The sequence below is a fragment of the Orcinus orca genome, chromosome 6 (assembly GCF_937001465.1).
Source record: "Orcinus orca chromosome 6, mOrcOrc1.1, whole genome shotgun sequence".
Classification (NCBI taxonomy): Eukaryota; Metazoa; Chordata; class Mammalia; order Artiodactyla; family Delphinidae; genus Orcinus; species Orcinus orca.
In genome coordinates this window covers 37,627,998-38,188,366 of record NC_064564.1, presented here as the reverse complement: position 1 = coordinate 38,188,366, position 560,369 = coordinate 37,627,998, and the positions used below count along the sequence as shown (strand labels likewise).

At 41.6% G+C, this 560,369-nt stretch overlaps 3 protein-coding genes and 1 long non-coding RNA gene across 15 annotated transcripts; 1 reads left to right on the top strand and 3 right to left on the bottom strand.

Moving 5' to 3' along the window:
* Positions 1-10,351: 10,351 nt before the first annotated feature.
* Positions 10,352-12,580, bottom strand: LOC101286777 (speedy protein C-like). The gene has a single exon (XM_049711817.1). The coding sequence runs from the start codon at positions 12,563-12,565 to the stop codon at positions 11,729-11,731; it is 837 nt and encodes a 278-aa protein (XP_049567774.1). The 5' UTR covers positions 12,566-12,580; the 3' UTR covers positions 10,352-11,728.
* A 4,436-nt stretch (positions 12,581-17,016) lies between these two features.
* On the bottom strand, positions 17,017-30,601 carry LOC125964899 (uncharacterized). Its single transcript, XR_007478234.1, has 2 exons — positions 29,212-30,601; positions 17,017-17,470 (listed from the first exon to the last, which is right to left on the bottom strand). It is a non-coding gene; the product is annotated as an uncharacterized LOC125964899 (long non-coding RNA).
* A 93,342-nt stretch (positions 30,602-123,943) lies between these two features.
* On the top strand, positions 123,944-507,985 carry NTRK2 (neurotrophic receptor tyrosine kinase 2). Of its 12 annotated transcripts, none has more exons than XM_049711806.1 (20): positions 123,944-124,288; positions 125,179-125,384; positions 125,890-126,463; positions 155,610-155,684; positions 155,799-155,870; positions 160,281-160,349; positions 162,930-163,084; positions 179,579-179,715; positions 180,217-180,349; positions 182,801-183,106; positions 208,625-208,660; positions 211,684-211,784; positions 222,199-222,298; positions 331,076-331,123; positions 337,367-337,555; positions 411,559-411,689; positions 426,924-427,096; positions 433,551-433,785; positions 501,237-501,395; positions 502,273-507,985. In XM_049711806.1, the coding sequence occupies exons 3-20, from the start codon at positions 126,252-126,254 to the stop codon at positions 502,456-502,458; spliced, it is 2,517 nt and encodes an 838-aa protein (XP_049567763.1). In that variant the 5' UTR covers positions 123,944-124,288; positions 125,179-125,384; positions 125,890-126,251; the 3' UTR covers positions 502,459-507,985. The 12 variants fall into 12 exon arrangements, with proteins under 12 accessions (XP_049567763.1, XP_012394359.2, XP_049567765.1 ...); XM_012538905.3 differs by having other exon boundaries at positions 125,179-125,402; XM_049711807.1 differs by lacking the exon at positions 123,944-124,288 and adding an exon at positions 124,724-124,934.
* On the bottom strand, positions 420,369-421,449 carry LOC125964897 (aldo-keto reductase family 1 member A1-like). The gene has a single exon (XM_049711816.1). The coding sequence runs from the start codon at positions 421,440-421,442 to the stop codon at positions 420,468-420,470; it is 975 nt and encodes a 324-aa protein (XP_049567773.1). The 5' UTR covers positions 421,443-421,449; the 3' UTR covers positions 420,369-420,467.
* Positions 507,986-560,369: the final 52,384 nt, after the last annotated feature.

Below are 560,369 nucleotides of genomic sequence, written 5' to 3'. Positions count from 1 at the left end.
TACAGTTGATCTCAAGATCTTTTCCACATTAGGATTATAAAAGCATTCACCTATATTAATTTTACCTTAAATTTTTGAATCTACCTGGAACTTATTTTGGTATATGACATAAAAAACTGACCTAGCTAGTCAAATTATTTGTTCACTAATTAATCCATATTTGCTTTGGAAATGTTTAGTATTTTTAGTGGGGGGAGAAAAACCAAGACATTATACTTGTTGGGTGAAACTGAAGTCCAGCTCCATAAGAACCACAAGCTGTCTTCCTGGTAGCAGTGCTTAATTCTTGGACTGTCCATCAGTGGCCTTATCAGCTTTCTCATGAATGCCACCTTTATCTAAGATCTGAATAAGTTTTCTTCTTTGATCAAAGCCTTGGGAAGGGCTTCCCTGGTGGCGCAGTGGTTGAGAGTCCACCTGCCGATGCAGGGGACACGGGTTCGTGCCCCGGTCCGGGAAGATCCCACATGCTGCGGAGCGGCTGGGTCCGTGAGCCATGGCCTCTGAGCCTGCGCGTCCGGAGCCTGTGCTCCGCAACGGGAGAGGCCACAACAGTGAGAGGCCCGCGTACCGCAAAAAAACAAACAAACAAACAAAAAAAACCTTGGGAATATCATGCTCCATCTAACAAGTAAATCGACAAGTTCTTGGCACCAGTGAAAAAATGAAGGGAGCAGAAAAGCTTTCTTCTGAAAGAAAGCAGCAACCAAACAAATAACTGGCCCAACACAAGTTGAAAAGCCTTCTAGGAGCGACAGCCAATGTGAGGATTAGAGTGATGGGAGCGTCTCTGTGTCACATCACTGCACCCACCTCATTAACTGACGTGGCCGCTAGGTGGGTGGATCTCAGCTTGCCTCACAGCCTGTACTAAGTTCAGGACATCTGGAAACATCAAACATGGAAGGAGATCACACAAACCCCTGCCTGATGTGATGGAGTGGTAGCCCTTTTTGTCAGGAAACTCTCTCTTATATCTAGCTGACTTAGGCTCTTTGAATTTAGTTGGGTTCCCTCTGAAAACTGGTGCCCACGGCTTGCTTTTCTCTGCATCGTGAGCTGTAAGCTATCAGACGTTGTCCTCCAAGCTTCTCTTCTTTCACAAGCAAAGCCGTTTTTTATTTGGATGAAGTGACCTCATGATCTGAACCAATTAGAAAAATGAACATGAGAGGGAAAAACAGGATACAGCATCAGATTTTCCAGAGGTCCTGACAAAAATCTTTTCTTTCTTTGCAAATCGGAGGATAATTAAAAACATAGAATGTGCCATAGTTTTTCTTGTCTCTGTTTAAAAGAGGACCTTGTTGATTAATTAAGTTTTATTCTAAATTCCACTTGCAAAAGAATGTGTATTTATCTCTACTTGGTACTTATTTATGCAGCTATTAATTCAATCCATTTTTATTGAACACATACTATGTGAAAGGACTAAAACTAGTATTTGAGTTTCTGCCAGGTACTGTGCTAGGTGATTTTAAGATACTTCCTCATTTAAGCTGCACAAGAATTTTGTGAGAGAGGCATTATTATACCCATATGACATGTGCAGAAACCAAGGCCCAGAGAGGTTGTGCCTTATTTCAAGGACAGTCAGCAGGCACGTGTTGAACCTGGGATTAAATGCACATCTCTCTGGGTTCTTGGTCCATTTGTTCTTCCTATTCTAGAAGTGTTTCTTCTCCTTTTGAAAAGGATCTTTTTATTTCTCTCTAATTTATTTGCTTTACTGTTGGAGAACATGGCCTACGTGATACTTATTCTTTGGATTTGTTGAGGCCTCCTTTGTGGCCTAGCACATGGTCTGTTTCTATAAATATTCCATGTTTACTTGAAGAGATTGTATATTCTCTGCTGGTGCTGGGTTACATATATCCATTAGATCAGGCTTGTTAACTTGGCCGTTTAAATCTTCTATATCTTTACTAAACTTTGGTCTGCTTGGTCTATCAGTTTCTGTTAGAAGATGTTCAAATCACCCACAGTGATGATATATTTGCCAAATTCTTTTTGCCATTCTCTTAGTTTTGGCTCTGCTGTTAGTTGTATAGAAACTCATGACTTTTGTATTTTCCTGATAGATTGTTCTAGTCACTATTATATGGGATTCCAAATGATCTCTCTTAATGATTTTTCCTTTAGCTTCTATTTATCTAATCCAAATACTGATATACCAGCTTTGTTTTGGCTAGATATTTGCCTGATTATCTATCACTTAAATATCATTATAGATAGATATAAAAAGAGGTGATAGAAAGAAAAAACATATACCTATATTATAAAATATATGTTTAGCTATTACATTTATATTATACGATATATATTTTTTTCTATCACCTCATTTTATGCCTTTCTGTGTAATTTAGTTTCAGGTATGCTTTTCGTAACCAGCACAGAAGTTTTGTTTTTAATGCATTCAGACAAATGTTGTCTTTTAATAGTGAGTTGCATTGTGAGCACTGCTGAACTGGAGTTACTTTTTGCTGCCTTATTTCACGTCCTTTCACATTCTTTTACTTTGTTCCTTCCCTGTGTCTGACAGACTGATAAACTTTCCTGTATTCCCTTTTCATTCATCTGCTGGTTTGGAAGCTGAAGATTGTACTTCCCTCCTTTCAGTGGTTACCCTTAACATTTTAACATACATATTTAACAATATAGCTTCTCACATTATGGCAAGTCTTGTGATGTTTCTACCCTCTGCCAGAGATCATAGAACCTCCATGTGCTGGACCAACTCGGTGACTGTTGGCCCATCTTGTTATTTTCTCTAGAGTTTTGGTTTTACCTTTTGCACCATCTCCATCCCCATATCCATCCAGATGTCCGACCCTCGGTTCACCTCTCTCTCCGTTAATCTTTTGACTTCTCTCTCCCCATCTTGCCTACTGCTTTGCCAAGGCTCCATCTCTGCTCATCAGTTTGTACTTGTCTTCTGTTTCTTGTCCACAGACATGTTTGTCTTGTGTTGGAGTCTGGCGGTGACTTCTTTGTCCTACTTAAAAAACAAATCTATCACTGTTATATACTTGGAGTAGCAGGGGTGGGTCAGAACTTGAAGTTGCAGAGTTGTCCTGGCTGGAATACTCTAGCATAATTTTTAAAGTCTCCTAAATAGGCCCTGGTCTTAGGAGGAGCCTTCTGATTGAAAAGTGCAAATCTCGTTGTTTGTTTTTCTTGTCTTTGAAAGACTCCCAATTCTCCAGTTCTTTATTTTTACCTATGACCAAGGGTTATTTACTGTCAGTGTAGTCCTTAGCACATACTACACCTTTGTAAAAATTACAAGGTGCCCAGGTGGCTGCAGCCCCGCAGCAGCCTGAGGGTGGAGGGCAGACTGCACTTCAGACCCTGCTCAACCCTACAAAGATTCCTTTGTGCAGTGTAGAACCCAAAACTCCCCATACAATGGCTCTGTTTACAGTAAACTTGCTAAGTGAATTATTAAGGGTTACTAATAGCTGGTGCTTATAAACTACAATTAGCACGTTGAAAGAACTTACTGATGGTACTTTCAGAATTCTTACCAAAAAGCCTGGTTGCTATACCTTAATGCAGAGTTTTTCCTGTTCCTGTGTGAGTACTGATAGAATTCCCCTGGCATTTGGGCTCTGGTCAGATTAGTTTGATATTTCTTGCAGTAGATTATACTCTGTGTTTTAGGCAAGACTCTGGAGGGAGCCCAGATTTTTTTTTTTTTAAATTTTATTTTATTTTATTTATTTATTTTTATACAGCAGATTCTTATTAGTTATCTATTTTATACATATTAGTGTATATATTGCCAATCCCAATCTCCCAGTTCATACCGCCTCCCCACGCTTTCCTCCTTGGTGTTCATATGTTTATTCTCTATCTCAGTGTCTCTATTTCTGCCTTGCAAACCGGTTGGGGGGGAGCCCAGATCTTTTATCATAACTTTTTCCCCACTTTTTATACTCTAAATGTGAATCTAGGTAAAAGCATCAGAACAGCTTCATCTTTTAATGAAGGCTAATAGTAACAATCAATAATCAAGAGAATTGCAGAACACTAATAGGCATTAACAGAGGTGTACTGGCAAGTGTCAAACAATTGGCTTTCTGAAAAGAAAAAGCCATGATATGTAGTATTTGCGAATGTCTATAGTGTCGATACTTCCACTACAGCAGGTTTCAAGCTATCACTGTATTGATATCACTGAACATGAAGTTGGGAAGAAAGACATATAAAATTGTCTCCAGCACACCACTGGGTCACAAAGTATGCATAACACATAAAATAGGACATCAGTATTCGTATTCCAATTATTAGTGACAATTTTGAAACTGGATTTTCAAAGTTCAAAGAATAATCAGTCCAAAAAAGTTTCCAGCAGGCAACGGCCACAAACTTGGAAGTCCTGTGCTGAGCATTGCCTTGTCCCAGACAGCCAACAGCTGCAGCAGAGGGCAGATCTGAGGGGCAGATGAGAAAGCCTGACTGCAAATTCTTTTATCTGCAGCCTAAAACCATAAGTGGTTCCTACTCTAGGGATATTATCTTGAAGAGGATATCTAACTTGAATTTAGAAAATTGTAAGTGGTTTTCAAAGATCTTATTGTGGGTATTTGCGTATTTTCCATCTTTCCTATGTGCGGCACCCCTTTTCCATGGGAATTTTGCTTATCTTACCTTCACCTGGTATTCATCTACCTTTCCAGAACTGCTCTGTCAACCACGTATGTGCCATTCTTATGGTTCATGTATTTGGTGTCACAGTCAGTCTTGTAATTTGGTGTAATGCTTTGTTGTCAACAGTATTTTGTGTTACTTAAAGTGGCAGACTTGGAATACATCATTTACTTCATTGAATTTTACATTTCTAGCAAAAACTTGGAGAAAGGTAAATGTGAAATCCTTTTTCCCACCCGTGCTTTCCTTTAGAATGTTTCACTTTTACTTGAAAGAGGTGGGTAACTGGTAGACACGCATTTAACTGAATACATTTGTGAACTCACGTTTTACAATTTTATCTTGGATATTTTAATAATTCTTTTGCACAATCTCTCTCCTTCTCCCTCCTCCCACTTTTTAAAAAAACAGGTTTCCATAGTGACTATACTGGGGCTGGGTGATTGCAATGTTCCAGATTGAATTATGCTAAAATATAGCATATTTCCCTATGTTGCAATGTTCCAGATTGAATTATGCTAAAAATACAAATATGGAATTTGCCTTCAAGCAAAGGTAAACCACTTCCCCAGTAGCAGTGTTTTTGTTTAGTTTTCAATGTTGACAGATGACTCTCATTTTCATTGATTCCATATATCACACTTCATAGGACACACATATTGGAACAAACATTAGAACCCAAGTCAACATTTTCCCAAATAATCGGTCTCAAAATGTTCATCTAGTGACTTCAATAGCTCAAGAAAGAAAAATGTGCTCCATGATCAAAAAAGTTTTGGAAAATGCAGCATATTCTATTTTCTCTTGACAATTTATAATACTTATTACCCATTAAGGTCAGTAGGATGGTAGTTAAAAGCAACAACTAACAAAGTCACACACACACACACACACACACACACACACACACACACAAACAGCATTTGCTTAACCCAATGTTACCAAATATTTTGAGAAGAGTCATTTTTCATCCCATATCTTTAAATACCCTTTGAAAGGATATTCTGTGGAATTCCAGTTTGGAAAATTTGCCCTAAATTCATCAACAAATTGTGACCATATACAGACCCTTCTAGGTTTTTTATTGTACTCATGATGGGAATGTGCAGCATTTTTACACTGTTTAAGCAACAGGCCTTCCTTAAATGGAAAACACACAAGGAAATTCATTCTAAGATTGAATAAAATTATTCTTGGATTTATCCATGAACACTTCGGCAAATGTAGTTTAACATGAATATGACTATGTTTCACTAAGTAAAAATTGAGAGCACTTTTGCCTCTTATAAAATGTTTTGCTTATATGCCAGAGGAGAAAGTTTTGCCTACATGTTTGTTTCATAATCTGTAAGAATTATGGCTATCTGCCAGCTAAGTCTTTCCTTTGTTATCAATGAAGTTGTTAGCATTGCAACTTTATATATGCATCTACATAGTGTTTTAAAGAAGATTTGGTTGAGAAGTTATAACTTGTGAATAAACAATTCACAAGCCTAGAAACATCAAAGGGCTGGATAGAAAGTTAATCAAAAGATTGAAGCCTGTAGAACAGTTAAAGCCAGAGGAAATATCACTTAAACTAATATAATGCTAAAGCAAAAGAAGGTTATTTAAAGAAAATTTTGATAGTACAGAAAAATAGATAGAAAAAAATAAAATCTACCCGTAGTTATGACACCTAAACACATTGTCAATATTTTCAGGGTATTTCCTTTCAGTCTTTTTCTATGCATTAGTTTCTTTTTGTTTTGTTTTTAAACAGAATACAGAGGTATATTTACCATGAAGGTAATAAAGCTTTAAGTTCAGAGTCCCTCATTTGAAAAAAAAACGAATAAAAAACCTTCCAAGACCTGAAGGGCACTAGACCATTGATGTTTAAAGTGATTATTGATATATATACGGATTGATATCTTCAAGTTTTATAACTTTTGATTTATTGTATATGTTCTTTCTTTCTAAATATTTTACTCTTTTTCTGCCTTCCCTGATATTAATTGAACATTTTATATGATTCCAGTTTCTCTCCTCTCTAGCATATGAATTATACTTAAAAAATTTTTTATTGGTTTTTCAAGAATTTTAATATACATTTTCAACTAATCTTAGTCTACTTTCAAAGAGCACTATATCACTTTATGGGTGGTATAGATATAACAGAGTATTTCCAATTATCCTCTTTCATCCCTTATAACATTTCTGTCATTCATTTCACTTACCCATAAGCTATAATCAACCAATACACTATTGCTATTATTATTTTGAACAAATTGTCATCTATTAGATCAATTAAGAGTATGAAAAATAAATGTTTTATTATTTTCATTTATTTATTTTTTCTCCTTTCTTTATGTAGAACTGAGTTTCTGACCTATATAATTTTCCTTTTCCCTTAAGAACTTTGAACTTTTCTTGTAGACCAGGTTTGCTGGTGATGGAGTCCCTGTTTTTGTTTGACTGAAAAACTCTTTATTTTCTTTTACTTTTGAAGGATACTTTCACTGTATATAGAATTCCTGTTGGTGGGGTTTTTTTCAACACTAAATATTTTATTCCATTATTTTCTTGCTTGCATGGTTTTTGAAGAGAAGTCTGATATAATTTTTATTCTTGTTCCTCTATAGGTACAGTGTGTTTTTTTCTGGTTTGCTTTCAAGATTTTCTCTTTGATTTTCTGAAGTTCGAATATAATATACCCAGGAGTAGATTTTTTTTTTTGGTATTTATCTTGTTTGGTGTTTTTTGAGTTTCTCTTATCTATGGTTTTGTGTCTCATTAATTTTGGAAAATTCTCAGCCATTATTATTTCAAATATTTTTTTCTGTTCTGTCACCTCTTTTTTCTCCTTCTGATATTTCACCATCACATATGTTTCTCCTTTTGAAATTGTCCCACAGTTCTTGGATAGTTTGTTCTATTTTTTTGCTCTCCTTTTTCTTTGCATTTCAGTTTGGGAATTTTCTATTGACATGTCTTCAGACTCACTGATTCTGTCCTTGGGCTGTGTCCTGTCTACAAATGAGCCCATCGAAGACTTCCTTCATTTCTGTTTCAGTGATTTGATTTCTAGCATTTCTTTAAAATTATTTCTTAGAGTTTTCATCTCTCTGCTTACATTACCTGTTTTTGCATATTGTCAGCTTTTTCCATTAGAGCCCTTAACATATTAAACATAGTTTAAAAAAATTCCTAGTTTGATAATTCCAAAATCTCTGCCATATCTAAATCTCGTTCTGATGTTTTATTTGCTTCTTCAGGCTGTGTTTTTTCTTGCCTTTTAGCATGCCTTGTAAATTTTGGTTGAAAGCTGGATATCATGAACTGAGTAATAGAAACAGAGGTAAATAGGCCTTTAGTGTGAGGTTTTATGTAAATCTGGCTAGGAGTTGTCCTGGATTTAATATTTGCTGTAGCTGTAGGTTTTAGGAGGCTTCAATTTCCCTTGGTGTCTTTGTTTTTATCTCCTCTGTTGGCTTTGGGTTTCCCTGAAAGTTCCTTCTTAAATAGAGCTTGTATCTTGCTGCTCTTTCAGCTGTAACCCACTGTTATTATACTGGAGCCCTGTTGATGTGGTGGTCAGATGTGGGATGAAGGGAAGGGTTCTACAGTCTTATGACTATATCTCAGTGTTTTAGTGGGCCTGTGTCCCTGTGTTAAGACCTTCACAAGTGTTTCTCAACATTGTTTTTTTTTTCCTTTTTAGGAGAGACAGGAAGACTAGAAGAGGTAGAGTTGAATAATTTCCCTTCTGTCACATCTGACAAGGCTCTTTTTATTTATTGAATAAGCCTTTGTAATGGAGAATGCTTTGAGCATATTTCAAAATGCTGTCCTCTGTCCTCTCCCCCTGCCAGAAAGGAGGGTTTTTCTTGTCTGTTCACTATGAAACCCTGGTAGGGTTTCTGGAGGTAAAACCCATGCGGGTGTGGTACCCTCTCTGGCTGCAGCCCCTGGGAGTTTCTCATTCTCACGCTATTCTGTACTGTGCCTCCAGCAATTTGTCAAAGTTACTGTTTCAGTGTCCCTATCAATTTAGGGCTCTAGCTGCTTCTGCTTCGGGTAAACTAATCTCAGTTGTGATGTTCTGTGTTCATCAGCCGCTCCTGATTTCAGGTGGTGGTTTTACCTGTGGCTCCAAGAAAAGTTGTTGATTTTCACTTTGTTCAGCTTTTTTCTTGTTGTAAGGATACGAGTGGTGGCTTTTAAGCTCTTGACACATCAGAGCTGAAACCAAAGTCCTTTACTAACTTTTAAAAGTTTGAAAATTTTGCTTTTCACATTTACTCATCGGGGATTGATAGTTGGAAATTATGTGAGGTAGGCCTCCATTTTTAACTTTTTTCATATGAGTATAAAGTTGTCCCCAAACCATTTATTGAATAGTCTCTGCTTTCCCATTGATATGGCTTACCAGTTTGTCATATATCGAGTTTCTATATATACTTGATTTGTTTATGGCTTCTTTTTTCTGCTTCATTAGCTATTTTTCTATCTCAGTGTCAATAATATACTTAAAAAAATTACTATATGTAGCAAGGCCAACACCCCAGATTAATTTTTCTTTAATAGTGTCTTGGCTATTCTTGCCCTTTTGCTGTAAGGACTACTTTATGTTTATTTATCCTCTTTGAGGTTCAGAGGGCCTTTCAATTTTGGGAGAATGTTTTTCTTTAATCCTGGAAAATTTTCTACCATTATTTCTTTGAATACTTCCTTTTGCCATTTTTCTAACTTTTCTCCCTGTTTTGTTAATTAGATTATTATTTCTACATTGTCATTCTTGTTAATTTATTATGTTAAATATTGTGAAATGTAACAATAATTTTCAAGTATATTTAGACTTACTTTTATATTTAAATTGATTCAGTAGTCCCCACCATTCCTAATGATATTCTTTGTTCTTTTTTTTTTTTTTTTTGCGGTACGTGGGCCTCTCACTGTTGTGGCCTCTCCCGTTGCGGAGCAACAGGCTCCGGATGCGCAGGCTCAGCGGCCACGGCTCACGGGCGCAGCCGCCCCGCGGCATGTGGGATCTTCCCGGACCGGGGCACGAACCCGTGTCCCCTGCATCGGTAGGCGGACTCTCAATCACTGCGCCACCACGGAAGCCCTCTTTGTTCTTTTTTTAGAAGGTTGAAGTTATATACTTTTTTTCTAGACAGGTTTATCAGAACTGATTTGTATCAAATCATTTTCCTGGGACTTAGTATGGTCCTTCATTCTGTTTAATTAATTTAAATTATAGGAGTCTTCTATTTTATGTTTGAATTTTTTTCTGCTAGTTTTTGGTTATCTTCTTCAAGATACAGAGGCTGCTCTCCTTTAACTGTCTTACATAATTAACGTTTACCCTTAAGTCATTTTTTAAAAAAAGATTTATTTTCCTTTTCAATATGCTCAAATTTTCTAAAGCATTTCCTATATGTTTCTAACTTCTTTCCAGTAATTTCTATTTCTAATAGGACTTTCACTATGTTTATATTTTCTTTCATTTCATGTCCTTTAAAAAGCAAATAATTTTCTCTTATGTTTTTCTCTTATGAGCCCTGATTTTTTTTCCTTTGTTTTTTTCTCCCTCTGAAGTCATATCACATTTGCTTTCTTTAATTTTCATGAAGATGTTTGATCATAATCTCAAACTGATTTGTGTATAATTTTCTGATGTGTATTCTTTTTTTTTTTTTTTTTAATATGTATATTTTTATTATACCACGTTTGGTTATAGACATTCAGATTCTTTCTCTGGCAGGACATGAATTATTACTTTCATTGCTTCCAGGAAGGGGAACCAGATGGCTGGGAGTCAGGGGTAGACGGTGACACTTGGTGCAAAATTCAAAACATACATGTGAACATATTACCTATTTGGAAAACTCTTACAAATACTTCACAGCCCTTGTCATGGCTTCTAACGGTCGCAGTCTCCAGGCTTTACCTCCTTACTTCTTGGGAGCCACTCATAGAGAGGCAGGGGAATCACGTCCAGATTCCTCTGCCACCTGACCCTTTAGACTTCTCTGTCTTGTGTTCTGGCCGCTCCCCAAACGTACGTTCCCCTCTAGCCTTTCTCTGGGCAGCAGTTCCCTCTACTAGTAACACCCACATTTGAGCTCTACTCTTGAAACCTAGTTCTAAACCCTTCTAGGACTAACTCATTCAAATCTCAACCGACACCCTTTTTAGTGTAATACCCATTTTACAGATGAGGCAGTAGAGGAGATTAAATAACAGGCTAAAGTCACACATAAACCTGGACTTTGAACTTAAGCTGTCTGGCACCAGAGACCAAGTCTTACTCACTACTCTGGACTGTCTTTCCAAGAACACTGTTCCTCACCACCAGCACCCCAACACCACCACCTGAGCACGGGCAAACCTGACATTGTTCAAGGCCCTGTTCAAATGCCAGCTCCTCGGGTGAGTCTTCCCTGCTCCCCAATTAACAAACTTACTTTGGGGAAGGGAGAGGGGGTCTTGTATTATAATAATTACATTATATCCGATTGCCGCCCAGAGCAAGGACCAAGGCTCATTCCTAAATAGACCTGACCCTACAGGCATTTCTAGACTGACAATGGAGCCGTTTTCCTTCTGAGCATTTTTTTGTCCAGGAGGTTCCAGACCCTCTTCTAAGGACTGCAGATACCTCATCTCATTTAGTCCCATCTGCACTGTGTGGATCTCACCATCCACATGGATGTTAAAAAGGGGAAACAGGCTCAGGATGACTGGTCACGAATGGGAGGAGAGGAGCTATTACAGGACCTGTGCTCATGGGTCTCCAACCACTGGTACCTAAACGTGGCAGATGCCCCTCTCCCGGTAGCTCCCTCCCTGCCCCCACCCTGGGTCAGGGACCCAGACTAGGGCCTAAGCACAGTTGGTGTCCTGTGGACATGAATTTATTTGAGGAGTCAGGTCAGAGTGCGTACAAGTTGCAGGTTGGGAGGAAGGGGCAGGGGGCATGGGCAGCCCTGCCAGCCTGAGGCCAAGTAGACAGGAGGCCGGAGGGGCCCCAGCCAGTAGAGCACTGGGTCAGCAGGGAGCAGACGGGCTGTTCTTCACCCTGCGAGTGTCAGCGCCGAGGGCACGGCAGCAGCTTTGAGAAGATGTGGAGGGTGTAGGTGCCTGGCTCCAGTTGCAGCTGGGTGGGCAGGACAATGAGGAAGGCCCCACTCCAGGAGTCTCCAGCCACTGAGAGACAAGCTTGGGAGGGAGGGCGGTGCCGCTCAGGGTTTTGGGAAGGGCACTTGGATATGACAGGCAAGGGGCAGGGCTGGTGGCAGCGGTGGCTGTGGCAAGGGGGCAAGCCACACAGGGGACAGTGGGGTGGCGAGAGGCCGGGGCCCCGGGGGAGGGGGATCTGGGCCTTTGGGTAGCTCCTCTGAGCCCTGCCGTGGTGGGGATGCCTCTCCCGAGTCCAGGCCCAGTGGGTCGGCTCCTTGGCCATGACCTCCTCGCAGCTCTGGCGTCTCACCACAGCCCTGAAGCCCATCCGTGCCCACAGCTTGTCCCTCTGACACAGGAAGTCTGACACTCGATGATGCCAATCTTGGCCCAGGGCCCACAGAAAAATCACGCTTTTGGGGTCCTCCAGCTCTTCCTCCATGTCATTTGCAAGGTACAGTGCCAGGAACAGATTGCTGTGGGTGTACTCGCTGAGCTGCAGGTTGGCGCGCCGGAAGTAGACCAGCACCATGGCCAGGAGATACTTATCTGAAATCTGGAAACAGGGATCTTTGGAGAGGAAATCCTGGAGGAAACTGTGCTCCAGAAGGCTGAGGAAGGCCTGGAGCTCCTCGTGCCGGCGGAAATGGAAAGACTCACCCCCCTCCCCTTGACGGCTCCAGCCCCTCAGCTTCACCTGGGTGCCAACCGCAGGGATTGTGGCAGGATCTTGGGCATCACTCATCTCTTGGGGGGTGGGGGTGGGTGAGGGGGGGTGGGACGGGGCGACCTGAGCTCAGGAGTTAACCTACAGCGTCCTGATGTGTATTCTTCACTTGTTTTGTTTCTTTCTTCCTTGTTTCTTGCAGTATGTGTATAAATTCCATGTTGGTGTCCATCATTGAATGGTGGAAGTTTTCCTGGACTAGCTGTTTGGAGAACAAAAGTGTAGGGATAATCAGAGATAAACTGGGATAACAGAAACAATTGCTATGTTGCCTCTGACTACTTTGTCACAGCACTCTGCCTGGTTGGTATGATTCTGCCTTCAGATGGGGGAAATCACTCTGGCTCCTTGGACACAGGTCCTTCTTTGGCAATTTAAATTTTACTTATCTTCATGTAACCAAAGCTGTACCCAGGTTTATTCGAGCTCCAGTCTCACTGACAGACTATTTCTTGCAAAAGTAAGTCCTCTGCCTCTCTGTGGGAAGCTCGCCTGGCTAGCCCACACACCCTGACCTTGCTGCTCCAGTCAAAGCAGCTGGGTTGACCCCTCTGGTGGGCCATATGGTCTGGAGAACATGTTATCTCAAGGTCTGCAGAGCTCAGACTTTTTCTTTTGGAGTCTTCCTTTCCTTGGGCACAGTTTCCAGTACATTCAGTAACCCTTCGTCATAAATTTTGGTTCAGGGTTATGGTGTTTCCTATTTCTCCTTGTTTTTTGTTTTTGTTTTTTGGTTTTTTTTGTTAGTAGGGGTCAAGGGGAATAGGGACTTCTTTTCTGTAATATCTCAGATAAGAAATTGACATAATACTATTGATACTATTGTTGATGAAAATAGATAGTCAAGTTTGCCAACCATCATGTCAACATTACTACAGAGGTTAACTGATCGTAGTACTTAGGTAACTAGATGCACCTTTCTCTCTCTTTTTTAAAAACATTTTAGAGCTTAGATTCTTTTTCTCTTCTAATTAATCTAGCAAGCCAAAAACTAATATTAAAGGTGATTGGCAAAGCTAATGCTTTAAGGCATGTCTAATGCCTAAATCAGAGCCCCCAGACAGTAGATGTAAATGTTTCTTTGCCATCTTATCCATTCCCTTGCTTTTTTTTTCCTTTTTTTCAGGATTTTTTTTTTTTACTCCAAAAATTAACTGTAAATATTTAAAAATATTTTTTTCTTGGATTTACCCATATAGAAATAAATTGTTAGACTAAGACCTGAGTTTTGTTTAAACCATAAAAGCTAATTGATATGGAGCAGTTGCCTTTGATACTACCTACCAGTCTATTTAAACCATTGACATGAAAATAAGTGACTCTAAATGTATATCTCTTTACCAATCATCTGAACCATCCAGGCTCTAGGGAATTAAATAATCTAAAAGCGGCACATTATGTAATAGTTACAGGGATTTTTATTGATGATCTAACATGATCAATTCATAGTTGTCACCTTGCATAAGTTGATCAACCTACTATGCACGTGTAATATTGTAATTACATTTCTTTTTGACAAGGATGCATTAAGTGTGGCTGTAATATGGGAACCCCTTTCAGCTTTCATTAATTCAATATAAATCCAAAGCTTGCAGATTCAGCAGGATTGTCTATAGTGGTCTAATTGGAATTGCTGGTCAAGTGCATTGATTCTGCTTCACTTAGGTAAAGATGAAAGTTACTGCAACAATAGATATTGCATTTGAAGGTCATTGAGTTGTAGTCAGGCAAGGGGAGCAAGACAGTAAGACACACATGCAAAGCAATGGAATTTTTATTTGGTATCTGGGAAGCCTTGAGTGACACAGTATCAACTGTCCTTGAAATTGCATACTTTTGTGACTCATAGCATGTTGCTTTTGTGTTCCAGAGAAATATAATGATGCTTTAAAGAAAGATTAATACAGTCAATTTTAATCTCTGGGAAGCTTAAACCTGACATAATCTATTTATAGACTTTATGATAATATGTAAAATTAAGAGCCTAGTTAATTTTGGTTGATTCTGACATAGAGAGTAAAATCGTTCTTTCATTAGCTTTCTCTTGATCTCAGGGTTATACCTAAAGGACTGTTAACTGCAAATTCTTCATTTCCAAGCACTGCCCTGAGTTGTCCTCCCCTGCACAGCCTCAGGAAATGGTTCATCTTACACCCAATCCTGCTGTTCCCCGCCGCCCACCCAACCATTCAATTCCTACCCCTTTGCACAGTTCAAGTATGCCCATTTGAGCACACTCTTGGTAGAACACCAAGGTAAACTACCAAATCTGTGTTTTAGTTATTTAAGGAAGAGAATATCAGCTGTTTCAAATTTTAGATTCCAGCCCGGGCAAAAAAAGAATTGTCATTTCATGTCTACCGTGTATTTATTCTTCTGCAAAAATAGCATTGGTCTGGGAGGAACATAGTGAGTGTTCAGCAATGTAAAATCAGTCTATAAATGAGAAGATTAAGACCAAAAGCATCGGATTACAAACATTTCACCAAAACCCTTAGCTGGCAGAGAGCTCTCTATGGAATGAATCTTTTCTCTCCTTTCTGCCGCATACATTAATGCAGATCTCAGAAACTCATTGTTGCGGCAGACAACTGTGTAACCAGAGGGTTCCTATTGCTACAGCATTGGAAAAGACCAGAAGAAATTAGCTTTAGCATATTGAACTAATCTCTGCCCCTCTTCTGACCTCAAGGGCAACATGAGCATTCCATGATTCTTCCTCTAGGGGTTGGCTCATGCTTGCTCCCTTCTCTTTGACAGTGACTTTAAATAACCAAGTTCTTATTACAATCTTTAGATTTAAAATTAAGTTCTGATCGTTTCTTCTCAGGGCACACTTAGGAGGCACTGTTTATCCCCAGCCAAATCAACTGCTTCCCCAAGTGACCCATTCCTGGAAATGTTATTGTTCCTAATAACCAGCTCAAATATGTATTTTCATTTAATTTTTCCTTTTACCTCCATTTCACATGCGTTGCTGTGTGTCACACAGTTTCCACAAGGATCTGCCATTACATCATTGTGTGAAATATGAAATTGGGTTTGTTTAATTAAAAAATGACTCTTACTCAGATGGTGGTTGGGCTTGGAAACGTACTCTATTGCCCTGGGAGTTTTAGGGCAAGGCTAGAGTGTGTGTGTGTGTGTGTGCGTGTGTGTGTGTGTGTGTGTGTGTGTGTGTGTGTGTGTGTGTGCTGGAAGGGTCTCCTATTTTGTTTGAGAATTCATTGCCTGTTTCTCTTCATGGAACACAAACTGGTTTAGGCAAGTAGAGTCAGAGTGGGAAGAAGAAATTTCCAAAGATGTTTTCTGTGTGCAAAGGTAAACACAGGCTATCCATCTGGGTTGAAAGGGAAAGATGCTGCAAAATGACCTCTCCTTGTCCCTCTGACTAACATGCAGGAGTTTAGGAGCTGCAGCTGGAGTCAAAAAAACACAAAGGGCAAAACTACAGCTTCCACTGGGGAGCTTCTATAAACTCTAAGAACCAACAGGGGTATTTTGTAGTATTTTATAACAATGGGTCCTTTGGTGCTGAACACAGCTTTTATTACTCCTGTTTTATGTCCTACAAATAGTAACAGACATTTTCCTTTTCTGTCTGACAAAGTAAGCCACTGACCAGACAAGAAGCAACTCTGCCCTGCTTTTCAGACATCATCTGTCTCTCAACTACAGGAACTCTTTGGTTTCTATTATATTTCTGGCCTTTCATATTCCTGATGGTGTATCTGATGAAACCCAGTAGCCAGGTGTGTGAACGTGGTTGAAAAGTCCCACGTAGGACTAGCGACACCTCCCCACAGCATGGGATGGTTCCCTCCCGAGATGCCCTGCTGTCAGTGGGACTGTTACTGAATTGTTTTCCCAACCAAGAAAATGGGTCATATGACCCTTTAGTACTTTTTGTCCTGGTCCCTTTTGAACTCACCACACACATTTCATGCTCTCTGGCCAGGGTCCATGACTGAGGACAGAGTTCTCCTGTGTAGACTTTTCCACAGTCGACATTTGCACTCAGCTGTAGAAATAGACCAAGCATGGCCACCATTTTTCCTATTACAGTGGGATTATCCAGGGATGAACTTCAGAAAACATGTGTGGGATTCTTGAGTAGGCTGAGCAGCCTCATAACACATTCTCTGTCCTGTACCAGATGCCAAACACTACATCCTGTCTGCTCCCATAACAGCCTTTTCACTGTTTTTTTTTTTTTAACATCTTTATTGGAGTATAATTGCTTTACAATGGTGTGTCAGTTTCTGCTTTACAACAAAATGACTCAGTTATATATATACGTATGTTCCCATATCTCTTCCCTCTTACGTCTCCCTCCCTCCCACCCTCCCTATCCCACCCCACAGGCGATCACAAAGCACCTAGCTGATCTCCCTGTGCTATGCGGCTGCTTCCCACTAGCTATCTACCTTACGTTTGGTAGTGTATATATGTCCATGCCTCTCTCTCTCTTTGTCACAGCTTACGCTTCCCCCTCCCCATATCCTCAAGTCCATTCTCTAGTAGGTCTGTGTCTTTATTCCTGTCTTACCCCTAGGTTCTTCATGACATTTTTTTCCTTAAATTCCATATATATGTGTTAGCATATGGTATTTGTCTCTCTCTTTCTGACTTACTTCACTCTGTATGACAGACTCTAGGTCTATCCACCTCATTAAAAATAGCTCAATTTCATTTCTTTTTATGGCTGAGTAATATTCCATTGTATATATGTGCCACATCTTCTTTATCCATTCATCCGATGATGGACACTTAGGGTGTTTCCATCTCTGGGCTATTGTAAATAGAACTGCAATGAACATTTTGGTACGTGACTCTTTTTGAATTATGGTTTTCTCAGGGTATATGCCCAGTAGTGGGATTGCTGGGTCATATGGTAGTTCTATTTGTAGTTTTTTAAGGAACCTCCATACTGTTCTCCACAGTGGCTGTATCAATTTACATTCCCACCAACAGTGCAAGAGGGTTCCCTTTTCTCCACACCCTCTCCAGCATTTATGGTTTTTAGAGTTTTTGATGATGGCTATTCTGACTGGTGTGAGATGATATCTCATTGTAGTTTCGATTTGTATTTCTCTAATGATTAGTGTTGTTGAGCATTCTTTCATGTGTTTGTTGGCAGTCTGTATATCTTTGGAGAAATGTCTATTTAGGTCTTCTGCCCATTTTTGGATTGGGTTGTTGGTTTTGTTGTTATTGAGCTGCATGAACTGCTTGTAAATTTTGGAGATTAATCCTTTGTCAGTTGCTTCATTTGCAAATATTTTCTCCCATTCTGAGGGTTGTGTTTTGGTCTTGTTTATGGTTTCCTTTGCTGTGCAAAAGCTTTGAAGTTTCATTAGGTCCCATTTGTTTATTTTTGTTTCTATTTCCATTTCTCTAGGAGGTGGGTCAAAAAGGATCTTGCTGTGATTTATGTCATAGAGTGTCCTGCCTATGTTTTCCTCTAAGAGTTTGATAGTTTCTGGCCTTACATTTAGGTCTTTAATCCATTTTGAGATTATTTTTGTGTATGGTGTTAGGGAGTGATCTAATTTCATACTTTTACATGTACCTGTCCAGTTTTCCCAGCACCACTTATTGAAGAGGCTGTCCCTTCTCCACCATACATTCCTGCCTCCTTTATCAAAGATAAGGTGACCATATGTGTGTGGGTTTATCTCTGGGCTTTCTATCCTGTTCCATTGATCTATCTTTCTGTTTTTGTGCCAGTACCATACTGTCTTGATTACTGTAGCTTTGTAGTATAGTCTGAAGTCAGGGAGCCTGATTCCTCCAGCTCCGTTTTTCATTCTCAAGATTGCTTTGGCTATTCGGGGGTCCTTTGTGTTTCCATACAAATTGTGAGATTTTTTTGTTCTAGTTCTGTGAAAATTGCCAGTGGTAGTTTGATAGGGATTGCACTGAATCTGTAGATTGCTTTGGGTAGTAGAGTCATTTTCACAATGTTGATTCTTCCAATCCAAGAACATGGTATATGTCTCCATCTATCTGTATCATCTTTAATTTCTTTCATCAGTGTCTTATAATTTTCTGCATACAGGTCTTTTGTCTCCTTAGGTAGGTTTATTCCTAGATATCTTATTCTTTTAGTTGCAATGGTAATTGGGAGTGTTTTCTTGATTTCACTTTCAGATGTTTTTTCATTACTGTATAGGAATGCCAGAGATTTCTGTGCATTAATTTTGTATCCTGCTACTTTACCAAATTCACTGATTAGCTCTAGCAGTTTCCTGGTAGCACCTTTAGGATTCTCTATGTATAGTATCATGTCATCTGCAAACAGTGACAGCTTTACTTCTTCTTTTCCGATTTGGATTCCTTTTATTTCCTTTTCTTCTCTGATTGCTGTGGCTAAAACTTCCAAAACTATGTTGAATAAGAGTGGTGAGAGTGGGCAACCTTGTCTTGTTCCTGATCTTAGTGGAAATGCTTTCAGTTTTTCACCATTGAGGACGATATTGGCTGTGAGTTTGTCATATATGGCCTTTATTATGTTGAGGGAAGTTCCCTCTATGCTTACTTTCTGCAGGGTTTTATCATAAATGCATGTTGAATTTTGTCGAAAGCTTTCTCTGCATCTATTGAAATGATCGTATGGTTTTTCTCCTTCAATTTGTAAATATGGTGTATCACGATGATTGATTTGTGTATACTGAAGAATCCTCGCATTCCTGGAATAAACCCCACTTGATCATGGTGTATGATCCGTATAATGTGCTGTTGGATTCTGTTTGCTAGTATTTGTTGAGGATTTTTGCATCTATGTTCATCAGTGATATAAGCCTATAGTTTTCTTTCTTTGTGACATCCTTGTCTGGTTTTGGTATCAGGGTGATGGTGGCCTCGTAGAATGAGTTTGGGAGTGTTCCTCCTTCTGCTATATTTTGGAAGAGTTTGAGAAGGATAGGTGTTAGCTCTTCTCTAAATGTTTGATAGAATTCGCCTGTGAAGCCATCTGGTCCTGGGCTTTTGTTTGTTGGAAGATTTTAAATCACAGTTTCAATTTCAGTGCTTGAGATTGATCTGTTCATATTTTCTATTTCTTCCTGATTCAGTCTTGGCAGGTGGTGCATTTCTAAGAATTTGTCCATTTCTTCCAGGTTGTCCATTTTATTGGCATAGAGTTGCTTGTAGTAATCTCTCATGATCTTTGGTATTTCTGCAGTGTCAGTTGTTATTTCTCCTTTTTCATTTCTAATTCTATTGATTTGAGTCTTCTCCCTTTTTTTCTTGATGAGTCTGGCTAATGGTTTATCAATTTTGTTTATCTTCTCAAAGAACCAGCTTTTAGTTTTATTGATCTTTGCTATCGTTTCCTTCATTTCTTTTTCATTTATTTCTGATCTGGTTTTTATGATTTCTTTCCTTCTGCTAACTTTGGGTTTTTTTTTTGTTCTTCTTTCTCTAATTGCTTTAGGTGCAAGTATAGGTTGCTTATTCGAGATGTTTCCTGTTTCTTAAGGTAGGATTGTATTGCTATAAACTTCCCTCTTAGAACTGCTTTTGCTGCATCCCATAGATTTTGGGTCGTCGTGTCTCCATTGTCATTTGTTTCTAAGTATTTTTTAATTTCCTCTTTGATTTCTTCAGTGATCACTTCATTATTAAGTAGTATATTGTTTAGTCCCCATGTGTTTGTATTTTTTACAGATCTTTTCCTGTAATTGATATCTAGTCTCATAGCATTGTGGTCGGAAAAGATACTTGATACAATTTTGATTTTCTTAAATTTGCCAAGGCTTGATTTGTGACCCAAGATATGACCTATCCTGGAGAATGTTCCTTGAGCACTGGAGGAAAATGTGTATTCTGTTGTTTTTGGATGGAATGTCCTATAAATATCAATTAAGTCCATCTGGTTTAATGTATCCTTTAAAGCTTGTGTTTCCTTATTTATTTTCATTTTGGATGATGTGTCTATTGGTGAAAGTTGAATGTTAAAGTCCCCTACTATGAATGTGTTACTGTTGATTTCCCCTTTTATGGCTGTTAATATTTGCCTTATGTATTGAGGTGCTTCTGTGTTAGGTGCATAAATATTTCCAATTGTTATATCTTCTTCTTGGATCGATCCCTTGATCATTATGTAGTGTCCTTCTTTGACTCTTCTAATAGTCTTTATTTTAAAGTCTATTTTGTCTGATATGAGAATTGCTACTCCAGCTTTCTTTTGGTTTCCATTTGCATGAAATATCTTTCTCCATCCCCTTACTTTAGTCTGTATGTGTCTCTAGGTCTGAAGTGGGTCTCTTGTAGACAGCAAATATATGGGTCTTGTTTTTGTATCCATTCAGCCAATCTGTGTCTTTTGGTGGGAGCATTTAGTCCATTTACATTTAAGGTAATTATCGATATGTATGTTCCTATTCCCATTTTCTTAATTGTTCTGGGTTCGTTATTGTAGGTCTTTTCCTTCTCTTGTGTTTCTTCCCTAGAGAAGTTCCTTTAGCAGTTGTTGTAGAGCTGGTTTGGTAGTGCTGGACTCTCTCAGCTTTTGCTTGTCTGTAAATGTTTTAATTTCTCCATCAAATCTGAATGAGTTCCTTGCTGGGTAGAGTAATCTTGGTTGCAGGTTTTTCTCCTTCATCACTTTAAATATGTCCTGCCAGTCCCTTCTGGCTTGCAGAGTTTCTGCTGAAAGATCAGCTGTTAACCTTATGGGCATTCCCTTGTGTGTTATTTGTTGTTTTTCCCTTGCTGCTTTTAATATGTTTTCTTTGTATTTAATTTTTGACAGTTTGATTAATATGTGTCTTGATGTATTTCTCCTTGGATTTATCCTGTATGGGACTCTCTGTGCTTCCTGGAATTGATTAACTATTTCCTTTCCCGTATTAGGGATGTTTTCAACTATAATCTCTTTAAATATTTTCTCAGTCCCTTTCTTTTTCTCTTCTTCTTCTGGAACCCCTATAATTCGAATGTTGATGCGTTTAATGTTGTCCCAGAGGTCTCTGAGACTGTCCTCAGTTCTTTTCATTCTTTTTTCTTTATTCTGCTCTGCAGTAGTTATTTCCACTATTTTATCTTCCAGGTCACTTATCCGTTCTTCTGCCTCAGTTATTCTGCTATTGATCCCATCTAGAGTATTTTTCATTTCATTTATTGTGTTGTTCATCAGTGTTTGTTTCATCTTTATTTCTTCTAGGTCCTTGTTAAATGTTTCTTGCATTTTGTCTATTCTATTTCCAAGATTTTGGATCATCTTTACTATCATTATTCTGAATTCTTTTTCAAGTAGACTTCATATTTTCTCTTCATTTGTTAGGTCTGGTGGGTTTTTATCTTGCTCCTTCATCTGCTGTGTGTTTTTCAGTCTTCTCATTTTGCTTATCTTACTGTGTTTGGGGTCTCCTTTTTTCAGGCTGCAGGTTCATAGTTCCCGTTGATTTTGGTGACTGTCCCCAGTGGCTAAGGTTGGTTCAGTGGGTTGTTTAGGCTTCCTGGTGGAGGGGACTAGTGCCTGTGTTCTGGTGGATGAGGCTGGATCTTATCTTTCTGGTGGGCAGGTCCACGTGTGGTGGTGTGTTTTGGAGTGTCTGTGGACTTATTATGATTTTAAGCAGCCTCTCTGCTAATGGGTGGGGTTGTGTTCCTGTCTTGCTAGTTGTTTGGCGTAGGATGTCTAGCACTGTAGCTTGTAGGTCGTTGAGTGAAGCTGGGTGCTGGTGTTGAGATGGAGATCTCTGGGAGATTTTCGCCGTTTGATATTATGTGGAGCTGGGAGGTCTCTTGTGGACCAGTGTTCTGAAGTTGGGTCTCCCACCTCAGAGGCACAGCACTGACTCCTGGCTGCAGCACCAAGAGCCTTTCATCCACACGGCTGCTAGTGTTGGAGGATCTCCTGCAATGGTTGGGGGTGGCTGTGGTCACCGCGGGGACAAGGACACTTGCAGCACAAGTTCTGAGAAGTACTCCTTGGTGTGAGCCGTCCTGGAGACCCTTTTCACTGTTTTCTCAGCTCTCCCACTGTACCTGTGGATTGCCTTGTTTGAGAAGCAGCCCTGAGAAGCTGAGGATGGTTGCATCCTCAGAGAAACATGTAAGTCAGTGTTAGAGGCAGATGACTGTGAGACCTTTTAGTTTGCTTAAAAAGCAAAGAAACATCAAACTGCAATGATTGGGATTCAGCTGTAAAAAAGAAACCCAAACTTCTTACAAGTTCAAAGTACTGTATAAACTATAGCCATGTATCTGTTCTTTTAGGGGCAGTAGAGTTTTAACTGAATCTGCTTGGAAAAACGTATATTTGGTGAAGAAAAAGATAATCTGAGTTTTAGGAGCAGTGGTATTCATTCACATAAGACATGGAAAGTCAAGAATATTGATCTGGACGTGTATCATGCTCTTGGTCGAGACCAGAGACATGTTATCTCAAGGTCTTCACAGCTCTCTGATCTGTGCAAAAATGAATATGATTTCTAGATCAAGTGAGGCACCAGATCAAGATGAACACGTTCAAAGCAGGGAGCTGAGAACCATTTCAAATGCCCCCTCTCCCACCTGGAGTGGTGATGAAGGAGGAAAATTTTTGGGGAGTGCTACAAGTCCCAGTCCCAACCCACCCAAGACAAGGGGTAAAGATGGCTCTTCTTCACTCTAAAGCAAGTGGAGGGCCTTTGAGTCCACTCAGTGAGCTTGACGTCAGTCCCAGCAGCTGGGTGGACAAGGGGATAATCCACACCTGAAGAAACATAAAGCTTGCTTTCTGATTTGGTGGTGGGAGTGAAGGAGGGGCTGCTATGGCCGTGGGCACGTCCTCCCGGAATTTGTGGAGGCAAAGGGTGCATGAGCATCCCCAGGACCTGATGCGGCCACACGACAGAAAGGGTTGACCTTGTCTACAGGAGCCATTAGAAAAGTGAAGACTGTCGATTCAGGTGATGGTCACAACGTTTGCTCACCAAGAGACATTTCACATGGTCCACTTATACATACATTGTACTCGATAAAAACTAAAAGAAAAGAGTAAAGAAGCCTCATCAGAGAGAATTGCAAAGCATTGCTGGAGTCCTCCAGGCTGTGGAAACAGTAAGCAAAATGTTGGAGAACACATCCACCACACCAAGGGAATTCGAGTGAGTGGTCCTCAGCAACGAGGGAGGTTTCAAAAGACCTCATGGAATCTGAGAGGAAGAGCCAGTTTGGAACAGCAGCAGGGCCTGGAAAGCCCACAGCCTGCTCTCAGCAGAACCACACCTCCCTGCCTGCCTGCTCTCCACCGCTGGAGGAATCGGAAGCCTGGGTTAGCAAGCTGGGGGAGAGTGACTGGGAGAGAAAGAGGAATATGACAGCCCTGCCTCTTTCACTGACTGCAGCTTTTTTTTTCCCCACAGCAGATCTAGCTAAGGAAGGGTGAGTCCTCCAAACTTTAAATGAAGCTGGATGCTAGTAGTGAGTTTAGAATTCTAAGTACGAATTGAATGTGTTTCGTGACTCAAATGACTCTGAGATTTTCTAATACTTAAGAGTGATCAGAAGTCAGATTTTCATGGAGAGGCAGGGGAAAACCAGCCTAGCCCTCCTGAGAGAGTTAAAAGACAATGGAAGAAGAAAATAAGCCACTTTATTCTTACACCCAAAATGTCCATTTGTTCCATTTACTGATTGCAGTCCAGTAGTTTACAAGGAAGGCTCTGGGCTATTACTGCAGAGTAGTAAGCAGTAGAAGCTGATCATTGTAAATGCAGCACTAACTAGCCAATAGAAATATAACGCAAATCGTGCATGTGATTTAAAATCTTCTGGTAGCCGTATTAAAGAAGTCAAATAAACAGGTGAAATTAATTTTCTTAATATATTTTTACCTAACCTAATATATCTAAAATGTTATCAGTTCAATGTGTAATCAATATAAAAAAGTTTTTAATTCCTTTTTTATTTTTGCACTCACTCTTCAAAATCTGGGGATATTTTAAACTTTCAGCACATCTTAATTTGGAGTAGCCACACTTAAAATGCTCAGTAGTCATGTGTGCAGTTATAGGGTCTCTGATGAGGTGAAAAACGATCTCAGACAATGACAGGACTCCAAGCTTGAGGGAGGAAGAAGTTGAGATAGTGTCTCCAAAGTGAGCAAGAGGATGATTTAAGATTCTGTTTTCTCTTATGTTGGATCTGATGAGAAAACATCTGGATGGATATTGGACAGAGAAATAATGGGAGATGGAGGAGAGTTGAAAAGAGTCGTGCATGGGCTATGATTCCACTATCCACGTTGCTGCTGGAAACTGATCTGAACCAGCCAGGAAGAGAGGAAATTGAGAGGAGGCCCGATCCAAGGAAGTAAAAATAAATTCAGCACACTTTTCTGAAGTAATAACTACCGAGTGTAAGTATACACTAAAATGAGCATAATACGCTCCCCAACGGGCTGTTACCGGTCTTTGCACAAACAAGCATGCTCGTCTGAAATAATAAGTATCCAGCACTGTGCTTCACAGAGGAGGAATCTGTGCTGCCAGGAGGAGAAGCAGGTTGCTCAGAGGCACAAGCATAACCAGAGAGAGGCCTTTGGGTTCTAAATCCAGTGCTTCTTCAGTATATCACATCATGACATCATGGCATCAGGATCACCACGATGGATGCCCTGTCTCTTCAAAGAACCTGCTGTAGAGCAGAAATAATGATGAGGTGTTTTGTTTTAAAATGTAAAGCCTAAAAAAAGGCTTGGGAACATATGTATATGTATAACTGATTCACTTTGTTATAAAGCAGAAACTAACACACCATTGTAAAGCAATTATACGCCAATAAAGATGTTAAAAAAAAAAGGTGGGGGTGGGTAAAATGGGTGAAGTGGGTTAAAAGTACAAACTTCAGCTGTAAGAGCCCTGGGGATGTATCTACAGTTAATAATACTGTATTGTACATTTGCAAGTTGCTAAGAGAGTATATCTTCAAAGCTTTCATCACAAGAAAAAAATGTGGTGATGGATGTTAACTCGACTTATAGTAGTGATCATTTCACAACATATATAAATATCGAATTGTTGCATCATACACCTGAAATGAATATAATGTTATATGTCAATTATATACATAAAAAGAGATGTAAAGCCTTTTAGTTTTAGGAGATAGGAAGGTCTTCTTGCAATGGTGATGTGGCTGTGATGATCAGTCACATGTAAGCCAAAGCTAAGGGATGTCTTGGATGAGAGGATGGGGTGAGGGTGGGGAGGGAGGACCCAAGTGTAGGAATGAAGGGCCGGTGTGGGTAGGAGAAAGAAGGGGAGATTAAAGGAACTGGAGGATGACAGCACTGACTGACCACTTGTCGGGGCATGGAGAAATTGGCACAATGCTCATTTTGGTTGGTGGGTGGAAGAGCTTCAGGAGAGAAAGGCAAGGGGTGCGGGAGGAGCTTTGTACTGTAAGGAGTTAGACTAAGAAGAAGTCAAAAAGAAAACAAAGCAACAACAACAACAACAAAATGAGTGGCTTGGGATAGATGTCCAGTAGGCACCAAAAACTGTTTAGAACTGTTGTTTTGTGGGAATTTTGAATGTCAGGAATTCAGAGAGCTTGTAGACCAGTGCCATCCAATAGAAATCTAATGCAAGTCACTTGTGTAATTTAAAGTTTTCTGGTAGCTACATTTAAAAAATAAAAAGAAACAAGTAAACTTAATTTTGATAATATATTTTATTTAAAACAAGATGTTGAAAATACTAACATTTCAATAAGTAATCAATATAAAAGTATTAATGAGATATTTCACATTCCTTTTCTCATACTAAAGTATGTCTTCAAAATCTGGTGTGCATTTGTCACTTGCTCTTCATATCAATTTGGACTGGTCTCATTTCAAGTACTCAACAGTCACATGTGGTTGGTAGCTATTATATTGGATAGTATAGTTCTAGACAGCTTCCTTCTGCATCATCACATTTTTGTCCTTTATTGGATAAACTCTTACAAATGTAAAAAATGTATGATTCTTTTTATATGAAATTTCAGAACAATTGAAACTAAAAGATTTATTACTTAAAGATGTTTGCAGGGGGATGATTATCACAGAAGTAAAGATACTATTCCTTTATTCCATGGGACATACAGGAAAAAATAGGCAAAGGAGAAGAAAATTCAAATCTCCCCAAATCCTACCAATTAGACATGACCACTGCTAATATTTTTGCACCTTTTTAAGAAGGGAAGAATCTGGAATTGAACGATGAACCTTGATGCATCCAGAGCAGAGCAGGGTAGAACCTGCTGCACTGTGGGCCTTGGTCATTGCTCCTGAATGAAATTTTCAAGGTCAGGCTGGAGACTACAGAAAGGAAGAGGGAAAGCTTGGAACATTAGAGGAAGGCAGACCATGTTGGACCCTCAGCCAAGTCTGAAGAAGCCCATTCCCATGGGAAGACACCCTAAGAGAAGAGAGAACAATTAAGGACATTGACCTTTTTTTCTTCTTTAAGACATGAAGTTAACCAATTTACTGGAAGTTTTTTAAAGAATTTACTTGAAAAAAACCAAAACAAACCAATAACCTCACAAACCATTAGGTGCTCAGGCTTTCTGGAAGGGCGGGTCTAAGTGCACACTCTGTGTCCAATTTGCATTGTCATCTTGGAATGGGAAGGACATTGGAATGACAAGTTAGATTGAAAAGCTGTTAAAAGGCAGAAAGAATGAGTATCTAATCCATAAATGGAAAACTGTCAGTCCCTTATATCTTTATAAGATTTGGTTTGATGGTAAATCAAGCAAAACTTCTGAGTTTTCAACCAGACCTTAATGGTAAAGAAAATAAACCATTCAGAGAAAAGGTTTGGTTCTGCAGAGAGTGCATTTGGATAATATAGTCTATTTAGAAGGAGAGGAAATCTGAACAAAGAGTTGATATGTAGCTGCAGATGTGAAACCTGGCCAGTGATTTTGGAGGTGAAAACACCTTGGTTAATGACAATGATCTTCAGTGACCTTGCTCTGGCCATTGGGCTGGAACGTGTATGGCAGATAACAAAAACTCCGGGGCAGTAGGGACCCGGTCTGCCACCCTGATTCCTCTATCCAGCCCGCCCTGCTCAGTCATCAAGGATTTGTCTCTGGGTCATTGGTCTCCAAAGCTAAGCGAGCTGTCTCAAAGCTGGGGTTTCCAGGGCTATCCTTTCTCCCTGCTGAGAACTGGGAACCCCCATGAAGTCTAAACGGCAGCTGGAGGTTGTTGGCTATATCAGGGAAAGACTCAGAAAAACAGATCATGTGTAAAAGCCACTGCAGCATGGAAACCCGCGGGTCCTCTCTAATTCCGGGCTCCAGCGCTGCAGCAGACCCGCTGTTATGCCATAAAAACAACTGCGGAACAGCAAGCCTGGGACTGCAGATGCGCATCTCCAGCTCACAGCAGTCCCAGCAGTTCGGGCTTTTGATATCTTGGGAAACGCTTCTTCCTGAGCGGTTTCGAGTGCCCCCCACAAGTACATCAAAGAGCTGTTTTCTTCTCCATTTGGCTCAGTACAGCCTTGACCGTGTAGCCGGGGATGGTTAGAGCCTCAGAAATTAGCCCTGCTCTGAGGCTTTGCTCGTTTATCCTCCCCCTGCTGGCCGTTCCGGCTTCTATTATTGCTGCCCACGTGGATGAGCTCAAAAGTCACAGACACATTTGCCTGCTGCAAAGATACTCACGGTTCCCAGAAAGCAAGACAAAAGAGCATATAGTGGTGAAGTTGAAAAGAGCATTGGTGAGGGACTCAGAGCCTGGGCTCTGATCTTGACTGTGCTAGGACTGCCCCAGATAATTTTGGGGAAGTCCCCTCACTACTCAGGGGTTTAGAGAGACCGGGGTGAACTGGACCTGATTGGTTTAGAAATGGGCTCCGAGGAGTCTGCTCAGGGGCTGTGGAAAATGGAGACAGAGGCAAGGAGAGGAAACTTCTAGCATCTTCCACCCATCCCGACTGGGGCAGGTCCACTTTTACGGGGTTAATTGTTTTTGTTTTTTTTTTAACATCTTTATTGGAGTATAATTGCTTTACAATGGTGTGTTAGTTTCTGCTTTACAACAAAATGAATCAGTTATATATATACATATGTTCCCATATCTCTTCCCCTTGCGTCTCCCACCCTCCCACCCTACCTATCCCACCCCGCCAGGCTGTCACACAGCATCGAGCTGATCTCTCTGTGCTATGCGGCTGCTTCCCACTAGCTATCTACCTTACGTTTGGTAGTGTATATATGTCCATGCCTCTCTCTCGCTTTGTCACAGCTCACCCTTCCCCCTCCCCATATCCTCAAGTCCGTTCTCCAGTAGGTCTGTGTCTTTATTCCTGTCTTACCCCTAGGTTCTTCATGACATTTTCTTTTTTCTTAAATTCCATATATATGTGTTAGCATATGGTATTTGTCTTTCTCTTTCTGACTTACTTCACTCTGTATGACAGTCTCTAGGTCTATCCACCTCATTAAAAATAGCTCAATTTCGTTTCTTTTTATGGCTGAGTAATATTCCATTCTTTATCCATTCATCTGATGATGGGCACTTAGGTTGTTTCCATCTCTGGGCTATTGTAAATAGAGCTGCAGTGAACATTTTGGTACATGACTCTTTCTGAATTATGGTTTTCTCAGGGTATATGCCCAGTAGTGGGATTGCTGGGTCATATGGTAGTTCTATTTGTAGTTTTTTAAGGCACCTCCATACTGTTCTCCATAGTGGCTGTACCAATTCACATTCCCACCAGCAGTGCAAGAGTGTTCTCTTTTCTCCACACCCTCTCCAGCATTTATTGTTTCTAGAGTTTTTGATGATGGCCATTCAGACTGGTGTGAGATGATATCTCATTGTAGTTTTGATTTGTATTTCTCTAATGATTAATGATGTTGAGCATTCTTTCATGTGTTTCTTGGCAGTCTGTATATCTTCTTTGGAAAAATGTCTATTTAGGTCTTCTGCCCATTTTTGGATTGGGTTGTTTGTATTTTTGTTATTGAGCTGCATGAGCTGCTTATAAATTTTGGAGATTAATACTTTGTCAGTTGCTTCATTTGCAAATATTTTCTCCCATTCTGAGGGTTGTCTTTTGGTCTTGTTTATGGTTTCCTTTGCTGTGCAAAAGCTTTGAAGTTTCATTAGGTCCCGTTTGTTTATTTTTGTTTCTATTTCCATTTCTCTAGGAGGTGGGTCAAAAAGGATCTTGCTGTGATTTATGTCATAGAGTGTCCTGCCTATGTTTTCCTCTAAGAGTTTGATAGTTTCTGGCCTTACATTTAGGTCTTTAATCCATTTTGAGATTATTTTTGTGTATGGTGTTAGGGAGTGATCTAATCTCATACTTTTACATGTACCTGTCCAGTTTTCCCAGCACCACTTACTGAAGAGGCTGTCCTTTCTCCACCATACATTCCTGCCTCCTTTATCAAAGATAAGGTGACCATATGTGCGTGGGTTTATCTCTGGGCTTTCTATCCTGTTCCATTGATCTATCTTTCTGTTTTTGTGCCAGTACCATACTGTCTGGATTACTGTAGCTTTGTAGTATAGTCTGAAGTCAGGTAGCCTGATTCCTCCAGCTCCATTTTTCATTCTCAAGATTGCTTTGGCTATTCGGGGGTCTTTTGTGTTTCCATACAAATTGTGAGATTTTTTGTTCTAGTTCTGTGAAAAATGCCAGTGGTAGTTTGATAGGGATTGCATTGAATCTGTAGATTGCTTTGGGTAGTAGAGTCATTTTCACAATGTTGATTCTTCCAATCCAAGAACATGGTATATGTCTCCATCTATTTGTATCATCTTTAATTTCTTTCATCAGTGTCTTATAATTTTCTGCATACAGGTCTTTTGTCTCCTTAGGTAGGTTTATTCCTAGATATCTTATTCTTTTTGTTGCAATGGTAAATGGGAGTGTTTTCTCAATTTCACTTTCAGATTTTTCCACATTAGTGTATAGGTATGCCAGAGATTTCTGTGCATTAATTTTGTATCCTGCTACTTTACCAAATTCATTAATTAGCTCTAGCGGTTTTCTGGTAGCATCTTTAGGATTCTCTATGTATAGTATCATGTCATCTGCAAACAGTGACAGCTTTACTTCTTCTTTTCCGATTTGGATTCCTTTTATTTCCTTTTCTTCTCTGATTGCTGTGGCTAAAACTTCCAAAACTATGTTGAATAAGAGTGGTGAGAGTGGGCAACCTTGTCTTGTTCCTGATCTTAGTGGAAATGCTTTCAGTTTTTCACCATTAAGGACGATGTTGTCTGTGGATTTGTCATATATGGCCTTTATTATGTTGAGGAAAGTTCCCTCTATGCCTACTTTCTGCAGGGTTTTTATCATAAATGGGTGTTGAATTTTGTCGAAAGCTTTCTCTGCATCTGTTGAGATGATCGTATGGTTTTTCTCCTTCAATTTGTTAATATGGTGTATCACGTTGATTGATTTGCATATATTGAAGAATTCTTGCATTCCTGGAATAAACCCCACTTGATCATGGTGTATGATCCGTTTAATGTGCTGTTGGATTCTGTTTGCTAGTATTTTGTTGAGGATTTTTGCATCTATGTTCATCAGTGATACTGGCCTGTAGTTTTCTTTCTTTGTGACATCCTTGTCTGGTTTTGGTATCAGGGTGATGGTGGCCTCGTAGAATGAGTTTGGGAGTGTTCCTCCCTCTGCTGTATTTTGGAAGAGTTTGAGAAGGATAGGTGTTAGTTCTTCTCTAAATGTTTGATAGAATTCGCCTGTGAAGCCATCTGGTCCTGAGCTTTTGTTTGTTGGACGATTTTTAATCACAGTTTCAATTTCAGTGCTTGTGATTGGTCTGTTCACATTTTCTATTTCTTCCAGGTTGTCCATTTTATTGGCATAGAGTTGCTAGTAGTAATCTCTCATGATCTTTTATATTTCTGCAGTGTCAGTTGTTACTTCTCCTTTTTCATTTCTAATTCTATTGATTTGAGTCTTCTCCCTTTTTTTCTTGATGAGTCTGCCTAATGGTTTATCAATTTTGTTTATCTTCTCAAAGAACCAGCTTTTCGTTTTATTGATCTTTGCTATCGTTTCCTTCATTTCTTTTTCATTTATTTCTGATCTGATTTTTATGATTTCTTTCCTTCTGCTAACTTCGGGGTTTTTTTGTTCTTCTTTCTCTAATTGTTTTAGGTGCAAGGTTAGGTTGTTTATTCGAGATGTTTCCTGTTTCTTAAGGTAGGATTGTATTGCTATAAACTTCCCTCTTAGAACTGCTTTTGCTGCTTCCCATAGATTTTGGGTCATCATGTCTCCAATTGTCATTGTTTCAAGGTATTTTTTAATTTCCTCTTTGATTTCTTCAGTGATCACTTCGTTATTAAGTAGTGTATTTTTTAGCCTCCATGTGTTTGTAGTTTTTACAGATCTTTTCCTGTAATTGATATCTAGTCTCATAGCATTGTGGTCAGAAAAGATACTTGATACAATTTCGATTTTCTTAAATTTAGCAAGGCTTGATTTGTGACACAAGATATGATCTATCCTGAAGAATGTTCCATGAGCCCTAGAGAAAAATGTGTATTCTGTTGTTTTTGTATGGAATGTCCTATAAATATCAATTAAGTCCATCTGGTTTAATGTATCCTTTAAAGCTTGTGTTTCCTTATTTATTTTCATTTTGGATGATGTGTCCATTGCTGAAAGTGGGGTGTTAAAGTCCCCTACCATGAATGTGTTACTGTTGATTTCCCCATTTATGGCTGTTAGTATTTGCCTTATGTATTGAGGTGCTACTATGTTGGGTGCATAAATATTTCCAATTGTTATATCTTCTTCTTGGATCGATCCCTTGATCATTATGTAGTGTCCTTCTTTGACTCTTCTAATAGTCTTTATTTTAAAGTCTATTTTGTCTGATATGAGAATTGCTACTCCAGCTTTCTTTTGGTTTCCATTTGCATGAAATATCTTTTTCCATCCCCTTACTTTCAGTCTGTGTGTGTCTCTAGGTCTGAAGTGGGTCTCTTGTAGACAGCAAATATATGGGTCTTGTTTTTGTATCCATTCAGCCAATCTGTGTCTTTTGGTGGGAGCATTTAGTCCATTTACATTTAAGGTAATTATCGATATGTATGTTCCTATTCCCATTTTCTTAATTGTTTTGGGCTCGTTATTGTAGGTCTTTTCCTTCTCTTGTGTTTCTTGCCTAGAGAAGTTCCTTTAGCAGTTGTTGTAGAGCTGGTTTGGTAGTGCTGGACTCTCTCAGCTTTTGCTTGTCTGTAAAGGTTTTAATTTCTCCATCAAATCTGAATGAGATCCTTGCTGGGTAGAGTAATCTTGGTTGCAGGTTTTTCTCCTTCATCACTTTAAATATGTCCTGCCAGTCCCTTCTGGCTTGCAGAGTTTCTGCTGAAAGATCAGCTGTTAACCTTATGGGCATTCCCTTGTGTGTTATTTGTTGTTTTTCCCTTGCTGCTTTTAATATGTTTTCTTTGTATTTAATTTTTGACTGTTTAATATGTGTCTTGACATATTTCTCCTTGGATTTATCCTGTATGGGACTCTCTGTGCTTCCTGGACTTGATTAACTATTTCCTTTCCCATATTAGGGAAGTTTTCAACTATAATCTCTTTAAATATTTTCTCAGTCCCTTTCTTTTTCTCTTCTTCTTCTGGAACCCCTATAATTCATATGTTGGTGTGTTTAATATTGTCCCAGAGGTCTCTGAGACTGTCCTCAGTTGTTTTCATTCTTTTTTCTTTATTCTGCTCTGCAGTAGTTATTTCCACTATTTTATCTTCCAGGTCACTTATCCGTTCTTCTGCCTCAGTTATTCTGCTATTGATCCCATCTAGAGTATTTTTCATTTCATTTATTGTGTTGTTCATCAGTGTTTGTTTCATCTTTAGTTCTTCTAGGTCCTTGTTAAATGTTCCTTGCATTTTGTCTATTCTATTTCCAAGATTTTGGATCATGTTTACTATCATTATTCTGAATTCTTTTTCAGGTGGACTGCCAATTCCTCTTCATTTGTTAGGTCTGGTGGGTTTTTATCTTGCTCCTTCATCTGCTGTGTGTTTTTCAGTCTTCTCATTTTGCTTATCTTACTGTGTTTGGGGTCTCCTTTTTTCAGGCTGCAGGTTCGTAGTTCCTGTTGTTTTTGGTGTCTGTGCCCAGTGGCTAAGGTTGGTTCAGTGGGTTGTGTAGGCTTCCTGGTGGAGGGGACTAGTGCCTGTGTTCTCGTGGATGGGGCTGGACCTTGTCTTTCTGGTGGGCAGGTGCATGTGTGGTGGTGTGTTTTGGGGTGTCTGTGGACTTATTATGATCTTAGGCAGCCTCTCTGCTAATGTGTGGGGTTGTGTTCCTGTGTTGCTAGTTGTTTGGCATAGGATGTTCAGCACTGTATCTTGCTGGTCATTGAGTGAAGCTGGGTGCTGGTGTTGAGATGGAGATTTTCGCCATTTGATATTATGTGGAGCTGGGAGGTCTCTTGTGGACCAGTGTCCTGAAGTTGCCTCTCCCACCTCAGAGGCACAGCACTAACTCCTGGCTGCAGCACCAAGAGCCTTTCATCCGCACGGCTGGTACTCCCCAGCCCATCCTCAGCCGCGCTGCCAACGTTCCCAGGTCGGACCCTCTTCCCTGCTCCACCAAACCCGGGTTAATTGTTTTACATATTGGAATCCCCTAGAAGCTTTGACTTAAAGAAAGGCTTACAAGGTTTAAACAGTTTCAAAACCACCTAACTAGATGATCTCTTACATACAAATTTCTGATTTCATGATTTTTCCAATGTTTGTTAGATTTTGGATGTTTTGTAAAGTGCTTATTGATGGCCGGTGCAGCAGATTCCTTATGGACCTCTGTATTCTTTTACAGAGTATATTAAAGACTATAAAGAGACATACAGTGATTTTTTGTTATTTCTTCTAGAGGGATGGCTGTTGCCTTAATGATTGCAGCAGTGGCTGCCAATTCATTAATGGTTGGAATATATACTTAGAAATTAAGTACCTGGTTCTAGTCTGACTACGCCACTAACCATGGCCTTGAACACATCCTTCACTCTCTTGGGAGGGAGGCAGTCTACTATATGATTAGGAGCTTGAGATGTGCAGCCAGACTGCCTGGGTTCAAACACCAGCTCCATCACTTGCTAGCTAAGTGCTTTTGGATAAATTATTTTACCTCTCTGTGCATTGCTAAAAGGGGAATAACAATACTGCCTAAGTCACTGGGCTGTCATGAGTGTTAAGTAAGTTAATTCAGGCAAAGTGCTTAGATGAAAGCCTTCCACAAATTACATTCCCAATACACATTAGCTGTGATTATTTTGGGGGTCTTTTTTTCCTTGTGTGCAATATGAAGTAGTTGGATTGAGTGACAGATAAAGTCATCAACTAGTTTATTAGGCTGTATACCCTTGGGTTCACTGTTATATTTCCAGGGCCTAGAACCATGCCTGCCACACAGTTGCTTGTTGATTGAATGACAAAAATTCTGTTTCTCCTTATAGGAACTATGTAAGAATCTATTTACAGAAATTTATTCTGCAGAAATGTTGCCTCGTGAAATTAAAAATATCCAAGTATTAAGATGAATAAATTAAGAACATCAACTATTTGTGGAGAACTAGCTCTTTTAGTCAGAGTCCAGTCAGGAAAACGAATGAGTTCAAGCCAGATAGTTCAGGAGAGGTCACTGAACTAATTACAAGAAGATCAGGAGAGCTAGAAAGCCAGCAGGGGATGGTGAGGCAGCCCAGAGATCAGCTATGACCATGCCAAGGTGGGTGGAAGAGAAATCCAGGAGATGGCACTGCTGCCCAGATGCTGAGGAACTGGAAGCCAGGGCTGTGGTGGGACGAGCTGTCTAGTGGGACAGATGCTGCCGGACTCACAGGCCAAACAGAGAGTAACCCGTCTCCAAACTCCCACCCACTCCTCCCATTGGCCAAATCCATCCAGGAGCTAGCTGGCAAAGGAGGATAAGAATTATAGTTTGCAGAGGTCACTCCCCAGAGTGGTCCAAAGAGGTGCACACAAGGATGGCGAATGGATTTGAGAGCAAATCCATTTTGCTCTCAAATCCAGGAACAGCACCCCAACCAGGCTGTGCACCAGGCACATTCTAGATGAGAGGCTGGCACACTATGGTCCACAGGTCAAATCCAGCCCACTTCCCATTTTTATAAATAAAGTTTTACTGGAACACAGTCACAACCTACATTATGTATTGTCTATGCTTGTTTTCACGCTACTTGGGCACAGTTGATTTGCTGGGACAGAGACCATATGGCCTGCAAAGCTTAAAACATTCACTATGTGGCCTTTTCAGGTTATGTCTGACTTTCACAACCAACTGCCAGGTAAGTATTACTATCCTTTTACAAATGGGGAAACAGGTTCAGAAATTGTACCTGACTTGCCTGAGGATGAGCACGCCAGGCCTGAATGAAAGCTACACTTGACCTCTATCCAGTCTGTTACCAGAGTCCAAGAGCTTTCATTGTACCCCCTCTGTCTTCCTAACCTAACCAGGTCACCTCCACGGCTGCCCTTGCTGCCCCACTGAGCCACCCCCAGCTCCTGCACCTCTGCTGAAGCAAAAATGTGCCTTGATTTGGCATCTCTCTGTGATATGTCTCTGCCCCCTTTTGCCTCTCCATCAAATTCATGGTAGCTGAGGAACTGGAGGTTGTGGGAGTTGGAACGGGCTTTGGGTCATTCCACCGGAGAGATTCAGGAATATTCTGCAGCTTGAGGCTCCCTGTTTGTTAGACCATCCTTTCCAGGTAGACAGCTGGCCCTTAAGAAGCTCACTCCTCCCCTCCCTCCTTGTCTGCACAGTCATCAAACTAAGCAGTAAGAGCAAAAGATTTGGGAGAACGTCTCTGACATAATGGAAATCAATGTTAAAATGAGATTTGTTTTACAAAATTTACAGTATAGCCAGTTCTTTAGGAATGCTAAAGTACACCTGCCTGATGAAAAAAAAAAAATCCCTCAGAGTGGAATCTTACTGCCAACATTTCTCTGATTGGCTGGGAGAGTCATCTTAGGTGATGGCATTCATGAGTCCAGCTGTGTTGCTTTTGTGCACAACCACCACAGCAGGGAGAAGCTGCTGAAATACACGTAAATTTATCTTTGCTGAGAGCTGATTGTGAGGGAGATGTCACTTGCATTTGCTTTGTTCACACAGATGGTGAGAGATTGCATCTCTGGGAAGAACTTAAAGGGGTAAATGGAATGCATGTGAGATTAATGAAATTAGGATTTACATGTGATGACATACAAAAGGGGCATAGCCATGGCTACGGTGTTATTTGGTATTATTTGACTTAGCATTTAGCCAACACAGGTATTTTTATAATATAATGAGTACGCTCTCTTGCCTCCATAAAAACTATACTCTTGACCAACTCCTCGTAGGATAACTGACACCAGTGGTGTTTTTTAAAACCATGAGAAAACTCTGCTGGCCATGCAAACCCTCCTTCCGCCCTACTTCACTCCCTGACCGTCTGAGGTTTGGAAGGACTTGGCTTGCTTCACAGGAGCTGGCAGAGGGCTGCGGCCACAGGAAGGATTGCAGTGGCACTGTCCCCTTAGTTCAGGCCGCAGACACTTGCTTCTAAGTGGCTCGGGAGCTCAGGGATCTATTTCTGTCTGGGGGATCCAGGGTAAATTTGTAAACTCCTAGATCCAGAAGTTCACAGGTATTCCATGAGAGCAATATGATGGCATGGGGAAAGTTGGGCTTCAGAGGCTAAAAGATCCCGATTTAAATCCTTTTCTTTACTAGCCAGTCCTCTCATGAGTCTGATTCTTTCCAGGCCTGAGGAGGAGGTTGGGATGTCCCTGTGGTAGGCTGAGTAAAGCCCCCAAAGATATCCAGATCCTAAGCCTTGGAATCCTGGGGATGTTACCTTATGTGGAAAAAGGGTCTGTGCAGATACGATTAAGTTAAGGGTCCTGAGGTGGGGAGCTGATCCTGGATTATCTGGGTGGGCTTCATATAAGAAGGAGGCAGAGGGCTATCTGACACAGAAGAGGAAGTGGGCAGTGTGATAAGGACAGAAGCAGAGGAAGATTTGAGGATGTTACATACCAGCTTTGAAGATGGAGGAAGGGACCAACAAGCCAAGGAACACAAGGACTGCCGGCAGCCACCAGAAGTTAGAAAAGGCAGAAAAATGGGTTCTCCCCTAGAGCCTCTGGGGGGAGCATGACCCTGCTGACACCTTGACTCTTGCCCAGCGAAACTGGCTTTGGACTTTTGTCCTCCAGAGCTATGAGAATAAACGTGCTATTTTTTTTTTTTTTTTTTGCAGTACTCGGGCCTCTCACTGTTGTGGCCTCTCCCGTTGCGGAGCGCAGGCTCCGGACGCACAGGCTCAGCGGCCATGGCTCACGGGCCCAGCTGCTCCGCGGCATGTGGGATCTTCGCTGACTGGGGCACGAACCCGTGTCCCCTGCATTGGCAGGCGGACTCTCAACCACTGTGCCACCAGGGAAGCCCCAAAACATGTGCTGTTTTAAGCCACCAAGTTCGTGGTATTTTTTATAGCAGCCACAGGAAACCGATATAGTCTTCCGCTGTGGCAGTGGTGTATAAGAATCGTGACGAGGACAGATGCCAAATAAAGCCAGAAAATCATGTCCAAAGCTAGGGCGCAGGATCTGAGGTGACATTGGGGGCCGAGTCCAGTAACTGTGAGAATAAACCCACTCACTCTCCCAAGCTTAGGCTGGAGTGTAAGAAGTTGCTCCTGGTATTGGCACTTAGTGTCTGGCATAGCTTCTGACCACCATCCCCTGTTATTCTACCACCATCCTGGTCTCCATCCTGCCCACCTGATTCACAGCCATGGTACTCATGTCAACTGGAACTCAGGTTCTGGGATGGTGGTGAGGGGCACACCTTTCTGGATCCCATGTCCCTGATCAGGAACTGACTTTCACCCAGTTTGACCCTTCCCTGCTGGGGAGTACAGATCAGAGTGAGTGGGAGATGGTTGGGTAATTTTCAGGGAGGAAACCCTTCAGGAGAGCCTGAGGACCCAGGGAGAGGAAGAAGCTATGGTGGAGGAAAAGGCTATGTAGTCAACTCATGTGGCCTCAAGCTCAGGCTATTGCCTGTAAGCTAAAGAGATCTACTGCCCACCTCCTCACCCTGAGAGCTCTGAAGTTGTTTCCACAGAACTTGAGGGAGCCTTGTCTAGGACAACAGCTTCTCTGTCTGCAGGAGCAAGCTTGGCAGGTGAGAGGCCTGAAGGGGCTTCAGATCCCCATTTGGGCAGTCTAGACGAACGGTCAATGTTAAGACTGATTCACAGAGTTCTTGGGGCTTTGGAGGAAGGTCACACACAAACATACACTCACACCCCTCAGGGCTGCTTAGTGTATGAACTTCAGTCTCCCCGGGGAACAAAGCCCCAAAGAACCATCAGCACAGTTAAACACAGCAGCCACCAAAGCAGCAATAATCATAACAAAAGGTCCATTTTTCTACCTTCCAAGAAGTGTCAAAGACCTTTGCAAGAAACTTTGGATACTTACTCATATGCTCAAGGCTTCTGGTCATCTCTTTGCATAAGGAGATAAGGAGCATCCCTAGAGAGAAGGCAGCCCGAAGACAAGGTAGGCCCAGAACTTTGGGCCTAAGAGCGGCATGGCATCTGCAGCCCAATTGTCTCCTGGCCCAGCCTGGAAGTGGAAGCTGGAGGATGGAAGAGTTAGGATGAATGGTAAAACCTCCTTCCTGCAGCCCACCTGCCCGTTTCGTATAGAATCAAAGCCAGTGTTGCTTCACCAGGCTGTCCAAGGGAGATCCAGGACAGCTGGGCTGGGACATCCAGGACAGCTGGGCTGGTGGTTCTAAGTCTGACCTGAGACAGTGAGATGGTCCTCAGCCAAGGAGAAAAGGGTCATTCACAAGTAGTCACAGCCCTGTTGTTAGGACAAGGAGCTCTCCTCATACCGGGCTAGATGGTGTTGAATCTGAGAACAATTCTGCTCCCCTTGTTGAGCTGAGTGAGGATATCAGGTACAGCCTTTACTGGTGGGGAGACTGCACTGAAAGTCAGCATCCACTACTTTTGTCCTCACGCCATAGCCTGAGGTCACAGATGTCCTCTCCAGATTGAGCGACAGAGCAGAGAAACACCCCATCAACACGCAGTTTGCAAGATGATAGCAAGAAGAAAGGAGGAGGGGCAGAGAATCCCAAGGAAGTGGGACCCTAGACTTGGGGGTACTTGGAAAAGGGGACTTCACAGAAGAATGTGGGGCTGGCACAAGTCAGGAAAGAAGGTGCCAGCATTGGGCATGTTCCTTTAGAAGGTCTCAGGCTACCAGACCTTCCCCTGAGGGATCCAAAATAATGGCAAATTCCATAAAGCTTCAGTGTTTGTTTTCCTACACTGAGATCCATTAGACTCCTTAGTAAAGACCCCCACATACTTGCACATGATTGGTCAAGATCAGGCGGGTGAGGCTAAGGCCAGGGACAGCAGTGGCAGCCCAGTTTTCTTTAGAGGGTTCTGGCTGGACAGGTTTAGAAACGGAACATTCTTAGGCCAGGAGGAGCAGAGAAAGACTGAATTCCCCAATTATTACCCTGTCTTGGTAAGGCATATCCTTTGAGACTGCAAAGGAGTGGCCCTGTCATTCTCTAGCTACTACCATTTCACTGAAAATGCTGCAAAACACTGAGCACAATGCCATGCATGGCCAGGAGGCCATGCTGCAAGTTGGTTAAGTGCACTGACTCTGAATTAAGATGGCCTTGGTGTGGAGCCTGGTTCTGCTACTCAGTCGCTGTGAGACTGTGGGCAATTAACCCAACTACCCATGACTCAGTTTCCTCACTTACTGAGTGGTACTAATCGTGCTATTTCCTCATCGAGTTCTTGGGAGGATTGAGACAATGCATGCAAAGTACTTGGCCCAGAACTTGGCGGTATTAGATTCCTATGGCTGCTGTAACAAACACCCGCAAACTTAATGGCTTAAAACAACACAAAGTTAGTGTCTTACAATTCTGGAGATTCTGGAGGTCAGAAGTCTGAACTGGCTCTCACTGATCTAAAATCAAGGTATCAGCAGGGCTGCATTCCTTCTGGAGACAGAGGGAGAATCCATTCCCCTGCCTTTTCCAGCTTCTTAAAGCAGGCTTCATTCCTTGGTTTGTGGTCCCTCCCTCTATCCTCAGAGCTAGTAATGCAGTATCTTCAGATCTATCTATGATTCTGATGCTCCTGCCTCCATCTTTCACTCTTTTGATTACATTGGGCCCACCCACAGAATCCTGGAGAATCTCTCCATCTCAAGATCTTAATTTAATCAAATCTGCAAAGTCTCTTTTGCTACGTAAGGTAATATGGTCACAGGTTCTGGAGATCATGACTTTTGAGGGACCATTATTGTGTGGCCAGCACATGGGCTTAAGTTGAAAGCGTCATATATATTGGCCACTCCTGTTTTTCTTATACCTCAACTGAATGTAAAAATAATAAATGGAGGTAGGAGTGCTTTCTCCTTTGATCTGAACACCGCTGGGCTCTGGTGCCTTGAGGATGACAACCCCCCACAGGGGCTGTGGAAATGGCAGCAGTGCTGTGTTGTAGGGGCTTGTCTCTAGCAGAGGTGTCCCTGGTGTTCCCAAGGGTTGTGTTACTACCCACGGAGGAGGCAGAAGTAGTGTCTGGTAGAAACTGTGATACCTAGCAGGCATGCGAGAGATGGCAACGCTAGACAGAAGCACTGATTCCCAGCAGGACCAGCCACGGTGTCTGGTGAGAGGCAGCCTGATGACAGACTCCAGAAGCAATGGCCAAGTGTGGTACCCTTGCTTTCCTGTAGCTTTACAGACTTTTATTGTCTCAGAGTAAGAGAAGAAGGAAATAATTGCTATGTAGTGAATGCCCAGACTTCTTGCCAAGCACAGGATTATCCTCACTGGTCGTGCCAAAAATAATGGGAAAGGCTTTGTAGAGGCTGGAACTCCTGCAGTAGCAGGTAGGGGCAAGAGCAGATTAGAAATGCAGATTCTTACTCTTAATATGTGTATTGAGCATATCATTTTATTTTGATGCTTTGACATCTTGGGGCTTGCTGACACTGGAAGAGACTGTCCCTCCTGGGATTATCTAATTCCCAGAGACAGCAAACAACTCACTGGAAAAGTGCCTTTCATATGCAAAGTAGCCAATTTGAAGCCCATCCCCCAAGCACCTCCTTCATCAGGTTCTCACAGGGCTGTCACACTCAGGCAGCTAGCTCCCTGCCCCAATCATTCCTAATCATACCAGACAACTTGGGATGGACTCTCCATACCAGAGCTCACTGAAACTTTTCAGATTAGCTAACCTAAATCTGCTTACCCTGCCTCTCCCTTTCCTTTCCATGGAAAGCGCAATAAGGTCTCTTGCCCACCATCTCCTCTCCCTCCTTCTCCCTCCTGACTGATCCTGGTGCTTCTCCATGTGGCCCTGCATGGCATGGCCTGCTCCCTCCTCTTGGGAACTGTGAGTAGCAAGCTCTCTTTTCAGTGGCAGTTGTCTCCTAATATTTTGGCCTCCTCATACCTGAATAATGATAAAACCTACATTTTGAAACAATATATGCCCATATCTAATTCTGGACTGGTGTGGCCAAGGAAACCCCAGTTATATAAGTCTAGCTCTTAGCCCGGTGCCGAGCACCTTAGAGGAGCGCTGGAAATGCCTGACCTCATTGCTCCTTTCTCTCCCTTTCCTTGACTGTGACCTCATTGACTTGCTCTAGATGCTCTAATCTTTCCCAGCAGCCTCATTCTTTATACCTTTCGGGTTATGCTGGCTTCGTTCCTCTTCCCAGAGAGCTGTCTAAGCACTCCTCTCCCCTTGCTGTCCCACTTTGAGAGGCTGAGGATGAGGTCACAGTGTGGCTGGTGCATCAGCATTTGCATTGCTTAAGCAGTCAGAGCCTGAGCTAGCGCTCTTTCCATCCACCTATGAGCAGCGACCTGTCAATACCCCGATCCTGGAAACAGCATGCTCCTCCTCTTGAACTCGGTCCAAACCTTGCACACATGAAACTTTGGAGGCCAGTTTCAGCTCCTTCATTTGGGGCAGCTCTGTAGGTGATCATCCAATTTTCTTATTTTGTTCATCTATTCCTACCCCACCTCCCCATTCTGCTCAGTCTAGAATTTACCTCTTGGGTTTATTACTCCTCATTAGAACCTTCTCCAGAAAAGGTGCAGTGGGTTGTCTGAGTTTTCCCTGAAAGCTGAGCCTGAGAATGGTAGTTAATTTGGGAGTGATTTCTAGAAGCCAAAGTGTGGGAGTGAGGAGTGAGATGGAGAAGGAGGAAAAGCCAACAGAGAATGTGAAATCAACTTGGTCACCACTGTGGGCAACGAGGCTCAGTCCCCTGTGGGCCTCTGGGGAACTGTGTACAATGCACCTTGGAATTGTCCTTCTGAATGTCAGGAGCCTGGGACACTTATCCACCAACTCCTGTGACCCATTGGCAGAGGGTTTCCGAGGGGGGTGTTAACTCCTCCCTACTTCTGGGGTGAGCCTGAGCCTAGGCTTAGTGGTCCTCCAGGGCTTAGGAGAAAGGCTGGAGGCAGAAAAGCAGGGAGGCCCTTGAGATGAGACTCAAGATGCAAAGCTGGCAGCACGCATAGAGCTGTCCACCTTAGGTGTTCTAAAATCAAGAGGGCTTATAAAAGGTGTCCCACAGAGGGTGGAAGTTAAACCAGTCAGCATTAGCTTTAGAAAAGGAAAAAGAAAAAAAAGAAACTGTAGACAGAGACAATGAATATCTTAGCAGCAACCAGGGTGGACAGATGATGGAGACTCCTACCCATAATACTTTGGCACAGGGTAAGATCTTGGATTTTTAGACGACTTTCAGGAAGGGGGAAGGAAAACTAAAGAAGGACTAAGGGTAAGTTTCCTGCCAGCCTGGTGAAGAGGGGGCTTGAGGCTGACAATTTCGCTGACATACAAAACAAGGAGTTTTTGGACTTACATGCATACCCACTACACAAACATTTATTGAGTGTTTACTATGTGGCAGGCATCATGCTTGACAGTGAGAATATAAAAATGATGAAGACATGCCCCTTTGCTTCAAAGGTGCACACATCCAGTCAAAGGGGCAGATGTATAAGATGAGGAAGCTTCAAATATACATGTAATATAAATGTGTAATCATAGGTATCTGTGGGTATTACGGAGCCTAAGAACAGGGGTGGAGGGGTGAGTGAAGAGAAGGGTTCTTGAAAGAGAGGATGTTCAAATTGAGCCTGAAAAGATGAGTAGGAATTATCTGTCTGGAGGATGGATGGGAGAGGTGGGAAGCTGTATAGGCAGTGAGAAGAGCATGAGGAGAGAGTCAGAGGGGTGTGTATTAATTTTCTATTGCTGCATAACAAATTGCCACAAATTTAGTAGCTTAAACTGACCCATATATTTATTATCTCACAGTTTCTGTGGGTCAGGACTCCAGGCACCACTTAGCTGGATTCTCTGCTTCAGGTTGTCAGCCATCCTGCTGCGAAAAACAATCATGCAACTTTCATGGTTCAATGGTGAGACTATAGGTAAAAAAAACAAAACAAAACAAAAAACCCCTGTAATATATAATATATAATCTCTGCAGCCCATTTTGATAAAATACTGGTTAATTTACTCCTTTCCTGGCCTCTGCCTCCCACCAGAAACTGTGGTTCAATATCACTTTTTGTGTTTTGGAAGGAGGTAAACTTTAACTGAAATGCATGACTCTGACCTTGGAGACTGCATTCTCATTAATTTCTCCTTTTCATAAGTTTTAAAATGTTTCCATCTGAGAAGTAATCATATGAACATGATGTTGACACTTTCCCAAGAAATGGCCAATACCAACAATAGCTCAGGAATGCAGATTTTGACACAGCTGAATTTGACGATTTGCATGTCTTGAGAAATTGTTGGAATTTTCTGCTGAGGCATTGGAACCAAGAGGGCACAGCTTCATGGATTTACCTGAAATTTATTTATAGCCTGTCCAACATACTGATTCCAAAGGGACTCAACATCCTCATAGGTTGTTATCTTCTCAGCATCTTTCATTGAACCTGTCCGCAAGCTAGCTCTGGAATCCAGGGCTCCCAATAAGATTCAATGATGTTGTAATCTTAGGCCCGATTATCCTAATATTGGATTTACACAGTGTTTAGGGGGAGAGTGTTGGGGTCACGACTTTTCTGGAGCTGGCTACTTTGGAATTGCCCAGAAGACTCTGTGCATTCTTCAGCCCTAGAAGTTGCTGTGCTTTCCTGTGTTGAAAGTTGCATTCTGAAAGAAGACCTTTAATCACATGCTCCAGCTCCTCTATTGTAATTGCTCTAAGCAAGTTTTTTATTGGAATTTTGCTAGGAAATTATCCATTTTATCTAACTTTTCAAACTCATTGCCATCAATTTTCACAGAATATTCTCTTATGATTATTTTGGTCTTTTCTGTATCTGTGATTATGTCTCATTTCTCAACCCTAATTTTAAATAATTTTTCTCTTTTTCCCTAATCGGGCTGAGAAAGGTTTACCGTTTTTATTGGTCTTTTCAGAAAATGAGATTTTGTTTTTATTTCTCTTTTCTCTTTACTTTCGTATTTTCTATCTCTTTTTCTTTCTACATCCAGTTAATTGTATTGCTTTTTAAAAAAAATTTATTAAGATGAATGCTAAGTATCTTTAATTTTAGTCTCTGAAACTATTTAAGGCTATAATCTTTTTCTAAGAACAGCTTTTGCTGCATCCCCAAAATCTTTGTTCTAAGGTAGTCTCATTTTAATGGCTTCCTAGATAGCTTTAAATATCAGTTTTAATTCATCTTTGATACAAGGATTGGATACAAGTGTTTCTCAATTTACAATAGTTGAAATTATTATTATCAAGCTTACAGTTGTGCATGTGACCTCAACAACTCTTACCTTTTAAAATTTATGAAGATTTTCTTTATGGCCAAGTATTTGATTTATTTTGGGCATACAAATAAGCACATTTTTTCTATTCAGGGATGTGAGTTCTTATATATGTGCTAATTACTCTATATACTCACTTATTTTTTGCTTTCAAGGTGTGCCCTGAAAAGGTACATTAAAGTACCCTACTATTTGCATTTCTGATAGTTTTTGACATATAATTAGCAAGAATTTTGTATTCAGTCTGAAAAACTTCAAACAAATAAATTATATAAGCAAGGCCATGAATTTATTGTAATCCAAGATGCCTGGCAGAAGCAAATATAAATCTCTGGGCTACCATAGCTTCAAAGCAGGTCTCAAAGAATTCACATATATAAATTCAAGGAACTTGAGTTCAAGGAAACAAAACATCATAAATAAAAGCAGGAACCAAGATTATTAGATACAACAGAAAGAGTAAGTGTATTTAATATTTATTCACAAATACTTATTGTGTCCACTAAGTGTCAGGTACTATTTTAGGTACTGGAGATATAATAATGAAAAAACCAAAATATATCTCTGCTTTTAATCATATACATTCAAGTTAAATGTCTCAACTATATAGTCTTTGAAGGTAAGAGGTGCTGTAGAGGAAGATAAAGCAGGGAGTGGGTATAAGGAAGATGACATTTAAATAAAAACTCGAAGGAAGTGAAGAGGTAAGGCACGCATATTTCTTGTAGTCAAGTGAAAACATTCTACAGAGAGATCAGTCAGAGCAAAAATTTGGATATGGGGGTATACTTGGAATACAAGGGAGTCAGGATGGCTGAGGTAGAGTCAAGTGGGAGAAGTAAAATATAAGGTCAGAGCGAATGAAAAGAAATTTAAAAAAGAGAAAGAAATATTATGGAAAAAGAGACTATTAAGATCAGTAAAGAGATATAAAATGAGCCAATTGAAACTTCTAAGACTGGAAAAAAAAATCACAGTTAATATGTAAGAGGCATTGGCTGGTTTAAACATCAGATAAGACACAGCTGAAGAGAAAATAAGTGAACAGAAATAGAGCTGAAGGAATTCTATAGAATGCAGCAAAAAAAAAGACAAAGGAATGGAAAACATGAAACAGGTCTAAGCTATGTTTAAAGAGAATTCAAGAAGGAGAGAAGAGAGGGAATAAGATAGATTTAACATTCAAAAGCAAAAAGCCATACTCAGTACTTTGAGAATTGAAAGCACCAATTGTCAGTTTCAGGAAGCCCAATAAATCTGAATTCAGTTAAATAAAGAAAAATCCATATCTAGAACCAACAGAAAGGACACCAGAAACAAGTAAAAAAATCAAAAGAAGACAATGAAAAGAAAAGAAAAATCAGCTACAAAAGAATGACAATTCAACTTACAGCTGAATTCCATAAACAGAAGTCATAGACTATAAAATAATATTCGTGAGTGCTGAATCTATATCTAGTGATATTCTATTCTCTATATTCTATATCTAATGATATATATATATACTATATCTAATCTATATAATATATATATTATATATATATATAATCTATATCTAATATATATAGAATATATAGAATAATATCTAATCTAATGTTTTTCAAAGTTAAGGAAAGCTAGTTTCAGATAAACAAAAATTGTGTTTCTACCCACAGATGTCTGTCTGTAAAGAAAATCTGGAAATGTCTATTTTAGGGAAAATAAAAATGATCCCAGGTAGAAGATCTGAGATGCAGGAAGGAAGGAAAAACATATAAACTGGTAAATATAAAAGTCAATATAAACACATATTGATTGGGTAACACTCATGATGATTTGTGGATTAAAATAATAGAACATAAACACTGATTGAGAGTGGCATATAAGTCAATTGTAAAGGTGATTAAAGTTAAGATATTCTGGAGTTCTTGGATTCTTTGTGACAAAGGTGAACGTAGTGATCAGTTTTGGATTTTTTAGGTTAAATTTTCATGTTAAAATTTTAGGGAAATCACCTCCCCTCAACAAAGAAAGAAAAAAAATCTTTTATAATTTTCAAATTACTAGAGGGAAAAATTGAAATGAGATACAAATGGAGTCAATATAAAAAGGGTCAAGACAGAAAACAGAAAAAAAGAGAAAAATTAGAATAGGCAGTACAAAACCAAATGATAGAAATAAATCCAAATACTAGTAATCCAGTTAATGTCAATGGAAAATCAATCTGATAAAAGACAAAGATTATCAGATTGAATTAAATATCTTTATGCTATTAATAAAAACATAAAATTAGGGACAAAAAATGTTGAAAATAAAAAGATGGAAGAAACATGTACCAATAAAAAGATGGAAAAAACATGTACCAATAAAAAGATGGAAAAAACAAGTAGCAATGAGAAAAGCTGGCATAATTATATTAATAAAACAATATTTAGCAGAATAAAATGAGTCACTACATAAATATAAAAGATTCAATGCACAGGAGATTTAAAATTCAAAACTTGTATACTTTTAGTAAAATAGCCACAAATCTAAAGCGAAAGCTGTTAAAAGTACAAGGAGTAAAACACAAATTCATCATCATGGTGGGTGATTTTCACTCACCAATGTTAGTAATAAAATGGATCTTTTAAAAGTCAATAAACACATAGAATGTTTGAATATTACAATTAAACTTGATCAGATTTTATAATTAACTCCAAAACACACATTTTTAAATGCACATAAGAATAATCTGTGAAAAACAATCACCTAATAGACCACAAAACACATCTTAACAAATTTCAAAAGACTGACAACATATAGAGCATGCTATCTGACCACAAAATAAATGTTTTTGTTATCTGTTTATACACAAAAAAGATGGGTAGGAAAACTCATAAGTGTGGAATTTAAAAAAAATTACTAATTAACCCATGAGTGAAAAAGGAATCATAATATAAGTAAGAATGTATATGGAACAAAACATTAGTAAAAACACTGAAGCTTATAAGATGAAACTAAACTAGGATATGGAGGTAAATTTAAAGCCATATATTTGCATTTAAGAAAAAATGGCTAAAAATTAATGAGGTAAGCATTCAGCTTAAGAAATTAGGACAAGAATAATAGAATAAACCCAAAGACAGTAGAAATATAAATTGAAAACACAGACAGACAGGCAGAATCAAGAAGGCCAAAACAGGATTTTTTGTAAATGCTAATAAGATTGACAAAACTTCAGCAAGAGGAACAAGAAAGAAAGGAATAAGCTAAATAAACAAAATATGAAAAAAAAGATATTACAGATGTGTCAGAGATTAAAAAAATAATGAGAAACTATTACGAGCCAATTTTATGACAAAAGAAGTTAAAAAGTTAGGTGAAGTGAACAAATTCTTAAAAATATATATGTAACATTGCAAAAGATTCAAGAAGGAATGGAAAATGGGCATAGTCCTATAACTATTAACTGATAGTTTTAAAGTCTTCACTTTAAAGAAAGCAGCATGCCTAGATGATTATACTGGGAAGTTCTCCCTAACACTCAAGGAATGGAAAATTTCAATCTTACGTGAACTTTTCCAAAGAATGTAGAAATGAGAGCGCTCCTCGACTCATTTAAAGAGTCTAGCATAATTTTGATCCCACATCAGAAAAGGAATTAAAAGAAAGGAAAAGCACAGGCTGTTCTCACTCCTGAATAAAGATTCTGAAATTCTTTTGCAAAATACTAGCAAACTGAATTCAACATACATAAAAACACAATATCTCATGACCAAGTGTAGTCTATGATAGGCATGAAAGTTTGATTTAATGTTAAAAATTTATTAATGTAATTCACTACATTAATAGCAGAAAGGGCAAAACTATTTGATCATCTCTGTGGATGTAGAAAAAAACACTTGATAAAATTTAACATCCATTCATGATAGAAACCTTTAGCAAGCTAAAGAATGAAACTTTTCTACCTCATAATAGGTAACTACAAAAAGCTTTCAACAGATCTCACACTCAACAGTGAAGAAGGGAAGAAGAAAGGGTGTAAGCAATTGTTACTTTTTTCTCTAATGTGCTCTGTAACCTAGCCAGAGTATTATGACAATATAAAGAAATTAATGTATAATAAATAGAAAGGAAGGAAAAAATTGTAGGATTGCCTATACCTTGCGACCAAAAATAAGCCAAAATTAAGCGTACTCCAAAATCTATTGGAATGAGCAATGTAATCTGATTGGTTTTTCTTCTGTGTTTACTTATGGCTTTAAACCGTAGAGCAGGGTTTCTTAACCTTGACACCATGGACATTGTAAGCTGGATAATTCTTTGTTGTGCATAATTCTCTGTCTTGTGCGTTGTAGGATGTTTAGTGGTATTCCTGGCTTTTACGCACTAGATGTCTGTAATACCCCCAGCCGCAGTTGTGAGAACCATAAATGTATCCAGACATTGCCAAATGTCCCCCAACAAATTGCCCCCCAATTGGGAACCACTTCCCTAGAGAAACATCCACTATGACATCCAATTAGACCCTGTCTCTAGACATTTTATTCACGTGATGTCATCGGTTATCACCTGCCTATATCTCTCACACTCAATGAAACACAGTGTCGTTTAAGCCATCTATCCAAATAAAATTTTCTTGCAGCTATTTTCTGTTTATTTCTCAAGTTTATGCTCTTGAAGGCTGCCACTGAGCCCTCTACCTATGATTGTGAAAATCGAGGCAAACGAGTTTCTGTTATGGGAAAGCTTCTGCCTACAACTTCCGGCTGTGGCTAATTTATTCTTGGCACCCTTCAGCGTGCCTGACTCATAGGAAGGATGCCACAAGAGGAGATTCATGGGTGAGCCTAATCTTTTTAACCCAGAAAGGCTGTGATTTACGACTTCTCCCTTGTCACCAGGAGAAACAGTTAACAATTAGACGCTCAGAACCCTTTGAACAAAGAAGGTGAGTGGAGGCTTCAGATCCTTCAGGTGGCAGGGAGGGGGCATGGTGTGGCAATCTGGGGCCGTTGGAAGCTAGGGAATGCACCTGCAGTGGAGAGGACTGGTGGGATGTGGGCCCTGTGTTGGAGACAGGTTTAGTGCAGGTCATAAATATTGGGAATCCCATGTAAGACGATGTCATGCAGGGAGAGCCAGACCACCGTCACCCCAGTTCCCAGGGAGCTTGGTGTATGATCCTCAATAGCTATATAAGAAAACAACAGCAAGCACCGGTTTATTCACATCTACCATGTGCCAAACCTTTGAAGAAGCGACTGTTTCCCTATCTCAGTTAGGACTCTTGTTATAAGCAACAGAAGACTCAAATGGTTTAAACCGTAAGAGAATTTGTTGTCTCTCGTCGCTGTAAAGTTCTGAGGCGGGGTAGCTGCCTCGTCCTCAGGCTGGTAGCCAAGTGTCCGACATCGGTTGGTTCCTGGGGCCACATGCGTCCTCATCCATAGCTTTTCTTTCCTCCATTTGCAAAATAAATGTCCACTTAGGACACCAGTTTGTTCTGAATCAGTCCCTGTGATGAGGGTGATGCCTTGCTCTGACCTGCTTGGGCCCATCTCTGAACCAGTCGCTGTGATGGAGCTGGGGGTGGAGATTACCCCTCTCAACCCTCACGTCTTCTCCACAGAGTGTGGGCTAGTTGCTGGCGAGTGAACTGGGATGCCCACCACCCCACAGACTGGGTTGAAGGGACTGTTGCCCATGGAGGTCTGGTCATTTAAGGTTGATTAAAACAACTACGACACTGCAGGGCAAAGCCCTCCTCAGACTTCTGTAGCTCTCAGCAGGGGTCTGTGGTGGGGTTTGAGGCAGGGGTTGGAAGAGCCCAGCCTGGGGAGGCAGACCTCAAAAACTAATATAGTTGTAACCTCTGCCAGCTCTGGGCCTGTTTGTCCTCCCACTCTTTCCTCACCCTTCTATTGCTCTGCATCGCAAGAGGACAGATGTCCAGAGGCTGCCTTTCCCAGGCTCCGAGGTCACTTGTCTTCTAGCTGGGTTTGCCGATGGGAGGTACCAGCAGGAGATGGGAGGGTAGGAAAAAGGGAGAAGCCAACGTATCTCCCCCCACTGTGTGCCTCAGGCAGCATCCAGCAGCAGTGATGTCTCCTCTGAGTCCGTGGCTCTAAATCCCACTGTGTCGTTCTAGGCCTGCTGTGGGTCCAGAATCCTCTCAGCATCCCTGCCCCATGGGTCCTGGCACCACTTCAGCTGGTCCCTCCAGCCAGGGTGTGGCAACATCTCCCTGTGGTTCCCAGTCTCTGGGTCGCACCACCATCTCCCTTTGGCTTCTCAGCTCTTCCATTCTCTTCTATCCCGTGTCACCAATACACTTTGCTTTGAAAACTTAAGAGAGTTTCCTCTTTTCCTGGTTGTTCCTAACCCAAGCCTTGAATTTTTTGCCAGCCTAGTGTGGTCTGGGGAAGCAAGGATTACCAAATTCAGCTGAGACATCCAGGATGTTACTGACCCAACTTCTACACTTCAGTAAGCAGCTTCCTGTTCGAAATTAAAATACATCTCCTTTATTCTTTCCCTACCCCATCTTTGGAGTCAGGGGTTGAGGGGATGGTGTCCTTGGGGATGAAGTATTGAGATTGTCAGTAGCAATAATGACAACTGATGAAACGTTTAGGTCTGATTTACAGGTAATGCTGGATTTGCATTAGTGTAGTAGGTTTAAAATAACATGCATGCATTAGATGATATTCAGATTTAATGGAAAAATAATGACTGCATTAAATCAGGTTTTATTGTTATGGAGGGTTTTAATTTGGCAGGACCATTTTCCTTTTGTGATCTAGAAAGTGCTCAGTTGAGGAAGCTGGGGCTTTCATTCTGCTTCTTGACCTATATCCATCCTGCGCTCACCCAGAAATGATTGTACCTTTTAAACAAGTTAAACTTTTTCTTTCCTTTAAATTTTTTTTTCCTCAGAAGGTGGTTTTCACTTATTAAACCCTTACAGATTCATTTAAAAGTAATAAAAATTAAACAAGTTCATTGTTCTTCCTTGCTTTATGAAATGGAGTTTCCATTGTGGGTTCTCTTCTTTTTAAAGAGGAAATGCATCATTAAAGTCACTGCATTATTTATCAGAGAAGCTAATGAAATCATAACTGCAGCAACTGTAGGCATGCTGCCCAGCGCTGGTTTGAAACACTGCCTATAAAACCCCAGTTAATCACCGTGGGACCAATGCCTTTTATACTTCAGCTCGTGAAACCAAAATCATTGCAGTGTTTGTGTAAAGGCCTCAAAATTCTTAACTCTTATCAAGGTAAGAAAGTCACAGTTATGGGATGATGGTGAGATTGGGTCAGAATTTGCTAGCCAGAGGCAGGAGCAGAGTAGATTTTAATGGGACTTCACAAGATGTTGAAAAGATTTCCTGCCAGCTTGCTTGTCTCTTGTTGCAATGTTACCTGTTAATTTATTGATCTTTCCCCCTGCCTAGGTCGGCTGTCATCACAGGGATAAAAACACTGGCTGCAGAGAGAGAAGATACCACGGCAAACACACGGACCAGTCCACAATTTTACAAAGCGGGCAGCTGATGCTAAGGATGGAAGTGACTTGCTGAGAGCCAGGTGAAAAGCCAGGTCCTTCCTGCTTATCTCACTGCCTCCCTCCTGGCGGGGTGGCCTGCCTTGGGACCAGGGCTTCAACATTCCGAGAAGGTCTGAGAGCCACAGGGCTAAAAGGAACCCAAAGAGGTGATCTTTCCTGGGCCCGCAGCAAGTTGACCTGAACCTCTCTGTCTTCCATGCCAACACTCCCCCTCCCCGCTGTCCTCCCATCCATGTCCCTGTGTCTGTCCTTTCTTCTCTCCTTCACTCCTCATCTCACACTGAGAAGCATGAGGCCTGGCAGATGGATTTTCCAGGCATGAGCACAAACCCAAGCATCTGGGAAGGCCCTTAGGCGAGCACTGGAGGTCCTCCAGCATCCCACACAGGCTGCTGGTGGCTGTGGCTGGGGAGTGGGCTGGGGTCTCAGTACTCCCCATCTAGCATTAGGGCTGGCTTTCTAGAGGGGACAGAGACAAGGTCAGACCGTTGACATTTCTTTATTCCATCTTACATGACCGGATATTTCGTCTAGAATGCACGCAATTCTACACAGTCTTATAGCCTCTGTTTAGTCCATTATTAGCTCTTTGCTTGACCTTTGGAGTTGCACACCCCGGAGCACCCCTGGCCTATTTCCCCACTTCATACTCTCCTGATGATGACCTCCTAGGGTCCTGGGGTGGACACCTGACCCTAGCCAGGCCAAGGAGGGCCTTCCTAGGTCATTTGGACTTGGGACTCATTTTAGGATCTGTCTCTCTCCAGGCCGTGAGTGAACTGTAGGTATAACATCTGGGAGCTCTTAGAGACCTTGTTTAGAGAGTCAACAAAAGAAAAAAAAAAAGTTCTGTGGAGGCAAATAGAGTTGAAAGATGGCCCGAGTGTGCTTGGTTCCCTTGGCTCCCGAGGCCCAGCTGCAAGCACCTGCCCTGAGTGCAGCCTGGGGGTATGACTTTCCCTGGATTCTGAACTGAGACCCAACGCATTTTCTCCTATGCTCTTGATCTAACTGAGTATCTGTCACTGCAACAACAAAGGGCCCTAAGTTTAAACTTCAATGGATTGATTGATTGCTTCATTCATTCATGGGTGCAAATGCCCATTCAGGAATGTTTATAAGTACCTACTAAGTGGCACCTTTTATGAGCTCTCCCATCCATATCTTGCTCACCTTACCCACCTTTCCATATTTGCCTCTTTACCATATAGGTTTTTTTCATGTCAGATAGGCAGGGAAAATGATTTTTAACAGCTATTTTAGTTTAGATGAGTTGTAAAGCAGACTTGGTGAGGGGGGTTCTGGAGTGTGAGTTTCTGACAGGCCTTAAGAGGACGCGGCTGCAGCTTTGTGATCGAGTGATTAAGTAATCTGTCACCAAGCTCCGTGGTATATTTATAATTTTCCGGAAGCTGCCAAAGAATGAGAAGACCTATGCCTTTTTCTCAAGATGCTTATAGTTAAGGAAGTGGGAAAGGGTCAAGATAAATGTGAGGGACTTGCAAATAAGGAGGAGAGATATATGTAAGGGGAAATGAATTGGACTGCTTGAGGAATGCTGGCCTGCTCTGGCTAAAGAAGATCAGTTTGCACTTTTACAGCACTTCTCATTCAGAGATCTCAAGGTATATGACAAATACTTCTTACCATGGCTCACCATCCCCTGGGTACCAGAGATTTGGAATAAGGAATAACCAGGGGCCAGAAAGGATGGGAAACATACTTAATAGATGTTCCAGGAGGAGTTAGGTAAGAGAGTATAATTACCTGTACTGGAATTGGGCTACAATACCAGAAGTGAATGAGCTATCAGACTTCTGATGCAAGGAGGTGATACGAACACTCCGTCAGCTCAAATATAAAGGAGTATGGAGGTTGGTTTCATTGCCCATTTCACCGCATATATTTCTTATACTATTATGCATGAAAGTTTTATTTTTGAATTTCTCAAAAATCACTATTTCCAAGCTAGATGTCTCCTGCCAAGCCTGCATCCGATCCATCTTTTCAACATCATCTGCAGACATCTTCCCACTTGCCCCAAACTCCTGACCTTTCCCTCTTGCGCTGCCCCGAGCCTGCATAAGTGATGAGTAAGGGAATCTGTCCCCGCCGGGACTTCAGAGAAGACAGACGATGAAGTATTCTTCTTTGCGTCCTTCCCCTTTCCCTCCTTCCCTCATTTCCAACTTGGACTTCTCATAACCTTTCCAGGTGCTGCCTCCTTCCACATCTTTCCCCATCTCCCTTCTCTTCCCAGTTCAACCATCTCTGAAGACTTGGAGAAATTCAGGTTGATCAGAAAGGCCAGTTCCTATTGGATTGCACTCAGACCTGAGTTCTTTAAGCAAATCTAAGTGGACACAAACTTCACAATTCTCAAGTTCAGCAGTATATAATGGAGTCTTTTCTTGGTAATACAATTTTAATTTCTGTTCTTGAGCTTCCATTTTTTCTGATACAGAAAAATGGATTCTCATTACTTGAAGGTAAACTGTCAACTTTTGTAATTTCTCAATCACTTCAGGTTAAAAAAAATTAGCTACTTTGGGGATTCTCTCCCCCCCTTTTTAAAAATAAACTTTATTGCTCCTCAGGTTGGTGTCAAGGTTTAGGAAGGGGACTGTTTACTCAAATGTCATTAGGTCACTCCCTGGCCTCTATCTGGTAAAGTTCTCTGCTGCCAGCCCCTGACGTGTACCTTGTGTTACCTGGTCTTTAGAACTGGCCACTTCTGCCCAGTGGCCTGCTGAGCTGTTGCCTTGGGCTTTTCACACCCTTGGTGGTTAGTTGCAAGGGAGAAGACTCCAGTTCTCACTCATACCACATTTTTAGTTCTCTTCTTTTATACCTGAACCCCTAGATTTTGAGCTTTATACTTAAGAATTAGATGCCTCTGATCTGTTTTCTTTCTGACCCTCTAAACTCTCCTCCCACGCTCCCTGGGAAAAGGATAGGTATAGGTTTGTAGCCCAAGGGATGGATGATGGGAAAAGGGAAAAACCATCCTAGTTAATGTGTCAATGTATCATCTCTCCAAATAAGCCAAATTCTTTGACTGGATATATTTTGAGTGCAAGGTAAAAAATGAAGAACTTATTAGAAATCATTTGCATTAGTCAAAGCTTTTAAAAAGGCATAGTATAGAACTTCTTATTTTCTTATAAGAACCAGTAGGCTGTGTGTGTAGGGGTATAAGTAGAATCAGCTGAAGTTACCAGTGTGTTCCGACGAGAGAGGCTACACTCGGAAATCAACGTTTTCCCTAGTTACATGCAGAAAATCCCGTTTCATCAATTATCAGCCCATTATCACAGGTGAAATGCTAGACCAAGGTGACAAAATTGACAATAACGTAACATCAGATTTGATGATGGTGTATTTCAAGCAGAGGTCCCGAGGTCACCCACACTAAGAAGAACTATGTCATATCCACCCTCATGATATGACATTATTAGGTAGAAGCATATGAGATTGTTTTTGCCAACCAGGAAAGGAGAAAAAATACCCCTCCGGTGCTAACACTTGTAGCTGTCTGCATGCTTATAACCCTCAGCCCCTTGCCAGAGACACTGGAGATGCCAACTCCTCTTGCTACTCAGGTGGCCCATTTGCACTTGATTCTTGCTCCTAGAAAACTTTGACATATTTTCTTTTGAATTTCAGCATTTTTAAGATTTAACAGCTTAAAATCTTATGTTGGCTGAAACATCTCTGTCTTGCACAATTATCATTTTTTTCAGCTTTGCAACCCACATAATCAGAACAAAACTTACACTGCTTACCACCAAGATAGAGGGGGTAGACTATGTTTAAGGACAAAGGGAATGTCAATACCAGATAACTGAGTTGTGGAGGAGGGTCAGGGAGGAGGGGTCATGGTCAAATCAGAGGAAGTTAGGTGGTGCCTACTAAAGACCTCTTAAATTATCTGGGAGTGAGCTCAGACATGAACTCATTTCTGAGACCTTTTTTTTTTTTCATAAACTGCATACCTAGTAGTAAATTGCTTTTGGAAGCTGTATTAGTGTGTCTGGTCACCAAAGCAGTAAAGGCCCACTGATTAACTATACTTTCATCTTAGCATCCAACTCACGTATGAATGCAGCATGTTCTAAAGTAGTTCTGCTAAATACTTGCTCTGCCAGATGTTAAAAGACTAGTAATAACAAAATCCTCATTTACAGGTCACAGAAGCTAACCCTGGACGACTTAAATAAGAAAAGAAGGGTGAATTGAAGGACTGCATGAATTCACAGTCATGATGGGAACACTGACGAGCAGGTAGAGAAAACGATCAGGAGCTAAGGGAGGGGTAGGTGGCCAGAATCACAATCAAAATCATGCCACCGGTTCAGCCTGGTGGGGACAACACTGCCGCCACCTGCAGGCGCAACACTTTCCTTGCCTCACCAATGGCTCTGAACTTTGAACCTTGTGCCTCTCAGAGCCACCAGAATGAGTCATTACTGCTCCTGCTTCTCTGTCGCTTACTCCGAGTCAGAGTCCCAGGGGAAGCAGCCAGCTGGCCCTGGTTTCCTCGAAGTAAGGCAGGGTGAGAGTGTTTGCCTTTTCACCTTCTGTAGTGAGAGACGGGCCTTGCCTCCCAGTAAGATTCACACAGTTGGGAATTCCCGAAACACAGGAAGGTGCTTCAGATGCCTGGCAGCCAAAAAAAAGATAAATGATAACAGGATGTTACACAGGAAAAGGCTCCATATCCAATTAATTTTGAGAAATGCCAGGTTTAACAGATTTCTTTACTACAGGGCCTTTAATGTGATTGCATGCATGGTGAATCTCCAAGAGAGATTATAGGACACCCTTCCTCTTTATCATCCTATGTGAGTGTTCCATGGAATACGTTTCATGAATCACTACTTTAAAGCAACAGGCAACAAGACTTTTTTTTTTTTTTTTCACACTTAACTTTAGCAAACCGGTCTCTTTATCAACACATGTTGTATTGCTACGCATGCAAATTAGAACTGCAGTTTTGGAAACTTTCAGTCTGTACTGCTGCCTCACAGTTGGTTTGTTTCACAAGGAAAGTAGCATTACTACGTTAGCAGCACCCACCAGAGCTTTCCCCCCTTGAGGGGTGCAGGCTTGAGTTTAGTCTTGGAGGTTTATCACCGCCACAGGCTGTTCCTTAGCGACGCATCTCCATTTGTTCTTGGCGCATTTTCTGACTCGCCTGAAGCAGTTAATGCGGCTTTAGAAAATGTCTAAGAGAGTAGCTTATGTCTGAGAGACCCTGGTCCTGCATACGGCAGAGGTGGAAGCTGCCAAGATTCGAATTCTCTGATAACTCAAAACAAATGTCCTGCTTGTTTTTATAAACGCAACAATGTAAGAACACACAATTCAACAACCAAACAATGAATGACCTTTAAGCCATGCTCAGCATGGGAAATTGCTCCTATCTGTATTCATAGATGATGTCTAAACTTTAGGTCAGAGTCATATTTTATTTGAAGATTGGTAAATTGGAGATCATAGCTTCGCATGCAAATCCAGGCCTTAGCTCCCTAGGTAGTATATGTAAATATGCGTTATGTGCTTGACCTAAATCAGCACTGAAAGTCAATTTTTTAAAAAATTCCATCATTTAAGTTTCTTTTTTCAAACCTCTGTACTTACCACTTTCTCCGTATCGTTCAACTTTTGTAAAATACAAAGCTAACACTATGAGTTAGAGCCACTTATTCAAAAAATATGTATTTGGGGTCTGTGATGTGAAAGACCTTATGCTAGGTGTAGGGGATAAAATAGTAAATAAGACATGTTTCATGCCTGTTAGAGCTTACACTTAAACTGTGGATTTGTTTGTTCATTTAGAAGAATTTCTTAAGTTTTACTGTAATCCAGGCACTGAGCTAGGAGCTCAGGATAAAAGAGTGAACAAGAAAATAAAAGTTTCTATTCTTGGGAACATAGATGTAGTCAGGGAGACTGACATGAAGTCACACATTGCATAATTATTTATAGACTCATGCTTGCAGTCAGAGGCACAAAGGATAAGACCACAAGCGATGAGGTTATGATGGAACACATTCTCTGAGGAAGGACTTGTGAGCTGTGCTCTGAGCAGGAATAAACGTGATGGAGACATGGATGGGGCATGTGCAGGTCAAAATTAGTGTTTTGCAGCAGAAGAGACTTTTGCTGGTATCAGGAGAAGAGTGGCCCAAAGTGAGAGAAGCGGGCAGGGCCTTGGAGACCAGGAGATAATTTTGGTCTTCATGCTAAGTGCAATGGACGGGCACAGAGGAGGTTTCATCAGGGAAGTGACACAATCAAATATGCAGTTTCGAAAGACCACTTTGGCCCTACATGTTGAGTGGTGTGTAGGGGCAATAATGGAGGCCGAAATACCAGTTGGGATTTTATTCCACTAATCGAAGTGGGAAATACTGGTCGGTTGGACTAAAGTAGGGGTGGAAGAGATGATGGTAAGAGATGTATAGATAAAAGAGATATAAAGAAATCTGACACAGTAGGACTTCATGCTTAATTGGATGCAAGAGGTATTTAGGAGAAAGTCAAGTAGATTGCCAAAGGCAATGTGGTGGACCAAATGTTGTAAGAGACTATGGAGGCCCCTGGCTAGTCACTGGGTGTCAGCAAAGGCATATACAAAGAAGCTCATGACCTCAAGTTGTACATGGCTTATTTGAATAGATATAAATACTGAGAAGTTAGCTCACAGTCAAGGCCATATACACCAGGCATCAAGTGAGTGATGCATGCACTGTGGGTTGCAGGTGTTCACAGGTCACTTGTAGATAGAGCTAGCCAGGGAAAATGTCATCAACAGATGACACCAGCTGGACTTGGGCAAAGAAAGGGAGAAGAGCAATCCCGGTGGAGAGAACACATGGGAGAAGGCGAGGAGGAAGTAAGGATAGATGTCACATGCATAGGGAGTACCAACTAGACCAGTTGTATCAAAATAGGAGATTTGGAGGAAAAGTGATAAGTTTTGAAGAGTAGGTGGGAGACAGTGATGGGGCTTCAGAATTTCTATAAAAAATTCACAAACATTGTTTTACCTGGATTATCATGAGTAGGCTCTAAATCTGGTGCAATAGGAAAAGCTCAAGTTCTAGGTCTTCTCTGACTTTCTCTACAATGGAATCCTTTTTCTCTCAGCTTTATTGAGATGTAACTGACATATAGCACTGCGTAAGTTTAAGGTGTAAAATGTGTCGATTTGATGCACTTACTTATTGAGAAACGACTACCACCATAGTGTTAGCCGATACCCCCATCTCTTCACATACCGTTTCTTTCTTGTGGTGAGAACATTTAAGATCTATTTTCTTAGCAACTTTCAAATACATAATACAGTATTATTAACTATAGTCACGATACTGTACATTAGATCTCAGAACTTATTCGTTTTATAACTGTCAGTTTGTACCCTTTGACCAATGTCTCCTCATTTACCCCACCTCCCAACCCTGGCAACCACCGTTCTACTTTCCGTTTCTATATGTTTGGTTTTGTTTTAGATTCCACACGTAAGTGATATCATGCAGCATTTGTCTTTCTCTGACTCATTGCACTTAGCATTATGCCTTCAAGGCCCATCCATGTCACAAATGGCAGGATTTCTTTCTTTCTCAAGGCTGAATAGTATTTCACTGATGTGTACCACATCTTCTTTATCCATTCATCTGCTGACAGACACTTGGGTTGTTTCCGTATCTTGGCTATTATGAATAATGCTGCAATGAACGTGGTGATGCAGATATCTCTTCAAGATCTTGTTTTCATTTCCTTTGGATACATACCAAGAAGTGGGATTGCTGGATCCTCTGGTAGTTCTATTTTTAATTTTTTGAGGAACTTTTATGCTGTTTTCCATAATGGCTGTACAAATTTACATGCACAAGGGTTCCCTTTTCTTCACATCCTCACCAACACTTGTTATTTCTTGTCTTTTTGATCCTAGCCAGCCTAACAAGTGTGAGATGATATCTCAATATGGTTTTGATTTTCATTTCCCTGATGTCCCTGATAATTAGTGATGTTGAATACATTTTCATGTGCCTGTTGGCCATTTGTATATCATCTTCGGAAAAATATCTATTTAGGTTCTTTGCCCATTTTTAAATTAGATTATTTAATGTTTTGCTATTGAGTTGTGATTCCTTATATGTTTTAAAAATTAATCCCTTACCAGGTATATGATTTGCAAATATTTTCTCCCATTCTGTAGGTTGCCTTTTCATTTTGTTGATCATTTCTTTTGCTGTGCAGAAGGTTTTTAGTTTGATGTAGTCCTATGTGTTGATTTTTGCTTTTGTGGCTTGTGCTTTTGGTGTCAAATCCAAAAAAATCATTGCCAAAGTCTATGTCAAGGAGCTTTTTCCCTATGTTTTCTTCTAGGAGTTTTATGGTTTCAGTTCTTATGTTTAAGTTTTTAATCAATTTCCAGGTAACTTTTTGAGTATTGTAAGATAGGGGTCCAGTTTTATTCTTCTGCATGTGAATCCAGTTTTTCCAACACCATTTATTGAGGAGACTATGATTTTCCCATTGAGTACTCTTGGCTCCCTTGTCAAATATTAGTTGACCACATATGCAAGGGCTTATTTCTGGGCTCTCAGTTCTGTTCCATGGGTCTATGTGTCTTATTATTATGCCAGTGCCATACTCTTTTGATTACTATAGCTGTGCTGTTGAATTCAATTTGCATATCTTTTGTTGAGAATTTTTGCATCTATATTCATCAGCGATATTAGTCAGTAGTTTTTTTAACCTTGTAGTGTCCTTATCTGGTTTTGGTATTGGGGTTATGCTGGCCTTGTAAAATGAATTTGGGAGTGCTCCCCTTTTCAATTTTTTGGAAGAGTTTGAGAAGGATTGCTGTTAATTATTCTTTAAATGTTTGGTAGTATTCACCAGTAAAACAACTGTCTGGTCCTGAGCTTTTTTGTTGTGAGAGGTTTTTGATTACTGATCTAGTTTCCTTACTTGTTATTGGTCTGTTCAGATTTTCTGTTTCTTCCTGATTCAGTCTTGGTTGGTTGTATATTTCTAGGGCTTTATATATTTCTCCTATGTTATCCAATTTAGCATATAACTGGTTCATATTAGTTTCTTATGATCCTTTGTATTTCTGTGGTATCAGTTGTAATGCTTCCTCTTTCATTTCTGATTTTATTTATTTAAGTACTCTTTTTTCTTGGTTAGTCTAGCTAAAGTTTTGTCAATTTTGATTATCTTAAAAAAAACCAGGTCTTAGTTTTGTTTGAAATATCACACCCTCAGAGAAGTTGTCCTTGTCATCCATCCTCAAGCAGGCTTTCCTTGTTATTGTTCATCATATGCTCCTGTGTATTTCCCTCACACTGTTAAGCACAACCTGCAAATGTTCCAAATGTTCACTTGTTTAATATCCGCCTTGTCCACTAGAATGCAAACTCCAGGACTGGAGGGTTTTGTGTGATGCCCTTTGTATCCTTGATGCTTAAAGCAGTGCCCACTTGGGGCTCAGTACACACTGGGATGAAAAGGAGGTAATGAGTATGATAAAAAAGCAGGAGTAGGGAATTTCCAGAAATGAGGGCAGATCCTGATACATTTACTGAGGGAAAATATGGCTCATTTTGGGTTTGCCAGGCAATTCCTGAGCTCTGCTCAAAAACAAGCACATGGAAAACAATATCCAAGTCTTTTCATAGCCTCTGAAAATTTGAAAACCCTTGTTAAGGCTCCTCTTGGAATAAAGTTATGCAAATATTTGGGATGTTCAAAGTGTAAATATTCACAGTGTTTAAAATACTTTTCTTTTTTTTGGATAAATTTATTTATTAACTTACTTATTTTTGGCTGTGTTGGGTCTTCATTGTTGCACACAGGCTTTCTCTAGTTGTGGTGAGCGGGGCTTACTCTTCGTTGCGGTGCAGGCGCTTCTCATTCTGCTGGCTTCTCTTGTTGTGGAGCATGGGCTCTAGGCACGCAGGCTTCAGTAGTTGCAGCATGCGGGCTCAGTAGTTGTAGCTTGCGGGCTCTGGAGCACCGAGCTCAGTAGTTGCGACTCATGGGCTTAGTTACTCCGCAAGCATGTGGGATCTTCCCGGACCAGGGCTCGAACCCCTGTCCCCTGCATTGGCAGGCAGATTCTTAACCACTGAACCATCAGGGAAGCCCCTAAAATACTTTTCTAATTAACCATTTTATGAGATGTCTTTACTTTCATGCTCAACTTTTCCACTTATCTTTTAATGCGTTAAGTAACTCTTCCATTCAACTTTCCTCTGAAAGCATTGCTAGTTAATACTGACTCTAAAATTGGGTTTTACTAAACATTGTGAGTATGAGGAGATTACATCCTGGTCCACAGGGCCCAAGGGGGTTCCTTCCACCCATGGTTGCAGCTTCCTATTCTTCCAGGATAAAAACTTCCTGGTGACTCTCTTCCTGGGCACGGCTTGTCTCTTGGGCTCTGGGGTCTACTGTGCTGGAGAGAGGGTGAGTTCTGCTCTCAAGATTGAATGTTACCCCACCTCTAAAGTAATCCTGCTGTGCATGGGAGTATTGTCTGAGCCTCAGAATATCTAGTGAGTTCTGGATACAGACCCTTGCTGGGGAGTAGACCCTAAAGACCCCACCAGCTTGTTTATTACAGCTCACAGACAGTGAAGCCAAACTGTCTGGGTTTGAATCTCAGTTTTTCTACTTGCTTGCAGGGTGACTTAGCAAATTACTCAACCCCTCTGTGCCTTGATTTCCTCACTAAAAAAGGAGGATGATGATTATTGTACCTACTTCAGGGAGATATGCTGTGAGGATGAAATGAGATAATATACATCAATCCCTTAGAAAAGTGTCTGGCACACAGTAAATGCTTAATTAATGTTACCAATTATAGTTGTAGGCTGAGTATATGGGCATCTTTGTTCCTACACAGCTCTTTTAACTAAGCCCGTTTCATCCATTAATACCCATGTTTTTATAAACAGCATTCAGATTATAACCTGTCCCTGTTGGTCTGCCCACTTGTCTCTCATCTGAACAGGTTGTTTACCCTACTTTCATTTGGGTTCCACACCCTGCTATACACTGACAACTTTGCTTGACTCGCTTTCCTGCCCATGACCTTGAAAGGTCTTCCTGGGATACGACTGTTTATATCACAGCTTACCTGCCCTCCACACTCACTGCCCTTCCACACACTCCCTCATCCTCTGGGGCCACCAGGACACGAGACCTTCCCTGATTAGTGAGGAGTGATGATGTAGGACCCTGGTCCTTTGCCCTACGAGCGAGCTTTTCATCAATTCCTAAATCTTTAGTACTGAGCTGAAATGAAATGAGTGGCACTACGTGTCATGGTGGGAAATGACATGGCCTTACCCTGAAGAGGACGCCTAGCCATCCAGGTGGTTATCCAGAGGAGGAAAGGGGACTAGGTTTGTTTTTCAACATGGCCCCTTATGGTCTTAGCTTCCTTCTCTCTCTCCGTATCTCCATCTGCCTCACCTTTGACAGTGTTTTGGGGGGTGGCCTTGTCTGAGGCTGACCCATTGGATTCTACACCAAATTGGAATCAGACACTGGTGTGGATTCTTTGCCCTTGGTTGAGCATGTCGCAAATGGCCTCATATTCATGGGAGCGATGTTGCCATAAGCCAGAAAATAATCAGGAATTTCCTGGTGCACTGTCAAGGAAATTGTCTGGTCTTCTCCCCGAAAGTTATTCAGTCCTTTGCTGTTGAGATGGTTTTCACTGTTTTTCAATTTTCTGTCAGCATACTCATTCTGTTCTGTGTTTCCATTTAAAACTTCACATTTTTCCAGGAGAATAATGCTCGACCCATCATTTTGGTTGTCAGTGACTGGGAAGCACTGCTGGTGATTAACACAGCTGAAGCTCCCGCAAAATTTTTCATGTGGCATTTACTGCACGTTGGGGTTTACAGGACAGTGGGCTGCTCTTTAACAAACGTGATACACTGTGCTGTGGACTCACCATGAATCAAGGATTGCTGAGTCTTCTGAGTTTTCTCCGAAATGTCACTGCTTGATCTATGCTGGTGGTAAGAATGTATGAGGATAAGGAGAGGAGTTTCATCCACCTCAGGCTGCACACAACATATTGAGATGATAAATTCCTGGTTAATTTTCTTACCCTGGCTCTGTGAAAACTCTTAGCTCGAACCTGCTGCAGTTCTTTTAAAAATTCCCTGGCAGTCCTGGAAGCCAGGAAAGATTTATTTTCAAGCAAGAATTTTGGTATCTGAATTGTTGAGTCCCTTATTTAATTATAATAACACATTGTTTAAATTAAATTTCCTTTGAAAATAAAATAAGCGTTTAAATGAAGGGGAAAATACTATGTCATAGTAGACAAAGTTTGAGAGACTGAAAACCCTATTTAAGAAAAAATTCTAAAGCCTTTGTGAAACCCTCCTCCCACTGGTCAACCTGCTCACACCATGGCTTTCATCTGAGAGCATTTCTCTACTCTCCACCAGAGCTAAGGCTAGGAGAGATGTATTTTTATAAAGCCAAGCCAGGCCTCATATAAGGGTCCTACAGGACTGTAATGAGGCCATTTAGACATGTTAGAGTTCAGTGTTTAACTTGATAACCAGAGGGTGTAAGTTTCCCTACTTAAAAAATGCCATATTTGGGGGGAAGAAGACCTGTATAGACATTTCTCCAAAGAAGACATACGGATGACCAACAGGCACATGAAAAGATGCTCAACATCACTAATTATCAGAGAAATGCAAATCAAAACTACAATGAGGTACCACCTCACATGACTCTGAATGGCCACCATCAAAAAAAATGTTTACAAATAATAAATGCTGGAGAGGGTGTGGAGAAAATGGAACCCTCCTACACTGTTGGTGGGAATGTAAATTGGTGCAGCCACTATGGAAAACAGTATGGAGGTTCCTCAAAAAACCAAAAATGGAGTTGCCATACGATCCTGCAATCCCACTCCTGGGCATATATCTGGAGAGAACCGTAATTCGAAAAGATACATGTACCCTAATGTTCATTGCAGCAATATTTATAATATCCAAGACATGGAAACAACCTAAGTGTCCATTGACAAATGAATGGATAAAGAAGACGTCATATATGTATATATACATATATATATGTTATATAACATATACACTTACACACAGTGGAATACCACTGAGTCATAAAAAAGAATAAAATAATGCCATTGCAGCAACATGGATGGACCTAGAGATTATCATACTAAGTGAAGTAAGAAAGAGAAAGGCAAATACCTTATGATATCATTTATCCGTGGAATCTAAAATATGACACAAATGAACCTATCTACAAAACAGAAACAGATTTGCAGACATAAAGAACAGACCTGTGGTTGCTGGAGGGTGGGGTGGTAGGGGACGAGTGAATTGGGAGTTTGGGATTAGCAGATGCAAACTAGTATATATATAGGATGGATAAACAATAAAATCCTACTGTATAGCACAGGGAACTATATTCAATATACTGTGATAAACCATAATGGAAAAGAATATGAAAAAGAACGTATATATGTGTAGAACTGAATCACAGTAGAAATTAACACAACATTGTAAATCAACTATACTTCAGTAAAATAAATGTTAAAAAATGCCATTTTTGGCTGCATACATTAAGCATATTACAGTCCGGGTGAGAATCTGTAGCAGTTAGCTGTAGCCCGTCAAATGGTGGACAGAACACATTGCAATTCAAGCAGCGGTGGTTGTAAGTACACACTGTTAGCTAAATTCCTTCCTCCCTATTCCCTCTTTTGTTTTTCCCTCCCTGTTACTCTCCCTCCCTCCCTTCCTTTCATCCTTCCATGTTAGACATTTTCCTCAGGATGGGAGGGGTCGGTAACCTTGCAAGTAGATTTGGGAGGTAAAAGAAAAAAAAAAACACTTTCTATTACTCTCTGAATACTCCTGACACCAAATGTGTGGGTTTTTCTACACCAAGTAACTCTCTAGTTCTCTGTGGATTCTGACTGGGTGTCCTACAGTTTAACTCAATTCTGACACTAACTGCCCAGAGTTAGTGCAGACCCTACAAGACTGCCCCCACTCCAGATGCCAATGGCAAGTCCCAAGTTGTCACTTGTACTTTTGACCAACCAGTTCGAAGGCGGGGGTTCCCACGACCCTCCCCTCAGGTACAATAATTTGCTAGAACTGCTCACAAAACTCAGGGGAACCTTTATTTAACTGTATCATAGTGGACGTTTTGAAGGGTACAGGAGAACATCCAGATGAAACAGTACATAGGGCAATTTATGGGGAAGGGACACAGAGCTTCCATACCCTCTCAGCACCTCCATGTGTTCGCCAACCCGGAAGCTCTCTGAACCCTATAGTTTAGAGATTTTTTAATGGAGGCATCATCACATAAGCACGATTGATTATTAACTCAATCTCCAGCCCTTCTCCCCTCCCAAAAGGATGTGAAGGGTGTGGCCAAAAGTTCCAAGCTTCTGATCATTCCCGGTCTCTCTGGTGATCAGCCCCTATCCAGGAGCCACCAAGAGTCACCTCACTAGTACAAAAGATGGTCCTATCACCCAGGAAATTACACGGGCTCTGTGTCAAAAACCAGGGTCAAAGACTAACTATTAGAACAAAAGATGCTCCTAGTACCCTTGTCACTCAGGAAGTTACAAGAGATTTGGGAGCTCTGTTTCTGGAACTGGGGGCAGAGACCAAGTATATATATTTCTTATTATGTCACAGGGAGTCTGAGGGCTAAACTTTATTTTGATGATTCTCTTTGCCCCAAGTAGTCCAAGGCAGGGCAATAGACATGTGTCACAGTCACCCTTGAAGTTTGGGTCAGTCCAAGGCTTGACTGATTCATGCCCTGCAGTGGCCACTTGAGCCTGTGGCTCATACCAAGCCCAGGAGCTCTGAGACTAGCTTCAGAGAGAGAGGTGAAACTCCCCGATTGAGTCCTCCAGCTGTGTGACTCCCCATGGCTCAGCCTTGTTTCTGTTAGTGAGGCCCTGCTGCCAGGAAGCCTGCACAGCTGAACGGAAGAGTTGCCACAAAATTCGTCTTTATCATCGCTTTCCCTGTAGTGTAGATATTTGGAGTTTACTGAGTGATCACATCAGATTTTACAGTTTACATGCGTGCCAGCTGTCCTGGATGATCTTTCTAGTATAAAACATTTAACAAAATGCCTGTGTGGGAAATGCTGCCCTGGAGCTTTGGATGGCAAAGAGATGAGGTTGGAAATGAAGTGTACCCACAAGAAGCTTCTAATGTAGTGCAGGGGTAAAATACACCTCTAAGACCAAGGGGAAAATGGTGTGTACTTTAAGAGAAGCAAAGAGAAAAGGGAGTAAGATATAAAAGTAGAGAGCAAGGAAAAATTGATTTCATTTGGAAGAGCCAGGGGAAACTTCCTTTAAAATGTGGTGATATAGGGAGGGTGGGAAAGAGACGCAAGAGGGAGGAGATACGGGGATATATATATATATATATATATATATATATATATATATATATATATATATGTATAGCTGATTCACTTTGTTATAAAGCAGAAAATAACACACAATTGTAAAGCAATTATACTCCAATAAAGATGTTAACACCCCCCCCCCCCAAAAATGTGGTGATTAAATCTGGTCTAGCAGACTAGGTAGAATTTGAACACGTATAAGTGGGCGGTACATGGGATTATAAGTTAAGGGGGGCATTCCCAGGCACACAGAGGAAACAGGGGAGTGAGAGGATGGGAGCAACTGTCTGGCTTGACTGCAGTGGTGGTGCAGAGATGAAAACTTGGTTGGAGAGGTCATTTGGGGAGAGATTGTTACCTAGTAAGTGCTCACTGCCCAATGCGCATAGGAGCTAACACTATGGCACTGACTTTTGAGAAAAGAAAGAGCTTTATTGCAAGGTCAACTGGTCAACTGGAGAGAGGAAGCAAGGCTCTCAAATCTGTCCCCCTGATCCAGGGTTTCAGGCAAAATTTAAGAGGTTAGGGGAATTTTAAACTTGGAAGATGATTGGCTAGTCTTGAATCAGTCCACAGAAGCTACTTGTGCTGCTGGAAACCGGATTCTCCTTATTGAAGGACATCTCGCCTCATAAAGGGCTCTGGTGGCAAAATTTCTGTTCTTTGAATTCCATAGACTGAAGATTCTTGGTTCTGGGGTCATGCTAGAGATGTGGGTTCCCGTCTTGCACATGCACAGCTCAGTCTCTGTAAAATAACTCCAGGTTAAATTAATCAACTACCTGTTTCAGGAAAGCAAAACCAGGTTAGGCTGGTCAATGTTTTGCACACTGTTTTAAGATGCTGCTGGACTTTGGCTGTAAGTGAAGGAGTTGAAGCAACATGAGTGCCAGGATAATAACTTGGGTAAATTTCAGGCAGGCTGGAAAAGTGGATTTGGCTTGAGTTGGCTGGGTTTGTGTTCTTCAACAAACTTTTCGTGTCCATCTTGTGAGGAACCTAAAATGCCCCTTCAGGTAGTGTCTTGCTGTAGCCATCTTCTTCTTATATTCAGCCAGACTCCTTTCCTTGCCCAGGACAAACACTTTGCATCTTGTTCTGTAACTGCCGTGTTCACCATTGTATTTCTGTCACCTGCCAGGCACTTTGAGGAGTAAGAGGTATAAACTATTAGGTATAAAATAAACTATTGTACCAGGATATATTGAACAACATGGGGAATGTAGCCAGAATTTTATAATAAGTCTAAATGGAATATAACCTTTAAAAATTGTGAATCACTATATTGTACACCTATAACTTATATAATATTGTACATCAACTATACTTCAATTTAAAAAAACTACTTTACTTTGGGGTTTTAACATTTTCTCCATATCTGTTAAACATGAAATGATTACAAATTTCAGGAAAGCCAGCGGTCTTGGATAAACAAAAAGCACTAAGGCAATTTCAAAATGGCAACAATCGTTATTGCTCTTTGGGACGGTACATGGAGCAAATTTGTTCTGGAGTTTGTCTCACTGAATTTTATTTTGTTTATTTTATTTATTTCTTATTTTGGGTGTGTGTCTGTCTGTACTTTTAGGCAACAGCTCTCCTGTAAGACAAGATAGCAGCAGACTGTTTATTGTAGATCTCAGCTTAAGGTGCAGATGTTTTGGCTCAGTTAATAATAAACCATAACCTATTTTTAATTTTAGTTCACCAAGTAATAGGAAAATATAGCAATTTTTTGAATGTGCTCTTGGGGAGAGAGAGAGACTGAGAGACAGAGAGAGAGAGACTCACTAGATAATGGATGGTTCTGGTTAGGTCCTAGGCCAGCTTTAAGACATTGCCAGGAAAATGTCCTTGTTTCCTTTTCCATCATCACGCCCTGTCGGGACTTTCACCATTTCCTCTCTCATTCCCTTGATTCCTTTCCCTGGTGTGGACCCTGCCTGAGTCTGGGATGTGTTTTTCTGTTGGAGTCAACATCTTTGCCTTGAATGTCAGGCCTCAGGGTGAGCGGTGCCCCACACCTCCTCCTGCCTGGCTAGCCTGCTGGAGCCCTGAGAACTTTGAGTGCAGCATTAGTCCAACCTTCAGGTCAAGAGATTTCTACCTTCCAAAGTGAAAATCACTTGCTCTGATTCCTAGAAATGCACAGTAACAGACACCCTGTGCTAGGAATGGGCCTGTGAGTAGGTGACATGCCACCCGGACCCCGGGCCCAACAAGAGCAGCGCCTCTGCTGGCACATGTGTCTGAGTGGGTAGGAGGGGGGACAGCCCAGGGCAGGGGCTTGGGGGCAGCAGCGTGTTTCTGCCCCCAGTGGGCTAGTGTACCCTTACCTACTGCTGGTGGGCCACGTAAAGCCCTTTGAACAAGGTAGCCACATGCACTGCCTCAAGTCTGGCTCCTGATTATTATATATGCTTGCCTAGATGTGATTCAGAGAATCATGATGATGATGATAAAAAACCCCAAATATTCAGTACTTAAGTGACGGGGATTGTGCTGAACATTTATAAACATCGTCTCTCTTAATTCCTACAACAATTCTATCAGAGAGGGACTTCTGTTATTCTCATTTTATGTTAGAGAACTAAGGTGCAGAGAAGTTAAGTAACTCATCCAACATCATACAGTTAGAAAGAGTTGGGGCTAGGTTTCAAACCAGTTTGGTCTCAGTTTTGAGCCACTCCTAATCAACTCTGCTAAGTTAAGTTAAACCAAAGAAATCTAATGTCCAGGTGCTGAGGGTTGGTAGTATGGGCACGTATTTGTGTTGTGTGTGTACGTGTGCATGCCTGTGTCTTTGTGTTCATGTCTATGTATAGATCTATATGTGTATTGCTTGTATATGCAAGTGTGTCTTTGCCTATGTGTGCATGTTTATGTGTGCTCTGTGCCTGCATACATACATGCATTTGTGTGCAGTCTGTACACGTGTTTATTTGTCAACATACGGGTTTTTGTGTGTACATATGTATGAATGTGTACGCATGAGCGCATATGTGTGTGATTTTATAGCCCAGCAAAAATGCAGCTGAGAAAGAACCTTGCTAAAAACGAAAGCTTGTTGTTTAAGTCATGTGCACCCATTTTCTATAGAAAATGGCTGTAGGACATGCTAAATCATAGTCCGTCTTGATTAAATGGTTTGGGGTCCCAGAGCAGAGCCAGAGGGCGTGAGGTGTGCTGTGTAGGGGCCGTGTCCTCTCCAGCAGTCCATGCATCCCCACTTCTGATAGTTCTGAATCTGGGGTGCTTTGGCTATATTTTTTCTAGGTTGGGCTAATTTTCTTATTTGGGGACATTGAGCATTTCTTGAGTAAATTCAAGCAAGTTATTTGGATTCTTCCCTTTTATCCTTCAATCAAATGCACCCTTTTCCAGGACAGTCCTTATAAACACAGACAGGCCTTGAGAGGTGATTATAAAGCTATGTGAGGCCATCATAGGATGGGGGCCTCATAATTCCACTGTGGGTTTAAGAAATGTCAAGTGGCAGAAACCTGGGAATACTCTTCTTTTCTTAAACCAGTAGAATGCAATTATAACATGACTCACATATGAACGCATGGGTTTATATGTGTCCTCACGTGCACGTGTACGGATCATGTGTTCTTCAACATTTTGGCAGAATGTTTAAAGTCAAGACACTGTGCTGGGTGCTGGGGCCTGCACACCAGTTAGGAAACACTTGGTGGCAGGTTACAAAATATCAGTTGGGTACCAAGATTGGGGAGCCATGGGAGCAGTGGGCCTGCACAAGGGTGAGTATTTTATCACTGGCGTGGTTTAGAATTGCTGGTGCATAGTGATGATAAAAAGCAGATGGACTTTTAGTTGGTTTTATTACCGTTTTTAAATTTTCTGTGGACTACACACTCCCCTACAGCCTGAATCTGGGACAGATTGGCCCTACTGCTCCCTCTACTTGGTACACCACTGCAAAACACCACCTAAACAATGAGGGAATTTCATCTTCTCATGAAATAAAGTCTGGTGTCACATGGTTTCAGGGTTGCTTTGGCAATTAAATAATATCAACAAAAATTCGGGATCTTTCATTCCTCTCAACATCCTGGCAACATCATCAGGCTTGCTTCTCAGGACGCAAGAGGCCATTAGGTAGAGATAAGACAATGTCTGGCCCGAGAAGAGGTGTGCTTCCTCCCAATTTCTCTTAAAACAAGGAGGACAATTTTCCAGGGGGCCACTCCCTGAGGTCCCATTGGCCAGGGTTGGGTCACACAAACATGAACTAGTTCATGGGTTGACAAACTACTATAGACCATAGGTCGAATCTAGCCAGCCACCTGTTTTGGTTCAGGGTCCATAAATAAAGTGTTATTGGAATACAGCCATGCTCAATTAATTATGCATTGACTAAGGCTGCTTTCACTGTACAGTGGCTGATGCCACTCTGTAGAGAATACTTACTATTTACTGAAAATATTTACTATCTGGCCCTTTATAGAAAGAGTTTGCTGACCTCTGAACTAGCTGAATAGATGGCTGGGGGCACCTGGCACTTTCAGCCTCTCTGATGGGCTGCTTAGAGAGGTTTAGGTGACTTGGCTAAGGCCACTCAACAAGTGTCATCGACTCTGAGGGAAGATCTATTTGTTTTGTCAATTTAATAACATGATAGCCAGGTATTTTACCAGCAAAAGTGAGTTTATTTGGGAATAGCAGAGGAATTGCAATTTGAGATGTGCAAACTATGGTGGATCAGAGGCAAATCCAGAGAACCAGGAAGGAGAACTTGCTTTTATAGGGAAAAGGGGGGAGTTGGGAGGGGCTGTGATAACCAAAGGATCCATTGGAGGAAGCCTGGCCTACAAAGTATAAAGACTTCTCATTGGTTGGACTGCTACAGTCTCTGATTGGCTGGGCTGTCCTGAGGCAGAGAGTTTTCTTCTTCCTGTTGGTTAGTAAAGTAAGGGCACCTTATTGTCAGAGATGTAGGCGTTTGTCTCTTCCTGTTTGGAGTAATTGACAGATGCATAGTAGGGTGTGAGAGCCGCCCCTACAGGCCTGTCCTGACTGATTTTAGCTGAAGTTTCTTTAATTTCACAACTTTCTTACTCCTTCCTGTGTTGCCCAGTAGCTGAACCTTTGAGCAATGAGGTGGAATTGTTCTATGGAACAGCATGAGCAAACCACAGAGTTCGGAAGTTACAGGTGAAGGCAAAGAGTATGAAAGTGGTGCAGCTGGAAAAAGATACTGCAGGAGATTAGGCTAGAGCCAGATTGTGGAGGGCCTTGAATGCTGAACTAAAAAAAACTTTATTCTGTTGAAATGGAAGGCTTTTTTGGAGAAGAGATGAGCTGTTCTGAGATTGTAACTCTGATGAAGATGTGACATATCAGCTAAATGTCTGATGACACGGTTTCAATAGAGGTTAGCCCATTCATCTAATACCAACATTATAAAGGGATCCCACCAATCTTGGTATAAAGCTCAGAGAGGTACAATGTCATGAAATGGGCTTCAAGGTGTGTTTTGCTTGGCTTCACTGAGTTTTTTTTTAAAGGAAGTAGACCATTAAAAATTAGAATATTACATGTAAATAATATGCCTTCTAGCTTCCCTCAGATAGGAATATCTGGCAACAGATTTCACATTTCCACATGACAGAAATTGGCTGGGGTTGAGTTGGGGCTGATGTTTGCAGATTCAGTAGTTATTACCACTGCTTATCAGTCTCTTGACATGCAGGTCACGAATGAGTTGTGGTAAAAGTTTACAAGTAACTTCTGGGAAGATGGTGGAAGAGTAAGACGCGGAGATCACCTTCCTCCCCACAGATACACCAGAAATACATCTACACGTGGAACAGCTCCTACAGAACACCTACAGAACGCTGGCAGAAGACCTCAGACCTCCCAAAAGGCAAGAAACCCCCCCACGTACCTGGGTAGGGCAAAAGAAAATAGAATAAACACAGACAAAAGGATAGGGACGGGACCTGCACCAGTGGGAGGGAGCTGTGAAGGAGGAAAGTTTTCCACACACTAGGGAGCCCCTTCGCGGGCGGAGACTGCGGGTGGCGGAGGGGGAAGCTTCGGAGCCGCGGAGGAGAGCGCAGCCACAGGGTGCGGGGGGCAAAGCGGGGACATTCCCGCACAGAGGATCAGGGCCGACCGGCACTCACCAGGCCGAGAGGCTTGTCTGCTCCCCCGCCGGGGCGGGCGGGGCTGGGAGCTGAGGCTCGGGCTTTGGTCAGAGCGCAGGGAGAGGACTGGGGTTGGCGGCGTGAACACAGCCTGCAGGGGGTTAGTGCGCCACGACTGGCTGGAAGGGAGTCCGCGGGAAAAGTCTGGACCTGCCGAAGAGGCAAGAGACTTTTTCTTCCCTCTTTGTTTCATGGTGCGCGAGGAGAGGGGATTAAGAGCGCTGCTTATAGGAGCTCCAGAGACGGGCGCCAGCCGCGGCTAAAATCGCGGACCCTAGAGACGGGCATGAGACGCTAAGGCTGCTGCTGCCGCCACCAAGAAGCCTGTGTGCGAACACAGGTCACTCTCCACACCCCCCTTCCGGGGAGCCTGTGCAGCCCGCCACTGCCAGGGTCCTGTGATCCAGGGACAACTGCCCCGGGAGAACGCACGGCGCGCCTCAGGCTGGTGCAACATCATGCTGGCGTCTACTGCCGCAGGCTTGCCCCGCATTCCGTGCCCCTCCTTCCCCCTGGCCTGAGTGAGCCACAGCCCCCGAATCAGTGGCTCCTTTAACCCTGTCCTGTCTGAGCGAAGAACAGAGGACCTCCAGCGACCTACACGCAGAGGCGGGGCCAAATCCAAAGCTGAGTCCCTGGGAGCTGTGAGAACAAAGAAGAGAAAGGGAAATCTCTCCCAGCAGCCTCAGGAGCAGCGGATTAAAGCTCCACAATCAACTTGATGTACCCTGCAACTGTGGAATACATGAATAGACGACGAATCATCCCAAATTAAGGAGGTGGACTTTGAGAGCAAGATTTATGATTTTTTCCCCTTTTCCTCTTTTTGTAGGTGTGTGTGTGTATGCTTCTGTGTGAGATTTTGTCTGTATAGCTTTGCTTCCACCATTTGTCCTAGGGTTCTATCCGTCCGTTTTTGTTTTTCTCATTATATTTTTTTATTTTAATAACTTTATTATATTTTATCTTATTTTATTTTTACTTTATATTCTTTCTTTCTGTTTTTCCTTCCTTCCCTCCTCCCTTTGTTCCTTCCTCCCTCCCACCCTCCTTTCTTTCTTTCTTTCTTTCTACTTCTACTACTTCTTTCTTTCTACTTTTTCTCCCTTTTATTCTGAGCCGTGTGGATGAAAGGCTCTTGGCGCTACAGCCAGGAGTCAGTGCTATGCCTCTGAGGTGGGAGAGCCAACTTCAGGACACTAGTCCACAAGAGACCGCCCAGCTCCACATAATATCAAACGGCGAAAATCTCCCAGAGATCTCCATCTCAACACCAGCACCCAGCTTCACTCAACGACCAGCAAGCTACAGTGCTGGACATCCTATGCCAAACAACTAGCAACACAGGAACACAACCCCACACATTAGCAGAGAGGCTGCCTAAGATCATAATAAGTCCACAGACACCCCAAAACACACCACCACACATGCACCTGCCCACCAGAAAGACAAGATCCAGCCTCATCCACCAGAACACAGACACTAGTCCCCTCCACCAGGAAGCCTACACAACCCACTGAACCAACCTTAGCTACTGGGGACAGACACCAAAAACAATGGGAACTACAAACCTGCAGCCTGCAAAAAGGAGACCCCAAACACAGTAAGATAAGCAAAATGAGAAGACAGAAAAACAAACAGCAGATGAAGGAGCAAGATAAAAGCCCACCAGACCTAACAAATGAAGAGAAAATAGGAAGTCTACCTGAAAAAGAATTCAGAATAATGATAGTAAAGATGATCCAAAATCTTGGAAATACAATAGACAAAATGCAAGAAACATTTAACAAGGACCTAGAAGAACTAAAGATGAAACAAACACTGATGAACAACACAATAAATGAAATGAAAAATACTCTAGATGGGATCAATAGCAGAATAACTGAGGCAGAAGAACGGATAAGTGACCTGGAGACAAAATAGTGGAAATAACTACTGCAGAGCAGAATAAAGAAAAAAGAATGAAAAGAACTGAGGACAGTCTCAGAGACCTCTGGGACAACATTAAATGCACCAACATTCAAATTATAGGGTTTCCAGAATAAGAAAAGAAAAAGAAAGGGACTGAGAAAATATTTGAAGAGATTATAGTTGAAAACTTCCCTAATATGGGAAAGGAAATAGTTAATCAAGTCCAGGAAGCACAGAGAGTCCCATACAGGAAAAATCCAAGGAGTAACACGCCAAGACACGTATTAATCAAACTGTCAAAAATTAAATACAAAGAAAACATATTAAAAGCAGCAAGGGAAAAACAACAAATAACACACAAGGGGATCCCCATAAGGTTAACAGCTGATCTTTCGGCAGAATCTCTGCAAGCCAGAAGGGACTGACAGGACATATTTAAGGTGGTGAAGGAGAAAAACCTGCAACCAAGATTACTCTACCCAGCAAGGATCTCATTCAGATTTGATGGAGAAATTAAAACCTTTACAGACAAGCAAAAGCTGAGAGAGTTCAGCACCACTACACCAGCTCTACAACAACTGCTAAAGGAACTTCTCTAGGGAAGAAACACAAGAGAAGGAAAAGACCTACAATAATGAACCCAAAACAATTAAGAAAAAGGGAATAGGAACGTACATACTGATAATTACCTTAAATGTAAATGGACTAAATGCTTCCACCAAAAGACACAGATTGGCTGATTGGATACAAAAAGAAGACCCATATATTTTCTGTCTACAAGAGACCCACTTCAGACCTAGAGACACACACAGACTGAAAGTAAGGGGATGGAAAAAGATATTTCATGTAAATGGAAACCAAAAGAAAGCTGGAGTAGCAATTCTCATATCAGACAAAATAGACTTAAAATAAGGACTATTAGAAGAGACAGAGAAGGACAATACATAATGATAAGGGGATCGTTCCAAGAAGAAGATATAACAATTGTAAATATTTATGCACCCAACATAGGAGCACCTCAATACATAAGGCAATTACTAACAGCCATAAAAGGGGAAATCGACAGTAACACATTCATAGTAGGGGACTTTAACACCCCACTTTCACCAATGGACAGATCATCCAAAATGAAAATGAATAAGGAAACACAAGCTTTAAAGGATACATTAAACCAGATGGACTTAATTGATATTTATAGGACATTCCATCCAAAAACAACAGAATACACATTTTTCTCTAGTGCTCATGGAACATTCTTCAGGATAGATCATATCTTGGGTCACAAGTCAAGCCTTGCTAAATTTAAGAAAATGGAAATTGTATCAAGTATCTTTTCCAACCACAACGCTATGAGACTAGATATCAGTTACAGGAAAAGATCTGTAAAAAATACAAACACATGGAGGCTAAACAATACACTACTTAATAACGAAGTGATCACTGAAGAAATCCAAGAGAAAATTAAAACATACCTAGAAACAAATGACAATGGAGACACGACGACCCAAAATCTATGGGATGCAACAAAAGCAGTTCTAAGAGAGAAGTTTATAGCAATACAATCCTACCTTAAGAAACAGGAAATATCTCAAATAAACAACCTAACCTTGCACCTCAAGCAATTAGAGAAAGAAGAATAAAAAAACCCCAAAGTTAGCAGAAGGAAAGAAATCATAAAAATCAGATCAGAAATAAATGAAAAAGAAATGAAGGAAACGATAGCAAAGATCAATAAAACTAAAAGCTGGTTCTTTGAGAAGATAAACAAAATTGATAAACCATTAGCCAGACTCATCAAGAAAAAAAGGGAGAAGACTCAAATCAATAGAATTAGAAATGAAAAAGGGGAAGTAACAACTGACACTGCAGAAATAAAAATATGTAGAGATAACTACAAGCAACTCTATGCCAATAAAATGGACAGCCTGGAAGAGATGGACAAATTCTTAGAAATGCACCACCTGCCAAGACAATCAGGAAGAAATAGAAAATATGAACAGACTAATCACAAGCACTGAAATTGAAACTGTGATTAAAAATCTTCCAACAAACAAAAGCCCAGGACCAGATGGCTTCACAGGCGAATTCTATCAAACATTTAGAGAAGGAACTAACACCTATCCTTCTCAAACTCTTCCGAAATAAATCAGAGGGAGGAACACTCCCAAACTCATTTTACAAGGCCAGCATCACCCTGATACCAAAACCAGACAAGGATGTCACAAAGAAAGAAAAGTATAGGCCAATATCACTGATGAACATAGATACAAAAATCCTCAACAAAATACTAGCAAACAGAATCCAACGGCATATTAAAAGGATCATACACCATGATCAAGTGGGGTTTATTCCAGGAATGCAAGGTTTCTTCAATATATGCAAATCAATCAACGTGATACACCATATTAACAAATTGAAGGAGGAAAACCATATGATCACCTCAATAGATGCAGAGAAAGCTTTCGACAAAATTCAACACCGATTTATGATTAAAAACCCTGCAGAAAGTAGGCATAGAGGGAACTTTCCTCAGCATAATAAAGGCCATATATGACAAACCCACAGCCAACATCATCCTCAATGATGAAAAACTGAAACCATTTCCACTAAGATCAGGAACAAGACAAGGTTGCCCTCTCTCACCACTCTTATTCAACGTAGTTTTGGAAGTTTTAGCCACAGCAATCAGAGAAGAAAAGGAAATAAAAGGAATCCAAATCGGAAAAGAAGAAGTAAAGCTGTCACTGTTTGCAGATGACATGATACTATACGTAGAGAAACCTAAAGATGCTACCAGAAAACTACTAGAGCTAATCAATGAATTTGGTAAAGTAGCAGGATACAAAATTAATGACCAAAAATCTCTGGCATTCCTATACACTAATGATGAAAAATCTGAAAGTGAAATCAAGAAAACACTCCCATTTACCATTGCAACAAAAAGAGTAAAATATCTAGGAATAAACCTACCTAAGGAGACCAAAGACATGTATGCAGAAAATTATAAGACACTGATGAAAGAAATTAAAGATGATACAAATAGATGGAAAGATATACCATGTTCTTGGATTGGAAGAATCAACATTGTGAAAATGACTCTACTACCCAAAGCAATCTACAGATTCAATGCAATTTCTTTCAAACTACCACTGGCATTTTTTACAGAACTAGAACAAAAAATTTCACAATTTGTATGGAAACACAAAAGACCCCAAATAGCCAAAGCAATCTTGAGAACGAAAAACGGAGCTGGAGGAATCAGGCTCCCTGACTTCAGACTGTACTACAAAACTACAGTAATCAAGACAGTATGGTACTGGCACAAAAACAGAAAGATAGATCAATGGAACAGGATAGAAAGCCCAGAGATAAACCCACGCACATATGGTCACCTTATCTTTGATAAAGGAGGCAGGAATGTACGGTGGAGAAGGGACAGCCTCTTCAGTAAGTGGTGCTGGGAAAACTGGACAGGTACATGTAAAAGTATGAGATTAGATCACTCCCTAACACCATACACAAAAATAATCTCAAAATGGATTAAAGACCTAAATGTAAGGGCAGAAACTATCAAACTCTTAGAGGAAAACATAGGCAGGACACTCTATGACATGAATCACAGCAAGATCCTTTTTGACCCACCTCCTAGAGAAATGGAAATAAAAACAAAAATAAACAAATGGGACCTAATGAAACTTCAAAGCTTTTGCACAGCAAAGGAAACCATAAACAAGACCAAAAGAAAACCCTCAGAATGGGAGAAAGTATTTGCAAATGAAGCAACTGACAAAGGATTAATCTCTAATATTTACAAGCAGCTCATGCAGCTTAATAACAAAAATACAAACAACCCAATCCAAAAACGGGCAGAAGACCTAAATAGACATTTCTCCAAAGAAGATATACAGACTGCCAACAAACACATGAAAGAATGCTCAACATCACTAATCATTAGAGAAACGCAAATCAAATCTACAATGAGATATCATCTCACACCAGTCAGAATGGCCATCATCAAAAAATCTAGAAACAATAAATGTTGGAGAGGGTGTGGAGAAAAGGGAACACTCTTGCACTGTTGGTTGGAATGTAAATTGGTACAGCCACTGTGGAGAACAGTATGGAGGTTCCTTAAAAAACTACAAATAGAACTACCATATGACCAAGCAATCCCACTACTGGGCATATACCCTGAGAAAACCATAATTCAAAAATAGTCATGTACCAAAATGTTCATTGCAGCTCTATTTACAGTAGCCCAGAGATGGAAACAACCTAAGTGTCCATCATCAGATGAATGGTTACAGAAGATGTGGCACATATATACAATGGAATATTACTTAGCTATAAAAAGAAACAAAATTGAGCTATTTGTAATGAGGTGGATAGACCTAGAGTCTGTCATACAGAGTAAAGTAAGTCAGAAAGAGAGAGACAAATACCGTATGCTAACACATATGTATGGAATTTAAGCAAAAATAATGTCATGAAGAACCTAGGGGTAAGGCAGGAATAAAGACACAGACCTACTAGAGAATGGACTTGAGGATATGGGGAGGGGGAAGGGTAAGCTGTGACAAAGCGAGAGAGAGGCATGGACATATATACACTACCAAACGTAAAGTAGATAGCTAGTGGGAAGCAGCCGCATAGCACAGGGAGATCAGCTCGGTGCTATGTGACCGCCTGGAGGGGTGGGATAGGGAGGGTGGGAGGGAGGGAGACGCAAGAGGGAAGAGATATGGGAACATATGTATATATATAACTGATTCATTTTGTTGTAAAGCAGAAACTGACACACCATTGTAAAGCAATTATACTCCAATAAAGATGTTAAAAAAAAATGAGTTGCTATTTATCATTACTGTATCAGTTAGGGAAATGCTAGATGCTGTAACAAATGAACCCTGACATTCCGGTGCTGCAATGATATATAGAAATATATCAGTTTACCCATGTAACAATCCAATGTGGGTGTCTCTGGGAGTGGATAGCCTTCCACCACACAATCATTCAGGGATTCAGACTCCACCCATCTCATGGCTCAGCTATCTAAGCCTTGGAATCCTATGTGTGCAACTGGTGGGTGAAGAAAAAAAAAGGTGGAGAAGGGTCAGCTTTTTCACTGCCTTAGCTCAGAAGTAACATACGATAATAAGTGCTTGTGCCAATTGGTTTTTTTACCCTTGGCCTGTGGCTAATGCATTGCTTTAGAACAACAATTTAATGAATATAAAGGGCTGGTTTGGGGAGACTCTTTTGAATTTCTATTTGTATCTGGTCACTCTATCTGTATATTGACCACTTAAGCTTTTCCACCAGCTTCCTCTTGGTTAGATACTGGACTTTATTTTTTGTTGTCTTTGATTGTGCAACAGAATTCTTCGAAGCCTCATGACATAAAAACACCTAATTATTTTATCGATATTATGCTCATGGGTTCTATGGGTCAGGAATTTAGGCAAGCGAAGTAGGGATGACTTGGTTCTGCTACTCTGTGACTGGGGACTCAGCTGGGAAGGCTTGAACACCTGGGGACCTACTCAGATAGCTGGGAGATGGAATCATCTCATGGTTCCTTCACTCACATATGTGAAGCCTAGGCTATTTGGGACTGTCAACTGAGGTGCTACACAGAGCCTCCTTATGTGGTTTTTTTCTTTTTAAGATTTTTTTGATGGGGACCAATTTTTAAAGTCTTTATTGAATTTGTTACAATACTGCTTCTGTTTTAGGTTTTGTGTTTTTGGCCACGAGGCATGTGGGATCTTAGCTCCCTGATCAGGGATCGAGCCCACACCCCCTGCACTGGAAGGCGAAGTCCTAACCACTGGACCACCAGGAAAGTCTCCTCCTTATGTGGTTTGAGCTTCCACACAGCATGGCAGCCTCAGGATATTCAGTCTTCTTACGTGGTGGGTCAAGACTCCAAGAGTGAGTATTTTTAGCAAACAAGGCAGAAGCTCCATAACTTTTTATGATTTAGCCTTGAAAGCCACATGACATGACTTCTATAGTACACTATTGGTCAAAACAGTCACAAGCCAATCTCGATTCAAGGGAAGGGGACATAGAACCCCACTTGATGGTGTTCTTGATGGAAAGAATGTCAAAAAGTATAAGGCCGTGTTTTAAAACTGATATACACTGGCACATTAATTGACATTCCTGTGCACATAACATAAAGCAGGCCATTCAGCTAAAGGAGTAAAGTTTCATTAAAAGCACAAAATATCTCTAACTTGTGATTTCTGTAATTATCTCTTACCAGCCTGCGTAAGTAAAGTGAATGAGGACAATTATATTTGCCCCAAACTGTGAGATATGCTACACATCCCCGGTAATCCATTTAAAAGTCTAGGTTTCTTCTATTGGATTTTAACATATTTGACTGTGAGTCAATATGGAATTCTCTCTAGACCAACATGTGGATTCTGTTTGCTCTCAAAATGTGTCTAAATCTTCAAGCCTTACTGCAGACCAACCAGTCCATCTTAAACAGGATTCATAATTCTGAGTATGCATGGGTCTAGATCAGGGTCTTCATCTCAGGTCCACAGATGAAATTCAAGGTGATCTTAGATGGGACCAATTACATATTTACTTTCACTAACCTCTAACTGAAGCACAGCATTTTTTCAATTATGAATGTAAACAACCAACCCCATTAATATTAGCAGAACCTATGACTCTGGGACTTTGCCATCAAAAAAATAAACCAATGATACTTCCAAATATTATTATATTTGTTACAGTTATCTTGAAATACTATTTATGCTCATTATTACTTGGTAATTATCGTTGTCATTAATCGTGCTAGATTGCATGTGACTGCAGTCTTCCTGTCTACAGACACATGTTCGACAAAGCTGGAGAGTTATCCATGCAACTCTGGCCCCAGACATGGTTCAGCCCCCACCCCACAAAATCCTGCTTTCTCACCTTGTCACCAGTCACATACATTGCTTTGCATTATTCTCTACCATCCACAGTTGTTGAATGGCCAAAACATGGTAGGAGGTGAGTTATTTTTTGTGACTTTTTGCAAAACTAGACAGTCTAAAGGTGAATTCACAGCCCTCCATAGGGTGGTACACCTTTTCTTCCTGGAATTCTGGAGGTGGCTGTGAGTGAGGATTCAGGTGAGGCTGATGGAGAAGGAGCAGTGAGTATGAGCACAGGAACTTGGGAGAGTGGTACAAGCCTTGGTAATACTTTTATGTGGAAGTTTAGGGTTGGACAGGGCCATGCTGTGGAAGGGCAGAGGCTTTACAATATTATTGTTTTGGGGGTAGGTGATACATGCACATGGCACAAAATTTAAAAGCTACAAAAGGAATTCAGTGAAAGGTGCTCATCTTACTCCTGTCCCTCAGCCATCACTTTCCTTCCCTAGTGACAACAACTGCCATCAGATTTTTGGGTATCGCTCTCATCTATTAAATCTCTATGCAATCAACACACATACCATGCCTTCATTATGGAAGAGCCTCCAATTGTTTGAATATCATGAAAACAATGCATTACATTATAAAATTCTAATTGTATGAGAAGACATCAATTTCAAAATAAAAAGCCCTCTGATGCTTCTCCTTGAAGAAAATTCTTAGAACCATTTATTTTTTTTAGTGCTTCTGATATCTAGCTTCGTACTTTGAATAAAATGCATATACCTCTATTTCTTCACTTACCAACTTTAGATAGGATCTAGTATTCTCTATTTTGAAATACTTTAACTAAATCAACCGAAACTAACAAATGTTAAGTCCTCCCTTTCCAGTTTTTAAAATAAGCTATTCTTACCTTTTTTTTTTTTTTTTCCTTTGCGGTACGCGGGCCTCTCACTGTTGTGGCCTCTCCCGCTACGGAGCACAGGCTCCGGACGCAAAGGCTTAGCAGCCATGGCTCACGAGCCAAGCCGCTCCGCGGCATGTGGGATCTTCCCGAACCGGGGCACGAATCCGTGTCCCCTGCATGGGCAGGCGGACTCTGAACTACTGCACCACCAGGGAAGCCCTATTCTTACCTTTTAATTCTTTTTGTTATTTATACAACTTTAAGAGCTATTACTTTCACAGTGTTAATGTTAAAAACATTTGTTTTCTGCTCCACAAATGTGATTCATTGTTCTATGCATTGTCCACATGTTCATTCTTAACATTAAAAATAATCAAAATTTATGATATTTTATTATGTAAATGTTATTTATTGCCTGATTATTGTGATTGGACACTGAAAGAACAAAATATAACCTAACCTGCTGTCACTAGAAGCAATATTAATAATAACACTAGTACATATGGAACACTACCAATCTCACTTTTTAAATTTAATAAATATTATTTTAAATAAATTATTATTTTAAATAAATTTAAAGATAAATTTTAAAATTTATTTAAATTGAGATAGTGACATATAACCCTGTGCAAGTTTAAGATGTATGATGTGTTGATTTGATACATTTATATATTGCAATATGATTTCCATTGTAGCTTTAGCTAACATCTCTATCACATCACACAATTATCATTTCTTTTTTGCAGTGGGAACAATTAAGATCTAGTCTTTTAGCAACTGTGAACTTTATAATACAGTATTGTTGACTATAATCACTGTGCTGTGCATTAGATCTCCAGGACTTATTTATCTACTAGTTGCAAGTTTGTACCTTTAAACAACATCTCCTCAATTCCCCACCCCTACCTAGCCTCTGGTAACCACCATTCTACTCTGTTTTTACAAGTTCAGCTTTTTAGATTCCACATAGAAGTGATATCCTACAGTATTTGTGAGATGTCAGACAGAGAAGGACAAATACTGTATGGTATCACTTCTGTGTGAAATCTAAATAAAGTGAAATCTACCAATTTCACTTTAAAGATGAGGATGCAGAGGTCCAGGGGATTAAGAACCATGCCCAAAGTTTACATAGTATTAAGTAGAGCAGGGTGGACAGGATTTGAAACTGGGCAGTAAGATTCTAGAGCCCATGATCTTAACTACTGTACTGTTCTGCCTAAGCAACAAAATCAAATGGATTATCTTGCCTTATACTCCATCAATTTCCTGTCTCCTAAAATTCCTTTGTGATAAAGAATACATGAAAATGGTTGAAGTAAAATGTAAAAGTAACCCCTCCACCTTTCCCATAACCATCACCCGCCCCAAAGGAAACGAACATGAACAGTGTGGTGGATATATTTCCAGTCCTCTTTCCATGTAATTTAATGGACTCATGTGTTCTATACTTTACCAATTGACTTGCTTTTTGATTTGGAGATCTTCCCATATCAGCATATAAAAATCTACTACCTTCTTTTTAAAACAGCAGTATGAAATTTCTTTAAATGGGTATATCATAATATATGCAATTACTCCACTGCTGATGGATGTTTGGATTGTTTCCAGTTTTCAATATTGTAAACAAAGCAGCAAAGAACATCTTAGTTCATGCTCTTTGGCACATGTGCATTTTCTCTAGGATAGGTTGATAGCAATGAATTTGCTAAAAGTGTAGACATATTTAAAATTGTGGTAACACTTGCCAAATTGCTTCCCACTGCACACAAAAGACTTTAAAATGTATACTTCTACATTGAATGAGAAGCTTGTTTCTTTATAGCATCTTCAACACTTGAAATCATCGATGTTTTCTTTCTTTTTTTTTTTTTCTGCCAAACTGGCAAAAATTGAAATCTCGTTGTTCATATGCATTTGTTTTTTAATTAATGCAGTTCACTATCTTTTTATTGACATTTCACCATCTGTTTATTGACATTTGTAATTCTGCAAATTGCCTGTTCATAGCCTTCACTCACTTAACTATTGAGATATGGGCCTTTTGTAGATTTTTTTAGGAAATACATATATTTTGGATAGTATCTTTCATTTAGTACGTGTACATACTTTCCTCCAATGTGTTGCTTGTCTTCCAATTTTATTTGTGGTGGCCTTTGTCATACAGAATTTAAAACTTTTAAGTAGTCAAATCTGTCAGTCTAGCATACATATTTCAATTAGCATCCTAAACCCAACATGTCTAAAACTGCATTTCCCACTGTTCCCACAGTTACCTTCTCCTCTTGACCATTCATCCACTCATTTATTCAACAAATGTTGCAATGCCTAGGGGACAACTGAGTTTTATTTTGTTTTGTTTTTATCACAAGGGTGACTGGCAAAAGTCATAACCCATGGTTTTGTAATTTTTTTAAAAGCAAGAGAGAAGTTCAAAGACATTTTAAAAAATGCAATTATTATGTACTCTGCTTAGAAGTGGAAAACAACAGATTGTTAAGATTGTGTCTTTGCAAGTTCCTGCACTGAAATATCATTGCAAATTACTAAGTGTGTTGCCTCAGGATAGCTTTCTCAACCCTGATGTTGTCAAAGTTTATTTGGTTCTCTTTGGTTCACTAATCTCCAAACCAGACCTCTTTGCAGCCCATAGAGACCATGTTTTTTATTCTAAGCATAACAAGAGTAGGATGAGTGTGGAGAGAATGGTGCAAACTTCTGCACGAACCCTGGGCAGGTGTTCCCTCACTGTGGTGGAGATGGTTCCTTAATCCTTCTCATGCTGGAGTAGGAGTTGGGAAGCAAACTTGGGGGAAGGTATCCGTTTGAAAAATGGGGTTTCTTTCCTTTCTTCTTGGGATTTCCTCTCCATGCTTCCTCCTCCTGCTATCCCTCCCACTGGTCCTGTCAAGGAAGGGAGCAGGTTGCTTTATGTTCATTCTTGCCCTCCCCCAGCATCCTTGGCTGTCCTTTGGGAAACTCACAGCAACTTCCCATCACAGAGCCCTTGACAACATTGGAACCTGGATTGACTCACACCCGTGAATTTCCCTTCCTGAAACCTTAGGATGCCATGGGGTCCCCCAGCTGATCTCATAAATGTGGTGTCACATTGTAAATCAAGCAGCTGCAGAGTGGCCAGAACATCTGCTTGGTTCTGCTATTCTCTTTACACTAAAAGGAAACTAGCTCTAAAGAGGTCAGTAAAGTGTGAGCATTGCCAGTTATTACTCTTCCCAGGCATGGACCAGAAATATCAGTATCTTTTGTTTCCTAAAAACAATACCTTAACACATACACACACACACACACACACACACACACAGCATAGCTCCATGGAACTCTGCCTAAAGGATTAGATAGTAGGAAAAGAAAATGAACAAGCAGTTTCCTGGAGTTTATTCGGATCTTTATTCATCTTAACAATTTAAAGATGTTGGGAGCAGTGATAGAAAGTAAATAGAAAAACAGAGTGCAAGACAAGAACTGTATCTATGACTACTAGGTTGGGCATTTCTCATTAGGCTAGACTTTGCTGTGGTAACAAGCACACCCTCCCTTCAATTTCAGCAAACTGAACACCAAAAGGTTTATTTATGGCTCACACAAGCTTGATTGGGTTCAGGCAACCCTCCCTGGGCCGTCGACCTCTACGCTTGTGGGAGAGGAACGGAGCGGCAGAGAGCCGCACACAGCTCTTAAGGATTTATTCTGCACGTGACATACGCCGCTGTTGCTCACTGCCACAAATAGCCACATGGTCACACCCCCTGCAGGGAGGTTTGGAAATGTGGAAGAGCACAGGGATATCTGGCAAGTAGTAAATGTCTCTGACACCCCAGGCTATATTTGAGGCAGACATAATAGAGATAATTCCTCCTTGTTATTACTTAAATCTTAGCTTTGGACTTAGCAGCTCTCCCTTCCTCTCTTCTTCCTTCTTCTTCACTTCTACTACCAATATCCATGACCATATGCTAAAACCCAATCTTAAAAGAAAGGTATAAAGTCAATATGACTTAAAAGATGTGTATGTAGAAGAATATCTATGGACTATATATTGCTCTGTATACATAAAGTTATTCTAATTCAAAATATAGATTTCTTAACTAGAAGTTCTCAACCAAGCTGATTCCCAGCCCCTAAACAGTTTTTACAGTAGACCACTTGGTCAGGAGTTCAAAGCCATCCTCACCGTACCCTGGCAATCACTTGGGACACTAGTTAAATATCCAGATTCCTGGGTCCCATGCTAAGTTCACTTAAACCAGAATTTCACTGGGTAGGGCTCATTTTGGAAGAACTCCACAGATGATTCCAATAAACACTGAAATTTGAGAAAGCTAACTTGTATTAATTTTCCCAGGAGTATTTGCATCTTTTAAAAGGAAGGCTGAAAGAAGAAAATATTTCATATGAAGGAATGATTTACTAAAAGTTGAAATTCAGACTCTAAAGGGGGAGTGGTCCTTGGGTGAGGGGCTTTCTAGATTTGGTCATATTAAATACGTTTGCTTATTCAGCCATGTAAACTTAGCGTGTACAGTTTTGTTTGTATTGTTTTGTTGGTTTTTAAAATCTCTTTCAGATATTTTATTGTATTCTTGTGTTGTGCCTATGGGGTCTCTCTCATGGGAGATAGTTTCCTATTATAAGCTTTTCATTTCTGGTTGTGAGCGCATCTTCAGTGGGGGCTATTTTCTTTCCTACAGGGGTCTCTGGTTTCTGGAATGTGGAAGCATCCCTACAGAGTGGATTTTGTTTGTTTCTACCAGGTGTCCAATGGGTTTTACCTGCTTAGGACCATTTATGTGCAGCTGGCATCATGGCACCATGAAGGTGCCCATACAGGAAAGGGTATATACATGGGATCCCTAACTCACACATGGCACAGGCATGTAATTTTTAGTTCCATTCATCCAAAGCCATGGGTGGAGATAACACTTCCCTGCTACAATTGTAATGGTTTTTTCTAGACCCTTCCTCTCAAAGAAAGTAGCCCTTCCAGGGCTCAAGGCCATATATCTTATCCCCTCAGAATTCCTGGATTTTCCCTAGTACCTGCAACTCCCTTCTTTGGGTATCCATGGCATCAACTGTAGGATCTAGCTCTGTAGCTTTTGATTTCTCCTTTATTTCCTGGTTCCTGATTTGAAATCAGAATAGAATTTTTTAATGGTTCTATTTTATCCACTATGTGTTTGGAGCCAGACCAAGGAAAGGGAATATACTCTATAGAGCCTCACTCTGCCATTTTCCTGAAGTTTTACAAGACTTTTTAGGAAGCACATTCCTTTGTGGTTAGTTGTATTCATTTGTTTTGTATCATCATTGCTGTTTTGTTTGGTGAACTTCCTTTGCTCTTGAACAATATTCGATGGTAAAAGGTCCCATTTTAGGCAGAAAACAGACCATTAATCACATTCTCTCATGGGGCTTAGTTCATTTTCCTCATATACCTGTCATCACGTTACATTGTGGTTGGTTCCAGACAGCGTTGCCTTCCATTCTATAGGCTTCTGGGTCCAGAGAGCAGCTCTTTCATCTTTTAATCTCCAGTGCTGGACAGGAAATGTTTGTGTTGGTAATAAGACAGGAAAACTTGATGATGATGATGTTGATGGTTGTGGTGATGATGGTGATGATGATGGTGATGATGGTGATGATGAGGGTGATGTTGATGGTGGTGATGATGGTGATGATGGTGATGGTGATGGTGATGGTGATGTGTGCTACCACACAAGAAGAGCCTCACTCAGAATTCTGGTTCTGGTATGAATGGTTAGAACATCCTTCTTGGATTTTTGGATTTTAAAGTGCTATTAATGGCTATTAATTAGTCTGTGTAAATTAACACCTTCTCCCTGCCTGGATGCTCACACAGCCTTTAGTTTCAGAGAATAACCTACCTGAGGGAGTGGGAATACATAGAAATTCGGGAAGAGACTTGTCTCCTTGTTCTCAGTGATGGTCTCGGTCCCCAAGTACATGCTCAGAGGACTTCTGTTAGATGTTCTGCTTGCCCAACTCCCTCCCTTCTTCTTGCTTCCTCTTTCCCTTCCTCCCTTTCTCTATTCTTCTCTCTCCTTTTTACCACTATAGGTGAAAGTGCTTAACCGAGATAAACTACAGTGTTTTATCAATAATTATTTGATGAGTGAATTCTTTTAATTATCCTTAAAAGGGAAAAGTATTGTCTACCTTACTTTTTAATACAGAGGCAGCCTCTAAGGTGTAAACTGATCATTTACTAAGAGCGTCATTATCCATTTGGTACTTGTTGCTAAGCATTTGACACCTATGGAATCATCTCAGAAACCACCTGTGAGGTGGGGGATATGAAACACATGTTGAATCCTACTCACCTGAGGCAGACAGTAATTTATCCTAGATCACACACCCCATAAATTGTAGAGCTGAGCTTGGAGTCCAGGCTGTCTGGCTAGAAAGCCTGTTCTCCTAGTCATTGCACCACACTGCAAACAGTACTCATCTGCTGAAGAGCCACTTCACACTGGAGTGCCCACCAGGCCCAACCACATAGTTGGGATCCTTATATTTTTATTCAAGAGTGATATAGAGAGATAGAAAGTGCTGGACCCCTCATCACCTTCCAGGTTGGCAAATTTAGGAAGGAGACAGGGAACCAAAGCAGTTAGGTTATCTATGGTAAGTCTGAGTCTGAAAGCTTAGGTCTGTGTCATGGATTTATGGTCTAAATATCTTGGACTCTGCTCCTGGTTTCTTGATGATAGTGTTATATTTTAGGAACGTAATGACAGCAATGTTAAAATATTAATATTAGAAAGATAAGGTAACAGTCTCAAAAGAATACTCAAAGTAAGTTTTTTCAATGATCCAAAATCAATTTTGAGGTGAAAGCAAGTCTATTTTACAGTAAAAAGAGATAGAAATAGAGAGAGAGATGGAGATAGAGAGGGAGGGAGGGAGGGAGAGAGGGGAGGGGGGAGAGAGAGAGAGAAACAGAAAATACTGACCTTAATACAGGCTCTAGAGAAACTGGTGGTCTGTGTGTGAGACGTCTGGCACTGCAGACAGGAAGTCTGGCTAAGGCAGCACTCTCAGTAAGAGATGATGCTCACCGGTTCTACCTGCTCTGGGGACCAGGATGTAGACTGTAATAATGTGTGCGTTTGTGTGTAGGGTCCACTGGACCTGATATCTATTCATTACAGTATCTGGTAACTCTACGTTATTAAGGAAGATTAGGTAGAGGATATGCACAGGCTCCAGGAAATTGGTTTGTGAAAATGCTAGCATGCAATCTTTGTCCCTTCTTCTGGCTTATCTCCTTTCAGGTCACTGAAATTTAAATAATGATTAGAAATCCAGGAGCCATCTTGGACCATGAGGTGGACCATGATGGAGCAAAGAAAGTGAGCCTGGATCCTTGACCTCATGGAGAGCAGTACTGGCTCTGGACGGCTTTGGTTTAGACAAGAAAAATGTACTTTTAGCTAATTCAAACTATTGTCAATGTGGGTTTTATATCACTTGCAGCTAACCCTAATTGTAGTTGATCCGTCCCATACCAAATAACTCTCAATGGACTTTACACAGTGTGAGTGGAGAAAAGCAAAGCCTACTTCATGATTCGATCATTTGGGGGCTAGCAGACCAAACCAGAGAAATCCTGTCTGGACAATGGTGGAAGCACTCACCCTGCTCGGATACTTTCCCCAGTGTTCTTTGCCTGGTTGACTCCTTCCCATTGTGATAGATGCAGAGGGGAAGACTTTGCACTTTTCTAAGGTACTTCCACTTCTCACTCTCTGCCTTTTACCAGGTGCCTTTGCTGTTTCCATCAGAGAATAGTAGGTTCCTGCTTATTCCATCCCATGTAGTGTAAATTAAGAGTTTGGCGGGGCCTATCCCTTGCATAACAGCAGAATACTAGAAGAGTCTAGGTGATGCTGGCAAGCCTGATTCCATTTCTTTTTCTCTGGAGGGAGAGTGAGTGAAGGTAACGAGATGGTAGGGGCAAGATAGATGCTCTGGGACAAAGCCCACTTTGCTTTTTGAAAACACACAGGTCTCCTCTCTGGACCAGCCAGCTCTGCTAAGTGTATCTAGGATAGAAACTAAGGGGGCTTCTAAGAGTTAATGGAATTGAAGTCCATGAACATGTCCAACAGGAAAACTGCAAAATACAATGAGATGGCAATTACACTGAAGGTTTTGCAATTACTTGTGCTGTTAGTGAGGGATCTTAACTGCTGCTTAACCCCTCTGGGCCAGGAAGTGGCTACTTCCTCCTCATGAATGAAATGGTATCTCTTGTGACTTGGCTCTGAAACAACTCCTGCTTAGAAGCTGATATTGCACTTGTAAAAATGTTACTAATTTTTGAATAATGACAATACACTCTGCCAGTCTTTCCTAACTTGGGCAACTTTCTGCTGCTCTGGCCTTGCTGTATTTGCTGTATGAGGGTTTTATTGAAAGACTGTGCTTGGGAAGATATGATTGTCTTTAATATATTTTTTTAGGGAAGCATAAACAGCATAAACAAACAGGAAATAAAAGTAATTTATATTTTTATAATTTGGGATATATGGGTAACCTCACATATAATTATACCCATAGTAATAGCAGCACTGACTATATGCTGGATACTTTGGGCTCAGGACAGGCCACCCCAAAATATGCCAAAGTGGCATATTGATTACTTTGAATTAAAGTTACTTGAGAAACGGCCAGTGGAATAAAAATTATATTTAAAAAAACTCATTCTGGCACCCTCTTCTTTCCCCTGAAAGCAGGAAATAAATCTCCCATGTGAAGGTATCCTCCTTATATCAGGAAGACAGAAAGAATCTTTTTCACCAGAGTTAGGGAATTCAAGGCTAAGAAAGCTGAAGAGACAAATCTAGTTACTTCTTCCTTAGTTTGCTACCCCAAGCACTAACCCTTTTGTTTTGTTAAATATTCATGAAAAATTGTTTCTTTGTCTAAAAATGATATATAAACAGCCTGCTTTGGTCACTTTGGGGGTTCCACTTCTATGAGACCTCTGTATGTGTGAATTAATTTTTTTTCTCCTGTTAATTTCTCTGTGTCAGTTTAATGATTAATTACATCAGCCAAAGGAACCCAGAAGGGTGGGGGAAATTTCCTCCTTCCTGACACTTTCTAAGCACTTCTTATATGTTAACTCACCTCATACAACAATCCCATAAGGCAATTGCTATCATTATCCTCATTCCAATTTTCAAATGAGGAAACTGAGGCACAGAGAGATTAATCTGTCCAAGGTCACACAGTTAGTATAGGAAGAGCTGAAATTTGAACTGGGGAGTTTTATCTCCAGAATCCAAGCTCTTAACTGTTGTGCAGACCATCTCTTGACATTGAATAAAAACACACGCTTGCTCGCTAGTGTGCGTGTGCACGCACATGATGTTGAAGAAACCTAAAAGGCAAATTATCTATCCTCAGATTCTCAACAGATTATTCTTTTTAATAGTTCTTTTTTTCTTTTTTTTTTTAACATCTTTATTGGAGTATAATTACTTTACAATGGTGTGTTAGTTTCCGCTGTATAACAAAGTGAATCAGCTATACATATATATATATCCCCATATCTCTTCCCTCTTGCGTCTCCCTCCTTCCCACCCTCCCTATCCCACACCTCTAGGTAGTCACAAAGCACCGAGCTGATCTCCCTGTGCTACGCAGCTGCTTCCCACTGGCTATCTGTTTTACATTTGGTAGTATATATAAGTCCATGCCACTCTCTCACTTTGTCCCAGCTTACCCTTCCCCCTCCCTGTGTACCCAAGTCCATTCTCTACGTCTGCGTCTTTATTCCTGTCCTGCCCCTAGGTTCTTCAGAACCTTTTTTTTTTTTAGATTCCATATATATGTGTTAGCATATAGTATTTGTTCTTTTCTGACTTACTTCACTATGTATGACAGACTCTAGGTTATGAGTCTGACTTACTTCACTTTCTGACTTACTTTCTGACTTACTTCACTGTGTATGACAGACTCTAGGTTATGACAGCAACTTGTGCATGTTTTTAAATAGTCACAGAGATTAAAAATGATCCTCATTCTCCAAAATTACAGTTGACACTCTCTGTGTGTCTTTGGACAAGTAATTCATCTTTCTAAGCCTTTTTTTTTCTTATTTTGAATTCAGGATAATAATTCCTTCTTTACTGAGTGGTTAGGGACATCAAGTAAGAAGAGTATATAAAATGCCTGTACCAGTTGGGACTTTTTCAGTTGTCAGTGACTGCAAACCCAACTTAAATTGGGTTTAAGCAAGAGAGCTTTTGTAACTGAAAAGCCACAGGATAAACCACAGGCTGAATTCATAGCTAAAAGGAGTGATCAATATTGTTTGTTTTGTTGTTGCTTCCGCACTTTTCAGTTCCGTTTTGCTCTCTTCTTTTCATTCTCACTTTCATGTGCGGTCAAGATGGTTCCTACCCCAGAACTTTTCAAATTCAAACCCAACTGGAAAGCAATGGCTTTGGGCTTAACGGGAATTAGTTATGATTAGCTCTGATTGGCTTGGGCTGAGTCACATGCCCCTGCTCCAACCAATCACCATGGCTGGAGAAATGCTTGCTCTTTGGCCAGGCATAAGTCGTGTGCTGGAGTCAGGGGTGGAGTCTCCCTGGAAGCAAAATCAGGTTGCTTACCCTTCCAGAGATAATAGTAAGTGGATGAAGAGTGCAAGAAACTACTCTCCACTATAGTGCCTGGCCCACGTGAGGAACTCAACAAATGCTAGGTTCAGGCCTGTTCTTTTGTTTGTTTGTTTGGTTTTGTCTTTTAGCTTTTTGAAGACAGTTTTATTGAGGGATAGTTGACATACAGTAAACTGCACACATTTAGAGTGTATAATATCAAAAGTTTTCACATATGTGTATAGCCAAGGAACCATCACCATGATTAAGATAATAAACATATCCACCACCCGCAAGAGTTTCTCCTGCCTTTTATAATCTTTCTCACTCAACTTTCCCCACACAACACACCCCCAGCCCCTGCCAGTCCCATCCCCAGGTAATCACTGATCTGCTGTTATGGATTAGACACATTTTCTGTAATATTATATAAATGGAATCATACACTATGTACTCTTCTTTTTTGGTCTGGCTTTCTCTTACTCAGAATGATTATTTTGAGATCCATCCTTGTTGTAGTGTATTTTAATAGGTCATTTCATGTATTGCTAAGTAATGTTTCAGTTTATGGATATACCACAACTAGTGTATTCATTCACCTGTTTAGTAGATATTTGGATTACTTCTACTTTTATTGCTATCTTTCTATACATTACTGATATTTCATATAAAGCTGCTATGGGCCTTGTGCTGGAATCCTGGGGAAGAGAAGCTCTATTTCTGTTGGGCCCGGAGGGGACGTGAAGTCAGCCTGTGGCAGTTGGTGGCCATCTTGCTGTCATAAAGCAGGCCTGTTCTTGTATTCGAACGCGCACGATGCCATTCTGAAGCATCTTTTTCAGGGTTATATAAACTTGAATAGCATTCGAGAACTTTCTTTTAACAGGGTATAGATGACATCATTAGAATTGCAAGAAAGTACATTCTTAACTTGATTTTTTTTTTTTTTTTTTTCCGGTACGTGGGCCTCTCACTGTTGTGCCCTCTCCCGTTGCGGAGCACAGGCTCCGGACGCGCAGGCTCAGCAGCCATGGCTCACGGGCCCAGCCGCTCCGCGGCACGTGGGATCTTCCCGGACCGGAGCCTGTGCTCCGCAACGGGAGAGGCCACAACAGTGAGAGGCTCACGTACCGCAAAAAAAAAAAAAGAAAAAAAAAAAAAAAGATGGGGAAGACATGGTTCCATAGGTAAAGCTAGGGGCTGGCACCACAAGAAGGAGTCAAACTAGGCAAAAACAACGGTCATTTACTCTAGGCTTGGTACCTTTATGCCTTTTCTTATAAAATACTAAGACTTTACAAAGAAAGGCCATGTTACAACCTAGAAAATAGGTACAAGATCTTTTTAGGCCCAGGAAAAATCTAATGATTAGCCTATTTGCCCTATCAAGCTACAGAGTAATAAAAAGAATTAATTGAAGGCAAGTTTTTTACTTCATCAGTGCAATTATTAAGTTCTAGGGATAGAACTTATTTCCATCCCAATAAATTCCTTAACTGGCAATCATTGAAAAATACCATGAAGCTGTGTGTGTTGGCTAGTTTTATGTGTCAGCTTGGCTAGACTGTAGCACCTAATTATATTCAATCAAACTCCAATGTATGTGTAAATAAACATATGTATCTGTATATACATATGCTGTATATACATATACAAATACATATTACACATATAGGTATATACGAATATGTATACATGTATTTGTATATATAGATATGGATGCATCTTCTACTGGTTCTGTTTCTCTGGTAGAACCGTGACTGATACACCATGCAATGTCAAATTATGGTTTGTAGTTGAAAAATGACATTGACCATGATGTTAGTGAGTTTTTAAGTCAAAGTTGAGGCAGAAACCCATTCCCCTTCAGTGTACAAGTTATGTAATTTGACTGAACCTGTAGTGTAGTAGTCTTATTAACATATTTTAACAGGAATGGTACCACTTTTTGTAGGTCCCTAAAAAATAAAGTGTCACTGTAATACTAGAAATAAATACTTGATAATACGTGAAATATAGCGCCTTTCTACTGAGGAATTTAAATGACTTCACAGGCATCATCTCATGAATTTACATGTGATGGTAATGAGGTAGGTGGCAAATATGACTAGCCCCACTTTATAGACTGAAATTGGGACCCGATGAATGTGACTTGGTCCAAAGCTATGTTGAAACTCACTAACAGACTATGAATAGAAAAAAAAGTCTTGCAGGCTTTGGGCCAGTGTTCAGCCAGTTCAAAGAGTCGTGTCCCTGTCGCCTGTATGGGAATCACCTGGAGTTATTAAAATGCAGATTCCTGGGCCTCGCTTTCAATATACTGAATCAGAATTCTGGCAAGTGGATCAAAGAGTTTGCCATTTTGGTGAGCTCCTTAGACAGCCCTTAGCACATTAAAGGCTGAGAGCTAATCCTTAGGTGTAGTTTTTCACCTCATCTATACCTTCACTGTTTGGCTTCATGGGTGTATAAATTGAAAAATTTAGGAACTCAATCCTTGTTTTCCTGGTTCAAGTAGGAAAAAGAAACGAAAAGAAAAAAATTCTGGTTTATTTTATTTTTTAAAAGCAGACATTTAAATAATTCTCATTATTTTCAAGGAAATTTAGGCTATCTATGAGTCGCTGACGCGTATGTTCTGTCAACATCCTGATCTCCATTTATTGGCATTTGTATGATGTGTTTTGCCTTTTTAGCCCTTCTTGCTCACCGGGGAGACCTCTTCTGCTGCCTCCAAGAGGTTATATGGGTCCTTTAACCAAACAAATGCACAGACATTTGTAAGCCAAGGACATTTTTGCTAGGGTAGCACTGGCAGAAATTGCAGAGCAGCTCGTAAGCTGTCTCAAAGACGGGGGAATGTCTGATGGGGTGAATTCACTTTGGCACAATCATTTGATCCACCTGCCAAACAGACTCAGCTGGCAGTGGTGCAAACATTGATTGGGCTGATAGCTTTAATGTCCTTATCTTTTGTCATTGTTTTCTTTTTTAAAAGTTTGACAAAAAGAGGTTTCTATACAACAGAAGTTCTTAAAGGCAAGAAAAGGGTACTTTTCTAGAAAAAGAGTATAGGCTATGTTTGGACCTATTGTACATTTTAGAATGTTACAATAGACACTGTATAGAATGTTACAGTATCTGGAACCTAGATTAGAATCTAGAATGTTACTGCACACTGGTATTTGTAGGATCTCTTTGTAAGCACAAAGCTCTCAAGATCTAAAAGGGTGGAGCCATGGACATGGCTAACGGCTGGGTCTGTTCTACTAGTTACCACCCCTTGCCCTCCCACCAGCTCTCGTTTTCCTGCTCTTAAGGTCACAAGGCAAGTGAGAGAAATATGACAGTTAGGAGTGAGAACCTCTCATCACTATGGGCAAAATCCCACTTAGTGGAAAATGATTCACAAATCTTTACTGCGTAAAGGTCCAAAATTATAAATGTGCATTCAGTCCCTCAAATCCCATTTTATACTACCCCCCACCCAAGATTCCAAAATAGATGATAAAAATAAATGAAGATGAAACTCATATATATGCTTTCACAGACATTTCAATATGTAAACTCAAATTAAACAGTGCAAAAGCTCTGTTGCAATCATGAAAAACTGGACACAACACAAATGCCTATTTGTGTTGAAATGCTTAAAAATATAGAATATTCATATAGTGGAATTTCATGTAGATGGTAATCAAGTGAGGTATCTCTATATGAATAGACATAGATGTATCTAGCATGTATTTTTCAGGCAAACTACAAAAGAGTAGAGTCTGATTCTATTTGCAATATAATAACAACCAGACATATTAGCATGTGCATATGAAGAAAGCCTGGAGGTAAAAATACAGGGTGGTTAAGCGATTTGGGGCTACAGGAGATATTTGCTTTGTACATTATAAATTTCTGTCATATTCAAGTTTCTTATAAAGAACACAATTACTTTCTTAGAGCACATTTTATTTTATTTTTTAATACAGCAGTTATTATTAGTTAGCTAATAGTTAGCTATTTAGTTAGTTAATTAGCTAGCTATTAGCTATTTAGTTAGCTATTTCATACAAATTAGGGTATATATGTCAATCTTAGAGCACATTTTAAATGTCTAAAAAGTGAAACACTAAAAAATTCCTTTGGGGAGATTTTTCTGCATGGCACTAGCTTGGTTGAGGTTCCTATACCATTGGTCTAATGAAGTTTAGAAAAAATACTGTGGGAGTTTGGGTCTCAGGGAAGCAGATGCCAGGACAGAGTTGGGACTGCAGCCGGTCTGTGGGGTGTAACATCTGTGAAAGGAAAAGAGGGGAAGCAGGGTTGGGTGGAAGAAGCCATCAGACCCCGATGAAAACACCCTGGGAAGAACTGGATGCCCTTTAGACAAGTCCCTCACTGGGGCCTTGTACTGAGCCCTTGTACCACTGTTCAGCATGGTCATTATCGGAGGTTGCCCTGGAGGAGGCTGACCTGGGCAGGAAAGCTGAGATGAGCCCTGCGAGAGTTATCACTTGGAGGCTTGGGCTCCTGGAAGCCTCAGGGCCAGTCCTTTCTTGAATGGGGGTCTGAGCTCTGCATTCCTGCACTTACACAGAGCCTCCTTCACTTCGTCATGTGCAAGCTTAGGCATTTATGGTAAAAGTGGTTTGGATGAAATCTTCAACTTTCTCTGGACTACAATACTTTTCCATCTACAATACTTACCTTTTCCATCTAACCATCTTGTCTCTGGTTCAGCTACATTTTGAAAATTTAGTTTAAGAAGCGGCTTATTGTATGTGAAAGTCATAAAGAATAAAGTTTTTTATATTAGAATATATAGATATTGTTAAAAAGCAAAATTCAGCTGAGTAAATTTTTTTTTTTTTTTTTCTTGAGGTACGCGGGCCTCTGACTGTTGTGGCCTCTCCCGTTGCGGAGCACAGGCTCCAGACGCGCAGGCTCAGCGGCCATGGCTCACGGGCCCAGCCGCTCCGCGGCATGTGGGATCTTCGCGGACCGGGGCACGAACCCGTGTCTCCTGCATCGGCAGGCGGACTCTCAACCACTGTGCCAGCAGGGAAGCCCGATTTTAAAGATCTTATTGTCTCTATACAATGATTCATGAATCAGGCAGCATCTGATCTAGCATATGGAATGAGCTCTGAAGGGCTGTACAAGGCAAGAAATTTCATAAGCAGGGGGAGAAGAAGCAAGGAAGTTGTACTAGGCAAAAAAATCGGATCAGTTACTGCAAGATTACTTCCCTTTTAGGGGATGGCAGGGGTTTATCAGGCATATTTCAACAAACTAATGCTTATCAGGTGATTCCCAATTGACTGGTTTAAGATTCTGTTTCTGGGGGAACTGAAACTGTAGTCAAGTCTTCGTTTGGTGATGTGGGGCTTAGCCTAAGCGACTCCATTTTGGGCCTGCTGACTTATTTTTAACAATATATACACGTTTACTTTTGCGCACTTCTCCAAATGACTTCAGAGAAGGTATTGGGAAATATCAATCGCAAACACTTAAATACATAAACACTTTACATTCATTCACTTTGCATCCTTACAACAGTCCTCTGAGGATGTTATTATTATTATCCTTGTTTCATAGATAAGAAAACTAAGGCACAGAGTGGCTAAGCCACCTTCCCCATGTCACTCAGTAAGAAGTAGAGTCAGAATTTGAACCCAGGGAGTCTGGTTTCAGAGTCCATATTTGTAAATACAACAATAAACTGCCTCTTCAGTGAACTAGGTTTGTTTACTGCTGGTTGGAGATATAACACGTGCACAGGAAAAGAAGTATCAGTGGTATTAGGTAAGAACTACCCACCAAGACAGGGGTCCCAGAGGCTATGCAAGGAAGCCTCAACTGCTGATGAGGACAGGACAGATCCAGTGTAGGCGAGGCTGTCACTGGGACCAATGCTTTAGCCTCTATTAGCCTTTGGTGTGTTAGTATGAAGAGAAGCTTGAATTGGCCACCTCCAAATGGAGCAGCCTCACCTTGGACTATAAATGGATGGCATTCACCTTGGAATGTAGTGAGAAACACCTCTTTCTGACTGCTCATGTGTCCTGAGAAGTCCCTTGGACCTACCATGAAATCTGTGAGATCCTATACAGTTTCTACCCCTCTCCCCATTTCCCTTTGCTGTTCTTCCCTGGGCAAATGAGAATTAGGCTGATAAACAAGCTTTTTCAAAGACTTGCCTTTTGTTTCTATCCCTAAGTAGTCTTGGGGCAAAACTTCTATTTCAAAGAAAAAAATTATTGAGAGTAGTAATTACAGGTATTGAAATTCAGACTCCACACAGCACTCTTTGTTGCTCCAATTATGAACAGTGTTAAAGTAGGGTCACTTATCTGGGAAATTATTAAAAAGAATTCAGTGTACATGAAAGCCTCAAAAGTCCTTAAAGGCAGATGTTAGGTAAGGGCTGGTTCCACGATGCTATCTCTTCTTCCTCACTGACCCCTTGCTCCCTGTCTTCTAGCAGATAAATACCTGTTTTGAACAGCAACCTTCTTCTTTAATAATTTCAGCAAAATGTTCAGGAAAATATGTTGCTCATTCTTGACCAGTGATTGGAATTTTCCCCTGAATCCTGATGCTATGCTAACCAGTCTTTTCCTGAGCCAATCAACTACTTTGCCGGAGTAGAAAACATTTTCCTGACTCTACCTTTTCTAGAAGATTTAAAGAGTGAGGGTGTCTTTGCAGCAATGCTTACTTGGTTCAGAGACAAGTAGATTTGCAGTGTCTGACTATGCCCCAATAAAATATTTTTCCTTCTCGTAGTTTAGTCTATTGACTTACAACCAAGACCATCAATTAAAAGTTAATTCTTGTGGATTTCATTGACTTAGTGAACCTGTTTGTCAACACGATCTGTTGGTTCGCTGGTCAAATCATTAGGGAGTTATAAATTCATGTTTGGAGTTTTATTTTATTTTTTTTATTTTTATTTTTTTTGTGGTACGTGGGCCTCTCACTGCTGTGGCCCCTCCCATTGTGGAGCACAGGCTCCGGACGCCAGAGGCCATGGCTCACGGGCCCAGCTGCTCCTCCGGCATGTGGGATCTTCCCGGACCGGAGCACTAACCCGTGTCCCCTGCATCGGCAGGCGGACTGTCAACCACTGCGCCATCAGGGAAGCCCTGGAGTTTTATTTTTAATAAGAAAGAGACGACAGGGAAGAAAGCATGTCATAAGCACAAGTCTGAAAGATTGACTCTGTTAGAAAAGTAATTTCAGCAGTAAGTCTGTATCATCTTTGTGCTTGAATAGCAGCATGTGATTTAACCCCAAACAATTAACACGTGTGGTAATAATAATAGTAATAAAAACATGGAAAGGCAGAAACAAAGATATTCATTTCCCTAAGAAAAATAATTTTATAATCACAGAATTCAAGTTCTATAGTATGAACTCCAGGGAGGAGAATGCCTTGAGGATTGGTTTGATATGCTCTCCAACAGGTATCTCAAATAGGAAGATGTACCCAAAAGAAAAATTTGGAACTCGAACAGTGAAGACTTTCTCTTTAGTCTGGAAAAACCGAAAAACGGCCATTTATACCTTGTGCTGAACTCGGAAAAAACTCTAGGTGCTTCGAGGTTTATTTTTGAAAGAGAGTAAGAAAAAGGAGGGACAGAATAACAGAGAGAAAGAAAGAGGAAGAATCTGGGATTTTTTTTTTTTTGGCCAAAAAATGTTAAAAAACAACGAATGTTGCTTTAAGATAGGTGGTGATAGTAAGGTAGTTCTTTTGGTAATCTTAGGTTTGAGGTAATAATTCTTGGCTCGTCCTATGGAAGCGGCAGGATACTAACAGCAGAGATTGCTGGCTCCTTCCACACCCTTTGACAAACAAACATCCTTTCTCTGACAGAACAGCTATGAATCATTTCAAATAAGGCTGACTCAGCTCGCTACGTTCAGACATCTTTGATATGATCCTGAGGGGAGAGGTGGAGGGAATAATTTAGGGAAAATTTTTTTTTCGGTACGCGGGCCTCTCACTGTTGTGGCCTCTCCCGTTGCGGAGCACAGGCTCCGGACGCGCAGGCTCAGCGGCCATGGCTCACGGGCCCAGCCGCTCCGCGGTACGTGGGATCTTCCCGGACCGGGGCACGAACCCGTGTCCCCTGCATCGGCAGGCGGACTCTCAACCACTGGCCACCAGGGAAGCCCCTAGGGAAAACTTTTATACCAAAACCTGAAATATAAAAATTTAACCTGAAGTACAAAAATTTAAACTAAAAACTATGAAGTATTAGAAATGATAGTTTATAAAGGCTTTAAGAATATACTGTCTTTTTAGATTAAAAAGAAATATGTATTCATTACAGAAGACAAGGAAAAAAGGAAGAGTAGAAGGAGGGGAAAACACTATGTGTTACTTATACACAGTTATTTGTATTTTGAGATATTTTATGTTTTTCCTTGAGAATAGCTCATGTGTTTGTTTGACGTAATTTTTTGGCATAATATATGTATTTGTATTCTACATTTTAAACTTTGGGTTAACAGTAAAGATTTGCTGACCGACCAACACAACACTAGAATTTTCTGTGTTATTTCAGACTTTCATAAATGTAATTTTAAAAGGCTGTATTCGATGTATCATGTAGTTATGGCATAGTCTGTTTACCCATCCTCAGATTTGGACCTTTCCATTGTTGCCAGTTTTTTACTATGATTCCAGGTGGACCCTATCTGACTATTAGACTACTCGCAGTCAAACCAGGTTAATAGGCCAGCTTGCAGCAATCTGTCCTAATACAGCTAAACCTACTGCAGCTTCTGGGTATTACATGTCACGCAAGCCCTGCGGTAAGCTTGAAACACATAAAGATCAAAAAGAATGAATAAGACATGGTTGTCCTTACATTCCTGTAGGATAAAACCTATGTAAGCAAAAAATGATAATGTAGGGAATCAGAGTCACAAGTGAGACATGAAAATTGTGCGGGAAGTAACTCTTTGGGGAGTCAAGAAAGGCATCTAGGAGAAGGTGACATTTGAGGTAGGACTTGAAGGCTAAGTGGGCATTTGCTCATCAAGGAAGCGAGTTCCTCCATACTGGGGGAAGGGTTGCGGAGGATCAGAAGACGAATAGGAATTGGAGATTTAAAACTGAGTAGGTTAAAACCTGCAGTGGTTCCTAATGCAGAAACATCACTGAGTTGAATCTTTAAGGAGCAAAGTTTCATAACTGATAGAAGAGGGAGGAGAGGAGATGAAGGAGAAGAAAGGGTACTCCAAATGGTCAGGATTGGCATGAGCAAAGCTGAGGAGGAAGGACCTTGGAGGCTCTTTTTGGGAAATAAGAAAGGTACTTTGGCTGGAGGTACGTGAGGGTGTTCGAAGAGGAAGGGTGGAAACAGCTGTAGAAGGATGCTAGCATCAGATCATGGAGAATCTTGAGGCTAGGTTGAGTTTGGGAATGAGAAGCCAAGAAACGTTTTTAAATAGGTGAGTGACAGATGAGAACAGAGTCAGTAGACGGGTGAGAAGGTGATGATAGTAAGGTAGTTCTTTTGGTAATCTTAGGTTTGAGGTAATAAATACTTGAACTGGAGTAATGACAGTGACCCCAAAGAAAGAGGCAGATCTCAAGGGCTACTTCAAAGAAAGAATCAGTAGGAATTGGCAACTATTTAGATGTGGTGGGAGAAGAGAAAAAAGTGTCAAAAATGACTTAAAAGTTTTGAGCTTGGGTGGCTTGAGTGATACAATTGGGCAGAGTGAGTTTTGTGGAGAAGATGAGTTCAGGTTTTTTTTTTTTTGCGGTACGCGGGCCTCTCACTGTTGTGGCCTCTCCCGTTGCGGAGCACAGGCTCCGGACGCGCAGGCTCAACGGCCATGGCTCACGGGCCCAGCCGCTCTGTGGCATGTGGGATCTTCCCAGACCGGGGCACGAACCCGTGTCCCCTGCATCGGCAGGCGGACTCTCAACCACTGCGCCACCAGGGAAGCCCAGGCTGCTTGATTTAAAGAAGTGACTGGCATCTTCTTCCAAGTAGCTTGTTGATCTTCTCATTATGCTAGTGAGAGAGAAAGAGGGATGTAAGAATGACTCAGATTTCTACCTCAGACAGTCAGATTCATGGTGACACCATTAGCAGAAGAGACCACTCCAGAAGCCTGTGCCAGGAGCAGGTGGGAGCAGTATTTGCACTGTGGGTGCGTGCAAAGATTTTGTGGGGCATTCAGAACCAGAGGGGCATTTCCATGGGGTATTTAGTGGGGATGTTGGGTAGAAATAAACCATGTTGGGCTAGAAATGGGTCTTTCATAAATATTTAGAGGGTTTGCTTCCCATTCAGAGCATTGTATGATAACTAAGTCTTTTTATAACCCACCTGTACCATTGAGAGGCCAAATTTAGTCCCGTTGAGGGATGTGGCCAAGGAAGAGATGTGTTACTGGGTCTACTCTCCTCATGATGCAACTGAATTTCTTATTTGTAAGTTCTGGCAGTTTCCTGTACAGCAAAGAAAGATGTCTAGAAAATTGCATTTTCTTGAAGCTATGGGCATTCCGTGCTCTAACTCAGCTTTAGCTTCTTATAAGGGAGGAGTTTAGTGGGAGAGTTTTCCTCTTTTTGTGACTCTATTTGGTGAATTATTTCACCTTTAAGAAATGGGAGGGGAGAATTGAGGTCTGAATAATTTATAATGCATAACTATTACATGCAGTGAATAATTTTTAGCACACTATCAGTGTAAGTAACAAGAAAAATAACTGGCAAAACATATGGGATCACACCACCGCAGCTGTGAGAGCAATTTTCAATCGTGTAGAAATTTCAGGATCCCTCCGAATGCTGACAAGTTATAGTTTTCTGGTAGTTTCTGCAAATAGATCCTCCATATAGAACCTTCTGTGTCCCACACTCCAGCTACTTCAGTCCCATGTTGCCTCCTATATGTCATCTCCTCTTTAGTCCTTCAACAGCTAACTTTCACTTTCAGGAAAAGGACCTCTACAAAGGTTTGTGTAGCAGAGACTTGCTATGTGCTCACCAAACCCATTTCCTCTTCCTGGGCACCCAGCTGAACTGCATCCCGCAGCCCACCTGCTTGTAGATGGAGTCATGTGAGTAGCACTGGAGAAAGTGATGCCTGCTGCTCCAGGGTGACACAGAAAGCATCCTGGTCCATTTAGTATATTCCCTCTGCCCTGCTCTCTGCAGTTGGGTGATGCCGGAGCAAGTGGGTATTGAAGATGGTGTAGATGAGCATGAAGGAGCCTGGATCCCCTGAGTCACTGTGGGAGGAGACTTGTCCAATCAGGAATATCTGCTTTGGACTTGGCATAGTGAGAAATAAACTTCCATTGTGTTAGACCACTTGGAATTGGGGGTTGTTTCTTAAAGCATTTAGCTTGTCCTGGCTAATACACTGAGCCACTCACTCCACTGTCTTTGTGAACATTCATTATTCATCAGCTAATCTCTAAGGCAGGTGACTCACAGTTCACTTAACATGAAGGAAAGTCCTGAATCGATGGGATTTTGGGGAATGACAAAGACACTTTTGTTCCTGGGATGTTTGATTTAGTTTCTTCTGAGGCCATTGGATTAGTCAGTAATTGTGAAAGCCACCGTATGAGGTCATTTAAGTGCAATCCATTTTGGAGGGAAGGAGAAGGGCCTGCGTTTTCAGTTCAGGTGCAGTGATGCACAGTGTGCTATGTTCTGTTGCAGAGTGTAGCATAAATGATATATTATTATTTATAGTTGAAGTGCTAGAATTTGTGAATTTTAAAAACTTTTTATTTTGAAATAATTACAGACTCAGAGGAAATTGAAAAGAAATGTACAAGGAGGTTCCATGAGCCTCCTTACCTCCTCTCGGCCCAGTGTTTATATCTTGTATAACTATAGAACTATATCAAAACCAGGACACTGACATTGGCACAATCTACAGAGCTGATCCAGGTTTCACCAGTTATACCTGTACTCAGTTGTGTGTGTGTGTGTTGTTGCATGCATTATATCACACACGTAGCTCTGTGTAACTGCCATTCAAAATCAAGATGCAGAACTGTACCATTACCACATGGACCCTTCATGCTCACTCCTATAGTTACACCCACCCTGCAGTCCTTAGCATTCCCCCCTCTGCCAATCTTTAACACTTGGCAACCACTAATCTGTTCTCCATCTCTACAATTTTGTTATTTTGAGAATATTATACAAATGGAATCATATAGTATTTGACTTTTTGTCACTCAGCGAAATTCCCTTGAGGTTCTTCCAAGCTGTCGTGTGTATCCATAGTTTATTCTTTTTTATTGCTGAGTAGTATTCCATGGTGTACACATACCACAGTTTGTTCAACAATTAACCCACTGAAGGGATTTTCGACTATTATGAATAAAGCTGCTATTATTGTTCATGTAAAAGTTTTTGTGTGAACATAGGTTTTAATTTCTCTAGGATAAATGCCCAAAAGTGCAATTGCTGGGTCATATGGTAAGTACATTTTTAGTTTTAGAGGAAGCTGCCAAACTATATTACAGAATGGTTGTACCATTTTATATTCCCACTAAAAATTAATGAGTGAACCTTGTCAGTATTTAATGTTATTGCTATTTTTTATTTTAGCAATTCAGATAGGTGTGTAATGATATTTCCATTGTGGTTTTAATTTGCATTTTCCTAATAGTTAATGATTTTGAACTTTTTCTGAATATTTATTTACTATCTGTATTTCCTCTTTGGTGAAATATCTGTTCATGTCTTGACCCATTTTCTGATTGGATTCTATACTTTTTTCATGCTGAGCTTTGAGAGTTCTTTGTGTAATCTAGATATAAGTCCTTTTGTTAGCTATGTGGTTTGCAAATATATATTCCACTCTGTAATCTGTCTTTTCACCCTGTTAACAGGATCTTTGACAGAACAGATAATTTTAATTTTGATGAGGTCCAATTTATCAATTTTTTCTTATGGATTACATTTTTCATGTCAAATCTAAGAACTCTTCACCTAGGCCTAGATCCCAACCATTTTCTCCTATGCTTTTTAAAATAACAGTTTCACAATTTTATGTTTTACATTTAAGTCCATGATCCATTTTGAATAAACTTTTGTATAAGGAATGACGTTAAGGTCAAGGTACTTTTTTTTTTTTTTACAGATGTCTAATTGTGTGAGTGTTTTTTGAAAAGAAATGAGGTAAGTCATATCATCAATGATATTACCTTACTTCTGTTTTCACAAACTTTCTTGAATGAGAGACAGGGGGACAGGATGGAGGTACAGCTATCGTGTCTATTTATGCACCCATGTTTCAATAAAAATTTTGTGTCAGGCATAGAGGAGGGTCTTAAACTAGCAGCCACAGGTCGATTCTGGCCTCCATACGTATTTGTCCCACACAGTGTTTTTTAAAAAAATTTGAGCCAACTTTAAAAAATTGTGAAGATTTCACGTGCAAATGTAGATTTATGGATTCTCCTTAAACATCAGAAGATTCAGTATTGTAGAGCCATATTACTCCCTGACAGCTGTGTCCTTGAGTTGAGTTCTTTGGTTGGGACATGGCCTTTCCAGTGTATGACAATCCCTGTGGACTCCCTGGCACTGTGAGCTCTTGTCAGTGTCACCTCCCCTAGTTATTTTTTTCTTGGCATTATTGTTTTAACTGTCCAGTGCTTGTTCCTGTAGGGAGCTCTCTTCGCTTACTTTAGCCCATTGTATGTGTGACCACTTTAGGTTTCTCTTCTTGGCCTGCGGTTCTTTCCTTTCACTCTATTTCCCCTACCTTTCTCCTTTTCTCTGTCTTTCCCAGTTTATTGATTTAAGCCCACTTTCTACTGTGATTGGCACTAAAATGTCACCTGAGAGTGGCCTATCTGGGTGTTCCTAGATCCTGTGGGATCTTGGCCCCGCAGGACCTCCCGCCAGGGTCAAGACATGTAGTACACCATCTGTGTGTGGTCAGTTTCCAAAGTGGAGATGGTGGTAGGGTATGGAGAATACCCACTAGGCCTTTGGTTTTAAACTACCTGTCATGCCATAGTTATTTAATGCCCCCTGAGCATTTAGTGGCCCATAACTTGAGCCACTGAGCTCAGTCATAAAAGCATAGGTCATGGCATATCAACTATAATTATTCTAAGGCACACTTGGTGTCATTTGGAAAAAAAAGGCTTTCAACCAAGGGATGACTCATGGCATCCTGGAGAGAGAAGGCCAAGAAAGAGTAATGCCAAAGGATAGGAAATTTCAAAAGCTTCTGGGAAAACTTAGGTCAGAGAACGTCAGACCTGGACTCCAAAGCTTTCTCTCAAATCCCACAAATCACTTTTGATTTCAAAAGAAACAATGATAACTGTCTTGAGCACAAGATGGCAGTCTTAGGTCTGCTTCACTCCTTGCAGCTGTCTGGAGAAAAGTGATAGGAAACAGAGCAGAAACAAAACTGCTCGTGTTGCTGAGAAATACTGAAAAATAAATAGTAATCAAGAAGGATGATGAGGGAAGGAAAGACACGAAAATAAATGCAAGGTTTTTTGTGCTGTGTTTTGCTTTGTTTTAAAATTTGGCTCCATTGCTTGTCTTGGGTCTCTGCTAAATACGTGTGGGCGTGGGTCCCACGTGCATGTTTTGGCCGTTCTAGAGCAAAGGTCTTAAGAAAGTCAAGGGATGTAGGGGAAGCAGAGACCATATGTGCTGGGGAGGTGGCAGGCAAAGAGCCCTAGTTCTGGGATGGAGGGGGCCTTGGGCTAGACTATGATGACCTCTTTTCAGTGTTCTTGTGAAAATAAGAAAATGAGAAATATCTTCTTTATACAAAGAGCTATGCCAAACTCTAGCAAGCAAACATTTAGCAAACTCATAGGCAAATAATAAAAAGAAGAGTAAAAGACCCTCTTTTTCTCCTGTAGCCACTGAAATCCAAAATGAAGGAGGAAACTAACTACTCTGGGGCACCCTCTTTTCTGCAAAGAAAATCATATCCCAGGATGAAAAGATGAACAAGGAAGAAAGGCTAACTTAGCAAGAAGCTCTTTGACATTCTCTAATGAGACACCCAAGATAGCCCAGGTGGTATGGTAGCCCAGTCCTTACAGCCAACCCAGAACCGTGTCAAAACCCCCAAAGCAAAGGAAGCTGACAGGCTGCTGCTGCTGGGATGAGGCGAGATCATTCTGTGCCTTGCCACTTCTCATGATGGCCATCTGCAGGGCAGTCCCTCTTAGAGGCACAGAGGTAACTTCTCTGATGACTGTTGTTTCTTCCATCCTGCAAAGGGTGGGCTACCTCGACACTTTCAATCCCTCAGTAACTTTCAGTGAAGTAATGTGATGCCTCCATTGTATGACTTTCTTCACTTACAAAATGAGATTAATAAAAGCAATACCATCACTTTTGGAGGTGATATCCATCACATAAAGAAAGTTTCAGAGTTAAAGTTTCAGACACTCAAATACAATATCTAATTACTCATCCAAGAGTCCTGTGAGATAGGAGATGTGCGAAAACATTATCCTTGTTTGTTAAATGTGGAGTTACAGGCGCAGAAAGGCAAGTTGAGAATTTAAAACTGCACATCCTTTTGCTTCATAAATAATCTTGTGATCTTTCTTTGAATATTCTTTTTCAGTTATTTAGAGAACAAAGAATTCAAAGGACACTGTAGAAACAACAAAAGGCAGTGGTCGATAACATCTTTGGGGTCGTAAGATTACTGGGGATGGCTCTCAGGATGTCCCCTCTTAATCTAAAAGTACCAAGTGACAGAATGTTTCAAGTTGAAGTTAAAAAATATTGCTTTTTTGGGTTGTGTTTTATGGATCTGATAACACTATGTGAAGATCATTAGAAATACCCTGGAGTACGGAAAACCCAGAAGTAGCTTTATCTACCCTGAAAAATTGAAATAGCCTTTGGGGACAGAATCTTCTCTTCTGCTCAGCTCACTTGTGAGGGTAAGAAGAGCTGGTGGTAGGAGAGCATCTCCCATCTCCAGGACCCTCTCTCTTAATCCACAAGAAATCTTACCCTGTGCACAGGAGAAGTCTTCCAACAGTAGAGAAGGTATACTGAAACTTTAAAAGGGCAATAGAGGAAAGGCAAAAGCTGCAGTTTCTATAAAGGGCCTTGCAGAATCTCCAAGACTTCTGACAGAAAAGAGGTAATTATAAGGCATGAGGTCAGTCAATATGAAAGTCCTTTTACCACATAGGTGAAAAACAGACTCTCAAGAAGAGGTAGATTTTGTTCTACAGATTTTTTTTTTCTGGGATGACTTCAGAAGTGCAATTATGATACGGACTTTGTGTCTGTAAGGGTGTCTATTCATCAGACTCAGCATTGAATAGTTCTAAGGTCATATAAAGCCAAGGGCTAGGGTCTTTCCGTAGAAGGAAAGAAGAAGAACAAAAGTTTCAGGGTCTGTCCGATGCAGGTCTTGGCAGGAACTGCCAGTCACCCTTCAGAGATGCTGCTGCTTTGCTGAAGGTAGACCGGTCATAGGGCAGACTCTGATTAGAGCAAAAGGAAGTGGTAAGAAAGCAGTCACCAAGTTTTCTTAGAGTTTAGTTTTGGGGCGAGAGGCCAGCATAGACAGTTGGTGCTAATTTTGTGAGTAGAGTAGAGGAAAGGTGTAGGCAGTGACCACCACTCAAGCAGCACGTAGTTCCACACACAGGCCATGCTGCTTCTGGCCTCCTTGCACTTATTCACATCATCCTCCTGGTCATTTCTGCTGGAGAATTCAAGTGCATCCTTTAAGACTCAGTTCAAGGGTCATTTTTTCATTGCCTCCTTGAAACCTTAGCTGCATCTCTGATGGAGATCTCTGTTCCTCTTTTGTTTCCTATAGCTCCCAGCACATGCCTTCAGTCTTACATCTTGTAAATTGAAAAGATCTACTTTGTACATCTTCCTATAGGGCTAAAAGTGCTTAGAAGACAGAGATTATGTCTTATTTCTCTTTATATTTCCAGTGCTAAGCAGTGTCTGTCAATTAAGAGAATCGAAGTTCTGATGGCTAAGGAACCACCATTCCCAAATATCTCCCTCGAAGTCAGGGTATGAGAACTGATGTGGGTAGCTCTCCACTGGCTTGTAGATGTTGCTGGTTGTAAGGAAGTCTCAGAGTGCCTTCAAAAGTTCCAGGTTATAGGAAATATCACTTTCACAAGCAAAAACCAAATATTATTGTTTGTATCATTACAGAAATTATCTGTTTGCTGGAGACCAGTTACTTTACAGATGGACGGCTAATTAATTAATTATGTAATAGTGGTAAGGATCTGCAAAGAGAAGTATAAGAGACATGGAGAAGATTTAGTGCCCAGTGAAAATAAGGTAGCTATACCTCCATTTCTTTCTCATAAAATCCTAGAGTATCAGTGCAGAAAGGGACCATTGAGGGTATCTACTTCCTTATGATTTCGGCTATCCATTGCTGTGTAGCAAAACTACGCAAAACTTAGTAGTTTAAAACAACAACATTTTACTCTGCTTCACAGTTCTGTGGGGCAGGAATTCAGGCAGGGTCAGCTAATTCTTCTGTTCCTAGTGGCACCAACATAATTCACTCAGTGGTATTCAGTTGGTGGACAGATTGGTCTGGAGGGTCCAAGAGGGTTCATTTTATGATTTTATGAATGGGGTCTGGATGGGGTCTAGGTACGTCTGGAAGGCTGAGTGTAGCTGGGACTGTCGACAGAGATGTTTTCCATCACGGTAGCCTCGGGGTAGTTGGGCTTCTTACATGGTGATTCGGAATTCCAAGAACACGTCTTATATAGCAAGAAGCAGAAGTTGCATCTCCTTTGGTTACCTAGCCTCAGAAATCACATAGGGATTCCTTTCCTACTTTATATTAGTTGAGGCAGTCACAAGCCTGCCCAGATTCAGGGGAGGGGCTATGGAGTCTACTTCTCAGCAGGAGTGGTGTCAAAGAATCCACAGTCCAGCTTCCAAACTGCCATACTCATTTTACAGACAGGTAAACTTGAGGCTTAGGATAGGTAAATTATTTTCCCAAGAGCACCACGCAAACTACTAAGTGGCGTAGTTGAGAAACAAAACTCAAGCCTAATGATTTCTATAGCAAAGATGAGAATATTGTGAGACGCTGTGGATAGACTTCTTCTATGTCAGCTCACTCTTTTTTGTTTTTTTGATAAGGAGAAAAACCTTTAGTTAAAGCTACTGGAAAGAACAGACACAAACAAGTTATTTTCCCTATAGATTTTTTTTTTTTTTAGAATAATGGTCAATATTTAGAGCTATCCTCAGAAATGAAAATTAAGACAGTAGTGCTTGCCACTCACAGTATTATGCTTATATTTATTAAGAAGTCCTGTGTAAAATGCTGACTTTTAGAGCTGACTTGAGGGAGCAATGTGGTAGAAAGATGGTTTTTCTTCAGGGACTGAAAGGGAATGTGTCAAGGTGTCACCTGAAGTTCAAGTTATCCATTTAATTCTGCTTTAAGTTAAAGATTATGTAGTCAGGAAAAATCTAGACAATATCTTACTGAAGTTCTGTTTAGGAAATGAAGGTAAATGCTGTTAATTGGTCTCCAGTGTCCATTCTGCTTTTCTTCTCCTGAGTAATAGAACCCTCTGCTTCAAATTTCTCAGAACATTTGGTCAGATGCAGTTAAATGGCTATATTTCCCAACCTCTTTTGCAGTAAAAGAATGGCCACTGGGCTAAGTTCTTACCAGAGAAATGTAAGTGGAAGTGATGTACAACTTCCACATCATTTCCTCAGAAGGAAGTTATTTGCCCTCCATTTCTTGTCCTCTTTCCTTCTTACAGGCTGGTGAATCAGTATGTGAGGACACGCCCTGGGAAAATGACCGAGGAACAAGATAGAAGGAGTCTGAGTCCGTGGATAAGCCCATGGAACAGGTACATGAATCCTTCTTGGAATGTGCATTCTTTCTGAACTGTGACATGAGAAAGAAAGAAATTTCCTACTTGTTTGAGCTACTGTATTCAGGGGTCTCTTTATCAAAGCAGGTTAACTTCCACCCTACCTATTACAGAAATGGAAAACCTTAGGGATATAAGCTTCCAACACAGGTGTTTCCCATCTCTGTTAGTTGAAATTACAACTTTGGAAGAGAAGACATGGGCACGGGAATGAGGGGCCTCTCATTAAGACAAAGCACAGCACAAAGTTTGAGCCTCTCAAAGAGCATCTCTAATTGGAAAGGAGTGTCAGACAACCCTGCTTCAGCCTGATTCTGCCCCGTTGTTCCTCTTTTCTGTTAGGATGCTTCCACTTCAGTCATGGATAATACCATTGTCCTGGTCCTGAGGAAATGTTGCTTGGTTATTATAGGGGTTCCTAGGACTCAGTGGATGGGGAGGGAAGGTCACTCATGACAAGCCCATGGAAACCCACAAGATTGCCCTGGTTGCAGCACTAGAGATCATACTGGCTAAGTATGGGCTGTTGAGAAGACTGTTATGTATCCTAGACTTCAGAGAATACTTTTTTCTTTTCTTTTCTTTTTCTGAGGAAAAAGAGATAAAATTCTTCGACTAGCTGACTCCATAAGAGAATATTAATTTGAGAGAGAAGGGAAGCTCTAAAATATAAAATTCTGACCACATAGGCATGAATGATCCCCATGAGGAAGAAATGAGACCTTAGGTAACTAGGCTGTGGGTTTTGGTGTGAAACAAGTTGGAAGGTGAGGTGTACAGCCAATTTTTGAACACAGTAGAGCTTCACAAACCTGTGAGAACAGTAGCAGAAGGACTTGAAGCCCAGAATGCGTTAAGGTTGTAAAAAAATACAGAGAGCAACAAAATAGAGCTATTGGAACCAGGCTTAGAGTACGAAGAGGAAGAATGAAGAGACAAGCTCAGAGCTGGGGTGGATGGTGAGACAGATCATAGAAACAACACAGTATTATTCACCTCTTATTCTGTGTTCTCTGGTGAGAAAAAGGATCTGTACATTGGAAATGGTAGAGGTAATATGGTTAACAAGAATTTGACATCTTAGCTAAGTGAGACCTGAAAGAGATATAACATTTTTTAATGTAACATTTTAAACAGCTGCAAAGATGATAAAGGTCATTACTGGGCTTATTTATGTCATCAAGGAACAACAGATGGTAATACTTGGGGAGAGATGGTACATTGAAGAAAAGAATAGAAAACACCTCAGTTATCCAAAAAGGACCAAAAGTGGGTTCCAGAATGTACCTAAATTACTGTTCATTCTGTTTCTCAGACCAATCCTCCCTTGTCTACTTTACTCTTCTTCTCTTGAAGAAATGTGTCTTTCCACATCAGGGGAAGGGGAATGATTGTAAAACTGGCCAGGTGCCGTAGCTGGGTTTCACAAGCCTAAGCTATGAAGGAGGAATTACTATCCAAGACAACCCAGTGCCACAAGGACTGAAAGGGCAGTCAAGACAAATTCATTTGAAGAAGCTGATATTTTAATATTGGAGAAACAGGGTATAAGGATGAAAAGGGACCAAAGGAAGAAATGGGGGTATAGGTCACAAAGCCATATGAGTACTTGTTTGACATCAGGTTAGAATGAGGACAGATCTGGAGTTGGCATGAGAGATGAGTTCAAGGGGATTGAAAAAAAAGAAAAAGAAAAAACCCCCATACCACAAACAAAACAACAACACCCTCTTCCCCCAAACAAAGAACTAGTAGTAGACTAGTGGGCAATACTAGCTTGGTCTTTATGCAGTTGAGTGTGTGGCACATAGGTGGCTCAGGCCAAGGGTCAAGGGAGACATCAGATGGAATTCAGTTTGGTGAATTCTTAGCTGGTTAAATAGACACACTCAATGTAAAGATGAATTAACTAGTTAAGGAATGAATGTCAGCCTACATAATGTCTCTACTTGAATGTCTGGACCTGTCATGTTGAATAATTTTTATCAGTGATTTAAATGGATGCATGAAAAGCATATATATTAAAACTGCAGGTGAAAAAATATAGAAAGAACAATGGGGTTGTTGGATGGAAGATTCGAGATTTTGTAAGCCTCAAAAAAACTCAATGATCTGGGTCATTGATTCAAAGATAACAGCAATGGGGTTTTTAGAAAGGATAAATGTTGAGTTGATAACTTAAAAACAAAAGTAAATAAAATTTTCCACACCAAAAGAGTAAAAAGAAACAGATAAAAGATGTATTGATATATTTTATGTAACCTAATAAATTCAAAATATTATTTCAATATAAAATCAATCAATATAAAATTTTTTGAGATATTTTTCCTTCTTTTCTTTCTTTCTTTGTTTTTTTTTCTTTTTCTTTTTTTTTTAACTAAATCTTTACTCTTAAGTGTGTATTTTACACTTACAGCACATTTCATTTTGGACTGGCCGCATTTCAAGTACTCAGCCACTCAGGCTACTGGCTACCATATTGGACAGCATGGGTCTAGAAGGATATTGGTCATAAACTATGGACGTTGAAGATCACAACCATGATGTTGAAACCTTTGGAAACAGGTAATAAGAAATGGATAAAGAACCTGGAGATGTTTAAAAAGGACATGAACACTACATTTGAATACTGAAAGGGGTGTGACATGGAGAAAGGGTTTCATCGTTTTTTCTTTTGCAGCTAAGAGGTTAAAACTAAGGAGCAATGGATGAGAATTATTAGGGATGCAGATACAGACTTCCATAAAAATGGAACTTTCTAGTAATCAGAGGTGTGCAAAATGGGATTAACTTTAATTCGACCAACATATATTGAGCTCCATTCAAGGTATTCTGTTAGATGTCAAGGTTACCATGACAAATAAGAGAATTACTTCCCTCAAAGAGATGGTGACAATTTAATGACTAACTTTAATATAATCTGTAAAGTTCTTATTACTAACGTGCTGATAAGGGAGGGTTGCTGGAAGTGTTCAGGCCGACTTAGAATTGTATCCCCTTGTAGAGAGGATTTCTGCAAATGACTGAGACATTGTACTTTGCCAGTGGATCTCAAACTTGTTTGTGAATCACAGTAAGAAATGCCTTCATAACACAATCCAGTGCACCGCATAATGAAAGAGAGCTTGTGTGATATACCTGTGTGATATACCTTGATGTTTTGTATTCTAGTATAGCCTAGTCTATTTCATTAGAAATGTCCTCGTCACAACCCACTAAGTTGACTTATTAATGGGTTGCTACTTCAGTTAGAGGAACTTTTAGTTAAGTATCTGTAGAGGTCTGTTATAATTGAATGCTTGTACCTTTTTACCTTTAAGGGTTTTATGGCTCTAAACACTGTTCTTTGCATGGATTGTAATTGCCAGTTGAATTGGAGCCAGGAACTTGACTGCCCTAATAAATCTAGGCTGGGTGGCACAGAAAAGACATACCATAACTGTTTATTGAGGAATAAGTAAACTCCTTTGTAAAAAACAGAGTTCTTTGATGGTGTGATAAGATAGCTCTTGATCAAATAGGACAACACAGGGGCAGGTATGGGTATTGATACAGGACTATTGACATAGACTAGGAAAACAACTTAGAGTTTACCATGAGACCTAGTCAGACTGATGGTTCAAACTTATATTTCAGGGTCACCCAGTTATCCGTGACTTCAATTTCCTGGAGCTCTGTCAAATATTCTCCATATGCTCTTACCTTTAGGTGTTCATAAAATCTCCATAAGTCTGTTGACTTAGCATGTGTTAAGTGTATGACTAAGAGTTAAAAGTGGAAGGTTTGGACACAGGGAAGGAAGGAAGTGGGATGAGATCATGGGTGTGGCTATGGTTCAGGGTGACAGGGCAGCGTGGAGTTCACCAACTATGTGGGGAGAGATGGGAAAATGTGAGACCCTAACTCAGAGCTGGAGGGTGTGAGGTTGAAAACAGTTTGGAAACTTTCTGAACAGCAAAAGAGGGGATTGGGGTGAGAGGGAGAGTGGAGCTAGTCATGAATATCAGCCTCTGGCTCCAGTGTTGAAGGTGCTACATCCCCAAACACTTCCCATTTATGGATGCTGTGGTACCTGAAATTCCTTTGGATTATGTCTTCTCCCCAGTGTCCTCTACTAACATACAGATATTCCCGGGAAAGTGAAACATCCAGTGGTGAACATTATTTAGGTTGTAAACATGCTTTAGATTCAGTTCTTTCCACCAAAGGGAGGGACTCTAGAAATAGGATAACACTGGATCTGAGGGGAAAAGAGGCAGCAAAAAGAGGAAAAGGTGAAAAAAACAAAAGGCATGTGATGGGTAAGGAGGTTACTAATGCCAAAGAAACGTTTCACAGGTTTTCTGATCTGTCCTCCTCTTCCTTCAAACAGCCTCTCTGATCTTTCTAGGTTACCAATGTTACATTTGGTGTCAGTAATTCTCTGCCTTTCTCCATATGCACACACCCACAAAACACATCATCGGCTTTCTTTGTAGGGTCAGACTATATATTACCATGTGACTTGCCTTATTCACTTAATATACTATGGACAAGCCTCCAGGTCAATGCATATAGTTTTAACTCATTTTAATTAGGTGTGTAATGTTAAAAAAATGGAAGCATTGTAATTTACTGAGTTTCTCTACTGTTAATGGCCATTTGGGCTCTTCTAGGTGTGAGCCACTATCTTTTGAGTGATGGTTTCTGCAAACATTTTTCAAAATGTGAAAACTATTACATTGTAGGTCCCTCTAAAATTAGAACATCACTGAATCTGAGTTTATTAAAAAGTTTCCAGACTTTGTAATTGCTTCCTTAAATTGGAGGTGCTAATAGCATTTCAATGGGAACAAGAAGCTGATGATAGAGGATCTAGGACAGTGTTTCTTTCTTGCTTTTTTTTTTTCCCAAATTTTTATTAAATATTTTTATGCAGTTTTAAGATCATAGTTAAAGTACTTTAGCATGTTATAGCTTTACAGAGGTATAATTGAAGTATAATAAACTAAACATATTTAAACATACAATTTGATAATATTGAAACCATCACCACAATAAAGATAATGAATACATTCATCATCCTCTAAACTTCCTTGTGTCCTTATTTCATTTCTCCTTCGGGCTCTTCCCTGCCCACTCCTTGCACCTCGCTAGCAATCTCTGATTTGTTTTATGTCATGATAGTTTACATTTTCTATAGATTTATAAAAATGGGATCATACTGGGTATACTCATTTTGTCTGGTTTCTTTCACTTAGCATAATTATTCTGAGATTCATCCATATGGTTGCAGGTATCAATAGTTGATTGCTTTTCATTGTTGAGTGGCATTTCATTGTATGGATATGCCACAATTTGTTTATCCATTTACCTATTGATGAATATTTGAATTGTTTCAGTTTTTGGCTATACAAAAAAAGCTGCATGAATACTCATGTTAAATTGCTGTGTGGACATATCTCCTCGGTAAATTCATAAAAGTGGAATGGCTGGGTCACATGGTAGGTGTATGCTTCAATTTTTAAGAAACTGTTCTACTTTTCCAAAGTGGTTGTGTCATTTTACTCTCCTACCAGCAGTGTATGAGAGTTCCAGTTGCTCCATATTCTCGCCAACACTTGATGTGGTGAGTCTTTTTAATTTTAGCCATTCTAAAATTACAATGAGATGTAGGTATCTCATTGTAATTTTAATTTGCATTTCCCCAATGACTAATGATGTTGAGCATCTTCTCATGTGCTTATTTGCCACCTGTATACCTTCTTTGGTAAAGTGTAGGTTGAAATTATTTGCACACTTTTAAAATTGTTTATTACTATTAAGTTTTGAGAGTTCTTTATAAACTCTCCACAAGCCCTTTATTAGATATATGATTTGCAAATATGTCTCCCAGTTTTGGGCTTTTATTTTCATTCTCTTAAAAGCATGTTTTGAAGAGCAGAAATTATTAATTTTTATAAAATCCAATTTATCCATTTTTCCTTTTATATATTGTGCTTTATTTCTAAGTATTTTATATTTTATACTGTTGTAATTAGTATTATTTAAAAAAATTAATTCCTTATTTTTTTGTTGCTAGTATGTGATACAATTAATTTGTAAACATTTAACTTGTATCCTGCCAACTTGATAATTCACTTATTAACATGAATAGCTTTTTTTGTAGATTCTATTGGATTTTCTATGTAGGAGATCATGTCGTTTGTTTATAAAGGTAGTTCTATTCTTCTTTTCCAATATGGATGTTTTTTATTTATATTTCTTGACTTATTGCACCCACTAGAATCTCTAGCAGAATGTTGAATAGAAATGGTGAAAGTGGATATCCTTGTCTCCTTCTTGATATTTGGGAAAGAGCATTCTGTCTTCCACTTTAAGCATTATGTTAGCTGTAGAGTTCTTTTGTAGATTCTATTTATCAATTGAGGATATTACCTTTTATTTCTAGTTTGCCAAGAGTTTTCAGGAATAGATGTTGGACTTGGTCAAATACTTTTTCTGTGTCTTTTGAAATGGTGATATAATTTTAGCTTTTTAGTCTGCAAATATGGTAAATTTCATTGATTGATTTTTAAATATTAAACTAAAATTCATTTGCTTGATCATGATGTTTTTGGATGTATGGTGTTTTGCTGGATTCAATTTGATGAAATTTTGTTTAGAATTTTAGCAGTTATATTCATGAGGGATATTGCTTTGTTGTTTTCTTTTCCTGTAATGTCTTTGTCTGATTTTGGTATCAAGGCAATTCTGGGCTCACGGAATGAGTTGGAAAGTGTTCCTTCCTCTTCATTTTCCTGGTATATTTTGGTACTATTCATTTTCTGGTCTTATTTTTCCTTAATTATTTTGTGGAATTCACCAGTGAAGCCATCTGGGCCTGGAGTTTTCTTATAGGAAGATTTTAAATTATAAATTTAACTTCTGAAATAGATACAGGACTATTCAGGTAACCTATTGCTTCTATAGTGAGCTTTGTTAGCTTTTATCTCTCATTCCATTTAAATTGCCAGCTTTATCTGCATAGCGTTATTCACAATATTTTCTTATTATTCCTTTAATATCCATAGACTCTCCAGTGTTGTCATTTCTTTCATTCCTGTTATTGATAATTTGTGTCTTCTCTCTTTCATTTCTGGTCAGTCTGGCTAGAGGTTTATCAATTTTACTCATCTTCTCAAAGAATCAGCTTTTGGTTTCATAGCTTTTCTCTCTTGTTTTTCTGTTTTTTGTTTTATTGCATTGTTTTCCATTCCTCTCTCCTGTTTACTTTGTGTTTAATTTGTTCTCCTTTTTGTGGTTTCTTAAGGTGGAAATTGAGGTCATTTGTTAGAAACCTTTCTTCTTTTTGGGTATTTAGTGCTATAGAATTCCTCCTAAATACCTGAAGATGCTTTAGTGGCATCCCACAAATTCTTTTTCTAAAAATTTGTTTAACTTCTGCCTTTTTTTCCAGCTTTATTGAGCACAAATTCTGATATGTGGTATTTTCAGTTTCCCTTCTGAATGTTTCTTTGACCCTGTTCCCTTTTATCTTTTCTTCCCCTGCCCTCAGGTAGTTTCATTACCTGCATGTGCTAATCAGTACTTTGCTGAATATTTAAGAGGGACCCTCTGCAGACCTCTGGGGTGCTCTCTCACTACATCACTCTCTTCCATGCTACTCTGTCCTTGTGAACTCTGCCCTCCTTGATTTCCCTGGACTCTCAGCTATATCTCGTTAACTCAGGGAGTTGGACTCTGCCTGGGTTCCCTCACCCTGAGCCACAGCCTTCATTGTCTTGTGTCCACTGTCCTGAAAATTGTTGTTTCAGGTGTTTTGTTCAGTGTGTTGTTGGTTTGACTGGGAGGTTAAATGTTCCCTATTACTCCATCTTAGTCAGAAGCAGAAACTGGCAGTATTTCTGTTTCTGTTTTAATAACCCAGTATTGAATGTTAAAATCAATTTATTGTGTTATTACAAGCATTAGAAAATGAAATCGTATAAAATAGAAAACAAAATATCATTGTATTCTATGCATTAAGAGAAAATAAGTTTTGTTTAGTGCATATGTGTATGTGTGCCTTGGATTGTGATATAAAAGGCATTTCTTTCTGTAGGCCATGGTGAAAATAGTTTGAGAAACATTGTTCTAGGTACATCATGGTCCAGTACAGGCAAGAGTCTGCAATACTTAGTCTCCATCTCTGCCTTGAAGAGTTCATATGATCTAGGGAAAATTATCTCTGTTTTATTTTGTCCACCTGAAAAATGTTCACTATCACCTACAAAGCCATGGTCTGAGAATCCGTGATATCTCTGTGAAATACCTTGTAGGTCTTAAACTGAGATAGATTCATAATTCTATGGGTTGAGAAACAGTTACCGATTGCCCAGTGTGTTTCAGGCACTGTGCATGAAAATGTTGAGGTACCAGCCTTAACCAGAGGGAAGCCTTCCCTGACCTAGTGCCAGAACATACCTGGCCACTAGAGAAGGCAGAAAGTCAGGCTTCAAGAAATGCTGTGAGTTTTCACAGCGCAGGGAAGATTGTGGAGACAGGAAGGAAGGTGTCCAGGGATAATCATTCAGGTAGACTTGCAGGGTTAGAGGTTAAGAAAGTGAGAATGTGGGGACTTCCCTAGTGGTCCAGGGGTTAAGAATCTGCCTTCTTAGTTCCCCGACGCGGGCTCCATCCCTGGTCAGGGAACTAAGATCCCACATGTCCTGGGGCAACTAAGCCCACGTGCCACAACCAGAGAGCAGCCCAGCGAGCTGCAAGGAAGAGCTTGCTTCATTGCATGCAGCAATGAAGATCTGGCAGGTGCCAACTAAGACCCGACGCAGACAAATAAACAAATAAATATTTTTTAAAAAAGAAAAGAAAAGAAAAACAAAGAAAGTGAGAATGTGGATGGCCTATTTGAGGAATCTCAACTTCAGTTTATTTCATTAAACACACACATATATTTTAATACCCACTACATCCTTGAGATGTGTTAATGAAAAAATAAAGATCCTTGCTTTCATGCAGTTTACATTCTACTGGGAGAGATACAATAACTAGTAAATATAATAAGTAAATGATCTGTTAAAAGATGGTAAGTACTATAGAAGAAACAGGGCAGGAAGGGAAGGGTGATTAGAAGTGAGGCCGCCAGTTTTAATTTTAAGTGAGAGAAATTCAGTGGGGGCATATTTAGAATCTAAATATAATAGTATTATATATCTATTATAATACACATTCTAAAGCTATCCCAGCATAATTGGAGTCTTCCGGTCTGCGCACCACTCTAAAACTGTCCTTTGGATGTTGCACTGACAGTTTGCAGCCACTAGGGTGCAAATGGGCCATTTCTGGGAAAAATGGGATGAGAGTGGAGGTGTGAGAGAGATGTGGCTATTTCTGTATACACTCTTCCCCCAGGTGTTCCGCAGGGGCAGCTCCATTAAGGACATCGGCAAGGCAGGAGGAGGAGTGTTATTGTATGACCTGGACCAAGACATTTTTGCCCTTGGCTTCCCTACTTTGGCACATCCTCACCCAGCACGGGCCGAGCTAGAAATGAACTTCAGTCTGGCCATTCAGCATCCAATGCGTGTCACAGCCGAGTGATGATGGAGAGAGGAAGGCCTACTGGCCTTGTCCTCCCGCCCTGCAACGAGATTTTTGGATGCTGCGCAAGGATTCCCGCTTACACTCAGCGCCCAGGGTCTGTACGAAAAGCCCCACTAAATGCTCTCAGTTCCCTTGTAATATTTAAGGCGTTGCCGAGATCTGAGCATTCACTTTGACGTTCGGGGTTCTCGATCCTTCCCACCCCAAGCATCTTCGGACAGATTGGTGACCGTTCTTATCTTTTGGATGAGATCCCATCCCGTCGCCCTTTTTCGCGCGGAGGGCAGCCCGCCTTTTCCCGGGGCGGAAGCTAGGCGAGGACTGGATAGCCGAGCTCGAGTCGGGCAGGGGCGCGCACGCGTCGGGCGCCGCCGGTTGCGCATCAGGAGCCAGAGCGCGCCTCCCGCGCAGTGCCCGGCGCGGCCGCGGCAGTGGGTTGGTGCTCCCAAGCGTGCCGGGAGCTCTCTTCCCGCGCGGGGGCACCAGAGCCCTCGGAAGTGTGAGGCACTGCGGTGCATTTTCCCAGTTCCCTTTTAAATGACTGCGGAAAAACAGACTCTCCGAGCCGCAAATGGGAAGACGGATTCTCAGACAAGGCTTGCGAATGCCCCGCAGCCATCATTTAACTGCACCCGCAGAGCAGTTACGGTTTGTCACCCGACCCTCCCGGATCGCCTCATTTGTCCCTAGTGAGATCCCGAGGCTCTGCCCGCGCCGGGCTTCTCAGTAGCTGGATGTATGACGTGCTCCGGGCAGCGCGGGCGCAGGGCACGCGTTCGCGCACACCCGCGCACACACGAAAAGGCGCAAGGTACGGCAGGGGAGCAAGGGCTCTGGGTGCCCCGCGTGGGGGTGGGCATCGCGGGGAATGAAGCTAAGATCTGGGAATGGCTTCATCCTGACAGGTTGAAGGATGAGAAAAAATGACGCGGCGCCACACATCGGACAGGCCAGGGTTGCTGCCGCGCATTTAGGGAACCCAATACGCGTCAGGCGCGCTCCCTTTCCCTCACATGTCTCTGTTTCCCGGGCGTGTGATGCCAGAAAACAGCAGGAAAAAGACCCACTTAGAGAGCTAGAGTTGCGTTTGGAGACTCCCCTTCCTCTGCCAAAGCACAAACAGGAAGACCCTCCAAAAACACCGATCCCCAAATAGATGGCCCGGAATGGGGGCGGTTATCCTTGGTTACCAATGCTGGACACGTTTTGGTGTTTACAATATTTATTTATTTTTAGGATAGCTCGTCCTCCCTTTTAGGCAGGATGGGAAAGGAGAATGCAGCCTGGAGGGAGAAGGGAGGGAGGATTCCTATAATAAGAATCAGCGCATTTTTCAGAGCTGAACCGAGACCGGTTTCCATTTCAAAAAAGGAGACGGCCTCTTCTGCGTTATTAGAAGAGACCGTGGTGTGTAGGGACTGGGAGGCGTCAGAGCGGAGCAACGGTTCATCTCAGAGGTACCTGGATCTAAATGCACGCACACACAAGCACACACAGGCGCGCGCGTCTATACGGCCGGGCTGTGTGCGGGTGTGCGCGTGTGTGAACTCCCACATGCTGCTGCTGTCTGCTTCTGGCCAGTGGCACCGATGCTTCCCTCCTCTCTGCTCGCCCCCAGATTCCCCTCCTCTCCCTGTTGCTTTTGTCTGGAGGGTGTTATGGGTTTGTGTGTGTATGAGCGTGTGTGTTTTTGGATTTCAGACTAATTTTCTGGAGTTTCTGCCCCTGCTCTGCGTCAGCCCTCACGTCACTTCACCAGCAGTAGCAGAGGCGGCGGCGGCGGCGGCGGCGGCGGCGGTTCCCGGAATTGGGTTGGAGCAGGAGCCTCGCTCGCTCCTTCGCTCGCGCTCTCCGAGCTCCGTGCCCAGCGGCAGGAGGAGCCTGGACCCAGGCGCCGCCGGCGGGCGGTAGGTGCCAGAGCCCGGGTGAGCAGCGCGGACAGTGCCCTCCGTCGTCTCGGCCCTCACTGTCCCCCGCTGGGGCGGCCGCGGCGGCTCCCCAGGTGGGACGCGCCGCGCCACCTGCCCGCGCCCCCTGCGCCCAGGGGCCGTGGCGGATTCTGCAGCATCATTCGGGAGCCCCGTCGCGGAACCATCGTCCCTGGCAGTCTCCGCGTCTCCCTTTAAAGGGTCCTCCCCCTGGTCCGTGTCATGGAATCCTGTCGCGGGGACCCTTGCCCTATTTCCCCTCCCTCAACCTCAGGCTCAGGGAAAGAGTGAGCACACCGGAGGCCCCGCGGCGTCAGTGCCATCGAGGAGCCAGTTTATTCCTGGGGCCGGAGCTGGGCACTCATGCATCCACAGTCCCCGGCGGGGCTCGGGGTGGGGGTGACGCGAGCGCGGAGGGAGAGTACCCCAATTCGTGGTGTATGGGGTCTTCAGCTCAGTCTTACGCGTGTCTGTTTGTCCTCAGCCCCGAGGTGCGTCCCGGATCTCAGCGCGAGTCTAGCCAGGAGCCTGCGCCCCAGAGCGTCCCGGGAGCGCCGCGGGCCGGTGCTCGGCTCGCTGGGCCATGCAGCGGCGGCCGCGGCGGAGCCCCGAGCGGCGGTAGCGCCCCCTGTGAGGAGGCCCGGGATGCCCCTGCCACTGTGAACGGTGCCGTCCGCCAGGACACGCTCAGCCCCGGACACGCTCGGCTCTGCACCCCTGAGACGAGCACCAAGAGGAGACAGCGGCGAGCGGGGCAAAGGCCACCCAGCACCGGCAGGGGAGACCGACCGGTGCCGCGCAGGGACACGTACTCAGTCTGACTCGGGCTGGCACTGGTGGCTAGGAATGTCGTCCTGGACGAGGTGGCATGGGCCCGCCATGGCGCAGCTCTGGGGCTTCTGCTGGCTGATCGTGGGCTTCTGGAGGGCCGCTCTTGCCTGTCCCACATCCTGCAAATGCAGCACCTCTCGGATCTGGTGCAGCGACCCTTTTCCTGGCATCGTGGCATTTCCGAGGCTGGAGTCTACCAGTGCAGACCCCGAGAACATCACCGAAATGTGAGTTGCTGGTGCTTTCCCTCCTTCCTCCTCTCCTGGCCTCTAGGGCCGGGGCTGGCCAGGCGGGTCCGTCCTGGGCATGAGTGTTGTTTCAAGTCTGGGGAGAAGTCAGAGGTGAGAGGTGCAGGGCTGGACCATCTGTCAGTTACCTGTTTCACTGCCTTGGGGCTGCTGACACGAGAAGTGTGACAATTTAAAATGTTCCAAATGTCTACTATATTATATTCCTATGCACTTTATATTTCAAAGCCCTGCTGGGTGTACTTTAGGCTTTCCATATGCAATAACTTAGTTTTGGATATTTTTGTTTCATAAGGTGCTCTGTGTATATTGTGTTAGGAGAAGTTCCAGTCATATTTATGAGAAAGGAGGTTAAAATAATTAACTTTAGAAAAATCTGTTGAAGGAAGTTAGAGTCCCCCCACTTAGCTTCGTTCTTTGAGGTTTGGAGTTCACCAATTTCCCTTTTCATTTTATATATCAGATTTTGCTTAGGAGATTGCATCCAGAGATGGCCTTGAAAATGATCTGTAAGAGGAGAAGTTCTGAGAGTTGAAATGCACTGGCTCAAAAGAGAAAATGTGATCGTTGGAAGCCTAAAAGCCTGGTCTGATTTAATTTGGACTTGACTTCCCAGAGATATAATTTTGAGACCATTTGGATTATAAATCTTAATCGCCCATTGAATAGTTCCCCAGGACGAAGTTGGATGATAAAGCAGTGTGTAATAATCTGATGAATGCTACTTTTAGCCTGGGACCCCTAGGTCCCTGGAAATGCTTGAGCTTGTCCTGGTCGAATGGAGAAGCAGAATTATGTATTTCTGTCCTCCTATTCTGATGCCTTGTGACAAATCCATTACCAAGTAGGAATTCACCAGTCCTTTCTCCAGCATGCCCCTGTCCCCTCTATTAGAGATTCCCTGCCCCCCCCCCACCTCCCAGGGACTTTGCCATTTTATGTGTTTCATTGACATGAGATTTTATTCATCCATATAGAGGCTTATAAGGCCAAGTTTCTCCTGGTTTTCTTGAGGCTGTTTGACACCACGATAGGCAGCCCTGAAAGTAGGGCTTGGGCTGTGGCCTTCCGGTTGGCGAGTGCGCATGCATTTCCTCCCCCCCACGGATAACTCCCACCCTGGTTGTGCCAACGTAGTTGACCGAGACAACCTGTTTTTTAATGTAAGTAAGAGACCTTCCCACTCTCTGTTGTTTGTTCTGCTGGTGATGCTCCTGTTAGAAGCCTCAGGCAGAAGGCAATGACAACAGAACAGAGCAGAAACGTGCCGGCGCAGCAGTGCTGAGATGTGCCGGGAGCAGCCAACTGTCAGGCTGGCTCTGGGATGCTCAGATGGCAATCGTTTTGGCAAGGAGGGCAGAGGCAGGGCTGGAGAGGAAGGGTGGGTAGGGCCCCGACTGTGCTGGCCCTGGCTTGGGCTGGTGGAAGCGTGCCAGGCTGGTCAAAGTGTCCGTGGCCCTCTGTCAGGATCTGTGTCTTTTTCATGAGATGGGGTGTCAGTAGTCAGATGGAGGAAGCCATATGGAATTCAGAGCTCTTTAGACTATTCTGAGGCCATGGGGAGTGTCTGTATACAGTTCGATGTTGTTTTCTTTTGTGATTGTTTATAAATTCTGTATTAGGTGATAGATACGTAATGAAGGAGGAAAACTAGGGCTTATTTTTTTTCATTTTAGTACTTTTTAAGGCCATAATTGGAGGAAAAATAAAACTCTCTTTAAATTTCAAAAATATTACTTTACGACGCCTTAGTGGTCTTAGCTGCCTGATATATATGAAATTAACAGACTTGAGTAGAGCTTTCATGTATTAGTTCTCACAATTCTTGTTGCTTTTTTATCTGATGGCAGGTTCCTATTTTCAGGCTTAATTTTTTTTTTTTTACATTTACCAAAGCATTTGTCACAGTTATTCATTTAATAATGGCTAATCATAACTCCTAATTTCTACTCATTTTCTTCTTTTGATTTGAAAATCCACTGAGACTGATAGAACGGAGAGGTGTGTAGGCTAAGTGTTCATGATGGAGAATTAGGTTAGAAACATGAGTCAGGCTGATAGGGGTGAACTCTGAGAAAAAGTACTTTTGTCTGCTCATCCCCTCAGCTTTATTTGAGCCTGGGCAGTTTGTGTCCCAGTGTCTTTGTCTGTAGAATGTATTGAAATCTTTGTTTGGAAAGCACTTTGTATAATTATTTTGAATTTTGCTGCTTTGATATCAAAGTGACATCAGTGGTAGGGCTTGTTTCACTCTCATCCTTATATGACACCATCTGTGCTGTCTTTCTTACATATTAATATTTGCTTAAACAGCTTTTAAATTCTCGGCCAGTGGATACCAGCTGCAGTTGAAACCAAATTACACTTTTTTTTTTTAACTTTGTTATTAGACCCAATGGTATTCCTAAAATAACCTGTTTTAAAGTTCTAGTTTAATGGAGTTTAGCTGAAATTATATGTTTCTATCTTTTAAAACTAGGACCAATGTAACTAAATAAACCATGATTAGAACTTGCTGAAACAACAGTTTACCCTATCATTTAAAAATAGTAAATCTTTTAATATCTATATCTTGGGGGGAAAGCACAACCATTGTGCCTTTTAAGGTGCAGAGAGAGCCCCTGGTAGAACATTTTACAAATATACGTATAGACTAATTAAGGGAGAGGATTTTGTTTTTTGATTCTATATGCATATTTTAAGCCACATTGACGTTTCATTTTCAGTCACTGTTTGAACCTATTTTATTAAAAATCTCCCCTTCACAGTATCTGTCTCATACTCTTTACCCACTAACGTGACCCCTGTCTAGATCTACTTCTGTCTATAGATACACATCACAGCTGCCTAACATCACACTGCCAGTATGTGCCAGCTTCTGTTATTTGGAGATGGTTACACCAAAACAGTGCTAAGTTAAATTTACGAACAATACTATTGTCACATATAAATGGGATTCAAGAGTAAAGTCTGTGGTTGGAGTTATGTAACCAGACCTTTAAGTCTCAGAATGTGGCAAAATGCTTTGCAAAGGACAAGTTCTGTCTCACCTAGTGGTAAAAGGTATGGTTGAAATATAAAATAGGTCATGGATTTGTAAAAATCGTGGTCAGAAACACATGACATAAAGTCTGCCGTATCAGAAGTGTTAAGTATATTCACATGGTTGTGAAAGGGCATTTTTATATTGCCCATATTTTATGAAGACCAGCACTGACCTTTTATTTCTAATTTTCCTTGGTGACATTTGCTGATTTTGGATTAATATTTGGAGACCAGTCTAATATTTTTCCTCTTAGGACAACATAAATAGAATTTGTAGCTTCTGCTGCCAGAGCCTCTGTATGCAATTTATTGTTGGCTTGGTTAAGCAGCTGTAATGTTATGTCATTAACCCATTGATTTTGGCTCTCTCACCTTAGTAAGCTTTTTCATGGCAATTAATTGTACTAAAAAAAATTCTGGATCCATTATAAGGATTCAGTGAAAGGCATCAGATTTTATTACTCTGATATTACTTCTCAGCCCCTCCATTGGGGCTTCTAGAACCTTGAATTGTGCTTTACATGCATTTAAGAACCACAGACTAAGTTTTGAGTGTGGTTGCATAAGCCACACTGGACTTATTAATAAATAAGGTGGTCTTATTTACATCATTCATTATTCAATACAACTTGCAAGCTGGAGTTGAAAGCATGTTGTCTTCCTGGTGAAGGTATTTACAGAATTCAGCTCAGCACAACCATTTGAAATCTTCTTAGTTTCATATCTTCTATCTCTACATCGAGGAGGTTTTTATTACATTGGGTAAAACAACTGAGAGATCCCCTGACCTTCTGACCCTACTTTCTTCCACCTCCCCCTTTCCATCACCTCTCATCGACTATAAGGGAAAATGTGTTTGATTTTTTTTTCTTCTCCGAAAAGTGATATTTCCTTATGGGAATTCGGAGCACTAGAGTTAAGAGAAGAGCCTGGGTTATATGCTATTAGAAGCAAGTAATGGGAAGTTGAGATGATGTGGTCATAGCTCTCCAGCACTGTGTTTAGTTCTGTTTAAGATCTTTCAGTGTTTCTATCCCATAAACCTCTGTTTGTGTTTTTTCAATATTCCCTTGTAAAGACATTTTCTAAGCCGAAAAGTTGGCTGAGCAGCTGAGAGTTGAGGTCTCTTTCTCCTCAGGAACATTCTGTATGATTTCTTTGACTATCTCTAGGTCATAGGGCTATAAAACCTAGAGTTTTTATTTAGCTGGGGAAAGGGAATTGAATTTCTTTTCTTTTTCTGTTTTAGGTTTCTTTTTCTTCTTTTCTTTCTTTCTCTTTCTTTCTCTCTCTTTCTCTCTCTCTCTCTCGTTCTTTCTTTCTTTCTTTCTTTTTTCTCCCTTGCTTCCTTCTTTCCTTTCCCTTTTTTTTTTTATTTTAACCTTTGGTACCAAGCAAGTGCCTCCTGTTTTAACTCATTGCTCATCTTGCCTGTTAGGAAGAGAAACATTATCAAGCCATTACTGAATATCATACCCTGACATTATCCCTCCAACTAACTTTACCACTTTTCTAGAGACCTTCTTATAGGTTCAAAAGCTGTGGGATAGAATGTGGCATTGAACCTGCTGCTCCTTAGAGCTATACCAAGTTTTGGTTCTTCTTAGTGTTTACAAATCAATTGGGTGATTTGGGGGAGTGGTTATTTAGACAGGGTGATGTTTTTCTTGTTTGATGTGTGTGAGAGAAAGAAAGAGATAGAAAAAAACCTGAGCCTTGCGTTATTAATAGTTGATTGATCATTGTCATAATCTATTTGGTCTAAGTCTTTAAAACACAAATCTCACTACCCAGGTGGCAGAGATCTGAGCTCTGCCGTGGCCTGATAATTTTAGCTCCATATTTGATTTCTTTATTTTTATTTTTTAACATCTTTATTGGAGTATAATTGCTTTACCACAGTGTGTTAGTTTCTGCTGTATAACAAAGTGAATCAGCTATACATATACGTATATCCCCATATCTCCTCCCTCTTGCATCTCCCTCCCACCCTCCCTATCCCACCCCTCTAGGTGGTCACAAAGCACCGAGCTGACCTCCCTGTGCTATGTGGCTGCTTCCCACTAGCTACCTATTTTACATTTGGTAGTGTATATATGTCCATGCCACTCTCTCACTTCATCCCAGCTTACCCTTCCCCCTCCCCGTGTCCAGATCCCACATAATCAGGATGCCTTCTCACCACTCACTTTGCTCTCTGGGCTGTCCAAAGGACTGGGAAGTCATAAATATTCATCTCAGAGATGAAGGAGTGAATGAATGCATGTGTTTGTTCTAAAACTGGGAAGAAAAATAATGCATAGGTACTAAGCTTACATATTTCCAAAGAACCCCATATGTTACAGAAAGCTGGAGTCAGGAGTTACCTGATCTTGAAACAGCTCCTTAATGTCTCTGGGCCTGAGCTTGTCAGATGTAAACCTAGGGCTTTGGATTCCATGCTCTGATTCTGAAGCTCCGCAAAGCTTTCGTTCAGGAGAAAGTGCAGTTTATACATCAGCTATCAAGTAATAGTGGTGCTGTGTGCTCAGAGCCCAGCAGTGAGAGAATCTGAGGACTTTTAGTGTCATCATGTCCTATGTGCGTGTTTTCAGTGTCTGCTCTGAATTCTCCAAGCCATCCATGTCTTTTTAAAAATTTTTATTTTTAAAGACGCAGACGTAAAGAATGGACTTGAGGACACGGGGAGGGGGAAGTTGTAAGCTGGGGTGAAGTGAGAGAGTAGCACGGACATATATATACTACCAAATGTTAAATAGATAGCTAGTGGGAAGCAGCCACATAGCACAGGGAGATCAGCTCGGTGCTTTGTGACCACCTAGAGGGGTGGTATAGGGAGGGTGGGAGGGAGACGCAAGAGGGAGGGGATATGGGCATATATGTATACATATAGCTGATTCAGTTTGTTATAAAGCAGAAACTGACACAACATGATAAAGCAATTATACTCCAATAAATATGTTAAAAATTTTATTTTTGATTATTTTTATTAGAATATAGTTGATTTACAATGTTGTGTTAATTTCAGGTGTACAGAAAAGTGAATCTGTTATACATATATCCACTTTTTTTTTAAGATTCTTTCCCCATGTAGGTTATTTCAGAGTACATCCATGTCTTTTTAAATGTGAGCTGCTCAGAAGACTCGTGGCATGTTAGTGCTGGGCTGATGAGACCAAGGCCACAGGGTCACTTAAAATCAGGATCACGGGAAAAAGGGGGCCTTAGAAATGCTTTGCTCCAACCTCCTCTGCATGAACAAGGGGCAGTGAAGAGAGTCGCTTTTAAGGACACGGTGCATTAAAGACATCGTGGGGCCTGGAAGCTTCCTCCTGGCATCCCGAAGTGCCAAGGTCCTCACTTTAGGATGCCTCCCCTCCGTTCTGTGTCCTTGGACTGGTCCTGACTCCAGCTCACCATCTGAGAAGCATCAGAGATGTGCAGACAAGCTTGGTCTGGCTAAGTCCACGTGAACCCGTCTCCACTGGAGACAAAGCAGTTAAAAAGTTCATGAGCTCCTGATCCCAAAGCAATGACTTGATCTTTACATGGGAAGAAATACAGTTTTTTTGTTTACTTTACTGTGAGTGTGTTTGTTTGTTTTAATTTTAAGTCTTCCTCTTCTGTAAGTAATGCATACACAAAAGTCAGACTACAGAGAAAAGCCTTCATGAGTTGGCTGCAGTGAGGGACGCTGACCTTGCACCTGCTGGACCATCTTGGTAGGTTGGGATAGGAGGGAGGGCAGAGCAGACAGAGCAGAATGGAGGCTGCTGCCCTGGAGTCCTTGCCACAGTCAGGGGTGGTTATGTACGTGGAGGAACCCACAGCCCTGTGTACAAAGTCTGTCTTAGCTCCCATGAAAGCCCTGTGGCCAGAGAGTACTATTCTTTCCAGCCTTCTCTTTTCCCCTGACTTCTCACTGCCCCAAGATTGATGGCTGAGCCAGTGAACAAGCTTAAGGGGTATGGACTCACGTTCAGAATTCACTCTGCTACCATTTTGTATGCTGTACGCAGCCTGCACTAAGGCTTTTCCAGTTATGAGCACACTTCTGAGACATACACAATACCTCTGGTTTCATGCAGGGCTTCTCCCCAAGGGGCCTGGAAAGCACTTTACAGACATCTGCTTATTTAGTTCTGAAGTAGGTGGGAAGGTCCTGACAGCCTCGGAGGGACTGTCAGGTTGATTGGCTTGCCCAGGGCTCTCTGGTCAAGCAGAGAATAATTCAGGAGAGAATTTTATCCAGCGTCTGGCTTAGGGCTTTGTCTGCTCAGCCCCACCTGCCCAGATTTCGCCTTGAGAGTACAAGCAATTTTAGGAGGAGTAGATATTCAAATGTTCACAAGTTAAACAGCAGGGCAGTGGGAAGGAGGTGGACTGAGGCTTCATCCATGTCTTTTCCCTTCTACCATCATCTCCTCCTTTGTAACCTGTTATACTATTAAAAGATAAATGATTTGTATGTCCTTGGGAATATGGCATCTTCTAGTATAGGGTAAAAATTTTAATAATCACACATCATTTACAGTTCCCTTTTTTACTGCAAAGAATGACCTATTGCTATCTAGTACCCCACCCTTTCCTGTAATCTTCATATCCCAATAATTTCTTGGGCAGACAGACACCCCCCCCACCAGAATTCTATTTATGTGTGTACCATGTGTCTGTGAATATATACATATACGTATAAAACTCTACTAGATGTGGTCCTTTCAGACTTAATTATCTTGAATTGTACAATTTTTCTAACAATTTAGGATTTACTTCCTTAAACCATCCAGACTTAAAAAAAATTGAGATATAATAGACTTACAACACTACATTAGTTTCAGGCATGCAACATAATGATTCAATATTTGCATATTTTGCAAAATGATCACCACAGCAAATCTAGTTAACATCCATCAGCACACATAGTTAGCACATTGTTTTCGTGTGATGAGAATTTTGAAGATCTACTCTCTTAGCAAGTTTCAAATATATAATACGGTCTTGTTGATTATAGTCACCATGCTGTACATTACATCCCCACCCAGACTTTTAAAAAATTTGTTTTAATCATTCTGCATTTCTCTTGATGAGGACCTGACAGGAGGTCTTCTCTGGGTGAAATATGTGAGCTTTATAGCAGCGAGTCCGTTAGCCGACCTGGCTACTCAGAAACCCATGTGTCTGTGCTCTTTGATCAGTCCTCAACAGAAACAAAAATTTTATTTCAGTGAAGTATTTTTGAACAGTTCTACAATAGCGTCATTTAAACCAAAAGACATTAAAATTTTGGTTTTTGACCTCTGAAATATGGTGCACTTTAAAAGGTGGGTTCTTCTAAACTCTAATCTTTGTCATAAGAGTTGTTTCTGCTTCATGTGCCCTGGAGTTCCCTGCTGGGAGGTGGTAGAGGGGTCTGGGCCCAAATTCTCTGACTGTGGCGCGCAGTGGGGGCAGCTCGCTTCCCTTCTTGAGCCTGGGCTTACTTACCATTCACTCTCGGGGCCGGGGAGTGGTGGGCCAGAGAGCTTGACACGGTGGCCGCTAAGTTCTCTGGCAAGGCATGGTAGAAAAACAAGCACCTCTCTCCAAACAACCCAACCAGCCAACCAACCAACCACATACCCTTTTTGGTCTGCTTTCAGCTTTACTTCACAGCCCCTCTGCTGTCACCCTGAACTCAGAGTGTCACGGGGGATTTTGCTTCTGGCGTGTTGTCCTTGCACTCTAGGTTTGGCCTTCTCCCTCTGTGACCCTTCAGTCTCCTTCCTCTGTTTCTGGTGATGTTTCTTATCCCCCTCCCCGCTGCCCCCAACGCGCACACACAGACACAGACACACACACACACACACGCTCAGGCAGGTGCTTGGCTGCAAAGCCCCTTTCGTGGATTGTGAAGAAATCTTGGGTTACAGGACCTGTGGGTCATCACCATGGTTCCACCTGAACCTGGCCTGCTAAGGTTAATGTAGTCAGAGAGGCAGCAGCCTAAAGGAACCTGGTGTAACTGAAGGGGACCTGGATGGGGAGATGGGAGTGGGGGTTCATATCCACACTCTCACAGCATCAGAACCTGCGATCCTGGGTGGGCCGTTTAATCTCACCAGCCAGTCCCCCAATCCTGAAACAGAAGGTTGGGATTCAGATGGACTCTAATTTCTGAAAGGTTCTGTGGTTCTGAATCAGTCAGCCATGGGCACCAGTGTTTCCTTTTCTGTCCTGGAATTCGCCCTGGCCTCCTCCCCTGGGCTAGCCCAGAGCTTGCTCTGGTCCTCCTGGTGGCTTAAACAACAGAGTCCTCTCAGTGAGTTTCTCTAAGTCCACCTCTGTAGCTCAGGTCAGATGGCTTTGCAGGTTACCTGCTCCCTGCCAACCTGGGTGGCAGTGCTCCTAAGGTTTCCCACTCATTGAAACAAACATTTTTTCGATCGTTTTCTTAACGTCTACTCTCTACCTGCACTTTTAGGTAATTGCATCAGCTAATCCATATGTTCACATGTGATCGGAACACCCGCCACTCTGGTGTGTCCTGACCTTTTCAGCCCACTCTCGGTGCATTCCTGTGGGTGGTGCTCCGGAGGGATCTCTTACTGGCTTGCCCCTTTGCCAGTCTCCATCTTCTATGACCCCCAAAGCAGGAATGTGCACTGAAATCAAATCTCATCTTCCTGCCCCCATCAACTTTTCCTTTCCTTCTGGCTGGAATATGTTTCCCGATTGTCATTTGGGCTGCCTGCCATCTAATTCAAACTTCATGCAAACATTAGTTCAGTTCAACTAGTGTTTATTGAGGACATTAGTGATGCTACAGACAAATAAAGTACTTTACGGAAGCAAGAAGCCCCTGAGTAGTTTATATCTAGTGGGAGAGACAGATCTAATTTTAATATAATGTGATAAGGACAGTCAGTGCACATGAGGCTAAAACCCACATTTATATGGTGATTGTTTCAGCTTCAGCCAGACGTGGGGCCCATCACAAAGGGTGCTCCCTTTCAAATGTGCATACATTACACTGTTAATAGTGGGAGCCGTAGACATGTAGACTGGATGTGAGCAATCCCCATTTCTACTTCCTATGATGGCAGTAACCCAGCTGAGTTTGGTTATTTTTTCTCTGTCAATATTTGTGATGTTCTTGTGGCCTCATCCACTTATATTCCATTTGAACAAACTGCCTGTATCTGAAACGAACCTTTTTCTTCCAGTAGACGGGAAGGGCTGGAACGCCTTTGGCTGAAACTAGTCACTCCACCTCTATTACAGATCCCATCCCCTCAGACTTTTCACTGTTGATGACTATCCTTCTCTCATCTGTATTTTCAGTCTCTTTCTCTTGTCAACATCAGAATTTAAGCAGGACCAGGTCCCTTCCGTCTTAGAAAAGTTTTCCTTTAGCTCTGTCCCCTCTCCTTCCATTTCCCTTTAGTCTCGGCCCTTTCCTCTCTCCCTTCCAATCCCGATCTTACAAGACTGGGCTGTATTCGTTGTGTCTGTTTCCTCCCCTCCCAAACCAGTCTCAGCCCACTGCTTCATCAAACTTGCTCTGCCTTCCCCAAAGACCTTCACAGGACTAAATCCAAGGCGTATTTCTTCGTCCTTCTCTTATTTGCTTCTTAGCAGAACTTGGCCTCATTTCTCACTCTCCCTGAAGCATCCTTTTTCTTTGGCCTTGGTGTCAATGAACTTTCCTTGTTTTCTTCCTATCCCTCTGGCCAGGGAGAGTCTTCTTACTTAAGGGCTTCCTTTTCCCTGCTTCTCTCCTAAAAGTTGATGCCTCTTTGGCTTCGTTCCTAGGGCTGCTTCTTTTCCTGGGATATGTCATCCTCACCTATGACTTCCGTTGCCTTCTGCATGCTGTTTATGTCCTAATAATCGTCCCCATCAACTATCAGGGATGACCTTTGGGTCGTCTGCCTACTGAACAGCGCTCCTGGATATGTCATAGTGCATCACGCTCGACATTTCCAAATTAAATCATCATGGTCACCCCAAACCATCTCCAGTGTTCCCTATGTTAATGGATGGCGCCACTGCCCACTTGGTCAAAAGGTTTTGCATGTCCAGAACCTTGGCTTCTTCCTCTCTTTAACCCCTGTATTCACTCAATTATCAAGTCTTGCCAATTCACTTCTCTAAATATTTCTTAAATTTGTCCAATTCTTTTTATCTCTACTGCCCACATTCATTCTCTCGTTTATTCTTCCTTCCAACAGATATTAACGCATCTGCTCTGTGTCATGCTAAGTACTTGGGATCTGGTCGAAAGAAAGACTGACCTGGTTTCTTCTCCTTACCAAGCTTGCAGTCTGGGAGGGGAAATGAACATCAAACAAGTACTTACATAACCAAAAAGTTAATTCATTCCGCCGTCATTTTTGCCTACAATGCTGCAACGGCTTCCTACATGGCATCCTGGCCTCCAGTCTTGCCCCCTCTCTACCCATATACCACACTGCGCTAGAGTGTTCTTTCCAAAATGCTATCTTATGTCACTGCTTCTAAGTGCCCCATGGCTCCCCATGTCTCTTAAAATAAAGTCCAAAGGTATTTTTTTTTTCAGGTTAAAACAAAACCAAATCAAACCAGATTGTCAGTATATCGCTATATAGCAAAGCATGTAACTATCACATAGACCCGAATAAACAGATCAACGTAACAGTTGCTTTCTACACTAGCAGATCTATAATGGAGAACAAATTATAACTGGAAGCTTGCGTGGTGATCTTGGAATTAGAGCAAGGGCACTTAATTCTGCATTTAAAATGTTAAATGGCATTAAGCTAAGCTTGCCTGAGGCATCTATCTCCATAATGGGAGAGCCTTCACAAAAGGGAATGCAGAACTTGAAGTACTTTGGCCCAGACCTGTGTCCCCTGGATCGACACTCCTTTCTCTCTCCTTCATTCACTGCCAGGCACCAATTCTGATTGACACATTCTTTCTTTAGAAAGGTTAGTGCCTTTAGCCAAGACTTCCTCAAGCCTGGGAGCCTTTCTGAGTCTTTAAAGTGATTTTGCACATTTTTTCTTTGAAATGCATTAACTTTATTGTATGGAATGTTATTAGTAATTAGTTTTTTTTAAAAAGTAATATTTGAATGTGATAAGACATATGATCAGTATAAAGAAGTGTATCATGAGAAGTTAGTCTCCAACCTGCTAATCCCTCAGCCTCTCTCTCCAGTAGAAACTTTGATTTTAGTTTGTGTGTCTGCTTCTAGAAATAGTCTACTCATGAGTATGTGAGTATGTGTATATATATATATATACATATATATATATATATATACACACACAATTTTTATGCAAATGAGGGGCATGCTATAGTGTTCTACATCTTGGTGTTTTTTTTACTTAACAGCATATCTTAAAAATGTTTCTGTATCCGCATATGTACTCAGACCTTTTTTTTTTTTCCACAGCCACACATTACCCATTGAATGAATAGTTTTTATTTAACTCACCTCCAGTTGAACAACCTTGTGCTCAAGTTCTTGCACACGTGCATGATTTTCCTAGAATTTGAATTGCAGGGACATTTGCAATTTGATAGATATTGCCAAGTTGTCTGGCAAAAAGATCACACCATTTCATTCTCCCACCCAAACTGGAAGCACCTCTTTTTCTACAGCCAAGCCAATACTGTTTGTCATCAAACCTCTTGACCTTTGTCAATCATATTCTTGGGAAATAGCATCTCATCATTGTTTTATTTCACAGTTCTGTAATTATGATCTAGGTTAAAAATCTTTTTATATACATGTAAGCCATTTGTATTTCTTTTCCTGTGAACTATGTATCCCTTAACCATTTTCTTTTTTTTTTTTTTTTTTGGCGTTACGCGGGCCCCTCACTGCTGTGGCCCCTCCCGTTGCGGAGCACAGGCTCCGGACACACAGGCTCAGCGGCCATGGCTCACGGGCCCAGTCGCTGCGCGGCATATGGGATCTTCCCGTACCGGGGCACGAACCCGTGTCCCCTGCATCGGCAGGCGGACTCTCAACCACTGCGCCACCAGGGAAGCCCCCATTTTCTTTTTCTATCGGTTTGGTGACCTTTTCAAAAAATGGATTCCTAAAATCTATTTAACAATAAGAAAAATTTATGCTTTGTCTAATGTTTTGCTTGTCTTCTGATGTTGATTATAGTTCTTTTTTTGGTAACGCAGAATTAAATGTTTTTGTAGTAAAATTTATTATTTCCTTATGGCTTCTGTATTGTAAATGTAGCTAAAAGGAGTCTTCCCTTCTATAAGAGATTAAAATAAGTCTCCTATATTTTCTTCTGTTACCTTTACTATTTCATGCTTCTGTATTTAAAGCTTTGCTCTATCTGGAGTTCTAAAATATAAGAAGTGAAGTAGCAAAAAAAATTGTTTTATATTTTTTCAAGAGCTAATCAGCCCATCAGGTCTCTTGACACCATTGATTATATAATTTGAACTTTCCCTCACTAATTTAAAATAACAATTTGATTAAGTATGAAGATCATCTTTGTATTTTGGCCTATTTTGACATCTGTCCTCCTCTGTTAATCAGTTTGTCTGTTTACATGCTAGCACTAAACTTTTTATCTCCTAAAGTTTCGTATACATATATATAAATTTTTCTACCTGAAGTATTAGTCTTACTCATCAATTACCTTCAGAATTTTCAAGAGTATTCTTGCATGATAATTTTTTCCATATGAATTTTAGGAACTGCTTGCCTAGCTCCCCCCGCATGATATTGATGTTCTAAATTAGGGTAACATTATATTTATATATTAAAAACTCACAATTTCTTAACAAGTCTTAAAAGCCTTGCATCTCAAATTCAAACCCATTTCTCTAGCCTCATTTTTTGCCTCTCCCTTTCTTTAATACGATGATGCAGCCTCCTTGAGCTTTAAATTCCCCTATGGAGCTCTAGTCTCCCAGGCTTCACACTGGCTGTTCTCTCTGCCAGGAACACCATTTTCATGGCTTCTGCCTCCGGCTAACTTCCTCTGCCTCTCCACCTCTGGGCTATGTGTCTCTTCTGTGTGTTCTTATAGCCTCCCACCCAGTGTTTCCCAATCCCACCATAGGTCACTTAGTATTGTACATGCGCACCTGAGTACCTGTCTCTACACCCCCTTAGAATATAAACTGCATGAATTTAGGCAGGGACCATGTGGATCTTGTTTATTGATGTTCCCCAGCACAATGTTCTAGATCTCCATGTTATACACAGACACAAGGATATATGCATGTGTATTCCCCTCCCCTACAAATCTATCATTTAGAATTCCAAATTAGAGTATTTATAGGTTGTTCTTTGGGCTGTCAAAGTGTAAATTTCTAGACATGACTTTTATAAAGTCATCAGGTTAAGATGTTTGTTTAAATAAATAACCTTTATGGAATTAAGTAGCGCTATGTTGGTTCATGCACAATAAGAAATCAATTCATCGTAGAGACAGTATATCTGGAAAGGAAGAAAGGCAAAGCTTTGATGAGGCAGGCTGATTGTGTATCCAACAGGAAGGAGAGACAGGGAAGAGATGGAGGGTGAATGTAAGCAGACGAAGAGAGATGCAGAACAGGCCAGCTCAAAAACAAGGTAAATCCAGGGAAGAAGAATCATTGCAGGAACATCCGATCTCCAACAAACAAATGGGTCTAATGGGGAAGATTTGTGCCTTTTCTGTTGTGTAATAGCTAATAATGCATATCCCAGTGGATCAATTCCAGTTTTCCCTGTGACTGCATTTATGGTGCTTCACTTAAAAAGCGATTCTGGAGGGAGGAGATATGGGGATATATGTTTATGTATAGCTGATTCATTTTGTTATACAGCAGAAACTAACACATCATTGTAAAGCAATAATACTCCGATAAAGATGTTAAAAAAAATAAAAAAATAAAGTGCAGGCGAGCAGGACAGGGTAAAAAAAAAAGCAATTCTGGTGGTGAGATTTCAGATGTGATTTATCCTTCTTGTAGTATGGATGGTAGAGGCTGTTCATTTTTCTTAAAGAACTGCAGACATCAGGAGTATAAACAATGTGTCAAGTCCAATTTAATGAAGCATCTGATGCACATACTGTTGCACCTTTACAATCAAGCTGCGTTGGACTGATCCTATAATGTTTCATGGGACTTCCTTTATATTTATAATAATTGACATTATCAGGCGTCTTAGAAGTTTCAATAGTTGTTTGTGAAACTGATCATTAAACAACTGATAGACATATGAGATTGGAAGGCTTTTAAAAATAGAGTGGGGAAGTATATAGGTGAACAGATTGTGTTGAATAATCCAAAAAGATAATTTTCCTTTGAGATAAATAACATCCATTTATTTATGTTTACACGATGCAGTATGTTCATAATATGCATACAAATGAAAATAGTTTAGACTCCATGTGTATTTTGAAATTTAAACTTAAAAAGGAACGGGTATTATGGAACCAGCATATAATGTTTAATTCTTATGAGAAAAGTCTTATTTTTGGTTGAGTTGTTGGCTCTCATGGTAAGCCTAGGTGGCCCTCTGGGGTTTAACTTCTTTGCCATCTCATTTATTTTTTCAGGGAATTGCTCTCTCACCAAAATAAAAAAGTGTTTTCTGGAGCTTAATTGCCTGGAGCCTTGAAGGCACTACTGAGCCTTTTATTTACCCCAGCCTACCCTAGAGTCCACTCTGTCATGACTCTCCTTTCATTGTAGTTTATATCTATACATGTACAGTTCAGAGTGCCATAGACATTCTCTTGACGAAGTCATCTTTTCCCTCAGATAGCTGAAACGGAGGACAGGAATTGACTGTTTATACATGCATGGATTGATTGCTTGATTGATCTATTCATTCATTCATCTAGTCAATTAGTTAACCAACAAATATACTGTGAATATGTCCTCCCACCAGGTGGTTTTCTGGGTCCTGGGTAATAAGACTTAGGCCAGCTTCTCTCATCTATATGGTCTGTTGTAGGGTCTCCAGTCAGATCATTGTCCTACACATTTGAACTCCATCAACAGCCCTACAGACAGCAGCCTTGGACCCCCCGACCCCAAACACACCCACACATACACACACACACACACACACACGCAAAGTTGTGCCTAGGAGCACGTATATCTATAACAGGAGGACATACCCACAGAAAAGGCCTGTATGGGCCCTGGGAATGGGCTTAGGGTCTTTGGGTAGGAAATTCTGAGATCCTACTAGGTCAAGAAGGGAAGGAGTGATTTCCAGGTGGGGGCATCCCATTGCCTCATGTGGAGGAACTTGGCTGGAGGAATACCAGAGTGAGGGCCTCTGACATGCCTGGGTCCATTGTCCAGAGTTAAGGGCACCAGGGACAAGGCTGTCTGGGCCTCTGCCTTGTGGATCTGACCTCTGCATCGTGGTGGTTTTGAGCCATGATGATGCTCTGGAATAGAGGAAGTGCAGGGCTTCTGCATAGGAGCATGCCGGGGGGTGGCCAGGCTACCCAGACTGCTCCTCCCATTGCAGCACCCTCACCTTCTTCAGGGGAATTCTCAAGCATGGGGGTCCGTGTTTCCAAGAACAGCTGTGCAGGATTCCTTCCCTGACTTGTGTTACAGCGAGCTTTGTGATATCACAGACACAGACCAGCAAAGCATAGATCCGTCCCCAGAAGTTAATGGGGCTTGTTAAACATCAGTAGCTACCTGTTTCTACCTTTCTCTCTTCCCTGTACAGATTCTATCATTGACCCTGAAAGCTCTAGATTTGAATGTACTATTTTAAGAATTATTCAGCTCATTATGGCTGAATAATTTTTACTGGCACCCTAGGAGGATCCTAGGATTGTGGAAACTGTGCCTAAAAAGTTCCTTTTCTCATTATATACTTTTATCCAAATTGAAAAATCACTGAATATGTCCATTGCCACGCATAGGTGGATCAACAAATTAAGTTTTCATTTTCTTTGGGAGTTCGTGTCTGGGAATCACACAGGTTATGAGGCTGGGTGGCTTGGAGGTTTAAGAGCCCTACTCTGAAGCTGGTCTGCCCCTGCTACTCTGGACTAGTTTATAAAGCCCTCCGTGTCTCCATCTGTAAAAGTGGACAATAATAGAACCTTTCTCATGGGGTTTCTGTGAGGTTAAAATGAGCCGATGCATGTAAAATAATTGTACCAGTGCATAACGCATAGTTAGAGTTCGACTGTTCATTTTTATTTTTATTGTCTGGTTATCCTCAACTATGTTTTGAAGGAGAGTAGACTCTCTAGGTCTTGGGGAGGACAGAAAAGCAAAAGAATCAGTCTTGAGTGTGGCACTGGACAGGCGCTGGGGTTAAAGAGGATAGATGTAAGAGGGTGTTGGTTCTCCTTAGGTGCCTTTTCCCTGGTTTGCATGTTACTTTCATCTTGGCATGCTCAGCTGATTGGGATATTGACCGGAGCAGTGATGGGTCAGATTTAGCCATGGGGACTCAGGTCATGATCTTTGTTCTGCAACTGTTTTCTTCAACAGTCCTGGTCCATTTCATTTATTAGGTTGTTTACAACAGCTCCCCTGCACTCTGGAGGTTATCAATTTGTACTCCGTTTTCTCTTTTCATGGTCTTTCTCTCTTTTTAATTGCAAGGCTTTTACAAAATATATATCTTCCTTTTTTCTTTGTCTTAAAACTCTGGTAAAATGTACATAACAGAATTTACCATCTTAACCATTAAAAATGTACAGTTTGTGTCATTAAGTACGTTCACATTATTGTGCAACCAGCACAGCTATCCAAATAATCCACAACTCTTTTCATCTGCAAAACTGAAACTCTGTACCCATTAAATGACAACTCCCCACTCCCCTCCCCCTAGCTGCTAGCAACCACCATTCTACTTTCCATCTCCATGAATTTGACTCCTCTAGGTACCTCCAAAATATACGTCTTTTCTAGCAATGATATATCCCTTGAATTAAAAGTTTTTATGAGAGATTTGTTTAGGACTTTTTGATGCACTCACACTTCCTTTCTGTTAAATAGCTTCCCTTTATTGTGGCCTTACATGACTACTTATGACTGGGATCCCTTTCCACCAATATCTTTGTAGTTTAACTCCAAAGAAAATAATCTCTAACCTTCTATAAAAGCGACTAAAGGTTAACACGTGAAGGGAAACCAGTGAAGATGAACTTGGAATTGTTCCTCACATGCTATCACTCTCCTTAGTCCCACAGCCTATACATGTGGGCCGAGAAATTGTGTCAAAATCAAAACAGACCTTCGAAGAGATCCTAACATTTTACTGCTTGAATCATTCTCTTTTCTTGACATTATGCCTGATGCTCATTTTTCCCTGTGCCATGCTTGATCTATCCTGAAGTTGGAGCAGAAATATTAGTTCCAAAAATTCTCTTGCTATGGAATGATTTGGCCCGATTGGAGGCCAAGAGCTTTCCAAAGTGTGTTCTGCTGTGATTTGTGCTGACTTGAATGCTTCTTAGAATTCTTAAGTCCTGGGCTAATCATTGGAAGTTTTTCTTCGCTTTTCATCAACGAAACGTTGACTGACCTGAAATAATGGGAAAAGAGGAAAAAACTTTTTTGGAAAAAAGATAATTTTGTGTTCAATTGGAGTTGCAAGATTTCACTTTTTATAAACACTCACTTTGAAACACACAAAAATAGTGGATAATATGGTTTTCCAACTCATTTCTTGAAAACAACTGTAAGATGATGCTATCATACTAGTATATTGATCGTAATGGCCATATAATTTGTATTGGACGAGTATAGAAATGTCGCAGTTAATCAATTTATCATTAGTATTTGAATAACTGCTGATAATTATTTTACACAATAAGGTTAATAAGGTAAAAATGAGAGGGAGGAGTGAGAAAAAAAAAAGAGACAAGAACTCCAACTAACTCTAACGGTTGACATAGTTGCTGTAATTGAGCACACCATTTGTCCTTAACTTCCTGGCAGTGAAAAGAGAAGCTCATTATTAAGGAGGAGAATGCCTACTAATTCCACAGGAACATAGCTTTGTTTGGCACTCTGTTCTGAAAAGAGTTTCTTTTGCAGAGAATATGAGTGATGTAATTCACAGCTTTTATGAAAAATGCAGAAAGTAGATTTCATTTTCTTCTTACTGAGAAAGTCAGTGAAAGTTGGGGGAAGTGACAAGGATGACAATTCTGCAAGGACGCTAACGTGGTCCAAGAATTTCATCTCCCGATGCTGTAATTATAAAACTCATACAATGCAGGATCTTAGTTGCCCATCCCCTCATACCCTTTGCTGAGCCAGGCTTTGCTAGAAGCTGGACTGCAGATGATATGAAGTTGTCCCCTCTGACCAGAGCTGGAATATGTTAATTTCTGTTCCTGGTTAAAGCCAGATCCATTCTCTTTGGAAGCCAGACAAGCAGATGGTGGGGCTGACATCCTTTTACAAAGACCAAGCAGCCTGGCTTGTGTGCCCATCCAGGTGGAAGCCACCCTGTCTGCGGACGAGATGAGATGTGGGGGTACCAGCAGGCTGCAGATCCAGGCTTGCCTGGGGAAGTAGCGCTATGACTGCCTCGGAATGTGGACAGATGCTTGATTGAGACGGCAGAGATCCACCCACAGAGCACAGCAGAGATGGTTTTAGCCTAGAAGCTGTTAGGAGCAGGTGTGACCAGACGGCTTCCCAGCCAGAGGAAAAGCCCTCTCAGGCTCCCGGGGTGCCCCCAGCCTTGAGAGGGATGGCCCCTTGTGGGCCTGCCAGGATAAATTAGCTGCAGAGTGTACCCCGAGGGACCCAGTGAGCTGACTCATATTTCTGGTGGTTTCATATTGACTGACGTTAGAGTACACCTGTCCAAAATAAAATTTTGGCTCAAACATCACTTAAGCCTCTTTCTTGATGGCAGTGCTGTATCAGGACCATTTCTGTCCTGGGTTCTTCATCTGATATGGCGAAACCATGCCATGGTACACGTTTAGTTAATTGTCTTTCCATTTGCTATGGCAAGTTACTATGATCTATCGAAAGATCTGAAACCTAATGTAAAATATTAAATAGATTAGTGGGAAGGAAAACAATTTTTTGTCAGGAAAAACACATCCCTTGCTCCTCTTGGGGATTCTGTACCATTGTACCAAGTATAAAATTATACTTGGCTATGTCTGTGTCAGTTTTACTTTGTTTCTAAACAGAGGAAGCTTCTAAAGGTTCTGGAACAGGTAGAAGTAACTGCTTTAAGAAAAGGAGGTATTTTTATTGTGGTCTTTGTGTCATTTTATCTGAGCAAACTCATTTAGGGATCTCTGTTAGGGATCTCTGTGCATGGAGATGACATACCAATGTAGGAGAAGGGTCGGAGCATTGAAGTCTCAGAGGAAATTACAAGCAAGAATTAGATCAGGTGTCATAAAAATCTTTCTGTGAGCCAGTGAAATAGCTGAGGTCAGAATGTGACCAACTGGAAATGTGCTGCAGACCCCCAGGAGCAATGTTACTCAGCTCACCCTGACTGTTGCCAGGAAGAAATGCTAGTCCAGTTTGGAGGACCTTCTGGCTTCTTAAGAGAATGTGGAAATTCAGATTTTTAAAACGGGAAATCTTCCCATTTTGAAAAGTTAGCAGCTAAAAAGAAAATTTATTTATTTTAAATATATTGACACCCTGCTCACCCTCCAGTATAAGGTTTACACGTCACATTATTTGTAGGCTGGGGTCAAATCCTAAATTTTCATGGAGGCTATTATTTAGTTAAGTCAAATTAAACTTACATTTTTTCTGCTGGAGACTGATACGTTTTAGGTAGAAAGCCAACTCTAAGGGTTTTTTCATAGTTAATCTTTCTGGTCACAAATTGCAGTGTTTCTTTTTGGGCACCCCCTCATTGAGAGAGGTGGATGAGAAAGATGCTATATAAATACTCAGAGAGAAACTCAGTGTGTAATTTTTTCTTCATAATATGTTGCAGAAATTTTCTTATAATTTGAGTGCTGATGGGAACTGAGACATTCTCCAGGCCAGGTTTCCTGTTCCATGCCCGTGGGCCCTGGAGGCAAGCTGAGATTCAGTTCACCAGCTAGTTAGTGACCAAGCCAGTCCCTGAACCCCAGTCTGCTGCTTGCTGTTAATAATCAACAGTGACTGTGGTCCTCATATGGGCTAGGGCAGTTCTCTTATTGTTCCAGCAACTCCCTGAGGCAGGTACTGTTACTACCCCATTTTAAGACGAGGAAACCGAGGTGTAGGGACTTGCCCAAGGTCACATAACTGGGAAGAGGTGAAGCTAGTGGAGTGTGTTTATCCCTCACTTTACACCACTTATTATTTTCCAGGCACTTGAATTCTTTTTTTTTTTAATTGAAGTATAGTTGATTTACAATATTTTGTTAGTTTCAGATGTACAGCAAAGTGATTTGGTTATATATATATATATATATGTATATATGTATATTCTTTTTTTCCAATTCTTTTCCATTATAGTTTCTTACAAGATATTGAGTATAGTTCCCTGTGCTATACAGCAAATTCCTGTTGTTTATCTATTTTATATATGGTAGTGTGCATCTGTTAATCCCCTACTCCCAATTTATACCTCCCCCCATTCCCTCTTGGTAACCATAAGTTTGTCTTCTATGTCTATGAGTCTGTTTCTGTTTTGTATGTACAATACATCATTTGTATTATAAAACATCTTCTTCATCCATTCATCTGTCGATGGACACTTAGGTTGTTTCCATGTCTTGGCTGTTGTAAATAGTGCCACTATGAACATTGGGGTGCATGTATCTTTCGGAATTAGATCTTTTGTCTTTTCTGGATGTATGCCCAGAAGTGGGATTGCAGGATCATATGGGAGCTGTATTTTTAGTTTTTTAAGGAACCTCCATACTCTTTTCCATAGTGGCTGCACCAATTTACATTTTCCCCAACAGTGTAGGAGGGTTCCGTTTTGTCCACACCCTCTCCACAGGCACTTGAATTCTTAAGTTCCCAAGGAATTTAGGCTATTCTAGGAAGCTGCGGTTCTCAGAGCTTGGCATTGTGGGGAGCTGCAGTTCTCAGAGCTTGGCATTGTGTAAGGATCTGAGAAGATATTTTATTTATTTCCTGTTACCTCTGTAGGTATAACACATGAGAGCAGCCTGTAAAATGTCCTCATTCCTTTTCATTGACTATTGTTTTCAGGCTGTGATTATTTGTCAAGATGCATTTTGCAGAAATGTTAGAAAGTATTCTTCATTGTAGGTGCAGGACTCCTAAGTCCATGGTCCTGGTGGGGCGGTAGAGTGGGTATGAGCTCAGAATTCAGAGGCAGGTAGATTTGGGTTCAAATCCTGTTTTGGCAGTTATGTAATCCTGGGGATATGACCTAGCAAGGTTGGGCCTCAGTTACCTCTTCCAAAAAGTGGAAGCAATCATAGTGCTCTCCTGGTAGCTTTGTCAGGTTAAGGGAGACACCCCCTGGTTACCTCAGTGCCTGGCACACAGCACTCTCTAAAAGGAAATTACTGGGGCTGCTTCTATTCCCGTGGCCAAAAAGAAGATGGAGGTGCTGCAGCTAATCAGCCTGTGCTCGTAGGCTGGTGCTGGAATTCAGGTTCTGAGTCCACTTATTTGGTGTTCTCTGCGTTCACGTCGTCACAGGTGGGGTGGTGGACCCTCTCTTAGGAATGGAGGGATAGATTGAGAGATTCTTCTTTTGAATCCTGCTTCGGCCCATCAGGGACTGCTTTTCAAAACTCTTCCTTAGCATTTTGCTGAGCAACTGAAGCTACCTGGTTACGGACTCAGGGAACAAGGACACATTTTAAAAAATGGATTATTCTCTTCCCCGTGATGGAAATCTTATGGCAGAGAGGATCCTGTCGGAGCCGAAATGCCTCACTCCATGGCTGTAAGCCTGAGCACGTATCACAATCTCTTGTGACATTTGAGTTCTATCTACTTTTATTAGCTTAATTATTTATTTATGTGGTGGGGGTGAGGTGAGGGTAGCCAGGGTAGTGGGAAGCAATTCCATTTTGAAGAGCAACCATTAGAAATACTCACGACTCTTTCCATTTCTTTTTGATATATCGTCAACCTACAGGTCAGGTAATAAAGCCTAAGGTAAAGGGAAATTTTACTTTGGAGCAAGCCTGCTGTTAAGCTAATACACAGGAAGAAAAGATGCATTAGAAACCACTCTTTGTTACTTGGAAAGATTGCCCGGAGGAATTATTTGATAGGTTGTTCAAGCCAATGTGAAATCTTTTCAAATGAGATGAGTATCCTTTCTAGGAACCTGTAATTCAAAAATGTTTCCGTGAATTTTTCCTAAAATTATCTGTTCTTTTTTTTCCCCCAAAAAGCCACCTACGGGCTTTTTGGTAAGCCTAAGGAAAGGAAATTCTTTACCCTCAAGAGAATGTCATAATGAAGGCCCTGGATGTCATGTTGAGAATGGAAAAGCTTTGGTGACAACACAAAATAAAATGGCAAATAGTGTGGACTTTGCTTATGTTCACATTTTTTATCTGTTGACTTTCTGGGCACCCTTCAAAGCCTGACCTCATGGAAGCCTTCACTGCCCAGTGATATCTTGTAATTCCTTCCACTGTACCCTTGCAGTGCACGTACTTGACCTCTGCTTGGAAACTTCTCCCTTTTGCTCATCAAATACCGTGGCAGTGAGCACAGACCTTCAGGAGCATCAACCCCTCAAGGTCAAGAAGAGCTGGATCTGAAGATTCTTTCTAGCCTTAACATTTCTGAAACTGAGATGGCAAATGAATGCTCATATTCCGAGGGCAATTAGTTTTCATCATTTACGAAAAATAAATGAGTGTTTGGTTTGACTGTGTTGTATGCTTGTGATCTAAGCTTGCTTTCTAGATTGGACAAATTTTGCTTTCAGAATTGGCTGTCTTCCTCTGTTATGGTCGTTACTTTTTTTCCTTGTTTTCTATGTGACAAATGAAGTTATGTTCTATTACCACAATCTTCATTTAGTGTCTATAGTGTGTATATGTGTGGTCTTTCCAGTGAGACAACAAAAACTCCAGTGGAGGATCTGTGGGTCAGATTGATTGCTTTAAGTCAGCCAGTGTTCTATGAGCATCAGCTCTGTGTTCGGAAATGGACGTGCAGTTTGATGAATAACACTCTTCCATCTGAGGAGTTAACAGTTCAGCAGGAGAGTTAGGTATATTAGTACAAAAATACAATGATGGGTACAAAGAGTACCTCCATCCCCTCTGATTCTTAATTATAAAGTTAAGAAGGAGAATAAATGCTAAAGAAATGCTTGCCAACTGATGGAATAAAAATGTTTTGATTGGAAAAAGGCTTTTTGATGTTGCCTGTGAATCAAGTAGCATCTCAGATATTGTAGGGACCCAGAAGAGTTTTAGGTGAATTCATTGAGAAGTTCCAACTTTAAGGGCAGAAGACAGTAGTCTTGGGATGTAGTGAAAGTAAATAACAACAATAAAAAACAACCCTCATAATGTGAGGCCCAAGAAAGAGTGCTATAGATGGCTTTTAGAAAGGAAGAAGGCATATTTGGGCAAAACAGGATGGTCGAAGGCCGAGAATGATTCCACACAGATTGCGGATGGAGGGGTGGGCCTGAGGGACCTGGAGGCCAAGGAGGTAAGGGAGAGAAACTCTTAAGGTTGGAAGGGCAGAAGCTCGAAAGTTTGGCTGAACTCATGTGAGCGCTGGGGCATGGGCTCTAGGGGGAGGGCTTGTGCCTTAAAGCCCCTGGGGCCTAAGCTTTCCAGATCGGTGGGCTTGGGTCGGAGGAGTTAGGGGCTGTCATGGAGAGAAAGGTCTGTACCAAAATGCTTGTCCTTTCCACTGCTTCAGTGGGAGTGGGACCCTTCTTGGGGATTCTATTAAGCAAAGCTTGACTTAGTAAAGAGCCCTCAGAGCTGGCCAGCACTTTGACTGGAGTGACAGGGAACAGTTTTCTGGGGGAGAGCCTACCGCATTGCCTGTCCACACATCTTTCAGCTGTCTGTCCTGGCCTGGCCTTTCCTCTCTCCTTCCTAACCCTGGGTTGGTCTCTGCAGCTGCTGCTTTTCTGATCACTGGCAGTGATGAGATGGCAGAGCTCGAAAGACCTGGTGTTGCCAAGGTCCTTCTGGAGGCACGTGGAAGTCACCAGTAGGGGGCAGCCCAGCATGCTCCTTAGTCTTCTTGGTCCCGTCCAGGGGCTCTGGGGCAGGGATCAGAAGGCTTTTAGACTGTTTGCTTTTGGGTGGTCCAAGGAACCAAGGACTTGGGCCCTGGTGTATTTGGTCACCTAGTAACTGAGAAGCCCTGGGGTCCAGCTTCCCTGCGGTCTTTTCCTTTGCGGCTTTTTTTGGCTCTCCCTCTTTCTTTCCCCCCTTCCTCCCTCCCCTCCCTCCTTCCTTCCCTTCCTTCCTTCCTTCTCTCTTTTTTCTTCATACATTTAAAAAATTCATAAAAATGTAATGATATAACAATAACTTCAGATGCATATATTCAGAACTGACACTTTAACATTTTTGTCTTTTTTGTTACAAAGGCTTTTCTCTTTTAAGAAAAGAAATAGTTTAGTAGTTTAATAAAACAGTTTAACAGTTTCAGTTTCTTTATCCCTGATGCAGATCCGTCTCCTTTCCCAAGGTGACTTTCCTTGCAATCTTCCTTTTGTACTTTACAACTATCCTTGACTATGAACACTATGTGGTATTGTTTTCTGTCTCTTTAAAAGTTCACATCAGTTGTTTTATATGATATGTACATATCAGTTTGAAATTTTGCTTATTTTTCTTTCTCACTTAGCATGAGTATTTCTTTCTGCTCAGATATAAAGATCTGGTTCAATCTACCGTAGTTATTTAACACGCCTCATTTTATTCTCTTTCTTAACTGATGGACACTCTCCATGCACCAGATTTTTATTCTGACTGTGTTACCATGAATGTTCTTGTATATGTCTCCTCGTGTGCAGGAGTGAGCATTTCTCTCAGGTGAAAACCTAGAAATGGAATTGCTGGACTCTGTAAAGCGTGTGATGTATAATTTTCCAAGATGCTGGCAAATTACTCTCCAAAGTGCTTGTGCCAATTTAGACTCCCTCCAACAATATAAGAGAAATACCCCACATCCTTAGCAATGCTTTAATATTGTCAGATTTTAAACATTTTGTCCAGCTAGTGGCAGAGAAATGGTAAGTCCATGTGACTTTGGTTTGCATTTCATATTCCTTGAGGGGTGAGCAGATTTTCATATGTCCCTGGGTCGTTGAGGTTTCTCCTTTGTGAATTGTTTGTTATTAACTTTACCGGCTCCCATTCTAACCCTATGATTCCTCACTTAATGGTGTCTAAGGAGCGTTTCTTAAGGGGTAGATTTCATGAGCAATTTATAGCCCACGGCTATGTTGTGGGCCTTTCTGCAGATGGTAACTTATGAAAGGGAATTCTTGGCATCTAGAGGGGCAATTGCTGACCTTTTAACCCAGCTCTTCTGTTGCTTTTTTCCATTTTGACCAGGAGAAAAATTCATTCTTTATCCAGGGCATCCCTGCCTTCACAGTGGAAGAACATTCTTTAATGACCATTTTTAATACTTTCACATGGTTCTTTTGATGGTTTTCAACAAAATCTTTTGTCTGGTCTTAGATTCAAGAACAGGTACGCTTTGCTTAATATCTGACTTATTTTCACCTCATGAACACTGTGAAGTTACCACTGGCTAAATGTATCCCCCTTTCCTTCTTTTCAGGGGCAGTGGTCACTGGAAAGCTTACAATTATGCTTGTGGCCCTTTCCCAGCATTTTAAACCCAATTCCTAGCTCCACTGATGTCTCTGCCCTGGCTCTTCTTTCTATTATGCCTTTCATTTTTACTTATGTTAGCTTGCTGTATTTTATTGAATACAATAGGAGAGTTTATAAATTAAAAATCTGACAAAAATGAAATACCAATAAAATAAAGGGCATAAATAACTAAATAAAAAGTTAAAAATAAATGCCTTGTGCCACAGACATTGACTAAATACCTCCTGAGTGTCAGGCCCCTGTCATAAGCATGGAGGATGCAGTGATGAGCCAGCAAAGAGAGCTGGAGAATCTCTCAGACAGTTTCAGAACAGTGACAGCCACCATGCTAGCGCAGCTGTAAGCAGTGAACAAGCTTCTCGGGAATTCTGGTTGTGACCCCAGAGGAAACCTTGCCCATGTTATTTGTCCTTTTTTCTGCCAGTTGCATGAAAAAAAGCATTAAAATGTAGGGCCCTCTTGAATGCAGCTCTTATTGGGAGACAATTTAGAAGAGGGAGATCACTGTGGTTTCTACTGAAAATGTTAGTGGATTGAAAATCTTGGAAAAATGTGTGATAATTTTGAAACATTTCGTAAAAACTCTTAATGTTGAAAATTGTTGTTTGAGAACCAAGATCTTTGAGCAGAAGATGCCCTTCGATCTTGGACGTTTTTTTTTATGTAACAGGGGCAATGTTTATGTGGGTCCTTTTAAAATTATTTATCTTTGGTGTAATTTTGTTCCCTCAGAGCATTTACTTATTTTGCTTTATTTCTAAAATATATTTTCTAAAAATGGGTGCCCCAATACTTACCATGTATTTTGACATCTATTTTTTTTCCTTCTTTTGGATTGGGTAGAAGGAATCTGTAGATGCTGTATCTCCTCCCTCATTGGTTACTATTGTTTTCATTTTAATTCATGTTGTTAACAGTAGAGCTACATATTTGTTTTCAGTGTCTTAATTGGAATGTTATGTATCTTAAATTTTTTGAAGAAGAAAGGGGAAAATCCATCCTAATACAACTTCCTCGAGTGCCTTTGGAACTCCAGGTGTTGCCCATCCATCCATCCATCCATCCATCCATCCATCCATCCATCATCCTTGAAGACCTACATTGTGCAAGGTTCTTTGCTAGATGCTGTGGTGCATGTTAAGAATTATAAAGCAGGATCCAGCTGTCTTCAAAAAGAGATCGTGATCAAGAAAAGTGAATAGACAGATACGCAGATAACTGTAGCACAGGGAAATTCCACGGTAGTAGGTCTGATAGCTTTGTGTTTGTGTTACCAGGGATTTTATTGGTTGCAAGTGACAGAAATTCAGATCAAACTTCTGTTAGTGACAGCTAACCTCAGAGATGATTGGATCCAAAAGCTCAAGTAACATTTTCAGGGTTCTGTCTCTCTTTATATCTCTTAGCTCTCTTTCCTCCTGTGTGCTGACTGCATACTTGGACATTCTCTTTCCTTGTGCCGGAAATATTTCTCATAGAAGCCCCAGGCCTATGTAATCTTTCAGCTATAATCCCAGAGAAAGAGAGACTCTGTCATGGCATTCATGTTTTAATTTAAGGGAAGCTTCTCATTAATCTAGTTGAGGTCACAGGCACAGTTCTAAGCCAGTCCTCATGATCCAGGGGATAGAACTCTCCACGCAGCCAGAGTTACCAGTTTACTCCTGTATTTGAGGGTTTGGTGAACGGGGAAGAGATTTCTGTAGAGAGCGCACTAGGGCAATGTGGGGTTTGTGAGATGTGGTTCCTGAAAGGAAAAATTGGTTTTATTACTGACAAAAGCAGAACGAGGGGATCCTGGGCCAGGAAAAGAGAGAGTTGGAAGGAAGGGAGGGAGGGAGAGAGAGAAAGGGGGAGGGGAATCTTCTTCAGTGTTTCAGGAGGTAAAAGGAGGGAGTGACTGCTTCTCTTGGAATGTGAGGAAAGATGTGTTTTGTCCTCTGTGTGGTGATGCCAGCTTCCCTGTGGCTGTCACCATAAGGGTGAAATGCTTTTGAGAGGTAGTAGATGCATTTCCAAGTTATTTTCACCTCTATACACAGGGGATACCTTGAGTGGAGGGGCAAACTGAACTTGTTAGTTGAAAGAGTAATAAAAGTTTAAGAAAAGAAAATGAAACCTGGTGATCCTGTCATTGACAATGCAACCTGCTCAACCATGGTTTCTCCTCAGTCTCATTTGGTTTTGCTGCCCTTGCTGTATTTAAAATAAATGGTGGGGCTAGGTGGGTGGGGAGGGATTGCCTTGAGCAGCCTGGTGAGGTTGGATGGAAATTACCCATTTTTTTATGGACTGCCTGAATTCTGAGTTACTAGTTTGCACTCTGCTTTTTTTTGCAGTTACATTGCAAATCAGAAAAGATTAGAAATCATCAACGAAGATGATATTGAAGCTTATGTGGGACTGAAAAACCTGTGAGTACTCAGGGCTTGCATACCTTATCTCAGAACTTTTTCTTATGCTCTGTTACCGTCAGAGGGACAGTTGTCTGTTAGCTCTAACATACATGCAATTATGTGTTTTCTTAGGACCATTGTGGATTCCGGATTGAAATTTGTAGCTCATAAAGCATTTCTGAAAAACAGCAACTTACAGCACATGTAAGTAAAGGTTGATTCTTTTGCTTCCCAGGACCCAACTTATTCAATATTTTCCCCCTCTGTTTATTTTTCCTTCTTCTCCAGCTCTAAACCTCCTTTTAAAAAGTTAGTGTAGCTTTGACAATAGCTTAGAAGCATTAGCTTTGATTTCTGAATAGCTTTAGAGGGGTACTTAGAACAGCCTGCTTATTCCCTTTCATGAATTTCTGGGCCATTTCCATCTTGGACAGAGCAATAGGCCAACAGCAAGGAGTCTGATGTGAAAACTATGTCCTGGTACAGCGTCCTCGATTCTTTTCCTTGGAATCATGACATGTTCCCTGGAAGACATCAAACTAGTGGAATTGAAAGAAACTGACTTGGCCTTGGCCTTTTTAGGGAACTAAAAATTGCTAATGCTCTTCCTCCCCCAACAGATCCTCTTTTGAACCTTCTTTTCCCAAAAGCTATGTGTCATGATTGATGGAAGCGGAGAAAACTCAATCATGGAACATGCCAGAGGTTCAGGCAACTGTAACAATAGCAAATGCTTCCACCGAAGTCAGGGTGATATCAACTGAAGTCAAATGGAAATACGGACAGTGGGAGCTCTTAGGTTGTTTGCTGCTAAATCTTCTTAGATGATGGCAGTTGGTCAGTAAGGTGTGGCCTTCCTGAGACGTTTCTTCATGAAACAGAGGATCACCCTTAAGCTCTGATGGGCGCCTTCCACCCCGAGTTTTCAGTAGGAACTTCTGTGGCAGGAAGGTTGCCTGCATTCATTGGCCCTTTTGTGCTTTGCAGATGCTCTGCAGCAATACCTTATGTGTTTCATAGACTACGATCTACATACAGAACTCTCACGTGGTTGATCTCACTTGATTTTTCTGACAGTTGGTAGGGAGGATCTTCTTGATTCCCATTTCATAAGGGCAAAATCAGACTCAGGTCCACAGATGGAAAGCGGCAGACTCAGGGCTCACTCCTGGCTATGTTCTTTTAGTAAGAGGACAGAAAATAAAGTGTGTTTTCCATATAATGAGAGAATCAGCCCTTCTCGTAACATTTGTCCTCTTTCTTTTTCTTGGGGAGAACTGTTCCCTGACTGATTTCCAGGCCAGTTTGTAAAAGAAATCGTTCTCTTTGAGCAGATTGCCTGGACACTCTATGGAGATCTGTGGATCTTATGAAAAACCTTAATTTCATCAAGCCAGTACAATGACTTCATATTTCATAGGTGGCATTAATGAGGAAGTCAATTTAAAAATAAAGTCAGTAGAATTAAGATATAAAACTTTTGGCAAAAAGGTGACAAAACTCCAAGGAACTTTATTAACACATTTCATGTAGAGGCTTTTTGGCAACATCTCCATAGTTGGTTTGTCTGCACAAATTCTGATGTCTCGCGTAGGCCTCGCTAGCATAAACAAGAGAGAAGTTGGACACAAGAAAAAGGCAAAATGCTCTAATGCAATCACTTAAGTGTAATTAATGACCTCAGTGGTTACATTCTGGTATTTTCATTACTGCTGACTGCAGCCCTGAATTACTCAACGACCACGTTTTACTGGTTGTTTTACTACATCACTTCCCCTAACGTAGTGGTCTATATAGTGGGCTATGGTTAATTGTTTTAGAAATAGACCTTTTTATGACTTTGCTATGCCTCTTATATTTTCCCTACTTTCCTTGTTCCAAGTTATTTATATGAAAACCAAAGCCACCTTTTGTATTTTTTTCAGGCTGATTTACGGTAGAATAATTTTAATGGTATTCTGTGTGCTGTACATACTTACATAAAGCCAAATATTAGTCCCAGTCTCCCAAAGAGGTGTCATTTGAAAATAGGAAACCAAGGAGATGGACGTATCTTATACAGCTTCTTTAAAAGCCAATAGTTGGGAAGCCCAGTTACTGATCAGACCGCAAAAATTACTGGTATTTGTAACCATTGTCAAATGGTAAGCCAGTAGGAAGTCAGCCTAATATTCAGACGGTTAGAAAGAAGTTACAATGTCAGTAAGCTTCAGATATTCACGTGATGAAAGAGGCTTCTAATCGCCAAAATAGAAATTAAATTAAGCAGCTGGCTCTAGGGAATGGCAAGGAGGAGGAAATTAAGTCAGTTGTCTGCCTTTCCAGACCTGGGTCTCAACTTCTGCTTATGACTGAAGGTGCTGGCATGTTCTCCCTGATTTCCGCACTTAGTAAACGGCATCTTTAGTTGAACATCAGCACCATGGCTGCAAGGGAGCTGATAAAGAAATGTGTATGAGAGGCTGTTTCTCTGTACCCTTGGGATATAATGATTATCTCTCTGAGTTTCTCCAATAAAATAAAAATGTACACAAGAGCATCTGTTTCACTTTGGGTTTTAGCGGAATTCAGACTGGACCCTGTCTGTCACTTTCATCATTCTTCCCCTAACCTGTGCATATTGAGCTTCCCATGCTGACTGTCCAGAACCCCTAGGACTGGTCCCTGAGTTTATTTCTTGGTGCCTTTAATTCCTGCCCGGCCCCTGAGAACCCAGAAACTGTGAGAAAAGCCAGTATTTGTGTTTTCCAGGGACTTTGCAGAGGTGCTAATTAGCTCCTTTGCAAAAGTTCTATAATCAAACAGTAAGAGGACTGTTGATTTTTTTTTCCTTCCCTCCTCCTCCCATTTGGCTTTTGGACCCAATAGTAAGTATGGTTCATAAAACTCATCTTGTTCTTTGGCGTGTAACCCTGCTCTGGGCTGTGCTGCTAGCAGCCTGACAGGGCAGCTGCCCCGGTGCCGGCCTTGCTAGCCGACCCGGAACCTTGACAATGAGAGTGTCCTCTTTCTTTGCCTCCTCGCTCCTATTTCTTCTTGGGAGGAAGAATAGGGTTTTTGTTTCTGTTTTTGTTTTTTTTCCCTTCAGAAGGATGGGGATTTCTGATGGAGATGAAAACATTTGTGCCTCACAGGCTCTGGTGAAGACAGGCAGAGTGACTTGTCAGTGTATTATACTGCAGTGAAACCCATTCTTAATTCACGTTCCAAAAGAAAAGATTTATGTGGGCACATTTTACAACTTCCTGCTGGATTATTTTTTCACGTGGGTGAGCACTTTACACTCAGCGTGAGGAGAGAAGATGCCAGCGTAGAAGGAAGAGGGCACCCTCTTGTAGATGGGGGTTTGGATGAGAGGAAATCTCAATATAGAATTAAGCTGGGAGTGGCCGTGTGCCTTCTTCATTGATGAGATGCTAAAGTGGCATTTTCTTTATCCATCAGCTGACTAGTCTTAGTTCACGTATTAGCTCCCCCTGGTCTTTAGCCCTTCTGTGAAAGAGACTGGCCAGACAGACCAGCAGACTTCAGCCCACGATTTGGTGAGACAGACGCAATAGACTAGCCTCAGTGAGGCTAGGATTGCTGTCGCCGCAGATTTCCCGTATTTACCTGACTCTCAGACCGGTGCTCACCTTCCTGAACGGGAATCAGATACTGAAAGGCTCATGGCAAACTGTTGAGGGCTCAGCTGTTTTGTAAAATTTGATGTTTGTTTTACATTCATGTGACTCATGAAACACACGTCTAGAGGACCAAGCACTGCACACGCTTTAAATAAATTTGACCGGTAAACAAATTCACAGAGCGAGTCAGCTGCCAGGATTAAGGGTCTGAATTTCCCAGCTCAAGGTCTCATGGCACTGATCATTGGAAACCGAAACTCCCATTCCCTTGAATAAAACTACATATTTGGAACACATCAGTAAATTCATTATTATTTTTCAGTCACAAATAGGACATCTTTTCATTGTCTGGTTGGTCCACATCTTAAAATGATATGTTGCTAGAATATTTCCAGATAAAATTTGACATAGTTTTATCTGATATTTTGTTGTTATTCTCATCACGAATTTATCTAGTTATTTGGAAGTCATATATAAACAATCTCAGCAGAGTTTATCAATCAATAGGTGTTATCTTTCCTATTAGGATGTGTTAAATTCAGTTAATATTCAGAGTTTCGTGTGTCGTGTAATTTCAAAATATTCATGATGCTTTTTAGTTTTAAAGTATCTTTTCCCCTAGTGAGTTTATGGTTTAAATTTAACTTAGTTTAATTTAATTTCCCTATTAATTGTTCAGTAGATCAGATATCTCTAGGAGGTATATAAGTTGGCTCTGAATATGAAAAAGAAAATTTTGGGTAAAAAAGAGATTCAAAATAACCATTACGAAAATTAGGCCCCCTCAACCCCACTCTCAAGCAAGAATTATAGGAGACGCAGGGAAAACTAAGGTATTACTCTAGGTGAAAGGAAGAGATTACTGGATCTAAAGTACGGCATGAACCATGATCACATAAAATTACATTTTGAAAAAAACTCTATTTGAATACTTTATTCCTGAAATGTACACTTGTAATTCACATTTAATGTTTTTGATTCCTTTCAGCAATTTTACCAGAAATAAACTGACGGTATTGTCTAGGAAACATTTTCGTCACCTTGACTTGTCTGAGCTGTAAGTAATGATTTTGTATGGCATTTGGGGAAAAAATTTCCAAAGGAAAGTGTAATCACGTATTTTTTAAAATAAGTGATGCTGCAGGTCTATTTTTATATCAAAACTCATGAAAAATGACTTCTTAAATTTTGGTCATTTGTTCTTTTATTCCTCCATGAAAACATGATTCAGCAGTAAAAAAAAAAAAAGAAAGAAAAGAAATCTCAGTAGTAATATATCATTTATAATGAGTTTAAATGTTGTTTTTACATAAAAGACTTGTTTTCTAAAGGAGGGAAAATGAGAAAAAGATGAGGGTTTTGCGTGAAAAAGGCGGCAACATGTCTCATAGCATCTGTTTGGTCCTTGTTCTGTCCAGGCACTAATGGAAAGCAAACTCATTCAAGGAGAAACAGCAATGGGCAAAACTCATCAGTTTATACCCCGACGACAGTGCCTGCGCTCCCTTAGTGAACATTTGGGGAGAGGCAGTCCTCTCCCTACCCGACCATCCTTGTGAGATTTCCTTCTAGGTCTGCCACTGCATTCAGGATTTATCCTTATCCCCAAATCCCCTTTGCTGAAAAATGATAGGGAAGATATTGAAATGTATCGATTACTAATAGCCAGCATTTCCAAGTGTGCTTAATTCTTGTGTTATCACCGTGAAGCAAATATAAACTGTTGACATTCCTATGGGTCAGGTACCCAAAGAACCTTAAAGCACAGGCTCTGTGTGTCAGAGGTGGGCCCAGATGGACAAGGCCTTTGAATACCAGGCAATAGCTTTTGCTAAAACTATCTGTTGCCTGAGTTGTAGGGTCCACCCCTATTCACAAGGAAATCGTGCAGATTAGAAGATGCCACTAGTAGTGCGATAACAAGTTAATAGGTAGTCATGAGAGTTACATGGTGGCAATTCTTTCGGGAGAGACTTAATTCAGGGAGTTGAAGCACTGGCTTTCTAACCCAGGGATACGCATAAAAAACTTAAGGAAGTTATGTGCAATAAAGTAGGCTACTCAGTGTAAAAATTTTGAGCATCATTGCAGAGAATTTTCTTGATGGGTTAAAAATTAGAGTTCTGATTTCAAATTCACGTGTCTCAATACCACCCCTGCAGCATATTTAATTCATTCAACAAATGTTAATTGTGTACCTGTTGCAAATCAAACTAACATGGCACTAGGCCATAGGGATATAAGGAGAACGGTATCTGTACTCCAGGACTCTGCTATCCAGGGGGAGCGGTAGAAGCCTGAACAAATTAAGTACAACACGCTCTAACAGTCGCTGCAAAAGGAGTTTGTACAGTGTGTGAGAGGAAGAAGCCAGCTGTCTGCCCGTGCCGTGTGGTCAGACGAACGTTGCTGTCTTTGTAGCTCAAGATCCCTTTGCTTCTTTATCTCTTCTGTGGATTCAGTCGTACCTGCTTTCAAAAAAGATTTCGTAGTTTTTCATGGACTCAGAACACCAGGAAACCTCTTGGATTAGTTGGGGTTTAAACATTGTGGATATCATCTGCATTATATTCCATACCTAGTAGTCTCAACTCTTATTTTGGTGTTGGAGGGATATTTGGAGGCAATCAAGCAGACACAAATTAAACGAGTCTGCCAGGACCACATTTTCTCCAAGGAAACTCCTGGAAAAGTCTCCAGGGATTCCCTGAGATTGTTAGAACCCAACCAGAAAACCACAGGAGTAAATGATGTTGCAAAGCCCAGGTCCTGTCCTCATGGAAATCTTAAGTATTGTGGTTAATGCCAGGCAGAGCCTATGTAATGATTTTAAATGGCCTCATTTAAAGGCTCATTGCCATAAATGGAAGTCATTTTAAACAGGCCACTGAGTGTTATAAATAAGCATTTAAAGATTTTTTTTTTCTTGTGGTTTTTATTTTCCTCTTGACTACTTCCTCCTTGACCAATCACAGGCCACAGGAGTCCAGGCAGCATGGCTGAATAGTGACTTTCTCTTTGCAGACCCTCCCACAATGGGCTAAGTAGCTCAGTCTGGACCTCGGTTGCACTTGCTCTCGGAAACCCTCCTGGCTCTCACACTTTAGTCTTAGCCTTGTATTCACAGTCTCGTTTTCAATTCAGATGAAATTGCTCTGCACTCTACTGAAGTTCGAACTTATTAAGCGATAACACTTGAATCTCTAGCCTGGTTAGACATAAGTATGTTAGTGTTCCCGAAAACTTAACGTTGGCTTCTTCACTTAAGATCTTCATAACTGTATAATATCTGTGATAAATTTGTTACGGTATCTTATTTTCCCCCATCTTTTGAGACATCTTTTTCTATCCTATATTATAGTTATTTCTGTTCCTACCTTGTTTCCCTATGGGTCCGAAAGGTCTCACATCACTTTGCATCCTTTAGCCTCTACAGGGGTGTTTGCACATAGCAGAAGATCAGTAAGTATCAGATAAATGAATGAATAATAAGTACCGTTATGCTATAAAGATGAGTATGACTTCCAAAGATAGCCGGCTAGAAGAAATTCATAATGCTGTTAGTGCTTCATAAACACTTCTGTAGCTAAAACTGAAAAAGAGAAGGCTGACTGGATTTCATTTTTGTTCCATGTAGGATCCTGGTGGGCAACCCATTTACATGCTCCTGCGACATTATGTGGATTAAGACTCTTCAGGAGACTAAACCCAGTCCAGAAACTCAGGACTTGTACTGCCTCGATGAAAACAGCAAGAATATTTCCCTGGCAAACCTGCAGATATCCCATTGTGGTAATTTACTTTTAAATCAATAAGTTCTACTTGCTATTAATTATTCTAATTCCCTGGGTGTGGTAGAGAGTCTGGGAAGGTTACCACTACCTGGATTTTATATGTATGCTGTTGATATCTCCACTGAGTTGGGCCACTTTCGTGTGCAGTGTAGAGAAATCAGCTGGGAGAAACTTTGCTGAGTGTTCTTTGCCAGTAGAATATTAATTCTGAATGGTTGACTTTAAAGTGCACAGAGAAAAAAATACACTGTTTATTCCTTTGTTTCTTTGTTCGTTTGTTCATCCATCCAACTATTCATCCAAAAAGTATTGGCTGAGAGTGTGGTACTTCACTGGCCACAGATATAGTTGGTTGGCACCTAGGCCATGCAGAGGAAGGATCTCAGGGGGATCAAGTGTCCTGGCAGCACAAGAACATGCAGCTCAATCCAGAACATTCCCTCACACTTGCCCTGTTGCCGGATGTCAGTGTATCTTGATGGGGCACCACAAATCCGCCCTTTGACTTGCTTTCCCCCATTTCTGGGTTTACAATCTCCAGAATTTAAAAGGGCATCATATGATAAAATTAACAGCTCTGTGAATGCCAGTGTGTTTACAAGAAGGGAAAATCCAAGTGTTCTGGTTAGGATTTTACTGCTAAGGGCTCTTGGGACATGCCTCTGCAGTACCCACATATGCATATTATTCCTGAGTTGAAATTTTAATCAGTCAAGCAGTCAATCAGTTAACAATTAAATGTGATCTTCTCGCCTAGTGGCTGGTGACACAGCAGAGAGCCACATAGCACCTGGTTCTTGCTCGAGAGGAATCTGTATATTAATCATGAACTTCCAGGTCTTTGTTTTCAGAGGATCCTGTTGTTTGGAGTCAATTTTTATTTAAGGAAAATATAGCTGATGCTCTTTTTTTTTTTTTTTTTTTTGCGATACGTAGGTCTCTCACTGTTGTGGCCTCTCCTGTTGCGGAGCACAGGCTCCGGATGCGCAGGCTCAGCGGCCATGGCTCACGGGCCCAGCCACTCCGTGGCATGTGGGATCCTCCCGGACCGGGGCACGAACCCGTGTCCCCTGCATCGGCAGGCAGACTCTCAACCACTGCGCCACCAGGGAAGCCCCCCTAGCTGCTGCTCATTTTTAATGAGAGTGTAATAAAGGAGTGATAAGTGTTTGTTTCTTCCCCTGCAGGGTCTTAGAAGACAGCAGTTACTCTTCCCACAGATTTTTGTTGTAACGAGAGCCCTTTGGTTTCATAATGGGGGAATTAAGCTTTGTTCCCTTGTCAGCTTCCCTTGACTTTCATTATTAGCCAGTATTAAAAAAATTTTTTTAATATCTATCTTTTCCTGATTGATAAGAGGATAACTGTTCTCTGTTCTGGTATAAATTTGTACCGCTGAGAGAAATTGCCCAGAGGGACAAGAAATTCAATGTTGAGTCACCTGGCTGCTTGGCCAGCTCCCAGATCCCCATGGCTGTGTGGCCACATTGTTTCAGCAACCACTGAGAGGAAAAAAGAGAAAGCATCTGACTCCTGCTCTGATTTCACAAAAGGCCTCTTAATAGACGTCTGCTTTGCCCTTGCCTGAAACCAATTCTCTTTTTTTTTTAATTTTAATTTTTGGCCATATTGTCTTGACAGCATTCCTGTAATGTACCCACCTAATGTGCTGTTGATAGACCGCTGTGACTGGAGCAGGGGAGGGGTAGGAGTGAGCTGGTTCTAATTTTTCCTGACCACTTTGTCAATTTTCAGTGTTTTAAAATTTGTTTCCTACGAATTTGTCAATGAACTGTGTGTATGAGAGTGAGGCTTTGAATCCACTGTCAGAGGGCATGTGTTTGATTGATTAGGATTGAATGATTACATTTATGGTAATTTCAGGGTCAGCAATGCTTTTCAGAAAGCAACATTAGAAAAGGTGAACTGATAGACTTACTTTTTTTTTTTTTTTTTTTTTTTTTGCGTTAGGCGGGCCTCTCACTGTTGTGGCCTCTCCCGTTGCGGAGCACAGGCTCCGGACGCGCAGGCTCAGCGGCCATGGCTCACGGGCCCAGCCGCTCCGCGGCATGTGGGATCTTCCCAGACCGGGGCACGAACCCGTGTCCCCTGCATCGGCAGGCGGACTCTCAACCACTGCGCCACCAGGGAAGCCCTAGACTTACTTTTTTGTGTTCTTAAACTGTCTTGTTCTTTCTCTGCTAATTTTTATTTTCTTTCCCAGTGTTTTTTACTTATTTATAAATGCACACACACTATTGATACATTTTGTTGCAAAAATAATTTCTACATTTACACATAAAGCTTATCTTTACTTGTTTGTGACCATTTCAGGTCAGAAGGCATCGATCTATCCTATCTTTTTAATCATTGTGTGTTATTCACAGTAGAATATACCTTGATTATGTTAAATCTTCCATATTGATGGGCATTTCCCATTTTACTACAAAAGTGTTTCAACCAGCCTCCTTATACATGATCTTTGTACATACATACAGATGCAAAGATTTTTCTAGAGTACATAGCGGGAAGCAGAATTTTTGGTTAATATGGTTTGCACATTAAAAAGTGGTTGTACCAATTTATAGCCACCCCAGCAAAGTATACCTCGATATTAGCAAACTTCTTATTTTTTGTATCTCTAAAACACAGTATGTCATTGCTTTTTAGTTTGCACTTTCCTGGTTGCTATTGAGTATCTTCTATGTTTATTAGACATTGTGATTATTCTTCCTTGAATGGCCTATTTATACCTTTTGTCTATTTTTCTACAAGGTTATTCCTTTTCCTTCCTTTTCTTCCACTGACAGTGTTCTTTGTTTTATTTTTTCTTAATTGTTCGAAAGTTATAAATTATGTTTCTCTGTTTGTAAATATACAGTGCCAAAATTTTTTTTTTAAGAAGATGTTGGGGGTAGGATTTTATTAATTTTATTTTTATTTTTGCTGTGTTGGGTCTTCGTTTCTGTGCGAGGGCTATCTCTAGTTGTGGCAAGCAGGGGCCACTCTTCATCGCAGTGCACGGGCCTCTCACTATCGCGGCCTCTCGTTGCGGAGCACAGGCTCCAGACACGCAGGCTCAGTAGTTGTGGCTCACGGAACTAGTTGCTCCGCAGCATGTGGGATCCTCCCAGACCAGGGCTCGAACCCGTGTCCCCTGCATTAGCAGGCAGATTCTCAACCACTGTGCCACCAGGGAAGCCCAGTGCCAAAATATTTACCACACATATTTAAACATATTTTCTGTAAGTATCTAGAAAGAACCCCCAACAAGATTAGAAAAGATACTTTTACGTCCCTTTACTTTCTCCTCCCTTCTCTGATTGTTATCATCTGAGATTTTATTTTTTATTTATTTACTTTTTAAAATTAATTAATTAAATTTATTTAACACACATAGAGCTAATTCAAGTAATGAGATTTTATTTTTAGACTGTTACTTGATGTTTTTGAGGATTTACTGTTTCTTTTTATATCGTTGATTTTTGTATTCCACTACTTCCTCTTGGAGTGGTTTTTCTTTTTGCTGGAGTATATCTTCTAATATTTCTTTCAGAGAAATTAAAAAAATAAAATTCACGTTCTTGCCCAGTGCAAAAGCAGCCTGTATTTTTTCTTCTCATTGGAATTGGCTGAGTGTAAAATTCTAGACTCCAGATGACTTCCTCTTAGAATTTTGCAGATATTATACCACGTTCTCTGTGTGTTCATTGTTGCTGATGAGAAGCCCGAGGCCAGTCTGATGCTTATTTCTTGATAGGTAACCTATGCTTTTCTTTTTCTCTAGAAGCTTTTAGGATTTTCTTCTTATCCGTGTTATTCTTAAATTTTACTACACTGTAACTAGGCATGTGTACATGCTTAAAATTTTATTTTGTTTGACATGCAGTGAACCTTTTCAATATGAGTGTTCACATCTTCAGTTCTGGAAGAATTTTCTAATTTATTTAGATGGTTATTTACACTTCAGGCTCCTCTCTCCATACCTCTCACCCTTCCTGTAATACTTTCCATCTGCTTGTCCTTTTGTGCTGCATAATGGGAGAATTGTTTACTCACTACTTTGCCCTTCAGCTATTTCTCCAGCTACTGAATTTTCCCTTCTGCCAGTTGATTTTTAATTTCTGAAATCTCTAGTGACTTTTTTTTTTTTAGTGACTGAAATACGCTTTTCCATACTGGGGTTCACCATATCTCTAGGGTACCTAGCATGACTGACTTTCTCCTGTAAACTTCCCACACTCATTGCTTCTACTTGGGGGCAGCTGCAGCAGTTGTTGGATGCTGTGCCTGAGGTGGGAGGGCAAAGGTAGGATGTGGAAAGTTTATTCCTCTGTGCTTCTACTTGTTTTCTTAACCAGTGACCCGGTGGCTTAGTGGAGGGGAGGCCCCACTCTGCCCTGCCGTCCACCCCTAGTCTCAGGTCAGCCCAGCAGCTTCCCTGTTTTGTGTGGCACATACTCATGTGTCTGTTGGGAACTGTGCTGTTTTTCTTTCATTTAATTTCCCCACTTTCTCTTGTTCAGGAGTTTCTCATTGTTCTTATCCACCAACAGTTATACCTTCTGATTTTCCAACGTGGTTCTGGATTTTTTAAAAAATGAACCTAATTTCTAGAGATTTGAGATGAGAGGGGGAGCCTTCAGTTTGGGTCTTAGTCATGTATTAATTTTCCTCTTGATGGTTTCCCAACTTTGGTTCTTTAAGAGAAGTTAGGCAGATTGAGCAGTAAATTATGCTACATTGTTGAATTTAAATTCTGTCTCTCAAATTCCATGTTGGAGAAGTTGGATAATATCCCCAAGTCTTCAAGTTAGATGTCTTGTTTAAAACATGGATTCACGGTCAGTTGGCTTTTCTTTTAGGTCTCACCCTCAGCAAACTTTTAAAATATACCTGTTGTGTTTAAGTCACAGATTCACGGAGTTCATTGTACTTCCACTTTTTTTTTTTTTTCTTTATAAAGCTTGTTAGCTAACTCAAAAAGTAACTCATAAGAGTATGGTCTTGTGTATTTCATCACTGTAAACCCAACAATTTGCCAGTAACTACGGCCATTGTATTTGGTTTGCAACTGGTAATATTTTAATTTCCATAAAAAAGAGCTATTGGGATTTCATTCCTTTATGAGGTGGACTTTCTTTAAAAAATTCCTCTTTTAGTATTTCATCATGTAAGCATTATATGATGAACAAATTCTCTACATTTTATAAGCAAAAATATCTCCTCCATGGTGCCTGATGTATCCCCTGAACATAACAGTCATTTGATTAATGTTTGCTGAATTGATCAATTAATAAATGCATGATCCACATTATATTAATGATCAGATTGAAACAGATTTTTGATATAATGGTGCAGATATTTCAGTTAAGTAAAAATAACTGAAACATTTATATTATTCTAGCCAAATTATTCCGTATTTTAGCACTTCGTAGTTCCCTTTGAAATGTCTGTCATCATTGCATTTTGAAAGAATCTCCTTGCTTCTTTTTCCTCTGCCGTTAGCGATTGAGCGAGCATGGTAGGCAGGGCTGGGAAGTTTAACTGTGCCATTCCCGATCCCATTAACAGCACAGTCAAAATGTCTCACAATATTTTTCTAACAGCCCCTCCTGCTGTGAATTACTGTAAATTTATTCATGCTGTGAAACATGTTGTGGTCTGTTTCTCCACCAGGTCCTTTTTAACCTTAGAAAAACTTTGTTAATTACCAGGCAACAAAACATATTCATGTAAAATTTCCACATTAATCAGAAAAAAAGGGGTGCTATGAGCAGTGGTTCTGAAGACAGAAACTGAATTACACAAGTGTTAGTGAAGAATAGTTATTTTTCCAGATTGTGCTGATTTATCACTCCAGATAAAAGTGTTCCTGCTACTTCTTTTAGTGTTTTTCAATGACATTATTTATAACATTGTATATTCTAAATTCTTGTACTTAATTCCTGTACATTTGGTTGATCTTCAGTAGTTAGGTTTGCAATACAAACCTTTCAATCTTTTCCCCTGGCTGGATGGCATTATTAAAGAACAGTGTACTTTATACTTTAATTTTTTTGTACTATAATTATGATTTAAATCTCTGGAAGAGAGTTTCTTCAGGAAGTGTTAATAGTGGATGATATGCTCTGTTCTAAGCAGACAACAAATATATTTAAAAGGCAGTATTCTTTTGGGTCAAATCAAAACAATCCCTCAACCCATTTTACTGGTAACTAGCTACCGTAGAACATGCTAGCCCCACAGTGAAGATGGTAATTCAGTTGAGGGTTGAGTGTAGTTACTATATAAAACACTCTTAATGGTCCCATGGATTGAAATCAGCTTTGCCCTTGGTTTCTTTATTGATAATGGCAATTTCAATTTTCCATTTTTCCAACCTTCAAACTTTTAGTGTAGAGCCTCCTTACAACACATTGACAAAATATTATTTATGTTGGGAAAGGTCGGTTCACAGGTGCCCAGGAGGAGAGGCCTGTTTCCTTGAGATAAACTGATTTGAATGATTTATTTTTAAGATTTACTTTTGGTTTCCACTATAATTTGTAGTATGCATGTCTGTTTAGCATATTTGTACATACTGCTTCTTTTGTTTTAAACTAGGAAAATAGGATAGTAATTCTATTTTGTTAGCATTCACAGAAGATTAAAATGAAATGCTGTATTAATACTCCATGTATAAATTAGATTGGTAAAAAACATTGTTTTCCTAGCATCTTAGCTGGCTTGATTTTTTTTTTTTTCTGAAAAGCAAATACAAAGTCTAGTTTACTGCTTTGCTTCCTTTTATTAGAGATCAGGTTTTACCCACTAAAACACAGCAAGCCACACAGTGGACCAGTGCTTTTCTTTGTCTTTTTAGAAAGGCAAATAAAGCAGGTTTTCTAACCTGTCAGCGGCTATTCAGATTTTTGTGTTTAGAAGTTTTGTGGTTGCTGTCACTGTCATGACATGGCTCACACAAGCCTAGAAGCACAGTTTCCCATTTGAGCTGGGAAAGTCACTTTGCTAATTTTCTGTCATTTTTGCAACCAGGTGTAAGGCAGCCACTTCTAAATAGGTCAGGCTCATTCTGGCTTCATTCCTGGTTGTGAAATATGTATGTTTAGGGGACACAAAAATGGGAAGATATTTCTTCCCAAGAAGAGAGAAAGTGAGTGGAGAGAAGACAGAGAGCTGACAAAAATCATAATTTACTTGAATATTTTTATACCCATGGAGTGATGATCCAATAAGAAATGAACAGAGCTTAGGCTTACTAAAATGAGGTGAAAAAGAACACAACTCAGGCCTACAGGTGGATATTGAAAAATAAAACCCAAACTTGACCCATCTCATTTATTGCAAAGCCAAGTTAATATTTCAAAAAGTTTAGAGGTTAGTTTTCCTCAATTATTAGGAAGTGAGAACGTGCATACTTTGAATTAGTGATCAAAGGGCCTAGTCAATATGGTCAACTTTCAAGAAGTGTGCATCAGTGGATGGAGCAGTGTCAGTGGCTGTTCACCTGAGTATGGTTGGAAAGGACATACCAGCCAGTAGACCTCAGCAGAAAATCATCAATCATTCAGTGAAAAGGCTGACTGTCTTTAGACCAGGGCTTCCCAAACTTTAACGTGCATATGAATCACCAGCAGATCTTGTTAAAAATATTGATTCTTTTCCAGCAGGTCTGGGTTGGGGCCTGAGAGTCCACATTCTAACAACCCCCTTGTTCCATAGATCACACTTTGAGTAGCAAGGGTTTAGACAATGGGTGTTGGACTATTCGTTGGGTTTTTGCTTTTACAACTATTATTCTTACACCTGACAGGAGCCTGAGCAATCATCTAGTCCACCAAACTTTCCCCACTCTATGTTCTGTGCAACTCTAATTCCTTGAGATGCTCTGTGTAGGAAAAAGAAAAACCCAAGGTTAAAGAAAAAAATATAGAAAATTCTGTAACTCTGGACGTTCACTGTGCACATTACTATGTTAAAAGCTCTAAGAATTCCTGCTCGAAAAGAACCATTTAACTTCCATTGATCTTATGGTCCTCAAGGTTGTTTGAGTACATACCATTTCTTTGTGATATCATGTTATGGCTTTGCTATTTTTACTTGAAGTCATTTGACAGAATATCAGATATACACATGTATAAATTCAGATGTAAAATATATTTAAAGCTAAATATCCATATTGATATTGATAATAACATTAATAGCTAACGTTTATTAAGGACTTAATATGCACTAGACCTCATCTGAAATATTTTCCATATTATCTTATTAGGCATCCTAAAAGCTCTAGAAAGTAGATGTCATTAGTATCCTTATTTCCAGTTGAAGAAATGAAAGCTTACCAAGCATCATGAGTAAACATCTAATGAGTAGGGGTTGGCTTTAACCCACATCTGTCTGTCTAGGGCCTTAACCAATACACTGATCAGCTGCATCCTTTACTGGGCTCTTCCATGCCTCAGAGGTGTCTGTCTGTCCGGGCAGCTGGTCTTCTCTGATCTCCAGCGAGGTTTCCCGGCGTGTAAAGGAGGACAGCCCTGACACTTAAGTCAGGATCCCATTACCATAGTGCTAGAAGCTCTTGGAGACATTGCTGAGCTTTGCTCTGTACTTGTGCTGATTTCAAATCTTATTAAGCCAGGAAGTAGTGCCTGGCACATGGTTTATCCTGCCTTGGCTATTCATGCTTCCCAATTCATTTTTATTGTGCTAATTAAACCTCAAGTGGTATTTCAAGTACAGATTGTTTTTTCCATTATTGAATCTTTGGCCAGCCTATTAATGCTGTAGAATTAACGTGAGTCAGATGCTTACTCATTTGTGGAAGACTTTACATTTAAAAGATCTAGACTTGGCCAATTTTGCACAGATTCCTTTGGAAACCGCTATGACAGGGTGATACAATTTCTCTATAAATAAAGGAGACTTACTCTTCTCTCACAGATAGACACGTAATTTTTTTTTTAATGAACCAAATTCCTAGATTATGGATATGTATTGGTATTTATAGTCTGTGCTAAAATGGATATTACAGTCTGGGAAAGGTAGTCTATTGTAGTGGTGAACATCTTGATCTTTGAGTTCAGTTCCTAGGTAGTTGGGCAACTTTGGAAGATGTACTGGACTTTTCCAAAACTCACATTCTTTATTAATTAAATGAAGATAAATACTTAACTTCAAGCTTGGTTGTAAGGATTAAATTAAATGAAACAAAAATGTAAAGTACTAGACAGGAGTTTCTGGTTCAGTGAATGCCCCATAGATGTTATTGCTAGTACTATAATTAAGCAGACGTTTTTAGAGATATTAATCATGTAAATTTAGGCTTGCAGGAAAAAATAAACGACATTAGATTTTACAGGGGAGATTAAGATTACAGCATAGCATTCTCTGCTGAGACTCTGTTTATTTTAACTTCTTTTCTGCTTAGAATTTCCACACTTTTAGATACATTTATAAAAGGTGGACGTTTACACCATCGGTTTATATTCGAGGTGCCAGGAAGGGTGTCACCAAGATCCATTGGTGGAGTCTGCTGGTGGGGGAGCTCATACCTCAAGAGCAAGCACCATGGCAAGCCCTGGCTCCATGGTTTCTCCAGATTCAGCCAGATAAATCTATAAATACAAGAGAACGGGAGAGGAGTCAACACAGCTTTGTGTTTCTGCAGTTGCCATTGGAAAGTAGATGGATGAGTAGTGACTGACTTAAAGGCTGAGAATGCTGGTTACCAAGGGGGCAATGGGGAAAGCCAAGAGGAAAGCTTGGTGTATATTGCAGAACTACTGCAAGGCTCAGGAAGTGAGAGAACAGGTAACACCAAACACAGGAGAGTGGTTGAAAGATTTTTGTTCCATACATCTCAGGTGTAAAAACTGGAAGTTTGTTCTCTAAAGAGGATAAAACAAAGGCCCAGAGGAATTCCAGGTAGAGCTGAGGCTGTGAGAGCCGTAGAGAGGATGATGGATTTACAGACAACTGAGTTTTGACACAGGTATCCTCCAATTTTTGGAAGTTTTCTTTACACCACTTTGCTTTTCTGAAAGCAATCGGAAGAGGATTTTTGCTTCTCCTAAAAAAGGTGAAAAGCAAAAATAGCGTTCAGCATTTGTTTTACTTGGAGCTCTTTAGAGGCAGCGCACATCCCAAGCAGGGAGGGGGCACCACTAAGCTCCTTCCTGGGAGCTACACTCAGCATCTCATCGTCACGCCACCATAGCTTTGACTGTGTCTGTGAGAATCTGTGCTTTATTTTGATTTATTCTGTGCATCTGTTAGAAGGAGGTGTCCTGAGGTAATTACTTCTTTACTTTATGTCATTTCGTCAAAAAGTTTCATAGGAGCGTTCTGCGTTCTGATAGCCAGGAAAACCTGTGTTTCCAGCCTCTTCCTCTTCCAAACAGTACACTGGAAGAGAATTATCTGAATAATTTGATCAATCCCATCCCCAGAAGGATTTAATGATACTGACACCAGGTGGTACCCATTACAGAGGCCAGTAATACTGCCCTAGTGATGCTGACAGTTAATAAATGTGCAATGCTTCTATTACCCATTCTTAAAGATGAAAGAACAGGGACTTCCCTGGTGGCGGAGTGGTTAACACTCTGCGCTCCCAATGCAGGGAGCCTGGGTTCGATCCCTGGTCAGGGAACTAGATCCCACAGGCATGCCGCAACTAAGAGTTTGCATGCCACAACTAAGGATCCAGCGACCCCCAAATAAGGAGCCCACCTGCTGCAACGAAGACCCAGAGCAACCACATAAATAAATAAATAAAATAAAATCTACATTAAAAAAAAATTAACGAACAGTCAAGGATCACCAACTGTTTGAGAAAAGTTTATAATATGAAAGAAATAATATGAAACAGAGAGAAAGAAAAAAAATGCAGATACAAAGTTGATATAGACAGAAGAAAAATTCACAAGAAATTATAATTAATATTTCATAGATATTAGAGATCAGCAGAGATATTGCATCCATGAAACAAACACATGGTGTTAAAAAAATAGAAGACCATTCAGGAACAACAACAAAAAGCCTTGGAAAAACTAAAAGTATGACAGAAATAGAGCAAATAGACAAAAAGATGGAAAATAGGAGAGAAAAGATTGAAAAAGATAGGCCACCCAGAAGGTCCAGCCTCCAAATAATAGGAGAGCTAAGTGGTGAGAGAAAGCATTACAGCGTAGTTGAATTGGCATCATTTTTTTTTCCCCTTTCATAGTGGTACATATCACAGTGTTGTGTCCTATAATTAAAGCTGTCTTAAATTTGATAAAATATGATAACTATTACACACAATGGTTCAGCTGTCTGTAGAGTTTATGTATTTATAGTAAACTTTATTGTACATTTAGACAACAAAACTTCATAGCGGGCTTCCCTGGTGGCGCAGTGGTTGAGAGTCTGCCTGCCGATGCAGGCGACACGGGTCCGTGCCCCGGTCCGGAAAGATCACACATGCTGCGGAGCGGCTGGGCCCGTGAGCCATGGCCGCTGAGCCTGCGCGTCCGGAGCCTGTGCTCCGCAACGGGAGAGGCCACAACAGTGAGAGGCCCGCGTACCATAAAAAAAAACAAAAAAACAAAAAACTTCTTAGCAGATGGTAAGATATGAAGACAGAATAGTGTGAGTGTGGTATGGGCATGTGGGGAGAGCTGGCTTTCTGTGTGAACATGAGACTAGTTCTCACCTTCCAGGGTGAGAGGTCAGTAGATAATGTTAAAACAGAAAAAACAAGAAGTAGCAATATAAACATGATATTTAGTGATATAGAGATCAATACCCAAAGAAGTTAAAAGAGGTGAAATGAGTGCTTCTGGGAATAGGAAATAGTGCCACATGGGTACTATTTCTCACATAGTAGTTTGAATATTTTTGTTTCTTTTTTTCCCCTGGGTTTGTAGTTGTTTTTATATTTTCTCAGTTTTATTGATATATAACTGACATACAGTACTGTATAAGTTTAAGGTGTATAGCATAATGATTTGACTTACATACATCATGAAATTATCACAATAGGTTTAGTGAATATCCATCATCTCATATTGATACAAAATTAAAGAAACGGAAAAAAGTTTTCCCTGTGTCCTACATTATATCTCTAATATTTACTTATAACTGGAAGTCTGAACCTTTTGACTACCTTCATCTAACTTCCTCTCCTTCCACCCACCCCCCAACCTCTGGTAGCAACAAATCTGATCTCTTTTTCTATGAGTTTGCTTGTTTGTTTGTTTGTTTTTGAAGTATAACTGACCTACAACACTCAGTTTCAGGTACACAACATAGTGATTCAGTATTCTGTACATTTCAAAATAATTACCATGCTAAGCCTAGTTATGATATGTCACTGTACAAAGATATTACATAGTTATTGACTGTATTCCTCACTGTACATTTCATACCTGTGTGTATTTTGCAACTGGAAGTTTGTATCTCTTAATCTCCCTCACTCATTTCTTTCCTCCCTCCACCCCTCTCCCCTCTGGCAACTACCTGATTGATCTCTGTACCTGTAACTCTGTTTCTGTTTTGTTATGTTTGTTAATTTGTTTTGGTTTTTAGATTCCACCTATAAGTGAAATATGGTATTTGTCTTTCTCTGTCTGCTTATTTCATTTAGCATAATACTCTCTAGGTCCATCCATGTTGTTGCAAATGGCAAGATTTCATTCTTTTTTATGGCTAATATTCCACTGAATATATACACCACATCTTCTTTATCCATTCATCCACTGATGGGAACTTAGGTTGCTTCCATATCTTGGCTATTGTAAATAAGGCTGAAATGAACATGGGAGTGCAGGTATTTTTTCTGATTAGTGTTTTTGTTTTCTTTGGATAAATACCCAGGAGTGGAGTTGCTGGATAATATGTAGTTCTATTTTTAATTTTTTGAGGAATCTCCATACTGTTTTCCATAATGACTGCACCAATTTACATTCCCACCACCAGTGCATGAGGGTTCCCTTTTCTCCACATCCTTGCCAGCACTTGTCATTTGTTGTCTTTTTGATAATAGCCATTTTGAAAGGTGTGAGGTGATATCTCAGGGTGTTTTGGTTTGTACCCTGATGATTAGTGATGTTGAGCCACTTTTCACATGCCTGCTGGCTATCTGTATGTCTTCTTTGGAAAAATGTTTATTTAGATCCTCTGCCCATTTTTTAATTGATTTTTTTTAATGTGGAGTTGAATGAGTTCTTTGTATACTTTGCATACTAACTCCTTATCAGATATATAGTTTGCAAGTATTTATCCTGTTCAGTAGGCAGCCTTTTCATTTTGTTGATAGTTTCCTTTGCTGTGCAAAAGTTTTTTAAGTTGGTTGCAGTTACATTTGTTTATTTTTGCTTTTTCCCCACTTTTCTGAGGAGACGTATCCAAAAAACCATTACTAAGACCAATGTCAAAGAGTATACTGCCTTTGCTTCCTTCTGGAATTTTTATGGTTTCAGGTCCTACATTTAAATATTTAATCCATTTTGAACTTATTTTTGTTCGTGGTATGAGAAAGTAGTCCAGCTTTGATTCTTTTGCATGTAGCTGTCCAGTTCTCTGAATACCATTTTTTGAAGTGGCTGTCTTTACTGCATTATATATTCTTGCCTCCTTTGTAGTAGATTAACTGCTCATATAAGTGTGGCTTCATTCCTGGGCTCTCTATTCAGTTCCATTGATCTATGTTTCTATTTTGGTGCCAGTACCATACTCTTTTGATTACTGTAACCTTGTAGTATAGTTTGAAATCAGGCGGCCTGATACCTCCAGCTTTGTTCTTCTTTCTCAAGATTATTTTGGCTATTTGGAGTCCCTTGTATTTCCATACAGATTTTAAAATTATATGTTCTAGTTCTGTGAAAAAAACATTTGTAATTTGATAGGGATTGCACTGAATCTGTAGATTACCTTGGGTAGTATGGTCATTTTAGCAATATTAATTCTTCAAATTCATGAGCACAATATATCTTTCCATCTTTGCTGATGCCTTCAATTTCTTTCACCAGTGTCTTATGGTTTTCCAAGTACAGGTTTTTTACCTCCTTAGTTAGATTTATTTTTAGGTATTTTATTATTTTGATGCAATTGTAAATGGAATCTTATCTTAATTTCTTTTTCTGATAGTTCATTGATAATGTATAGAAATGCAACAGATTTCTGTATAGTAATTTTGTATCCTGCAACTTTATCAGATTCATTGATGAGCTCTAGTAGTTTTTTGGTGGTATCTTTAGGATTTTCTACATATAGTATCATGCATCTTCAAACAGTGACAGTTCTACTTCTTCTTTTTCAATTTGGATATATTTTATTTATCTTCCTTGACGGATTGCTGTGGCTAGGACTTCCAATACTATGTTGAATAAAAGTGGTGAGAGTGGGCATCATTCTCTTGTTCCTGAACTTAGAGGTAGTTTGAGTGTTTTATATAATACTTTTTGTAGAATTATAGACTTTTTAAACTATGCGACTATGTATTTTGATTAAAAAAATGCATATTTTGAAAAAGTCACCTAGATCATACCACTGGCTTCAAGGAGATTAAAAAAAAAAATAAACCCATTTCTTATATCTTGCCATGGCATGCTTCTTACATTGGGAAGCTTAATTGTCATGGAAGTTGTCATCAGATATTAGAGCTAAAAAATTTTCGAGCTAGATCTTCTAATTGAACAGTGTAATTTTACAGAGAAGAAAACACATTGAGAGAGGAGAAATGACTCACCCAAAGTCACACAGTACGTTCCAGATTTAGGGTCTAGGGTTCCTGACTCCTGACCCAGTGTTCATTCCGGTTAACTGCAGTGCCTCTTGATCATTTGTATACACTTCATTGCCCTGTTCAACTCAGAGTATTAGGGGGCTGTTTGAAACCCCGTGAAATATATAACAGTGCTCTCTATTGGATGCTGGCAGGAAGGAAGGGCTCTGAAGAAGTCACACCAGCCACTGAAAGCCAGATCTTATTGGGAAGTCCTCTATCAATGGTGGGAATACCATGAGACATATACTGTATAAGTCTTGCTATAGTGTAGTTTCAGTAATAAATAATAATGGCTTTGTCAGTAAGGACTGCATTGTAAGAGAAGGATTTGTGCATAGTATGGTGAAGATGACGGGTCAGCTACCACTAGGTGGGCAGATTAATTGCAGTTTAATGGCCGTTGAAGATCAATTGCCTTTTCTGACCTCTGGGTTCCTCCTGAGGGTCATAGTTCCATGGAACACAGCTGTTGGGGTGAATATAGTCCTAAGCAGAGTTTCTGATACCAAGGGAGGGGCTTGCTTGACTGGCAGGACGTGATGTATTCTGAGACCCACCTTCATGTTAAAAATACTATGATTAAAAGCAGTATAGGGCTTCCCTGGTGGTGCAGTGGCTGGGAGTCCGCCTGCTGATGCAGGGGACACGGGTTTGTGCCCCGGTCCAGGAGGATCCCATGTGCCGCGGAGCGACTGGGCCCGTGAGCCATGGCCACTGAGCCTGCGCGTCCGGAGCCTTGCTCCGCAACGGGAGAGGCCGCAGCAGTGAGAGGCCCGCGTACCGCAAAAACAAACAAACAAAACAGTATAAACCTCCAAATGGTGTAATAGTTTAATGAAGTGATAACATTAATAAAGAAGAGCCAGCTTTTGAAATATCAAAGTATAAAAATGATGCTGTCCTGAAATATTAAATGTTTATAAGCATCAGAATTTCATCCTATAACAAATACTTTCTCAAGGTTTTTCCAAAAAAGAACTTTTCATTGGAATAACGATCCATAAAACTTTTTTCATCATATCATAGATAGGGTGACCAATTTTACCTATAATATTTAACTATGATTTATATAGCTTTGAAACATTCTAATGCTGTTATGGTTCAAGCTTCATGTCTTTGAAAAATGCTTTGAAACTGACTTCCACAGTTGGACTCTTTCAAAATGTAGGTCTGATTTTTAAACTTATATTTCAAAATCATAGTTTGTCTCTTTCAAAATCTAGTTCTGGTAGTAAGTTAGATTTATGAGTTATTTAATGCAAAAAGTGGATTTATGCAAAAATTGTAGATGCCTCCCACACTTTTGTCCTTGACTATAAAGAATGGAAGAGAGGAAAACTGAGGGAAAAGTAAGATGATCTACAGATCAAATGACTATTTATGTGCAACAACTGGATTGATAACAGTAAAACAGAACAAGAGCTAGAAGACATAGCTCTATAAACTAGTGGGGTTTTTAAAAATAAAGGGTTACTCTGCAATGATATTTTTAAGAAATGTGCAAAATTTATTTTCAGATCTCATCACATATCTTTTAGTTCACATCAAATCTGTAAAGCTCATCAATCTGGCAACTTTTCAGATCAACATAAATCAGTCTCAGAAAGTAAATAATTATTGAGTTTAAAGCAGAAAGAGTTTTCAGCTTGTTGCTGTTACTTTGATAATGCATCTAACTATCTGTATATGTCTTCCTTTACTTTCCTTGCTGCACAGGTTTGCCATCAGCAAATTTGGCTGCACCTAACCTCACTGTGGAGGAGGGAAAGTCTATCACATTAACTTGTAGTGTTGCAGGCGATCCAGTTCCGAATTTGTACTGGGATGTTGGTAATCTGGTTTCCAAGCATATGGTAAGGCTTGTGTTTGACTGTGCGTTCATAGAGATGAGAGTGTCTCAGAACTTGAGATTGTATTAACCTAGTGAAAATCACTTAAAGAGAGATTTACAATGAGTTTTTGCTGTGCATTTACTTTCTATCTATTCTTATTTAACAAAGACTAATGCAGGTTGCATTTTAGTTATTTATACCCCGTAGATTGGAAAGTCTGTAGGTCTCTAGTAAGCTTTTCATGTCACTGTGAGCAAGGTGAGTGACTCTCCTTGTGGTCTTTTCCCTCGGAGGAAAGTAGGTAGGAATTCAAGGATTAAATCAACTTTCACACATTAAATAATTGAAATCTAGAGAAATAGAAGAGCTTCTGATTAACTCCTTTGCCTAAGCCCGATTAGGCTAGAAACTTTTTTCTAATGTTATAGATGATTTTCTGCAGTTAGGGGAAGAAACCCCAAATCTTGTTACTTTGGGTTCAGTCCTAACCAAGATTATGTTTGTCTGTTAATTCATTTGTAGAATGAAACAAGCCACACACAGGGCTCCTTAAGGATAACTAACATTTCATCTGATGACAGTGGAAAGCAAATCTCTTGTGTGGCAGAAAATCTTGTAGGAGAAGATCAAGATTCTGTCAACCTCACTGTACATTGTACGTAATCAGATCGGCATGTGTTTTTAATAGCAGATGATTGTGGCTACACCTACATTTGTGGTTGGGGCACTCTGGGTGCTGCTTTAGTGCATTAAAAAAGTATATGCAGTGTTTTGTGTATCCTTAATTAAGAAATATTATCAGCCCCTTTCACTTGTCCTATTTCTTCTAATCTCTCTTGTTCACGCGTTATCTTTAAGCTTCTTTTCCGATTTTAAGCATGTCCTCTTGTGCCTTCCCCGTCTTGTCTTGATAGAACGTATTTTGAGCTGGTTATCCTCTTTTTGTTAATAAGTTATAGTTTAAATTCTGATAAACCAGTTTCTAAATTTTTTTCTCTGTAAAAACAATATGAACCTTTAAAGTTGTGATACCTAAAGTACTGAGCTGGCTGTTCACAAACACCTAATTATACTGTTGATACAAAAAAAAAAAATTACCCCATTTATTTGACATCAAGCTTCTGTGGGGAATTGGAGGAGTCCTACTTAAATGACTGAAAATTATTATCACCTGCAAAAAAACTTTTATAACTGTTTTAAATTTCTCTCTACTGAAGACATACGATATTAAAGTTTCTTAAGCATATGTGCATTATTTTCCAGTATCATAAGCAACACAACATATAACTTAACATTCCAGATGTTGCATTCAGTGTGAACGGTGTATGTATTCAGTAAAAAATACATAATCTTCACATGAGTGGAAATTCTGAGCTGCCATGGTATAAAGTAACGAGGTTTTACTCTGTTTGGATTAGGATTTGGATGAGAAAAACACGAGTGTGCATGTGTGTAAGTATGAATATGCATTACACACATGTAGGCACAAGGTTTGATACACTGGTTGACATTCACTTATAACACACATTCCGTATGTGATTGTTGGAGTGAATGATTGAAATCACCAACCTTTTGTCACTGTCAATACTACCCCGACGCCCAGAAGGTCCTGGACTCATAATTTCTCATCATTTTGACCCACATGGAAGCTTGAAGTCAATGTCATCCCCAAACACATGCAACCAGTTTCCAACTTTATGTCCTTAAGTCAACACCTCACGTAAAGCTAATTTGAGCGTGGTGACAGGAAAAAGTGAGGCCTAGGCATGGGCACCTGGGCTGGTAGGAGGAAGGTAAGTATTGTCCCTGCCCCATCATGGTCCTTGTGTTTGTGACACAGACCTATAAGTAAGGGCACTCCAATTCAAATTTTTCTCAGTTTAGGTTAATATCTATGTAGTCTCCATGGTCTTGAGAATTGGCCTTGTCTATCAAAGTTTAGATAACAAGTAGAAGGAATAAGTGATAAAGAATATTAGCAACTGAGACATCCTTTGCAGTGATCCCACTCAGAGTGTATTTGTTAGCAGGCTATGATTTCCCCCGCTTTGTGTGATGAACATATACAACCAGGAAGCAGTGCATGAGGGGAAGGGCTACTGGATTAGGTATTAGGAGATCTGGATTCCTGTTCCAGATTTTCCTCACTCAGTAACCTTGACCAAGTCACTTAACCTTATTGCACTTGGGTTTCTTCATCTGAAAAATGATGCTATTAGGTCTCAAAGATCTCTTCCAGTCCTTGATTTTATAATTATCAAAGTCAGATCACATAAAAATAAACAATTATGAGGGATTTTAAATAGCTTCACTCAGGATAAGTACTCTGTTTAAAGATGCTACTTGATAATGTTTGTTTCCCCTAAGAATAAAGTGCTTTATACTTCAGGTTAAAATAATCTCTAGTTTGTTTGTTCAGGTTTAGATAGGACCTCAGACATTTAAAGGATCAAAACTTTGATATCTCCAATTCCAGCAAAAATGGGTGTACTGTAATGAAAAGTAGTGCTTTTAAAGAGAGTTTCCTATTGACCATTGGTGAAAAATATTATCAATTTATCAGACTTTATAATAGTCAATCAACATCGATAGCAACATTCATTGCATTGACCAGTTTTACTTGTTTTAGAAAAGTTATGCAAGATCAGGGCTTCAGGCAAGATTTGCAAAGTCAGTTTTGTCGTTATTTGTATTATTTAGTGAAGTCCTGTAAAAATAGTAGTCCTCAATGTTTTGGTGATTAATCTCCCTAGTATCAAAGGCATATATATTAGAAACCAAAGTCAACTTCAAATGAATGCTTTCCACTGTCAGAAATCTCAGGGATCTGTTTGGAGTTGGTTCTCACACTGAATAGATGTGAAAATGACTACAATGCATGGGCTTTAAGCAGAGCAGGGAAAGGAGTCTCTCTGAAGCACTCTGTAGAAGTTAAATCAACCTTGATGATGATACAAAATATTGATGGATTCCAGAGTTGTGGGTCATGTGTTTTCTTAAACCAAACAATGGTTGAATAAAAATCCCCTGTTGATGACACAGAGATCTGGAGATGGGGAGAATTCTGAGCTTTCTGATGCTATTAACTCTCTCTTTTTCAATTTAGTTGCTCCAACTATCACATTTCTCGAATCTCCAACCTCAGACCACCACTGGTGCATTCCATTCACTGTGAAAGGCAACCCCAAACCAGCGCTTCAGTGGTTCTATAATGGGGCAATTTTGAATGAATCCAAATACATCTGTACTAAAATCCATGTTACCAATCACACGGAGTACCACGGCTGCCTCCAGCTGGATAATCCCACTCACATGAATAATGGGGACTACAAGTTAGTAGCCAAGAATGAGTATGGGAAGGATGAGAAACAGATTTCTGCTCACTTCATGGGCTGGCCTGGAATCGATGATGGTGAGTACCTGTTTTTGCATCTGGGGAGAAGATAGGGTATATCACTCAATTACTGACAACATCATGCCAAAGCCAAGTCCAGGGGCAAGGATTCATACTCTTTTCCATGGAGGTGATGGGGATGAATAACTTTGAACAATATTCTGATAAACACACATTATTTTTCTCTCGAGTGTTACATGAGATTTTGTATCCACAATGGCAAAACCCAAACAAATCTGTGAGTGGGTGAACTGTATTTGGTTGGCTCATGAACTATTTAAGATATATTTTCTAGTCCCTTATCCATTTGGGACTCAGAATCCTGCTCTCTCATCCATGGATGAGAAACTAGTGTCGTGGAATGTTTTGCTTACCTGGGCTGACTGAGTTGTGGCATCCTTTGATGGGATCCTGAATTGTTTTTCTAGGAGTGGTAAAAGTTCCAATCTGACCAATGGTTTGGGTTGGGAAAAGGATGGCTGGCATCAGGAGTCCGGTACATGGTCAGCAGAAGAATTTCAGTGGGAGCCTCAGTAAAAGCAGGGATGATGTCACGCATTTACCTGCTCCAGTTACTCTTGCTCAGTGAAGTATTCTTACTTGATTGATTGTGTTGCCCAAATACCTGGTACTATTGTAGAGACTGAGCCCTCTGGATACTGGGACCTGTACATGATTAGAATTCCTCATCATAATAGTCCCGAGTTAATCAAAGCCACACAAAAACAGCCTTGCAGAGGGGAAGGGAAAACAGAAACTTGGAGGCCCATGGGGTAGGGGCTGCTTGGGCAGCATGTACTAGTGTGGCTCGCAGGGCAGCCACATGGACAAAGGTGATGGCTGCAAGCCACCTTCACCAAACGAGAATGCAATAATTCTCATTACACAATACATCTTCCTGTTATCCTGGTATTTATTTAACAGCATTTTAATTAATTAATTATTTATTTATTTTGATTTTAAACTCTTTATTTATTTTTTTGCATCTCTATTGGAGTATAATTGCTTTACAATGGTGTGTTAGTTTCTGCTTCATAACAAAGTGAATCAGTTATACATATACATATGTTCCCATATCTCTTCCCTCTTGCGTCTCCCTCCCTCCCACCCTCCCTATCCCACCCCACTAGGTGGTCACAAAGCACCAAGCTGATCTCCCTGTGCTATGCGGCAGCTTCCCACTAGCTATCTATTTTATATTTGGTAGTGTATATATGTCCATGCCACTCTCTCACTTTGTCACAGCTTACCCTTCCCCCTCCCCATATCCTCAAGTCCATTCTCTAGTAGGTCTGTGTCTTTATTCCTGTCTTACCCCTAGGTTCTTCATGACATTTTTTTTCTTAGATTCCATATATGTGTTAGCATACGATATTTGTCTTTCTCTTTCTGACTTACTTCACTCTGTATGACAGACTCTAGTTCCTTCCACCTCACTAGAAATAACTCAATTTCATTTGTTTTTATGGCTGAGTAATATTCCATTGTATATATGTGCCACATCTTCTTTATCCATTCATCCAATGATGGACACTTAGGTTGTTTCCATCTCCTGGCTATTGTAAATAAAGGTGCGATGAACATTTTGGTACATGACTCTTTCTGAATTATGGTTTTCTCAGGGTATATGCCCAGTAGTGGGATTGCTTGGTCATATGGTAGTTCTATTTGTAGTTTTTTAAGGAACCTCCGTACTGTTCTCCATAGTGGCTGTACCAATTCACATTCCCACCAGCAGTGCAAGAGTGTTCCCTTTTCTCCACACCCTCTCCAGCATTTATTGTTTCTAGATTTTTTGATGATGGCCATTCTGACTGGTGTGAGATGATATCTCATTGTAGTTTTGATTTTCATTTCTCTAATGATTAATGATGTTGAGCATTCTTTCATGTGTTTGTTGGCACTCTGTATATCTTCTTTGGAGAAATGTCTATATAGGTCTTCTGCCCATTTTTGGATTGGGTTGTTTGTTTTTATGTTATTGAGCTGCATGAGCTGCTTGTAAATTTTGGAGATTAATCCTTTGTCAGTTGCTTCATTTGCAAATATTTTCTCCCATTCTGAGGGTTGTCTTTTGGTCTTGTTTATGGTTTCCTTTGCTGTGCAAAAGCTTTGAAGTTTCATTAGGTCCCATTTGTTTATTTTTGTTTTTATTTCCATTTCTCTAGAAGGTGGGTCAAAAAGGATCTTGCTGTGATTTATGTCATAGAGTGTTCTGCCTATGTTTTCCTCTAAGAGTTTGATAGTTTCTGGCCTTACATTTAGGTCTTTAATCCATTTTGAGCTTATTTTTCTGTATGGTATTAGGGAGTGTTCTAATCTCATACTTTTACATGTACCTGTCCAGTTTTCCCAGCACCACTTATTGAAGAGGCTGTCCTTTCTCCACTGTACATTCCTGCCTCCTTTATCAAAGATAAGGTGACCATATGTATGTGGGTTTATCTCTCGGCTTTCTATCCTGTTCCATTGATCTATCTTTCTGTTTTTGTGCCAGTACAATACTGTCTTGATTACTGTAGCTTTGTAGTATAGTCTGAAGTCAGGGAGCCTGATTCCTCCAGCTCTGTTTTTCTTTCTCTAGATTGCTTTGGCTATTCGGGGCCTTTTGTGTTTCCATACAAATTGTGAAATATTTTGTTCTAGTTCTGTGAAAAATGCCAGTGGTAGTTTGATAGGGTTTGCATTGAATCTGTAGATTGCTTTGGGTAGTATAGTCATTTTCACAACGTTGATACTTCCAATCCAAGAACATGGTATATCTCTCCATCTATTTGTATCATCTTTAATTTCTTTCATCAATGTCTCATAATTTTCTGCATACAGATCTTTTGTCTTCTTAGGTAGGTTTATTCCTAGATATTTTATTCTTTTTGTTGCAATGGTAAATTGGGAGTATTTTCTTGATTTCACTTTCAGATTTTTCATCATTAGTGTATACGAATGCCAGATTTTCTGTTCATTAATTTTGTATCCTGCTACTTTACCAAATTCATTGATTAGCTCTAGTAGTTTTCTGGTAGCATCTTTAGGATTCTCTATGTATAGTATCATGTCATCTGCAAACAGTGACAGCTTTACTTCTTCTTTTCCGATTTGTATTCCTTTTATTTCCTTTTCTTCTCTGATTGCTGTGGCTAAAACTCCCAAAACTATGTTGAATAAGAGTGGTGAGAGAGGGTAACCTGGTATTGTTCCTGATCTAAGTGGAAATGCTTTCCGTTTTTCACCATTGAGGACGATGCTGGCTGTGGGTTTGTCATACATGGCCTTTTTATGTTGAGGAAAGTTCCCTCTATGCCTACATTCTGGAGGGTTTTTATCATAAATTGGTGTTGAATTTTGGTGAAAGCTTTCTCTGCATCTATTGACATGACCATATGGATTTTCTCCTTCAATTTGTTAATATGGTTTATCACATTGATTGATTTGCATATATTGAAGAATCCTTGCATTCCTGGAACAAACCCCACTTGATCATGGTATATGATCCTCTTAATGTGCTGTTGGATTCTCTTTGCTAGTATTTTGTTGAGGAGTTTTGCATCTATGTTCATCAGTGATATTGGCCTGTAGTTTTCTTTCTGACATCCTTGTCTTGTTTTGGTATCAGGGTGATGGTGGCCTCGTAGAATGAGTTTGGAAGTGTTCCTCCCTCTGCTATATTTTGGAAGAGTTTGAGAAGGATAGGTGTTAACTCTTCTCTAAATGTTTGATAGAATTCGCCTGTGAAGCCATCTGGTCCTGGGCTTTTGTTTGTTGGAAGATTTTAAATCACAGTTTCAATTTCAGTGCTTGTGATTGGTCTGTTCATATTTTCAATTTCTTCCTGATTCAGTCTTGGCAGGTTGTGCATTTCTAAGATTTGTCCATTTCTTCCAGGTTGTCCATTTTATTGGCATGGAGTTGCTTGTAGTAATCGCTCATGATTTTTTTTTCTTTTTTTCTTTTTTTTTTTGGTACGCGGGCTTCTCACTGCTGTGGCCTCTCCCGTTTTGGAGCACAGGCTCTGTACGTGCAGGCTCAGCGGCCATGGTTTATGGACCCAGCTGCTCCACAGCACTTGGGATCTTCCCGGAACAGGGCATGAACCCGTGTCCCCTCCATCGGCAGGCGGACTCTCAACCAATGCACCACCAGGGAAGCCCTCTCATGATCTTTTGTATTTCTACAGTGTCAGTTGTTACTTATCCTTTTTCATTTCTAATCTATTGATTTGAGTCTTCTCCCTTTTTTTCCTGATAAGTCTGGCTAATGGTTTATCAATTTTGTTTATCTTCTCAAAGAACCAGCTTTTAGTTTTATTGATCTTTGCTATTGTTTCCTTCATTTCTTTTTCATTTATTTCTGATCTGATCTTTATGATTTCTTTCCTTCTGCTAACTTTGAGATTTTTTGTTCTTCTTTCTCTAATTGCTCTAAGTGCAAGCTTAGCTTGTTTATTTGAGATGTTTCCTGTTTCTTAAGGTAGGATTGTATTACTATAAACTTCCCTCTTAGAACTGCTTTTGCTGCATCCCATAGATTTTGGGTCATCGTGTCTCCATTGTCATTTGTTTCTAGGTATTTTTTAATTTCCTCTTTGATTTCTTCAGTGATCACTTCGTTATTAAGTAGTGTATTGTTTAGCCTCCATGTGTTTGTATATTTTACAGAACTTTTCCTGTAATTGATATCTAGTCTCATAGTGTTATGGTCGGAAATGATACTTGATACAATTTCAATTTTCTTAAATTTACCAAGGCTTGATTTGTGACCCAAGATATGATCTATCCTGGAGAATGTTCCGTGAGCACTTGAGAAAAATGTGTATTCTGTTGGTTTTGGATGGAATGTCCAATAAATATCAATTAAGTCCATCTTGTTTAATGTATCTTTTAAAGCTTGTGTTTCTTTATTTATTTTCATTTTAGATTATCTGTCCATTGGTGAAAGTGGGTGTTAAAGTCTCCTACTATGAATGTGTTACTGTCGATTTCTCCTTTTATGGCTGTTAGTATTTGCCTTATGTATTGTTGGGTGAATAAATATTTACAATTGTTATATCTTCTTCTTGGATTGATCCCTTGATCATTATGTAGTATCCTTCTTTGTCTCTTGTAATAGTCTTTATTTTAAAGTCTATTTTTTCTAATATGAGAATTGCTACTCCAGCTTTTTTTTGATTTCCATTTGCATGGAATATCTTTTTCCATTCCCTCACTTTCAGTGTGTGTGTCTCTGGGTGTGAAGTGGTCTGTTGTAGACAGCATATATATGGGTCTTGTTTTTGTATCCATTCAGCCAGTCTGTGTCTTTTGGTGGGAGCATTTCATCCATTTATATAAGGTAATTATCGATATGTATGTTCCTATTCCCGTTTTCTTAATTGTTTTGGGTTATTGTAGGTCTTTTCCTTCTCTTGTGTTTCTTGCCTAGAGAAGATCCATTAGCATTTGTTGTAAAGCTGGTTTGGTGACGCTGAACTGTCTCAGCTTTTGCTTGTCTGTAAAGGTTTTAATTTCTCCATCAAATCTGAATGAGATCCTTGCTGGGTAGAGCAATCTTGGTTGCAGGTTTTTCTCCTTCGCCACTTTAAATATGTCCTGCCAGTCCCTTCTGGCTTGCAGAGTTTCTGCTGAAAGATCAGCTGTTAACCTTATGGGGATTCCCTTGTGTGTTATTTGTTGTTTTTCCCTTGCTGCTTTTAATATGTTTTCTTTGTATTTAATTTTTGACAGTTTGAGTAATATGTGTCTTGGAGTATTTCTCCTTGGATTTATCCTGTATGGGACTCTCTGTGATTCCTGGACTTGATTAACTATTTCCTTTCCCATATTAGGGAAGTTTTCAACTATAATCTCTTCAAATGTCTTCTCAGTCCCTTTTTTTTTTTCTCTTCTTCTTCTGGAACCCCTATAATTCGAATGTTGGTGCGTTTAATGTTGTCCCAGAGGTCTCTGAGACTGTCCTCAGTTGTTTTCATTCTTTTTTCTTTATTCTGCTCTGCAGTAGTTATTTCCACTATTTTGTCTTCCAGGTCACTTATCCGTTCTTCTGCCTCAGTTATTCTGCTATTGAACCAGTCTAGAGTATTTTTCATTTCATTTATTGTGTTGTTCATCGTTGCTTGTTTCATCTTTCGTTCTTCTAGGTCCTTGTTAAATGTTTCTTGCATTTTCTCTATTCTGTTTCCAAGATTTTGGATCATCGTTACTATCATTATTCTGAATTCTTTTTCAGGTAGACTGCTTATTTCCTCTCATTTGTTAGGTTTGGTGGGTTTTTACCTTGCTCCTTCATCTGCTTTGTGTTTTTCTGTCTTCTCATTTTGCTTAACTTACTGTGTTTGGGGTCTCCTTTTTGCAGGCTGCAGGATCGTCGTTTCCATTGTTTTTGGTGTCTGTGCCCAGTGGCTAAGGTTGGTTCAGTGGGTTGTGTAGGCTTCCTGGTGGAGGGGACTAATGTCTGTGTTCTGGTGGATGAGGCTGGATCTTGTCTTTCTGGTGGTTAGGTCCACGTGTGGTGGTGTGTTTTGGGGTGCCTGTGGACTTATCATTTTAGGCAGCCTCTCTGCTAATGGATGGGGTTGTGTTCCTGTCTTGCTAGTTGTTTGGCGTAGGGTGTCTAGCAGTGTAGCTTGCTGGTCGTTGAGACAAGCTGGGTGTTGGTGTAGAGATGGAGATATCTGGGAGATTTTCGCCATTTGATATTGCATGGAGCTGGGAGGTCTGTTGTGGACCACTGTCCTGAAGTTACCTCTCCCAGCTCAGAGGCACAGCACTGACTCCTGGCTGGAGCACCAAGAGCCTTTCATCCACACGGCTCAGAATAAAAGGGAGAAAAAGTAGAAAGGAAGAAAGAAAGGGGCTAAAATAAAATAAAGTAAGATAAAATAAATTTATTAAAATAAAAAATAATTTTTAAGAAAAAAAATTTTTAAGTAAAAGAAAAAAACAACACAAAAAACGGACGGATATAACCCTAGGACAAATGGTGAAAGCAAAGCTGTACAGACAAAATTTCACACAGGAGCATACACATACACACTCACAAAAAGAGGAAAGGGGGAAAAATCATAAATCTTGCTCTCAAAGTCCATCTCCTCAATTTGGGAAGATTCGTTGTCTATTCAGGTATTCCACAGGTGCAGGGTACATCAAGTTGATTGTGGAGATTAAATCCGCTGCTCCTGAGGCTGCTGGGAGACATTTCCCTTTCTCTTCTTTGTTCGCACAGTTCCCGGGGCTCAGCTTTGGATATGGCCCCGCCTCTAAGTGTAGGTCGCCGGAGGGCATCTGTTCTTCGCTCAGACAGGACGGGGTTAAAGGAGCCGCTGATTCGGGGGCTCTGGCTCACTCAGGCCGGCGGGAGGGAGGGGCTCGGAGTGCGGGTGGAGCCTGCGGCGCAGAGGCTGGCGTGACGTTGCACCGGCGCGACGTCGCACCAGACTGAGGCACGCCGTGCGTTCTCCCGGGGAAGTTGTCCCTGGATCACGGGATCCTGGCAGTGGCGGGCTGCACAGCCTCCCCGGAAGGGAGGTTTGGATAGTGACCTGTGCTCGCACACAGGCTTCTTGGTGTCGGCAGCAGTAGCCTTAGCGTCTCATGCCCGTCTCTGGGGTCCGCGCTGTTAGCCGCGGCTCGCTCCCGTCTCTGGAGCTCCTTTAAGCAGCGATTTTAATCCCCTCTCCTCGCGCACCAGGAAACCAAGAGGGAAGAAAAAGTCTCTTGCCTCTTCGGCAGGTCCAGACTTTTCCCCAGACTCCCTCCTGGCTAGCCGTGGTGCACTAACCCCTTCAAGCTGTGTTCATGCTGCCAGTCCTCTCCCTGCGCTCCGACCGAAGCCCGAGCTTCAGCTCCCAGCCCCGCCTGCCCCGGCGGGTGAGCAGACAAGCCTCTCGGGCTGGTGAGTGCCGGTCGGCCCTGATCCTCTGTGAGGGAATCTCTGCACTTTGCCCTCTGCACCCCTGTTCCTGTGCTCTCCTCCGCAGCTCCGAAGCTTTCCCCCTCCGCCACCCGCAGTCTCCACGCGCGAAGGGGCTCCTAGTGTGTGGAAACCTGTCCTCCTTCACAGCTCCCTCCCACTGGTGCAGGTCCTGTCCCTATTCTTTTGTCTCTGTTTATTCTTTTTTCTTTTGCCCTACCCAGGTACGTGGGGAGTTTCTTGCCTTTTGGGAGGTCTGAGGTCTTCTGCCAGTGTTGAGTAGGTGTTCTGTAGGAGTTGTTCCACGTGTAGATGTATTTCTGATGTATCTGTGGGGAGGAAGGTGATCTCCACGTCTTACTCTTCTGCCATCTTCCAAAAAGCCCCTCAACAGCTTTTTAAATGCACAGGCTTCCTTAGTGTGCTCAAAATGTGATTTGAATTATATAAGTTTGATTTACAAACAACGTTTCAGGAGCACATAAAAGAAGCTATGTTTGGATGACTTACCCAGACACCTTGGCAGTTGTTGTCTGTTTCATTAAATCTTCCTCTTAATTGCGAGTTTAGTTGCTTGGCTACATTTGCTGTAGTAAATAGCTAGATTGCTATGTTTCTTTTCCTGCATGTTTGGAGGGATAACAGCTTTATAGTTAAATTCAGAGACTGCTTTTGGGACAAGTGCTTTTTGTCTGTTTTTAAATAAACTTTTGATTTGTGAATAATTTTAAATATACCGAAAAGTTGCAAAGATGGTATCCAGAGTTCCCAGATACGCCTCACCTTGTTTCCCTGATGCTAACATCTTGCATTACTTACATTTGTCAAAACTAAGAAACTGACATTGGTATGTTACTCTTAACTAAACTTCAGACTTTATGTGAATTTGGCCAACTGACTTTTGAAACAGTTGGAGGTGAACTTGATTCCAGGGTGAAGGTCTAGTGTTTAAAAGTTTTAGAAGTGGTCTGTGTGCTTTGATATGAGCACTGTTCTGTCAGTGTAAAGCCAGTAGCTTCTATTTTAGATAAGATTTTGATGTATTTTCTTTTGAACATTTCTGTATGGTACCAATATTTGGTAGAACTTATCTCCTCTTATCTCTGTGGCCTCATTTTTATCGATCACTTTGTTAGTTTTAACTTAGCTAGTGATAGGAAAGAATGGTTTTCTGGCATAAGAATATTTTGGAGTCTCTCAAATATTCCCTTAAAAGGAAATATGTATTTATCTAAAACAAAAATTAAGCCACATTTTATAAAGATGTTTTCTTCTCTCCTTTTTTTTTCCATTTTCTTGTTCATTTATTCCTTTTTATCAGATCTTCAATGTAAATACGGCTTTTAGAAAAGTCTGATTTTTTTTTCTTTTTAAGTATTTACTGAAGGACCAGCTATCGAGGAGTAATAAATGAAAGTGGAAATGAAAGAGACTTGGCCCGGGTTGATAGTGGATATAAATGGCCCTTATGGGCCATAAACCACTTTGACCAATTAGAGTGTGATCTTACTTGGCTTTGTGTGATAGAATCTTTGTGGGTATTTATGAGATTTGTAGCCGTAGCCCACAGATAATGGCTTTTCTTAGAATTGCTTTCTTTCCCTCTTAACCCCCTTTAAAACTAAAGAAAAATAGACAAATAGCATATATATATGTAATTTCCCTTCTGGTCTAAATGTACATTCCAAGTTAAGGACATCAGGTCACATTTGGATTTATAGCCCTTCAGTATTTCTGCTGTCATCTTATAGTAATTGCTCAAGAAGTTTAGCTCCCACAAATCGTTATGATAAGAAGTTTCAGCTACTTTTTTTCCTAGTTGTTTTGATGAGATCCCCTTTTTTCACACTGGGAGTTTCTGGACTTACCAGGAAGCAAGCAGCTTGGGATCCCTGTGAAGCTGGTTGCATCACCGTATGAAGCCAGAGAATTAAAATGGCAGCTCTTTCGTCCTTGCATGTGTATTCCTCATTCAGCTCAGAACCGAGATTTCTGTGAAATGGTCCCTTTGCTTAGGAATTCACCCGCTATTTGGAGATAGAGAATGAAGCGTGTTGAAAGAAATTAAAACAGAAATAAAAACAAATAAACAAAAAGTCCCTGATAAAAGAAAAATGGGTGAGCATGGAAGATGATGGCTGACTGAACCTAGTGACAGTCCCGATTGCCTCTCGCACAGCATGGTGTGGAAACACGGGATGTGGTGGCAGACACTCTGCTTTCCACTTGGAGCGAGGATGGGGCAGAGAGACCCCGAGCCAGCATCAGCCAGGCCAGGAGGGTGCCATCGATGGCGTGTGAGGTTGGGAGGAAGGTAGTAAAGATCCCCATATAACGTCTCTCCGGGGTGCTGGGACCTTGCAGAGTCCGACACCAGACACCAGCCCTAGCCAGGGTGCTGTGAGGAGGGACAGGTGTTATCAGGTCTTTGGATGTCAGCAGGGCCCGGGTACCAGGCCAGTGCTTTTTCTATCTGATCATCATTAGCAGCCTGGCTAGCAACTGAGAAAGGGAGGAAAGACTTCCCCAAACTTCAAACACTAGATCGATTGTTTTGGATCCCATGCTTAGAACTGGACTCTGCTCTGGTCAGAGCACGACATGCAGTGCAATCTAGAGAACGGTGGTGTTTATCTTTCTAACACATGGAAGAGGACAACTGGTGACAGTCAAATTAATTTCATTTTGTTTTGGTTTTCCATCGGCCCTTTACAATTTAGTCAGTAAGAGTAATCTTCTCGGGTTCCTAGAACAGTAGCATCGCACTCTATATTGCACGTTAGAATCAACCGGTGAGTTTTAATTGTTGTTTTATCTTATTTCATTGTTTAAGACACATTCCTGGGGCCCATCTCTGGCAATTCTGATTCAGTGGCTCCGGCTTTGGCATTTTTCACTTTTGAGATTCCCAGTGACTCCAATGTACAGCCAAGTGTGAGAGTCACTGGTCTAGATGGGAGCTCTGGCCCAGGTAAGATTTTTCTGCTCATTGTTGAGTAACAGACAATCCTTTGGTCACTTGAGGTTGCAGACAAAATCTCAACTGAGAAACAGGATGTCTCTTCTGAGTTAGAAACCAACTCTGGACTTGCTTTGAGGGTCAGTGTCCTCTCCCCTCCCAGTTCGGGCTGGCAGCATGGGGGCGGGGGCTGGAGCTCACTAATGAGGCGGAGGGGTTGGGCTTGGGGTACAGAGGGTGGGGAAGTGTGCTGGCTGGTGGCTCTGTGCTCTTGGGACCTGGCGGTGTTCAATGCCGATTCACCGATCTTGTTTCCTGGAGCCCTTTGTGGAGGTTCCTCTCTCTGCAGCACCCTCTCCTGCAGTTCCCATGACATAAATGCATTTCTGTTCTGGCTGCTGGAAGCACCTCCTTCCTCAGCACCCAGGAATGCAGCTTTGTGCTTTTGGGGTCCCTCTGGCCCTCTGGACTCCCCGTGCAGACTTCCTCCATCTGGTCCACGGGGAACCCTAGTGATCCCTTGTCCTGCCTGACATTTCTGGGTGTACAGGTGGAACCCAAACGTTCCACCACAGGTGGCCTGAGCCTTCTCTGGCAGAGCCAGACACTTGTCCTCTGAGCCTTTCGCCTGCAGAGAATACAGGACACGTCCTCAAGCGCAGCCGGTGGAAGCCCCATGGTGGGGTGGTGACGTTGGCAACACTTCTCCCCAAAGAAACTTCTTTATAAGTCCTTCCTTTTTCTCTTCTCTCTGGGACCTTTTGAAGTCTCAGCGTGAATCAGATGTTTCAAAGGACAGTGGATTCAGTTCTCAGCCATTTCCTTTGTGAATTCCGCCTGTGAGTGTCTCATGTTCACTTTGGTGTCGGTTACTAAGGCAGGAGAGTCTTGCTTAACATCCTGTTGTACTAGAATCCTAGGATTTTGAACAATTTGTCAGATCTGTCTGGAGGTTTAACAAACAGAGGGCGCTGGGCTACCCACCAACAGGCAATAAAACAAAGCCCTTTCTCCCAATAATAGAAAGCACTGCAACCACCCATAAAATGATGAAAGATGAAGAAACACTTGGGCTTTCATTTCTGTCCCCTGCTTCTGTTTGTGGTGGTCTTTACCCTGGCTTCTAATTCCCAGGGATGTCCCCGTCCCGCTATTAGGCAGGATCTACTCATGGAAGGCAGGAAGGAAAGCTGTTCAGCTGAAGGTGTGCAGAAATTGCAGGCAATAAAGAATTAAGCACCCCTTCTTTTTGTGGAAGCCGTTGAACAGAAAAACTAAGTGGAATAGGTAGAACCTCAAAAATTTTACTTTTCATGAGATAACTCCTGTCTTTTGCTGTGGATCCAAATGACTCATTCATATCTGGTGTTTGAGCTTGGAATTTAAACATAGTTTTCCCCCTCTCCTCATTATTCCAAAGGAAGCTTGGCACAGGGGGAAGGGTTTGGGTTTGGAACTCAGATCTGATGCACATAAGAGTTCTGTCTTTCACGACCTGTGTGGCTTTGAGTGATTTTCTTACCACCTCTAAACCTAGCTTTGCTTCTCTGTAAAATGTAGGGTTCTAGCACCTCCTTAGAAGGTGGTTGTGAAGATGAGCATCTGGGAGTGCCCTCAGGGTACCTGACCCAGAATAGGGAGGAGCTCAGTGTGGTCCTCTCCTGAGGGAGGTGTGAGAGCATAATGACACGGTACCCATCCTCACGTCCCTTTGTGCTTATGCTCTGTAGCCTTTAGGAAGAAACTTGCTGACCAGAAACGCTTTTCTCTCAGCTTTGTCCTCCCTCATCTAGAGGCTTGGGCTTGCCCAGAGAAGAGGACCTCCAGACTCTGCCCCCTGACTACCTGAGCTTTCTAGACTAGGCCCTTTCAGGAGAAAACTAAGTCAGCGTTGGGCTCCTAGAGAGGGTGGGTGAATGTGAGCTCTCTCAGGTGTCTAAGCTGTCTCCTCCCCCTCTCCATTTGGAGTGGGGTCCAGACATGTGCCACTGGGGACAAAACACACCTCTTGCCATTACCCCTAATATTTTCTGCAGTCGCTGCCCTCCCCCCTCAATATTTAGGTATGCTATTTTCAGGTTTGCTCTACGCTTCACTTGGGGCCTTTTGACTTTGGTCAAACTTGCCATGGAGTTGTAAACCAGGGTTTCTCAAACTTTGATGAGCAATTAGATCTCCTGGAAATCCTGTTAAATGCAGATTCTGATGCTATGAGTCTGGAGAAGGGCTTAGAGTTTGCATTTCTAACAAGCTCCCAGATGGTGCTCAAAATCCATGGACCACACTTTGAGTAGTAAGGATAGTTCGCTTCTGCCCTGCAGAACCTAGCCAGGGTCAGTGGTGGTGGTGGTGGGGGGTGTGAGCACTGAAAGAACTGGTCAGGCATCCATCGAGGTTACCTCACTGACTCTCCAAGGGTATTAACCAGCAATAATGATAAAAATATGGAATAGTTGGTGCACAGAGATGCACTCTAATTGGGCTTGGCAAAAGGTAGGATGGCTTAAGGAGGCTTGGGAGAGTGAATAAGTAGAGACAGCAGTGCAGGCACAAACACAGAAAACATGGGGTTATCTGAGGATTCTCTAAAGATTCTGCTGTATCCTATTTAGCTTACAGGTCAAAAATAAGACTTGTCTAAGATGAAATTGATCCATTATGTGGATGTCACTGGAATTCAATCCCACCTATAGAGAAGTCCCTTCATGAGCACGAATGTGTGGGTGGAGACTGAGTGGAGATTAGGAGTGGTGAGGGTACCTTTTAAGCACAATTCTAAGCAGAAATTCATGGCAGAGAGATTGCTTGTGAGTGCCATGAGGAAGAAACCTGGAGCCTTTGTTAGCATCTTTTGATTAGATAGCACAAGTTCTAAGAATTTTCAAGGTCAGATATTACTGTAAACGTGAACACGTTGATTGCTTAAGAGTGGATTCTCCTGTTGAAATCATTAATCAAATGATTAATACTTCAGGCTTGGAACAAGCCTAGCCAGAGCACTAGATGGTAAAATACCCGGGTTTTAAAGCTTTCCATTCTTTAGGCTGTACATAAAGAGTGCCTTTAAGGCCCACTCATTCAGGAAGAATGTCACAGCTCAAGAATGCTCATTCACATAAGCAGTGGGAGTCAGTGACTTATGCTGCCTAATTTGGGAGCAGTTGCCTCCTATGCAAAATGCGCGTCAGGAGCAAACTATAAATATTGGAAGAGTTTTCCCCACAGCTTTTCATTTGTGCCGTTTTATCCAAAGACTCATGACGTCTGGATGAGCTAGAGCTCTCTACAGCACTTAGAATTGCCCTCGAACTGGCCTGTTTAGGTTTGGTGTACTTAGGCCAAAGAATGTACGGTGGGGAAATTTCTCCAAATGTTACACATTAAGAAAATATAAAGCCCCCCACTACTTGTTCTTAAGGCCATTTGTCAGGACCCATGTCTTGTCCTGGGAGTGAAAGGACAGAAAGTTTTACTTGCTTTTCTGCCTTAAAAACGGAGAAGGGTATGGTTCAGCTATAGACTCATAATAATCATGATAATTAAGATTTATACTTAAATAGCTCTTTTTGTCTCAAGAGTACTAATGTTAATTAATTATGCCTCCTGAAGCTCCTGAGGAGTTGCCAAGCCAATGCTATTATCCTCTTCTGTCGGATGAAGACTCCTTTGTTACAGAAAATGGGAAGAGGCTCCCAGTGCTTCATGGCACAGTAATGGTTCATCCAGAAAGAAAACCCAGACGTCCGAACCCCCGACGTTTTCAGGCCCCGAGTTCAGCCTACCATTTAGACAGGGAAGAGGAGAAGGATCTGGAAATCAAAAGGCAGACTGCCATGAGTTAGAAAACACTGTTGACAAAGCAAGGGCAGTTTATTTGAAAAGAACAAATCTTTTGCTATGCCTTTATCATATGGAATTCTTTGAAATATTTTTTAAGATCACACTAAAAAGAGTCTGCAAAAAGAATTGCAAGAAAAGTCTTAAAAAATTTTTTTTTGAGCATTAGAGAGAGACTAAAAGCTTAAAGGAAAGAAACAGATGTGTCTCTTGGCCTCCACTATTATTTTTATCTTTAGAGCAGAATGGAAAGTGAACCCTCTGGTCAGGCTACCTATCTTCCCACAGTTTTTTTTTTTAATCCTACAAATGTGCTTTTCCTTTTACTGTAGAGTTTTACAGTTAAAAAGTCATAAAGATTTTCTCATGAAGATTTATATAAAGTCATAAGATTTACTCACCAGCTATAAATGAGATTAGAAAATGGAAGTAAACAGGTCCTTGCATGAAGTCATTTAGCATGGAATTAAGAGGATGGCGGAGTGCTTTGGTTTGATATTGTTGAGGGGAGAAAAATGATTTTATCATCCATGTTTAGAAGCCTAAATGCCCAAAGGGTCTGTGTCTTGGAGGTGCAGACGTGACACGTTGAATACAAAGCTTTGTCAGGAGTGTGTGGTTATAATACAGTTTCCATTGCTCTTTTCACTTGGGGCGTTTCAGATTTCAGGCTGCACTCTGGACCTTAGTCCTCTTCCCATAATTCCTGACAACATGCCTTGGGTCAAGAATGAGGTACTGACAGAAATGGAAGAATTTGTTGCACCCATCTTCTCAGACCATAAAGAGATGCAGTCCTTTTTCCCTCTCCTTGAGTTTTGATTGACCTTTTGACTTTTTTTTGGCCAATAGCAAATGGGAGAAATAACACTGTGTCAGTTCTGAGTCTAGACTTTAGGTTGGCTGGAGATAAACACCAACCTTGGGAAAGAGGTTGTGGAGGATTACGAAGATATGGAGAGAAGCCCAGCCAGTCCCAAGCTGTCCCGGTCATACCAGCCGAGGGGCATGGAGGGAAGGGAAGCCAACTTGGATCTTGCAGTCCCAGCTGGACTGCCCCAGTCAACATCACGTGGAGCCCACTAAGCACTGCCCAAATTGAAGAAGTAGGGCAAATAAATGGTTGTTATTCTTATAGTTTTAATAAAAAAAAAAAAAGCACGAGATACTAGTGAGTGTAGCACCTGGAGATGCTCAGCAGACTCTTGGGAAGATAGTACTTGAACATCAGACAAGCAGACATTGGCACTCGTCTGGTTTTGGTTGGTGTAGCTTCTGCTCCTGGGTGAGCTGTGGAGGTAGAGATGGTCTGCTGCTTGTTCAGAATGCCAGTGGGTTAAGGGAGTTCCAGGATGTCCATATTTTATTCTGGAGATTCCCAACATGAAGCGTTAGGTCTTGAGGCCACCTCTGCTACCTCTGTCTAAGATTCCTTACTTAAACAGAGCTACTCGGGTAGTCTTCAAGGAAACATAACCCTTCTCAAATCTCCACGACAAGTGCATTACTCAAGTGCATTTATCTTTCATTCATTCTCTTTTCACTGGCTTTTTCCCTTCTAGCTCATGTTTGTCTTTTCTCACTCACCTTTTAATCCTGATTATCTCCCAACAGCGGTTCCTACCTTTAGCATATAATGGTACATAATGAATGAATTTAAACTAAGTAAATTAGACTTTAAAATGGCAGGGTATCTTCAAAATTTGACCATTGCCAAAAGTCTAAAAAGGAAATGGTGATTTTTTTTCCTGTGTCTGCATTTAAAATGATGTTAATAACTACTGTGCTACTGGTGTGTAAACCTCACTGGAGGTTAGCTTGACTGAGAAGTTGCTAGAAGCAAAATAATCTGCTTGATAAGCTGGGGTCAGCTGGAGTAATGTGACCCTGGCTTTTCATAAAGTCCAGGTCTGTGCATCCGTCCACACGGCAGGCCTCCTAAACCTTCGTACAGAAAGAGGCATTTCTTTCTTTCGATGAGTAGGTCCTCGTCAGAAATAGTACAGTATGGTAGGGAAGGAAAAAAAAAACCCATTATTGTTCCTCCTACGTTGTCTTTCTGTGAGTTTCATAATCTTGCACTAAATTTGGCTAATCCTGACAATGAAAGTGAAATGACAATATTTCTCATGCATCTGGGACAATGAAACTAGGAAAATATAGTGCTTCTCAGAAAGTGTAGACATGACCTAATGGTTTTGATGGTGAATTTGGTAGAAAAGGCATGCACTGATATGAATCGGAAGTCTGGAAAAGGACCTGTTTTCCAGATTCTGAGCTAACCTATTTCCTTTTGATCCCACCCCAAACCCCAGTTTTCTGTACCTGACATTTGCTAAATTGAATTGATTCGACATTTTGGATCTTCCTGGGGCTTTGTGTGAGTAACGTGTTTGGGTGTTCCCTGTCTGCGATGAACCTGAATCCACCTGTATGTCAGTCATATTCACTGAAGCCCTTTCACGTGTGTGGTGTAGATACATCTGGCTCTGAATCCTGAGTCTTTTTACTTTCTTATGGAATCAGGTGGTGGCTACATGTGGAGTTGCTGAGAGCATGAGAGTAAATCAGGGTGACTGACTGGTCCCAATTTTAGCACTACAAGTCCTATGTCCAGGGAAAGCGCTCATCCTGGACAAATTGCAAGGATTTGTTCGGAACTATCCCAGTTTTAAAACTTAAACTCCTTGGCCTCAGGCAATCTTGGTTGGTTGGTTGGTTAATCTAGTACAAATGAGAATCCACATACTTATATCCAAATACTTAAAAAATATACATCCAGTTAAGGAATTGTTAAATAGGTTCTATCCTCCTACCTTGGCAAATGTATGTTCATAATGACCTGAAAACCTGGGTCTGAAAATCAAATTCTCAGACTCTTGGAGTTCCAAGCCAGAACATAGTGGTTTTGGTAGAGCTGGTCCCGGCCATGTCCCCTGCCCTGTGCCTCCGGCTACATGGCGAGAGGTATAATGAGAGGGGATGGGTGTGCATGTGGACACCTCAGCCCACCCATTCTCGCTCAGTCGTCACCCCACCCTTGGGGTCTTGAGTCAGAGGGAGGGAGTTCACACTGATGGTGAGGCCGCCTGGAGCTGACCAATGTAGGGGAGAGGCTGCCTAGTCCCAGCAAGTGTGTGGGGGGCCTGTGTTGAGGGAACTCTGGGTCCTGGGGACCTGGAGTCAGGTCTAGAAGTGAAGAGTAGACTCTAGTGGGCGGATGCCTTGCAAATTCAGATGGTAGGTTGAGGGCACAGTGAGAAGGGGATCTGAGTGGGTTCTTCTAAAGTAACAGATTACTGAGCAGTTCAAAGAATGACTTGCTCTCTTGGGATTATAGAATCTTTCCTTCAGCAGGGGTGGAAAATCCTCACGTTGAGGGGACACCATTAGGTCCAGGGACTTTGCAAAGAGAAAGGACTTCAGGGGATGAGTGGGTGTCCTGCAAATGATATTCCCAGGGCTGCTCCTGGGATATTCTCCTGCTTTATTCACTGAATTACCCCTCAACCTGCAGGGCAACTTTCAAGATCCTTCTCAGGAATGTCATATCAGCTACAAATAATTCTGACAATGCATATTAGCATTTTGTAACGCAAAGCTACTTTGAAGTGGTGTTTGAGATTATAAAACTCAAAATACAATTGAAAATGACTGGAATCGATAACTTAGCATGAATTCATCAGAAGTGGCTGCACAGGTTGTGCACTGCACAATTCCAGATGGTTCCATTAACATAGATGATAGTCTTAATGGTGCCCCCAGGAGTTGTACAAAGCATGGACTGCATGGCAGTATGTAGCATTCCTGAATCGAAGAGCCCAACAATCTACTTAATTTTTCCCCTGCTAAAATAGATATTCTTCTAGTTGAACTGGGTTGAAATTCTAATTTAGCATTAGGACTACTTTTATTTGGTTCTTCATTTAGACTAACCGTGATTCTTCACTGGGGAACACATGAACAGAAACTTGGCTCAAGTTTCAGTTATTTTAAGTATTTTTCTGCTAAGAGTTCAGAAATGAAATGAGAACCAAGTAAACTTTATGGTTTACAAATTTTACCTTTTCACATGGTAAGGAAAGACTAAAAGCATAGAAAGTGGCTTTGGAAATTCATTGTGTAATCACTTAAATATTACATCAAAATTTAATTTTAATTCCAAGCAGGCTTTTATATAGACACCCAGTTACTTCTCAGTGAAGAGTAAGTAGCAAATGTTTTTTGGCACCGTTTTTTTTTTTACATCTTTTTTGGAGTATAATTGCTTTACAATGGTGTGTTAGTTTCTGCTGTATAACAAAGTGAATCAGTTATACATATACATATGTTCCCATACCTCTTCCCTCTTGCGTCTCCCTCCCTCCCACCCTCCCTATCCCACCCCTCCAGGCTGTCACATAGCACTGTGGCACCATTGATCTATCTTTCTGTTTTTGTGCCAGTACAATACTGTCTTGATTACTGTAGCTTTGTAGTATAGTCTGAAGTCAGGGAGCCTGATTCCACCAGCTCCGTTTTTCGTTCTCAAGATTGCTCTGGCTATTCGGGGTCTTTTGTGGTTACATACAAATTGTGAATTTTTTGTTCTAGTTCTGTGAAAAATGCCAGTGGTAGTTTGATAGGGATTGCATTGAATCTGTAGATTGCTTTGGGTAGTATAGTCATTTTCACAACATTGATTCTTCCAATCCAAGAACATGGTATATCTCTCCATCTATTTGTATCATCTTTAATTTCTTTCATCAATGTCTCATAATTTTCTGCATACAGGTCTTTTGTCTCCATAGGTAGGTTTATTCCTAGATATTTTATTCTTTTTGTTGCAATGGCAAATGGGAGTATTTTCTTGATTTCACTTTCAGATGTTTCATCCTTAGTGTATAGGAATGCCAGAGATTTCTGTGCATTAATTTTGTATCCTGCTACTTTACCAAATTCATTGATTAGCTCTAGTAGTTTTCTGGTAGCATCTTTAGGATTCTCTATGTATAGTATCATGTCATCTGCAAACAGTGACAGCTTTACTTCTTCTTTTCCGATTTGTATTCCTTTTATTTCCTTTTCTTCTCTGATTGCTGCGGCTAAATCTTCCAAAACTATGTTGAATAAGAATGGTAGAGTGGGCAACCTTGTCTTGTTCCTGATCTTAGTGGAAATGCTTTCAGTTTTTCACCATTGAGGATGATGTTGGCTGTGGGTTTGTCATATATGGCCTTTATTATGTTGAGGAAAGTTCCCTCTATGCCTACCTTCTGCAGGGTTTTTATCATAAATAGGTGTTGAATTTTGTCAAAAGCTTTCTCTGCATCTATTGAGATGATTATATGGTTTTTCTCCTTCCATTTGTTAATATGGTTTATCACATTGATTGATTTGCATATATTGAAGAATCCTTGCATTCCTGGGATAAACCCCACTTGATCATGGTGTACGATCCTTTTAATGTGCTGTTGGATTCTGTTTGCTAGTATTTTGTTGAGGATTTTTGCATCTATGTTCATCAGTGATATTGGCCTATAGTTTTCTTTCTTTGTGACATCCTTGTCTGGTTTTGGTATCATGGTGATGGTGGCCTCGTAGAATGAGTTTGGGAGTGTTCCTCCCTCTGCTATATTTTTGAAGAGTTTGAGAAGGATAGGTGTTAGCTCTTCTCTAAATGTTTGATAGAATTTGCCTGTGAAGCCATCTGGTCCTGGGCTTTTGTTTGTTGGAAGATTTTAAATCACAGTTTCAATTTCAGTGCTTGTGATTGGTCTGTTCATATTTTCAATTTCTTCCTGATTCAGTCTTGGCAGGTTGTGCATTTCTAAGAATTTGTCCATTTCTTCCAAGTTGTCCATGTTATTGGCATAGAGTTGCTTGTAGTAATCTCTCATGATCTTTTGTATTTCTGCAGTGTCAGTTGTTACTTCTCCTTTTTCATTTCTAATTCTATTGATTTGAGTCTTCTCCCTTTTTTTCTTGATGAGTCTGCCTAATGGTTTATCAATTTTGTCTATCTTTTCAAAGAACCAGCTTTTCGTTTTATTGATCTTTGCTATCGTTTCCTTCATTTCTTTTTCATTTATTTCTGATCTGATTTTTATGATTTCTTTCCTCCTGCTAACTTTGGGTTTTATTTGTTCTTCTTTCTCTAATTGCTTTAGGTGCAAGGTTAGGTTGTTTATTCGAGATGTTTCCTGTTTCTTAAGGTAAGATTGTATTGCTATAAACTTCCCTCTTAGAACTACTTTTGCTGCATCCCATAGGTTTTGGGTCGTCGTGTCTCCATTGTAATTTGTTTCTAGGTATTTTTTAATTTCCTCTTTGATTTCTTCAGTGATCACTTCGTTATTAAGTGGTGTATTGTTTAGCCTCCATGTGTTTGTATTTTTTACAGAACTTTTCCTGTAATTGATATGTAGTCTCATAGCATTGTGGTCGGAAAAGATATTTGAAACAATTTCAATTTTCTTAAATTTACCAAGGCTTGACTTGTGACCCAAGATATGATCTATCCTGGAGAATGTTCCATCTCACTTGAGAAAAATGTGTATTCTGTTGTTTTTGGATGGAATGTCCTATAAATATTAATTAAGTCCATCTTGTTTAATGTATCATTTAAAGCTTGTGTTTCCTTATTTATTTTCATTTTGGATGATCTGTCCATTGGTGAAAGTGGGGTGTTAAAGTCCCCTACTATGAATGTGTTACTGTCGATTTCCCCTTTTATGGCTGTTAGTATTTGCCTTATGTATTGAGGTGCTCCTATGGTGGGTGCATAAATATTTCCAATTGTTATATCTTCTTCTTGGATCGATCCCTTGATAATTATGTAGTGTCCTTCTTTGTCTCTTCTAACGGTCTTTATGTTAAAGTCTATTTTATCTGATATGAGAATTGCTACTCCAGCTTTCTTTTGGTTTCCATTTACATGAAATACCTTTTCCCATCCCCTTACTTTCAGTCTGTATGTGTCTCTAGGTCTGAAGTGGGTCTCTTGTAGACAGCATATATATGGGTCTTCTTTTTGTATCCATTCAGCCAATCTGTGTCTTTTGGTGGAGCGTTTAGTCCATTTACATTTAAGGTAATTATCGATATGTATGTTCCTATTCCCATTTTCTTAATTGTTTTGGGTTCGTTATTGTAGGTCTTTTCCTTCTCTTGTGTTTCTTGCCTAGAGAAGTTCCTTTAGTATTTGCTGTAGAGCTGGTTTGGTGGTGCTGAACTCTCTCAGCTTTTGCTTGTCTGTAAAGGTTTTAATTTCTCCATCAAAACTGAATGAGATCCTTGCTGGGTAGAGTAATCTTGGTTGCAGTTTTTTCTCCTTCGCCACTTTAAATATGTCCTGCCAGTCCCTTCTGGCTTGTAGAGTTTCTCCTGAAAGATCAGTTGTTAACCTTATGGGGATCCCCTTGTGTGTTATTTGTTGTTTTTCCCTTGCTGCTTTTAATATGTTTTCTTTGTATTTAATTTTTGACCGTTTAATATGTGTCTTGACATATTTCTCCTTGGATTTATCCTGTATGGGACTCTCTGTGATTCCTGGACTTGATTAACTATTTCCTTTCCCATATTAGGGAAGTTTTCAACTATAATCTCTTCAAATATCTTCTCAGTCCCTTTTTTTTTTCTCTTCTTCTTCTGGAACCCCTATAATTCGAATGTTGGTGCGTTTAATGTTGTCCCAGAGGTCTCTGAGACTGTCCTCAGTTGTTTTCATTCTTTTTTCTTTATTCTGCTCTGCAGTAGTTATTTCCACTATTTTATCTTCCAGGTCACTTATCTGTTCTTCTACCTCAGTTATTCTGCTATTGATCACATCTAGAGTATTTTTAATTTCATTTATTGTGTTGTTCATCAGTGTTTGTTTCATCTTTTCTCTTCTAGTTACTTGTTAAATGTTTATTACATTTTGTCCATTCTATTTCCAAGATTTTGAATCAACTGTACTATCATTATTCTGAATTGTTTTTCAGGTAGACTGCCTATTTCCTCTTCATTAATGTCTGGTGGGCTTTTATCTTGCTCCTTCATCTGCTGTGTGTTTTTCTGTCTCCTCATTTTGCTTATCTTACTGTGTTTGGGGTCTCCTTTTTGCAGGCTGCAGGTTCGTAGTTCCTGTTATTTTTGGTGTCTGTCCCCAGTGGCTAAGATTGGTTCAGTGGGTTGTGTAGGCTTCCTGGTGGAGGGGACTAGTGTCTGTGTTCTGGTGGATGAGGGTGGATCTTGTCTTTCTGGTGGGCAGGTGCACGTGTGGTGGTGTGTTTTGGGGTGTCTGTGGACTTATTATTATTTTAGGCAGCCTCTCTGCTAATGGGTGGGGTTGTGTTTCTGTCTTGCTAGTTGTTTGGCATAGGATGTCCAGCACGGTAGCTTGCTGGTCGTTGAGTGAAGCTGGGAGCTGTCGTTGAGATGGAGATCTCTGGGAGATTTTCTCTGTTTGATATTATGTGGAGCTGGGAGGTCTCTTGTGGACCAGTGTCCTGAAGTTGGCTCTCCCACCTGAGAGGCAGAGCACTGACTCCTGGCTGCAGCACCAAGAGCCTTTCATCCACAAGGCTCAGAATGAAAGGGAGAAAAAGTAGAAAGAATTAGTAGAAGGAGAAAGAAAGAAAGAAGGAAAGAAAGAAAGGAGGGAGGGAGGGAGGGAGGAAGAAGGGAAGGAAGGAGGGAAGGAAAGAAAGAAAGATGAAGTAAAATAAAATAAGATAAAATATAATAAATTTATTAAATAAAAAATAATTATTAAGAAAAAAATAAAAAAGAAACAAAACGGACGGATAGAACCCTAGGACAAATGGTGGAAGCAAAGCTGTACAGCATAAATATTGCTCTCAAAGTCCACCTCCTCAATTTGGGATGATTCGTTGTCTATTCATGTATTCCACAGACATCAAGTTGATTGTGGAGCTTTAATCCGCTGCTTCTGAGGCTGCTGGGAGAGATTTCCCTTTCTCTTCTTTGTTCTCATAGCTCCCAGGGGCTCAGCTTTTGATTTGACCCCGCCTCTTCGTGTAGGTCGCCGTAGGGCGTCTGTTCTTCGCTCAGACAGGACGGTGTTAAAGGAGCCGCTGATTCGGGGGCTCTGGCTCACTCAGGCCGGGGAGAGGGCGGGGCTCGGAGGGCGGGTCGAGCCTGCGGCGGCAGAGGCCGGCATGACGTTGCGGCAGAGGCCGGCATGACGTTGCACCAGCCTGAGGCGTGCCGTGAGTTCTCCTGGGGAAGTTGTCCCTGGATCCTGGGACCCTGGCAGTGGCGGGCTGGACAGGCTCCCCGGACGAGGTGTGTGGATAGTAAACTGTGCTCGCACACAGGCTTCTTGGTGGCGGCAGTAGCCGCCTTAGCGTCTCATGCCCGTCTCTGGGGTCCACGCTTTTAGCCGTGGCTCGCGCCCGTCTCTGGAGCTCCTTTAAGCAGCGCTCTTCATCCCCTCTCCTCGCGCACCAGGAAACAAAGAGGCAAGAAAAAGTCTCTTGCCTCTTCGGCAGGTCCAGACTTTTTCCCGGACTCCCTCCCGGCTATCCGTGGCACACTAACCCCCTGCAGGCTGTGTTCACACCGCCAACCCCAGTCCTCTTCAGGTGCTCCGACCGAAGCCCGAGCCTCAGCTCCCAGCCCCGCCCGCCCCGGCGGGGGAGCAGACAAGCCTCTCGGCCTGGTGAGTGCCGGTCGGCCCTGAACCTCTGTGCGGGAATCTCTCCGCTTTGCCCTCCGCAGCGCTGTTGCTGTGCTCTCCTCCGCGGCTCCGAAGCTTTTCCCCTCCACCACCCGCAGTCTCCGCCCGCGAAGGGGCTTCCTAGTGTGTGGAAAACTTTCCTCCTTCACAGCTCCCTCCCACTGGTGCAGGTCCCGTCCCTATCCTTTTGTTTGTGTTTATTCTTTTTTCTTTTGCCCTACCCAGGTACGTGGGGGGTTTCTTGCCTTTTGGGAGGTCTGAGGTCTTCAGCCAGCATTCAGTAGGTGTTCTGTAGGAGTTGTTCCACGTGTAGATGTATTTCTGGTGTATCTGTGGGGAGGAAGGTGATCTCCGCGTCTTACTCTTCCACCACCTTCCCGGAAGCCTTCACCGGCTCTTTTTGACAGTGATTTTAAAAAGTTAAAAAATTTTTCGTTTTTTGCAAATTCTCTTAGGAATATTTTTAAATGAATATTCTGACCATCTTGGAGACTAAAGACACATCCAAAATAATTAAATGATATACTCTTGAATTTCTCTGTGATATAACATTTATTTATAATCTCAGTAGAGAAAGTATATTTGTTTTTCTATGTTGTATTAGGGTAAAAAAAAAAAAAAGGTTTATTCTGTCATAGAAATGTCCCTGAAGACCAAGTGGAGAGCAAAATTGTGCTTTAGATATTATTATCTAGGCTGGTTAATAACGTGTTTGTGAATACAAATGGACCTGCCACAACATAGTTTGAAAGTAACCCCCAAATCATCAGAGAATAACAAAAGTGGTATAGAAATGATCTGTTTCTGGAGTAGAAATACCAAAGTTACAATTAAAATGACCAAGTGTTTAATAGAAACAGTTTTAAAAAAAGGAAATGGTCATAATTCATTGATTGTTGAATATTTTCTTGCTAAAGTGATTTGTAAATTCTGTTTATCCTTTTCTTTCCTTTTTTGGAAGAGGGATGGAGGTTGTGGGCTTGGAGAGAGCAACAAGGTTAACATGAAGCAAACCTAGAATTTCAGATTTTATTCCCCTGTCCTATAAAATAGTCTATTCAATTAGAAAACTTTCAATGTATATCTAGCTGATTTTAGTGAGTATAAGTTAGTAATTTTTTAACTTCAAATGCATACTTAACAAGATATCTTTGTTTTGTTTTCTTTTTAGGTGCAAACCCAAATTATCCTGATGTAATTTATGAAGGTAGCTATCCTGTGGTCTGTATTTTGTATTTTTTTCAAAATGTTTGTCTAAAATGAAATAAAACAATTAAAAGAAGAACTAACTTTAAGCTCAGTTAAATATATACTTCAAGCATGACATAGGCCAAAATAATATTTCAAAAATCATTCAGTATTGATGGCTGTTTTCCCTTGATATTTACAATGCCTGTAAATAACGTTTTCTCTCTCCTGCTTGTTCTTGGAAGTAGTAAATCCATTGTGCTGCAACAGACATTTTGTTTCCATAATTGGGAACTAATTACCTGTTTAAAAGCCATGACTACCAAGAAAAGGGAGGTGTATCAGTTTCTGGCCGTGACAGTAAAGCCAATTCAAAATTATGTTTCTTACAAAATGAGGAAGGCTGGCTCACACACAGGATCCTCAGAGGCAGGGCATGCTTTTTTGTTGTTTTTTGTTTTTAAATTAAATTTATTTATTTATGGCTGTGTTGGGTCTTCGTTTCTGTGCGAGGGCTTTCTCTAGTTGCGGCGAGCGGGGGCCACTCTTCATCGCGGTGCGCAGGCCTCTCACTATCACGGCCTCTCTTGCTGCGGAGCACAGGCTCCAGACGCGCAGGCCCAGTAGCTGCGGCTCACGGGCCTAGTTGCCCCGCGGCGTGTGGGATCTTCCCAGACCAGGGCTCGAACCCGTGTCCCCTACATTGGCAGGCGGATTCTCAACCACTGCGCCACCAGGGAAGCCCCAGGGCATGTTTTAAGGTTGGTGAAACCAGCAGCTCAACCATGTCATCAGGGATCCAAGTTTTTTTTTTATCTCTGCACTCTCCTGCCCATTGTACTGGCTTCACTGAAGGCTGGTTTCTCTTACGGTTTTAAGATGAATCATTCACATTGATGAGAGAAAGGGAAGAGCTTTTGAAAGTGTTCCAGAAGAAAGAGAACTTTCCCAGAGACCTCCACCAAGCCCTCCTGTATCTGATTCAAGACTCAGTTGGGTCATGGTCCATTTTTGCCTCCAGTACTGAGAAGAGGGCTGGATTACCCTTGACTAGCTAGACCCATGCCTAGAGTTTCGATCAGCTTCCCCAGAGGATGTGCTTGATCCCCTTGAATAAAATGGGATTCTTCTAGGAATGTGGAAAGGGAGAAACCCAAAGATTCACTATATTAGCTTACCAAATATATTATATTTACTTTGTTATTTTAATTGAATCCCAGGGCTGTTTTACTAGGTATGAAAATCCATCTTTAACAGTTTTCAAACCACCTTCATGACCAGGAGGCTTCCGTTTGGGGAAGTGGCAGGCTAAATTTCAAGACTTGGCTTGAAATTTAAGATTGATTAAAACTTACATTGATTAAAAAGATACATTTATATATTCTATAAAATCTATTCTTTAATTTTATATACACGCCTTGACAAATGTGTATATTTATATTTTTAATATAAATATAGTTTATAATTTTAATATAAAACAATTCTCTGTATGTTTATTGTACATGTGTATATTTAACTTGAGCTAATTTTAACTAGGGAATTACATTGTCTTTACCTGCTTTATGCATGTTAAGCCATCTTTCCTCCAAGCTGTGGTTTGGATAATTTTGTGCATGTGATTTGTGTATTTTTATTTTTATTTGTTCTGATATGGCTTAAAGAAAGTATGTCAAATTGTGTCACAGAGAAATATGTTTGAATTGTGATTTTCAGTTTTAAAATTATGTTTTGGACTCCTTTCCAATAACTTTTAAGACTCTAAAAATGTCATCTTTCCATTGGTCTCAGGTCACACTTTGGATCTTTGGGCTACAATGTCATGATATTAAACTATAGATACTTTAGTGGTTTAATTTTGCATGAGTAGCTGGATATAATATGAAAAGGGAAAATAAGCAGATAAATGATATCTCCTACTGTTTGGTTGAAATATTAATAAGTTCTAATATATTCAAAATGAAAATGGTGAGAATGTAGTTTTGCAGTTAAAAATAAAACAGCTACAGATAGAAAATATATGCTTTTTCTGTTAATTTTCATTCACATTCAAAGGAACACTCTGCTAGTAAAATTATAATTTAAATTGGTGGCCCTAAGGCCAGCTTGATAATTCTACCAAGGGAAGATTAGCTAGGGCTGCCTTAATGAGTTTGTTTGTTCAGGATGGAAATTGAAGGCACCATACCTATTTAGAATAAAAATACAAAAATTTATAAACAACATGGTCTGCAATAAGCTTACCAAAAACTTTTTATGACTTTTATATGTAATATGTTAATAAAAACTTTGTCTACAAAAAAATCATTTACTTATATCCTGATCCCTGTAGACTAAAATTGATTCAGAAGAGCAACTGCATTTGAGAACTGAGAACATACCCTCACAATTCTAAATGTTGTATTGGTGAAGTTCCCTACACATTAATTCTGAAACTGATATATTGGCAATTCAGAGCTCTTCAAAAAAGTTCAGATGTGGACCCAAGTTCCCTATTGGTGCCGATTCCACATTCTACCTTGAGTGCTTCTGCCTCGGAAATCAGAGCTGCTGATTTCAAGCCTGGTTCATGTCTAGGCTCTGTTGCCTTCTTGCCAGTTGACTTTAGACTAGTCATTTAACATCCCTTAGCTCTCATTCTGCAGCTGTAAAACTTGTGGTTAGACTCGATTTCCAAAGACCCTTCCAGGTCTGTAAATCTGACTCTTACATGATCGATTCTTTTTTGTATTTTCATTAAATACTTTATCAAAAAAGGAATATATTCTTATGTGCAAAGAAAAATCCTAGACCTGGCTTGGAATTTGACCAAACAAAACAATGATGTAAAGATCTGGGCTGAATATAATTTTCGCATCGCACAGTCCTAACGCTGCAATGGATTTAACCCAACGGCAGGTCACGCTTCTCCCCAGCCACGCTGTCAGTGGTTTGGAATCTTGTAATTTGTCTTGCTTCATTCTGGGTTGTACTGTGGCCTCATGTTTGTTGGCAGCCTAATGACAACTTCATACTTCCTTCTTTTTCCCCTTTCTCCAATTTAAGATTATGGGACTGCGGCAAATGACATTGGGGACACCACGAACAGAAGTAATGAAATCCCTTCCACAGATGTTGCTGACAAAACCGGTCGGGAACATCTCTCGGTGAGTGGGATACTTAAGTGTTTCGTGGAATGGTTCTGAGCATTTTGGATGCTTGAATGTTGAAGGAATGGAGCTGCTTCAGTGCGAGTCTTTCAACAAAACATTTTTATTGTGCAGCTATAAATAGAGTGTTGAAGTGTGGAGAAACTAATGGAAGGGTTTAAGAGAGTGATAAAGGTACCATATAGCCTGTGACCTACTGCTGGTGATTCCTGTTTTAAATATCTGTCCTTTAAAAGATTATTGCTAGAAGAGCAAGAAACCAGCTTTCTCATTCAGGGACATGTAGAGTTCTTTCTGTCTCCACATCTGTCTCCTTAAATATTTTAATAAAAATTTCAGTGCCCACCAAATGTAAGGAATCCAGTAGGTTCTGGAAGGGACAGGCCGTGGGGGGATATAAACATACGAATGAAACACGTATCTGTCCCTTTGGAGCTTACACTTAAATTAAGTCAGAGACCTGAGACGTGAATATTAGCACCTAAATTACAAACAGAGGCTGAGCAAGGCAATGCGAGAGAGCGAAGGAGAGGGGCAGGCGCCCTGTTCCTTCCTGCTGGGAGAGCCAGAGGAGTCTTTGCGGGACAGGTGGCCTTTTCCATGGCCTGTGCGGAATGCCTGGGGTTTGGACATAGCGGAAACGAAGGGCAGGGCGTTTTGGGTGTGTGAGCCTGAGCCTGCAGTCTGGAAGCATTCTTGCTTGGAAGGTAAGGCGTATGAGGGAGGGCGGTCCGAGGCAGGGCCATGAGGTCTTGAACCACAGAGCCAGGTAGTTAGCTTTATGGTGCAGGGAGGAGCATTGAAGGGAGCGTGAGTGAGCAGCAGGGCTGCATCTCCCTAGGACTGTGTGGCAGGGCTGGTCTGTCAGCTGCTCAGGTCAAAACCCAGCAGATTCCTCCATTCTTTTCTTTTTCTCCCTGTCTTGTGCGCCCAGTCTAACATCCTGTGAGTTCTGCCTCCTTGTAAACCACCAACCCATCCATATCTCCCCACCTCCCCAGCCTCAGCCACAGGCTAACCCAGGGGCTGGCAAACTATGGCCCTCGGGCCAAGTCTGGCTTATGCCTGTTTGGGGGCAGTCTACAGGCTAAGAATAGTTTTTACATTTTTAAGTGGTTTGAAAAAAAATCAAAAGAAGCGTGACATTTTGTGACAAATGAAAATTTTATGAAATTCACATGTCAGTGTCCATAAATAAAGTTTTATTGGAACACAGTCATGCCTATTTACATATCATCTGTGGCTACTTTTGCGCTACAGGGGCATGTGGAGTAGTTGCAGCAAAGTCTGTATGGCCTGCAGTGCTGGAAATATTTATCATCTGGCCCTTTGCCGAGAAAGTTTGCCACAATTGCTTGTTCCTGGATGACTGCCACAGCCTCCTACCCTGTCCCCCCTCCCACTCTTGTGATCTTCTGGCCATTCTCCATATAGCAGCCTGAGTGACTTTTTTAAATAAGTTTTTTATTTTATAAGTTTCATCTGTACTACCTTGTGATCCAACATCTGAATACACTAAAAAGTGATCAGCCCCAGAAGTCTAGTTGGTATCCGTCTCCATACAGTTGACCTCATTTACCCATTTTGCCCACCCCCAGCTCCCTTCCTTTCTGGTAACCACTAATCTGATCTCTGTATCTATGAGTCTGTTTCTATTTTGTTTTCTTTGTTTGCTTGTTTTTTTTTTTTTTTGATTCTACAAATGAGTGAAATCATATGGTATTTGTCTTTCTCTGTATGACTTATTTCAGTTAACATAATACCTTTAAGGTCCATCCATGTTGTCACAAATGGCAGGATTTCATTGCTTTTAATGGCTGAGTAATATTCCATTGTGTATATATACCACATCTTCTTTATCCATTTGTCTATTGATGAACACTTAGGTTGTTACCACATCTTGGCTATTGTAAATAGTGCTGCATTGAACATACAGGTGCATATATCCTTTTGAATTAGTGTTTTCGTGTTCTTGTATAAATTGCCAGAAGTGGAATAGCTGGGTCATGTGGTAGTTCTATTTTGAAGTTTTTCAGGAATCTCCATACTGTTTTACATAGTGACTGCACTAATTTACAGCCGCACCAACAGTGTATGAGGATTCCCTTTTCTCAGCATCCTTGACAACATTTGTTATTTCTTGCTTTTCAATAATAGCCATACAAACAGGTGTGAGGTGATATCTCACTGCAGTTCTGATTTGCATTTCCCTAATAATTAGTGATGTTGAACATCTTTTCATGTGCTTTTTGGCTATCTGTATGTCTTTGGAAAAATGTCTATTCAGATCTCCTGTACATTTTTACAAACAAATTGGTTGTTTGTTTTTCTGTTGTTGAGTTGTATGAGTTCTTTATATATTTTGGATCTTAACCCCTTATCAGATATGTGATTTGCAAATATCTTCTTCCACTCAGGAGGTTGAATTTTTATTTTGATAATGGTTTCCTTCACTGTGCAGAGCTTTTTAGTTTGATGTAGTACCATTTGTTTATTTTTGCTTTTGTTTCCCTTGCCTTTGGATTCAGATCCACAAAAACATTAAAACTAATGTCAGTGAGGTTACTGCCTATGTTTTCCTGTAAGAATTTTATGGTTTCAGGTCTTACATTCAAATCTTTAATCCATTTTGAGTTAATTTTTGTGTGTGGCATGAGATAGTGGTCTAGTTTCATTCTTTTGCTTGTGGCTGTCCAGTTTTCCCTGCACCATTTATTGAAGAGACTATCCTTTTTCCATTGTATGTTCTTTGCTCCTTTGTTGTAAATTAATTGTCCATATACGTATGGGTTTATTTCTGGGTTCTCACTGCTGTTCTCTTGATCTGTGTGTCTGTTTTTGTGCCAGTACTATATTGTTTTGATTACTATAGTTTTGTAGTACAGTTTGAAATCAGGGAGTGAGATACCTCCAGCTTTGTTCTTGTTTCTCATGATAGTTTTGGCTATTCGGGTTCTTTAGTGGTACTATTCAAATTTTAGGATTATTTGTCCTAGGTCTATGAGATATGCCATTGGAATTTTGATAGGGATTACACTGAATCTGTAGGTTACTTTGGGTACTATGGACATTTTACAATATTAATTCTTCCAGTTCTTGAATATGGAATATCTTTCCACTTATTTGTGTCTTTTTCAATTTCTTTCGTCAGGGTCTTATAGTTTTCCGTGTGTTGGTCTTTCACTTTTGGTTAAATTTATTCCTAGTTATTTTATTCTTTTGGTGCAATTGTAAATGGGATTATTTTCTTAATTTCTCTTTCTGATAGATCATTATTAGTGTATAGAAATGCCATACATTTTATCATGTCATCTGAAAATCATGACAGTTTTTACTTCCTCCTTTCTGATTTGGATGCCTTGTATTTCTTTTTCTTGCCTAATTTCTATGACTAGGACTTCCAACCCTGTGTTGAATGAAAGTGGCAAGAGTGGGCATCCTTGTCTTGATCCTGATCTTAGATGAAAAGCTTTCTGCTTTTCACTACTGAGTATGATGTTAGCTGTGGGTTTGTCATATATGGCCTTTATTATGTTGAAGTATGTTCCCTCTGTACAAGTGGATGTTGAATTTTGTCAGGTGCTTTTTTCTTCATTTATTGAGATGATCATGTGATTGTTTACCCTTCATTTTGTTAATGTTCTGTATCGCATTGATTGATTTGCAGATATTGAACCATCCTTGAATCCCTGGAATAAATTATATTTCATTGTGGTGTATGATCCTTTTAATGCATTATTGGATATGTTTTGCTAATATTCGTTGAGGATTTTTGCATCTGTGTTCATCAGGAATATTGGCCGGTAATTCTCTCTTTTTTTGTGGTGTCCTTGTCTGGTTTTGGTATCAGGAAAATGCTAGCTTTGTAGAATGTGTTTGGAAGGCTTCCTTCCTCTTCAATTTTCTGGAAGAATTTGAGAAGGACAGGTCTTAAATATTCTTGGAATGTTTTGTAGAATTTGCCATTGAAGCCCTTTTGTCCTGGGCTTTTGTTTGTTGAGAGAATTTTGATTGCTGTTTCAATTCCCTTACTAGTAATTTGTCTATTCAGATTTTCTTTTTCTTCATAATTCATTCTTGGAAAATTGTGTTTCTAGGAGTTTATCCATTTGTTCTAGGTTGTCCAATTTTTTGGCAAATAATTGTTTATGATAATCTCTTATGATCCTTTGTTTTTCTATGGTGTCATTGTTATTTCTCCTCTTTCATTTCTGATTTTATATATGAGTCCTCTCTTTTTTTATTAGTCTAGCTAAAGTTCTATTGATTTTGTTTATTTTTTTAAAGAACCAGCTCTTAGTTTTATTGATCTTTTCTACTTTTCAGTCTTTATTTATTTCTGCTCTGATTTTTATTATTTCCTTCCTTGTACTAATAATGGGCTTCATTTGTTATTCTTTTTCTAGTTCCTTTAGGTGTAAAGTTAGACTGCTTATTTGGGATTTTTCTAGTGTCTTGAAGTTGGCCTGTATTGCTATGAACTTCCCTCTTGTAACCACTTTTGCTTCATTCCAAAGATTTTGGTATGTTGTATTTCTGTTTTTATTCGTTGCTATGTATTTTTTTTTAATTTCTCCTTTTATTTCTTCAAAGACCCATTGGTTGTTTAGTAGCATGTTGCTTAATCTTCACGTTTTTGTAGTCTTTCCCATTTTTTCCTTGTGATTGATTTCCAGTTTCATACAATTGTCAGTGGAGAAGATGCTTGATATGATTTTAATCCTCTTGTATTTATTAAGACTTGTTTAGTGACCTAACATGTGATCTATCTTGGAGAATCTTCCATGTGCACTTGAGAAGAATGTATATCTACTGCTTTTGGGTGGAATGTTCTTTGTATGTCCAGTAAGGTCATCTGGTATGTGTCAAAGTCTGATGTTTCCTTATTAATTTTCTGTTTGGATAATCTATCCATTGGTGTAAGTGGGGTGTTAAAGTCCCCTACTATTACTGCATTACTCTCAATTTCTCCCTTTAAGTACATTAATATTTGCTCTATGTATCTTGGTGCTCCTGTGTTGGGTGCATATACATTTGTAAATGTTACATCTTCTTGCTGGATTGACCCCTTTATCATTATGTAATGCCCTTTGTCTTTTATTACTGTGTTTGTTTTGTCTGTTATTCCAGCTTTCTTTTTTTTCCATTTGCCTGGAATATCTTTTTCAATCTCTTCATTTTCAGTCTTTGTGTATTCTTTCTTCTGAAGTGAGTATCTTAGAGGCAACATATAGATAGACTATGCTTTTTTATCTGTTCAGTTGCTCTTTTAATTGGTGAATTTAGTCCTTTTACATTTAAAGTAATTATTGACCAGTATGTATTGCTGTCATTTTGGTAGTTGTTTTATGGCTGTCTTTGTAGTTCCTTTCTGTTCCTTTCTTATTCTCTTTCTCTCTTACCTTGTGTTTTGGTGGTTTTCTTTAGTGTTATGTTTAGATTCCCTTATCATTTTTTTCCTGGATTTACTATAAGTTTTTCCCTTGTGGTTACTATGAGGTTCACATATAACATCCTATGTAAGTAGTAGCCTATTTTAAGTTGGTAGCAACTTAAATTTGAACACATTCCAAAGCTTTATCTTTCTTACTCCCCATTCCTCCATTTTATACTTGTGATGGCACAAGTGGAGGCTTTGTTCATCTAGTTTTCAGGTCCCTTTCTGAGGGAATTATTTCATATTTAGTTGAAAGATTTGCTGTGTCCATGGTAGGAGATGAGTTTAGGATCTTCTTACACCACACTTGAGCCTTCTCCCTTGAGTGATCACTCTTTTATTATCATTCTCAGAGTCTTCCCAATGCATTGTAATAAAACTTTTGTTATAGAAACCAACTCCTCATGGTGGTTAACAGGGCCCTACATATCTTGACCTTGTCTGTCTCTCTGACTTCATCTCCATACTCTCTTCACTGTTTACCAACTATCTTTTTAAAATACTCTCTTGCATGTTCCAGGCTTACTCTTGTCTCACAGCCTTCACATTTGCCGTTCCCTTTAGAAGGTATGCACTTCCCAATGGTCATCACATAGCTTTAGCTAGAGTGACCAGCAGCAGCCATTACCCTGTTTCATTTTCTTCTGAGCAGTTATTATTGTGTGTAATTACCTTGATTATTTATTTGTTTACATGTTCAATATCTTTTTCCCTTCCCTGATTCTTTAGTAAGATTCTTAGTATAGGCAACTCAGTGTTTTTCATGGCTGTATCCCTAGTCCTTAGAATAGTGCCTGGCACCTAGGAGGTGATTAGACTAATGATGAACGCTATAGAATGGGTTTCAGAAGAGAGGGATTAGAAGTGGGGTGATGATGATTTAGGTGTCTGGTGCAATGATAAAGAGATGTGATGGGTATTTAAACCAGGGCCATGCAGTGGGACCAGGAGGCTCATAAATAGATACAACTTAACTGCAACTCAAAATATGCACATCCAGTATTTGGAGACACACACCACACACACATTTCCACAGATGACTATATGCATTGCATTGAAATAACAAGGAAAACTGTTGTGTTAAATCAACTGAAGAATGTTTTCTAATTCCTGCCTTATGCATTTATTTCAGTTTTTACTCTCATACCAAACCACTTAATGTTTCTTGGTTTGAGAACGTTGTTTGCATATGTAAGGAATCCAAGGAACATGTGTTAAGCCCACAAATGTGTATGTATTCCAATTACTAAAAATTATATACCAACTTCAGTTTTCTCTTTTGAACCCAAATGATAAATTTAAGCCCCCAATTGGCGTATCTTGATGTTTGAACTATCTATAGTAGTGTCATTGGAAGGCAAGATGAGTGAAAATAATCTTCATTGAAAGTCTGTATGTTTCGACTTCACCTGTGGCTCTTAGAGATCTGCATGAGAGATACAAGGCAATGTTTTGTAGAATTTAAAGAAAACTTTTAAATTATGTGTGGATCAAATATTTGATACATAACAGTCCCTGATCACAGGAAAGATCATTAGATTAGAAAAAGAGTTTCAGTGTCAGGGAGCTGATACAAAATTCAAAGGTGTTTTCAGAGCATTTGCAAGACAGCCTTAAGCAGTCACCTTTCTGGTCTAGCAGATGCTCCTCATGAACCCTGCTGGATTTTCAGAGGAGAGCAGCTCTTTGTTCTGTGCTGAGAGGTAGCCTCAGATAAAAACCAACTAACCAACCAACCAACCAAACAAACAAACTCACTCCTGCTTTTCTCCCATGTGAAGACCACCCCCACCCCAGCACACATGCACAGAGTACATGAAATTCTGTATTTATCAAATAACTTGTTTTTGAGGAAATGATTCTTCTCATTGTCACAGGAGTTTTTGTTTATTAAAGGATTCTTTACATTTAGAACTGCTTCAATAGGTTTAAATATTTGTTAGCAGATCATCAGCTGCTTTTCTGGAGAAGAACACGTTTCCATTTTCTAAGATGACTTAAATATTCTTTAATGAAGTAGATAATGCAGGGCAGGTATTATTATCCCCACGTACAAGTGAGGAAACAGAGGCTGGGAGAAGTGAAGCACCTGTGAGGTCTCACAGCTGGTAAAGGCAAGGTATCCTGGGTTCATTAGGACATAGGTCTCTTGAATGCCAGCTGAGTACTTTCCAAAGTGGGTAAGACTGTGGTTCTGCAGAGTGATCCTGGGACTCAGGGCAAGTCCTCCAAATGTCTCTCTGTCCCAGGTTCCTTATCTATAAAATAGTGTTTGAACTCATTTATTAATGAATTCTTCTTTCATCTGTAGAATTTTGGAATTTAATAATAGGGTAGAGAAACTTATAGCTAAAATATTATGATCTCTTTCCCTTGCAAATGTTAGTTAGAAATAAAGATTGAGAAAGAAACATCCGAAATCATTAGGTAAGTTTGAGGGAAATGATCTTGGTTAGAACAAGTTGATTTATAACTAGCCTTTTAGGAATCACTACCACTCTATTTATATATAGGCCACAGAGACAGAGCTAAGTTTGTACTCAGACATCTGCAGAAGCATTCTGTGGGACAGCCACTCACAGCTGAAGCACCAGAGGAGAGAATGATTACACCTTTGCTCCATCCTAGCCAACTGTTTGGCATGTGCTCTTTTCTGTGCTTTGTAGCTTATTTAATGCTGTCCCCATCTGACCCCATCTGAAGGTGCTGTGGAGGGATTAGCCATATGTTTTTATTATCCTGCCTTCGCTCTCAGCCACATGCTTTGGAGAGGCAATGTAGTGGGTAAATCACACATAAATCACAGGTTTTATACTTGAGCAGACTTTGATTCCAATCCCAAGTTTGAGAGGTATGATCTTGGGCTGCTTATTTATTTATTTATTTTATAAATCTCAGTTTTATCATCATCATCATAGCCAACATAATTAATTACTTATTATAGTAAGCACTATGTCAAGCCCATTATCTGCATTGACTAATTGAGGATTTATAACAACCTGCAAGGTAGTGTTATCATATTTTCTATTTTATACATGAGGTTTATGAGATGCTGAGAGGTTAAGTAATTTGGAAACCATGTAGTTAGTAAGTGGTAAATCTAAATTTCAAACTCAGGAACAATCCATATTCTTAATCTCCACTTGATACTGCCTCTCACTGTGGGCTGGGTATATCAGTCAGGATAAGCTATGCTGCAGTAACAAAACCCCCCAAATGTCAGTGGCTTAAAACAACAGACGTTTATTTATTGCTTCATTACACGTATCGGCTGGGAGCTCTATCAGCATCATCCTCATTCCAAGATGAGGCTGACAAGGCAGCCGCCTTTTGAAAAGTTAGCATTTATTATGGCACAGAGAAAGAGAGCACTACCCTTGCACTGTTAACGCTGCTATTATTGATGAATAATTTTTTTTGTGGGGGGCTCTCCTGGGCACTGCAGGATCTTTAGCAGCATCCCTGGCCTTGACCCACTAGATGCTAGTAGCACCTTTCTCCCAGTTGTGACAACTCCAAATTGCCAAATGTCCCCTGGGTGCAACATTATCCTCGGTTGAGAACCACTGCTTTAGTCTAAGATCTTGCAGTAAGCAGTGAAATCCTCCTCCTGGCAGTGATACAAGTCTCAACTCATTGGCCAGAACTAGTCACCTGAACCCATCTCACCACAAGGAAGCCAGGAAGTGAATCCTACAAAGGGAAACACAGGGGAAAACAGAAATGTTTGGGAAACAGCACTAATGATTACCACAGATGGGGACAATAATAATATGTCATATGGACTGTTATGTGGATTAAATGAAACTTAGACATTTAAGTCAGTATGGACATCTAGGACAGTTTAGGCAAACTATATCCAAATCCAGCTGTCCATCTGTTGTGGTAAATAAAGTTTTATTGGAACACAGACATGCCCATTTGTTTGCATATTGTCTGTGGCTGTTTTCACACTACAGCAGGGGAGTTGTCTAGTTGCAACACAGACTGTAGGTCCCCAGAGCCTAAAATATTTAATATATGACCCTTTACAGGAAAAGTTTGCCAACTCCTGGTTTATAGAAACAAATTTATTTTGGAAGCAGGACTTTGGGGTAAACAGCCAAAATGGAAGATGATGCATAGTCCTGTGTCGATCTTTGTTTCTAAATTGTTAGTGTGTACTTAGCATTATGCACTTGTGCCCTGTGATCCCCAGCTTGGGGCTGTGACAGGATTCACAAAGATCTACATCTACTCTCTCTCCTTGTATGATTCACAACTTGCAGCTACACCTTTAAGTTAAAAAAACAACTTTGTATTGATCTTTCTCATACATACAGAAAAGTTCACATGTCATAAGTCTACAGCCTCATGAGCTTTCACAGGCTGTGCTCACCCACAAGTGCCTTCCTGCTCCCTTGCAGACCTACTCACTGCTCTAGGGCACCCTGACTTCTAAGAGCAACAGTAGTCAACTTAAAAAAAAAAAAAATTTATCATGGACAGTTTTCAAACATGTACAGTGGTAGAGAAAATCATGAATGAACCCCATTATATCTTTCGGCAGCTTCAAAAATTATTAGTATTTTGTCATTCATGTTTTATATACTCTCTCTCTCACTTCTCTCTCCAGATAGGTAGGTAGGTAGGTACATAGGTAGATAGATGGATGGGGAGAGATAAAATATCTATTATCTATACATTATATAATAATATAGGATGTATTAGTATATGTTAATCTGTATAATATCAATTGGGTCCCCATTTTTATAAGCTTTAACTTCTCTTTTCTCATTTGTAGAGATAGGGATAATAATAGGACCTGCATAAATCTTCCTAGGGTTGTTAAAGATTAATTGATATCCATAAAGCTCTTAGAAAAGCAGGTAGTAAGTATTCAATAAATATTGACCATCTCCATCAAAATCAGCATCACCTGGATTTAAGAAACTAATTATCAAGACCATAACTGCCCTCCCTTCCTTTCTCTAGGTCTATGCTGTGGTGGTAATTGCATCTGTAGTAGGATTTTGTCTGCTGGTAATGCTGTTTCTGCTGAAGTTGGCAAGACACTCCAAGTTTGGCATGAAAGGTAAGAAGGGTTGTGTTTATTTTACTTCTTATGTGGAATCATTTTTGGCTTGTGACTAATGCTAATTACCACTAAAGAAGGAAGCAGCTAGATTTACGATGACTAGGGGTGAAGGCTGAAAAAATGGGAACAAGGCTATGATACTACAAATCAAGACAGAGCAAAATCATGTTGATTATTCAGCACTACTCATTTTCCAATGAGGACAGTTATCCCAGAAGACACAGAACTGGTTTCTTGAGTTTCAAGTGCCTAATAATGATATAAAAAAATAGTACCCGAGTTTTACTTTTGTTTCAGAAAGGCAGGCCAGGCTGGGTGGCAGTAGGCTAGTTATGGACACATGTATTTTGTGTAGAAAGGTCCTTTCTGTTGTACATTTGACTTCTAGAATTTCCATGGTGTGCTTTTTGTGTTGCTGCTGCTTTTTCAGAGTCTCATTTTGAAATTTAAAGTGTTGGGAAGCAAAATAACAGCCTTTGGAGGTACATTGATGCTTTGTGAATGAGTGGCTTTTTATTTTAGTGGAAAAGTTCCTAGTGCTCGATTAAAAATTAGGGTCTCTGTTGCCTCTCAGTAGAACATTGGTCTCTTTTAGAGGATTGAAAATTCATTTTGGGGGACAGGGGAAACGTATTTAAATGTTCTTGTGATATAAGTAGCCAAGAGTTTCAGTGATTAAAAAGCATTTGCTCTGAAATTTAAGCGTATGTATTGACTCATATGTTATCGTTAAATTCTGCGTGGTCTCTTATGAATAGCCACTCACTTGGGAAATCTGTGAGGAAGGTTTAGTGGTGTCTTTCTTAATTGTGTTGGGGAGACAGTCAGGTGGGCTTTCTTGATCTGTACGGTTCATTATAATTACCATTAATGTCACTTGCTTACTTGAAAGTGATCTTTAAGTAGCAGTAAATTGTCCAATGTACACTGGGCTCTGGGGTGAATCAGATCCATTTCTGATGCTTTTTCCTCTGCCTTTGTTGGTGCCCATGACCAAGATTCCCAAACCTGAAATGAATGAGGAGGAGCCGTGGTAAATTAAGCCTTAAAAAAACACCTAAACCTTCTCCTGACTCCCTGTTTGGCCTGTTGATCCTTGACATTTCTTTTGAAGGAGGGAAGACCTCTCATTCTCCAATTATGAATAAGGCTTGGGAGAGGGACTGTACTGCAGTGATTTTAATTAATCCTATGGTGGTGGTTTGCAAACTTGACTTTGCCTCAGAAACTCATGGAGAGCTTGTGAAAACACAGATTTCTGGGCTACCCTGAGAGTTTCTGATTTAATAGGTCTGCGGTCGGCCTGGAAATGGGCATTTCTGATGGTTTCCAAGGGATGCTGCTTTTTCCCAAGCATTCTCAGAGAATCACCTTTCTGTGGGATAAACATGGGTTCCCAGGTCTCTTTCCAAGCATGACAAGATGTGGGAGAGGCATTTCAAACCAAACCCACCCATGGCTTCAAAGACCTTTCTGGGTCCCCGTGTTTGGCTGGTGCCCAGGTCTGGCCTAGGCTTCTCCTCTCTATATGTTAGCCTCCTCCCATGGGATTTTGTTCTCTTCATCCTGATCAGATGCTTTCTTTCCTTAGAGGCACTTGGGGTGGATGTCCCCGAGCAGAGTGTTTACTGGACAGAGCCAGATTCTAGCTCTGTCACTTTCCTGTCTTGAGGGTTGACTTGGAAACTTTCATCTTGTGGGCTCTTCAGAGAAAGGGTATGTTCAGGTCCTACTGGGAGCTCAGAAAGGCTTTGGGAACCCTAGGAGCAATATTTGGGAGTCACTCCCCACCCCCACTTTGTGTTAAGAAAACAACAGAAGAATGATCTGTAAATGTGAACTCACTCTCTGTAGTGCAGTGCTGGAGGAGAATAAAAGGCAGACGTTTTGTTTCAGAGAAGATTGTATTTCATATAGTGACTCTGTCACTAAGGCTGACAAAGTCTTTTATTTAGATAATTTGGGGTGACCACTGCTGAAGCACCTACATTTTCCGGGTATAACCTAAGGGTATCATTAATGATTGGTAAGAAAGATTTTACTTAACCTTGTCACAGATCCAGTAAATGACTTTCTTCAGGCAGAAACTACTAGAGCATATGTTTTACTCCCTTATTTTTAGACATAAATAAAATTATTTTTAAAATTTTGTCTCAGAGACTCAGGTTCTTGTTTAGAATAGCTTTTTTCTCTATTTTTAGCTACACGTCTAACTGTGCCATGGTTTGGACAAAATGGGCCTGAGTTGAGGTTCTTGTTTTATTGGTCAAATGCTGAGCTGTAATTTAGGGGACCTAGAAGAGAAGACGAGGCTCATGTAATGAAACTACCTAAAAAGTGGTGTTTAACAATTAATGTAAGTTAAAAGGACCTCTTGTATAGCATAGGGGACTATATTCAGTATCCTGTAATAACCTATAATGGAAAAGAATCTGAAAAAGATATATATATATATATCACACACATATATACATATATAGATGTAAAACTGAATCACTTTGCTGTACACTTGAAACATCAACTATTCTTCAATCAACTATACTTCAATCAGCAAATTAATGTAACTTAATGTACTTTAAATGCTATTAGCTGTTGAAAAAACATACATTTTTAAAAGGGGAGAATGTGTAAAAACACTATTATACTTCCTGAAATAACCAGAAAACATGTCACTTGTGATTTCTGAGTAACAACGGTATGAAATGTGCATATCCTTGGCCAGAACCAGTGCCTTGGTTCTGTGTAAGAGGCCAATGGCTGACGTGCAAATGAGCTATTCCAAATGTAATTCTTGCCCTCCTAAGCACCTTTGGGGAGATTCTACCGCCATGCGTATTCCCTTGTCCTGGGGACAGATTGAGACTGAAGGACGGCAGCCAGCCCACTCATAGGTGTTTCCAGCTTTTTGCATCCCCAGCATTGCGCACTTCAGCCTCCACTGTTTCAATCCATGGTAGCAGCGTTGGGATTATAGATTACGGTTTAATACTATTGATTCAACTGATTCCCAGGGTAACACAAACCAGAAATCTCTTAAAATCACACTGCAGCTGCATGCAGGGCAACTCAAGATTTATGGATCAACCCTAGAATCCAAACATCATTGGTGGCATTGCTTTCCATGGGAAGGTGATCCCTAAATTCCAAATCAGGGAGTTAAACCTAGATCTTAGAATACAGCAGTGAGCTGTGCTGTGTTCTTTGGAGATGGGTCTATGTGACTGTAAGCTTCATAGGATTTTTTTTCATCTGTTCTGTCAGTTCACTATAACCAAATCCTGATGGTGCAATCTAGAACATAGAGGCCAGACTGTGAACTCCAGAGTTCATATTGGTCTTGTTCATCATTACTAACCCAGTGCCAAGGCCAAAGTTGGCAGTTGATAAATATTAATTGATGGAATGAATGATCACAGAGAGTTTTCAACTCCATCCACTTTAGGTTGTTAATTGGAAAACAGTTAATGTTTGGAGGGCAGCTTGTATATGAATGGTTAAAGAGAGATATTGGAGCTTTTCTAAGCTTCTAAACTTAAAAGAAATTATTCCAGATAAGTAATGGTCATAGACAGGAGGTCATTTTGTCCAGGTTTTGTCTTAGGATGTGTGGGTTTTCACACACTGTTTTAAACTGTTATTGTTGTTGAAGTTTGGAGGATTCATTTTGACTTTCCATTTTGCACGTGAGCCTCTTCAATTTCTGCCTCTCCCTCCAAATGTGTGGCCTCGTAATATGTGTCTTTGTCCAGCTTTGAGGCTGGCAGAAGTGCCAGATGGTGGCTCTCATCTTGGTGTTAACCTAGAAATTATGTTTCATTATCATTTGATATGTTTTAAGCCTCTTGTTGCGAGTGTCCAATAGACTACCAGCCCTGTTTCAATAAAGATGTCAAGAGGTAGAATTTATCCTATTCCATTTCTCCATGCTCGTTTCTGTGCCTTAACACCATCCTTTTGGCTTTTGGTTGAATATCTAGTTATCATAATTGCAGAGTCCTGAATAAAGCTCCTCTGTTAGCGTTTGGCCATCTGTATAGGGATTATTCATATGCGTGTTTAGTATGGGTGCATGAACTATATAACACATCTATCTAAATCTATGCCTGTATCGATACCCTGTAGGTAAATGTATAATTTTATCCCTTTTCTTTGAAGAATGCCTGTGATTTATTTTAATTTTCACTGAAGTAGGGCTCAAGGACCTTTCCAGAGCAGCTCTATTGCCAAAGGAACAGGCAATCAAGCCTTTGAATGCTCTCATTTTTGTTGTAACCAAGTCTTATGTTTAGTTCTCACATTGCTTCCTGGCTCCCTTTCTTCGTTGAAAATGTAGAAGTGCACATAAAGAGGAAATGGAAGCATCTAGGGGCACAGGGGCTGCCAAGTCTTCTGAAAGTGATCCACATTGGGAGCCCCGCCTGATGGCATTGATAATGAACAGGGTTGGAAAAAAAAAATAAGGGAATCAAAAGGGCGGAGGGGGATTGGCAGTCATCACACTGGTGAAGAATAGCTGTGACCATCAGCTTTCTGTTACTTGCATTTCCTGATGGAAGTCCACATACGATATTTATTCTGTAAGTACCGATGCATCCTTTGTCCTTCTGGAGTAAATATAAAAGTGACCTGAAGAGGTCCCGCAGGAGGAACTGGAATAGGAAGCCTTTTCCCTTATTCAGGTTTGATGGCCTGCAGATTTCCTCTGCAGCCTCCTGTCCTTGACATAAACCGCTCATATGTCTTCATTCCTGCTAATTGAGCAGTAGGCATCTCCAACTCATAATTGACCAAAAAACTACACTGCCTGAGAACACAGAGCCAGGTTTTAACTCCAGATTCAATGTCCCCAGTTTAAGTTTCTCCTCTTATATAAATGATCTTCTAAATGTCTTTCAACAGCAACCAAAAATTTGGTTCTTTAAAAATAGTCATAAACATAGTGGGACCAAAGCTAAAGAGGTTGAAGGTTAAAGCCTTTTATGTGAGCTGAAAATAATTCTGGAAAATTTAGGAGGTTGACTTTAGCAGATATTTGGATCAACTTTTAAAAGAGGGAAAAATGTGACTGAAAGCCAGAAACACAGTTATAGAAACTTCTGTAAGGACAGACTGTTTTCCGTATGATCCTTCCCCCCCAACCGTTTTTTTAAAAAGACAAATAACATTTAAGTATTATAACAGTAACACAGGAATGCGTTCTCATTTTTCAAAATTTCAAGCACTTTAGAAATACATAGAGCTAAAAGGGAAAGTTCCTCTTCATCTTCCTTTCCCACTACCATTTCCACTCCTAGGGGTAACCTTCTTTAACCATCCCCAGTGCATATATTATGTCAATAATAAGATATATAGCTCCATTCATTATGTAGATAATCAAATATATTCATTTTTGTTTGCATAAAGACATTATAATACCAATCTTGTTCTGCATCTTTTTAAAGGTAACTGTTTGCCTTGTAGATCTTTCTGAATCAATTCTTTTCTGAATTCTATTCCATAGTATTTCTGAGTACTCTGGTGTCAGGCTACCTCGGTCTGAATCCTGGCTCCGCCCATTACAAGTATGTGACTTTGAGCAAATTTCTCATCCTCTCTTGCCCCAGTATTTCCATCTGTAATGGGGCAGTAACTGTACCCACCTCAGAAGCTTGTTATAAGATAAACAGAGTTCATGTATGTGAAGCACTTTGGAAAGTTACTGGCATTTAGTAAATAAAAATAATACCTTACTTATAAAGACAGACATTTGGAAATGAATTGCTGAGAGAAAAGGTTTGTATATTTTAAATGTTGATTTTAAATGTTGGTAGATTACCTTGCAGGAATGCTTTATCAATTTACACTCCCACCAACAGTAGATGAGGGCATCGTTTTATGCTTTCACCCATATCAGATATTATCAAACTTTTTTAGTTTTGCCAATTCACTTACAGTGTTATTCTGATTACTAATAAGGTTAAGCATTTTTGTCATGTGAAGAATAGAAAGAAATGTTTATTTTTATTTGTTGACTTACCTTATAAATTATATGTACTAATCTTTTATTGGTTATATACATTGCTCATATTTTCTTCTAATCTTTTGACTTTTTAAAATAGTGTCTTTCGGCAAACAGGAAGATTTACTTTTTTTATAGAAGGAAACCTGTCCATCTTTTCTAAGTTTTGCATTTTGCTGAGGAAGTCTTTCCATCCCTGAGGTTGTAAACATACATTTTAATATTTTTTTCACTAGTTTTACTTTGTTTGTGTTTTTTTTTACATGCTCTTTAATCTCTTTGAAATTCTTTTTTATTTTTAACTTGATGTGAAATACTCTCTCTTTCAGATATATATGTAATAAAGATATTTGCGTGACATTTTCAGAGAGACCAACAGTACTATTTTAACTTTCTGGAATCAGAAAGTCATTAATAAAAAGAAATTTTGAAGAGTTTAGTGATTAACTTTTTTTAAAAGTAAGTAATAGGCTTTGTTTGTTCTCTTATTTTATTCTTACAAAAGAGTATCAGAGAATATAGGGTTTTTGTTTTGTTTTTTTAACTGCCCTCCCCGGCTTCAGTATATTTTAGCATTCTCTTAATAGAGAACAAAATTTGTCAATAACAATCAAGTCCTTGGAAATTTCATAAAAGACATTCAGTTGAAAGAGTTATTGAGTAATTTGACAAAGTGGAAATTAATCAAAAGAAGAGTTAACCCAAGTGTGCTTTTCTTGTCCTTTGGAGATATTATATAAACCTTTACCCTTATATTCGTGAGGTGAAGATCTACTTTCTGAAGTCTCTTCTTGTAGGGTCACCATTTGGGTTATGCCTCTGTGAGGGCAGAACGTGCATATTCTTTGCAGCATATTGAAAATGGGCCCAGAACTTTCAGGAACTGGCTCGATCAGGCAAAACAGGAAGCAGAAGTAGCAGCGTTTTTCCCATTAGCTTTCGGAGTACACTGACCTTGAACTTTTAAAATTCCCTCTCTTACGTGGGTATCCCATAAGCCCAGTGTGATTCATGGAAGAACCCAGGTTTGCCTGTAATGTAGAAAGTGCAGCTGTATTGTTTAGGGACTTCCCACGCTACTAGTTTCACAAAAAGGTAAAGGGTCCCTTAAGAAATTAGATTTTGTATTTAAAAGTCAGAACTTGCTACCCTCTCTTTGGTCCTCCATAAATCCTGTGGTGAACTCACTTTGACTTCCTTACACAGATCATCACGCACTTTAAAAAAGACTTCCCAAACTGTAAAGTCTGCTACTTTTCTTCTTCTTTTCACCCTTCATTTCTCTTTTTTTACCTTTCACTTTTTTCCCTGCCATTTTGTCTTTCCGCATCTCTGTGCATCCTAATTTTACATTCTTCCCTCCCTATTTTGGTTTTCTTCCTCCTCATTCCTAGCATCTGATTTTGGTGGACCAGCTTTTCAGAATTTGTGAAGACGACAGATAATAACTTGGCTTAAATTGTAACATATGCTCTGACTTTATCCTACTTTATTTTGAGCAAGAATACTGAATGACTCGGGGAATAAATTTAGCTCTAAATCAGTGGAACTGTCACGTGGTAATTCAGAAGACAGCCTGTTTGAACACTGCACATCCTTCATGTTTGTAAGTTGTTAACTCTTAAGTCTTCAAACCTACGAGTGTATAGAAATGTAATATTGGAGACTTATGAATCAGACAAGTTTGGGTTCAAATCTCATGTCTCCCACCTGCTAACTATAATTTTAGGCAAAATTTTAAACTCTGTAAACCGTAGGTTCCTCTCTGGTAGATGCAATAATACCCATCTCTTAAGTGATTATAAGAATTAAATCAGTGCTTAGTTTCATGCCTGGCTCGTTGAACTAATTCTCTGAGGCAGTTATTGTTCAGATTTATGTTTTAGTAATATATCACTAAGGAAAAGAGTATGGGGAGAGTCCTGTCTGAATTTATACTGATTCAGAATTGCAGAAAAATGTCCCAAATGCATACAGTGTATATTTAAGGTTTATTAGTTGAATTTATAGAAAAAAATTGTAATTTTAATGTGTTATATTTTATGGGTATGTATTATGAATATAAAGTTGCTGAATCATATGCTTATTTTAAGCCTTTGAGTCCTTAAAGATACTATGTGCGAATAATTGCAAATTCTTAACTTTACTGTCCTTTGAACAATTCATCTGTTTGAATTGTTTTGGGGTTTATGAAGACTCTGTTTTATCTGTTGATTGATTTGGTATGTAGACTTTTGTAGGGAAGGGGCAGAAAGAGCAGGCAGGGGTGGGATGGGGAAGAGAGCCCCTCCCTCTTCCCTCAATAACATCAGCTTAAGTCTAGAAATATGAGCTCATGGAGCCTTCTGTTCTGATGTGCTTCCTTTTTTCAAGGGGGGATTGCAAATGCTAAAATAATTTAACAAAAATAGGCTTTAATTTTTGATATACAGTAAGTCCCCTGCATACTAATGAGTTCCTTTCCAAGAGCACGTTCGTAAGTCCATTTTGTTCGTAAGTCCAACAAAGTTAACCTAGGTACCCAACAAACACAATCAGCTATATAGTACCGTACTGTAATAGGTTTATAATACTTTTCACACAAATAATACATACAAAACAAACAAACAATAAAGAAAACATTTTTAATCGTACAGTAACTGAAAAGTACAGTACAACAGCTGGCATACAGGGACTGGAATCGAGTGAACAGGCAAGAAGGGTTACTGATTGGAGGAGGGAGAGGAGGTGGGAGATGGTAGAGCTGAAGGATCATCAGCAATAAGAGACGGAGGGCAAGCTGCAGTTTCACTCACGCCTGACGTTGATGGAATGCATGTTCGCATCTTTGAGAGTTTGCAACTTGAAGGTTTGTGTGTAGGGGACTTATTGTATTTACAGCTTCCTTGAATGGGTCATCCAGGACATCCACCTTACACAGAAACAATGTTAGCTCTTTGTATATAAAATAAAAAGTTAAAAACTTCCAAAAGAAAAAGATGAAAAGAGCATTCTGGAGAAAATAAATTCTTCCTTATGCAATTGATTGTCACTTGTGTTATTATAATCACAGACCAAGATGCTGCATTTCCAGAGAAGCCAAGGCTTTTGGCAGGCAAGTGGTGGTGGAAGATCTTTGTTTTTATCAAGACATCAACACAAATAGAATTACATTGGCTTGTTCTGTGATCACCTAGGAGCTTTAGTGGTCTGAGGACAGACAGAGTGAGAGAGAGAGAGAGAGAATGAGAGAGAGAGTGTGTGGTCCATTCTAACTCACCAAGTCTTCAGTAAGAGATTAATATCCTGAGTTGAAGGCAGAGATGTCACCTCAGCCCTAACTGTATCAGTGGAAGGAAGGAAGGGGACTCAAGTTCAGGGCGGGAGTGGAGTGGGAGGGGAGAATGTTGGGAATGAGGTGGTATTCCTATTTACAATCATGGTTGTCATCTTCAGTAGTTCCGGCAAGACTTCAGTAGAGTAAGCCGTGATTTTCCCGCACTTAATTCCTGGATCATCTGTAAAAGAAAATTGTGTAAAGACCAGAATTAGCAGTAAGGGACCAAAAGACATCTGAGGGTCTCCTCGAGCTTTAATATCTACCATCCTGTAACATAGCCATTTTTCAAAACAATGACACACTCACTAAAAGAGTCTGCCATGCATTTCTGATGATGTCCTTTATTATTATGGCATGTAATGATAGTCTTTTTTTCTTCACTGTGAAACCACAATCTATTATTAACATATGAAATATTGTGTCTATATGGTCAATGCTAAATAATCCTGGATATGTTTTCAAATTTATGGTCATCTTAAGAAAATATTGCCTCTCAGTTATAAACAGAAGATATTTCTTATTTAGTTACATTCCCAATAATTCTGTTTACTATTAATTTGCATGTAGCATATACCCTGGCAGGGCTACCTTTGACATCCCAGCTCCAGAAAAGAGAGGCAGCCCTGCCTAGCTCTCTTTTCCTGGAATGGTGTGGGTTTTTCAAGAAGCAGATCAACAGCTGATCTGCTTCCCAACTCTTTTGAGTCAGACTTCACAGCATGGCTTTTTAATTTTATTTGAATAAATTTTTATTTATTCATATTTAAAAGCCACACACATTCCATAGGCTGTAAACAATTTCTGTGTTACATTCCATGTAGTTATGAGTGTGGACAACTGCAAGGTCATTTCAGATGTATATTTATATGCATAATGTATCCCTCACCCTATATCTTGGTTCTCCTGTGATGCTATGGCAGTGGGTGAAGGAATATTAAAATGTCTAGGATAGGATGGAGAGTGGGGCAGGCACTTATCTCAGACACAGACTGTAAGATATGTGACTTTATTTTTCTATATATGAATTAAATGTCTATTTTTTGCCCTTTTTGCACGATGTAGTGGAAATCTAACCTCCTACCATTCTGTGTAATCTTAAAAACTATGGGCAATCACAGAACGTTTCATGTTTGTCCCATCAGGTCCGGTTCTCTCACTCTCATCTTCATTTCCTCAGGTGGAGTGTGGGCTTAGGGATGCTGAAGTGCCACTGCACGGAAGGGGACATTCTGTGGCCACTGGTGGTCATTTCTCCATGTTGGTAGCTGCTGTGTTGTCCCACTTGTCCTCGGCTATCAGGTGGTGTAGTTCTCAGCTGTACATCCTGTGTTCCTAGCCAGGGTCCGCCACTTTCACACACCTCTCTGTAAGGGTATCAGTGAAGCTTTGGGGACACAGGAAATGCTGGAATACTGGCCCGGGCTCTCTCTGGAGAGAGAGACCAGAAATGGTCTCTCATTTCTTCCATTATAGGCTTGAGATTGTCTTCTTGGCCGCCTTTTCAGGTCCACCCCCACCAAAAGGGGTTCCTCTTTTCTTGAATCTCCAAACTTGACTAGAGGTTCTCCGGTTCCCCAGCCCCCATATTTCACTAGGGGACAGGTTACACACTTCCTCCTTCCTGTCTCTAACTTATTTATCTCCCCTCTGCCTCTTGCTGCTTCCCATGGGGACAGAGGAATATGACAAGCAGTTTTTCTTGATTTCTTCTTCCAAATAATTTTTTCATACATGTGAATCTTGTGTTTTTTGTCCAAATTTTTATTACGAGATTTTCAACATGGAGGAAAATTGAAAGACTATTCCATCTGTATACTCAATACCTGCATTCAACCTCTGATTAACATTTTGCTGTCTGATTATGAGTTGCCCATATCATGTCACTTCACTCCTAAACTCTCTGGCACATTTCTCCTAAAAGCACAACGCCAACACCATTATCACTGTACTCGAGAAAGTTAAAACAACTCTGTAATAGCAGATAATACTTAGTCCAGCTTCAAATTTCCCCAGTTGTTCAACTTGCCTTTAATAGCTATTTATATTTCAAACCGAGATCTACTCAAAGTTCACCACACTGTATTTGCTCATGTCTTTCCTTGGCCTTTTTCAGTCTGGATTGCTACCTCCATTTTCTCCCCCTCTGGACATTGACTTTTTGAAGAGACCTGTCAGTTGTTCTGTAGAATGTCCTTCATTCTGGTGGTGTTCGATAGTTTCCTTGTGGGATTCTTGAACTTGTCATTTATTCCCATATTTCCTGTGAACTGGAACTTACTTCTAAAGGCTTGATTAGATGCCAGTGAAATGTTTTTGGGAAGAAGACTATAGCAGAGGTGCTGAGCGCTTCACAGTGTACCACAGTTAGAAACACATGTCACCTTGATACACTGTTACTGTAAGTTTGACCACTTTTAAAAAATGGTGGCCACCAAAAATGTCAATAGTGACCTTTCTTTGAAAATACAAGTTTCCCTTTGCAGTTGGTAGATAATTTGTAGAATGATAATTTGACATCTAGCAGATATCTTCGTTCCCCAAAACTTGAATATAATGGGCTTAGTACCCAGTTCTGATCCTTTCCTGAAAAAATTATTTTATTTCTGAGGATTGCAGAGGGTTGTTTTTCTAATTCAATCATTCCTTCTACATACTAGCTTCTGCTTAAGAAAAAAGGAAAAAACAAAAAAAGAGCATCCTGGTCTTGACCAAGAATTTCCACTTCTTAATTTTAGTTCTGCCTGGATCCTGGATAACCCTTTCTTGAGGCCATGGAGGTTTGGTATCCAGCTGCCTACACTAGGAGGGTCATGGGGTTACAGAAAAGATTTATGGCCACAGTATTACTGTATCCAAAATATTATTTTATTTTATAAAATATTTACTTTGTGCTTCTCAAAGTCATCGAGCTTTGTGGAAATTATTCTATTTTTCCTTTTCATGATGATTAAACATTAAGTAGGTATAATAAACCTAATTGCTTTAGGATTCTTTCCTGCAACTTTGTGGTTGTTGGTAGAGTCAAAGACAGTGAGAGCTGCCAGTGAGTTTAGGAATCATCCCAAGTCCTTATTACAGAGATGAGGACATTGGGGCCCAGAGAGCTTAAGTGTCTTGCCTAAGGTTACACAGCTGGTTTGTGGCAGATATAGGGCTGGGAGCCAGGCCTCATGACTCCGGTTTTACTGTTTTATGCTGTGAGACTAAGAAACATTATAAGAATAAACAAATTTTATTTCCATGTCAAATTCACTGCTTTTTATGTACTGCCATTGATGTCACTAGTACATGTTGCCACTGGTATGTGTTGCTGTTGGATGATACTGTATTTCTCAAAGCTGGGGATGTATATCCTCAGTGGTAGCAAGATGGTTTGAAGGGATATTTGGGGCTAACACCTTTAATATTGATAGTTCTATATTTAGTATTTATTAGAAAAAATATACCTGGCACATCATACCCTTGGTTTCACGATATTATTGTTTAGGATAAAGCTTAAGCTTAAAAAATATGAAATAAAGAAAAATATTAAATAAATAATTCTGATTTCAATTTTAAAATGATTATTTGAGTAGGACTGTTCTAAGGCACTGGAAATTTAATACTGAACAGAACAAAGTTTCTGCCTCATGGAGCTTAAACTCTAGTTGAGGGGAGAGACAGAAAAACGGAGAAAGATATCTAGATGTAATCTATAGGTAATCTCAAATGCTATGAATAAAGTGAAACAAGGTAAGAGGAGGATAGTGAGAGTTTTGTTATTTGTAAATAGTTAAAAATGGCCTTTGGTAGTTTGATAGGGATTGCATTGAATCTGTAGATTGCTTTGGGTAGTAGAGTCATTTTCACAATGTTGATTCTTCCAATCCAAGAACATGGTATATCTCTCCATCTGTTTGTATCATCTTTAATTTCTTTCATCAGTGTCTTATAGTTTTCTGCATACAGGTCTTTTGTTTCCTTAGGTAGGTTTATTCCTCGGTATTTTATTCTTTTTGTTGCAATGGTAAATGGGAGTGTTTCCTTAATTTCTCTTTCAGATTTTTCATCATTAGTGTATAGGAATGCCAGAGATTTCTGTGCCTTAATTTTGTATCCTGCTACTTTACCACATTCATTGATTAGCTCTAGTAGTTTTATGGTAGCATCTTTAGGATTCTCTGTGTATAGTATCATGTCATCTGCAAACAGTGACAGTTTTACTTCTTCTTTTCCGATTTGGATTCCTTTTATTTCTTTTTCTTCTCTGATTGCCGTGGCTAAAACTTTCAAAACTATATTGAATAATAGTGGTGAGAGTGGGCAGCCTTGTCTTGTTCCTGATCTTAGTGGAAATGGTTCCAGTTTTTCACCCTTGAGAATAATGTTGGCTGTATAAAATAGATAGCTAGTGGGAAGCAGCTGCATAGCATAGGGAGATCAGCTCGGTGCTTTGTGACCACCTAGAGGGGTGGGATAGGGAGGGTGGGAGGGAGACGCAAGAGGGAGGAGATATGGGGATATATGTATACGTATAGCTGATTCACTTTGTTATACAGCAGAAACTAACACAACTTTATAAAGCAATTATACTCCAATAAACATGTTAAAAAAAAAAAAAAGACCTGTCTGATCAGATGACATTTGAGCCAAGAGTCCAAGGCAGCGAGGGAGTGAGCACGCTGATACCTGAGGGAACAGCATTCTAGGCAGAGGAAACAGCACAAGCAAGGGGTGGAGGCTGGGGGGAGCTCTGTGTGTTGAAAGAACTGCACAGGCCAGTGTGGCTGGAGCAGAGTGGGGTTGGGGTGGGGGGAGCAGTAATTGGGACCAGAGAGGAGACGGAAATGCACAGGGACTTGCAGGCCTTCAAGAAGGCTTTTCCCTGAGTGAGAGCTAATGTACAGAAGGTACTTGGATGAGGCCTAAGTTGTGAAAGTGTTTGTGAAGAATTTAAACGTGGATGACACTGAGGTATTAATGTACTGAGTTAGAGTCTAATAACAAAAGATGACTGGGGGAAAGGGTATTTCTTGGAGGTAAGAGTGAGAAGTTCATGATACAAGGGTGTGGAGAAAATTCCTTGTCAGGCTCAAGATCACGACCATGATTCCCACCTGTTCCCAATCCCCAACATTCATACACATATGCCCACACATACACACATTCAGCACACACTCTGAAATGATGGTTTGTAGAGTTTTTTGTCATCAGCATTACCCAGCATTATATACGCATAGGATACTGTGATTGTTAGTTTTCACAAGACCATGGCCACTTGAGAGCAGAAAGGGGTAGGACCCAGGCTTTGAGTTATCTTATAATTTTTCTTATCTTCACTCTGATTCCTTTTATGCAGCCCAGTTCACTCCAAGGGCTGGGTCATTATACTGTAGTTAATTTCATGGCTGATATAATTTGAGTAAATTCTCTCTTTTTGAGATCTCAATTGCCATTGGGAGAAAAGCACCAACTGTTTGAAAACTCAAATGATGCATTTTCACAGTGAGCAAAGACATTGTGGAGATTCTTCTGTTTTTTCTTATCATGATGATTAAACGTTAAGTAGAACCCATGTTCTCTGCATGGTGTTTCTTATTTTTGGCTTGAAACCCAGGGCTAGAACTTAAGGTCGGGCTGCACTTTTTGAAGCTGTGCATTTCCAGAAGAAGGAAGCATTTGATTTTCCTGCTTCTTATCCTCCCAGCAAGTTACTGATAACACTTTGCCATCTTGTGGTGTCGATAAGTCTTCTTTCTTGAATCACCAAGGGAGGTGGGCTTGGTACAGTGTAATTATTCTATGGCCAGTTCTCCAGATCTCCTTAAATGTATTTTTCTGTCTCTATGCTTCACCCTCTTCTTATTCTCTTTCTTTGGGAAGTATCTGACCATCACCTTTGGGGACATTCTTTCCTCTTCTTTTCTCCATACCACTGTCCCTCTTCTCTGGCTGGGGTGGTCTAGAGCAGAATCCTCTGCATCCTTCCCCCATAAGATCTGTGCATTGGGTTCTTCCCAAGTCTTCATAATTATCATGTAGATCTTCCTCCTTATCAAGTGCCTAGTGATATGTATTTATTCTAGTCTATTTTCTCACCCATCACCTAATATGCTAATGGATTAGCAAATTCAAAGAAACAAACTCAGATATTACCAGCAAAAAAGCATATTTGAAAAGACACATCTGCCATGTACAGACTTGCATAATGAGAACCTAAAATGGAAAACAATGGCCATGGTTTTGGATAATCCCATTCTTTGGTACAGATTCTTGGACAGCATTAATTTTGGTTGGACTTCTGAGTTTTCCCTCTGTTCAGCATCTTATACTACACGTCATATTCTTATCAATTCCAAACCTTTTCCATTACAAAGCAATACATGGGAAAGCAGAGAGCTATAATCAGACTCTGAATTCTCAGAATTCAAATATGCCGAGAGTGGGGGACACCAAGTCTTAGTAGATTCATCCTATTGTTTTAGCACCAACTTTAGCAAATGTTTCACCTTGAAAGGATAGCTCATTGCAGATATTTTGTAACAGTAGTAAAGGTTGACAGTTTTGTTTGAAGAAGACAGTCATTTTTAGGCTCTATCCTTTCGCCTCCTCCCACCCTCCCCACACCCATAGGTGTGTCTGCTGAGCTCCTGAGGTGTTCTGAGAGTCCAGAAGTAGAACACAGCCCCTGCCCTTTGGTGGAAGCCATTGTGGTTACTGGCTATTTATATATAATTGGAACTTATTAGGTGCAAAAACTTGAAGTGCCCATTAATCATCAGCGTTATCTGTCTGTTGGGCTCCTCAGAAATTCTCCATGAATTTTAGTTTAATGTATCTGTTGACATAATTGCCTTAAGTTATGAATTGCTAAATTATAAAGCCTATTGGAAATTTTTGAAAAGGGGGTGTATGGAACCATTTATGACCCTAAAAAATTAATTACATGTGTTATTTTAAAAATATTGTAATATTTCATGTTTTTGTAGTCATTTATAATAAGATATTAGTTAATCCTCAGGTGACCTTGTGATCCAGTCTACCTATCCAATTGGCTGTCTCCATTGAGTCCTTATTACCTGAAGTCTTAAAGTCCCCTTACCCTTTCTACAGATAAGGACGTGAAGGTATAAGAAATTATATTTTTACATTATAAGAACTTATTTGAATAAAGCAGTCTTGAATCTGTGTAATATAGATCTTTCTTAACCAGATGCGTAGATTACACAGCTCAATTTAAATAGCATCCCAGGATCTCTAGCTACATGAATGGTTCAATGAGTATGCATGTGTGAAAGAGCCCAGGAGTTGCTGCTGCCAGTTTTTTCTTGGTAGTTGAGGAGTTGCCCACTGCCCTTTCTCAATCGTTTCTGTCTGAACAGCGTCTGTGCCCTCTATTAGTGACTGGCACAACTTTCTTCAGTAGGAATCCATAACCGTGTAGGTTGAAGAGCTCATTTTTTGATGCCTCAGGGCAAACCTTCAAAATTGAATTTCATACTCCTAGGAAATATTTACTTCAAACTTAGCTTTGTACATTACCAAAGAAAAATGAATGTATTTGCAGTGAACTGCACATTATTTGGTGATCACCCAACTCCAATGAGCAGAAGGCAGAGTCAGCACAGATGTGGGTCCATGAAATTCTCTTGATTAATGTTGCACACATTGTCTATGCTCTGTCCAGCTGCCCTCAAACTCCTCTCACCGGTTCTGTGCACTTTCCCTGGTTTCTGTGTACAATTGTTCCTATGGGCTAGCACCTGAGACCTTCTTCAAAGGGCTAGCCTTGAACTAGTGGGCCCCTACCCCAGCCCAGGGCACACACATGCACACACACACACACACACACACACACACGCACAGCTGGAAGTGGCTAGGAGTTCAGTACCCTCCTCTCTCTTCCTTCAACCCCTCCTTTGCTGATGACTGACTGGTTTAGGAGCAGAAAGCTCACTCCCTTGCCTTTAGGCTGGGCCAGCTCCACTGGGTAATTTACAAGTTCTCTGTAGGATCTGTGGTGTAATTTACACTCCAGAGCTTCCAGCAGGATCCACCTGGAGGCTGAGACTTCACCTGAAATTGCAGCCTTGCTTGGATTCCCTTCGTCTGTCTCCTGCTTCCCCCTCTCTTGGGAACCCTCCTTTAATAAATCACTTGCCATGAACACTGCTCTCTGGGCATACTTCTGAGCAACTGACCTAAGACAGCATTTTTTGTAGGAGCTCTAAGAAATTGAATATGTTATGTGATGCTTTTTATCAACATATTTAAATCTATTTAAAATCTCTTGTTTGCTAATTTGGGCTACAGTCTGCAAGTGGGTGATCTTAAAATTTAATTAAAATTTTAAGTGAGGTATAGATTATAGTTACCATTTATTGAGGGGAACCACTGTGTGCCACTTTACTGACACATTTTCTTTGATTTTCATAGTAATCTTGCATTTTAAGGATGAGTTAATTGAAGTCCAGAGACGTTTATTTACATGCCCAAGCCACAGAGCTAATAATTGGCAGAACCACAATTCAAACCCAAATCTTTCTGCTTTTAATGATTTAGCTTTTTCAACTGCTGCCCTGCTGACTCTATTGCCTTGTTGGAGTATTAAAATGTCTATTTCTATATGCTATCAAAGAGGCATTCCAACATCAAAGTTCATGACTTACTAAAATTGGAGGAGACTGTCTCTTTATTAAGTGATAACAAAATGCATTACCAAACCCCAAACTTAATTTCCCAGAATGAGAGTGATTGAAAATTATATCTAATAAGTGTTTGAATCAATTCACATCAATTTGTTGTGTACAGAAAGTTCTCTGTCCAGTTTATGACAGAATCTGGGGTGGTTCATAGAAAAATAAAATTACAGAGAAGGTGGAAAACAGGACAGGGCACCAGGAATGCACTTCGGGGGCAGAGGATGGAGGTTTCTCTTTTGGCTCTCCTTCTGGGGTGGCTATGCTCAGTCCTGTGACTGTATTGTACCAGGATGCTGTTTAGAAAATGACTTCCCCAGGCCTCTAAGTGGAGCATAGTGTTCTGAAAGCCCTAACTCATCTCACAGGAGTTATCAGTCTGTTCCACTGATAAGGAAAGGATCTTTAAGAAAGGATCTTTAAGAAAGATCCTTAAAGAAAACAATGAAGAGATAATGGCAATGATGTCATGGTCATCGAGATGGACATCCATCAGGCATCTGTGTTGGGTTCTGTTTGAATTATTCATTGCTGACACAAACCCTACACATGTAAAAATTTCAGCAAGAATACACAAAAACCATATCAGAAACTTTTAAATTTTCTGTAAGGTGATGTCAGCACTTGTTACAAACTGTAGCTGCTCTCTCTTTCTCAAGGGCCCTCCTCTACCCCTTTGCCTGATTATTTCTTACTTATCTTTTAAAGATGAAGCTTAGGCATGACCTCCTCCAGGAAGCTTTCTCTGATACCTCACGATGGACAAAATCCTTTTTTTGTGGATTTGTATTTGTACCATGAGCAATCATCCAGAAGAATGCTTATCCCATCATATTGAAAGAATATGCTTACTTGTTAGTCCTCCCATTAACCTAAAAGCTCTCAAGGTCACCAATTTTGTTTTATTATCCCTCTGTCCCTAGCACTTGGTATGGTGCAAGTCAGAGTTAACAGTCAGTAAATGTGTTTTGAATTGAACTATAAGGAACACAGAAAGCTCCATGTCTTTTTGGTATACATGATATGTTCTTGCAAATTGTTTTAAAGCCATCCGAGTGACTTGGGCAGAGAGATATTGAAGAATTAGAAGGCAGTGGAAACACTAGGTCAGGCTTTTAGGGCAAGAGGATCCGGGAGAGAGAGGAATGTGGGTTGTGTCCAGTAGGCTGGGAGAAGTTTGGTAGGCAGATGCCATCTGAGGGCTACTTGGGGTCTTGATTTAAGAGGTGAGAATTATGATAGAGGACAATGAGGAAGAGAACATCCTTTGAAATGGTAAAGGATGAAATGAAATTTGCATTTGAGGCCAGATAGGGTAGCAGAAGGAGCATGGACTCAGGTTTGACGCTAAGTCCTGCTGGGTTCTTTTCTGGTGGCTTAACCTCTCTGAATTTCTTTTTCTTTCTTTTTAATCTGTAAAATGAACATACCAGCACCAATTTCATGGAGGAATCTTGATTTATTCATAAGATAGTGCTCAGCAGATATTAAGTGTTCCCTGAAGTTCCATAAAGTTCACCTCAGATCCTTCCCAGTGGTTTCCTGTCAACGGTTGAAAGGCGATTAGTTGGGAGGGATAGTGATGGGAGAATAGAAAGTGTGTAGCAGTGGACATGCATCCATTTATTTGTTCTTCCATTAAACATCTTACTGAGGGTGTGCAATGTACCAGGCACAGGGAATAAATATATGTACATCACTGTTTGTCTTCAAGAAGTTTGTAGTCTAGAGGAAGAGTGACATCTAAGAAGGTGACATGGCAGTAGGTACCCTAAATAGCCCCCCACAGGAGGGGACTGATTTATTCTGTTTAGAGAAATCAGAGAGCACTTCACAAGGTTGTCAGCTCTCAAGTGGAGTCCGAAAGGATGAGTAGGAGGTCACACGTGGATGAATTGGAGCAGGCATCTGTCAGGCATGGAGGTCTGTATCGGGGTAGTTTGGCTGTTGCTGGAGTGGAAGATACAAGAGGGCAATGGCAGGAGATGAGGATGGAAAGATGGACAAGGACCAAAATGCAAAAGGCCTCCCTGCATGCCGTGGAGTTTAGATTTAGTCCTGAGGTCACAGCGGAGCCACTGAATTTAGGGATTGATGAGGAAGTCGTTGACAGGCAGGGTTAGAAAATCTCAATGTGAAGAATGATCTTGTTTATGTTGATTTCTTGGCTCCTGCCACGACTTTTTACTTTTTTCCTTGATTTGCTATTAAATTTAGAAGTGATTAATAAAGCTGTTCATTTGAGTTATAACAACATTACTAATTTAAAAAAATTTCTGTTTTCATGGTCTTCATATTGTTTTGATGGACTAAAGTGGTCATGCTTATTAAATAAATAATGTGGGATTTGTTCATTTCTTCAGCAAGTACTTAAGGAGAGCCTGCTCTGGGCCAGCCTGTGATAGACCCTGAGGACATAGAGGGAGATGACATTAGATTGATAAATGTATAGGGCGTGGGAAAAACATAGTTGTGAGTGGAGGAGGTGAGGAGAGTCCTGTCTTAAGGAAGTGATCTCTCTACCTGACTGCTGTGGGATGGGGGAGTCAGGGGGTCCTTATTCAGAAAATTTGAAATGTTGTTTTTCCATTGCTGACCTTAAGTTTTTTGGAATCCAGTAGATAATAGAGACTGTCTCTCACTCACTCACTCACTCAAAATGGCAGCATTAAAACTACATCTACCACCACTCATTGGGTGTATCTGAAGTCAGTTGTAGGGAATGATGCCCTGTGTGTATTCGTTTTTCTGGCATTTCCTCAGAAGGATTATGATATTCAGTTTCCAATCTAGAAATCAGAGAATTGGATTTGAGAATAACTGCATCTGTTTTTTCCCCTTAGCCCCCCAAAGAACATTTAGCTTTGTTTTTATTTTTCTTATTGAGTTCCTACTCTGTGCTAAGTGGTTAACAGATCCGATCTCTCTTAATTCTTCCGTGGAAGCTCTGTGAGATAAGGCATCATTATCTTTATCTTTTAAATGGAGACCCTGAGACCCAGGGAGGTTGTTTCACTTGCCTGAGGCCACGTTCCACCTAAGAGGTAAAGTTGAGGCTGCCTCAGGACAATCATGCCTGGTGCTCTCTGACCTGGCCTCATTTCTGCCTCTCTTTATTTTCTGTGACCTTTTCTGTCTCAATATTTTCTTTCTCTCCCTCATTCATTTGGTAAATGTCCTCTGTTGGGACTGACCACAAACAAACACAGCCGGGTGGGCAGCCCTTAGAAGGGAATATTCAGGTTTGAGTAGATGGGACTAGACAATGCCAAGTCAGGAGAGGCCAGTGGCCTCATCTCGAAGAGTAATTTTGAGTAGCATGGATGCTTTTCCTGCCAAGCCCTCGAGGGACATGGGTTAGCCTCACCTGTGAATCTGAAAGCCCTGGCTGGTGAGGGGGCTCTATGTCTGGCACTTTTTGTACTTTGTCTCATCAATGGCACCATCTGTTAGATGTCACTGACCCCCTTCTACACGTGAAGAAACCAGAGGCTTAGAGAGGTTATGTGACTTGCCCAAGGCCACGAGGTTTATTCAAGGTAAAACTAATTAAAACATGATAGCTTGACTCTGGTATCCAAAATCGTCACGCCAGAACTCTCTCAGTGCGAATTCCTTAAGACACTAGCAGGGGGAGGGCTAGTTTCTGTGGTCCTGTGGTCAAAGATAGCAGACCCAGCACCCCCCACCCCCTTCTCGGAGAGTCAGGTCATACATTGCCTATTAAAGACCATCTCTATTGAGACTGTCCTCAGTAAAGAAACCTTTGAACTCTGTTTAACCCAGGATTTCCTAAGCATATTCAACCACAAAAATCTCTTCAAAAGTAAGTCACTAAGCTCGTGAGAAATTAGTGTGTGGAATACTGAAATCCACCTTGCTGCCTCCCCAGCTGTCTTTTTGTAGAGAGACAGTGAAGAGGGAGAGGGTAGAAAGGAGAAGACCAAAGAAAGGAAAGAAGGAGACAGTGGAAGAAGGAAAAGGAATAAAGTAAAAGTGTGACCAAGTATTTCCCGATAAAATTGTAAAATAAATTTTCACCTTTCTTTTATTTCTAGTCCCTCTCCCGTGCTTTTCAAATTGGCTCACTAACTTTTCCCCAAGTGAATAAGATGAGACAGAAAGATTGATTTCTTCGGGCTGTTGACAGTATTAAAAAATGGTCCGTGAGGCTGAGAGGCGGCCTGTGCAGGTGAAACCTATGGCCAAGACGCAAGAGTTAGGAAGTGGCCCAGTGGGGACCAACTCTGCTTCCCTGAGCTCCCATAGCAAGGGAGTAACAGGGTGGGGACCACAACCCAGGCCCCTGACTCTCTGCCCGCTAGGCTTTCTCTCACAGCACGTTTGCTTTCTCAGAGTCAGTCTTATGTCCACATATTATTTTCTCTTTCCCTGTTATGCTTAACCCATCAGCATTAACTTCGCCAGAGATATACTTATCAGCGACATAAACTGTAAGATCGTAATTGGCCCTGTTTCTTTTATTCTTGCTACAGTTAAAAGACTGTATTGCCTAGGAAGGTCTTTTCCTGCATGTTCCCTTTGCTCCTGGTTCTTTGAATAGAATGTGTTTATAATTTCCAATGAAGGATAATTCATAACCAATATTGATATTTCCCACATATAAGTATACAGGCACCCATAATTGTGTACTCAGGAATGTTTTCATTATTCTTTCCTAAACCAGTGTAATAGTTCTATGATTCACATGGACTTCCTGGGTTGGTGGAGATATTTGTATGAAAAATGTTAGAGTTTATGCAAATATCAGTGTTAATATGTATAGAATTTATATTAGTTGCTGTTAGAGCCTTGCTGTCAAAGTGTGGTCCTTGGACCAGCATCATCTGCATCACTTGGGAAATTGTTAAAAACATGGAATCTTGGGCTTCTTCCCCGACCTACTGAATTCAAATCTGCATTTTAATGAAATTCCCAGGTGTTTTATATGTTCATTAAAGTTTGAGAAGCCCTGCCTTAGAGTACACACAGGGCATTAAGGTCAGTCATCGTTTTGTTTATGCCCACTTTACCTAGTTTCACATGGCTACCTTTAATAGAGGGCAATGGCTCTGCAAGTTCCATCCCAGTAACTTCATTGTGGGCTGTCTTATACATGATTGCCCAAGAGAGCTATAAAGAATCTCTGAGGCACACAATTCATCCTCATTAGATAGGTAGGCGGGTAGACAGATAGATAGAGATATAAATATAGGTGTAAATTGCTTCTTAAAAGCTTTATAGGTAGCAGGTATTGAAAACTGTGAAGGGGCTGAGATTTTATTCTGCTCGCAAGCCAACAAGCTGGTGTGCCACAGTTTCACAGATGACAGCAGAAGACATGAGACTCATGGGTCAGAGTCCGGGGGCTGTATTACTCTTTCCATAGGAAGCAGCATGAACAGTGTATTTACGTCAGTTTTCTCTGCCCCATGTCTCACGGTGGTGATACAGATGGGCCCTGATGGAAGCCTGCACATATTCTGATGGCGTTAGAGAAAAGGACCCCTGAATTTAGGGAATCTGAATCTCTTTAAGTGGGCAGTAAACACAATTTCCCTTTGCTCCAGAGATTACTATCTCTGTCTCCTAAGACTGTTCACCATACAAACATCCTTAAAACGCTAATCCAGAGCAAGTGGCAGTGAGTGCCTCTCTTTGTAAGATGTATGGAAATGCAAGGAACCCATGGAGTACCATCTCCCAACACTAGACAGTAGAACATCTTTATTATTAGGTTTTAGGGCCAATAAATATTTTTTTGGAGGCCATGGAAGAAACGTTTCCAAATCCCTGGATTGTGCTGAGGGTTGGTTCTATCAGAAAGACTCTAGGAGGTAAATAACTTCCAGTCTGGGCATTCAGCTAAGCGCCTTACAGGAGGGGAGAAGTTCTATTAAGAAAACAGAGGGTTTGTGCATTATAAACAGTGGGGTCGCCTGTGGCTCTTTACGGTGTCACTTGCACCATTTAAATGCTGAACCTATTCTTATCTTCAAGTTTGAGAGATAGGACATAATTCAGAGAGCTCTGAAGAGACTCTGAGGGATGTTTACAAGATTGGCAAATAGTAGTAGGGAGAACAGCAGACATAAATTTGGGCTAATGGTAACTTTCTGATACAGCAGTTTTCTTGCCTGTAAGTGGATTGTCTTGCAAAGTAGATTTCCTTTTGCTTTGAATGTTTAAGTGGAGGCTAAACCTTCCAGAAAATTGTAGAAGAGATTTCTTCTTTGACTTCTGGAGTTTTTCACTGCTCTCAAAGAATTTAAGAGCTGGAGAAGAGAAAACTGGAGAAGTTTTACAAAGCATATGACAATGATATATTGATAAATGTTTAACAGATGAAAGGGGCGGTGTGGGATTGGGGCCACTTTGTAGCGTTTGCTGTTTTCCATGGTGTGAATATTCCCACTGTGGCTGATTTCAAGCTGTCAGCATGAAGTCAGTGGCTCACAAAATTCCTAAAAAGTTAACAAAGCAGTGTGAGCTGGTTCCAACAATCCACTGCAAAACAGTCATAATTAGTAATTTTTTGACAGTGAAGGCAGTCTGACCATGCAAGTTTGCTGATAGAAGCTTCTTAAGATCTTTCACAATAATGTATGTCCTGTTTGCCCCTGGAGATTCATAGATGGACTTACCTTAAGGCAGGATGACAGCCTAAATGATTTTTTGAAGTTCATTTCAACAGTACGATTTCATTTTTTGTAAAAAGTCTTCCTTGACGTTGTGGGTATCACCAGCCTGGCTATTCGCTTCCTTTAAATAAACCAACTGCCAACTCAGCATATTTCTCTTCTATGGAAAGGCCCGTAGGTGTAGTTTGATTGCCACTGATATTTCTGGAAGATCAGGAGGCTATTCGGGCGCCAACCAGTGTTGAGTCCTTATAACTGGGTGGTCTGTAGAATCATAAAGACTCATAAATTCGGGAACCAGGCACCTGCATCTGTGGTTGGACCGGGAGCAGGATGAATCCTCTTTGCACTAATGAGGCTTTGTGCCTCTTTAAGAGACTTACCGTGGAATTCCCCTTGGGCTCAGTTTGGCTGCAGAGTTTTGAGAAGTCCCTCTCTGGAGTGCTTTACTGTTGTGTTGACAGAAACATTTTCCCAGGGAGTTTAAGTGTGAGCCCAGACACTGCAGTTCCAGTGAAGCCCATGATGTGCAAGTCGCCCTCCTGAGTGAACTGCCCAGCTCACGCTGGGGGACTGGGTTTCATGGGCACCCTTGTGATGTTTCCACCTTCTGGCCTATCTGTGCCCATCGTGTGGAGCCTGACATGATGGACTGACTGCTCTCCACTGCGCCCTCTCCCCCAAGCCATGGAGGGACAAGTAGAAGTAGCCAGCTCTTTGCACTCAGCTCACCCCAGTGAGCTGAGCTTTTCCTGGCCTCTGGCTTTCCCCAGGCCTGTCTCTTCTTCCCCCAGCATTTACCAGAAGGGAGGACCTTGACTTTAATGCAGACTTGAGTGCCTCCTTCCCTCTCCCTTGGGTGGTATTGATTGGGAGGCTTCAATTATTTATCAGATTTATAAAATGTTCATCTTGCCAAGGTCTCCGGGCACATGGACAAGAGTAAAAATCTTAATGAGTAATAATAATAAAAAGGCCCACCAAACATAGATGCACATTCTGAAGGGTCTACATCAACTCCGTTGGAAACCTGGTAACATTGATTCAGAGCTTGCATTACAACTTGATTCTTTTCTAATAATATGATGCACCCATTTCCAAGGGGGCTTGCTTTCCAGCGTAAAACAAATGCATTAACAAGCAAAGAGGTGGAACACGTAGATTTGCTGTTTAGGCTAAGGCCAAATTGAAATGACATCTCATCTGCCATGTTCGAGATGTCAATTTCTCCCCATCCCCCACACTCCCATCTTCCCTTTCTTGGGGAAGGCAAAAATAGAAGTACATTTTTAAAAAGAGGGTTTTGCATTATCTGTCCCAGATTTTTGTCTAGACACACTGAGACAAATTATCTTCAGGAGTTTTCTTGCTCTGCAAGAGGGGAAGATTCTCTGAGAAGGGTGTGTGCTATGCCAACCCATATGTCTGCTGCACATTCTTTTGCCCCTGTCTGGGGAATGGCACAGTAGTGATGAGTTGTTTTGAGCTAGGTGCCCATGACTTACTTGCTCCTCAAATTTTCAGGAATAAGAAGGTGAGGCATTTAGTTAGATAGGAGAAGAGTGTATAAGTTTGAGGAACTTTTCTCAGTGTGTTGGATCTGAAATTCCAGTGCCACAGTGGACTTTTTCTTTGGAGAAGCCTCCCGCTCTATTTCTATCCACTGCTGAGAAAAGCAAACAGCAGAGGTACCAAGAAGAAATCAGGACACTTCTGATCACGGCCACCAGCATTAACAACCTACACCACTAGTGGGTCAGAGAAGCATCCTTAGCAGCTAGATTTTGCAAATAGAAAATAAGTCACTGTAGTTGGGACTGTACATTATTTTTTTCCCTTAAAAATCTAGTTATGGTTAATATGTTTGCCCTTAAGGACCCTTTGGGCTGTGGTACATGTCAGAGTTCCACCAGTACAGGAGAAGGGAAAATACTTGAGCTACCCCCTTAAGACAGAAATTGTTGAACTAAGGCCCACAGGTCAATTCTGGCCCATTGTTTGTTTTTGTAAATAAAGTTTCATTGGCACACAGCCCCACCCATTCCTGTAGAAATTGTCAATGGCTGCTTTCATGCTACAGAGTCAGGGTCGAGTAGTTGTGACTAAGACTGTGTAGCCCAAAAAGCCTAAAATATTTGCTATCTGGTCCTTTACAGAAAAAGTTTGCTGACCCCTGCCTTACAAGAGCAAACAGAATAGCTAATAAAATAACAGCCCACCATTTAGCACTCTACAAATCTTGTAACAGGTCGCTGCTTTGACTTCTTTTAGGCAGGTGCATAAGCAGTGAGATGGGGGCGGAAGGCAGTTCTAGCTGAAAGGAATACCAAGGCCCGACTCCCTGTTGCAACTTTACCTTAAGTGTCTGTGATCCCCACTGCGGATGCTTTTGCTTTATATACAAAATTGGAGACAGTTGAGAAAGAGAATGAGATTTGTTCATAGCTACCGTCAGGGTCAGGACTGGTGCTAGACCTCACTGATTAATAGTCTTTATTGATCAATTGATTTATAGTTAAGAGTTAACATATCAGATGATTATAGGTAGAAATATAAACTATTATACTTGGGTTTTTTTATTTTCTATCTGTTTTGTAAAGAAAAAAATGAGAAGTTTTCTGCCTTGGATGGGTTGTGGTAATTTCAGGGTTATGGCTGACGTTGTGTGCTATGTTCTTGGGAGGTAAACAAAAAAAAAAGGAATGATGTTGATACGGATTCTCTTAGGAATTCAGTATTTGAGTCCTTTTGGACAGTTTGTTATAGCGTTACACTGATTTTATTTTTTATAAAAGACTGTTGGATTCACAGTATAAAATGGTAGATGTGTGATATTTGTATATGCCATTGTTTTTTTTCTTCCTCTTTTCATAGCTTTTCCAAAGAAGGACAGCCCTGTTTCTTCCGTCTTCTAGTGTCCAAACCTACATGTGCAAAGTAACTGTGTAGTCCGGTCAGAAGAAAGATGATACAATGTTTGAGAAGCAGGCATTTTTTTTAAAAAAAAGGATAATCCTTGCTTTTGCGGAGTCTTTTAATACTTTTAGGATATGGAAGAATTTTAAGAGAGTACCAGTTATAGCTCCTCAGATTAATCTAAAATTAATGATATCCCCTAAAATTAAGAGCTGGGTACTCTTGACATATACGTTTTGTTGACACTTGACACTTGTTTGTTGAGTTCATAACATTCTCCAGCATATATTACCTCTTAGAACATAAGAATAAATTTCCCATAGTCATATAACATCTTTCCGTATATACAGAGCATCTGATTCAAGAACAACCCACTAAAAGAATTAGTCTTTATGCTTCCTGTTGAAAGTGTCAATGTCCAGATTCATATACAAATTATGTGCTTTAGTCATTCCAGTATAACTAGCACTCTTTCTCTTGTACCCTGAATTTAGCCCAACAGTTTAAAAATATTTATTTTCAATGAGATGAATGCCCTCTGGTGGCAACATTACCAAATATTTGCACTTGGCTATATTTTGGGGGCCCATGTAGGACTAGTACAAATATATCAAGTATAGTCATGGGGCAGTCTAGGGATATAATTGACATAGCTCAGAGTTATTTATTTTTTTAAGCATATGCCCCATTTAAGTGTAGTAAATAGAAGATATAACATCAAGTTGTAGGGGTCTTTTTTATATTGACTGAAATCAAAAGATTCAACAAGGAGCTAAACTAATCCCTTATTATGATAATTCCTTTAATGCCATTTACTTTAACTTGGGAATCTCTTAGCTGGTAAAGTCATTTATAGCAGGGTCATTTGTAATGATTTTTTAATGGAGGACTTTTAGATAATACCTTGGAGGGTGTTTTAAAACTAAATAGTTGTATAAGAGAGAATTGCTTAAAGGAGGTAAGATACCCTGCTAGGAAAAAAGCCAGTGGGAGGGAGGAGTACGGTTTGACACTGAAGTTTCACCAAATGGCAACTTTATGTCATTTGTTTCATTAACTGCTAGACAATTCATCTTCAGTTCAACAGCGAATGCTTACTGAGCCAGGGACGCAGGCCTGCCAAGACTCAAGTTTTTATAGAAAGCTTTATTTTGGAAATTTCTAATCTGAACACACTTGAAATCTAGCTCTCAGAAGACTTTGTAAAATCATTTATAAGAAAGTAGGGAAAAGAGAAAGCAAGAGTTAAGTATGAGGTGTGGCCCCTCTTTAGGGGACAGAATTGTGAAGAAAGAAGAGGTTGTTTACTTATGCTGTTGAGTACCCCTCTGCCCAATAATACCTAGTTTTAATGTGACCGTAGCTCCAGCAGAAAAGCTGTAGCTTGTTCCGCTTCTCCATTTTTCCCATTTGGATTGGATGGAAACCTTTGGATATGAAAAAGAAAATCATCAAGGACCATCTTGTGTTGAAAGATGATGTTCTGCATACTTAATAAGCTGAATCACCCTTTCCCTTTTCAGATATGGCTCATGTCCATTAAGCCGTGGATGCGGATGATAAATACTATTGTACTTTTCATATCACCAAGTGCCACATTTTCCGAGGCAGTGACGTCTCTTTGCCTCAGCATTTGTAAGGGACTGCACTCTGGAGTCTTAACAGCCTAGCCTGACGCTGTCTGTTAACTTGCAAGTACTTACAGATATGTTAATGGCTTGGTGAGAATTGACTTCTGTAGAAATTATGTTTCTTAAACCAGTGCCTTTGATCAAGCTTTGATGCTTAATCTTATGTTATCCACTGGCTTGTATCCTGCAGTGGGTGGGAATTTGGGATTTGACTTCCCTAGTGTGAAAAGGCAGATCGTATATGAGAGTCCAAGAGAGGCTTGCTGAAGCTTCTTCTGGGGGACCTGCAAGAATTTCTCAGATAAGAAATGCATGGCTGTTGTCATCCTATGGACACCCTCTCACTGCCCTCTACATCCCAGTATCAGAGACCAACAAAGTGTAATGTAACAAGCACTCCTGATGACATTTCCACTCGTAGGTATATATTTAGGAAATGCTGAGCAGCCTGTGAAGGGACATTTTGTCTGAACAGGGATTGACTTTCTTTTCTTGACAATAATAGTCTTTCCCTTAATGTATTTTGCTGAAATGGTTTTGAACCCTAAACAGTGTTACCCAACTTGATCAATCCCATTATTTACACAATTTGGCTCTGAATAACTCTCAGCTATTTCTGTGAGTCAGATTCACCCCCAAAGGTTGAGTGTTTACTGTCATCTCTTCTTACTTACCTTTATTCATTTACAAACATGTGTCCGTACTAAGCATTGGATCAGATGGTCCCATCTCCAAGGAGCATACACTTTACTGGGAAAGTAGAGAGTCAGTGGATACTTTAAATATATCAATAATTTGAAAGGTGCTTTGAGAGAAGGTAAGTGCAGGTTGCTGTGGGAGCCCTGAAGAGGAATATCTAAACTGGCCTAGAAATTAGTCCTAGAGAGGAACACTGGAGGGGCCTTTGGAGCTGGCAGCGTGAGAGTTGGGAGAGGGGCAGAGAGAAGGAGTATGGGAGGATGCTGGGTAGGAGCTTCCTGTCTTAAGACATGAACGTATCAGAAAGCTTGTGGCATTCATACATTTGCAAGGACTTTGGTTTGGCTGAGCGGAGTGGGTGTAGAGAATTGGGCGGAGAGACTGGAGGAAAGTTGGGGAGACTACCTTGGAGGCCTTTGGGTACCCCATGGATAGGATTTGTCCCAGAGGATTTTGCGTGAGGGAAGCATCTTAATGATGTACGTGTGGTAGGAAGATGTTGGGGGCAGTGAGAAGAGTGGGTGGGAGGGCTGGGGACCGGGACTGGAGGTGGGGCTCTCAGCAGGGTTTACCGAGTTCAAGGGATTCAAACTAATATTAGCGGGTTTTCAGGGTAAGATTTTAAAAATGAGTTCCAAAAATGCTGTGGCAAAGGCAGCATTGTTGAAGGAAGCAGCGTGGCCCGATGGAAAGGCATGGGCAGAGTATGGCAGATCTGGGTTCAAATTCCCGTGTGGCCGTTGCTAGCTGTGTGGCTTTGGGTGGTCTTCTCATCTCTCTTAGCTGCTTTCTTCCTCTTCTGGACAATCGGGGTGGTGCTTCTTCTTCAGAGTGTGTTGTGAGATGAAACGAGTTTGTATCTGTTTGTTACAAACAAATGTGCAGAGTTTGATAGCTGCTCTTGAAGGTGTGTGAGTGTGTGTGTTGGGGCATGCGCAGGAAGAGAGAAGGAGAGGGCCTTCACCCAGATACGTATTTTCTGGGTGCTGATTTCCAAACAGTGTCACACACTCAACCAGTCCTCCTTCAGTGGTTGCCACGTGCAAGGTCCCAGGCCAGGACTCTGTTCCTCTCAGTGACATCTCCTGAGGGGTGGGGGCAGAGTGTGTTTGAGAATTAATGTTCGTCAACTAATTGTTTGTCAACAAGTGTCCAATGTCCAGTATGAATCAAAATACTAGAACACCACTCATCTGAGTCATTACCATTTTAATTCAGATCAGTTGGGAAAAATAACCCTTTGGGGGTTTTATTCATATCTTATTATTTTTTCCTTCTCACATTTTAGTTACCTTGGGGACTGAACACTTACAAAATGTTTTAGGTGAACCCAGTAAGAATCCATTTTCTCTAGGAGGTTGGATAAATGGAGAGAGGAACCAGAGAGTCATAAATCCTTTTTAATGCGAGTTCATGCATTTCATGAGAGAAGGCCCCTTCTTTATCTTCTCATTGTATTCCTCCTCAGGTCTATAAACAAGATGGTGTTAGCAGCGATTTAAAAATGCAAATAGCGCCAAAGAAGTTTTAGAAAGGAATATCTCCACTTCTTTTCCCCCATTTAAACAACAGGAATGGTAAACCCCAACCAAAACCATGCTCCACAGGTCAAAACCATTTATTTCCTGGAATAGCTTGGCTGCCCTAGTCCAGCTGTCTTTATCATCCACACTGGTTAAAAAACAGGAACTGTTCTGAATCTAAAGAAACTGTTCTGAATCTAAAGAGTGTATTCACTGACTCATTGAATGTTTGTGAAGGGCCTGCTATGTGTATACATGGAGAACGGAGTGTGATTATGAGGCTAAATAAGCAGTAGCCCTTGTAGTCAAGTGGCTTCTGTATGACTCAAGGCCAAGCTAACTAATTTTTAAGAAGAGGGACAGAGGTATTGCCTTGGACCTTCAGAGAGAAAGATTACTTCTTGCTCATGCTAACAAAATGCTTTCATAGAAAAATTGGCTTCTAACTGTGCCTCCAAAATACTGGCCTAAAGAACCTTTGAGTTTGAGAAATTCCTAATTACACAGTGTTAATGGTACATGCTTTTTAATTGTGTACTGTGCCTTATTTTTTCCTATGAGATTTTTGCTTGTTCTTTAGTAACTTAAATTACGTGAGAAAAATGTCCTTGGAAGGCATCCATTGTTGGACTAACTGTTCTTAGAACATCAATTTGGAGAGCCAGGGAAAGCTCATCATTGCAGACAAAGGATGAACTGAAGTTACTTTCATTCCCAGCCAAGTCGGTGACTTACACCACAAGCACCATGCTCTTGGAGCCTCTCCCCTGGCAGCGTGCACCAGAATTTAGTGCAACTTTGGTCTGAAAGGAACTGAGAAATCTCTTAGAAACATGACCTGAGAATTCCAAAAGTCATGCATGCTTCTGTACAAAACCAGAGAAACCAGAGCATGTTGTGTCCCAGTGTGAACCCTTAGTCTTTACATTGTTCGCTGCCAACCCCAATCCTCTAAGGGTCTCACATTCCCATAGTGCCCTGGGAATGATCAAGATGGTGAAATTTATGTCTTCCTTAAAATAATCACCACCACAAATAGTTATCAATTTTTGAGCATGTGCTTTGTTCCAGACACGACTCCATACTTTACATGTGTTATCTCATTTGATACCATCAACAACCTCATGAGTTAGATGCGGAAGGTACAGGTCAGGAAACTGAGATACAGGAGATGAAGTAACTTGCCTGATGAGTGGTGATACTGGGATCCAGATCTGGGCAGATATCAGTTACAAATTGTCCGTGATGTTCAGTATTAGTATTAATTCTTTTAGTTATTCTTTTCTGTTTTTTTCCCCCCTTTTGGTTTTTTGATCCATCTGTCTCTACTTTTGGTTCCTTTTTCTGTTTTTCTCCAAAATAGGATGTGTTGTTTTCTTTATCTTTATAGGCTAACCTTTTAATCTTTTTAGCCAAATAATATCTAACCAGAAAAATGTAAACTTTGTGAAAAGAAAGGTGCTACCTCAAAACTAAAAAAAGGGACAATGGGAGAGAAGGTTATTTTTAAGAAAGATTTTATGTTGCATATGTTTGAATTACAGGCTTCCAGGTCCCAGAGATCATCACACATCTGTGATTGCAAATGCCTTGTCTGCTCTAAGGAGCTGTGGATTTGCTGGGGGTGGGGGTAGGGATTCTCTAACAAGGAATCATAGCCTTCTTGAAAAACATGTTTAAAATCCACTCTCAATTTGAATCCCTTTTTTGGAAACGTCATTGTTCCTGAACTGAGGGAGAAGCAATTCTATTTCCACACTAGTCAGATTTCCGGAAGCTCGAAATGATGCTACCGAAAACAACGCATATTCAAATGACCAGGTGCAAAATGATCTCATATATAATGACAGAGACAACTGAAAAGGGCCAACTCGGGAGTCTCAGGACCCCGGGGACATGGTTCCTAGACTGAGCTAGGCACTGGCTCCTTACCCATCTGTGAAATTAGGGTGATGTGAACAGATCTCTCAGGTATTTGGGGTGCTGGGGCATGGTGAAATGCGGCTGCCTAAACAGTAATGACTGTACGGATGGGACTTAATGAACTCTGTGTGTTCTTTCCTCACCTTATCTTTTCAAATGTGAAAAGTTAGGCAAAACACTGAGTTTTCAATTCCAATGTCCACCCCTTCTTAGCCGTGTGACTTTTGGGGAATTCCTTAACCTCTCAAAAACCTCTGTTTTCTTCATTGCAAAACATGGTGATGATTATTACCCTACTTTACAGAGTTGCTGTCAAGACTGAATAGGAGAATTTCTATAAAAGCCTTTTATGGTGGGTGGGATAGTGTGCAGAGAGGTGGTTGGTCTAGCTCACTAGTCAGTTTCTTGGGTTTGAACTTGGGCTCCAGCACTGACTAACTTTGTGAGTTTGGCCATGTTACTCAACCTTTCTGTGCCTCAATTTTCTCACCTCTAAAAGGCAATAATGATAATACTACATATAGGGCTGTTATGAAGATTGAATGAATTGATGCATGTGAAGCACTCAGAAGAAAGTGTAGCATATGGTTAATGTCACTTATTAGCTATATGACTATACATAGTAAGTGTAAAACTAACATGCAGTAAGTTTATTATTACTAATTTTAATGATTAGAATCACAATTGTAATATTTTATTATAATATATATAATTTCCTAATATAATATTACCTTTGGGAATTAAAATATTTTATAGAGACCAGGAGTAGTATACTCGATAAGAAAATGAAAGTGAAATTTTTAAAGAAATGGGAAAATGGGAGGAAAATAAAAATGAACAAGAATGTACATTTGGCTGATACTGATCAGATTTATTGAGTCCATCTGCCATTTTTCAGGCATTTGGTTGAGTGTCTGTCTGTTCTATATGCTGGGCTATAGAGAGGAGAAGTTCACCCTGGAGAAGTATTTGCTGAATGAATTTGCTGAAGAGCCAGTCAGAGAGAGCCATGTGATATACTCTGTCATCCGTGTCTGTTCTGGGGGCTTGGATGGGGGCTCTTCCACCCCAGCCTCAGAGACCCAGGGCTGGTTTTATGTAGAAGAGGGCACTTGAGCTTGGCTGTTGAAGGTAAGAGTCCCCCAGGCAGGGAATTAGCAAAGGGAAATCTGTGCAGAGGTTTGAACTTGAGGGATGAGGGCAGGGTGGGGTGCTCTGGGGGAATGGTGTCAAGTGTGACTGAGACAGATGCATGAGGACAGAAAAGTGTCAAGTACTATCCAGGTAGACTGACCAAGGGCAGCTGACAGAGCGGGAGAGGGTGCTTGGGTGGCCTGGGATGGACTTGTACCTATAGGGAGCCTGGAGATGACTTAGGTAGGAGAGGGGCTTCATCAGCCTTGGGAGCTACCATGAGTTGAGGGTAGGGCTGAGGTCCTTCCAGAACAGGTGTCTGTTTCTCAGCAGGGAGAAACAGACCAGAGAACACAGACCAGACACCTGGATTGGGAAGGCATAGCTGTAGGAGAGCTGCCAGAGAATGAGGAACAGGGAGCCTTGGGGACCATAAAACTGTGGAGGGGGTGGGGAAGAGATGGCCAGATGGAGGCTAGAGAGGCCTGAAAATGGTATTAGAGGAATCAAGGGAGTAGAGGCATTTAGAAGTAGGCTGTGCTCACCAACACCAAAGGCCTCAGCTTGGTCAACTGGAAGAGGCTGGAGAAAAGGCCATTGAGAAATTGTTGCCAAGGCCTTTGTGGTGGCTGTGAGGGGATGGCCAGGAGCGGCAGGGCCCAGAGGCCCAGCTCCAAGCGAGTTGAAGAACGTTTCGGTTCTGACATGGCCGGAGCTGAGGTGTCTGCCTCTCCTTTGCGACGAGAAGGGGAGAGAAGAAGCAGAGAGGCTCTCGGGGACCTGCCCAAAAGAAGCTGCTGCCTGTCCTCAGGTGTGGCCTGAAGAAGTGACCACTAGGCGAACGAGCTTCGACCGAGCAGATTGTGAAATTGCTGAGCTCTTGGGGAGTAGCCAGAGGCCCCGGTGAGGTGAACTGAATTAACTGTATCCATGCCAGACCTTGAGAGCCCAGAGCTGACACTCAGGGTTTGGTCTAGGGATACCAAAGAAAGACAAGTTTGCATCATAGAACCTCTGGGTGTTTGACCTGGAAATGTGGGTCCGAGGCCGCTAGTTCAGCTTCCTTGGGGAAACTGAGGCCCTCAGTGACCCTTGAACTTGCCAAGGTCAGCTTGGCGTTAGTGGCAGTCTTAAATCCAGGAGGGCTTTCTTGCACCTGCAGACATTCCACTACACACCCCTCCAAAGCCTCTGTCTTCTCTCTTCACCCCCTGCTCTGTGCCCTTTCTTGCCCTCTGGCTACAGAGATTATCAGTCAAGCTCATCTTAACCCTAAACTTTCTGACCCCTATTCTATCTTCCTACCCATAACAGCTCTTGCTACTCTCTTCCCAGGGTCTTGATAGGTGGTTGGTTAACAAAATAGCTTGTATATTAGGGATACATAATAAATAGCTTGTGTACTAGGGTGGCAGTGGATGTAGTGGATGTGACATTCTATTTTTTCCAGGTAATACAGTTGCATTGCATTTTAAATATGGGTTTCTCCCCAGTGCATAGACATACTCTCAGTCTGTAATCTAAATGGTCTATATGCCGATCTCAATATTCTATCAGAGAAAACTTTTAGCTAGAAAAATGAAGTCAAGCAAACTTTTACTTAAAAATCATTCTCTTCTTTGCTGTTACCTTCTTAATAAATTTCTAAGGGAGGCTTAACCATCAGTCCCACAAAAGGAGCAAAAAATAATACATCTTTCCAAGGCAGTTGATTGTGGATCAATTTTTCCTTGGCTGTTTTAAGTAGTGGTGAGAGAAAATTGAACTTTCTTCTCGAACATGTTGACAAGAGAAATTTTACTGTTTCCCACCAAGATGTAAGGATGAAGATTCCTGGCTTGGGTGAGGGACAGGGGACTTGAATAGAAGAACAGAAAAGGAATCCATTAATGATTTAGAAGACTGTTTCACTTCCCTACCTTGTAACAGAGAAACAGGGCTTGATCAATATTCTCAAGGTCACTCAAGGATGGTATTTGCTATGTCAGCTAGTCTTTTTTAGAGTTTTGAAAACCATCCCATGCATCCATCCTGAAAGGTTGGGGTGGATATGGTGCAGGGAGATGGGGTTTTGAGTGTGGAGCCAGTGCGGGTGTTGGAGGCAGTGTGGGTATGTGTGGTGGATATATGAAGGGGAATCTACAGTACAGTTTCAGGGGGTTGAAAGACTAATTTAGTTCAAGATAGAAACTAGGGAATTCAGAGAGAAACCCCTCTTATGATTGCCGATCTGCACCGATGAGGCAATTACTATTACTAAAATGAACCCTGGCTGTAATGTGGTTTTATCAATCGATGTGTCTCCTCTTCAGTTATTTCTGTGTCATATTTTCATTGGCTCTTTCCTTTCAAATGTAACATTGTCCCCTAGGGATTTGCCTAGTAGAGTCATATATTCTGTTTATTTACTTTAGCATTCATTGGCTTAGTTGAGCTTTTTAGAACAGAGGCTCTGTGACTGACTACTGTTAGAGAAATGTGAGCACCTTACCTCTTCTGCTGAATGGAGCAAGTGTGATGCTCTCTTGGTACTTACGAAGGGGACGTTGATGGTTGCACAACCCAACATCAAAATGGTGACCGGGAGATGAAAGGGGGCCTGGCCTATGACCCCTCTCCCTCCAGGAGATGTGTTCCCTTTGATCATCTCATTATTTGAGGACTCTGACCAGAATATCTAGATTAATACTTAGAGTTAACTGCTTTTGCCCTAATATTTACTTATAGTTGCTTATGTCTCCATCAGCCAAAAACCAAACAAACGAAAAGAGCCAAATAACTGACCATTCTCTCTGCAACATTCCAAAGCAATCCTTGGTTCCATGCAGACTCAAAGGTGCGCAGAACCAACAGTGATAACAGTTATTTTTAAACGTTTCTCTCCAGAGAGTTTTTCTGACTGTGGACACCTCAGGGGTAGACACCCTGAAAACTTCTGGAGAACACATGTGGTTTCCAGTCAAAATACTATGCAAATACTTTCAAATGTTTTCTTGACTGTGGTATTTCCTCTCTATTCATTACCCGAAGAATGATGTTTTGTCATTTATTTAGAAAAAAAGCAAGTGGAGAAATTCCTCTTTCTGATTGGATTTTACAGTCTTATGAGGCAACACCCTGGAGATTAGAATCTCATATTTTAGGGAAAAAGGTTTTTTATAGTTATCTCTGGGTTTGAAAGATGTTGTCTAAAAAAGCAGCTCAAGCTTGAAAAATGTCTGGACTCTTTCAACATATGTAGCCACTGGGAACATGGTAAAACAACAAGAAATGGTTTAGTTTCAGATGGGACGTTATTTCTTTGAAGCCTGTCCATGAGCAGACAGGCATTTGAGGGGAAGTCTCTTTACCCTAAGATTCCGCATCCTGGGAAGAGAAAGTTTTTTTTTTTTTTTTTTTTGCGGTACGCGGGCCTCTCACTGTTGTGGCCTCTCCCGTTGCAGAGCACAGGCTCCGGATGCGCAGGCTCAGCGGCCATGGCTCACGGGCCCAGCCGCTCCGCAGCATGTGGGATCTTCCCGGACCGGGGCACAAACCCGTGTCCCCTGCATAGGCAGGTGGACTCTCAACCACTGCGCCACCAGGGAAGCCCGAGAAAGTTATTTTTAATCCTAGTTGCCATCATGGAATATGAAAGAGAAAACCTGATTGTTCTTTCATCGAATGCTGCTGAATTATCCTCCTAGTTTTAATCAACTACAGCAGCAATTCCACTGTGGAATATTATGAGCAGAGTTAATTATAACTGTTTAATGAGGCAAATCCCAATTTTCAGTAGATCATGACCCTTCATACATTAAAGGAGAGAGATAGTTCACATTTTTATTCAACTGACATTTGGTTAATATACTTCAAACAAGTTTTGGATATACCAAGCTGATTATGAAATGGACTTTGTCCTGTTCATAAAATGCTGTTAGTAAAATAAAAAAATACTCATGTTGTTCTTGTCATTTACCAGCTCCCTGATGTCAGTTTCCATTTATCAAGAGAATCCTCCATAAGAAATATCATTGTATTTCTGTAAAGGTCACTAAGTTAGCAAAAAAGGACTGGCCTTTACCATCAGTCACATTCAGATTAAAATCCCTTCTTGGCTACCTGCTATCATTCTGGAACAATAATAACAATACTACCCTTTGCTGAGCCATCATCAGTTTGAGCCATATGAAATTATCACTTTCCTAGGCTAAGACAGTGGTTAAACAGAGGCCTTTTCATCTGGTTCAGGCTAATGCATGTGCTAAGGCATCCATCTAGGAGCTTATAGATATCATCTCATCTGGTTCTTTCAACACAGTCTTAAGGAAGATGTAATTATCACCATTTACAAATGAGAACACCTAGCCTTGCCCAAGGTTAAGAAAGTTGCTCAACGTCACACATTAGTAAGGTGGAGATTTAAACTCTGAGCTATCTTTTGACCTCAGTGTTTCATAGCCTTCCTGTAGAATAGACGTTATATAAGTCCCCTAAGCCTCGATTTCCTCTTCTGTAAACAGGGAGAGCAGAGCTGTCATGAGGATTTGAGATGACACGTGGGAAGTGGTTCCCACTGTGTCTATTATGTAGCGATGCTTAATAAAGTACATCTGTCATCACCGTCAGCACCACCATCAGGGTCTACACTCACTCAAGGGTGTGTACAGAACACACACAATGAGACAGTAAAGGAAGGCAACTGTGTGTGTGTGTGTGTGTGTGTGTGTGTGTGTGTGTGAGATTACTGAGGTCTCTTCTCTATTTTCAGTCACTCCTTGCACACATTGTAGTGGTTTGAGCCTAACACTGGCACATGCATTTCACCCACTTTGCTATTTTCAAAACAAAAGAGAAATTTGGGTTGAAAATGCCCTATCGAGAACAGAGGTGTCTGTGACAAATTGGCTTAATTGAAAACAACTAAAAAAAAAAAAAAATCTCCTGGTTTAGGGCGGGTGGAGGGGGGATCAAATTAGCCGTGGAGAATCTAAGTGGAGGGTTTTATTGATTGCCGTAGGCATGACCTAAATTGCAAAGCGTGAGTCATAATGAAAGTACTACTATTTCTGCGCTACTAATTGAGAGGCAGCATTTTTCATATGGTGAAGTTGGGGATGGTGAGTGCGGCCAGGAATCTTCTCCCAGCTGTGTCCCACTGACGCCGCACTGCTTCAGGACCATTTGCCTGCCCTGAGGCATTCGTTTCTCCAGTCACAAACACAGATGATAATTTTATGAAACGAGATTTTGAATTTTTCCAGAAGACACTTGGGGTACAGCATATAGGTAAGCTTATATTACACAGGTTGAGATATTTTAACGTGAAAGAATTTCCATGCTCTTCTATTTCAGAGGGAGGGAGGACAGCTAACCCTCCTACTGTGTGGATTACAGAAACAACTACAGAACACTTGTGGGCCAAATCTGTTTCTGTGAATAAAGTTTTACTGGAGTATGGCCACATCCGTGTGTCATTGTCAATGGCTACTTTTGCACTAAAACAGCAGAGTGGAGTGGTTGCCTCAGAGGGAGACCATGTAGACAGTGCAGCTGGGAATCTTTGCTACCTGGCCCTTTTCAGAAAATCCATGCCAGTCCCTGATGTGGAACACAGAGGGGGTGGTTTCAGATAACCTGTTTGACTCCACACAAGCTCAACCTGCCTTCTTTTCATGTCCAGAGATGCAAGTTTGGCAAGGAGGGAGGCTTGGTGGTCTCAGGTGTTAATGTTTGCATCTGCCTGGGGCTACATCCAGGAATATTTTAACCCTCACCTTCAGCATTTGACAGTATTACCAGAGGACATTGTATCTATGAAAACACCCAACTACAAGAAAGAAGATTTGGGAGAAATTGACTAGTAATGAGAATGAGGCATCACCTCAAAATGGGGGCTTCCGTGTCCTTTGCCATTGGTACATTTATTTATGGGACGAGGGCAAAGGCTCTTTAGGACTCTTTACTTTCCTGTTTGGGAGAGAGAGTTAACAGGTTACAAAGGCAATTCAGATGGGCTAACAAAACGGCACAGTGAAAACGAAAACCAAACCGAAACAGTACAATGCAGTATGCGTTGAGGTTGGATATAGCTGTGTTTTATTGTTTGTTGGAGATTGGGAAAATTACTTATCTTCTGTTTCCTGGACCCCCCTCCCCTGCCCCACATTTCTTTTGTCTCCTTGATCATGTAACTGAGGGCAGCATTCTTCTCTCGGGGTCTCTTCTGTGACCCTTTCAGAGGCATGGGGGAGGTTTTGCTCCCCCACTCCCTGGCTCTCTGGGGCCCCAGGGTGGCTGTCCCTAGGGCATTTCTGTCCTGTCTCCCCACTCAGCCCCGCATTATTGTAACATGGGTCATTGAGGAGAGTTCCAGGTGTCACACAGATGCCACAGTGTCACTTGAAAGCTGATTACTTCTCTCTGGTTGTAGGTAGCGCTCTTTAGTTTAGAGTCATTCTTTCCCTCCACCTTTCCCTCTTTCCCTCTCCCTACCCCTGAGAATAACGAAAAAAGCCCAAAGCTTCCTTGAATTGTGTCATTTAGAATTGCAAGCAAAAACAAGCAACCACTTAGACAGAAGTTTATTTGTTTCACACAGCCAGAATTCCTGGATCCAAAGCTTGTATGGTGGCTTAATGGTGTCTTCAGGGACCCTGGCTCTTTCTGCCTTTCCTTTCTCCTATCCTTAGCAGGTAGACCTTTTCCTCATGTTCATGACCTTGTGGTCTCAAGATGGCTGTGTTGCCTCCAGGTTTCAAATCTACACCCCAAGTAGAAAGAAGGAAGAGGGCAGTGAGATTTGGCCTTTTAATTCCAGAAGAGAGGACCCCCGCCCCTGGACTTCTAGCTGTACCTCAATGACCAGGATCGTGGCCCATGCCCACCCTTAGCTTCAAGGGAGACTGAGAAATCAATTATATTGGCTTTTCTCCCTCAAAAAGTAGAGGGAGACAAGGGAAAAGGGGTTTGTGGATGGATTTTGCATAGCCAACCCATGATATCTGCCAAAGGTCAGATAGAAGCACTCGGAGAAAGAGCAGTAAAGCTGTTTCAAAAGACGGTACGAGTCTATGCTGTCATAGGATTACAATTTGTGCAGTTTTTCTGATAGTTCAAAAACTCTGGCTGACTCAGATCATGAATTTAGTGAGAAATTGGCTTGGTGGAGTATTTGGGCATCTTCTGTGAACAGAGGAATCACCAAATCAATTAATAGTTTAATAGTGGAAATAAGATGGGGTGGTAGGAATCAAATTCCACTGTCTTAGGGAACAAACCTTTAAAGCCCTTTAGAAGAAATCTCATGAAAACAGTTGATGAATTATGTAATTTTAAGTTCTTCGTTACTTTTGGGTAAGGCTGAATTACCCCCTACTTGCCAAAACATGCTGGAAATGCTTTATTGGCTTAATTTCGATTCCTATATGTATACGAAAGTAATAAAGCTGCATTTCTTTAAACATATTTCATAATTTAGAGCTTTCATAAATTCATGCTGGCTTTTCTTTCTAGTATGCCATAAATTAGATTCTACTGCATATCGATCATATCGTGGTAAGAATATTGAAACAGTATGAACATTCATTTAAGGAGGAAGCTTAAGGTAGCAAAGAGTAGAGGAAATAAGGTAAAAACACTATCAGGCAGGTGGTTGCATTAATCAAAGATCGGCAGACTATGGCCTATGGGCTAAATGCAACCTGCCCTCTGTTTTTATAAATAAAGTTTTATTGGAACAAAGCCAACTCATTCCCTCACATATTGTGTGTCTGCCTTTATGCTACAGTGGTAGAATGACACACTAACTGTGACAGAGACTATATATCCCACAGAGTTGAAAATATTTACTATTTGGCTCTTCCCAGAAAACATTTGATAACCCCTGTATAACCAGTCATGGGTGATTCTGTGATAGCTGAACACAGTGACTGGGTTCCACTTCCCCTCCACGTGGAAATCAATTTAATGTTTCAGTAAAAATAAAATAAAGTAAATAGGTAATTTAGCAGAAACGCATTCAGAACTCCCAGACCAGATCCACTGGGACATTTATTTTCAAATAAAAATCAACTGGTTCCATTTCTGTCTTTGGCTTCCACCAAAAGAGAGAGGCTCTCACCATGTTGACATTTTGTTCCAGCTCTGAGTCTGTAGCCAGCACCACAGGGCCCTGAGTTTGCCCTTTGTCAGCTCTGTGTCCTTGAGATGAAAGGGGTAGACTGTCTGGGGTGCGTGGGCTGCAGGGTCTCTTAGTTTCCATTCTTCACTAAGTTCTCTGATTCTGTGACAACATAGATCATTTCTTATCTAAAACACGAGGATTCTTTTTATTCACGATATCAACCCTGAATTGTCTTCTCCGTTTGGTGCATGTATTGACCAGAATGTCCAACAAATTAGGTCTGTATTAGTAAACATTCGCAACTCTTTTTGAACATACAACATTAGCTGTTTCGAAGGGACAAAAGCTAAGAGCTACAGTGCAGAAATAGGTAATACTTACTGAACGTGTATTAGATGCCAGACCCTGTTTTAAGCACTTGCTATGTATGTATTAGCTTATTTAATCTGCAGGAGCCCCAAATTAAATACTATCATTAGCTCCATTTCACAGATGACACTGAGACAGCCTTCCCAAGGTCGCACCATCATTGTGTGTTCTAGCTTCAGACCCTTACTCTCAACCACTCTTTCTCCTACCTTCCCGTGGGTCAGATTTTGCATAGCAGCTATTCTCCATCTTCACTGCAATCAAGGGGGAAAACAAGTATGAGAGATGCAGGCTGGAGTTCCTAGAAATTACGGCCACTTTTGAAAATTAGAACAAGACTTTTTTCACTTACCAGAAACTTACTCTGCACCATCAAGATCATCCTCAAGGGTCCTCTTCTCAGCCTCTTCCTCTCCTAAGTCAGATAAAAAAAAAATTTAGGACAATAGTTCAGGCAATACAGGTTGGAAACTGGGTCATTTTTGTGAAATCATCTTTCTTTGCCAAAACGATTTTTGAATTCTTTCTCGGAATTAAAAAACAAACAAGCAAACAAACCATGTGGAACAATCTGTGGCAGATGGTTATTTTGGCTCTAGGTGAGTTTTTGTCATTGTACTTTGGGACAGAGAACTCTTGCTTTGTATAATCATCTGTTATTTCAGCAAACTGCCAGCTAGGAATTATTGGAGCTATGATGGTTTAGGATGGGAATTCTTCTTTTTCCTAGAGATTAGCACAGAAACTCTCTCCATGTGAAATCTGTAGGATTTTAGATGCTGCGCTACTGAGTATAAACCAGAAATCTAAACAGTTCAGTTGAGGCTGGGAGAGGTGAGATGGAATTAGTTAAAGCACAAGTTAGCCCTCTTCTCCAGGTTTAGCTTCCCCTGGAAAATACAGCACTAAGCAGCTAAACCTCAGTGCTTTGTGACCACCTAGAGAGGTGGGATAGGGAGGGTGGGAGGGAGATGCAAGAGGGAGGAGATACGGGAATATATGTATTCGTATAGCTAATTCGCTTTGTTATACAGCGGAAACTAACACAACATTGTAAAGCAATTATACTCCAATAAAGATGTTTAAAAAAAAAAGAAAAAACAAAACAAAAAAATAAACAGCTAAACTGTGGTGTTCATTATGAGCACACGTCCCTAATTAATTTATTTTATGTTAATTAAGTTTATAATTATATAGTAAAACATTTACTTTCTCCCTCAAGAAATTGACTGAATCTTCTGAAGGGACTTTGTGACTGTAATTTAGGTGCAATTAGCCAGTTAAATTTAGTTAGGGTTTGGTTCATTTAGCTACTGCTGGAAGGTGTTAGATGGGAGGAAACGAGCGACGTCTCAGAGGCAAACCTGGATCTAGAGGACGTGTGTCTGGAGGCTGTCTCCTGGCCTTGGAGCAGCTGGTGCAGGTGTCTAGGACAAGGGCAAGCTGAAAATCTATCAAGGTGAGGTTTCATATTTTTTATCTATGTGTATTCCTCCGTTGTGGAACTGTAGACTCCTAGAACTGTGGATGAAGGCAAAATCCTTTTGCAAATTTGTTTTGTGGTTCTGGAAGTGAACTGAAGCCATGGAATGGTTCTCAGATGTCTTCCACCATGGGTGTGAAATCCCTGAATCCCTGGCACTGGCCAGTCTTCAGACTCAGTGATATCACCAACCAGTGGCCACCATTTTGGCATCAAAAAGCATCTTACCTCCTGAGACTGGTGGGAGAGGACCCTTGGCCAGCCCATTGGCTCTGGTAGCTATGGTTCGGCACAGCCCTCCTCCAGCAATCCCAGGGCTTCTAACTGAGAGGACCACCCTTTTGCAGGAGTGTGAAGATGGAAGTTTTGGGCAAAGTTCCCTTCTGGGAGTTTTTACTTTATAGCTCATAACAAAGAATTTATCTGGACCTGTGACTGAAAATGCAGTTGAAAGCAGTTGTTTGCAGTGGCTGTTGAATTGACTGTATGCAGGGTTAGAGTGTCCTGCTCGTGACTGTGACTGGAAATCTGGAAAGCACTGAGGCAGGATTATTCTAGTGAGTAGCACAAGGGCATCCCAGCAACACCCCAGTGGTGGGTGGAGCAAGGGTTCATCTACTTTAAAGTCCCCTTGGTTCCTGAGGCATTTGTTTCTTGGTGGATGACAGAGGTCCTTACTTTGGATAGGAAGCTGGAGAATTTTTTGTCCTAAAGCGCTAGGCTGAATTACACAAGATAATTTAAAAAAACATTTTGGTATCCTGTTATCACGATGGAAGGTGGCTTATTACTGTGTGACTAGTGAATGAAACATATACTTACAATAAGGATTTACTGTATAGCACGGGGAACCATATTTAATACCTTATAATAACCTATAATGGAAAAGAATTTAAAAAGAATATATATATATGTATACACACATATGTATAACTGAATCACTTTGCTGTACACCTGAAACTAATACAATATTGTAAATCAACTGTAATTCATTAAAAATCATATACTTAAACGAAATATGATCACTTAGCCCCCTTCTGCCTTTGTTTTCATCCGTAAAATGGAAGTGCTAACCTTCCTTTTCATTTCACAGTAAGCAAATGATAGCCCCCTTCCCAAAAGAAGTGTGTTAACTGTGACTCATATATACTTGAAAAGGTGTAGGGAAACCAGATTTTTATAAATTGCCATATTTATCTTGCTTACATTATTTAGTACTATTTTCAGAAATGGTGTATCTTCATTTCTGATTGGTACTTAGCTTTAATGTTCTTTGCCCCCAGTGTTTTATCAGAGTAAAACAAAACAAAACAACCACAGCAGCACAATGGCAAGATAACTTCCAATAAAGTAGAATCTATATGAGGATTTTTAAAGAGGAAACCATATCATATTGGAATTTAGAACATAAGTTCCACTCGAGAAACAAATATAGTGATGTCAACATATGCCACAGTTCTTCCCAGTCCACAGGAGAAAATGAGAGAAGGACCCAGAGATGCAGAGACAATAAGACATGAGAGAAGGAGAGAGAAAAAGAGAGAGAGAATATATATCCCCAAAAAGTCATTTTGACAGCCCAGAAAAACAAATCAGGAAGATGGAAAATTGGGAGATGAAAGTGAAAGACACTTGGTTACACAGCCTGGAACCAGGCAAGCATTTGTGAAGGTATCTTCCAATCTTGAGAGCTTTAAGGATATAGTCATTAATTGGTTCAAAGTCATAGTGAGCATTTACTACAAAGTCCTAAATGGGCTCAATGAAGGTGGACCAAGGTCAGGAGAGAGGTTATTCCAACTGTGTTTTGTTAATCAGTGGGACAGTTTGGAATTTCTAAGGCTTGGCACTTTGTCTAAATGTCATAATTCTAGCAACTGTCTTGAGCTGAGGAAACTGTAAATGGCATGGGGAGTATTAGGTACTCATATCAACTCTAGTCATCACAATATATTAGATTTATTTCATCTCTGTTCTAGAATGGGCAGTTGAGGCAATTAATATTCTAATTCCAGTGGTAGCTTGTGAGTAAAGTTCTAGGGTCTTGAATAGTTAAACGATGGATGGTAAAGGGCCATAATTATGAAGAATGAAAGAAAAAACTTATACTCCAATCATTCCTACTATGCCCATGTAATTATACTCTGTCCTTTCGTCTATGTGACATTTTAAAATTGTTACAGCTTTCGCATAAGGCGATGTGTTTGTCCCTCACATGTCTTTCTTTGAATGCCTCTTGTGCTTACGTAGACGGTGATTTCTGTTTTGAACTAAGAATATGTGTAGAGTTACAAGGTAAATAGCCTTTCCCTTTTAATCACTTTGACTCAGCAAAGAACTTCCTTAAGGTATGGAAAACATTCCTTAAAATAATGTCAGATGTTTGGCTATACTAAATTTTCATTAAAAGAAAAAAAACCAAGAATACATTGTTTTTTCCAGTGTCTTGGTTCTAGTTGCTTCTTGGCATGGTTGCTATAATTCTTAACCAAGCTATTATATTTGGTATGCCATGTATGCCATGCATACTTTATTTAAAAAGGAAAATAAACTGAAATCTGGTGTGTGTAAAAATGCATTCTCTTTAAAATTCAGAGTTTTCTCCATGTGTGAGTTGTACCTGAACCAAAGAAATATGAAGGGACTTTCTGTGTTACCACATGAAATAATCAAGGCATCGAGAGGATCTCTCCATCTCTCAGATAGGGGTGTTGCCATGCCAACTCTGAGGTTGGCATATGTCCAGCTGCCGTAAGGCATTGCTGCAGGGTTAGTCAGGGTAGTGAGGTGGGATGGACTTCTTCCAAAATGAACTCTTTGAGCAAATAAAAATGTCACAACAGTGGAGACTTCCAGAACTTCGGGGTTAATTTAAGTCATGTCAGGGCTTCTGCTGGCTGCCTAAGTCTGAATGCATATAAGGCTGTGACTCTGGGATTGACTTTGCACTTTTCAAGTTTCCTATCGAGAATAGAGTGTGACCTTCATTTTATTGAGGCTTTTTGAAATGAGTCACCTACTATTCATAAGGAGCGTGCAGACCATTGGCTGTGGCACCAGAATCCTGTGGGTTCTACCTGATGGAAAAACACTTTTGGAGCATAGATCCTGTTCTTGGTGGCGGGAATGGGCTGGTACTCTTTTAGACTGATGAGCAGTTCTGGGATATTACCTTATAAACCTTGCTAGGGTAAGAGATGACCACTGGAATTTGAGTTGGATTCACTTCTGAAGGGTCTGATCTGGGACTTTTAACTTTTACCTACAAGAGAAGTGTCAGGTAATGTCCCACATAGGCTCACCAAGGGCAGGTGAACCACCTTCCAGACCCAAAATTCCCCATCACATCTCAGATGCTGTGGAGCAGAGGCACATTTTATTTCTCAATCTAGTGAGATAACATCTGAGATGATGGAAGTCCTTCTGCTAATGGTGTCCTGGAGAAAAGGTACCAGAGAAAAAGGGCACGTTTGGGTGGAGGACCTCCTTCCCGCCCCGTGATCATCTCCTGTTTCTGAATTTGGGCACATCCACTTCTCTGGATAAAAGGCGGAGGCCAGAGAAGGATCTTTGAAGGCAGGCAGCTTGCTGTGTGTGCCTCCAGCAGCCATGGAGGCAGAGCTGTGGTCTGGGGGCAGGAACCAGGGCAGCTGGAGGTAATGTCATTGCCTGCGGGGTTGGGCAGTGAGGAGGGAGTGATGCAGCAGCAACACATGAGAGAGGGAACCGTTGCAGAGTGGGGGAGCAGCCGCATAAACTAGACTCCTTGAAGAGCCACAGGTAAGTCCTCAGGACGTGGCCTCTGGCAGTTTCACCTTGTCTGCACCAGATCATCGGATGGCACCCCACCTCCCAAGATGTCCACTGCCAGACAGCACAAAGGCCTTTGTTTCTGAGCCGGTTCTCAGGCAAATTTGGATAATTCATGTTTATTGTTGTTAGTTCATGGGGATTATCAACTCCACTTCTCTTTGTTTTGCCTCCTGGAATACTTGGTGCTTAGCTGAGGTTTCATTATCTTGTGCACTTTGCTAATTTAAATGGAGATGAGATTTATGAGGTACCTCTATTCAGGTGAAGGTAATTTGTTAGACCTTCCTTTGCTTTACTGGAACCGTTAGTGGGTCTGACTTTTCAACTTTGCAATAATAAGCAGAGACACTGGGCACTCCAAAGACACCCCAATAGTTGCTTCCTTAGCAAGCATCCTAAGTATTAATAATCTTCAAACTCTGTTTCTGAAGTGTGGCTTGGAGTGCCTAATGAAAAAGCGGTGCTCCGGGACAAATTTTATTTTTACCTACTCTCTTCTTTGAAGGATCAGCTTAAACTTGGACATGGATTTGTGGTACTGCTCTGAGACCTTATTATCTCCATGTTCACTTTCCAATAACTGGGGTTACCCTCTTTACATGCTCCCAAGTGTATCAATAGCAATGCTTTTCCTTAAGTCCTCCTCCTCCTCCTCCTGCTCTTCCTTCTTCCATCTCCTACTTTCATCTTCATTATTGTCACTATCTTCATCACCACCCTCATCATCATTACCACTGTCATCATCATCACCACCACCATCACCACCTCCATTATCATCATCACCACCATCATCACCACCACCATCACTACCATCACCACCACCACCTCCATCATCATTACCACCATCTTTATCACCACCTCCATCATCATTACCACCATCATCACCACCACCATCACCACCACCACCTCCATCATCATTACCACCATCATTATCACCACCTCCATCATCATTACCACCATCATTATCACCACCTCCCTCATCACCACCATCATTATTACCACCTCCATCATCATTACCACCACCATCATCATCATCACCACCACCACCATCATCACCATCAGACAGGCTCTGGCTGACCCATGTCCACTTCTTTTCTCTTGCTTCTGTTATGCATTATTTACTTTTCTAGAAATTTATTTCCAGATCCATTTTGGTCTGTGGGCAGTGGTTTCACCCACAACTGAGCAGAGCTGAGCAACTTCCTTTGTCTGTATTTGAGGTTCTTGCTGGTTTCTATAGTTATAGGTTAATTGAGCAATAGGTTTTATGTCATTTGTTTCCTGTTTGGACACTAGACTGTAGTACTCTGGCTTCAGGTACTAAGAAGAATCACTGTCTGGAGTATTTTGGCAAAAACAAATCTAGACACAAATTTATATTTGTGACAGCAGCAAGTACATGGTCTTCTATAATGAAATTGATAATGCCATGCTTATGCACTGAATGTTTGAGTCATTGGTGAGTGTCTGGTCTGAGAATCATGAAGCAGTGTCTTTAAGAAGATATCATTTCACCTTACAAAGAGCTACCCTATATATTTTGCAATATATGTTTATTGTCATAAGCCAGAAAGCAAGACACACCCCACAGGAGAACAATAGATTGATTTGGGTTTCTCACTGTGGTTGTAGTGAAAGCCTTCTGAGTATTTTAATGCCCCTGAAACCACAAGCTCTATCTTTTTTTTCCCTATTCTGCCTACAGCACTTTTAGGTGATTCCCCAGATAACGGCAATGGCCTGGGTCTTTGGATAAACTCCCCATCCTATGTGAAGTCCCTCTCATGGTAGTGCTTGTGGCCTTGGACACTTTTCACCAGGCCACTTTTCATAAGGCCCTGCTGATCAGATCACATCCTCCTTAGAATCATTGAATTTTAATTGTGCAGTGGCTTTTGCTTTCCTTACATATTCGAGCTTTGCCAAGAACTTTGTGTTTCCTGCTTTAATTTTCAGCTCATAACTAAACTTCATTTTGCAAAGTCAAACCAGAGCTTTAAAAGCTATGCTGACTACCCTCAGCCATTTGCTTTAGTTTTTTGCCTCCAGCTAACAAATGGACAACAGCTTCCTTTTCTCCATTCCCACACCCCATAATTTTGATCGTTGTGAGAATTAGAATGAACTAAGTCTAGCCCTTTTTCCCCAGGAGCTTAAAATGCTTCAGGAGGAACTCACTGGGTGTTCTTGTGTCTAACTCTGCAAGCTTCAGTACACTTCTGACCAAATGTGTGATTTGGAAGTTTGAAGTGATTTGATTAACCCAGTTACCAATGAGAAGCAGTGGACCCTACATTGTATTGTCTCCTCTCCTCTCTTCCATTTTGGTTCTGTTATCAAGTCCATCAAAGTTCTCCAATAAAACTCAGAGTTTAGATATTACTATACTAAAACTTAAAATGCATTCTGTCCTTGGTAGCATGCGAGGCAGCGTAAGGCATAGAAGATGTGGAGACGTGCTCTCTCTGCCCTCCTGTGCTTAAAGTCTGGGATGCAGGAAAGTAAACAGAAAAGAAATATGAGTTTAGCAAAAGTACAAAAGAAGAACATGTGAATGAATGGCAGAGAATGCCAGAGAAGTTAAGAGGGGGTGAACTAAATTCTCGTAGGAGACGGCTTTTACAATGGATCCTCAAGAATGGTGAAGGCTTGCTTGGTGGAAGGAGATCTTAGGAGGCGTGATGGTGTGTAGACAAAAGGAACATCCTTAGGAAGCAAAAGGGGTGTTTGAAGAATGGTCAAGCAACTTTTGGAATGAGTGCAGAGAAGAAAGTACCAGGACCTAAACTTACCTATTGGGAAATTTCCGCCACAGGTGTTGGTGATACCATTTTAAAAGATGGACTGACCATCCAGAGGTTTAGATATCAGCTCTCACTGTGTTCCTGGGTGACCTTGGACATATCACAACAGCCATTCGGGCTGAGTCACCTATAAAATAAAATTGAAAAAGCATGACAGCAAGGGCTAGTTGATGCAACAACCAACAGATATTAAATGTTCCACAGATGTCAAGTTAGGACAATCGGGGTTTAAGCCCAGGTGCTGAAATAAAACGGAATTGCACCTGGCTCAAGTCTAACATCGTGAAGGAAACCTTTTGCCCCCACCATTTCCTAGGTACCTAATACTATGAGAACACAGGAGTATATTCTCTGATTTTTACCTGGTAAACATTTTCCAGAAGGCTCTGGGGACATTTGCTTTGCTTTGCTTTCCAATGAAGGTGAGCTGCTATCCTGGCACCCTAGCCGCCATCCTGTCTCCAAAGTGGCACCGTGCCTTGCAGACACCAAGCTGGCCGTTTTCTACTTCTCCAAAGACAAATGTGATAAAATTTGCTTTTTTAGATTGCAGCTGCATCTTTCTTCCGCTCCCTTTGCATCCTTTCGACTCAGCAGTTTTCCTTTTTGCTCCAGATAAATTGCTGTTAATTTAAATGTACTGCAGATCCTTGCCATTTTATGGCTGATTGCTTCTGAGTAATAGGAGGAAAATGTGTGCACGTTTGAATGTAAAGAAATCTAAATGAGCCGGAAGCCAATGGCAAAGAAAGCACAGTGCTTCACTGACCTTCAGCCCCCCCAGTCCTTCCCTTTGGAGAGGTCAATGAGCAGATCCGGAATCAGCAAATAGCAGAGACACATCCGGGTTTTTCTTCTCTGCTTTCAACTTTACATCACATTTCTCATTCAGCACCTGCTTTATCCTTGTTCTTATTTAGCTCAACTAAGTGTAAGCAGTGGTGGCAGAGTTTCTCTAGAGTTGTTTTTGATAAAGGAGCTGTTGTCACGATAACTACCGTACACCATCGGAATTCTGCAAACGCTTCATAATGTCACATTGTCAAAATATCTATATTTCAGGCTCAGAAGCTAGACAGCTCATTTGGCTGCTAAACCCACAAGATGTTCAGCCATTTGTTGTGGTCTAAAAACTTTCCCCCTCACTAGGAGAAAATAATTATCTATTGTTTTATATCATTTTGTGGCCCCTTTTGTGAGTTTCTTATAACATGAGAGGGCATAAGTCATAAGATCCCGGTAGGTAAATTGGGGCCCTAATTGAATTTTACTGTCAACTCCTTGGAAACATGAAGCATTGGATGCATTTCCTTATAAATAGTCAAGTCTTTAAATCAAACTAATTTTTCATGAGATGGTGGCGTATCTTAAGTGTATCAACAGTATGTGAAAATCAAGGGTATGGAGAGGAGGCTGACGTGCCTTCCTTGAGGTGAGGGGTGGTATAAGTGATGCTTTGAACAGAGACACTGCATGTTGCTTATCATTGTAACAAGTTGGCTTTTCAAGAAAGTCATCGAGTGTGTTTTTAGGGTGGCTTCACTTGCTTTTCTTGCATGGGTGTGTGGAGCTGAGATGTGTGTCTCTGAGAAGGGTACAAAGGCAAAGCAGAAGAAGGTTAAAGAGCGACACGACATCAGCCTAGATGGGGAAGATGCTGTTGCAGCCTGAGTGGATGGCAGTCCGAGAGAGCTTGCATTTAGCCAAGCAAATTGTGTCTCCCAGCTGGAATAATTAAAAGAGCCTGTAGTGGAGGTTGGGGAAGTTCATGACAGAAGAAAGTGTCAAATAGAAGCAAAGGAAGAGCGGCCTGGCTCCGATTAAACACTCTGACATCAGTACACTTTTCAAGTTCCTGTACCATAACCCCAGTGGAAATAAGATTTTCATTAGCAGTTTAATCTGTTCTGTTATTTTCATCAAATAAACCCTTCAGAATTGCATGTGCAGAGAAACTGGTATATTGAATCAACAAATCATTTCGTTTGGGGGTGATGTCTTCTATTTGTATCACCAAGTGTTTCCTGTTTTGGCAAACTTGGCATCCTCAAATTAATCCACTTGTTTCAGTGGGAAGGAATTTGAGATCCACCCTCTTAAAACCTGAAAGGATAGCTCAGGTGTTTGGTTAGTTCATTTAGTATGCTCGAGCTATGTGCCCACTGTGTACTTCCTAAATTCTCAGTGCTTTGTGGGAGATTAAATCCATAAACGATGTTTGGCCTCTGTCCCCAGTTATTTTCCTGAGACTTGGAGGGGCGGGAGAGAGAAATGCCATGGGAATTAAGCTCCGTGGACTCTTTTAGTGTTGTAGTAAATGATGATACAGATTAGTGATGGTAATGACAGCTCTGGAGGCAGATGACACCAGCACTTGGCAGACCAAACACCAGGTTGAGGAAGATCGAGAGTCTGGAGGGTAGGGTTTAGAAGTGTCTTCCAAAGCTGAACTTTAAAACGTCTTGGAAATATCTTGGGGGTCTCTACTATGATGTCATCTATTTTGTCACTTAGGAATCTGATGAAGCTTCATGCACATTACCCACAGAATTCTATGTGATAGACCCTTCCCTGTTCCTGCTGGGTTTTCATAGGCAAGCTCACAGAGAGTTTGTCCCTCCACATAAGGTCATGGCAGGGTAGCTATAGCATCCGAGCGCCTGGGTCAGAACCTGGGCTCCATCACACACTAGCTGTCTAACCTTGAGCAAGCTGCTTCACTCTCTGGGCCTCAGTTTTCTCACCAGTAAAGAGAGTGCAATAATAGAACCTATCTCCTAGGGTTATAGTGACATTAAAAGGGCTGATTTGGCAAAGAGCTTAGAAGACAGCCCCACAGAAAGTAGATTAGCTTTTACCTGTTGTGTAAGTTATTCCCTCATCTTTCTCCATCTGTGGCCAATGAAGTATTTGAAGTCAAGGAATCCATTTTCTTTATTTTTGTACCATGCATTACAGTGTCTACTATTTGGTCAGTTCTCAGTAAATGTTTGTAGAATGAATTGATGTTAAGTATTATATATGTTTTATATATTATATGTACTAGACACTATATGTCTTATATTGTGTAAGTAACGTATATACATACAATATACTTCATGTTGTATACCATATGCTATGTAATAGATTATATATATGTGCCATAGGTATGGTATGGTACTTAAATATAGGCGGTTAATTATTTAATAGTAGGATTTCTGAAAAAGAATCTAAATCTTCATGTGGGCTCAATATTGTACTGGTTAAAGCCAGCCAGTTCTCTGATATGGCTGAGTAATTAATCAGTTATTTTAGAAATAACTTGGTTTTATAGGCGGGAAAAGAAAATGAGAATTTGGGTAGATATTTGTTGTTGAATTTTATTTTTTTCCCTATATATAAAAATTATTCAGGAGTCATCTTATGTTGTGCACAGATTTCTCCTCCTTAAATTAAGATGTTAACATCTGATACAGTTGTGGGTGGAACCATGTGCAGAAATCCTCTGCATTTCTTTCCTGTGTTTCATGTGCCACGTAAAATCGGTCTTAAGTTTAAAACTAAGTTGCTCGGTAACGAGACTCCCATTTTCTCCTGATTTCTGTTTTGTAATTATATTGTATTTATGTTTTCAAGCATATTCCATGTTGTGTCTTAATTTTGATTTTTATTTATTATGTTCTTTTAATAGTGACTGTACTTGCATGTTAATTTCCATTGATTTTTCTTTTGAGCATGACTTATGTTTTATTTTGTGTTTCTTTTAGGTTTTGTTTTGTTTCATAAGATCCCACTGGATGGGTAGCTGAAATAAAGGAAAAGACAGAGAAGGGGGCTGTGGTGCTTGTTGGTTGATGCTGCCTTGTAAGCTGGACTCTTGGGGCTGGCATTGGCTTCTCCCGGGAAGTGCCACTGATCTGGGGTTTTCTGGTAGATGTGGGTGGTGTTTGCAGGAGATACTGCACGAAGCCTGCAGGTGCTGTGAGCTGTGAATGGGGGACACCAATGCAGAGACAGCTCACAGGCAGCTAAGAAAGTCAAGATAACATCTTAAATTAATGCTTCTCTTTTGTTCTCACAATCGTTCAAATACAAAATGGAAATGAAATGCCATTGGATTGTGCTTCTCTTTGGAAAGGTGTGCTGTTTGACCATACTGGAAATGTATTGATTTTCAATGTTTCTGTTTATTAAAGGTGAACTGTAAAGTTTAAAAAAAATCTAAATTTAGGGACAGGTGTAAGTACACACTAAACAGTCTAATCTCCATTTAACATGAATTTTAGCATTGTTTTCTGCTGTTGTTTAATCAGTACTGAATTCAAAAAGTTTCACTTTCCCACCTAGAATGCAGTGACTAAAAGAGTTAAGGGCATATCCACCATCGCTGTGGGGACTCGGGGGTATCCCTGAGAGGTTCTTTCCTTCACTGGTCATGAGGTCCAGAGCCACGCAGTCAACAGTAACGATTTCCTTAAAGTTTATCACCAGGAAAAAAAAAAAAAAAAAAGAAAAGAAAAAGCTATTTGGTCAGGGGCTGTGGATTTCAGTTAGTCATAGTCAGTTCCAGAAAAAGAGTGAAATATATGCATATGGTGCATATGTCCTTTTATTTGACCTCTGTGATCCACCTGCTTTTTAGAAGTTTGCCGAGTAAGAAGGCCGCAGCATCTCATGCTGTTCCCATGACAGAAGTGCAGCTTTTCTACTCTGAAAAGGCCTGTGAGCAGAATGGCTGGCCTGCTGTGAGCAGGAGACTATATTCTAAGAAGCCTAGTCCCCCTACAACGTACTACACTCTGCTGGGTTTTCCTGGGCTGGACGGTTCTTCCTGACCCCAGCAGCACAGAGGTGGCAGGTCGCTAATGAATATGTGCTTTATAATGTCCAGCTTCAATGCTGCAAGGGCAGCCTTAGAGCTACAGAATCCTGCATCTCTTAGTCTTATGTGGACAACTGTCTCACGCACTTGGCCTTCACGGTGGCCTTTGTACGCTTTGCTTAGTGTGCAGCAGGCAGGATCCCTGTCCTGAAGTGAGGTTTGGCTGCCCCTGACCCGCTTCACACCTTTCTTGTTAGGGGAACTTCAGAGCCAGGCCTGGAGCATTTTGTTTGAAAACACAATTGGCTCTGACTGTGAGCGTCTGCATATAGATGCCACAGCTGAACTGGAAACTTACTGACGTTTTCAAAAAGCCTTTTTTGGAGGGGAGATGGTTACTAAAGTTTTGCAGTTCAGCTTTAAGGTTTTATAGTTTTTTTAACTAGTCCAGCGTGTTTGGAAACATTGTTTTGAATCCTGTGTAACCAAGGCATTAATCTCAATAAACCAGGATCCATTTAGGCACTGCTTGATATAAAAAGGTTATGCGTGATGAATATTTTATACTCTATCTTTTACATTAGCCACTAAGTATGTTATTGCTTGATGCAGACATTTCACGGAGTCCTATGGATTACAGCATTTGACTTGGCTATTCTATACCCACTCCTGAAAGAAGGGCGGTTTCTCCAAAGCATAAACAGGCTGCTGTTCTCAGAAGTTGTCTTTCCAAAACGATATTTGAGTGTGAGGGCAGCTGACCCTGCGTATGGGGAGGTCTCAATATTCTCTGAATTCCCATTTTCTTGCTCACTGTTGAATGACTGTTCCTGTCACTACTTAGATTTTGATCTTTCCCCAAAGTGTTGATTTACAAAAAGGCCAGCTAATTGTAGAAATCCTGCCCCCTGAAAGAAAAATGAAATTCAAACTGAGAGCCAAGCAGAGGCTGTCGGGACGGCAAGGGTTCTTAAATATCGGCCATTTGGTACAATTTTTTTTAAAGCTTTTATGTTATTCCGTGGAGCTATAAAAAGGCAGTGAACAGTTTAAGGACTATTTTAGAAGTATCCCAGACCCTAAAAAAAAAAAAAAAAAAAAAAAGAGTATTTGCCCTCAGCAGCTAAAAGAATTGCAGGGTAGATTTTTGTTTTAAAATGGAGAAAAGTGGACAGATAAGGCAATTGAATCTATCAACAAGCAGTTGACATCTCCTAGGGAACGATGAAACCATCAGGCTATTGGAAAATGGTTTCGTATGGTCTTGTGTTCTTTTCATTTTTTTTTTAATCCCTGAAGACCTCAATCAGCAACCCAGCTTCTCATTTCTATACTCCAGACCACCTCTGTCATCCTTTGCTTTTGATGTCCCCTATAAGGAATCTTTTTCGAGCTTCCTAAAGGCACGTATTGTGCATTTTTTCAGCATTACAGAAGGAAAGGCGGCAGTTTTGCTGAATCAAGTCTGTCACCCTCCAACAAGGCTGTGGCATTTCAGTTCGAGGCAGGTACCCTAAATGAACAACGTGAGCCGGATAAGTGAACACCCTCCGCTCCAGTGGGGCAGCTGTCACCTAGACCCAGCCAACTCGTGCCTCCCAAGGATAGGCCCAAATTTCCAAACCTTCTGACTCTTTAAGAGAAACTTGAAACCTGGACATTTTATCTGAAATGTCCCTATTTTTAAAAAGTTGGCTTAGTTATTTTTAAAACATTATGTAGGCCAACAAAACATGTCTGTGGGCTGCCAGTTTGTTACTTTGGTCTTAAAGCAAGATCATTGTTCTCTTAACGTATCCCACTATCTTACCTTCGCTAACACACTTCCTGGCACCGCCGTCGAGCGCTTTAGTACCCTTGAGTTTAGCAACCCAGGGATCTGCAGCATGTCACTTAATTTGGGGCTGTCTTATAGCTTCGCTAGCTGGGACCTTGGCTCTCTCACCCTGCCTGGAACTCTCTTGTAGCAATGCTTTCCCCCAATCCCCCAGTGGGCCCCACTTCCACGTGGCCAGAAGCACCTAGTGAGTCCTACTTCCTGTTTTGTCTGACACGACTTTCTTTTCACCGGTGTTCATGTCGCTTGGCCCTCTCAGGGGCAGCCAGGTTCAGGTGGGAAAGCACATGGCCCCATTTCATGGATGTCCTTAACATACCGATAGGGCCATTGGTAAAAGAAAAACAGGTGTGTCATCTTCAAGAGGCGTGGTTCAGGTCCTGTATCTTGAATCGGGTCCCACTGAGACCCTCCGAGGCAACTGAGAAAGATGAAGAAACTCCCACTGTCATCATGTGATACATCAGTCTGAGGCCAAAGGAGGTCCATCTCTCAACAGGCGAAGTGAATCCCCACGTACTTTAGAGACAGTCGGATTCAAGGATTTTCCCTCCTGGTCTCCAGCAGGGACTGGTTTCATTTTGACCCACGGAGTCTTCTTTCCAAGAGTAAGGAGCAGAGATGAGACGTGAACAATCCCAGCTCCAAGCCCGCAATGCAGAACCCAGAGCTTTGCTTTTAGCTCCAAGTCCTTCAGGTAATCCTGAATCACACCCAGAGTGGTTGAGGCTTGCAGCTCCCCCTCAGACAGAGCAGAGGCCATCAGGATTCAGCAGCTGTAGGAGTAAACAGCTCAAGGAGTACAGGCAGGAATTCAGGTCACTGCCAGGAGTGAGGGCCAGCATGATGGAGGCGCTCCTGCTTTTCCTCTCCTCTTTATTTTTTTCTTGATTGTCTTAAAAACCTTGGCTCTTTTCTCTCTCTCTAACACTCCAAATTGACTCCATGACAAACTGAGAGTTTATTTTTATTTGCTTTATTGGTTGCTTTGCACACACCAATTTTTTTTTTTTTCCCCATTGCAAAATGGAATCAAAGCAGTAACCGGGACTGATACTAACTCTTCTCTCCCTCCACCCGAGAGTGGATGATTTCCGCTTTCACCTGCTCTATTGTTTTCTGTCTAGAACTCCTCCCTTTGTTTTCATCTAATTTCCTCCCACTACAATAGAAGCTCATTTCATCTTCTTTTGTCCAGACTCTAGGTAACAGACAGATTCCATAAAATCCAGGGTCTTCACAGGGTGGCTGCATGCAGCCACGTGTGCTGTGCCGTTCCTGTGTGGTCAAGGTCGGCGGACCCCTTGGGGTTCTGCCACTCAGCAGACTGGACTCCCAGGAAACTAGGACAGAGGTAGCCGTTCTATTAAGTGTGTTCTGTTGTGTTCATACACCTACAGCACCTGCAAACCATGTCAGGTTTATTCAAGGGCACCTGGGAAGGTTAAGGACCCTGCTGGACAGGGCAAGGATGTAATTTTCTGCAGGGTGCTGCCAGGCTGAGTTAAGTTAACAGTTCCCAATCCAGAAAGTGACATGAAAACGGTTGTTACAGAAGGCAGTTTTCGTCTCAAGTTAGCCCATTTCCTTGTTTTGGTCTTCAGGAACAAAGGGACCTTCCAGCCATCTGATTTTGACAGAGAAATCACCCTGAGTTTAATTCAGGCTAATGTGGCTTGGAGCCTTGGGCTGGGCATTAGTGAGCACCCAAGATGGGTTGACATTGGCTTTGTCAGGAGTCTTAGTTTTCACAGAAAAATAAGTGTGTGAAAGGCAAAGAAAAGAACAGAGATTTTCACCACCTTTATTTTAAGACAGTCTATTTATGAATGGAGCTTCTGTAAACAAATATAAAATAGCAAGAGATTCTATTCACAGTGTATACATATGTCAAATCATCACACTGTACACTTTCAATATCTTACAGTTTTCTTTGTTGATTATACCTCAGTGAAGCTGAAAAGACAAAAAGGAAAAAAATAGCAAGAGACTCCAGAGAACGACAAATCCTCATGTCGTGTTCCGATCCATTTGCTGTAATCCATATAGGCAGCTTGTGAATCATTCTCATGCCCTGTTTTTTTCCCCATAATGTTCCAGGTCTTAAAGTCATTTTTTTCATGTTTCCTGTAAATAATGGATAATCATTTTTATTTTATTTTTAAGTGCTGTTTTAACAATGTGGATAGACCATAAATGTACTTGCTGAATTCATTCATTTTTTTTTAACAAACCAATAAAATTTTATAATTTATCTCCATGTGTCTTGCATTCTCTGTAGGGACTCGTATGTTTCCCCCCTTCTTCAAGTACATACCATCACCCCGTGTGTCGGTGGTGGTGTCCAAGACTAAAGGTGTTAGAAGAAAGTGTGAGAAATGTCACTGGGAGTTTGGGGGGAGTCCCAAATCCACTGTAGATTCTGAAATAAATCTCTTCTAAAAATACGACTTTTAAGATTTTCATCAATGTGAGTAATACATTTATGGTTTACTGATTCCTGCATCAGATCTATTTTCATTGGCTAAAAGGCAATCCTGAAAAACAACAGAAAAGTTTAAGGGAATTAAAAAAATAAAACTTATATCCAGTGAGAAATTCTTTGGTATTTTCAAAACTTGGAATGACTCGGCTTCCTGAAGGAGGTATACTTGGTGCTCTGCCCCTCCATTCTAAGTAACTTTGTGGTCAAATGGACATGATGACCTGTGCTTCATGGGAGGGGGAGAGAGAGGAAGACAAGTGGGCATGGAGATAAGGTACCATCTTGAACCTTGACTGTTAACCTGGTGCCCGTACTTCACACTCCTTTGGTCTCCATTTCCTGCCTGGCCACACTGTCTCTTCCTCGTTTTCCCCTTTTCGGATAGGAGCTAAAAGCAAGGTTCCCAGCTCTGATTCATTTGAGACTGCTTTCACCTTCTCGTAACCTTGCAAAGGTTTTTGCTCCAAATCGAAGACTTAGGGATTAGAAAAACGTGACCTGATGTTCTACTGAGCCAAGTATGCTGACTCTCTTCAAAGAGCCTGGTTAGTGCTGGTGACTTGTGCTTTCTCTAAAGGCCCTTTTAAATTTGCTGAGCTGAGAACAGGTTTTTTTGGCCATTGGAAAGTTGTATGGTAATTTGAGGTGGTAGGCATTGGATCCCAGCTTTGCTCACAAACTGAATGACCTTGGGAAAGCTATTTCATGACTCCATTCCTCAGATGAGGATGATAGTAGTAGTGCCTCCGCACTGGGCTCCTATGAGGGTTGAATGAGGTGGTGCACGTGGGGGGGCACTTGGCATCACTAATAAAAATACTTGGAAGGACATGGGTTTGCACTGCGCTTGGGTGTGCCTCCGTAAATGCCCTGGAATCACAGACTCATTTGCCTGTATTGGTCATACGGCGATTGCGTGGGTACAAATAACAAAGTCTAAGTGAAGGGGAACTTCCCTCCCTGGGTCATTCTGGATGTGATCCAAGCAGTGAAGACCACTTTGGAACTTTCTCAGGAGATATCCTAATTCTGTTCCTAGATTCCCTCCAGGTGATTCTTGCACATTGATCATAACCAGATTTGGTTTTGATAAAATAGGAGGACATGGTCTGTTCGGGCCTATATTATGATTATTCAGTGAGTTCGAATGATGCTCTGTAGTTGGAGGATTCTGGAAGAAAAGCATTGAAGGTCATATCCCAAATATGGTCTTCCTCTTTTGTTCTCATTTCATTAATTCAGAATTTTTCATCATTTGGATGGGGGTCTCCATTAACTGACTTTTGAATTATCCATTTGAAAATCTTTGCCTAAGAATAAAAATAACAAACCAATTGGCTGAGAGATTGTTTGAAAGGAAAGACTTGCTTCAAGTTCCCTTAGAAACAAGTATTTACAGGCAGTGGGTTACAAATAACTTTTCTGCTTCCTGAGGTAGTTTTTCGTGATAGCTCTAGCAGGTAACACGTGATTGGTCACGTTTGAAATAATAAAATTTCATTTATTTAGGAAACATTTGGTAATTTGGGCTTTTTTCTTGTTAAATCATTTTAAGTAAGTGGCACTGAAGTTTTTACCAGCACTTAATTTAAGGTACTTTTACTGTTGTTACCACCTTTTCTAGCACATTTTAAAGCAATATTTACCATAGGATCTAAAAGGTAGCCATAGTTAATAGGTGTTGATTTCCAACTGTGTGCCAAGCCCTGTTTTAAGTGCTTCACGGTTCTCCCAACAACCCTATGAGGCAGAAGCTAATATTGCTCCTATTTGAAAGGTTAGGAAACTGAGGAACCGAATGACTGAGGGGCTTGCCCCAGGTTACCTAGCTAACAAGTGGTAACACCAGGATTTGAATTCAGGTAGGCTGGCTCTGAGAGCCGGTGCTTGAAACACCTAGCAGGCATGGGGGGGACCCTTGAGCAGGGCCAGGACTGGGGTGAGGCCAGAGAGGTGGCTACGGCACCCTCAGGACGATGCAAATGCCCAGTGGTCACTCCTACCAGCACTAGCAGTTGAGCAGAGATTATTGTTGTCAAGATGCAGGATTGGGGCTTCCCTGGTGGCACAGTGGTTAAGAATCCGCCTGCCAATGCAGGGGACACGGGTTTGAGCCCTGGTCTGGGAAGATCCCACAGGCCGTGGAGCAACTAAGCCCATGCGCCACAACTGCTGAGCCTGCGCTCTAGAGCCCTTGAGCCACAACTACTGAGACCGCCCACCACAACTACTGAAGCCTGCGCGCCTAGAGCCCGTGCTCCGCAACAAGAGAAGCCACTGCAATGAGAAGCCCGCGCACTGCCACGAAGAGTAGCCCTCGCTCGCTGCAACTAGACAAAGCCCACGCACAGCAAGGAAGACCCAACACAGCCAAAAATAAATAAATTAATACATAAATTTATATTAAAAAAAGATGCAGGATTGTAAGGCTAATTGAAGTCACTGGAGAGGCTCTTCTATCCCAGTAAACACCTCCCCATTACCCCCAGTAATTCGTGCCTCTCACAAAGCCCTTGCCAATCTTGACTCGCCAGTATGTGGCACCACAGTGAACTTGGCACGTGCTTTCTAAATTTTACCTTATGAAACAGAGAAGTTGCATCCAGTATGTGTTTGTTGCTAATTAGCTAATGAAAACCCAGAGCATGTTTGCTTTGTCCGTTGTACCTGAAGAAGGATTTGTTGGTTTTCACGGTTGTAAAGTGAATTTTCTCTTCTCTCTTGAGCTGGAGTACTTCTCATTCAAAAGGAGCAATCACTGCTCTTCAGTGAGTGTATGTGATGGCAGGGAAACCACCTTGGGGAGGGTGTGGGTCTGGGACGTGGTGGGAAGCTTCGCTTGAGGACACATCCTGCCACCTCCTTGGAGAGGATCTGCACTTTGGAACAAGGTGTTGGGAGATGCCTGAGCGGCTCCTTGCCTCGGAAACACAACGAGACAGGCCAGCATCTGAGCAGTGTGGTCACATCGTCGCTCCTGTCCCCTAATGTCTTGTCTGCAGCCAGTGACTGAGAGAGACTGCCAAGGGCACATGCTAATTTTCCAGTCATTTGGTCAAGTCACATCTCACATACCGCAAGACCCCGGTGCCTGTGTTTACTGAATTAAAATTTCTGCTCAGCCATAAACTAATGAACAGACAGTTCTCTCTCTCTCTCTTCTTTTAAAAATTTTATTGTATTCTCAAGGAGGAAAGGCAAAGCCTCTTTTGTGTTGATTTGCCACCCTTCCATCACTTTCTACTAATTCTCATCGTACAGTAATTAGTCATGCTGAATCGCTAAATGAAACTGTAGATTAGATTGCTTTAAGAACTGGCATTCAGCTTCAGATAAGTTCATGCAATTTCACTAAAGACCCTTGAGCCGGGTGGGAAGTATAGAGGCGCCAGCACTGTTTGGCCTTTTGGGGGAGTTCTAGGTTTTTAACATGAACTAAGACAGTCTATTAGGGTGCTTCAGGCTTTTCAGAGATTACTCCCTGGACAAAGTTTTCTCTCTGCATTTACCCAGGCACCTGGATTTAGGGGAGACCAGCTACCTCTCCATGGCCCTCCTGCTCTAAATACTGTTGAGTTGAATGCCGATGGGCTCCCCTGTCCCTTCAACCCTAGAGGTGGGAAAAGCTTCCCACTATGGTCCGTCTCCATGCCTCACTGCCTCTTGTGTGTCCCTTTAACCTGCCCGTATGTCTCTACATCATCCCATGAATTCTTTCTCCTTGACACGACTCCAACTGAGACATAAGTATACTAAATTCTTTAATACATTATCTTGTTTTATCTTAGATCAAGTCTATTCAAAATTCAATAAGTATTAATTGTTAATTATAGGTCAGACATGAGCCAGGCATTGGGGGGATTACCACAGTTATCAAAACAGACACCATCTTTGACCTCCTGGGCTACGGTTATACAGTTACAGTGTCTGTAATGTTGACACTGTTATCATGCATACTTTACACACGAGGAAATAAAGGCTTGGAAAGTTAAGTAACTTGTGCAAGGTCACACAAATAAGATCTCTCTGCCTAGGAAATCCATGCTTTTGGCCCTGACTCTCTAAGGACAGTGCTTTTTTTGTCTCTTGTGGGAGCCTCGGCTGCCTGCTCCGAGATAGTCATCAGACCTCTGCGCTTCACCTTGGTGGCTCTAATTCTTTTTGACCCAGTGTAAACTGATGAAAGCTATCCCAGGCCTTGGTACCTTGGTACCTATTTTCTCTTTTCCTTTTATTATTTTTCCCCTCTACTTTTCCTCTGGTTCCCTTTCCACCCAACACAAACACACACAAATATGCTTTATCCTTTCTTTAATTTTCACAATTAAACTTTAAATTTACAATTGGTTGGGTGGAATATGTTCATTGAAGTGGGATGGTGTGTGTGTCTGAATGAGAGAGAGAGAGAGAGAGAGAGAGAAAGCAAGAGAGAGACACCATCAAGGAAAGACTCAATTCACACACACACACACACACACACACACACACGCATATATACACATATACTTGTGGAATAGGAATATTGCATATGTTAAGCCTTGTTTGAATAAATGGGAAGTTAATCCCAGTACATATACCATTTTTACCATTATCCCCTCCCCATTAATGCTCACTTGGCGTTAATGCTCCTTTAAAGAAAGACTTTCCATATTGTATTTTTTTGCTTTTTGTTTTTACTCCCTTATAAATAGCAAAAAGTTTTGCTGAGAAAAAGTTATTACAAATCCCAAAAGGTTGGTGTTCCATTCTGAGCTCCAAGATAGAAGGATTGAGTGGATTTCAAACTTGGCAAAATTTCTGACTTGGCAAATGCTTCCATCCTTATTTATGACAGCTTGGAGACTTCCATTTTCCAGGGCTTATAAACGATGCTGCTGATTTTGTCTCCCTTTTCTGTTTTGCTGTGAATTATGAAGTAACCAGCCTGAAGCCTTCCTTTTAACATTAACCCTCTTAGCATCATAAGTGTGTGTGTGTGTGTGTGTGTGTGTGTGTGTCTTAGTGTGTTCTTTCTTTTCTTGGTTGTAAGGCACATTTTGCATTTTCACACAGGCAGTGAACTTCCCTTTTTCTGCCTTTCCACAAAACGACAGTCGGAAAGGTTGAGGTCTGGGGTGTGGACAGCAATTTTCTAAAGGACTGTACATCTCGTCCCCAAATGGCAATTTAACAGCTGGGACTCTAGAGCAAGACAGGTAATCTGGAAAGTCTCAGGAAGTTTTTCCCAGAGGTGTGAACTCATCTTTTGGGGATCTCCCTGCCCATTTTCTCAGTAGAAAAGTGTCAAAACGGAGGAACTACTGAGAAGCTGTCTCCTCCTTTTTCTTTTTCTCTCGACTCCATACCCAGTTCCTTGAAGCCCACTCATCTTAAGCTCATTGTGTAAGTACTTCCTTCTTTGGATTCCTGTTACCTCACAGAACTCGGGAGCCTCTTATTATTAGGTAGAGCTGACAGATTTTTCGGAATACAGGCAGGAGGAATTTTCAAATGCAGAATGTGTCCTTAGAGAAGCGGGCGCCAAGAGGGGATTAAAGCTGCAAGGATTTTTAATCAGGAGAAACTCTTGCATGAGAAAATGGAGAAGGAACTGGAGAAGACAGCGGAGCATCAGAGTGCAGTGCAAGCATGGCCACGGGGGACGGGGGGAGAGAAGAAAGGCTGGGTCAAGCATCCCAGACTGCCATTCAATCTGAGGAAGTGTGGGCAGAGCTATTAGGGGTAGATCTGGGTGATTTGGGGCTTCTGGGAGTCTGTGAGCCAGAGTGGGCCATCAGAGGTGTCCCTGGTCTCCTGGGATGCGTCTGCCTTAGAATTTCTGACCACACTCAGTCATTGGTGCTGGAGCAGCCCATGGGGGCACGGACTCTGTGCAAACGAGGGGGTGGATTTCAGAGCACAGATGGATTTCAGGGTGTGGCTTGATCAATCATGCTCCCTGAAGTTGAGGGTCCACAGAGTGCTCTCATACAATAGGACCAGTATTATCTGACCTCCATTTAAGCAATGTACTGGATAATTTCTGCTCCCCCCCTCTCTGTAAATCATACTGCCCATCTGACAGTGCCCTGAACACTCCTGCTTGGACCATTGGGTTCCAGTATTCAAGGGAACCGTTACTTCCTTAAATGACCTCCTACCAGTTACACTGGTTTAAAGTGCTTCAGCTATAATCAGTTTTTTGTTTTTGTTTTTTTTTAAAGAAGTACACAGACTGGGCAAGTCAACATTTTGAAATTTTTGAAAAGTTTAAAATGCAGCCATCCTTTTATTTATGGCAACATGAAGCAACATCTGAAACTAAGACCTGCTTTTGTTTTTCTCGTCTATCTCCCCAAACCACCAGTGATTCGATTTCATTTCAATTTGTGTTCCCTGTCAAACAAATGTTCTGTTGTGGCAGCTCTCCTCATTGATTCAGCTTCTTTCGGAAGAGTGTTTATGGAAGTGTACATCAGTACCTTGCCAGGCATGAGGAAAGAGCTGGAGAGGAAAAGACAGAGGCGTCCTCTTATACAATTCTTCACCCCTGCTCTCCGGCAGCCTGGAGTTGAATCATTTTCAAGAAAAATCCTTATTCGGATTCAGCAGACTTCACTGAGTGCTTTCTATGGGGCTACACCATAGGTTGCCAACTCCACTGACTCCGGAGACCAGAAGGGTCATGGGAATGAGTAGGTGGGCCAGCGGGGATTGGCCCCATGCATGGGCACAGCTGCCCTCCGCCCCAGCCAATGTTGCTGTGCAGCAATGCAGGCTCAGGGTAGCCAGATCTTCTGATTTTTCAAGGCAAGGGGAGATCTGGGGTTTTGTGTGAAATCTCCCAGTTTTTAAATGTTGGCAAGGCCCTTCACATTTTTTACAGTCTCCGCGAGCCAAACAAAACACGTCTTTTTGCCAGATTTTGCCTCTTGTGACCCTTGTACTGGATGTTCAGCGTGCTGCCTTTAGGGTACGTTCCTCCATAATGGCCTAGAGCAGACACTGGTCTTTTGGTCGAGCTTCCTGGAGGCTGACTCTGCCCTGAGGATGCCCTTGGGAGTGACGGGTGAAGGGGGTGTCCCAGGGATGCGTGGGGGAGGAGTGGGGAAGGCAGGACAGGGCAGGGGCCTCACAGGAGAATGGTTTCAGACAAAGCCCGGTGGAGGGGGAAACCCTGAGTGTAAGTTGCCCCCCAGAGATTTGGTACTTGGGTTTTCGTATTCGTGTACCCACAGATCATTGGCTGAGGGTCCCAACAGGCAAAAGTGGGCTCCAGTAGCTCAAGGGCAGTCCTCCAGCAAAGAGATGCAGGCGCTGGCTGCTGCCCGGGCTGGGCGCACAAGAGCAGGGGCCCCAGGGGCCCCAGCACATCCCACCACCGAGAGCTGTGACCTTGCCAAGCCCATAGGTAATAAGAATCACAGGTCAAGTCAGAATTTGAACCTCGATCTTCTGACACCAGTCCAGTCCCCTGCTTATGGACACTTTTTCCAGAAAGAGATCAGGGTGCAGAGTTTGGATTATCTTAGATCCTGACTACTTGGTGTGTTGACTCCAGACTCCTAGCTGGTCTCATCCTCTTGGGTTGCCTGGAGGGAGGACAGCGTGGCTCTTTGGAGAAGGCGGGGGGCAGGTCGATAGAAACTAGGAAGGTGCTGTAAACCAGCAACTTCCTAGTCAGAATTGAGAGGGCGCCTGCGAGCCGGAAGCTTGGAGCTCCCAGCTCCAAGTTTTCCTCACTGAGTTTGGTGGTTCATATCTGAGATGCGGACAGTGTTTGGGGTGCTCTGTACCCCAGTGCTGAGCTCTGGGCTTACAAGACACATCTTGCCTGATTCAAACCTAGAGTGTCCTATTTCCTTTGGAGAGCTGAAAATTCTTCATGTGTTTAATTTAAAGATATACCCTCTAAACTCCAACCAGTTCGCCTTGCAGGGAATCCATTGGAGGCAGGCAAAAAGGTAGAAGCTACAGCACCATCTGCTAACCAGACATCTCTGGAGTGTGAGGGACCCAGAGGCAAAAAAATCAGATTTTTTTCTTTTTTTGCAGTACGCGGGTCTCTCACTGTAGTGGCCTCTCCCATTGCGGAGCACAGGCTCCGGACGCGCAGGCTCAGCGGCCATGGCTCACAGGCCCAGCTGCTCCGCGGCATGTGGGATCTTCCCGGACCGGGGCACGAACCCGTGTCCCCTGCATCGGCAGGCGGACTCTCAACAACTGCGCAACCAGGGAAGCCCCAGATTTTTTTTCTTTTTAACTGAATTCACCATGTTGGCCCCTACAGCCCTTGCCCTGTGTCCTCTGCTGTGGTTAACGGCTCACTCCTCCCTCCAAACCTCCGGGTGAGCCAGGACGGCTTCCTCGCCCTCACCTCTTGAAGGCCGTCCTGAAGTCCAGTCAGGTCTTGCTCCGCAATCTTTCACACCTGCTCTGTGTTTCCCACTCCCATCCCCCCTGCCTTCCCTCAGGCCCTTCATATTTGAGAGGAGCAAACGGGTGTTCTAGTCCCCTTGCTTCTATCCCCAAGTCCGAAATTTTCCTCCCAAGATACAGACTTGCGTTGGTTGGGCCTGTACTTATATACCTCTGGCAACTGACACAGCTAAGCGGATCATGCCCAAGCTCCTCAAAAGGGCATTTTCCGTCCAGCCTGTCTTTGTAGCCACGTCATCCCCATCTATCACCTCTATTCCTCTTTCCCAAGGCACTCACGCCACCTGGTTTGACCCTCCTCCTCTCACCACCTGTACATTCAGCTGTCAGAGTCCTACCACTTACTGACTGGGTGACCTTGAACTTGGCACGCCCTTCGCAGTCTCAGATTTCCCCTCAAGAAAATGATGGGGGCAGAGGTTGAGCTTGTGGGGTAACTTGGATAATTACATGGGAAACTTATGGCAGGTCAGTAAGACAGCATGTGACATGTTGTAGGTGCTCAGTAGATAATAGCATTGTCACGATGATTATCCTTACTTTTGTCCTTTTTTCAAGACCCAGCTCAATCCTCGCCTTTCTCCCAGAAGCTTCCCCAGAATGGCTCACACAGAATTCACACCTTCTTTCCTATCCCCCCGTAGTAGAATTGCTCCATATTTGATCCTCTGGTGAGGAGAGCCTGGGTCCTCTCTTGCTGCTTTATATTGAATTTCTCCAGAGCCATGGACCACATGAGATTCTTGACAGAGGTACTCACTGTACTTGCAAAGAAGCAAAGGAAGTATATGTAATTCTCAGTTGAGTTCACTTTTGTTGAGATTCGAGCTGGTTTTTGGGTACAGCTGCGTAAGGCCTCAGGCTGAAAGGCTTGTTCAGAAATAGGGAGATTCTGAAGTAAAGAAGATCAGTAAATTTTTAGGATCTGGAATGCAGCCTAATCCTCACCATGAACAGTACAGACACAGTTTTCTGGGGAGCTTCTCCATTCCGTGGACCAGGAATATTTTAATGTATTAGTTTCCTAGGGCTGCTATAACAAATGACCACATGCTCGGTGGCTTCCAACAACAGTATTCTGTCATCATTGTGGAGGCCAGAAGTCTGAAGCTGAGGTGTTGGCAGGGTTGGTTCGTCCTAGCAGATCTGACAGAAGGTTGGTCCCATGCCTCTTTGCCAGCTTCTGGTGGCTGCTGATACTTCCGGGAGCTCCTTGGCTTGTAGATGCATCCCTCCAGTCTCTGCCTCTGTCTTTCCATCGCCGTCTTCTCCCTGCGTCTCTGTCTTCTCTTCCTCTTAAAGGATAATGGTCGCTGGATTTCGAGCCCACCCTCAATCCAGGATGATGGCATCTTGAGCTCCTTAATTACATCTGCAAAGACTTTTTTCCACATAAGATCACCTTCCCGGGTTCTAGGGATTAGAATTGAAAATATCTTTTTGGAGGCCACTATTGAACCCACTCCCCTTGAGAACAGAGTTTAGCTCAGAGGTTGGTAGCATAATGGATTGCACACAGTGGGGCTGCCAAGCAGATCTAAGCTCAAATCCCTGTTCTGCCCGTGCTGTGGACCCAAGTCTCAGCTTCCTTTTCTACAAAATAGGGACAATAATTTCTAACACACGGGTCGAGGTTTAGTTAAGTATGTATATACCTGGCACATAACAGATTCACAATGTATTTCTTGTCTATAGTGGTTCCCACTACTCATTCATTCATTTAATAAAAATTTAAATCTCTGCCTATCAAGGGGAAAGAGACATATCACATGGCCACTAGCACTTAGAAATGGTTCAGTGTTTGTTGAATGAATAAGTGAATGCTCAGATCTGAAGCCTATCAGTGATGCTTGCTCTGTTCCAACACTGGAAGAGGTTCTGGCAAGTCTCTTAGGCCTGCTTTCTGCCTGCAGGATGAACGTTGATGCCAACTCTCTAAGGGAAGCTTGTTTTTGGATGATTTAAGTCCTTAAAGAATATTATTTGCATTGTCATTTTGCTTCAGTGGCCTGCACATGAGGCCATGAGAATGGGTTCCATGGGGAATTCATGTCATGAGGCAACATGGAGTGTCCCAACTAAACAAAATCTTACAGTGCAAAGTGGAAAACTCAAATGCCTTTAGGGGCCAGGCAGGTAACAGTGTGGGTGGGGAATCACCCGGAGAGTACATGTCTTATACAAAGAGGGCAGCTGCTGCTCTTATCCATGCAAACATAGTTGTGTACCTTCTACATCTACTACATGCCCTGCACTGTTCTTGGTGCTCAGGCCACAGGACTGGACAAGGCAAAGCCCTGTCCTCATGGAGTTTATGCTCTCTGAACCCATCTCCTCTCACCAGCCACACAGGAATCCAGGCCTGTTGCTGCCAAATAATCTGCTTTTTAAAGAGAAGAAGCCAGAATGTTATGTCAAATCTCCTGATTTTTAAATGTTGGCAAACACTGCAAATTTTTAAAAGAACACTGTGCAGGCCAGAAAGAACTTCTCTCTGCACTCAATTTGGCCTCAGGCTGCCAATTTGTGACCCTTGGAGTGGAATCTCCTGACCTTTAAGTTAAGAAGCATTTTTCTAGTGTCTGATTTTAAGCTAACTCTCATTTTTCCTGACCTCAGTGGAAGTTGCTAATGCTTTATTGCTCGTTGTCTGTGTCCTCCTGGATTGAATGATTCTTCGGTGCTTCATCCCTGTATTTCCAGGTGAGCTAACCTCCGTCTATCAGCTTTTCCTTTCTAACGACATCTCCAAATCTTTCCTTTTTTGAGTTCTCTCAAGCTTGTCGAAAGCTCTGAGCACTGTCATCTGCCCTGAGCATTTCTTCTCTGGAGGGTCAGAATCTACCCCAGACTCTTCACTAAAATGCTTATGGATTAGTCTGCGTCTAAGCCTCTCTTTCTGACTCTGCCATCCCAATTTTCACAGCCTCTGAGTTGCACTGACTCCCAACCTTAGGTGTGATATTAATTTCTCTCAGAGGGACATGGGTTTAATAGATTTTTTAAATTAACATTTTGTAAAATTGGAGCTGTCATGCTTTATGGCAGACTGATACAAATGTCTGTAATTACATTTTTGGCACTACATCTTGGGAATAGTCTAGAAATGTTTGTTTTAACCCCTTCCTAAAGTGTTCTGATTTATGGGCAGGCCTCTCTATGTACACCTCTAACAGGCCCAGTTGTCATGACAACCCAGAACATCATTTGTCAAAAAGCTATAACTTCAGTCTATGTTGAAGCTAAAAATTTATCTTTTAGGATTTATTCTCATGACAGGGAAATTTTGCATTTCCATAGATCTGCTTCTTCTCCCTAATTCTGCTTGTCGTTAGAGACATTCAGGCTGCAGAAGACTTTCTAGAGAATAAGACAAATTTCTCACCTTCCATCCTCCCCTCCAAACAGATGAATTCTCTTATCCATTCCAAAGAGGACTCAAATGGACTCATTAGTAACCCCAACAATAAAAGGAGAATTATCCCTCTTTTATCTCTCACTCAATATGTTTCTGTTTCTTTAAAAAAAATGAAATTTTTTTATTGTTGACTTTTGTTTTTGCCTAGTAAAGTTCAAAGAAAGGGGAGGAAGAAAATGTCAGTCTCTTCTACAAGCTGCAGTAGGGTGAGATGTTGTTACATTTACTTGTATCACCTGTGATTCAGGGAGTGTGGACTCATTGCCCATTATAGGGTCCCGGCAAATACATAAATCAGTGCAGTGGGCTCCTGGCCACATTGCATGCCCTGTCTACAGGGTGTCACTTCTTCATTTCTGCTGACAGAATATAGATCATTCTGCAGTGTTGTCCATTTCATTTTTTTTTAAAAGAGAAGCCAGGAATCAGTATTTTTGCATGAAATCTCCTGATTTTAAAACGTTGGCAGATCATGTATAGATTTTTCTGAACAATGTAATAGTCAAACAAAGCACATCTGAGGGCAAGTTTACTCCACAGGCTCCTGGATGCCATTTCTACCGTACACCATGCTCCTCAATAGTTTAGGATGGCTTTGCTTCTTCCAAACTGAACAATTAAAATAATTTTGCTCTCTTATTCTTGGGATCTGATTTCTTAAATCATCTTCTTGTTGGCCTCACTGGATTGGGTCGCTGTCAGGCTCCAGATCAAGTGTGAGAGGAGGCTGTGATGGGGGCGCGTCTCAAAGACCCACACTCGCTCCTCTCTGACGTTCCAAGGTGGATGGTGGGGTCCATCCGAAGCCTTCTGGGACTGTTCATGGATTTTTGACTCTGTTTTTGCCTCTGATGGATGAGGCAGTTTAATCCTCTTCACTAAGCTCCATGTTTTTCTTTTGTACTGGGAACTCCTGGATGGCCATTACCGTTCCACAAGAGATAGCAAGGATTTTTTTCCCCCTCACTGAATTTGAAGGTGTATTGTTTCCCATCTATCAGTGCATGAGAACACTAGTCATTCTTGGGAATGTGCCATCAAAAACATCTCGGGGCAGAGCTGCTCTGGGCTACTCCAGAATAGGAGTGGTTTCGATCCCTCCACCACCCCAACTGTAGACACTCCTCACCAAGCCTGCTTGCAGTTGGATTTAAGGCATTATGAGATTCATGTAAGTTATGCTGAATATGGAAACACTCAGTGGCTCTGGGAGTAGGAGCGGGTTAGGAGATGTTTTTTCATTCAGACCCCACGGTTGTCTGTTTTTCCCACCTTTCCCAGCCCCCTCCTGGGGTCACACTCTCTTGGATCAAGCCTTCCTGAGAGAGAGCCCCTGCCAGTTCTGGTGACCTTCGCGTCTGTGTAGTGTCCTACACCTGGAAGGCTCTCCACCACGTCATCTCATCTAAACCAGACAGGGGTTATGAGTCTTCATGAATGTTTCCACTTTGGCAATGTTGGTTAGAAAGGTGATGGAGACGATCCGCAAATAAGTAGCTCTTAGAAGCTGGAACAAGCTACGCTCCTTATTACTCCCTTTTCTCCCTCTCATGCTTTACTGAGTGGCCTGAGGGTGTGTGTGTGTGTTGGGGTGTGTATGTGTGTTGTTTTGTTTTCATCTTTCTTTGAACTGTTCTTAGCCTATGAGAGAGAAAGATCATATGATAAATAAGGTAGGTTATTGTGCAAATATGCTTTACCCCATTTCAGGTAGGAGCAATTTAATCTCTAAAGCTTTTCTCAACATCACATAAAATGTTTTGAAATTTCTATACAATGAATGAACTAATTCTGGTGTCCATATTCTATGTTATGTCCTTTCCCAAGTGATTTTTAAAATTATACTGGTAGTGTGTTTTTATTTATTTTTTGGAAAATTTATTTTATTTATTTATTTATTGGCTGTGTTGGGTCTTCGTTGCTGCACGTGGGCTTTCTCTAGTTGCAGTGAGCGGGGGCTGCACTTCATTGTGGTGCACAGGCTTCCCATTGCGGTGGTTTCTCTTGTGGCAGAGCATGGGCTCTAGGCGCACGGGCTTCAGTAGTTGTGGCACACGGGCTCACTGGTTGTGGCGCACGGGCTTAGTTGCTTTGGGGCATGTGGGATCTTCCTGGACCAGGCCTCGAACCCATGTCCCCTGCATTGGCAGGCGGATTCTTAACCACTGTGCTACCAGGGAAGCCCACGGTACTGTGTTTTTTTTTAAATTTACAAATTACAAAGAAAGAAGTTAAAGTAGAACCCTGCCATCCAGAAATATTCTACTTTTTTCCTCAGTACTTTTCTCTATATATAATTGTTACAGTATTGAAATAATGCTGTACAGCTGACCTTTGAACAATGTGGGGATCAGGGGCACTGACCCTCTGTGCCAATGAAAATTACACTCCATATAGTCAGCCTTCCATATTCATGATTCCACATCCCCGGATTCAGCCAACCGCGAATGTGTAGTACTGTAGTATTTACTATCGTAAAAACTTCGAGTATAAGTGGACTCACGCAGCTCAACTGCATGTTGTTCAAAGGTCAAGCGTATGTAAATATTTTTTAATTTCCTATTATATATACTGAACAGTGTATTATAAAGATTTCTTCTTGAAATTAACATTTCTCATAAATAACACTTTTCATGGATGCATAATATTTCATCCTGTGGGTAAACCATAGTGTATTAATCATTTCCTAGTATTGGGCATTTAAATAATTTCCAATTTCTTTATTAAAAATAACACTTTCATGGGCTTCGTTGTGCCTAAACCATGTCTTTGGGGTTTTTTCCCCTTTCAGATTGATTTCCAGACATAATGTTTCTAAGTCATGACGTTTTAATATTTTTAAGATCCTCATAATATTTTCTTTCTGGAAATATTGGCTAGTTTGTAGTCACACCAAAAGTGTACAGGATGCTCACTTCTTACACTATTGTTAGCAATGAGTTTTTTTTTTTTAATCTTTTCTTTTTTTGAACATCCTTATTGGAGTATAATTGCTTTACAGTGGTGTGTTAGTTTCTGCTTTATAACAAAGTGAATCGGCTATACATATACATATATCCCCATATCTCCTCCGTCTTGCGTCTCCCTCCCACCCTCCCTATCCCACCCCTCTAGGGGGGGACACAAAGCACCGAGTGGATCTCCCTGTGCTATGCGCCTGCGTCCCACTAGCTATCTATTTTACATTTGGTAGTGTATATATGTCCATGCCACTCTCTCACTTCGTCCCAGCTTACCCTTCCCTCTCCCCGTGTCCTCAAGTCCATTCTCTACCTCTGTGTCTTTATTCCTGTTCTGCCCCTAGGTTCCTCAGAATCTATTTTTTTTAGATGCTATATATATGAGTTAGCATACGGTATTCATTTTTCTCTTTCTGACTTACATCACTCTGTATGACAGTCTGTATGTCGATCCACCTCACTACAAATAACTCAATTATTTCTTTTTATGGCTGAGTAATATTCCATTGTAGATATGTACCACATCTTCTTTATCCATTCATCTGTCGATAGACACTTAGGTTGCTTCCATGGCCTGGTTATTGTAAATGGTGTTGCAATGAACGTTGTGGTACATGAGTCTTTTTGAATTATGGTTTCTCAGGGAATATGCCCAGTAGTGGGATTGCTGGGTCGTATGGTAGTTCTATTTTTAGTTTTTTAAGGAACCACCATACTGTCCTCCATAGTGGTTGTATCAATTTACATTCCCACCAACAGTGCAGGAGGGTTCCCTTTTCTCCACACCCTCTCCAGAATTTATTGTTTGTAGATTTTTTGATGATGGCCATTCTGACTGGTGTGAGGTGATACCTCATTGTAGCTTTGATTTGCATTTCTCTAATAATTAGTGATGTTGAGCATCTGTTCATGTGCCGCTTGGCCATCTGTATGTCTTCATTGGTGAAATGTCTATTTAGGTCTTCCACCCATTTTTTAATTGAATTGTTTGTTTTTTTGATATTGAGCTCCATGAGCTGTTTGTATATTTTGGAGATTAATCCTTTGTCAGTTGCTTCGTTTGCAAATATTTTCTCCCATTCTGAAGGTTGTCTTTTCATCTTGCTCATGGTTTCATTTGCTGTGCAAAATCTTTTAAGTTTCATTAGGTCCCATTTGTTTATTTTAGTTTTTATTTCCATTTCTCTAGGAGGTGGGTCAAAAAGGATCTTGCTGTGATTTATGTCATAGAGTGTTCTGCCTATGTTTTCCTCTAAGAATTTTATAGTGTCTGGCCTCACATTTAGGTCTTTAATCCATTTTGAGTTTATTTTTGTGTATGGTGTTAGGGAGTGTTCTAATTTCATTCTTTTACTTGTAGCTGTCCAGTTTTCCCAGCACCACTTAATGAAGAGGCAGTATTTTCTCCATTGTATATTCCTGCTTCCTTTATCAAAGATAAGGTAACCATATGTGCGTGGGTTTATCTCTGGGCTTTCTATCCTGTTCCATTGATCTATATTTCTGTTTTTATGCCAGTACCATACTGTCTTGATTACTATAGCTTTGTAGTATAGTCTGAAGTCAGGGAGCCTAATTCCTCTAGCTCATTTTCTTTCTCAAGATTGCTTTGGCTATTTGGGGTCTTTTGTGTTTCCATACAAATTGTGAATTTTTTTGTTCTAGTTCTGTGAAAAATGCCATTGGTAGTTTGATAGGGATTGCACTGAATCTGTAGATTGCTTTCAGTAATATAGTCATTTTCACAATGTTGATTCTTCCAATCCAAGAACATGGTATATCTCTCCATCTGTTTGTATCATCTTTAATTTCTTTCATCTGTGTCTTATCGTTTTGTGCATACAGGTTTTTTGTCTCTTTAGGTAGGTTTATTCCTAGGTATTTTATTCTTTTTGTTGCAGTGGTAAATGGGAATGTTTCCTTAATTTCTCTTTCAGATTTTTCATCATTAATGTATAGGAATGCAAGAGATTTCTGTGCATTAATTTTGTATCTTGCTACCTTACCAAATTCATTGATTAGCTCTAGTAGTTTTCTGGTAGCATCTTTAGGATTCTCTATGTATAGTATTATGTCATCGGCAAACATTGAGTTTTACTTCTTCTTTTCTGATTTGGATTCCTTTTATTTCTTTTTCTTCTCTGATTGCCGTGGCTAAAACTTCCAAAACTATGTTGAATAATAGTGGTGAGAGTGGGCAACCTTGTCTTGTTCCTGATCTTTGTGGAAATGGTTTCAGTTTTTCCCCATTGAAGATGATGTTGGCTGTGGGTTTGTCATATATGGCCTTTATTATGTTGAGGTAAGTTCACTCTATGCCTACTTTCTGGAGGGTTTTTATCATAAATGGGTGTTGATTTTGTCAAAAGCTTGTTCTGCATCTATTGAGATGATCATATGATTTTTCTCCTTCAATTTGTTAATAAGGTGTATCACATTGATTGATTTACGTATATTGAAGAATCCTTGCATTCCTGGAATAAACCCCACTTGATCATGGTGTATGATCCTTTTAATATGCTGTTGGATTCTGTTTGCTAGTATTTTGTTGAGGATTTTTGTGTCTGTGTTTATCAGTGATATTGGCATGTAGTTTCCTTTTTTTGTGACATCTTTGTGTGGTTTTGGTATCAGGTTGATGGTGGCCTCATAGAATGATTTTGGGAGTGTTCCTCCTTCTGCTATATTTTGGAAGAGCTTGAGAAGGATAGGTGTTAGCTCTTCTCTAGATGTTTGATAGAATTCGCCTGTGAAGCCATGTGGTCCTGGGCTTTTGTTTGTTGGAAGATTTTTAATCACAGTTTCAATTTCAGTGCTTGCAATTGGGCTGTTTATATTTTCTGTTTCTTCCTGGTTCAGTCTCGGAAGGTTGTGCTTTTCTAAGAATTTGTCTGTTTCTTCCAGATTGTCCATTTTATTGGCATATAGTTGCTTGTAGTAATCTCTCATGATCCTTTGTATTTCTGCAGTGTCAGTTGCTACTTCTCCCTTTTCATTTCTAATTCTGTTGATTTGAGTCTTCTCCCTTTTTTTCCTGATAAGTCTGGCTAATGGTTTATCAATTTTGGTTATCTTCTCAAAGAACCAGCTGTTAGTTTTATTGATCTTTGCTATTGTTTCCTTCATTTCTTTTTCATTTATTTCTGATCTGATCTTTATGATTTCTTTCCTTCTGGTAACTTGGGGTCTTTTTGTCCTTCTTTCTCTAATTGCTTTAGGTGTAAGTTTAGGTTGTTTATTTGAGATGTTTCTTGTTTCTTGAGGTAGGATTGTATTGCTATAAACTTCCCTCTTAGAACTGCTTTTGCTGCATCCCATAGGTTTTGGGTCGTCGTGTTTTCATTGTCATTTGTTTCTAGACATTTTTGATTTCCTCTTTGGTTTCTTCATTGATCTCTTGGTTATTTAGTAGTGTATTGTTTAGTCTCCATGTCTTTGTGCTTTTTACAGTTTTTTCCTGTAATTCATTTCTAATCTCATAGCATTGTGGTCGGAAAAGATGCTTGATATGATTTTAATTTTCTTAAATTTACTGAGGCTTTATTTGTGACCCAAGAAGTGATGTATCCTGGAGAATGTTCCATGTGCACTTGAGAAAAGAGTGTATTCTGACACTTTCACATGGAATGTCCTATAAATATCAATTAAATCTATCTGGTCTGTTGTGTCATTTAAAGCTTGTGTTTCCTTATTAGTTTTCTGTCTGGATGATCTAGCCACTGGTGTAAGTGGAGTGTTAAAGTCCCCCACTATTATTGTATTACTGTTGATTTCCCCTTTTATGGCTGTTTGGCTGTTAGCATTTGCCTTATGTATTGAGGTGGTCCTATGTTGGGTGCATAAATATTTACAATTGTTATATCTTCTTCTTGGATTGATCCCTTGACCATTATGTAGTGTCCTTTTTTGTCTCTTGTAATAGTCTTTATTTTAAAGACTATTTTGTCTGTTATGAGAATTGCTACTCCAGCTTTCTTTTGATTTCCATTTGCATGGAATATCTTTTTGCATCCCCTCACTTTCAGTCTGTATGTGTCCCTAGGTCTGAAGTGGGTCTCTTGTAGACAGCATATATACGGGTCTTGTTTTTGTATCCATTCAGCCAGTCTGTGTCCTTTGGTTGGAGCATTTAATCCATTTACATTTAAGGTAGTTATCAATATGTATGTTTCTATTACCATTTTCTTAATCGTTTTGGGTTTGTTATTGTAGGTCTTTTCCTTCTCTTGTGTTTCCTGCCTAGAGAAGTTCCTTTAGCATTTGTTTTTTTTTGTTTGTTTTTTTGGGGGGGTTAGCGGGCCTCTCACTGTTGTGGCCTCTCCCGTTGTGGAGCACAGGTTCCGGACGCACAGGCTCAGCGGCCATGGCTCACGGGTCCAGCTGCTCCGTAGCATGTGGGATCCTCCCGGACCGGGGCACGAACCCATGTCCCCTGCATCGGCAGGCGGACTCTCAACCACTTCGCCACCAGGGAATCTCTAGCATTTGTTTTAAAGCTGATTTGGTGGTACTGAATTCTCTTAGCTTTTGCTTGTCTGAAAAGCTTTTGATTTCTCCATCGAATCTGAATGAGATCCTTGCTGGGTAGAGTAATCTTGGTTGTAGGTTTTTCCCTTTCATCACTTTAAATATGTCCTGCCACTTTCTTCTGCCTTGCAGAGTTTCTGCTGAACTCTGAACTGTTAACCTTATGGGGATTCCCTTGTATGTTTTTTGTTGCTTTTCCCTTGCTGCTTTTAATATTTTTCTTTGTATTTAACTTTTGATAGTTTGATTAATATGTGTTGGCATGTTTCTCCTTGGATTTATCCTGTATGGGACTCTCTGTGCTGCCTGGACTTGTTTGACTATTTCCTTTCCCATATTAGGGAAGTTTTCAACTATAATCTCTTCAAATATTTTCTCAGTCCCTTTCTTTCTCTCTTCTTCTTCTGGGACCCCTATAATTCGAATGTTGGTGCATTTAATGTTTTCCCAGAGGTCTCTGAGACTGTCCTCAATTCTTTTCATTCTTTTTTCTTTATTATGCTATGCAGTAGTTATTTCCACTCTCTTATCTTCCAGGTCACTTATCCGTTCTTCTGCCTCAATTATTCTGCTATTGATTCCTTCTAGAGAATTTTTAATTTCATTTATTGTGTTGTTTATCATAGTTTGTTTGATGTTTAGTTCTTCTAGGTCCTTGTTAAACGTTTCTTGTATTTTCTCTATTCTATTTCCAAGATTTTGGATCATCTTTACTATCATTACTCTGAATTCTTTTTCAGGTAGACTGCCTATTTCCTCATCATTTGTTTGGTTTGGTGGGTTTTTATGTTCTTCATCTGCTGTGTATTTCTCTGTCTTCTCATTTTGCTTAACTTACTGTGTTTGGGATCTCCTTTGTGCAGGCTGCAGGTTCGTAGTTCATGTTGTTTTTGGTGTCTGCCCCCAGTAGGTAAGGTTGGTTCAGTGGGTTGTGTAGACTTCCTGATGGAGGGGACTGGTGCCTGTGTTCTGGTGGATGATGCTGGATCTTTTCTTTGTGGTGGGCAGGACCGCATCTGGTGGTGTGATTTGGGGTGTCTGTGAAGTTATTATGATTTTAGGCAGCCTCTCTGCTAATGGGTGGGGTTGTGTTCCTGTCTTGCTAGTTGTTTGGCATAGAGCATCCAGCACTGTAACTTGCTGGTCTTTGAGTGGAGCTGCATCTTAGCATTGAGATGGAGATCTCTGGGAGAGCTTTTGCCATTTGATATTACGTGGGGCCAGGAGGTCTCTGGTGGACCAATGTCCTGAACTCAGCTCTTCCACCTCAGAGGCTCAGACCTGACAACTGGCCAGAGCACCAAGATCCTGTCAGCCACATGGCTGCACAGGCACAGGGATTTAGGTCATCAAGGCCTTGCTTCTTGACCCCAGAAATGAGGACACTGTCTGATCAGGAAGCTCACTGCTCTGCTAGTGTTGGAGGGTCTCCTGAAGAGGCGGGGCGTGGCTATGGCTCACCACAAGACAAGGACACTGGCAGCAGTAGTTCTGGGAAGTACTTCTTCTGCCTTGAGTTTTGGTAGTTTTTTTCCCCTTATCTTTGCTTTAATGTTTATATGCTGTTTTGTATACATGTCTACCTGTGGTTGAGTGTGTGTGTGTGTGTGTGTGTGTGTGTGTGTGTGTGTGTACTCACTGCCAGTAAGAAAGAACAATGTGTCTAGTCTCCCAGAGCCAAGAGAGGTAAACTACCAAGTGCTAGGTAATTTAAGTGTTCTGTGTATGCCAATGCCTGTAATCCTCATAATACTCCTATTAGATAGGATGCTAGTGGTTGATACTATTCATAGTAGATGCTACTACTATCCCCATTTTTCAGAGGTGGAAGCTGAGGCCCAAGGCGGCTGCATTGAGTTACCTGAGGTCATAGAGCTATTAAGGGTCACAGCCAGAATTCAGTCAGGCTCTCCTGTCTCCAGTCTCCATGCAAACATTCCTGGAGAGCTTTCAACAACTGTAAGGGGAAAAAGGAGGCTTCGGGGCTTAGGCCAGGTGACAGAATGTGTGGTAAGCACAGGCACTCACAGGATGGAAGTAAACTTAGATTCTCACAGGTCTCTGTGAATGGGAGAGTAGGTGTAGGTTCCAGGCTTAAAGGAAGATAAATCTGTAAGAAAGAAAAATATTTGAGTTCAAACAGGAAGGTCTTTTATAGTCTCAGAAAACAAAATTTGTAAATTATTCTTCATGGTAAGATCCAAATCAACTCCAAAATATTCAGAAGTTACATTTGTGGTTGTGTCCAGAAAACATAATTGTTTTAAAAACAGAAAGAGGAGTAAGCATTTTCCTTTCATGCTGATCTTGAGAACATGAATTCAGTGAACCTGATCCTCCTGTATTCTCTTGTCACCTCTGCTGCTCTCCCTTTAACTTGAAACGCAGTGGGTTTCCTGGATTCTTAGCTATAGGCTTGAAATGCTGTATCAACAATCATGATTTAATTCAGTACACAGTTCATGTGGTGATGCTGGGCGTTTTAAAAGGGACACAGAGATATGAGGCGTAGCTTCAAGAGGTTTATAATCTCACAGGGAATTTTAAGTTTGCAAAACACATAGAGCAAGGTAGAATAAGATAGATACCATTCAAGAGGTTTAAAGAATGATGGGGATACAGTGAACAGACAGACACAATTTCTTGCTTCATGGAGATCAAGAGAAGGATTCACAGGGAAGCTGGCATTTCTGCCGGGTCTGGAAAGATGGGTAAGATGTGTAAGAGATGGAGGTGAGGGGGACCTGGGGACACATATCAGGATGGGGGAGATGTGGAAGCCCAGCTGTGTCATGTGATGAGACACTGTTCTTCAATGTGTTAAAAATATCACATTGTTGTCCACGGCTCCGGCTTCATGGAAGGATGCAGGTGAATTGGCCCCAATCCTTGCTTTTCTTGTTGGGACCATAAAGTGATATGAGTGACTGTTCAGCCCCCAACAGAGTGCATGCAGACCCCTCACCTCTCTTGGGTCCTGTGAAGGCGAGGCTGGGTGGAGGAGGATTCCTGCATCTGAGGAGCCCACCACCCGCCCGAGATGCAACGAATCAGCTTGTTAAAGTGCCTACACATCGTGGGATGTTGGTTTGGGGCAGGGAGGAATCTTCATGTTTATAACGTTCCCCGAGGGGTTCTGATACACACTGAAGCTTGAGACCCCTTGTGAGGATCCCTGGAGGGCCTCTAAAAATACTTCTGACCCCCACCAGATTAAGTAAACGCAACTATCTGGGGATGTGGTCCAGGTACTGGCTGGTCCTAATATGAAGCTTGTGCGTTTAGTGCTTTACGTGAAAAAATGAAAGAGAGAAATTATCACTTCTGTAGATATTAAAGTGAATGTCCAATCCATTTCTTACCCTTGGATTTGGGGGATATATATACTTGTGGTTTTAATAGTGACTTCCATTGATAAACCAAACCCGGTAACCCACTGGGGTTTTAGTGCAATAATTCTCACCTGAGGAACTTTTAAAACTCCATCTGCCCTGGCTACCTCCCAGACCAATTAAATAAGGATTTCTGGGGTACAGAACCTTGGTGTCAATGTCTTTAATACTCCCCAGGTGATCCCAGGGTGCAGGGAGTGTTGAGAACCGCACGCAGGTGAAGATGGGCACAGAGGCGTCTCCACTGCTTAGTTCATTTGAGTTTCCCTTCCACTCAGGCAGCTTGGCTACAGTCTGCAGGGCCACTTCTGCCTGTATTATACTGTCATCTCCCTCAAATTCTAGCTTAGCTGTGAGAAGTTGACATTTTCTTATAGAACCTTACAAAATATGGAGGCAGAACCCATCAAGAACCTATCAATAAGGTTGCCAGATTTAGTAAGGAAACACAAGATGCCCAGTTAAATCTGAATTTCAGGTAAATGACAGATGACTTGTTAATTATAATTATATCCCATGCAATATTTGGGAAATGCTTACACAAGATATTATTTCCTGATTGTCCGAAATGCAAATTTAGCTGGGCATCCTGTATTTATCCAACCTATAGAGGAAATGAAATCAAGTCAAAATAAAATTTTAAATGGCAGGTTTCTGACTTTCCAGTTGATAACAGAACTCCAGGCTAGCAGGCCCTATGGTGCCCTAGTGCTTGCCTCCAGGATAATTAGACTTGAGCCCCAAAGTGTTAGCACTTCTTCACTGAGTGCTAACTTCTGAGCCTCTGTTCACTGAGCATCTTTTCACAGGGTGGGAATGACTTTATATCCCACCTCATGAAGTTAACTCCTAATCACATTTTCCCTTGATTATCAAGGTCAGCCCTTAGCCTGGAGCTTCTAGGAACCCTCGGGTGGCCTATTCATTTTCCGTTTCTTATTTGAGGGAAGTGTTTCATGTGGAGCCAAGATAACACTTGACCTAATCATTCCCGACTCAGGTTACTGGGTCTGTCCACCTGTCAAGCCATCTGGGACTCCAAAAGCCCACCGATTCCAGGTAATAAGAAGGATAACTGTAACATTACGTACAAACCGTTACTCACGCTCAGCACCAGCTTCACGGGTGTCGGTCTGTGCCTTCACACAAGGCCCCCCGTAGAAGCACTGCATTCTTGGTTCAATACTCTGCTGCCAACATGTTTGAAATTCTTAATAACTTATGAGCAAGGGGTCCCCGTTTCATTTACTATTGGTCACTGCAAATTATGTCACAGGTCCAGCTCATACTACAAAACATAGGCAAAATAGACTAAAGTTAGTGGCCTTCTTGCCCAGGCACTAATTTATATTCCTTGTAGCAGATGTGGACTTAGTCTTCTCTCTTGGGTGAGCACTATTCCTTTGGCAGGGGAAACCTATAACAACTACTTACGCATTTCTTCCCACTGCTCCAGGCATGCCTGTGTTAAGAAAGACTTACACAATTCAATCCCAGACATTTTATCTGGGAGCTTGAATTAACCTACATATCTTTTCAAGAGTAGATATCTTTTAGGATGGCATTTAGTAGCTGTCACCATTCATCAATCAGCGATTATTGAGTACCTTGCCCTGTGCAAGGCACCTTTCCTCGCTTGCCCCATCATCATTATCAATCATCACAGCACACGTATTCAATGTTCATCTGTGCATGACCTGGCACTGCCAGATGGAGTGTGCTAAGCTATTTTCTGTCAGTGAAACTATCCTGGCTTTGAAAGACAGCCATTGTTGCCTTTGGAACAGTGAGTTTCTCCACATCAAAAAAGAGTGTGTCTTTCAGGTGCCAGAACCATGGGATAACTTTGCTGGCATTTGCCACTGTGAGATTCAGATAGAGATAACAATTAACCTACAAAAATCCAAAGATGATGCATTAGGTTGGCTACACATCAAAGCTGTCCTCCCCCAACATCCGTTGTGATCATCCTGTTGTAAAATCCTACAAAATCATTCCTCTTTCCATCAGTGCTGAAGATAGCCGTGTGGGAATGGCACATAAGGTTGACCTGGGGAAGCCAGCTGGTGGGAAGCGATTCAGAAATCATGTATGTGAAAGTACTTTGAAAAATATAATGTGCGAAAGTAATGTAAGTCATTGTTCTTCCTATTCATGGCTTATAGAACCTGTTTGGGGCAGTTTCGGAATCTCCCCTGCAGTGCTAGCAAATCCTAATCTAACATACAACTCAAAACAATTGACAAGATGAAACAGCTCCAGAAACATAAGAGGCCCTTGTGGTTGAAGTGTAAGACAAGATTTAATGTCTCATGCCGTGTGCCAAGGCAGAACGCTGGATCCCATCACATCTTGGGGCCATCCTTGAGCAGAAACCTCAGAGAAACAGAGCTCCTTACCAACTGAGCAAACACCATAGTTCTGTTCTTTGCCAGAACGTTTTGAGTTAGCCTTACGGTGGAAGTAAATTTATTAAAATGTGCCGACAGCTTTTGAGCATTTTATTAATAAAACAGCTACTTTGCAGATATGTAAGGCCAAACATGTTGATATGAGGCAGAAAAGCATCTCTAGGTATACAGAAATGTACAAGTCAAGGGCAGCCCTTGCTATGGTCTGTCCTGCCCATTTTTCCCACAGTTGGTTAGAAAACGATGGCTCTGTTGATATTTTTATCCAAGGGAAGGAGCCCTTCAGGGAACTGAAATATCTTGGATCAAGGAACATGCTCTTGGATTGAATTAATTTGAGCAGAATGATTATCAGGAACCCACCAGGGACTTGGAAGCATGTGAATTACTGTGGGAAACAGTGTGATGGGCAAGACAAGTCAGTGCCTTCAAGGGACCTGCGTTCTTTTTTTTTTTTTTTTCTGAGAAAGCCATTATTTTATTTTTTAAATTTTTATTGAAATAGAGTTGATTTATAATGTTGTGTTAGTTTCCGGTGTACAGCAAACTGATTCAGTTATACGCATATATATAAAAATATGTATATTCTTTTTCAGATTCTTTTCCATTATAGATTATTACAAGGTATCGAGACTAGTTCCCTGTGTTATACAGTAGGCCCTTGTTGGTTATCTATTTTATGTATAGTAGTGTGTATATGTTAATCCCAACAAACTCCTAATGTATCCCTCCCCTCACTTCCCGGGATTTGCATTATAATTGAGAGAAGAAATTGATCACACTGTTGTATTCTCCTCGAATGTAATGTGATTCTTTTCTGGCATAATGTAATATTATCTCAGGTTGTACAGGACCACACTTTTTTACCCTTGGAACCAGGTGCTTTGGATTCGGGGATTTATTAAATTTTAGAAACACAGTATGGTTCCTCCAGTGAATATCACTACCACCTCCAGTGCGACCTGGGGGAGCTCTTTGTAGTCACAATCTGTGATATTTCTTCAGTGAAACTGAGGACTCGTCACACCTACAGGAATAAGTCAAGTCTACAAATAGCCTCATAGCCGTTCAGGTCCGGTTTTAGCACCAAATGAGTTTAACTTTGGGTTTTGGGAACATTTCAGGTTTCAGAAGTGCAGATAATAAATTGGGATCTGTGGTAGAGTGTCCTATAGAATAATGTAATCTCAAATAATTTTGGAATATACAATGACAGAAGTTCCATGAGGGCAGTGTTATTTCCCAAATACCCTGAATAATGTCTGGCACTGAGTAGGCATTCAGTCAATATTTGTTAAGAACATATAATAAGAAATGTTAACTGTTATTTCATTGAATGTCTATTCCATGGCAGACATAGAGAGCTTCACATCAATGCTGCTAGGTACTCCTACTATTATCCTTACTTTAGAGATGAGGAAACTGTTTCTAGGAGAAGTCAAGTGACCCGCCGAAGGCAACCTGGTGGCAGGTGATACAGCTGTGATCCCAACTAGGGGGTATGGCCGTGGCAGCTGTGAGCACACATTGGTGTCAGGCTGTCTGGGGTCCAAGTCCTCATTCTATCACTCACTGTCTGTGTGAACTCAAAGGAAAGATTTGAAGTCTCTGTGCCTACATTTCCTCAATCGTAAAATGGGAATAACAATAATATCTACCTCATAGGGTCATTTAGAGATGTATGTAAAGTGCTCAGAAACTGCCTGGAACTAATAGATTCTCAATGAATGTTAGTGAAATCTGAGACATTGGAGGGAGATTTTGTCACCTGGCATTTTGTCCAATGGAATAAAGAGGGCTTTTAGCTATAAATAGATAAAACTTCAGATAGCTTTTCATACAAGCTAATAGTAAAAGAATAACCCTAATGCTACTATAATAAGCTAGGAATCCAGTGACTAAGTCACAAAAGAAAATCTGGTGATCCCCATTTGGTTTCGGTGTTGACAAAATTAAATAACTTGTAAAAATTACGAGACTGAGAAGGAATACCCTCTTTGTGTGATAAAGGGGCTACATCTGATACGATCACCATCAGACTTAATGGTGAAATTTCAGTAGCTTTTCCCATTAAAATCTGAAGCAACACAAGAATCTGTACATCATCTCTATGATTTTATCATGTTTGGGAAGTGCTAGCTAACGGATCGAGACAGCAAATATAAGAGATTTATTTAAGGAAAAGGGAAAGGTATGATATTTATAGATATTGTGAGTGCTTAGAAAATGGTGGAGAACCAATTTATAAACCTAGTACTGGATCTAAAGTTTCCATAATCTGGCAGGATACCAAACAGATTATTTAGTAGCTCATCCATAAGTTAGCAATAACGTGAGACAATAGAATGGTAAAAAAAATGTCCCTCAGAGTAGGAAAACAACAACAGCAATCACGACAGCACATCCAGAACAAAACAGGGACAGAGATGGGGAGGAAGCTGTGTGTATAAAGTTGATACTCTCCATAGAATTTATAATAGAAAAGAAAAAGGAAAAGAAAAGAAAAACTCTAAATGTTCCATAATATGAGAATGATTAATTAAATGATGGTGAAATTCCAAAGATAGTAAGATAAATTATGTGCTCCCAATGTAAAGTCAAAAGTTTAGAATATTAAACTGTATTCTATATGGATCCTGATTTCAAACTTTTTTTTTTGCGGTACACGGGCCTCTCACTGTTCTGGCCTCTCCCGTTGCGGAGCACGGGCTCCGGACGCACAGGCTCAGCGGCCATGGCTCGCGGGCCCAGCCGCTCCGCGGCATGTGGGATCTTCCGGGACCGGGGCACGAACTCACGTCTCCTGCATCGGCAGGCAGACTCTCAACCACTGCGCCACCAGGGAAGCCCTCAAACTTATTTTTTACACGGAAAAAAATGAGATAAAAGCATCAGAATGTTAATCATTATGAGATGTGGGATTATAGGTGATTTCTATTCTCTTTTTTATACTTTCTGCACTTTTCAATGTTTCAACAAAAGGCAAGCACATGTTTTATAATGCAAAAAGTTATTCAAAAGCTTTTAAGGAAAAAACTAATCCCACAGGAGTGAGTTCACCTACCTAGTGTTACTTTTCTTCCCATAACATGTACTATTTTGTGAACTTTTATTGCTGATATATAATTTAAAGGAAAATAAATAATGGCTTATTTACTGAAAATAGCCAGATCTTGTGTTTAAAATATAGAACAATACTATTTACCTTGTGCTTCATTGTAAAAATAATTGAAATTCTGCACAGAAGCTTTAATGATTTTTTTTTTCATAATGTCTTCCTAAAAGACTTGGATTCAATTTCTGGAACAAAGAAAACACCAAGATGTACAAGATGGCCCTGGAAGGTGAAACATCTATTTCATTAACTCTTAGAAAAAATAAATTACCTCACTTCCTTTATTACTGTAGTAATTAACCCACATTTGTACTGATTCTGACGAATGCTATGTATTATTTATTACTCTCCATTTGTGGTTTGGTGGTCAACTTAATGGGTATTTTTTATTTTTGTGTGTGAAATATTGAGGTAGTTCTCATCTTCTCTTCTGACAACTTCTCACCAGAAGTGTCAAAATATACTTTTAAAAAAAACCTGAAACAATATAGACCACAGGTGAGCACAGATTTTAATTTAACTTCCTTTGGCCTCTATTTTCTCTTATCCGCTTTAGTAAATATGTAATATGGACGGATTACATGAGACCCCCAGTTCTTTGCACAGAGGTTAGTACGTAATAGTTGTTCACTATAGGTTTGTGGGTTGGAGGGAAATGAGAATAAAATCTGGGACTTCAAACTACTGTCCCCACAATCTCCTTTCACTGGGACACGTCCCTCCCCCAGCAGGGTCTCGGCAGAGTTTGGCCCTCATCTGAAGGGCCAAAAAGAAAGATCCGGAGCAGAGGTGGTCTCCTTCATCTGGACAACACCAAACATTTTTGGAGTGCTCGCGCCATGCCTGGCTCTGTGCTGAACTTGGCCAAGCGTGAGATTTTCTGATGTGGAGCTGATTTCTTTCGGAACCCAGAGCCAGCACAGGATAGGCTGCTCCCTCTCCAGGCCAGGCCCCAGCGTGCCTGTGGCTTTTCTCAGTTTTGCTGCCCGGGAGTCCTGCCGCCGCCTTCCCCCTAATCCCTACAAACCGGCAGTGTGTGAGGAGGCTGCCAGCACGTCAAGCGGGTCTGCAAGATGCAGACAAATTGCTGCCCTTTATTAGAGGTCCGGACGAAGGATTCGGGGAAGCTCTGAACTACATACAGGGTGTTGGATTTCTCGGTTCCTTTTTCTCAAGCTCAACTTTCATAAATTCCGTGTTTTGAGTGCTGTGTTTTGCCACCAATGTCCCTCCTTCTCTCCCTCCCTTCTCCCCTCCCTTCCTGAAGACTTTAGAAATAAAATCAGAACTCTTTATGGATTATTCTCACTGATTAGGAAAAATACACAGCCTGTTTGGTCCTTTGTGAGAAACGTGCCGTCTGTCCTGCTCTCCTGGGGACATTTTCTTGACCTTGTCATTACCAGCCTCTCCGTAATCTCAAGAACCCCCATCCCCGATCCCGTTTCCAGCTCACTCTCTGCCATGGGCCAACAGTCCTTCAATCTCCCCAGACCACAAACACTGATGCCCACTCTGTCTCTGTCTCCGTCTCTCTCTTCCCTGATCTCCCTCCTATACTACCTGGCCTCCCAAATCTTCTTGCTCTTCAGAGCCCGCCCTGGGCACACTCTTTCCCCACGACCTTGTATCTGTGGTTTCCTCTTTCTGGAATGCTCTCCTTATCTCCTTCAGATCTTTGCTCAGGTATCACCCCTGGGAGGCCTTCCCTAACCATTTATCAAATTGCAGTACTTATTCCTGCTCGATGGTCGCCGGCTCTCTTCCCTCCCTTGTCTCTGGGGCACTAATCACTAGCAGACATGCTACACTTTCAGATATGTTGCATCTTATAGATAAAACATTAAAGCAACAGGCAGAATTATTAATCCTTTTCCCCCAAATTTGATGACCCAGCCAATGTGGGTGACTTTGGAATCCCACCTCTCCTCCTGTTTCCATTTCCATCCACCCTTGCATGCCACTGCAGCTCTTAAGCACAGTAAGGGACTAAGTAATCTTAGTCTGGGTGTTGACATACTTGGGGATGGAGTTGTGTTCCATGTGAAGAGGTCCTGGGCTTCTTTGATTAACAGCAGTGACCTCGTAGCCCATCACCCTCCTGATTCAAGTCTTGCCCTCTTGTAAATCGCTTTTCCCATGACTGCCAGGGTTATCTTCATAAACATGTGTTTACATTCTCTGAGGGTAAGCACTATTTTTCAGGCACTGTGTGTGAATGCCATCCTCATCCTGGATGAATTAATAAAATCAGCTCTGAGCTCAAAGGAAGACCCTTGGCCAAAGTTGTCGATTTGCGTCTGGACTTACCCTCCACTCCAGGACTGCTGGTATCTGACTGAGCTCCCAGGGCTAGGTCTCCAACTCGTCCTCTCCTTGTCATCCACTCAGTGCTGCTTCGCTTGTCACACTGTGTGTCAGGAAGTGACCTGCATGCCTGTGGGAACCTGCCCTCTCCCTGGGCCCCTGATTTCAGCAAAGGATTGGGGTTTTCCTCTGTATGAGAATTGGAACCTCACTTTGTCCACAGTCTGGCAGCACTGATGAGAATCCTCCATTCTTTAGGTTAAATTTGGGGAGAGATAGACTTTGTTGAACATCTGGGAAAACAGCTGGACAGACAAGTTCGAGACCCACTACTAGAGCCAACTTGAAGGCCTTAGGAGACCTTAGACTGTGAACACCCAGTTTTCCAGAAGTTTACGAAAGACCATGAGTGTTTATGTGCAGAGAAGTATGAGAAAGGGTACATACTTAGATGACCCCACAAATTATCACTGTGACCCAGCCTTTCTGACTAATTATTTTTTTTAATGTTTATTTATTTATTTATTTATTTATGGCTGCATTGGGTCTTCATTGCTGTGCGCAGGCTCTCTCTAGTTGTGGCGAGGGGGGCTACTCTTCCTTATGTTGCGCTGTCTTCTCATCGCGGTAGCTTCTCTTGTTGCGGAGCACGGGCTCTAGGCACACAGGCTTCCGTAGTTGTGGCTTGAGGGCTCTAGAGCGCAGGCTCAGTAGTTGTGGCACACGGGCTTAGTTGCTCCATGGCATGTGGGATCTTCCTGGACCAGGGCTCGGACCCATGTCCCCTGCATTGGCAGGCGGATTCTTAACCACTGTGCCACCAGGGAAGCCCCTGACTAATTCTTGACTGTACATTTCCTCTGCTCCATTTCCCATCTGTATGATCCAAAGATTACTGAATTCCTCTACATCTTAGGAATGGGGATAATAATACCTACTTGATGGTGTAATGGTGAGGATCCAACAATAAGAGGCCTAGTACCTAGGAAGAACTCAGTAAATGCTAGTCCTTCCCATAATCACACTTTCAGTTGATGGGTTGATTCCCTGGGTCTACAATAACTGAGCAGTTCTTATACCTGAAGATGTTCAGAAAGGCTTGTAAAGCAGATAAACCTTGATTCCTGTAGCCCTCACCCCCTCCTCAGAGCCTCCTTTCCCAGTACAGGACTCTACCAGCCCCCAGGAAGTCTCCAAAGCTCCAGGATTTTCTTATTTATATTGAAGTATAGTTGATTTAAATATTGTGCTAGTGTCAGGTGTACAGCAAAGTGATTCAGTTATACATATATATATATTTTTTCAGATTATTTTCCATTATAGGTTATTACAAGATATCGAATATTGTTTCCCTGTGTTATACAGTAAATCCTTGTTGCTTCTCTATTTTATGTATAGTAGTTTGTTAATGCCATGCTCCTAATTTATCCCTCTCCCCTTTCCCCTTTGGTAAACATGTTTGTTTTCTGTGTCTGCAGGTCTGTTTCTGTTTTGTATATAGATTCATTTGTCTTATTTTTTAGATTTCACATATAAGTGATATCATATAATATTTGTCTTTCTCTGTCTGACTTACTTCACTTAGTACGATAATCTCTAGGTCTATCCATGTTGCTGCAAATGGTATTATTTCATTCTTTTTTATGGCTGAGTAATATTCCATTGTATATATACATCTTCTTAAGCCAGTCATCTGTTGATGGGCATTTGGGATGTTTCCTTGTCTTGGCTATCGTACATAGTTGTTTTTCACTTTCCTTCATGTAAGGTGGCTGCCCACTGTCCTTCATTCCTCAGGGCCCTACTGACAGGTTGGCTAGCACCTCAGTCAAACAGTGCTTGGTCTTCATGGCTATGCTGGTTTGATGTGTTCTCATTGCCAGGGATGGTTGCATTTTCCACAGTGGTTTTTGAAGGCTGAGAGCTAGAGCTCAAAGGTGTGGACCTCTACTGAGGACCACATGCAGCCTGGCCCTGCCCTGAGTTGAACAACTCCAGGGGCACCAGTGAGGGGGTGTGCAATGCATCAGCCCTGTGTGTGCCTGTTGTGGGGCAGGGGGAGCTGTACGCCATGCACTGTGTATCAATAAACCCTTGAAAGACTAGAGGCTTCTCAAAGCTGTATAATCTAGTTGAGGACTTGGTTAGATATGTGAAAAGATTGTTATAATGCATGGTTTTAATCAAGATCTGCAAAGGGTATCATGTGAGCAGAGAAGAGACACGTTTAGCCCAGTCTGAAGTGGTCAGGAAGGCATCCTGAAGGAGGTGAACCTCGAGTAGTAAAGGATGCATAGGAAAAAACTAGGGAAAGGACTGGAGTTAGCAAAGACATAGAGCAAAGACACAGACAAGACACAGCACAATTTAAGCATAGAGCTACCAATCGCTACCTCAGTTGCTAGGCCTTAAGATGAGAGAAAGGGACTGGAAGAGAGAAGCCTGTAAAGGAACTTGAAGCCAAGACCCAGATTAGGACTTTGGGTTGTAAGGCAGTGACGTGGAGCCCTCAATTATGTTGACGAAAAGAAGAGGATCTGCACATTTTAGCAAGTTCTGTCCAGCTGTAGCATGGAGGATGTACCTAAGGAGGGCAAAAGAAAGGCAGGAGGCTGCAATAGGCCAAGGTAGCAGCTGTCATGAAAGCTGGAGAGGCCTGGACCAGAGCAGCAGCCATTGCCTTTTCAGCTAGCATTAGTCTGGCCATAGATGGTCCACTATTTGGAAGAAAAGCAACAGGCTTTATGTTTATATGTGTAGCCTGTCATAGAATGTCAGAGAACTTTCATAAAGGAGGTAAAATGAAGAAGCAGACAGTGGACCCCCTGATATTCTTCTCTTATTACATTTCCTGATGGTTCTGGGTAACATGTACATGTCCTAGGTCTTTGGTCTTTGCCTGTTTGCTAGAAACACCTGACATTTCTGAAGGGGAACTAAGACAGAGTTACTGTTAGAAGCTATAAAGTGTTACAGAATGCTGAGGGATGTGCTGTTATTTGTTTCTGCCCATGACAGAAAGGAGAACCTTCCTGAAAAAGGTTTTTACAATTTCCTGGGTTGAAAAAACCCAAGGAAGACTTCCATATAATTTTCACCCTAGCTGCTAGACTCTCCTCTTGCTAACTTCCATATTTGAGAATGCTTAATTGTGTAGAACCAAGCTTCCAAGCTCAAGGATTCAATGTTAATGGCAATTTAATCAGCTGGCTTAACAGTTAAGCCTACCGTGGACACTTACTCTTGGAAAGTACATTGTCTCATATTTTAATAATTTTAAAAACGATCTGAGAAATGGACCCTCGCAGACAGACCTCTCATCTTCCTCTCCATCTGATCAATAGAATGCAGTTTTTCCAAGCAAAAGCTGTATCTATAAATCATTTTAAAAGAAAAGAGTGTAAATTTAATTTTAAGCCAAACAGTTTTTTCTTTTATAGGCAGTTCACTCTTCGTGCTTCTTTATTTTCCTCACCAGCATGTTTCACTTCAGTGCTTTAGAAAAGGAGTATTTTATTGCACAAGTCTTCACCAACATGGAGGCCTACAAGCAGTGATAAAGAGTGGGTTTAGATCCTATATATTAAAAATGATAAATCATTTTCCAGCCTTCCATGACATTTTATTTTCTCTGCATCTTTACCTCTTTCTGACTCATGTACCTGGGCTGATTAATGCCCCATCTCCCCTGTTACACTTTAATCCAGGGCCTGTGTTTCATTCACCTGCCAATAGTGATCGCCAATAAATTCATCATGCAGGCTGCTGCCAGCATAAAAATGCCCATCAAAAAGCAGGCAATTCTGAGTCTCCATTTATCTGGTACCCTCAGGACTCACATGGTTCCACAATCGGAGCTGCAGTTGCTCATTTCTTCCTAAGCATGGGCTGGGAAAATGAGAGAAGGCTAATGAATGCATTCAAGGGATCCCACTGAATCAGCAAGCCCCTTAAAGGCACAACAGACACAAATAGGCAGCTGCAGCTCGCTGGAATTCAAAACAGCAACAAAAGAGCTAGTTAAATATTTGAATAGCTGAAGTATATGTCTATTCATTCCCATGGAAATTGCTAAAATAGGCTGTCCCCCCATCTCCTGAGGAGTCAAAGTCATTGAAATCCCAAAGCGTTTCATCCTGTCAAACATGCCTTTGAAGAGCAGGACATTTACATCTCCATAACAGGCCAGCTCAACATTAGTGGTAATAAAACTTGGGGGCATGGAAGGACTCTAGAATATGGTACCCATTTACTCCAGCCTCTGGGGACACAGGAGTGACTTACTGACAATTAGACTCCTCTTTTGCCCATCCCTGTATTAGTTTGGCATCTTAGAATTGCAAATGTCTCGAACAATAAATATACCATCCAGGAGTAAATACCAAGCTCTGGATATGGCTTGATCCAAGGCCCAAACACTTTGGCTCTCTTCTGTTGGATTGCCTTGACTTGGAGACAAACTTTTCTCTCATGGTTGCAGCAAGGATGAGTTCCATTCGGTCCTGGTGCTAATCCTCCCAGATGTCCATCCAGCAGGAAAGAAAACATAACTTACGTCAACCTTTGTACACACATCCCAGGCTTGGTTTTGATCAGACTAACTTTAGTCACATGACGATTCTTAAGCCACGCTGTGGGCAGGGAATGGAATTATGCTGAATTTTTATGCCTAAGCCATTGGTTCCATCTTGAATCACATTGGCTGTCTGGGGGCAGGTGGATAACCAAATGAAAATCATGATCAGTGAGCAGGAGGAAGTGGTTACAGGGTGGCAATCCAAACAGTGATGACAACAACAAATAAACTAAATAAACAAATAAACAAACTAGAATATTCTGCTCAGGATACCGTAACACAATATCACTGATTGGGTGGCTTAACAACAACTTTCTCACAATTCTGGAGCCTAGAAGTCTAAGATCAGGTGCAGCTGGTAAGGTTCCTGGTGAGGGCCCTCTTCCTGGCTTGCAGACAGCCACCTTCTCACTGTGTCCTCACATGGTCTTTTCTCTGTGGCTCGTGGAGAAAGAAAGAGAGGACACCAGTCCTGTGAGATTAAACCCCCAGCCTTATGGCCTCATTTAACCTTAATTACCTCCTTAAAGACCCAAATACAGCTATATTGGGAACTAGGTCTTCAGCATATGAATTTTGGGGATATAAAATTCAGTGTGGAACACAAGCAACAATGATAACCCCCAGCCGTGCATCTCTAATTAATCCTGTTTTAGGTGGGCTTTTATCCACCAGGAGTCAATTGTTTTTATGATTTTATAGTCTGAGAGTAAATGTGCTTAGGTAGCTTCTAATGGATGCTGTGAGGAACACCCAGCCATGCATTCAATCGGGTTGCATCTACTTAACGGCCATGAATTAAGGGACCGAGGAAGTTCCTGGAGACTGACATTTAGTTATGATTCTAGGACTATGAAAAAGTTTGAGCATCACCAGAAAAGAGACCTTGTGCCTTTTTGGAACTCATCTTTCAGAAGTGCCTTTAGTGAAAAGTTATGAGCTCCACAGTAAAGGTGGAGACTTGAGACTACAGAATCAGACCCCCTGACATTTTGAATAATAATGACGTTGTCCAGCTTAATCGCCCACACGTTCTATCAGATCTGGCTGCAAATGATCTTTGGATGTTAAAATTTCCTCTCAAATTTCCTCTCAAATAATGAAGATTTCCATAGTTTGAAGACTCTGCTACATTAATTAAAGATAATTCCCCAAGACGAGCTCTGAAAACGTGATAAACAGGAACAGTATCTTTGCAAAGAAGGCATGGCCTTGCAGGAAGGCCAATGAAGGAATTGCTTGCAGGGTTACAACTCTGATTTCTTAATGTGAGTTACAACGAGCTTTTAAAAACTTCTTGTATTACTTTATCATGAATATTTATACATTATGTATTTATACACACACCTGCATATGCTTTAGAGAGTACATATGTGAGCATATATTCTCTTAACCGTACATGTCAGTCTTTTTATAAAATAAAAGCCTAGTATTTTTATAGATAAGATTACCTTTTAGTAAGGTTCACTTGGAACTTCACTATTGTATCAGTCAGAATAGGCTAGGTTACGTTGCAGAAACAAATAACCCTTAAGACAGAGAAGATTATTTCTCCTCCTGCTCCATGTACAACACAGTTTGTCCAAACATGAGACTTCATGGTTCACGATGATAGGATGAAGAGGAAGTGGAAAACCTACTACTAACTATTAAGTCTTCTGCCCAGGAGTAACACATGTCATTTCTGCTCCTTTTTCACTGGCAAATGCAAGCAATGTGGATTGGTGATGGTAGTGGTGGAGGCTGGTTTCCAATCCTCTGCTGGGCCAGGAAGGAGAGGGGGCAGTGTGGTGTCTAACACAATCGGGATCCCATGTCACACCAAGTTGGGCTCGTGATCGAAAAATTCAAAGGTGAAAAGTTGGAATTTATGGGGCTTCCCTGGTGGCACAGTGGTTGAGAGTCCGCCTGCTGATGCAGGGGACACGGGTTCGTGCCCCGGTCCAGGAGGATCCCACATGCTGCGGAGCGGCTGGGCCCGTGAGCCATGGCCGCTGAGCCTGTACCTCCGGAGCCTGTGCTCCGCAGCGGGAGAGGCCACAACAGTGAGAGGCCCGCGTACCGCAAAAAAAAAAAAAAGTTGGAATTTGTTCACCTATTCATTCAATACATCTTTACTGAGCACCTAAAATGTACCAGGCACTGTGCTCAATGCTAGAAGTACAATGGGGAGACAAGATAGAAATATTTTTGTTACTCGTAGAGACCTTCCAGTGGGGAGAGGTTACAACAAGTAAGTAGATAATTAAAATTCAGAGTGAGATGAGCTAGGGCGGGCAAAAGAACAGTGTGCCTTGGAAATACAGAAAACAATAGTCGGCATAATGAAGGCTCCTACTGTTGTCTATCTCTTGCTTTCCAACTCAGTCCCTACTATTTTTGTGGGCATCTCGTGCCCTGTTTTCAAATCATTCTACTTGGACCCAATCAGCAATTGAAGTATTTGCTAAGTAGCTACCACATGCAAAGTATCCTGCTTGACACTGTTGTAACTGTTAGGAAGCTTATGGAAGAGGGTGAATGAGAAGATTTCTGTTTAACTCAGAGTGCTTAAAATCTAATAGGAGCAGTAAGACTATATAAATATTAATACAGAAGAGAATGTGGTATTTATCGTGAGACAGACCACCTAAATGTCAATGGGGGTATTTCTGATTTGGGGAATGGAGAAATGCTCATGATGAAGTGAATTTTAAGGTGGATTTTGTTGAATAAAGGGGATTTAATGATTAAAAAAATTGAGATTGAAGGTTATATTTCAGTAGGAAAAATCAGCTGGTGCAAAGAAACAACATTTGGAAGCTCCACATGTGCATGGACTGTGATTACTTTATTCTTTATTACATTCCCAGCACTGTCTTGTGTCTTGTATCTATCAGGTGGTCAAAGAATAGTTTTTCAGTGAATTAATGAAGAAATAGGAAAATAAGGCATGCTCATTTAAGGAATGCAAACTAACAGTTTAACTGAAAGCTGGGGTTTTTGGTTTTTTTTTTGCGGTACATGGGCCTTCCACCGTTGTGGCCTCTCTCGTCGCGGAGCACAGGCTCTGGACGCGCAGGCCCAGCGGCCATGGCCCATGGGCCCAGCCACTCCACGGCATGCGGGATCTTCCTGGACTGGGGCACGAACCCATGTCCCCTGCATCAGCAGGCGGACTTCCAACCACTGCGCCACCAGGGAAGCCCAAAGCTGGGGTATTTTAAGGCAAGTCATAAGTGATAAAGCTGGGGCCGAGTCAAGGTTTTGAATGCCATTGAAAATTTTCCTTACTCTTATGTTTATATAATACCAGAGTTTATGGAGGTGTCACAGACACATCGGTCCGTTGATCCTAAAACAGCCCCTTCAGGTGGGCAGGGTGGTAATTATTGCTCTGAGGAAGGACTCTTAGAGAGACCAAGTCACTGTGGGGTGTCTGTCAGGAAGTGGAGGACCCAAGACTCGAACCCAAGACTTGGGGTCCACATGCAATTCCCATCCCTTCATACTGCATTGCCTATCTGTTCTGGATCAGAGCAGCACTTTTTGGTGTTTGGAAGCAGCAGAAATGACAATATCATAGATGTTTCTTGCAAAATATGGGCAACTGAGAGAGAGGGACCAGTGATAAGAACATTGGAATAACAGGAGAGAAGACTAAACTCCTGTAGTAGCAGTGAGCTTAGACAGGCTAGGATTTCTTTTTGACAGAGCTACAAGATTTGGGGATACATTCCACCTCTGCTGGGCTACGGCTTAGGCCAGTGTTTCTTAGTGTCGGCACGATTAATGTTTCGGGACTTAAGTTCTTCGTTGTGTGGGGACTGGCCTGTGTATTGGTGGCTGTTTATCAGCATCTCTGGCCTTTACCCATCACACGCTGGGAGCACAGCCTCTCCACCTCACCCCTCCCATGGTGACAACCCCAAATATCTCCAGACGTTGCCAAACTTCCCCTGGGAGGCAAAAGTCATCCCCATTCAAGACCACTGACCTAGCCAGTCAATTCTGATTTGTTTCCAGAAAGGCAGTGGATCTTAAAGAGCACATTGGGCATTTAGTGGGAAAACATGAAGGGAAGAAATGCGGTTTCATCTTATGGATTTGGGTTTCCTCCACTGACAGTGTGTAAACCACCTCCAGTGATATTAAGTAGGAAGTGGGTGGCCGATAGTTAATTCATATGACTGGTGCTGCATTTTCGACAATGAGTTTTCATTTTGTTCTGTTTATGGTCATTTTATTCAACTATTTGTGTTCAGCACCCAGCTTTATAAGTGTATATAATCCTATTATGTTCTATTCCATTATGGGAGCTTCCTAATAGAAGCGCATGAAGTAATAAAATTAAATGAACATCTTAGCTATGTGTCAGCCTCACACATTTCCTGACCTTGGCTGGATTTAAGAGCGTTGGTCGGGGGTGGTGGGGAGGGGAAGGTTGACAATGGGTCACTGGAAAGAAAGAGAAAGGTGCGGGCTTCCCTGGTGGCACAGTGGTTGAGAGTCTGCCTGCCGATGCAGGGGACACGGGTTCGTGCCCCGGTCCGGGAAGATCCCACATGCCGCGGAGCGGCTAGGCCCGTGAGCCATGGCCACTGAGCCTGCGCGTCCAGAGCCTGTGCTCCGCAACGGGAGAGGCCACAACAGTGAGAGGCCCTGTACCGCAAAAAAAAAAAAAAAGACAGACAAAGGTGCATGAAGCAGGTCTTTCCAAGATTGGAGAGAAGAATTTGGATACAACTGAAAATATTTTAAAGTGAGATGGCTAGAAATGCTGCCATCCTCCTACTCTTTCCAAAATTCCGTAATAGAACCACAGAAAAAAATTCCTACATGGTGCTTTGCATTAGCTGCAGCACATGTTGGTTTAGAGGAACTGAAAAAAGAATTTGCATGTTATATATATATATGCATAAATATGAATATAACTATGACTTTATAGCAGCAATTACAAAAGCATTTTCAAATGCATGTCATGTGGCGACAGTCCTTGTGCAAGGAAGAGCAGAGAGCACATTTTGACCTCACTCGGTGACTGGGCACGAGAGACAGGTCTGAGCAAGTCAGTTCAGGTCTCTGAGTCATTGTTTAGGTTTTCCATGGAAATGAAAGCTCAGGGGAATTTGACATAAAGTGTTTGCCAGCCTCTCTGGGTTTGTTACTCTCTTTGAGGGCCACTAATATCACTTCTCAGATGATGAGAATCAGCCAGTTTCCCTCCCAAAAGACTTGCTCTGAGTGCTTACCAGTGTTGCTTTGCAGAGAGATGGGGGTTTGGGGATGAGTCTCAGGCAGTCATTCCCTCAATGTGAAGACAGTATTAGGGAAATTTTGTGTGTGTACAACCAGCCATCGCCTGTCTTCCCTGCAGGGAGCTTGTGACAGCTGAAAAAAATTGTTTATAGAGTGTTTTGAGCTCTCACTGGGGTGGTACCACAGAGACAAAGCTTTGATATGCCTCTTGCATCTCTTTCAACTATTACTAGTAAACAGAGGCAGCCTCTACCTTTCTCAAAGTCCCAAGTTTAAAACGAACCATTAGGGGTCCCAGGTTCCATTTTTTACCCACTCAGAGAAGATCGTGTGACCTCCTTTGTTAAAGAAAAAACCTTCAGAATTTACAATAGATTTAAAAAAATCCAACACTTTGTAATGTTTAACTGTGAATGACTAAGATGTAGACCAAATGAATTTTCTTTGAAATATTCCACACGTTCAAATGAAAGAGGGAAGTAGTTGGCAACATTTTGTGCTCAAAATTAAATGTTTGAAATATGGGAAGGGGACAGTTTTCCACATTCCGAGCAAGTCTATTTCATCTACTCCCACTTGAGGCTTCTGAACTTTGTAGCATTTAAAAATCATTTGAGTCTGATTTTATTTTTTTTAATGCTGCAATAGAAGCTGACCAATTTTCCCTGATTAAAGTAATATCTAATCTCTAGTAAGTGTCCTAGCATCTAGCAAGTAATCAATAAGTACTGTTTTTCAAAAATTGCTTTTGCAGAGCACAGGCCCTTCTCGCAAGATGAGGAAATAGTGACCCCAAAGCATCTGAGTAGGAGGAAATCTAGGCCAGTTGACTGAGTGCTTTTCTTTAAATTGCACATGATCTCACATTCCCAAAATACCCATGCTCAGGAAAGCTATATAAGGCCATGTGGCAATTTACTCCCAGTCATATGTGCCTGATGGTTAGTACTATAGACTGCTAGGGCTCAAACGGGCCTTTGATGCCACTTCTCAACCTCTGTCTTCATGGAGTAGGAAGCAGAACCTATGAGGGAGGGAAGTGACTCACCCAAGGTCATGCAGTTCATTTCTTACAGCATCTAGAGAGACCCCGCGCCTGACATCTGATCCAGCATCTTTATTCCACATTCCTGCCCAGAATGCTGGGTTCTGGGTATTGCTCACTTTTAAATACTGTCTACCATGAGATTCCATGGGAGGGCCATAAATGATTCAAGAGGGCAGCAAATATGCTTGCAAAATATTGTGGTTTTTACGTTGAGTGTATAATTTGCATGTTGGTATTTTCATTACACTTGCTGTACTTCATATTGTTATGCTTTTAAAAATGGTTGTTCTCATGCATTCATTCAGCAAGTATTTATTGAGGGTCTGTACTAGGCACTGAAGGTGGTGGTGAGCTACCTAGACAAGATCCCTGTAGCAAATCCTGTTGATGCCCCACCAGGTCCTCCCAAGTCCCACCATCCCCATGCTGGCCTCCGTGCTGGCCCCCAGTGTCCTACTGCAAACACCCGGGAATCTACCCCAGTGCTCTCTCTTAGCAGAATGACAGATGGTAGTTGGAAGGTAAATGACCCAACTTCCTCATGTTTTGGATGGGAAAACTCTGAGATGCATTCTACACCCTCTCCCCAAGCACCCCAGGGATTTGAACTCTAGTTGTCCACAGTGTAACCCGCTGGATAACGCATCCACTGCAGGCTTCCCTCACTCCCTGTGTCACCGGCTCACTCTCCCTCTAGTTTTCCTGGATCCCTTCCTACTAAACTGCCTTCACTTGAATCCTTGTGTCAGAGTCTGTTGCCAGTGGGGGTGCGGGGGCTGAGCCTCTTCTAAGACAGTCACGGACTTTGTGAAGCTCCAGTCCTAGTAAAGGATACAGACAAGAAATAATACCTGAAGTGAGTCAGGTCCTTTCTTGGTACATACCGAGAAGGAGGAGATGATAGTTAGTGAGAGGGGCTGAGAGAGGCTTGGGTTAGTGGTGAGGTCGGGGCTCCTCTGGGGTGTGATAGTTGCCCTGAAACCCGAAGGATGAGAGGTGGTGGTTAGGCATGAGAAGAGCCCAAACAGAGGATTCTGGAAGGAGGCAAGGAAACGTGCAGAGTGAGCAGGAACAGGAAAGAGACTGCTGTGGTCGTTTCACAGGAGATGGTGGGGGGGGGGCGGGGGAGGCTGGGGGAGGCCACGTCGTACGGGACTCTAGTCATCATCAGGAGTTTATTCTAGATGCAAGGAGAAACCTTTAAATGATGTTAAGCAGGGGAATGCAATAATCTGACTGATACCTGAAAATAATTATCCCAGCAGCTCTGCAGAGGAGAGATTCCGGGGAGGCAAGAACAGAGCAGGAGATGAATGAGAAGGTTGCTATAGAAGTTTAGGTGAGAGATGATAGATGGTTATCAGCACCCAGGTTCAAGTGTTGATAGGGAATATAATCAAATAGAATTGAAATGCAGAGTACCTATGCATTGATATCTTTGTCTCTGAAACCATTTGTATGTATTTCAGGGGTTCTTAGCATTTTGCAATGAAGTAGCTTTGGAAAATCTAATGAAATCTGTGGATTTTCACACTGTGGATTTAAAAATGTAGATATACATGGAACACAATTATGAATTTGTGATGGGGGGTTTAGAGGTTATGGAGTCAGTTAATTTCTATGTGTACATGTGTGTATATCTTTCCCTTTGTACTGGTTAGGATAGGCTCTCTACCATAGTAAAAAAAGTCCTGAAGTGGAAAATGGTTCAAACACAATAGTTTATTTCTTGCATATGGATGAAAGTTGGAGGATACATAGCTCAGCTTCATTGGACCTCAGGTAGAAGAACTCGGTTTCTACACTGTCTGCATTCACCAAACAATACTGGGAGAATGAGCAGAGAATTTCTTTGCTATCTTCAAGTCATAACTTCCAAGTTTACCGTAATCATTGTCTTCAGTCTTCCTTCTGGATAAGTAGAAGGGGAAAGAGCATGGGGTAGCATACATTTATAAGTCATCCAGCCCAGAAGTGGTGCTCAATGCTCTGCACACCTTCCATTGGCTGGAATTTAATAGTATGGCCACGACTAACTGCAGGAAGGGCTGGAAAATGTAGTCTAGCTGTGGGCCCAGGGAAAAAGAGGGAAATACAGACTTCAGAGAGCAGCTAGCAGTTTCAGCCACAAAACACATATTTTTCTTTAAATTTGTCACATTGGAGGTCTTCAGTGTTCCTTTTCTTAAGAACAGTGGACATAACTCACATTGGAAGTTTGAGGGAAGGGAAAGGATGGAGCCAATGAAGGCTGGTCAGGAGAAATCCAGGGACCCTTTTTTTTTTTTTTTTGTGGTACGCGGGCCTCTCACTGTTGTGGCCTCTCCCATTGCGGAGCACAGGCTCCGGACGCGCAGTCTCAGCGGCCATGGCTCACGCGCCCAGCCGCTCCGCGGTATGTGGGATCTTCCCGGACCGGGGCATGAACCCGTGTCCCCTGCATCGGCAGGCGGACCCTCAACCACTGCGCCACCAGGGAAGCCCTCCAGGACCCTTTTGAACTGTGATTTCGGGAACTAGTTTAACTCAAAGTGAGCCCTCTTCTTGGTCTGTGGAGATGGGACTTATATATAAAGGTTGTGTCCTTAAGTAAAAGATTAAGTTTAAATTGAAGTGGAAACTTGGCCCCAAACGACACTATTCTGTGCCCTGAGGAACTGGAATTAATTTGAAGCAAACTATTACTCACTCCGATTATGTGTCAGTTGGAAAGAGAGATGATTGTATTGTCCACAAAGCGGTCTTTGCATTCATTTCCTTTCCACTGCAATGACCAGTCATCCTACTTTGTGTGAGGTAACAGGCAGTCGGCTGCTCACCCAAGCACTTATGGAGTCTACTCTGGGCTCAAAACTTTCCCTGCAGCAAGGAGCCCATAGCTCCTCTCTTATGTGTCCTTCGGGGAGTGGGTGTGGCCCACTCTCCGAAGGAGAAGAAGAAGAAGTTGGAAGTGAAGTGCATTTCTGTCAGTGAATCATATTCTCCCATTAGCTTCCATCATTAGAGATGCTTTTCTTGGGGGCAGAGGGTGATGAGTTTTGCCTTAAAATATAAAGAAATTTCAATAATTAAAAAAATATATATATATATATATATAAAGAAATTTCAATTGAGAACACAGCAAATTTTAATTCCTCCAGAGTTAGAAGAGCTGCTTTTCCTTCTAATATACAAAATCAATTTTTTCTGAAACTTACAAAAAAAATCCAGAAATGGCATTCTCTTGAGATCAGAGCCCTTCTAAAAATCACATTTAGTGTTTGTACCATTCAGCACCACAGGGAAGATTAAATTTCTTCCATGTTGCCTGTTTCTCGCTCTTTCCTCTGATTCTCCCCTTTACATCATAAATATTCCTTTTCAACCCCCTAAATTTTAGTGATTGCCTCTGAGAGACATTTGAAAAGGAATCTTTATTGCTATTTATTTTATTTAGAGTTCCATTTTAGAGCTGTTAATGTGTTAATACGCTATTTTCTTTTCTACATTCCTCTTCTCTGGATAGGGAAGATTGAACTTTCTTCAAGAAGAGATGGATTTAATTGGTTAATTTCATAATTTAGACTCTTTGTTGGTCTAGATTCCAAAAGAAGGAGTTCCTTTAAGCTCGCTGCAACTACATTTGCTTTTGAAGGAGCCCTTTATGTTGCAGTGAATAAAGTGTCTCTTATTAAGTAGAAAATAAATGAATCTTGGCAGGACTCTGCTCCCAATGGGTGAAACATCACAGGAAATTGAGAAATTGTTTCTTTTTGGCCTTATGGGAAATTTTTGCGGGTGAAATTTAGTACCACGGTTTTAAGACTACTGCTTAAATTCATCAAGAAAAAGTCGAACAAAGGACAGTTCTTGGAAGGGAGACGTATCAACGTGATGATGCTCTGCCTAATTTGTTAAATTTTCCAAGAACTCTGGCGTATGGTCAAGAAGATTATAGTCTCTCTTATGTAATAATTGTGTGACTGTTAAAAAGAACTTAGAAGTATTTTAGCAATTTAGGAATAAGTTTGTCAAAAGTTAGCCTCGTTGGATATCCTTTTATTTGTACCTACAAAAAAGGGTGTTTTTCTATGTGTCCAAGAAGAAATGTGTCCCAGCTGCAGCCTCCAGCTTCCGTTCTCAGTTGGACTCTGGGCTCCGCTTAAACTTGAGCAGATCCACTTGGGACACTAGACCTGGGTTCTGAGCTCCAGACCTGAGCCCCAGACACTGGATGCTTCCCTCTGAGGCTTTCCACACATAGTCACCTTATTTGGGAATTATGCCCCACACGCATGCTGTGAGTTGAACCCCTTGCCTATTTTCCTGCCAGGTTCCTTGGAGACACTGGGCAGCATCACCATGTGTCTTGTAGTCTAAACCCAAGAACGTCCCTGTTCATTTCCGATATTCCCCTCAACTTGCAATCGATCGCCAAGTCCTCTTGATTCCCCTAAAGAGGCCGGACAGCCATCCCCTCCTCATCCCTGCCCCACCTCCCCACTACCTGGCTCAAGTAACAATTCTCTCAGGCCCTGATTTCTCCAGCAGCCTCATCAACCAGTCTCTTGCCCTCAGTCTTTCCATTACATCATCCTGTTTCCATCCTGCAACCACTTTCTAAAATTAACTGTGATTATGTTCCTTCCTGGCCTGAAGTTGGTTGGTTGGTTTGTTTCTAGGGCCTACCTGCAATTTTCACCATAGATTCCAAACTCTTAACCTGGCCCTTGCTTATGTGTTTCAGCTTCTTTCCGCTTTCCAGCTTCATCAGCCCCTTGACAAATGAATGCTTCCCTCTCTAACCAGAACTGGACTATTTACAGTGAGAATGTCCTCCTCTGCTTTTTCCCATTCTTGGCAAATTTTAATCTATTGTCCAGAAGCCAGAGAACTCTCCCCCCTTACCTGCTCCCCCAGCAACCTGCTTCCCAGATTCAGCTAGATACTCCTTGTTTTGAGTTCCCATACACCCCAGTTGTACTCCCACGCGAGTTGATCCTTGATTGTAAACTCCTTGAGGGCAGGCCATACAGCTCTTTGTATTTGAATCTTCTGCTATGCCTGCTGAATAAATAAATGAGGAATGAATAACTACTTCTAGTGCTTTTCTATATATAAGATTGAATCCTAATTGTAGTGTTGTAAACGCTACAACATTTACATCAGCTTGGCTAATTTTGGCTAAGTATTTTGGAGGATTGGAAAGGCAACTAAGAAAGAATGGAAAAACTGGATTTGGCGTCGAAAGGCTGTGGCCTTTGCTAAGTCTGTCGGCCTCTCTGAGTCTCAACCCCTTGTTAAGGAGCTGGGATATATTACAGGGTTTGACTGAGGACTAAGGGAGAAATGTCTGAGGTGGGGGAGGCATTTTATGAATTATGATGATTGCACAAGTGTTACCTGCTTTATTCTTATGCTTTTCGTACCTGTAGTTCTCCCTACTGCACCTGTGTCAAACACCAGCCTAGGACACGTGGGGGGTGAGTGGTGTCATGCGGCACAGATGGGAGGGGAGTACTTACCAGGTCTCTGTTCAGTTAGGTGGAGACCTACTAATGGCAGGATAGACGTCGGAAATGGTTCACCCTTAGCTTTCCCATTGGAAATACACTCCACCCTCTTGTACGCTGTTGGTGAAAGTAATACTTCATGTAGTGGGAAAACAATTAGATAACGTGCATCGAGAACCTTAACAATATTTCCCCCTTTTGACACAGTAATTCCATTTCTGGGATTTATCTTGAGGGAATGATTTCTGCAAATGGGGATGGGAGCACCTAAGACATGCAAAGATGTTCATTGCAGTTGTGGTTATGATAGTGGATGGTGGACAATAATCTGAATCAGGTAACCAGTGAGGAGTGCTATGGCCTTGCCCTTCAGTGGGCTCTCTGTAAGACAGAAACATGATTTTGAAAAAGTACTCAAGTGAAAAAAGGAGTCCAGATATTCAATCCACGATTTAATTAAAACTATGTAAATCAAACAAGTATAGAAAAACAAAAAGTGACCAGTAGGAAAATACACTCCATTTTGAAAGAGATAAGTCGTAACTAAGAAATCCACAGGCACAGCCTGGCCTCGCTACACTGAGGACCCAGTGAATGAGGTCACTTTCTTCTGTGCAAACGAATCTTTCTTTGGCATTGGATGGAGGCCAGAGGCCTGCCTTTTAAAATCTGGAAGAAAGCATTCAGAGGAATAACAATCAGAAGTAAAAATTGGCTTAGAGCTGAAGTTGTAGAATACTAAGAAAGGAAAGGCTAAATGTACTTGAGAAAGATAGTATTCATGACAACTTTGTAAGGCATTTTTGAGTGTGCAGAGTGTTTTCGTATGTATTTTTCATTTCGATGGGCTCTTCTCTTATGTAGCTTTTTATCCTGCCTGTAAAAATCACTACAGATGTAAGGAGCTGAGAAACACAGTTACTACTTATTTGGGCTCCATTCCCTTTATTGGCCTCTTATCCAGGGATTTCCCCACTGTGCAGAGTTTACTTTGAACCCAGCGGAAATTACCTAGAAGGGAACAGTCGGGCCCAGGAAATAAATAGGCATTTCATTGTGGCATTATTCACTGGAGGACCTCCAAACATTTGGCACACTTTTTCCCACACGTGCCTCATGGAACCTTGTGTTATAAAGAGGCGCAGAGCTGCTGGGAGCTGCCCACCGCCACACAGCAAGTCAGTTGTAGAACTGTGGACCCCTTTTTTCCTCTTGAATTCCCATCTAGCCCAAGTGTCAGTTCTCCCAGAGGATTTCACGTTCCTTTTTTGTACTGTCTGTCTTAGCTCCAGAAAAGATCTGTTTTCTTTGATTATTTTCCCATATGTCTGTGGTTGAGAGCCATGGTGCATTTGTTGAATGCACTGTGTTGTTTTCATCCCTGCAGTTCCCTGTTTGATGATTCGATACTTAAGGGAGAAGAGAGACAGTGAGAAGGAAAATCTGCTCAGTGCCTTTAACCCTAGGTTTGGGCCATTTTTCTCAAAGACAAGCTCTTGCTGTCTCTTATCTTATTCCAACCTCCATGTTCTCAGGATGAGAAATAAATCTTTACACAATAATCCAAGGGTTAGTTTCCAGGTGTTTGAGGGGAAGCTTTGGTCCCCAGTGGAGCTTTTTGGGGCAGTTTGTTATTTCTCTAGGGACAGTGCTGAATGCTTCTAGTTTACGCTTCTGTTTCGAAGTTTATTTTATGTTTTGTTGTGGTTTTCAGATTTCTCATGGTTTGGATTTGGGAAAGTAAAATCAAGACAAGGTGTTGGTAAGTAGTTCCTCATTCTTTGGATAAGTAATGAGTTTGTGTTGTTTAATTAGGATGAAACTGCTTTGACTCTCTTTATACTTGTTGGTCCTTGATTCTTTTTCTGTGTTCCCGGTTTCTGATTTGATGAAGAAAGATGCCTAGAATTTTCCAGAAAAGGAACATTGACTTTAGTAAATGGTTTCGTATTTTTGACATCACCTTGTTTTTATCCTATGGGGGAGTGTTAACCGTCATCCAGATCTAGCTTGTTGCTGCATTTTTAAGAAGGTTAAGGAAATAAAATGCAACTACACTCCAACTCCATGTACAGCAAACATTTGGTTGAATATTCAAGTCTGGGCAAGTTCGGATCTTAACTTTCTTCCATTGGCCAACATGTAATAAATTTCTGAATTGGGAAATCAGCTGTTCGTTTCTGACCACTTCTCTTTCAAAGCAAGACTCTAACGTCCAGACGCTACGATTTGTGCTTGATTGCATTCTGTTCCTTGCATTCAGACTATGTGCTGGAAATTGAAAAGCAGAGTTTGTAGCTATGAAATGAATGCAGATAATGTAACTCATCACTGGGACTGGAATCAGGTGTGATCTCCCGGGACCTCCAATTTGTTCAGTATTTTCTATGGGTACAGAGACAATGAACAGGAATTGCTTAGAAGGCATGAAAACACAAACTGTCTTTACATCTTGCCTGTGTGTTTCCAAGATCTGGCCCCATCTTTAGTATCTGTTGGTTAGTATTTATTTCGGTAGCAAGGTTGGCTATAGGGAAACTTGTAAAATAGGGGAAGTGTACCAGGGTCATGGAGGCTTCCAGTTCTGAGCCATCCGCCCCATACGTGTTCATCCCATCCACACAAGGAAGCCTGTTTCCTTTCTCTTTTTGAGCCCGATAGCAGACCTTTCCTGTTGGACAGCCTTTCTCAGTGTCGGTCCAGTGATCCAAAATCACTGAACCCAGAGGTGGCAGACACTGAGCCAGAGAGGGCCTGAAGGGGGAAAGTCACCCTCACCCTTAGCTAGCCCCAGGAATTCCAAGACTAAAGCTCTTAACCAGCAAAGAGAAAGCGGAGTGTGGCACAGTTGGAACATTAAGCTCCACCAGCTCAGGACTTGTCTGTGACTCCCCAGGGACAAATTTCAGATCCAGCTGATCATAGGCACTTTGCCAAGATAGCAGAGAGATTGTCCATACAGTCTTGAAGGTACCCTGTTCCAAGGCTTTGTGCTCACTCTGTGTGTGGAGGTGAAGAGGGGAGTTGAGTGACAAACTCTCTCACAACAGCGCCGTGAAATGGGGTCTTCCTTCCACTAAACAGCAGATCGGTGCAACCATGTAAATGTTTTGCTTTGGTTTTGTTGTAAATTTTTTTGAAGTAATATTTATTTTTTTAAAACAGAAAAGGATAAAGAATAAAACAAACAAACGAAAACACCATTTATCCCTGTACCCAGAGAGTGTTTGTTAACATAGAGAAAAATTATACATCCATAAGATTTTTCAAAAATTAACAGTACAGAAATGTAAATATTAAACAATGTCTCTCTTACCCACCTCCATGGTTTCCCCCCACCAGCTCTCTCCCAAGAGATGTACCTATCACATATTTCTTACGTCCTTACAAAGAAAATAAATTGTATGGCATATATACATCCTTTGAAAATGTATACACCATACTCTTTATCTCCCCTTTAAAAATAAAATTAATAGTTAACTATGCTTATTGGCATTTTACATGGTGCAACCACGTACACGTTTTCCAGGCCGGTTTGCTCTGCAGAGAGGCACTTGTTCCTGGAAAGCTTCAAAAACTGGGCTTCACCCTTTTAGGCTACAGCAGAGGGAATTCTTCTCCAGAATTGTTATTTCAGCTACAGTTCATCAGAAGTGCCGCTGCTTTAAAATGTAGGTTTTATGATTTTTCAGCTGTGGGGAGGCCACAGGTCTGGAGACGACTGCCACTGAAAATATCGTTTGTTACTCACAGATCCCAAGAGAAGAGGGCAGGCCATGACACAGTGGGGACCGTGGTGCTGAAGGGGCCCAGGGTCCATCAGGAGGCAGAGGGAGTAAGGGGAAAACATAGACAAGAGCCTCTATTGTGGTTTCTGCAGAAAGGAATGGGCGAGGCAGGGTAAGCAGGTTTAGGACTGGCTGGGTTGAGTAAGGTCAGTGGGCTCTGGGATGTAGGGACAGTCCCCAGTTGTCTTATACCTGGCTCTGGGATGATGGGGCAGGTGGATAGTGGACTGGAGTGTGGGAGCCTGGTAAGTGATGCGGTTGGGGGCGTAGACTGTGGATTGGTCAGTTTGTATATGAAACGTACTCTCGTAGGCAGGTACTTTATTATCTCTAGGAATTGGCAGTCCCTCCTCTGTCACCAAAGCCTCAGATGTTGAAGCATCAGAAAATAAAAGACATGGTTAATACAGCTATTTAAGAATAATCTGTCTCTCTCCTTGAAGACATGTTGGTCTTGAGAGAAGGAATCTCTTTCTCCAGATGACTTACATCAATTCTTATCAGGGAAAAAAGTCTCAGTCAGGTTTAAAAATGTCTGTAAAGTCATTTATGCAGGATACGTTACCGAGCAGCTCTGGTAAAAGAAAAATGCCTCTTTGCATGTGAGACATATTAAAATAAAAATGGGCTAAAAATGTTTCCAGGCATAGCTCCTACTTGTCAGCTCAGTAATTAGAACTATGTACCCCAAGCTCAGCAAGCCGCACATACCCAGCAATTTAAAACTTTGTTAACATTGTAAGACATTTTTTCAAGTCCTCCTATGAATTTCTCACCCGCTGTGATGTGCCCCTGACTCTTCTTCTGTCTGTCTTTTTGGGGTGTTTTCCCCACGTGCACAGACACATAACGAGACATCCATGATATGCGCAGACAGGCTGCTGTCAAATTATATAGACATTCATCTTCCCCCCTGAGAGCTTTCCCCCTTTGCAGCTTTGCTGTGCTCCATTCGATCAAAATGTTCATAGAAAAATGGCTGAATCTCTGCAACCTTGCCAGCCGTATCAATCTTCCAGGATTTGGAACATCAATAATGAAGAAAACAGCACTTGAATTAACATTCCACTTGATAAACTGTTGAGGTTTATATGTCGCTCAGATTTGTCAACAGTGACCTTCTGGCAAAGTGAAAAAGCTTTTGAAAGATTACCTCTGGTGCTTTATACCGCTTCTGTGCTTAAAAAATTTCCCCCCAAACAGAGAACCTCTCCCCTTGGAATCTGTTACCTCAGAGGTGGGGGTTTTACTCAGCGAGGCCACAGGAAGGAAAGGGTGTCCTCTGATGATGGAGAAGCAAAGAGCAAGTCCCTTGGTTGAACTCTTTAAGTAAGACTCCACTGTGTGCATGGCAGATGCTTCAGAGCCCGAATTCCTGGAGGAATTTCAACATTGTCTTCTAAGTATCATCCTCCTCCAAAATGATTGAATGCTATGGGAATGTGGATAGCCTGTCCTGGGCCAAAAGGGAATCAGAGGAAAAGCAACTGGGATCAGTGCGTTTCTAATTGTTGCAGGGAGTCCAGAAGCAGATATCGCTGGCCTTCTGACAGCATGTGGAGTGTTTGAACCTGACAACTCTTGCATTTCTGGGGGTAAATGTGAAGCCTGGAATCTGTTGAGAAATGTGTGGCCTCTACTGCACCCTTCCCGGGGAGCTCGGACAGTAGCGTGCTTTGGTAACGTCGAAGGAGGGGACAGCTGCACCGGGACTGGAGCAAGGGAGCCCATGATGGGAAGGTTTTCTTGACAAGATGCAGAAAGCTTAGCATAACACATTTCCATTTTCCACCTCTGGGTTTAAGCTCTGGGTGATCGGGGCCTGTCAAGAATCATAAAACAGGGATGGTTAAGGATATTAGAAAGGACTTGTCTGTGTAGCTATTCTTGGCAGAATTTCCACTGTTTACTAACACTGGTGAGCTAGGCTCAAGATGAATACAACTGGTAAGCTTGCCTTTGCTTTGAGTGTTCTGTGGCTTCTAAATTGGCTGTGTGAGGACTTGCTTGCAGAATTAAGCCGGAGTGTATCATTAAAAGCAACTTAAATACACATCCCCTTGAGAGAGTGTTTTTAAAAATTACCTATAGGGCTTCCCTGGTGGCGCAGTGGTTGAGAGTCCGCCTGCCGATGCAGGGGACATGGGTTCGTGTCCCGGTCCATGGCCGCTGAGCCTGCGCGTCCGGAGCCTGTGCTCCGCAACGGGAAAGGCCGCAGTAGTGAGAGGCCCGCGTACCGAAAAAAAAAAAAAAAAAATTACCTATAATAGCAGTTGGCTGCCTCCTGCCTAGTTTAAGATTCAGCTAGATGGGGAATGTCGTTATCCCTACAAACTGTGATAATCCCCATATAAGAGGGAAAATGGATCTTGGAGGTTGGGGGATGGATTACCGTGATATTTCGTAGGGAATTCAAAAAAGTATGATACAACAACTTTTGTTTCTATTGCTGTGCTTCTTACAGAAAAAGTAAAATGTGAGGAAGAGGTAGAGATTTGCTGGAGGTGCTGAAACATCCTGGGGGGCTGGGCAAACGCACGTGGTCTTGCTCAGGAAATAGCGATTAAGGCTTTCATTTAACCAGTACACATTTGTCTTCTCTGCACATTGGATTTTGCCTTCTCATTGCCCTCTCTTTGTCTTTCCTCCATATCCTTTTCTTCCTGTCTTCCTCTTAGCTTATTATAGTAACCCTGGCCAGTGGGAGCCTTCTGGAAGACCCTGCACCTATTCAGGATACTGTAGAATCCTGTGTACTATACTAGGGGGCTTTGTCTACTTTCCCTGTAGGGCGTGTCTGTCAAAAGCCACTGAGATCTTAATTGTTTGCAAGTTTTCAATGAATGTAGACCTTTATCTTTGTGAATGTATTTTTGGTTGCAAACATTATAGGTCAATGGTTGAATTGTTTAGACAAGATACAGTAGACTGTATTTATGGGTATATACGTTCTGAGACTCTGGACTGGAAAGTTTAAATCTGGTATGAAAAATGTTACGGTTATTGCTTTAGTATAAAGACATCCATGTAATGACACTACAAATAATGTTATGGCTAAAGGCAAAAAGGGAACTTTGCCATGGGATTGGTCCATTATTGCTGTGAAAGTATTTTGCGTGCAAAAGTGGTGCCGCTGCTGAGAGAATATACAGAAAGTGGAGCATAGTAATAGGACAGGCCGATGCAATTCTAGTCGACCAGTTATTCGTAAGTTTATTTAGTAATACTTAGTAGTAATTCATATTCATGAAGCACATTTTCATATCAGTAGTTTCATTCCAGTCTCAGAAAGTAACAAGCAGATACTATTTTGCATATTTTACACGTGTAAGCAGATGTAGAGGTACAAAAAAGTTAAGTGATTTGTCCAGAGAGTGGTGAAAGGATCAGATCTTTGAACTTCTAGGACGTCTTTCAGTACACTGTACAACAGGAATCCTAGATTCATGCTGGGAGTTTCAATGAGAGAGTGCTCTAAAGATGTTCAGAGAACAGAGAGGAAAGCTGCATATTGAATTACAGGAGAAGGAAGTAAAGAAATTGGAACCCTCACACATTGCTGTTGCGGATATAAGATATGTAGTGCAGCCACTTTGGAAAACAGTTTGGCAGCTCCTGAGAAGGTTAACCGTAAAGCTACTATATGACCCAGCACTTCCACCCAAGAGAAATGAAAACATATATCCACACAAAAACTTGTACACGAGTGCACATAGCTATATTATTCATAATAGCCAAAAATTTTAAACAACCCAGATTTCTATCAATTGATGAATGGATCAACAAAATGGGGTGTATCCATGCCATGGAATATCACTTGGCAATAAAAAGGAATAAAGTAATGATGCATGCTACCACGTGAATCAACGTTAAAAACGTTAGGCTAAGTGAAAGAAGCCCCAAAGATCACGTATTATATGATCCCATTGATATGAAATGTCCAAAGTAGGTAAATCCATAGAATAAAAAGTAAATTTGTGGATGCCCAGGGCTGGAAGCGGGGAGAATGGGCTGGAAGTGGGGAGAAAGGGAAGCGACTGCTAATTGAGATGATAAAAATCTCCTAAAATTAGATTGTAGTGATGGTTTCACAACTCTTTGAATATGCTAAAACCCACTGAATTGTACAGTTTAAATGGGTGAATTTTAGGTATGTGAATTATAGCTCAAGAAAGCCATGAAAAATTACAGGAGCATATGTATTTTTCCAACTCCAGGCCCAGCCTCAGTTATCAGCAATGATGATGACTCTGCCAGCCCACTCCATCACATCTCCAATGGGAGTAACACTCCGTCGTCTTCAGAGGGTGGCCCTGATGCTGTCATTATTGGAATGACCAAGATTCCTGTCATTGAAAATCCCCAGTACTTTGGCATCACCAATAGTCAGCTCAAGCCAGACACATGTAAGTACAGCTGTTTATACTTACTGGCCCATTTGCTGCCTCGCTGTATCAAGCAGCATGCTTATCAGAGTCCCTGACGAGGATGACTGAGGGGAGGGTACAGTGTGAAATGTCTGAGTATCCTTGGGGCTTTGAGCCCAAGGAATAGATCATTTAGTTTGTTGATTATGGAGTTCTCAGGGTGTGTCTCCTGCTGGGATTGGAACTGTGGGCAGATACTGACTTCTCTTGAGGTCCATTTTCCAAAACCATTTGTCAACATGAAGTTGGAATCAAGGCATGCTTATCTTGAAAAAGATAGACAGAAACCAGAAGTGTCATTAGAATGCACATACATCAGTTACAGAAGACAAGCAATTGGTGGGATTTAAATTTGGTTTATTGAAAGTCCTTAAAATATACACTAATGGTAGTCAGGAATGCTCTGTGTTGCACACAGGTGGTATGAATTTAGGTAGTTCTGTTTTCTTTGTTCAGTCCTAGTTCCCAGTATGAGGCTTGTTGTGATGTCACAATAGCAAAGGGACATCACAACAGATGGTCTGCCTGTTAAGTACACTGAGTTATATTTCTTAGAACCAAATTAACCCACTAGCCTCTGTTGGGAAACTTGGAATCTTTATCTTATCCTATCTTCTGAGCCAGTGCTCAAATATAGAGGCTGGAACACAGCCTGAAGGACAAGAAATAAAGTCACAGTAGACAAACAGGCTTATGCCAGTGGAACTCCAGGCCTTCCCTTACACATGAATAAGGGGCCATGAGGGCTAGAATATCAGGTGGCTAAGGTCCCAGGGGTTCTCTGGCACTGACAAGTGGGTACCTTTTGTCTATCTGCATGTTCTTGCCCCATCTTAAATACTGTTCTCCTGCCCTGTCTCAGGTAAGGTAGGACTATTTCAAGGTTAGATATTGGGGACTGACTTTCCATTGAGAATGCTCATGGTTAAGGGGACTTAGCAGTGAGTATCTTTTCAAATATAAAGAAACATCTGTAATTTCCTCCTATTCATTCAAATTTATCCTGAGGTATGTTTAACAATGGATTTGAATTTAATCATTAGGGTGAACAGTATTACAGTCTTGTAATGTGTGAGACTGAACCTCAACATAGCTTTCAGTTGAATATGTAATATGATAAGATAAATAGAATAGCATATGTGAAGAATATTGAGCTCCTTGAAATAAAAGGTATTCTTTGCAATCAAAGTATTATTAATTCTAATATTATTATTATGGTGTGAACATGATGTGTGGAGGTTTGCTTAAAATGTGCATTCTTTGTTGAGATAAGCATCCTCCAATGGTTCCTGAAATGCCCTGCATGTGTTCAGTTCAAATACTGAACAAAGCAAAGCAAGATAGTGTAATGAGAGATTCTGTCATCATTTTGATTGTTCTCCCTAGGAACAGAATACTTTGACACCCCTGTCACCACCACCAGCACCAGTCTGTATGATGTACTTTAGTTAACCTGAGACTGCTTTAAAATTGAAGTTGACTAAAATCAACCTGTACTCAAAAATTTGCTTTTCTTTGTCAATGGAGGAAAGATAAAGCTGAATAATCAAGTAGATAGCATTAGCCTAGCAAGTCCAATAAGAGAAAATGAACCAATGAGCAAGAAAGCAAACAAATGAGAGCCTATAGAATCAAGTGAGCTAGATGGCTTCTGAGTCTGTGGTTCTTTCTAGAAGTGCTTTCTTCCCTTAGAAGTTCCACAAGAAAATTTCCAAAGGTCATTTCCTTAATCTAGAGTTCATAGAAGTTTTTACAAAGGTTTTGGATTAGACATTTTGGTAATTTTGGAGGAGTCTTGGTTTTGTGGCTCAGCCACTCCCACTTAGAAAGAGTTGGAAGAGTTGAGGAGACCTGCAGCTTCCCCTCAGCTTCTGCCCTCTACCAGAGGGCATCAGACCATTGATTGTTTAGTTGTTCCTTATAAAGTCTTGTTGGGTCCTTCACTCAGCAGTCCTTACTGGCTCAGTGTTCTCAATCACTTAGTATCTTATATCAGAAGAAATTTTATTTCTTCCAAGCATCAAGCCATATGCTCTTTCATGATTTTAAGAACACTTAAAATAACACATCTTCCATAAATCCTTTTTCAAAGAAATGGGAATGAAGAAGCAATTTACTTCTCTCATTCCCTCTACCCTTTCTTAAATGCCATCCTTTACCCCATACTTTTTATCTTTATCTTCAATGTATCTGTTGCCTTTTGTGAAGTCCTGAGTATGACCACTCTGGTGTATGTTTCTCTAGTCTTGATTAGGTTAGATTGTAAGCTCCTAGAGAGCAGAAACTATACTTGTTGAACTACATCTTCATAGCATGGGACATGATGTGCCTTTGATGTTGGCCAGATGTTGACCAGATATGGCTATATATTGCTGAAATATTAATTACTAACAGACTTGTAACAAGTATAGAGGACCTTTTACATTGAGCCTTTTACATTGGGTCCTTTCCTATTAAATTTGCCTGTGTAGACTTTGTTAGATGTATTTTTAACAACATGTTAGCCAGTTTAAATAGATTTAGATAGCAAATTTAGCAGAAATAAGCCTTTAACAAAAAATCCTTTCTTTGAAGATCCTAATTGTAGTCGTTCAGAAATTTAAATATTTCAAAATGCATAGATCTGATGTACAGAGGGATCTGTTGCTATAGACCCATGATATTTTGGGAGCTTAGCTTTCAGTTAAGTTATTCCCATCAAGTATTTTTACAACCAATCTCTAAAGAAGGGCTCTTCCAAGAAGTTGGATAGGTTACATCTGAAAAACAAATTTAAGAAGCTCTCAGAAAAAGTATGGAATTTTTCCCATGTGCTTAAAGCAAAATATCACATAGACAGTATGCCACCAAGCTCTGGATCCATCAGAGGCTTGGGTCACAAACCAGCACTTTTACTTCTCTTTCCTACAGCTGCCTGCTATTCAAAGATGTTGGCTTTATATGTGTGCTCTTACAAACAGTGATCCCAGCTTATTTCACTGAACTGTAAGAATCTAATGCAGAAGGTGAAGTTCAATTCATTACATATTTATTGGCTACCCACAATATTCCTCCAATACTAAGAATTGGAAATTCGGTCGTAATGATGGCATGTTCCTTGCCCTCAGGGAGTCTCCTTGGGGAGGCCAGTGGTGAAAGACTTCATCGTATAATCACAATGCACTATGATAGCATAGCTTAGAGCAAGGATCCTAAACCCTGACAAGGATCGGGCAGGTCAATATGAGAGAAACAGGCTAGATCAGAAAGATGATATGGTATAGTGAAGGTCATGATGGCATGTGGGCTTGGTATTACCAGATACTCCAAGTTTTGCGGAGAGAGCAGGCATTTTATATTTTATGTGAATTCTCCAAGATTTAAAACGCTGGGTGGAACCAACAAAATACATCAGCAGAGTCAGATTTGGTCCACAATCCACCAACTGTTTGTGACCTTAAAGATCAATGAATACATACACCTTATTTTACAGACAATGCTCAGAAATGGCTTGTCCAAAAGTAATACAGCCTCCCTGCTCGTGTAGCTTTGCTCTAAAAACAGAACAACAAACAAACAAAAAATCATGATTAAACCATATTTCTTTAAATGATGTGTAAGATCATTTGAGTGAAGGATGATGATAAATTTTATCCCCCTAAGTAATTTTTCACTCTCAGGAGCTATGTGAGGTTTTCATTTACAAAGTCCAGAGGTTGTTTGCAGGATTTTAGAACAATCTGAACAGGGCTGAATTGCTCCTGAGCACTTTCCAATAGCAAGTCTGTCTACTTTATTGCAGGGCCCAGAGGTTCCCCCAAGACCGCCTGATAATAATTTGGTATTTGGAGGCTCCTGTGTCACTGCAGGAACTAAAGGAGGCTAAATCCATGCCTGATGGAGGAGAAGAGTTCTATGGTTATCTGCAAATTCTGGCCAGAGAACAACTTGACGTCACTCCTTAGCTTCCAAAACCTAGCCAAGCAAGAAGTTGCCTTCCCAAGAGAAAGCAGTGTGCTCTAATGACTAAACCCTCAAAGTGCTATGCCACTCTAACTATAGACCCATCTCCTCGATCAATCAGGATGGCAAGATGGAGCTGAGGAGCTCAGCAACATCAAGGCTGGAGTTGGTCTTTAATTCAACTAGTCTGTGTAGACGTGTCTGAAAACCACATCATCTGTCCGCACGGGGTGTTTTCCCAGTAGGACTGACCAACCCGGCTCAAGGGCAGCTGTGCTGCTATCCTCTCCTTGACTGCTAAGAACATTTTTGACAGGGTACAATGGAAACACACCTTCTGAGCTGGAAAAAAAAGAAAGAAAGAAAGAAAGAAAAAGAAAGAAAGAAAAAGAAAGAAAGAAAGAAAGAGAAAAAAAACCACTCTAACCAGCAAAACCCCCGAATCATCAATCTTGGGTTCTCTTGAAGGGTGGGAATGCGTTATAGCTTCCCCTGCAGGAAAAGCAAATGCCATAGACTCATTGTCATCCCTAGAATTGTGTCTTTCCTAGAGCAGCCTTGTAAATTAGCTAGGGTCCTAGGCGAAGGGCCTAAATTAAATGAGAATTGTCCTGAAATACATACTGTATGTGTTTGTTCTTACAGCGCATGCCCTCTGTGTATATCTAGGGCTAGTAACTCTGTGGCAGATGCAGATAAGGAATTCTGACTCTTTTCCACTTTAATTCCATTTCCAATGAAATGGATGTTTATTGACTTCCTGCAGCGTGTGCCATACTTCAAGTATTATCGTTCACATGTGTATATATGTTCGTGTGTGTGTTTTCCCATTGGTTACATGCTTATTAGGCAACTATGTAGATAAGCACAGATTCATAGACCAGCTAAGACTAAGGAGATTAAATATAATAAAGGGAGGGAGTGTTTTAACAGTAGTTGAAAAGATCACACAGGACACCCCTCTTGCGCCCCTTAACTGCCATACCCACCCTGTCATTGTGTTACCAACCAGGGGAGGGAATGGAAGTGGTATTTTTCACAGAACTGCAGAGGTTTTGAAAATGTTTGTAACATTACTTTGGGTACACATGAGCAAAAATTCTGAATCATATCCAAGACCTCAGGAGCTCGTTATATCAAGGGATGAGAGTTATCAGAGGTTATCTTTGAACTTCAGTGCAATCTGTGCCCATGGTCCATTTTGATGGTCCATTTGATGGAAGTAAAAACAGGCAGAAACAATTGCTATAGCACTTTCCTAGGTCCTTTGCCTACTAATTTTGTCTTTCAAAAGTATGTTTTCTTCTAAGTATTTAATTGGCCAAACAATAACTGCTTTGGGAACTGTTTATATCCCTTTGAAGGCCATGGCCTGCACTTTAAAAATAACCTAAGTCTGTTTTGCCCAGCATGAGTGTTAGGGGCGAGAGAACGCAGTTATTTTAGGATCCTTAGAAATTGCTTCGTTTATGGCACGGTGGGCTGACGACTCGTTTCATGGGGGTCTTCATGGCACGTTGCTCAGCCTCTGTAGGTCCCAGTGCAATTCTGTCTCTTGATGCCATAGTCCCCCATTGCCAGCTATAACAGCTTGATACTATATTCTCCTTTCAAATCCAGAGGACATGGTAAGAAGCTATCAAATAATGCTGAAAAAAAAGCAACTTGAGTTCCCTCGAAGAAAGGAAACGAATACATGCTGCACAATTACATGTAAAACGTAAGCCAAGTTACAAACTCTATTGAGAAGGAGATTTGTTAGGAAACCAGTTTCAAGCACATTTACAACTAAGTAAAATAAGAGACATCATTCTATTAGCATTTGACCGCTGGGTGACATTATTTGTTATCAAAAAAGAAATACCACCCAGTTACAGGGTACCTAGACCTCTTAGAGAAAACAGTCCACCTTACATTTAATGACTAAAAGGGGAAAACAATTATAGATTTAGATCAGGGAGACACTCACAATGGTATTCTGATTTTACTTCCACATTATCGGCCAACCAAGAGGGAATTATGCACCCCTCACACATCAGACAGTTCAGTCCACTTTCACCAAATCATCAGTGATGTGCTGGAAGCATGCAGGCAGATGCAGGATGCTACTGCATTTCTTCTGGGTATTTCCCAACGCCCAGCCCAACTGGAGAGCGGATACCAGCATGATGAATTTATCAAATGCACCCCCATTTTGGTATCTGGTTGGTCACTCTTGCACGTGTCAGCAGACTGGGGACCAGGACCAGCTCAGCAAACACATATGCAGAGGAACCTCTTATGTTGCTAAGCAGCTCCTGCTACCCAGATGCTTTGAACACTGAATGCTCCCTGTCGTTAAGGAGAAATGAAAGAACGGGAGTTTTTCTTGGATGCGATGCTCGCTCACAGTTCAATTCTTCATGGCAGCTAATGTAACAGAGTGCAGGTTTTCTCCTTGTGAAGTTTTCTCTGCCTTTGCTAATTCTGCCAGCCAGAGAGGGTAAGCCACCATGGTTGGGATCTTCTCAGATTAGTCATTATGCCAGCTCTCCTTATGAAGTGCAGCCATGCTGCCTTTCATTCACGATGTTGTACTTGTTTATTTGTTTGCTGTTTTTCTTGGTAGTTGTTACTTCTCTTGAAAGGCATGTAAGATGAATTTGCTTCATACCACGGACAGGAAAGAATTGGAGAGAGATCTGCTTAGTTCAACCTGATAACTAAGCACAAAGGCAGTCTCACTCCTTGAGCTCAGCCTCTAGGAGGAAAGCTGCTTCCTGAGATGGAGACAGCAGCCCAAAGGGTTCCTGAGTCCTCGCTGCCCTCTGTCTGAGCCGGCTCCCTCTGGCTGAGAAGATGCTGTGTGTTTCTGAATGCTTGGGCTCCCTCAGGGAGGGAAAAATTAAAAGGCGGCATTTGTGGCTCAAAGGAGAAGGACATGTCAGTATCACAGTGACCTCCCCTCCACCCGCAGGGCTGAGGAGGTTCTTAGGCTGCAAAACTTTCAGTTTTAAAACTGGGACAGTCCTGGGCAAATGATAATGGATTGGTCACCCTAGTTGGTATAGCTCTGATGATTTCTGCTACTAAGACAGAATTAAGTCCTCCTTACCCAAAATGCCTGCAGATACCCTAAAATGTGATTCTTTAAAATAAATAATATAGGTTGTAGTTGGAAATTTAGAAAACATAAGAAACAAAGATGAAATAAAAACTCATCTATAATTCCAACAGAGATAATTGTTGATAATATCCTTTGGATATCCAACTTCCTCATCTTATGAGTGTCCTTTTAACCTCCTGTGATATAAAGTCTAACCACTTGTACCCTGGCCTTTATTTGTACTGGGCTTTGTTCATATTTCTATAGTAAAGGCTTGTCTTGGGTGAATTGTGTTGGAAGGTCCATAGGAGGCTCGCTGGGTATATTATTGTCAGTGTCAGATTTTCTCTTTGCTTGGTGATGCATAGGGATTAAGACAGAGCTGGGCTGGACTGACCATGGCAGGTCGGGTTTCGAGGGACCGTGAATCCAGAGGAGCTTAGCTTTTCCAGGGTGAGTGTCACAGAGGAGACGAGCCTTGTGTTATGGGCCTGGAGGACTCAGGGAGCAAAAGGGTCCCGGATCTGCCAAGGCAGGCTGAGCACTCCAGTTTAGGGTCAGCTCTCTGGATGACTCCAAATGTAGTCGTCTGCTCCGCTGGAGCAGATGATCAGTTTTTGCCCCCAGTTCTTCACCCCAGCTGGGTAGCTCCTTTCAGAGAGCCAAGCGTGCTGGATCTGAAAGGGCCAGTCTGGTTACCTCTGATATGATTCTCACTATTTAGAGATGCCTTTTCTTCCACCCAGGATTCCTCGGCTGTGCAAGGACCTCTGATGAATTGGAATCTCCCCTTAATCATTCAGCCTCACCTAAACTTGATGGAGTCAGTAGCCTAATATTCTCCAGTCCTCCCCTCATGAAATGCTTCCTCTTCTCATGTCTCAGGCATCAAGGCCCAAGCTGGGGTTCTGGCCAGGGGACTTCTATCAATAGTATGACATACAGGAGTATTTCAGAGTTGGCATTTTGCACAGTAATATTAAAGTTGATAGGTTCTAAAAATGAGTTCAGAACACATATTTTCCTATGATTTGTAAGAGATTAGATTTGTGCGACTTTGAACCAAAGGGGTTGGGAAGAATTCTAGAAAGGAAACAATAATCTAATGCCTAGTTTCTCTATTATGCTTATCAGTTACTATATACGTTATAAGTATGGGTAGACATCAACATGCTTTTTACCCTGTTGCTATTATTTAGCACATTTATTTAACCATGCCATTGACCTTCTGGGTGCATTAAAGTAGAACCCAGGTCATTATGAGATAATGATGGCATTTAGACCAAGTGCAATATTCCTAATGTTCCAATAGGTGGTTGATATAGAGGGGACAGGATACCATCCCACACTATCTAATTATATCAAAAGAGCTAGTCTCCATATTATGGAATGCTTTCCTTAGAGGAGATTACATGATATATCTGCTTATAAAATAAGCAGAGGTGACACCACTGAGTAGCCATCTCACATGTTTTCCTGAAAGAATGATGGATTTTCAGATCTGTTTATACTCTCATACCCACTACCGATCCCCACCCTTGCTCCTGAAAGGAGTTTGCTTTTACGAGTGAGTTGCTAATGAACAGAGAGAAGCTAACTGCTTACCCAGGGACCTAGTCTTACTTTCTATTAATAGAGTACTCCGGCTAGCTGGACTAATTGGCCTCACATTGTCTCTATCCTGGCTTTACTTCCTCTGACCCATAAACATCAAGTCCTTTTTTGCCCATCTCATTCTGTCATCTTCCCTCCTTTTCTCTATATATTAGGGTTCAGGAACCATGATGCTAATGATGACATTTCATCCAAGTTCCTAGTTCCATTAATGCCATTTCCTGATATCCAGAGAAGCAGTTATGATTCTGTCTCACTGCTTAAGCCTTATTTTGAGAGGACCATTTTCTTCTTTTCCAAGTGCTGTTCACTTTTAGGATATTTCTCTCCCTCTTCAGAGCCTTAGTTTTGACTAACATACCTTTGTGTACATATAAGGTTTTAGTTTTCCTTGAGCCCTACCTAGACCTTTATCAACATTGGTTTTGGAAGAGGAAAACTCTCATTTTCTTAGTAACATTTTGATGATGGGGAGCTCTGCCTTAGATTCCTGAACTCCTGAGCTTTGAGGAAGAAGACAACGGCCAAGTAGCAAAGGGATGACCTTATCACTCACTTCCTGAGTCATGCGTCTCCTCTGGGCTTGTGTATACTCTCTGCTGTTTCCTGCACATTGCATCCCAAGTTTTAAATTAAAGTGGATCTTAGCCGGAATGGGGTCTAATGACTGATGCATGGGTACAGTCCTTGGTGTTAACAACCCAGGGCCTTCTTTTGTTCTTGTAGAAGAGATCTGTGTTTTCGAGGGCCAAGCTTCTGCATGGGGGCCAAGCTATGGGAGGGGGTTGTGAGGTTGGGGGTGAATCCATATGGTCTTCACACCTTCTGCCCACTTTTGGAAAGAGGGGGCTAGTGTGGATTGGTATGGATGACATTCCCCAAGCAGATCCTTCTGCTAACGGGCACCCAGTGTGGGTGTTAGCGTGGTCCTCTCTCGGAGGTCTCCCTGCTTCCCCATGACAAGCAATGAACCCCTTACCACTTGCTGGGCACCTGCCTGCTGCTTTGCCGTGCTGGTCTCAGCACGGCATCTCCCTCTGATGCTGCACCACGATCTGCAGAGGTGGGAGACGGAGGGGTCTCTGTTGACTGCTACGTGTTGCTTAACTTTATTTCCCTCTCTTATGTTTGAAGAGAGTGGACCTGAAACATGACCTGCATTCTTTTACTATGTTCAGAACCTCCAGGGCTTGTCCACACATATGTATAAATGATAATAGAGCTTGGAAATCTTTATTATACAGACACGCTGATGGAAATGAGATCTGTTGTATTGGAATTTGTGATGTAGTTGATCAGTCAGAACCAAACTCGTACACCAATAAAGACAAGAGTGTCAGATTAATGGTCTCCATTGCCTACTTTTTATCACCTACTAATAATTATTTTTACATAAACTTGAGAATATAATTCAGTGTTGGGATTCCTAAAGGCACTACAGACAGCCTCCTAGAAGTTGTCCCGCTGATTCCCATTTAGCTCCCAAGCAGCCCCCTCTGCACCCAGCAGGGCCAGGATTAGGGTAATGTGGGGAGGCCCTCAATTAAAGTGCAGAATTTAAAGGGGCACCAACAAACTCAGCCATCAAGGTAAATCATATTTCAATGCAATATTTTAAAAGCCAAAAATTAATGAAAGAAATCTATGAAGAAAATTTAAAAATTTTTAATTAAGACAGGATTGAGAGGGTGGGGATTAGGGTGAGGTGAGTGCTACAAATTCAAGGTCAAATACTGTCGTTATTTGAAATTTCAAGTTTTTTTCTTCATAGATGTTTTTGTTAAATTTTATTTTTTTTAATATTACATTAAAACATTATTCATAATGTTTTGATATTTTATATTAACTATAAATGTAATATAATCTTTAAAAATTGTGAGTCAAAAAAAAAATTGTGAGTCACTATATTGTACACCTGAAACATATGATATTGTACGTCAACTATACCTCAATAAAAAAATAATTTAAATAAAGGGAAAAAATAAAACATTATTCATGTCGATTACTGAATTTGTGGTGCTCCCTTAAATTTTGTGCACAAGGCAAGAATCTCACTCCCCTCACCCTAGCTTGGCCCTGGACTCAGGCTCCTTTTGGCCAGGATCTTGTGTAAACCTCTGGCCTTTGCAAAGCTCTGTTTTGTATACATTAGCTGCTGGGTTGATTAGCTTTCGGTCTTCTCTCCTTTCCTGCATTCCTGGCCTAATTGTCCTTCCTCCCTCCATCCCATCTGCCCCTGGAGATACATTTCTCTGACTCCCTTTTGCTCAGCCAGCCTCAGCATCCTTGGCACTAACCATCCTGTGCTATCTGCTGAAATATCTGCATAGATGGGCACTCTCATCTTCTGATGGCCTTTTTTCTGTATGTGACTCTCCAGAGTGAGGAAATGAATCAAGACTGCCACAAAAAAAAGAAAAGAAAGAAGAAAAGAAAGAAAGACAAGAAAAAAGAGAGCAAGAGAGATTCTTTTAAAAAGGCAGAAAGGATAGGAGGGTCCAGGGATCTTCTTAGCAAATTTGAGAATTAATCTAGGGAAAAATTGGATAAAATTTTTAAATATAAGTGAAATTAAAAAATATATTAGATATTGCTTCATTTCCCCACATTTGGAGTTGTAGTGTTAGATTTGCTAAGTTAGAGATATATACTCTTTGGGATTTAAAATACTCCATTTTCACTTAGCCTATTCCTTAATGTCACGAGCCCCTTTTGTAATGTGTGCATTTTTGATTATTTTAAACAACCAATATCAAATGCCTTTTATGTGCCAGGCCTTATGAGTTGCATTTTCACATTAAAAAAAAAAAAAAAAAAAGAGGAAGCCCTGTCAGCACTGCAGGATAGATATTATTACTCTGTTTTATAGATGAGAAAATTAAGGCTCGGAGAGCTTGAGAGGAAAACTAATGAACCCAAATTACAGCCCCAATGTGGGGGAGTTTCTGTTCAGTCCCCAGTCGGCCTCCCTGAAGTCTGGGGCTCTTTCCAGCTGAGTGCGCTGCTGATCTTTTCCAAAAATAGCATGGAGCAATTTTGAAACTCTGCAAGAGGAATTGTAATGTTGGTGTTGTACCTTTCATGTGGGCTTATCAAGGTAGGCTGAGGGTATTAACCTTCAAACATGCAGCCAGGGTCGTGCCAGACAGCGGGGAGTGGGTTTATTGCTGGGGAGAAAGGAGCCAGTAGTAGGCTGACCCCGGGCCCAGTCTCTAATGTAAGGGTTGACACAGGGGTCACTAGGGAGGTCTTCTCAATGGAGTCGTTACCAGAAGTACTAAATAATCATGAATAATAAACTCTTATTTTTATTTTTTCTGGTTAAAATCATGTAAAATCCCTCTTCCCCCACCCCAACCCACTCTAAAATGTTGGCCTTTTTTGTTTTATTTCAGAAAACCCTAGGAAAAGAATCCTATATCATAGATCTCTGACTCTTTCTTGGACACCTTCACTCCTCTGAGATAAGCACATCACTTTTCCTAGGTGAACTTGATGTCTCTCTCTCCAAAGACAGAGTTCAAAGAGTACCAAGAGTTTTAGGAGCCAGATGAAGTGCACACATTTACTGAGGTTTGTAAACCAGTGTTGCGAGGGTTAAAGCACCCACAGCATCTGCCTGGGTCACCCTGTTCCAGGGAGACCAAGAGGACACAGGCTAATACTGCCTTCTCGATAACCATTCTACAGACAACCAATTTCAGTGCCAGCCATGTGTGAACATCTTGTAGGACAGACAAGTCACTTTTCTGGCTTACCCTCTATGACTCATTGTTTTCATTTTCCATGCAAAGGTCCATGTTTCCAAATTGCCTACGCGAAAGGGGTCAAGATTCTTATAGATATTTAGCCTTTAAGGAGTCTTTTTAAAAAACAAGAATCACCTTTGGTAAGTGGCATTTCTTCCACGGGAAGAGCATGCATCAGGAGCTTCATAAGGTCAGGGAGCTGATATTCTAAGGTATCTACTTTGTTACAGGGGCACGTACACCCACAGATTTGTAAGTGTGACTTCATGGTAATCTTGTAGTAAGTAGAGTAACACGTGCTCCCCCCAAACATCACATAGCAATGCCTCACTGCGCATGACGAGTGCAGATGAATTAGAAATGGGGAGGTTAGCCAAAATGAATAAATTCTTTTCTGACCCAATGTTTTACTCTCTTAATTATCTTAATAACTTAGAAAAGACCAGAGTTCGGGGTATGAATTATTCAGTTGCCGTTCAAAGGCCATCATAACAAATAAGGTTACAATCAAACTATTGTTTGTTGGAGACTTCTAGGCCCCCTAGACACCCATGCCTGTAACAGTACAAAGCTGTAAAGCTTGGGCAGCCCTTTAGTGTTTGTTAAGATGCAGCCCGAGAGCGGCTTGGAGAGACTACAGAGGATCAGACTTCACACAAGCAGAGTTGAAATATTTCCAAAGAGAATTTGATGAGTCTTTTGCTTACCCTGGAATAAGTATTGTGTGTGTTTTGCTTGTACCTACCATTTGCCAATATGGAAAAGTTTCCTAATGAAATGAAATCAAACAAATCTCTGACTAATGATACTGTGTGAAATCTTTAACAAAGAAACTCCCGGATAGGGCGGCATAGAGGGGATGAGGATGAAAGTTCAGATTTGGTTCAGCCTGTATAATCATATGTCTTTGTCGGATGATGAATGTGTATAATCAGGAAGTCACGTCTTACCCGGGAATTGAGTGGCAGTAGTCATCGAATGATATTGAAAATCGCAGATGGAAAGACTTATTGACAATTGTGTAAGTTTCTAACCACAGACTGTTCAATGGACAAACAAGTGCTTTGGCATCTCCAGCTCTTAGAACGGTACCCAGGACATTGCATAATTAACATGTGGTGAATAACTGAAGGAACACATGAATGGATAAGTGTATTTGCTGTGCTTGTAACTGTACTGTAGCTTTGGGAGAAAAATACGTCTCTACTTCACCAGGCGTCTGACATGGCTAATAAGTTAAATTCTCCTCTGATTCTGTTAGGAGCAGAAGTTAGGCAACCTTTCCATTTGAATTGCTGAATTTGGTTACCCTCTCTGGTCTGCAAAGAGCTCTTAGAGGTCTCTAAACATGGAAATATTTAACTCATGATGGGTTAAGGCATATGAATTGTGATTTGGAAGGTATGGTAGCACAGGGGTTTAAAAGGCATTTAGGGGATAATCTTGTCATTCTAAGTATAACTGCAATGTCTCCATGAGAAAATGACTCCCATTTCTAAATAATCAACGTGGAAATGGACTTTGGTAACTAGATTCATTTATGACTTGAGGAGTCCCTACGTATGAACAATATACCTGACACAATGAAATAGGTAAATAAATATTTTTTCACAAACACTTTTTATAAAGTTACCAAAATTTGAGAATTCCTAAACTCCACAATTTGAAGAGGAAAGTCAGTAGGAATTTGGCAAATTTTGCAATCCATTTAATAAACAAAATGTCAAGGTGCCCAAATGGGGTCAGATTAGACTCAGCGCTTCTGATGATTCTGTATCAAGACAATTAGAAACTACGATTACTTCAAAAGTTTACTTAAGAAAGTCAAGTTCGCTAACTCAGTTAATTTTCTTCAGAGAAAATATGCTACTAGAATGCAAAGTGATAAGAATGCTAACTGTGGTATAACTTAGTATTCATAGTATAAGAAATTATTCGGATATTATTTCATTCCCGCCCGCAAGTTCTTAAGTTTCTTTCGGAATTTCATCTTATGTGATTTGATCTGTACCAAATAATGTGAGAAGAGATAATGGGATTTAAGGAGAGGAATGATTGAATCACCATGTCCCAATAAAAAGTGTTCAAATTGGATTTCACTACATAATGAATTCTGCTTCAACTTACTTTGACATAAATAAGATTGGGTAAGGGAAACCAGAGTAAATCAAATAAATTAATAAAAGCTATCAGAGCTGCTTCACATTTGTCCCCCAGACAGTGTCTGCTTATTTGTATAATAAAACCTGCTCTCATAAATTAAAACCTAGGCATGCCACTTGGTTGAAAGCAAAAATTTAAGGAAAAGTTAGCACATTTTTGGGGCCTGATTAAGGTGCCTTCTGGTTTCATCAATATCAATAGTCCCTTTGAAAACTGAAACCTGAAACCCAGAAGAACAAGGTTCAACTTTCAACTAGAATTTTTTTACAAAATAAGATTGGAGATACAGGCATGCATGCAATATTGATGATTAGCTGTCCTTCATATTTTCTTAATTACACACATTTACTGAACACGAAGAAATTTTTTCATTTTGTCTAGATGGAGGCCGTGTCTCTATCAGCATAATATATCACGGTATTTGTGAGTCTCGTGCAAAATTGAATTTGCATCTCTCCTGCCACTCACGGGGAGTTCATTATCTTACAGTACAACCACTGGGAAAAATGCAATTTCCAGTGTTTAATAAAACTGTGGTCTCTTCACAAGGCTTATGATGCTTGAGCAATTTGTTAGTCACAATTGATCACAGATGCTTAACCCTAATTATATGGTGGATAGTGCCAGTAAGGGCGATTTTAAATATTTATTTACTATATTTCAATGCAAACAGGGTATTTTGCAACTGCACTGTTATTTGTATTTCTCAGAGTTGAAGTGTCTTCTCAAAATGTTAAATATAAAAGATATGTCACAAAGCTAAACATACAATATATAAAATATGTGCTGGATGTGGTTAAGAGGCAAGGAAACTGATGGGAAAAGCCTCTACTCTTGCTTCCTAGTTTAGCCATGGACAGTGGAAAGAAATAGGGCATTGACGGTCCTGAAATGTGTCCCTCGGACTAACTAGTACTTTTTAACTCTCTGGGGTAGAGATGATCACTGCGGCCACTTTAAGCTAGTCAGTTTGGAAATCTGTGATCTAATTAAGCCTCACTGATCAAAAATTATTAAGCATTTAAAATATGACCTCACTAATTGGAAAACTGAAAGGCCAGAAGCCTGTTTTCTGATGATCCCTTAAAAATGAGGTTCAAGTGACAAATCACTGAAAAAGAACTGAGTTGTAAATAGTGGGGTCGAGCCCTCAAAACGGGATCTTCAGCTAATTAAACAGCTTTTTAAAGGATGGCTATCATATGTGCATGATTTCAGTGGCCCTAGATCTTTATATTAAAGATGCAATTTAAATTTGAACCACATCTGGTGTTCTTTGTGCTGTAATAAACCAAGTGTGTGAAATTAACTTGTAGTAGAAGTTATCCTTTATTTTTTTTGCTTTGAATAATCTAGAGAAGCATTATGTCATGCACTTATGAAAGCCCTAAGCTGAAAGCATAAACAAGAGTTAGTTTGGGCAACTTCAGAAGAAAAAGATGTCAGGAGGACCTATTTCCCATGAGGTTTTTTAAACCCAGTATTCAAAATGGTTTTCCAACAGCAATTTTGAAGATGCTGTGCTTTCTTACCTTGTTTCTACCAACAGATTACTTAGCCAGAAAGATGAGATCTTCAAAGAACTCATAACCCACAGATGGGAAATGGGATTTATACTCATCAGGGCAGCCCTGTATGATTTTGTAGATGTTCCTGACTACTATGAAGAATCTGATGTGGACTCAGCTAACGCAGTTCACGGGCAAAGAACTTTCCACAGAGAGAAAGTTAAGGTTACCATACTTTATGAGGTTGAAGATTGTATCCCCATATTTTCTTTTAAAGGTAAAATTTCAGTTTGGACCGTGGATCCATGGGAAGTTGCTTCCCAAGCTTGTGGAGCTGTTGGGCCCCTGATCTCCAAATTGTCCCACATTTGATGGTTTGGAGAAAGGTAATTGCTACCTGAACACTATCTAGGCTTGGCGTTCAAGTTCAGCCTTAGTTACTATCACCCAAACCTCGTGCTACTGCCACCCCTGGAGCACCCACTCCAGCTTGGTGCCTCAGTGTTTCAGACCAACTTTGCCTCAGTAACGTGCACACATTTCTGTTTGTTCTGTCACCATGCAGAGGTATCTGAGACTGGTCACTGGAGTCTGGAGGCCAAATGCCTTTCCCTGAATGAGTTGATTGAGAAGATTCCATCCTGTCTTTTCATCTCACTATCTCCCATGACCTTTATCTCAACACCTTCTCCTTGACCTGACCCTTTACCAGCTTGAAACCAGTTCTAGCTTCCAGGTTTTGCTTAACAGGCATTTTCTGGGCCACTGAGTATTTTTCACTGGGTAATATAAAAAGGAGACAGAGTGAGCCAGGAAGCAGATGTCTCTTGGGTGGTGCGAGTCTTTGAGAGTTGGAATTTGAAATCTCTGTCTGAAAGAAACAGTGAATGGGTGTAATTAGTCAGGCTGATGAAGGAGTAAAACCTGGTAAGCAATTTTTTTTGACTGGCTTAATGAAAAGCATTAGCTATCAGTTTCTGCCTAAACTCGCTGCGGGTAAAACAAGTGTGGGGTTTGAACAAAAGATAAAGATTCCACGTGGGTTTGGACTCTGTTCCTGAGAATAAGTTTTGCTTGGGCGGTGGTTCATCCAAAACAAAAAAAACAAAAAAAATCAATGACTTGTGTCACTTCTTCACACATTTTATTTTAAGAGAATGGATCATATTTCAGGAAATGGAAGAGGTTCTTGCAAAGGCCACAACTGGTATTTTGTAACCCAGTGTGTGTTGCTCATTTTCTTCTCATCCCCTTAAGCCAGGCGTTTTCCCTACGTTAGTTTTCGAGGCAAAGGAATTTTTAAGGATTGACTTGAGGTTATCTCCCATCGCCGTGCATCCTCCCCTGATGGCGTGAATCTGGCCAACAGCTGCCAGAGGCCTTGAGACCTATTCATCATCAAGTGACTAGCAAAAAATTAAGTGCCCCATGGAGGGGATGTTTTACTGCTGTCAAAGGAATTAAAAAATGATCCTCTAGCATCATTAATGACAGCTGGTAAAGCCGTGGAGCCAAAAGATGTGACATTCAAGAAGAAAATGGTTTGATATCCAAAAACAAAAATGGCAGCCTCTCTGAATCTTGACTGTAAGCTGTACTGAGCATCCTTCACAAGGCCAGACCAAATATATCAGCGATGTGTAAGCTCGAGTCCAAGAGTGTGGTCCCAGATGCTGTTTCTCTTTCTGGCCATCAACAGTCACTGCCTCTTGAGATGTTAGGTAACCATCTCCAGCAAGATGGCAGTATCCATTCTCAGATTCGCTTTGTTATATAAATTTCAGCTTTCTGGCTTGGATCCCAGTAGAAAAATCTCTTAACTTGGGATTGGACAGAAGGGCTGAATATACACTTTTTTTTTTCCTTAGGGGAAAGATTATTTATTAGTGTTACTTGAGGTCACAAATTATTTTCTTGATAAAGTGGGGGAAAAGAGGGACACATGATCTTGTTTCATGTTCTATTTGCTTAAGATTCAGATTAATTTTACAAGAAGTGACAAAACCCATTTTTTAAGGTACATGGCTTATTGACAAACCACAGAGTAGAACAGAAAACAAAATAAATTCTGCCTCATTACTTTCCAAGTAGTTAATAAGGCAAACAAAAGTCAGCCAGGACAAAGAAAGCAGAAGAAAATGTTATTCTTGGGTTCAGATGTTAGAGAGGAACTTAACCAGTTCTAGAAAGGGATGAGGAAAGGAAACTTTTTTGAGACTTACCATGAGCTGTTTCCATGTACATTATCTCAGCTAAAGTTCAGGCAATTTCTTATGAATGAGGAGAGTGAGACTTGGAGAGTCTAAGTAAGACTCATGGTCTAGGTAGAAAGTGGAAGAGAAAAGACAAAAACCCAGCTTCTCCCACCTCAAAGCTACCTGAACACTTCTGTCTCCGCCATTCATCTCCAAGCACCTGGCCGCCAACCCTACGGAAATCCCTAAGGGATGGGGCCCCATCCTTAGAGAGCCACACACTATGAAACTGACCTGACCCCAGACACTCCAGCCATAGTAGTGGAAGGTTGAGTCCATTATCAGGACAAATCATGGGTTACAAAATTTGCTTTGGTTGAAATCCTTGAGAAGCTCAGCCTTTATCTGCAGGCCGATTGCCTCATGGATGAACTTTCTCCATTTGTTACCACTGATAGCAGTTAATTTTTCTTTTTTTTATTTTTGCGGTATGCGGGCCTCTCACTGTTGTGGCCTCTCCTGTTGCGGAGCACAGGCTTCGGACGCGCATGCTCAGCGGCCGTGGCTCATGGGCCCAGCCGCTCCGCGGCATGTAGGATCTTCCCGGACCGGGGCACGAACCCGTGTCCCCTGCATCGGCAGGCGGACTCTCAACCACTGCGCCACCAGGGAAGCCCAGCAATTACTTTTTTAAATGGCTCTTTTAAAACATTTTTCCCTTCCTTTAATTCCAAAACACCCCTGATGCTTTAAGCAGGACCCAAAATATTTTTGTATTTTGAATTTGTATATAACATTATCATTGGGGCATAGTCTAAGGGTATAACTTTTTCAGCCCATTGCCAGGAGGAAACAGCTGTCCTTATAACACCATCATTATTGCTCGTATGGAGACAGTGGCATCAGGAAGATTTGGACTTTAATCCTGGCCTCCCACTGTTGCTCTTGTGTGACCTCGGGCAAGTCACGTAACCTCAATCAGCCTCAGTTTCCACTCTGTAAAATGATATTAACATGATAAAAAATACTCATGGCTACTCTCTTAGGGTACTCATTAAGAGCCAGCTGCTGTGCTAAGTAGTGTGCCAACATCCTCGCAGTATGCACAAAGTGAGGATAATAATGCCCAGCAGGTCTGCTTCTCGTGCATCTTCACGGATTTGGAATGCATATAACGCATCTAGTATATTATGCACAGCTCACTGTGGTCAATACATGTCAATCGTGGTCAATAGACGTTCTCCTGTGTCTCCCTTTCCTTCTCTACCTCAGCTTTGGGTCACATTAGGTCCCCATCGCTCAGGCTCCCGTGCTGGGCAATAATGGGTCCATGGATGTGACTCATTCGTACTAATGATTGCGACCCTTGTTGTCCTCATGTGACAGGTCCTGACCCAGGCCAGGGCTTCTTCATTATGTTAATTCAGAGATTTAACCCTGCTGGGAAGAGCTAAGGGTCTTGCTATGCAGGGGCCATTTGATGAACTGCTGGAGTGAGGGTCCAGTCCTTAGCCTTAGCTTTAGGTTCTTCGTGCTGGGTAGAACAGACGTAGACCAGACTTTCCTGATGTTTTCTCACCGTCTAGGATTAGTTGCAACTGGCCATATGGCTAGAGGCTCTTAGTAACAAGAGCAGTAATTTGAGAGAAGAAAATACACTTGATATAAATGAGGTTCCTACTTCCATAATGTCTTGAAATGATCCCTTGGTACGAACAGGCATGATTAAAAAGTGCTTATGTCTGATCATCTACCAAAGGCTTAGGATATGAGGCTCCTCTTGATCATGTAACAACTAGAAAATACACTTGAATCTGGGGGATTATCTTCTCGTGAATTATATTCTAAGGAAATGCCTCTTGATCATCTTCACTGAAGTACCTTGACTGGTAGATAGAGGTCTCAGGGAGTAACTCTAAGTAAGATGCCTTTTTCGATTATAAAATTTCTTTGAGGGACTTCACTGGTGGCGCAGTGGTTAAGAACCCGCCTGCCAATGCAGGGGATACAGGTTTGAGCCCTGGTCCAGTAAGATTCCACATGCCACAGAGAAACTAAGCCCGTGCGCCACAACTACTGAGCCTGCGCTCTAGAGCCCGTGAGCCACAACTACTGAGCCCGTGTGCCTAGAGCCCATGCTCTGCAACAAGAGAAGCCACCGCGATGGACGCCCGCCGCACCACAACGAAGAGTAGCCCCCACTCGCTGCCACTAGAGAAAGCCCTCACAGCAACGAAGACCCAAAGCAGCCAAAAATAAATAAATTTAATAAATTAAAAACAAATTTTTTTAACTTAAAAACTAAAATAAAATTTCTTTGAAATCACAAATTTTATTTTAAACATAAGTTTTGGTTATCTAATTCTGTGTAGCAAACTGCCCCCAAATTTAGCAGCTTAAAACAAGAACAATTGATTATTTCTCAGAGTTCTGTGGGTTGACCAGAAGGTTTTCTACTTCATACGGTGTTGGCTTAGACTTTTGGAGGGTCCAAAATTGTCCCTTGCACGTGGCAGGAAGTTGGTGATTGCTGGCTGGGAATTCAGCGGGATTATGTCAAGGCACTCAGTTCTCCTCTACATGGACTTCTGCACATGGACACTTGTACTTTCTCACAGCGTGAAAGACTCAAGGTAGTCAAACATTTTAAAAAGCGTAACAGTGAAAGCTGAAAGGCCTTCTTAAGTCTTAAGGTCTAGAACCAGCACAGTTTCACTTTCAGTTATTGGTTAAAGCAGACTGTAGGGCCAGCCTGGATTCAAAGCCAGAAGCTCACACAAGAACATGAAAATAGGGAGTCATAGTTTATTGAGACCACCAACGTAGCAGTCTACTACAACATGGGAGTTTTGCACACTGTCCCAGAATATATGTGTTATATTTTAGTATGAAAATATATTCCCCCAGATAGTCAAGTAAAATGAACTCTTATGGAAGTTCCACGGTCTTACTTAACCTTGGCATACTACCATGGACATGCCACTTGGGAAAGCAAGTTCCAGGTTTTTCTTCTTTTCTCAGCTGTCTGGTTGGGTCTTGGGACTTAGCAGGAGGGATGATCTGGGAGGAAAGTGGGATACACCCTAGATAGTTAGTTCATGTATTTACCTCACTTAGTAAGCATCTAAGACTGAATCCCAAAGCAAAGACCAGTAATTTTTATTGATATTCATGTCTTTGTTCTCATCCTTTAGCCCTTAGACTTGAGAGTTATAAATTAGAACCTAAAGAAATTTAGAAAGGACCCTGTGTTGTTAAGGTGTCCAGGGATGTAACTTAACTTGTTTGGTCAGCCAATATATTCTGCTTTTTTTAAAAAAAGAATTCTTTACCAGCATGTATCACACTAAAAGAATTTTTTTAAAGAGGTGAACTTAGGTCAATATGATAGTAAGATGGATATAGGCAGGAGAGCTGTAGGGTAAGGTTTTAGTAACTCAGTCTGATTCATTTCCCTGATGGTGGAGGAGTTTTCCATCACAAGCAGTAACAAAGATACTTTGAAATAGCACAGCAGCCAGAAAACAAATCATATATCTAAATGTATCTGCCCTTATTTGAGGTCAAAGTCTGCAAATTATCCAAAGGAAATTTTTCTTGCTTAAGTTATCTGAGCTCTGCTGCCAAGCAGAATTGTGTATTACAGTCCAGCAGAGCTGAGAGAGAGAGAGAGAGAGGCCCCAAGCAGTAGAATCCATGCAGAGCACAGGAAGAACTGTGTGTACTGCTGTTGTTTGCGACAGCCCTGGGTCTTACATCTTAGACTGCTCTCTGGGTGAGAGATTCCATCTGGCACATCCCCCAAATCACCAACTCTGAAACCTGACTTCTGAAACATAGAATTGAATTTCTTCCTTCCATTCCCTGTATTTTATTAACAAAAAGTTTCAAACATACAGAAAAGTTGAAAGAACGGTTCAGTGAACATCCATACACCCATCTGGATTCTCCAGTGAGGACCTCTTTATCATCATCCATCCCTTCATTTTCAGAAGCATTGCAAAGTAAGCTGCAAACAATAGGACACTTCAACCCTAAACACTTCAACAAGCACAAGCTAGAGTTCAGTATTTGTTTATGGTCTCTCTCTCCCTCCCTCCCTTCCTCCCTCCGTTCCTTCCTTCCCTTTCTTCCTTCCCTTTCTCTCTCTCCTTTTTTTCTCTCTTTATTTCTTTGAGATGAAACTTACATGCAATGAGATACACTAGTCCTAAATGTCTTATTCCCTGAGCTTTGACAAATACATACTCCCGTGTAATCAAACCCCCATCAAGACCCAGAGCATTACTGTCACCCCATAAAGTTTCCTCCTGTGCCTTGCCAGTCAATCCCTTCCACCCACCTTCCATCAACAACAATCACTGTTGTGATTTTTTTAAGGCTTAGATTCATTTTGCCTATACTAGAGCTTTATATTAATTATACAGTATGTATTCTGGGTTAGAACTGGGCTTCTTTATCCAATACTGAAAAAAAATCTTAAACCTGGAAAGTGTACCTCTCCTTTGTGCTCTCAGAGCCATGGCTCCTTTCGCTGCCTCATGGAGAAGCAAGAATTTTTCCGCAGGGAGTCATCCTTGACTGCTCAGCAATTTGGGGGCAGTTGACCCTGAGTCTTGATTTCGGTCCCTGCAAGCCTGCAGCAACAACAGCTTCTCAATGACAAGGAGGATGAGAATGTTGAGGTGGGCACATGGCAGTGATCAGAGAGCCAGGGACACCCACGCAGACCCCATACATCCCCTGGCGTGGCTGTGTTTATTAGCGGGTCTGCCTTTGTGTCTGTGAACTGGACTCTGTATTATTGGTTTGATTCTGGTTGTTCCATGGGACAAAGGAGGAAATAGCTTGCCTCAAAGCATGCAGCGCAATCCAGGGACAGAACTGTGTTCATCTCCTGAGCAGGGTGAAGATTCTCAGCTAACCAAGCAGATGCTGCCCTCTCTGCCTCCAGTGTAGAAAAAGGAGCTGCATGGGGAGCTGACGTTATATTTGAGGCTTTTCCAAACCCACAGGGCTCTTTCGAGGACAAGAAACAGGTCACCCTACTTTCCGAGATAGATGTGGTACATTCAGTAACAAAGAGAGGGCAACCCAGATGAAATGCACCCCAGGAGGCCTCTCCAACCAAGTGCTGCAAGGAGCTATCATTAGGCTGTGAAATCCAGAGGGCCAGGCTGTGCAGCAAGTGTGTTCCCAAATGAGTATATTCAGTGTTATTTGGATAAATGAAAAGTCTTACAGGTACCCGGCGATCTCACGCACGCTCGGAGGGGTTTTAATAGTCTGCATCGTACACCCACATTAATCTAAGAGAGCTGCTGCTCCAGCGCCTTGAACACATGCCAACTGTGAGCTCGTTCTCTTTGTTTTGCATCTCACGTGCTTAATTTAATGGGACACAGTTTGTATAACCAGACCAGCAGCAATCACGCTTATCTCCACTGGCAGATGACTTGATTTAGCTTTGTGCTTTAATGGGTCATGGGCTACTGAGCTAAGGCAAAGGTGAGCAGTTTTGGGGGGATTATTGCAGTTTAGTCGTCCCGACTTTCCGTTCTATCTCATTACATGGATCCGTCAGCAAATAACAGGAAGATTCCCTGTCTTCCCCCACCTCCACCAAAATATCCTATCTGAACTTCAGCATACCTCGCTTAAGGCTGGCCGAGAGCGAGAAGCTTCCTTGAGTTTCCCAGTATGGAAATATTGTGTTCATGTAAAATTATCATCCAAGCAATAGTTGCTCTACAAAAATCTTACCCTGAAGTGTAATTTACAAATACATGGAACCATGAGTGATGACAGACATCAAATTAATGAAGCGCCGTATGCATCTCAAGACAACAGATACTATCAATCACCTCTAATATTATCTACGATGACTTCAAAAAACAATACAGGATTGGGTGCACAATTCATAAACCTTTCCTCTAATTAGCTGCAGACAAAGCTTAATAGGTAGAGGGGAATTGGACAGGCATCGGAGAAGATAAGGCACTTGCTACTTGGCTCGACTGGAATAAAATTGCAGGAAGATATAGAGATCTATGATTTAAGCTTATCCAAGAATAATGGGGAAAATATAATGCTTAGATAATAAGGCAACCTGAGACAATAGCGTGCACAACTTACGAAACTCGGGACAGAGGAGGAAGTGAAGGGTGAGGAGACAGCAGGATATTGGCTGTTAGACAAACAGACAAGAGGCTCAGTGGACTTTATACTCTTTTTGTTAATGTCTTTTAAATTTTAAAGACATGCTTTGTAACTTTCCAGCTCTAACATTTAAGCAGTGATTTTGGCACAGAGACTTCCACTTTCTCTGAATCCAGGGATGCTGCCTGGATGCGAGTTTAGAAGTGGATAGGTTGGGAAGTTCCTGGCACCGTCTGATCCATTACCTGTCTCGTTCACTGCAGCAGTTTTTGATGAAAGGCTTTTTTAATTGCTTTTCCCTGGAAATGATTCTCCCCAAGCAGTTCTCCTTCCCTTTTCCTGCCTGTCATCCTGTCCTGGCAGCCAGTTCATCAAATCCTAGAGGAGGGACGGGGAATTTTCTCCATGTGTCTCTGGAGCTGGTGGCCAGGCATCCGTGGCCACAGTTAAGAAAGCAGAGGTCAGGAAGGTAGGGGCTGTCTGTGGTGCTGCCTTGGCTTCTTGGTAAGGTTTATGGCTTTTAAACTGATGCTTATTGCCTCTTTAAATGTTAAAGAGGGAAGTCCCCATGAACCCCTGCTGGCATTCAATTATGGTCGCGGTTATAAAATGTCTCAGATCTTTGGGGAGTGTGAGCCAGTCAATTGAGTATTGCAGAGAAGGAGCATAGAGCTGCAGAGACTGGTCTTTGCCAGGTTTCCTTTTGCTCCCTTCTTCTATTTCGCTGCTGGAGAAGCTTGTTTATAAGGGGCTTGTTTACTGGCTGGAGGGCATTTGGGGAATTATTATCTAACAATAAAGGATGAATGGTGCCGGAATGATACGTTGTTCTCTTTCAGAGCCTATGTTAATTTCTTTTAAAAAAATTTTTTTAAATGAAGTATAGTTGATTTACAATGTTGTGTTAGTTTCAGGTGTAAAGCAAAGTGATTGAGTTATACATACCTATGTATCTATGTTTTCCAGATTCTTTTCCTTTATAGGTTATTATAAAATATTGAGTGCTATACTCAAAATATTGAGTGCTGTACTCAATATACTCAGTACTTCCTTCTCACAGCTAGATACCTGTGCTATACAGTACGTCCTTATTGGTTGCCTATTTTATATATACTAGTGTGTATCTGTTAGTCCCAACCTCCTAATTTATCCCTCCCCCCCTTCCCCTTTCATAATCATAAATTTGTTTTCTATGTCAATGTTAATTTCTAAACAGCATTTTCCTAAGATTCTTAGGCTGCTCACATTTGAGTAAGCCTCTCTATCTGTCTTTTGTTTTGTTGTTGTTCTGTTGAAATAGGGTCTCTGTGAAATGAATCAAAGTTTGTTGGTTTGTTTAAAAATTTTTTTCTGAACATGGCAACTTTGGTTATGCACGTGGCTATGCTTGTTGAAGAACTTACAGAGCTACTTTAGATCTAGCGGCATGGTCTGGTCATTAGGGTGAAAGTGCACGCACGTGTCCATGCAGCAGGCACTGTACAAGAACGTAAGCCCCACGAGGGTAGGGATTTTGTCTCCTTTACCCACTGCTGTATCCTCAGTGCCTGAAACGCTGCCTGGCACCATGGAAGTGCTCAGTAACACGTTGCATGGATGGAGCCTGCGGTGATGGGAATTGAAAGCACATATTTTCCTCCGCAAAACTAACCTAATTCTAATGACTTGTGTAATCCCCCAAAATTGGAAAGAAAGAAGTAATTTCATGTTAGGCCTCTGTGGTGTGTCTCTAACGTGATTTAGCATCCTGCAGGATTCTGGGCCATCTCGCTCTTTTAACACATCTCTGAAGGGAAACTGGCAAAGTATAAGTGCATTTGAAGGGTCTGCTTGTTTAAAAGAAACTGATTTTTTTAAAACACCTTTTTTTAAAATCCCGTTACTTTTGACTATACTTTTACATAAATGACCTCATACCATACATTTTAAAATTTAATAATGAGATATTTCAAAGCCCCAACTTCAGGATGGCTCAGGTAGCAAAATTCTTATTCTGCCTTCCTCTAGGAGCGGCTTCTGGTAAGGATGGGGAGAATGACGACTAGGAAAGGGGAGAGGAAATGGGTTGGTGAAGAGTCAGATAGCCCTTGGGAAGTCCATGACAGTAGCTGGAAATTAAGAGCAGGAGAGATGGATGTCATGTGCGGGGTCAGTGGGCCACCGTCTTTCCCAGAGCTGCTCATCTGACTCTTCCCGGAATCATAGTCACAGACCTAAGAGAGAGATGCTAGTATTATTAATGCTGTTATCTGCATTCCACACACGAGGCAAGCAAGCCCCGGTGGGGTGTTGTGCATTCCTTCTCACAGCTAGGTACCTGGCCAATGGAAGAGCTAGACTAGCCCTCTGGAGGTCCCCTTCTGAGCCCAAGCTCTTAACCACTATGCTCTACATCCCTCGGGACCCCGTGCTCTGGGTATTGCTGTGGTTCTGACTTATGCTCCGGGACCTCTAACACCAGCCACCATGGTCACTTGCCTGTTCCGGCACAAGGGTCCCTTGGGTGCTGGCACCTCTTGTCCTGTCCTTGGACAAAAACAGCGGGAGGCTGAGAATGATGCCTGCACCCATGTGTGATCAGTGCCTTAGGACCCAGAAGGATGGGGCGCAGAAGCAAGCCCTCTGTCCACACCCTCCCAAACCACTTCCTCAGGACGCTTCTGTTCCATCACTCGCTTCTGTTCCATCACTCGTAGGTTGGTCATCACCCTCGTTAGGTGGGGGCAGTCGTGAATTCCATCTGATTCCTGACACACGGGGATCTGAAGAAGATACACGAAATGCCAACTGGAAAGGCTCCTGAGGGGAAGCCCAAGGGATGTTCTTGCCTTTGTAGCCATGGCAACTACAGCCTAGACCCGGGGTGGGTAGAAGGCGAGACCCACTGTCTTGTGTGAGGTGATCCCTTTGACTTGCAAAGAAACCCAGAGGCAGAAAAGCCTACAGATCAGACAAAGGTGAGGGGTTCTATCTGCTACCATTTGTTCTTTCCGTGACATCTATAACTGGTTTTGAAAACCCCTTTTATGAGGCAGATTCAACTCTGATGGAAATGCTACAACCTCTGATGCCTTAGTGGGAAATGACTTTAGCTGATGAGATTTGCTAAAGTCCCATAAGAGTGGCTTGGAAATCTTACTCCTGGGCTTGAGGAGCCTGCTTCTCTCACAGCTGGCATCCGTGGTGCCGTCGTTTTCTCAGAAGAATATCTATATTTCACAAGAGACACACCTCATTTTGTTGCACTTCACTTTATTGTGCTTCGAAGATACTGTGGGTTTTTTTTACAAATTGAAGGTCTGGGGCAATGCTGCATATTACATGTGTTATGGTGATCTGTGATCAGTCATCTTTGATGTTACTACTATGAGTCGCTGAAAGTTCAGAGGATGATTTTTCAGCAATAAAGTATTTTTAATGAAGGCATGTACATTGTTTTTTAGACATAATGCTATTGCACACTTAATAGACTTCAGTAGATTATAAGCATAACTTTGATTTGCACTGGGAAACCAAAAAGTTTTGTGTGACTCACTTTATTGTGATATTTGCTTTGTTACGATGGTCTGGACCTGAACCCACAATATCCCTGAGGTGTGCCTGTAGTTGTTTGTGGTTTTCCAAGTAATGCTGTGATATAAAAAATTGGGTTTGCCTGTGGCCGGGAACAATCTGTTTAGGTGAAGTAGATTTTTCTGATTGGACAAATGGAGCTGGTTCTTACTATAGACACACTCAGACTTGAAGAATTACACGGTGGTTACTGAGGAAAGAGCTTTTTTAGTGTTTTCAGTTTATTTCTGAACGAAGGCTCGCTTTACTGAGATACTTGTCTTCAGTGCCGGCAAAGGCTACTGTAGCACAAATGTGCCCTGTTTTGAGTGATCTGAGCACTGAAATCTGGGGGCAGGAGGATGATGATTCTCCAAACTGATGCATTACTACTTCCTTTGGAAGGATGCCATCATGGATGTTTAGCTCACTGCATTGAGAAACACTAAATACGTTTCTAGTAAAGACAATCAGAGTATTGATTTTTCAGAAAATTCTAATGACCTAGAGATTTTATTCTTTCTCTTATCTAATTCTACAGTAACTCTCCATCAAAAGCTGAATATGTATTTCAAGATATAACAGGAGAGTGTGCCTAAGATATCCAAAGGGATGTGCAGAAGACTCTAGGCATGGTAGCAATGTTTTTGTTTTGGTTTGTTTTATCGTAGGTCCTTGATGGTTGTCTCTTTTATATATACAGCAGTGTGTATATGTTAACCCCGTCCTCCTAATTTATCCCTTCCCCCACCACCTTCCCCTTTGGTAACCATAAGTTTGTTTTCTATGAGGGTTTTAAATATGTACCTTCAATCCAAAAAGAATGTTTAACAGTTCTATCAGTCATTATCATCTGATTATTTTTTCTGTCTCTGGAAAGTTGGGAGGTCACGTGCCCTTCCAACTGTCAGGCCTCACTCCTGTGTCTGGTGTTCCCATCCCTGGGACTATATCTTTGAGAACGAAAAGGGCATTGTTTTCTTTTTATTGAAGTATAGTTGATTTACCATACTGTGTTAGTTTCAGGTGTACAGCAAAGTGATTCAGTTATATACGTATATATTTTTCAGATAATTTTCCATTATAGGTTATTACACGATAGTGAATATAGTTCCCTGTGCTATACAGTAGGAACTTGTTGCTTATCTATTTTATATAATAGTAGTTTGTATCTGTTAATACTATATTCCCAAATTATTATCCCTCCCCTCCTCTCTTTCCCCTTTGGTAACTGTAAGTTTGCTTTCTATGTTTGTCAGCCTGTTTCTGTTTTGTATATAGATTCATTTGTATTATTTTTTAATTCCACATATAAGTGATATCATATAATATTTGTCTTTCTCTATGTGACTTACTCCACTTAGTATGATATTCTCTAGGTCCATCTGTGTTGTTGTAAATGACATTATTTCATTCGTTCTTAGGGCTGAATAATATTCCACTGTATATATATATACCACATCTTCTTAAACCAACCACGTCTGTTGATGGCCACTTGAGTTGTTTTCATGTCTTGGCTATTGTAAATAGCCTTTCCTTGAACATTGGGGTGTATATATCTTTTCAAATTAGAGCGCTCATCTTTTCAGAATGTATGCCCAGGAGTGGGATTGCTGGGTCATATGGTAATCCAATTTTTAATTTTTTAAGGAGCCTCCACACTGTTCTCCATAGTAGCTGTATCAATTTACATTCCCACCAACAGTGCAAGAGGGTTCCCGATCTCCACACCCTCTCCAGCATTTATTGTCTGTAGACTTTTTAATGACCAGTGTGAGGTGTTACCTCATTGTGGTTTTGATTTGCATTTCTCTAATGATTAACAGTGTTAAACGTCTTTTCATGTTCTTGTTAGCCATCTATAGGTCTTCTCTGGAGAGATGTCTATCTAGGTCTTCCAAAAGGGCATTGCTTGAGTAACATATGTGAATGTGGGTCAGAAATTTGAACCAGCTCTTAAGGTAACATGCCACACTACCCTATACTATTTATGTGGGTATTTCTATTTCTATTTCTACTGCTTATATTTGAGTCATAGAGAAAGAGAGAGAATCAGGGACAGAGAGGACTATGAAGACTGAGAATGTGTCTGGACAAAGAACAGAGCAACATAATAGCGTGTGCAAGCTAGGAACCCCCCAGAACAGGAGTCTAGTCCCCTATCGTGTGGACAGTCAGCTCCTCAAATTCTTAGTTCCTTGGTCTATGGAAAGAAACTTTCCTGCACTGCCTATATTTTAGGGCCAGGCAGAAAATCTAAGGAAAGAGTAGATTTAACAATACCCATCAGTGTGGATATAAAGGAAGGAGGCCATGTTAAGGAAACAACTTACTTTTGGGACATCTCAAGCAAAACAAATATTTCATAACTCCATGTTTTCCCATGAGACACAGCGCCAAATGCTTCTCTTGTTGGAAATCAGATGTTTCATTCATATCAAGGAAAGGAAGTGATGGCATCTCTACAGCCATAATCACATTCAGAATGTTAGTGTTGGCTGGGGCATTAGAGGTCCTCTAGTTCTACCTCTTTAGTTAAAAGATAAGAAAACTATCCGAAGGGTAAGGGACTGATCCAACGTCTCATAGCTAATGAGTAGCAGAGATGGGATGAGAAGTCTATTAACCTGTTTCTGTCTGGGGCTCTGTTACTGCCCTTCTCTCCCCTGCCCTCCTGGGGTTCAGGGTGTGTGAAAGATTCTGTGTGTTTCTGGGTGTGTTCATCGGGTTGAGGACTGTGAAGAGAGGATATTCTTGAAGTTTTCACCCTTAAATCTGGAACCTCCACACAGTCCTAAGAATACCATGGGCACAGTGAGGGCTTGGCTTCCATGGTTTCCTTTTTACTTGGTACATCATCTGTGTCTCTGAGCCTCGACAATTCTAGATGGAGCAATTCGAAAGTCAACCGCAGCAGCTGCATTTCAGAGGCATGCTTTGGGGAGATCAAACAGTGCTATTTAAAAAAAAAAATTGCACTTGTGAGGCTAAATGTAAATTGTCAACTTTTCCAGTGACTGAATCATTAATATCATCTTCTCCAATCATTGAATTGGAAAGGAAGCCTCCCCAGCTCTTCTGAGATGACAGAGGGCAGCCTTGATAAAACCGTAATGAAAAGGCCTCATTTTATTGATTCATTTAAAATGTGTTTCCCCAAATCTTCCGTTAAAAAGTTTTTTTAACAGCCAAAAACGTCTATCAATTTAAGTACAAAAACTTTTTTTTCAAGTATAAGGAAGCAGCACATTGATCAAAAGATGAGTGAGTAGGTAACAGGAGGGCGGAGCCACCTGTGCCAGTGAACTGCATACAGTTGGTTCACATTTTAACTTAGAAATAAAATCACTAAGGGAAACATTGTAAATAGAATGATATTTTCTAAAAGAAAATGTGCAATTACAGGTTACGTGTTTGCTTAAGCAATTAACTTGCAGATAGGACCCCCCAAATGAAAAGATAAATATAAATTACTCTAAGCTCTTTTATAATTTTAAAAATTGAAACAATTCTGAGTCCTGTAAAATAAGCATGAATGCACCATATTAATAATTATATAAGAAAGCCCAAATTATTATGAAGAGCATATGTATTTTCATCTGTCTCTTTATTTATAACCCTGCTTTATCCAAAATATTATGGTTGTGCCCAAAATGCAATAATGATGGTGGTTGCAGAGAAGGTGACTCACCCCTGGGTCTTGGCTCCGCTTTCCCTCTGCTACCTCTCCCGCGTCCACCTTTGGGTGCTTTCTTCTCAAAAGCCCCAGCTCCACCCATATCTAAACCATAACTCCACAGCTCACAATGCCCAGAAATTCACCTTTCCTTTGAAGTATATATGCATGTTACTTCATACCATTGCCTAGTAAGAGTTTACTCTAAAGAGTACCATCAATCTTATCAGTGCTTTAGACTTTAAGGAACGTTGTCTTTTTCCTACCAGTGAGAAGGCAAGAAACGTAAAAAAATTCTTTTGTGTTCTTTGAACAGCTTGAAGGATCCATGTGCATCCTTTAGAGACGTGGGGATTAGGGTGAATCTGTGAATCTGTATTCTATTTCACAGCAGTTCAAGACAAAGAGAGGTGAGGTGAAAAGCTTTAGGACTGGGGTGGGATTTGGGGTACTTTTTTGTTTTCTGTTTTTAGCACTTTTAGAAGAAATCTGAATTTTTGCAAACAGTGAGTGTACATTGGCTTAAATTTCTTAAACATTTTAAAATTTCAGATTATTGTAGGGAGAAGGGAAGTAGGCAGACTAATACACAGGGCTAGTAGTAGAAAGGTAAGGATGGCAGAAGGGCACTCCAGTTAAAAAGCACCTGCTACCTCTCCCGCCTCCACCTTTGGGTGCCTTGTCTAAGAATCCTGCTTCCTCCTTGCTGGTCCCTGTGACTTCTCTGTGGTGGTGAAAACAACATGGGCTCTGCTGTCAGAGAGCCCCAGGTTCAAAACTGAACACCACTGCTATTAACTCTACGGTTTCAGCCAAGTTATTCAAACTGAGCCTTAGTTCTTTCTTCTGTAAAATGGGTACAGCAAAGCCTGCATTAGCTTTTGTAGCTCTAACTGCAAAAATAATTATCAAGTCCCTAGCATGGTTTCACATGTTTACAAACAAGCTATCTCAATGATTCTTCATCCCTTTCCTCACCCCAGCTCATCTCATCGCAGTCACCATGTAACTTGGAGATTAGGGAATTTTCTGATTCTATTGGACTTCCTAGCTGAAAATCTACACATATAGTTATTTAAAGTTGAGTTAATTAAAAGGAAATAAAATTAGAATTTCAGTTCCTTATTTCAAATGGCTATGACATAGAACAGCACAGATAGAATGTTTCCATTATTGCTAAAAGGTTTAGTGTTCGGCTCTCTTGACTGTCTTGCAGCTATAGGTTTGATGCAGTTCTGGCCAATAAATATAAGCAAAAGCCCCTGGGTAGAGCTTTCTTGGAGAGCAGCTATAGCTGCAGGGTCAATGTTGTGATCAGAGGTGACTTTGAGGATGGAAGCTATGGGGATGGGCTGGAGGCAGAGCTGATCATTTAGAGATAGACTATAACTAATCATATTCCTACAACTTCATCTTCTTTCCCAATTCCCATGTTACAATCATTCCAGCACTAAAACACTTACTAACTCTGTCTTAAATTGGACAAAGTCTTTGATCTCAATGTATCATGTTTTGTTTTTGTTTTTGATGGGAAAAGAGGCCAGTTAGAAAAAGCAATGTACTCTTAGTAGGCAGGAAAATCTTTCCTTCTCTGTCCTGACCTCCATTTGTTCATTCATCCTTTTCTTCTCCTTCTTCCCTCCCTCCCTCCCTCCCTCCCTCCCTTCCTTCCTTCCTTCCTTCCTTCCTCCCTCCCTCCCTTCCTCCCTCCCTCCCTCCCTCCCTCCCTCCCTCCCTCCCTCCTTCCCTCCCTTCCTTCCTTCCTTCCTTCCTTCCTTCCTTCTGGCTTTACCTCCTTCCAGAATAGAGTAAAGACATGACGTGACCTGGGAGCTGTGATCTTTTTATTGAATCAGGTGGATGCTTCATCAAGTGAATCTGCAGAGCTCCCTGCCTAGAGTATTACTAAGCAGATGCTTCAACTATTACCAAGAAGCTGCCTCAGGCTGTTCAAAAATTAGTGAATCTAAGCAAACGGTGCCTACAATTTCAAAGAGAAGGAATGAGACCAAAATCTGATAGGTGCTGCAAAACAGCTTACCTATGGAAATGCCCTTACTTCGAACTACCTTCTTCTCTGGCCTCCCTTTCTTAATCAGAAGTTATTATAGGTTATTTTCTTCTACTGTGTATGCTAGGCACATGGTGTTCTGAACTGAGAATTCATGAATTCTTATCCTCATCATTGAATTGGCTTCTTGCCTAACCTTGGGCAGAGGACACACCGTGTCTTTAATGCATTCCTCTAGGAATCACATGGAATGCTATAAAAGTTTTAATTATTAATGGAATTTGCAGAGAACTTGCCTAGCTGCGTAACTGCAGCCAACCTTAATTTTTAATCTTTATAAATACCTTTGAATTTTAATAAGCTCTCAGCAAGGCAGCCATTTATTCTTTAAGCATGATTTCTACCTTATGGCTTGTTCACGTGCGTTGCTTTATCTCCTCTTCATACCTCCACTATGGATGGCATTTTCTGCTATCATCCACTGCCCTCATATTTTATCTTCTCCTAACAACCCTAGTTTAAGAAAATGTAGTTAAGAAAGTGCAAGCTAATTGCTAAAAAGGGCATCTGAATTTTCTGTGAATGTTTGCATTCAAACTCTGTTTCCCTTTTGATATCAGAGATGAAAATTCAGGGATATCACTTTAAATAACAAGATATTCTGTGAAGAGAGAGGAGAGATTTTTCTCATATTACATATGCTTGCTGAATATAAAGCCAGGTTTTTGAATGCAGTACTCTCACAGGAACAATTTCATACACGGTGGTTAGACTGTGAGGCTAGCTCACACAAGTCTGTTTCACTCACAGTCAAATCTCTAGTTTTGCCATGAAAAATAGTGGAAAGTAATGCTGTTTTAATCCAAGTATTTAAGTGAAATAGAAAACATCTCCATTTTAGTTTATAAATTGCTGTCTTTTCTTCTCCTTTATACCAGTATTTTCCTAGCCTTACTTAGGCTTGTCAACCTTAAAGAGCATTAGAGATTTATTTTTTTTTCCTTTAATAAAAAGGAGAAAAGAAAGGTGGATAGAGAGATGGTGCTGTTGTGACTGTGTAGGCTTAGGTGAAAGGAGGCACACAGGGCTTGAGGTGTGCCCTCAAGGTGTACACGTTCATGAGAAAGGATTTGCTAGCGTAGTTATCTTTATTGTGGAAGGTACCATCCAAGTAGAGACTAGAGGAGGATAGCATGTCAGACAGTCCCTCTGAAGGGGAAGAGGGAAGATGTTGGAGATGTGGAGGGAAGGGAAGTTTCCTCAAGTGAAACACCAGGTGGTACTATTGTCTCCATATGTACTCCGTGGTGGAGGTTTGGAAGGTGTGTGTGTTTGTGGACGCGTGTGTGTGTGTGTGTGTGTGTGTAATAGAAACTAGGAATGTGCAGGGAAATGATATGGACACAGAAGCAGGGCTTTAAAAGTACAAGGTAAAGTGTCCATCGATGGATGAATGGACAAACAAAATGTGGTGTGTACATACAATGTACACAGTAGTCAGCCTTAAAAAAGAAGGGAAATCTGACATATGCTACAACATGGATAAATTTTAAAGACATTATGCTGAGTGGAATAAGCCAGCCACAAAAGGACAAATGCGGTATGATTCCACTTATATGAGGTACAGTAGTCAAATTCGTAGAGACAAGATGTAGAATAGTTGTCAAGGGCCAGGGGTGAGGGGAATGGGAAGTTTTTGCTTAATGGCTACACAGTTTCAGTTTTTCAAGAAATGAGATTGGAGATGGATGGTGGTGACGGTTGTACAACAGCGTGAATGTACTTAAGGCCACTGAACTGTATGCTTAGAAATGGTTAAGATGCTAAACTTTATGTTATGTGAAATCTATCACAGTAAAAAATGTGCTGGGCATAATTAAAGAATGATGAAATTTTCTGCTTCCCCTGAATGGTAGAAGATAGAATATGAGAGGGGATAAGAGGACAATGTTTCTACTAAGTTGTCTTATAAACCTATGCTTTTTAAACTGCGTGTTTCAGTGCATTAGTAAGTCATACTGTAACCGTAAGTGGGGTCTGGCTGCTCACCACTCAAAAGCCACTAAAGAGGCAAGGCTGGTGGAAAGGAAAGCTTGCTTTATTTCGGATGCTGGCAACCGGGGTTGGGGGCTTGGGGAGGTAGGACTCCTGTCCAAAGGCCGACTGCCCCCCACTGACTATCAGTGGAGAAGCGCATTTAGAGATGGAGAAAGGGGGTTACATGCAGAAGCAGCACGGTCAGCTCTGACAGTCATCCTTGAAATTGGTCATGCGGTGGTCTGACCAGCATCATCTTGATTGTTTTAAGTACAGTTAATCTTCAGTGCCAGGGTCAGTTTGTTCCCATTTCCTTGAGGCCAGTTGGAATTGTGGCAGCTTATGTCATGGCTGCAGTCTGGTCATCATGTAGTTAACTTCTTCCACCTGGTGGCGGTTTCAGCATCTATAAGACAGCGCACAGGGTATGGCTCTGAATATTATCTATAGCCCTTGAGGAGGAACCTAAAGGTCCTTGACTTTGTTTCATGACTAAACTATTATTATTTGGTCTCCTTTGACTGTTTTCCTTTGTTTCTGCATTTTTTCACTTCTCTGATTAAAGTTATTCTTTGGCTGAAGTTGTGCCACAGACAAAAGGCAGGCTGAGGACATGGGGGGAAGGACTATAGGGTCCTGCTCTGTTTCAATACCAGTCATTCTTTTAAAGAAATTAAAATGAAGTCAAATTGAATTAAATTGACTTTCAAAAAGTGACCTTATTGAAAGTAGATATATATGCTTTATGAAATTTTAGGTAAACAGTGGCTTATGTGTACTAGGTTACGATGTAAAAATATTTCTTCATTTGAATTGCAGTCAAAATCAGGGAAGGATCCTGTCTGTCTCGTGCCTTAAGGTAGTTAACTGGGAGTGTCAGGTAGGTGGGTTCTACATAGGTGACTATTATATTAACACAGATTAAAGGACGAAGGGCCTTTCTTGTGATGGCAGTGAATGGAATGAAGACAGGCAGACGTGGGAGAAATGATAGAGGCTGGATAGACGAGATTTGGCTACTGATTGGATGTATATTGTGAAGACGGGGAGAAACTTAAAGTTGATTTGTTTCCATCTGGGTGTGTGCGAGAAAAGGTATCAGGGACATACAGGGAGGATCAGACTGGGGAAGCCAAAGATGCATTCAGTTTTTAATGCTTGCATTCAAAGAGCAGGAAAGACATCCAGGGGAAAGTGTCCTAAAGGAAGCAAGAAATGGAAAACGAGCTCAGAAGACTATGGGACTAGAGATGTTGATGAAAAGAGATCAGTACAGAAAGAAGATTTGAGGCTTGGAAAAAAATGGGTAGTGGTAGTTGGAGAGAATGTGTAAAGAGGAAGAAAAAGAGGATATCAATTCCAGAATTCAAGGCGTGGGAATGCCTAGAATTCAGGAGCAGAAAAAAAGAAAATAAAAAAAAAGAGGGAAAAGAAGAAACAAGAGAACTAGTGTCATGGAAGAGAAAACACAAGAGAGGACAAAGAAGATAAAGGCGGAGAGTAAAACTGGGTCCAAGAGATGGAGCCAATCAGTGGCCTTGGAGGGCAGTTTCACCAGACCACCAGTGGGTGGAGGGACTACCATGGGTGCGGATAGTGGCTCTGTGATCTGGTGGTGAGGCCCCAAGGCAATGAGAGTGGCAGAGACAGGGAGAGTGAATGACATTTGATTTGGCGCTTCCAGTAGACTGGTTTTTCACACTTCTGCCACCCCTACATCAATGACCTTTGCTGAACTTAGTGTATTTTCCGTCAGAATGGACCCATCAGAGCCCTAGGATTGGTGGATGGTAATGAGCCCTCTCCAGTCACATAACATCCAGTCTGTGAAGACTGTAGCTCACTCTGGGACTGACAGAGCTGCTGAGGGCTAGTTAAAGAGGTTTTCAGGCAGAAGGGTCCTTGGTGTTCTTGATCGCATGTGGGCAGTTGCCCATTGCGCCTGTGGACAGACTGCTTTGTTTTCACTGCTTCTGTTTATTCCTTTGTAAACTGTACTTATCAGTATACAACAGCACCCCACCGTTTCTGACCTGCAGCCTGGAATTATTCCTTACTTTTTCCCTTTTGTAAAAGTAATGTGTAAATGGGTGCTCTTTTTTTAAAAAAAGGAAAACTTTAATAAATTGTGTGGCTCAGAAATTTCCAGTATGCTTTTGGGGAAATTCAAAGCATTTCTATAAACACAGTGGGTGTTGGGGCACTTGCAACAATTCTGGAGCAAGTGTGGAATCAATCTTTGTTGAAGTGAAACATGCGAATCTCCTTCAAACCACACAAAAAATATATTTAGCATCACCTACCACCAATAATAAGTGGTGGTGGATGTGAACTCGACACCCACCACTCTGTTCATAGCTGGCAGGACTGCTTCTAATGCAGGTTTTGACTAGATCATTACATATGAGAGGTGAGGAAATACGGTGAACCCAGTTAGAAGGTCCTCACCTGGGAAGAATGGTTTTCATTTGGATAAGTTCAAAGCCATTTCCATAGCAACAGAACTTTTTCAGGAAATGAACTGAAAAGCATGTTGCTTTTGGCATCCCACTTAGTATTTTGGTAAAAGTCTGGGTTCTTTGGTTCCCCACTATCGTTAACGGGCAATAAACAAACAGAAACACACTCTGAATTAGTTTACTTCTCTTTCAAAATGTGGAACAAAACAAGAGCACACATAATTTTTGTACCTGCCTGGCAAAAATTCCCAAAGCTTTGCTTAATTCTTCTCAGGCTGGTAGATAAAATCTATACCAGCAACAAATATCAGGGGAGGAAAATAATGCATTTCTCTTAATAAAGTAACAGATTTTGCCTGGTTGTCTTTGGAGGTATTACTTTTTTCCCTTTAAAGGTTAATGCTTGTTTTGCTTTTCCTAGTTTTTCCAAGAATATGGATTTGATGTAAATGTAATGTGGTTACGGACCCTAGCATCTTGTCCTGTGTTGCTTTTTGCTATCTTCTGTTTCTGATGCATTTGAATACATTCAGAATTTTGCCCAAGTTTACAGTTTCTGAACTCCCAACCTCTTATTTAAGACTAGTTGATAACCTTTCGCTATTTCTTGCCTTCTTTGTTGATTGTGGTGCCTGGCCGGGACATGTGCCCTGGAGATGTCCTCTGGAAACCTTTACTTCTGGGGAAATACTCAGCTGTGTTTATCATTAACCAGGGAGGACTATCCTTCTAAGATATCAAAATACAGGAAACAGGTTATTCTGATAACAGAAAAGAGAAACAGGCTTCCTCTGGCTGAACCCTTCAAACAAGTGTGTTCATTTTATTTGTAGGAGAATGCAGGGGGCCACGTTTACTTCTGGGTCTGCATGACTGCCTTTGGTAGGTCCTCAGCGTAAGTCTGATGAATGGATGACTCAATGAACAAGAAAATGGAGGTCAAGCACTTTGGAAACATACCATGTCAAATTAGAAGTGACTCATCTGGTCATTAAAATAGTACAATGAAAGCCCTTTTCACCTTTCTAGACTTTAAAACTTTCCTACAATGAACATTGATTACATCTGCAATCTGACAAAAACAAAGAAAAGTAAATAAATAGAACACTAGTGAAAAAGCAAAGAAAGAGATCTAATTGCTTTTTTAAGGATGGCATTCATTTACTCCATGACACATTTATTTAATGTCTTCTTCATTTGCAGCAAGCAATGTTTTAACTGTGCAGCATACATGTACTCACATACTCAAGGCATTACTGATAAAAACATTAAGTCAACAAACATTTATTGAGCACTTATTACATAGCAGGGTGCTTTCTATGCACTACGGGATATTTATGGATAAATAATACATGAGTCAGGCCCTCAAGGAGCTCACTTATGATGCAGGTGGGCCCAAAGCCAGAATTGTTCATAATGAATGGTAGCTTTTAGTGGCAAACTGTTCCTTACAAGCAAGTAATGTGCTTTGTCCATATTATAAACTTAACCGATGGCACAAGGCATGTCTCTGACATTTTCAAACTTTTTACTTTGAGATAATTGTAGATTCACAGGCAGTTGTAAGAAATAATACAGAGTGAGCCCATGTATTTTTTACTCAGTTTCCCCCACTGGTAATATCTTGTAAAACTATAGGACAATATTACAACAGGGATATGGACATGGGTACAGTCAAAATGCAGAGCATTTCCATCACTACTGGGATCCCTCATGTTGCCCTTTTATAGCTACACTCTCTTCCCTCCCTAGACTCCTCTCTCCTATCCGTAACACCTTGGCAACCACTAATCTTCTATTTCTATAAATTTTTCATTTCAAAAATGCTATGCATATAGAGTCATAAAGGATATAACCTTTCGAGGGTTTTTTTCTTTCTCAATCAGCCTAATTCTCCAGAAGTTCATCCAGGTTTTTGTGTGTATCTATAAATTGCTGAGTTGTATTCCGTGGTATAGATGTATCACAGTTTGTTTAGCCATTCACCTATTGAAAGACACCTGGGTTGTTTCCATTTGGAGGCTATGATGGATAAAGCTGTTATAAATATTTGTGTATACTGTGTACACATAAGTTTTCATTCCTCTAAGATGAATGCCCAGAAGGGCAATCGCTGGGTGGTATGGTAGTTGCATATTTAGTTTTTTTTTTAAGAAACTGACAAAATGTTTTCCAGAATAGCTGTACCATTTTACATGACCATTAGCAATTTATGAGTGACCCACTTTTTCACCCTCATCAGCATTTGGCATGGGGTCACGATTTTTATTTTAGCTATTCTGATAGGTGTGTAGTGATATCTCATTGTGGTTTTTCTTTGCATTTCCCTAATGACTAATTATTTTGAACATCTTTTCATGTCCTTTTCTGCCATGCCATCTGTATATACTTTTCAATGAAATGTCTCTTCATGTCCATCTCATAACTGGACTTTTTTGTTGTTTTTTAACAATTGAGTTTTGAGAATTATTTATGTATTCTAGATACTTTGTCACATATGCGGTTGCAAATATTTTCTTCCAGTGTTTTGCATGTCTTCTCATCCCCTTAACAGAATATTTAGTAAAAATTTTTGCTTTTGATTAAGTCCAGTTTATTAATTTTTCCTTTTATGTATCATGCTTTTGGAGTCAAATCTAGGAGTGCTTTGCCTAGCCCTAAATCCTGAAGATTGTTTTCTGTTTGTTTTTCTAAAATGTTCTATAATTTTATGTTTTACATTTAAGCTTAATTTATTTTTTAGTTAGTTTGTGTATAAGGTGTGAGACTTAGGTCACAGGTCAGTTTTTTGCCCAAGGATGTGTAATTGTGGGAGCACCATTTGTTGAAAGGCTATTGTATTAGTTTCCTACAGCTGCCATGAAAAATTACCACAAATGTGGTGGTTTAAAACAACAGAAGTAGGGCTTCCCTGGTGGTACAGTGGTTGAGAGTCCGCCTGCTGATGCAGGGGACATGGGTTCGTGCCCCGGTCTGGGAAGATCCCACATGCCGCGGAGCGGCTGGGCCTGTGAGCCATGGCCGCTGAGCCTGCGCGTCCTGAGCCTGTGCTCCGCAACGGGAGAGGCCACAACAGTGAGAGGCCCGCGTACCGAAGAAAAAAAAACAAAAACAAATATATTCTCTCACATTTCTGGAGGCCAGAAACCTGAAATCAGTGTCTATAGGGCCTTGCTGCCTCCAGAGGCCCTTGAGCATGATATGTTTCTCTATTTATTTAGACGTTTGATTTCTTTCATCAGCATTGTAGTTTTCAACATGTAAGTCCTGAACACATTGTTAGATTTCATCTAAGTATTTCATATTTTTTTGGAGCAATTTTAAATGGTATTGCATTTTTAATTTTGGTGTCTACATGTTCATTGTTAGCTTATAGAAACAAAATTGATTTCATGTTTATTTTGTATCCTGCAACCTTGCTGAACTCATTTATTTTAGAAAGAATTTTTTAAATAGATTTTTTGGAATGGTCTGTATAGACTGTCATGGCCTTTCACTTCTTCCTTTTCCACCTGTATGCTTGTTATTTCCTTTACTGCTTTATTGCACTGACTAGAACTTCCACTACTATGTTGAATAAGAAGGGTGAGAGCTGACAACCTCGCCCTGTTCTAATCTTGAAGGGAATGCGTTGTCTTTTACCCGTTAAGCATAATGTTATCTGTAGGTTTTTCGTGTATACTTGTATCAAGTTGAGGAAGTTTCCCTCTATTCTAAATGTTTTGAGAGTATTTGCCAAAAACAGGTATTGAAGATTATCAGATGCATTTTCTTCATCAGTTGATAAGATCATGTGATTTTTCTTCTTGAGCCTGTTTATATGGTGGATTGCATTGATTGGCTTTTGAGTATTGAACCAACTTTCCATCTCAGAAATAAATCCCACTTGGTCATGGTGTATAATTCTTTTTATATATTGCAGAATTCTATTTGCTAATACATTGTTAAGAATTTTAATATCTATATTTAAGAGGGATATTTGTAGTTTTGTTTTTTGTGCTGTCTTCATCTGGTATTGATATCAAGGTAACACTAGCTTTAAAATGAATTTAGAAATACTCCCTCCTCATTTATTTTTTGGAAGAAATTGTATGGAATTGGCATTAAATCTTTAAATGTTTGGTAGAATTCTCCAGTGAAACCATTGGGAATTAGAAATTTCCTTTTGGGGAGTTTTCAAATTTCCTTAAAAGTTATAGAACTATTCAAATTATCTCATTTTAGGTGAGTTGTGGTAGTTTCTACTTTTCAAAGAATTGTTTCATTTCATCCAATTTGTTGATCTTATGTGTGCAGAGTTGCTCATAGTAGTCCCTTATTATCCTTTCAATGTCTGTAACATCGATAAGGTTTCATTCCTGATTTTGTTAATGTGAGTCTTCTCTTTTATTTTCTTCGTCAGTCTTGCCAGCGACTTGCCAATTTTATTGATCTTTTCGAAGAACCAACTTTTTGGTGCAGTGTTTTTCTCTATTGTTTATGTTTTCTTCATTGATTTCTGTTCTTATCTTTTTAAATTTCTTTACTTGTTTTGTGTTTATTTCGTGCTTCTGGTTTCTTGTGGCAGGAGCTTAGATTATTGGTTTGAGGTTCTTTTTCTTCCTAATGTAAGAATTTCGTGCTACAAATTTTCCTCTCGGCATTGCTTTATCTGTGCTCTACAAATTTTAATATGTTGTGTTTTCATTTTCATTCAGTTCAAAGTATCTTAAAAAATTTCCCTTGAAACTTCCTTTTTGATCCATGGATTATTTAGACATGTTTTGTTTAAGTTGCAAGTGTTTAGTATTTTCCTGTTATCATTCTGTGATGATTTCTATTTTGACTCTATGGTGGTCAGAGAACACACACTACATGATTTCAATTCATTTACGTTTGTTGTTGTTTGTTTGATATGGTCTACCTTGGTACGTGTTCTATAGGTACTTGGACAGTTGAGTTGAATGTCTTATCAATGTCATTCAGATTCTGTTGGTTAATGGTGTTTTCAGGTCTTGTTCATCCTAGCTAACTGTTCTGTCTAGTAGTTTTATCAATTATTGAAAGAAAGATATTGAAGTCTCCAATTACAATTGTGGATTTGTCTATTTCTCCTTTCAGTTATCTCACTTTTTTCTTACATATTTTTCATCTTTCTTGGTGCATTTACATTTAGGACTGCTATGCCTTTTTGGTGGATTGACTGTTTTATCAATTATGTAATGTCTCCTTCTGTCCCTGGTAATTCTCATTGCTCTGAAGTTTACTTTATCTTATATTAATATAGTCATTTCTGCTTTCTTTTGACTAATGTTTTCATGATCATCTTCCATTCATCCTTTTATTTTCAACTTACCTATATTGTTATATTTGAAGTGACTTTCTTGTAGATGTCATGCAGTTGAGTCATGCATATATCATCATATATCAATTTCTCTCTTTTAATTGACCTAATTAGATCCTTCCATTTAATGTAATTATTGACATCTTAGGGCTTAAGTCTTTCATTTTTTGTTTTCTGTTTGCTCTATTTTGTTGCTGCTTTTGTTTCTCTTTTTTCTTCTTCCTGATTTCCTCTGGGTTACTTGAACATTTTTTATAATTGCATTTTGATGTATCTATACTTTTTTTGAGTGTGTCCCTTTGTATACCCTTTTTAGTGCTTGCTCTTGGTATTATATTAACATAGCTTATCATAGTCTACTGGTTTTGCCATTTTACCAGTTCAAATGAAATGCAGAAAAGTTACCCCCCTTATTACTTTCTCTTTTCAATTATAATTATATATAATTATAATCTTCAATATTTTTTCTACATATATCTACAATGAAACAATGTTATAATTTTTGCTTCATCCCCCAAACACAAGTTAGAAAACTCAAAAAGAGAAGGAAAAAATATTCTATTTGCCAAAGATTTTTTTTCTTTCCTTGTTCTTTTTTTTTTTTTCATTTTTTTTATTGGAGTATAATTGCTTTACAATGTTGTGTTAGTTTCTGCTGTACAATGAAGTGAATCAGCTATATGTATACATATATCCCCTCCCTCTTGGACCTCCCTCCCACCCCCACCCCCATCCCACCCATCTAGGTCGTCACAGAGCACAGAGCTGAGCTTCCTGTGCTTTATAGCATGTTCGCACTAGTTATCTATTTTACACATGGTAGTATATATATGCCAATCCTAATCTCCCAATTCGTCCCATCACCCCTTCCCCCTCATGTCCACGTATTCATCCTCTATGCCTGCGTCTCTATTGCAGCCCTGGAAATAGGTTCATCTGTACCATTTTTCTAGATTCCACCTACATGCATTAATATACGATATTTGTTTTTCTCTTTCTGACGTACTTCACTCTGAATGACAGACTCTAGGTCCATCCATATCTCTACAAACAACCCAATTTCGTTCCTTTTTATAGCTGAGTAATATTCCATTGTATATATGTGCCACATCTTCTTTATCCATTCATCTGTCGTTGGACATTTAGTGGTTTCCATGTCCTGGCTATTGTAAATAGTGCTGTAGTGAACATTGGGGTACATGTGTCCTTTTGAATTATGGTTTTGTCAGTGTATATGCCCAGTAGTGGGATTGCTGGGTCATACGGTACTTCTATTTTTAGTTTTTTAAGTAACCTCCATACTGTTCTCCACAGTGGCTGTATCAATTTACATTCCCACCAAGAGTGCAAGAGGGTTCCCTTTTCTCCACACCCTTTCCAGAATTTATTGTTTGTAGATTTTTTGATGATGGCCATTCTGACTGGTGAGGTGATACCTCAATGTAGTTTTGATTTGCATTTCTCTAATAATTAGTGATGTTGAGCATCCTTTCATGGGCCCCTTGGCCATCCGTATGTCCTCCTTGGAGAGATGTCTATTTAGGTCTTCCATCCATTTTTTGATTGGGTTGTTTGTTTTCTTGATATTGAGCTCCATAAGCTGTTTGTATATTTTGGAAATTAATCCTTTGTCTGTTGCTTCATTTGCCAATATTTTCTCCCATTCTGAGCGTTGTCTTTTTGTCTTGTTTGTGGTTTCCTTTGCTGGGCAAAAGCTTTTAAGTTTCGTTAGGACCCATCTGTTTATTTTTGTTTTTATTTTCATTACTCTGGGAGGTGGGTCAAAAAAGATCTTGCTGTGATATATGTCAAAGAATGTTTTTCCTATGTTTTCCTCTAAGAGTTTTATACTGTCCCGTCTTACATTTAGGTCTTTACGCCATTTGGAGTTTATTTTTGTGTGTGGTGTTAGGCAGTGTTCTAATTTGATTCTTTCACATGTAGCTGTCCAGTTTTCCCAGCACCACTTATGGAAGAGGCTGTCTTTTCTCCATTGTATGTTCTTGCCTCCTGTGTCATAAATTAGGTAACCATATGTGCATGGGTTTATCTCTGGGCTTTCTATTCTGTTCCACTGATCTATGTTTCTGTTTTTGTGCCAGTACCATACTGTCTTGATTACTGTGGCTTTGTAGTATAGTTTGAAGTCAGGGAAGCCTGATTCCTCCAGCTCTGTTTTTCTTTCTTAAGATTGCTTTGGCTATTTGGGGTCTTTTTTGTTTCCATACAATTGTAAATTTTTTGTTCTAATTCTGTGAAGAATGTCGTTGGTAATTTAATAGGGTTTGTATTGAATCTGTAGATTGCTTTGGGTAGTAGAGTCATTTTCACAGTATTGATTCTTCCCAATCCAAGAACATGGTATATTTCTCCATCTGTTTGTGTCATCTTTGATTTCTTTCATCAGTGTTTTATAGTTTTCTGCATACAGGTCTTTTGCCTCCTTAGGTAGGTTTATTCCTAGGTATTTTATTCTTTTTTTGCTATGGTAAATGGGATTGTTTCCTTAATTTCTCTTTCTGATCTTTCATTGTTAGTGTATAGGAATGCAAGATGTTTCTGTGCATTAATTTTGTATCCTGCAACTTTACCAAATTCATTGATTAGCTCTACTAGTTTTCTTGTGTCATCTTTAGGATTTTCTATGTATAGTAACATGTCATCTGCAAACAGTGAGAGTTTTACTTCTTCTTTTCCAATTTGGATTCCTTCTATTTCTTTTTCTTCTCTGATTGCCGTGCCTAGGTCTTCCAAAACTATGTTGAATAAGAGTGGCAAGAGTGGGCATCCTTGTCTTGTTCCTGATCTTAAAGGAAATGCTTTCAGTTTTTCACCACAGAGAATGAGGTTTGCTGTGGGTGTTTCATATATATGGCCTTTATTATGTTGAGGTAGTTTCCCTCTATGCCCATTTTCTGGAGAGTTTTTAGCATAAATGGGTGTTGAATTTCATCAACAGATTTTTCTGCATCTATTGAGATGATCATATGTTTTTTTATTCGTTAATTTGTTAATATGGTGTATCACATTGATCTGCATATATCGAAGAATGCTTGCATTCCTGGGACAAATCCCACTTGATCATGGTGGATGATCCTTTTAATATGTTGTTGGAATCTGTTTGCTAGTATTTTGTTGAGGATTTTTTTGTCTGTGTTCATCCGTGATATTGGTCTGTAATTTTCTTTGTTTTGTGATATCTTTGGTTTTGGTATCAGCGTGATGGTGGCCTTGTAGAATGAATTTGGGAATGTTCCTCCCTCTGCAATTTTTTGGAAGAGTTTGAGCAAGATAGGTGTTAGCTCTTCTCTAAATGTTTTGATAGAATTCACCTGTGAAACCATCTGGTCCTGGACATTTGTTGGAAGATTTTTAATTACAGTTTCAATTTCATTACTTGTGATAGGAAAGAGAGAAAAAAAAAAGGCCAGAAAAGCCATGGCTGTGGGGGCAGAGCTTAGGCGGGCACAGGCTTAGGTGGTGATGGGGTTTAGGTGGGGGCGGGTCTAGGCTTAGGACCCACACAGCCAGAAAAGGCCCTGGGGGGTAGGGGTGGGGCTGCGGGGCTTAGGCTTAGGGTGGCCAGAAGGCCCCTGGAGTGCCTCCAGCCTCAGAGTGTGGATGATCAGGCCTGGGGCCTCAGTAGGCTCACTGGGGCCTGAGTGGGAGGGGGAAACTCTAGTCACATTCCTCCCCATCCTCTGATCCCGGAGGGTCACTCCCCATTGGCCTCTACTCTTCTTCCTCCCACCCTCCCTCCCATGCCTCTAGGACCCATGTGGCTGGAGGGGGCCCTGGAGGGCAGAGGACCAGGACCAGGACCCCAGCAGGCTTCCTGGGGCCTGAGTGATTGGGGGAAATGCTAGCCATGTTCCCCTGAATCCTCCAGATGTGGGAACCCCTCCTATCCCCCAGCCACTCCTCAGGGTCACCAGTCCCATCTGGCTTCCACTTCTCCTCCCCCCTCGCTCCCCACCATGTCCTACCCAGTCCCTCTGGGGTTCCTCCTGTCCCCTTGGGTGTCGAGGTCCCCCACCAGCGTCTGGTAGGTGCCCTAGTACTCTTTCCTTGTTCTTAATGGATATTTTCACTGGACATAGGATTCTGAGTTGACAGTACTTAACTTTTTTTGATCACTTGAATAAGGTCAGGCTACTTTTCTTCTGGTCTCCATGGTTTCATATGAGAAATCCACTGCCATTAAAATAGTTTTTCCCTTACAGATAAGGTGTCATTTCTCTCTCACTACACTTAAGAATTTTTTCTTTGTCTTTAGTTTTCAGAAGTTTGACTAAAATCTTCATAGTGTATATTTCTTTGGGCTTATCCTGTTTGGGGTTAACTTCTTGAATCTTTAAGTTTATGTCTTTTGCTAGATTTGGGAAATTTCAATCATCATTCCTTCTTTTCTCCACCTTTTAGAGTATTCTTATGTTTGCTTAATATACATTGTTAAGGGTCCTTAATGGTACTTAGTGGGAAACATTGAGAAAATGTTTCTCAATGGTACTCAGTGGGAAACATTGAGAAATATTTCACTGAGAAAAGTATACCTACTTTGTCTTCCTAGAAGTAGAGGTCACATCTCTCACATTTTAATTTACCACTCTATATCCCACATTTTCTGTTTAGCTTTCTGAAAAATTAATAAAACTGCTCCAATATAGATTCAGGACTGGGGGAATTCACCTGGCTAAAGTCTGGCATTTGAAATCTATCAGTCTTGAGAAAGCAATGTACAGTGCCCTGAAGAATGGGTCAGGTCTGCCTCCATTCCAAGGGAGTCCAGTCTGGTTGCTGGATCATGGCATCAAGAGCCATGTAACAAACAACAGAGTCCCAGTTTCAGTTACTTTGCCCTCTCAGAATAGAGTTCCACCAGGGGCCCGGGAGGATGAAAAATAAAGTGCAAGCATTTGACAAAGAGTCCTAGAAAGACTTGGCTGGGGTTCAACGTGGGTTCATGACTCAGATGAGAACTGAGATGCTGTTTAGGAAACTGAAGAAGAGTACTCACCAAAGACAGGACTTTGGTGATCAAAGGTCAAGGTGATCAAAACAAGAGTGCTGATACCTACGACAACACGAACCTTGAAAACATTAAGTGCAAAGATGCCAGACACAAAGGACACATATTGTATGATTCTATCCATATGAAATTTCCAGAATAAGCAAATCCATAGAGACAGAAAACAGATTAGTGGTTTCCAGGGGCTGAGGGGAGGGGGAAATGGGAAGTGAGTGCTTAATAGTTTCAGGGTTTCCACTTGGGGTGATGGGAAAATTCTGGAACTAGATAATAATGATGCTACTATGTATAAAATAGATAACTAATGAGAACCTACTGTATAGCACAGGGAACTCTACTCAGTGCTCTGTGGTGACCTAAATGGGAAGGAAATCTAAAAAAGAGTGGATATAGGTATATGTATGACTGATTCACTTTGCTGTACAGCAGGAAACTAGCACAACATTGTAAAGCAACTATACTCCAATAAAATTTTTAAAAAATGATAGTAGTGATGGTTGCACAGAATTATGAATGCAGTTAATGCCACTAAATTGTACACTTTAAAATGATACATTTTATCTTATACGTATTTTACCACAATTTTTAAAAATGGTGGAAAATTAAAACAAAACAGAACAAACAAAACCACAGTGCTTCTAATCCTAGTGCCTAGCAGACATTACTAATTGCTCCTGGCACTCTTTCCCACTAAGCCCCAATCCTTTCAACATAATGTTCCACGCAGGTACTTCCAATCGATAGGAGACATAAATGAAGAAATCTGTTCTCTGTCTCAGGCAGGAAGCTCCTTTTGGGAACACTGGACATCCAACTAGGGTAGCACTATGGATCCCAGATCCTACCAGGAACTCGGGCTGATCATTTCTTGCCTTCCTTAATCAGAATTGGTTCAGGGCTGGGGTACAGTGGAGCCTACTGATGCCAACCTCAGTTACAACAGCTGAGATTTGTCAAGGGCCAAGTAGCAGAGCAAAAGCTGTCTTGCTTTCATATTAAGATCCAAGAGATAGAAGGTAGCTCTATATTGTTCATTCCTGAAGATTTCAAGGCAGCCTACTTGCAAGTTCAGTTTCAGGGGAGAGATGAGAGTGATTTATGGTGACATCTATTAAGCTTTTATAGAACATAATACATGTGTTCTTGCTCCTACTGTAAAATTAATTGTTGCTAATTAGTTAGGGTTGCCAGCTCACTTGTGTGTCAGACTCTGTCACACTCCCTTCCCTGGTCCTGTTAATTAGCCATCCAGGGTCTCATCCTATCCCAGTGTCCTGGAGATTTCTCCCACTGTACACTTCTTATTTGAACAATGAAGCCTGCTTGTTGGCTTTGGTTGGTTTTAGATAGAGGTTTAATTCTGGGGGCAGGGAAGTCCTTGTAGGTAGTCTAACAATGTCGGGTGAGACAAACCATTATTTGCACACCATCAAGCATTATGTAAGTGTGTTTGACCCAAAATAAACATCTGTCTTTCATAAGTTCTTGCCATGGAGTACAAAATCCCTATGGAATAATAGAATTAAGCTCTCAGGTACTTGGTTTAAGTCATCCATGTCTGGGTTGCTGGAGTCTGGGATGGAGGTTCTTCTGCTGGAATGAGCCATGAATATGCGTGCAGCCAGGGGAGCGCCGGGGCTGACAGATCCTTGGCAGCAGTGACAACTGCCTGGCGTGGAGCACTGTGATCCTCAGCACTAAGGGAGATGCTTTGAGGTGCTGAAGCTACCATGGCAGTGATGGAGCTTGTCCACAGCCTTGGGGCCATTGGAGGGGCTCTGGTATGCCTGCCTAGGGAGTGAGGGTTGTATATTGCTGTCGACATTTTCATGGGAAAAAGAGGTCAATTCTGTTGGATTTTTCTGAAAGCAGGGAGCCTGTTTCATCCAACCAGTGTGAATCTAAAGGTGACAGTCTCCTGAAGTCATTATCACATATAATGGCAATAAAAAGAAAAGGTTTTTCCTAAATACAGTTCTGCACCCAGTGAAGCTTGTTCACTTCTCTGCTCAATGAGCCAACAAAACAGGCACAGGAGACAGAAAAATCCTGTTTACATTGATTGCATCGTGCATGCCTCTGCCCACCTCCCGGGAGGCGGCTGATTTCACACGTCCTCATGACAGAGTAACGTGACTTCATTGACTGGCAAGCAGCTGTCGGTGCAGCGTGCGAGGTGTCTGTGTGTGTGTGCGTGCGTGTGTGTGTGTGTGTGTGTGTGTGTGTGTGTGTGTGTGTGATGCCCACACGCTGAAATGAAGAGGGAATGGAAAACACAGCAGAGCTGTTGAAATTTAAAGGGAAAGTATGTCTTTATTAAAATTCACTTAGGAAAATGGAGGCTGTTCAAATCAGACCATGTTTATGAACCCACCTGCCAACCAAAGAAAGGGGACCAATTTCAATCCTTAACCTCTTTGCTTTGGGGCAGGGCTCAGGTAAGTGTTGAAAAGGCAGACTCAGGCACTGAGTTCAGGCTGGACCAAGCAGCCAAGTTACTAGGATCCAGGCTCTCCATCCACGATACCATACTGGTCCACATCTTCCTGCCCTTCTCCTCCTCCTTCTCTGCTCCACACTTGGCACTTGGGGCTTCTTTGCCTCTGTTTCTTCTCCCCATCTTCACGTCACCTCTTCGGAGATGGTATGGATCCAATGAAAGGTGACACGACAACATCTTCTGACATTAGATGCAGGGATTCATATGATATGAGTACATAGTTAAGAGCATTGGGAAGGTCTGAAGATGACTCTAGTGGTGTTTATGTGCGTATATAATCGTTTCACTTCTGAGAAGTCTTCTTGGAAAGAAGACCAAGGGGTGAATTAAAGAACATTTTAGACAAATTCCAGAGATTTTTAATGAACTCTTTGCTTTGGCGACTCTGGGTCACTTAATTTGGCAGCATGGTTAAGGGAAAATATGATTAAGAAAACTATTGATGTTTCTGAGAGTCATTTGGAGTGTGGTAGCTGAGCGAGTAATTCTCTTGCTCTGATTATCCAATGACTTGGCTCTTAGGATTTGTAGCTTTCCTTTTCTTTTCATTGCCACCACTGTGACACAGGGACTCCATGACTATGCTGTTATTAATGCAACAATCTTCTAGTTACTCTCTGTGCTTCTGGGTGCATTTAATACACTGTGTGTATTCCTACCAGACAGTATACTAGATATGTAATGCCACTCCCTTGTTCAGGAACCTACAATAACTCCATTCTGCTTATAGGGTCAAAGCTAGACCCCTTCATCTAACCTTCAGGCTCTCTATGATCTTGTCCCATTTAACTTATCAAAACTTCTCTTAAAACTTCTATCCCACCACCTCTTACTATACCCCTGGTTAAACAGAGCAATCTTATTCCCACCATCCTGACTTCATGCTTTCGCTTCTTCTCCTTTAACTCCAACTATTCAAAGAAATCCATTTTTCACATGAAAACCCAGACCTTTTTTAATATGTGAAGCCTTTCCTGTGATTACCCATCCGCATTAATTTCTCCTTTCTTGAGTTCATATCTGTCTAGTAGACAAATGCCTGGCACTATTTTTGCACTAGTATCTTGCATTGATCTTAGCATCATATCTACAAGTCTTATCCAGAATGAATTTTTTTACTTCTGTCATTCTTAGTCTCCAGAATCCCTGCTATGCCACTTTGGTGTAAAGAATATTGAACTTGGAATCAAAAGGCCAAGCTTGGTGTCTAGTTCTATAACTGTCCAGCTGTGCAAACTTGGATGAGCCCCTCAGCCTCTCTGAGCCTCTGCTTCCTCAACTGTGAAATGGAACTTGGGAAATGTTCATAGCCCATTTCACAGAGCTATTTTCATGCTCAAATAAAGTAATATGTGAGAGTACTTTATAAACTTTAAAGTGTTCCGAGAGCAGAAGGCCCCATTAGTATTGTAGTTTGTCTATAATATTTAATGTTAAATTGGACCAATAAAATGTATCTGTAAGGCACTGTATAATCTTGAGCACCAAATTGCTCTATAGCAGTGGTCACACCATGTAACATTTATAGTACATTTTACTTTTCAGAGTGCTTTTTATTTAGAATACCATGTTGTTCTCTCTAGGATGCAGGGGTCAGGTATTTCTATTCCCATTTTACAGTGAGAGGAGAGGAATCAACAGATACATTAAGTGAATTGCTGTGACTTATGTAGTTAGTTATTAGCAACAATTGGACTGAGACTTCCTTTCTGCCTCTTAATCCCTGCCTGCAAATTGTGGTCATTTTCACTCACTGCTTCCCCCATCATCACCCTGAGCCCTGCCCACGGGACACTTTCCTCCTCGTTTTTCACTTTTCTTCCTCAATGGACATTTTCCTCCTGGGCCTTCATTGGTTCTTGCATGGTTATAGTGTTTTCATCTGGGCTTGTACTGATCTCACTCCTGTTCAGTTCATTATAATCATGTGCAAATTCATAAGGGGTGGGGGACAAAATTTAAGAACATTTTATGGTTCCTTCCAAATACTTTTGGTTCACTCAGGTATTTTACGGTGGAGGAGCCTGGATCAGATAAGTGACCTGAGTCCCATGTTGGATCCTAACTATCAGTTCAACCCCATGCAGATATCAACCCTCCTGAGGAATCAGGTTCTCCCTGGAGGCTTGTCCACTCAGGCCCCAGGTGGAGTTACAAGGCAGGGCTGGACATTGTTTAGCCATACCCATAGAGACAAATTGTCATCAGCTGATTATTGCCTCAACTTCAGCATACCATATGATTTAACACTGGCTTATTCTTTTTATTGTATTGGGTTGGCCCAAAAGTTCGTTTGGGTTTTTCCCTAAGATGGAATGGAAAAACCCGAACCAACTTTTTGGCCAATCCAATATTTTTCTTATTTATTTTTTTAATTGAAATATAGCTGATTTACAATGTTGTGTTAGTTTCAGGTGTACAGCAAAGTGATTCAGTTATATACATATATATATTCTTTTCCAGATTCTTTTCCATTATAGGTATTATTGTAAGATATTGAGTATAGTTCCCTCTGCTGTACAGTAGGCCCTTATTGTTTATCTATTTTATATATTGTAGCATGTATCTGTTAATCCCAAACTCCCAATTTATCTCCCACCCCTTTCCCCCTTGGTAACCATAAGTTTGTTCTCTGTGAGTCTGTTTCTGTTTTGTAAATATGTTCATTTGTATCATTTTCTTTTAGATTCCACATGTAAGCGGTATCATATGATACTTTTCTTTCTCAGTCTGACTGACTTCACTTAACATGATAATCTCTAGGTCCATCCAGATTGCTTCAAATGGCATTATTTCATTCTTTTTTTTTACGGCTGAGTACTATTCCGTTGTGTCTATATACCACATCTTTACCCATTCATCTTCCATGTCTTGGCTCTTGTAAGTAGTGCTGCTATGAACAATGGGCCGTGTGTACCTTTTTGAGTTAGAGTTTTCCTCTTTTCCAGATATATGCCCAGGAGTGGTATTGCTGGATCATGTGGTAACTCTGTTTTTAGTTTTTTAAGGAAACTTCATGCTGTTTTCCATAGTGGCTCCACCAATTTACATTCCCATCAACAGTGTGGGAGGGTTCCCTTTTCTCCACATCCTCACCAGAATTTAATATTTGTAGATTTTTTGATGATGGCCATTCTCACTGGTGTGAGGTGATACCTCATTGTGGTTTTGATATGCATTTCTCTAATAATTAACATTGTTGAGCATCTTTTCATGTGCCTGTTGGCCGTCTGTATGTCTCCTTTGGAGAAATATTTTAGGTCTTCTGCCCATTTTTGATGAGGTTTTGTTTTTTTTGACATTGAACTGTATGAGCTGTTCGTGTATTTTAGAAATTAATCCCTTGTTGGTCCCATTGTTTTCTCGAATGAATTTGATATAATCTACTCTGAATATTTGATGCCATTTTAATAATTTAGACTAAACTAATCCCAGCTATAAATGGTTCATATTAACATATAACAACATAATTTTTAATCACCCAGCATAAGTAGTTCCCTTTGTAATAGTTGCATTGAAACTCTCTCAGGAGAAGGCAATTTCTAGAAAGGACTTCATTATAAAATTTGGGGAACCGTAGCAGGAGCCAGATTTGTGTGACCCTCTACAGCAGTACCCCAAGCCCGATGGATAGGAATGGCTCTTTCCTCTCTAAAGCAGTGTGGTTAGGTACCGTAGCATAACTGTGCACTTTTTATAACTATTCTCCAAAAACCGAGTTTGTAGCATCGACTGTAAAGTTTGGAAGTGTTCCAGTTGACAGAATCACAAAAAACACATCCTTATCCCAAGACAGAAAGGAAGGAAACCCAAGCACCATGAGTCTCACGTTATAAATCTGCCCTCAGCTCATAAACTGCCTTCAACACCATGCTTCTTGACGTGAGTTCACACCCAAGGTTTTGCAGCTCATCGAAGATGGAGCGTGTGAATAGGCAGAGGACAAGAGAGATAAATCTGGTAGCTGCAGAGGAAGGGTGATGTGACTTCTGAGGACAGGCTATAGCAATATTCTGCTGACTTCATACAGCCTTTATCTTCCCTGCCTTCCCCTCTTCTTACACGTTTGAACTATGTGTTGTGTTTGGTTGATAAATATCTATAATGAGAAATATCATGGTATAATGAAAATGGCACTGGGTTTGAGGGCAAGCAAATGGTGGGTCCTGGCTCAGCTCTGGGAAATTAGCACTTTTACTGTGCCTTGTTGTTCTCATTTGTGAAATGAATAGGTTATTCAAAGTCCTCAGGCACCCTGGTTGAGCTCTTGGAGAACATTCCATCTGTGTGGAGACTCCAAGGAACACCTCCCTGGTAAGGTATTGAAGACATTCCATCCAGATTGCTGAGCAGAACATATCTGTTGCCTCTTATTCATAACAGTGAAGCAGAGGCTGAGGCTTTAATGGCTAAGATTTTTCAGTAGATTTCTGGAAAAGAGATGGTGCCTGGTTGCCATGTTGATGCATGAAACATAGTGGAAGAATCTTCAGCTCGGAATATGCTATGGGCGTCTGCAGTGGAGGCAGGAGTGCCCTGTTTGGTGGAACCTGGAATGGTTGCAGGCTTGGGGCCATCATGTGCATGCAACAGTTTCAACAGAAGGAAGCAGTGGGAAAGGGCTTAAAACAAGGGAGGCACTGCATGAGTGGTATGCACTCCCACCTCCAACTGAGCAGAGAAGCAGATAGCCCATTATTTATCCTCATACCCCCCCAAAAAAAAAAAATCTAAAACACTTCTGTGCAGAAATTGCCAGATTGTCCTAGAGGATGAGGGCTAATATTAGTATGGGTATGGGAGAACAGAGTACTGTTCTCTTTACTCTGGCATGTTTATACTCCAGCTGAATGGTCCATTCTCTGCCTATTCACCCTAAAGCAAGCCCTTCCAATCTATGTGTTCTACCAATGACCCAATTCCTAACCAAACCTCCCATCTGAAATCAGAAATACTGACATAAGAGCCCAGGAAACCCTTATTAGCGATCCAGTCTTTCTTTCTTCAATACAAATAGAATTCAAGATCCACTCTACATGTAAGGACAATAAGCACCTGAAAGAGAAGATACAAAGAGAATAAATGACTTGGAGGGAAAAGAAATTTTTTCGGAGTGTAAGAAAATTTAAAAGAAAAAAGTGTTCTCTGATCTGAGATTTTATGCACATAAATCAAAGTTAAGTAGCTAGGAAAAAGGAATTATAAGATAAGGAACTCATAAAAATTAAATATATGGTGGTGGAAGTAAAAGTTTCAATCACAGGTCTGAAAGATAGGCAAGAACGTTTTCCAAAATAAAGAGCAAAAAGGCAGAAATAGTGCTGGAGAAGAAGAGAAATAGATAACCAATTCATGAGAGAGAATTCATACAATTCAGTTGTATCATGAGAGGCGACATATGATTATTAAGATTTCCAGATAATGATGAGAACTGAGAAAAATGGCAGGGAGAAAATTATCAAAGAAAAAAACAAAGATGACTCCTCAGTGTTGAAGAAGCACCGTGGACCTCAAATTGAGAGGTCCACTGAGTGCCAGCAGGAGAAATGAAAAATCTGTCTGCCTGAATTTGATGCTGTAACAATCTTGATGCTTAAGAGAGAGAAGTCTTTTGATCTTGATGCTATGAACATCCTCCTTCAAGTGGCTCAGAAGTTCTCTGCATGACCATTAGGCATGAAAAGCAAATGCAGTCCTGGCACCCACTTAGCCTTGTAGTATACAGTATTAAGCTGGTCATATTAACATAAATTCTGTTTATTGCTGTTCAATTTTTAGAAGCATAAGACACTTAATTGTATCATATTGGGAATGGAATGTATATAACAATAATATTGACACAGTTGTAGGTCAAGCTCAAAGAATATACCTCAATATGTGAGTGGGGTAGAGGGAAGATAGGGGTGCTAATATGCTCATCATATACAGAAGAGTGTCAGGATACTGGCTGAAATAGAGGTATAGCATAATAGATAATCAATGGAAGAACTAAAAACTAATACAGCACCCAGTTATTGGGTGGAGGTGGGAGACAGTGCAAGCAAAATCCTCCTCTTATATAGTGGAGAATCAATAAGTGTCTTAAATTGAGAAAACAGGAACAAGAGGTATACCATATTAATTAGAGTTATGGAGCTCACCACTTGAAAACCAAAATCTAAATTGTATTGTATTGGTTGCCCAGGAGAGTAGGACCAAGGACAGGGATGAGTATGGAAGGGTACAACTTCTTTCTGTCTTAAGGCTCGTGGTTTGTTACCATGTGCATGTATTGCTTTCCTTTATGTTTTTTTGTACATTAAAAGATATGTATTTTCTAACATTCAGAGTTTCTGTTTGTAAAGATACAACCTAATGTTAAGTCACGTGAAATAGCTGATATTTGTCTCATTTGGGCCTGCACAAATGGAAATTTCATTTGGTTCAACCTAAATAGGGTTCAGATTTTGGACTTTAATGCAGGTATGTCTTAACATGAAGGTCCAGTACATGATCAAGTCAGTGACATCTTGACAATTTGAAAATGTCATAATTCATTACATTCAACAATGCCCTTCTTTTCCAACCAACATTCAAGCCCTGCTCAACTTACTAGGGAAAATTCAAATGGCACACCTCCAACCCCAAACCCTGTATTCAAAGAATGTTTTTCTTCTGAACACCCTCAACCCTGTATTTCTAACATCTGTCATGGTGGGTTTTACATTCTTCTTTTTACAACTGTTATTTGTGTACTTTGTGTCGCATCTCCCTGTTAGACTACAGTTCCCTTAGGGGAAAGATTTGTGTTCTACTGTGAGAGACTGCTTGGTTTTGAAGCCATTTCTAGCTTGCCTTGGCCACTTTCCAGCTGTGTGGCTTTGGGCAAATTACTTAACATCTCCAAGACTTACTTATTCCATTCCCCAAATGGAGTCAGTGATGTCTCTTCTTAGGTGCAGAAGGATGTCTGAATAAAAGATTGTATGTACAATGCTTGACATGATACCTCTCGCGCAGCAGATGTGCAGTTAATGAACACTGGCTTCCTGTGGCCCTTATTCACCCTTGAACCTTCCACAGCATCAAACACAATTCTTTACACATAGGTGCTTAAATGGTGAAATGAAGAGGAAAAAAAAAAGGTATGTTGGGTTGAAAGATGCTGAAAATATTGCAAAATCCTTTAAGGAAAACAAACATTAGTCCTACCTTTGAAAATATGAGTTCTCAAATAATCATATTGAAGAGGAAATAGCATAGTACTCTGCTTGACATATCAATTGGACAGAAATCCATCCAGAGATGGAAAACTCTTGGGATGCAACCAAAAATCTTGTCTGTGATCCTGTCTCTTTCATTCACCACATATCATTGGTTGTGAGCTCTACTGAGCATTGCCTTTCTGTGGAATTGGGGCAGAGTCTACAGCCATGTGAGGCAGCCTGGGAAGCTGGCACAGAACTCCGGACCTCATGAAGTGCCCACTGGCTCCCCACTGCTTCTTAGGCTAAGCACTTGCCCCATTCTCTTGTGTTCAGAGCTTTCTTCATAAAGACTCTAACTTGCTTTTCTAGAATTGGCTCAATGACTCCACAGAGCCTTTCCTGAATGGCCTCACTTACAGAGCACTTGGCTGGCCCCTCTCATTACCGTTTGTAGCATTCTGATCCCGTTTTCATTATATCTGCATTTCTCTAACCCTCACTAGAGTGTGTGCACAGAAAAGAGACTCGATATATTTATGCTGGGGTAAACTATTCACAATTAAGACACAGGCTAGGAAAGCCCCTGAATGCACACTGTGTGTGTGTGTGTGTGTGTGTGTGTGTGTGTGTGTGTGTGTGTGTGTGTGTGTGTGTGTGTGTGTGTTATGTGAATTATCTCCACCAAAGACAAAACATGTCTTTCACGATGGAGCATTCATTCAGATGTACGTTGGTTAAGGCCAGCTGACTTGAAGAAGTCAATTAGGAAGACATAGTGGCTATCAGCTGAAATTATTGAAGGAAGAAAGGTTTCTGTTTGGAGGGCATGGGAGTGGAGGATCCCAAATGATAAAACAGACATCAGCATAGAACTCTCAAATGGAGGTTGATGCACACAGCTTGGGAGGGGGGAAGCAGTTTTCCATCCTCGGGCTCAGGGACACAGCGTCGGAGAGGTAGACAGCTAAGCCTGTCTGGCCCACCTGCCAGGATCTTGTACAATCACTCTGCATAATTATTCTTGAAAATACAAACATTGCCGGGGCTGACTGACAAGTATTGTTCCAGCAGGGAGGGCTGTCAGGGCAAATCAATCCAATTCTACCACATGCCAGTGTGTAGAACAGATATAATTTTGTCTGTTAGGGGCTGTCAAAGCGAAGGATGTGCCGTATGTGTATTTTGAAGTGTGGTGTTCCCTTCAGTCTAACAGCTTGAAAGATTTCTGGGGCTTTCCCCCTCCCTGGCTGTTTTCTACAAGAACTTTTGGGAATTTTAACTTCAAATAACTCAAGTCTTTTATCTGATGTGATGTTCAGGTTAGATTAAGCCCAATCCTGCCTTTCTCTCCATAGCTGCTCTGTTCTCATTCAACATAGGGTATTAAAATTTGGTTTAAGAGGAAAGGGTCCTTTGCTGCTGTTGGATGTTGTATGGGGCATCCAAGTAAGTACCTGGTGCCCTTCCTTCAATGCCAAGTCACCTTGCAAGAGTCTTATCTTGTCCATCACTGGACCCAATGCAAGGTTTAGTCCAAAGGTTCCGACTGGGCCCCTTGGGAATCCCTGAAAGTCCACTTCCTCTTTCTGTGGCCCAGTGCTGTGTCCTCTGCCCCCAGAAGTCTGCCTTCTGCTCTCCTCATGCTCATCCCTGGCCCTTTCTCCTGCCTCTCTCATTTGTCCATTTGGGTCTTGTTCTATTGGACCTTGTTCTCTGTCTTTCGCTGAAAACATCAGGATTAGTCCTTGGTGACATCCTCTGTTCCCTTCAGGGTCACGGACTTGACCTCAGCTTCCCTGGAGTCTGTCACCTTGAGCTGTGTGCATTCGATGGGCAAGGGGCTGGAGAGGAAAGATGGATGAGTGACTGCTGGAGCCCGCTCTCTGCTCAGCACAGGCCTCTGTGAGAGCGAGGTCTAAGTTATATCAGAACTGGCTTCTCTGCCTCCAGTTTGATCACTGCCAGAATAATCTAATTTGTCCTCGTCACTTTCCTTCCATGCTCAAAAGTCTTCTACATAAGACTTACATACAGAACCAAGCTACGGGCTCACCTATTATGGAACTGCGTGTGTGCTAGAGCAGATCTGAAACGCTGTTTAGTCTAAACTCCTTCATTTAAAGATGATGAAATGAAGGCAAAATAGCAGTGAAGCATTTGTCTGAGTCCGTACTTACTAGTGCCCGAGATTGTTTAAACTACTTAGTGAGGTGTTCAGGGCCCTCTATGGTCCAACCTTGTCCTCCTTTTACTGAGTATTGCCTGCTTTTTCTCTTTAGGAAAAAACAATATAAATCAAAGTTTCTTTTTTTTAAATTTTTATTGAAGTATAGTTGATTTACAATGTTGTGTGAGTTTCAGGTGTACAGCAAAGTGATTCAGTTATATACATATACATATTCTTTTTCAGATTATTTTCCATTATAGGTTATTACAGGATATTGAATATGGTTCCCTGTGCTGTACAGTAGGTCCTTGCTGTTTATTGTTTATCTATTTTATATATAGTAATGTGTATATGTTAATCCCAAACTCCTAATTTATCCCTCTCCTCACCCCCCTATTCCCCTTTGGTAACCATAAGTTTGTTTTCTGTGCCTGTGAGTCTGTTTCTGTTTTGTAAATAAGTTCATTTGTACCATATTTTTTTGGATTCCACATATAAGTGATATCATATGATACTTGTCTTTCTCTAACTAAACTTGGTGTGATAATCTGGACTTTTCCTCCTCTTCATCCTTGCTTTTTCTCTTCCCCCACTTTAAATGCCCTCCTTCCCACCATTCTCATCTCTTGTTCAACCACTCATCTATTTTTTCATGTTTATGTTATTATTTATTCATAAAATACTATTGATTGCCTAATATGTTCTATACCCAGTAGTGGGTGTGGGAAATTACATCTATTCTTTAACCCCATCTGTAAAGCATTCTTTTTTTTCTTTTTAATTTTTGCATTTTATTTTATTTACTTTTTTATACAGCAGGTTCTTATTAGTTATCCATTTTATATATATTAGTGTATATATGTCAATACCAATCTCCCAATTCATCACACACCCCCGCCACTTTCCCCCCTTGATGTCCATACGTTTGTTCTCTACATGTGTCTCTATTTCTGCCTTGCAAACCAGTTCATCTGTACCATTTTTCTAGGTTTCACATATATGCATTAATACATGATATTTGTTTTTTTTTCTGACTTAACTTCACTCTGTATGACAGTCTCTAGATCCATCCACGTCTCTACAAATGACCCAATTACATTCCTTTTATGGCTGAATAATATTCCATTGTATATATGTACCACATCTTTATCCATTCATCTGTCGATGAGGATTTAGGTTGCTTCCATGACCTGACTATTGTAAATAGTGCTGCAATGAACATTGGGGTGCATGTGTCTTTTTGAATTATGGTTTTCTCTGGGTATGTGCCCAGTAGTGGGATTGCTGGGTCATATGGTAGTTCTGTTTTTAGGTTTTTAAGGAACCTCCATACTGTTCTCCATAGTGGCTGTACCAATTTACATTCCCACCAACAGTACAAGAGGGTTCCCTTTTCTCCACACCCTCTCCAGCATTTGTTGTTTGTAGGTTTTCTGATGATGCCCATTCTAACTGGTGTGAGGTGATACCTCACTGTAGTTTTGATTTGCATTTCTCTAATAATTAGTGATGTTGAGCAGCTTTTCATGTGCTTCTTGGCCATCATATGTCTTCTTTGGAGAAATGTCTATTTAGGTCTTCTGCCCATTTTTGGATTGGGTTGTTTGTTTTTTTAATATTGAGCTGCATGAGCTGTTTATATATTTTGGAGATTAATCCTTTGTTTGCTGGTTCATTTGCAAATATATTCTCCCATTATGAGGGTTGTCTTTTCGTCTTGTTTATGGTTTCCTTTGCTGTGCAAAAGTTTTGAAGTTTCATTAGGTCCCATTTGTTTATTTTTGTTTTTATTTCCATTACTCTAGGAGGTGGATCAAAAAAGATCTTGCTGTGATTTATGTCAAAGAGTGTTCTTCCTTTGTTTTCCTCTAAGAGTTTTATAGTGTCCAGTCTTACATTTAGGTCTCTAATCCATTTTGAGTTTATTTTTGTGTATGGTGTTAAAGAGTGTTCTAATTTCATTCTTTTATATATAGCCGTCCAGTTTTCCCAGCACCACTATTGAAGAGACTGTCTTTTCTCCATTTTATATCCTTGCCTCCTTTGTCATAGATTAGTTGACTATAGGTGTGTGGGTTTATCTCTGGGCTTTCTATCCTGTTCCATTGGTCTATATTTCTGTTTTGGTGCCAGTACCATATTGTCTTGATTACAGTAGCTTTGTAGTATAGTCTGAAATCAGGGGGTCTGATTCCTCCAGCACCTTTTTCTTCCCTCAAGACCGCTTTGGCTCTTCAGGGTCTTTGGTGTCTCCATAGAAATTTTAAGATTTTTTGTTCTAGTTCTGTAAAAAATGCCATTGGTAATTTGATAGAGGTTGCATTGAATCTGTAGATTGCTTTGGGTAGTAGAGTCATTTTCACAATATTAAGTCTCCCAATCCGAAAACATGGTATATCTCTCCATCTGTTTGTACCATCTTTAATTTCTTTCATCAGTGTCTTATAGTTTTCTGCATACAAGTCGTTTGTCTCCATAGGTAGGTTTATTCCTAGGTATTTTATTCTTTTTGTTGCAAGGGTAAATGGGAATGTTTCCTTAATTTCTCTTTCAGATTTTCATCATTAGTGTATGGGAATGCAAGAGATTTCTGTGCATTAATTTTGTATCCCACAACTTTACCAAATTCATTGATTAGCTTTTGTAGTTTTTCTGGTGGCATCTTTAGGATTCTCTATGTATAGTATCATGTCATCTGCAAACAGTGACAGCTTTACTTCTCTTTTCCAATTTGAATTCTTTTTATTTCTTTTTCTGCTCTGATTGCTGTGGCTAGGACTTCCAAAACTATGTTGAATGATAGTGGCGAGAGTGGACATACTTATTTTGTTCCTGATGTTAGAGGAAATGCTTTCAGTTTTTCACAATTGAGAATGATGTTTGCTGTGGCTTTTTCGTATATGGCCTTTATTATGTTGAGGTAGGTTCCCTCTATGCCCACTTTCTGGAGAGTTTTTATCATAAATTGGTGCTGAATTTTGTCAAAAGATTTCTCTGCGTCTATTGAGATGACCATATGGTTTTTCTCCTTCAGTTTGTTAATATGGTATATCACATTGATTGATTTGCGTATATTGAAGAATCCTTGCATCCCTGGGATAAATATTGATCATGGTGTATGATCCTTTTAATGTGTTGTTGGATTCTGATTGCTAGTATTTTGTTGAGGATTTTTGCATCTATATTCAACAGGGATATTGGCCTGTAATTTTCTTTTTTTGTAGTATCTTTGTCTGGTTTTGGTATCAGGGTGATGGTGGCCTCGTAGAATGAGTTTAGGAGTGTTCCTTCCTCTGCAATTTCTTGGAAGAGTTTGAGAAGGATGGGTGTTGGCTCTTCTCTAAATGTTTGATAGAATTCCCCTTGAAGCCATCTGGTCCTGGACTTTTGTTTGTTGGAGGATTTTAAATCACAGTTTCAATTTCATTACTTGTGATTGGTCTGTTCATATTTTCTATTTCCTCTCGGTTCAGTCTTGGAAGGTTATAGCTTTCTAAGAATTTGTCCATTTCTACCAGGTTGTCTATTTTATTGGCATAGAATTGCTTGTAGTAGTCTCTTAGGATGGTTTGTATTTCTGTGGTGTCTCTTGTAACTTCTACTTTTTCATTTCTAATTTTATTGATTTGAGTCGTCTCCCTCTTTTTCTTGATGAGTCTGGCTAAAGCTTTATTAATTTTGTTTATCTTCTGAAAGAACTTTTAGTTTTATTGATCTTTGCTATTGTTTTCTTTGTTTCTTTTTCATTTATTTCTGCTGTGATCTTTATGATTTCTTTCCTTCTACTAACTTTGGGTTTTGCTTGTTCTTCTTTCTCTAGTTCCTTTGGGTGTAAGTTTAGATTGTTTATTTGAGATGTTTCTTGTTTCTTGAGGTAGGCTTGTATTGCTATAAACTTCCCTCTTAGAACTGCTTTTGCTGCATCCCATAGGTTTTGGATCATCGTGTTTTCATTGTCATTTGTCTCTAGGTAATTTTTGATTTCCTCTTTGATTTCTCCAGTGATCTCTTGGTTATTTAGTAATGTATTGTTTAACCTCCATGTGTTTGTGTTTTTTACGGTTTTTTCCCTGTAATTTATTTCTAATCTCATAGCGCTGTGGTCAGAAAAGATGCTTGATGTGATTTCAATTTTCTTAAATTACTGAGGCTTGATTTGTGATCCAAGATGTGATCTATCCTGGAGAATGTTCCATGTGCACTTGAGAAGAAAGTGTAATCTGCTGTTTGGGGATGGAATGTCCTATAAATATCAATTAAATCTATCTGGTCTATTGTGTTGTTCAAAGCTTGTGTTTCCTTATTAATTTTCTGTTTGGATGATCTTTCCTTTGGTATAAGTGAGGTGTTAAAGTCCTCCACTATTATTTTGTTACTATTGATTTCCTCTTTTATAGCTGTTAGCAGTTGCCTTATGTATTGAGTTGTTCCTATGTTTGGTGCATATATATTTATAATTTTTTTATCTTCTTCTTGGATTGATCCCTTGATCGTTATGTAGTGTCCTTCCTTGTCTCCTGTAACATTCTTTATTTTAAATTCTATTTTATCTGATATGAGTATTGCTACTCCAGCTTTCTTTTGATTTCCATTTGCATGGAATATCTTTCTCCATCCTCTCACTTTCAGTCTGTATGTGTCCCTAGGTCTGAAGTGGGTCTCTTGTAGACAGCATATATATGGGTCTTGTTTTTGTATCCATTCAGTGAGCCTGTGTCTTTTTGTTGGAGCATTTAATCCATTCACATTTAAGGTAATTATCGATATATATGTTCCTATTACCATTCTCTTAATTGTTATGGGTTTGGTTTTTGTAGGTCCTTTTCTTCTTTTGTGTTTCCCACTTAGAGAAGTTCCTTTAGCATTTGTTGTAGAGCTGGTTTGGTGGTGCTGAATTCTCTTAGCTTTTGCTTGTCTGTAAAGCTTTTCATTTCTTCGTCGAATCTGAATGAGATCCTTGCCGGGTAGAGTAATCTTGGTTGTATGTTCTTCCCTTTCATCACTTTAAATATGTCATGCTACTCCCTTCTGGCTTGTAGAGTTTCTGCTGAGAAATCAGCTGTTAACCTTATCAGAGTTCCCTTGTATGTTATTTGTCATTTTTCCCTTGCTGCTTTCAATAACTTTTCTTTGTCTTTAATTTTTGTCAGTTTGATTACTATGTGTCTCAGCATGTTTCTCCTTGGGTTTATCCAGCCTGGGACTCTCTGTGCTCCCTGGACATGGGTGGCTATTTCCTTTCCCATGTTAGGGAAGTTTTTGACTATAATCTCTTCAAATATTTTCTTGGGTCCTTTCTCTCTCTCTTCTCCTTCTGGGACTCCTATAATGCAAATGTTGTTGCATTTAATGTTGTCCCAGAGGTCTCTTAGGCTGTCTTCATTTCTTTTCATTCTTTTTTCTCTATTCTGTTCTGTGGCAGTGAATTCCACCAGTCTGTCTTCCAGGTCACTTATCCATTCTTCTGCCTCAGTTATTCTGCTATTGATTCCTTCTAGTGTATTTTTAATTTCAGTTTTTGTACGTTCATCTCTGTTTGTTTGTTCTTTAATTCTTCTAGATGTTTATTCTTTAATTCTTCTAGGTCTTTGTTAAACATTTCTTGCATCTTCTCGATCTTTGCCTCCATTCTTTTTCTGAGGTCTTGGATCATCCTCACTATCATTATTCTGAATTCTTTTCCTGGAAGGTTGCCTATCTCCTCTCATTTAGTTGTTTTTCTGGGGTTTTACCTTGGTCCTTCATCTGGTACATAGTCCTCTGCCTTTTCATCTTGTCTATCTTTCTGTGAATGTGGTTTTTGTTCCACAGGCTGCAAGATTGTAGTTCTTCTTGCTTTTGCTGTCTGCCCTCTGGTGGATGAGGTTATCTAAGAGGCTTGTGCAAGTTTCCTGATGGGAGGGACTGGTGGTGGGTAGAGCTGGCTGTTGCTCTGGAGGGCAGAGCTCAGTAAAACTTTAATCTGTTTGTCTGTTGATGGGTGGGACTGGGTTTTCTCCCTGTTCATTGTTTGGCCTGAGGCGACCCAGCACTGGAACATACCCGGCTCTTTGGTGGGGCTAATGGCAGACTCTGGGAAGGCTCACGCCAAGCAGTACTTCCCAGAACTTCTGCTGCCAGTGTCCTTGTCCTCACAGTGAGACACAGCCACCCCACACCTCTGCAGGAGAGCCTCCAACACTAGCAGGTAGGTCTGGTTCAGTCTCCTATGGGGTCACTGCTCCTTCCCCTGGGTCCTGATGTGCACACTACTTTGTGTGTGCCATCCAAGAGTGCAGTCTCTGTTTCCCCCAGTCCTGTCGAAGTCCTGCAATCAAATCCCGCTAGCCTTCAAAGTCTGATTCTCTAGGAATTCCTCCTCCCATTGCCGGAGCCCCAGTTTGGGAAGCCTGACGTGGGGCTCAGAACCTTCACTCCAGTGGGTAGACTTCTGTGGTATAAGTGTTCTCCACTTTGTGAGTCACCCACCCAGTAGTTATGGGATTTGATTTTATTGTGATTGTGCCCCTCCTACTGCCTCACTGTGGCTTCTCCTTTGTCTTTGGATGTGGGGTATCTTTTTTGGTGAGTTCCAGTGTCTTCCTGTCCATGATTGTTCAGCAGTTAGTTGTGATTCCAGTGCTCTCACAAGAGAGAGTGCCCAAAGCATTATTGAATAAGCCCATAGACATTGCTTTTTATGCCATTACGATGATAAGCGCTGTGCATATTTGACTGAGGGTGGCTTTTGTGTCATACGTTTATTTCTCATTGAGCTCTGCCATGAGAAATAGTCTTAGGAAACTCACTATTTACTTTACAGACATTGTTAAGGACATTGATCTCCTGTGTAAAATCCTTTCCATAAATTCCTTTCAAAACTAAATGCTGTGAAGAATCTTACTTACCATAAGACATACCTGTGTTCTTACTTATGGATAGTCAAAATTTTATAAATTATTTCGTTTCCTCCTGCCTTCATCTGCCAGGAAACTCAGAATCAATTTATGACTTAATTTTAATAAGCATGAGGAACCTTAGAATCTGCATGTTTGCATTTCTACTTAACATCTTGTTTTAGCCTTCTTTTCCATTTTCTCTGACTTCAGTTCTTGTTTAAGTTTTTGCTTTCTCTTGCATGATCACATAAAGTACCTGAAATCTTTTGTGAATGAAGCAGAGGTACAAGTAAAAGTTACGATAGGTATAAGCATGTGTTTTTCTGCCCTTTTATGTTGTGAGTTCCTTGAGAAAAGGGATTATTTTGTGCATCCTTTATACTAGGCCACAGAAAAATGCCCAGGCTATAGTAGGTGCTTAATAAAGGTTTGTTGAACTAAGTTGATAAAAGTCGACCCATGACTCCCTAGGTGGGCAAAGTCAAGCTCACTTTCTCTTACACTTTGTCTGTTGTAAGAAGGCCAAGGAAAGGTGGAGTGTTGTAGTGGAAAGAACTTAAACTCTGCCTGTTACCAATTGTACAAACTGGGGTGACTTATTTAGCTCATATGATCCTCTTCTTTTTACTTTAATCTGAAAATGGAAATAAGGATACCCTACTGGATAGCTATGAAGATTGATATTGCTTGTAAACCTCTCAGCACATTTTCAGGCCCATAATAGCAATCAGCACATGTTAGGGCTCCTCTCTTCCCTCCGTATTTCCTCATTTCATTGGAAATTGCACTTGGAAAAGGATAAGTGGCTTGCTCACAAGGTAGTCAATTAATTGAGGTGTCATATGTAAAATAAATGTGACTATTGACCTCATGCAGAGGGATATAAAAATTAATCGATGGTAATGCACATTGAGATTTTTTGCTGAAAAGTGCTTAAGAATGGCTCAGTATTATTACATTTTATTTCATCATTAATATTATTTATGAATATTTGGCTTTGTCTTGTCCTGGTGTGGTTATATCTCTGGTCTTAATTGCATTTATTTTCAATTTAGTCCCAATTTATATCTTAATAAAAATATAGATGAAATCAAAAAGCATAGTTCCTGTCTTTCATACAAATTTATTTTTACAAGGTGGATGATTTAACCTGTTTCAATATGCTCCCTATGAAATAGACATTAAGATATTTAGTAAATAATTTTTGTTAATTGCATTTAATATCAAGCTCAAGCATTTTTCATAGTTTTGGCATCACGCTTTTTGCACTCATATTTTATGTTTATTGGCCATTTTCTAATGAAATTCTTCATTATGAGATACTTGATCCATTTCAGATGATAAACGTCAATGTTTCAAGTATTTCTAGTTGAAGAGATAATTAACTAAATGAAATACCTGTTATCACTTTATTGTCAGGGAATGCTCACTGCCTGCAGTCTCAAATGGGGTTTGTGTTACAGAGTGCAAGGTCATTCTTCTGAGAGTCAGAGGATCTGAGTTCTAGCTTGGTCTCCTTCTAGCTGTGTGGTCCTGGGGAAGTTACTTCATCTCTCTGAGACTCACTGGCTTACTGTCAAACACGAGGGAGTCAGCCTCAATGATCTTTAGCTTCTGTTCCCATCATAACATCTGGTCCTTTGCATTGGAACTATTGAGGCAGGCCCTACATTTAGGTCTGTAGGGCAACAGAAAGATTGATCCTAATACACAACATTATCTTCTGGGGTATATTACTTTTTACCATCCTACTCACAACTTTAAAATATCTTTCCTTTTAACTGCAGGTCACTTAGTACTTGACATATATTAGAGACTCAATAAATGTCTCAAATGTCCAGGTTCTGAGCAGGATGCGTCCAGGAGGCCAAGGATCTCTATGAAACCCCATTACTGAGGAAGTGGGAGGATATATTTCCGATTTCAACCTTAAGTGGGTAGAGTTGTATTTATTTATTTGTTTTGTTAGTTTTAGATTTAGTAATAATGAATATAGAGATGGGTTGATACTATAGCCTATGTGTAAATATGGAATATTTACTTCTGGGAGATATTGATACCAGGAATTTGATTTAAACCATCTGAAACTGCAAGCATCTCTATAAACTACTGAAGCTACTTTGTGACAAAATACATTTTTCAGTGGCTGTAATGTGAAACTAATACAAAACCAGAAATCTACTCAGTTCTGGTGCTTAGGAAGCAAATGACTAAGGGCACCAAATTTTCACTCTGGAAAATTCCATCAGTGATAAAGACATCCAGACAGTTTTTAGCCCCTCATCACGATTATTATTGCTGGTCATCAATTTCTCCCCAATTCCACAGAGCAGATTTCTTTGCACAATAATCTAATCACACCCTTTGTTTTGACTATGTGAACGTACATAGATCAGTCTGCAGACCACATGAGTTTGTTGGTATAGCTCCTACACCACCTACACCTCTTCAAGATACTCCTTTTTTTTTTTTGGCAAGGTGAATTTCAAAGAGATACTTTTTTTTATAAAACTTTTTTTAAAAAAATCAATTATTGTTTTGAGTTTTCCTCCAAAACTAAGGAGCCATTTATGGTAGAGTCTGGGCTTTCATTTATTTTTTTATTAGTTATTCATGTTGGGTTTGAGGTTTTTTTACTGGGGTCTCCAAAGTTAAAAGCAGAGAATTGACTGACCTCAGAGAAATGAAGCGTGTAAAAATTTTAACATGCTTACCTGATAGCTTATTTATCATGGAATCTTTAGACTCACTTCACTGAGGATATTTTGTGTACAATGAACCCAGGGTTCCTAGGACCCTTTAAAGCAGTGTTATGCAAAGTGCTTGTCCACAGTGAGACCGTCTAGAATAGGAACCAGTGCATTGCTTCCTTCATTAAGAAAGTCTTGGGACTTCCCTAGTGGTCCAGTGGTTAGGACTCCACACTTCCACTGCAGGGGGGCACAGGTTTGATCCCTGGTCAAGGAACTAAGATCCTGCAGGCCACATGGTGAGCCCTACCCCCCGCCAAAAAAAATAAAATAAAATAAAATTTTAAAAAAGGAAGTCTTGCTCCCAGAAAAAGTCAGCTAAATGCCATGCAAACAGCCAAACCAAACTTCCCAATGCCTCGCCTCTCAGCCACACTATTGAAAGACACAAGACAAATGGCAGCCGAGTGTTTGTACAGCTTGGGCAAGCTCCTTCAGCCCTCTGTGCCTCGGGCCCTGAGAATGATGGCATCGGGAGGATGGAGAGGGAAAGCTTGAGCCAGGAGCTCAGTGGGTGAGAGGAGTAGCCAAGATGTCAGAGCGAGGGGGCAGACATGGTCAGGCTGATGGTTCCATAAGATAGATGCTTTCAGCTGGCTAGGGCTCTAGCAGGAGTGGGGTGGGTAATGGTCAGACATCAGGCACACAGGCCTTGAAGAACCTGGGGGTGAGGAGTGGGGATGGCTTTCATTTGAGAGGGCTGCAGGGGGAAGGCATGAGTTTCCTCAGACATAGCCAAGGTTTTATTTGAGTCGAGGAGGTGAAGGGAAGTATATGGAGAGATTGAGGATACAGGGAGCTTGTGGATGACAGGGGAGCGAGCCCAGAGGGACCGATGGAAGGGGTTGTGAGGAAGGTGAAGACGTGAGCATTGGCTCAGCCTTGGGCACTTATGAGCAATTTGGGGGTTTGAGGCTGGATAAAGAGGGAGGCCCTGAGAGGGTACCAGGGACTTCCCTTGATTGAGGGAAGCAGACAATGAGGCAGGTTGGGATAAGCCCCGATGCTCTCCTGGAATGGGAAGAAATTCTTAGCTCAAGGATGTAATAGCTTCAGACTAGTTGTTCTCCCTACTCCTGATATCTTGGAGAATTGGGCTGCTTTATTGCCTACATACTCAATAGGGTTATTGTCAGTTAACTGAAATAATATAACTAAACAGTATTTGTCTTTTGTTTTTATTATCATTCGGCACATTTTTCAACAAATGTTTGGATACCACCAGCTGTGAGACCCTGGCAGGAATGCAAATACAAACACAAAATTGTTACCTGTGCCCTTTGGTGGCTTCCAGTCTTAGAAAAGAGCAATTCATTCTATTTAGAGGGAGTACATTTGCAAAAGGCCAGCATTCTTGTAATCTATTATATCTCAAACATAGCAAAACAAATTAATGCAAAATAGCCCATTTCTTAAAGAAAAGATGCATTTACTGCCTTCAAGGTCAACATGGGAAAACTGGTCTCATCAATTTTAGCTTTGAAGATGACCAAGTTGTGGCTTTATCCATAGCTTTATGAACTTATTTGCCACCAACTTTTTTTTACTGCTTGGAATGAAAGAAAGAAAGAGAGAAAGAGAAAGAGAGAGAGAAAGAGGGAGGGAGGAAGGAAAGAAAGGAAAGGGAGAAAGAAACAAAGAAAAGAAAGAAAGAGAGAGAGAAAGAAAGGAGGGAGGGAGGAAGGAATGGAGAGAGGGAGAGAGAGAGAGAGAGGGAGGGAGGAAGGAAGGAAAGAAAGGAGGGAGGGAGGGAGGAAAAGTATAAATCAAATGCAAAAAAAAGAAGAGTTAAATACTTGCCTTGATCTGGTTGGAGTGTAAAGTAAATCAAGTGGCAATTTAATTCCCAATGAACATGTGACAACCATGGAGTTAAATATTAGATTTAAATAGGGCAGCTAATTCTCTGCAAGAATTACATTCGTCTCTTCATATGGGCACTCTCCCTAATGAACACATTCCTCCCTCTTAAATTCAATCATTGCTACTGGAGCATGAGAAATTAATATACATTCTTAGATTCATTAATAATGTTGCTCATAAAAGACCTTTTGGTTTTTATCACCCTGAGTTCCCAGAGGCCCATGGAAGCAGCCGTAGCTCCAAACCACATGAATTATAAGGGGAAAAAATCCTATTAAAACAGAACCTTAATCACCAGTTGCATTTTATATCGAGCTGTATCTAAAAAGAAACTGTATAACATATCCATCAACATAGAATGGATAAATAAATGGTGTTACAGTCCTTCCACAGAATATTATAAAGTAGTAAAAGCAAAAGAGTTACTACTACACACACAATGTAATTCAATCTCAAGGACATTGTTGAGTGACAGGTGTAAGACATGGAAGGATGCTTGTAGTACGATTCCATTTATATAAGTTCAACACAGGCAAAGCCCAACACTCTCTGGTTTAGGATACGTCATTGATAGCAAACCAATAAGGCAAAGGATTAACACAAAATACAGGATAGTGGTTACCCCTGGGAGGTGAGTAGGAAGTGGGTACAATCAAGAAAGAACACAGTGGTGCTTTAAAAGTACTAGTGATATTCTGTTTCTTACAATGGAATGGTGGGTTCCTGGGTATTCACTTTATTATTATTAAAACTACGGAGATATGCCTTGTATTTCCTTTTGAACTTTTGAGAGTTTGAACTGGCCTTTGAAGAGTGAACTAAGCAGAGAGGAAGCGGGAAGACTATTTTTACTTTTTAGTCTATTATATATTTCTATTTCTCTTGTTATACTTAACACAATTTACAATTGGAAAGGAACTTTGTGGTGTCAAAGAAAAATCACGGACTCTGGATTCAGACCGACCTAAGTTCAAATGCCAACTCCTCCATTCCCATGCTACGCATCGTTGAATTTCTCACAGACTTAGTTTCTCCAAGTATAAAATGTAGGAAGGAATGCTTCCCAGTGTGGTGAGAGTCAAATGAGAGACTATTGTCGGCTGCACATTCCAAGCTCTAGAGGGAGTCACAGTCCTTTTAAACTCTGCCATTCAGGGATGAGTTGTCCAGAAAAGCATGGTGCCATTGACCTGGTGGAAACCCTGGTCTAAGGGATCCAACACTTGATGTGCTGGGTGAAGAGGCCCAAGCTCACACTGCAGCTCCGTCCTCTGCACAGTCTCTTTTTGGGCTTCTCCACTGGCTCTGTCCTGAGAATCACTCACTCCCCTCCCGCCTTGCACTACTGGGCTCTAAAGGACCCTGGACCACCTCCTGCCTCTTTCCCCAGTAAGGCGCATGGATGAGTGACATGGGCCAGCTCTGCTCTGAACGAGAGGGGGGAATATTCTCCCTTCCCCAGATACTTCTATTCTTGTCTCCTCTTAGCTTTGGAGAGCCAAGACTAGGACACAATCTTAGAAAGGAGCTAAGGAAGCCAGCCTTTTCCAGACATTTCTGGTCTAAACAAAAGGAGTCACTACGGCTCAACCATGGAGCCTACCTCAGCAGGAGGTGAAAAGTGAGGTGAGGACACAGCCTCAATCAGCAATGCACAGATCTTGCATTTTCCCTTTGTATCCTCTGAGCCTCTCTCCCCCAGGAGTCTGAGGGGGCTTAACAAAGACTTAAGGCTTCCTGGCTAGCTCTCTGCCTTTCCCACCAGACACATAACTGACAAATACATGCAAAACATCTGGCTCGTGAGAGGCCTGCCATTAATATCCATTCCCTTCTCATTTCTCCCCTTTCCTAGTCTGTAAAGCTCATTAATGACATTCTGCAGCCAACGGCTCGGTGGTTCCTTTAGTTCTATCAGAAACAATAATTCCACTCCAGAGAGCAGGCCAACGCCGCCACCTTCCAACCCTTTGGGGTGGACCTTGCGGCTGGACACGGAGCTTCCCGTCTGTTTATCCTTGTGCGGAGGAGAGACCGGGGGCCTGCAAGCTCAGGGTGCAGCCACTGACTCCCCATCCTCTGCCTGCAGCTCCACATGCCTCTATTCCAATGTCCATTCTGTCTTTGTTTTACAGTTGTTCAGCACATCAAGCGACATAACATTGTTCTGAAAAGGGAGCTAGGCGAAGGAGCCTTTGGAAAAGTTTTCCTAGCTGAATGCTATAACCTCTGTCCTGAGCAGGACAAGATCTTGGTGGCAGTGAAGGTAAGCGAACACCCCAGAACGTCTCATTATCCGTGGTCACACCCAGGTGTGGAGGTGATGCTTTATTTTATGTTATTGTAGTGGCCAATTCAGGAGCAAATTACATCTGCTATGGTGGATGTGTTCAAATTCCTTTAGAGGAATGGACAGTGGGAAGGATATTTGGGGCACAACCAACTGTCAGAGGTTCTGCTCAGGGACAGCCTTCCAGTCTACAGGCTGTGAATGGCTCTGAGCTACTCTTCCCGGTCAATGTGAACTAAATTCTGGATAGAGGTCAGTGAGGTCAAACAGAATCCAACCGGCTGAGTCTTGGAGACTCCACTGTCTCCTCAGGTTGCTTGGTGCTCGTCCAAGCTCAGTGGGAGTTTGTCTCCTGTTCGAAGGTTCTGGAAGGGAGACTGTGGCCTTCACTTCCCCTCTCAGCCTCAGTTCTGTTGAGAACTTCTGTTATACTTACTTTGTCCCTCCCAAATGTCTCCAAGGCCCTAGGCATGATTCCATCTGGGATGGGTGACATCTCTGGTAGATCCCACCTCCCTAGGAGACACAAGATTTTACACAGAAGTCTGAAAGTCCTTCATCATAGCCATGTCTTCGTAAACTCAAAACAGGAGACCTGTTCTTCGATAAGATAAACATTATTGAAAGGGCTGAAATTTCCACTGAGCTCTCTAAATCACAAGAATCAACGTAAATAGCACAAAAGACTTCAGCATATCGTTTACACATGGCATTGTCAAAATTACAAACGGAACAACTCACCCAAGTATAATATATATAAAACACTTAAAAGAGGCGTATGTTTATAAAGTGAATTAAATGCCGAATGCATACGGATGTGGCTAATGTAATAAAATGTAACTTCTTGGCCTCACATGATTGAGTTTGGGTTTTTATTTGTTTGTTTGTTTGGCCAAACACAGAATATTTGTACAAATGACATTTATTTACTCATTATAACCAGGACAGCTTTGTAAAAATGAGACATGTATTCCATTACTGTTGTACTTAGCCTTAAAATACTTTAATATATGTGTAATGGGTAACAGAGGAGAGAAATTAAATGATTCTTGAACTTCCCCAGCCTGCAGACTAAACACAGTTTCTGTTAAAGTTCATCCAGATGAAACACTGTGTATTTGCTTTCCTCGTCATCAAAAGTAACTAAGCCGACTGGCACGGATACTCTTAGACTCTCAGCAAAGGCTCCTAAAAAGCTGCACTCTGGGGCGAATAAAGGACAGACCTTTCTAGGGATGAGCAATGTAATATCAATCAAATAAACATCATCTCTAAGATAGGTAAATGGAGGAGGGGAGTGAGACAGAGGAGAGAAGAGGGGAAGGGAGATGCTAGAGAGATGCGAGGTTAAGTGCGGTGAGTGGTATAAAGTGAGAATCCTGAGGGGACGCTGAGGATGCTTAATTCCTGCTGCTGCAATTGCTTCCTCTTTTCTTTCATTTACTCAAAAAGTTTGTTATTTTTTAAAGCACAAAATGTTCAGAACATTTGGCAGTGCTATATCTGCAGTCTTTGCTTTCTTCTGCTGCTATCTTTTTCTCCCCCCTTTGGAAAAATGGGACCGAAAGGTGCCTCTGTTTTTGTAGATTCATAGCCTGATGCAAGGTTAGAGCTGGAAGATGCTTAGGGAACATGTAAGCCTAGTCTAGCATGTGTCATAGGCAGGGAGACTGAAGGCCCTGGGGAGGCCAGGAGGCCATCCAGGGAGCTAAGTCAGGCCTTCAGAGATTCACTTCATGGGGTCACAAGGTGAAATCTTTGAATGTGAGAAAATCCTGGGAGATTAGGGAACCTAGAGGACAGTGTAGGAATAGCTGAAAGACCTAAACCTGATAAAGAGATAGACTCACAGAATTTCTCAGTGGGTATTGCCTTTCATTTCTGTATCACTCCTAATTCTGCTCCTGCTTCGGCGTACTTCTTGTGGTGTCCTTAAGGAGACTAACTCCATGGCGCCCTCAACTCAGACATTACATTTCCTTCCAAACTAGTGCTAAAACAGGATGTCAGGGCTTGGGCTCGTCATGATGAAGGATCAGCCAGCATCAGCAGTGTGTAGCCAGCTGTTCTGTCCACAGCATGCTTCCCATCACTACTGCCAGTGGGGCTTCTTACTGGTTTAAATCCCAGTCATAGCCCTAATCCCACCCCTGACTCCGACCCAGGCCCTAGTCCCCATAAACCTCCTGGCTTTGCCAAATAAATGTTTATAAATTAACGACCCGCGATGAGCGTTTGCTCTTTAATCAACACTGCTGAAAAACAAAACAAAAACAAAACCAGGGCTTCCCTGGTGGCGCAGTGGTTGAGAGTCCGCCTGCCGATGCAGGGGACGCGGGTTCGTGCCCCGATCCGGGAAGATCCCACATGCCGCGGAGCGGCTGGGCCCGTGAGCCATGGCCGCTGAGCCTGCGCGTCCGGAGCCTGTGCTCCGCAACGGGAGAGGCCGCAACAGTGAGAGGCCCGCGTACCGCAAAACAAAAACACCAAAAAAATAAAAAAAAAAACAAGCAAATTTGTCCCCTTATCTCAAGTAGAGAGAGCAAAATATCTACAGCTTAAAAATTCATTTCAACTTCAAGGTCACACAGCTAAGAAATCTCATCTCGATGACCTTGAATGTGAACTTTTGTTGAAATCGGAGGCTTTGCTTACATTGGCCAGAATGATTTCAAGCTTCAGAGAGGAGGCCCATTTTAACTTTCTGGGATCCAGAGGCTACAGCCACGGAAGAAAGAAGTCTGATTTTTCATGGGCTCCGGGATGAATTGGGTCAGAAAAACACATGAACCTTTCATAGAGCTGCCTCTCACCAGCCTGATCTGCTCATTTTTAAGCGTGTGGGCCAATTGAAAGTGTATTCAAAGACTATCTAATAAGCCTGGGAGGAAAATGTCTATGGTTCTGTCCTGACCACAATAAAGGGATTTTTTTAAAGGAATGAGACAAACTGAACGTGGCCTCCAGGGCCTGCATAGCCCTTCACCTCTGAGGAATGGCTGCCAGGGCTGCTTCTCCCCCATTGGAGGCACCCAGGGATGTTTGACGGTCTTCCTGCCTGTTGCCTAGCAACCCCTGCAGCATTGATTATGCATGCTAAGAAATAGCAGCTATTGTCCTTTTTCCTTCTCTAGAAGGAACTGACGGGTTTGAAATCCGAGGTTTTGCTTTCAGACTGACAGATGTCAAGTTCCTGTACATTCTGGCATCGCTTGCCCCGAATGACTTAAGGTTTGAGGGACCCACAGAAGCCAGTTTAAGGTGGGAGCGATCCTAAGGCATGCGCAAGCCCCTCAAGGGCGCGTGGGAGACTGCGCACGCCTCTCCCATTAGAGTATCTGCTTGTTTGGATCCAGCCGGATTGCCCTTTTCTTGATTTTTTGGATGACCTTTGTTTTTTAGTGAAATGGATTTATCCCTTTCCACTGAATGACAACCGAAGAACCCACAGAGAGGATGAGAAGCAGAGAAACCGGTCTTTGATCAAAATGAGTTCCTTTACCTTTAAGTAACTCAATTGCCAAGGAAACACTGCATCACCATTTCCCTGCATTAGCTGTGGATGCGTTAACTAATTTTGGCTCCATCCAACCTGCATTTCAATAGCTACAATTCCTACAACCTTTCCTTGTGCTGTGAATGTGCGCTAATTTTCATTTTTTAAATACAGCCACAAGTGGGCTTTGTAGGATTCATGGCCTCTCTTCCCCCTCTCCACTAACTCAGGTGTACTTCTAGAAACAGAAGAATGGTGAACACAAGAGAGGCCTTAGGAATCATATCTATAATCCAAGTCCCATGTTTTATAAATGGCAAATCCAAGACCCAGAGAAGTTGAGGGGCTTCCTCAAGGTATAAGTTAAAGCGAGTCAGAGATTCTGCACAGGAAGACTTGGCGAGATGCGAAATGGTGACGTCTGAGTTCAGCAGGCACTTTCTTTAGCACCTAATGAAGGCTTTTTGTTTTTCATGTTTCTGAATATTTGCTTGTCAGCAACAGAGGAAATGATGCAAGCGTTCTGGCAGAGTTGACTGATACACCCCGTGGCACGTTACCATGGGCCAGCCCAAAGTAGCATACAACACGCCGTGGCCACGCCCGTGCCTGGAGGGCCCCAGCGCAGCCTCGGGGCCACACAGCTCCCACTCACCCATCAGCTCTCAGCTAGAGTTACTCCTTCAAGGAGACTTCCCCTTGCTGCTCCCCCATTGAGGTCAGAACTCCCAGTTCCACGTATTAAGGCATCTGTACTTGTCCTTTACAGCATATGTCAAGGTTGTTAATTATACATGTATTCGTGGGTATATTTAATCAATGACATGAGTGTCTATCTTCTCCATTAGAGTGGCATATTCTTGAGGGTAGGAACCATGCCTTTTAGCACATTGCCTAATATGTAGTAGCAGGCAATAAATGCTTGTTGAATGGATGGATGGATGGATGGGCTATTGAAATAATAGCCTTTTGAAAAAGTAAATAATTGGCAGTTGGCATTTCTAGGTAAGAAATAACTTCATGAGATTATATATATATATGATATAATCTAATGAGAAATCATTTTAGAAATGATTGAATCACTGTGCAGATATATAGAGCTATTATTGAAATTCTTTAGCTTAACTGATACCTTTTGCCAACGAGGTCCAGGGAAGATAAATGACCTATCCAAAATTACATGGCTTGAATGAGATCACTTCATGTCAGACCTAGGACTAAAACTCCGACCTCCTCACCAGCCCCATGCCCACTGTGCACCACGTTTTCACGTCCTGAATTCTACACATGCCCTAATAAACCAAACTGAGGAAATTCAACGTAATACCACCTATCAAGTTATACAAAGGAGTGTGTAGTTGTGCTTATGTGTGTGTAATGACGAGAGAGATTTTCATGTTTTCCTGGGTAGCAGTGTAATTCAAGGCAATAGGTGGAAATAAGGAAAATGATTCCAGATGAGTGCTTTGGCTTCAGGAGGATACAAGCAAAATACCTTAATCAGCTTTGATAATAAGAGCAGTATAATATTCATTGAAAACCCAACTCAAGCTGGTTTAAGTAGAAAAGGGAATGTATTTGCCCAAGCTCCTGGAAGACCTTGCTGCTGGCGCTCTAGCTTCAGGCACTGAAAGATCTAGGGCATCAGCAATTCTCTCTCTCTCTCTCTCTCCATCTCCTGGCTCTGCTTTCTTCTCTGCTGACTGTATTCTCTGGCAGGTTCTCCCCACATTATGCTAAAGACTCGTCAGCAGTGGCTCTGGGCTTAGATGCGGCCATCCTACCAACCCAAAAGAGAGCTCTTCTTTCCCAACAATTATGCAAAAGTCGAAGGGCCAACTCGTACTGGCTTGTCTTGAGTTGTTTCACCAGGCCCTCCAGCCAAGGGAATAGAATGTTCTGGTTATCTAGGCCTGGGTCACATGCATATCCTTGCAAATGGAAGATGAGGTCAGCTCTAACCACACACATGGACCAAATGTAAGGAGGCATTGGTTCTCTGAAACAATATTAGAGATGCTAAACAAAAAGACAGGGGAAAGAGACCTGACAGGACAAACTGAAAGATGAATGACTCAAATAGGACCTGCAGGACCACTGGGCCTCACTGTGAATGAGGCAGCTGGGATCCAGAAGCCCACCAGGATCTGAGCTGGCCCTTAGGACAGGCCCTTTGTTACCCTCGCAGGAGGCACCAGGGCTCTCCTCCAGGCTTCCCTGCTGGTGTGGCGCAGCTGTCTCTCCCCTCCGCTGTTCCCTAGCATTGGGCTGCTGCCTCCTGCCCGCTGCTGCTCCTGCGGTCTCTATTACTCACCTTCAGATTCCTTAAGAAGGAAATGCCATGCGACCAGTTACTCCGGTCAGTGTTCCTGCCAGGCAGCTGCCTGAGGTCCAAGCATCCAAGGTGGGCATGTGACACAGGCGAGGCCACCTATGGGCCAGAAGCAGCTAGAGCCAGTTGTCTCAGAATATGTGTAAGGGCAGAAGAAGAGCTCAAAAAAGACAGCTTATCCTTCAGTTCTGGAACAGGGAAACAATTTGTAAATGAGAAAGAGCGTCAAGAGTTCATCCATTCAAGTGCTTTCCCCAGGCAAGTTTATTTTTAAGGCAGATGGCTGTTTTCTTTCTCCTCTCCTCCCTCCCTTCCTTCCCTCCTCCCTTCCTTCCTTCCCCCCTCCCTCCCTTCCTTCCCTCCTTCCTTCCCTCCTTCCTTCCTTCCTTCCTCCCTCCCTCCCTTCCTCCCTTCCCTCCTTCCTTCCTCCCTCCCTTCCTCCGTCCCTTCCTCCCTCCCTTCCTTCCTCTCTCCCTCCCTTCCTTCCTCCCTTCCTCCCTCCCTCCCTCCCTTCCTCCCTCCCTCCCTTCCTTCCTCCCTCCCTCTCTTCCTTCCTCCCTCCCTCGCTCCCTCCCTCCCTCCTTCCTTCCTTCCTTCCTTCCTTCCTCCCTCCCTTCCTTCCTTCCTTCGTTCCTTCCTTCCTTCCTTCCTCCCTTCCTTCCCCCCTTCCTCCCTCCCTCCCTTCCTTCCTCCCTCCCTCCCTTCCCTCCTCCCTCCCTCCCTTCCTTCCTCCCTCCCTCACTCCCTCCCTCCCTCCTTCCTTCCTTCCTTCCTTCCTCCCTCCCTTCCTTCCTTCCTTCTTTCCTTCCTTCCTTCCTTCCTTCCTCCCTTCCTTCCCCCCTCCCTCCCTCCCTTCCTTCCTTTCCTTCCTTCTTTTTATTTTCTACTGATAGTTGTCACATCAGTCCTCACATCTTGATTAACTGTGAAGCCTCTCAACCATTCCTTCCTCCTCCCGTGTCCCCCTCCATTTCTCCATTTAAATTGGTGTGTGAAATCCCTGTTCCCACAAAATAGAAATTGATGATGACAAGGTTAGTGTATTTAAGAGAACATTGGTCAGTGTTGCCCTAAAAAAATTGATTGTATTCCTTAACAGAATATAATGTTGCAGAAAGTACTATCAATTCCATCTTTACAAGTTTCTGGGAACAGAAATGGTAGAACTTTTAACAGTGGCTTATTAAAAGGCTTAATCATCTTTATGGTCCGGGCATTGCTTAATAGATTTCTATGTCCTTTAGTGGAAGTTCATTCTTCCCTGGCACATATATGAGTGCATGTGCTTGTGTGTGTGTGTGTGTCTGTGTGTGTGTGTACGTACACACCCACATGTGCTGTAGGATGGTCAGTAACATTTTCCGTGTCAGAATCCCTCTTGTACTTGTCATGGCAGGCCCCCATTATTAAGTTTCTCCATCAATGTCCCTTTCCCAGTAACTTCAACTTTTAACCTTTGATGGGAGATCTGTTTTTTGTCTTGTTAATTTGTCCTGTTAACCCTTTTTTTCTGGCTTTTCTCCAGTTTATCCACATCTTTTCAGAAATGCTGAAAACAAGCAGTGCGTTTCACTCTAATGAGGTCTCATCTGATACAAAACATAGCTGGAGTATTATTTCACTCCTCTGTATCTCTAGAACATGTACATTGTGATAGATGGGCTGCTTTTTAATTGACTTTAACGTGACAGCAGAACTCGTAATCGAGTCATGGTCTACTGTGACCTACCAGCTCCTTTCTGTCTAGTGGAATTGTCTCAGTCAATTGTATGCTAGCATATTTAAAGCCTGTAAATATCTTGCAGTTGTCCATGTCGGAGGCCAACTTCTGATTCACTCTTTTGAGTCAATGTTTCTCTAATATGACAGTTGCTATGAATTAGTTTCCCATCTTTCAAAGATTTAGCATTTGTACTATGCAACTTGATGTAATATACACGCACAAGCCATCCATTTTATCCCCCAAATTATTGCAAGTATTTTAAAGTATATGAATTAGAAATTAACCTCATGTTTCCCATTGGATGGTTGGCTTGTTAGATTTGGAACCATGAGAGCACCATTGTGAAAATAAACATGGCAGCGGTCAACACCCTGGCTATGAATCTTGTATTTGATAAAGTCCTTGCAAAGGCCAGTTACATATGATTGGCTGGCCTTTGCCGTCAATCATATGTAACTGCAAAGTTACACAGAGTGTTGGTTTCTAGTACAGCGAGCACTATCTGAGTGTGTGTGTGATCCTTACTGTTTTTACACAGTCATCTAATTAGCTTTTACATTTGTAGGAATGTTGGGGAGACAGCTACTACACTCTTCCTAGTTTCTAAGATTTTGTTTCTATCAAGCTCTTTCTATCTCTGAATTTATTACAATATACTCCTCAAAAGTTCACTTTTGTAAGCATTGGTTAGAAGCTTCCTCTACTTTTCTTTAGAGAAGACCCTGTAAGTTAGAAGAATCACATAGCCTCGTGACTGTGGCTTCCCCTAAGTACTTGAATAATCATTGCCTCTAAGGACCTCATAGGGAGGGTGTCTGCCTTAACTCTATTTCAGTTTAGCATTGTTTTCCAACATTCCCAGGAAGTAGGTTGACCCATTAACAGCTTACTAAGGTGACTTTTATAGAACAGGTCTGTCCAATAGAAGTATAACGTGGACCACAAAAGCAAGCCACATTTCTGTTTTAAAATTTCCTAGTCTACATGTTAAAAAGTAAAAAGAAACAGATGAAACTCATTGTATTGATGTGTTTTGTTTAATTCAACCTATCTAAAATCTCATCACTTCAATATACTATTAATCTAAAAATATATATATATATATTTTTTTGGATACTCCAATGGCTTTATTAACTCCTTCTTTCTGGGGATGGCAGGACGTTATAGCTGGAGAGATGAAAAGGAAGCCAGGAAGCTGTGGTCTCAATATGGGTCACTGAAGGGGTAGAGAGGGTGACCTGCATCTCTCGGGACCCTCTTCCCATCCACCGTAAGCATGGGCACGATGAATCGCAAATTTTTATTCAGGGCATCCAGCTGCTTCATCTCCTCCAGGCTAAAAGTGAAGTCAAACACCTGGATGTTCTGAAGGATATGGGAAGGTGTGACACTCTTGGGGATGCAGCTCACTTTCCGCTGGACCTGCCACCTCAGCAAGATCTGAGCTGGAGACCGGCCATACTTTTCAGCCAGTGCCAGGACCACTGGCTCCTCAAGCAGGACAGGCTCATCAGGATCACGCCAAGCACGATCAGAGGAGCCCAGGGGGCTATAAGCAGTCACCTCCAGGCCACGTGCTCGGCAGTGGGCAATCAGCTCATTCTGAGCCATGTATGGGTGGCATTCCACCTGCAGGACAGCTGGGCGCACAGAGGCCACACTGAGCACATCATCGATCTGCCGACTGCTGAAGTTGGACAGGCCCAGTGCCCGCACCAGCCCTTTAGCCACCAGTGCCTCCAGAGCCTTCCAGGTCTCCTTGTAGTGGGTGGAGTCATAGCGTATAGTCCCATCAGCATTCTTAGGAAAGGGGTTGTCACCCCGCTCAAAGGCATAAGGCCAGTGCACCAGGTACAGGTCCAAATACTCCAGCTGGAGGTCAGCGAGTGTCTTCCGGAGGGCAGGCTCCACATCCTCAGGGTGGTGCTTCGTGTTCCACAGCTTGGAAGTCACAAACAGCTCCTCCCGAGGCACCAACTTGCCAGGTCCCACATTCTCCTTCAGGGCCTCCCCAATCTCAGTCTCGTTGCCGTAGATAGCAGCACAGTCAATGTGGCAGTAGCCTATACTCAAGGCATACTTAATAACTGCTTTTACCTGGCCAGGCTCACTCTTCCAGGTGCCCAGTCCAATCAGGGGCATCTTCTGTCCAGTGTGCAGGATACAGGAAGCCGCCATTGCCCCCACTCCTCACAAGCCACAAAGAACAGTCAGGAAGCACACCATCTAAAAATATTAATGAGGTATTTCATGCACACCAAGTTTTCAGAATCTGAAATCTGTATTTTACACACATCTCAATTTGGACCGTATTTCAGATGATCACTAACCACACGTGGCTATTGGCTACCATATTGGACAGTGCAGGTCTAGAAGATATCAGAAGAGTAAACAGTCTCCATTAGCAACAGATCTTGACCCAGAAGAGCTTAGGCATGTGGACAAACATTCTAATGCATCTTGGTTGCCTCGTGGGAGGGTTTACTCATTTCTGTCTCTGCTTTAAGCCCAGTGGTGTGCATTGGGCATTGTGAGGTTTTGCCATAATAATCTCTTCTTTTTTTTCTCTTTCACCTTAACTCTGTGGCTATGCTCTCTAAAAAGTATAGGAGAAGAATATGACATCAGTATTTTAAAAAGGACACAATCTTCGTGTTACCTTGTGCCTCCAAAACCACCTATACTTTGAAATGCACAATCATTTCTCATGACTCACAACATCCCATCACACCAATGATTTCAAATAAGTGATCTTGCCTCCCCTACCAGCTTCCCATTAGCCTTAATATTCTGAAGAAGCATTTCAGACGAATGTTCAGCTTCCTTTTGTTTTTATTTTCTTACTTCTGTTTTACTTTCACTAGTTTCTCAGTTCTGTGCTTGACTTTATGTCATGCTAATCCACTCTTCCAACTCTGACTCAGTGTGTACTCCAGACAGCAGCTCGCTGCAGCTCAGGATAAGACCTCTCCCTTGAGAATGTCTTCAGACGGGATGGCATCTTTAGAGTGTCAGGAAATTCACCAGGAATAAGAAGAAATGAAGCTACAAAGCAGACACTAGGAATAAGAAAATAGCAATGCTCAGTGATGGGGCAAATATGCCTGTCAAAATGAAACTTCAGTGGAGGGAGTTGTCAGTGAGGGAAGCTGCCGCCTCATGTCCATTGCCAAGGGACACAATCAGCCATGGTGCTAAAACAGAGATGAATTCTATAAATAGGGTTGATAGCAGGATTTTTCCAGCTTCTGATTGCTGTCTGGCTATGGTTCCACCCTTAGAAAAATTCTGTCCTTCGAGTGCCAAATTCAGAAGATGATTTTGCCCAACTCGCTACCGCCATATTTTCTGAATCTCTTAAAATAGAATTGGATTATAATTTAGAAAAAGAACTTGACATGTAAAAATGGATGGGCACATAGGATGAGGCCAGGTTTGTGAAATGCATTTGTCCCATGAATAGTGAAATCTCCTCTCTTAAATTCAAAAATGTTACTGAAGCACAGTTTTTAACATTGCACTAAGAGCGGAGTCTCTTCCCGTAGGATTTTGCTTTGAGGAAATGGAAATATGAAATGCTTGTTAAGTCTTTCAGTTTGGTGCCTCCCCAGTGAAAATCCTATCTTCTTTCCCACTCTACCCCACTGTCTGACATCCCCCCACCTCTTTCTCTAACACGCACACACACACACACACAGACACACACAAAATTTAGCGTTCTTGAATCAACACTACATAGCTGAAACTTGAGAAGAAAATTTACATGCAGAATTTGTCCATGCTTTGTGAAAATGACCTGAAAGTTTCATTTGCCTTCTCCAACACACTGTGAAAGATGGACCAAGGCCATAGAAATAAGCTATCTCAGCGACTCAGAGAAGCCCCTGCATAAAAAGACTGGATCTCTGAGAAAACTGCAGGCTTCAAGGGATTTCAGGAGGGAACCAGTGGCAGACTCAGGGGCACTTCCATGCCCTGGGCTGGCCCCCTGCCTTATCCATGCACCTTCTGGCCTTCTTGGATCCTAGCGTGAGCAAATTGAATGCAACTAGGTTGGGGTTTCAAATTCAAATCTCCCAAATCTCTGTCTGTACCAGGGAGCCTGGGGGGCATCTCAACTTAGTCTATCTCATCCAATCCTCCCAGGGACCCTGTGAAGTAGATGATATTGTTACCCTCACCCTACAGAAGAGAAAACCAGGGTTCAGAGAGGTCCAGAGCAGAGCCAAAGTCTGTGTTCTCCTTTCAGTCAAAGGCAGATCCTCACACTATGGTACCCAAAGGGGAGGAGTTCTAGCTTCTCATCAAAAGGTCCAGGTTTAAACCCTGGCTCATTGCACCAATAAATCTTGAATACCTGCCATGTGCCTGGTGCCGTGCCCAATGCCGGCAGTGTAGAGGTGGAAGGCACAGTCCCTGGGTCAAGAAGCTCACCATATACACCAGAGATAAGCAAATAAACATGCTGTGAGAATGTACTGTGGCTGGCAATATGATAGAGGTGGGTACGAGGTGTACCTAGAAGGGTCATCCAACCTAGCCTGGGAGGCCAGGCCGTGGGGATGTGACAATGATGAGGGGGTCAGCGAACGTTTCTCAAAAAGGTGATGGCCAAGCCCAGTCTTGGAGGACTGCTAGGTGTTAGCCAGGTGTATTAGTTCTTATGGCTGCTGTAACAAACTACTACAAACTCAGTGGCCTAAACAACACAAATTGTTTCTCTCACAGTTCTGGAGGCAGAAGTCTGAAATCAGTTTACTTAGTTAAAGTCAAGATGTCCTGGCTCCTTCTGGAGGGCCTAGGGTAGAACTTGTTTTCTTGCCTTTTCCAGCCTTTAGAGATGCCCACATTCCTTGGCTCATGGCCTCTTCTTCCTTCTTCAAAGCCAGCAGCACAGCATCTTCTCTCCTCTCTGACCTCTGCTTCTATCCTAATAGCTTCTCTCTCTTCCCCCTCCTGCCGGTCTCTTAGAAGGACCCTTGTTTATGATGACACTGGGGCCCACTCGAATAATCCAGGCTCATTTCCCCATATCAAGATCCTTAATCATATCTGCAAAGCCCGTTTTGCTCCCTGGTGGCGCAGTGGTTAAGAATCTGCCTGCCAACGCAGGTGACGCGGGTTCAAGCCCTGGTCCGGGAAGATCCCACATGCCGAGGAGCAATTAAGCCCATGTGCCACAACTACTGATCCTGCACTCTAGAGCCTGTGAGCCACAACTACTGAAGCCTGTGTGCCTAGAACCCGTGCTCCACAACAAGAGAAGCCACCGCAGTGAGAAGCCCGCGCACTGCAACGAAGAGTAGCCCCCGCTCTCCACAACTGGAGAAAGCCTGCACGCAGCAACAAAGACCCAACACAGCCAAAAAATAAATAAATAAATAAATTTATTTAAAAGTCCCTTTTGGGGCTTCCCTGGTGGCGCAGTGGTTGAGAGTCCGCCTGCCGATGCAGGGGACACGGGTTCGTGCCCCGGTCTGGGAAGATCCCACATGCCACAGAGCGGCTGGGCCCGTGAGCCATGGCCGCTGAGCCTGCGCGTCCGGAGCCTGTGCTCTGCAACGGGAGAGGCCACAACAGTGAGAGGCCCGCGTACCGCAAAAAAAAAAAAAAAAAAAAAAAGTCCCTTTTGCCATGTAAGGTAGCATATTCATAAGTTACAGGGATTAGGATGTGGATACCTTTGGGGCGGGGCATTATTCAACCTCCAACACCAGTGACCCTGACCAAGTCAGCATCCCAGGCATAGGGATGAACACGGGCAGGGGCAGGGGGGCATGGCCCGTGTCATTTGGGCAGCTGCAGACATTTCATAAGGTGGAAGCATAAGTTTCAAGACAGGCATGTCAAGAGATCAAGCTGTACAGAGATGCAGCGGAGCCGGTTCATTCAGGCATTGTGTTTGGAGCTTGAATTATCATTGTGATGTATCACCCTATTTGCTCATGAATGTCTGAGGCCCCTGTTTGGGTCATTGTCTTCTTGATGCCACCGCAGCTCTGGTCAGTGACTGACACAGGACAGGAGCTCCGCATGTGTGCATGGCACCAACAAATGCCAGCTGTGCCCTGCTGTGACACCGTGGTGGCTGAGCAGGGAACTAGAGGCACCAGAGGCCAGCTGGCATGCTCCTGGGCATTGTCTTTGTGGCAGCATGACTGGCCGCCTTTTTTTTTTTTTTGTGGTACGCGGGCCTCTCACTGTTGTGGCCTCTCCCGTTGCAGAGCACAGGCTCCGGACGCGCAGGCTCAGTGGCCATGGCTCACGGGCCTAGCCGCTCCGTGGCATGTGGGATCTTCCCGGACCGGGGCACGAACCCATGTCCCCTGCATCGGCAGGCGGACTCCCAACCACTGCGCCACCAGGGAAGCCCTGACTGGCCTTCTTGAGCTCACTGGCAAGGGTGTTTCCTGAGCCAGCAGTGTGTGTGGGCACACGTTGGGGAAGGCTTTTTGGAGACCTTACTTAATAAAGACTGGCAAAGGGATCATTGTTGAAACTGGAAGATGGGTACATGAGGGGTCATTATGATCTTCTCTCTACTGAATATTTCCATAATATAAAGCTTTACAAAGGTTATATGAGCAGAGGCGAGGTGTGCAGAGCAGCCTAGAAAGTACAACCAGCCCCCAAATGGGAGAGATGTCCGAGGTAGTAATTGGGACCAGGGTTAAAAAGGATGAAGGTGATAAAAAGTTAATGTCTGCACCTTGCACCCATCAGAATGGCCATCATCAGGAAGTCTACAAATAATAAATGCTGGAGAGGATGTGGAGAAAAGGGAACCCTTCACATTGTTGGTGGGAATATAAACTGGTACAGCCGTTATGGAGAACAGTATGGAGGTTCCTTAAAAAACGAAAAATAGATTTACCATATGATCCTGCAATCCCACTCCTAGGCATATATCTGGAAAAGAAGAAAACTCTAATTCTAAAAGACATGCACTCCAGTGTTCACAGCAGCACTATTTACAATAACCAAGACATGGAAGCAACCTAAATGTCCATTGACAGATGAATGGGTAAAGAAGATGTGGTACGTATGTACAATGGAATATTACTCAGCCCTTTAAAAGGACGAAGTAATGCCATTTGCAGCAATATGGATGGACCTAGAGATTATCATACTAAGTGAAGTCAGACAGAGAAAGACAAATATTTGTGGAATCTAAAAAATGATACAAATGAACTTATTTACAAAACAGAAATAGACTCACAGACATAAAAAACAAACTTATGGTTACCAAACGGGAAAGGCGGGGGGATGGATAAATTGGGAACTTGGGTTTAACAGATACAGATACACACTACTATATATAAAATAGATAAACAAGGACCTACTGTATAGCACAGGGAACTATATTCAGTATCTTGTAAAAAGTTCATGTCTGTCACTTAATGAAAGAACATCTATGTAAATCCTTCATAAACTAAACCTTTGCGTACCCAGAAGGAACTTTTCCTCAGTTATTCATACAAACCTTATTTCCTCAGGAATTAGGCTAGTTTTTCAATCTTTTGGGTGATACATGAGAGGAATGTCCTTCCCATCCAGGAACCTCAAAGCCCCCTAAAGGAATCCCTCTCAACGCAGCTTCCCTCTCACGCCCTCAGTCTAAGCTGTGTTGGTTTTCTCCCCTCTGCCCCTGGTCCCCAGACGCTGAAGGATGCCAGCGACAATGCACGCAAGGACTTCCACCGCGAGGCTGAGCTGCTGACCAACCTCCAGCACGAACACATCGTCAAGTTCTATGGCGTCTGCGTGGAGGGTGACCCGCTCATCATGGTCTTTGAGTACATGAAGCACGGGGACCTCAACAAGTTCCTCAGGTACGGGGGGCACCGGGGGCCACGTGGGAGGTGGGCTCCAGACAGCCTGGGGGTGAGGAGAGGGGGCTTCCTGGGAAGGACCAAGGGGCCCTTGGACCTTTCTCTGGAACAGCCTGTCCTGGTGACAACATCAATGCCTACTACAGAGAAAGAACCTGAGGCCACTGCATGGCTCCTTTTCCTGAATCAACAAACTCTACATAATGTGATACTAATGATTCCACTCCATTTCACCTGTGTTTATTGAGCGTTGCTTCATTAAATGGTACATGACCTGTGCGTTTGAGATGGGCCCTAGGCTCTGTAAGAGTTTGCCAGGTGGATAAGGGAAGAATGTTATTCGGGCGAAGGGAACAGCAAGAGTTCAGGCACCCAGGTGTCACAGGGAAAGGTCTGGTCTGGTGAAGAGTGGAGAGTCCGGAGATGCCAAACAACACAATAAACCAGGGCAAGGGGAGGTGGAAAACAGGGTAGGAGGGGGTCACGGCTGGAAAGGCGAGCATTTGGACTTTACTCTGAGGACAGAATGAAGAACCAGGAAGTCAGTCGGTCAGAGGATCGAGTGCAAAGAACAGCATCGAAAGAGCAAAACGTCTAGGAGGAAGGAGGTAAAACGACACTGGACAGGACCATTGAAGACTGAGGACTGGGGCCCTTACTGAGTCCCGGAGGTCAGAAAAAGGTGGTCAGCTTCGACACGAGGGGTTTTGTGACCAGCGGGGAAAACTGGAAGGCAGCAAAGTGAGGAAAGGGAAAATGTCGAGGATAAAAGGGAGTCGTTGGGTTGTTAAATAGCGTTGTAACTTGGATTTCTAGCATGGGCCTAATTGGGTTTTTGTTCAGCAGTGGGTTCTCAGGAAGTCCCTTCCTTGGGGTGATGGGTGCGGGGGCCCGCGAGGGGCTGCGGGATAGAGCAAGTGAGAGACGGTTTCGAGTGTGCATAACCGGGGGTGGGGTGCGCCGGTGGGCGGTGCTGCTTTGAAACAGTGAGGACAACGGTGCAAAGTAAAAGGGATCGCAGGGCAGCGTCTCTCGAGGAGATAGTAATGATCCGGGCAGCACGTTGAGCTGGAGTTGAATCTCAGCTCTAGCATTTATTAGCTGAATGACCTTGGGCAAGTCTCTTAGCTGTTGTGATGATAATATTGAGCCAGCAGGGTAGGCAGGAGGGCTGAATTAGAATAAATAGAAAGCTCGTAGCATAGGAGCAAGTAGGAAGTTTTCAACAAGCAGAAGCTTGAATTCTGCTAGTAATGATTTCTACTCATACACCAGCTGAGAGAAATCGAAAGGAGAGCTGAGTTTGATGAGAGAGACAGAGGAAGCTGGTGGTCACCCTGCTGGAGCCCATAGTGAGTGTTCTCATCCTGTATCTACCAGGGGAGAGAAGAAATGTGCTGATCCAGACCCTCCTTGGTGAAGGAGAACAAGCGATGCTTTCATTTGCATTAAGCAGAGGCACGATGGAAGCCGCACATTTATGATCTCGAACAATGGAAAGAGTAAGAGGTCCCAGTAGTGAGGGCTGGGAGATCCGGGTTCTCCCTCCTATTCAGCATCAGATGCTTGGGTCCCTTGGGTGGGTCCCCAGCCACACCACCTCAGCCGCCAGAACTCTCAGGTGGATCTGAGTTAGATACTCTTAAAGTCACATCTGGCTCTCGCACACTGTTTTCTTTAAAATATAACTAATCTTTGAAAGATTAGTATAATTTAGGAGAAATAAGAAAGATGTTCCTCACTGGCCTCAGTTTCCTCACCTGTAAAATGGGTGTGATAACACCCATTTCAAGGCCTAGTGTCAGGACTCTTGTGATGGCAGGTAATCAATAGATGTTGTCCCCACAACCCTTCTTCTCTGACACATTTTCCTCTTTATTTTGGCTGAGGCATCTGTAATCCCGGGGAAGTGACGCCTTTTGCGTTACAGCAGCACCTAGACTGCCCTGTCCTTCTCTAGTTTCTACGGGCACTGAAGAGAGCTTTCCACAGAAATCGGCACCAGTAGCTTCATGCAGCCCCTGGAAGGTTCAGGAACTGTACAGTTTAAGGAATAAGTCAATTGCTGAGACAACAGTGGAAGGGTAAGAGAGTACTGCTGTGTTTAGAAATGTCATCCCATGATTTGTACAGTCTGGATCATTTTGACCATCCCTAGCCTCGTGAATACATGTGCACGGGTGATAGGGGAGAGGATGATGGGAGCTTTTGCACATTATCTTGACAAATCTAATGTGAAAGGAAGAAAAGAAGCTGAATTTGGTTGAGGTCTGCTGCTTATAGAGCTAATTTCCTTTGTTCCCATGTTTTAGGATACGTCCCTAACTTAAAATGGTACTTTCCCAAAACTGTAGCATAATAAATTCAAATGTACTCACCTGGATGCAATTAAATGCCTCTGTGCGCTCAGACTCTGTGTGTGTGTGTGTGCGCGTGTGTGTGTGCGTGTGTGTGTGTGTGTGTGTGTGTGTGTGTGTGTGTGTGTGTTGATTCTTTCAGTTCCATCCCTTGCTCTCCTTCCTGCCTTCCAGAAGGAGCAGGCACCTAATTCTCCCTTGGCAGCTTGCACAGGGCATGGAGCTGCTGAAAACCTCCTGTGCTCCATTTCAGAATCTGCTGAACTCTGGGAACAAGAGCTTTTCCATGCCAAGAATCAGGTTCTCAGGTCCAAGGATGTGCTGTGAACTAGTCTGTCCTCTCTTTCTGGAAGGGAACCCAGCCCTTACACTGCCATGAATGTGTCCCCAAGTGTCATTGGAACTGCCCTACAAAGACAGCTGTCTACAATTACCCTCCCACCCTTTTTATTCATCCAAAAGCCATACATTGAGGACCAACATGAGCAGGCCCTGTGCTAGGTTGGCTGGGAGATGAGCAGTCATACATTGTCCTTGCTTTCAAGGAGATGACAGTTCTTCCCCTTAGAATTCTCCTGAATTCCCTTCCAATGAGGAGAAGATAGACACAGCTTTTTTTTTTTCAAGCAATAACAGCTATTTATCAGGAATTCCCTGGTGGTCCAGTAGTTAGGTAGGACTCAGTGCTTTCACTGCCGGGGCCAGGTTTGATCCCTGGTCAGGGAACTAAGGTCCCGCAAGCTGCGTGGCAAGGCCAAAAAAAAAGCTATTTATTTATTGAGCCTTTCTAAGCATTGTAAATGTTTTAAATGTATCAACATAGTAAGCTATTATTACCATCATTTCCATATTACAGTTGAAGAAAGTGAGTCAAGCAGCTAGTGAGTGACAGAGTTGAGATTCAAACCCATAGCCAGGGCTGCAAAACCCATAGTCTTAACCATGTCACTACTTCCTCTTGAAGTGGCCATTAAAAAACCAGAAGGAAAGCAGTGTCCTGTAGAATTCTGGAGCCAGAGGAGTGTGGCTAAGGGCTGCCGTCCCCCTCATTGGGAGGCAACAGGCCGAACAAGGCAGGGTGGGCAGCCTCCCTCGTCAGAATCCCGCTGAAGCTACTACCTGCTCCCCGAGCCAGGGCGCCGGCGGTGCTTTCCCCTCTTAAGGTGTGTTCTCCTGGAAGAGGTGAAATACGTTTTTATTTCCAAGAGCTGAGGGGTAACCTGTGGAGTGAAGCAAAGTGAAGCAAAGCAACATTGTTTATACTCCTCTTAAGAACTTGTTTAGAAGACTTGCCTGCCCTGGTTTTATAGCAGGACTTTCTGCCCAAGCAAAGCATTCAAAGGCTTCTTCTATTAAAATGAGCCTTGTTCAAATACCCAGAACCAAGCAGGAGCAACAGCTGGTTAAAAATGCAGGAGCCTGCCCCAACTCCAGGAGGTGGAGTGCAGAGGGCCCTGGAGGGCGCCAGCTCTCCGGTGCCGCAGAATGGAAAGCTGGCAGATGGGGGCTTTGCACAGAGGTGGCCTTTTGTGCTTGGCCTCTAACGTTTCCTCTTTCCTGGAGTCTTTGCAATAGACAGATTCTTAGAGGAGTCTGGATTTCTGGAGCTGAAATAAGGCTGTGAAAAATCAACAATTTATTTCACTCTTTGAACTAAATCTATGAAGATTTCATCCTGGCCTATATTCTCTGGGTGTTTCAGGATTTCCCATAATTCATGTGCATCCCTAGATCCTTTTCCTGGTGTCTCCTATGATGAGTGAAAACACTGTCACTTTCCCCTGCCCCTTCAGTGCTAGGAAGGGTTGGGCTTCAGTGACCTTTAGTGAGGTGGGCGGGGCTGACCCTGAGAGCCCCATCACAGGCCAACCACAAAAAGAAATGCACGGATGATGACTTGTGTTTTCGTATCACCGTCCATTTCTTTTTTTAAAGAAAACTTTGTTTGCAAAGCCTTTCTCTCCAGCTTTCCAATGAAAGTCTACAAAGCACCATACAAGCAGGGTCTCACGTATCCCCTGTCAGTGTCATATTATTAGGAAGGTGTAGTCAGTATCTCCACTTTACAGAATGAGGAAACAGGCTCAGAGACGTTCTGTAGCCTGCCTCAGCTCACAGCTAGCATGTTAGAAGGAGATCATGTCCAGTTCTGATACCCCAGAGCCTTGGCCGCTGCACTGTAAGACTTCTTACTCCAGAGGGAGATTCTGAGCTGGAGAGAACCTGAAGCTTTTCCCGTATTCTCCTCCGTGTGACCATTGGCAGTCGGGGCTGTAGTTTGAATGGAGGTGAAATAAATGTGTCAGGACTTGCCTTGTACAAAAACAGGAATGGCTAAATCCAGATATTCAGAGATAAAAGGAACCTAAATGATCACCCAACATAATACCCCTATGGATTTTTGCCTAATGGGGAAATTACAGACTGGACAAGTTAAAAGTCTTCCCCAGATCATGGGGCTGGACACCGCGAGGACTGGGAAACTCCTCACCTCCTTGTCCAGTACTTGTTCTCTGAAAATGCAAGAATGACTGATCTGGTGACAGCGTGTTTTGGGAACCACTGTGGCTGGAGCCATGACGGGAGGGTCTATGGGGCTGGTGGGTCAGAGGCGGGGCAAAACGAGCTGGATGTTCTTGGGTAATTCTGGCTTTCTTATTTTCAAATACTCATATAGCTCTGGACGCCCATAGGTGGGGTCACCCACTTTAAATTCTAACATTTAGAATCCTCTATGTTTGTTTTAAGTGCTTCCAACTGTCCTGAAGGAGATCTCCTCCCTTGTTTCCCTTTGGGAGACAGAAGCCCTTTGACTCCCGCCCTGGCACGTCCAGCAGCAAAGGACACATTTACTCCTTGCCCTGCAGCACCCCTCAGGCCCTCAGGGGCAGTGGCTCCAGTCAGCTCAGCAGGGTTCCGGGGTGGGGAATGCGGTTCATGATAGCGGAAAGCGGGGTGAGAGCGGTTCATGATAGCGTCCTAAGACTGGGACCCTCCCCTCCCTGAAGCACATGCCAGTGTTAAGATGCCTTAAGTCGGGCTTCCCTGGTGGCACAGGGGTTGAGAGTCTGCCTGCCGTTGCAGGGGACACAGGTTCGTGCCCCAGTCTGGGAAGATCCCACATGCCGCGGAGCAGCTGGGCCCGTGAGCCATGGCCGCTGAGCCTGCGCGTCCGGAGCCTGTGCTCCGCAACAGGAGAGGCCACAACAGTGAGAGGCCCACATACCACAAAAAAAAAAAAAAAAAAAAAAAGGTGCCTTAAGTTGTTGCATAGCTGGGAAAAGGCTGGGTGTGTAAGACAGAGGATAAAGAAGATATAAGACACCGTACTTCACAGCTCCCCCCGCCCCCCACCATAGTGTGGGGAATAAGACTTGCCCCAGTAAAAGAATAAATGTGTTGTGATTCAAAAGGCTCTCCTGTGTGGTGCCCAGGACATGTGTTGAGCTGGAGGTCAGGGGTAGCGGTGGGCCGAAGAAGATGGTATTTTTCACTGGGAATGAATGTCCGGGATGAGGATGCCCTGGGATTCTGCTGAGTTGGGCTTGGGGATAACATGGGCAGCTTGAAGCCATGTTGGGCCACAGGGCAGGTGGAGTAGGGGAGAGCAGAGCTGCACTCTGGAGGGAGTGAGGGCCCTGTGCTGCAGCATGTGGCTGGGAGGACAGAGTTGGGGCTCCTGCTAGGGTGCAGTGACCCCTCACTCCAGGAGAGCCAAACTCTTCCCCCAGTGTTTTATTTTGATTTGGGTTTTTTTGTTTGCTTGTTTTTTGCTTCTTCCACCCACTGCTTTTCAGGGTCTTGGGATCTAGCCAGTGCCTGATCCCAGCATAGTTCCAGAACCCTAAAATGTGAACCTGTCTGTGTGTCGAGGGGGGCACTATTCAGGCCCACATGGCCCAGGAAATGCTAGACTTTCTGGGAAATAAAGCCTAGGTGCTCTGGAGGCTTTAGAGATAAAACTGTGGGTGAAGCATCCTTCCCTCCTCTTTTGCTAAGTCAGGCAGCATCTTTCCACACCAGCAGCTGATGTGGGGCAAAGGGCCCCTCAAGGCAAAGAGCTGAGGCTCCAGCAAGGCCCTCTGTGTTCTCCCCAGGGCTCACGGACCTGATGCCGTGCTGATGGCCGAGGGCAACCCGCCGACGGAGCTGACACAGTCGCAGATGCTGCACATCGCCCAGCAGATCGCCGCGGGCATGGTCTACCTGGCGTCCCAGCACTTCGTGCACCGAGACCTGGCCACCCGGAACTGCCTGGTGGGCGAGAACCTCTTGGTGAAGATCGGGGACTTCGGCATGTCCCGGGACGTGTACAGCACTGACTACTACAGGGTGAGTGGCTGTACCGAAAAAGAGACCCCAGGGCCATCCTTCCCTGGGGCTCCCTCGTTGTATTAGTTTGCTAGGGCTGCCACAACAAAATACCACAAAGTGGCTTACACAACAGAAATTGATTTTCTCACAGTTCTAGAGGCTAGAAGTCCAAGATCAAGGTGACGGCAGCATTGGTTTCTTCTAAGGCTTCTCTTCTTGGCTTACAGACGGTGCCTTCTCACTATGTACACATGGCCTTTTCTCTGTGCACGGGCATCCCTGGGGTCTCTCTGTGTGTCTAAATTTCCTCTTCTTATAAGGACACCAGTCAGACTGGATTAGAGCCCACCCTAACGGCCTCATTTTAGCTTAATCACCTCCTTAAAGGCCCTATCTCCAAATATAGCTGTGTTCTGGGATTCTAGGGGCTAAGCCTTCTACATATAAATTGGGGGGAGACACAGCTCAGCCCACAACACCGTCCTGCTCTTTCCATGGCTCTCCAGAGCTGTCTGTGAGATCTCCAAGAGGAAAGAGTTCTCAACATGAGAGTTCTGCCAGGGGAACCCTTGGAAAACTTCCAGGAGGCCATGAGGTTAAAGGATTTTGAGGTTTGGATTTGATTCTGTGAAACTATGCCAGGAGCCTTTGTTTGAGGCTTGATCTAGGGTGAACTGGTTCACATAAATGAAAGTACACTAAGACCCTGGAAGTTCCCACTCAGAACCATCTTGAATGAAAGTGGATTGGCCGGTGGCCATCTTGGTAAGAGGTTCTGTCCTACCGAGTCTGCCTGGGGTTCCCCCATTTGAAACACTAACAGCTAGAGTTATAGACAATAATTCAAATCTACTGATTACCTGGAGTTGGCATCCTTGGCGTGTTAGATTTAACTGACATCTCAGAACTTGGGTGTGAAAGAAAAGGGTTATTTCTGGAAACCGGGAAGTCATGATATTGAAGATTTGGGTTGTGTTCTAACACCTCAAACCACCAATTTTGTTTTCTTGTTGTTTTGCTTGATTTTTAAAGGGAGAGGGATGTAGGAAGAAAAAGAAATAAATGTTCTAGAAATATATTACCTAAGAGGGTACAACTTAGAACTCCACTAACTTTCATACTAGGTTAGGGCTGGTGAAGAAATGCCTGCGCTCGCCTTTGCTCTGCCCTTGATGATTATGCTTGAGGAGGAGCCTTCTCAGTTCGTCTCCTGCGCTCCTCCCTGCAGCCTCCCTCACCTCCAGTGCCTCTGCCCGTTAGCCGAGCTGACTCTCCTACAATTAGTCTCAGACAATGAATCCATTGCCTTGCTGCGTATTCTTCTAGAGATTGATATGTGGGGTTTCTTCCTTTGTCACCTTGATGAGCGCTGTCCACGTTTTATACAGCAAGAAAGGATGGAGACCAAATCGTAAAGGATTTTCTTGGGTGTGTTTGCAGGAAACATGGGCAGTCTTAACTTCAGGTGTTCAAAACAGAGTTGCAGAGCACCTGTCCTGAGTCTAGCAATGACTGACTAGTTTATTCCAGAGAGCTAAAACATGGCGGGAGGTTACCTGCCAATGGATGCATCTTCTCCGTTAGCTCTGCTCCCTTGGCAGGAAGGGGGGATAGGGGCGTTTCCCGGTCTCAGGAGACAAAGGAACACGTGAGTTCTTCCTTAAGTGCTGATCTTGATGAGCATCCAAGGAAGAAACATGTGGCCCAAGCAATAGCTCTCCCTTTCGCAGTAAGTTAATAAAGGTTTCAGAGTGCCTGGCACAAAATAAGTGCTCGATAAATATTTTCAACCTTATCATTATCCAAATCGATAAAGTTATGCTTCATTCTCAAAACCGGGACTGAACTAAGTAGAACTCAGTGTCCTTTTCTACAATCTCTAGAAAAATAATTCAGAGGAAGAAGACTGAAAAGCTCAATGATATGAAGATAAATTACCCAATCAGAAAATAGGCAAAGGATTTAAGTTTCTTTTGGTGTCCCCAAAGAAAATGTACAAATGGCCAATAAGTACATAAAATGATGCTCGACATCATTGGTCATTAGGGAAATGTAAATCAAAACCACAGTGAGGTACCATTTCACATCCACTTGGCAAAACAGACAATAAGAAGTGTTAACGGGGATGTGGAGAAATTGGAACCCTCATAAAGTGCTGGTGGGAATGTAAAATGGTGCAGCTGTTTTGGAAATAGTTTGGCAGTTCTTCAAAATGTTCCACACAGAGTCACCATATAACCCAGCAATTCTACCCCTAGGTATATACCCAAGAAAATTGAAATCATATGTTCACACACACACACACACACACACACATACATACACACATGCACACAAACTTGTACACAAACGAAATAGCGGCATTATTCATTATAGCTCCAAAGTGGAAACAATTTCAGTGTCCATTAACTGGTGAACAGATAGAATGTGGTCATCCGTATGATGGACTATTATTCATTAATTAAAAGGAATGAGGTACTTATTCATGATACAACGTGGATGAACCTTGAAAACACTATGGTGAGTGCAGAAAGCCAAGCGCAAAAGGTCACATACGACATGCTTCCATTTATATGGAATGTCCAGAAGAGGCAGATCCATACAGACAGAAAATAGATTAGTGGTTGCCAGGAGCTGAGGGGCAATGGGGAACGAGGAGTGACTGGATATGGAGTTTCTTTTTGGGGCGATGAAAATGTTCTAGAATTCTATAGTGTGATGACTGTTTAGTATATGTGTAAATATACTTAAAACCATTGAATGTATACTTTAAAAAGGTAAATATTATGGTATATGAATTGTATCTCAATAAAAAAGCCTAAAAAATACTAACAAAACAGTGACCATCGTTATAGACATGAGAAGTTAGCCTTGGTCATTTATGCATTATAAAAACACTGTCATTTGTCATCTACCATATATTCTGATTTGTTGAAAAGAAAATCCTCCACTTAAGTGACATTTTCCTGAAGTATTTCCTTCTGAACTGATTGGAGGAAACAATGATTCCCAGTTCCTTTATTTATTAAATGGTCTTCATGGAACTATCCCAGTCATTAAGAAATGTTCTTCAGATGCCGCATTGATTTAATCCCCCCACCATGGTCATTACTCAGTGGCAGCTGCAGGGTTTGTATGTTTGCTTGGTTATTTGTTGTTCCCATTGAGAAGGAGGAGAAAAAATGGCCTTTTGTTGGCCTCTATGATAGGTGGGCCTGGGTGGGAGCCGGTAGGAAAGTGGATGATGGGTGTGAGAACCTGACTATTTGATGGTAGCTTAGGACAACTAAGAAATTATGCATTCTATTTTGCCTTGTCTAAAATTTCAAAATGGTGGTACACTTTTTGGTTCCATGAAAGTATTTATCGTCATAGAACTCATTTGTAGAATATTATTGCTTATTTAAATATCAAAAGTCTGTCAGTAGAGTCCATCCTCTTGAGTTTGTCAAATCGACAAGTAGAAGCTGGTGCTCTGTTTCTGCAGGTGAGTTGAGTACATCATGCAATGGCTATTTCCCAGGACGCTCTTGCTTTCACATGAGTTACCCGCCTGTTGGATCATCCACAAGCTTAGCATTGAGCCTGTCCCCATCATAGTGTCTCTTCATCTTCTCTGCCACGTCAGCTGGGGAATGTGTTCTCCTTACAGCTCTGGTTTCTCATTTGTGGGCACATTTTCTTCATTGCTTTGTTCCTAGCTTCTCCCAAAGCCTGCACACTCCAAGGTGGGGAGCTGCTGTGGCCAATGTGGGCCGTCATCACCAGTGTTAAGTATCCTTCCTGCCACAGTAACGAAGGAGGATTTTTGAGTTCACCAAGGCTATCTTATATGGAAGGATGGCGATTGGGCCTAGAGTCAACTGGATTATTAAGGAGCAACATGTCCCTCATCTTTAAGCAAGAACCAGTCCCAATGGCAGCCTGAGCCTCTGTTCATGGTGGCTTGTGAGCAGCCTTGCAGGGTGGCCCCAGCTCTGTGCGATCCATGGCAGGAGGGGCGGGTGGCAGCTGCTTCTCCATCATGGGGGAGCTGGCAGCACCAGGAAACGGCTGCCTCGAGGCTTCCACCCTGTTGCAGCTGAGCTAATTATATCTTCCCAAAGAAGGAAGAAATCGGAACACTACATTTGCATTGAAACCAGCCTGATATGGCAGGTCCAAAATTACTCTAGCATTTATGTTCTCTGAATTATTTTAATTAGCAGCTCTGCAGTACCAGTCTTTCATTTCATTTTTATTCCTTCCCTCCACTGGCAAAGCCTGGCATTTAGGAAGCATCTGAACCAGATTCCTGTCAGAGACCTAGGATCTCACTCTACTTGGTCATTACTATGCCACAGCGTATCCACTGCGTTTTTTTTAATGTGCACTTTGGTATTTTCCACAATTTGGCTTCAACATGCATTTAAAATGAATGTGACTGTTGGCAAGTAGAGAGCCCCAAACATCTGAAATCCTCGCTTTTAAGTCTTATACCCCTTTGGGCTTTAGCTTTATGGTGGCAAGAGGTAAGAAATCCTATCCTTTAATCCATCTTTCACTTAAGAAGAAAAGAGAAGGACGCAGAATCGGCAAATTGATTAATGGTGGAGATTAAAAGAAGCAAATAAATATAGCTTGGCTAAGCAAGGCCATGGTCAGAATCCTAAAGTGTTAAAATGATATAAACAACAAGTCTAGAAATCATCTTCAAGTGCTTAATACAGTTTATGAACAGCAGAGAGAAAAGACGACGGTTTTTCTTAAAATAAGCTGATATAACAAGTAGGAAAAGAACTGTTTTGAACTTCAGTACGTTGTCCCTTAATCTGCCCACCCTGAAGGAAGAGGGGTAATAAACTGGAAAATAAAGTCCTGAACCATAGAGGAGAGGAGAAGGCTTAGGTAATTTAAGAACTGGACAAGCACATAGGAAATATTCAAGGATGAACTTTCATACCTTGGTCTTTGAAAAATTGTATTTATTTTAAAAGAAATATTTGTATGTAATGTGAACATTTCTAGATAGGTAGGTAGGCGGACAGATGGATGGATGGATGGTTAGATAGATAGATAGATAGATAGATCTCAGCTCATTCCACAGATGTCTTTAGTGTGTTGTGTAAAATGCCCAGGTCATTCCCGCTATGAGGACCAGCATGGCATCTACCAATTCCAGTTCCACCTCCTCCCTGACGTTCTCCACACAGAGTAATGGCTCACAAATCTGTGATCCCTCAATACTTCATATAAATAAGCATTACAGCATAGAGCACGTTGCATCATGGAAACCTGTTCATGTGCATGTCTTCTCATTGATATGAGAGCAGGGAGAGGACAAGTCTAATATATCTTTGTATCTGTGCAAACTGTAAGAGTGCAGGACACATACTATGTGTGCTGAACAGGACACACATAAGGAAAAGCCTTGATGAGCATATCTTTTTAGCCCTGTTGATGAATACAGAAGATACTCAGATTTGCAGATACCCTGTCTGTGAGTCTAGGAGTGCTGTCTTCAGGAAGTAAAGCCAGAGATATAGGGACATCCTTATTTCAGACAATTTATTTTCAGTAGAAAGCTCAGAGCTTAAACTTATTTACATTAATACTATAATAGAAAAACTTCTGATATACTTTGCCTAGAACCCATAAAGCCAGGCATGGCATTCATTTTAAGAGGCAACACAATCCCTTCCTGAAAGAAGAATGCCTCTATGTCATTAACTCTCTTTTGCAGATACCATTTCCTTATTTTCCTCCTTAATAGATACTCACACAATGACTCTTAACTTTCACATGAACAATTATAGACCTTTCTGGTTGGGTTCTTTTGATTAAAGTGGCCCCAGAAATGTAAGAGTTTGTTTATTCTTTGAAATCATCTTCAATTTATGCCTTGTACAACAGTTAGAGAGAGCGCAGTTCAGAGGAACCTGTCTGTTGGAGAGAAATCAGAACACTGAGTTCAGACTAATTCTATATAAAAGCTGATTGGCATAAATTGTTTCAAGATTCTAACTTGGCTTAATTTGTATTCAAGCCGCCCTATGAACCTTTCACATATGCTTTGGAGTTGCAACAGGGTGGGTGAGTATTCATTCATTCATTCATTCATTCAACACACATTAATGAAGCAGCTGCTATGTGTTAGATACTGTACTAAATAATAAAGGAGGATGTTTTAGACACGTGATAATGTGATGAATGCTGTAATAGAAATATGTACTGGGAACCCTAAAGAGAAAGCCACCAGCCTACACTGGGAAACCAGAGTAGGGTTCACAGAGACATGACATTTGAGCTGGTATTTAAGATATGAACCCAAAATTGCTCTAGAGGCAAGAAGGCTGTGGGCCAGGAGGGGAGGAGCGGAATTCTTGGCATAGGAGGTAGCATAGGACAAGAGATGGCAATGTAAACATTGCGAAGCGTGGCCAGGGAATGGGACTCCTTTGCATGCCTCTGAGGCTAAAAAAGTAGGCTATTTAGGCTATTATCAGATTTCACGGGGGCCTGTTTGCCATGCCAAAGACTTTGGACTTGGTCCTTTTGTCAGTGGGAAGCCACTGCGAATTTTTATGCCAGAAAGTGACATGTCAGATTGCATTCTGGAAGCTTATGAAAATAGATCCGCCCAACAGATCCCCACATCTCCACTGCTGTATATATTTGCTTGGCCTAGAGCAGCCTCTCTCAAACTGGAACCATGAGCTGTCAGAGGCTGTTCACCAGTAAAAGAGATCCATGGTCACTAAGGTAAGAATAATTTCCTTTCTACAGAACGCCTCAGAGCCTTTAATCTATTACTGGGACTTGTGGCCTTTTAAGAAGGGCTATGGAAAGCGACCAAAGCCTGCACAAGAGAGCTGGCCTGGAGATCCTTTGTCCAGGGGCCTGGTTTCATCCATTTCCTAACTAGTAAAGTCTGTTAGCGGGAGATGGCATAAATCCTCTTGTTTTTTCAGTCTTCTTAGTCTCTTCTTCTTGAAATCAAAAGTCCATCCGCTTTGTACATGGAAGTACTACATACAGAAATTAAGTGTGCTTTCAGGTATGCTGGAAAGGAAGGTAGGCCATAGCCTATTGACTTGGTTGGGCCAGAAGGATTCTTATTCCTCAGAGTACTGAGAGGTATCCTCAGCAGGTACTTTCTCCCATTTTTACCCATTTTTGAAGCAGTCAGGCCTCAGCTATCTCATGTCTGTGACATTCCATATCTTTGCATCACTGAGACCGGAGCTCCTTAAAAAAGGAAGCTGGCAACAAAGAGTTAGCTGGAGTATAGAGGAAAGAGCATCAGACTGGGGTCCTAAGGGCAAAGGTTTGGATCTCCAATTTCTCTCTTCTAACTTTATGATTCTATCCATTAGGAATGAATTTAACACTTAGCTACTAGCAATGCCCTAAGCAGATAGGGAGTTGCTTTTGTTTGCATGACAAGAAGTTCACAGGTAGGCAGTTTCTGATTGGTTCAGAAGCTTTTCAATGTCAGAGCAATTTTTTGGCACTTGGCATTTTCTTGGTCTTTTCCTCATGGCTGAAAGATGGGTGCAGCAACTCCAAACATGTCAAACATGCAATTGGAGGAGGAAGGGGGCAAGATGGCTACAGAGAAAAGATAGTTTCTACCTGCATGCCTTCCTTTCATCAGGAAGTAAATCTTTCCCAGAACATCTCCTCTGCAAAGACTCCTTCTTATATTTCACTGGCCACACGTGGGCCAAGACTAAGGACTGAATACACTTGCAGAGATCAGTGGCTTTCTGAAGACCTAGACAAACTATGGTTCTACTATAGGTAAAAAGGAACTGAAAGTGAATGGGTGAATGGGTTTGGGAAGAGCAAAGAAAACCATGCCATACTCACCTGATGCGCCCTCATGGTCTCTCTTTCTTTATTCTCAATGAGCTCCTGCCTTTAAAGCTTGTTGAGGACAATAAATAGAAGTGGCACATAATCAGTGCTAAAAATACAAAAGTGCTGGCGTTTTTCAGTAGGAGATTTTTACTCCTCTGTATGTAATGCTTCTTTTTTCTCAAGCCGCTTTTAAGATTTTCTCTTGGGTTCATTGGCTTTCTTGGATTTGTGGGCTTATAGTTTTCATCAATTTGAAATTTTCTGACCATTATTTGTTCAAATATTTCTTCTGTTCTACCTACGTACTGGCTAGGGACTCCAATTTCACTTTTATTAAACTACTTAAAATTGTCTCATTGCCCACTGAGCTCTTTTCATATTTTCAGATTCTCTTCTCTGTGTTTCATTTTGGATAGTTTCTATTACTCTGTCTTCAACTTCCATAACTTTTTTTCTTCTGCCATGTCTAATTTTCCATTATTCCCATCCAATATATTTTTCATCTCACATATTCAAGTTTTCATTCCTACAAGTTCAATATGGGCCTTTTCTTATACTTTCTAGTCTTCTAGTTAACTTCTTAAACATGTGGAATGCAGTTATATTAAATGTTTTCAGTATATTTGTCTGTAGTTCCATCATGTGTGTCAGTCCTGGATCAATTTCCATGGATTGATTTTTCTCATCATGGATCTTATTTTCCTGCTGCTTTTTATGCCTGGTAGCTTTAGATTGGATGCCAGACATTGTGAATTTTATGTTGTTGGATGCTAGATACTTTGCCTTCCTAAAAATATTTTTGGGCTTTGTTCTGGAATGTGGTTATATTGCCTCAAAGCTGTTTGATCCCTTTGTGTGTTGCTGTTAAGATTTATTAGGCAGTATCAGACCAGTGCCTACTTTAGAGCTAATAATTCCCCACTACTGAGGCAAGATCTACTAGGTACTCTATCTAATTCCCCATGAATCATGAGGTTTTCACTCTGCTTCATCGGGAACTGGCAGTATTACTGGTCCTGTGTGAGCACTGGGCACTGATCCTTTTGGACAGTCTTCCCCAGCCATTGATAGTGTCCTCACATGTGTGCAGTGATCAATACTCAGCTGAATACGTGAGGGGCGCACTCTATAAATCTTCAGAGTTTTCTCTGTGTGCAGCTCTCTCTTCTTTGGTATTCTGTCTTTTCCATTCTAGTCACCTTGATCTTTCCGGGCTCTCTGCTCCATCTCCTTAATCCAGGGAGCATGCTGGGCTCCACTCGGAGCCCTCTGTCTCTTTCAATGAATTAAGCTTGGTAACCATAGAACTCACTATGTTTGTTTCTCATCTCTCAAGAATCGTTATCCCTCATTGCCTGTTAACTAGTGTCTTGAAAATAATTGTTTCATATACATATATTTAAGCCGGTTTTTGGTTGTTTCAGATAAGAAGGTATATTTTTTCCCTGGTACTCCACCTTGCCTAAAGGTAGAAGACAGTCGCCATTTCTCATGATTAATATGTCATTACAAAGAATCTATCAGTGAAACACTTACAAACTGCAGTAAAGAAAACAAGTTCTCCCACATCTTTAGAACATCTACTTCCTGTGAAGGATTTTTTTCTTTTTAATTAAATAACTTACATTTACATAATACTTCTTCTACAGTCAAAGTTTTCCTGCCTACACAAGATTATTACTTTAGTAAGACAGTAGATTGTCTCCATCTTCAGTGAGTATTGAGCAAAAGGAAATTATCTAAGCTTCCCTATTACCTCTGAGAGATTCCCCAGGCTCAAAGTGTGAACTGGTTCAAGAAGGCTTTGGAAAAAGATGTGTGGGCAGAATATTAATAATGCTCCACACTTTTTACATTTTCCCACAGTCATTGTCCTGTGGTCAGAGACAGAGCACCTTGGATGGATAAATGACTGAATTAGTCCAAGATGGTACTGCATATATAATTTTTAGCCATACTTCTTCAATATGTAGATTCTGAATGAGACATGTTCTGTTCCCTAAAGAAAACCACAAATCTCTTGGGGAGAAGAAACATAGTGAATCACTCTGATGCTAGGCAGTATGATACAAGTTGTGAAGCGTAGAGATAAATTGACTTTTATTGGCATGTGGGATGAAATCTGGAAAATTCTCTGGAAGAATTAAGATTTGACCTGGGTCTTAAAGGAAGAATAGCAGATGAAGGTGTTATTGAACTTAAAGACTATTGCAGATGACTGAAGTTATAATCAAGACTAGGTGACCTGATTACAAGTGCTTCTTGGGCAAAATGTGCATCTTCTAATCTTGACCTCCACAATGCCTCACACAGTGCTGAGCATTTTCTAGGTTCTTAGTGATAATGATAATTGCCTAAAAGGAAGGTCTGAGAAAGATTATATACCATTCCCCCGGGAGTCTTTAAAAGTAAAGATGTTATCCACCATAGTGGGTCTTCAGGATGGAAATAGCTCCAAGTGCAAGTATGATTTGACTCCATCTCTCAACTCTCCATAAAACTTTCTTAGAATTCTGTCCTCAAGCAGTTAGTTCACATTCCTGTTTGGTCTATTTGTCCAGATTTGAAAAAAATTATAAAACTACAAAAGATTGTTACGACAACCTCACCTAATGCTGTGTACATGCAAAGACATTAAAAACTTCAGGATTGGACATCCCTGGTGGCGCTGTGGTTAAGAATCTGCCTGCCAATGCAGGGGACATGGGTTAGATCCCTGGCCCAGGAAGATCCATATGCCGTGGAGCAACTAAGCCCGCAAACCACAATTACTGAGCCCGTGTGCCGCAACTACTGAAGCCCGCCTGCCTAGAGCCCGTGCTCCACAACAAGAGAAGCCACCCCAATGAGAAGCCCGTGCACTGCAACAAAGAATAGCCCCCGCTCACTGCAACTAGAGAAAGCCCACACCCAGCAACAAAGACCCAATACAGCCAAAAAATAAATAAAATTTAAAACAAACAAAAAAACTTCAGGATTGATTCCTCTGCAGAGTTGCAGCAGCTTCTCTTGGTGGTCATTCCATTTGTGGTCATGAGAACTTAGTACAGGCATAAAACCTGAAAAATTCTACTGACCAGATAAAAACGAATTCCAAATTGGACTCCACTAAGAGCATTTTCAAACATAAAGTTGCTTTATGATATCCAACTGTGAGACAACTTCTCAAATTCTCTTCATGCTAATGGAAGCATAGCAGGGTTACCTTGCCTGGTACTATCGTGCTCCCCACTCTATAGGCTCCCAAGCTTGACCATACCTCTGAATAGCTCAAAGTGCTTTCTTCAAAATATTGATTACTAGGCCTCACCTTAGATATACTGATCCAGCATCACTGAAGATGGGAATTGGGAATTTATATTTTTAACAAGCTTCTTAGGTGAGTCTGATGGACAGCCAGGTACAAGAATCGCATGGGTCCTGCTCAGCAGCATTTATAGAAAATAGCTAACATGGTCTCATCTATGCTAAGATTCATATAGTAACTTTATAAAAGATCTTAATTATCAAGCTTCAAAAATAGAATAGGTGCTGTTAAAAATTCTTTCAAACTTGACCCATTGTTTTCCTGATGGAGATAGTGCTATAGTAATTAATGGATTTTTTAGGACTTCCAGTGGGAAAAACTCTTTGGATTTTAATCACTATCGTACAGTCATATCCTACTCTCCTTATCTTCAGAGCCTAGATTCATTGAACCATGGCATTTCTGAATTGGTAAATGAAATATTATTTGATACTCTCCCCTCTCATCCTAGGAGGTGAACTTAACTCATTGTCTGGGTAAGTATTGTCAAAGACAACAGGAGGATAGAGAGAGAGACAGAATAAGTAGCAGGTTCAAACTGCTGTGACAGGTGCCTGGACAAGCCAACATCAGATCAGCGATGGCTCCCTCCAGGAAGGAACCCGGGCTCCCTGGCTGGCGCCGCAGACTAGGCAGACCCCTGCTGGCCTTCTCCGTCACTGCATGGTTGTATAGCCGTGTGGGCGATGGTTCGGGCCCTGTGCAGGAAAAGCAAGAAAAGACTTGTGAGGAGTCAAACAGCTTGTCAAGGTATCCTTGTGGGTGTCTGTATTGAAGTGTCACAGTATGAAGGCTTTTTATTAGCAGCTATTTTAGAATTCTCACACTGAAATGGAACAGTTTCTTCCCTACATGGCATTTCCAGGCTGGCTTCCTCCCTCACAGCCCTATGACAGCATCAGCCATCTCCTAAGGGGGTGGAACATGACGCTGGGCTCCTTTGACGGCAGAGCCCGGCGATGTGGCCCACACCCTCAGCCCTGGAGATAATTTGGTTCATTCACATGTTGCTGATGACAGGGATACGGCCGTGGAGGGTGAGGAAGATTTGAGGCTCATTCCTCAGAATTTGTTTGAACACAGAAACCTTTTGCGAGGGTATAGAGGGATTGATGCCCCAATTTTCAGGGCACAGAGGGAAAATTTACTCCAAGGTGAAGCTGCACAGGGAGTTAAATCCAATATCAGCATTTGTGTGTGTGTGTGTGTGTGTGTGTGTGTGTGTGTGTGTGTGTGTGCAGCTACCTCAGGTGTCTGCATGCTTCCCAGCTCTTTTAAGGCAAGTAGTGAATTTCTTCTGGAAAACTCATTAGGCTTCATTGTAGGAAACAATTGTGACCTTAAAAGACTCGTGTTGATGTGTTAGAGGGTTGATGTTGGGTCTTGTAAGGAAGACTAACATTTACTGGCCTTCTTTAATATCTCAGCTTGACATGTAACCTTCTCAACCATCTTTAGCATACTGATGAAGAGAGTAATATTCAGAGAGGTGAAGTCAGTTTCCTGAGATGCCTAGCTCACCCAGGTGGCAGAGCTGACATTTGAACCCCTGTTCTGGAAGGAGAAAACCGTGTTCTTCCCACTCTGAACCTCCCTGGTGCCTTCAGCACAACCACAGCTGCCTGGTGAATTCTCAGAGTTCTGCCCTTAGTGGTCATAACAGGTCCATCTAGGACACTGGCTCACTGGGTAGGACCGTGTCCTAAAGCTTTATTGGCTGCAGGAGAAAAGGGGATACTTTAAATTTCAGAACAACAATGTCGTGGCCCAAGCGCGGTTTGGAAGAAGAATTTCCAAACACAAAGTATTTTAGAAAAGAGTGAGTTTATTGAGAACAAAGAGCAGAGTTAGTGAGGGGCGCTGCAAATACAGTGGGCCGACTTCCTGATAGACCAGGGAGAGCCGACCTGCTTTGTGGGCTAGTAGCCATCTTTTATAGCCTCAAGACAAAGAAAATTCCTGCTGGCAGGCTGACATTAGGTGATTGGTCAGGATGCTACAAGGTTACTACATGGTGATTATTTTACCTAATAGGGAGTCAGGGGGCTGTCTGGTTTAGATTAGGAGAGCCCCTGACAATAGTTGCTATGGGGGCTCAGTTAATTCCGGAGTTTTGGTCCTGTGTCCTTGACGTAGGGCTCCACACACAACCTTAAAGGGCTTCAGATATAGCCAGTCTGACTTCTCAAGGAGGGAATCTGGATTCTTTCCAGATGCCAAATCTGGTTACTACGCCAAGGAACATGGAACCAGCAGACCTGGCTCCATTCTCACCTGCAGTATGTATGCAGCGTGCAGCTTTGAGCAACTCACTTCACTTCTCTGACCTTACTTTCCATCTTAGTGAAATGGTGAAGAAGTCTGTTCTGCCTGCTACTTAGCGCTGTCATGAAGCCACCATGGAAGGTGTAGAGAATATGTATGTAAGTTATTCTTCTTGATGTTATCAGTGAACAGGGACAACGTGGAATCCTGTGGTATATGTTGGGCTCCGCCTCCCTTGTTTGGAGGAGTGCTCTCTTAGATAAACATCCCTGAAACTGGGATGGGTTCCTAAGAATGTGGGCATAGTCTCACATCTTTATGGAATAGTCTCAGGGTGCTGCCTTTGGGGCACATACACTGGCCATCACTCTTTCCTTCAATTCTTGCCTCCTGGATTTATGACATACATCCCACAAGTGTTTTACAGCCACTCTTTATACACTGTTGGGCACCCCCCGCCCCAGGCTAGAGTGATGTGTATGAGGTCTTTGATAATGTCAAAGGGCTTCCCTGATCCTTTCTGGCTGTTGATTTTTACTCTGTATTTCTTCTACTATATCCATAAAGACAACTTTAGCTGCTACCACAGGAAGCACGTTTTAATATTCTGTGTGATATACTTCCTTTGTCTCTTTGTGGTTGGTTCAGAACTATCACTTGCTTACCTTTGGCAGCCATGATGAGTCATAACTATTTGCTTGAGCATGAAACACGTGTCATAAAAGGGAAATCATCATGGCCTAAACTACACACACTGCAGTGCAAACTTGACTTAGACAACGTAGGACGGCCTCTGCCCTTTAGCAATCTGATGAAGCCTAGGAACTCCTTCCCCAAATAAGGCTTTAAATGCATAAAATAAAGTACACGGGGGCTTCCCTGGTGGTGCAGTGGTTGAGAGTACGCCTGCCGATGCAGGGGACGCGGGTTCGTGTCCCGGTCCGGGAAGATCCCACATGCCGCGGAGCGGCTGGGCCCGTGAGCCATGGCCGCTGAGGCTGCGCGTCCGGAGCCTGTGCTCCGCAACGGGAGAGGCCACAACAGTGAGAGGCCCGCGTACCGCCCAAAAAAAAAAGTACACGGGGATGAAAAGGAACACAATTACATTGCAGTACATTTACGTGTTTAAAATGTGATATAATAATGCAAGTGTTTTTGTTAAAACATTCAATAATGAGAGCTGGTGGCAGGTCTAATAACCACTGTAGTTTCAAAGTGATGAGCATAAATGATGTTTTGAGATATCTGCAGCAACAATAATGTAATATGAAAGTATCTGATCTATGTGTGACAACTTCACACATGCTGCTGATACTACTGTGGTTTGTGGCCGATGTTAAGAATTGGAAATGCTAATTTTTTGATAGGTTAGTGAAAATTAGATGGAATCCAATCCAATCCAATCCAAAGAATCCACACATTCTTTTAAAAACAACTTTGAGGGGCTTCCCTGGTGGCGCAGTGGTTAAGAATCCGCCTGCCAATGCAGGGGACATGGGTTCAATCCCTGGCCCAGGAAGATCCCACATGCTGCAGAGCAACTAAGCCAGTGCGCCACAACCACTGAGCCTGCGCTCCAGAGCCCGTGCTCTGAAACAAGAGAAGCCACGACAATGAGAAACCCGTGCACCGCATGAAAAGTAGCCACTGCTTGCCTCAACTAGAGAAAGCCCATGCACAGCAATGAAGATCCAACACAGCCAAAAAAAAAGAATAAATAAATTTATAAAAAAAAAACAACAAAAAAAACCTTTGAGCTCTCCATGTATTCATCTCCTTAGGGTTTCAAATTGCTCTTGATAATACTTGTGCCATTTTTTCTAGATTTAAGGTCAATTTCCTTGATGGAACCAGAGAATATCAAAATAGGAATTGCACAGTTAACTCACTCAATAAATACTTCGGAGCACCTTATGTGCACTAAGAGGAAAAAAAGTGAGCAAAAATCGACACATCTCAGCCTAGTGGAGCTAATGATCCAGCTGGGGAGCCAGGCATTAGTCAGATAAACATATGTAAATAAGAGCTGTGATAAGTGTCATGAAGCAGATGTCCTGAGGGCTGCAAGAATCTGTAACAAGGGATCTGACCTGGTATAGGAACTTTGGGAAGACTGAGGTAGGAATCTTTGAGCTTCATCCTGCAGGTTGGGTTAACTAGGCTGAAAGAGGAGAAAAGTACCCTCCACGCAGAGAAAACAACAGGTAGGAAGGCCGTGTGGCAGAAGAAGCAGAGCAGAGTGAAGGAAACAAAAGATGGCCAGTGTGCTAAGCACAGAGCAGGGGGTGCAAAATTCAGATGGAGAAGCAGAAAGGAATTACATCACATAGGACATTGTCAGCCATGCTAAGGATTTTTCATTATCATCAAACAGTGAGATGCTGCTAAGAATTTTAAGTAAGATGTGGGATGGTGCAACTCTGGAGAGCCAGAGCAGCTGTAGGCAAATGGGCTAAGAGGTTCTTACAGAAGTTCAGGAAAGACACGATGGTATGGCGGTCACAGGTGATGACAGTGGAGGCAAAGCCAAGTGAAGAGGCTTATAAGCTATTTAGAAGGCAAAATTGCAGGACTTAGTAGTGGATTGGGTGTGGAAAGTACAAAGCACAGGAAGTCAAGGATGTGAAATAGATTTCTGACCTGCATAGCTGGACAGACAGTGGTGCTATTCCCTGTCCTGGTTTTGGAATGGGCTGGCAGACAAGAACTCAGTTGGCACATGCTGAGTTTGATGTAATTTTAAGCCATCTGTATTTCTAGGGTGTATATTTCTTGCTCTAACAAGCAAGAGGACACTCAGAGGAGGGTGGTCAAGAAGTCTAGGACCATGCCATAGGAGGGATGATTGAAGGAATGGGGAACGTTGGGACGAGAGAAAGGAAGACCTAGATGTAGACTCAGTAGCTGTCTTCTGCCCCACAGATGAGGACAGTAGTTCTAGAGGCCAGAACTTGGACTGCTGGGTAAAAGTTTCAGGAAGAAGATTTGGCACCATGTAAAGAGGCTGTGAGGGAGAACTGTGACAGGGGTTGCCTTGACAAGAGATGAGTTTCTTGTCACTGGAGGGAAGCGTCCAAGCATAGGCTTTCCATCTTCCATGATGCTGTAGAAAGGGCTCAGTGTTTTGTAAATTGTGTTCTGTGGAACACAGGGATTTTTGTGGAGGGTTTCAGTGATTAGTTCTATAAACAGTTTATTTAAATGTCATCTGCTTATGTGTACTATAACCATTAATATAACTATTATTACTAAGTGCATTATAACCATTAATAAAAACTAATGGAAACCAACATGCTCAGATGGGTTGCACATACAGTTTTAGTACACTGGGCAACAGCAAACCTTTAATGTGTTTTTGTGGTTTGATTTATAATCCATAAATGTTACCAAGGTAAAATTTTATAAATAAATTCAGACTGATATGATGCATTTTTATTTGACTTAGCTTGGTGGATTCTGTTTTAAGATTGTATGTGAGGTAGATAACTTCTAAAGCCGTTTATCACTCAAAGATTTCAAGGTTTTCATCCTGACAATCAAAATCAGCTACCATATTCTCATTTACGTAAATTATTTTAGCCCAAACAAAAAGGATATGACCAGATATAGCTCTTCTATGTACAGGGAGAAATTCATGAAACAATCTGCTTCCAGAATCAACTGTGGTTCCAATTCACCCAACACTCTCCAGTAAGCCCTCTCCTTACTTCTTTCAAACTTGCCAAACTTCATCTGAGCTTTCAAGCCATTGATGATATGTGCATGGACTATTCTAACAAGTCTGAGGCTTAGTATCTCATTATACTTATGACATAATTATTTAACTGGTTTAAAGACCGTGCCCAACAGTTTCTCCATGTCACAGAGAGGAGAATGTTCACAGCTTTGAAGCTGTGAATAATGAAGTGGCAGTAGTTAAAGAGGAAAGAGAGAAAATAGCAAGCAGATCAGAGAAACCCAGAGAATGTTTGATTCAACTTTTTACCAGATGACTGCTTCACTATTCTCTAGATTCTCAGCAAAACTCACCAACTTTGCAGTAGAGAGAACATTCACCCAAGGACACACTTGGCTATAACCATATTCTCTTCTTGCCCGTTCAGTGGTAGAACACCCAGTGTGTCCTTAAATACTCCCACTGAAATGAATGAGAAATGAATAGAAATATGGCAGCCTACTTCAGCCTCTTGCATAGCATTCTAGGTTCTTCATTTCCAAACGCCTATACCTCAAAACCCTTTCAAGTGACAAACAGAGTTGGCCTGCTAACAAGCACAGTACTCCCATTATTAATAAAGTCAGCTGCCTGTGGTTACATGAACCCAAAGTGTCATAAGTAATGATTTCTGTGCATTAAGTACCACCCATATGATTTGCCTGTCATCTGGGCAAACCCAAACTTCCTTGGGCTTCAGTGTATGGGCCTCAATTGTGAAATGAGGGCAGTGCTTGGGTCAGATGACGTCTATAGTCCTTCTAGCCTTAAAATTCTAAGCTCAATTCCCAATTCCACTGAATTAAATATTTTCTGCCCAGAGAAGACTTAAGATCAATTTTTAGAGAATTTACAAATCTGGCAAAAATAACAAAAGCAGAGCCACACTTATGTCCTTCCACAGGAGGTAAAATTTTGGTTAGTGATATTTTTTTAAATGTGTTTCTTTGTTCTCTTCTCATACCCCAACTTCCATGAATCTTTCAGAATTTTCTTGGGGATGCATTTATCTCCTGGCCTAACAGATAAGAGGATTAGGTGGTATTATCTCCTTCTACCTTTTCTCCCTTGGAGGAGTATCCCTATAGCAGTTAAAGAAATTTGTTTATTAGCTTTATGCAGGTTTCTTTGTCTTGGATTGTATGTGTACAAGGAAATACATAAAATGGCAGAGGAATGCAAAGTTCTATAAAACCTGATAACATCTTAAGGCAGCTGTATCTGCTATCATGTTGTAGATCAACATCATCTGTGGAAAACCAGGGCCTCTCCTCAAGATGAATATCTTAGAGAGGCAGAAGAACCAACGTAAACACAGTCATGAGATGGTTTTCATTAAATAGTACACCCCAGGGTACATGCCTTGTGCTACTTGGCTCTGTTCAAATAAATTAAACATTGTCAACAGTTGTCAGTGTAATTCTTAAAGATCTCAGTTTTATAGATGGCAGTTCAGAGCTTCAGAAGATTAAAGGCCTTGCCCAACTTGAAGCCACATAGCCCAAGAGTCTTCTTTACCTCTTTAAGGCATAAAAGAGGGAGGGCTCCAATCTCATCACTCTTCACACATCACTTATAAGAGGACCGTCCTTTATTCCTTCAGCATGGAGACTGAGCAGGACAGAGAATGAGATGTTTTTGGCAGGAGGTCTCTGGTTTGGAATAGTGATTTTTCCATATATAAACCCAGTTCAGTTTCTCAAATGATGGGAAGAACAATCTTTTTTCTTCTCTTGGTTCCCACCTCCTGTAGGTCGGCTAAGTGCTTCCGAGTGAGGGTTATAGCTCCTCCTCTTTCCCTGTCCCTGTTGGCTTCAGCTTTCCCTAAGCAAGTTCAGGGAACTCACCGGCAGTTTGGAGGTTAAGAACAGCAGGCCTGGACATCCCCTTGGTGTGGCAGGTTTCCAGGAAAGAAAGCTACAAAAGGAAAGAGTAGTGTGGGAAAGCAATGTCCACTTGAATGAGATCAGGATGTTCTGAGCCCTGTCCTGGTGCTGCCTGCCTGGGGCTGCAGCTTGGCGCTGCCAGAAGGCACTTGTTGCCCTCCGCAGCCCTGGGTGCACCTTGGAAGGCGGCACCCACCCCCAGGGGAGTACACACAGTGGCAGCAGGCAGAGACAGGCCACCCAGGGGGAGTTCTCAGAGGAAGGAAGGTTCCTGTGAGGAGTGGTCAGCAAGACATTCTTACCCCGGGACTCATGAGAAGGGGAGCATTTTTCCTTCTTTCCCAAAATGCAAATAGCCTCTGTCCTTGGAATAAGAAAGATGGGTTGCTAGGCAATCAGTTCACAACAAGCACCCACCCTGCCTGTGTTTCCTGACCCCTAGAACAATGGAGACTTTTCAGTGAATGGAACCAAGATGCGGGAAAAGACATGGCAAAAATAAAAATGGAACCAGAGATTATGGACAATCTGGCTCATAGACTATGGGAAGAAAAATGTAATATGAATAAGTTTTGCTCTAGGCAGATCAGAGAAGATTTCGTTTCTTACCATCACATTGGCATTGTCATCACACGCCAAGCAGTATAGGCCATGCAACAGCCGCTGTCCCATGGTGACCCCATTTGAGGATGTGACATTGTTACCAGTTAATTAGGAGTTCTTGGGTCTCAGTCTCTTTATCAGAGAGATAATGTTTGGAATTATGTTTTTATAAAAATAATCTTTTTAGCAATTCCCATGTTTTGTTGGATCCTGTCGGAGTTTTGGTAGGAAAAAAGTGCCACACTGAGTAATAGAAGCATATTTGAATTAAAGGACTATTTACAAAAATGTACGTAGGTTTTAGGGAAACCACAGGGATAGTGTTGGACCCCATCACCTGTTGGTCTGAAGTGACAGGGGAAGGAGTGAATCCAAGAAGGGTAGCACCTGGACAGGGCCATCTGACAGGAGCTGTGACTTTTGGTAAAAGGATGTAGCCAGCCTGTGACGATTCCACACCCAACGCTCTGTCCTCTGAACCCAAGTGCATGAGTCAGCTCGGGATGCCGTAACAAAATGCCATAGACCAGATGGCTTAAAAAACAGAAATTTATTTCTCACAGTCTGAAGGTCAGGGTGCCAGCATGGTCAGCTTGTTGGTGTGGGCCTTCTTCCTGGTTATGTCCTCACATGGCCTTCCTTGGCATGTGAACACAGAGAGGAAGCAAAAAGAAAAAGAGAGAGAAAGAGAGGTTCCTCGTTGCCTCCTCTTATTATAAGGGCATTAATCCCATCATGAGGGCCTAATGGCTGCATCTAATTCTAACTGCCTCCCAAAGGTCCCACCTCTTAATAGCATCTCATTTGGGGTTAGGGTTTCAACTTGTGAATTTTGGAAGAGAAAACTCAGTCAATTGTTACCAAGGAACAATTTAGAATAGATACTCTGAAGACATTGATAGAGGCCTAAGATAATCAGAATATCTCCCTGGGAAACTTACTGCAAGATTTTAATGTATACATTCATACTAGGCCCGATATTATTCTTACCTCTTAGTAGAGCCAACTTAAACATTGCAAGATCAGGTGACGTGTCCAGGAAAGCAGCATGAAGGACACATGCTGGCCAACCTGCTTTGTTTGATGGAGGTTGTAAGGCACTGATTCTAAGAGACCTATACATATGACTAGAGAGCTCTGTTATTAGTCAACAGGGGTTCTTTGGCTTTTGTCCATTTTAAATGTTTTCATCGTAAAAGCCATGCTATAAAAACATTTTAAAAATTTTAAGAGAGAAGCTAAACCATTCTTAAACTCACATAATTACATATATGTGTATTTGTACACACTAATCTCTTATATTGTGTGTGTATATGTGTGTATATATATGTATCTACGTCTAGGTATATATGTACATATGTCTAGGTATGTATATACAGTCAGTTCTTATTATTAGCGGTAGTTGTGTTCTACAAACACTGAGATAGTAAATACTGAACCATTGCTCCTAGGGGAAATACACGGTTAGGTTTTTGTGAGCCTCTGGTCGTGATATTTTTGTCAGCTGATCAATACATAGCCTTGTTTTATGTGTGTTTCTGTTTTAAGACACTTTCTTTAATATATATTTTTGATCCATGAACACTGAACTCACGGCCAACTGTATAACTATGCTTGAATGCAGCTTATCCTGCACACATATTTTTTTCTGTAAGGTACATCATGTCCTTCTTGCCCTTAGGAATACTAGACAGCCCTTCAGCATTACCCTTGCAGACCACTTTAAACAGTGAATTCACCAGCAAAAAACATAAAAATGCAAAAAACATAGCACTAAATAGACCGTGAAAAAGGTGCTTATTTACAGTGTCAGAGCTAAAACAAGAAGGCAGAGTGTTGCCTTGTTCCAGCTTAACTGGGAATGTGAAGATGACCCCAAATTTTCACTGTGAATAACTAGGAAAGCACTGTGAGTATTGATTACAAATACATATTAGGGAGTAGGCGAATCTGCAAATACAGACTTTATGATTAATGAGGATCTGTAGCATATACACTGTGTACATATACACACATTATGTAGTTGTAATCATGTTGAACTTAGAATTCTTATTTAGTTTTTGTGCATAGTCTTCTATGATAGACATTTCTCTTGTTACAGTGAATGATCACTGTATAATGATCATTTTTGATGACTAAGTAATGTTCCATCAAGTTGAGTTACCGTAATTAGCCTAATTGTTCCCTATCGTTGGATTTCCAGATTTTTCCTTTTCTTACTATTTTAAATAACTGTGCAAAGCGCATGATTGCATGTAGGACATTTTTCTTCTTTTGAATGATTTACATAGGATAAGCTCCAATAGAGGACTCATAGGCTCACAGAATATGAACATCATTATGACTCTCAATCTGTATTGTCATCCCGTTTTTAAAACAGCTGCACAGGATACACCACGATATAAATGTTGCTGACCACCAATCCCTGGGTGTTTCAATTGCATCCAAGCCTGAGATGATTGGTGATTAAATGAAAAGTTTGGCAAATTCTTAAATAAAACACTGTCCCCTGGGTGTGAATCTGGATTCCTCTGATTATGGATGTATGATTTCTGTCCCTCTGACTGTTGATGAGTTCCTCTGGGGCAAGGCAGGAGGTCAACAGCCAAGAAGGTCCCTCCCGCACCATCCCAATACAAGGGCAGAGGCTGAATGTGAATCTGAAGGAGGGCATGCCAGGTCCCACTTGGGTAGTGTGTCCAAGATGGGACATCAAAGCATGTAATGCTGAACATGTACCTTAGAGTAGATGTAATGAAGAAAGTGGGACGATAGAAGCAAGAGTTAGTGGGTCAAACTGAGAGAGCAAGTAGTCTGAAATAAATTCTTCAGATACCCATGCCAGGTTTTTACATGAATTTAGGTGATGCCTTCACAGGTAGAGAAGATCTTTCCAAAGGAGCTGGAAAGGACAAATGACTAAATCAATCACTCCCCAATTTTTGTAACCCATTCTTGTTTTTTCTTATGTAGATTTTCTGCCTATGTGCCTTTTACACATTGAGGACTTAATTTATTTTTAACTGAGTAATTCCTTAAAATACGTGGGATGTGAGTGTGTGTGTGCATGTGTGTGTGTGTGTATGTAATTACTCATCTATATGTAATCAAGCAAATATTTTTCCTAATCCGTTGTTTTCCATTTTATTTTGGAAACAAAACATAGTTTATCTAACCTATAGTTCAAGTTGTATAATCATTGGAACTTGTTGATTTTTTCATTGTTTTCTTCAGTCCGTTGAGGAAGCATGATCCTCCAATGTCCTTTTTCTCCATAAGCGGAAGAATTGTATTTTTTAAAAAATACCATTTCACTTCAGTCATCATGTCCACAGGATAAAAAGGAAAGAGTTTTGATGAGAGAAATCATTTTGAAATGCCTGTGTTTTGAATCATTTAGCAGCTTAACCTTTAAAATGATAGTTTCTGGATGTTTATTGATTAGCCTGAAGAGGAATCTATGCAGCTAGAATTAAATTGGCTTAGTCAAGGAATCAGCTAACTCAGTGGGCAAGGGGAATAACAATCCAGTTGATGGACTGGCATCATGTGGCATAACTAACCAAGAGATTTAATTTCTGAATTTCTATCCAGTGCCTTTGTTATTGGGTAAACATTCTGATTAATGCAAATGTAAATGTACATTCTTAATGTACTTAAGAATGTTTTGCATTTTCTTAGTGCTTCCATGCAATAACACTTTTCCTTTTGATTGGGTTGAATCATGAATTATACACCTCCATGGTACAAAGTTTTAATATGAGATGTCAGTATTAGAGGTTTAGGAAAGGGAGCAGAGTTAGGTGGCCTTTAACCAAGGTGGCTTTTAGGAAAACCCACCCATGGCCACACTGCGAGGAGGGACCCAGTTTCCCTGGGTGGCTCTCACTGACTGAGGACTAGCAAAGCGCAATTGATCAGGATTCTTTCTCAGCAGGACCTTAACCTTAAATTATATGAAAGGAGGCATCTACTCTAAATCCACATGGTAGCCAAGTGCCTCTCCCTTTACATGCTAACACTGTCCTCACAAAAATCCTATGCTTTTCGCAGATCCACCTTATTCTCTTTGTCCCAAGCTCTCTACCTATTTTACCTCTTAGCTACAAACCAATGTGCTAATGATAAAATTACACTTTTGTGCACATGCCACAGAATAGACAAATGTAGGGTAACACATCTCCAGTACATGGCATAGCTACTGTTTGATATTCATGTGACCATTAGGTTTAAAGGAAGTAATTTATATGCTTTGACTTAAAAATAATTTCAAAGATAGCACATATCCACAGTTAATTTCCATTTCACAAAGATTTGTAAACAAAATATAATAATGCATGACTATTTGTCAAAGGGGACGGACAGCATGCGGTTAAGGACATTGTATAGATTTTCTTTCTCAGAGCTGTGGTGGATTCCTTCTTCTGTCTCATTCTTTCCCCACCCAACTTTTGTTGGGTAAAGCAAGGATAGGGAGGTGGGAAAGGGCACATACTATTATTCTGACCCTTCTGAATCAGTTCTTGGTAGCGAGGTCATTTTGCAGATGCATGAGCTAAGGACAAAAAGGCCCCTTAAGTGTTCCCAATTCTAGTCTTAAAAATTACTACCCTTTTGCCCTTTGACAGCATCTTAATACCAAATTGCTGTCCTTTAAGTTTATCATCAGTTCTGTTCCCACGGCTCCCTGAAAACTTAATGACCCCAAGGTAAGACTGATGGAGTGAGAAGCAACATTAAATGAAACATGCGACCTCTTAAGCACAGGCCCTGTCCTGAGATTAGCATCAACAGATTCCAGGACCTAGCCACAGAGCACCTGCTGTTCTCTGAAAAGTATTTCAAGACTTCCACTGGGGGCTTCCTCTGCTAACTCAGGCCTTCACCATTATTTTAAGTCTTTACCTGACTATAAACAACTCTCTTTGCATCCTTGAGCTGTTTCTAGTTATGGAAATGGAAGTCAATTACATTTTTATTCCCTTAGAAAATAAGTGCCAACCGTTTGAGGAGCTCAGCGACCAAAAGTGTTCTTCAGGGCTTCCCTGGTGGCGCAGTGGTTGAGAGTCCGCCTGCCGATGCAGGGGGCACGGGTTCGTGCCCCGGTCCGGGAAGATCCCACATGCCGCGGAGCGGCTGGGCCCGTGAGCCATGGCCGCTGAGCCTGCGTGTTTGGAGCCCGTGCTCCGCAACGGGAGAGGCCACAACAGTGAGAAGCCCGCGTACTGCACAAAAAAGTGTTCTTCAATTCCAAATTTTGGAGTAGTATAAAAAGTGACTTAGGCTATATGAGCCTGGATCCCACTGGAGTTGGGTATTTGTGTGATCATTTTGTAGAAAAGCTCAGATCTCCACTGTCAAACTGATTATTTTAATACTTCATCCCCTAAGTTATATGATGGGAGTAGGGGGACATGATAGCCATCATTTTAAATGGGAAGGTCTTTCGTGAAGAAAAAGAATAGCCTTGTTTGGATAGAAATTATAGATAAACAGATTTGAATACTTTCTAGTAAAATTCTTTCTGACAATTACACTTGTTGAGAGGCAATGAGGCAGTGGGTGTAGGAGCTGGACTTCTGCAGTCAGGCAGACATGGGTGTGAGCTTCAGTTTTCTCTTATTGATCACATGATGTTAGAAAGATTGTTCTTTTAGAGCCTTGGTTTCCTCTATCTGAGATTGTGATGATGATATTACATATCTTGGAGCTGTTGTAAAGACTAAATGAGATAATTTAGTTATTACTAGCCTCCTTGTTCTAGGGGAGCGGCTCTCAAACTTTGGTGTGCATGGGAATCACACAGAGGGCTTGGTTAAATAGACTGTGGGCCCCACCCCCAGAGCTTCTGATTCGGGAGGTCTAGGGTAGCCCCAAGAATTTACACAGCTACCAAGTTCTCAGGTAAAGCAGATGTTGCTTGTCTAGGCTTACTTGCTGAGAACCACCACTACATGGTATGACAGAATGTTTACTGCATGTACTCAGATTTTTAGAAATTAACTGTAGTTCATAAGGGAGTATTTCGTGGTAAACTAAAAAGAGCTGGGTGTTTAGAGTCAAGGTACCTAGGTTCCAGTCTCACTGTTGCCACTAATTCGTTGTATTGCCAAAGTAAAACTTCTTAACCTTCTCTGTTTCACTTTGATTCTCTCTCTCCTGTATCTTTGGCAGATGGTGATCACATGAATGAACATACGTTATGAACCCTTGAAACAGTATCAGTACGTTAACCAGTAGGACAGTAGAGTTGCTGCTATCATTATGGGCTGTGAGCATGACTTTGTTCTCCTATCATAGAAATGCCTTTGACTAAGCTACCAGTACAAGACTGTGTCTTTTTAGGAAAAAGAGACAAAAAATCTCTTATCTGTCCTTGCAAGGTTGTTTGTAGAAACAGCCATGCCCTTTGTCAATATATTATTTTTACTTAGACAAATCAGGCACATAGGGAACTAGTAATCAGGTACGAATCAATCTCTTGATGTTATTTTCATGTCCCTTTCCCATGGTGGAAACAAAGTGAGGTTGCCCTTTCTGAAACCCCAGGATTTGTATCTCTGCTTGAGACAGTAGTACTCTGATCAGCTGGCTGATGACTAAGGTTTCTTGAGCCTTACTAAGGACAAACCTCTTGGAGCACATGATAGGTGCTACTCATAAATTCAGCCAACAACTCCATGAGTATCCTGGGCCCTGCTGTAAAGGTCAAGAAACTCGGCCTACATCCACAGCGTCAACAAAGGTTGAAAGCCAGGATTTGAACCTGCAGCGTGTTCCCTCCACAGCCAGAGATCTTAACTATCCCTCTGCCAAAAAGCTAAGCGCTAGTAGCCTGCCCTTTCAGTATGCGATTGACTCGTTAAGAGTGATACCTACCCGCGAATTAATATTTATGTTCATTGTTTGGTACAAATATGGATAAATATTATTGTGGTATCTTCTTGAAGAATAAAATCTACCCTCCTTGAATGGGTTAAGCACAATCTGAGATAGAATTGAAGATTTTAAGGTGCATGATTCATTTGCACGCAAGTATTGTTTTTGCCAGCATCACCATGGGCAAAGGGAACTTCCATTAATTCCCCCAAACGTTTATTAAGGCTCTGTGTTAAGATAAATAGGACATGCCTTCAAGGAGCACCCAATTTAGTTAGGAAGTGAGACTATTAGTTTCTTTGCAGTTTGTCTGCCACAGTTTCAGAGATGAATTATAAAGCCAGAAAGGGCGGGAAAAAGGAGGAAACAAGAGAGAATGTGGGAGGGGACAGGGGAAGCCTCTGAGACACGGGTCTCCGGGACTCTGAGTTTCTAGTGAGCAGATCCATGCAGCTGGAACTTTAATTACACAGAGATGCTCTCTGTGTTCTTTGTAGAACCACCCCCAGAGTTGAAAAGGTGGCTGCTAGACAGTAAGGCATGAATAGGTTAAATTACAGTTCTTTTCTGGCTGCTATATGAAGGCCAGAGATGACTAGCCTTGGACAAACAGCCCTCAAGCCAAATGATAAAGTTCTCAAGCCCTCCCCAATTCAGACTGACTGATGGTAACTCTTTAAAAGGAATGCTCCAGTCACCACTGAAAGGGTGGTGAAAGCTTTGCCACCCTCAAAACTTCTTCCACTTACGATAGTAACAACTTTCATCGTCATTTATGCATCTCATTTGTTGGTAGACTTCATTCCTTTAGATCTGCTGAAACGATTTAATAAATTATTGACGAGAGGAGCAAAAGAGTTAGAGTGAGGGGGGAGAGAGAGACTTGTGCCCATAATTGGGGACCCACTTTCGTACTCACTGTGTTTCAGTCCAGAAAGGTGATTTTAATTTAACTGTCCCACTCAGGACATTCTAAGATATATCTAAACACCCTGTAAAAGTATCCTTTCAATCAGAGGAGATCATCTGATAAGTGGGCCTTGAAACACAGGTGATGTCACTAAGGAAATGTGAAGTCAGTTAGCTGGGACTGTTTCTGATGAGACTGAGGGAGAAAAGTCACACTTTCTCTTGTAAATGAGACCATAGATTTGATATCTTTTGATTTAAAAACGTGAGAATTTGAGACCCAAAATGGCCCAATTTTGCATTTCAAGGTGAAAGGAAATTGTTAGGAAATTCAGCCTTGTAGCCTAATACTCTACTGAAAGGGCATTATTGCAGATTTATGTTAACTGAGCACCCAGCTTTAAATGGGTTGGGCTGTCATCAATATCTGGTCATAACTGATTTGGGTGGAAGAAGAAATGATCCGGTAACTACATTTAGGTGACTCAGCACATGGATTGTGATGGAGTTTTATAAAACACATGGATAAGAAACCCCACCCCCATTTTCTTTTTTAAGTTAGGAAAATGCAAGTAGTATTGTTTACTCACTTCAGAGAGGGGAACACCAGTCTTTGAAGAAAGCAGAGAATAAAATTTTCTTTCTTCCATCATTTAAACTCCCTCCTTTTGCTTTTCTTTAGATCCGTCCTCGTAGCCTCACAAACATTCAAAGCTCATGATTCATTTTTGAGGAATCAAAGGGTAGCACAGCATTAAGAATGAAAAATTAGTAACACCAAATTGAACAACTGAAGTATTTTTCTGAGCAGAAGCATTAACTAAGCAATGGTGCACGTGAGGAGATAATTCTGTTCCTGCTTTTCTCTTTAAATAATTTCTTCTTTTTTTTTTTAACATCTTTTTTGGAGTATAATTGCTTTACAATGGTGTGTTAGTTTCTGCTTTATAACAAAGTGAATCAGCTATACATATACATATATACCCATATCTCCTCCCTCTCGCATCTCCCTCCCACCCTCCCTATCCCACCCCTCTAGGTGGTCACAAAGCACCTAGCTGATCTCCCTGTGTTATGCGGCTGCTTCCCACTAGCTATCTATTTTACATTTGTTAGTATGTATAAGTCCATGCCACTCTCTCACTTCGTCCCAGCTTACCCTTCCCCCTCCCTGTGTCCTCAAGTCCATTCTCTATGTCTGCATCTTTATTACTGTCCTGCCCCTAGGTTTTTCATAACCATTTTTTTTTTAGATTCCATATATATGTGTTAACATACGGTATTTGTTTTTCTCTTTCTTCACTCTGTATGACAGACTCTAGGTCCATCCACCTCATGACAAATAACTCAATTTCGTTTCTTTTTATGGCTGAGTAATATTCCATTGTATATATGTGCCACATCTTCTTTATCCATTCATCTGTTGATGGACACTTAGGTTGCTTCCATGTCCTGACTATTGTAAATAGAGCTGCAATGAACATTGTGGTACATGACTCTTTTTGAATTATGGTTTTCTCAGGGTATATGCCCAGTAAATAATTTCTTCTTCATTGTTAAACTTACCACTACTAAAGTATATTTATGATGCAGAAAATACAAATTTTAGTTTATTTTTACAATAAGAATTTTAATGATGGAACTTCTGAACTTTTATTGTACTTAAAATTTTTTTTTACAATTCTGGTCCACATATAATTAATGCTCTATATTTGCCTATGCTTAAAAGTTGTAAATTTCTAATTTGACACTTTTTAAATGCTGCAGTTACTTCCTTAATGTATTTATTATGCATACCATTATGTATTTATTATCCATTGTTAACCAAAATTTTAGAGGCAGAAACCTGATTGAAATAAGACTACAGCCCAGGAGACACAAGATTTAAGAAGCACCTGAATTATATTCCACTAGACTGCAAAATGGGGAGGCTTTGCTATAAAGGCAAACACAGCAAAGTTATAGTTAGTTATATGAGTTGTTTATTGAGAATTATAATTGGAGCTGGCAAGAAGTTACGGTGCTTGTTAAGTAAGGGTTGGTTGGAGCCCGAAATGATTGCATGATTATAAAGGGAGACCTTGAGACTGTAAGGTTGCAGCTGGCAGGTGTTGTTCTGAATATGGCTGGTGATGTCCTTGGACCTGGTACAGCTCAAAGAAAGTCCAAGTTTTCAGGGATGCAGAGACGTGTCTGAGACCAGATGGTCAATGGCCGCCCAAGTCCATTTTTGTATGCCCAAACTGTGATTACGCCATGAAAATTTCAGTTTGTCATCACCATCAATCAACAAATGCTTATTTAACACCTACTGGGCACTCTGGGGACACAGATATGCACCAAATACAGTTTCCACTCTACACATTTTAATGTTATTGGAAGGACAAAGTTTATGCATAAAATGATAATCCCGTAAGTAGTTTTATCAGAAAAAGTAAATGCTAGATGCTCTCGTGTATTGGGCGGGGGGTTCATAGAGTGATACTAAGAAGACTGTGCTGTATTTTGAAGGGAGTTGACAAGATCCAGAAGAATGAGCACATTTCCCCGGGAGACACAGTCTAGAGGTGTCAAGTCCTTCAGGGTTCACCTACACAGCAGACAGGGTGGACATAAGCTTGGGGGCACTGTCAATGTGACAGCCCACAAGCCAAAATGCCAAGGAGCAGAAGGGACCATGAATGACTTATCTGACGGCAGGAGGTGACATCAAATGACAAATGTCTTTGCTATAAGCTGGGACTCTGGACTTAAAACTGATGCTTGGATCTGCACAGAATTGTGTTGGCTTGGGGCTGGTTGAGTTTTCCAAATGCAAATATCTAGCATCAGAGAACACAAGCAACTCAGCTACTTAACAATAAATCACCAGACTAACCTTGAGGAAACAATAGTAGGACTAAAGGAGCAAAACTAAAACTTCTTGTACACATGTACCCACCCACCCCACTTCCCTGCAAGGGACTCTTTTGTTTCCTGGTTACGTGGCTTTTTTTTTTGGCGCAAGATACTTTGATACGCTTCTCAGAACCGTATCCTTTTGCATTCTCCAGGTTGTCGTCAGGACAAAATTCTGTTCTTTGCTCCCTAAGTTCATGTGTCCCTCATTTATTCATTCATTCATCCTTGTCTTCATGTGTTTATGAAGCAAATACTGATGGAATGTCTATTTTGTTCCAGGCATTATGCTTCCCATCCTTATCCTTCCTATAGTACATGTGACAGGAGACCTCAAAATAAGACCTAGAAAATGCTATTTAGCCCTTGACATTGGACCAGTCTTGGCAATTATGTAAATACACATATAAGTAACAATAATTGCATAATTTCTAAAACTGCATTTGCTCAAACCATTTTCAGAAACTGCTAAACAACATTTAAAGTGGCAAACCTGTCTGGTCAATCATGCAGAATTTTTGACCTACAGTTTAGAAATAATCTGGCCCAATTTCCTCATTTGCCAAAAGCCACAGCGTAGGACCAGACCATCAACCTCCCAACTCCTTGTTCAGTATTCTTTCTACCTCATTAAGCCAGCTCTTTGAAAATATCTTCTTTGCAGTCTTCTTTGGGAGTAAAGCCAATTTTCTTTCTGAATAAAGTGTCCTCACTTTCAAAGATTTCTTTGAAGGATAACATACTTAATCTCCCGAGAGGCTCTGCATACTCAGCCTTGCAGTTCGGTACCCAGAGAACACGTACTTTTAGCACCTAAATTTCCTAGGTGCAAAGTGAGTTGCTAATATCAAGGATAAGACCCGCCAACCCTGGTGGCATCTTTTGTCAAGGGTTTCCTGCCTCTCATTCCTTGCTCAGGCAGCCCAGGCTTTATCTACACTCTGCCGGGCAGGCTGGTCCCCAGAATTAAATGAGATGATGTGTGTGAAGTGCTTTGGAAACTAGAAGTAGTCTGCAAATGTAAGAGATTACTATCATCTCCACTACTCTCTAAAAGGAGGCCAGGCGGGTATTTGTCTTTGTGTTTCTGGCATATAGCAGAGTTTGCTCAATAAGTATCTGTTGAAAAGAAATGAATGAAAGATTTATCAAATGTCACATTGAAAACCAGGGCTTGGGAGTCAAGCATGTCACAAAGTCTTTGTGTCAAATATGACATCAGAGGAACAAAGGTAAATGTGACATTGTTGTGTATCTTATACAACCAAAGAAGGCTTTTCTCTGTTCCATCTGAAAAACAAGTGCTTCCTGTTTTTGTGTGGTTTCCAGTGCTTCATTCTCCAAGCGCAGGCCATCTCCTGCTCTCAGGCTTTTCTGGCTTGGATCTGAAGGGAGCTCCCAGCCCTGGCTCGGTTCTGGGAGTTGTCAGGCACATAGAAAGGCGTGGGGGAATTTGCCCGTTCCTCTGAGAGAAGGGGACTGTCAGAAACACAATCAGCTTGTGGTCGGCCTTTAGAAACTCTCTCCCACGTTGGTCCCGGAGAGAACATTTGTGTGTGTGTTTGCTTTGGTTTTGAGAACTAAACACCCCTTTTGACATTATGTGCGCCAGCTTCTGAACACTGGGGTGTTTCAGAAATGATGCCACGGGCTCGTGACGCAAAAGACACTGCCTTGCTTTAGAAACAGGAAGAAAAGGGATCTGAAGGGGAGCTTGAAGGAACAGAGGGGAATGAATTAAAGTATTTCAGGAAGGATAGAGCTTCAGACAATGCTGAGGGGGACCCCAGAATTAGAGGGGATAACCAAACACCCCGTCTGTTGCTTTTTTGTCCTATTTAAGAGGCTCCAGATGCCGTTGGCCTGGCATCTTTCCCCACAGCAACATCACAAAGTCTTGGGTCATGGTGGGTGGGAGCAGGCTGCCTCCAAACAAATGCACCAAGCAAACAATACACACGTCATGTAGAATATATTTCCTCTCTTTTCAAAGAAGATATAATTTCAAATATGCTCCAAATATGATTTTCTCTTTTTTTTTTTAGGTTTTTTTTTTTTTTTTTTTTGCAGTACGTGGGCCTCTCACTGTTGTGGCGTCTCCCGTTGCGGAGCACAGGCTCCGGACGTGCAGGCTCAACGGCCATGGCTCACGGGCCCAGCCGCTGTGCAGCATGTGGGATCTTCCCGGACCAGGGCACGAACCCGTGTCCCCTGCATCGGCAGGCGGACTCTCAACCACTGCGCCACCAGGGAAGCCCAAAATATGATTTTCTAGTAGAGCAAAAACAATAACAAAAGCTCTCAGTGACAAAGTCCACATTTTGATCAGAGCATACTCGAACTTCTCTGTATTTTACAGAGGATGGAGGGAGCATTTTATTAAGGAGACAGGCCATTGCAGACGTGTTCCTGTCTTCACTCTTCTGTACTGGCCACCCTGTGGGTGAGGTGATGTGAACATAAGCGTATGTAGATGGTGTCTCAGAGAGCCAGGCCCCGTCTGATCTTATCTCTGTGGGTTTATGTGTCTGGACGCACATTTGTATGGGGCACCCACAGCCCTCAGCCGGGAAAGCTCCCTGACTCCAGTCACATCCTCTCCCAAATCTTTGTTCTCCTTCTCCCTCCCCTTTGAGCCCTTCTTCTTTGGAAATCCAACAGTGGAATTTTTCTCCCCACATCTCTATGGTGAGTTTTCTCAGCATTGGAAGGCTTGGTTGCCATGGTAGCAGCCTCCTCCGCTAGGAGCAGGCGATTTCGGAAGAGGGGATTGTTGCAGTTGCAGGGAGGGTATGAAAAGTCATTTAAATGGGCCAATTAGTATGCAGGACCAGGGCCTCCTGTTACAGCTTCTCTCACACAGCAGCCAGCACTCTTTAAGTCCCAGCAGCTGAGATGGAATGAGGCAGGCGAGGGGAACCTCCCAGCACACCTGTCTAAATGAGGCTGACTGCAGCCCCAGTCCCATAGGGATCCAGGTCTTGCTGCCACATTCCACCTGTGTCTCTTCCTTTGACTTCCTCTTCTTTGCCTCCTTCCATCTTGAGAACACAGCTTCACGGAATGAGCCCAGTGGGGTAGGAGTTGGAATGAGGAACAGCAGTAATATCTATCCTTACGGTTTCATCTACTTAATTATTTTTCTGGTTGTTGACCATCCATCAGCCGTAACAACAGACAAATATAAAACATGTCCTATGATACTGTTGGCTATTTGATACCTGGGGGTAGCCAACTTGGGTGGTATTAGAGAAAAGAATATCTTCAAACTTTCATAGGAGGCAATGACTACTTATACTTACTTATACTACTTATACAGCTCAGTAGAATCTGTTTCTTGAGATCCAGGGCAAAGCAGGAAGAAGGGACCTCCCCGGCAGTGGCTAGAGAAAGTACACATACAGAGACAGAAGCATCAAGGCTCTTCCTTCAGGACAGATTTTCTGGGGATTTTGTCAACCTGATGCCTCTCAGATTTTAGAGACTTTTAAGAGCAGGGGACCTTTCTGCAGTGGAGCCCAAAACATTTTACATCTCTTACATTTTCTACTTGAATTTTAGAGGGTAATTTAGCTAGTGGGTAGGAGCAACACATTCATAACAAGCCCACTTTATAGATGAATGCACTGAACCCCAAGACACAAGGGAACTCATGTCGCCCAACCCCATAACAAGGGCCTTCCTAGATCTTGGAATTCAGACTTGATGACATTTCCTTTCTCCAGCCACTGCCGGGGTTCAGAGCCTGTTCTCAATGACTCACCACTAGTGCCCCTGATCCCTGACCCGCTGTCGCCTCTGACGTTGGCACCCACTGCCACAGGTAGATTTTTACCCTCAGCTTTCTCTTCCCCTGAATCCCTGTCCAGATCCTGTGAACGTGAAGGATGTCAAGGTTTCCGCAGGGTTCCACACTGTGCCCAGGGCCTGGCCTCATGCTTAGCACAGAGTGGAATACAATAAATATTTACTCTGTACCATGTCTCTCTTCCCTCCTTTTACTCCCTGCCCCACCCACTACTGGCCTCATTGTTCCATCAGAGCAGCTCTTACTGTAATATGATTAAGGTCTGTGGTTGAATTCATTGTATTGTGCCAATGTCCGTTTCCTGGTTTTGATGTTGTAGCTGTGTGAGATGTTACATCTGGGGAGCTGGATGATGGTTCAGGGGACCTCTCCGCACTATCCTGGCAATTATTTGTGAGTCTTTAATCAGTTCAAAGTGAAAAGTTAAAAGAAATTATAGCAGCTCTCACTAAATCTTCAGTGAAATCTCTCGCGAGCTCAAGCCGATGGGCCTTTCCATCCTCATCCCATTTGACAATTGTCATCCATGCCCTCTTGGAATTTTTTCTCTCCTTGGCTTCCTTGATACTGGACCACTTTATTTTTCCCCGTCCACTCTAGTTACTCTTTCTTAGATAGAGGGCCGGCCATTAACTTTTGGAATTTCTCAAGCCCCCTCCTCGGCCCACTGCTCTTCCCTAGGCTTCTCCTGCACCATCTGGCCATCAGTGACACCTGCTGCAAAGATGACTCACAAATGCCCACCTCCAGTCCAGACTATTTGCCAGCACCCAGGTTTCCCCTTGGATACTGCAGTGGCCCCTCCACTGCAACATGATCAGCCCCTTCCCTTCCAACAGTCTCTCTCTGGCTCCCAACTCCAGCATGGTCCCAGGCCTACTTGAGTGTTTCCTAGCTCAGTGGATCGCTGTCATCTACCAACTTAGCAAACAAGAAACTATATACTTTTTCCACTCTTATCACCAGTATCCTAGTCTGAGCCGCCAACCTCTCCCCTGGATGATCACAGCAGCCTTTTCAGCTGCTCCTAGGGCCATCCCTGCTCTACACAGCAGCTTAAGTGTTCTGTGTAAAATGCAAATCTGGCCATGCCCTTCTCAGCTTAAAATCTTTAATGATTTCCCATTGCTCAGAGGGAAAAAAATGAAATCCTTTCACTGACCTTCAAGATCCTGCAAGTTCTGGATCTTATCCAAATCTGCTGCCTCATCCCCTATTTGCCTCCCATTGCTTCCTGCACTCCTGCCCTTCTGGACTTTTTTAAGCTCCTCAAACAAGTTTTGTTCCCTTCTGCCACAGGGCTTTGGAACATGCTCCACTCACTATGCCTAGAATAATCTTCCTCCTCTCTTCCCCTAGTTAGTTCTTACTTATTCTTCATGTCTTGGCCCAAATGTCTCCCTCATATGAAGCCTCTTACCAGTCTTCCAGCCCAAAGCAAATCCTTCTCTTAGAAGCTATTGGACAATGCCAGTATTCAGCCAGAGCTCTAGTTGCAAAATCTGAAATATTTCTGCGCAAGTTAGTAAACAGCCACCACCCCAAGTCTACTTCCTTCAGCCACCGGAGAGTTGTCTCCAGACACAACATGGAACCTTCAGACCCCAAGCTTTAGGTAGGTTACCTTTAGTCCGTGCTTATTAGATATTTTGACTCTCTCTCCTATTTTTATGTAGCATGTACCTCTCCTCTACAACAGTTATTACACTTGAATTTCACACCTATTTTGAGATTATTTGATGAATATCTCTAAGTTCTGTTAGGGGGAGGACCATGATCACCAATATTTTCCCCATATGGAATACAGAGTAGACACTGAATAAATACGTGCTCAACAAATGACTAATTTAAATGAATGAGGAGACCTTTCTCAGGTATCATCCAATTTGACCCCCGAGTCCCACAAAGATGAAGCTGCCGGCTAATTCTGTCCTGGCTCAGCAGCAAGTCCCCATCCAGCGCTCTTTCCATTCTCCCACCCTGTCTCCTTCAAGATGTCTTGCAGAAGACACTTTTTATTATTCCCATCCCTAGATAATTTCAGTGCTTCCAGGCCCTTCAGCATCCCATATCCTCCATCCTGTTACCATGACCCAGTTTCAGACTTCGAAACTCAAGCATTGCTGACAAATCTGTGTGTGGCTTTTTTTTTTTTTCCTGTTCTCTAAATAAAAGATTAAATCAGAATGGTCATGCATATGCTGTCTCAAAATAGTGCTTTATTTAGAGAGAGAAAGTGTTAGTTATTACTGGCATTTAACATTTGTTGAGTGAACAAAATCTGCTGAACATTGAAGAGAACATGGGATTGAAGAGTTCCTGCCTGGTGTGTGTTGGGGCCTAAATTAGACCCAGATGAATCACTAACGTGCAGAAGGACGGATGTACAGAGAGCCCAGTTGCAGTGCACACAACATGCTCCAACCGGGGGTGGCGGGGTGGGGGGGGAAGGATTGTCCCTGAGAAAAGGCGACACTGTTCAGGGCTTAGACGCAGCCTTAGACCGTTTTAAAAATAGCAAAGTGAATGATAAGCTCCACGTGAGTCCTTAGAAACAGAAAAGTCTTGGAAATTGTATATATTTTTTTCCTTGCAGAGCCTTCCCTAAGGGAAATGTAGTCCATAGATTCCTACTGAGATGCAGGCAGCCCCTGGCCCCCTGTCAGCAGGAACTGCTGTAGAAAGCCTGCTGGGCTTCAGAAAGAACCACACTGCACTGGACTGCGTGTCCAAGGATGACTACATACTGTTGCTGTTCTCCACCTCTACCCCGAAAAATTACAAAGTTGGTAGAATTTAAGGAAAGATCACTCCTTATCCCCGGCATTTTTTCTTGTTTTTTTTTGCATTGGGGTGGACTCTTGAGTCTCACTCTGCCCCATCAGGGCCCATGGCATCCCAGATGCCCAAGCAAAGCACAGGTATGACCTCCGTAGGTTCTGAACTGAATCCAAGGCACCATGAGAATTCCAGCAAATTAGATTTTGGCCTGGAAGTCAAGGCGCTGCTGGAGTGATTCTGTCACACACTTGGGCAAATCGTTTAGCCTCTCTGAGCCCCTGTTTCTTTTTCTGAGAATTGGGCATCATAATGCCTAGCTTGCTGGGCTGTTGCAAGAATTAAATAAATGAACGTATGTAAAGAACCAGCATATGGCCTGGAACGGGCATTGGTGATGTTTCCAGCACTGGAACATGCCACCTGTATCTAGCCAACTAAACAGAAACTCGAGATCAGGTCCAAATTAAGCTAACAATTACAGACTCATAAAGTTTTTAACTCCGTAGATCACATTCATTTGTCTAAAGGTCATTAGCCTTTAAGAGGGGACAAGAAACACATGGACACCTGAGATCCCCAGGGAAGTCAGCATTCTCTTCTTAGCCTTTCAATATTGTTAACAGTCCTGGGAAAATACAGGAGGCAGAGCTTTAAAAGGAAGATATCTGATTGGATGCAAGTCGCAAATATAACAAGATGCTTAAAATTGACTTAACAAAGTATTTTTTGTATTGTGAAGTGATCATCATGCTCTTTCAATTTGAACATTATTGTGAACATATGAGACTGCTGTACACAGGTCACAAAAATGTCAAAAGGGTGAATAGATTTAGCATGAAATATTAACCTTGGGAAAAAGCATTTCTAAAGATGTAACCCCCTTCCCATTAATGTGAGTGATTAAGCACTCAGCATGAAAGTCATAGCTGTGATAAGACCATGACCTCCCTCATGGTTTTTACTCCACCAAGCTTACCAAAGAAGCTTTAAGGCGTCTTGTCAGAGGGACAAGCTACAGCAAGACAGTGATTCTGCCCCAGGTGACTCTGGACTAATGGACAGAGCACAGATGCCCAGAGGCAAGTCATTTAAAGCTCAGTTTTGCAGGTGGAAAAATGGAGCTGTTTCTTACTCTGCCTGTCTCCCGATCACATCTTATTGGAGGAGAGAGATCCTACATTGGAGTCTCAGAGTCTGCCCTCCCTGTGTGGTTCCCAGGAGAGGACACAGATTGGTGTCCCAGGACACCATGCCCACTACCCTCCACCATGCAGTGGAGGGTAGTGGGCCCTGGATTCAGAGTCAGAGAGCTAGGGCTCTATTTTAGGTCTGCAGCTGGGAAGCTGCTAGCCTTGGGCAGGCCTTTAAGTACCAGATCTGCCATCTGTATCGTGGTATTACATGAAAAATAAAATTAAAAGAAAGTCAGAGGAAGAAGAAGTACAGAGAGATGGAGAGAGAAAGAGATGGAGAGATAGATAACAGCCTGCCCCTTACCTCAGGTATGTGCTGCATCGCAGCATGTGCTCTGGGAAGAGGCTAATTTTCTTGCGCTCTCCCAGTTGACCTTCTTCCTCTCCGTGGCTGTTTCCAGGCTGGTGAACCCAGTTTCACCCACATGCAGAATCACCTGGGGCTTTGTCCACATTAAGCCACGTGATAAGTAACATGTGTCTGCATCCCTGTCTCTACCTGGCCATGGAGGTGAGCATGTGCACCTTTTTACCCAGAACTGTGCCAGAAGGCAGCTAAGGATGAAGTCTCCATCAGCTCCTGATTAGCTGTTGTCACCGTAGTGTCGAATTCACAGAGATGACATAGCAGCCAGACAGGGCAGGTGTAGGGCCAGGCAGCTGCTGGGACTTAGACCTGGGCACAATGATGATGAGCAGGTCCAACAAGTGGTAGGGAATTAGCCCAGGGGCAAAGTTTGTGTCTGAGATTAAAATCAGTCTCCAGTGGTTGAGAGTCCGCCTGCCGATGCAGGGGACACGGGTTCGTGCCCCGGTCCGGGAAGATCCCACATGCCACGGAGCAGCTGGGCCCGTGAGCCATGGCCGCTGAGCCTGCACGTCTGGAGCCTGTGCTCCGCAACGGGAGAGGCCACAACAGTGAGAGGCCCGCGTACCGCAAAAAAAAAAAAAAAAAAAAAAAAATCAGTCTCCAGTCGAGGCTAGGGGTCAAGAAGAAGCTGAGTGTCCCTCGAAACAGATGGGCCCAGAAATGAGGAGTGTTATGCACAGATCCCTCAAAGATCTGTCAAGCCGGAACTGGTTTTAAGGAATCTGTCTTGAGGGACAGGGATAGTCACTGAGCTTGTGTTTAGAGGCACAGATCCAGGTATTCCTGGGAGCCTGAGGGACAGGTGACGTTACTGGAGTGATAACTAGAATGAAATCAAGCCGAATCCCTGTACCAGGAAAGAGCCTGCCTGGAAACACTCCAGCACTGCGAGCTTTGAGCTGGGAGCTTGTCAACACAGACACTCGCCACCCCTTGGGGCAGGAGAACAAGAATGAATCCAGGCATAAGGTGGGAGAGTTGCCAAGTCAGCCTGACATGGAGGCAGATTTTGTATTCAGCAAAAAAAATTTAGGAAGGGGTTGGGGTAAGCTTAGGCTGCTTAAGCCATGATGGGTCTGTAAACCTAGGTGGGGAAAGGTGGGTCCAGCCATGGTGGAATGGCAGAGGAAAGAGCTAGTGGGGTCTTACTGCCTAGCACCCTTCCTGTAGCAGATACCTCTCACGCTTCAGATCCTCTTGGCTTTGCCTGTCTTTGGGACCAGTGACCACTTTGTTCGCTCCATTTCCTGTTGCGATGACCAGCTCTGTGCAGGTTCCCCAGTGGACGGCACAGCACTTTGCACCTTGCCCACAGTACGTACCTCTCACCTCATGGCTGGGTGTCTCTCTATTGATGCTGAGATATCAAACTCTGTTGGACTCACTCTGATGCCAATGCAAGCTCAACATGGAAGTGCAGGGAGGTCGAGACCCAGTGTTGGAACTTTTGAGCAATAGGAGACGGGAGCCTGTAGATAAATTATGACCCGATCTTCCCTTCGCTCAGACTCTCTTGAGACCCAGTATTCCCTGTAGCCTCCCAGAAGCCCGCGGGCAAGCAGTCAGTCACATGGACCCCACATAGGGGCTAGCTCGCTAACTCTTCCTACCGCCTCTGCCTCCTTTCTTACCTCGCTCTCCTTACCCCTCACTCTTGCTTCCCTGGCATTGCACTCCCTGAGAAAGTAGGAGCAGGTAAGCCTTAGCCTCGGGCTCTGCTTCATGGAAAAACTCTCCTTCCTGCTACCATTTTCATTTCTTAGCATTTGACATGAGGTGAATTCATCCAGGAAAGAAAAGGAATTTGCTACAGGAAGGACCTCATTTATACATGATACAGTGTCACCCCTGATGTGGTTCTGCAATACAGACTCAGATCTTCATTTTTGTGAAGCCCCAGGGTGTGAAAATTTGCCCCAAATGGACCCTCATCTGTAGTTGAGGTTTGTCAGTCTCTTTTTTTGAACCCCCGGAGCAGCTTTTCCTTTCTCTCAGCCAGGGAAGCTCTTCCCTGTTGTCCTCTGTCCTTGGGGGTTCTTGGTCCATTTTTCGAACAATTTTTCTCGAGTGCCTCCTGGGCTCCCCCCCGCTCTTTGGTTCACATAAGAGAACCTGGTCACTTATTCATATGTCACTTATTCCTATGAATACCCAGGCAGCTCATTTAGCCATTTGTCTTTTTTTTTTAAATAAATTTATTTATTTATTATTCTTGGCTGCATTGGGTCTTTGTTGCTGTGCACGGGCTTTCTCTAGTTGCAGTGAGCGGGGGCTGCTCTTCGTTGCGGTGTGCGGGCTTCTCATTGCAGTGGCCTCTCTTGTTGCGGAGCACGGGCTCTAGGCACGCGGGCTTCAGTAGTTGTGGCGCACGGGCTTAGCTGCTCCACAGCATGTGGGATCTTCCCAGACCAGGGCTCGAACCCGTGTCCCCTGCATCAGCAGGCGGACTCTCAACCACTGCGCCACCAGGGAAGCCCCCAGTCGAAGCTTTTAAGAACAGTCATAAGACATTCACTGCTCTCAGTTGATACTCCTCCCCATCAGTAAGCTATGAAAGCTCATTTTTTACTGTCTGTTAAGACTCCAAGATCCTTAAGAGAGAACTATCATGATGAAAATCATATTCTAGTATCTTTCGCTATGGCACTAACAACATATTAGGCCGTTAAGGCATAAGTCATTACAATTAAAGATGCTTCTCACTAATATCCTTCAGTTCTTCCTCATCTTAATTTTACGCCAGCTCAGCATCGTTGCTCTACTGATATGCCCAACATCCTTGTAATTGTCTTTAGCGAGTTTAGCTATCAAGTTCTCAGAATTAAACAAAAAAGTGTTTTTTGCTCCAAGTCATATGTGGGGAAAACAGTGTGTACCTTCCACAGGAAACTTAATTTCATCTTGGTAGGAATGGTCCTGCCCCAAATTCTCGTGGCCTCTTTCCCCAACCCTCACTGCACGCCCATTTCAGAGATTCCTGAGCATCTCAGCTTCCTGCTTCCTGTTGAGGGTGGACTTCCAGCCACACCGACTTCCGCGCCGGGGCTGGGCAGGTGGATGGCTCCGTGCCAGCCTCCACCCTGCTGTGTTCTCTGTTGCTTTCCTCCAGCCACGCTTCTGTGTTCACTGCTTGGGTTCTCAGTCCCTGTGGGGCAGCCTTCACAGCCCAGTGAACGACAGCAAGATCACAGTGAGAACCAGGCGGGCTGGCAACCTCTTCTCCACAAATTGTAGACGGCATGGGTGCTAAGTGAGCAACAGAGCCTCCCTCAGTCACTGCCACAGCCTGCTCACTGTAACACTTAAAAAAAAAATGCTTTCTTTTTTAGAGTAGTTTTAGGTTTATAGACAATTGAGCAGAAAGTAGAGTTCCCGTACACCCCCTAACCCCACACACGCACAGCCACCTCTACTATCAGCTCTCCCACCAGAGTGTACATTTGTTACCATCGTGAACCTAACTGACACATCATTATCACCCAAAGTCCATAGTTTCAATAACAGTTCACACTTGGTGCTGTACAGCCTATGGGTTTTGATGAATTTATACTGACATGTAGCCACCATTATAGTATCATACAGAATAGTTTTACTGCCCTAAATATCCTCTGTGCTCCACCTGTTCACCCCTCCCTCCTGCTAGCCCCTGTCAGCCACTGATCTCTTTACTGTGTCCATAGTTTTGCCTTTTCCAGAATGTCCCGTGGTTGAAATCATACGCCCTGTAACCTTTTCGGATTGGCTTCTTTCACTTAGTAGTGTGCGTTTAAGATTCCTGTCTTTTCACGGCTTGGTGGCTTATTACTTTTCAGTGCTGCATAGTATTCCAGTCTGGATATACTACCGTTTATCCATTCACCTACTGAAGGACATCTTGGTTTCTTCCAAGTTTGGGCAATTATGAGTAAAGCTGCTGTTGACATCCACGTGCAGATTTTTGTGTGGACATAAGTTTTCAACTAATTTGAGGTAAATACTGAGAAGCATAATGGCTGGATTATGTGACAAGAATATGTTAGTTTTGTCAGAAGCTGCCAAACTCTCTTCCCAAATAGCTGAATCTTCCATTCCCACTAGCAATGAATGAGAGTTCCTGTTGCTTCACATCCTCATCAGCATTTGGTGTTGTCAGTGTTTTGGATTTTCATCAATCTAGTAGGTGTGGAATGGTATGCATTGCAGCACTTTGAAGCCAATATTTCCTACCACTTAAGAGCATCTTGGATAGATTCTAAGATTTTTTGTTCACTTTCAGTTATGAAACCAGTCGTATCCAGTTTACATCTTCATTCTTCTATCAGATGCAAATCTTCCCCTCTGTCATCACTGGGTGGACGTCTCCCTTTTCATCTTCTGTCTCTAGTTCCCATAAGGTTAGGAGCTGGGAGGAGAGCCTGAGGATAAACAGCAAACATCTCTTTATTCTCAGTTGTGATCTTCTTTTTCATTACTGTTTCTCTGCAGGTACAGACAGGAAGGCTCAAACAGTGTTCACTCATTCATGAGAATCTCACACACCTCTGTCCTTCCAAACGATGGGAGAGCAGGCTCTTCTGCCACCCATGGTCAGTTCCCCCATCTTCCTCCATCCTCTTCCCTGTTCCTTCGCAGGGCACACCGTCTGCCGCCTACGCAGAAGTCCAAATGCAAAATCAGGTCCCAGTCTCCCCTTCTTAAGGCACCCCAGTCTTCATGAGGAATTCTCTTGAAGTCTTCTACTGGATTTCAGGTTGAGGATGGGCTGGTGCAGAGAGAAGGAGAAGGGAAGGAAATGACCTCTGTTCAGGAACATTCCACCAGTGGCTCCCAGACCAGTGGCCCCATTACTCTTGCTCACTCCCCTCCCCAGTTCTCTCCCCACACAGACTGAGAGATGGGGGGTGGATCTAGGGTGGGGGGTGGTTACTGAAGGGCTTTTTCTATTATGGGGCAGGAGTCTGGTTCAGCTTTCAGATGCTGGACCCTGACTGATATAGAGACTTTCTCTAGAATAGGGGGTACCCAGAGCTCCTTCTCCTTCAGCTAAAGCCTGGAATTTTTAAATCAGGGGACAACTGGGAAAGCCCCACTGAGTATCTCAATACAGGACATCAGAGGGGGACTTCACAGCCGCCCTCATCCGAGCAGTCAAGCAGTTAATGACCTATTGGTATTCACGTCAAAACGTTGACTATGTCAAACATGAGATGCTCATGCTAAGTCCACCCTCACCTTTACCTGACCTGCCCTTGGGGACGAGCAGGCAGGCGTTATTCGCCTGATGATCCTGCTTCCTCACTTGAAGATGACGTTTGGTTACACCTTAGCCTGCTTCCCTCCAGCTGAATAAACTCCTACCCCCCCACCCACCCATTGCCCAGCTCCTAGTTTTCCTGACCAGGACTGTGGGTGATATAAATGCAAAGCAAGCCTGGTCCTAATTTCTGGAGACCCCAAGAGGATAACTCTCAGAATGAGACCAGTTCTGATTGGCTGAGTTTTCATTAGCGGAGATCGTTAAGAGCCTGACCCGTGAGGCTTGTGGTTCACGGCTGGTGTGAGCCTCAGATGTGTGGGTGTGCGGGGCTTCCCAGGTGCTATTAGTTGCCGTTGTCTCCCCAAGGTGTTCTACTTTATAAAGATCACTTTGGGTTCCTTTTCTGCTGAACCTAATTTTTCCCTCCAGGGGTAACTACTTTTCCCACTTTAAAATAATGGTGCAACTTTAGTGATTTAATTTAGAGAGGCGATGAAGTGACCATTAACGTGTTTAGCAAATGGATAAAAAGCCTTTCACAAATTCCTCAAAAAATAAACATTCCTATCTTCGAAAGTTCTACTAAGTACAGCCCTTAGAGAACTAACCACCTGAGCATATACTTTTTGTCATTTGACTGCTCCAGGATTCAGTTTTATTCAAATCTGGTTCTGTCGATGGGCAAAGGTTAAAATATGACCCCAGGGCGAAGCGACAGGCCATTCAGTGAGTCATTCCTATGGGGCAGAGGTGGCAGGCAGCAAGACCAGGAAGGAGTTTCTGGGAGCAGCGTAAGGTTGTCTTCAAAGGATGCCCTCAACATCAGGCCAGGCTAGGATACGAGGAACTCGGGTCACTTGCCCTCCGCGTTGGGACAGCACTTGGAGGGTAGGGCTAGAAGAGCTTGGAGGGGACTCCTGCAACAGTCCGGGTACACGCACATGATGGCTTGGATTAAGCGGTAACAGTGGAAATGAGAAGGTGGGCACATTCAGGGCATGCTCTGCAGGTCGAGCTGAAAGAACCTGATGATGACTTGGACATGGCAGATGAGGGAGGCTCAGTGGTGACTCCTAGGTGTTTAGCTTTGAACAAAAATAGTGGTGGTCGGTGGGTATAGTGGTGCTATTTAGGGGAAAAGGGAAGACGGAGGGACGGACAGGGATTCCAATGGGGGAAGAATTTGAGGACGTTTAACCCTGAGGTGAGCAGAAGACACACCACTGTTGGAAAGGGGGACAGACTGTTTTAAAGTTCAGTGTTCTTCAGCTGGGAATCATTTCTGCCTTTTCCTACAGTGTTCAGTTAATTTGCAGTAGCTTGTTTGCTCTGTATAAACCTTGCCCTTCTCTGGAGTGTTCTTGTCTTCATCTCTGAAGACAAATTCAGGGCTGAAGAGAATTGTTACTGCCAGAGTCTGTGCTCACAGAGTAGACGGTAGTGCTTGAAGACCTTTATGTGTTTCATGCAAGCTATTTCCGTAAATGAAGTCGAGTAGATATTAACCAGTAAATATAGTATCCTAAATGCCAATGATCTGTACATAAATGGATGATTTGGTATAAACAAAATATTATTGCCAGGGATAGTGACCTTGGGAGGGAATTTGCAGGAAAATAAAATGCCATAGGGTTTGACTAAGGGGTTGAGAGGCAGGAAGGAAGAGACACAAAGAAAGGACACTAACAGACCAGCATTAAGGACTCCAAGGCTATGGAATCTTTCCTCTTCTCCCCTGGGCTAACACAAGGGGAGCTTTCTTCCTCAAAGGAAACTCAAAGTGTTTTAGGAGTCAAAGGGTGACCCCAGCAGTGATGTGATTGTATAACTGTTGGAATATTGGGGGAATAATCAGGAAAAACAAGGTAATGTGGAGGGAGCTTCCTACTTCTCTGCTGACAGAGAGAAGTATGCTGGGACCATTAGCATAAGTCCTAAAGCGGAACACCAAGGGGCCTATCACTCATCGTTCTGCGAAACTCAGGAAGGCATCTGTGCTACTTAAGGGACTAGAAGTAATAGGATCCCTCTCCTGCTCATTCCTCGTTCCACTGAAAGAAAGGGTGGGGGACCCACACAGTCAGACTCACTTCGTTTCCTAAATCCATCACTTCGTATAAAAAAAAAAAGCATTGGTTATTGCTGCATGCAATGATGTCATTGTTGACCTGCCTGGACCAGGGAAGAAGGGATTTCCTCCTGAACAGAGAATGTGGCTGATAACTGCTTTAGCTGGCTTGCATGGCTGGTCATGCACCAGGTGGGTTTGGGGAAGTGGCACAAAATAAGGGGCAAAAATCAAAGAGAAAGAGGCAAGACTCGTGGATTTGGGGTCTTGCATTGCCACCTCAGACCCTGATTCTGATTGTGGCCTTGCGTTTCTATGTCATAGCTTCTCTACTTAGAAAATGGTAACGATGGTTAGGTCATAGATTATGTATTTGCTTTAAAACAACACTAAGTGGCTTGCCTTAACATACTATCCGGACACAGCATACTATTTAGATATCGAACTTAAGGCATACATAAAGATACAGATACACAGCTATAGACACACACACACCCAGTGCAGCTGTGCCATTGCATAAAACCCCACCAATGATGGCCCCAGTAACATTGCACCCCCTGTCCTACCTGTCACCACCTTGCTACAGTCACTGCAGCCACACTGGTCCCCTTACTGTCCAAACACATCAAGATTGTTCCCACCTCAGGGCCTGTGCACCTGCTGACCGCAATGCCTGAAATGCCCTTCTTCCTGATGTTTGCATGTCTTGTTCTTCCACTTTATTCAGATCTCTGCATAGATTTCACCTGCTTAGAAAAGCCTGTGCTGACCTACCCATCTAAAATATCGCTGCCGCTCTCACCTTTCCATCTCTTTACCTCCTTTTCCTCACAGTATTTCTCACCTCCTGGCATTATCAAGCACAGATATCTGTTTACTGATGTGTGGTCTGCGCCTCTCACTAAAATGAGAGCTTCGTGAGAACATGGAGAGGACGCACGTCCACACCCCAGTGCCCACGACGTTGCTCAGCACCCAGCCCAGGTAGCTCAGTAAGTTTTTGCTGAATGAGTGAATGATACCGAAACAAACAAATGATTGTCAATTCAGTGCTGAAAAAGATCAATCTTTACCCTGTGCAATGAGGGTCTGAGAATCCAAAACATGTTGTAACAGCTTTTTAAAATATCATCTGCTGAGATGGCAGTGGATAGTCCTTTGAAGTTGGGGGTTTGGCTTTTAGCTGAACTTCTCCAGACTTTGGCTACTCCGAGCACTCTGCTCGGGATTTAAGACTCTGGAGCTATGGTGGAGGTGAGAGTCACAGGGTAGCTGATACAGGAGGCAGGGGTGATGCTGAGTGGAGGTTTGGGGGCTTCAGACCTCCTCTCGTGAATCTCTATCTGCCCCCTTTACGTCTCCAGCCATGGAGACTAAGCCTCGGTGGTGCCGTCCAAGGCGTCTTCAGGACGTGCCTCTCCCACCTCCACGCGTCTACGCCCCGCCCACGACCCTCAAGCCCCTCCCTCGGGGAGGTTCTGATGAGACCACACGGGAGCGCTGTAAGTGGGAATGGCTTCATCAAAGGAAGTCGGGATGGCCAACAGGACGCGCTACAGGACAGGACGAGCAAAGGGACGGGAACCCCCAGGACAGGACACCCAGCCTTTCCTCTCTGACTCCACCCTCCCCCGCGCCCTCACCCTCTTCTCCAAGGTGTCACCTCAGCTCAGTAATCTTCAGCTTCCACGGCTTTTCTTGGTAACTGATCCCATATGTTCATTATTCTGTGTACAGCACACGTCTGTTTCCATTCCTTATTTACAGTTTAAATTAGAAACGGGTGTTGCTCTCTAAAGCAAATTGGCTACTGTCCGTTTTCTCCTTCCCCCCCCCCCACCGTCCCGGCACCCGTCCAGGCTCCAAGGGCTCTGTGCTGACAGCCCCGAGGAAGGCTGACGGGAAGCTGCCTTCGGGGCTTTAGCCCCTTCTTCTTCTTCCATATTTATTTTATAATGTATTGTCTGTCCACCAAGACCATGCTCCCGGGCAGCCAGATGCAACTGTTTTATTTGACAGATATCTGTTGGGCCTCCAAGCGCTGGCTAATGCTTCCTTCATGAAGTTTGTAGTCAGACGCAGAGGAAGAGAGCAAGCATGTAACCACACAAATAAGCACATCATTGCTACTGATCGGTGCTGTGAGGGGAAGGTAAGTAGTGCTACCTGAGAGTCTAACTTGCTTCTGGTGGCTAAGCATATGGTATTGAAGTTTATTCCTAATAGACAAGTAGAAGTTAACCAGGTAAAAATTGAGGAGCTGCATGTGTGAAGAACCAGCGGTGAGAGAGCGCTAAGGACATTTAAGACCCGGATGGATAGGTTGCCGCAAGGAAAGGGGGAAAGAGGAGACTGCGGAAGGAAGCACTGAGATCAACCAGGGTGCTACCAGCCATTCCAGTGACTTTTAATTTTATCCTAAAGGTAACGGGAAGTCATGGGAGAGTTTATAGCAGAAAAACAAAAGATTTGATACAATTAATTATTTTAAGACAATTGCTCTTGCTATTGTGAGGACAGTGGTTTGGAAAAAGGTGAGAAGGGAAATGACAGACCAGTTAGGAGGATGTTACAGTGGCTGAGGGAGGGAAATGACCCAACCGGGAGATCAAAATAAGGGTGGAAAGAAGTAAACAGAGTTGTCTTTTGAAGGATGTCCTCAGAAGGACTTCTTAGAGTCCCACCAGCCCTTGACTGCATGCTTCAGGACTTCTAGTAAGGGAGAAAAGGGACCCCTTCCCCCGCTCCGTGGTTAAGCCACTGTCTCTGTCCCATGGAGCTGACAGTGATCCCTAACTGTTGTGTCCTCTGCATCCCTGCATTGGCTCAGCTTGTGGTTCATTGCAGCTCAGTGGGGTAGCATGTGTAAAGTTCTTGGTTGTGCCTGCAGTACGTGGTATCTGGATGTGGAACATGAGCCAAAAGCTAAACACACCCCAGCCTCTTTGGGGCAGTTCCTTCTTCTCAGGGAACTTCAGTGGGGAATCAGGACCTTCATCTTCGTTGACAGCTTTCTCTCCAGCTCTTTCCCACCAGTCTCCTTTCCTGTGACCCTCTGGACATGGTGGCAAATGTTCAGGCATCCTGATATCAACTTCTTAGTGGAAGGGGGCTGAAAGCATCACTAGATTAAGGAATGGGCCAAACTGTGCCGGTATCATGAGCCCCAGCAGTTGGTCACATTTCCACTATGGCATCAACTCCCCACCTTACGTTATGGTCATAGAACAAGCTCCCAAGGGCAAGGACTTAACCTCATCCAACATTGTTTCCCCATAGTGCACGTAGCACTAAATGCAAATGGGTTGAAATGTACTAACATAAAGCCACGTGGATTAGGTGTTACCATGTAAGCCATATTTTATCTCAGCTACCTCACTTGAGCCTTACAGATAATGACACGGTCTCCATTCTATACGTGCAAAATCTATGGCTTAGAGGGAGGTAATGACATTGCCAATGTCACATGGAGAGTCTGGTAAGCACCAGAGTAGACCCCCGGGCTTCTGATGCAGGACACCGTGTTGGGCAAAAAGAGGGAGCATCTGCATGGACCGCAGTGGGAAAAGGGCCCCTCAGGACTGTGCAGGATCCTGGTCCAGGCTTGTTGCTGTTATCCCAAGGCGACTGCCTGAATATTTCTTTCTGCTTAATTCTGGCCATCGGGCTGTTTACCACCGTTTCTAGAACTTAGCCTGTTGAGGAAGGATATAGGCTTGATTTAGGCTTATAAGGTTTTATTCCTATTTATATACAATGAAAGACATTAAGATATGAAGTAATTTATTTATATTCACTTATATATTCACTTATATTCACTTATTCATTTATAGTAAGTGGCCAAGCTAGAATAGGAAACCAGGTCTGTTGACTCCAAAACCCTTTTACTTTCTGCCACCAGTGCCTCTCAAATAGGAATCTGGGTAGACTTTGGACACAAGTTGGTGTGTCCAGACCAGAGACTCACGAAGCCACAAAATCAACATGGCCCAAGTTTCTAAAGCATCACTTTAGAAAGTGTCACATATCACACCGTGGAATCGAACGCCACAATTATATCAGATGTTAAAGATGAAATACAAGACTTTAAAGAAATTCCACGCCTGCCATAAGCACCTTGGTCTAGGCCTATAGATGTGGTCCCAATTCCTCCCCACTCCCCTGGTCCTTTACTTCTCTCTGCAGTTGTGGGTGCTTTGGTGGAATGGTTTGAGAGGCCCCCAGCGCCAGCACACTGGTTTCCCATAACACTGTTATTAACTCTTTTCTGTCCACCCTGCAGAGGAAAGCTGCTCGTCAGAAACTGAATTCCAGTTTCACAATCACAAAATAACTGCCTCTTAGAATATGTGCACTTTCTAGGGGTATATTTTATCTGTAATTGTGTCGGGAGAGGTATGAAAATAGGAGCTTTAAGTGTAAGTGATGTCTTTAGCACACAACATCTCACACAGCGTAAGAGCTCAGTAATTGAGAGTTACTTGTATTACATGATTTCTTAGCTCTCCCAATCATCATAAGAAATCACAGTGTCTTTTATAACCAAGGTCACAATCTCTATGCATTCCTTGTATCACAGACATAACAGGAGGACCATAATGATGCCAGGTAGGCATTCAGAACTCCCTGGAGAAAGCAACTTTCCCATTAATGTTACACTCACAAGGACACAGACATCAGTTTCTGTATCAGAATGAACTGGGAAGAAAGACAACTTATTCATTTTTAACTGGCTCTGGCGTATTAAGTTCTCATCTCAGGTTAATGGTGGAATTACATTCTGGCAGGTCCTCAGTGTTAACTAACAAGCTGGGGTTAATGGTGGCACAGATACGCGCCGTCCAACCAGAAACCTGATCTGTCCACGTACTAGACATGATGCCTTGAGAGCAGAAGAATCACGGTAATTACAGCTGGTGTGGAGAGTGCTGTCTCTAGTACAGAGAAGCTTTTTCCGCCTACCCTGTTGGCAAATCGCTGATTTCTTCCTTTACTTAAAGCTAGCTGGAATACCAGCCTTTCTGAGTTATTTCCATAGAAACAATTTCACATTGGAGGAATTTTGGTACTAAACCAACGTAATGTGATCATTACGTTGACATAGACAGTGACATGAATCTATACAACTCCTGCTTTCCTGGTTGTCTTTGCTCATCACGTGTCAGTCTCTGTTGGCTTTTCATCCTTTCATAAAAGGATGCGATGCTTTGGTCTCAAGTACTAAGGAGTCAGATGATCTCCTGCGTTAAAAACCATAATGCTCAGGAGGCCATAGAAAGCTCAGTAATACTGAACGTTAAAATAATGACAGCTTGATGAGATGTGGATCGTTGGAACGTACAAGTTCCCATTGCTGAGTGATGTGACATTGCTGAGTACAGTGACCACACGGCAGCCTGCATGCTGTCTTCGTTCTTTCCAAAGGCTTCATCCTGCCACTGAGCCACTTGGGAAACTCCCCATTAGAATGGGTAAGACTTAGTGGGGCGAGGAGGGGGGAGGCAGTCAGAGGAAGGGGGATGCTGTTACTGTTTAATTTCACTGTATTGTTAAAATGAAGAATCCTCATTTCTAGATCTCAGTGTGATTCTTAAACATGAGTGTGATGGCAGTTTTAAGCTGTACTGAGAGAAGACGTTTTGCTCCTGATTAGAGCTAATGTGAAATAAGGTGAAAGGGGCTCTTGGCTCCTGAAAGTATATATAGTGCACAAGCAGGGGACAATAGGGCCCACGAGGGATGTCACTTGAGGTGACATGGAGTCCAGGAAGCCCTTCTGCCTTTATCTGTACATGACCGGGGAGTTCCAGGGTCTGCTCCCTCTCCCTTAGCTACCCCCAGGGTAGTTGGGGTGGACTGGGGGTGACAGCGTGAGGAATAAGATTGCCCTAAGGTTTGCCATGGAAATAAGCTGAATCTGGGGGCTGCTGTGGAACAACAGCACCTGCTAAGCTCTGGAATCAGTTGATGACAGGGAAACTGTCAAGAGTAACCCAAGAAGGGAAAAGAGAAGTGACGTTGAGTCTTAACTTGGGGCCATGCAAATGCTGAGAGAGGACTACAGATCTGCATTATGGACCAGAATTGCACAGCTCCTAGTATTTGAAGCTGTTCTTGCCCCTCCTTGGAGTGTGCTAGTATCAGAAGGGGAAGCATTGACAAGGAGAGTATTGTGGCCTGAATGTTTGTGTTCCCCCAAAACTCAGATCTAACCCTAACCCCCAGTGTGGCTGCATTTAAAAATGGGGTCTCTGAGGAAGTAATTAAGGTTAAGTGAGGTCATAAGGTGGAGCCCCCATCCAATAGGATTAGTGTCCTTGTAAAAGGAGACAGCAGAAGTTCACGCACTCTCTGCACACACACAAGCTACACACAGTCATCTGTAAGCCAGGAACAGAGCTCTCACCAGGAACTGAACTGTCTGGAACCTTGATCTTGGATTTCTAGCCTCTAGAACTGTGAGAAAATAAATGTCTCGTTTAGCCACCCAGTCTATGGTATTTTGTTATGGCAGACTGAGCAAACGAATGCAGAGAGCCTTTCCTAGCCCTGAGTCTGACTCCATGTCAGACTGGAGGCAGAATGCGTTTGGTTTGGAGATATGGGTCCTGATGTAGATGCTACCACGTCTAAGCTGTGTGGTCTTGGGTAGGTCGCATTGTCTCTGGGCCTGGGGAATTCCTCATCACTTAAACTGAGATAAAAGAACATGCCTGACTTACCCCAGAGGATTACTGGAGAATCAAATACTTAGCATAACAACAACAGCTAATATATTTTACACTTTTATTATGTAACAGGTGTTATTCTAAGAGCTTTATTACGTATAGTAAAATTCACCTTTTTTAGTGTACTGTTCTGAGTTTGGCAAACACAGTCATTTAACTGCCACCACAATCAAGACTTAGAACATTGTCATCACCTCCCCCCAAATTCCCTCATGCCTCTGTAAGACAAGCCCCCACCCCCAGTTCCCAGGCCCTGACAACCATACGTTTTCTAGACCTACAGTTTGCCTTCTCAAGAATGTCATACAAATGGCATCACAGGATGGGACCACAGAGCTTTTCTAATATCAACTCATTTAATCTTCACAACCATATTCTGAGGTAGGTACCATTATTGAATGCATGGATGCGGAAATGCTATGGAAAAGCAAAACACGTATACAAACATAAGGTATTATTATTTTTCACTGTTTATATTATTATTTCATGGTAGAATAAAGACAAAATCAATTCTCAATGGAAAAAATATTCCCAAAATATTGTTAGCAATAAGGTCCAGCATACCCTCTCGTGACTAATTCAAAAACCCTTGGCTTGTAGTTAGGAAGTCACAACCCTTGTATCTGTGACCAAATTGGTAATGGTAAAAGATAATGGAAGATGTTCCAGGTTTCAAGCAACAGCAACTTCAGGTATAGCGATAAACATTTCCCGCTGTAAGAGAGAGGGGCAACCAGGCTGTCCCTAGCACTCCTCCTGGCCCCATTCATTCATGACCGCCTTCACTGAGTTCCATTCATTCAGGACTTATAGGCAAGGCAGGAAGGGCTGAATCACTTCCCATGAAGTATCCCCTGGTTCCGTAGCCACATGCCACGGAAGCACCCCATCACTCTTTGTAACAGGAGAACCCTGATCTTCCTGGATGTGGTCATAAAGCACCCACAGTCTGACCACAATGGTCCCAGGTTCTCCAAGGAGAAGATTTTGCACAAATTGTTTCTCCTTTTTTTAAACTTCATATTACAGATGCAACACATAATAAATAATGTCCAGTTATTTCTTAAAGTTTACAGCTATCATGAATTTTTAAGGAACAGATCAGGAGAAACTGTTGAAACGAAGGAAGCGGGTGCAGGGTGTGACAAGAAGGTCTATGAGCCTCTTCAGTATTTAATGTGGCCAAAAGCCTCTGACAGCTAATCATCTCTTACTGGGGCTTGCCCTTTGGCCTGCACGTTTCTAAGGAAGTAAAACGTTTCGCTTCCAAACAAGTTATCACTCACTCACTTAGTAAAGACCACAAGCTGAAAGTGGCCTCCCAGGCATCACTGCTCTTTGCTACTTAAGTAGAGAAGGTCCCAGATTAGCTTTACTCACCTTTAAATCACCAGTGTTTTCAAAGCCAGCTAGGCATTTGCTTTGGGTCTATAGAAGGGCTCCAGCCTGCCACCGTGCCTCTCATATACACAGAAGGGAGACGAGGCATCCCCATGGATGGGGAACGACTTGTGGGGAAGACAAGCATGATCCTCTGGGGAGATAAAAGAATTGGGCAAGACGAAAGGCAACGTTGGAATTTGAAATGGGACTGGACAAGTGAGATTTGAGAGGAGATTCAAAGAAAGGGAATCGGGAATGGACTGGGAGGGCCCACACTGAGAGGGATGGATGCTGAAAGAGAAGAGAAGACAATGAGGGAGGAAGGAGGAGGGTGGATGCTTGTTACCTCCTCTCTCATCAACCGAGGTCCCTGGAAAATGGGTTGTGCATTCCTCATAAACTTGTACCAGGGATAAAGATGCTTCGTATGTTTGTAAAAATTAAGTAAGAACCTAGGGTCCCAGCATGAATAATAGTGGGATAGAGAGCTGTCTTCAATACTGCTGTCACCAATTCATATCTCCACTTGCTCAGCAAGTTTCTTGACCTTCCTAAATTCTAGTTTTCCAGTGTAGAAAAATAAATCATATTGTTTGTTAAGCCATGGGGAAATAGTCACCATTTACAACCTAGTCACCAAAGAGAATGTACCCAAAGAGTATTTCTTGGGTAAGAAATAAATATTGTAGTTGAACTGATTAGATGTTCCCAATTTGATTTAAAAATAATAAAATCATCAATTTCTTTTGTTTTTGTTGTTAGAGTATAGATGCTTTACAATGGTGTGTTAGTTTCCTCTGTACAACAAAGTGAATCAGCTATATGTATACATATATCCCCTCCCTCCTGGGCCTCCCTCCCCTGCCCATCCCACCCATTTAGGTCATCGCAGAGCACCGAGCTGAGTGAGCTCCCTGTGCTGTACAGCATTTCGGACACAGGACAGTTTTACCAAGGGCCTTTTAGTATTCTTTCCAGGATTTATTGTCTTTATACCTTTCAAACTAGATTTAAAGGATGCTCAGGCCTAGGTATTTTTCCTAGAACAGGTTGTTTTTTTTAAAACCAGATCATTCTGTACATTTCACCATCAAAATTATGAAGTGTCATGGAAATAAACAGTAAGAGCTAAACAAACAGTTCTTTTTGCAGATGTTTTAAAAACAGAATCCATTATTTCCCATAACTTGATTTATTTTAGGCACTATGGAATTTCTTTTTGGCCATTGGCTCCAGACATTGTTCTGATTAACTTCACTGATTTAAGCAAGTCACGGTGATTAGCAGCCCTGATGGCCATTCATTCTTTCCTTTTTCATGGTTTAATGTTCTTCTTTAGTCTCTGTCTTTCCTCTCTCGCCTCAGAGGATACGAGATGCTATCTTATAGAGCAATATTCTCTCATGTTATTCATTATGACGTCTTCCTAAACTTCATTCCCAGGTCGAATAGTACCAGGTCTGCACCACAGACTCCCCCATCTACTGTACAGATGATAAACTGAGGAACGAACGGGATTTCACACACAGCTTAGAGAGTTTTTATACTCCACGTGAACGCCAGTATTTTGGATTGCATTTTATTAAGAAGTTTTGAATTTCATTGAATGGTTCTTATTTGTAGCATCAATTAGGTGAGCCAGTTTCCATCCATTTAATCTAAGGTTGGTTCTATGAAGAGTTTAGAGAAGTTATTGGCGGTGGATGGGAAAGTAGTGAACACTGATCTCTTTGAAGGAGCACATTGAGAATTCCTCCCCAAATCTCAACAGTCAGAAGAAACTCGAAGACGTGGTCTGCTTACCAACCCACCCCCTCCATGCCTTGCCAGCCATAACTGCTCAGCATCCTTCCTCTTGAGGCATGTGATCCATTAGCAAAAATAGGGAATGCCTGCAGTGTTACCAGAGCTGTACTGAGGGGTGCTTAAAAACATTGCTGAGCTATAGCAGGGAGGGTACATTCCTTGAAGTGATGGAACTTGAACTTGCCTTTAGGAGACCTTCCAGAGTAGGTAGAAAAAAAGATCAAACTTTCCAAGAGGCATGAGTAGGTTCGGCCTGGGTGAGGAGCCACAACTAAGTTTGCTGGCTGAACATAGGGCATGAATTGGAGAATGCAGAAGCCAGAAACACAGAGTGACCCATCAGAGTGAGTACAAGATGTCCTGTGGGGAGGGGTCATGTGTGTGTGTTTTTAGATAAGCTACTTAAACTCTCTGAATTTGGGGGGCATTACTTATAATGTGAAGGCAAGTTGATGTCTTCTCAAGAGGGTAATTATTGGGCTCAAGTGAGATCATCCAGTAGAAGTTCTTTGTAAAGATCAACTGCTCTGTGTTGACAGATGATTATGGTGGGAAGGTGGTGACAAGTGGTTAATTACAGAGCTAAAACCCCAGGCTCGTGGGTTGAGAAAAATAAAAACTGCAAGTCCGAGTCAACTCCCCAGCTAAGCGGATTTCCCATGTTGCATCAGCTCATTCTGGTGCGTTTAGTGAAGAGCATGTTCCTGACCCAAGTCGATCACTGAAAGGTCTCTCCTGGCACCACTGAGTATCTGGCAGTCAAAGCAACAGTTCTGACTCCCAGTGTCACCCTTGGGATCACATTCCATCTCACAAATATTTAAGCAAGAGTGTGAGGGCCAATGGCCAAGTTGCACATACAAGACAAATATCTCATTGTGTTTGTCACTGCACAGTATGTGGTTTTGTGAGTTCTAAAAACCATCCAGTGACTGTGACTGGAATGTGACAGTAATTTGTAACCACGGTGGCTCTTTTTTTCTATTTTTACTTTTTGAGCCCACTTTTGTAACATGCTCCAAAATCCTGAGAAAGGGCTGCGAAAGAAATATTCAGAAATGTTCTAAACGGGTTTAGAAAACTTGTGAACCCTGTCTGAACTTTTATTAGATGCTCCCACCACTCACCCATTTGACATCAGAACAAGGAAAGCATTATTTATAATGGCATGTGTGAAATCCCAGAGGGGATTCTTGAAAGAATTAGAGTGAAAAATCTGTCCCAAAGAGACTGCAAGCATAAAATAAATGATCATATGGGAAAACATGTAAATCAGAAATTGAATCTTTTTTTCCCCTCCTTTAAAGGACACAGGAGCCTCTTCTTTGGCCATTAGCAATACAGGACAGAGAATCCGGAAGAGTAGGTGTAATCAGAGGGGCCCCAGAGTACTTATCATTGCAGAGTGAGGAGTGTGGGAGAGTTGTAGTGTTGACTCTTCTTAATGTCTCCATGGCTGCTTCCCATTGAGAAAATAAAGGCTAGATAATAAAGGCTACAGAGAAAGAGGCAACACCTAGAAAAAATTTAGTGCATTAAAATTCATAAAGGGCTTTCACAAATATTGTCTGCTTGAGTTAACCCTGGGAGGTATATATTGTTACCCACATTTTATAGTTGGAAAAATTAAGACACAGAGAGGTTTGGCAAGTAGTGAAATTAACTCTGGAGCCCAGAGTTTTTTGTTTTTGTTTTTTTTAATTGAGGTATACTTGACATATAACATCATATTCGTTTCAGGTGTACAATATAAGGATTTGATATCTGTATATATTGCAAAATGATCACAGCCATAAGTCTAGTTAACATCTGTCTCCTCACATAGTTACAATTTTTTGTTGTTGTGATGAAAACTTTTAGGATTTACTTTCAAATATGCAATACAGTATTATTAACTATAGTCACCTTGCTGTACCTTACATCCTCAGGACTTATTTATTTTACAACTGGAAATTTGTACCTTTTGGCCCCCTTCTAAAGTCATGAATTGAGTGTTGTCCACTGCACCACAGCTGGGAACACAAAAAGAATATGGGAAGCCTGGCGTCTCCATAGGTTAACGTGTCCCAAAGTGGGATATTTACCATCTGGTTCTAGGAATGTATGTGAGTGGCTCTCCATCTCTCTCCCTCTCCCCCACAAACACACAGCCAAATTAGTTTAATTCACTAAGTTAAACAAAGTTAAATCTGTTCTTTCTGCCTGAGACACTTCAAGGGAATTCTGTGCATTATGAATCTCCAAGAAATGAAGAGGGTTACAGGTTATAGTATATTGGACACATCTGAACTAGGAACACATGTGGCAAGCTAGCTCTTAATACTTTGAGGGTCAGGTATCCAAAAGAACACCGCGTTGGTCCATACTACCTTACTACCACAGACCAACTGTACATTGGATGTATGGTCTAATTTCAATATTTTTCTAATTCTACTTTCAATATGTCAATTTCAATTGTTTCACTATTCCCATTCAAGAAAGAATTATGTCTTTTTCACTAAAAACCTGGGCAGAGACCTCTCACTCCCCATAACTCTGCGCATATAGCTCCCTGCACTGCCACAAAGCCTCTCCTTGGTGCTGGGGTATAGGCTGCCAGCACCCGGGGGACCATTCCGCCTTGGTATCCTTCGTGTTTCTAAGTATCTGAAAACGTAGGAAACTCTTGTGTGTTGGCAGATTTCCTTTCCCAAAGTCCTGGATACATGGGGTTTCAGAGTTGCAGAGTCAGGCAGATAGCCATCAGCCAGAAACACGCCCATTTGGCTGTGCCAGTATGAACACCAGCAACCATTCTGGTCAGTGCCTGTGTTGCACAGGTTGTGTTTTCGATATCGACCCTGGTGGTGAGTATTGTCATGTCCAGGCAGCTCCATGAGGGAAATCTGTGCTCGTTGAACAGTGACAACCTGTCCTGCGGAATGAGGAGAAAGCGAGGAAATTGAAAGCTGATGGAAGGCAACAAGCTTGCACTTAGCGCATGAACTTTTGGTGTATTCAAAGCTGAACAGTAAAAATACAGGGGCGCCTTAACCCTGAGCCAGCAAGTCATGTTTCGACTTGTCAGACTTGGATTCCTCGTACAGAGAAGAATGGGGAAAAATCATGCATGCTTTCTTTGATGCTAAGAGCATCATTTGAAATCACCAAGCAAATTAGACATCTCTGACACTCTCCACTCGGGCTACGGAGTTGAGCAGCATTTTTCAGGCACTGTTAGTCCATTTCCTTCCCTTAGTGAGTCAGAAATGGATATTGAGAATTATAATCGGGCAGAAACTCTGTGTGGCATTGGTCTCAGAGGTCAGGGGGTGGGAGTTGTCAGGGAAATCTAATTCCTGCTGTCCTGTGAGCTCACCCACTGCCCCGCTGTCAGCATGGCATTTGGGCAGGTAGCGCTGAGGTTCACCAGCGTGAAAAGTAGGACCTGCCACCCCATTGGGCTACTGTGCAGAAATCTTATCTTGGTTTAAGAATCAGACAGCCTTGATGGGCTACAAACCTGTATATGGAATATACTTAATTTTTCTCCAGAAAGTAGGAAATCGTAAACAAGTCTCTTTGGTCAAAGTTTTCTTTGCCTGTGCTAATGCTGTTGCTATCTAATGCCTCAGACTTGGTGCTTTTACTAAAATGGGCTTTTCAAAAACCATACTTACTTATTAACTTTTTTTAACATTTTAATTGGAGTATAATTGCTTTACAGTGGTGTGTTAGCTTCTGCTTTATAACAAAGTGAATCAGTTATTCATATACATATATCCCCATATCTCTTCCCACTTGCATCTCCCTCCCTCCCACCCTCCCTATCCGACCCTTCTAGCTGATCACAAAGCACCGAGCTGATCTCCCTGTGCTATGCGACTGCTTCCCACTAGCTATCTATTTTACATTTGGTAGTGTATATATGTCCATATATACACTACCACTCTCTCACTTCGCCCCAGCTTACCCTTCCCCCTCCCAGTGTCCTCAAATCCATTCTCTAGGAGGTCTGCGTCTTTATTCCTGTTTTGCCCTAGGTTCTTCACAATCTTTTTTTTTTTCTTTTAGATTCCATATATATGTGTTAACATACGGTATTTGTTTTTCTCTTTCCGACTTACTTCACTCTGTATGACAGACTCTAGGTCCATCCACCTCACTACGAATAACTCAATTTCGTTTCTTTTTATGGCTGAGTAATATTCCATTGTATATATGTGCCACATCTTCTTTATCCATTCATCTGTCGATGGACACTTAGGTTGCTTCCACGTCCTGGCTATTGTAAATAGTGCTGCAATGAAGATTGTGGAACATGTCTCTTTTTGAGTTATGGTTTTCTCAGGGTATATGTCCAGTAGTTGGATTGCTGGGTCGTATGGTAGTTCTACTTTTAGTTTTTTAAGGAACCTCCATACTGTTCTCCATAGTAGCTGTATCAATTTACATTCCCACCAAGAGTGCAAGAGAGTTCCCTTTTCTCCACACCCTCTCCAGCATTTATTGTTTGTACATTTTTTGATGATGGCCATTCTGACCCGTGTGAGATGATATCGCATTGTAGTTTTGACTTGCATTTCTCTAATGAGTAATGATGTTGAGCAGTCTTTCATGTGTTTTTTTGGCAATCTGTATATCTTCTTTGGACAAATATCTATTAAGGACTTCTGCCCATTTTTGGATTGGGTTGTTTGTTTTTTTGATATTGAGCTGCATGAGCTGCTTGCAAATTTTGGAGATTAATCCTTTGTCAGTTGCTTCATTTGCAAATATCTTCTCCCTTTCTGAGAGTTGTCGTTTCTTCTTGTTTATGATTTCCTTTGCTGTGCAAAAGCTTTTAAGTGTAATTAGGCCCCATTTGTTTATTTTTGTTTTTCTTTCCATTTCTCTAGGAGGTGGGTCAAAAAGGATCTTGCTGTGATTTATGTCATAAAGTGTTCTGCCTATGTTTTCCTCTAAGAGTTTGAAAGTGTCTGACCTTACATTTAGGTCTTGAATCCATTTTGAGTTTATTTTTGTGCGTGGTGTTAGGGAGTGTTCTAATTTCATACTTTTACATGTCGCTGTCCAGATTTCCCAGCACCACTTATTGAAGAGGCTGTCTTTTCTCCATTGTATATGCTTGACTCCTTTTTCGAAGATAAGGTGACCATATGTGCATGGGTCTATCTCTGGGCTTTCTATCCTGTTCCATTGATCTATATTTCTGGTTTTGTGCCAGTACCATACTGTCTTGATTACTGTAGCTTTGTAGTATAGTCTGAAGTCAGGGAGCCTGATTCCCCCAGCTCTGTTTTACTTTCTCATCATTGCTTTGGCTATTCGGGGTCTTTTGTGTTTCCATACAAATTGTGAAATTTTTTGTCCTAGTTCTGTGAAAAATGCCAGTGGTAGTTTGATAGGGATTGCATTGAATCTGTAGATTGCTTTGGGTAGTATAGTCATTTACATAATGTTGATTCTTCCAATCCAAGAACATGGTATATCTCTCCATCTATTTGTATCATCTTTAATTTCTATCATCAGTGTCTTATAATTTCCTGCACACATGTCTTTTGTCTCCTTAGGTAGGTTTATTCCTAGGTATTTTATTCTTTTTGTTGCAATGGTAAATGGGCGTGTTTTGTTAATTTCACTTTCAGATTTTTTCATCATCAGTGTGTAGGAATGCAAGAGATTTCTGTGCATTAATTTTGTATGATGTTACTTTACCAAATTCATTGATTAGCTCTAGTAGTTTTCTGGTAACATCTTTAGGATTCTCTATGTATAGTATCATGTCATCTGTAAACAGTGACAGCTTTACTTCTTCTTTTCCGATTTGGATTCCTTTTATTTCTTTTTCTTCTCTGATTGCTGTGGCTAAAACTTCCAAAACTATGTTGAATAATACTGGTGAGAGTGGGCAACCTTGTCTTGTTCCGGATCTTAGTGGAAATGGTTTCATTTTTTCACCATTGAGGATGATGTTGGCTGTGAGTTTGTCATATATGGCCTTTGTTATGTCGAGGTAAGTTCCCTCTATGCCTACTTTCTGAAGGGTTTTTATCATAAATGGGTGTTGAATTTTGTCAAAAGCTTTCTCTGCATCTATTGAGATGATCATATGGTTTTTCTCCTTCAATTTCTTAATATGGTGTATCACATTGATTGATTTGCGTATATTGAAGAATCCTTGCATTCCTGGGATAAACCCCACTTGATCATGGTGTATGATCCTTTTAATGTGCTGTTGGATTCTGTTTGCTTGTATTTTGTTGCAGAAGTTTGCATCTATGTTCATCAGTGATATTGGTCTGTAGCTTTCTTTTTTTGTGACATCTTTGTCTGGTTTTGGTGTCAGGGTGATGGTGGTCTCATAGAATGAGTTTGGGAGTCTTCCTCCCTCTGCTATATTTTGGAAGAGTTTGAGAAAGATAGGTGTTAACTCTTCTCTAAATGTTTGATAGAATTCTCCTGTGAAGCCATCTGGTCCTGGGCTTTTGTTTGTTGGAAGATTTTTAATCACGTTTTCTATTTTAGTGCTTGTGATTGGTCTGTTCATATTTTCTATTTCTTCCTGGTTCAGTCTTGGAAGGTTGTGCGTTTCTAAGTATGTATCCATTTCGTCCAGATTGTCCATTTTATTGGCATATAGTTGTTTGTAGTAAGTGCTCATGATCCTTTGTATTTCTGCAGTGTCAGTTGTTACTTCTCCTTTTTCATTTCTAATTCTATTGATTTGAGTCTTCTCCCTTTTCTTCTTTTTGAGTTTGCCTAATGGCTTATCAATTTTGTTTATCTTCTCAAAGAACCAGCTTTTAGTTTTATTGATCTTTGCTATCATTTCACTTATTTCTTTTTCATTTATTTCTGATCTGATCTTTATGATTTCTTTCCTTCTGCTAACTTTGGGGTTTTTTTGTTCTTCTTTCTCTAATTGCTTTAGGTTTAAGGTTAGGTTGTCTTTTTGAGATGTTTCTTGTTTCTTAAGGTAGGATTGTATTGCTATAAACTTCCCTCTTAAAAGTGCTTTTGCTGCATCCCATAGGTTTTGGGTCGTTGTGTTTTCATTGTCATTTGTTTCTAGGTATTTTCTGATTTCCTTTTTGATGTCTTCAGTGATCTCTTGGTTATTAAGTAGTGTATTGTTTATCCTCCATGTGTTTGTATTTTTTACAGATTTTTTTCCTGTAATTGATATCTAGTCTCATAACGTTGTGGTCAGAAAAGTTTCTTGATACGATTTAAATTTTCTTAATTTTACCAAGGCTTGACTTGTGACCCAAGATATGATCTATCCTGGAGAACGTTCCATGAGCACTTGAGAAAAAAAGTGTATTCTGTTGTTTTTGCATAGAATGTCCTATAAATATCGGTTAAGTCCATCTTGTTTAATGTATCATTAAAACTTGTGTTTCCTTATTTATTTTCATTTTGGATGATCTGTCCATTGGTGAAAGTGGGGTGTTAAAGTCCCCTACTATGATTGTATTACTGTCGATTTCCCCTTTTATGGCTGTTAGTATTTGCCTTATGTATTGAGGTGCTCCTATTTTGGGTGCAGAGATATTTACAATTGTTATATCCTCTTCTTGGTTTGATCCCTTGATCATTATGTAGTGTCCTTCCTTGTCTCTTGTAATAGTCTTTATTTTAAAGTCTATTTTGTCTGATATGAGAATTGCTACTCCAGCTTTCTTTTGATTTCCATTTGCATGGAATATCTTTTTCCATCTCCTCACTCTGGCTGTATGTGTCCCTACGTCTGAAGTGCGTCTCTTGTAGACAGCATATATACGGGTCTTGTTTTGTATCCATTCAGCCAGTCTATTTTTTTTGGTTGGAGCATTTAATCCATTTACATTTAAGGTAATTATTGATATGTATGTTCCTATTACCATTTTCTTAATTGTTTTGGGTTTGCTATTGTATGTCTTTTCCTTCTCTTGTGTTTCCTGCCTAGATGAGTTCCTTTAGCATTTGTTGTAAAGCTGGTTTGGTGGTGCTGAATTGTCTTAGCTTTTACTTGTCTGTAAAGGTTTTAATTTCTCTCTCTAATCTGAATGAGATCCTTGCTGGGCAGAGTAATCTTGGTTGTAGGTTTTTCCCTTTCATCACTTTAAATATGTCCTGCCACTCCCTTCTGGCTTGCAGAGTTTCTGCTGAAAGATCAGCTGTTAACCTCATGGGGATTCCCTTGTATGTTATTTGTTGTTTTTCCCTTGCTGCTTTTAATATTTTTGTTTGTATTTAATTTTTGATAGTGTGATTAATATGTGTCTTGGTGTGTTTCTCCTTGGATTTATCCTGTATGTGGTTCTCTGTGCTTCCTGGACTTGATTAAGTATTTCCTTTCCCATACTAGGGAAGTTTTCAACTATAATCTCTTAAAATATTTTCTCAGTCCCTTTCTTGTTCTCTTCTTCTTCTGGGACCCCTATAATTCAAATGTTGGTGTGTTTAATATTGTCCCAGAGATCTCTGAGAGTGTCCTCAGTTCTTTTCATTCTTTTTTCTTTATTCTGCTCTGCAGTAGTTATTTCCACTATTTTATCTTCCAGGTCACTTATCCATTCTTCTGCCTCAGTTATTCTGCTATTGATCCCTTCTAGAGAATTTTTAATTTCATTTATTGTGTTGTTCATGATTGTTTCTTTGCTCTTTAGTTCTTCTAGGTCCTCATTAAACGTTTCTTGTATTTTGTCCATTCTATTTCCAAGATTTTGGATCATCTTTACTATCATTATTCTGAGTGCTTTTTCAGGTAGACTGTCTATTTCCTCTTCATTTGTTACATGTGGTGGGTTTTTACCTTGCTCCTTCATCTTTCTTTGTCTTCTCATTTTGCTTAACTCACTGGGTTTGGGATCTCCTTTTGCAGGTGGCAAGTTCGTAGTTCCCATTGTTTTTGGTGTCTGCCCCCAGTGGCTAAGGTTGGTTCAGTGGGTTGTGTAGGCTTCCTGGTGGAGGGGACTGGTGCCTGTGTTCTGGTGGATGAGGCTGGATCTAGTCTTTCTGGTGGGCAGGTCCACCTCTGGTAGTGTGTTTTGGGGTGTCTGTGGACTTATTATGAGTTTAGGCAGCCTCTCTGCTAATGGATGGTGTTGTGTTCCTGTCTTGCTAGTTGTTTGGCATAGAGTGTCCAGCACTGTAGCTTGCTGGTCGTTGAGTGGAGCTGCTTCTTGGCATTGAGATGGAGATCTCTGGGAGATTTTCGCTGTTTGATATTACGTGGAGCTGGGAGATTTTCGCCGTTTGATATTACGCCGTTTGATATTACGTGGAGCTCTTGTGGACCGATGTCTTGAACTTGGCTCTCCCACCTCAGAGGCACAGCCCTGACGCCTGGCTGGAGCACCAAGAGCCTGTCATCCACACGGCTCAGAATAAAAGGGAGAAAGAAAGAAAGAAAGGAAGGAAGGAAGGAAGGAAGAAAGAAAGAAAGAAAGAAAGAAAGAAAGAAAGAAAGAGGTAAAATTAAATTAAATTAAAAAGTTATTAAAATAAAAAACAAAAAATAATTATTATAAAAAAAATTTTTAAGTAATTAAAAAAAAAGAAAGAATAGCCAAACCAAAAAACAAATCCACCAATGATAACAAGCACTGAAAACTTCACTAAAAAACAAACAAACAAAAAAACGGACACACAGAACCCTAGGACAAATGGTAAAAGCAAAGCTATACAGACAAAATCACACACAGAAGCATGCATACACACTCACAAAAAGGGAAAAGGGAAAAAACTATATATATAATTGCTCCCACAGTCCACCTCCTCAATTTGGGATGATTCATTGTCTATTCAGGTATTCCACAGATGCGGTACATCAAGTTAACTGTGGTGATTTCATCCGCTGCTCCTGAGGCTGCTGGGAGAGATTTCCCTTTCTCTTCTCTGTTCACACAGCTCTCGGGGTTCAGCTTTGGATTTGGACCCGCCTCTGCATGTAGGTCGCCTGAGGGCGTCTGTTCTTCGCTCAGACAGGACTGGGTTAAAGGAGCAGATTCAGGGGCTCTGACTCACTCAGGCCGGGGGGAGGGAGGGGTATGGATGCAGGGCGAGACTGCGGTGGCAGAGGCCGACTTGATGTTGCACCAGCCTGAGGCGTGCCGTGTGTTCTCCCAGGGAAGTTGTCCCTGGATCACAGGACCCTGGCAGTGGTGGGCTGCACAGGCTCCGGGGGGGTGGGGAGGTGTGTGGATAGTGACCTGTGTTTGCACACAGGCTTCTTGGTGGCGGCAGCAGCAGCCTTAGCGTCTCATGCCCGTCTCTGGGGTCCGCGCTTTTAGCCGCGGCTCGCGCCCGTGTCTGGAACTCCTTTAAGCAGCGCTCTTAATCCCCTCTCGTCGTGCATCAGGAAACAAAGAGGGAAGAAAAAGTCTCTTGCGTCTTCGGCAGCTCCAGACCTTTTCCCGGACTCCCTCCCGGCTAGCCGTGGTGCACTAACCCCCTGCAGGCTGTGTTCACGCCGCCAGTCCTCTCCCTGGGATCCGACCGAAGCCCGAGCCTCAGCTCCCAGCCCCGCCCGCCCCAGCGGGTGAGCAGAGAAGCCTCTCGGGCTGGTGAGTGCTGGTCAGCACCAATCCTCTGTGCGGGAATCTCACCGCTTTGCCTTCCGCACCCCTGTTGCTGTGCACTCCTCCGCGGCTCCGAAGCTTCCCCCTCCGCCACCCGCAGTCTCCGCCCACGAAGGGGCTTCCTAGTGTGTGGAAACCTTTCCTCCTTCACAGCTCCCTCCCACTGGTGCAGGTCGCGTCCCTATCCTCTTGTCTCTGTTTATTCTTTTTTCTTTTGCCCTACCCAGGTACGTGGGGAGTTTCTTGACTTTTGGGAGGTCTGAGGTCTTCTGCCAGCGTTCAGTAGGTGTTCTGTAGGAGTTGTTCCACATGTAGATGTATTTCTGGTGTATCTGTGGGGAGGAAGGTGATCTCCGCGTCTTACTCTTCCACCATCTTGAAGCTCCTCCTGCTCATTTACTTTTGTAAATAAGCTCAGTTGAAGTTTCCTGTAGTAGATGAAATTCCAAAGACTGGACTTCTTTGTGTCCATAGCAACCTGAAACTCAGTTGCCCCTTCTGTAAAATGTGAATAGTCATTTCTGCCCTGCCCATTGCTGGGTTGTGGTAAGCATGTTCAAGGCAGCTCTGTGTGTGCTCCTTACACTTTAAAGTGGAAGGAAGCTCCGGCCTTGCTAAGGAAGCAGAGTCCCTCGGTGGGTCATTTTGGATGCAAAACTCTCTACTTGTTATCCTGACCAAAGTTATCTTGTTAATTACAAGATCAAGTCATCCTCATACCAGAAAGTAGGTGTGTCTGTTTTTTGTTTTGTTTTTTTTTTCGGTACGCGGGCCTCTCACTGTTGCGGCCTCTCCCGTTGTGGAGCACAGGCTCCGGACGCGCAGGCTCAGCGGCCATGGCTCACGGGCCCAGCCGCTCTGCGGCATGTGGGATCTTCCCGGACCGGGGCACGAACCCGTGTCCCCTGCACCGGCAGGCGGACTCTCCACCACTGTGCCACCAGGGAAGCCCTGTCTGTGTTTCATACAGGATGAATATTCACCCAATCACCATCTCTGCTCCTGTCTAGTTGTGAGAAAGAGAGAATTGCAAAAATGTGAGAAAAATCCTTTGACCACTCTTTACCCTCTGTCTCTGTTGCTTGAGATTATAAACCAATCGTCTTTCCCTTATGTTTTATAAACAATTAAAATTAATAAATACTAATAAAGGAAAGGGAAAAAAATGTCGCCCACATCTCCCTTCCAAACCTTTTCTCCTGATGGTGGGAACTGATGCCACCTTGCTTACCCCTTTTCTGCCAGGTCGGTGGCCACACGATGCTGCCCATTCGCTGGATGCCTCCAGAGAGCATCATGTACAGGAAGTTCACCACCGAAAGTGATGTCTGGAGCCTGGGGGTCGTGTTGTGGGAGATCTTCACATATGGCAAACAGCCCTGGTACCAGCTGTCAAACAACGAGGTGAGTGGCGGGTGGCAGCAAGACCCCTAGAGAGCTGACACAGAGAGGCATCCCCGGGCTGGAAGTCAGGACACGCTCTCCTGTGGCTTTGTTGGGAGAAGCACCTCCCAAATGGCCTGCCATGTACCTAAATTTCATGGCCAAATTATAGTCACTCTCCAAACTTAAGAGTTCTAGAAAGAGAAAAGCACAGCATTTGCTGACGCGCCTGTGATCCTCTGGCATTGGGACCCAGGAGTCATTTCGTGCTGTTCATCTAGTAAATTGATAGCAGATGTGGCATTCCGGTACCCTTAGAGTCCAGCTAGCTTTCTGGTATTACTCCATTAAGGTTTCAAGCTTCTCTCCTTTTTGCATATTTCACTAGAACATTTACTTCTAGTGAAAAACTCAAACATTTTATTTTCCTTTTCTAATCTGTTTGCAAATATGTCTATATTTGAGGCATCACTTCTTGGTCAAGCACCTCACTTCTTCAGGCCCACGTCTGTCTTTTATCCAATTCCATTATCCAAAATGACCGCTCATTTCTGTACCCTGGGGTTCCCTGGCCAGTTAGCGCCCTGACACAAAAGTGACCCTGGTCCCATCTCAGGCCAGTAAAACATTGGAATTCCAGGGTGTGCTTTGGGAGCATTCCATATAGATGAATTATTTCTCTAGCAGTTTGGTGAAATCAGTGTGGCTTGAAAAATGAATATAAACCCATCAAATTAACCATGACATACCAACCTAGAACAGTCACTCTCTTGCCTCTGAAAAAAAGTAAACACTGAGTGGGTTTCTTTAAAGCAGCCCTCTCTTTGTACTGACATTTATTGTATCCACATTGTTTTTCCTCTGGTCTGACCCTATCTTTGCTCTCCGTCCCGTCCAGGTGATAGAATGCATCACTCAAGGCCGAGTCTTGCAGCGACCTCGAACGTGCCCCCAGGAAGTCTATGAGCTGATGCTGGGGTGCTGGCAGCGAGAGCCCCACATGAGGAAGAACATCAAGGGCATCCACACCCTCCTTCAGAACTTGGCCAAGGCATCTCCGGTCTACCTGGATATACTAGGCTAGGGCCCTTTCCCCCAGACCGATCCTTCCCAAAGCACCTCCTCAGTTGGGCCGAGAGGATGAACGTCTTTTAACTGCCGCTGGATGCCGTCAATCTGCTGTTCTTCGCTCTGACAGTATTAACTACAAAGACACCGAGAAGCTTTCCGAGGGAAGCAATGTGTACTTCTCCATCCGTAGACACAGTATGGACTTCTTTTTGGCATTATCTCTTTCTCTCTTTCCATCTCCCTTGGTTTATTCCCTAGTTTTTTGTTTGTTTTTCTTTCCTTTATTTTTTGTCTTCCCTGCTTCACAATCCTCACCCTTTCCTTTTTAATCAATCTGGCTTCTGCATTACTATTAACTCTGCATAGACAAAGGCCTTAACAAACCTAATTTGTTATATCAGCAGACACTCCGGTTTGCCCACCACAACTAACAATGCCTTGTTGTATTCCTGCCTTTGATGTGGATGAAAAAAAGGGAAAACAAATATTTGACTTAAACTTTGTCACTTCTGCTGTACAGACATCGAGAGTTTCTATGGATTCACTTCTATTTATTTATTATTATTACTGTTCTTATTGTTTGGGATGGCTTAAGCCTGTGTATGAAAAAGGAAAACTTGTGTTCAATCTGGGAAGCTTTTATCTTTGGGAGATTAAAACCAGAGAGAAAGAAGATTTATTATAAACCGCAGTATGGGAAGAACAAAGACAACCATTGAGATCGGCTGGCGTCAGTCCCAACGTAAGAAAACCCAGCGACTGTTAGCTGGGAACAGTGTATTCGGCACCTTCCCCCGAGGACATTTCTGAGGAGTAAAAAGACTGTTGGACTCTGTGCCATGGACTATTCTTTTCCCATCACCGGAAACACTAGAGTGTAGAACAGAGAAAAAGATGGCTTCCGGGAGGTAAGATGGTACATCGCACGTTCCGACAGTCTTGTCTTCATAGGCCACGGTGATGGCGCTGGTTTGTTTTTCCAAGTGTTATCCACTGAGCCTGTGTCAAGTTCAGTTGAAAGGAGGTGGATTCTTGTCCAGCGATCATTTCAGGGTCAGGTGGGAAAGCCAAGGACTTGGAAAAGATAGGACAAGCTCTAAATTTGGAGGCAAGTTTCTCTTACAGTGAACTTTTCAGATAGCACTTCCTTCCAACCCCTAGCCTCCACCCCACCCATCCTTCTAACTGTGCAAGCGAAATTGTGCATGGTCTTTGTCGATAAAAATATCTTGTGTGCAGAAACTACCGCTCCAGACGTCGTGCCCCAGATATGTAGAGCAGATCCATAAAAGGTATAACTTATATAATTAGAGGAAGCTAATGGAATTCATCAGCTGAGTATAAATGTCTCTGGGTCGTATGGTGGCGATGGGTTTTAACAAATATGGTCCCTGAAACCTGGCTATCCTCCACCATGTCGCACCCACTGTGGCCCTGTGAGAAGGGCAAAATCAACCCCCAAGGGACAGGAGACCTCACCCACCCTGGGGGTATCACAGGCATTGATGTTCAGTGTACACAGGCCGAGACCTTGCTCTGGGCTCTGGTTGGGAGAGTGGTCTCATTCTAAATGTACTCCATTGTCAATATGCTGTTTTGTTTTTTTCACTGCATTTTAAAAGAAAGTAAAAACAAAACCTTAGGCACAGCATACCCATGGGACACTGTGCCCAGGCCAAGCTTTGGAGGTGTGCTTCTGGGCATAGCCACGGGTTTTGCGAAAAGAGGTTGTAAATTTAAATAGAAATTTACAGTTATCTGGGTGATCAGTTATACCAAGGAAGAAACATTTTTCTGTTCCTCAAGAAAACTTGCTACCCTCTGTGAGGGGAATTTTGCTAACTCGACATCTTTATAACACGAGCCAGATTGAAAGGGAGTGATTTGAATTCAACTTAGGTCATTTTATTTCATATTTGTTTCTGAAGGTGCAATTGCTCTGTTTAAGTTTTGCTTGTGCCCTTAGTTACTGAAGCACCTTATTTTCCATTCTAGACACTGAAAGCCAGTTCTCAAAAAATCAAAAGAGTCCATTAACAGAGAACAAAAGGAAATTGAGTAGCATCTGCTGTCAAATGAAGGGGGTTGGACAAGGCGATGCCCATAGTCCTTTCAGGTTCTGCACTGCCTATGAGACATGGGAGTTGAATTGTTCTCTTTGTCGGTGACCAAAAACCCTCCAGAACACACATAATAATATAACGAAAGCCATATCTCCATGATATATACCTGCACGTATATATCCCATTAAGGGCCCATGGTACTGTTAAAACACTGTGGCACCCTGTGAAGCAGTAAGAAGAAGCAGATTTGTACAGAACTTTTCTAGATTCCATCAGTGATGACCTGAAAACCTACACAGGTTTGTTATTCTGTGCAACTGGCCAGCTGCTCTGGGGGAAGAAGCTGCAAGTTACTTGTTTTATTTTAACAGAGAGCAAAGGAGGTAATACTCTAAGGGGTCACATTCAAGGAGGGCTGTGCAGTTTTAGAGCAAGGATTTGTTTAAAGCAGATGAGAGGATGGGAGCATTCCCTTCCCCTTCCAGTGTTGTGTTTTCCTCTGAAGGAAAAAAGAAAAAAAAAATGTCTCTTTACCTTCTGACAAGTCCCTCAAGGTCTTGAAATGAAAGGTTCTATGCAAGTGCAAAGTTTTATAGTTATTTATATTGCTGATTATTATTCATTTTTTCCCTCTGTTGTCTCAAGAGTATGTACTGATCACAGAGACGTCTCGCATTGAAAGAATCCCAGATTGCTTTTAAAGTGACCGAAGGACCCACAGACTATCTTCAAGTCTCCATCCCTGTTCCTCCACAATCCCCTCTTCTCATGCTCTTGTAATATTTAGAAAAAGGGCATCCTCATTCTGCAGTGTAAAGATCACAGAATAGGGCCTGCCATCAAATTCATTAAACACTACGACAGGAGTGGTGACAAACCTAATTCTCTAGCCTGAACTCATCCTGACAGTTGCTTCCATTTATACATTGTTTAATAGTTTCCCAAACACTTTTCACATATGTTGGCAAATTATTCTCACTTTTTAACGGTGAGGAAATTGAGAGTTGGAGAAGTTAAATGGCATGCTAGTACTCTCCAGGCACCTCTGGGACTTAATCTAGGTACTCTGACTCTGATGTTCATGATTTGGTCCACTAGAGACCTTAATATATACACAAGCAGTCCAGGAGAGAAAGCACGCTAACCAATTCATGAAGCAGGATATGAAGTTAGAAGAGCAAAATGAAATATGTGAGATGCAAGCAGCTGAGATCTCATGACATATAATCATGCTCATAGCTTCAGCGAAATCCTTGTACAATGAACCAGTGTCATAATCAGGCTTATTTAGAAGACATTTTGAACTATGCTATAAAAGACTATATCAGAATTCATATTATATGTTCACATCGGCGCTCCCTGTGGTATTTCCATGTATTTATATGTGTGTTATAAATACTAGATTTATACATAGACAAACACACATGCATAGTGTGTTTGTGAGCTTATGTATAAATTTATAGGCACACAGTAATAGAGATAATTATAAGTAGGGTGCAGTATGAATAATTTGCTTAAAATCTGCTAAATAACCAAAACTTTTTTAAAGTCATGTTGCTGTTCATGCTTCCTTTCTCCATGTGGGTAGGACCCCATCACACTTTTCGACTCTCTGCAATACTGCATGGGTGGAAGACATATTTAAGATAATGTGCTTCCCAAACACATTATCACAAAACAACTAAATCAAAACCATCCCACTACGTTGAGTCCTTCCTCTGGCTCCCTGCAAAGGAAAATGCAGCCGGAAATATATCTCCTTATGTAAAGGTCCAGAAAAGGAAAACTGATTTTTTTTTAAATCCTTTTGCACATTTATTTGTATTACGCTCACCTGTCCCACTGTGACCCCTTTACACTTGTGTTCAGAGTCCAAGCATTCCAGAAGAGAACTGGACTGTTGGGAGCCCAGTGTCTTGAAGGCCAAAGGTGAGAATCCAAGACTCCACGGCGAGGCGAGTGACTCTTAGGAATTCCCACATCCTAGCGGAATGCAAGAGGCAGCAGTGTAAAATGCTGGCCTTTGCAAAGAGCCATGACAACAGGATCCCCTGTTGTCAGGGGATAGAAGTCAGGAATAGACTTCTTTTTTTTAAACTTACCCTTTTGTAAATTGGACCTTCTATAATGCCAATAGCTTTAATTGTGTATCTAATTAAATAAATGACTGCAGACACACATAGTCTCAATTCCCTTGCTCTTTCTTTTCTTTTTTTTCCCATTTGAGGACTTTTGTTTCCAGTGTGGAGCTTCGGTTTGGCCCTATATCACTGCTACCGAAAATCTCACTAGGGGGATGGCCGGTGACCCACCTACTCAGGTGGCTAAGTGAGCAGTTAAAGCAGTTTCCTCACAATTCGTAATGGTGGGATGCTGAGACTCCGAGGTTGAGACAGCAAATGCTATTCTAAAGAATTTGCGGTGGAAGGGATTTGTAGCAAAATATGACAGCATATGAAGGGGTATTTTCTCGTTTGTCAGGGCTGGAATGAATCACTGCTGCTATAAGTCAAAGGTTCTCGAATATCCTTAATTTTTGTATTTATTTCCTTTTTTTTCTTTTACCTTTATATAAGTATTTATTTATTTATATATATATTTCTTTGCTCCATTCATCACAGACACAAAGCGAAGCAAAAAATATATATATATATATATGTATATGTGTTGCAGGCAAAACACTGTGAATTTCACAAGAGCAACCAAGCAACTCTTTTGTCATCTTAACATACGTCTCAGGAGACACAACGGGAAAACATGGGATGTCATTTTTTTTAGTCTATGCATTCTAGGCCAGGTCTGTGTTTGTTTTATTTCTTTGGTCTGTACATTAATGAAAATGATCCTGAGTGAAGGTTGGCCGAATGTCCAACATGCTGGAGCAAGCATAACTAAAGCTGCTAATTGCCACAGGTTTGAACTGGAAAAAAATTTGGAGAAAATGAAATGTAAAGGCCTACATTTTGCAAGTTGTATATCTTCCTATTGCTTTAAAAATGTAAAAAAAAAAAAAAAAAAAAAACACTGGAAATGTTTAAATACAAGGTCTTTGAATTAAATGTGGATTTTGAATATATAATCCCTTGATAAATGACCAAATTATGGTGAAATATTGCTCCCTGCGTTCATTAATCATTATCCATCACTAACAAATCTGCCTAGAGGTGTGGACAGTCTCTGCATTTGCTTCTGTACATGGAGAGATGTTTGTATATATCCGGGCCGTATCCACACACACATTTCAATACCTCTCTGAAGATATATTGCCCCTTTCCTTGTGACCTGGTATTTGAAACTCCCTTTTCATTTGCTTTATTTTCCTTTTAATGTGACGTCTCTGTGCTGATAGTTACTGGTTCTTGTTTTGCAATCTGTTTGGAGGTCCATTGCTTTATTAAGACCCACTGCATCTTGGCTGATTTCAAAGTGACACCAGAATATCAGTGTTTAAAAAAAAAAAAAAGTTTTGTTTGTAAATCGTGACCAGCTTCTCTCAACCTGACATGGAAAGTCTCTTGTACTACAGTGTACTAATAAAAATGATGTCTTAAAATAAATAACATCCTCTAAAAGAGACACTAAAAGTGACATGATGATTACTAGAATTTTCACAAGGCATGGTGTGCTCTTTTGTCTGTCTGTCCGTATGTATGTACTTTAGATAAGGTCACTGCAGGTGACTGCCGTGTTCAGCAGTTGAAGCAACGAGAGTACAAGTTCCCTGGCTGAGCCCTCCATAACCTGACGTTTTCACCTTCTATCTTGGATAACTAGAACATCACTGCCCAGTAGAACTTTCTACAATGATAGAAATGTTTTATCTGCACTGTCCAATATGGCCAGTAGGCACTTGACCTGCGGCCAGTGAGACTAAGAGCTGAATTTTAAATGTGATTTCATTTCAATTAGTTTACATTTAAATAGCCACACGGGGCTCATGACTACAATGTGAGACAGCACAGGGTGAGCAGACAGAATCACCAGGATTTCTAACAGATCAGACCTAAGAAACCTACCATAAAAGAAATGTTGTGAATCGTGGCCTAGGGTTGGGGCAGCTTTGAGAATCATAATGACCCAGGAGCAGAGGTAGCCAAATAGAAAATGCCACATCCTCTCGGTCTGTCTGTTAACCAGTGTTTCCTAAAAGGTGAAGGAGGACAAAAGAAGGGTGGTTTCACAGGGATCCGGCAGCCTGTCTCTTCCTGGCCATCAGAGCAGCCCACCCACATTTGTATTTCTCAGAGTCACAGTCGTGTTTCCCACTGTATGACCGTTTCCCCTCCATCTCCTCTGAGAGGCACAGAAGGCTTCTGGGCAGCATACCTGATGGAGGCTTCAGGAATGTAGAGTTTGCCAGCAGACTGTCCTCAAATCAAACTCCTCAGGAACTTTGCCCGTGAAAACCCCTCTTACTGGCTCAGGTATATTTTCCTTGAGTTAAAAAAAATACAACCCAGGGCTTCCCTGGTGGCGCAGTGGTTGAGAGTCTGCCTGCCGATGCAGGGGACATGGGTTCGTGCCCCGGTCGGGGAGGATCCCACATGCCGCGGAGCGGCTGGGCCCGTGAGCCATGGCCGCTGAGCCTGCGCGTCCGGAGCCTGTGCTCCGCAACGGGAGAGGCCACAACAGTGAGAGGCCCGCGTACCGCAAAAAAATACAACCCAGTTAAACTCAGCAGAGACTTGGGGAATTCAAAGCTGTGTAAGGGGGGAAAACAACTCGTCTAAAAATCCAAGTACGAACATGTATTGTTGCTGTGGGATTGAAGTGTGTATCCCACTCAAAGAAACAGGATTAAAGAACAACAGTTAAACCACTGATGCCTTGGCCAGTGGATTATTTGGATTATTAAAGATCTACACCTCTACCAGACAACGTTTTTATATTCTTATTATTTGTATGTTTATAATCAGTAATCAGTTAAATTCCAAACCTGAAGTCAAGTTTTCCAGAGTCCTGCCTGCTGTTCTGTAGACCCTGTCTCATTTTCTCCCTCAGATACACTTTTTTAGTTCACTCTTGAGGATGCCTAATTGCTTGGCTAGGAACAACCCTTCTGAGGTATTGTGATTAACAACCTCATTCGAACAGGCATCCTTACCTTTAGAATAAATTGACTAATAGAACAAATGCTTACTGCATGCCAGGGTGTTATGTATGTTGTGTTCTTGCTGTAACAAATTACCACACACTGAGTGGCTTAAAACAACAGAAATGTGTTCTCTCACAGTTCTGAAGGCCAGAGGTCTGAAAGTGAAGTGTCGGCGGGGCTGCACTCCCTCTGGAGACCCTCAGGGAGAATCTGTTCTTTACCTGTTCCAGCCTCTGGGGGCTCTAGATGTTCCTTGGCTTGTGGCCGCATCACTCCAATCTCTGCCTCGGCGGCCACATTGCCTTCTCCTCTTCTTCCTGTGTCCTCTCCTCTGTGTGTGTGGCTTGGAAGGATACGTGTGGTTGCATTTAAGGCCCACTGGGGATAATCCAGGAAAAGCTCTCCCTCACTCTTTTGCTTTATCAGGTCACGTTCCCAGGTTCCAGAGATTACTACGTGGACATATCTTTTTGAAGGCCGCCATTTAAACCTCTACAGTACGTTAACTCACCCAGCTCTTACGTCAACACTGGGAGGTAGGTACTATTATTATCCGCAGTTTACAGATGAGAAGACTGAGGCACTGAGAGTTAAGGAACTTGCCAAAAAGTTAGGTCAAAAGAAATTGACCAGCAAATGTAGTGTTACTACTTGCCAGAAAGGTAGTCATTGAATCCCGAAAACAAGGGAGGAACTCAGGGGTTTCCACTCCAGGCAATAGGCAGAAATGCAGGCACCTGGCTGGCCCACAGAAGCCTGCAGCTGGGGTTTGGGCTCACCACGTGGCATGGTGTTGAGAGTCTGGGCTCCGGGCCCCTCAGAGACTGGTAAAAACAATTCAACATCCCAGCCCTGTAGGAATTGGCTTATCAGTGGGATCTAATGCCAAGATTCAAGGTTCCAGGAGGCTAGAGAGTTTCCAGGAAGTTAAACCTGGAGTGTGGGGATTTCGGTCACTAGGGATGAGGTAAGAATTTGGCCCCAAATCTGGCAAGGTCTTTGGTGCTTTCCTAGACCCATTACTCCTTTTCCCTCTTCCCACCACTCATCAGCCTCGGGGAGGGGGAGCCTACAGTGGAAGCAGCTGCTTAGCGGCGGGTTCTGAGGCTTCCAGTGATATGAGACTATCTCTCCACGAATCTGTGTTTCCCGAATGTCAGGATCTTCATTAGGCTCCCATGGTTAGAGCTATATGAGAGCTAAACATCCCACCCCACCTGCCATCTACAGGTGGTGCTTCACAAGGATTGCCAGGTTCAGACCAAATTCATCCAACAAGCAATGATTTATTACAAGCCTGCCATGTAGGCCCAGAAACTTCCCTTGCCTGACCTTGCATGGAAGTCACAGATGCAAAGATGTACTGATGCCAGGACCAGCCTGGCCTCTGTTCAGGTGACAGGGAGGGACAACGGAAGACCCAGGGAGCTCTGGTCACTGAGAGCTGCATTCCTGGCATTAGAGAGCTGGGCTTTGCCGGATTCTTCTGCCTCCTTCATGCAGGAATGATGACACTTGTACAATAATTCTAATAAATATTCAATCTTTGGGATCAGTCACTTCACATACATACAAAAATCTATGTCCCTTATCCTAATTAGCAAACCATGTGACATTGATAACATTATTTTAAATACCAATTAACTACTAAAGTCACTTTTCACATGGGCACTGCGTATGTCATCTATAGTACATCCGTGTCTCACTAGATACGTCATGATATCTAATCACTTCTAGTGTATAGGCTATATTTGTACATACACATCCCATTGTATACACTGATTTTAAAGTCACACAGATGCTATAACAACCTCCCTATGGACAACTACAGCCTCTTCTCCTGTAGCAGGTACGTATGAATTTGTAGATACCAGCCCATGCATGGGAAATGCCGCTTTCTTCATTTCCTTTAAATCAGGCCATATTTGACTCAAGTCCACGTCCTGCAGGGGCAAAACCAATCTCAGCAATTACTGGGTGTGACTCCCCTTCCTAGGGTATCCTTTGGATCTCAAGGTTCATTGATACCCAGGAAATACGATAGGGCTTCGCATTTACTGTCCATCACAGTCCAGTGGCTCTGGTGCCAGAGCTGAGAGCCTCGCCTCTAGGACAGATGTCCTCTGACACACTGCAGCCTCCCCGCAAGGGCCACCAACCCCTCGCACTCGATCCACTAGGTATGATGGCTGTCTGCTCTCAAGATGAGTCACGAGGCCTTAATTTGGCTTTGAGTTTCCTCTGGCTTCTGGAGATTTTGTTATATTTCACCAAGCGTGTGTGTGTGAACAAGATGGAAGCCTTGTGTACTTGTTCCGTCTTCCATCTTCCCTGGAAATCTCAACGCTTTCTTCCTGCACTTAGATGAGGAGTTTCTTCACACAGTCCTAGTTTTCTGGCAAGAGCAGTTCTTGTTGTGGATCAGAATCACTTAGAGAACTTTGAAAAATGTAGACGCCAAAGCCTCACCGTGTTTCTATTCGTCTGCGTTGGACAAGACATAGGCTGGCTTGTGAGAGAGAGAGAGAGAGAGAGTGTGTGTGTGTGTGTGTGTGTGTGTGTGTGTGCAAATCCTCTGGATGTTTCTAATGTGTAGCTAAGGTAGAGAATTATTGTTCTTGAGGATGACAAGGCTCGGCCCCAGAATTTCAACCATCCAAATAGAAACACCTGGTGCTAGCCCTAGGCCTTGACTCAGCAGAGAATGGGCCAGACCGAAAAGGGCCTAGAACTTTCAAGAATGCTAGATGGAGTGCTAGATAGATTTAAAAAGCAAATCATCAGTTTCCAAGGAGTTAAGTAGTGAGCTACAAGTTCTCTCAGAAAATAAGTTTTCTGCCAAGCTCCGTGAAAACCCATTATGGCCCAGTATTGAAAGCAATCAATCAATCAATCAATCAGTCCTGATCAACTGAAAGATTGGGGCTGCAGCTCCCCATTACGGCAGAAGAACATGGTAGTTCTCCAACCATGGATTCTGATGAAGAATGTCCTGCAGCTAACTTGCTATAACAAGCAGAGCAACCACAAGTCTTGGACCCAGCCTGTGACCATGAAAACCGAGCTGGCTGGATACATTGGAGTTCGAGTTCTGCCACATTGCTATTAAATGCTGGCACGAGATCACTACAGGGGAGGGGCCGGTACCTCTTAATCATGCAACTTAAAAGTCCCACAGCCCCAGGGTCAGGATCCCTCTTCTGGAGCCTAAATTCAGTCCTACGGGATTGCCGTGTGCAATCGCAGAGAGTGATGGGCAACTGGGAACACAGCTACAAGCTACTGTTTCTGATCCCAAGAGTCTTCCCCCAAATCATGACACTCCCGCAGGGGTGTTATATGCAGTATTTGGCCATTTACCCTTGTTTGTGTGACAATATTATTATTTTTATTTATTAAAATTTTCGTTGGCCATTTCCTACAATTAGAATGTAAATTTTACACAGGCAGAGATTTCAGTGTCTCTGGTTCACTGTCTAGGATGACTCTTGACACATAGGTGGTGCTCAATCATTTTCAGATGAGTGAACAGAGCAATGAATGAATGACTGAATGAACAAATGTTAAGGAGCTTGAGATAAGAGGTCAGGAAACTAGGCAGGTAGTTACAGTAGACTGATGCTTAGAAATAGATGGTGTGACCCTAGGCAAGTCATTTTAACCTTCCTAAGCCTTAGAACTATTGAAATATAAATGATAATTTATCTTATTTATAAACTAATATGGGCTTTTTCTCCAGCTTCAGGTGAGCTAATCCATGTTTTGAAACCATAAAGTAAGTTATTCATGTAAATGACTTCAAATGTTCCCACGTGAAAGGAGAGTGATTTTTCTTCTTGACTTCGTTTGGGGACCCCAGACAAGCCTCCAGAAGAGGCAAGGCTACCATGAGTGAAAATAAAAATGGCTAGGCTTTTATTTTCAGTTGGACAACTAAGCCATTTCCCTTTCAAATAGAGTCCATATCTTCAGAAGTAAGAGATTAAGGGTCCCTCAGAGAGGACCTCCTTCCATGCTTGCTGGAAATCAGGCAATGAGGCCAAACGAAAAAGCCTAAGAAGAATTGTGGCATCTTTAGGATGACAGTTATTTTTGTTCAATTCAGCTGGACCTGGGGACTTTTCTAGAGTGGACTTTAAACAGCACTTTGCAAAGTTACTCAGTGCTTTCTTAGTTTGGGGACAAAACTTTCTGGAGACCATCAGTGGCCTTTCTGGCTTTAGGGTAGAGGGCTGATTATAGATCAGAATGGTTCTCCTGGAGCTCCTATAGCACCACAGATTCACAGGGCTGGAGGGGCCACAGAGGGCAATCCTGTGGACACCCTTGCCAGGGAGTCCATTCCTAGTGAAAGGGAATTTATTTGAAGACCTCCTCCCCACCCCTCCTCCCCCAGCCTCCCCCCACCACCAGGCCATTTTGCATTTTACAAAGCTTCCTTAGCAAGCGCTTCTCGGTGCTGAAACGACATCTGCCTCCCATGGGCTCAGAGCTCCTGAGAGTACACAGAATAACTCTTATTCATTATTACTTGGCATCCCTTTACAACCTCCTTGTGCTCTTCCTCCCATGTCCATCCTCCTACAGAAACCTCTGGAACGTTTGCCAAATACCCAGGACAAAAGAAGGAACCCAGCTCTGCCTGGTAAAGCTAATGTGCAGCCCACAAGTCCCATTTTCCCTCCCTTGTCCTCTAGGCTTCAGCTCATTCTTGGCACAAGGAGGAATTAACTTTTAATGGGATCAGAAAGATTAAAAGTAAGGTTTGTCTCCTCCTCTCCACTGATAAAATAAGTTATCAGTGATGTCAAGACAACTAATGGTCCTCACAGCCCTTATATCCGAGGTCCATCCAAAACCTCCAGGATGCTTTCAAAAACAAGGAAAATGAGGGGGCTTGGGTGTTCCAGGGGACAGAGAGCTTTGTCGTCTCTGATGAGAAAAAAAAGTGAAAAGCATTGCTTAATTGCCCGCTCAGCGCAGGGTGGGAGGTGTTTGCTAACCTAAAGACAGGCTTAATTTTATTTGTTTTTGCTGAGGAACATCTGCTTGTACAATGATTAGGCACTGGCACTCATTAACACAGGAAATAAAGTGTCTGAGGTTTGTGTCACTGGGAGTGTTCGAGAACACAGTAAGACAGACACTCGTGGGAGTGATTTAAGAGCATTTTTCATACTGGGCATAGGTTCAGCCTGGGGGAAGGTCTAGTACTCAGACGGTACAGTTGTTGAGAATTCAGTTATCTGTAGTAATCGAGGGTCCCTCTCCCCAGAACTGTGGGCCAGGACAGACGATGGAAGACACTGACCATGGGTATGTGCCATGTGAATCAATACCTAACAAGGGCCTGGTGGCAGCAGCATCTCAAGAAAATGCCTGCTGAATAAATGAATAAATTTCCCAGGCACACAGTGAAAAGAATGCAGAACATTCTGTGCACCCTTTCTACGTTCCAAAGTGCATTTACATATATTATGGCATTTTGTTTCCTAACATTCCTATGAGGATTGGAGCACGGGCTTTTTCCTCATTTTACAGAGAAGGGTCTGGTCATGGTTCCAGAAGCTGAAGATAGAGTCAGAACTAGAAAATGAGTTTCCTAATTCTGGATAGAATTTTAGAACACTTAATCATACAGCCAGTGAGTTTAAGGAAAACTCCCCAGATTCTTAGTTCTTATTTATAAGATCAGGATATAATGTCAATATATCCTGAACCCCCTGCCTCCTTCCATCCTCTGCCTTTGGTTAAAAAAAAAAAGTGATACTATTAAAAGTGGATTTTTGAACACATTATGTATTGTATGAAAAGTGTCACAAAACGGAAAATAATAAAATTTAAAAGTAAGTTACTTCACTTGCAAATCTACTCTTCAGGACTTCCAGCAACAAGTAATTTGAATCGATATTGGAAAAAATAAAAAATGCAGAAATCAATCAGATAATTAATAGGAAAGAATTGAAAACCTCCACAAAGAAATGATATGACATTGTCCCCTGGCTCTGGGGAGAAGGTGGGACTAGATGTAGACTCCAATAAAGGTGGAGATTTGGAGTGTACTTTGGGGATGGACTAGCTCAACCCTGTCGGGTTACAGATAAGGAAACTGAGGCACAGAAGGGTCACAGACGGTCATGTAGCTGTTAGGAGCAGTGCTAAATCTCATCACTGGGTTTCCTAACCTCCAGAGACCCTCAGCTGTGGGCCTAATGCTCTATTTCTTCGGCTCCCTGCAGGTGAAGCAGGCATTTTCATCACAGTGGCCCGTGTGCATGTATGCATGGGTGTGTGTCCACAGCATGCCTATTTCTTACTCCCCACCCCCCGCCCCCTGCCCCACAAACGAGGTTCAACAACTATAATCAAGCACTATAAATGTTGTTCATTTATATTTTAAGTATCTACAAAATAAAATCTTTCTCCTAGCCTTGCTGTGTCAATAGTAAGAATGAAAAGCAAACCACATTACTCTCCAGATTTTAGTTGTCTCTACCAATTTCCAGATTCCGCTTAGGAGATCAGTCCTAAATAAGAAAGCTGATGATAGGAAAGAATCTGGGAAACCTGTAAACAGCTCCCCATTTCTATCCCCAACGTGGGTCCTCCCCTCCCCCCACTCCGCTTCAGTCCTGACTTTGGGAACCCGCTGCCCTCTGAGGACACAGTCCGCCCTCCACCATCCTACCGACTGGCTCCGCATCCTTCTCACGTCTTTTTAAAGAGATATTTTGGGAAGCAGCACACACACATCCAGAGACCAATTACTCAATCTCCCAGCAAGTATGGAGATGATGGAAGTATAGCCCTTCGGTTTCCTAGCAACAGTGTTTGGGGGGAGGCTGGAAAGCGATCTGGTTGCCCAGCACCACCCTGCGTAGAAGGCATTTGCGCATTTGGCTTTTGTTGTCTTTGAAGGCCATTTCTAAAACGGGTTCTGTATTCTTGGGGGGATTTTAGGCACTTAAGTTATTCTTTTAAAAGATCTCTGCTGATATCCACAGGTCCTATAATTAACATCTCAAGCCATAACAGGCTGGACGTGTTCTGTAACCCCTAAAACTACAAAGCCCTAGCTTGGTCTTCTTCCTATGGTTTATTAGGAACTTCTCCAGTTCCCTACTTCCTCCCTGCCCTCTCTCACCTTTACACACATTCACCCCAGATGTGGATAATCAGTACTCCTTTCTCTTTGTCTTTCCCCCAAACTGTGAACTCTGCCCTGTAGGAAAAGTCAAAAGATTACCATCACTGGACATCTTAGTTAGTTTGCTTTTTATTTATTTATTTATTTATTTTGGCCGTGTTGGGTCTTCATTTCTGTGCGAGGGCTTTCTCTAGTTGTGGCAAGCGGGGGCCACTCTTCATCGCAGTGCACGGGCCTCTCACTATCGCGGCCTCTTGTTGTGGAGCACAGGCTCCAGACGCGCAGGCTCACTAGTTGTGGCTCACGGGCCTAGTTGCTCCGTGGCATGTGGGATCCTCCCCGACCAGGGCTCGAATCCATGTCCCCTGCATTAGCAGGCAGATTCTCAACCACTGTGCCACCAGGGAATCCCCGTTAGTTTGCTTTTTAATCTAAAAGGATTTCCACACTTGTTGTCCCAATGCTTCCAGGATCCCCAACTCTGCTCCACCCTCCCCCATAGCAAAGGAAACATTTGACAAACTGGAGGAAGAATTGATTAAATGAGGGATGAAGGTGGGAGCTAGCATGATAGCTGACTCCCCTAACTGGAAATACCCAGGATCCCAAGAGAGAAGACTGTGGAGTGGAAAACAGTTGTTTCCGTTGTTTATGGGAGAGGAATGTTTGGGGGAAGAGAAATAGAGGTAGGATCGAGAGCAATGTGGCATTTCCATTATCAGTAAAAGAAAACTCAAAGGGTGAGATAGTTGAGGAGAGCTGGGTCTGCTCTAAATCCAGCGCACATCTGTTAGTTCTGGCCCAAGCGTTTCTCAATCATGGAAACCCTTGAGAGGGTCCAGCCTTCTGGTTAAAGCTTGGGGATAAGGGAGGGCCAATGGGAGCGCCAAGGACTGAGATGCTTTGGGGGGCAGGGGTCACCAAGGATCAGGAGGTGGGACACCGAGTGCTTTGTTGCAGGAGCGCTGAGTGAAAGAACAGGACGGGGCCCTAAGCCTGCCTTTCAGTGCTAAGTGTACAACCACCTCTCAAATGCTGGAGTAGGAAATGATGGTTAATGTGAAAAGCTGGGATTCCTAGATAATCTTACAAATTTTATGTCAGCCAAGTAAGAGGCTGTTTCTCTGATAAACAGGGAAACCCTTCCATTTTCCCTCCTTTGCCCATCTGTGTCCTGATTCGCTCTCCCTGGGGTCAGGAAATTTGCACAGATGGTACCCTTTCCATTAGCCCTCCCTCTGGGACCTATGGCTTCCCAGAGAAAGACTTGTCAGGCATCTACTTTCAGTCCTTCTGAGCAGGCTCCTGAAACATGGTGATCATGCTTCTAGATTGAACTCAAGCCTGAATAATTTAGCTCATGAAACCATGCGCAGTGACTAAAACTAGTGGAAAAGAAGAAAGACAATTCTCACACTAGCTTTGAACCCCAGGACGAGTTCTATGGAGTGGCCCATAGCCAACCCTAGGCACATGAGCTACTTTCTACTCCTGGGTCTGACTCAGGAGCTAAACAGAGCCTGAGCTGATAGGCTGAGGGGTTCTAAGAAAAGGAAGGAGTATGGGGGAGAGATGGGGAAGGAAGATCTGGACCTGGTCACTGCTTGTACTTTTCAGTGTCTCTCAGGAGCGAGAAATTGTGTGAAAGTGACAAGACTGCTATATCTATGCAAAATCCAAAGGAAAATCCTCCAGGGAAAGGTTTTGTTCATGTGGACTTCCTTCGGGTGTCCTTAGTCCCTACAGACCTGGGCTGTAGGAAGTCAGCATGGTTTAGGTGCCCACTCCCCGCAGGAACACTAAAATATTCTGGTTCTACAGAGAAGGGAGAATCAGGCAAATTCCTCCCCATCTCCCCCTGCACCAGATTCAGGAGGAACCTGACATTAGAGCTCCCGAGTCTTCCAAGGGCATCCAAGTGCATAGGTGGGAACAAAAAAAATCCTAGTTTGGGGAAGCCCCTAAGCTAGTTAAGGGCAGAGCCAGGGCCACATCTCAGGGCTGTGGAGTCAAGGCCAATCCTCTAAAGCCACCCTGGCTCTCTGAAGGCTGAACACCAGCTTGTACTTTCTGCCTAAAGCTGTGAGCCTGACCCAAAGGCAGAGCCACAGGTAGTGATGGGGCGGGGGGGGGGGGGGCTAAGAGACTGTGAAAATAGTCTTTCTTCCACCCTTTCACTCAGGACCAGTGGGATGTCCAGTAAATCCCATGATCTGCCTCTCAGAACTTCCCAACTTTATGGATAAAAACACCTAGGAGCAAAACACAGTCCTCCAAATTGTTATTTTTGAGCCAACTGAGGTTGATTCTTTATTTCACCACTTATCTGAAGTTCTGCATGTTCAAGTTCGGCTCTGACACAGGCCTTTGTCAGGAGCCCAGTTACCATGGCAGTGCCTCCTAAAATAGAACAAGTCCAACACACATCAATAGACGGCACAATAAATAGAAGAAGTACTACCTACAATACATGCTTCTGTTTCTACTGGGTAGTAATTTGTGCCGAGAATTGAAAATAACTACACCTCCCCCCTTCACTTAATTAAAGGAAAACAATTCCACAAATCGGAAACGCACAGTGTTTATATCAGAATGGAACTCGAGTGGCTGTGTGATTAAGAGGCCAGGATTGTGGTTGAATTTGCAGGGGAAAACAATGCATTAAAGGCAGGGCCATTCAGTGAGTCACTTTGAAGCACTCTCTCCTAAAACTCAACTTATAGTGTGATTTGATTTGAGACAATAAGTATGAACTAAGAATGACACATAAGAAACACAGAACATTTTTTTTTTCCCCAGTAGTAGGGGGAGCATTCCTTTCTGTTTTCCCATGACCATCTGTTTTTCTCCTAGTGTCCCCTGATACTCTCAAGTATCACGCTTTGGATCAAAAATTATGTAAGTACCTTATTATAGGTAACCACAGGGTTTAGAAGGCTGGTGGGAGATCCCTTTGGAAAAATTTCTAAAGCTCAGTCTGAGAAAGAAGATACACTTCTTTATGGTTGATAAGTCAATGAATACTGCATAGTTTGGGATGTTTCTAGGTAAATACGTGTTTCAGGGTTTCCAGTCTCTCGTGCTCTCTCTGGGTGGCTCTCCGTCTTAGAGTAAGCAGCCTGACCTAGAGAAGAATGTACCACCTTTAGAACCAGACTGGCTTGGGTTCCACAACCAACTTTGCCTCTTATCTAGTGAAAGTCCCTTAACCTTGGCTTTATCGATGTTTAAAATGGGGACAACACTCTACTTTAATTGGGTTGCTGTGAAATTGAATGTTGTGTAGGTACAAGGGTCTAGCAAAATGTCTGGTCTATGGGAGGAAATGATCATTAGTATCCTTTTCTTTTTTCTTACAATAGGTGTAGTTACCCTGGTAGACTTCCCAGACGTGGCCTTTGGAGTGGCTCTTGACCTAAAAGTGATAGAACCCTGGGCAAGTTCATTAACCTCTGAGGCTCCCTGCCCAAACTCTTAAAGGTAGCCACCATTCAAAACATCTCACAGGGTGTTGTGAAGAATAGTGGAGATGACAAATGTAAGTCACCCAGCATAGATCTTGACACTGAGTGGACACTTGTCACAGGTTAGGTTCCTAGGGATGCAGCTGCCTGGCTGGAGATCAGCATGTAAGATGTTTATTAACGAGTGCCCTTGGGATGAATACATGTGGACGAGAAGAAAAGGAAGCATTGAGAATGTGAAAGAGGTCCAGTGTAGTTGACTTGACAACTTGACACCAAGCGGCCATTTTGCCTTGTTGAGAGATGGTGCCAATATCAAGGTTCATCACTGGCCCCCGTAACAGGCAGGTTGCACATTCAGCAATGGACATAGCTAGATCAGCCTTGCTATGTTGGAGTACATGCTGATAACCCATGTGGGGCCTTCAGCCCTGGCCCCTGCATCCATTTCATGCATGCACCTTTGTACCTTTACCGTGATGGCTGATGGCAGAGCCTGGCTGAAGTTAGTGGACCAAAGCATTTTGTCTATTTGGTAGATGAGTGCCTCTTTCAGGGGTGAATACTCTCTGCAGGACTTAACATGTTGTGCGCTTATCAAGTTTCAGTCTCTCAGCTTCAAATCTATTCTTTTTAAAATAAACAGTTTTTTTAGAGGAGTTTTAGTTTTACAGAAAAATTGTGAAGATGGTACAGAGAATTCCTATATATCCCTCACCCAGTTCTCCCTATTACTAACATCCTGCATTTGTATAGTACATTTGTCACAATTAAGGAAACAAGATGGATACATTATTATTAACTAAAGTCCGTTCTTCATTCAGATTTCCCCAATGTTCTTTTCTCTGTCCCAGGATCCCATCTTGGAATCCATTTTATATTTAGTAGTCAAATCTCCTTAGGCTTCTCTTGGTTATGACAGTTTCTTGGATGTTCTTTGTGTTTGTTGATTTTGACAGTTTTGAGGTCAGTTACCGTATAGAATGTTCCTCAGTTGGGATTTGTCTGAGGTTTTTATCATGGAGTAATGTGCTTTGGGCAAGAAGGTCACAGAACTATGGGCCATTCTGATCACATCATTGGAGAGTACATGCTATTAGTATGACCTGTCAGTGTTCACGCTAACTCTGGTCATCTGGCTTGCGATGATGTTTGTCAGGGTCTCCATTGTAAAGTTACTCTTTTTTTTTTCTTTTTCCATGTTGTCACCATGAGGGTGGAGGAGAAGCCACATTAATTATTCAGAATTCTTTGGCATGGAAGATTTGTCTATTTTCTCCCACTTATTTATTTAATCATTTATTTATATCACTATGGACATTTAGTTTATACTTTGAGCCATAATTCAATACTCCATTATTTATTTTATTGCTCAAATCATTGCAGCTCTGGCCATTTGGAACTCTTTTAGTTGGCATCTGGATTCCTTTGCTTTACTGTGGGATTTCCCATTACTGTGTATTTTTCTGTTTTGTTTTTGTTTTTTAGCATTTTCTTATTTTTTGGCACCATGGATACTCCAGGCTCATTTTGTATATTTCCTGCCTCAGTCCTAGTATAAGCCATTTCTTCAATTAGCCCTGGTTCCTTTTACTGGAGAACAGTATTAGAAACCAAGATCTGGGTTCTAGGTATACTTGTTGCATACTACCAGTGTATACATTCGTATGTATAAATATTTCTATATGTAACCAGGTAAATCTATATTGAGCCAATCATGGGTTGATACTGATGTCTCCAACTCTAATCTATTACCACATGGAGCATTCTAGCCTCATTCCCTTGTTTATTCATAATCTCCCACTCCAGCCTGGCTCCCACCGTCTACTTAAATGCTCAACCCAAGTATACATGCATAATGGTTTCAGAATTGTTAACCCAAACCCTCATGAAACCAAACTATCAACTAGAACTCAGTGCTTACGTGCAGTTCTTTTTGCCTTAGCCTTCCAAACTCCACTCTTTTTACGTGCAGTTCTTTTTGCCTTTAGCCTTTCAAACTCCGCTCTTTTCCAAAGTGACTTAGGTCAATTCTTTTTTCCTCTAAATCCATTCTCTGTCTTGCATTGTGATGCTGGAGCTGGACCCGATCTTCTCATTGCCATCTGGCATGGCATTAAGCTTTGTTAGAGAGCACCAGAGGGACCCTGGTGGGACGTGGAAAAGAGAAGGCACTTCTTTTCTTGGTTCTGTGTGTTCTCCCCTGCTTGCTCCTATGACACTTTTGCAGCCAGCAGCATGGAAGACCTCCAGTGACACTCAGTTTTTGAGCAAGTTCTGCCAGCAGGACATGGTCATGTAACCAGTGTAGTCGCACAGGACTCCACTCTCCTAAGGGGTTGCATGCTTGGTTTAACGCTCTGTGGATACCATCTTGAAATTTGTAATGGTTTTATCTTTGAACTTATGCCTTGAAGGTGAAGTCCAATGGAACAAGAGGGCATGGGTGTGCGCAGGGGAGATAACCAGGGAACAGCGCACACACACCTGGGCTCAGCTCCACAGGCACAGCGGGCAGTGCTCAGCATGCATGCCCAGCAGTTGGCCTGGCTACCTGGTGCACACAAGCATACTTGGGGCAGGTCAGGGCCCTGAAGACCCCAGAGGTATTCTGGACTGGGATGGTAGCAGCAGCAACAGAAGCAGCAGTGGTGGCAGCCACTGCCCTGGGAGAAAGGGGAGAAACCTCATGAGTTTAATGCTGGGACCTGTGGTGAGAGGCCAGCCTTCCCATCCATCCCTGGAGCCTGTGCCTGTGGCATCTGCACCAATATTAACTCTTCAGCCTGAGGACCAAGATAGGAACTACCTGGGCTCAGCCAGCAAACATTTCAGTGAATTATTACAAAAGGAAAGTGTGGACTGTGAATTATAATAAGAAATACATATTTGGTCTTCATTCCCATTTCTGGCACAGAGCTCCTAAAACCCTTGGAATTTCCTAAGTGCTGAGAGCTACAAATGTGTCTTTTGTTATGTTAAACAGGTGACTTTTGGAAAGCAGCTAGTTGCCAGGAGAACCAATCCTATGATTAGAAAGTTGAAACTGTCAGTCTCTCCTGACCTCCCTGGAGGAGAGAGGGGCTAGAAGTTGAATCAATCGTTAATGGCCAATGGTTTAATTAATCATGCCTATGTAATGAAGTCTCCAAAATCCCCCAAAGGGTGGGGTTTGGAGAGCTTCTTGGTTGGTGACCACCTGGAGATTTTGGGAGAGTGGCTTATCGGGAGAGGGCATGGAAGCTCAGTGCCCTTTCCCCATACCTAGACCTATGCATCTCTTCCATCTGACTGTTCCTGAGTTATATCCTTTTATAATAAACCAGTGATCCAGTAAGTAAAAGGTTTCTCTGAGTTAGATGAGCTGCTCTAGCAAATTAACCAAAACCAAGGAGGGGGTCATTGGAACCTCTGATCTCTAGCCAGTGGGTCAGAAGCACAGGTGATGACCTGGACTTGGCATCTGAAGTGTGTGTGTGTGTGTGTGTGTGTGTGTGTGTGTGTGTGTGTGTCAAGAGGAGGGGGAGCAGTCTTGTAGAACTGAACCCTTAACCTGTGGAATCTGACACTATTTTTGGATAGATAGTGTCAGAATTGAGTTGAATTGTGGGACACCCAGCTGGTGTCTGAGAATTGCTTGGATATGTGGGGGAACTGCCCTCTACTTCCATACACACATATCTATATTGGAACCAGAACCCTTTAGAAAGCATAAACAAGGACATAATGCATATCAGGGAATTGCTAGAATTCTTCAGAGAGTTTAGAATCTCTGGTTTCGAAATCTGTTGCAAGATTAGAAAGCAAAGATCCATATATCTAGAAATAGAAATCAAATTTCAAATTGTTGCTTCCAATGGAAAAGACCTGTAGTTTCATATAAACTTTCCAATGAACCGGTTGCTAACAAGAAAGGCAATCTGAAAATCAATGTTTTCTTGCCATTGAAGATCCAGCGATAGATGACATAACAGACATTTTGAATGGTATACAGATCACAAAGCCACTTTTAGTTTCTTGCACAAACTCCATGAAATTTCAGAGGAAGCATTAAAATGTCATTGTATAAATTTATGTTTAAAATTGAACTCAGACTTCAACAAAAATGATTTGTATAAAGAGTTAAATCTTTTTAGAAAAGGATTTAGAATCATGCTCTAGAAGTCCTGAAGTCTCATTTTGAAATAATTTATCAGAAATTTGTCCCAATGTTATCACAGACTGTAATATACTCTTACCAGCGCCAGTAATGGTTGTATCAGCAGAAAGATCCTTCTAAAAATTAAAAATTATTTTTGCTCTTACACTTTCCAAGAGCAACTGATATTGCTTTCAGTTATATCATTGAAAAGGAGGTCGCTAAGTTTTGATGAATTTGTAGAAAAGTGAGCCAGAAAAATCACATGATCAATCAAGATCTCACAGTAATAAAGTACTATTATTTATTGTGTTACGTGAAACTATGACACCCAAAGTATTAATAAACTCCACGTGGCCTTTCTTCCCAGCACTTTTCCTCTAATACCATAGGGTATCTCAGGACCTATGGCCCAAAGAGCCGTGCTGTTTGCACTGCACTGTGGACCTTCCACAGAGCCCTTTCCTGTTTTGGGTACTTTAAGCTGGCAACCTTTTAGATCACCCAATGTGGGAGAAAGACGCTAGGGTGCTCCTATATTCTTATCCTGTAACGTGGGCAGGACCTGTGATGTGCTTTTAACCAAAAGATTATGGCAAATGTAATGGTATGTCATTTCTTATCATCCATCCTTGATGTGGTAATGGTACAAATTGATTAGTACCCTTGTTAGCCACCCAACTATTTTGCCCCAGGAGCATGCTGTGTTCCACAGAAAGAGGTGCAACTCTGGGCACTTGGGCTCTCTCCAGGTGAAGGAGACCTGAAAGTACTATCGAAGGCTATCTGCTGAAAACACACCCAGAAGCTGGGGCAAAAAATCTTTCATTAAAGGGGCACTTGGGCAATATATCACAATCTATCCATCAGAGTAATTAATTAATTAAAGGGGCACTTGGGCAATATATCACAATCTATCCATCAGAGTAATTAATTAATTAATTTTCTTTCTTTTTCCTTTATATAGAAATCAGATACAGTATGAAAAAATACGTGCAACTCTTACTTGACAAATTCTGGGCATCTGGGGAAAAAAACCTATTATCCTGCAAAAATGCAGAACTAGGGTCAGCCTTGTGTAGAGGTAAATTAGTCTCTTCTATGTTTTGAATGGCCCAGAGAAGCTTTGTGCCTTAAAATGTCTACCCCAACTACAGTCCTAATTTCTTCCCATTGCCCTCTCTTCCCACACTCTAAGGAAAGGAGAAATTTGGGCAGCTATAAAACTTAATATGTGTAGTAATCAAACGTAAAAAGTTCCCACCCAAATTCCATATGCTAAGGGCCATTCAGGAAAGGAAGCCTAAGACCAAAATTAACAGCTCGATTAGGATTCTTAACATCTGTTTTAAAAGCATCCTCTAGGGGCTTCCCTGGTGGCGCAGTGGTTGAGAGTCCGCCTGCCAATGCAGGGGACACGGGTTCTTGCCCTGGTCCGGGAGGATCCCACATGCCGCGGAGCGGCTAGGCCCGTGAGCCATGGCCGCTGAGCCTGCGCGTCCGGAGCCTGTGCTCCGCAATGGGAAAGACCACAACAGTGAGAGGCCTGCGTACCGCAAAAACAAACAAACAAGCAAAAGCATCCTGTAAGACAACCCAAAGGGATAAGACAATTAAGGTGGCCCCCCAACAGCAGGTGGGGAGTTGGAATTTGTTCCCTGAATCTGCTGCAGCCAGATGATGGTAGACAGAATGTAGACTCTGAGGTGTCCCTCCTGCATGCATATTCACATCCAAAGTTACTGCGGCACCAGTTGATGACAGGTCACTTCTTACCTGACAGCCTACAGATAAGGTGTCCTTTGAAGATATGGACACTGCATGTACATCTTCAGAGGAAATGGGGAGATATTGGGAAGGAGTCTTACTCTAGCTCACTTCTATTGCAAAAATTTGCCCCAGTTCCCATGAACTCTTGCATTGGTTTTGTGTGTCTGCTCTAATTTGAGGAAGATATTTGGTTTTAATTAACCAGTTAGGTCTCCATGATGGGGAGCTGAGAGGGAGGGATAGAGTTTTAGGAGCCTGGCAGTATTTTGAATTCCAGGCTGTCTAAAATGCTATGATTCAGGGCAGATACACAGCCTCTGATTTTAGAGAGAGAGGGAACTCTCCGGGAATTTGATTCCCTCTGTCCCCCTTCCCCCAGAGTGGGGAGGTATGAAAACCACCTGTCAACATGAGGAGTCAAAATAAGAGCCAGAACTGCAGGAGAGATGGGTAAACACAAGCAGACTGAGGCAAGCGTGAGGTATGAGGAAGCTATATTCCCTTTTTCCATTTCCTCCTTTTATAAATTTTAACCTTTTAACGCTTAAACTTTTCCCACGATTCTTATTCCTGTGGCTAGCTCTTTTCTTGTTATTACATAGATATGATAAATGAATTTAGTAAATGACTACTGAAGGTCAACCAGATGGCTTGATGACTTCATTTACTCTCTCTTTGGGAAAACAATTGAAAGAAATCCCAGCTATTCATTCTCCTGCAGGCAGAGGTGTGCAGTGATTGCTTCTGAAAATGAAAAGATAAACATTCTTATTGTGTGCCTGGAATCTCTGGGGATCCTGGAGACACTCTCTGCTCCACCATTTTATTCGAGAACATAAGGAATTAATTGTACATCTTGCTGAGGGAAAAAGGCACATTGTGTATTCCAAATATCAAGGTCTCTCTTTTAGGATTAGAATATGTAGTTGACACAGAGAAAATACTTTCAAGATGTTGTGGGGAAAAAACAACAACAACAAAAAAAACCCCTTAACACTGCAGCTCTTTAGAACTCGATATCATTCAGTACCTGCACAGTTTCATATCTCTGTGGGATACGAGGGTCTATTGTTTCTCAGAGACCATAACCCAGGCATCCATACTCAAACTTGAGTTCTCCCAAAAGATACAGAAAGAAAGCAGGGGAGAAGACATAAGAACTCTTCCCAAGAGTTTATAAGTATTTTCAGATATGAGAACTTGAGAGACCAGTTTCCTTCTCAGGGATTTCCAGGCATCTGAGTCTGAAAGGTAGGCACTCTGCTTTGCAGTTCATCCACCCTGGATCCCAGCGTGAGCCAAGCACACGGACGGGCTTTCTCTGCCTGTGCAGACGCATTCAGACAACAAGCAGGGATGGAGCAAATAGGCGAATGGACGGGACATTTGCAGTCACATCAGGGTTCTGATCCATCTCCATCTCTTAGCTATGTGCTTTTTCTGTGCCTCAGTTCCTTCATTTGGAAAATGGGCTTGGCAATGTCTACTTCAAATGGCTATGGCAACAATTAAATGAGAAAAATGGGCCATAAGCTCCCTGCACAAAAGAGATATTTCATAAATGCATGCGTGGTTAGCTCCACGAGAACGGGACTCTCTTGATCCCCAGCACTTCTCAGGTATGTAGTAGATGCTCACGAATATTTGTGGAATAAATGAATCATGCTAATTCTTTTCCACTTCCCATCACTGTCACCTATAAACTAGACAAAATGCTTCACCTCCTATGAAGGGGAGATCACATTGCCTTACCAGGAGAAACCATAGCAGGGCCTCACTTTCCAGATTCACATACTCTAATATCCTGCTGGTGGGGATGCAAACGGACACAACTACTTTAGAGAACAATTTGGAAAGTAGTTTACTGAAGTTGAACATGCACGCCCCCACTTGAGACCAGCAATCTCACACCTAGGTATATACCCTGAGAAGTGTATACAAGGCTACATATACCAAAATATGGATGTTTGTAATAGCAGACAACGGAAAACAACCTAAATGCTGAGCAGCTGGAGAATCAATGCAAATATTCTGTATATTCTTAAGACGATATTTTACAACTAAGAAAATTAATACACATAGACTAGACTACATTTACATACATGGAGTTGAAAAGATGCGTAATAGTACCATAGATTGCTTAGGAGCATAAATGTATATAAAGTATAAAGAAATGCAAGGAATAATAAACACTATATTCAGAATAGCATTCCCTCTGAGGTGGGGGAAGGGGATTGAAATCAGAGAAGACAGTGCAAGGGAATTTGACACAGAGGAGTATTGGTGATTTCTGGTGTTTCAGAAAGGAGGTGGGCACAAAGGTGTTAGATGTGTGTTCTATTCATGTATCTTAAAAAATAAAAATGCATGTCTAACAGGATCTTATCATGTAAAAGCTGAAGGAATCCTATGGCACTAACCCCATCTCTCCATTCTAAAGATAAGAAACTTTAGGCCCTGAGGAGTGAAGTGATTTGCCTAAGGGTGAGCCGGCGGATGGTGGTGGCAGGGATGGGATGACAATCTAGATTTCCAGGTCCTGGGACAAAGGTTTTACACTGCTCTTTTTTATTTTTATTTATTTATTTAATTGAAGTATAGCTGATTTACAATGTTGTGGTAGTTTCAGGTGTACAGCAAAGTGATTCAGTTATACAAATACGTACATATTTTTTTTCAGATTCTTTTCCCTTATAGGTTATTAAAAAATATTGGCTATAGTTCCCTGTGCTGTACACAGGGTTATCCTTGTTGGTTATCTATTTTATATACAGTAGTTACACTGCTCTTTCTGATTACATTTGATCCTCTTCCCTTTTCCTTCCTGTAGGCAGGAAACTGAACATATGTGTCAGCAGGGTCGTCATCAGAAGCTTCAGATGCACCACAGGTGAGTCACGCAAAGAAGGTGCAGAGAAAGAGCTCTTGAGTCCAGGCAGACAGGATGTTCTCCAAGAGCTGTTTAAGCAGTTTCTCAGAGGCTTTTGAAAAAAAGGCTTTTGAAAAAAAAAAAAAAAATAGGATCTCTGAACCTACAGAAAGACAGTAGTCTTTGGCAAGAGAGAAAACTTTTCCTAAATTTTTAAGCAAGGGGTGCTGTGTTATTTCTTATCAACGCAGCATCATCACTTTGCTCTTTTGAGTTTTTCTCTGAGCTACAGATGGGACTCAGAGAATACACTCTCCAGCATCCTTTTTTGTACATGTTTCTGGGCCCGAGTTTGCAGGAAGATGGAAAATTCTGTTTGGTCCCCCAAGGTGACAGGAGATTCTGAGAGGCCTGAGTCCTGACACACACCTGGGAGTGGGCAGAGAGACCACCAAGGTCGGGGCCTCAGTGGTAACAATATAGTTCAGAGTCAGCAGGACAAGAGGAACTAATTACGTTCCTGCGTTTATTCAAGAAATGATTTTCCTGCACCAATTATGTGCCTGATACAGCTCTTAGAAGGTGCCATAGAGGCAGAAATGAGCCAAACAGACCAAAATCCCTGTCCTTGTGGAGCTTCCCTTTGAGCAAGGACTTGAGCAGAGACCAAGCTTGTGTGTAGTAATAAGTGGGACAAAGCTCCTCTCCCAGAGCCCAGTGGAGGACAGCACTTGGATGGGCCACCCTACGGGTCAGCTTTAGCTCAAGCGGTTACTCCATCCCATCAGACTTCTGGATGGGCCACTACGGCCCATTTTCCTTTAATCAGTCAGATCCCCTAGAGATAACCTCACCAGACACCATCTTGGAAGGAGGATGGGTAGGAGGAGTGTTGAACTAGTCCCCCTCCCATTCATCATTTGCAGCAGGTGGTGCAAAGGAAATCTGACGTCACTTGTAGGCGGGGTCCTGGGTTCCTTTAAGGTGAATGAGAGAGGCTTCCAGCAGGTGGAAATCGCTCAAGATTTTGGTGATTATTGCAATCATCCCAGTGAATTCACGTTGCTTATATGGAAACACAGAATGAATATGGTCTGATTAGAAGGTGAGGAGAAGTCTCAGAGGGTCACTGCAAAGTAGTAAGAATCTGAATTATGCAGTATTTTAAAGGAATGAAGTTTTGTTACATTTAAGTTGGGAAATTCACTAGATATAAAATATTTACAAGAAGACGATGATACTCCTTATAGAGAGATTTTGAGTGAATAAATGAGTGAATGAGTGAGACTCAGTACCCTCATGGGTGACGGACACATACCACTCGTGGTATAAAATATTATTGGGGGTTATAAAGGAATAATGTATTAACTAATATAAAATTGGATAGCAAAAATTATTTCATTTGCAAGTCGCTTCATACATTCTGATTCCCCAAAGGAGAAAGACTCAATGCAGGACTATGATTTGATCATCACTTTTTAACACTTGCCAGTCTCCATTGGAAAAGAGAGAGAGAGAGAGAAAATAAGTGACAGGCAGGGAGCCTTCAGCAGGCAATATCTAGACAGAAGTTGATAATTTGTGCTTTTCCTTTGAATTAATATTTACTGGTAGCTTTTATTTATGGACTTAGTCTTATTTTCCACCTATCTGATGATATGAAGTTTTCCTTAGAGATACATTTATTTATGTAAAAATGAGAGGTAAATTAGGAGTTTGGGATTAATTGATACACACTACTACATATAAAATAGATAAACAACAATGACCTACTGTATAGCACAGGGAATTACAATCAATATCTTTTAATAACCTATAATGGAAAAGAATCTGAAAAATAGTATATATATATACATATATAAAAAATCTTTTTGCTATACTCCTGAAACTAACACAGCATTATAAATTAATTATACTTCGGAGTCTGGAGAAGATAGCGGAAGAGTAAGAAGCGGAGATCACCTCCCTCCCCACAGATACATCAGAAATACATCTACACGTGGAACTGCTCCTATAGAACACCTACTGAACACTGGCAGAAGACCTCAGACCTCCCAAAAGGCAAGAAACTCCCAACATACCTGGGTAGGGCAAAAGAAAAAACACAGACAAAAGAATAGGGGGCTTCCCTGGTGGCGCAGTGGTTGAGAGGCCACCTGCCGATGCAGGGGACGCGGGTTCGTGCCCCAGTCCGGGAGGATCCCATGTGCCGCGGAGCGGCTGGGCCCGTGAGCCATGGCCGCTGAGCCTGCGCGTCCGGAGCCTGTGCTCCACAACGGGAGAGGCCACAACAGTGAGAGGCCCGCGTACCGGGAAAAAAAAAAAAAGGGATGGGACCTGCACCAGTGGGAGGGAGCCATGAAGGAGGAAAGGTTTCCACACACTAAGAAGTCCCTTTGCGGGTAGAGACTGCAGGTGGCGGAGGGGGGAAGCTTCAGAGCTACAGAGGAGAGCGCAGCCACCGCGGTGCGGAAGGCAAAGCGGAGAGATTCCCGTACAGAGGATCGGTGCCGACCAGCACTCACCAGCCCGAGGCTTGTCTGCTCACCCGCTGGGGCGGGCGGGGGCTTCGGTCGGAGTACAGAGAGAGGACTGAGGTTGGCTGCGTGAACACAGCCTGAAGGGGGCTAGTGCGCCACAGCTAGGCGGGAGGGAGTTCAGGAAGAAGTCTGTAGCTGCCGAAGAGGCAAGAGACTTTTTCTTGCCTCTTTGTTTCCTGGTGCGTGAGGAGCGGAGATTAAGAGCGCTGCTTAAAGGAGCTCCAGAGACTGGCACGAGCTGCGGCTAAAAGCGCGGACCCCAGAGACGGGCGTGAGATGCTAAGGCTGCTGCTGCCGCCACCAAGAAGCCTGTGAACAAACACAGGTCACTATCCACACCTCCCTCCCGGGAGCCTGTACAGCCCGCCACTGCCAGGGTCCCGTGATCCAGGGACAAGTTCCCCGGGAGAACGCATGTCACGCATCAGGCTGCTGCAACGTCCCGCTGGCCTCTGCTGCCGCAGGCTCGACCCGCATCCGTACCCCTCCCTCTCCCCGGCCTGAGTGAGCCAGAGCCCCTGAATCAGCTCCTCCTTTAACCCCGTCCTGCCTGAGCGAAGAACAGATGCCTTCAGGCGGCCTACACGCAGACGTGGGGCCAAATCCAAAGCTGAACCCCGGGAGCTGTACGAACAAAGAAGAGAAGGGGAAATCTCTCCCAGCAGCCTCAGAAGCAGCGGATTAAAGCTCAACAGTCAACGTGATGTACCCTGCAACTGTGGACTACCTGAATAGATAACGAATCAACCCAAATTGAGGAGGTGGATTTTGGGAGCAAGATATATTATTTTTTCCCCTTTTCCTCTTTTTGTTAACGTGTATGTGTATGCTTCTGTGTGAGATTTTGTCTGTATAGCTTTGTTTTCACCATTTGTCCTAGGAGTCTGTTTTGTTTTGTTTTTTTTTTTACTTTTTAAATTTTTTCCATAATAATTATTTTATTTTATCCTACTTTATTTTATTTTATCCTCTTTCTTTCTTTCTATTTTTACTCCCTTTTATTCTGAGCCGTGTGGATGAAAGGCTCTTGGTGCACCAGCCAGGAGTCAGTTCTGTGCCTCTGAGGTGGGAGAGCCAACTTCAGGACACTGGTCCACAATAGACCTCCCAGCTCCATGTAATATCAAACAGCGAAAATCTCCCAGAAATCTGCATCTCAACACCAAGACCCAGCTTCACTCAACGATCAGCAAGCCACAGTGCTGGACACCCTATGCCAAACAACTAGAAAGACAGGAACACAACCCCACCCATTAGCAGAGAGGCTGCCGAAAATCATAATAAGTCCACAGACACCCCAAAACACACCACCGATTGTGGACCTGCCCACCAGAAAGACAAATTCCAGCCTCATCCACCAGAACACAGGCACTGGTCCCCTCCACCAGGAAGCCTACAAAACCCACTGAACCAACCTTAGCCACTGGGGACAGACACCAAAAACAACAGGAACCACGAACCTTCAGCCTGTGAAAAAGAGACCCCAAACACAGTAATATAAGCAAAATGAGAAGACAAAAAAACACACAGCAGATGAAGGAGCAAGGTAAAAACCCACCAGACCTAAAACAATGAAGAGGAAATAGGCAGTCTACCTGAAAAAGAATTCAGAATAATGATAGTAAAGATGAACCAAAATCTTGGATATAGAATAGAGAAAATGCAAGAAACATTTAACAAGGACCTAGAAGAACTAAAGAGGAAACAAGCAATGATGAACAACACAATAAATGAAATTAAAAATACTCTAGAAGGGATCAATAGCAGAATAACTGAGGCAGAAGAACGGATAAGTGACCTGGAAGATAAAACAGTGGAAATAACTACTGCAGAGCAGAATAAATCTAAAAAACTGAAAAGAACTGAGGAAAGTCTGAGAGACCTCTGGGACAACATTCAATGCACCAACATTCCAATTATAGGGGTCCCAGAAGAAGAAGAGGAAAAGAAAGGGACGGAGAAAATATTTGAAGTGATTATAGTTGAAAACTTCCCTAATATGCGAAAGGAAATAGTTAATCAAGTCCAGGAAGCACAGAGAGTCCAATACAGGATAAATCCAAGGAGAAACATGCCCAAACACATACTAATCAAACTATCAAAAATTAAATACAAAGAAAACATATTAAAAGCAACAAGGGAAAAATAACACACAAGGGAATCCCCATAAAATTAACAGCTGATTTTTCAGCAGAAACTCTGCAAGCCAGAAGGGAGTGGCAGGACATATTTAAAGTGATGAAGGAGAAAAACCTACAACCAATATTACTCTACTCAGCAAGGATCTCATTCAGATTTGATGGAGAAATTAAAACCTTTACAGACAAGCGAAAGCTGAGAGAGTTCAGCACCACTGAAGCAGCTTTACAACAAATGCTAAAGGAACTTCTCTAGGCAAGAAACACAAGAGAAGCAAAAGACCTATAATAACAAACTGAAAACAATTAAGAAAATGGGAATAGGAACATACATATTGATAATTACCTTAAATGTAAATGGATTAAATGCTCCGACCAAAAGACACAGACTGGCTGAATGGATACAAAAACAAGACCCGTATATGCTGTCTACAAGAGACCCACTTCAGACCTAGTGACACATAAAGACTGAAAGTGAGGGGATGGAAAAAGTTATCCCATGCAAATGGAAATCAAAAGAAAGCTGGAGTAGCAATTCTCATATCAGACAAGATAGACTTTAAAACAAAGACTATTACAAGAGACAAAGAAGGACGCTACATAATGATCAAGGGATTGATCCACGAAGAAGATATAACAATTGTAAATATTTATGCACAAACATAGGAGCACCTCAATACATAAGGCAAATGCTAACAGCCATAAAAGGGGAAATCGACAGTAAAACAATCATAGTAGGGGACTTTAACAGCCCACTTTCACCAATGGACAGATCATCCAAATTGAAAATAAATAAGGAAACACAAGCTTTAAATGATACATTAAACAAGATGGATTTATGTGATATTTATAGGACATTGCATCCCAAAACAACAGAATACATATTTTTCTCAAGTGCTCATGGAACATTCTCCAGGATAGAACATATCTTGGCTCACAAATCAAGCCTTGGTAAAGTTAAGAAAATTGAAATCGTATCAAGTATCTTTTCCAACCACAACACTATGAGACTAGATATCAATTACAGGAAAACATCTGTAAAAAATACAAACACATGGAGGCTAAACACTACAATAATAAACAAGAGGTCACAGAAGAAATCAAAGAGGAAGTCAAAAAATACCTAGAAACAAATGACAATGAAAACACGATGACCCAAAACCTATGGGATGCAGCAAAAGCAATTCTAAGAGGGAACTTTATAGCAATACAATCCTACCTTAAGCAACAGGAAACATCTCAAATAAACAACCTAACCTTGCACCTAAAGCAATTAGAGAAAGAAGAACAAAAAACTGCAAAGTTAGCAGAAGGAAAGAAATCATAAAAATCAGATCAGAAATAAATGAAAAAGAAATGAAGGAAACAATACCAAAGATCAATAAAATTAAAAGCTGGTTCTTTGAGAAGATAAACAAATTGACAAAACATTAGCCAGACTCATCAAGAAAAAAAAGGGAGAAGACTCAAATCAGTAGAATTAGAAATGAAAAAGGAGAAGTAACAACTGACACTGCAGAAATACAAAAAATCATGAGAGATTACTACAAGCAACTCCATGCCAATAAAGTGGACAACCTGGAAGAAATGGACAAATTCTTAGAAATGCACAACTGCCAAGACTGAACTAGGAAGAAATAGAAAATATGAACAGACCAATCACAAGCACTGAAAATGAAACTGTGATTAAAAATCTTCCAACAGGGATTCCCTGGTAGCGCAGTGGTTGAGAGTCCACCTGCCAATGCAGGGGACACGGGTTCATGGCCCGGTCCAGGAGGATCCCACGTGATGCAGAGCAGCTGGGCCCGTGAGCCATGGCCACTGGTCCTGCCCATCTGGAGCCTGTGCTCCGCAACGGGAGAGGCCACAACAGTGAGAGGCCCATGTACCGCAAACAAACAAACGAACAAAAATCTTCCAACAAACAAAAGCCCAGGACCAGATAGCTTCACAGGTGAATTCTATCAAACATTTAGAGGCGAGCTAACACCTATCCTTCTCAAACTCTTCAAAAATATAGCAGAGGGAGGAACACTCCCAAACTCATTCTATGAGGCCACCATCACCCTGATATCAAAACCAGACAAAGATGTCACAAAGAAAGAAAACTACAGGCCAATATCACTGATGAACATAGATGCAAATATCCTCAACAAAATACGAGCAAACAGAATCCAACAGCACATTAAAAGGATCATACACCATGATCTAATGGGGTTTATTCGAGGAATGCAAGGATTCTTCAATATATGCAAATCAATCAACGTGATACTCCATATTAACAAATTGAAGGAGAAAAACCATATGATCATCTCAGTAGATGCAGAGAAAGCTTTTGACAAAATTCAACACCCATTTATGATAAAAACCCTGCAGAAGGTAGGCATAGAGGGAACTTTCCTCAACATAATAAAGGCCATATATGACAAGCCCACAGCCAACATAGTCCTCAGTGGTGAAAAACTGAAACCATTTCCCCTAAGATCAGGAACCATACAAGGTTGCCCACTCTCACCACTCTTATTCAACATAGTTTTAGAAGTTTTAGCCACAGCAATCAGAGAAGGAAAAAGAAATAAAAGGAATCTAAATCGGAAAAGAATATGTAAAGCTGTCACTGTTTACAGATGGCATGATACTATACGTAGAGAATCCTAAAGATGCTACCAGAAAACTACTAGAGCTAATCAATGAATTTGGTAAAGTAGGATGCAAAATTAATGCACAGAAATCCTTGGCATTCCTATACACTAATGATGAAAAATCTGAAAGTGAAATTGAGAAAACACTCCCATTTACCATTGCAACAAAAAGAATGAAATATCTAGGAATAAACCTACCTACGAAGACAAAAGACCTGTATGCAGAAAATTATAAGACACTGATGAAAGAAATTAAAGATGATACAAATAGATGAAGAGATATACCATGTTCTTGGATTGGAAGAATCAACGTTGTGAAAATGACTCTACTACCCAAAGCAATCTACCGATTCAATGCAATCCCTATCAAACTACCATTGGCATTTTTTCACAGAACTAGAACAAAAACTTTCACAATTTGTATGGAAACACAAAAGACCCTGAATAGCCAAAGCAATCTTGAGAATGAAAAACGGAGCTGGAGGAATCAGGCTCCCTGACTTCAGACTATACTACAAAGCTACAGTAATCAAGACAGTATGGTACTGGCACAAAACCAGAAATATAAATCAATGGAACAGGATAGAAAGCCCAGAGATAAACCCATGCACATATGCACACCTTATCTTTGATAAAGGAGGCAAGAATATACAGTGGAGAATGGACAGCCTCTTTAATAAGTGGTGCTGGGAAAACTGGACAGCTACATATAAAAGTATGAAATTAGAACACTCCCTAACACCATACACAAAAATAAACTCAAAATGAATTGAAGACCTAAATGTAAGGCCAGACACTATAAAACTCTTAGAGGAAAACATAGGCAGAACACTCTATGACATAAATCACAGCAAGATGCTTTTTGACCCACCTCCTAGAGATATGGAAAGAAAAACAGAAATAAACAAATGGGACCTAATGAAACTTAAAAGCTTTTGCACAGCAAAGGAAACCATAAACAAGACGAAAAGACAACCCTCAGAATGGGAGAAGATATTTGCAAATGAAGCAACTGACAAAAGATTAATATCCAAAATTTACAAGCAGCTCATGCAGCTTAATAACAAAAACACAAACAACCCAATCCAAAAATGGGCAGAAGACCTAAATAGACATTTCTCCAAAGAAGATATACAGAGTGCCAACAAACACATGAAAGAGTGCTCAACATCATTAATCATTAGAGAAATGCAAATGAAAACTACAATGAGATATGATCTCCCACCAGTCAGAATGGCCATCATCAAAAAATCTAGAAACAATAAATGCTGGAGAGGGTGTGGAGAAAAGGGAACCCTCTTGCACTGTTGGTGGGAATGCAAATTGATACAGCCACTATGGAGAACCGTATGGAGGTTCCTTAAAAAACTAAAAATAGAACTACCATACAACTCAGCAATCCCACTACTGGGCATATACCTTGAGAAAACCATAATTCAAAAAGAGTCATGTACCACAATGTTCACTGCAGCTCTATTTACAATAGTCAGGACATGGAAGCAACCTACGTGTCCATCAACAGAAGAATGGATAAAGAAGATGTGGCACATATATACAATGGAATATTACTCAGCCATAAGATGAAATGAAATTGAGTTATTTGTAGTGAGGTGGATGGACCTAGAGACTGTCATACGGATTGAAGTAAGTCAGAAAGAAAAAAACAAATACCGTATGCTAACACATATATATGGAATCTAAGAAAAACGAAATGGTCATGAAGAACCTAGGGGTAAGAGGGGAATAAAGAGACAGACCTACTAGAGAACGGACTTGAAGATATGGGAAGGGTAAGCTGTGAAAACGTGAGAGAGTGGCATGGACATATATACACTACCAAATGTAAAATAGCTAGTGGGAAGAAGCTGCATAGCAGAAGGTGATCAGCTCGGTGGTTTGTGACCACCTAGAGGGGTGGGATAGGGAGGGTGTGAGGGAGGGAGATGCAAGAGGGAAGAGATATGGAACATATGTATATGTATAACTGATTCACTTTGTTATAAAGCAGAAACTAACCTACCATTGTAAAGCAATAACACTCCAATAAAGATGTTAAAAAAATTAATTATACTTCAATAAAAAATGGTTAAAGGGCTTCCCTGGTGGTGCAGTGGTTGAGAGTTTGCCTGCCGATTCAGGGGACACGGGTTCGTGCCCCGGTCCGGGAGGATCCCACATGCCGCGGAACGGCTAGGCCCGTGGGCCATGGTCGCTGGGCCTGCGCGTCCGGAGCCTGTGCTCTGCAACGGGAGAGGCCACAACAGTGAGAGGCCCTTGTACCACAAAAAAAAAAAAGAAAAAAAAGAAAAAAAAAGGTTAAAAATGGTTAAATTTTTTAAAAATGAGAGAGTAGATGTAAAGGAAAGTTGTATATGTAATTCAAGATATGCCAATATTTCGTGCATTTTATATGAATGATAGGTACTTTAGAAGAAGTTGTTAACATAAATAATGCAAATACCATGGTTCTTCAAATATTTGTTCCTTAAAGCAGGTCAAACATGTCCCTGGTTTGGACTATTACTTGCTTAACACATTATTTCTTTATAGATGCCCCCCTACACATGCAAAAAAACAATCATGTCTCCATTTTTCCCAGTGCAGGGGCTTTATGGGACTTTCCCAGTGACTTGAGGCAAATTTAATGAAGTCTTATTGTAAAAGAAACCTAACACGGCATATTAGTCCCCAAAAGAATAATATTCCCCTTAGGAAATTAGGAAATTGTTATATGATGAACAAATTTAGATGAGGGGACTTGTTTGGAAAGCTCATGGTATCCTTGGTTATCTAGTGCAGTTGATGAAAAATAACACAATCATGTTTACATGCCAATCCTCTAATCGATTTCCTTTCACTGTGGCTCTTTCTGCCATTGCAAAGTAAGAATGGACGGAGACAAAAAAAAAAAAAAGCTCTTAATGTGGCAGTGATATTGGTAGGGGTTGGGAAGTAGGTGGATGTGCTGAAGTAAATGGAGAAGGAAAAAACAAAAATGGGTAAAATCTTGGTGAAGGAAGGGTTTTATAGATAATCTATTCTAGGAGAATGTAAAACACGTATCCTTTGGAAATTGACAGATGTGAGTTCAACTGCCGGCTTCCCAGCTTAGCAGCCGCAAGCTTGAATTTCTCCATGCTGTAACGGGATAATTCATCTGGAGAAAATACAGGAGTAGGGGAGGGGGGGGAGCATGGCAGGGAATGGCTCTGGGTGGTTGACTGAGACAGTACTCCCCTCTCTAAGAGAATTCGGAAGTCATAATTCTCGATAAGAGTAATTAGGGCCTATAGAAATTATTTTCATGAAGATCAGTCAAATTATATCTGTTGTCAGACAAATATTTTCAAAGCACAGCTAGAGAGCAACGCAATCGCTTTTTCAATAAAAAAGCACAGGTGTTATTTTTCAAGGGTCTATCAAATATTAAATTGAAGTTTAAAATCATACCCATCTTTGCCTATGAAGATTCAGGTTTCTCCTGCAGTTTGGAGAACCTGGGCCTCTTTCTAAGCATCTATGGATTTTAGAGCAGCAGGGATCAGGCGCTGCTCTCAATCAGCTATATTAAGGGGAGAAGATGTGGGCCAAATTGCCCACCCTAGAGCCATGAGTCATATTGGCAATACAAAATGTGTTTTCCTACAAGTGGATAGCTCTATTCGCCCTTTCTTTCTTACAGCTCTTGAGCCTTTGGATCTAAGCTAATTTGCATGTCTGTCATAAGGGCTGGCCTTATGCTGAAAATCTGGCCCCAGTGTGTTAGGAAGTGCAGTCTAAACAATGTCATCTTTACTCAGTGGGGACAGTCCCTTAAGTCTGAAAGCCAGTGATTAAGAGTAAGTAGGAGAGGAGGAGAGCAGAGTAGTGACAGGTCTTGGTGGAGTACAGCAGGGTACACATGTGGCAGACAGTTTGATGAAGGCAGGGTGGAGAAGTGAGCAGATGGAAAACAGAATTGGCAGAATGAGGCTCCCACACTCATTCCTCAGATGTAAGAGAGGACTAGAGATTTAAGATGAGGCCAGTGTGTCTAATGCAAAAGCTAATCAAAGAAGCCAGACAGACCTCCCCATCCAAAGTGGGAATTGGCTAAGTTAACCTTTTCTGACTGTCTGGCAGGTATGAGGCAGGCCCATGGCCATGGAGAACCTTTCCTTATTTCATTGAAATACCAAAATCAGCTCATCACAGTGTGCTAAGGAAGCTGTCTGGGGGACCAGGAATTCCAGCTTTGGGCATCAAGAATATCCTTAAAACCCTTATAGCTTACAATTTTTTTAGCTCACAAATTTCAGACAGTCTTAAAACAGGATGCATTTTAAGGTCACTAATTTAGTGAGAATAATGTATGGGGAAGCATGTTGTAACTGGACAGCTTTGCACAACTGAAGAGCAGGTTTGTTCATAAATGATCCAGTCCTTTGGGTGATATTCCAAGGAGCCCAGAAGAGGATCCCTCAAAGAAGAAGCAGGGAAGTTAGGGGTCTACTGAGATGCTGAGGGCCAAATGCTTATGCCTGACTCAGCCAGAGCACCCTCATTTTTTACTAATGTTCACATTAGGATTCTAAGATTGTTACTTTAGGGGCACTTCTGAGGCTAAAGTCACCATAAGAATCATTTATATGGTCCAATCACCCCATTTGCCTGGGGAGGACTTCCACAAGAATTTTGTCTTGTTGCTGTCAGATATGGGTATAAAGCAGTGATCAGGAGACAGCCCCAGCACTCTTGGAAGTTGCATTCCACTGGGGTGGAAGTGGAAGACCTGTGCATATTAAATGTAGTGTTACCAGAAGATACAGTAAGATGTGGTCTAGATCAGCGTGGAGTGCTTCAGAGCACTCAGACTCTAGAAGTCTATAACCTTTCCTTATTCCCCATCAGGCTTCCAGAGATCCCCTTGGGTTCACAGATGTCCTGGGGCTCTCCTCACATAGCGGATGGAGAGTGGCTTAGGTACAGGTAACTCGGAATTGCCACTTGCATGAAGGCTGCCTGGTGGGCTTTGCCAGCAAATCCACTCACAGAGAACCAATCTGGATCAGGCCCCCCCATGGGGAGTTCCCAAGAAGTCCTCAGACACAGAAGGCTCCCCTTCTTATCACAAACCTCCCTCCGCCCGAGGTGTCCTCAGTTCTGCCCTTGGTCTCTTAATGTTTTAGCTCAAAACCCTTATGTCTTTTCTTTTTTAACAGAATCTCACTCATCAGGAGAAGTTTGAGTCTCTGTGAGACATGCTCTCAAGTCATTTTCAACAGAAAGCATGTTTCCCCTTTCTCAAGGGTGCAATGCCCTTGGTCTTGAGAAAGAATTCCCCGGTCTCCATGTGGTAGAAAGAGTAGAGGGAAAGAGGTAGATTTTCACTCAGACCTCGAAAGAGTCACCCTTGCATCAAAGATGGGCAAAATGACTCTTTTTGCAACAAACACACAAAAAAGAGAAAGAAAGGAAAATAATATATACATATGTATATATATATATATTTTTCACATATCAATGATACACTGAATATTCAAACATTAAGATGCTGCTACCATTCCCTTTGTGGCAAATGGTTTGATAGAGAAACATGGAATAACGTGAGAACTTGTAACAAGGTCTGACCCACCTAAGGGTCAGGAAGTCACCTCTAAGGGGACAAGGAGAGAAGAGAGTGTTCTTAGCAGGGGTACAGCATGTAAAAATATCCTGGGGCAGTATGGGGGCCTGACATAGTCAAGAACTGAAGGAAGGCCAGTGCAGATGGAGGAGAGAGCATAAAGGGGAGAAGAATAGGATGAGCTTGGAAAGATACCTGGGCGCAAGTCATCAGGGACCTTGTAGCCTGTGTCACAGGTTGGCTTCACTCTAAGGGAGCAGTGAACTGATGCACTGTTATTTATTTGTATTTACCAAAACTGGAGGAAGGTAAAGACCCACGTGAGTATGTGAGTTAGGAATCTACGGCAGTCATTCAGGGGAGAAATAATGTTGTCTCACATTAGCTGGAGGCAATGGACATGGGATATGTGGATGAATTCAAGAGATATTTTGGTGGTTGAATAGTGAGACTTGGTTGGGTTCCATCAGAAGAGAAAGATATTTTAAAATTGACTCCAAGGTTTGTCATCAGAAAATCTGACTCTTGACTAAGATGGGGAAGATGAGAAAGAGCACACCGTGAGTTCAGCTTTTGACATGCTAAATTTGTGATTCTCCTGAGCCCCCCAACCAGAGCTGCTGTACTATAGGTGATGCACTGCACAGATCCAGGGGGCTCCTTCCAAGAGCACACACATCAACATTATCCAGGCAGCCCTAGAAGGCAGTCTCTAATCTCTGTTCTCTACCTTCAGGTTCCCAAAATACCATGGCTGTAACTGGTCATTTTTAAAAAGTAATTTTCTCTAGAATTCCTCTGAGGAAGATCATGTTTCTGGCCTGTGACTTTGTTGTCAGGTGTTAATCGTACCCAGACTGTGAAGGAGACGTTAAAAAAAAAAAAAAAACAAAAATCAAAGGGAAAGGGGGAAAGGTTTCCTTCCCCTTGGGACATCTGTAAGTTCCTATTTCAGGAAGAAAAGAAGGGTATGTGTTAATGTTTCTCGATGTTCAATAAGTCTTTAAAATTCCATTGACAATTTAGCAACAAGGAGAGACTTTCTCACATTTTTCTAGCACATTTTAGAAGGTGGTGATAAACCAGGACTTCTCAGAAGTCAAGTGAGGCCTCTTTCATTTTTTGAAACTCCTGATATATCAAAAATAAATACCAAAACAGAGATACAAGAATTATGCCATAATTTAAACGTACATTAAAGAATTTAATGCTTTTAACAAACACATAGTAGCATATGACCAAGCTATTCTCAAAGGGATTGACAGATTTATAAACGGTACTAGGTCATAGTTCAGTATAGGCATTGTGGGTTGGTAAAAGGTGTGAAAATACAATTTTGCACAATATATAGGGAACATGTGCCAAAGTTTTCACAATATATTATTTCACTCATTAATGGAGAAACAGAAGGATGACAACACCAGTTCAAAAGGAGAATATGGGAGGAGCTTCAAGATGGCAGAAGAGTAAGACGTGGAGATCACCTTCCTCCCCACAAATACTTCAGAAATACATCTACATGTGGAACAATTCCTACAGAACACGTACTGAATGCTGGCAGAAGACCTCAGACCTCCCAAAAGGCAAGAAACCCCCCACGTACCTGGGTAGGGCAAAAGAGAAAAAACAGAGACAAGAGAATAGGAACGGGACCTGCACCTCAGGGAGGGAGCTGTGAAGGAGGAAAGGTTTCCACACACTAGGAAGCCCCTTCGTGGGCAGAGACTGCGGGTGGCAGAGGCGGGGAAGCTTCAGAGCCGTGGAGGAGAGTGCAGCAACAGTGGTGCAGAGGGCAAAGCTGAGAGATTCCCACCCAGAGGATTGGTGCCAACTGGCACTCACCAGCCTGAGAGGCCTGTCTGCTCACCGGCCGGGACAGCTGCGGACTGGGAGCTGAGGCTTGGGCTTTGGGTCAGATCCCAGGGAGAGGACTGGGGTTAGCTGCGTGGACACAGCCTGAAGGGCGCTAGTGCACCACAGCTAGCCGGGAGGGACTCCGGGAAAAAGTCTGGAGCTGCCAAAGAGGCAAGAGACTTTTTCTTGCCTCTTTGTTTCCTGGTGCGTGAGGAGAGGGGATTAAGAGCGCTGCTTAAAGGAGCTCCAGAGACGGGCATGAGCCGCAGCTAAAAGCGCGGACTCCAGAGACGGGCATGAGACACTAAGGCTGATGCTGCATCCACCAAGAAGCCTGTGTGCGAGCACAGGTCACTATCCACACCGCCCCTCCCGGGAGCCTGTGCAGCCCACCACTGCCAAGGTCCCATGATCCAGAGACAACTTCCCTGGGAGAACACATGGCGCACCTCAAGCTGGTGCAATGTCATGCTGTCCTCTCCCGCCGCAGCCTCACCCCGCATCCGTAACCCTCCCTCCCCCCGGCCTGACTGAACCAGAGCCTCCGAATCAGCTGCTCCTTTAACCCCGTCCTATCTGAGTGAAGAACAGACGCCCTCAGGCGACCTACACGCAGAGACAGGACCAAATCTAAAGCTGAACCCCAGGAGCTGTGCAAACAAAGAAGAGAAAGGGAAATCTTTCCCAGAAGCCTCAGGAGCAGTGGATTAAATCTTCACAATCAACTTGATGTACACTGCATCTCTGGAAAACCTGAATAGACAATGAATCATCCCAAATTGAAGTGGTGGACTTTCGAAGCAACGTTTATATATTTTTTTCCTTTTTCTCTTTTTGTGAGTGTGTATTTGTATGCATCTATGTGTGAGTTTGTCTGTATAGCTTTGCTTTTAACATTTGACCTGGGTTCTGTCTGTCCTTTTGTTTTTGTTTTTTTTAGTATAGTTTTTAGTGCTTATTATCATGGCTGGATTTGTTTTTTGAGTTTGGTTGCTCTCTTCTTTCTTTCTTATTTTAATTACGTAAAAAATTTTTATTTTTAATAATTATTTTTTCCATTTTATTGTAATAACTTTTTTCTTTTCTTTCTTTCTTTCTTTCTTTTTCTCCCTTTTATTCTGAGCCATGTGGATGACAGGGTCTTGATGCTCCGGCCAGGCATCAGGCCTGTGCCTCTAATGTGGGAGAGCCGAGTTCAGGACATTGGTCCACAAGAGACCTCCAAGCTCCACACAATATCAAATGGTGAAAATCTCCAGGAGATCTCCCTCTCAATGCCAAGACCCAGCTCCACTCAACAACCAGCAAGCTACAGTGCTGGACACCCTATGCCAAACAACTAGCAAGACAGGAACAAAAATCCCACCCATTAGCACAGAGGCTGCCTAAAATCATAATAAGGTCACAGACACCCCAAAACACACCACCAGACACGGACCTGCCCACCAGAAAGACAAGATCCAGCCTCATCTACCAGAACACAGGCACTAGTCCCCTCCACCAGGAGCCTAAATAACCCACTGAACCAACCTTAGCCACTGGGGACAGACACCAAAAACAACGGGAACTACGAACCTGCAGCCTACAAAAAGGAGACCCTGAACACAATAACTTAAACAAAATGAGAAGACAGAGAAACACACAGCAGATGAAAGAGCAAGGTAAAAGCCACCAGAACAAACAAATGAAGAGGAAATAAGCAGTCAACCAGAAAAAAAATTCAGAATAATGATAGTAAAGGTGATCCAAATCTTGGAAATAGAATGGAGAAACTGCAAGAAACGTTTAAAAAGGATCTAGAAGAACAAAAGAGCAAACAAACAATGATGAACAACAAAATAAATGAAATTTAAAATTCTCTAGAGGAATCAATAGCAGAATAATTGAGGCAGAAGAACGGATAATTGACCTGGAAGATAAAATAGTGGAAATTACTACTGCAGAGCAGAATAAAGAAAAAAGAATGAAAAGAATTGAGGACAGTCTCAGAGACCTCTGGGACAACATTAAACGCACCAACATTCGAATTATAGAGGTCCCAAAAGAAGAAGAGAAAAAGGGACTAAGAAAATATTTGAAGAGATTATAGTTGAAAACTTCCCTAATATGGGAAAGGAAATAGTTAATCAAGTCCAGGAAATGCAGAGAGTCCCATACAGGATAAATCCAAGGAGAAACATGCCAAGACACATATTAAACAAACTATCAAAAATTAACTACAAAGAACAAATATTAAAAGCAGGAAGGGAAAAACAACAAATAACACACAAGGGAATCCCCATAAGGTTAACAGCTGATCTTTCAGCAGAAACTCTGCAAGCCAGAAGGAAGTGGCAGGACATATTTAAAGTGATGAAAGGGAAAAACCTACAACCAAGATTACTCTACCCAGCAAGGATCTCATTCAGATTTGACGGAGAAATTAAAACCTTTACAGACAAGTAAAAGCTGAGAGAGCTCAGCACCACTGAAGCAGCTTTACAACAAATGCTAAAGGAACTCCTCTAAGCACGAAACACAAGAGAAAGAAAAGACGGACAATAACAAACGCAAAACAATTAAGAAAATGGTAATAAGAGCATACATATTGATAATTACCTTAAATGTATATGGATTAAATGCTCCAACAAAAACACATAGACTGGCTGAATGGATGCAAAAACAAGACCCATATATATGCTGTCTACAAGAGACCCACTTCAGATCTAGAGACACATACAGACTGAAAGTAGGGGATGGAAAAAGATATTCCATGCAAATGGAAATCAAAAGAAAGCTGGAGTAGCAATTCTCATATCAGACAAAATAGACTTTAAAACAAAGACTATTACAAGAGACAAAGAATGACACTACATAATAGTGTAGATGCTATTAGATAATAGATGCTAATAGATGCTACATAATGATCAAGGGATCAATCCAAGAATAAGATATACCAATTGTAAATATTTATGCACCCAACATAGGAGCACCTCCATACATAAGGCAAATACTAACAGCCATAAAAGGGGAAATCGACAGTAACACATTCATAGTAGGGGACTTTAACACCCCACTTTCACCAATAGACAGATCATCCAAAATGAAAATAAATAAGAAAACACAAGTTTTAATGATACATTAAACAAGATGGACTTAACCGATATTTATAGGACATTCTATGCAAAAACAACAGAATACACTATTTTCTCAAGTGCTCATGGAACATTCTCCAGGGTAGATCATATCTTGGCTCACAAATTAAGCCTTGGTAAATTTAGGAAAATTGAAATCGTATCAAGTATCTTTTCTGACCACAACGCTATGAGACTAGATATCATTTACAGGAAAAAATCTGTAAAAAATACAGACACATGGAGGCTAAACAATATACTACTTAATAACCAAGAGATCACTGAAGAAATCAAAGAGGAAATCAAAAAACACCTAGAAACAAATGACAATGAAAACACGATGACCCAAAACCTATGGGATGCAGCAAAAGCAGTTCTAAGAGGGAAGTTTATATGAATGCAATCCTACCTTAAGAAACAAGAAACATCTGAAATAAAAAACCTAACCTTATACCTAAAGCAATTAGAGGAAGAAGAACAAAAAATGCTCAACGTTAGCAGAAGGAAAGAAATCATAAACATCAGATCAGAAAAAATGAATGAAATAATAGCAAAGATTAATAGACTAGAACCTTGTTCCTTGAGAAGATAAACGAAATTGATAAACCATTAGCCAGACTCATCAAGAAAAAAGGGGAGAAGACTCAAATCAATGGAATTAGAAATGAAAAAGAAGTAACAACTGACACTGCAGAAATACAAAGGATCATGAGAGATTACTACAAGCAACTATATGCCAATAAAATTAACAACCTGGAAGTAATGGACAAATTCTTAGAAAAGCACAATCTTCTGAGACTGAACCAGGAAGAAATAGAAAATATAAACACACCAATCACAAGCACTGAAATCGAAACTGTGATTAAAAATCTTCCAACAGACAAAAGCCCAGGACCAGATGGCTTCACAGGCGAATTCTATCAAACAGTTAGAGAAGAGCTGACACCTATCTTTCTCAAACTCTTCCAAAATATACCAGAGGGAGTAACACTCCAAAGCTCATTCTATGAGGCCAACATCACCCTAATACCGAAACCAGACAAAGATGTCACAAAGAAAGAAAACTACAGGCCAATATCACTGATGAACATAGATGCAAAAATCCTCAACAAAATACGAGCAAACAGAATCCAACAGCACATTAAAAGGATAATACACCATGATCAAGTGGGGTTTATCCCAGGAATGCACGGATTCTTCAATATATACAAATCAATCAATGTGATACACCATATTAACAAATTGAAGGAGAAAAATCATATGATCATCTCAATAGATGCAGAACAAGCTTTTGACAAAATTCAACACCCATTTATGATAAAAACCCTCCAGAAAGTAGGCATAGAGGGAAAATACCTCAACATAATAAAGGCCATATAGGAGAAGCCCACAGCAAACATCTTCCTCACTGGTGAAAAACTAAAACCTTTTCCACTAAGATCAGGAGCAAGACAATGTTGCCCACTTTCACCACTATTACTCAACATTGTTTGGAAGTTGTAGCCATAGCAATCAGAGAACAAAAAGAAATAAAAGGAATCCAAATCAGAGAAGGAGAAATACAGCTGTCACTGTTTGCAGGTGACATGGTACTATACATAGAGAATCCTAAAGATGCTACCAGAAAACTACTAGAGCTAATCAATGAATTTGGTAAAGTAGCCAGATACAAAATTAATGCACAGAAATATCTTGCATTCCTATACACTAATGATGAAAACTCTGAAAGTTAAATTAAGGAAATACCCCCATTTACCACTGAAACAAAAAGAATAAAATACCTAGGAATAAACCCACCTAAGGAGACAAAAGACCTGTATACAGAAAACTATAAGACACTGATGAAAGTAATTAAAGATGATACAAATAGTTGGAGATATGTATCATGTGTTTGGATTGGAAGAATTAACATTGTGTAAATGACTATACTATCCAAAGCAATCTACAGAGTCAGTGCCATCCCTATCAAAATACCACTGGCATTTTTCACAGAACTAGAACAAAAAGTTTCACAATTTGTATGGAAAGAGAAGAGACCCCATATAGCCAAAGAAATCTTGAGAAAGAAAAACAGAGCTGGGGGAATCAGGCTCCCTGACTTCAGACTATACTACAAAGCTACAGTAATCAAGATAATCAAGACAGTATGGTACTTGCACAAAAACAGAAATATAGATCAATGGAACAGGATAGAAAGCCCAGAGATAAACCCACACACATATGGTCACCTTATTTTTGATAAAGGAGGCAAGAATATACAATGGAGAAAAGACAGCCTCTTCAATATGTGGTGCTGGGAAAACTGAACAGCTACATGTAAAAGAATGAAATTAGAACACTCCCTAACACCATACACAAAAATAGACTCAAAATGGATTAAAGACCTAAATGTAAGGTCAGACACTATAAAACTCTTAGAGGAAAACATAGGCAGAACACTCTATGACATAAATCACAGTAAGATCCTTTTGACCCACCTCCTAGAGAAATGGAAATAAAAACAAAAACAAAAAATGGGACCTAATGAAACTTAAAAGCTTTTGCACAGCAAAGTAAACCATAAACAAGAGGTAAAGACAACCATCAGAATGGGAGAAAATATTTGCAAATGAAGCAACTGACAAAGGATTAATCTCCAAAATATACAAGCAGCTCACACATTTCAATATCAAAAAAGCAAACCACCCAATCCAAAAATGGGCAGAAAACCTAAATAGACATTTCTCCAAAGAAGATGTACATATTGCCAACAAACGCATGAAAGAATGCTCAACATCATTAATCATTAGAGAAATGCAAATGAAAACTACGAGGTATCATCTCCCACCAGTCAGAATGGCCATCATCAAAAAATCTAGAAACAGTAAATGCTGGAGAGGGTGTGGAGAAAAGGGAACACTCTTGCACTGTTGGTAGGAAGGTAAATTGATACAGCCACTATGGAGAACAGTATGGAGGTTCCTTAAAAAACTAAAAATAGAACTACCATACAACTCAGCAATCCCACTACTGGGCATATACCCTGAGAAAACCATAATTCAAGAAGAGTCATGTACCAAAATGTTCATTGCAGCTCTATTTACAATGGCCAGGATGTGGAAGCAACCTAAGTGTCCATCGACAGATGAATGGATAAAGAAGATGTGGCACATATATACAATGGTATATTACTCAGCCCTAAAAAGAAATGAAACTGAATTATTTGTAGTGAGGTTGATGGACCTAGAGTCTGTAATACAGAGTGAAGTAAGTCAGAAAGACAAAAACAAATACCGTATGCTAACATATATATATATGGAATCTAAAAAAAGAACGAAAAAAATAGGTCCTGAAGAACCTAGGAGCAGGACAGGAATAAAAACTCAGACCTACTAGAGAATGGACTTGAGGACACGGGGTGGGAGAAGCGTAAGCTGCGTCAAAGTGAGAGAGTGGCATAGACATATATACACTACCAGATGTAAAGCAGATAGCTAGTGGGAAGGAGCCACATAGCACAGAGAGATCATCTTGGTGCATTGTGACCACCTAGATGGGTGGGATAGAGAGTGTGGGAGGGAGCGAGATGCCAGAGGGAAGAGATATGGGATGTATGTATATGTATAGCTGATTCACTTTGTTATAAAGCAGAAACTAACACACCATTGTAAAGCAATCATACTCCAATTAAAAAAAAAAGGAGAATATGAAAACTTGGGATGTTTATGATCAATGGGAAATCCAGGAATGCCAACATATGATTAGTAAAGTAGATGCTCACTGGTGAGTATGCCATAGAGCCATGAAAGTATCATCTTTGGCTGTCCTGTCTCAGAATCAGTAAAGAAATTCAGCACAGCTTTACAGTTTCACAGAACTGTAAATGTCTGGACCTTAATCAGTTGTGCAAACCAAGTTACATTCCCCTAGAGAGTTAGCTGTCTTTTTAGCAGGCTTGTTAGGCAATGCTTTACCAGGGCACTAAAGGATGCATAGTCATCCTTTTGCCTTATTTCTATGTTGTGGATAATTTTTCTTGGCAGGATACAAGTTTAAAATCATACAATGAGCATCTTCTGCCTTCGGTCCTATCCCTGTGTCTCTGTGACCAGTTGTCCTTTGTGCCCTGGAGACCAGTGCAAGTAGCCCACTCTGCTCTCCCCAGCAGCATCCTAGCTTTTACATTGGAATCCACAAAGACCAGTCAGTTGCATCAAGCTCCAAATTGAAAAACTATTCTTGCACATTCAGGTTGTTTGATAGTGAACTGCAGATTCATCAGGCAGACTTCCCATGTTTAAAAGCACTGCTGTGCTCTCCTGCTTGGAGGTGGTGATTTATCAGAGAAAGCTGTCGAAGAGGTGAAAAGAGGCAGGATAAGCTGAAGGACAGCTTTTTTAGACAAGGTACTTAAGGAGGGAAATTCAGTAAGGAGAAGCAGGGAAAGTGAAATTTTTATATAATAGAAAATATTGTCTCATAAAGTTATTTTTAGAAATGCAAATTTTCTGATTATGACCAAAACATACCCATCCAAAGCTACATTCTCCTGCACAGGGAATACCATTAGGGGATGACTTGGGAGTACGTTTTATGTTTGAAATTTACATATAATATTCATCATTTTCTAGAGTTCTATTAAATCTGAAAAACTTACACTAGCATGGTTTTAGTATGCATCCATTATTTTTAAAACCAATTCTAAATTCACTTCAAAAATAGATTACAGGAAAAATTACAGGGAAAGTTACAAGTTTGACATTGAAAAATTCTAAATACTCACTCCAAATCAATCACTAGTCTTTTCCAATTCAGCATCAATCCTGAAAAATATCCAGACAATCCAGAAACTGATGTGTCTCCAGAGTCCTATGCAGATTTAAAAGAAGTGCTGAGAACAAAGATCTCTCACCTGCATTTTCTGAGGAGGATTGCTAAAGGCAACTTTAACTGTCTTATCAACAGGGCCCACCAGCCTCACCCGGGAGGACTGGGACATTTGGGTGGTATCTGTAAGTGAACCTAAGTTTTATGTTTCAATCACATTCCTACTTGGTTGGACTTAAGGATGATCCTGGGATTTTAATCAAGTACCCATTGAATAGTAACTATATGGGCACCTCTGAGCTTTATCTTCCCTTATACTTTTTCTCAAGATGCATCCTCATCTTGTTTTATTCATCCGTATAGCTCCAGCACATATCCAGATGAATGTCACATGCATAGAACATATTCAATAAATACTTCTGACTTGACTGGCTGCAAATACTGGGTGCAGTTTCTGGTGTGATGCCTCATTATCCACAACAGCAAACTGTATAAACAGTGTATATTGAGTGCAGAAGTGAGGAGAGTGGCTATATGATGATTGCAACAAACATCCAGTAACTTCTCATGGAAAACCTCAGAAGATGTAAACCAGTCAGAGTGACAGAAAAGCCAGGAAAGCATGTGTACCATTTCCTAATGTTAGTGCTTTAATGGTGTAGGTGCTATAGACGGAATGTTTGTGCTCACCCCCCAAGTTCATATGTTGAAGTGTGATGGTTTTTGGAGGTGGGGCCTTTGGGAGGCAATTAGGTCATGAGGATGGAGCCTTCATGAATAGAATTAGTGCCCTTATAAGAGATACCAGAGAGATGATCTCTCTCTTCATCATGTGAGAACACAGTGAGAAGATGGCCATCTGCAAACTAGGAAGTGGGTCTTCACCAGTCACCAAATCTGCTGACACCTTGATCTTGGACTTCCCAGCTTCAGAACTGTAAGAAATACATTTCTGTTGTTTAAGTCACCCAGTAAATGGTATTCTTGTTGTAACAATCTGAACAGACTAAGACAAGAGGAGACCACACTTATGGGGTTTGGACATTTGTCAATTAGGGCATAATCTACCTTCTCCCTTAAGAAAGAAAACTTGAGGGAAATGGCCAATGAAGCCCTTTGCTACATGCTCAGCTGGGAGGCTTGAGAGAGTAGGTGCCTCTTGCTTAGCAGTTTCGGTGCCTTAGGTAGGATATGATATCCTTGTCAAGTTTTGATCCTAAGAATGAGGCCTTTATTTTACCTCTTTAGAAACTTTGGTGGTTGGGGAGGAGGGATGATCACTTAACACCAAGTTTCACGCAAGCCCAAGGTCTGAAAAGTCAGCTTCAGGCACTTAAGAACTGAAAGCTGAACATGACTAGCTGATTGCAATTCCTGTATTGTTTTAAATTGAAGTATAGTTGACTTACAATGTTATGTTACTTTCAAGTGTACAGTAAAGTGATTCAGTTCTCTCTCTCTCTCTCTCTCTATATATATATATATGTATGTATATATATATGTATATATATATATATGTATGTATATATATGTATATATATATATAGAGAGAGAGAGAGAGAACTGAATATATATATATATATATGTTTTTTCAGATTCTTTTCCTATATTCCTATATGGGTTATCAGTATAGGTTCCACTGGTTGCCATTCTTGTATTACTTTTTTCCTATCAGCTCATAATTAACAGTGAAAACAAGGAAGATCAATAAGGAAAGGAAAAGAAAACTGCAGTGAATTCAAAGCTTTCTTTTTTGAAGAAATACAATCAGTATGTATCATTTTGTGCCCTCTGAGCAGAGCCAGCACAAAGGGATCTGATGAAGGGAGAAAACCATTAAGAAACTAAGCATAATTAACCATTAGAATTCTTTAGTGAAAACTATCAGAGTGCTTAGCTAATTCTGCAGATTTAAAATTAGGCTTAATTTCCAGAAATAGATACACAGTGGATGTTTCTGCTGGTAAAGCAGTTAGGGGCATCTGAGAACCTCCTTTTGTCTACAGGATGATCTTCATGTTCTGGGATGTTCTCTGTAAACCTTGCTCTCTCCACAGCTGAGAGGGACCCCATCCTAGTCCCCATGACCAGTCCTCCTCTTTGGAGAAAGGACCTTAGGATGTAAGAGATTCCCAACATTCAGGGCTTTATTTGCTCATTCATTCATTTAACAAATACTGATTGAAAACCTAAGATGGGCCAGGCACTCTTGTAGATGCTGAAAATAGAGATGTAGACAAGATGGAAAAAGCAGGGGTAGGCAATTTTTTTTTTTCCTGTGAAAGGGCCAGGTAGTAAATATTTTAGGCTCTGCAGGCCATATGATCGCTGTCTCAACAGCTCAGCTCTGCCATTACAGCATGAAAGCAGACATAGACAATAGACAAATGAATGGTGTAGCTGTGTTTCAATATAACTTTATTTATAAAAATAGTAGTGGGTGAGATTGGCCCATTAGGCCATAGCGTGCTGACCCCTCTTCCAGACATTCACGGTCAAGTTGACTTCCCTTTGGGTTTTTCCCCATTTTCAGTTTTAGTAGCCTGCGACACTTCCCACTCATTTTCTCACACCTTTACCTTGTTTCTGGGGCAACAGTTCTGTGCATTGAAATAGAGCAGGGGTCTGCTCCCTGCCGTGAGATTTCGCTGTTGCTCCCCAAGTTCCTGCAATTGAGAACACCAAGCAAATCCACCCATGTGTGATTAGCCGCTGGGTTCTCCATTGTCAGTCCCTGCCCACCTGCTGGACATTGTGTCACTGAGTATATGTAGACTCCCCTGGTGCCAGAGGAAGTATTAGACTATTCCCTTTTATCTGTTACCTTTTGTCTACCAGTCTGGACTTTGTCCTAGGACTTCAAATTGTTAGGGGACCACTAAGCACACTAAGAGTCTGCAGTTCTAATTTCTGGATCTAGTCTAGACCCCATCTGTCTAATCTATTGCACTGCAATGAACCAGAAAAAAACTCAGCTGTGTCTGAACCAGAAAAAAACTCAGCTGTGTCTCAAAGGCTATCAATTATTTTAATTCACTTGGCTTTCATATTGGTTAAGTTGCTTTGTAATGCACAAAGAGAGGAAAGGGGAGAAGTATGTGCATGTGGATGGCTGTGTGTGGTGGTAGTCAGAGTGTGATGGGAGAAAGCAGTAATGGACCTGTTAAATGTAATGTAAATACAACGAGGTAGAGAACATTTTATGATTTCGACTGTTGGCACCAGATTTCCATTTGGGTACAAATCTGTCTTTGTTGGAAAAAGTCTATGTGGTCTCTCCCCTTCCTGCTGGGCAACATTTCAGGGGAGGGAAATAAGTCCTTAGACCAGCGCAGTGGGGAAGATGGTGACAAGCAGAGGCAGAGGGTTAGGATGGGGAGAAAGATGGTGCCAGCGTGATGATAGAAAGTTTCACCCAAAAGTGTCTTCAGTAAACTCCACTCCACCCACAAAGATTTGGCATGAGGGATTTTCATTGGTGATTGGGTAGTGACAGTGGAGGAGGATCTGTGTTTGCCTGGGGTTCACGTGTGGAGCTGGTGAACAAGCTGAAGATGAAGAGGCAGAGGAAGCAGAACTTAAGACTTCCAGAAATGCTCAAAAACGCTTGAATGGGCTTCAGACCATCCAATGTCTCTCACATCTCAAGGGGTACGGAGGCTCAGAATTGACATCTCTGTATTGCATGAGAAAACTCCAAAATAAAATTGCACATATCTCAACAGCAAGGTATCCTAGTTAAGTTATTCTTAGAATTATTGTGAAATAAGCAAAATTCACTCTTGGAATTTCCAATTTTCTCTTCCTATACACTTGCCTCTTTAGCGGAAACTTCTCTCTCTACACCAACCAGCAATTTTCTTTGTCCCATCATTCCATCGAATAAAATCTACACTTCTCAGAAATGTGACCCAAAGCCTTGAGATGAAGGCATGATGTGCTTATGGTGGGATTTTGTGGACCAACCAGTATGCAGAGGGCTTTCTAGGCTCATTCAAGTGTCCATAGCACAGGGAAATCAGCTCGATGCGTTGTGACAACCTAGAGGGGTGGGATGGGGGGGTGAGAGGGAGGCTCAAGAGGGAGGGGATATGGGGATATATATATACATATAGCTGATTCACTTTTTTGTACAGCAGAAACTGACCACCTTGTAAAGCAATTATACTCCAATGAAGACATTAAAAAAAACACACACAAACACATTAAGGCAGAAAATTTTAAGTTAGATTACTTCCATACATCTTATAACAAAATATATTTTAAATGAATCAAAGAATGATATTCTTAACCATGGAAATTTTCATGAACCTTTTACATTGTAAAAATAAATAAATAAATAACCAAGGGAATCTAACAATGAAAAAAATTTTTGCAACACATATTGGGAGTAAGAGGGCCTAATTTTCTTACTGTATAATGATTTTTTAAATTGTTCATACATTTAACAAATACTATCTGCCTACTATGTGTTAGGCACAGTTCTGGGCATTCATCAGGGGCTACAGTGGGCAAAAAAGACAGATAAAGTCCCTGTATTCTGGAAGGATGAGGTGTGGATGAGGTGTAGGAGGTATTAAAAAGAGAAACTCCAACACCTCAATGAGCAAAGCATGAACTGACGGATCTCATAAAAATAAACATGAAAGGTTATGGTTTATACAATGTTATACAATCATATACAGTGGACTTTGATTTTCACCTACCAAATTGGTAGTGATAAGGCTCAATGTTAAGGAAGATGTTGAGGAAAAGGAATTCTTATCTCCTGTTGGTGGAGAGTTGATTCTGTGCAACTTTTCTGGAAGGCTATTTGTCATGATGTATCAAAATCTAAAACACTTACCCTTTACTCAGCAATTCCACACCTAGGAATTTATCCTCCAGTTACATTCACTCATTTGTACAAAGCTACCTGTATAAGGATTAGAAATTTTAAATAGTTTGTAACAGACAAACACTGGTGACTACTTAATTGTTATTAATAAGGGAATAGGTCATTCAAATGTAGTACATTCAGTCAAAAGAATACTATGCTGCTATTCAAAAGGAGCCAGATTTGCATTTGCTGATGTGGAAAGATCTTCTCATTATATTGCTAAGTTAAAAAGAAAAAAAAAAAGAAGCAAGAAAGCAAGAGCCAGGACAGTAGGGCAACTTGTTCCCCATTGTATAAAGTAACACGCATACGTACGCACACACAGATTAAGGATACCCAAGAAACTCTCAATAGCAGTTCTTTCAAATTTGGAGTCTAGGGTGGAAGGAAGACTCTTTCATTGCATAATTTCTCCTTTAAAAAAATTATATTAGTCTTTTGTTGAAAAATACTTCTCAATTTAAAAAATACCCCGAGTATGTAGAATATTTATAAGACTAATCTTGAACACTAGAATAAGCCCTAAGTTCCCATGAGGGCAGTGCTGGGAAGGCGATTCCCATGGATTGGGGTGGCCCCTACAACTTTAGAGAAGAGGGTCTGGTCCCTCGTGGACCTTGAGGGAACCTGCCCCAGAGGCCATGAAGACAATTCTGGAAATGGAAATACGCCCAATGTAACACTTTTCTGAGCCATCTAGATAGCCCGATCTCCACCAGGATCCACAAACCCCTTCCATAAAGGGTCAGAAAGCAAATGTTTTAGGCTTTGGGGGCCACATATGATCTTTGTTATATATATTAAATACATGTATATAGCCATGGGCATACAGAAAAGCAGGATAGGGGAGTTTCTTCTTTAATAGATACTGATTTCTTCATGTATTCCTGCTGCTGTGCCCTTGTTCATGCTGTTACAATGTTCCTCACACTCACTTCATGAAAATCCTACCCATTTACAAGACCCAGGCATTCATAGTATGATCAGCTTATCTTCTGCTCGACACAATTACAGACTTACCCACTTTATTAATCTCTAAAGATTAGCTGTGCTTTTATGCCATCTTTCTCCTACCAGGTTGGATGCTCCTTCAGGGCAAAGACTGGGCCATGCAATTTTCAATGTTACCCACTGTGCTGGGACACAGCAGATACTCTAAAAAGACTTTTTGATTCACTGGATTAGAATTGAAAAATGTTGACATTCGGCAAGACCTCACTCAACCTAACCTCTTAGAATAAGGAATGGAGAATGCAAACGTCAACTCACATCAGGTAGTATAGAGAGGGAGTATACCAGGAGCTTTGGAGACAGAGGATGGAGTTAAAAGGCTTGACTCTGACATTTATTAGCCGTTTAGTGCTGGGCAAATTACTTAACAATTCTGCGTCTCCATTTCCTCTTCTCTGATCCAGAGTTAATATCATTTACCTGACTGGGGTAAAAAATATTAAGTATCCTTGTCGCTTAAAACATGTTAAGTAAGGATTTATGTCTTGCAACCAAAAACATCCTAACATGTGGAATTCCAGGGTAGGAAATTTACGTTTAATATAGAAGGATAGGCAATGACTTTTAAGATTGTTGATGGGTTGCAGTTTTTACATGTGATACGATTATGTGATAGTGTGTGCTGTGTGACAAACGCAGTAACACGTGATGTAATTGTATATTTATGTGTACTATGAGAAGAGTGATGTAGGAGAGGACAGAATTTGATTGTGTGATGGTTTGTATCTTGTGACATGATATGTGATAGCATGTGATATGACTTGTAGTAGTGTGTACTATGTGACACACAATATATGATGACAGTGTGTGATATGATTGTGTGACAGTGTGTACTGTGTGACAGGCAGCATGTGATGAAGTATGGGATATGATTGTATGGTAGCATACACTGTGCCTTGTGTGAATAGGATAGAGTGGCATACAATTGTGGTCTCGCTCTGGGATGATTAACCCAGCAGCACAGGGGAATTTGGGACAGGAAGTAGAAACCAGGAGACAGAGACCCCATTCAGCTGGCCTGTTCAGGCTGTTCAGTTGGCCCAGGTGAGCAGTGATCAGGGCACTGGCAGAGGATTGGAATGGGGGGAGATGTGAGAGATAGGACAGCAGCATATGCCACCTGGATGTCTTGCAGGCAGCTCAACCTAATGTGTCTAAAACTGAAGTCCTTATCTTCCTCCTGCTTTCCCTCACAGGTGGTGGCAACTTTCCTCACAAGCTGCCCAAGGAGGAACCTCCGAATCATCTCAGCCCTGGCTTTTCCCACTCCCTCAGCCACACCATGTACTTGGCCACTGAGAGCTGCATCAATGTCAAAAGGCTTCTGACTCCTGGCCTCCACTCTTCTTTCCTAGGGTTCTCTGAGCACTGCAGGCTACAATGTGACATCTCGGGAACAGGAGGAGGAAGAGACATGATCACAGAAATAGAAAAGAAAATAGGAATGGAAACCAAGGAACAACAAAGTGTAAAGGAGGCTGGTCAGCAGGATCCAGCCCAACAAAGATGTCAAGGAAGAGGTGGAGGGCTAGAAGAAAAAGCAATGTCCCCAGTCAGAGCTGCAGCCGACTTCACCCATGAGAAGGCAAGGAAAGGCTGTTTCCATAATGCTGAGACACAGGATGCAAAGGAAAAATCCATGCAAATCATCTTTTTTTGGCACTCTGCAGATGACAAAAAATAAGGGGGAAGTTACTGAATTCAAACCTCAGGAGGTAGAAAGCAGAATTCTTAATTCAGATGAGCACAGCAGGTATACATTTCTTCAGTTAACAAACACAGGTGTGGAAAACAAATTTAATTTTCTTTGTTTTCCTACAACTGAACTTAGCTTCTGTCTTAAGTTTCCTTTTCATTTAAAAACTTAATATAAAATATCCCATGGAAATGGGTACAGCTGCTATGGAAAACAATAAGGTGGTTCCTCAAAACATTAAAGATAGAATCACCATATGTCCAGCAATTCCACTGTTGGGTAGGTACCCAAAGGAATGGAAAGCAAGAACTCAAAGGAGATATTTGTACACCCAGGTGTATGGTAGCATTTGTTCACAATAACCAAAATGTGGAAGAAATTCAAGTTGTCATGGAGGAATGAATGAACAAAATGTGGTATATCCATACAGAACAATATTATTCAGCATTTAAAAAGAAGGAAATCTTGACTCCCTCTTGCAAGAGCACAAGAATCACAACTAACTGCTGAACAGTCATTGAAAAGAAAACACTGGAACTCACCAAAAAAGATCCCACATCCAAAGACAAAGGAGAAGCCGCAATGAGATGGTATGAGGGGCACAATCACAATAAAATCAAATCCCATAACCTCTAGGTGGGTGACTCACAAACTGGAGAACAATTATACCACAGAAATCCACCCACTGGAGTGAAGGTTCTGAGTCCCACATCAGGCTTCCCAACCTGGGGGTGTGGCAATGGGAGGAGGAATTCCCAGAGAATCAGACTTTAAAGGTTAGTGGGATTTGATTGCAAGACTTTGACAGGTCTACGGGAAACAGAGACTCCACTCTTGGAGGGCACACACAAAGTAGTGTGCACATCAGGACCCGGTGGGGAAGGAGCAGTGACCCCATAGGAGACTGAAACAGACCTACCTGCCAGTGTTGGAGGGTCTCTTGCAGAGGTTGGGGGAAAGCTGTGGCTCACCATGGGGACAAGGACACTGGCAGCAGAAGTACTGGGAAGTACTCCTTGGTGTAAGCCCTCCTGGAGTCTGCCATTAACCCCACCAAAAGGCCTGTAGGCTCCAGTGCTGGGTTGCCTCAG

Excerpts from the sequence above, each read along its gene's own strand:
- NTRK2 (XM_049711806.1), top strand. The coding sequence starts at position 126,252 with ATGTCGTCCTGGACGAGGTGGCATGGGCCCGCCATGGCGCAGCTCTGG. Across the intron at positions 211,785-222,198 it reads CCGGTCGGGAACATCTCTCG|GTCTATGCTGTGGTGGTAAT; the intron begins GTGAGTGGGATA and ends TCCTTTCTCTAG. Across the intron at positions 411,690-426,923 it reads AGATCTTGGTGGCAGTGAAG|ACGCTGAAGGATGCCAGCGA; the intron begins GTAAGCGAACAC and ends CCTGGTCCCCAG.
- LOC101286777 (XM_049711817.1), bottom strand. The coding sequence starts at position 12,565 with ATGAGTGATGCCCAAGATCCTGCCACAATCCCTGCGGTTGGCACCCAG.
- LOC125964897 (XM_049711816.1), bottom strand. The coding sequence starts at position 421,442 with ATGGCGGCTTCCTGTATCCTGCACACTGGACAGAAGATGCCCCTGATT.